The sequence below is a fragment of the Vanellus vanellus genome (assembly GCF_965231255.1).
Source record: "Vanellus vanellus genome assembly, chromosome: 3".
Lineage (NCBI taxonomy): Eukaryota > Metazoa > Chordata > Aves > Charadriiformes > Charadriidae > Vanellus > Vanellus vanellus.
Window position 1 is genome coordinate 95,180,984 of NC_138907.1, and position 576,716 is coordinate 95,757,699.

Sequence of the window (576,716 nt, forward strand, 5' to 3'; positions counted from 1 at the left end):
AAAATTTTCAGAACCTACATTCTGATGGAGGAAAAAAACAAAAGCCACAAACAATAAACATCAGCTCACCTGTTTTTGCAACCTGTGCACAGACAGCATTTAGCATTCAGACCCTCCCAGAAACTCTCGCAGCATTTTCCTCTGGTTCAAGCTCCATCCTGCTTATTTTTTTTTTTGGCTTAAAAATACCCAAATCGACAAATAACACCCCTTCACCCTTGTAGAAAAGCTAACTGCCAAAATAACTATCTTGCCTTCTGTAAGAAGCCTAGCAGCTCACAGACTTAACGCGGTGGCTACTGAGCAGTGACACTGGATGGCGAGGTGATGGGAGCCGCCATAAAGGCAGCCTGGTTAGAAGGGGAAAATTACTTAACAGAAGAAAATAGCTGCTGGAAAAATACTGACAGAGGAAATGCCTGCCAGCCTGAGAACTGTGATCCTGGGAACCAGGCCTGTGAACCAGAAGTATTCCTGAGAAGCACGCAGCTGGCATCTTTGAAGTACAGCTGGGTACCTAGAAGCCAGAGACGTCCAGAGATACCATTGATAACTGCAAAAACAAGGAACTGTAACAGCAACTTATCGTCTGAAAAGGTGAAAAATAGTCTGGAGAACAGGGGAAAACATCCTGAGAAAGCATGAATCAGTAGCTGCCATTGGCTGTTCCAACTGTAAGAAGAGGAAAACAGTCTGGGAAAATAGAAATTGGTCTGAAAGAACAGAAAACATCATCATCTATTGGCTGCCCCAGGTGAAAACCAGAAATTAACAGCATCTATTGGCTGCTCAAAGTGGTGGTGTCCTAATGCCCTCTTATATGTCTGTGATATAAAAAAGACAGTTTATCCAAAATGGAGCTGCTTTCTCTCTGAGAACTTCCTGTGCTGTATATACTTTTCATTCCCTAAACAGGTTGGATTCTCCACACAAACTTTCGATGGGATCTTGGACCCTCACTGGGGATGCCTGGCTGACTCCAGCCTCCGTGACGCAGAGCATCTCTGAAGTGAGACTCTCTCTGTTACGTTATTGGTCCCTCTTTTGCACCTTCTGGGGTTGGTTTGTTTTGCCCTCCTACTTTTGGGGTGGTTTGGCCCCTTCTGAAATCTCTCTAATTTGCTTAATACTGATATTATATATTCATATAAGTAATCTATCATTAGTATATCTGCTGTTATATTGTTCGTAAGTTGCTTCACTGATGATAACTTTGTAGTAGTAACCTGTAATGGTATACGCCTTGTTGTTGCTATAATACTGATGGTTGCAATGTTTGACTATTACTATATTGATCTACTATTGATTGCTGCCATACCTTCCGTTGCTGGTAGTAATTTGTAATAGCTTGAGATATATATGTTACCTTTATTAATCATAGGTATACTTGCTAGTGGTGATTTTTGTGGTATTTGTGGTAATCCGTAATAAAGCAAAGAAATTTAGATGATAAGGCCTCCATGTTCTTGTGTATTCCGCATCCTACAAACCCACGGTCATGATCTCTACACACCTGCAGCCTGTGTAGCCCTTCAGGTCATGACATAAGGAGGAGAAAAAGCAATTTCCCCAACAGAGCTCTGAGCCAGACAAGAGGCAAGCCGGGCGCACTGAGAAGCAAACGTGGAAAGAGGCAGCACACACGCAATGGGAGCAACTATAAGTAAATTAAAATCAGTCAAAATCTGCAGGATTTCTGCATTTGTGAAATACCTAAGCTTATTTAATTTTACAGGAAAAGCTTTGGAAAGGGCAATGTGGAGAAGCTGGGACTGGGAAAATTGGTGAGTGCTGCTGGGAAAAGATGGCTGGAGTTAGTGTTCTACTCCACTACATATGTGGATTTTATGAAAGGAAAGAACGATGACCTCCATTTGGATTTAACTCTCCTTTTGCTTCTCTTACACCACTACAGGTATGAAAGCGATTTATTTGCAATGTCAATTTGCTTGCAGTTCTCAAACCCAGTTTTACTGCTCATCTGGTAGTTGTTTATATGGGCAGTTGCTAGGGAATAGAAAACGAATTGTCTTCATCTCAGCATGTGGAAAATCAAAACCTTGCTGCTGCCTTTGAAGGTCTATAGCCAAGGCAAGTGTAGGAGATAGGAGAGAATGAGCTTTAGGGCATCTGAGCAAGGGCATTGCTACGAGCTGATGGAGATAAGATGATTCTTTCACTGTCCTCCTCCTCCCAGCAAAGGTAAAAAAAGGTTTTGCCTAGAGCAGCTTGGAAGGGGGCTTTTTTTCTCCTAAGTACACTTTTTATCTTTTTAAAGAAAAATCTGAACCCGAAACTTTGATGTTTGCCTGTACCAAAGGTGCCCACATGGCTCAAAGGTGTTGCTGCAGAGGGGCTCTCCTCTGTTTGCTCCTGGGTCATCACCCATGCACCCTCTCTCCTTCGCAGAGATGCCAGAGCAGCATCCTTGCCCCAGTGCATGTCGGGAGAGACCATCATCCGAAGGCTGGGTGAGGAGAGCAGAGGCATGAGACAGCCAAACAGTGGCTCTCACAAGCCATTGGCAACAGTGCCAAATAAAGTTTTTCCACACATCTGTCTAAAATGTTTTGACATTTATCATTCAATCTTTAGGTAGAAGAAAAAAAAAAATCCGTCAAAAGCAAATGCTGTTTTGTGAAAAGAAAATGTGAAAATAAACTTCAAAAGAGGTTTCGCAGAGACTTTTCTAATCAGTGGCCCGGTAGAATGCAGGGTGCAGAGATGGATGCTCGCATGAGCAGCGTCCCCTCCTGCCCCAGCAGCCAAGGGAGGGTGCATTGGAGGTCCTTGGAAATCGCCCCCAGATCCACAGTGTAACTCGTGGGGGCCTGTCCCACTTTGCTTTGGAGGCCATGCAGCTCCCATAGGGCCCTACTCACTAAAGGGCCTCTGCGAAGAAATGAAAGGATCCCTTTTGGTGCCTGAGAGCTGGAGAACTAAGGAGGACCCTGCTGGTCAGGGGGTTCCTCCTGAAAAATGAAATATTGGTGTTCAAACCACTTATTCTCATCTTCCCTGTGTGTTTTCTTCTTTATGTGGTTCCCATTCAGCAGCAATATTCTGCTCACTGCAATTTATGGATAAACTTGCCCTCGCTAGGAAGGAAACCTCTGCAGCAGTGATATATGCCCATGTTGGTGGTTTTATTGCTTTTCCAGTGTGCACCGCTTGCAAAAACCGTGGCTGCTCAGCATTTTTTTTTCCAGTTTAATATCTGCAAGATCTTGGTCTTGTCTTCTCTCTTTCATGTGTATTAACTTGAGAAATAAAGAGGCACTGTTTCTTAAACCCAGATAAAAAGGATACATAATAATTACCAGCTGTGCGCCTTCCTGGGGTGGTTCCCCACCCCCCCCCCCCCCCCCCCCCATGCTCCCCTAATCTAATAAAACTAACTGTGGGCAAGATCTGATTATCAGATGGCCACCATATTGGTTCATAATGGCCAATAAAACCTCAAGTAAAAAAATACAATTGTGATTTTTTTCTTTCTTTAGTATGTGGGGGTAACTTAGAAGGCCCCTTAGTACCTGCCTCTGTACCCAAGTACCTGTCCAGGTGGCTCTCGTGCACCCACACTGCAAAATCTCAGTGTTGAATCTCCTTCAGTGACATTTTTTAGTGACCAAACAGCCTCTCCTCACAGTTCTTCCCCAGGCAGGTTTTGAACACTCCTGCTCAAGACAATACTTCCAACTCTCCAATTTCTTTCTTAAATGTTTTTTTAAAGGAAGATTGAGCTCCATCTGTAAGTTTCCTAGTAATCATGTAATTATCATTTCCTTGACTTTTTTTTTCTGAAGTCTGAAACTCACTAAACAACAATACTTAGAAAAAGAAAACAGTATCTGATGTAGTACTGCATAGTGTGCATTCAGGCTGAAAGGGAAAAAGGGAAATAATTTGTCACAAAGAAATTGTGCAAAGGAAAGTACTCCTAAAAAAACCCCAGTTTTGTGCTAGAGGAACATTAAACAACTCCAAAAAGATTAAAAACAACATATGGTATTTTTCCCTTCCCCACCCCCCCAATACTGGGACAACCAAACACGTAATTCAGCTTTTTATGATCTGGCATCAGCGGGTGCCAGTTATCATTGTTCAGTTGCCATCACACAGCTCCTCAACAGATTGCAGTATAGCTACAATTAATTAGGAGGAGAGCTCGCTGCTGGCACTGCCATCCCAGGTCTCCAACTCTCCTGGGGAGCATGTGGTCACTCCCCAGTGGGGAACGCTCAGCTGGCGAAGGCCAGCAGGCTGTCCAGGATCCTTAACCCAGATTTTTCCAGAAATTCATTTAGCACCATGTAATGACCAAACCTCAGCATCACAAAGGGTGTGGGACAAGACTTTGAGTACGGGAGGCAACTACAAGTTGACCGCTTAACAAAATACAGGAGTTTACTAAGCTCTTAGCTGTCACCTAAATACATGGCTAAGATAGAAAAGTTCAAGTATCTCACTGGAGCTACCACGCTGAAGCCATCCCACTCCTCCCCGGGACAATTCAGCAGCTCTAACATGAGATCTATAGGCCTTGAGGGAGACCCGACACAGCACCAGCATACTCGCAGCTTCGATGCTGCTGAACTTCCATTCTCTTGTCTATCCGATAAATCTCATTAAAGGAAACTTAAAGTAGAATAATATTATTTCCCCATTTTCTTGGGCCAGAGAGAGGGAGGGCTGTACTGGGGAACGGGAGAAGCAATCCTGTCTACGTGTCTGCAAAGCCAAGGAGATATGTCCTCCAAGATTGTTTTTTATTAAGCCGTGTTTCAGTGTAAAAGCTGGTGGGCTCTACTTTAATCCCAGTAAAGGCTTTTAGCTTCTGATGACTTATATCATCAGGGAAAGTAGATCTTTTACAGGCTAGCAATGATTTAAACATTTGTGTGTGGTGAAGCGAAAGAATTAAAGTAAATTGTCAGAGTATGCAGATTGTATCCTCCCTTATAGTGCTGGCCCTAAGTGGAGAAGGCTTTTGCAGTTGCAATGACTTTTTATTTAATAAATTCCTCTGTTTATGTATTTACACAACAGGAAATGATGAATACACGGAGTATTTCAATTAGAAAAAAGACGTTTGCCTTCACTGTTGGTTCTTCTAATATACCTTTCTTCATCATTCATACTGAATGAAGAGTTAAGATCTCCATCACGTTTTTAATACCCTATTTCTACACTGTCCTCTGCAGTTTCCAGTGACAGATTTAAAAGGGAAAATACCTATAATATAGCCACAATCCAGATGAAATGCAATGAGGTACAGTGTTTTCCCTACTAGTAAAACATTCGCTGCTACATATGATACTTTTATTAATTTGGCCTTGTACTCCAGTGTTAATCTGTTCATGTATATCTTGAAAAGCCCTGCAAAGCAGGAAAAGACTATTATCTTTGCAGATCCCGAATCAGGGAGTGAAAGAGGATTATTTAACTCGACTAAAGCTATACAGTGGGCCAAACCAGAATTAGAAAGAAGATCCAAGAACCGACACCTATAATCCACTGTTCCCACAGGCTTTTTCTGCCCTGAGTTCAGGGGATCTTTTCATTCTGATAGTTTCCATTCAGAGGATTATTTTTTGCCGTGCTGCTTTCATGTTCTTCAGGAAACTTGAGCCAAATTGCAAACAACTCCAGAAAAAAGTAATACATATAGAAGTCAAACCTGAAAATATGAAAGGGTTCCTCTTTATCCAGGTGTATAAATCTTTAAGGAGCTTCTTAGCCTGACACTACCATCTTTTACCGGCAAATGTTTAAAGTTAAAGACAAGGAAAAAAAGCACTATAAATCATAGAAGGATGTAAAAGGACTATGCACTGTAATATTGAAGATGTTTCCGGCAGAACTTACTTTATAACATATTTTCTAATGGATGTTGTGTTCTTAAAATTAAATAAAATCATAGAACCATGGAATGGTTCAGGTTGGAAGTGACCTTAAATATCATCTAGTTTCAACCCCCCCTGCCATGGGCACCTTCCACTAGACCAGGTTGCTCAAAGCCCCATCCAACTTGGCCTTAAACACTTCCAGGCATGAAGCATCCACAGCTTCCCTGGGCAACCTGTTCCAGTGCTTCACCACCCTCACAGTGATAAATTTCTTCCTAATATCTATTCTAAACCTCCCCTCTCCCAGTTTGAAGCCATTACCCCTTGTCCTATCACTACATGCCCTTGTAAAAAGTCCCTCTCCAGCTTTCTTGTAGGCCCCCTTCAGATACTGGAAAGTTGCTATAAGGTCCCCTGGAGTCTTCTCTTCTCCAGGCTGAACTAGCCAAGTCTCTCAGCCTGTCTTCATAGAGAGGTGCTCCAGCCTTCTGTTCATCTTCATGGCCCTCCTCTGGACCCGCTCAAACAGGTCCATGCCCTTCTTATGTTGAGGGCTCCAGAGCTGGATGCAGTGCTCCGGATGTGGTCTCACGAGAGCGGAGTAGAAGGGCAGAATCACCTCCCTCAACCTGCTGGCCACATTTCTTTTGCTGCAGCCCAGGATATGGTTGGCATTCTTGTCTGCGAGCACACATCGCTGGCTCATGTTGAGCTTTGCATCAACTAACTCCCCCAAGTCCTTCTCCTAAGAGCTGTCCTAAATCCATTCTCTGCCCAGCCTGTATCTGTGCTTGGGATTGCCCCAGCCCACGTGCAGGACCTTGCACTTGGCCTTGTTGAACTTCATGAGGTTTGCACAGGCACAACTCTCAAGCCTGTCCAGGTCCCTCGGGAGGACATCCCTTGCTTCCAGCATGTTGACCGCTCCACACAGCTTGGTGTCAGCAGCAAACTTGCTGAGGGTGCACTCCATCCCACTGTCCATGTCACCAACAAAGATGTTACCAGTCCCAGTAGCAACCCCTGAGGAACTCCATTTGTCACTGCTCACCACTTGGACATGGAGCTATTGTCCACAACTCTTTGGGTGTGACTTTCCAGCCAGTTCCTCATCCACCAAGTGGTCCATTGGTAAAATCCATGTCCCTCCAATTTAGAGACCAGGATGTCATGTGGAACAGTGTCAAATGCTTTCCACAAGTCCACAGTCCAAAATAGCATAACTTAAATCACATTTGGTTTGCAATGAGGAAAACAGCAGCTGAATTAAAGAAGAGAAATACCATCTAAGTTCCAAGGTGATTACTTACAAGTCTCCTAATAGTCATAATTTTGAAAATGTTTATGATTTTCAGATCTGGTGACAGTGGTTGTTGGTTTTTTTTTACAAGAGACTTGGAGTCCTCTGCTGTTGTTTTTATAGGTGCTACAGTCCAGGGTGGGGCACCACTGTGGGGCAGATGAAACAGTGTAGGAGAGGATGGACATGCACAGCCCAAGGATAGAGAAGAGCATAAAGGGAACTGTAGGGTCTTCTGGAAGTATTACAAAGTTCCGAAAGTCTTACAGAATATTAACTATTTCCATTAAAATTCTTTTCAATTACTCATTGTTTATGACATAGCTTGTCAGTGTGGCCAGCTGCAACCCAGGGTGGCTGGGCATGGACGGCCGTGGGGGCTGGGGTCATGGCAGGGCAGACATTGCCCCTCTGGCCTGCCTTTTCACCCATGGCTATTTATGAGGGAAGAAAGAAAGAGTTTCTCAGTCACACAGAAGCAAGAGCCAGAGGCAGAAGGAAGTTGCAAACACCGTTGGGCTCAGGACACCAGAGGAGAGCCAGTTGGGTTTTGGGACCTGCCTCCAGGCCCAGGGAAAGCACAGGGAGCACTGCAGGAGAGGAGGACATGGCCCCGGCCTTCACCACAAAGGCTGCACCTTCACGCTACGGTGCCAGCGTGACTGCCACCAACCGAGATGCATCAGGTGGTGGTGGCACCAAATCGGTGGCACCCATCTGCAGTGCAGGGGCTAGGTGGCACCTACCACCCCTCTTCCCCCAGCTCCCCGCTGCCTCGTAATTGCAGCAGTCAAACATACAAGCATCACCCATGAAACGCCACTTTGGAATGACCTTTGTGCCTCTGGAGGTTTTATGTATCCCCTGTGGCTTCTATGGCCAGAAGTAGCTATTCAGCATTAAGGCAAATGTAGTGGTGAATTACTCACATTTGCTGCTATGCAGAGTTTCTTTAATAACCTTTTTTTTTTTTTTTAAACCTGAAGTTCTTCTTTTGAACACCAAACACTTCTTCCTTTCAATCAAAACATGAATAAGCTCCCTCGAGTGGCTTGCTGGTTTGCAGATCTGCTGTACCTACTGTCCTAACCTCCCCCAGCCTCAAGGTTTGCTCCTGATTCTCTGGGAAAGGGCAGCTTCTGCACCGAAGCCAAATATAGAGAGAGCTCAAATACTATATAGTTTTTTAATATAACTGTCAGAATAGCAACTTTTAACATTAACGTATTTTTAACAAAATGCTATGATTCAGCAGTGAAATTCCTTGTCCTCCTGTTTTAGAGAGGCTGAGAGTTCAGGCTGGGATGGGCATCTGGGCAGATAACGAGAGAATTTCGGATTGTGCAAATTGGATTTTGCACAACCCATATTCACAGGGCTAGAAAACCCATTTCATCCCAGCTGTCCTTTGCAGACATTGTCTGATACAGGGTGGAGGTGACAGCACCCAGAGGAAACTAAGGTACCACTGATGTATCAGATGCATCAGCTACTGTCAGAGAAAATTTCCCATGTTAGATGTCCCAGGGGCAGTGTGGACAGCTGCAGCTATGAACCTGAGAGCTACGATATTTTCTAATTATTTTTTCACAGAATCTGGAGGAGGGACAGTCAGTCCTTTTGCCTGGACTTTATAAACACCTCCTTTTTAAGTACAGTATGAAAGCGCTTAGCAGCACACACCTCTAAGCAACACCTGAAACCCCCTCATCACAGCCCTCTGTGATACGGGATGAAAGCATAGCTGGCTCTAACTGCATTTTTAAAAACGTGGTTAAGAAAATGAATTGTGCAAATTCTTTGCCAAGTGATTAATATTAAAGAGGAGAAATCTCAATTACTAGTCAAAAGGGAAGCATGTTCTTAATAAGAGAACATTTGGACCAAAACAAAATGTCAAACATTTTCTGATCAGCTGCATCCTCAGCTTGATGTGCCTCCTACTCTCTCAGAAGATCAGCGTCACCTACTGAGCTCGAGAGTGAAATCAGGCCCACAGCTCCGTGGCTTTTTCAAAGGGCGCTGGTGCCACTGGGGAGTTACCACGCAGTGGTGGGAACAGCCAACCCACACGGATAGTGTAGGCACCGGGGGAAGGTGGGAGCCCGAGCTTTGGAGGGACCCGAGGGGTGATGAGCAGGATTTGGGGCACATGATGAGACTAGCAACTTTGGAAGGGAAACAAAAGTTGGTGAATACAAGTGAAATTAATACTCCTAGGCAATGTACAGGACTATTTTTTTAAAGGTTTACTCCCCAGGGCCAAAGGTGCTCTTTTCCACCGCAGGAAAAACCGTCGGGGTTCACAAACCTACAGCAGCTCTGGGCTACGCTAGCACCCCTCTTGCCTGAGGTACCTGGTTCCCTTGAAGCTGTACCATAAGACTTTATGACCAGTGGAAAAGGCTACTCTGAAGAATAAATGTTAGGTGAAATGAGGCATCTGCATTGACTTACATATTTACAACCTATGTGTCCGACCTCTGCAACTAACAGCATATACATATATGACAAGGATTTGAAAAAACATCATTAGAACGCGATCAAAGAGGTTTTCTTAAGTGTATAACCTCCATCTGCACCTTATTGCTGAAGGAGTGGAAGCACTGGGAAGTGGTAGCCTGAAGAAAAGAATTCTGCTAGCTCCAAGCAACAGAAAAGCGAGGCTTATAAAAACAACTGTTTCATAATCAAAATTGTAGTAAGTGATAAGGCAGTGTATTCTCTAGTGTGGAAACTAAGAAGCTGTTTTCATACAAAGCAGTTTTCAATTCAAAATCAAGTTAAATGAGAAGGTCATGGTGAAGCAGGATAGTGTTCCCAAGGAACAAAACCCCAACAGGTTTCCTCACTATTATACCTATATTCTGCACAGTGAGTAGGCACCTAGATGCTGTTACCACTATATATTAGATTAGCCATAATTATTTTGTTGTAACTGTGTTTTCCCTGGCCTTTTCTCTCGCTTGTTTTCAATTCAGATGCTAAACTGTAAGAGGCAGCAGCAGTATTCCGGCTGGTTTACAGTCCAATGCAGGAAGGGAAAAGCACCTACGCACCGAGTCTGGGACGTGGGATCCGGGTCATCCTGCCTCAGCTCTTCAAAGGCAACGATGGAAAGGTGTTTCTGCAGGACCTTACCTCCCCATGCCTTGTTGGGCATCTGCTGATTCACAGCGGGCACCTCACCTGCAGCTCACCACAGGCAGAAAGAGTTCACAGAGCTGCGAGATTGAAGGAAGGGTTTTGCTAAGCCCCTGCAGCCCCTCTTACCTTCATCCCATGGGTCTGAAGTGTTCGACACTTCCTCCTACATTTCTGAAGAGACCAAACCACAAACTCAGGACTATTTGGACATCAAATTTGATTCAGACTTATCTCCTTTTACCAACATCTGTTTTAATCTTTAATGAGGCAAACTGTATCTTAGTGTGCAATTTGGAAGAGAACCAAGAAAAACAGGGTTTTGATTTTCAGTTCATTTAAACACCAGACAGTCAAGAAACATCATCCTTCCAGCTAATTGAAGTCAGACCGCAGGTTGCTGCTAATCTGGGACTAGGAGTCATCTGCTGTATTGTGGCCCTGTGTGGCCAACACGCAGACACGCAGAAGAGCAGCCACACTGAAACGGAGGGTCATGAGCAAAACAGACAGTAAGAATACTACAGTAAAAAGAACAGGAAAAGAAAAATCGTTGAGGTACTAGTGCCAGAATACCGCTAATGGAAACTTTCTCGCACCAAAGCCTTAAACATCTAACAAACCACTTTTTGAAGTCCATTTCCAATATGAAGAGCCTGGAGCCTTTGGAGTCTGTGTTTGACTGGAAAGGCATGTCTCCATGCTGCTGCAGGAGTGGCTTTGATTAATTCTAGCGGCACCTGAGCTACCTTTACACGAGCTGCTGCGGAGAGCAGTGGCAGACCTTCAACAGCAACAAGAAACTTGATGTGAATTTATTTACCTGTCCAAAAACTGAAGCGACTCCTGTGTAAATACATTCCAAGCTTAGACTTCAATGGTGTTAAAGACATTAGGCTCTTATTTTAAAAAATCTTGGTTTCATTTCCTGCTCAGAAGTTGCTACAGTATTGTGACAATCAAAAGAAATTGGATGTTTCACTATGATAATTAATACAATGAGCCTGGTGAATTCATCATGATTGCTGTAAATGTCATTCCTTGGGCCCACAGTTTGTTCTCACCTTGTTTTTACCTTTCTTCTTTCTTTTTTCTTTTTTTTTTTAATGCTGATATCAGCACTCTTGTTAAGGACAAATTGAAAAGTTACCACCATTTAGAAGCGCACTGGTTTGCAAGTCAAATAGCTGTTGTAGAGCTGACGAGTCCCTCGGGAACCTTTAACACCAGAAGGATAATTTTAAATGGGAATCTGAAATTACTATGGCCTGGATGAAGATCAAACAGGGTGGAACTAATAACACCTTATTTTTAGTAAAAGAAAATATCTGAACATAACATTCAGGGCTCACTAATACATATGTGGCAAGAATCTTAAAAAGTATGAAAGAGAATCTTGATTTGTTGGAATAGACAGGTGAAGACATTAGCTGTGCATTCAAGGAGAAGCAAACCAAGACAGAGGTGAAACATTGGTAATGTTTGTGTGGTGGTGAAAGGTAAATACTCTGGAGGAAGACTTCGCAGGGGGGTTGCAGAAGGCTGCTCAGGGACTGGGATCCTTCTAGATTGTACCGCTTTTCTTAGCTGTGCTACTTGGAAGGTACTGTTTAGCCTATAGACAAATTTATAATGCTGTGACATATTCATCTCAGTTTGAAAGCACAGAGGATACTGTAATTCTATAAACAGTACCCTTTGCTTCTATTCTTTCTTTCTTTCTTTCTGTCTTTCTTTCTGGTCACAGTTGCTGCTGCCTCCATTTCCTCCTTGAGTTATTGCTGGCATTAATATCTCTGGGGAGTTCTACTGCAGAGCACAAACCTACTGACTGCTGCCTTGATGGCAATGTGACAGACATTCAAAGAAATATAAATGTAAATGTAAAATGTAAAATGATAGAATTTATGAGTATATTATACTCACTTAAATGAGTTTTAGCCCAGCTTGACCTGGTATGCCTGGCCACTAACACCAGCTTAATCTTTTTTCAATTCCCCAGGAAAGAAAGGCCAAGAACCATGTAATTGTAATGATCTCTTTAAATACAACATATATTATATTTTACAAGAAACTGTATCTATGGTCTTCCACAGAAACAAAACTAAAAACAAACCCATGCATTGCATGAGAGTATTTCCAGAAAGACAGTTGCAGAAGTTATGATGTCCTTGGCGCAGCGAAGGATGGCTGTCAGAGGAATGAGGTGGTTTCTCCAGCTCCAGCCGCTGCTGCTTTCCAGCCTCTGCTCTCCCCCTAAGGATGAGGAGTGGGGTGGGAGGATGAATGCTCCTCATGCCTCGCCTGGGAGCCATGTGGGGAGTTTCTGGTGGGAAGCTGGTTGGCAGCAAGGAAAGTTTATGGATCGAGCGTGTGAGCCAGCAGAGGAGATGCTGGGTAAATCTAAAAATGTCCGGACAAAATATGCAAGCCAAAGTACATACACACAGAAGAGAGAATGCAGGGCAGCGGGTGGATAAACAGTAGAAGAATGAAGTAGCTGCATAAACATCACTGGAAAACTTCAGAGTGGTACAGAAAGGGCTGTGAAGCCGCTTAGATACTTGAAGGCTTCTCTGTGTGTACCAGGGTCTCAGCTCCCACTACTGCCATGGAGATCTAGGGAGCAGTTCAACAGGTCACTGATGGGCAACTGAAATGCCCTTGTTATCTGAGCTGGCTGCTCTAGCTGCTCCTCCAGAAAGGCAAGGGTCACATCTGCCAGCCTCTTACCAACCTCTGGGCTACCCTAGGGCTTTTCAAATGGCTTGAGATGTCTGGTGCAGGCAACCGAATTAAGCTCTTAATCAGCAGAGCAGTGGAGAGTACGGCATGGTTGCCTTTGGTATGCAGCTGGGGCTTGGTCAAGCTGGCTAAACGTAGGGATCTATGTAACGTTGTTTTAGGCACTATGGGTTATCCCATGTGGCCTCTCATACATCCCACGTCAGATCTGCCAGCCCTGTGCACCTCCGGAGTGTCTGTGGTGCTCCTGGTGTCTCAAACTATGCAGGCACTGGGATTACATCCCCCACATCTGGTCAGCTCTGGGCTCCGCTGACTGCATTAACCTGCCCTCTCCGTTAGACTGAGAGCTTGAAGACTTATAGATATATAGACTTTCAACCTCAGGTTTCTTGTTCTTGAACTGAAAAGCATCCCAAATGTTTACCTAACCAGATGCATATGCCAAAGACTCCTTAGAGCTACTCATATCCACCTAAGGGGAAAGAGAGTTTTATCAAATTTTATTAACAATTTGAGGAAGATTATGTTGGCTGGACCAGATGGGTTTTTGTCTTGAAACATTGTTTGCCAGCAAGCAACCTGTGTTAAAAAAAAAAAAAGCAGTAACAACTGAAACTGTAACAGACCCTATAGCTTTCTTTGCCCCGAGACATTAGAGGGTTTCTTTCAAGTATTTGTCAAAGCAGTCTAACAAAGGAGAATGTTTGGTTTTTTTTAAAAAAAGTATTCATTATTGCTTTTATTATTTGAGGAGCTGTCTGGAAAATTTCACCAAATTAAACTGGAAACTAAATAGCACAGCAATTTTCAGTGCATTTTTTCAGTTCTTGGAGCGGGTCTAATTATTCCTTCTGAGACAGCTCCTAGGGACCAAAATCTATTGCCTGTGCACAAAATCAGGCAAACACAGACCCAATCTCTAAAAATTTACAACCTGACTAAAATCCTAATCCAGCAAACCATTTACTCACTCGCTTTACAGTAAGTGTTTAAATAGCTGGAGGCTCTTAAAATCATCCTTCAACAGATGAGCTGAGTGAATATAAAATATGCTTGTTGCTTTCTGCTTTTTGCCAGAATTTCCATAACTTGTACAGACACAGAGCTCGGGAACACAAGAGCTGAAATTCTAAGCAGTCGTTTTATACGTACACACATACAAAGTCTCTCTGTCTCTCCATGTGTGTGGTATACATATAGATCTGTGTACAAATATGTATACCTGTATGTATGTATATCTAATCGCAAAGCTTGCACAAACGCTGGGAATCTTAGGCACTGCTGTGAACTGGAAAGGTCACTCAAGCTGTATGAATTCAGAGAATTTGCTCTGGGGAGAGAGTCTGGAAGCGTCAGCCCATATAGCTGTCCAAGTATGGGAAAATAATTCCGGAATATTTTTTTTAATAGGGATGAGCCTGAACAGCAAACCATGGCACCAAACCATCCCAAATGCAGTGGAGCTTGAAACTGAGTTATAAATTGATTTCTTCATAAAGAAACAGTCATCCGTCTTCTAGACGGACAGTCAGGAGGGTCCAGTCATAATACTGGGTAGGAGCCATCTCTCAGTTTTTCACCCCCGATAACGTCATTCATTAAAATAGTTGCCAGCACTATGCTACATGCTTCTCTTTTGCATTGCTCTTACTGGCTCAAAAGGTTACGGAGGTCAGCTGAGTGGACCAGTAGCTGTTTGAACTCTCATCTGGATGACCCTTCATCCACCTCTCCCATGTTAACGTGTGCATGAGTTTTCCTCCATGTTTGATGACTTTTTCAGGTCCTCAGTGAAATTTTGACCATTTTCACAGGACTGCAGATCAAATTACAGATCGCTGCCTTTTCTGTCAGGGACTTTTGGTTACGTTTGACCCAAGTGATGATGTTTGTAGAATACATTAGAGAACCGTGATTACAGGAGCTTCTGCTCACCCATCCTTACCCAACGCCACCTGTACGGCCCCGAGGCAGAGGACAGAGGAGGAAAATGTACTATCACCTTGGGAAGGGGGTTGCAGATGTAGGAAGACTAGGAAAAACCCTTCGATGGTCTGCGGGAGAGCAGGAGGAGGAGCGAGCAAGGGCAGTGCCCTGTGGAGGCACCCTGCCCCTTAGCAGTGTCAGTTGAAGCCCTTTGTCACTGATTGATGGAGGAAGGGACGCTCTGCCTCCAGCTTAACTTTACATGACATTTAAGGCCCCAGGGCTGTTACCTGCTGAGGGATAACCAGGGTAGTTGTAACATGTGCTTACTTACAAGGCACTGAATACAGCAGGGTAAACTCCTTTAAGGAATCTTTGTTCTATTTTCTTCCTGTATTTCATTTCCAGTTCCTCAAGATGCAGTGGTTGCCCTTGGCAACAATCTCCGGATTCTTCCCAAAAATTTAGGAAGACAAAATGGCACATTTGAGGACAAGCCAGCTTGGTTATTAAATAAACATTCCCTTTCCATTCAGTGGCAGCGTCAGAGCCACAGAAACTCTTTTGCTTGGGTACTTTAATGAAATTACTGTCATTTTTACCAAAGCTACTGGGTCTTGCAGTAGAAATCTAACAAGCCCTGCTCCTGTAGCACAACCCATCTCAGCACATCCTGGGACATGCACATTCCTGCTACTCAGAGAGCAAGAAATTCTTCATCAAAATAATGCATGAAATGATCCTCTTTGAACTTCAAAGTTATCCATTTAAAGAAAAAAATCCACAATAATATTCTTAATTATTTTTTAAATTCCAGCCTAGTTTGAAATCTATTACCACAGACTTCAAAAAAGATTTTAAATGGATAAGAACTCTATATAGTTGCTTTCACGGAATTTTTTTTCTAGCATTCCTGAGCGGATGACCACAATTGCATAATATTGTTCGTGGCCCACAAGCAGCCTAACAGAAATAGGAAGCTAAAATAGGCATAAAACTCCACAATGAGAAAAAAATAGTGAGAAAGAAGAGGAAAAAAAATCAATAATTATTATAAATAAATCCTTAACTCCATCTGCACAGTATTTAATTAAGGCAAAGAGAGAAAATCAAACCCTTCAGACACCAGTATTTTCAGGCAATTGACACATCTTGGCACCAGCACAGCCACATTACAATGAAATAGAGTACCTAAGTCTGTAAAAACTTGGCTGTAAAACCACATTTTCCAGAGGATGGATGGGTATAGGAGAAAACAAATATGATTTGCTTCCAGGCTCAAGTGCACATTAGGCAGGAATATATGCAAAATATGGCACAGAGGTCAGAAAATATGTCACTGAAATGTAAGCTGCTGAAGAGAAAAATCATTTGGAGAAAGCATTGTGGTAGAGAAGAAGCGATTTGAACCAAGAATCTGTCAAGTCAAGCTAACATCAGGTTAACTCCTCTTTAAGTAATTTTTTTAAAGAAATTTTACAAACAGTGTTGGCTTAAAAAAAAGCCACATACTCACAGTGCCAGTGGCAGATATTCGTACTTGTCAAGAAGGAAACGGAAACTTTCTTAGTAAAAGATGTATAGCGATATAGCCAATCTTCAGATTTGGAACTTGATATCTTAAGATTAAAGTGTATTGTGGCATAGTTTAGTCTTTGCTGGAGGTATAACACATCTTCACTCTCTTGATTTCACAGTTTATTATTGCATTTAACCCTTTTATTTTAAGAGGGATCTGAGTTTTCGCAGGTAAGGGTGAATCTGCAAGAGAGATCAGCTCGCCAGAGCCTTTACCAGCCTGCCTGTTCACTGCATGACCAACCAGAGAGGGATTAAATACGAATCCATAAATTATTCTGGCCCTAATTTCTTAATACTTCAGACAGAAATTGATAAATATAATTAGTTGACTACTCTTAATTTTACTACAAAGAAAGACTATTTTCTCAGACCCATACCTTAACCACTTACAGTCCACATTTCCAGTTTAAACCTGACAAAGAAGCAAGAGATTAAACACGATGCAAAGAAAGACTGAACTCCAGGAAAATGTAGGGTGAGGTTTCCAAAAGCACTTTCTCATCACCTAATGGGGACGTTACTTCTCCAGGAAGAGTGACATTGAGTACTTCTGAACCCTCAGAGAAGTCCTCCTCACCTCATCTCCTTGGGCTGTGCTCTATGAGGTTTCACAGCAGCGCCTTTCACAGTGACGGACATGGCAGAGCTTGGTTGTCTTCGCTGGTGTTGTAAAGAGAGTTAAACCTATCCCAGCTGTGGGCAAACCACACTGGCCCAGACTAGTGCACAGGCTGCTTTGCTCTTCGCTAACTGACTCTCCATGGTGCTGCAGCTATGTTGTGCTGCCTTCAGCTCCTGTGGAGTGCCACCGAGGGTCTTTTCCTCTTGGTGGCCATGGGAAGGTGTTGAACCTGCAGCCCCACCAGCCCTGCCCAGTGTCATATGGGCTGTGGGGAACAAGGCATCACCAGGTCCAGGGCAGCCCTTGGAGATGGCAGCAGGAGCTGCTGGAGGAAGAAGAGGCTGCAGGCATGATGTGAAGGGAAATTATGATGTGCTTCAAACTAGGAGCATGGCTGCCCGGAGCCAGCCTCTGCCTGCTGCCCGGTCAAGGGGATGCTTGGCCTCTGCTCCCAGCGTGTCGCAGCAGAGCGGTTGGCGTGGCAGCAGATCTGGCTGGAGAAGATCCGCAGTTCTTCGCTTGGGCTGGGACCCCACAGGAGCGTGTCACATCTTCTCACCGTGCTTTCCGCCTGCCCACCACTGGTCCATGTGGGGAGGCAGAACCTGCCCTGCCTCCTCCAATGCCTGGTATGCTTGCGCAGGTTAAAGTATCAAGTTCACGACAACGTTTGAACTTGAGCTGCTGACCCAAGTTAAAACCGAACAACCTGCTATTCACAGCTCTTTGAAATCAGGTGAGTGAACCTAGATTAAGAAGATATCTTTTTTTCCTATACTAGTAAAGTCATACTCCCAAAGATGCTCTCTCCCTTTTTCAGCTTGTTTTGGTGTCATGGTCTTGCTCAGGCTCTCATGTACTGAACACCAGCCTGGTCTTTTTCCACCCAAAAGCAAATGAGCAAGGCCATTTCTGTGCAAACTAAATACTAAGTGTATGTTTGTGTGAGGTTTTTTAATAACAGCAGCCCTGGAATGTAAAGATAACACACCCGGCTCTATTTACAGAAGAGGCTGAGGATGTAGCATACATTTGCATATCATTATTGTAATAAGGAAAAGTAACTTTCCATGTCTCCAAGCGCTTCCCTTGCTTCTAGAAGCCGTGAAGAAGGGACACAGCAAACAGGGAGTTTGTCAGGAAAGAGGATCCGCTGTAAAGGACATACACAAAGAAGGCAGGAGACAACTGAAAACCCAGGGATGGCCATAAGATAGGTTATTTAAAATTACCTCAGTAATTGTAACAGTGCCACTTGTTGGTATACTGTGTTCCTAGCGGAGATGTTGTTATGAAAGTAAGGCAAACACGTTACATTTTTCCTGTTGATCATCCTTATGTTTATTCATACACTGTACAGTAATTTACTCAAATGTTAACTTCTGGAGTTTCTCACCATAGGGGAATTGGATAGAAGGAAAAAAAAAACCAGTTATTCGTCCAGGACTGGCTGTAGATCTTCCCCCCACCCAATCCAAAATAATTTAAATTAAGCACAAAGCGATCTCCTCTGAAAGGCTGTTCTTGCTGGAGACAGAGATGGGCAGTAACAGGAGCTCTGCTCCTCAGCTGGAAGCCATTGGGAAGCAAGGGGAGCAGAGAGCTGGTGTAAGGCAGGAGGGTGGCTGGCGGAGCGATTACTGGGTACCACCAGCACGGTGGGCAGCGACGGGAGACCCCTGCGTGGTTGGGAGATACGTCCCTTGCAAAGGCCTGGGGCACCTTGCTCTTGTGAAGGAGTCCAGTAAAATACTTTGATTATCTATCTCTGTGAATATCAGGTTGCTTTAAAAGTCACTTGCTGTACACAATGTAAATCTTGTCATTTGGGGGACGCAGAGGTGTTTGCAAAATGACAAGTGTTCAGGGAGAAGAAGAAAACCCCCACAGGAAGCCAACGGGAACACAAAAGAAGCAAAATCTAGTATCTCTCCCATCAAAACAACGTGAGTTGCTTTGCCTAGGTAAAGGTTAGCTCAGTGTTCCTCCAGAAGGGAAGACTGATGCTTGGCTCACAACAAAACAAATAGAACATTGCAGCCTGTTTGAGTGAATAATTAACTATTCAAATTTAAAAATGGCCGAGCAGTCGATGGATGCTAAAATAGGAGCTGTTCTGAATGCACCTGAATTTCCAGGCATACTGTGTTTATTTGGAGAATAGCTTCTTGAGGTCTGAAGCCAAGTTAATGACACTACCTGACTTTTTTCTTTATTTTAACTTTCCAGTTTAATTGGCAATTTGTGTAACACAGCTAAATCCTTATAAAAGCCCAACAGCAACAAGCTGTATGTCCTGGCTAACTGCTGGCTTTATAGTGACTGGTTGCTGTTTTAAAAAGGTGCTGAGGAACATATAGGCTGTGGATAAGAGACATCTGAGTAACAAGAACCAACTTATGTCTGTAATTGGTCTTACTTATTCATGCAAAGATTGGTGATGGTGCAGGAGGAAGTGCTCAAAGGCCTGGCCTCAAGCTCTCGGTGTCAAAGTTAATGGTGTCGAGCTCCAAGAAAACCTTAACAGCCAACCCTAATTGCAAATATGTACTTCTTCTGCCAGGTCCCAATAGCAATTACAAGGGAGGGGGTTAAGTTCAGTCTCTTTGAGGGCCCTTTTCCAGTTTTCTGGGCTGAAACCTCCCCAGCTCCACTGGCAGAAAGCTCCTTCGCAGCCCCTGGGAACAAGGAACAGCAAAAGGAGCAGACAGAAAAGGCTCACGACAGCCCTAACCATATTTACAGGCAATGAAACGTGCAAAGCCCAGCTGGCGTGTCAGGACAGTGATCAGCAGCTCAGTTCAGAGTATTAGTTATTGAGCCTGGTGAGGTCCAGGAGGCTTAGTCACGCAGCAACGTGGTCAGCTCTGCATCACTTCAGCCTGTCCCAGACCCACAGGGATTAGGATCACTATGCGGGGATATTCAGAGCAAAATCTGACCACCAGCCAGCCTGCAGGACGGTCTCCTCTCCATGAAAAATTATGTCATATTTATTTTCTCACCTGTATGCCCCATCCAGCGCTGAGGTGGTGAGGGTCACTTGGGTAAGAGACACAGCTCCAGGCACATTTTTCAACGTAGCCACTGAGCATCAACAGCTAAAAATGGAAAATTTTCAATTAAAACAAGAACACAGCATGTGGCATGGTAGGTGAGCCACACTTACATTTGCCCAAGTGTTCTGCCTTGTCACTGACAAGGACCTTTATTCTATAGAAATTAGTGTCTCTATAAACACTCTCTGTTCCTCTTGGAAAGGATACTGTAACTTTCCGAATACTGCTACCCCTGCTTCCCCAAAAAGTCGATTCCTGGCCACGGGTGTGTTGGCTGTTTCAAAATGGTTGCTGTGGCATAAGCTCACCTCTTTCCACAGCTGCACAAATTATTAATTGCGTAGCTTATTAAGCTTAAAACAGGATCCAGAGTAATTTATAGAACGCATGAGCTCGTTTCCATACACAGGACGTAGCTGTGCTGTTGATTGATTGATGTTTTTCTACCAGCTTTTGTTTTTCAGAGGGTACAAATGTGTTTCTGCAAATGTGGTGGAGGGGAATTAGCTCTGAATTCCACCACTGAGGCGCCTTTTAACTTTCAGCCCTCTCACCCAGTAAGGAATGGGAGCTGTCACTATTGCGTAAGTTACATTTCTCTCTCCGCTCTTACGTATGCAAATGCCTAATCCCGTATGTAAAAGCAGTGGTACACAGTAGGCAAAAATCTTTAAAGACGCGTTGTGGAAGGCTTGGATTACAGCCTGGTAAGAACATTTAATAACAGCAAGCAGCATTCCCAAATTCCTTTTTCAGAGTTTGCACAACCAGTAAAAGGAGCTTTAAACTCAAGCTGAAAATTGATACAATTTGTTTGTTGATATAGTTACCGTCATCTGCAGTTGTATAATTTATTATCGCCTACCGCTGCTGAGGATAATAAAAGAGTGAGTGGGTTTTGCGATGTGAGTAAAACATGAGCACAAAATCTCCACTGGAAATACTGAGTCACTTAATAAACATGTAGACCACAAATTCATTGTACATTATTAATTACGCAGGTTAGAGATGGGCCTGAAATAGAGGAGTCTTGCTTAGGTTTGTGTGCGCATCTGCCGGCACACACGGGCTCGAGCGGGGAGGAAGGGTGTCCCACTCTGGATGTCACTTCAGTCCCTCTCCAAAGACAGAGGCCAGAGAGAAAGTTTGGGTGCACGGGACTCTATTGCAGCCACCTTCAGACCCGGCAGCTCGCAGTTTTACAGGTTTTGGCTGATGTCCAATGTAAATGCTGTTAAAGACTCCGTTGAAGGACTAGTGACCAGGGGTGTCTGTATTCTTATAAACAATGGATAAGAGATCTGAGATATCACAGCTTCTTTTTGACTCTGGTGCCTACCTTCAGTGCCGCAGCGGCAGCTGGCTGGACCCGTGGAGCCTGGTCTGGCAGCAAAGCAGGCAGGGACAGAGCCCAGGTACGTCCGCAGGGTGGTTTGCCTTAGTCGTGTTGGTGTAACAGCCTGGCACAAGCTGGTCAAACAGTTGGTGGGACCTTCATTTGACCCTCAGCTCTGAGGGATCAATTCTGCCCTGAAGGTAGAGCCTGGGCAGCGCTCAGCAGGGTGGAAAAAGTAAGAGGCGTGTATTCTCCCCGCAGGAATCCTGTACAGCCCTGCGGTCAGGCCAGAGGTTAGGACTGGTGACTTCGGCACTTATTTTAGACCCCTGGGAGAAGAGAAGCACCTACAGAGAGAAATGCAGGGGATGCGAGCACTCTGGTGGTGCACAGCAGCAGAGAGCAGGGACCAGGGGATCAGACAGACCGAGAAGTGTCTCTGGGAGCAGGTCCTGCCTCAGAGATTTGGCCAGAGGAATAATGGCAGTGCTTTACCTCAGGCTTCTTCTCACCTGGTGCACATGCCTAACCCAAAACAAGCAGCACAACCTGCCTTTTCAAGGCTGGAAACTTGCTCACCTGCTTGCGGGGGGGCAGAAAAAAAACCCAAACCTTTTGAAGATTACGTGTAGCTGTGCCAACTGGTGACACCTGTCATAACATGAATAAACTACTATGAGTTTGCATTTGCCATTTGAAGTGCATTTTGTAGGTGAAATACAAGGAAATTGGTGCTCAGTGAAAGCCCAAATGATAACCCCACATGTGTTTAGGGGCAGGAGAGGGAATAGGAGGAATTGTGGGAGATCCATTCTAACCAAGTAAACCCCACCGCTCTGCTCATTTTTTTCAGCCATTGACCACTCTAAGTATTGACTCCCCTGGGATAAATAACCACTTGCAGATTTAGCCATCGTGGCAGAACTGATAGACATCAGCATAATTCCTCCAGATGGAAGTATTTGTTTGCTTTCTCATATTTTTGCTGCTGTATTAAAAAAGGCCCATTATTGATGATTTCCAGGAAAGGCTCTGCAATCACATTTTTCTTCATTGCATAAACCCCTAGGTGTACCTCAATCATTAAACATGTTTCATCAGTCTCTGTTTTTGGGTTTGTTTTTTTTTTGTTGTTGTTGTGGGTTTTTTTTTTGGTTTTTTTTTTGTTTTTTGCAAATGGCCATGCAGTGCTGCAGTTCAAATCTCCGGAAAGGCTGCAATTTCCTTGGATCGTCATAACTCGGTTGTAACAAAACAGGCAAAATGCTTAATGGCAACCTTAGTACTATTCTTTGCAGACAGTAGCGGTTTGACATTTAGATGAATGCTCACTCGGCTCACAAACATTTAAGCTCAGGTGCTGAGGCATGGCCACGCACTTCATCGGCGATCCTTTTGTGCAGTTGTCAGGGCGCCTACAAAACGCCAGGGCCACCATCTTACCTAGAAACCACCTTACAGGCATTCGTATTTTCAGTGCATTTTACACGCTTCCCCACCTCTTGAAAAGCCACTCTACTCATTTGCAGTTGACAACACATCTATCCAAATTCAATCCCACAGCAGTTTCCTAGGTAACTAGTGCTTTGGCACAAAAACCCTCTGCACGGCAGGACGAGCCAAAACACCCGTTAGCGTTTCCACTTCTTTTCAATCCTTTTGAAACATGCAAAGATACAAAAAAACCACCACAGAAGCATTAAAAAAAAATAATCTAAACCAAACCAACCAACAACAAGAAAGCCAATGGCAAGGTATGTTCACCCTCTCTGTTTAACTTTCATCCAGGAAATTCTGCATCCGCCAAAAATTAGCTCAGATCTGGAGACAAGACCAATCTATGGTCTCAAACCATTTCTCAAGGGTTGGACCTCTTCGAGTTATCTTCATACATGCCAAACACCTTTCTAGGCTCTGAGTCATGCCTGTAGTGTGGACAGATATTTCTGAATCATGCTGGGAACTGATAATTTGAGTTTCTGCTCTCCCAGCCCCTCTTACTGTAGCCAGGTTCCACTGGGACGTTACAAGGGCTGCAGGGCAAGGATCATTATCTCCAGGCTATTAGTGGACTTCTAGGAGGCATTTCCTCGGATTGCCTTATAACACCATCCTGTACTGTTCAATACTCCCTCTTTCATTGCTTGGCTGCAGAGCTGCGATCGCTATCGTGGGATCGCACCAGCCCTCATTTTTAGTGCTCTGCATGTGGCTGCAGCTTGCTTACGGAAGGTTCCTCCATCCATCTCAAGAGAGAGACTCTGTGGTGTCTAGAGGACTTTGGGGCTGGTGTCTAGAGGACTTTGGGGGAGGAAAGGCAACGAGGGAAGGGGCAGGGTGACTTCTTGCCTCCTTGCTGTAGGCCAGCAAGCACAGCTGGTTCAGCGGTGCAGTTGTGGTTACGGCAGCTCTGGTGAGGCAGAATGCATTTCCTTGTCTTGTGTGCAAGAAAAAAGCAAGTTCTTGCCCTCACCTAATATCCACATGCGTTGCATTTAGGCACTGGAAAAAAAGGCAGAGCCTGAAGCCAAGATCATATTAGAAGAGACTGGGCTGCAAAGCTACACTGACAGCCCTTCCTAGCGTTAACACGCGCACACACACACACACATACAGAGCTGATCCCTACAAAAAGGTAATTAAGGTGAGGGGGAAACCTGGGAGCGGCTGGCATAAAATGCCCTAAAGGGGAGGAGTGGGCTCAGGAATGCACATCTGAAGGGCTTGGTCCGGTGTCAACTTCTGTGAACAAGTCCTGCCGAATCTTGCTCGCATACCCGGGTGAAGCCAACTCGGCAGGCCTTCGCCAGCCCTGTTCACAAGGAAGCGAGAGGGCTTTGCAGCTGGAGGCTGTAGCTTGCAGGCAAGGCCCTCCCTTCTCTGCCTGCAATTGTGCTCGTTTGCTGAAGGGCAGCATGCGTGCATCAGACTGGAGCACAGTTCAAAAAGAAGTAAGTGCTGCCTGCAGCTGTCCTCGCTTCAGAGCATGTTATAGCAGGTTAAAAGGCTGCTGCAAGCTATGCCAGCCACCAACTTCAGAAGCTTTTCTGGCAGCCAAGCATTGCCGGTACATAAGGATACGCTAGTCATGTCCCCCGGAACAGCCTCTTCTCCAGGAGCTTGGCGGAAGACGCCAGGAGCACCTTCTGTTGAGCTCCCGTGTCTTGCACAGGAGAGGGGGAGCTTCAAGAAGCTGGAGCTGCAGGGTTAAATGTGGGAAGTTTTGTGCTATGACCCAGTGCGAAACTGCCACAGGGTGCAGCTGCCCCTCCACGCTGGCTAATTTGAGAAGAGGTAGTTTTTACAATTGCAGGCTTTTATGCTAGCGATCTTCCAAAGCACTTTATCAAATGAGCACTTCCCTCATTGTGGTCTAGCAGAACTCTGTTGCTGAAGTGCAGCTGGCACTAGCAGGGGGCAGCAAAGCATGTTGTCCCCTGCTGACCCTCCGAGCTATTCTTCTGGTTGTGCTCCCGTTTCATATATCCAACCACTGGGTTAGAGTCCCAAATCGGGGCCATGTGTTGTTAGCCCCTCGTGATTTGGGTAGAGAAGCTGTAGCGCTGGCCTGAGGGCTCAGCCCTTGCACTGCCGTGCTGTCCGGCAGCCGGCAGCAGGGCTGTGAGGTTCTCCACGCCAGCTCAGCCTGAGCTCAGTTCACAGCAAACTCGAGTTTTACTCTTTGAGGATGTTGGCGAGCTGAAGGAATGAAGACTAATCCGCTCATTTGGCAATTTAAATGCCACAGTAGCTATGTGGGGCTGCAGAAAACAGTCCTGTGCAGTTTCCTGCTTCAGTTCCTTCATGGTGGTGAACGTTTTTTTTTCATGGCTCAGGTATCAAATTAGACCTTGCTCCCCCAAACCCAGGCTGCTTTCTTGTCCACTCTGACTGAGCAAGAGCTTTCCTTTTATGCCCGTGTTGACCTATCTCAGACAGCGGCTAGATGAGCAGTACCTGAGTTTTCAAACCATTTTGGCTGTCAGCACTAATACCTTCTTTTACCTCCTTAAACAGGTTATCATCAAAGTTTAATAATCCTCCAGCACAGGCGTTCACTGGCTGCAAGAAATTCTCCTGATGTATCTGACTTGTGGCTTAATATGAAAGTAACAAAAGTGTAGCGAGGGTACAGCACAGTCTAACCATAAAAGTAGTACTCGGAAAACAAAATGAGGCTTGTCGCTTAACCACACCGTAGCCTGACATTAATCTGTCAGAGCCGCCACTGCAAATAATGCAGGAATGGGGACAAATGTGCTTTCTTAACACTCCTTAGTGGAACTGCATTGATTTGAGTGAGTTCATAATCACTACTGAATCAGAGAAAAAGGGTAGGCTGTTAAATATAAGCATTATTCCTTTTTCTGCTTTATGAATTCTCCTTCAAAACGTCTGAGTTTTGACTGGTTTGAGAGCTTTTATGTGAAACCAGTAGACAAGCACAGCCGGTGATCACACACCCGGTTTCCCTGCACCCGTAGCTGTACATCCAACACTTGGAAAAAAAAACCACTACAGCTTTTTTTTATTATTATTATTATTATTATTATTATTTAAAAAAAAAAAACACAAACTCATCTAGAAGTGCCCAATAAAGCAGGCTGCTGCTTTTCCACACCACGAGGGAGATCTTTGCGAGCCCTGGCTCCGAGGCAGGCAGCAGCAAGCTCCACTCCCCGCCGGCCTAAGTGGGGCCGGCCGGGTAACCGTGCGACGGTGTGAAGGGACAGCCGGGCGGGCCTAAAATTTAGGCGTAGCCCGAGACCCGGGAGGAGCTCGGGAGCGGGGCGAAACCCAGCCCAGCCGGGCGGGAAACCACTGAGGGACGAAGGGCCGCCCCCGCCGCCGGGCTGCCCGCCGCTCGCGGTGCTGAGGCGCCCTCCGGCGGCGGCAGAGGGGAGCGGCGGGCGGCGGGGCGGGGCAACGGCCGGCCGTGAGGTACCGGCGGCTCCGTGAGGTACCGGCGGCCCCGGGGGGAACGGGCGGCCCCGGGGGCGCTGTGAAGCACCGACGGCCCCGTGAGGTAGCGGCCTCCCGCCCTTCCGCGGGGTGGCTCGCTCACCTCAATAACCTATTTGAAGGCTTTTTTTTTTTTGTCTTTTTCCACCGTTTGCAAGCAGCCTGCAAGCAGTGGGGTGCTTTCCATTAAATAAATGTCCCTAAGCAGATTTATTTCGTTAAATAAATAGCGTTATTTGGAAGGGTTGGCTGACTAGCGATCGCCCATGGGAGCGGGTCTTCCATCTGGCTGCCCCTCAGCTACCCCCGTCACCATCCGGCTGGGCCCGGTGCCACCCAGGGCCACCTCAACTGCCGCAGCCCACAGCCTCGTGCCCTGGCCGCTCTCCTGACGTGGGCGGCTTTCCAGACAATCCCAGCTTTTTCTCTTACTTGTTAAGGGCATGTGCATGGCAAAAATAAAAAAAACGAGGTTTGTCTGTGGGCCTAGCAACGTCCTCAGGTCACAGTTGCGGCGGCCTCAGCTGGATGTGCCGCCGCTGGCTGTCACCTCAGCCGTCGCTGCGCGCCCGCTTGCCGGCCGCCTTCTTGCAGGGAAATTCAGGCTCTGGGCTTTGCGCAGCTGGCATTGCTGGCCGGCCGGCCTCCTGCTGTGTCTGGGGTTCGCTGTCAGCTCAAGAGCCTCGCTGCGCTGTGTGCAGCAGCCACCTTTTGTGGCAAAAAGTGCCTGGAGTCCGGTCTCGTTGAAATTGGTGGCGAAATTCCTGCATTCTCCAGCGCAGACAAAGCGAATCCCGAGTCCGTAAAAAATGCACAGGCGTGTATGAGATATTCAAGTACAGGGGGGGAAAAGAGTGGCCTTAAACCAGCCATGTGTGAATTGAAGAGCAGCCCCAGAGACGTGAGGTATTAAAAAAACCTCTGCTTTCCTCCATTCGCTCTCCCTCGCTGAAGAAATGTAAATGTTATCAAATCCAACAGGTACTCTCTGGAGACAACAGATACAGCTCTGAGCTGGTATCGGGCAAACAAGTGATGGGAGAACAAGGCTAAGATTAGTGCTGCAGGGAGATACCCACCTAAAGAACAAAGGGAGAAGAAGGTTAGGCCCTGAAGAGTGGCTTACTGCCATGGCAACATATCTCCTTCTCCTCCTTTACATTCTGGGATTTGTTTTAGGGATTATTTGAATGGCATAACAGAAATCTAACAAAGAAGCCTCCATGTATAGCGGAGCTGAAGGATTACATAGATAGCACAGCAGTGACTTCAGGTGCATCTAATTTAATTCTGTTTCAAGCTCTCCAACAATAGAAAATGGATGCATGTCTTTTCATGCACACGATGGATGAAAAAGGCCTGAGGGTTGGGGATTTTTTTGTATTTTAACATGAATGGTTTAGGAATGCTGGTCTTTTCCACCAACAGGCTTGGGAATTAAGTGAGCTGCTGGCAGCACTGGAGCAGAGCAACTGAGAGCTGAATCCAGGCACCAAACTACACTAAACTTTGCTTCACTGTTTGCAGGAGCAATGACTGGGGAAAGGGTGAGAGGAGGGAATCAGCATTTCATACATTTTGTAGGCGAGCAGATACTGTACTTCAGCTATCTCCTAAATCTCCAGGCCTTTTTCCTACCAGGTAAAAAGAAGCAAAAGAGGTCAACAAGCCACTCTTAAGCTGCCTGTGAGAAGCTTGTTGCTACTCCCTATTCCCAGCAATTACATCCTTTATGTGCCTTTTGAGACTAGGTACAGGGCATTTCAAAGATTATTTGTGCCATCAACTTACTTTTCCTCTCCTGGTTAACTCCTAGAGAGTCACCTGTCAGAAAGGAAAATAGTGCATCATATCTTTTTGACAAGGCCTGCTGCCGCCAGACGGTCTGTTTCCGATACTGAAGTAATGACGTTGGGCCAAATCCTTCAGCCCTTCAGGAAGAAAATCCATGGCCATCTGTGAGGCTTTAAGAAATTGTCCACTCTTCTTCTTTTTGGAGCTGTCAGTCAAAAAGGCAGGAGCTAAGCAGTTACCCCTCCTGGGTCTCCCTCTATTGTCCCCCCAGGGGAACAGAGATGCCATTTTCTTCTCTTCCCTCCTCCGCCTCTGTGCTCCCCAAGCCTGCCCTGCCCTCCATTGCAACCTCTGTTTCTGACTCATTGGTTTACCCATTACAGAGCACCAGACTTTACCGTCCTCGCCAAGGTTTTATGAGGGCTGATGCATGATCCCTCTTCCACAACATAGTTTTTTGAGCTTAAAATTAAATAGATCCTTTACATGCACTTAAAGTTAAGCTCACACTCAATACACGAGTCAGACCACCTCTGAAGAGAAAAGCGTGGCCAAGCTGTACACACAAACTGCTCCCTTTTAGGAAATGCTGACTCGTGTTCAGAAGCTCTGTAGCATTGTCTGCTAGCAGGCATCCAGCCCTTCTAACCTGTGGTATGACAGGGACATCTGGGGACCCGTTCTAAATCCAGACTCTTGTTCTGTATCTGGTCCACAGACAGCTGCACTCTCAGTCCTTTGCAATCCTAAGACACTCTTCTACGTGGTTTTGAAGCACTGCCTCTTTATTGCAATCGTCATTATTTTCTTTTGGGTTGCCTGTTTGTTCCCGAGCACTCAGGAGTTGCTCACGTAGCCTCAGAGTCTGTCGCTGGAAGAAACACAGCACTTTCTAAAACTGGAGGGTGAAGTTCTTGGGCTCTCTCTTGGTTCCTTTTGCTGCAGGTTTAACAAACAGCAGCTCAAGGATAATGCTGCTCCTGGCTTCTAACAGACTTTGCTTAGTAACTAAAGATTTAGAAAATATTTCCTTCCTGGCCATCCCTCACCCTCTGCATTACTGAAAATAATAATTGGTCTTTTTTGCTTCCTATGTGCTAGTGTAATAGCTTGCATTGTGTGTGGACTCTGTTTCTGCAGTATGCAAATACAGCTGTCAAAACTGATTTTTTTTTCTGAGTACACACTGTAACATTTCATTGAAGTTCTGTTTTACAATATTTGCTGGATTTGCAAATCTTAGATTTTTGGGTCAAACTGCACTACAAGATTTCTTAAACTATCTAGAACTGTCTTACCGATCCTTGTATGAGCTTGTTCTAAATGGGATTATTCCATCTTCTCTAATCAGTGCTGTAGCATGTACGTGGGCATCTTTCTTCTGTGGAGACCTGCTGTCAGTCCGGGCAACAGTGACTACAGGCTAAGTGGTGGTACTGGAAATGCAGAGGTGATAGTGCTGCTGTACTTCCTGAAGAGAGGAGACCGGGACAGGAGAAATCTTCTGTATGAAAGAATCTTTGTACAGGGGATGGTATAAACTGAGGAAAACAGCACTGTCCTGCTTAGGTGTGTGTGGTTCAGGAGGTTTTTTTTTTGGCTGTAGCTGAGATGTAGTGACACGGTTTTAGTACTGAAGATATTGCTTCCTGATACTTGTCAGTATGAAAAAGACTTTGGGAGCCAGGACAAGGAGATGGGATCTTATTATGACATCCCAGTCTCTTGGGACCTCACAGCTGCTTTTCCCACATTTACGCTCTGCTCTTTCCATATCTACGCAATGTCTCTGAAATAGGGGATTGCACCTACCCCCATTTTATTCATCACAAAATCCAGACACAGAGACTGATACCTAGGTTCTCAAAGTCACCCAGAAGCCTATGTCCCACTGATATAAATGAGAAGGAAACATGAAAAAAAGACCCTAAATCTTCACTTAAGTGAATTGTTGCAGACATCACAGTGAAAATCCACACAGATTAAGATATCACACTTTGGACCTTTTCACTATGGATGCAGTGCTGTACCAGCTGGGCCACTACTGATTTGTATCGGCATTTTAGCAGGGCTCTGAAACTGTAGACATGTTAAAGAATGGCATTCAGGATGAATAATTTTGAGTTGTCCAAGCATAATAAGGATGATAATAACGAACCGCTGCTCATCACTTTCGGAAGGTAATTTTTTTCTGAGGCTACTCATGGAATTCTGTGAAACCCTTAGGTGACTCACTTCTAGCAGCTGGCAGCTGAAAGCTCCAAAAGACTCAGCTCTCGAGGATGCCTTTCTTGTACTAGCTAAGACACAAATACAGCTGTATAAAGTTTGTCTTACCCAAATTGCTATATTGACACAGTCATCTACAGATTGTGTCAACTTTTTATCCTTTCCCTCAGGTACTACTGGAGTTGAGTGTTAGACACTGACTTAGCAAGGCAGAACGTCTAAGGTATTGTGTCCTGATGCACAACTATGGCTTCAAATCATACCAACGACTAGAAGGCACCTAACCAAGGGGCACTTCATTAGACACCAGGCTGTGCATTCAGGACCTGAATCATCGTCAGCAGCTGGACTCTAGAAGGAGCGAAGGCAGCTTCCCGTCCTATCTCTGGCACCTCAGCTGGGACAAATTTGGATCACAAAACTTGTAAGAACATTTGCTCTATGTGACGTCTGTCACACACAAACCTCTTTCATGTATGTAACCAGCACACGTGGTCATCCATGCAGACACCGAGAAAATACACGACCTGCACATTTCCTTTTCTCCTGAAGAGAAGTGGACAGGCTGGGAGTGAGGTATTAATTGAGACTTGTTACTCTTGATAGATGTTAGTGGAGTTCTTAATCACTCAAGATAGCCAGCTCATTACCTGATTTGAGAAACCACATCCTTCAACAACAATCTGCTTTCTTGCAGATTGCTTTCTTCTATGTTTGCAGAATTATATTAGGGTGGGTTTTAAAGGGAAGAGCCACACTGCTGTCTGCCATGATTTTCTGCACTTAAGGCAGAAGTAGAGTATGAGTCCCATAATCCTTTTTCCTAGCATTAATTGGGCTGTGGACAATAGACCAGCAGCTACACGGAAGCAGTAAAGAGCTGACTTCATAGAGGACAAGTCACAGGTTGTAAGTAAAATCTTGGAGTACGCACAACAGGCACTGAAGATCCACTCTGAACTCTTCCTGTATGTATAGCATATAATACCTGGGCTGAACTTGACCTTTGGGACTGTTATTTGTTAGTGAACACAGGCAATAAAAATGCACGTATCATTTCTCTGGGAATTAAGAAGGAATGAGATCATGAAGCTCTGGGTTGTCGTACCTGCTCACAGCAGCTCTGATGTCTCTCTAACGTGAAGGTCAAGGCCAAAAAGCTTTTTCTCCGCCCACAAAGAGGGACACTAAATTCATTTCAATACAAAATTTAGAACATTTACTCATCACAAGGAAAATAACTGACCGGGATTACGAGTTGCCCCGCATGCGACATATAAGGCACTACTGCATTCTCAAGGGAAAACCAGCAGCGAACTAAAGCTGATTTACCTGTGTATTATAATCCCAACACTCTGCAACAAGTTTTTAAAAGGAAACAGTCCCTGGGAAAGGAGACCAGCACAGAACTTATCTGTCCTAGCATAGTCTATTACTTCGTCCCTGAAATCTTTGCGTATGTGATCCCTGTTCATCAGAAACCCCATAAATGATACATACAGTTCAGCGTGTTCTTTTGCTGCCATATTTTCTGTGCTCTAGGGAATGATCAGAAATGCTGAACTTTATTTATTGCTCAGGATCAGAAAGCAAAAGATATCCTAATATTGGACAGGATATTTGAAGCCATGAAATTTATGAAATTGAGGGCTTTTTTGCAACAGTATGACAAATTCTATATTTAAACAGGTGACTCCCACCACACAGAAGCAGAAATATAACATGCCTTTTGTTCAGAGATTTACCATGTTTAATTATTCATTTTTTTCAGTAGCTTAACCATGTATTCAGATAAATAAAGTAATAAACAAAAGTGTTCAAAGTGAGGCAATATTGTCTTTATGTTATTTTTAAATTGTGATCAGGTATCTGTGGGACATGGAAAACTAAAAAATCAAACAAAGTACAGAATCTTTGCTTCTCTAATAAAATTTAGCGCCAAATTCTGCTCTCGGGTAAATTGCTATAACGCATTGTCCATAAGGGCATTACAACACAAGGGCATATTTCGGGGGTTGAAAAGTGCAAAAGTTCAGGAGTTGTTCTCACGTCTTAACGGCTCAGCGCACCTCAAATGGAGAGCTGGTGTCCGGCTCAAACACGTACCGTTCCGCTGACCTAGCACAAGCAGATGCAGCGTCACTCCTCTCCAATAAGCCAATTTGATTCCACCCAATTGTCATTTGGCTAAATTTGGGGTCTGACTTCAATTTGCCCACTTGAGTGAATGAGAGCACAATTTGGCTCCTTTCTTGGTGAAAAGGAAGCAAACCAAACACGACTTTCACCAGGCCTCCGTTTTTGGCCCCGGATTTCAACATACACTATTACAGCGATCAAAAGAACCATAGAGATTACTTATCATTTTACTGTTCCTTAACACATTTCACACAGTCCTGCAGTGAGCAGAATCACACATGGACCTCAGAACATACAGAGAGCACAACTACTACACTGGACATGAAAAGGAAATTTTATTAAACATGTTTACATAACATGAGTCGGAAGTTCATTTAAAAGCACAGGGGGGTGTTAAGACAAGTGGTTGAAATAGAAAGATACTATCGAATTATAACTAGTTGGTTTTTGGCCACTAAGACAGAACAGGATCTAGTAGTAGTGCACCAATGCTTGAGTTCTTCCTGCTCAGCAGGTCGAGCAGTAACTAATCTGCGCCCTATGGAAAGATGGGCAGAATAATTCCCACGTGTTGAGTAATAATAAATAGTTCACTTGGTGCAGGCAGTTATGTCTATGAAGTAAAACCTAGTGTGTACACAGTTTCTACATGTGTTACAGCCCCACAGTAGGAATCTACACCAAAATAGTTATTAGAAGGAATTTGGTCCGTACTACATCACGTTTTCCATAGGGTAAAAAATAAAGTCCATCTATAGACATTTAGCACCAGACCCACAGACCTAGCCTGGCTAAAACCCGCAAAATGTCTATAAGAAAAATGGATGGCTTAGATTTCTTGGTTACTTCAGTATAGTAATTACGAGCAAACTGTACAAGTACATGCAACATACAAGCTGGCCTATGTGGAACTAACATACATTATTAAATAACCTTTTTTTTTTCATCTCTTTTTACAAAACGTGCATGCAGCTTTGAACAGTTCCAAGTCATGCTGCTCTATTTGTGTGATCACAAAATTGAATGGCCTGTAAAAGGAGGGGAAACATATCAATGCACCTGCAGGAATCTGCAGTTGTTCGCACATTTACAGAATATCACAAGGGGTTTCAAGGCCAAGAAGAACTCAAAAGAATAAAAAGCAAATTGAAATTTGACTTTTTTTTTTTCTCCAAAAAGTAAGATATCTTGCGTTAAAAAATCAAGCCTTGTGCTTGCATCGATCTCAAAGAAATGTAAACTAAAATTTGATAAAAACATTAGTAAGTGCAGAGTGTTTCAACTGGAATTTCCAGTGAAACACTGAACAACTCATACCATGCTCTATCCAGGGCAGACAGGTGCGTCTGAAGCGACACACATCAGAGAAGCCTGGGTACAGCTGAAAGTGTCATATGCTCAATCCATTCCTGGTCAACGTTTTGGGAAGTCAAATATACATTTATACACAGAAACGTAAATATTTCCTCTCCATTTCTAGGAGGAAAACTGCATTACCAGTAACATATTCAATGTCAAAATTAAGACTAAAGTTGCGTTATACCAGTCCCCAGCAGTAGTTGCAGAATTCTTCAAAATTCTTCCATGCAAAACATCATAAACATAAAAGTTATTATATATAATGCAAACATATCTGCTTTTTACAAAGAAAAAGTGGCACCGTGATGATTAGTTATTTTTAAGAATATAACTTAGACTGGTCATTTGTTCTGGGTTCCCACAGGAGAGACTTGGAAGTACCAGAACTGAGCAACGATTTGAACTCGCTGGAATTGTAACTGTGGCTGTTGAACACTTTAACGATGCTGACAGAGATATGCTTCAGCCCTTTTTTTGTTTGTTTGTTTGCTTTAGAAAAAGAAAGGAAGGGTCTCTCTTAGCGTTGTGAGGACTTCTACAAAACTAGCAGAATCACATGGCAAAAAACTAGTGGAAGTGACAAGTACAGGAAAACTGCTGAAACACCAGGAAGGTAACACTGCTTGAGGGCTCTGTCAAAATGTGAAAAGTAAAACATTGTTATCAGAGTGAGAGCTTCCAGTTTGGCTCATCTTTGACTTAGGTCGAATCTAAAGGTCTCTCTCTCTCTTTTTTTTTTAATTTTTTTTTTTTTAATCATTATAAGCATCGGTGATAGCCGCTAACAGATTGGCCGTATGTGATATGCCTTCGTTCTGTCAATTTAAGCCATCTCTTGACAAATAACTCAGACGTATTTTTGGATAACTACTACAAGCAAAAACAGAAGTGATTGTCTCTCTCCAACAGTGTTTTTTGATCATGTGAATATCTGGTTCCAATTGTTATCCTGGGTGATGTTTTTATTAGACAGCACCTGCTACTATGATCTAATGCAGGGAGGCCCAGTTGAACTTTCCAGAGATGACTGGGAAGCCCTGCGTGTCAGTGGAGTCAAGGTTGGATCCACTAGCGATGAAGGTGGAAATAATTTATACCAGCCTATTACCACACTGGACAGATCCAGTTCCTCCAGAAGGATCTGAGCAACTCCCATGAAGCATTTGTGGTCCATTCGGCCGTAGTCTCCCCAGACTATTACCTGGAAGAACATAAAATACAGGTTCAGCGTTGTCCCCAGACCCATGTGTATGTGTTCACTCCTGCTGTGTTTCGTTATGTGTAGCGTAAGGAAAATGTTTTTCTTAAGGGTGAATGATTGCTCCCTCTCATGGGAAACCCTAATGGCAGGACAGGAGTGAGAGTCAACAAAAGAGAAATGTTTAACACAGCCAGACGTTTTGCAGGTCTTGAAACCACAAGCCACAAGGATGTGTTTGCTGGTATTTATAAAATTAAATGCTTAGTGAGTTGGAATGGGTTTAGGCATATTGCTTAAACTTAAGTAAACACGCAAGTGCTTCTCCAAATGATAGCCTAAAATGGGATTAAGAAGGAACTGACCTGAAGGACTTTACCCTGTGGACTTTCATCAAAAACCAGTGTCTGTTGGTACAAAGGATCAAGGGTCTTCCTTGCAATTCTTGTCTTCTTCTTAGCTATACATGCTCCATTTTCCAACAAATACACTTTGACATACGGAGCTGCAAACAGAACACCATGAATTTTATGTTTGGACTTAAAAACTTCTACATTGCACATCTGAGTTGGAGAACAAATGCCTTAAAAGGAAGCTGAGTGGAAAGAAAATGACACGTTATCTTCCCTGTATAATCTGAATACAATTATATACATGAAATAAATGACACAGCCCATAAGAAGTCAATCTGATTTTTATAAACTCTGAATGTAATGATCTAAGATGTTACTAGCAACAATTGCATTTCATGTCTGTCATTTTAAAAACACTTTCCTTTGCCAGGAATTAACTGTCACTGATTGCTACTCTGGAGTCCCTATGTATGTTTAGGGGTCAGAGATATTTCAAAACAAAAGACTTTGATGTTTCATTGAAAGGAATATTTAAAACTAAGTCACTATGGTAACACAGACATTAATTGCTCTTTCATCTTCAGCTCCTAAGGAGGTTGTAAAATATCGTTTTGGCAAAATGTTATCTAAACCAACTGTTCCAGTTGTTAGGGTAAGCAGTGATTATAAATCTCCTCTAATAAAGATTTCTATAAATAACTAGGACTTAAAAAAATTTCCGTATAAAATGATACAATATTAAATCACATCCATTATACAAATTATTGACACTGGCACTAGCACAACCTGCTGTCTTCTTGAAGCACTGTTGTGCACAGAAGATCCCCGCGTGTGGGTCTTAAGCTGTTTGTTCAAAGCACTTTCATGTGTTCTCCATCTCTTGTTTTCACTTGGAACAAACCCAAACGACTTCATCTACATCAACAAGGCCCCTCTAAGATATATGACTCGCCTAAGATACGCATAAATATTTCTGCAGAACGGATGTTGACTTGCTGAAAATCATTCCTTGAAAGGTGGTGTGCAACTGGCAGATGTGAGGTGGTAAGAAGCGGACATCGGGAGCAAGGATATATCCACGCACACATTCCTTGTTGAAAAGCAAACCAAACAAATGCAAATGAAGTGACAGCTAATGAGGAGCTCAAAAAGTCTCCGATCCCCAGTTCATCAGCATATTTCATATTCTTGATTTCTGTTTGTACATTGTCTATTTTTTTCCTTACCTGGGGTAGATTTGGAGCCAGGTTTTTGTGTGAGGCCCCGGGCTCTAATGACTTCTACTTCTAACTGGCCCTTTTTGTCCACCATTCCAATCTGGATGTCACCTGAGAGGGAGAAGAAAGAAGCCCACATTTTAGAGAAGCGGTACGGCCCGGCAGATAGGGTATACGAGTGAGAAACAGAAAGACTAGTTTGCTACTAGTCTGCTGCATTAGTGTGCTTGTCACAACCCCTCCCGATCCCTTTAATTTCTCCATCCTTAAACCAGGACTAAAAGGTACGTACTTAGGGAGCATGGTGCCCTCTTTTGGTGTACGGTTTATACCAGAGCTCAGTATTTCAGCTCCACAGAGGCAGGTAAATTTACAGCAACACTATGGTATAACCACCACACTTTTAATTTTGCAATGGTGAATTACCTAGAGACCTCCTACCTAGGACTGTTGCCCCAGCGCGCCAGTCACTGACATGCACTGCCTTGACAGTGGTCCCACACTCGGAGAGCCTAAAACCCAAACTCATGTTCAGAAATCCCCTCGAGTGGAAGTTTCTGCCTCCATGCTGACATGCAAGAGCTGGCAGCGCAAAAGCTCCTTGTAGCAGGAAGGAGAAGTGCTGGTGGAGGCTAATGTCGAAACCTTCTTCTGTAACTACAATTGCCCAGTGTAAGACGGAGACACCAGCCAGACGAGGCACACGGTCACAGTGCAGCTTCAGAGAATGATGCCCTGCCCTCCGAGACCTCAACAGAGGTCTTTTTTTTCTGCAAAAGTTTCCAACGAGTACAGGGGTGACAATTTTCCTGTTTTTATCAATATTCCACACCCATTTTTGGTGTGAATAAAGCAATGCAACATGTTAAAATAAGAAGCTGCTTTTGCTACTTAAATAGTCAGACTTGTTTCCCTGCCTGATTCTGACAAACGACACGTCCTGCAGAAAAAGGAAACTGCTTAGTCTGAGACCAAGCACGGTTCTGATCTAGATCAATGAAATGCAAGGGAAGTCAATTATGGGCTGATGCTCCAAGTTTTAGATCTTTATGGTTTCATATATCATGGAATCAGCTGGGTAGAAATCTAACAGGCCACTTAGAATAAAAAATGCACAGTATGACATGGGCAGCTATGTGATGCCTGTGCAAATAAATAACTATACATATATCCATGAAATGTGAGTATTTATATATTTTACATGCAAACTCTGATTGTCTAAAAAACCACACTCATAAATAGATAGTCCTGAATTATAGCATTTGGGGTCTGTATTTAGAAAGACAACATTTTGAAATTACCTGGGCATGAGATTTTCACATGCTTGTCTAACAGTATATTAAAGCAGTGTTTATACCTCAGCACTTCAGATATGACAGAGCAGCAGGGAAGATTTTTTTATTAATCAAACTTTGCTTGAATAAACAGACCTCTGTGTTGCACTAAAAATAGTTCACAGGAAAATTCCAACAAGCCTTTCTAAGAGCACATCTCTGTACTGCACATCCAAAATAAAACATGCGACAGGGAACCAGAAGGGGGAGCGGTAATACAAAGATTTTCAAATTGTCACTAGTGAAAGGATACCAGAGGAAAGGTCTTCTGACAATTGTTAAAAAGCACCACTGAGTGTTGGGGGGGGGGAGGGGCAAAACTTGAGCTTTTAGTAAATAAAGCAGTTCTGAGAAGTGAAAATAAATGTTTACTCAAGTAATCTGCAGAAAAAAATTTAGTCAGAAAACAAGATTCAAATAAAGAGACAGAAGAAATCTAGACCCTTATATTCATACCGATAGATCCACTTAGATTTTTATTGGGCCAGTCACCTCATTCAAAATAAAATCTTCTCTTTCAAAAAAATAATAAAAAAATATTAATTTAACAAGATTAGTAGCAGTCATTTGGACTTACAGAGCAACCTTTCCCTTAGGAGGTACTCAAAGCATTTTCAAGAAAGTTTCCCGTTTCCTTCTGCTCATGAGTTGGGAGAGGAACACTCTCTTCTGCAATTTTTCTTTCTGTTTCCCTCTCCTTTTTCAGAAGTGGCTCAGTAGCCCTTCCTGAAGCTTCTCCCAAGACAGCTGTACTGAAGCATTGGCCTTTTATAATTTCTAGCAGGAGAAGTATGGTTAAAAAGTAGCAGATCAAGGACTCTTCACTTAGCATCCTCAAGCATGTCCAAGAATTGCTCACATATAGCAAAAAAACTCCAGTCCTCAAACCTTTCCAAAGATACTTGCACAGTACTGTGCTGTTGCACACCTTATACACTGATACCCTACTCAACCAAGATACAGCTAATGCTAATGCTACTGTAGGGAAACCCAAACCAGTCTGGACCACCGAGAAGATCACAGATAGCCCCAGGCAGCTGCTGTGGAAAAGGATTTTGTCTCTTCTGTGACAAACACTGTCTTTATCTGCAACTGATTACTGAGTATTGCAAATGTGGGCAGAAGTTTCCTGTTCTGGGGTTAGATGAACTAAGCTTGGACAAGTGCACAGAAACTGTCTGTCACATCCAATATAATCTGTGGCAAGTAAGTATAAACTCCGAACAGCTGAAATTTCACAGTAAGCTACAACTGGAGAAGCCACAATAATTTTGAGTGGGAATTGAAGTGTGACCCCTATCTTCAAACTGGAAACGAGATTAGCAGCCACCTCGCATACAGAGCAAATACCGTTTCTCCCCCCATTTTGGATGCTAGCATGCTTAGGAATACCACCGACTGCGTATAGGACCTTCATGTTTACAGTGAAGGAAGCCACTTTGTAAAAGTCTTTTTGGTGCTGTAGTCTGGCAGTGTGTGTGTTAGTTAACTGGCTTATTATTCATTTAACAGAGGAGAACATATTATTCTTACCCATGGCAGGCGTTGCTAGCGTCTGTCGCCCTACTAACTGTGCAGGTCCAAGTCCGTCGAGGAAATCACTAAACTGACTGTCAGCGCCCAGCCGTACTCCAGGAAATATTAAGCTGAAGCAAAATAAAAGCTGGTTAAACACAAGAACACTATTAATTTCTACCGTCCTACAGTATTTACCTCGAAAGTACTGGTCATACAAAGCAAACAGCTCAGGATGTGCAACCACAAATTGTTCTGCAGCATGAGGAATGAGCTGTCTCCCACGGACCCCAAAGAAGTGTATTGAAATTCTGCACATGGACCCAAAGTAGTCCATAGAATAAAACAGTTCTTGTTAAGGAGTTCTCCAGGGGCAGTGAAGAGCCTGACAGGTGAATAAACTATGAGTGACCTTGTGTAAGAAAACACAAACCTCATGAAATTTAATAGTCTATCATTCTTCATTCTGGAATGCTTGATTTACCTTGTAATACTGTTTTATATCTATACATACATCCAGACCCCATCCACATCAGTTAGAACAAACAGGGAAAACAGATGTACACACTAAATTAATCAGATTGCTGCAGCTGTTTAATGAAGCAGTAAACTGGCAGGTAGTACTAGTGTTGATTAGAGCTAAACCTAATGCCACTCCCTAGCCAAAATATTCTGGTAGCCACATCTGGATCTACAGTTGGTACCCACCCCTTTTTCAGGACACAAACTAAACTGTAATACGGCGGTACAGAATATATGGAAACATTCAAGGCCATTCATTGGACGGGAGTCTGAGCAACCCGATCTAATTGAAGACGTCCCTGCTCATTGCAGGGGAGTTGGACTAGATGACTTTTAAAGGTCCCTTCCAACCCAAAGTATTCTATGATTCTGTGATAAGTGCTTTTCCAAGCTGCTTTCTTGTATTCCAGAATCTCCACTTTCTTTTTAATAGATATACAGTCTCCAAACAGTAGCAAAAGAAACCACCCGGGGGGAGGGTGGGAGGCGGGGGAGAGAAAGAATGATCCATGGCAGGGAGGGAGACTGAGGTCTGACTTCCTCATCACAATTATGAGGAACAGAAGAATAGACTTTGAACCAAGTCTAGATAGCATCTTACCCAGCAGGCCATCCCCACTTTGTATCTGCTTCTCCCTCAAAGGAAATTCCCTAGTAGACTGGAGAAAATAATAACAAAACTCCCTAATAAAAAAATCTAGTGTGAAAAGCTGTCATTTCCATAGGTGAGGCTTATGTGCCCCAGTCATTCAATTCACACTGAAAACCCTTTGCAAACGCCTGTTAGCCGGACAGAAACAGCCCATTCCTCTCTTCAAGACTAACTGCTCTTACTATGCCTGTGTAAATGTATAGACTGCCTGTAACTAAAGGTGGCCAGAAAATATCAGCACATTGCTTTTCATTAGAAAACTCTGATTTACCAAAAGGTAAGCTTTTCACTTAAGTTTAATTTTTAAAAATCTTTTTTTTTTTTTTTAAGAAGGTTTCTTTAGATAGAGGAGGAAAAGAATCTCAAGGTCTCCAGTTCAACCATCAGCCCACCAGTTACAGTATTCACCTAACCTCGAGATGCAGCTTCAAGCCCACTCCTTTTGACAAGACACACAATCTGCTTTTTTCCCCAGTGGCATTACCTGTTCACTCTTGCCCCTGCTCTGAAAAGTTTCCTGCTCCTTTCTTTGTCCTTTTTCCCCAAATGTGTTACATTTTGCTAGGGAATGACTAACAACACTGAAAATGTTCACTTGAGAGCATTCTCACTTTTCAGGCACCTCTAGCTATACACATAATACTGAAGGTTGTGAAGTACACATTCACCTTAATGCATATTAATTCTAATTCATTAAACTCCAGCTACAGGTCAAAAACCATAATCTGTTACCTGGGGTACCTACTGTAGGAATCTGATTTGTCTTATGAAATGCAGGATGAGGCATGATACTCTCAATAAACTGTGTGATCCTGGAAGTAAAGTTAGTATTTTGATGTACACACACACACGAAGGAAAATTAGTCTGTGCAAACTTAGCAAAAGCATTTCCTATTTGTCATCACTACCTGCCTACAGTTATGTCAAGAGCAAACTGCAGACAAAATATTACTCAAGCAACCAAAGTCAAGCTCTTGCTGATTTTGATGGAAATCTCACAAGACCGATGATCTTACAGGTCTTCTCCAACCTACATGATTCTATGATTCTATAAGAGAGGAAAAAGCTAGCAATATTCTGAATACAAGGTGCTATCAAAAACTGAATCATGCTCACACTAGAAAGAACATCTGAAGTTAAAGGTGACATTTCTAATATTCAAAAAAGACTTAGAAGAAGGAGGGAAAGAGGGAGAGGATTTTAGGATCAGCTGGCGCAGTGCATGTACCCCTGATTATATGATGCAGTTGTGTGGCTTCCCCTCCACCTTGTAGTTGTGTCCAACTCATGTTCTACAAATAACCCAGTGATGCACGTGGGGGAAGTGATTAAACAGTAGAAAATTGTTTTATTGGTCATCTTTCTTACAAGAATCTCTGCATTTAACATTCTTCATTCACTGTGATCTAAGCCCAGAGCTGCTGTAAACTAACATTATTCTATCAAATTTGAGCAAGTTGGCAGAGCATCTGAGGATTTGATCTATAGCTAAATCACAGAATCACAGAAAAACAGAAGACTTCAGAGAAGTTATCTAAGCCACAAAGTACAGCATCACACCGAACAGAGCCCTCTGGTATCCCTTTTGCCTACGGCACTGCATCCTGTTTAAGGAATGTTTCTCTTCCTTCATTGCAGCAAGATATATTTAACTGTTTTGTTAAAATGTTCTGTTATCTGCCTCCTTTGGCCCACTCTCCCGGGCTTCCCTTCAGAGTCACTGTTAGATATTGGTGATGTTCTCACTTCACTGGCCTCACTGTTTCTTTACTCTTGACAGGGATTGGAATAGGGATGTGGAGATCAGGGACAGCGTTTCAGGCTAAGATCAAGTGCAAAGTGGGCTTGGAGTCAGGAAATGAAGTTGAGGTATACTGAGGATCAGGAATCAACCAGAAGAGCTGGTAACTCTATCAAACCAAAAGTCTTGGAGAGAAGACAAGTTAGGGAGCTGGTGCCAAAAGTATGAAGCAGAAAAGTGGGACAAATGTGGTCAGATGTGAAGAAATCTATTGTATGTGAGCGCTGAGAGTGGTCAGGAGACTTGTCAGAGGCAGAACTGGTGCTGGGGCAGCAAGAGATGGGGATCAGGCACAGGACTAAAGAGGCAGAAACAAGACATAAGATGCAGATAGTGCAACTACCAGCTTATGATACCTCACCTTACCTTGAAGATGGACCTAGTTCTAAAGGATAATTTTCAAACCAAGTCCCACTAGGCACATGCAGCCTGCAATGTGTCCCAATACGAAGCAAGCACTCCGTTTCCCTCCCAGGCTTGCTCTCTTCACTGCTTTACCCAGACCCTGATTCTCAAGTCAACAATTCACAGCTTTACCTTACAGTTTCTGTCCTCCAGATGCCTGCTGTGACCTCCAGATCCAGACCCTGTCTGCCCCAGCCTTGCTAAATCTGTTTACACACTCTGAGGGTTGAGCGGAGGATGAGGCTGTTCCCCTGAGAAGGTCCGCACCATCAGTGCTGGGCTCCCACCTCTTCCATACTGCTAACCAGGCTCCCCCAGCTCCTCCTTAGCAGGGTCCAGTTTATTGGGCCCTTTGTCACCATGGTGAGTGACTGGTGCCTTACAGACTGACAATGCAGCTAGAGAGAAGGAGGAGGATGGCAGAATGGAGTGTTGAAAGGGTGAAGGTAATGCCCTATCATAGAATCAAACTGGGAAAAATACTGGGATATTTTACTGTTGTCCCTCAGTCTTCAGCTGATGCTTATCTACTCTGTTTTTGAGTTATTCATGATGGAGCCTGTTTTTCTTACAAGGCTCTTGCAATTCTTAGCATTTTCATAGAATCATGGAATAGTTTGGGTTGGAAAGGACCTTAAAGATCATCTAGTTCCAACACCCCTGCCATGAGCAGGGACATTTTTTACGAGATCAGGTTGCTCAAAGCTCCATCCAGCCTGATCTTGAACACTTCCAGGGATGGGGCATCCACAACTTCACTGGGCAACCTGTTCCAGTCTCTCACCGCACCCATTGTAAAAAAATTAGGGTGGCGAGATCATCTGATGATGGAGAAACTTCATCTTTACACAGCTCCTTGCCACCACCATGGCTGCCCTGCCTCTTCGTACCTTATACAATGTGCAATAGCAGTTATGGTAACACAGTAAGCATTTAAAAAGATGAAGCCAAAGAAGTCCCAATTTCTCCTTTTTTTCCCAGGTCTACAGGGTGGATTTGCCTACGCCCGGTTTCCCCTTTTCTGGGGAGGCATCTTCTAAGAATTCTTTAGTGACCACTGTGCCTTGGCACACGTGGCAGAGTCCCACTGAGAGCTGTGAGGAGGGTGGAGTATTCATGCACACTTTTGTGTCAGATGTGCCTTTGTTCTCCTTTCCTACATACTGAGTCAACTCAGCAGTGAATGAAAACAGCTGCCCCGTTCCCCACAGCTGTCTGCCTGATTTCAGCTGATGGGGCAGCTGGACTCTGGGTTGACGATTCTCAGTGAGAGACTTGGACCCACTCCAAGCTAAACTTTCGTTGTATATAGTATTACTGAACAGAGTTTCATATCAGAGGGATTTACATACAACATCTGAAGTTTAACTCTGCGTTAATCCAAACAAAACTCAAAAGAAAAAAGTACCCCTATGTTTTCTTTTGAATAATGCACCCTGGACGTAGTTGTCTTTGGTTGAACAAAATGCCTCACTGGACAACAGGGAAAATGTGAATCCCCGAGAAGTCCGCTCTCAATTTCAGTTTTCAATAAATTTGTGCTATGTGCCTAAAATAGTTCAGTTTTGCAAACGTTTCAAGAGGAAGAATCTGTACACAGAGCTATCCCATTCAGCCAGACCTGGGACCTCTGTTCACATCCCAGGTTTTCTTATAAAGACAAGAAACTTCTCCTACATGACTGATACTTTTAATGCCACTTACTTGCCCTCGGAGCTGTAACTATTTATGCTGCCATCAGTGGATTCCCGACTTGGCTGTCGAACCATACGACTTCTCATCTCTGCTGCCATTCCCGTCTCTGTGCTTCTCTGTATCGTGCTCTTTAGCTTCTTGTTGCCAGCCTCTGAAAGCAGAGAAAAAGAAGCAATACTTAGAATGACAACTTAAAGCAAACCCTTTACCTTGCAGTTTTCCCCCAACAACAGTGATCTGACTCGAGCATTACTATTTAATAATACAGAAAGACTATTCTGATTGAAGAAGGAGTCTCTCTTCTTCAGTTGCAAACTGGCGGTGGCTTCTCTTTAAAGGGACTGCAGCCTGAAGATCCTTGTTAGGGCAAACTGTTGGAAATTAGGCGCCTTATTAATAACCTATATACAGTTGGAATGTAGACAGGATGACTGTGATAGTGCCTGCTGACCATACGCTTGGTAAGGTGCCTCTAGCCACCCTGTTAAAAAGGTTGGGTCACTATAAAAGAAGTTACAACTCTCACAGAAAAAAAAGGGGGGAAAAAACTCTTAATGCATTCAACAGAAAAATGTTAAGTACTAAAATACTTAATATAAAAAATATAATAATGTGTTTTGACCCAGCAAAATCTTATTTTAACCACAGAAATTCTTCAAAGTAAACAATGAGCTTTACATAACTTCTGATCTCAGCACTTCCTAAGTAGAATGAACTCTTTGGAGAATCCTTGTGGAAGATGAGGGACTTCACAGAGTCTGTGCTTGCAACTGAACATTAGAGCGCAATGTAAATCCTGTGAAATTGTTTAAAGACTTCAGCCAATTGGAAAAGTTTCCACTATACATTCTTTACAATGCAATTTGAATTCCACCTGGAAGGTTTTGTGTTACCCGTGGCAAGAATTGCTTCCAGTCCTTTACAGGGGTGGTTCTGAGCAACAGGCGCAATGGCCGATCTACAATGACTTCTGCTGTCACATGGCAGAAATTATGCTTCTAAATGACGATACTCGTTCTCAAAGACCTTTAACTGAAATACTTCCACCAAAGTCTCTATGTGATGTAATAGTGTGTGTTGACTTCAAACTCAGTGTCCTGTTCGTTTTCATTTAGTTCAGCCTGTCATTCAATGGGTAACATTACTTCCTCTCAGGAAGCAGTAGACTTGACAAAATTTCACACAAGTGCATGCAAAAAACATTCCCCGGCATTTGCCCCTTCATTTCAGTGCCCTTTCATTCACTGTCTGCAAAGTCTCTGCTTCCTTTTCACAGTCTGCTCACGGGAGCATCTGAAAAAGCGAATGTTTTTTCCACCTCCACCTGCTGTGGAGACTAAACTGCTCTGACAAAATTTGCACTTTCCTGTTTCACAGGGACGTCAGTGATGTTTGAAGGTGACAGATCTTGATCTCTGTCCACCTAAAAGTTATGGCTTTGGTAGCCCCCGCTTGGCCTGCCCATTGCTCGGGGTGATTAAACGTGCTGTGGAGAAGAGCTGGTCCTTGCTCTTTGCGTCTGCAGAGCTGGCGGAGGGCAGGGAGAAATCACACAGGAGAGAGCAGCTCTCCCTCCTGCTGAGTTGTCACAGTAACCTCTTTGGAGTTAGCAGAGAGACAGCACACATGGCCAAAGCAAAAAAGATATAATTCATTTATTGGTCTAAGAAGAGACAATACCGCAGCAAAAGGGGCTGTGGTTTTCCTCTTAAGCCTTCTGGACCGGTGGTTATTTATCTGTGGCCACCCAGTAGCAGAGAAACAATGCCTCTGAGAGGTACAGACATCAGGTACTTCCACAGATCCTTTACTCCCTTCTGAGGCCCACAGCTCTGAGGTTTTGCTGTGGGCCAATGCAACTCATCCAAATTCCTGGTCCTCGGTCAGCTGAAAACGCCTTATTCAGTGCTGCTAAACATAAGGTAGAGTAGTCCAGACAAGGTACACCAGGCAGACCAGGCTCCACTGTTAGACAGCGCAGGTGGCTGTGGAAGGTATTTGCTGGAACTTCATAGACTCCGTAAGTAGAAAACAAACCTTTAAAAAGAGATGGTGTGTCCAGCATACCAATGCTGAAAGGTAAGCTGAGCATCAAAAATGAACCAAAAGGCAGCCTAGGAAGTATAAACCCCATGCAGAGCCCTACGCAAAGCAGGATTCTCGCATTTTCCGTAGCTACTCATCTACCACCTGTGTTGTTTTGTGCCTCTCTCTCTTCCTGGGACCTGTCTGAAAGTGCCTCAGTTTACATCTGCTCCCACAAAGCAGGTGAGATGATGTGGTTTAGCCCCTGCCTTCTTTCTGGAGCCATCCAGATTAGGCAGTATGACTGGAAGGACATAAGATGGTAGAGTCTGAAATGTGGGCAGCTGAATAGGGTTGCCTGTGAGTATTCACAGGCTCAGGAAATGGGAGTGATGAGACACAAAATATAGCTACAAGATCATCATGACCTTGGCACAAACTGGGAATGAGATGGTGCTCTGGACCACCTGGACAACACGGTGAATGCTGAAATTTAAGAATTAGAGCCGGACTGTTGGGTAAGCATAATGAAGATCATATTCATAGAAATAATCACTGTAAAAAATATCCACTGACTAAATTACAGAAATGGGTATTTTCGCATTGAGCCACAGTGGAGATTGAAAATAGCAAGTGGTTTTTTTTGAAAGAGCAATTTTATATTGTCATGGATAACTTCCGTGTTGGTGCTTGAACATACTTCTTTGTTCCATAGATTTTAAATGCACAGACCATGAAGTAGGAATCCTTGTGCATGGCCACAAGCAAGTCCACAACCTTGTCTCACTCTGTTGCAAATACCTGATTGTCTTTTTCCGGATACTTTTCAAGTCACTTCTTACTGTGCTGGTTTCCACTTCTTTTTTTTTTATAGTCAAGATTTTTTTTCCGTTGGAGATTAAAAAAAGTTCTTTTGCCTCCTCTTGTAACTGCTACTAATAACCACAATGTTTCCTGGGAAAACTAGAGTCCTGCATATTTCATTTTATGACCTCAGTCTTAATATTCTGCAGTACAGTCAAAAATATAATATGAAAGTAACCCAAGACAGAATACATCAGGAGTTTTACTGCATAAAGGGAATTGCTTTTGCCCATGAGTAAGAACTGAAACACACGTTGCACAGGTTTTGAAAGTTTTAACCTTGGTCAGTTATGCATATCATATTTTTTTCATCCACTTGTAGCACGAAAAGTAATGAGAACAGTTTATCTTGTTGATGTACTCCTGTGATCTTCTCAGCAAAGCCCCGTTCTGCAAGGGAGGGAGCTGGTTAGCGTACAGCTGAGATGGGAACTGCTGTTATTTCTAGAGATGCCCAGGTAACGTAAAGTCATTCTGGGTACAACTTGCTGTCCTGCCCTGACTGCACAATGAAATACAGGATCTGAACAACTACCGGTGTTTCTCCTGCTCTTGATGATGTTTTAGGGTTTCTTTAGACTTTCATTTTCATCTTGTATTACTTTTAATCTAGCAGTTCTGCATAGATCTCTGGAACGCTGTCTTTATACGAACAGTGCAAGTTCATAAAATATTTAAGTTCAATATCTATGCTATGATATATTGAGAAGATTTTCTACTCTTGTCTGGATATCTATTGGAGAATGCTTGGTTGTGATTTTTATTAGTTTGATCTGTACGATTAAATTTTATAATATGTTACAGTTATTTGCCTGCACTGTGTAAATTACACTATATTCATCGTTCAGACTGAAGATAAACTGTCTCTATACTGAATACCATTTAGGGGCAAAATCTACTCCAAAATGGTCTGTATGCTTCCGTCTGCTGTGTCAACTGTGCAAGGCTTTCTGCGTGCAGAAATGCAGATTCACGTGCATTAATTGCATCCAAACACACAGTTTAACTGGTACAAGCTAGAGAAAAACTATTACAGAGCAATTGTGATGAACATTTTTGCAGATTTAATAACTGATGCAAAAGGATAACAAAGCAGCCATCTGTAGCTACAAAAGACACACAGCTTGTAAGAATTCTGCAATTCATCAACAGCCTTGTTGTAGCACCCCCCTGCAACACACCAATGAGTGCGTGCAATGTGCTATTTCAGTCTACCTCTGATATATACAGCCTACAGTGATTCTTTTTTGGCCTGACAAGAAACTGGTCCCTGCTTTTGCTTTGCTCAGACAAAAGTAAATTAACAGAGAACCCGATCTAAGTAACGATGAAGAGCAAAAAGCAAGCTTGTTAGAGTATGTACTTACATTTGCACAAAATATCAATGCAATTGATGTGTCCCCAATTTTTATACTTCCTAATCGCCTCCGAGTATAGCAGCCAGGAGCAAAACACTATTGACAACAGCACTGCCCTAGTGAGAAAGAGTCAGTGACAGTAACTATTGAATTAAGGTGCCTACTAGAGGTACCTCAAAGCTACCTTTATGTTGCTAAAGGCATCCGATTCAGAGAGGACAATGCCAGGACAAACGGCCCAAAATGGCTTGTAGCCACGACTGCCATTAGCAAAGGCACGACTGCACACGGCTTTTCCTCTGGGCTCCATGTGGTGCCTGAAGGCAATTTACTACATTTTGCTCTTGTTTCAGTATAGTAAGTCTGAAATAACGGGAGGGGCTCCGCCAGAGCCTGCTGGAGTAAATCGTTCATCCCGTGATGCCACGGTGTGTATTACGTGCCACGGGACAAGGCTAGAGGACATACAAGAATATGCAAGGACACCAGCTTGGCGACGTAGTCCATAGGACAGTGTTAAAGACCTCTGTAGAGCAGAAGAAGACAATCCTGACATGGTCTTCTATGTACTGCCTGCAGGGAGAGGTGCCTTGAGCAAGCATTGCCACCAGCTGGTTAGCATCAGAAAAAGCAACAAATTTACACACGTGCAGCACCTGGGTATGTGGTATGGAAAACTGGTTCAAAAGAACGCTCCAGAGAACAAAGCATACCCCGCTGCCAAATCCACTAATGAAAGGGATGATAAGAAGGGTTCCAATACTCATTGTCATCGCATGACTCAAGGGCAAATTATTCACGGTATCAAGCATCCTCATGCATCCAAAGAAAGCCAAAAAGGACCACAGCTCCAAGCCAGCTCTGACTGAAACCTGGCAGGACTGCGACCATATTGTTGGTGTTTGCACACTGACTGTGCGAGACACCAACAAGATGACGCCAGCTGGAACAGTAAGGGTCATCCTCAATTTGAAGAACTATAAAAAGAAAAGCCAAGGGGCACATTTCCTTCTGGTCCTTTCTGATGTGTTACTGATTTTACAGCCTCAAATTTGGCTGCTTGGAGACCTGCTGAGTTACAAGTTCTGCAGCGTCCCACTCACTCTGCATGTAGCACTTTTAAACAACAACAAAATGTATTTACACATGAATTGACAAAGTGTCCCTTGGCTTATAGACCTAAACCAGAGAAAGACAAGAAGAAATAATTCAAACAGCATTTGTTCTTTTACATGTGTACATCTTTCAGATGAACTCAGCAGTAGATTTGTTTCAAAGACTGAAAGTGCATAGTGACTACAGACAGAAGGTAAATAGTAAAAAATATGACATTTAAATACAAATGTTTCCTAGACTTTATATCCTGCAATACTCCACTGTATTTTCCATTCTGCATATTCTGCTATACTCTCCTGAATATACAATGCTGTTTATAAAAAGACATCTGAAATATTGCAGTAATGGTCTTTTAAATGTTTCTTCCAACTATCACACAATATATTCAAATAAAGGAGAAAGCTGTTTATATTCTGTGGTGTTAGATCCCGAGGTTTAAAATCCAAATATAAAATATCATGTACTTTTTCTCATTTCTATTTATTAAAACAAATCCACAAACAGCATTTATACTATTATAAACAAAAAAAAGGTCTAGAAAGAATATTCACCTTTTCAGTTGGGGTAATTTATCAAGATGTAATTTTTTTGCAGGAGCTTGGAAAAAACTGTAGCTCATAACTGTATTTATGAATTCACACATTCAGCTGGCAAATCAATTTCACTCCCAGTAAATATTTTCAGATAATACAAACCAGTGCAATTAGTCAATTAATGCACACAGTATTTTTTTTTTTTCTTACATATTCAGAGACAAAGGAAGAAAAAGCACCAATCCTAACAAAAGGAGATGTCACTGAAACGCTGTTCACAGTTTGATGACATTTTCAACAGTACACTGCAGAATCTCAGCTTTTGACTGTTATTTGTTGAAAAGCAAACTTGCAAACTCGTAACAGTTTGCACTTAGATGTCAAAGGAAAGTAACTTTACTTATCCAACAGCTCTTACTGACTTGTATGAAGCTGAAGTAGTACTTTGATAACAAATGACAAGAACTGCTTAAGGTCCATGCTCAAAACAAAAGTAAACAAGAACTTGAAAATCATGCCATTATGCACTACCTGACAATGGCCTCAAAACTTTGAGCAACTGCTTTTACAAATCTTATCTCCTTAAGAAAAGATGGTCTCAGGCATATTTAGTGAAGAAAAAAAACACCAAAGCAAACCCAAAAAATGTAAAACCAAGCATGTGTTTTTGTATGATTATCCTCATATATATGATTTTCCCATGTGAGGGAACAAATCCTGTGTCTCACCAGGACACATGTATCTTAAGGAAATACAAGGGTATCTGGTCAGAAGTAGTTCTGTTATGGCTTCTGAAATTACTAGTATTTTTTGTCCAAAGATTTTAACATTAATAGTTTTGCCCACATACTTGCAGTGAAGTGAAATGAGCCACTGTCTGTCAGCCAAAATGAGGCAATCAGTGATGATATATGGTAACGAGTTTTAACTGCTGGGATTGCACTAAACAGTCTTTATAAACACACAGAAATAACAGCGTCTTAATTACCTTGTTCACATATATGCAAAGAGCTATATAAAACCAGAATATGCCAATGAAACGGATAATAGGTATACATGCCTAATTCTTCAACTTTAAACGCCTATTTCAGTGAAATGCAATTAGTAACACAACAAAGTCATGTTTCCAACAAATTATTTACTATATAAACAGTTTATAAAATTTCAAGCACTCATTTTCTCGTGTACGCTTGGCTTTGTTAGACTGGAGGAGAAAGCAAGATGGAATGAAAGAAGAAGCTCAGAAGAGCTGCTTGCACTTCCAAAGTAATATTTTTACAGCAAAACACAGTGTTATATTACAACGTTGTTTATTACCAGCCAACCCTTAGAAGAGAACTGGCATATGGTACAGAGACAACATTTGTCCACTGAAAAGGTGCTGGGACACAGCTGCCAGTTAATACAGGAGGGGAAAAGAAAATTGTAATGCAGAAGAAAGTAGAAGAGATTCTTCAGATAAACTAAACCAACATTTTATTTCTTTAAGAATTTAAACATGTTTAAGTAACTGCATGAAATCTTTTTTGGTTATAGGCAGCCATTACAATTTTAATAAATTTGAGACTGTTTTTTAAGCAAGAGTCTTCACAATTACAAATACTTTGGTATTTATTATTAAAAACATATAATGACAGTATGATTACTAAAAGAAAATGTTTTACAAGATGATATCACCAATACGACAATTTATAAGACACGATTAATAAAAAAACTTACTATTGCTATGCGCCTTCAAAAAATTTCCCGAGAACTATGCGATGTCCATAATGGCAACTCAAAGTCTAATTATTTTAATAATTTCCATAAAAACCGTAAAGTAAAACACTATTAAAACCACTGGTGCCAAAGCATCCTCTAGGAAAAAGTTGTTACATGCCTTTTTGTACAGCTGAAAAGTTTCTGAATAACAACTCAGCCCTAATTTAATGGCACGGCATGCTGATCAGGAGACGTTACAGCCTCAGAAACAGTCCTCTCCTTTTTCTCACAACAATTCGCACCCTATTAATTGATCTGAATATTCTGTACCTTTTCTGTAGTCTGATTTGTTCAGACCGCAACTTTCAAGCTCTTGAAGTTTTATTCCACCACTACCAGCATCTCCCAGGTGGGTAACACATTCCCCTTCAAAAATGTTACTAACCTGCCTTCAGAGATCATTTCCAGCGTAGCAGCCCAAGGGAGTACCACACTGACACAGGTTTTCCCTTAGGGACTGTAGCATTGCAAAGTTATAACCCCAGACTAGCACACACTGCTATATTACACGAATACATAAGCTCATCGCAGTAACACGCAGAAAATACAGGCTTACCTCTGGTTTAAGCAAAATTAAACATGGGCTGTGATAGAATCCTTAGCAAGCGGCCAGCACCTAAAGCAGCTTCACCTTTGTTTAAATATCTCGTGCCGTTTCTGGGTAGAATAAACCTCTGGGGTCCTGGCGTCGCCTCTCCCTCCTTCTCCTGTAACCACTTGGCACCGCAGCACTGCGAGGAATGATCAAGTTGCTTCACTCACAAGTTCCTTTTACAACTGTGATTACATTATAGGGCCTTGCAGTGAAAAAAGTACTGAGCTACCTGCCAGCTAGCACTTCATAATATATCGCCGAAAGGTTAAAAAATTCAGTCAGTGGTGTATTTTCTAGTGATGTGCAAGTAGAGAAGAGCACAAAATATTCTTGGCAACCTTGGCTGATTGCATTTTTTTAACGCTGCTGTTCAGAACTGCACGAGGAGAGTCAGATAAACCCAGAAACACATTTCTCTATCCTGGTGATTTTGACTCATTCTGCACGAATTTTGGTTCAAAACCACCTGAAAGAGGGCAAAGCTGAGAAAGCATCAACTTGGCGTTAAATACTACATTACAGTTACACTAAAGTCTTAATGATACTGCTGTCTTAAAGGGACTTGAGCACTCCAGAGTTAAAGTGTCACTGCCTCCTAAGTGCCCCACGAGCATTTTGAGAACAGAACTTCATCACTGAATTACTCCTTTCATCTTTAAACTTCATTTTGAGGAAACAGGCTTTGCCATATAGTTGTTTCCACGTCAAATTATTTAGTTTTTCTGATACTCTATTCCAAAAATGTAATATGCTTTCCTCTTGCACTTGGTTAAGAATTAATCAATTTAACACACCTTTATAAACTTGGCATTCCAGCATTGTAGGGACTGATGCGCTTTCTCTTGCTCTCTCTTACAAAGAAAGGAGGTACTCAACCTAATGTACATAGTGAATTTGGATATCAGGTTGATTAAAGATAGAAAGGAAAGGAAATGTCTCAGTATTTGTCAAGCAAAAAGAAGAAAACTATTTCAAAAAGAACTATAATGGGAAAAAATGAAAAACACGCATGCAATAAATTTCTCACCAGTGGATCTTCAAGTTGCGGTGAAGTTCTGATTATTTAAAGTATTGTAAAATGATTAATGAGAAAAATGCCACAAATGATATTGTGCGTTTCAGCTAATAAACATACAACAGGATTTATGATTGCAAATACCGTATAGGTGACTAACAAATTCAAAATCCTCTGCAGTAGGGATGCAGTATATCCCATGTCACACCTATACAGAAACATCCACCTATTTTCATTGCATAGGCACAGATTTCCTACATAGTGCAACAGTTAATTTGCCTCTTGCTCCGCAGCACGCATTTAGGAATGCCGTTCCATACAGCACAGAGAAGGTGGCTTACCACCTCTCTGAAAAATGTGTAGTCCTATGGCACGCAAGTCTCTTGTGATGCATGTTAAAAACATTGAAAAAGCAAAATACAATTAAATGGAAAGATTTGTCTTCCAAAGATCAGTACAACGCTACGGTAGGAAGGAAACGCTGATGTTGGTAGCTGCTGACATGTGCACGTCACCCTCTCGAGACACGCCAGTGGCACGTGGGTGGCAAAGGCTCCCAGACCAGGCTGCCACGCAAAGCGCTGCACTTTTATGCCAAGTGTGCAGAAGTTCCCTCCCACTCAGGGTCTTGCTCAGGGAAACCCAGCAGAGGTTTAAAGTTTAAATAAAAACAAACAAACAAACAAAAAAAAAAAACCCCAAACAAACCATGGAGGGAAGGCTTTCACGCCACAGGCTCCCCAAAAGCCCCCACTTGGGTCACAGCCTTTCCTCCTTTATGCTCCTTTTCCTAGTCCCAGGAAAAATCATTCCTTGTATTTCTTATTTGTATGATCAAAACCCATTTCCAGGACTATAACTGACCTGCTCTTCTGGATCTGTAACGGAAAGGCTGACCCAAAGCCTGCCTTGTCCCTCCACCACTGCAGGAAGAGCGACTCAGCTCCTCTGCCTCCTGAAACATTAGCCTTGGACTCTCTACAGAATAAATTTTCCTGGGCTGCCTCCAAAGTACCACACCCTAAAGCAAACTTTCACTCAAACTTTCTACGTTCCTGAACACAAATTCGCGTGTTGTTTTTGCAACCTCATGTGTACTGCTGTACCTTGTATCACCACCAGTGCTCCCACAGAAGTTTCAGCGACAGTAAAATGCAGCCACGCTCTTCTTCAGCCAAAGTATTTATGCGAAGCTTTACTTTGCTTTTCAATTTCTTCACCATTTTTGAATGGGGTTTTAAATGTGACTATACGAAGTCTCGAGCCAGATGTGTGCGATGACATAAGGACCTAACCCCCTCACATCTGAGGTCAGCCCAGGGAACAGCTGCCAGAAGAGAGGCTAAAAACTCAGGAGAGGCTCCTTCTTTGGGTCCGTTCAAATCCACTTAATGACAGTCCTGGTGTAAAATTTATCTTTTTAATCAGCTTTTTATCCATAGCAGTAGTTAAGGCAGGTAAGTAGTGAGTGAGACAGTGGCTGAACGTTTCCGTTTTAAAACAGCTGTTTGTGGCATCGCATTCAAACTGGTTTATGTTAGTCCCAGCAGGCAGTATGTAAAAACACCTACGGGCTCGGACAGCGGATCTGTGCTAGATAAACACTGCATAACTAAGATATAATTGTTCCCTTTGTGTTTATATTATCGGAAGTGGCCAACTGTGCACAAAGACTCGGTTTAGAGACAGATCGTTCAGCCAAACTGCCCGAATGAATGCTTTGGCATAACTCCGTACGAAATTGTAAGGTTTGCATCCACTATTGCTGGTTCATGTCCATTATCAGAAGCGCACTGAGGAACACTCTACCGACAAGACGTAAAGGTTCAACTCCGCCGCAGACAGACACCAGTGCAAAAATTTGCCACAGCGTCAGTATTGCTTTGGTTACTGGGCAAGGCAGGGAGAGATGCGAGATAGCGGGATGCTGTGTAACACCTTGCCTTTTGCCATTAAAAATGACTACTCCGGGACATTTTTATAGGTCTGTGTGGCTGCCCGTTTGTCCTTCTCCTCAGCTCTCCTTTCGGGGTTGCAAACCTTGCTTGGAAAGGCTTTGCCTTTCTCAAAGGCGAAGGAGACGAGACAGAGGTCAACAGACACCAGGCAGAAAGGGCACCAACGCAGGGAGAGTTGTTCTGTGTTTTCTTTGGTAAATCATGCTAACTTTCCATTACAAAACAAGATTTCTTTATTGCAACTGTTCGCTTGAGTGATAATAGATTTCTCCTATAATTAATGTGCTACAAACATGATAAAAAGCTACGAAAAGTATAAGGGAGAATTAGCCATATATTAGAAATGAATATTTGAGAGCATCTGAATTACAGCCACTATATTTAAGCAGATGGCAAGTGTTTAGCGAATTTTAAAGCCCTTTCAAACACAAGGCAGGATGAGATGGAAAAAGAAAATGAAACGGTGCTAATACTGCTCACCTCTATCAAAAAAAATAACTCCCCCCCAAACTTCTAGTTACTTCTGAGGTGAAAACGCTTCCAAACTGCTACGCCAACTAAAACACGGGGTTACTTGAACTACAATTTTTAATGCAACGGTGCAGGCATATTAGCAAGTTCAATGATCAAATGCACTTTTCTTGAAATAATACAATATCTGTAAACGTTGCTCCATGTATGCTAATATGGACATTACAGTACAATATGAAGCTAATTCCAATACTTCCAAACTGTTTAACAGGCTGTTTTCCTCTTTCTATATTGTCCAAAAGCAGAGGCTAAGATTTAGCATTAAATTTTCTTGCCATTTTGATATAGAGGGCACTGACAAACCAATCACAGATGAAGAGATGACAATCATTTTAAATTAAACTGGAAAACAAAAATTGCATCTGGACATCGGCACCGAAGAAAACGAGAAAGAGTAGCAGAAAATCAAACAACTCGGTATGAAGGGAAACTTTCAAATCCGTATGATAAAAACAAACATGAAAATCTACAGTAATCAATCAGCCAGTCTGAACCACAGATTTCAAAATGCGAATTTACGCGCAGACCGCGTATAGAAAGATGGCTCCCCAGAGCACACAGCAGAAAATTAAAATATAATAAATAAACCTTATTTTCATGTTCCTAGGCTTACTATTGGTTAAGCAGCCACTTGCCTTTTACAGTCATTTTTGTCTCTATCTTAGCATAGAATAACCCAAGCCAAGCAGTACTACACCCTTCCAGGGATTTCAATATATATTAGCTCATGGATGAAGATCATAAAATACAAAAGTAAAACAAACTTGCCTTTCATAGCAGGATTACACCATGGTGCTTGAATCTTGCCGAGCTAATGGTTTGAAGGTCAGGCTCTTTGGAACAGATGCACTAATCTCTTATTATCTGTATATTACACAAATTATTTCAGATAGTATTTTTTTTCTTGGAACTGGCAGATAAAGCTCTATTTGCTGCTCAGGATTACTATGATCATTAACGAGAGTGCTGTTTTTAGGGTGTGTTCACACTGTGAGAGGTTAGCTGTTATTGAGTACAGGCTGCTATAAAAATAGCAATGGACAGTTAAATAGTAGTTAAAAATAAGACAAATTCTACGCAGGTAAGACATTGTCAAAGTAAGGATTAAACATAGTATATGCACATATACAATATGAATCAAAATCACATAAGGTAAAACTTAGGATCAAAACACAATCTTGCTCTGTCATTATGAAATACTCTTTAAGGAAACATGAAATTTTGTTATTAGAGCCTCTATAATGTATCAGTTGTTAAAACTCCATGAGTCCAACAGAATCTAACATGACAGAATATTGGAGATAAAACAAGCAACGACAAAATGTGCATAAACCCTGGCTCATTTATATAAACATGATATTACTACCCTCCTGATTAAGTAAGGATTGGATGGACATAATAAAACTAGCTAATTGGCGGGTAACTTCTAATAAAATCATACTGAAAGATGACATCAAAAGCATGCAAATACCACAAAAGGAAAAGGTTGGTAAGCTCCTTGGTAAGCTGAATGATACAGCTACTGCCAGAATAAGAAACAATATAGAATTGACCTTCAATGAGCTTAAGTAACATACATAGTATAATAACTATTTCAGAGCCTTTAAATACCAATTGTATGTTATTAAATATATCATCTTTAGACTACGAAAAGTATCAAAACTAGCATTTCAGGTAACAGAAAGAGGGTATTTTTTAAAAGGAGACTGCAATCACGAGATTTACCCTATCCATTAGTGATGCAGCACTGAAGATAGTAATGAGGACAATCTCCAGTTTCTTCTGTAGTGAATTTTGATGTGCATTTCAGTGGCAAAAGGAGCCAATGTCACTGAAGGATGACTCAAATCTAAAAATTATTTTACTTTATAATTCTTTCATACAATGTGCCTGATTGCGTACACTTTCCAAAAGAACATATATTCACAAAATCTCCTTTTTTCCTCAGCATTAAATACATGTATTTAATTTTTAACAAAAAGAACATATTCTAGATGAAAATTGAAGGCACTTCTCTCGAGTCAAGAACTTCCAATATACAGGCAGAAAAGTTCTTAGAATAATTTATGTTTTCTTCCACAGAAATTTTTAAGTAAAAGTAATCTTTCGGACCCTTGATTGGACACCATTGTCCAGCGACGGTCTTTCTCTAAAGACTGCACTATATGTAGGCCAAATTGGGAAAGAGGAAGATGCACAACAAACAAAGCTTTTTCAAGGGCCTTAACTTTTCTATACATCTTTCTGTCATCTTCAGAGGAACTTTGGGCTACGCGGGCTCATTGACTATATCAAACTAAACACAAAGCATGGGTAATTTAAAACAAATTCAAAGTGCATGGTCCTATTGAATATTTCCTTTCCCTCTATATCTGGAAGAAGTGGGGTTTTATGCCTTACATATTCATTCACATTTATGTCTTATAATTTATTCACAGAAGCACGCAGATTTTCACCAAAGACCAAGTCCATCACATGCAGATCGCCATGGGACTATTCCCTATGAAACATACATAGGACTGGACTTCACTCTCATCTAGATACTTCATGTATCATATTCAAATAAAACTTCCAATATGTTTGTAATGTGACAATATGGTATTTCAACAGTGAGGAAAACAATGCACCTTAGAAACCAAAGTCAACTTTCCCATAAAATCCTGTTCCAGCACAATGGTGCCTGAAAATCTGAAATAATTACAATTACCAAGCTACTAGGATATGATTTATAGAAAATAATATTATATTTTTAATATAACTTATAATCCACGAGTTTATTATGTGTTCTGTTCTATTCATCCTGAGGACACAATAATAAATAAAGCACCAACCCAGAATCAGGGTGAAACTCTGGTCTGCTTCTCTTCAGAATTACAAAGGGAAAGGAGAACAACTCGTGCACACTTAAGTGATTTCTTACCATGCCATCTTCCTATCCAGCAAGGCAGGTAACCACAGTATTTTCAGGTATTTTGTAAAGGTAACTTATGACAGTGATATTCTATTATTTTGATAGAAAAACTACCAATCTGAATAAAAAGATCTTGTTACAGAAAGTTCAGCACTGTGCCATCAAGTGAGATAACGAATGTGTTCTGAAGTACAAAACATAAGCTGAAAGGATGGTCAGCAGGATGTGAGTATAAACACACACAGTTTCAAGGCTATCCCATGATGGATGAATCTCTTTTTAATTATTTTAATTTAGTTAATGAGCTGTTCAAATATCTTGTGCATTTCTTCACAGTTCAACTGAGTTCACCAGATTAAAGGATTTTAGGGATGTTCTTACAGTGAAGTCCTGACTCAGTTTGTGGTCAACATATCTTTGTAATAATATCACTAAAATATGTCAAGTAACCAGCACTACTTGCTCATTTAGCTAATTTTACACTGCAGAGAATAATCTATTGTATTAACCTTTAAAGCAAGTCCTTCCTGGTAGAGCATTTAATTGAAATCCCCCAAGTAGAAACATTCTTACTAGAAGGACACAAGAAATGAAGACGCTAAATGAAGCCAAGGATGACTGTATGATCCACATTATATCCCAGGAGCACAGACGTGAGTCCTTCTACAACATGTTGCAGGGGTCAAACATTATATCGCTTTCAGCCATAGATTCCCATTTCAAGAAAGCTAACACTGTTCTAGTTTGTATTGTAAACATTATTAAACGTGTTTAATATGTAAATGGTATTTTAGACATGCTTTAAAGTCTGGGCATTTAAGGTCCCATGGAATCTTTGCTTAAAAAAATACCCCTAACTAAAGATTACACACACGTGCTCACACACAAACATGCACACTCTGTGGGCACTCTGCGCCGTTTCTTTTCCAGCACCATCTCAATGAGATTACTGTATCTCTTACAATGTGCTCCTGGGTACTTTATACAGTCACAAATATTTTCTGATCTGGTAATTACAGTCATAAGTTTTTAGGAAGTCTTGGCTCTTCTGCAGACTGCGAGATTTTCAGGAGGTCACTTCCAGTCCAGGAGCTTGCTCCTCAATAAAATGGGACAATGGCACTTACCGTTCCTTCGTAAAATGTTTTAAAGTCTATGGCTGCCAACGACACAAAGAACAAAGACCCATCGCTACTATTAAAGAGGTCTTAGATGAACCATAAAACTCAGAACATAAATTAAGAGCGCATAAAATAAATTGCACTACAAAGGAAAGTTCAACAGTACGTGTTTACAGAGTATCCATAGCAATTCTCGCTCCAGTTGGGATTGCAAGATGATTGCTATACTACCACTGCAAGTCTGAACAGTACAGAAAACTTCAGATAACAAACAGAAAAAAACAATCTGCAAAAGGTCATCCATTTATTCTACAGAACAGTCTTACCGGGTTACCAAATTCTTAAGCTTTGAAATCAATGGGATTTTTCAGCACCAACCTCTCAAGAGCAATTGATTTTTAAAAATAAGCACATCCCACCAACTGAGAGAACTTTTTATGCGTAAAGAGAAACCACTTGTGTATGTAACATGCTGACTAGCACGCCTGTGAGAAGAAGGAAGGTCTTTAAGCGAAAAAGGCATGCTGCCATGCAAAGCATCAAGGTTCGCTTCTCAATTTTGCAACTTTGTTTCATTCTCAGTTCTTTTACAAAAGACTGATGATCCTACTTCCCTATGGCCCAGGGCTTGTGTCACAAGTACTGCCAATATTGTACTGATGGGTACCACATGAGCGCAGACAAAGAGTAGAAGATGAGAAGAAAGCCGGGAAATGTCGTATCTGTCACCCTACACTGACATCATTCAGCCCTCCTTTTGGGACCATTCATATAGATCCGTTAATAATGCGATTTGCCACATCGCTTCTCTTCCTCACTTTTAACTCAACTGAAATTCATGTTGTCCAAATACGTTTTCTCATTCAGCAACAGACTATTTGCAATTATATGTGAAAAGCAATATTAATACAACAGTAAAAAAAAGCATAGTATGGATAAAAGCATTAACATGTAAAAGTTACGTGCCCCCCCCCCCCCCCCCCCCGTCCAGTAAAATTAAGATAGCATATTCACTGCTCGTTATATCAGCACCAAACACATGGCAGCACTGGATGAATAACAGCAGAGTGCGACTTGCTGTGCTTTCCAATTGCCCTTTGAAGACTAAAAGCATTACCATATTCCCAGCTCTTAGAAACTGGCAGCGTCACATAGTAGGAAAAAGTAATATTTTTGTAAACGGTACACTAAAAAAAAGAATATTATTAGTGAAAGTACTTACATTTTCATCATAAACAAGGTATCACAGGGCAATGCTGTTATTACATATTCTGCTTCACTGATGGCAAAGGATCATGACAGTTGTGCTGAGAGTGCAACTAATTAGAGTTACGATAAAATTACAGTTCACTTATTGTTTCCATCTGCATAGTTATTCAATATTTGGTTTGGCTGGAAAGATTTACACCAATTACATAGCGTTAGTTTTGATGATGACATGTGCTTATCAGAAAAGGTAAGATATTTAAGGAGATCATCAGACATAAAACTGCCTTCCCTTACTTCTTTTGATTTGATCCCATTTAAAACAATTAACTAATGGCTTTCTTAAAGGCTTTTCACAGCACTACTTTTCTTCTGAGGCTGACAATCTCACTGCCCTTTATATAAACCTATTAATGGCTCCCCTCGTGCAAACAGTTAATAAAAAAGTATAAAATAGGCACACACATATATGTAACTCATGATCAGCATTCACACAGAGGCTTAGAAAACCCTGACTCTACATCTGCGACCAAATCCTGCCACTCTTCTGGACGCTGAGCAATCAGCAGAGCAAATGAGGGAAACCGCTTATGAGGTAGAGAATTACTCCATCTCAGTGAGATCACTATCTGATCTCTTATGAAAGTAGCATCAGAAAACTTAAGACAGTTGTACCAACTGAAAAAAACACGCCCGATTTGAAAAGTGGTAATTTCATTGTAAGTGTGTCAAAGGCACTCTTGAATTTGTAACTTGAACTTTGCTATCACGCAGCAGGATGAGGATCAAACCCGGTGCTGTGACACAGCTCGCTGGTTGCGCGCCGAGCTGCAAGCACAAGAAAGTGTCTATTTTGCGTAGCTCAGCAGTTGGAACATTTCTTAAGAACTTTTCTATCCGGGCAGCTCTGCTCTGTGCCTCTCCTCTGTGTAAGAGGGGCAAGAGGAAACCTTGCAGGATTCAGCTACAGGAGATGAAGGATCGGGGCAGCTGATGCCATTGCTACCGCTGGCCTTCGAGGGGGAACCGAGAAAGGGGCTGGGAGCGGAAAGAAAGGGGGCTGCGCACAGGCTAAGTCGGACCCAGCTCACTGAACTTTATGTGTCTGCAGATGCCGTACTGGAGGTAGTCGTGCCAGGCTCCTCTTACAGCCTATGGAGAGAAACAGGCATTTTACGGTGCAGTTCATTTTGGCTATTTCAGATATTTACTTGAGGATGGATAAGCCATGCGCAGAAGTGCACATTTCTCTCTGCTGGCTAGAAAGAAAGCCTCAAGTGATGAACTGACAGCTACTTTGTGGACACCTACACTTGCTCAGACTAATCCCACTCTTTGTGATTACAGCTCCTGGTTTGCTTCTTTGAAGAATGGTGCTGCTCCAGTTGTCATGAGGAGGGTTCCTGCTCTCTATCCCACAATCCATCTCCAGTTCCTGAAGTATAGCTCGTACCGTACAGGTATATTGAAAAAGCATGATATGAGACACGTGGACACATGGGATTCCTTGATGAGACAAACCACAGTGGGAATTAGTGGCTAGAAGTTTTGTACACGAGTCTTTCTAGATGCAGCCTCAGATTTTAACCCCAGAGAACAATAAAACTCATAAAAATACAATCCCTATCTCAGTTCAATACTAGTTTAATAATTGTTTTGAAATGTAGTACAATGGTGAAATGCATTGTTTTAGAAACAACCGTTCTCTAAAAATTGATAAATATGACAGAACTTTGGAAACAAGTTTGAACACTCCTGAAGGAAGCCCTGTTATTTCCAGCACCACCAATAATGTGGCTTAATGAAGGTGAGCGCTAGCGAAATTTTGATTTGAAAATAATTAGATCTGAGTGTAGACTGCGCTTCCAGTTAGCAAAGTGCTTTTTCGGCCTCGAGCAGCTCATCTGTATTTCGTAAAATTTCTTAAATGACCTTTCATAATGTGAGGCAGAGAAAATGTGTGGCAGCCATACTTAATAGCAACTCCACCCTACGCATTATTTTACTGCATTGAACACCATGTCCTTATAAAAATGCCATCAGCTGACACTCAGGAGAGCAGCTGGTGTGGCCCAGAGAAAAGGAACGGAGGTAAGGCCACCTCAGATGAGAGCGGATGACTTGCTGGTGTGACCTAAGGGATACTGAATACATACTTATTAATACACACTTATCCTCACCATGTTGTTTTTTTTCTGAACCAGAGCAAGTAAAGCTATGAAAGCTGCTGCCACACGCAACAGAATGGTGCCACCTAATGAAACAATCCATGATGCCAAATATTCAGTCACCAGCATTTGCAGAGGAAGATTTATTTCTGAGCCACAATGACTGGGACCGGAGAGAGGCTTTTTGCCCTCTTCAGAGCATCCCCCTGCCCAAGCCAGTAAGCTTTAAGAGGTATTGCAGTAGCCTGTTACAGTCTGGAGGTGGTTACTGGGAAAAGTCACTCTTCTGAATATTTGGGGAACGTGGTCAGGTGTCTAAAAACACATGCTCCAAAATAAACGCCATACCATTTTATGGGCCTCGGACTTTGGCCATGGGCAAACTTTGAAACAGAAACTACTGTGAGACACACTGGGAGAGCCTGAACCTTGGCTAAAAGGGGAACTTAGGGATCTCATCAAATTTCTTGCCATTGTTCCCAAGTTGGCCATAAACACGTCTATCCCCTTGGAGCAGAGTATAGGGTAAAGGCCCGTACCCAGGCACGGAGCATAAAAATGCTACCTGAACAAAAATAAATAAAACTGTATTTACAACTAAGTAAGTAAGTACTGTTAAAGCAAAACAGTGCACTGCTGCTCAAACCCACCACAGTTTCTATGTCACCATCTCAGTCACTTTTTCTCCTGGATTCCCCAGTCAATGACAATGGTTCATCTGTTGAGCTACGTACTCACCTGGCTCTAGAATCCCTTTATAAATATATCAAAGTTGCCTGTTCCAACACATGCTAAGGATGACAGCTCTCTTCTTGCTGTGATATGAGCCCGTTGCCAGAGCTGTAAATTTTTTCACATCAGAGGAGAGGGAAGTGCAATACGAATGCAACTCAGTTCTGTCACACCCAGCTCTTGGAGTGGTTGTGCCTCACAAGGGCCATTACTGAGACTCCGGAGAAAAGTCTGGTTACTAGATTAATCGGATCTTGTGTATGACCACTTCACAGCGCTGTGGAGTACCTCTGCCTAGGCAGAAGAACCTGCTTCTTAACATGGTATGCCTCTAAGCTAAAGACAACCAGCCCCCTCAAAATGTTTTCCTGGTACATTATTCCTTTCCTATCAAAAAATACTAAACTTCAACAAAGTACTTTTAGCATGCAAAACCCAAGCCAACATTACTGTGTATTTACCCTGGAGTTTGTTTTCAACGTCCCCCGAACATCTTCCGCCATTAACATTTTAGTCACTTTGGAGTCCAGACTAAAGAAAGCAGACGAATTTTGTCAAAGATATCCCCCTACCCTGCCCTGCCTATGAACTCTAGTAAAGAGCTGTTCAGGCAGGATAAAAGATGGTTAGTAGGATAATTTTCAAAGGGAGAGCGATGGGTAAAACTGATTTACTTTTATACATAAATCCTAAGTCAAATCTACGCCTAATTCAGTGTTTCAGTCTGGCCACGCTCTGAGAGAAAACACTTTGCACCATCAAATCTAATCAAACGGCAGAGCTATAAATAAAGCCATCAACAGCCACGTGAAAGCAAAACTAATCAAAACAGCAGCCCTGAGATTCCTCCCTGGAAGAGCTTTTCAGATATTTTAACCTGCTTTACAAACAGGAAATCCATTTACATGTACCTGCGTTAAGATAACGTGTCAATCTGACAAGTTCTGTGCTGAGACAGGAGAAATCATTACAAATAAATGGATTCCCAAGACACTGATTTTTATCCCAAAGACACAAAAGCCACCATTAAAAAAAACAATATGTTCAATACTGTTTCATACTGATATTTTACAACCACCATTTAAAATTTAAGTTAGCCAGTTAACCCCAGTTTCAAAACCAGAAGCTGGGTGTCTGTTTTGGACAGCCGCTCTGTCTTATCTAACCACGAAACTTCTGTGCTTCACAAATCACAGAAGTAAAGGAGAAAGACAACTGCTTCCTCTTGGCTTCACGTTAACCCCCTCGGATGCTTCTTGTCTGCCCGCACTCAGGAGCTGTAAGGCATGAGGAAAGGGTACCAGTACATGTACAAAGGAAAAGAAAAAGACAGTGTAAGAAAAAAAAAGCATAATCAAGTATAAACCTCTGTTAAATTCTCACTACCCTCTGACTGATTTCCTTAAAAAGAAATCACACCTGGTATGTTATGATGAAAGTCACTCATACGCATAGAGAGCAGTCATTTCCATGGGATAAACCCCACTGCTCGTGAGCAGCACTTGCACACGAAGCGCAAGCAGCTGCCACCGAAGAGCCAAGCTTTGTTCTGAAGAAGCACAAATTCATTGGGTGCCTCAATCCCCTTTTTTCCCTTCTCTTTTTTCCTTTCTCTTTGTTTATCAGATTGGTTGGCAGGAAGCAAGTCCGGACTAGCAAGTAATATGATGTGCTTGTTTTCATCTCTTCTGTCTTGGTTCTATTTTAAGACTTGCCAAAGTGGTTATTACTTAAGTTAATTTAATTTATATGCCATCTAAAGTATGGAGAGGACTGGGCGATAGACGTTATACAATCAGAGATCAAATTCCTTTGTCACGCAGTTTACATTAGACTCCTGCTCCTTCTCTTCTTGGAAACAAAGTCAACATGGGACTGCCCAATAGCCCTGGCTAGCAGATACGCTGCCAGACTGATGCATGTGGGAACATGGCCAGTGACCATCCTCGTTTATCATCTGCCCTCTCCTGTTCTGCAGGGCTGCTGCTCTCGGAGGTCTCAGCCAGCTGAACCCAACCTCCCTTCAGGATCTGTAAAAAGTATTGGAGGAGGGAGTTGCGTTCAGGACTGTGCCTGAGGTGTGCTCGGAGAGAAGATATGCTGCGCCGCGGGGCTGCAGCCCAGACTCTTTCCTATTCATATGCAGACCTACATGGGGAAACAATGTACCGACACAGCTCTGTAAAGCTGGGTGAAATTCTTCAGCTGAATATTTTTTTCAGCAAGACAAAATTAAAAAAAAAAAAAAAAAAAAAGGGATTCAGCAACACTGATACGTTTTGTGAACTGACACCTCCTCTATCTGATGCTGTCAGTATTTTGTTTTAAAATGGCATTCATATTTACTCAGATTTAAGGAAATACTCAAGCTGAATTGTGTCCCTTCAAGTTGGACATCTTAACCTGTTATATTTGAAATAATTTTTCATCCAACTTAATGACTTCTCCAAAAATGTGAAAACTATTTTTTTTTTAAAATCCTATGAACGTTTTTTAAATAATTTTACTGAGTTCTGCATATTCCATTACTTATGATATGCAATTCAGAGTATCGAAGGGCCATTATCTGTATTGCAGACTCTATTAGTTACCTTATAGATATGCATACAGATTGTTTATAATTAACATCATCAACTGCAATAAAAGCAGCAAGCTGCTTTATTATTATTATAATTATCATTACTATTATTAACATCATCATCATCATTATCTTTATCATCCTTGAAAATCCCTTAAAAACACCTGTTGATCGTCCTTTTTGTCTTAGGTTAGGTTCACTGCTTTTCATTTGGATTCTGTTGCTAACAGTTCTATTCCCAGCCAAAAAAAAATTACTGAAAAATCCCTCAGAGCTCATCTTCACATTCACATGTAAAAGTGCTAAATAAGATTAAAATAGCATCTCTGCATCTAATGCTTCTTTGCATTCAGATAAATGCATTTTTTAAACTCAGCCCACCAATATTTTATCATCAAATGTATGATTACAACACATTTTTATAAATGCTTTATAAAAAATAACTTGAAGATTTTAAAAAGTTATTTTTACTTTCTAAAAGATCCAGAATGAAATAATTTCTTGCCCCTAAAGGATTTAGAGATATAATACTCATATTTGAAATACTGTGCTGGAATCAAAGATGAATCTCTGCCCATATTTTGATGCAAAGACCCACTTTGTCCCTGAGTGTAGCTGTACTGAAGCTACAAGTAAGCAAGCAAAACATTAAAGGTGATCTGTAAAAGAAAAGAGTGCAAAGAAAATTCCCGTTGAGTATTTTCAGGGAAGAATTAAGAATAGTTTAAAGCTGGTTTTTAAATTATTTCAAATTCTTCAGTTACCTGAGAAAAATAATACCATAAATGGTTTGTAAGAAATGCTATAATGTACTGGCTAGATTTTAAAATTTCTCTTTCTGTGAAATATTTTGATCTGCTCTCTGGAACTCTGTCTCATGTTTACAAAAAGTATCAGGGAAAAGGCCTTAATGCCTTTAGCCTCTGCTAAATTCAACAAAAATTGTGACATTAAGAGAGTCTTGAGCAGCTATGTGAGTAGACAAAATATATGTATATGACAAATCAGTTCTGCCCCAAACTTTATCCAGACACTTGGAACAACCCTGTGAAAGAAATACTTCAGATCCAGCTATCCTTCCCAGTTTTAAACTAGATAGCCTGAGCTCCCAAATCAATACTTAAAAATTGAATGAGTTGTTTCATGCTGAACAGCCTATCGCAGTCAAACCAAAATCCAAATTTATGTTAGTTAAGAAAAGGTCTACTTTAGAAAGAAAGCAAAAAAAAATTCAGGTCTATCAAAATCAGGCTAGATCATCTGACTCCAAACAAAGGAGGCTTTATTCTTCTGTGAGACAGGATTTCATTCCTGTGCCACAGAGTGAGAGCATTTTCCCTCTGGATGACTGCTGGTAGTCTAAACCTTTCTACAAATCCCACCAGTTCCAGAAAGTCACAAACTGTGGACCTGATCAAGCAAAGAAGTATATGAAGAGTAATAAAATTCAAGTTTAAGGCTGACATTCTCTTACAGACAGGCATTCAGGTAGATATGTTTATTGTGAAGATAGTAGACTTTTTCCCTCCTCTTTATAGTACTTTGGCCTCAATATATTTCCTTTTCTGTCATCATTTTTATATTATATCCGCACAAAGTAAAACTTGTGAATGTGATGTGAATCAGATGAAAAAGCAAATAAAAATCCTATTTAAACAAAGCTCAGTTAAATATAGTCAGAATTATTAGTAGGTCTTTCTATAACACATTTCATAAAAAATACAATAGAAACGTAGCAGTGAAACTACACTTTGCATTTACAAATGCATTTGACATATTTTGAAATTATAGCTCTACAAGACATGTATGTCACAGCTTAGCTAAAATCAAGTTTATACTTTTGGAAAGCAATAAATTCTCCTAAAACCCACGCTACTTATATATTGGAGGTAGCCCAAAGTACAGTTATTACTGCAGTAATACCTCTGTTAAAAAATCTAGGGAGAAAGTGCAAATAGACAGAAAAGCAAACGAACACTTCTGAGTACAAGTCAACCAACTACGTAACAGGAGACAAAGTCAAAATTTATATTTCAGGAAAAAGGAAAAGAGCCACATGTAACACTAACTCAACAGAGCGGCGGGACTTTGTTTGAAAATACTAGCCCTTATTAGGAAATCTTTTGGAAGATGAGTAACAGGAATTGAATTATGTTTCTATTAAGGGTAGTGAATTCCTCAGCTAGACGGCAACAGTAAATAAAAGAGAACATGCTTACATTCACTCAATAGTTTCAAAGAATTAAGTATCATTACTAGAACAAAGAGTTCCTCTGACAAAAATAATCAGGCCTTTTTCTTTGTTTTTAATGCCATTCTTCAACCATTTGTCCACTCCCCCCCCCCCCACTCCTGCTGCAGAGACGCTTGGGTGCATGCGGGGTCGGTCTGAAACTTTTGCTGGGTTCAGGGGGGTGCTCTTTGCTGTCAGGGTGTCAGGTTTAGAGCCCCGATCCTGTCACGGTCCCTAAGGCACAATTACCACCCCTGCTGCTGCACTACAGACATTTTTAGATTGGCTGAAAATAGAAAACCAGCTTAATGTCGGTCTGCCTCCATTCTCTTTTTGTGCGACAGAGCCATTGTCCTGATAGCTCACCACAACTATGCAAAGCAACCTCTGATGGGCTGCTCTGGGAAAGAAATAACAGCCCGGAGAGGAAAGACTCTCACGGAGATAATACTGAACCAGATGAATGGGTGAGCCGCAGGATGGGCCACCACACTTCTGCTGGGCTGCCGAAAGTTACTTTTCAAGTACGCACAGTCTGATCTTAAGGAAAACATGTGCAAAGTGTGCAGAGTTAAGATAACAAAACGGAGGTATCTGCATGTATGGAAGCTCATGTGTAAATGCTAAGCGTTCTTGCACAGGTAAACGCCTTATACAAGCAAATATTTGGAAGTGCTCCTCTATGACACAGTGAACAGCAGGTGATATACAGAAGACTAAACTAAACACGCGGGTGACTGTACAGCTGTAAGACTCACGGTAGTTCTGACTTCCAGGATAATTTTCTGAATCTACCATTAGAAAACTTGAGATCTTGTAGCATTTCATCCGGATGAACAGGAGATGGCAATACAAAAGAAAAACGTTGGGAAAGAAATCCTATGAAAACAGCACCGGGATATTATGCTATTATGATATTATGCTATATTATACGAAACAAAAAAAGGGCTGTTTCATCCCTAGCATGCTAAATGCTTTGAGAGGTTTAAGACACCTCTCTCTCTCTTCTGACTGTTAGAAACTTTATTGTAATTTTGAGAAAAATACAAAATTTATTCATAACTAATTTATACCCGTTTGTTCTCATACCACAGTTTCCGATGCTGTTGCCCTTTAGCTTCAAAGACTTCTGCCTTTTGGATGTTTACTCTCATTGCATTCTTACAGAACAATCATCGCCCTGGTCAACCTTTCATTTTTAGAGGCTGAACAAATCAGGCAATAAATCATCCTTCAAGGTCCCGATTCCCACAAAAATCCAGCATTCACTTTCTTGAATGCTGAGTGAGCAGTATTCCAGATGAGCTGTCAGCTGGGCCTCATTCAATGAGGCATTTATTTCGCTCTCCAAGGGAACACCTTGCCTGATGCACCCAGGATAGCATTTGCTTTTTCCCTGGCCAGATCTCATAAAGAGCTTATATTCATCTTGTGATTTTTCTTATACCCATGTCTTCCTCCTCCAGCTGTTTCTTTTTTTTTTTTTAGGTGACAGCTCCCAGATTGCATCTGGAAATCTTCATTAGTCATGCTGAAAGGAAGGATCTTGCAATCTGCAACATTGCATTTTATTCTAGTACTATTATTCTGGTCCTCAAGTTCATCAGTCCTTCCTCTATATCACCTGGAAGTGACATACTTTCCAAATCGGTATCATCAGCATATTCTAGCAGCATACACGCTACAGCTCATTAAAATATTAACGAGATCTGCCTGTGGGTTTTGTCATAGAAACTCAACCAGTAAGTGCTCTCTTGCTCTTGTTTTTTAATAAAACCAGCTGATGCCTCCCTCCTAACCAGTTTCTTCCTGACATCCAGTACTCCTTAATGATCTCCATGCTTTCCATTCAGTCTAATAATAATAAATGGTTTATTGAAGTCTAGGTAAAATAAGTCTTTTGAACTTTCATCTAGCAATCAGCTTTCTTATCAAATAATTGTATTTTTTTAAATAAGCACAGTTTCTCTCACTACAGCAACAACAAAAAATAATGTTATTTATGGTTGTGAGGTTATGAGGTAAAAGAAACATGCTTAGAAATGTATCCTTGTCATGGCTTATAATTAAGACTCAATCAATCAAAACGAGATGTGGGAAAAAAAAAAACAACCCAAAACAGCCTGACCACTGCAAGAAAAGGTTGTCATGACCCTTGTAAAATAGTAACAAAATTATTTCCCCGAGCTTATGGAAAGAAGCAGTGGCTTTCTCAAGAAAGACACCAAACAGCCTCTCCTTATCCCAAAAGCCTCCATCCTACAGCATATTTTATTTCTGATTTATTATCTGCTTTGTCTGTCCACATTATCTAGAACTGTATGAAATCTCTTGTTGCATCATAAACTTACTACAAGGATGGACAGAAAATTATCCCTGCTGCCATTACTGAACAAAGACTGCAAATATGAAAAACAGAGTTTTTTTTTTTCTAGTAGTGTCTGCTCTGAAATGATGTAGCCCTGAGCCTGGATGATTGCTTTTCTCTGCTTAATTTCCATGTTTCCCAGGCAGTGTTATTTTTACTACAGCGTAGTGGTGCTTGCTAAGTCACTAAGTACCACCAGTGAACCATCATATTCTCCAGCACTAGAGGACATTTTGTGTAACAGATGGGGTTATCTTTTCTAAATGTTTACCTAAACTTTGGTCATCCAATGAAACCATGAGGGAAAGCCTTCTTAAGATCAGTCTTAGAAGGTGAAACGCGGGGCCGTCAACCAGATGAAGAAGTATTCTTAAAGCTAGAGTGAGCACACAAACGGAGCACAGCTACACTGTGGAGTACAAGATTATCAGGACTTCACTGCTCAATGACAGTTTCCTCACTTAGATGATGGTATCTTTTAAAAAATTGGGAATTTGGAATTTAATTCAAAACAACATACAGAAAGCCGCTTCTTTAATGGGAAAATTACAGAAAATACACTGTAGCTGGGAATTCCATGTGAGGACGTGCAATATTTACATAGGAAATACATTGTAAGATTCTCATGTGGTTTCGCTCAGGTTGCCAGTTACTTCCTGAGCGAAGCTGTCAGTCACTTAAAGATTCCTACAAAATCTCCAGTCCACAGTTGCACATAAGTGAACAGAGTCTTTTTTTCACTCTGTTTTTCACCTTGTGACAACACGTGATTTCAGCTGCACTTCATGGTATGTAACCTCTCTCTGAAGCATTAATGCCTATGGCTTCATTTCGGGTTGTTGATGTTAAACTTCACAAACAGAAGATGGACAGCAAACAGCTTTGGTTCTTACACAGAAATATCTCATTGCGGTCCATACCATGAACATGGCAAGCTATTTCCATTTAGAAAAATGACCCGATTATCAGTGTAGAATGCGAATGGACAAGCTCCCCATTCTCCCAAGCTCCTTAGCTCTCCTTCTCCGCATCTCTTCTACTCTCATCTGTTTTGAGCCAGTAATGCAAACAAAATACAATATCCCAGGCAAAGTCTCACTTCTCTCTTATATGAGATCACTAATGCTTCTCAAGACATGTCAATGGAAAACTAGTCAGAATACTGCCATTAATGGTGCTGAGCACCTTGGAAAATAAAAGTAGTCTTAAAGAACTCATTCTTGGGAAAAAAATAGAGCTCGCCTCAAAAACCTCACCAGTCGCATCTCTGGTAGTTTTGTTCATATTTATCTCAAAGCTGGTATTTTCAGTCTTACTATATGTACCGGTTATTGTGTTTTGGATATCTTAATTAAGTAAACACTCCCAAATTTTGTAACTCCTTTTAAACTCTTATTCTCAATGCTTTTGACAGAAAAGTTGGCTTCCCCTAGAAGTGGCTGAAGAATGAAAATCCTCTAAGACCTTCAATAAAACAAACAAAACCACAGCCAGTCAACCTCTCCATTTGCCTTAAAAAGAAATATCTGTCTGGCTGACTCAGCAGGCAATCGCATTAGACTGCATACATCATAGAGGTGTGACACTACTAAATCTCTGATAGCAAGCTGGTGAAGATATGGTGTCAGAATGGTTGCAAAGCACTGTTAGGCCTTAAAAAGAAGAAGAAAGGAGACCTCCTGCTAGCAGATGACCTTTCTGAACCTCTGTGCTGACCAGGGGTTAGAAAGCAAACAGGGAGAACCCTTTAGCCTTCTTAAGGCACGTCTTTGCATCTACCATGAGAACTGAGAGGGATCCAGGGATGGGAATACTTCTGTTTATCTGAGATTGAGCTTTTTCTTTTCTCCAGAACTCATCTCACTGCTGACAGCCATACCATTACCTCCATCCCCTTTGAAATGCATTATTATGTCTCTATTCACGGTACAAATCCTGTAATAAAACTCTTTCCTCCTAGGGCAGCATTTCTTATCTGTTTCAAAACAAACCCAGAACCCCAAATAAAAATGCAGTATCATCAATACTGCTCTCAGTCACTCATTGGTCGGTAAACTATAATATAAAAACATCTGTACGGGAATTGACTTATCAGAAATTAAGACAATAGATGATGATTTCCTATCATAGTCATTTTCCTATGATTTAAAGTTTAGTTGCTGTAATTATTTAGAAAATCTGCAGTTATATATTTATTTTTTATATATGTATGCATTTACAAAAATTAGGCTGGCAAAGAAAGCTAGAAAAGTTGGACGATAAATAAAATTGTACAGCATATGGCACTATTTTTCATTCTTTTGTCGTCTTTCTGGGGGTTTCCTTTCTTCTTTTTTTCTTTTCTTCTTTTTAACTGTGATAGCAGAGCTGGATTTTCATTAGGAATACTGCCAGCAGATTACAAGCTTTTTTTGATGAACTATAAAATCTACCCAACTTGTGGGCACAAAGAACAAACCACAGTAAGCACAGGTTTCACTATTTCAGTGACTATTTACTAAAAGTATTACGAAATCTTAAATGTAATCGAAAGGAAGGTGTAGCAGAAATATATACTTTTCCTTGCAGATTTACATAAAAATGTATTCTTTCACTGGCAATCTTATGACACATATTCAGAATATGTATTTTCCAACAGCACTGAACAAGGGTGGACAAAATAATGTGATTACCAGTCCTCCTGAATCTAATATGAAAGTGGATCTGCCCCATATATGCAAAGAGGTCCATGTGTTTATATATAGACACATATGTGCATGCACAGGCTCACACACACACACACGCACACACACACTCCTTTTTCAATTGAAAAGAAAATTTACTCTTAGAAATAATAGCTACCTAGTAGCAGTTTCATACACAACAATTCTATTTTTATGCAAGATTAAACCTGTGCAGTATGCTAAAAGCAAGAATTATCAACAAAAAGTTGAATTCAGCCCTTACTGACCATTTTTTCAAATGAAAAATAAGCAAGCTGGAAGTTAATTTCACTGGTTTTGATGACAGTAGTAAACTAGAATTTCAGATCTACATGTTCCACAAAAGTGCATAATCTCCAATTTTCAAGAACTATGTTCTTGAAAAAAACCTTTTGTTTTATTTCTGATCTTTTATTTTGAGTTTTCAGAAACAAATAACTATGTATGTCACACGTACCTGACTTACAATCATGCAAGTCATAGGAAAAAATATTTTAAGCTGACCAATTCAGGAAAAACTATGGAGGCTACACATATATTTCTGTATTTTTTATACTTCTTTTAAAATACATGCTCTGTGTCAACAGCACACCTTCGGTCACTGAAGATCTGTAGCAGAAGTTCATACCTGGCACCACTTTTGTGGAGGCCCATATACTTCCACACCAGTTTTCAAACTTCAGAATTTGGCTATTAGAACCAATTTTTACATAATCAATTTTAAGTATCTAGTTTATATTATAAAGTCAACCTTTTTTTTTTTTTTAATTCTGAATAGTGGAGACATTATTAATTTACTTAGGCACAACACATTAAAGTGAATTAGACCTTTTTAGATTTCTCCTCCCCTCTTGTACACTACAGGAAGGAAGGAAAGTATGTCCCTGATTTAGGGCATCAGTATTAAGTCTCCAACAATGGATTCTCTTTGGAAAACCTATCAAGTCTCACATGTATATTGTTCTAAAAATGCTTTAATTCAACTCACTGATTTCTGACTAAAAAAATAGTGACCGATAAAACATGCCACATTTTATTTCCTTTTCTTATACCACAGATAGTACTGTTTGCCTGAGCCACAGTAATACAAAGTAAATATCTTTCTCAAGTCTGTTTTACAATCATGAATAATACATAATTGTACTTTTCATATTTGATTTGCTGTTTTGAGTTTCTTTATAACTTCAGGCGCTTCATTCCTTGCAAAATTCCTATTGTTTTGAAATTTATACCATGCAAAATCTGGAGAGCTATAGCATCTTTCTGCAAAGAATGGGAGCATCTGAGCTTTAAGTAGATGACGCTAAAACGTGTTTGGAAGTCACAGTTTAGATTTTAAGTTAATTACTAACTCCACTGAGAAGTACGAGCACGGGTTCAAGCGAGGCAAAGCATCCTAAATTTGGCAGCCCCCTGTGCCTTCCTCTTGGTGATGCAGCCCTGGTTCCTGGTCAGAGCTGGACTACTGAGCAAGATGGAGGCAAGATTTGCTCTGTCACAGCAATTCCTGTTTCAATGAGATTTAGGAGCTAGAAAGGAACGCCAGATCAAAACACACACACAAAAAAATAATCTGTAAAATAGCTAAAATATTTTGTTCCTTAGTAAGTAGAATAAACGATAAACGTCAACCTAAAATCCTTTCTCTAATAATACCATTTTTGACTACTTAAGAGCATGTGATTGATTCTGATGCATCTAAAATAACATATCACTGTATGCAACTATCTGTACTCTAGTCTAACATTCAGGTAGTGTGCATTTTTGAGCAACACTGTTAATTACAATTCTAGGCTTCAAACATGTCTACCACATCTATCATTTGGTCCAACTGCATGATCATGCCCTTCCTGACTTAAAATTCATAAATTAGTAGTGTAGAAAAGTATTACAATATTGTTGTTAAAGCTGACTAAGCTTTACATTTCGAACGAATAATTTCTACTGCTCATCTGGCAATAAAACAGAACCAAGGAAAAAGGGTGAGATATTTGATGACGGAAATAAACAATTTTGTTACTTACCTTAGTTTAGATCACCCTGACTATGTGAGAGGAGTGCTGCAATACGCGTGCACTCTACGCTAGGCTGAAGCTCTTTCTCTTTCTTTTCCTTCTTTTAGTAAGAAAGAAGCCTTAGGGTCAGGTCCTGCTCCCACTGAAGACAAGAGCGAAAGTCTTCACTGGGGTTCAATAGGAGGAGGACAAGGACTTTAAAACATATTTTTTTTCCTTTTGTATCTTTCTGAATGAGCTTTTGTTCCTTCAGGCTATGCAGATGTGAAGCTTTTAAGATTTCTGAAGTAGCAATAAAGAGTTGGAAGTCTTATGTTCCTAACGAAGCATCATGCTGTCGTACAATTTATCTGAATACACTGACCCCAATTTGCCAGTGTTGTTTTTAAAGAAAAAATATTGGATTTACTCAAGACTAAGAAATCAAAGGTAGTTTTTAAAAACATATTTTTTGCCACTACAGGTACAACATTTTATCCGAGTTACGTAAATGCCATTCACTTGCTCAGATTCCAGTTCCCCCATTCGTATTCAACTCTTCTGTGAAAAGAAATTTCCTATACGTAAAAAGCTGCTCTTAACCAAACCATTATCCACTGTAGATAGCCACATACATCTTATTGCACTTCCTTGCCTACCTGTAAACAAGGCTGCTATGAGATAAAAACCTTTTTACACAGATCGGGGCAGAAAGTTGTTATGGTACAAGTTCTAAAAGGCATTTGTATATTGTTTTTTGCAGATGCCTAATGACGAAAGAAAATGAATATCTCAGAAATTTATTCACAGCCGGAAAATCTTCTCTTCTCAGTGGTCTATATCCAAATACATGGAACACGGATGCCACAGATGAAATAATGGTAAACCACGTTTGGTGAGAGTCCTGTTTCCGAAGAGCGTGCGTCTCACTCACCTGTTTGGCTAAGTTGAGATGTGCTTCTGCTCCTTCGAGACACTATGGCAACCACTTTGGCACTAAGGCTGGAACGCCTTTTCTTCCCACCTGTTCCGACCATGCCGACAGCTGTGTCCGACTGACTCCCGTCATTGTGCTCCAGCTTATACATCTCTCCGCTCACACTTGTGCTCTTAGTGATTCTCCCTGAAGTCCCCATCCGTCTCCCTTGCATTTTAGGAGTAAATGTACTACAGTTACAAAGTAAAAACAAACATGTTAATTTGTCTGTGTAACAGCATTTCCAAAAGCCTTTATTTTTTAGTTACAAAACTAATTTTAAGTCTTCATACATTTTCATTTATTCGGTTCACAAACAAAAGGTTAATTTGACGCTCCTCTGAGTATATATTTCCAGTATTATAATTTGTTCTTCACTTTGAGGGAAATAAAGAAAATGAACGCTTTCCCATACTTTTCAGAGTGACAGAAGGAGACACACAACATTTAAAAGTCATGTGGAGCCTTCCTGTCTATATTCCCAGAATACAGAAAGCAATCAGACAGCACTTTTACCACCAAAGAAAATGAATATGGGCCAAGAGGATATACGTAGGTTAACACACTTATCTTACTGGCACTGTTTACCAAAGCCTTAAGACCTAATAGATATGAAAATATCATCTTCTATATTTTGATACTTCACAGAAAAAGATGATATAATATGTAGTAATTTTTATGTCTTCACTCTCTCACTTCTTTAAAGTTAAATCTAATAATCACAGTATGAAGGCAAAACAATTTCGAGGCAAAAAACCCTAATAACCCACTAGAACATTCACTGATTGACAGAAAGATGAATTGTTCTGTCAGTTCTGTTTGATTTTCTTTAGCTATTGTATTGCATTTGAATGTTTCTATACGAATCCCTTCTCTGCTCCTTCACATAGAGGCCGGATAAAGTATTCAGAAACACACTCTAGAGAACAATCTCAAAAACACGCAGGACATACTAATACACAGTCCTAACACTGCTACGACCAAGGAATGCCCTAGCTCCTATGGCAATACAACTTTAGCTATTAGTCTGCAGAGACCCAGGAATATAAGCTGCAGCCTGACTCATTTCAGATGTAGTTGTTAAATCAGCCCAATACATGGAATACTCCTTGACATTGTATTGCTGATTAATAGTCCTACTGGCGACATGATGATTTTACGGATTGTTTTTCCAGTAATTCAGTATTTTGAAGTCAAATGTTGAATTTACTTGTTGAGGGACAGTCCTGATGTGCGTCCCAGCAGGTTCCCTTACCAGATGTGATGGACTGCTCCTCCCTGCCCCTCTCCCAAAATAAGAAAGAGATGGGTTAGAGGTGCAGGTTTCTTTATCTCATGGCAAGTTCCAGACAGATAGGGAATCTCAGCAGGGAGAAATCATAGAATGGTTTAGGTTGGAAGGGACCTTGAAAATCATCGAGTTCCGACCGCCCTGCCATAGGCAGGGACACCTCCCACTAGACCAGGTTGCTCAAAGCCCCATCCAACCTGGCCTTGAACACCTCTGGGGCGAAGTGAATGAAGGTGTCTATGGGAGAACAGACCTCATTTTCAGGGGTCCAACTTTCTGCTTTGATTAGACACGAATAACTCCTTTCCGCATGGCTAATTCCTTTCAAGTAGTGCTTGGAATCGGATTTCAGTGACTAATTCTGCAATGCTGATGATGCCCCCTACTCAAAGCTTTCTGTAGGGATTTTGTTCCCATTTTAAGCCATGAAGTTGTTGCCAATTCTGGAATTCTTGAGTTTATACATCAATACCTTAGTAAAAGAGAGAGAAGAAACTGAAAATACTTCTTTTGAGAGCATCTGTTGACATTTGAGCTATATTGACATGTACTTTGGCTGACATACTAATCTATTAAATGTATCATTTACAGCAATAAAGTTTAATGGACTATAAAATATGCCATGCAATTAAAGAAATAATTGTTTATCATACTACTGACTTTGCTCTACTGAATTTCAAGTGTTTATGAATATAATAAGTACTAATCTTATGATGTTTTTATGCCAGTCTTCACTTTTTTGTACATCAGAGCTGAATGCTAAAATCTCACAGTACTTAATAAGAATTTAGGAGACAATGATGTCCATCAAGTGAGAAATAAGCATTGACAGTACCATAACTTTAGGAAAATCACATTTTTGATGTATTAATTCCCTAATTAAAGGACTATGAATACTTTCTGAATAATAGATTAATTGCTTTTTCAAAGACCCACATAAATTTCAATTTTCATTTTTTGTGACAGGTAGAGGGACCTAGAAGATTCACCTTAATAAAAAAAAAGTGTGAGCTATTTGGAATTCAGATAAATCTTGTACTTGTTTTTCCCTTGCAAATATCAAGTTTTACTTACCTAGGAAATATGTTCTAGTGTACTTCTAGTATAAAACAGCTATCAGTTTGCTAGAAACAGGCTTAGTGGGATAGGACCAAGCACCAAATCCTACAGATGTCCAATACTTCCCCTTGTCATAACTAAGTAAACAGACTAAGATTCCTTTGCGTTCACCTAATCGCTGGGATAGTTTATTATTTGACATTAATTGGAACAGTATCAAAAGAACAGATATTTAAAATTCAGTCTTCTTATACCATCTAATTGAGTACCCTTAGAACACAATGTTTTTCCATTACTGACGATCACTTGGAGAAATAGCTCCTAGCTCACACTTTTATTTTCTTCAATACAGTTAAAGTTTAATTTATGAAGCGCAAAGAAGCAAAAGACCTGCATGTATTCACATATATGCTTTTGCACTTAACCCTTCTGATAACAACATACCTAAGCATTTTTTTTCTTTACTGGGAGTACTGACACATCCATTTGAATGGAGATGCAAGTTTTTGCAGGCCTGTGGCTAAAATTGGCAAATTATTAAGTTATTTTGTTGATTCAAGCCTAGTTATCATAACACAATAAATATATACAGTTTTTAGACGCAGGATAACTAAGAGTAACGTTTATCAGTATACGCCATTTATTTCTAAATGAAATAATTCACTACTTTTTCATTTAAAATTATTTCACCATCTTTAGCAATTCTTTCATTGACTAGTTCAGCAAAAATCTTATGCTACTTTTAATTATTGGCATAAGAACATAATCATCGTGTGTATTAGGAATGATTATAGACAATCCATCTGTGCCTCTGTTTTTACTTCACAGATACTTGGCATGGAAGAAGAGTCACTTGATTTTGTTTGGTTTGGGTTTTTTTTATTATTATTTTTTATTTTTATTTATTTTTATTTTGTAATGGAAGTAAACCACTGACGTCAAAACGCCTTTGACCCCAGAGGAGCAGAGCGGCCCCCGGCCGGGGCTCCCCGGAGCTGTCCTTCAGCACCAGTGTCCCCCACCACCCCCGGGGTCCCGCACCAGTTGGGAAGACACCGCTACCTTTACCAAGGGAAAAATGCTTCCATTTGCCTGCTGAAACTTACGCGGTTGAGAAAGATCCTATCTAAAGTGGTATCTGTACTGCATCAGGCAAAATCAAGATTATATTTACATGTCAGCCCTCAGAGTTGCGAAAGAAAGCAGCAATTTCAGTTTTGCCAACTGCTGCAACCTGAACGTTGTACTTGTATCTTACTACTTAATGAACTATTAAGATAATAAACTTATTCAAAGAGTAGTTTGAGTTACAAACAGCCATAAAAATTAACCCTGAGGTAAATTCTATAAAATGAACACACTACAAGGACGTTGTGGATTATACTTGCTTATATTAAACTACAGCGTAGACATCTATATAGCACTGAAACAAAGCCAATTACATGTATTAAATAATTGTATATCTTTCTACATACAGATTTCTAATACATATATATATTCAAGATGCATAAAATTATACTGGACAAATTATTGGGATTGAGAAAATTAGTATGTAGATATACACTCAGTATTTCTCAGTAACTACATAAAATACCTGCCAATACTACATGTCACCTGAAAAAGAAAGATAGTAAGACACAGGAAGCTAGAACAAACTTTGCCCATAAACTCACCTATATAATATCTGGAAGTATATCCTTTTATGGAAAAAATCTTAACTGACAAGCCATTGCTAAAATTACAGTATTTCCTTCATTCTCTTAGACTTACTGATGATTTATAAAAAAATACTTTCGGAGTTTATTTTCATGGTCACTCAGTTTTACTCCATCCATTTTTCCAATAATGCAAGCCATGAGTAAATAAATAATCCCCTGTATTCCTTGCCGTATAGATGGTATTTTAATGTAAGTTCTTTCTCCACAGCTGCAGTAACTTGAATCTTTCAACAGAATCCCTGGCCTTCACCAGCAGGAGCTAGTAAGCTTCCTTTCTCTTCTGCTGAATGAAGACCACGTCCTCATTCATAGCCACTGTGGCACCCTTTTGCAATGAGGTAGCTCATGAATAGTAATAACCTCCTAAACATGTAACAGTTGTGGACCAAAGGGAAGATGAGTACTCCTTTATAATGAGGAACATTACATTTCTAAAAATAAAGTAATTCTTGTTATTAGTATTATATGATATATAATTAATAAATCCAAACTCTAAATTACCTGTCCACAAATTGCTCTGCCAGTCTTAGAATATATAGCTATATTTACATATGATATATAACATTTGCTGCAAGATTAATTACTGTACAATTTTTGGTATTTCATAAAACATTTAAACATGGTGCTTTACCAACCAAAGGACAAACACATATCCTATATTAAAATTCTCTCTGGTTAGTCAAGAGACTTTTTGAGACCATAAAGAAGTCAGTTGGTTCGATGCAATCATCATTTTGTACAGTCTGTACCAACTGGAACTGCATATTGATCTAACATGCATATTGATCATATATTAAATCCATGAAACAGCTATTACAATCAGAAAAAATCTTGCTTCTCCTGTGAAGCCAGCATATTACACTCCTATTGGTGTATTATGATAGCTGAAATTCAGTAACTCTTGTAAATTATTACATCTGTTCTTGACAATATTCCTATATTGTCAAAAAGTGCTACTCGGTGACACAGCTACTGCCTCTGGAATGACACAGTCCCAGCCCCATTGTGTTCAATGTGTAAACTCTCACCGAGGTAAGGGTTGGGGAAGATTTCATTACAGAAGTCTCCTCTGGGAGTTTAACTGGTTAACATCCTACTTTGGAAGATGAGGAAATTTCCATGTTGGAATGCAGTACCCGAATCCGTTTCATGAAAATGCCTTTCTCAGTAACACTGAGCAGCGAATTGTACAAGTTTCACAGCCCTGGCAGATCTCTGTTTCTTAAACTTGTAAAACTAGCATTTCTCCATGAAATGAAAGAATAATGATTCAAAAAGTAAGTCTGAAGTCTTTATCCAAAGACAAGCCGATTTTAACTGTTTTCCAAGAACATTTCATCAAGTGAATTTATATTCTCTGAAAAAAGCAGAGCTATTGTGTCTGTATGCGGGAGCCCGTGTGTCCGCCTGTGCATACCCGCGGCACTGTCAGCCTGAAGCCAAATAATCACATGAATCATAAAACGAAACCAACACAAAAGCAATTAGTTACTGCAGGGGTGCCGCTCAGGGTTACGTATTGCTATTAATGCTGATGCGGACAGGCTGATGGGAATCAAAGGCCAAACAGCTCAAGTGACCCAAACTTGACTGCAAATAGCCACGTATACATCAAGTTCAAGCGTACCAAACGTAACAAGCACGTAAATGTTAAATCTGTAACAAGAAAATAGGTATCGGGGGGAGGTGCGTATGACAAATACAAAAATGCGGAGTTTTTTTATGCTCACCACTGAATGGAGGAAACTTTCCCCAGTAGCAAGAAAGCTGAATTCACCAGTTTTTCTTTCTTTCTCTCTAACGTCTTCTTTTCTATCTAACATTGAACAGTAAGATATTATACTCCCTGCTACAACATGTTGCATTGCTTTTCTCCCTCCAAAGCATAAGATACCAAAGTACCTGCGAACTCCCTGCTCTTCATGTAAAAAGGCATTGATATGGAATAGATTGCTCACTGCTCCTTTACAAAAGTAAATAAGAGCAACAGGCAATAGCCACAAAATAAGGAATGGAGGAGGAACATCTGCAAGGCTAAAGAAAAGCAGGGGCAAGACAGGACTAACAAAGAAAATATAGAAAAAAAAATTAAAAAGATAAACTGAGATGAAGATAAAGCAAGTGAGAGCTACTCTGAGGTCTGAGCCATGGCTAAAACTATTTTCCTACATTTCTTCATTCTAAAAATAACATGTACTGCCTATTAAAACTGTTAGTGTAAAGATCTTATACTAAAAGTTTATGAATTATATTTCATCTTAATCAACTGCAATAATGACATTAAAACCCAATTAAAATTATTTTTCAGTCTTTTTCAAATCATTAAGAAAGGCTGCTGGTAACACGACAGTTTCTTTGAAAGAGGAAGTATAATTAGATAATTAAAAATGCACAAGCAATGCTCCTTAGTACATTTTTCATGTACAGATGTTCTGAAGGGATTAAAGACTACATCTCCCTCCCCCTCTGACAGACACATAAAGCAGTTTATAGTGATGGATTTGAAAAAATAATTATCTTTAGATAATGAATAATTAGAACATTAATTACTCTGGTTTCACCTTGGTTTTGTACATAAATGACCTCACAACCAGAAGTTTCCATCTGCAATACACTGTTTGGGGGTAAAAAGGATACGTTATACTTTTTAAGCAGCTTAGTTTAACTGTTTTCATGCATCTTGCCTCCATGACAATAATTTGGAGGTTATTGCCCTCTATTTCTCCCCTCAAAAAGCACGATTTGTGACTCGGGTTACATCAGTGTGCTTGCCCTTGCCCCAAGAGAGATCATCTAAGGAGCAATATTAATTGCCATACATGTTCACAATGTTTCTCTCTTTAAAGAAACTGGGAAGCGCGGTAGTTAACGAAACAGTTCTGGTGATCGGTTTTGAGCTGCAGTGATTTGGATAATCAGAAACAAAGTAGGATTGCCAATATACTTCAAGTATTGTGGTGGATGGTAACACTGTGGTGATTTTAGATGCAAAATGCCAGTCAGTTATAACGTTACTGTCTTGCCTGTTAGTTACATCTATTCTCCAAATTTGTCAAATATTAAAAATCTAGGTAGGAATTTTCCATGCCTGGTTTCTGCCCAAGGTTGAATTTCTTCTTTTATTTCTAAGTTCCGGCTGAAATACCGTGACAGATTGTCTGGTCCTTCTAAAGGAATTAAAAAGAAAAAAGGCCCAGTGCTGGAATATTTTATTCATATATGTAAGCAAAAATCCTGCTATTTTTCTCCTGATTTTTTAAACATATAAACATCAATGAAAGAGCCATAAAATGTTGGGTTTTCTTCTTTCCATTTTAGGCTGCATTTTTAATCAGGTGAATTTTTATATAACCACATTTTATTCCAATATATCAAGAACCGAAGAGGCAACAGCCATAAACTTAACAAATAACTAAGTTTTTCCTTTCTGTTTTCAGTTGAAGTATTGTAGACTGAGGGGTTTTGGTGATTTTAAATTTATTCTGACAGCTGTTCAAGCCGACTTGCTGGCCATTCTTCCATTTTCGGTCATTATCAATTTCAGTGAGTGTACTGAATTGCTTAGCCAGCCAAACTTTGTTAAAATGGTAGTTTCCTGACTTTCTACATCTAAGTAATTTTTATTGATGAACTTAAACATACCTTCACTATTCTGGCTGAACTCTGATAACTTCACTGGGCTTGAATTTCTCTTCCAACTACTCAAAAGTTATGGTATTTGGAGGCACTGAGACTAACGATAAAATCACAGACTGATGCAAAAGTTCACTCTCAAACCTAATACTATACACTTTCTTCCAGCAGTTGTTCAAAAGAAAACGGTCCATATAGTAACTATTCTGTGGAGACACTCTTGATACGAAGACGTGAAGCAATACAGGGACCAAAGGCTTCCTGTAAACAAACCAGCTCTGGAGTGAGAAGCCACAGAGCTGCACTTAGTGGTGGTGTGCCCGACCTCACGAGCCCTGAAAGGCAGCACTCCCCGTCCAGGTGAAAGGCAGCACTCCCCGTCCAGGCACAGCAAGTTGCTGACCCGAGATAATATGTTGGAATAAAGCTGTTGTATATGAATAGCTGTGTATGCATTCCAAAAAGGGAATCAAACTGCAAAATACAGACAAATACTTTCAGGTACTATGGCAGGGAATATCCAGAAGCAGGGACATGTCCAGAATAGGCAATGTGATGGTACTCCAGTGCCGGAGTTCATGGAAAGATCTTACCACTGTCTATTTCTACCTGAGTTTCTTACGCCGTGTTATGGTTTGGGTAACCTGTCCTCAGCTATATGCTTTTAGCTTTCTTAACAAACTCTGACCAACTCACAATATGACAGTTTCTCTATTGCCAACAGAAGATCATTTAGATCAGGAAAAAGTTTACAACCGCACTCCCTACTTCTCAGACAGCTGGGAATGCAGATGAGACAATCGAGTCTTAAAGCTGCCCAATACTGAAAAGATTCCTAGAGAGGTTTTATCCCTACAGCTTTGCCTACAAGTCTTGATCAGGCTTTTTGCTCTTTCTTTGTGAGAATGAACACTATTACCATCCTGAAGTTTTAAAAAGATGCTCCTTCATTTCTCATACCTGATAACAGCTAGAACACAATTGTCCACAACGGTGAAGCTCTTAGTCTTTGCTAACCCTGCTAGAGAATTTGCATTAGTCACAAGTTGCACTTTGCAATATATTAAAATTGTATTAGCTTTCAAGGCAATGTGGCTTAGACTGTTTGGTCTCACACCCATATTTCTCAATTTTAAATTGTTGTATTTTAAGCAAAGTAGCAGTCATACCACTGCTACTCAACACAGTTACACTGGAGATGGACAAGTTTTCCATCAGCTCGAACTTTTGGTGCATGTAAAAAAATTAAAGAGCAGTGTAATAATTTAAAAGACCTCTCTCTATTGACAAGTATCAGTTACCCCTCTGGGGGAAGCTGAATAAAGGTATCAGTTTGTTAAGCACCCAAAATAGTCAAACTCCCAACTTGTAAATAAAAGGATGAACTAGTGTGCTTTTAAAATCCAGATTTAAAATGTTACCATTATGCTAGTTTTCTAGAGCATAATGTTCTAAATAACCATTACAAATTTACTAATGCCTGTAAAAATGCATCGCTATCTTGAGTACAGACTTGTTAAAGAGTTTCAAGTACTATTTATCACACTCTTCTCTGAAAGTCAAATCATTTTTTGGCTTATAAACTTCCAATTCAGAGAAAAGACAAAAATTAGTGAACTTAATTTTTTAAGTCACACAGGAGATTTCTGAGCTTTTAGCCTTGTTTCCTGTGTTCCTTATGTGATCCTTACAGCTTCTATCACTCATTCCCCTACTGGCTCACGATGATGAATTTCAACCAGAACTGATCCATTCGGAAGGAGTTGAAGATACCAAGGTTTTACAGGTTTTGTGAAGTCTGGTAACTAGGCAGATAAGAGATACATTAAATAAGGTGCCCTGCTTAAGAAAGGCTGCTATATCATCTCAGTACTTATCTATTCTTTTTGGTCTGCCAGCTGGACACTCTGGGTAGGGGAAGATCACGGAGATACAGAGCAGAGGAGAGGTGACTGCAGTGTGGGCTGATAGGTTGTGACACTCCAGTAATTGAATTGTTCCAAAACATCTTATATGCACGGTCTTTCCACTGCGATAAATATTGAAGTTGACCTGAGTTTGATTGATCTATTTTTTTATCAACTCTCCATGTTTTAGTTAATACTTATATATCTTTTATGAGCACAGCACTACCAGAAACACGTACCAGGAACACACACATGTACTTACAGATGCAACATACAGTGCAAATGAGCATACTAAAAGCAGAACGCCTATATCAATAAAACAATTTAATCTAGTACCCACCGCTGATGGTGTTGATTTCACCTCGTTTTATTCTTGCAGCAGGAGTTTGATTAGCAACTACGGAGTGGGTAAGATTCATTGATTATTTTAAAGCATCCTATGCTTTGAAAAATACTGCTTCTTATGATGCTACCCCATATGCCATTCACTGCATCACTAATATTGAGATGCTCTTCGCATTGAATAAACTCTAACACCAGTCACATAGTAAAACTTTAACTTAAACATTCTATTTTTAAATAAAATCTTTGCAATGGAAAATTCCAAGATGAAAAGAAACCTCCTGAAAACAGCAGAAATATGGCTATGAATCCAATGAGGGCTTTTATTGTTTATTTTTAATAGTAAGACCCATGGAAAGTCTTCACTCTGTCAGCAGCACTGGCTACGTTATGGATGCTCCCATGCTAGCTATGGGAGGGAAGATGTTTTTCATTGCAATATCAACTAAAAAATCTCAGTATTTAAACACAGAACTATAAATCACTGAAGCCACTGCACAATAAATGTTGCTTATTACATTATGTAAGACAATCAGCCTCTGCTTAGTGACCCTAAATGTCTTGTTTACAGCAGAAACCTTGACTAAAAAGAAACAGTCATACATGGGAAAATTATCAGCAATATAATTAGTGTCATAAATATAGAAGTTGTCTTTTGGTATTTATAACAGTCTTTTTTTATATCAAACTGGAATTCCATTACTGTTTTAGTCATGCTGAACAAAAGCTAAAGCAGTATAATATCTTTGTTCTAATACTGGCTTTAATAGCTTGTATTCAAAAATTACAAATAAATAACTGTTAAAAAATATTTGGGAAATCAAAGCAGATGGTCACTATTGCCATGTGCTTAATTAGCTTGTTAATATAAGTGCTGAGGGAATCTAATTCCTGAAGCTAATAGGAATGGAAAAGTGCTTGACAATTTAATGCAAGCGCTCAATGCAATGCAGAAGTCGAGCCAGCCAGAATAAAACATACAAACAACTGCTTAACATACTGATTCAGCGAAGTGCTACCATGGACTCAAATCTTTTTCCTTCCAGCAAAGCACATGTGGCACGGCACAGCACAGGCCATGTACTTCACTGAACCGGAGTATAAATCACTAACTACCACCCTTCATCAGTTGTGGGGAGCGCTCATTCATCCTTCACTGAAACCACCTTGTTCTCCTTGCACGTGTAGTCTGTAGCTCACTGTCCTTCCCTTCCCCTTACTGCTGATGGTCACTCACTGCTGCTTGTTACTGTTGTGCAACAGAAAAAGCTATTAATCATCTCCTCCTTTTTTCTCCCCTCGCTGTTCGCAGCTAAGCTTGCCGGTATGAAGATAACTCTTCAAACGCTCAATTCCCTGCAAATTCCCCCCAAATATCCATCTTAGTACAAATATCAACGTGACAAAAGCAAAGAGCACGAAGAGGGAACCTTCCAACGAAGAATCAGACCAGTGTGCTCTGCTGGCTATCTCTTGGTGATGTCCACTGTCAATACAAAGAATGGCAATTTAAACACTTTGAGATCCCAGTTCACCAGGGAACCCCAGCAATCTGAGCTCTGTAATAGTGCCTTGAACCAAAACCTCCTTTCTTTCCATGAAGAGGAAGCTGGCCTCAAAGCTAGGTCAAACTAGGGCATTAACTCATAGAGTTTCTGTTTTGGTGACTCTGAGCTGGCTGTCTGATCTGCCTCTGCAAAACTCTCTCCTTCCTTACTCTAAAGGCCTGTGAAGTTAAACCAGAAAGAATATGTAAAAAAAAAAAAAAAAAATCTATGTTTTTCTGCTCTACTAGAGTCTCTGAGTCACACCCAGGATTGCTGTGGAAGTTAGCTAGGAAAAAAGGAGCAGTAGACTACAGTGAAGTCTCTCTTGCATTACATGCATTATTTTATTTTTTGGGCGTGACAAAAAATGGTGGAGAGACTGGCTCAACAGTTTCAAGGAAGAATGAAAATTAGCAATAGATTTTTCTTTAGGGTGAAGCTGTTTAAGGTAATGTCGCTTCCGCTTAGAAGCAATAAAAATCGCCCCCCCCCCGCCCAAGTCTAAGCTGAGAAAATGGACCACAGGAGGTTCTAGAAACATAAAGTCATTCAATAAATTTCATCCTGGGGAACACTGCGCATTTTTTCCCACTAGCAGGAGACACACTTGAAGAAAGACAAGAAACAAATAAATTTTTATCTGACTTTAAAGAATTCAGTCCCGCTCAATGTATTATTAAGTGAGAAATTACATAGGTTAAAAAACTTTGGCCTTTGGAAGCTATCTAGTACTAGAGGACTATTATGTAAGAGACAATAGTATAATAAAATGCAGTTGCCACAAATTGAAGTTAGAAAATAGATATTTAGTTCCTAGGAAGCTGAGAGACTTTATATAGTCACAAATGTTACACAGTTTTTCAGTTACAGCTTACTGAACTGTAACTTAAAACCTAAAATTTAATCTTGTAACTTAAAGTGGGAGGCTTGAAATTTGATTCTGAACTTTAATAGCTATAAAAATCAGTATGATTTAATTATTCAAAGTAGAAGCAAGAACAACTTATTTCTGATAATCTTTCCATTATTTCTACTTTTAAGCAAAAAAAAAAAGTATTATTGCATTATAAATATACGAATTACTTTAATTGCTGTAGCCGGTTCTAGTATCTCATATTTCTTCCTTAGAAAGGATGATACATCTTTACATAGAGGATGAAGGATTTCATATGTATGTTAAGTACAGCCTCATCACCTTAAAAAAATTTGTACCTCAAAATTGCAGGATCTACTAGTTGTCAAGAGAAAGAAATACTCAGGTCAAGAAATACTCTTCAGTCAGGCAAAATTTGCAGAGATAGAATTAAAAAAAATTAACTGGGAACTCTCTCATAATTTTGACTATTAAAAATAATAAAAATGAAAACTTCAGAAAAGAGGACAACTTCAGTATTATCTCCCCAAAGCCATGCCAGTTCACATTATGAACAGAAATGAGTATTGTTTCGATGACTGCCTTTGCACTGGGGCTTTGACAGTTGATTAAAAAATCATATTGAAGTATGGATTCTGATGATTCACATTCCAGGGGATAAATTACAGCTGCAGCCATCTATAATTTTGCAAGTGCTTAGCTATTGCAGGCTTTGAAGCAGATATAATATGGACGATGAGTAGCAAATGAGAACTTAGTCCAACATTCTTTAGAAATGTGACAACCTGTAACTATCTGGAGTTAAAAATCCCCAAAAAGAAAGGCTGATCTGATTCATATGTGAATATATATGCTGCAGAATCCATCATTTCTGCTACAGGTATGTTGTTGACTGTGCAGTGCTTTAGATGTGAGAAACGTGGAACAGATCTTCCACAGTGGTGTTCTGAAATGCTACACGTGGCAGAATTTAACCACAAATGCAAGAAACACCCTTTGGAAAAGGCCGATTAAGGACCAGATTTTCAACATGATGCAGCCTGATATTGCCACACTGCTGTCTGTGGAGCTGCAGAGATTTGTAGTCGCTGGCATCTTGCCCTTATATATAGCTAACATCTACTGAGAAAGAGACCCAGACGAGCACACTGCTAGAACACTGTGATCACTAACACCCGATGGCATACAGCTTCGGCATGCAGCAGGTATGCAAGCAGTAAGATTATTTTTTTTTAATCTGTTTGGCAGTGCTGCAGCGTATATAGTATACAAGATGAATCTACTATGTCTTCTAGTATGACACCCTGAAGGCCCTCAAAATCCTAGAACGAGGAACCAACATGTTTCCAAGCGCATGACAACGTCTCCTTCCAGACAAGGATCTGGGCTGACAGCATCTTGCACAATTAGAATAGTATTTATTTTTATACAGAATACCAGTAGTGAGAGCTATAAAAATCAGCAACATCCAGTTTGGCTTAGTACGCCCAAACGGAACCCTCTCATGCTAAGCTACAGTACTGCATATTTCACTGCAAATTTATGTAGCTCAGTCCTTTCTTTAGATACCATGAACTTGCCCTTACACAGGTTTATATATGGAAGATGGGATCAAACATATGCAAGGTACAAAAAAAAAATCTGCAATATTCAACAAATTTTCAGGATCCTCTCCTAGGTTCAGATCATGAGCGTGGCAGTGAACATCCCACACAAAGCCAGTTTGAAACTACCTGCAAATTTGTTCCCATTTTCCAGGCGATTTGCTTTTATTGATGAACAAACTGCGGTGTTTTTCGGTTGTTGCCTCCACTAGTTCTGTCTGCAATATCTTTAACAATAATTAAAAGACCTTACATTTTGTTTTTTTCTTGAGTGAAGAGTCTTAACTACATCCTGAACACTGTAGCACAAATTCAATATACAGATTTTAATTACTTTTGTAATTAAAATGAAATGAGTGAGTTTCTTTATTTCAACACAAACCTCAGTCTCATCAACCGAAATGCATGAAAAGCCCTGGTGTATTATGTCATTGACTGTCATGGCATGAAGTTAATCTTCGCTCAGCTGGCTTTGTGGTGCAGTACTGCTGTATTTCAAGTGAACTAGTGAGCTGACAAGGATGGATGCAGCCCTAGCCTAAATAGAGGGTGGACTGAACAACTTTATTGCACAGGTCACAACACAAACATTTATGATGGTAACAGGCTATTGGGAAGGCTGAGAAGAGGTCAGAAGACCCTTCAGACTCTCTCCTCTCCATTCTTCCTCATGACTATAAATTGTATTAAAGTAGCTCCAATATGCTATGTAGGAGGATGGAAAACCAATGGGAGAAAATCTATTTCCAATCCAGATAGTGCTTTCTGGTTACATATCCTTAGGAGATCTGCTGTTGTCCTCAATGAGATGGCAAACCTCCGGTTACTTCATGTGGCTTCACACTAAAGACACTGAGCGTTTTATGTAAGAGAATAGAATAATAAGCAGCATGAAATGAAACTCTGAAAAGAAAAAGGGATCTCCATGCACAAACATTACTAAATAAGTGGGAGCTACAAGCACAGAAAAGCAGCCAGTCAGCACTCACCATTTCCTAATGAACTCCAAGCAGAATGTCTCTGGGCAGGTCTAGAAGCGGGGAAGGGAGAGGTCTTATTTGAGTCACTGTGAGCCTTTGCCTCGCTTAGAGTTTGCAAGCTCATCACCTTAAGAGCTTGAAGAAACTGGTTCCACAGTAACAAACAGGACAAAACGTACAACAGTGTAAGGACAGGGACCCTATCCTGTACTAGGGAGTGTCCTACATGTACATAAAGCCAGAAGACTCCCCCTCCAGAAATGTGAGTTTGCAGAACTGTCACAGTAACTAGGAAAGTTCCTGAATGCTTTGAAAAGAAAACATTTAAATGGCTTCATTTCTAGTTAGCTCCTTGCACAAGAGTATCATCAGCAGAAGGAACATTAAGTTATTTTCTCAGAGACTGACATTTCTCAGACTGACATAGACATAGCAGAGGGTCCTTCTAATCCCTCCCTGCTGACAAACGGGAATAATTGTTGGAGTTGGGCAAAAACTGTGGCTCCAACAAGTTAACGTTGCATGGTATGCTAGCTGTGTTATCTTCAGTTTCACAGTGACATTCAGACTTTTAGTGCGAATCTTCAATCATGGTCAAACCCAACTTTAGTAAGTTCATTCCTTTTAAAAGAAAGAAATGAACAGCAGATTCATTAATTAGCAGACAATTCTTTTTCAGTACAAAAAGTTAAGGATATTTGGAAATTACAGTTATATTTAAAAGCTAATTTGGATTCACTAGATCTTCCCTCTCAGTAACTACTGCTAATCAAAACTCCGAGGGGATAGAAAAAAGACCTAAGATTTCCTCCTGCTTGAAGTGGCAAGGAGAGCCTGCAGAGGAAAGGCCAGGATCCGGGTGCTGAAGAGAACACTGTGCCGTGGTCCACACTGGTATCAGCTAGTTCTTCATGCATGCTCAATATCCGAGGAGAAAGGACTCTGAAGGAGAGGCAGGGAACTGAGGAAACCATCCAGGTATAACTATGCCTCTCCCAAGGCACAGCTTCTGACATGGTTACAGTTTTTCACCATTTTGGCCAATTGCTACACAACCAGCACAACCAAGTATTACAGCTACGAAAAAAGGAAATGGATCCTTCCATGTGTTGGTGAGGGCAGAATTAATGACACTGTGCAGGAGACCTCATCTACACTACTGGTCACAGGAATTCAAGAAGGTTTCATTCAAACTGGAAACTGGCAGAGAAGGGCTGCTAGGATGACCAACAGAATAGAAAGGATGTAATACGTAACTGAGTAAAACAACAGGTAGTTAAGCCATTGAGCTACGATTGCTTGCTATGATACCCCAGCGAGTAAACAGAAGTGAGGAAAAACCTATCTAAATAAGATGCCAATATTGGCATCGGGACAAATGCGAACAACATGTTTCAACTCCCCGTGAATAAATATACCCTGTAACAGAAAGAAAATTCCAGAGCATGAAAGAAATTAGATCTGGAAAACCTTGTGAAATAAGTGGGTGCAAAAGCAACCAATTAAGTTGAAGGTGGATCCTGAAAACACATGAATGCGATTCAGTTCTTTGTGATAGCAGAGGCTACATTCAGTAACTCCAGAGAGGTCCCTTCCAGTCCTATGTTCTCATACATAGGACAGAACAAATGTAGGAAGAATTGGCTTACAGACAGCGCTTACTACAAAATAGGACTGAGTTACGACCAAATGCTTCCATGCGCCACCTAATAAAGCTGAGGTTTAATGAAACAACATTCCTGAAGATCTGCTTATGTCTGGTCTGTTTAGATATCTGTTAAAGATAAGCCTGAGGATTTGTCACTACAAGCTCATTTATCAGCTCAAAATGGTTGATTACTATCTTACCACGTTGTCACAACGAGCCAGAGGAAGTTGTACATTTTAATCCTACTCACGTGATACCAAATAGCATGGTCAATTTTAGAGCTTGATATAAAAAGGCTGAACAGTCCCAATTCTCTCGGCCTCTCCTTGTATGACAGATGCTCCATCCCCTTCATCATCTTCATGGCCCTTCGTTGGACTTGCTCCAGTAGCTCCATGTCTCCTGCACTGGGCAGCTCAGAACTGTACTCAGGACTCCAGATGTGTCTCACTAGAGCTGAGTAGAGGGGAAGGATCACGTTCCTCAGCCTGCTGGCAACACTCTTCCTAATGCAGCCCAGCGTGGTGTTGGCCTTCTTTAATGCAAGGAGGCATTGCTGGTTCAGGTTCAACTTACTGTCCACAAGGATCCTAGGGTCTTTCCTGCAAAGCTGCTTTCCAGCTGCAAAGCTGCTTTCCAGCTGTGAGCCCCCAGTGTGTAATGATGTAATGGTTATTCCTCCCCAGATGCAGGATTTTGCATTTCCCTTGTTGAACTTCATGAGGTTCCTTTTGGCCCATTTCTCCATCCTGTTGAGGTCCCTCTGACCTCTGAACAGTGTCACACCCACCTAGTCTATCAACCATTCCTGTCAGTTTTCTGTTGTCTGCAAACCTGCCAAGGGTGCACTCTGTCCCATCATCCCCATCACTAATGAAGATGTTAAACAGTACTGCCACAATATTGACCCTAGGTGTATACCACCAATGACCTGCCTCCAGCTGGACTTTGTGTAACAGACCACAACCCTCTGAGCCTGGCATTCAGCCAGTTTTCAATCTGCCTCACTGTTCCCTTATCTAGGCTGTACTTCCTCAGTTTGTCTATGAGGACATTTTGGAAGAGCGCTGAAAGCCTTACCTAAAGACAAGATAGAGAACATCTGCTGATCTCTTCTCATCCACCAAACCAGTCAACTAATGAAAGAAGGCTATCAGGCTGGTCAGGCATGATTTCCCCTTTGTAAATTCATGCTGACTATTCACAATCACCGTCTTGTTCTGTATGTTTGGAAATGGTTTCCAGGATTATTTGCTCTGTCACCTTCCCAGGGTTTGAGCCGAGATGAACAGGCCTATAGTTCCCCAGATCCTCCTTGCCCTTCTTGAAGATAGTAGTGACAGTTTTTTTCTTCCAGTCTTCAAGAACATCCCCTGGTTGCCATGATGTTCCAAATATTATTGAGTGGCCTTGCAATCACATCGGTCAGCACCAGCTCATTTAGTACTCGTGGGTGCATCTTGTCACGTGCCAATGACTTGCACATGTCCAGTTTGTGTAAATGTTCCCTGATCTGATCATCCTCCGCTGAGTCCTTGCTCCAGACTTTCCCTCTGGTCATCAATGCACTACAGAAACCTCCTGGATTTCTTGTGCCCTACTGCATTGCTCAACCAGCAGATATCAGGACAGTTTAAGTTCCTGGTGAAAACCAGAGCCTGTGAATATGATTCTTCCAGTTGTTGGAAAGTTTCATCTACTTTTTCCTGATCAAGAAGTCCATACAACACCATGACATTGGTTGGGCCTCTAGTCCTGACCCGTAAACTCTCAGCTGGTTCATCACCCATCTCTCTGCAGAGCTCCCTGCATACTCTGCTCTCTCACATAAAGGGCAACACCCCTTCCTTGCTGTTCTGCCCTGTACCACGGATTGCAGCACTCCAGTCATGTGAGTTCTCCCACCCCGTCTCTGTGATCATGATGAGATCATAGCCTTGCGGCTGCACAACATACCTCTAATTCCTCTTGTTTGTTCCCCATGCATTAGAGCACAGGCCATTCAGAGAGCCACCCACTTGTGCTGATCTCCCAGAAAAGGTATGAGAGCTTCCCCCAGATGCTCTCCTCTCAAGCACATCCTTATTCATGTGCATAGACTTGGGGTGGGCTCCTTCCTGCCCTGTTTTGTTGATTATGAGGTCCTGCCTGTCTCCAGCACTCTGCACCCTTTGCTTATCAACCCATCAAGCACTTCCTCACTTGACCATGTGTTGTAATTTCCCTCCTCCATCGTTCCTGTGTCAAAACTCACGTGTACTACCACTGAAGTTCTAGTATACTGAAAGAATAACAGCTACATGCAAGTTGTATATGCTGTTCTGGAAATTGGAGACGAAAAGGTTTGCCAGATAGAGTCTGACAGTACAAATCAAAAAAAAAGTTCTTTTTCTTCAGTAGTGTACTGAGAACACACATGAATCCCAAGAAGCATATATGAGTTTGTGATACAAGCCATTCAGTGGCATGGTGTAATATGTGAAATAAATTAGGACTGGTTCAAGTCCACTGCTACAACCCATTATATTATCCTTTCTTCGATAAGCTCATTTAAATTATTTTAATTAAACATTCAATTATGCAAAGCATGTAAAACCAGATTAAAATATGGCACATACATAATTACATCACACATTTACTAAGATACTAAATGTAATTCTTAATAAAGACGTGGTTTTCAAATTTAAAATGAAGAATAACAGTGATATTCCTAATGCAGAGGCAATTTGTTTGAAATCCCTGAGAGAAATTCACCTTAAAAGTAGGTATCTAGTCTTTCACATATTTGGCAGATTTTCTTCAATCAGATTTAGGGGAAACACTTTACAGAATCACAGAATCACAGAGTTATCAGAGTTGGAAGGGACCTCTAGAGATCATCTAGTCCAACTCTCCTGCTAAAGCAGGATTGCCTACAGCACATTACTCAGGACTGCATCCAGGCGGGTCTTGAAAATCTCCAGGGAAGGGGACTCCACAACCTCCCTGGGCAGCCTGTGCCAGTGCTCTGTCACCCTCACCGTAAAGAAGTGTTTCCGTGTATTTGAACGGAACTTCCTGTGTTCTAACTTGTGCCCATTGCCCCTCGTCCTGTCACTTGGAACCAATGAAAAGAGCCTGGCTCCATCCTCCTTCAACCCACCCTTTAGATACTTGTATGCCAGCCAACAATTGTATTACGATAGCCAACTTGCTAAATCCTCCAGAACAGAAGCCTCCAGCTCACCTTTACCATACATGACAGTTCCTTATTTGACATCGCCAAGAAGTCCAGTTATCTTCACATAAGTAGGCCCCTCATGAAAAATGATGTAATGACATCACTGGGCATTATTTTTAATGAAGCGAGCAAATGTCCTTCTTTCTCTGATCAAGCCCATATGGTGCTTATTAATCATCATGTATTTAACATGCATTCCTACTTATCAATTATTTGCATTAAACCGTGAAAAATTTCCTTCTGCTTCATTTAGGATGCGAGAAATGTTTCTGAGTCATATAGAGTAACATCTGCAGCATACACAAGCACAAAGTATTGCTTGACTGTATTATGAATGCATAAAGACCGTGACTGATGAAAGCAAACCTCCATAAAGAAGGTCTGGTAATCTGACTTCAGTCATGAAATACACATCAATTCCAAATGCTACGGCAAGCCAAATTCACAAGTCTGATTCTGATTCATGTCAAAAGTCCCAGAACGTTTTGTTGACAGAACAAAAATTCCTGATATTTGCCTGCACTTCTACTAGAGAGCATGGCAGTCAACCAGACTTCCCAAGATGGTAACAAGAAAGATGTCTGGAATAATTTCATATGCAGAAGACTAGTTTATCCATGCATAGCCATAACATTCACCTGAAAATGCTAAACAAATTAGAAACGAAGAAGTAATTTTACATATTTATATTTAGAACTTGCATCAATCATAATTCCCTTTTCCAAGCTATTAGAAGTGTTAATCAACAAAATCTCCAGACTGAAGATTGACTGATGGTATTTTGCATGCATGCTATGTCACAGCTTTCTGTCAGGTAATTCAAATAAGATCCACATTATTTCTGTGTTGTTCTGCATCAACTGGTTTTATCCTTGCTGTTCAGATAGTGTTTCATTCTATAAATGCTGTACATTATTAAAAGCACAGCATAGTTTGAGTAATGTAACTGAAAGAGCAAGTAATTAAAATTAAAAATTGCTCAAAACCCCCACAAATTGTTCTACACTTATAGCTAATACCCATAGACTTTAGAGCCACAAGAAAAAGAGGTGTGCTTCCAGGTTTTAAAATCTTTACTGCTTGAATAAAGAAATAACTATTTATAAACATATGATAATACAGAATACATTATCTGAAATGATAGAATCTTCAAAACTGAGACAGAAGGGAGAGAGATCGATCCTGCCTGGATTGATGGTGAAAAGGCATTACCTAGATTTTTTTAAGGATCTTTCCTCCATTAGGATTTGGGAGGAAAGGTCAGGAAGCTGTTTGTGCTGGCAGAACTGATGGTGAAGTTAGTGGATATAAACTACGCTCACTATGGCCTGAAACCTTGGACCTTCTGACATTTAAATGTGATGATACATTTTACAAAGTTACAACAAAAGTTTGCGTTCTTAATGACAGCCCTAAAGAGGACAGTATCTTATATTTTCATATGTCTAGGAGCTTAATTTATATCCCTTTGCACAGATGCATTAATATGAGGGATGATAGGGTTATATTGACTAACATCATTAACTAAAACTACTGCTGTCTTAAGCTGGCGCACTTCACATTCAGAAGCTTGATTCCACAACTCTTAATATGAATAACTAACCAGTGGGTTTTAGCTCATGTAGAAATGTTAGAGGAGCACGGTTTCACTTCAGGTTACTAATCTGAACCCTGGAGTACTCTCCAGTCACACTTCTCCACTTAATTTAATTAACTCAGGTTGCTGGTCAATAGCCCTAGGATTCATTTTTCTCTGCTCAATGGAGAAAGATACAGAGACACCCTTTCCAAAGGTAAATCAGAACAAGAATCGTGCTTGTGTATTCTGAATTTGTGTATTTTTCTTCTGGATACAAAAGGCACCCAAGGATACTAGTTGAATGACTTAGTTTAGTGAGATGGCTAAAACTGGGCCACCTCCTTTGAGTTTCTATATGCTTACTAGGTTCTTTACAGCTCTCATCTCCAGAAGGTACCTGGAGAACAAAAGTAGGTGCATAAAAAAGGCAGTTCAACAAACTTTGACTTTAAACTTGTCACACTCACACGCTTGCCACAGCCACTGGGCTGACACACCTCTAAATGAAGATGATGGTGGATATGTGGTTTCAGTAAGACAGGAAGTCAAAAAATGCTCTTTTCCTTGTCCCTCCTGCTCGAACATCCCATCCTGTCCCATTCCGTCCCATCCCATCCCGCTTGATGTATGTTAACATCAGGTTCCTTGGAGGCAAGAATAAAATTTGAACTTCAAATTACTAATCAAACCTGAACTTCAAATTTCTAATTCCTTGAACTTAAAGAACCGTTAGTAATTAAGAGAAAGAATCCATTTCACTTAGCTTTAGATGTCTAAAATTACAGCAACCAATCTAAACTAGTAATCTAGGGTTCCTTCAACAATTAACGCTAGAAAAGGACAATTCACCTGTCTTTGAAGTCTATCTAAAGATGAGGTGAACCATCTGGGATAATAGATGCTTTGTTCTTTTTAATGATGTCTTAGAGAAGTTAGACAAATAATGTAAAAAAAGGTAACGTTTACATGAATTCCAGTGTAGACACATAGTTTTTAAGGCTAAAGTTAAACAGCACAGACCTCACTCTGAAAAAATTGTTCATAATACAATCAATACTTTCCCAAAATTAACTCTTCATTTCCATGTAATAAGCAAGCTGCATAAAGAATTGACTAAAGATTATGTGACAAGGGCTACCAGTACAGACACAGGAGGGTAGGAAGCTGACTTTGGCTCAGATCATCAGCAAAATGCCTTCTCCTTTTCTTTTCTTCAACACCTGACTTCATTTCATTCTGACCTTTCTTGATATATAATTCCCATGATACAACATTTTTCAGGTCTCTGTAGACTTTGACCTCTTTGAGGTGATGACAGGCAATCATCCAAAAATAAGTTTGGACAACTCAAACAGAAAATTTTGAACATTGGATGTTAATCTGCTGGATACAATGTTTTCCGACATAACATCAAAATTTTTTCAAATTTCACTCTGCTGCACTTAATGGTTGAAGTGGGCTAATGGAAGTACTACCTGAATTTAGAGAAATTGAAAGCCAGCAAGTGAAAAGTGTTTAATCTCTGAGGTATGGATCTGAAAGGGAAGGCATCTGAATTCTACTTACATCTCACTTTAGGGGTGTAGAGTGAAGCTGAACTGGAGCTCCCATTGCAGACACTTGGTTTTGTACACTAGGTTGGCTAATCCTGTACCCATGATGCTCTGCCTCTCATTAGAATGGAAGAAGTTGAACGAGAGCAAGGATTTGACCTTAGGTTTCCCCCTCTAGCCTCATATGAGGTTACTAGTTCTCCTGGTTCTGATAATTGTCATCAGACATTCTGAACCCAAGGAACATTTCTGATAAAACCTGTTCAACACAGAGATATTTATGGGAAAAGATCCTATTTTGTCCAACCTGTCAACGATGGGGCCTAGTTGAGAAAATTCAATGTCTAGAAAATGCAGCTCTCTTACAGAGACAAATACTGAAAAGCTAGGACACAATGACATGCATTTAAGCACGTGAATCGGAATAACTTTAAACACTTGAATAACTTTACATACATTTACAGTTCCACTGCAGTGCTATTTTGGATTGTGGATTACTGCAGCTGTCAGGTTATAACTTCACCAATCTGAAAGATGATTTGGAATAGCCTCATGAACTTTCCTTAACAAAAAAATGAGGTGGAGTTAGTTCATACGTAGAGGCCAGTTTCTGAGTTTCCCTAACATCCCTTCCCATTGCGTGAACAGATCAAAAAACCTACAGCTGAACTTCTCAGTGAATCTGTCTAGAAGTATTCTGAAGTACTTTCTGAAGACTTTTATCAGACTGATTTCCTCTACAGGCATATTTTTTTTATAGTTCCTAATTCTTCTTATGCCTTAAAACACTTAAAGTCAAATTTTTCAGAGGAGTTCAGACATTGGTAGATGTAATCATAGACTACCAAGCCAATCCTACAGCCGTTATAGCTGGTGGGAGTTCTATCATCGACTTAAATGAAAACAGGAATCAAACTGTGTATCTAAAAAAGCACTAAACCAAGAATAGATTATTATCACGGATGAAAAAGATATTTGATTATTGATAATGAAAATGAATTTAACTGCTTTTGAACCAAAGATATCAAAATTACTGTACAAATACGTACTTCAAATCTAGCAATTTACCATATGCATGAAAACAGCAAAATAAAAGAAGGTAGGTAGTGAAATAACTACATAGATTGAGGGAAAGAAAAACAGAGCTTTTATGAAAGAAAATTCTTTAGATTAAAAATCTAGCAATATTTCTGCTGTAATACCTTATTGGCATACAGATGACACCGATTCATAGCCAGCAATGAGATGATAGTGTGTGTTCAAGTTCCACTTGCCACAAGTATATTAATCTGTCATCTCACGGGAAGTTTGCTTCCTGTTTTAGATGCACAACTACAAAAATACTGTCATCTTAGGCTAGCAATGGAAGACAGTTTATATGTGCATAACATCTTTCATAAATTCTTATGTTGAGGGCATCTAATTTCAATAATTTCTGGTTGTATTTTGCACTAAAGAAAAGAGGGGGTGTAACACAATTAAAGCTGCACTGAGAACTCACCTGATTCTGCCCCGAGGGCGTTCAGATTGCTCTGACATAAAACTTGTGCTGCTGAGGCGTGAGGCACTGCTGGTTCGGGAAATGGCTGACACATCACTGACATCACTATCTGATGATTTGGCAGAGACGTTATCACAACTTCTGTACTGATCTGTTTGTATATTATACTAGAGATCAAGAAAAGAAAGGGTGAGGAGTCTCATCAAAACATAGCGCATACATTGACACAACAAACGACCTAAGTATGACACTTCCCTCTAACTGCTTTCAGATCTAACAAAATTGTATGAAATTCAGAGAAACACCTGTATTAAATAATGTTTTTATGGCTAGTGAAGAAATCAAAGATGGTATTTACAGACTAAATAAGACACTTGAAATAAATTGCAGCATTGGAATTAAACTAGGCTGCTGGTTCTTTAGTACATTGGAACTATAATAATGAAATATTTATGCACTGGACAGAAATCTTCTCAAGCACATGCATACCGTCTGTTTGGCTACAGACCCTTTTTTCAAATTTTCAAATATTAAAAAATGTGCTGTGAAATACCTGTACAGAGTTAGTTTGGAACAGAAGAAGTGCATGTGAGTCTGAACGAAATGTAATGCTACATGAAGCTGACGTTGGGGATTGATCCCAATACTTAAGTTCTATCAGAAAAGGAAAAAAAGTACATTTTCTACCTCAAAATATCTCTTTGTATCATGATACTAGAGGCAGAAGAGCAGACTCAACAAAAACAGTATTTGTTTTCAGGCAGATCAGTTCCCTTTACATGCGCGCATGCGTGAAAACCAGCAGAAGACCCAGCAGAAGGAATACGTGGACAGGGGTAGAAGTTATTTCCCTTTTGCTAACGGCAGAAGCTTTGATTAGCTAAAACCAACCGTGACACCACAGTGCCTATTACACAACGCTCCTATTACTCACATCATCAGTCAGATAGTCAGATATATCTAAAAGGGTGGTTCAGTCCTAGCAACGTCATACTTACCTGAATCTTCAGCCACACAGATAAGAGGTTCAAATCGTTGTCAGGTTCACAAAACTAACCCCCCCTAGCATGAAAGAGCAAGGTACCCTTGGCTGGGAAGCCACTAAAACAGTGGTATACTTCCCAGGGCGTGTTGTAGGAAAACTATTCACAAGTGGGAAGACTAAGCGGTTTTTGAAAGGACACTCTAGGGAGTTCATTTTCCGGATCTGTGCTCTGCAAAATTGCAAGTCAGAAAAGTTTATTTATGAATTGTACACAAAGCGGTGACAGTCTGTGAATACCCCCAGCTCAACTAGGCACCGGGCTGCAGGCTGAGTCAGTCGGCCAATGTCGTGACTTGGCTTTAAAAGCCTGGCAAACTCAAGCCCAGGTTTGTACAGATGAATGTATCAGGCCTCCCGTCCTTAAGCCAGGTTTAGCTTCTCTTGCTCTGGTGCCTTTCTGCAACTGTGTTTGAGGTCTCCACAGAGCACTTGGAAACCTCCTGGCAAAACATCCAAGATAAGATGAGGCAGTTAATGGGAGCAGAAAAGGGGAGGGAATAAAGAGGATACTAAGCACTGACTGTAAATACAGGAATCTGTAGGAGAAACGGAGGTTGTACAAATTTAGGGTCTCAGCGTGTGTTTTAGGGTTACTCACAGCTCCTGGACAACATATGCCAAGATCAGAAACACAAACCAACTTATGAAGAAAAACCTGGAGGGTTGACCTGAGGCGTGTGCACTGAGGAAACTCAGCCATAGCCAGTGAGGGGCTTGCACTGGCAGACTGAATGAAAACATCTGCGGGACAGAAAGCTTTGGTTTACTAAAGGTAAATTTTCAGCTTCAAGTACTAAATGAAACTCTGCAGATTATTTCAGAATAGCTTGGAGCACGATGCCTTTGAGCTCAAATAACCCGTCTAACAGGCATCGACACGGAAACGGATGCAGCAGAACCCTGATTTAATAGAGTGGGTAACACAGACGACTCAAGAGCTCCGATATTTAAAAATATTTTCAACTAAAGCAAGGATTTATTTGGAGATGCTCTTTCCGAGTGTCTTGGTGTGACTTATCTGAATATAAATGACAAATGGGGTTATGTTTTTTTTTCAGATCACCTTTTGGAAATGGCTTGTAGAGTCTGTTAAATAAATTTGCTGCTTGCCCCCTTTCAGACTGCAAAATAAACCTCTCTGAAATGGAAATACACAGCAGACTAATTCTTATCAGCTTTATTTCATAATAATGGAACATTTAAATTTCTTTAGATGGCCTATTTTTCTTCTAAAGTCTAAAATAATTCAAAGCAAGAATAAAAGCTATGAAAACTTTTTACTTGGTCTAAACATAAATGTTCAGAGGATGGAAAACTAAATGGTTAATTTTTTCCAGTTTAGGTTAAACTGCCCCACTCCTGAGCCAGCCTTGATATTTTATACAAAATTCCCACAGAATTCCTAACGAATCCTTTAAGCTTTCCTAAAATGAGGCATCTGAAAATATGAAAAGCATCTGAACACATGGAATGTTCCAGCTTCCCACTGAGCTAAATAGAATTGCAATCTGCAAAAGAAATCATGACCCTATTAAATAGTAAAATTTCTGTTTAATTCAGTGAAATAGGGATTTCACCCTTCCTAGAAGGATGCCTCCGCAGGTGAGGTTTTAAAAATACTTTGTTTAAAATATAACCATGCAATCTCTCTCAAATACATGGGTTTTATGGATGGTAACAGAGTGTCTCAGAAATATCTCCACGTTTTATTTGTATTTGCTGAAGATAATCTGACTTCCCCCCTCTGTCATTATGACGTCTAGTTACTTTTCTTCTCCAAAAAGTCCACATTGTCTTTGTGGCACTTGGTTTGAGGGCATATACAATGAATCTGGAACGGTAGAAGAAGATTCATGTGGTCCCTGAGCAAGCATGACATGCTGCTGGAGAAGGCTTGACACAATCTGAGCTCTCTCATCAAGGCCAGCAGCAGTGACTTCCTTTGTCCTGCTGGAAGCCTTTCTTCTTAAGTGTTGAGGGAGGTTTAGGCTGCTGGCCTTTGTCCCAAGCCACACCTAAATCTGGTTGTTGTTTAGCATTCAATTTATAATTCAACAGCAAAATAACTGTTGAAAACAGTGGATTACATATGTCATGTGGAGCTGAAGAAGACCCTGTTTCACTTGTATTGAATTTGCTCCACCTTTCATGGACTACCTACATGGGCTGGGAAAGATGGGGAAGACAGAGAGAGAGAGAGAAAGCATCAAGCATGGCTGTCCAGCTTACTATTAAGGCTACTGGGAGAGAAATCAGAAGTCCCAGCATGTGTATCACTGACTGTTTAGGGACTCAGCCTCATTGAATGACTCTTCAGTATCAATATGAAACCATTTACTGCCGCGGGGTCTTCAGACCAGGTATCATGCCCTGTAAGTGGGGGTTATGTAGATATCCTCACTCTTGTTCCCTATAGTCCAGTAGTCTGAATAAAATGGAATTGTTTTGTAAATATCAGACTGGCTTAACCACCAGTCGTTCACACATTGGTAAACAGAGAATTTTACGGTGAGATGGGAAATAAAAAACTGAAACCATGTCTTCTACTTGCCTTGGGGTTCCAATCACAGAACTACTGCATAAAACATGGAGCATCCCTTCCTAAATGAGATTTTCATGGCATGGTTGAGCTTTTACTACCCCTTTATACTGTATGCCAGGGTTGTGCTTCCCAAGAAACTGAAAACCTTTCCATTCACAGAAATAGAGATTAGCACACAAAGTTGTGATGCTGAAAGTTAATGCTGAGTGCTTCAGCGTTTACATGTTAGTACTGCTTCTGGGTTTAGCTCTTCCTTCCTACAGCTGCTGCTTCTACCGAATTCACTGTCCTCTACGGAAGGCATACAACTTTTCCTATAGCTGCTGCTTCTACTGAATTCGCTGTCCTCTGCGGGAGGCATACAACTTTTCCTACTTATTCCCTCTCAGCTAACAGATGAACAAAATTAAAGCAATTTTGAAGTTAAGCTTCCCCCCCTCAAATACAGACAAAAGTAAATAGTACTCTTCTACAAATCAGTGATCATTAAAAGAAGAATATTTTACTGTTGCAATATACCTGAACTTATCATTAAGAAGAAAAATGTCATGGGCTAAGATCCACTTATTTGGTATGTGCATTAAAGTAGTGCCTGCAGGTTTCCAATTTGGCCCAGAAGTAACATATGATACAGCCCTGCTCATCTAGAAAACTACTGCTCTTCATAACTCTGCATGTATTTCTAATAAATTTCCCTGTCATATTACATTTAGATATTATATAATTTTGAAGCTTCAAAATCAAGTGAATTTTCTCTTTCAGCTCTATGTCTTACAGAGGTAAAGCTCACATTTTTATTCTGAGGTGCACTATTTATCACGTTAAGAGAGCTGCTGAAGTTTGCAGCAACTTTGATAGCAATTACTAAGGAGTAGGTCTGTTTTTTTAAACGCTAATAGCAGCTAGCTTCAAATGCCCAAAATATCTGCACTGTCTGCTTCTGCATTACAAAGACAGAAGTCTTTTCAATATAACGATCTGAAATACAAACAGCTGAAATGCGTTTCTTCCATTCACTTTACCACCTGTGGAGTTGTTGCTTCTTCTGTGCCAGCAAAAGGAGAGAAAAGGGGTATGATGAACTGCAGATGTATTAACATCAATGGAAAGAGCACAGACGTAAACCAAGACTGTAATTCATGAATACTTTTACAGTTCCTCAATGACTAACAATGTTAGCAATTTTACTGATTATAAGGCACACTTTAGAAGCCATTTAATAGCCCATTATAATTATATCCTTTTCCGTATTAATACGTATTTATATTTCTAGATTTATTTCCCAAAACCATAGAGAATACAATAGTTCAGAGCTTTGAAAATTGAAGGAGTGCCCCCTTCTTTAACTACAAAAAAAGCCTCAGGTGACTAACCTCTGGAAACATGCACCTCATTAATTGCTTAAAATGAGGAAATTAAATGAGAAAATTAAATGGGGATTAAAATGAGGAAATTAAAATGAGGAAAAAGAAATCCAGACCAGAAACATTAAGGGCTAGACTGATCCAGGGGCTCACGAGAGTCTTGAGATCACAGCTATCTTTTGAGGCACCTTACTCTAACAAGGAATTTTGTCAGAAAACGCTGACCCATGCACGAAGCACCTTGAGTTTTATTACTGCTCACACACAGTTCCTCCAAATGCTGCTGGGGGTCATGGCCCGGCATCAGCAACTTTGTGCATCCAGGCCCCATCTGTGACTCCTACCAGCATCTGGGTCTGTGCCTTAGGAGCAGCTCACCTGATGGTCCTGAGCCCAGTAAGCACCGGTGATTCCAAGTAACTCTTCCCATAATTGTATCCAACTTAACTAGGGTGAACACCACTCAACTTCCTAACAGGGAACAGTAAAAACGAGTAACTCAAACCATGGGAAAACTGCAGTGAAACCAACTAGTCAAATTAATGGAACTCATTGGATTTTGTGAAGCCCTACCAGTACTGGAGTGACTGTCATATTGATATGAGACATAATAAATATTTCTTTCTTGAAAGTGGATAAAGGGGGATCAAAAGAAGATACTCATCACATCAATGTCCAAGAGCATCTTCTATAAACAGCCCTGAGTGCCTTGCCTTGCATCACATAAAACTTAACATAACCAGCCCCATATCATCCCGAGTCTCCTATCCAGCCCTTCCTTGTAGACATTAACTACCAAGTTAAATCCACAGAGCGCCAATGAACTAATGCCATGATTACACTTTTATGCTAAATGCATTCCGATCACATATAATGTGAACCGAGTCGGTAGTGCATCTAAATATAGAGCGATGTCCTTTTAAGTATGTACTACAATGCTCTGATCAGTAACTCTCTTGAATAAACAGAACTTCCAAAAAAAAATGTGTTGCGCATTCTCTGGAAAGCCAGAACAGCTGCAGCATGGTGTTTGTGCTCTGTGGGTGGCATCCGGAATAAAACCTTACTGTAGTTTGAATTAAAAGCCTAATGAAGATATACTGTCATTTATATCCAAAATAATGCTACCAAAGCATTTTGATTCTCTCAAACACCAAAACAGCACAAATATGTGCCTATTGGCCACTACAGGCTTGCCAATATAAAAGAAAGGCGGCAGCCAGATGTTTAAAGCTCTTCCTTAAACCCTTTTGCCAAATCCACAGAGGGTTTGTTGGTTTGGTTTTATTTTTTTTCATTTAGCTTTTTAGAATTTAACTGTTTCCCATAAATTATGGAGTCTTTCCACTGGAACTGAAGGAAATAAGAATGTGAGCTCTGCGAGGGTCTCCAAACAGAGTGGAAGAGCCATCAAGACCTACACAAATATTGTACAGCAGATAGTTACCCATTCAAAATGCATTAATGGATGTTTAAAACATAAATGTTTAAAGATGTTTACGCGCTAAGTGTATGGTGCATGCCTGAAAAACTAGTGTGTGTTTACCGAGACTATGAGATTGAGAAACTGAGCAGGAGAAATTACAAAAATGAAAGAAATGCATCAGAAATGGACTGGAAATTGCACAGGCCATGTTATGATACCTCTGAAAAAAAAGGCTTATGCCAATATGAGAGAAAACATATTGAAATTTATGGAACTAGTTTTGCATGCCCGTAATTAACTATTGCAAAGGAGATACAGTGCATACCGAAGGAAAATTTTTGAAAGGTTTAGAGAATTTTATGTGTAATAAAACAAGCATATTTGCAAATGCTCAAATAGCCGAAGAATCAAATCCATGTGAGCTGATCGCTCTGAAAAGCAGAAGGGAATATTTTCTCAATGTGCAGCAGAGCATAATTTTTCTAATAAATATAAATACTTATTTTCTGAAGCAGTGAGCAAACACCACTACTTGGGAAAGAAAGAAGCATTTCTGTTAAAGAGGGGACAAACTCTGCTTGCAACTGCCATTTCTTTAATAGCTATTTAGTATTTCTTTTTCACTATTGCAAAACATTTATTAGTCCACCGAACATTTTTTTATTTAAATTAAGTCTTGCTCCTGCAGCTTTCAAAGACTTTTCACAGATTTTGGCAGCAGAAATTAGGTATAGTCTGAAGTCCTTAGAAACCTCAGTCATCAGCTTTACTGCACCGCTTGATATGACTTACTGCATTATACTATAACTGCCTAAATCTTCATCTGTCTGGTTTATTTTCTTGACTCTTTTGGCCTCTTCTGAGGGTAAAGAAAGACAGTAGCACAACGTTTGCTTTAGTAACATTTTTAAAGTGATGACTATCACCATAGTTATATGAAGCAAACAGCTACATCACTGAAAATAGTACAAAGTGTTAGAATGTGGTAATATAATTTGTTTTCAGCACTTAAAATTTTATTATAGGTTGGACCATCCTATCTAGGACTACATGATTATCATGTAGAAAATACATGAAAAGTTAAAGATTTTTGGATTTAAATGCCAGGACAACTAATTCATTCTCCTTACTACCATTTTAGCATGGAAAGGAATACGTCTGACAGAATATCAAGTACTCCAAAAATACTTTTCTTGTAACAGCGGACACAGAATTTGTTTCCTCAAAGTTGTGGTCATACTGTTAAAGAAAATTCCAAATAAAATAATTTTCAACAGAGTTCTAGTTCAGAGTTCATCTAGTACTCATCATGCTGTGATTTCTTTTTAATTTCATTTCCACATATACTTAAAAACTAAAGATGATGCTAGGAAACTCTAGGTACTAGAGAATAAGAGAAATTTGTAGCAGGTTTTCCAACAACTATTTAACCATACAATGGATCTACATTAACCTAATAAGGTAAATATATTGAGGAGCAAAAATAATGCTTATGATAAAGAGAGTCAGGATTAAAAAACCATATTTCATAATGAAAAAATACAAACATTTGAATCAATTTGTAAGCACAGTTAATCCAAATCAGAAAACTGGCCTTTGACTATGAATAAAGATATATGTTTGATCATCCTGGCAAAAGTTCTCAGATCACACTTTACCTTTCTCTCCTCCGGACTTCATCAAACGCATTTTTACTATTTTTTTTAACATGTTAACTGGTTGGCAAGGACCACAGAGACACACTGCATCTCACTGTCTTGGCTTATCAAATGAGCTGTTCTAATTATTATAGAAATTCTTGCTTCTGACAGATGATCTCATTGAAAATTTCCATCCTAATTGTTGGAGTTGGTTTTTTTTTAAGCAGTGCTGATATCCCACAAATTGACAATTGAGGACCTAAAGCCTTGTTTCTCTTATTTCTCTCCCCTTTGAAAACTGTTTCTTTTAAGTTCTATGTTCACAGTGAGGTGGTCTCAAAAAAGAAACATCCTTATTAAAGTTGTCTCCATATTTAACTGTAACAAGATCTTGAACAAATCTTTCCAATCTGTTAGATATTACAAGTTAGATGCCCAATTGCCTATTTATCCATTCCTAAATAAATTTCTGATTTTGTTTCTGCTGAGTACCTCACTTATCTGCTATTTGAACCTGTGCCTCCAGGAGCATGCATTAATTCTGCAAATCACAGGGAAGTGACCGTGGAGGGGCAAGGATAGAAATCCGGTATCTGCGCTATGGCAATAAAGGCCAGGAGCTTTTGAGAGCTTGACAATGTTTATTGTTTTCTGGAGAGCATCGGTTCACAAATGGCAAGTTCCTCTCTTTTAAAACGTAGAAATGAAAAGCACAAGTGTTTAGTTCTTACTGACGTGAAGAAAGTCTGTGAAATGTGGCTCTTGAAGCCTGAAAGTCTAAATTAATAAAAGCTGTGCTTTTCTTCCAACTACTGTTATACTGAGACCTTATTTTTAACGCACGCAGTTGCTCTACGTGTCTTTGGATTTTTTACAGTGGACTTTTACATTCACACTGCCATCCCGTGGTCACTTGTTGAAAGCACGTAACTCTCAATGGCACTGGAAGAGGAGAATTGCAGGAACGCTTCCCGCGCAACCGAGTTACCGCTGGTTTTGTCTTTGCCCTTTACTTTGCTTACACATGTCTAAAAGGGAAACACAGACTCTAACTAAACATTTCCCCTCCTGACTTCTGCAAATGTTCCCCTCGGTTAGGCAGCGCGAGGGAAAACGTCTTTAGCTCCAGCCCTTCACAGGGCGATTTGCAAGTGGCAGTACAGACCTGTGAGGTGTTTTCAGCTGTTTGCTCAGAAGCCCATACGGTTTTAAACTTGCAAGGTTGTGGGATATCATTTCAGCATTATCAAGTAAAAAAAGAACAATGTATGGCCTCCCTGCATAACTTCATTAACGTAAATCAATTATCAGAGGAAATCTTTACATTTTTATTAGAAAAGGGGAACAAAGGAATCGGTACGTATTTCCAGAAAGGAACTATTTCATCTGTGATATTATCAGGATGCAAAACCACTATACAAATATGAGAATAGCTGCATGGGAACTGTAACTAATTCTGCCTCGCCCCCTACACATGAGACAACAGCAAGGGCCTAGAGAAGAACAAAAGAGCAGGGCCAGCACACAGCGATACTCCAATGGCCCGTTCTTCCAGTCTCCGGGGATCTGCAGGCCGGGGACTTCGTACCTGAGCTGACATGGCTTTGTTTAACAGCGCTTGAAGGATCTTTCTTCCCTGATTTAGTTTTGAAGTGTTCTATTCTTTGCAGATCCATTTCAGGTGACATCAAAGACTAAGTCTAACGCACATCAGACGGGGGTATATAAACAATGTTAAAAAGCTATTACTCGAAGACATTTCTGTGAGGCTTTACAACACAATGTTCTTGAGGGTTATAAAATATTTTAAATAAAAGGGTTTATGCCTTCAATTTTCAAGCCAAAGTATCATTTCAATACCACTGACATTACCTTGGTATATTGCTCACGCTCATGTTCTTGGCTAGAACCAGACCCTGATGTCTGATTATAACGGTGCACTTTCATTTTCATCTGTCTCGTTCGCTCCTCCACTACTAAGCTTGCTGCAAAAACACACAACGAAAATCAATTAAAAACAGTGAATACCTTTTGGAAAAACAAACGGTTTAGCAACAATTTTAACTTCTTTCCATCTCAACGAAACAAAGAAATGTACAAACATGTAGAACAAGCAGGGTGTAAACACAGAACAAAGGAACACTAATGTCAAGAAATCAACCACTTCCACTGCGAGAGTCTTTACCTGAGAATGGGCAGACATCCCAATTTCCTATACATAATCAAGCTGGTGCAACAGATATGAAAAGAGTGAAAGAATTTAGGTGATAGGCTGGATTATAAACCTGCTAAGTATTCTGGATACAGGGGACATAAATCCACGATCATCTAACCATGTATTGGTTTAAATGTAGAAAATATTACAGTAGCATTCTAAGAATTAATGCATTAAACAGGTATCAAAAATTATTTTTAAAGTATTTAAGACCTACTACTATTTAAAAACATAAGTGCTTACCATAGCTATTATTTGAGAGGAATAATTTCTCCATTCAACCAGTCATAGTAAAAAATACAGTAATATTCTAGTAATTTTTTTTACAATAAATCCTTTAAAATCACTGCTTTTCTCTCTGATGTTCACTTCTATTTCAGAGAAATTCTTTTTTCTTGTGTTTTCAACTTCCCTATGACAATGTTTGCTTAAAAAATAAGAAATCTAATCTTAAACCATCAAGAAGTCGTGGTGCTATAAAGAGCATCTTCTTTAATTTGAACAAGTTATGGCAGCTTATATCGGCTGTGCTTGCCACAGGAAGGTCACCTCGCACTAACGGGAAGAGTGGTATGAGAGCCTCTGGGCTAAGGCTTCCTTGGATAATTTTCAGAGGGAATTATATATTCTGCCATTCTTGAACTTGGTAGCACTATAAATGCAAAGGAATACCAATAAAACCAATACCTTGAAAACTAGCACTTTTTAACATTTCTAAAACTAGAGTCAAATATTTATCAGTACCTATTCTAAATCACAGGAGTACTCACTATGTTCATTACATTTTAACAGGTTATAACATCCCAGAAGAACTTCTTTTAGTTGAAATTCTTTGTGTGGTCACAAATTCAAGACTGGCATTTAATCTGGGAAAACCGCTGCAAAGCTTTCTGGGTTTGGGTCAACGATGGACTTAGATGGCTCTCTCCAAAACAATTAGGTTTACAAGTCAAGGTTTTTGTAAACAGCCCCTCCCCAGACCAGTGACAGGAGAGAGATAGCAATTTAAAAACTGTACAGAATCAATTTTCAATAACAAAACACAGAGAATTTTAATTTAGTGGAAAATAAATACTCTATCATGTTGTTTAAAGATCTGTATTGTGAATTAATAGGTACAAAAGTTCTCATATGTGGGTTTTATGCTGTTAGTTAACTGTGGGATTCTTTACACACCTATTTTTTGGTCTGTGCTTTGCAAGCACAGAGATATTAAAAAAAAAAAAAAGGAGTACACTCAGAGTTGGGTATTTTAAACTACGTGCTACTCCACAAGTCACATTGTGCATGCATGTACCATCCGGAATGCGCTTGTGGAAATGATGGAATGTCTGTGCGCTGGTTGGATATGAAAGAATATACAGAGACATCACTGTGAAAAATATGTTGTTTTCATGTACTCCTTCCACATTTCTTATTTAAAAATTTAATACAGCAAATTACATTAAATTCTGCTACAGCTACAAATTTATGGAATGAAATAAAGTTATCATCGTAATCTTCAATCTCCCACACGTAGAGGGTCCAATCTAGGAAATTCTGCACATGCAGAATGTCACACTGGGCCCAGCAATTATTCCAGATGACTAATTATGTCGGTAAATGTGTACCTTAATGGCAATGAGTCCAGTTCCACCATCAGATATGCAGGCACAGCTCCAATTACTTCAATGGAAGTTGCATGGAGGTATCTGAAGGCAAAATTGAGCACTTTAGGTGAAATTTTTAAAGATGGCCTCTTATTTTAAGGACAGATATGAAAGGATTAAGATATATCAATTAATGACTGAAGTAAAAAACTCAGATATCTTAATCCTATCATACATGCATGAAATAGACTGAGGATATAAAATCAGAGGGAAAATTGAGACCCCTTTAAAAATTTAGCCCTATATGTGTATGGTGCACAGATTACAGTTACTCTAATATATAACCCTTTTATCGTGTGACTTTTAGGTGCTTCACTCTGTCAACTATATGTTATTCTAAATAATTTATATGATATAATTTTACTCTGTATTACTTACGATACCTGAAAAAGAATATTTTATTATGTAATGAGATGCTATTTCCGTGACTGCATGTGAAAATCACTGCAGTCAAGATTGGGTAAATATTCAACCTTAACTCTGTAAATTCTTGATATTTGGTATGTTTAAATCCTTAACAACACGCTTATGTTCTGGTTTACAGTATTGGATATAATTATATAAAAACCCATGAGAACAACTAATGAGGAGTGTGAAGTAAATCTAAATTTTCTAATGGAGAAATTTGGTTTTTGCATGGAGTAAAATGTAATTTAGCACCAAATAGCTGTTAATGTATTTCTAAGCAAGCAACTGTGTGAAATGTAAGTCTGCTCTAGAAAACACCACTGTGTTCTTTCCAGCTTTGTTTACCATGCACATCTGAGCATATGTATCTAGCTCAGTTCTGTGATGGAAAAAATTAATCTGCCTGATAAGTAGCCTGGTACAATCTTTACATATTAATCACAAAAAGCAGAAAAAAATCTAACACAGGAGCAAAAGCACATTAGCAGAAGCTGTAACAACCATAGGTAACACCACCATACGATCACGTTACTTTCTTGGAACACAGCTGGTTACCACAGGCAATGAAAATTTGACATAAACACTACTTCAAGAACTTAACCTGCCCCTTAGGATCTACTCTCTTTTAGGACATCAGTGTTTACAGAGTGCTTTTTCTGGAGCTCTTGAGAGGTAGGACTACACAGTACTTTACAGATCAAAGCACTGTAATCCCAAGACCTTTAAATTCTACAGTGACCCTAGAAATCAAAATATGGAGATTTACCATGAGTTTCTCAACTTAGTGGCACAACTACCACCAATACCAGTTGTGTCAGCATGTTACTCTCTTTGGTGTCAGAAGTCACGCTTCAAAGAGCTATAACTCTCATCTCTTCAAAAGATGCTGATTCAGATGTGAGATCAATCACTATAAGCAACTGAAGAAAGAGAATTCATTGAGCAGACTGCTTAGATAAGGGGTGCAAATTTAGAGCTAAAGCTTTTACCGGTACTAAACCGTGTGAGGGTTGTACAACAATGATGTACATAAACAATCAAGCCATGCAGGAGAGAAAAGACAGACATACGAATGGAGTCAAAATGTTACACTTCAATTCCATTAACGTATTTATAAACTGGTCTGACTCCTGTAATCCCAGATGTACTGGGTCTGGCTGGGAGAGAGGTAGTTTTCTTCACAGCAGCCTGTACGGTGCTGAGTTTTAGATTTGTAACTAAAACAGTGTTGATATCACACCGATGTTTTAGCAGGTATTGAGCAGTGCTTGCACAGCACCAAAGCCTTCTCTGTTTCTTATGCTGCTCACCCCCTAGCAAGTAGGCTGGAGGGGAAACAGCTGGGACAGCTGAGCCCAACTGACCAAAGGGACATTCCATACCACACAGCAACATCCTCAGCAATAAAACTGTGGGTAGTCTTTCCAAGGTAGCTGTTGCTCAGACACTGTCTGGGCATTGGTCTGCTGGCGGGAGGTGGTGAGCGATTGCTTTTGCATCACTTGGTGGTGAGGTTTGTGACTTTTTTTCCTTTTCTTCATTTTTTCCCTTCACTTACTAAACTGTCTTTATCTTGGCCAATGAGTTTTTACTCACTATTGCTCTTCCAACTCTCTCTCCCACCCCACCATGGAGGTTGGAGTGAGTGAGCAGCTGGTGGGTGCTTAATTGCTGGCTTGGGTCAACCCACCACACCAAGCTACCAAGAATTAACTGCCCAGTGTAGTTCTGAACGGTCTTCCATCAAAAAAACAAAAGTTAGCTTAGCTATTACTGTTTATTATTCAACTCACTGCTAAGTCCCATCTGGATTCCACTGGGAATGGGATTCAAAGGAAGAAGACATGGTCTACAAAGATTAAGACCATAGGCTAGCAGGTCCATCAGATCCTCCTCGGTCTCTTCCTCCCATGTCATTCAGGAAACACCCTTGAGAAGACTGTGTACCTTGTGCTGTAATTCATAACAGATCTTACAGGGTTCTAACTATGCTACATGCTGGAAGTACAACTGACTATGTGGATTTCCAATCTTTGCAGAGGTGATCACGGTATTAGTAAAAGAACAATTTAACGAAGGCACATAATGGCAGAGTTGTTTTTTTACTCATAAAGTAATTTAAAAAATTGCTTGTTTTTCTTGTGTATAAGAAGATTTGATTAACATTAAAGGCAGTTCATGTTTTTTGTTTTATTTACAGTCTATAAAATAAGTCCTGCAAGCCCATAATATGCTACTTAAAGGAGGTAGGGAATAAGCTGAAGAAAATAGTTACAGATCTCATTTTCAGCCTGTACCCTACACTCAAAGAAAGTTAGGACAGGCTAACAATTATTTTTTCTTAAAGGAGATGGCTATTTCTTAATTCTTCTAAGACATCTGTTTACTAAGAATTTATGTCCTAGCCATACTCCTCTTAATATGACAGCACTCTGGTACAGTTTATAGAGTTACACTGGATGGCACTAACTAGTTGAAAACCTCATCTTTATTTCTATGGTCAGAAAACTAGTATGGGCATATTTCAACACCTATCTGCTGTTTAACTTATAGAGTAGTTAGACCTGGCTAGAATCCTAACTGTTCAGAATATATGCTATCTTTTCAATTATGTACAGAATAACAGAACCATAAGCAATATACTATACTAACATATCAAATATAATAGGGCTGACAAAGATTTCTCTCTTTTTTTTAATACTTTAAAAGATAGACAGAATGTATCATATGGCATATTTCTGTTAACCACAGAATGTAAATCTAACAATGCATGAAATGTGACTTCAAAGTAAATTCAACCTGCATTGGTATCAACAACACACCAATCCTATGAAAATCAGTGAGAGCTACAAAAGCTGCACTAACAGTAATGACCAGTGCAAAAGATATGGAATTAATTTTAAGGTTTTAAGTCATAGAATCATAGAATGGTTTAGGTTGGAAAGGACCTTGAAGATCATCGAGTTTCATCCCCCCTGCCATAGGCAGGGACACCTCCCACTAGACCAGGTTGCCCAAGGCCACATCCAGCCTGGCCTTGAACACCTCCAGGGATGGGGCTTCAACAACCTCTCTGGGCAACCTCTTCCAGTGCCTTACCACCCTCAAAGTGAAAAACTTCTTCCTAATGTTTAATCTAAACCTGCCCTCTTCCAGTTTAAAGCCATTCCCCCTCGGCCTATCGCTACATGCCCTAGTAAAAAGTCCTTCCTCAGTTCTCCTGTAGGCCTCCTTTAGGTACTGGAAGGCCGCAATAAAATCTCCCCGGAGCCTTCTCTTCTCCAGGCTGAACAGCCCCAACTCTTTCAGCCTCTCAAAGTCCCCTATTTAAGGTTTGAAAGGGGAACTAAACTCTGTATTATTTTTAAGATTTCTTACATGGCATGATGCTATAAATCTATTAAGCTGATAGCATAATATATGAAACATATGTGGGCTCATTTAAATAAGGATAGTACCACAGGCAGCAATACCAAACTAGCAAGGAACAGCAAAAATGGTAAAGCTGCCTTTCTAGCTCTAGTTTTTAATTCCTGAGCTTAACTGTTTAGGTATCCACCTCTTTCACATTACTGTGATCATCAAAGAGGCTCTGCATTCTTTAGACTTTTTAAAGCTGTGAATCTTGTCAATAAATAATTTCTAAAAAGAACCCACTCATACATTTGAAAAAAGGGATTAGAATTGTTTTAGCACCAAAACTACCTCCTATGTAGCAGTGTAACCATCACCAAATTCCAAGGAAAACCACCTTATACCCCAAATTGAACTGCTGTACATGCTACACATGTATCTCCAGCAAAATATCACTGAGGTGGAGACTTGTTGGTCTCTAGCAAATAATAAAGCAAGAACGGAGAAGAGAAATTTTGGCAAGGTACATGAAAACAAGCCTTTATGCTTACAAAAAGAACAACAAATTCTTAAATGCCATACAGAGATCGGGAGTTTTGGGACATCAAAAATAAACAATGGAAACTGGAAGATAATTTATCTAAGGTCAACGGATTCTGATATGTTAGGAAGACTATGATTTCAAGCATATTGTTGGTGAAAAATATTCAGAGAGAAGGCATAAGAGTTATATGAAGTTTTGGAGGCGGTCTTGCAGAAACAGATTTAGGAAATGATTAAAAAGAAAGGAGATATGTGGCTTGATTTGGGTCCATAATTATTTACATTTGGGAAGACTGCTAACAGTAGAACCCTCTTAAATTTAGCAGGTACAGGTACAGCAATGCCTAGTAGCTATGAAGTTAGGTAAAGTCAGATAAGTAATAAGACAGGTTTAAAAAGTCAGGTGGTTAAGCACAGGAACACTTTTCCATCGTTTTCAGTCATTAAGTGAAAATACCTTTCTAAAAGGACATTATTGCTCAAACCCAAGTATGGGCTTAATGCCGGAGTGACTGGTAACATTACCTGGTCTGTGATTAAAACATAACCATATTGTTTTTTCCTAGACTATAGAAAACCTATGGATGTAGGATTGGCTATACCATTTCCTGCAATGGTGAATTCTGCAACAAACAGAATTTGCTCGAGGCACTTCCTGTTTCTGTCCAAGTAGGTCAAGACAGAAAGGAGGCACAGGCAAACAGTGCAATTTGGAAATCCTCCAAGTCTTACCTGCGCTATTAAATGTTGGAGTAAGCTACGTAATAAGAAGAAATTTGTATCAAGATTTCAGATAGCTGTAACCCTTACCAGTAGATATCACACATCCTTTATGATGCAAACTTTAAGGGAGGAAATCTAGAAGCCTAAAATGACAGAGAGATTTGCTTCCACAAGGAAGGTACTGAAAAGTAAGCTGAAGTGAAAATTTATCTCATAAAAACTATTTTATAGTAACAGTGTTTCTGGGGCACGAACAGCCGGGCAACAGGGAACTGCACTTATCCCAGAAGCCAACAGAGATCTGGACCTATTCTTCACTCTCAGTCTCAATACTAAGAAGAAAAGTTGAACAGTGACAAACAGCTACAGCTACAATGCAGTCTAGAGGCACGTACACGTAGCCTTTCTGCAAAGCAAAAGCCAGGAGCTTCATCTGTCTGTGCTGCTTAGATGCTCCGTGGGTGGGAATCGGGATAAAAAAAAAAAACAGTATCTGGTTTGAGGAAGTAAGAAGTGAAAGCTGAAGAAGAAACTAGGCAGAACCAATGTCCAGAACAAAGGCAGGGAAATAAAGCAGTGGTGAGATTTGGATGGGAGAACCCCCTAGTGCAGTGGGCAAGGGAAGCGAGGAGGGAGGGGAGCATTCACTGGAGAGCTGGCTGGGCGGCACAGCAGAGAGGACTCACACTGGTGCTGGACCAGGATGAAGCATTTCAGAAATAATAGTCTCCGGGTTATTTCCGTTCAGCCTTCAGCATGAGTTTTGCAATACGCACACACAAAGTAGCCCTGCAGTAGGTTTCATGACTTTAAAAATCCACAGCAAACTCACCCGTGAAATTTAAAAGCCACTCAAAATTTTGAATTCGTGAGCAGATAAATGTTTTTTAATATAAGATTACTAACAATCAATTTGCTGCTAAGATAAAGAACAGATGTTTGATTTTTTTGTCGTAAATTTATCTGGTCAGTGTTGTTGACGTGTAGTATATGCTTTCCTTCATACCTATGTCTTCTTTCCACATAACAACTTGCAACTCCCCCATGCCCATCTCCCATTCACCTACTGTCTATTCTTTTTATCTCTTATTGTGCACTGGGGAACGTGAGAGGTGACAGTGGGCTACTAATGTAAGAGAGCTTAACTTATGTTATTCATAGGGCCAGCACTCTACTTCTTCCTGCTCCTCTTCTTTTGCCCAGCTCTTTTCTGCCTTTGGGCTGCATCTGCATTCAGTTCCCTTGAGCCAGAGGAATCTGTGCGTGTAAAGACCCCACCACCTCCTACACACTCCCAAATCTTGGGCCACATCCATCCAAGTCTTGTGGAAACAAGATCTTTTACAAACCTGTTACAGGCATGGTCTAGTTTGTCTGCATAAAGTCAATTGTTTTAAACAACGAAACATCAACTGCACTTGAAATCACAGGGCAAGGTTTGTGAACATAAACAACAAATTGGCATGATCGATTTGTATTGTTCTGTTTGAGAGAAATATAAACACTGAAGAAAGCAAAAATAACAGAAATAGTTTGTAAAATCAACCATTCTTAGCACTTTCTTAAGACATTTCATACTATATTCTTAACACGGCAAAATAACCTGTAATTCCTAATACCTAAGTTAAATATTATTTCTTTTTCATCTGTTTTTTAACATTATCATGAAAACCTACTCCTGATTATTGGCATGGGAGTTGGAGTTCATAGCTAGTGGAACAGCTGCTGTATGAATATTGAACATACCTAAGCAAGTATGAATGAGCCGGTGGGATTCACCCTTTCAGAAAATAAAGAAGTTGTAGGAGATATTCCAATTCAAGTTCAACTCACAGTTTGGCTTTGACCCACCAAAGCCTGTATTCAGACCAGAAGATCTGCAGGACTCAGGACTACAGGTCAGAAAAGGTTAATATGGGCTATTAATGTTTATGCAGCATAGTATTTTGTTGTTAACATTAAAAGGAATTACTTTTTCATGTTTTCTCTGCGAGCGTCATTCTGATTTTGAGATAAGTCCTACTTTCAGCAAAAAGAAAAAAAAAAAAAGGACTCCTCTGCAACGTTGCCTCTATAGGGACATGACAGTTTGATTCACTGGTATCAGTACAGGCATGAAAAATTCGTAAGAAGTGAGTGCTGTATGTCTGCCCCTAGAAACTTGCCCTACAACATGGCTAACTTTCTCAGTGTCAAGGGCTTGTCATGAAAATAAAACACAGGTCATTCTTCAGAATCTCTCTACCTATGAAGGATAGTTTCTGGCCATCATCACCTTCCATTATCCCTAAACCCAGACCTACAAAATATCCTTCGCAGATGCCAAGAGCCATGGCTGCATCATTACAAGCAGAACTCAAGAAGAATTTAGGTCAGATCTTAGTCTTTGCGTGAACTCAATCAAACAGCTTCTGAGCCATGTAAAATACCATGACTACTCCCTGTTAAATCCAGTGTATTGCATTTCAATAGGAAAATAAGAAATCACAAGAGAAACCATTTTCAGATTTTAGAGAGGGGCATCAGATAGCATATAGATATTTGAAACAACCTTCTTGCCTGTTAAACACCGTTAGCTAAATACTGTATACTAACAGGGAACATATTGAGGGAAAAACCAGTATTAACAGTTGCCAAACATTTGTAAAAAAATTACATAAATATTTACCTTTCGTGGAAGAGTTAAAAGTCTCTTGCTCTTCAATGAATTAAATGCACGGAATGATGGAAACAGAAAAAGAAATCAGCAAATTTAAAGTTAGATAAAGAAATGTGTTATATGTGACAATGGCATGTACAGTAGGCAGTACTCCAGCATATGTAAAAGTTATGTAGAAAATTAAAATGATAAACCATGACAAATAATAAAGCCTATGACTTATTCTTTAAAATAACAGGAACAATGAAGTTACTGAAAACCAGATTGTGGACTCTTTAAGTATTCTGCTGGAGCAGTATTATCATATACAAATTTATGAATGACATAAAAATCTTTAAATTGCTTTAAGAATCACTCTCACTTCTGAGCCATGTAGCCCTGTTTTAGATTCTGAAGCCTTTTCTGCAATAATAAGTGTTACAAATTTATTTTCTATTAACTGAAATCTATAATACTCGATAACCACTGGACTACTGAAAACCAGTCTTTAAGGAAAACATAAAAGATTATGAGGCTTGAACTCATTTGCAAGAGTTAGCAACGCTGAAAAAATCCTCCAGCGTGAGTAAAGATTCCACAAGCTGCCTCAAAATATGCAGTGCCACCTAATAATTTCAAAATAAAACCAGAAATGTGAAGACAAAACAAACAACGCTAAAAGACTGAAATCTAAAATTGAAATGGCTTATTCTTTTTCTTCTGCCACTCAAGTTTTATACTGATGGATCTGAAAAAAGGTTTTAACTGAGACGGTTTGACCTTTTACCATTACTCAAAACATACTCTCACTGCAATGACATTTCAATGATCAAGTACATATACACAGAACAGTTTTCACTAGCCATCCATTTTTTTTAGGATCTTAAGTTGGTTAAATATAAAAAGATATTTGCAACTCAAATGTATTACTTGACAACATACTGCTCTTGTGTACGAACTTCTGATTCTTATTTGTTAAAAGCAAACACCGGACATCAAAATACTTCATTCCTCTATGATGTGACTACCATTAGACTTGTACATATATTATACACGTGAACTTTACACAAGTAATCCCCTTTCAGCATCAGTGGAGTCTTAATGAAACATCAGCACACACACCCGCATGCACCTTCACCCTGCTTACAAGGTACGTACAAAGCTTATGCAGCTTTTTCTAACATGAGCTAAGATGCAGCAATACTTCATGCTGGTCACACTTTTTTTTTTTTCCTAAAGGTCACTGTATAAGGCCTATGGCCATAAAAAGATGCCACTGGAAACACATACAACCTCACTAGTTCAGTTATGCTTACAGAGGCTCTTTACATGTAAATAGACTGCTGATTATCACAAACCTTACTCTCATTAAAGGACTTCTGAAACATGAAACCCCATTGTCGAAGCCATGAAAAAGAAATCATGCTGTGAAGAGCCAAATAGAAGCAGATACAGGGAGAAAGACCTGTTTTGCATGAATTAGCTCTTAAAGATCATTTCTATATGACAATCATTGCACATTTATCTTGCTGGTTCATAAATTTCAATAGCACATCATATGGCTTTTTTCTTATTTACTTGCTAGATTTCCTAATATTATCCCTAATATTATTTACCAGAGCTACAAAGGAGCATATAAAAAGGCTACAAATCTTCAGGCTGTATTAATTTCCTTGATCAATACAATGATTAACCATTATACAAAAGTGTAGAGACCCACCCTCAAACCCGATTCAAGCAAGAATTCCTGTGAAGTTTCATAGTTGCAATGACAGAGGACGGACTGAGTAAAGATCACAGAAATATGTTTTATACAGAAGTATCATTTAAAAACCATGCAACTACATGACAAAGTTATTATAGAAACAGCTGAAAAACAAAGTCAGTGCAGAGTCCCCATCCCTCTTAACGATTTGCACAGCTCCACCCAAACATGCAAAAGAAAAAAAGACCTGATGCAAATCTCTTACGGCTCAGCACAGGACGACACGTTGAGAACACACCATTGGCCTTACCATGGCTTAGAATTTCACTGTTTTAGTCACTGAGCCAAAACATCTTCATATTATTAGGTTCTTTTATAAAATGATCAGTTAAAATAAAGAAATAAAAAATGCTTCTTAGGTAGCATAAGTTAGGGTAATGACTACTAAATCGTGACTTTTTGAAAACACACACAGACACCCTTATACCAGACTAACTTTCCATATTCAAGCATCTCAAGACCTTTAGATGTAATAACATCAGTGTGCCTTGTGCTCTAGGAAATACTGCTGATGGGGTTGCAACGAAAAGAAATACAGCCATGTCTTCCTTGAATATCACAGGGATTAAAATAAAAATCACATTGCCTAAAAATTACAGAAGCCTACAATCTTAACTGTAACCACTTTAAAAAATCTGCGTGTACTGGAGTAGCTAAAAATATTATTTAGTTAGAACTGTTCCAATTGAAAATAACTCCCTCCCTCCTGCACTCCAAAACTAGGCTAAGCTGCTATCCCCTTTAGAACATAATGATCAAGCAGCCTGTTTTGGGTTTTTTTTGCTAGTGTGCATAATTATGCTGTTTTGAGGTTTTATTCCATAAATTGGACTTTTTCCTCTACATTTAAGAATTTTTTTCTCTCTTCCTGATCATTAGTACCAACCCCATTTCTGTAATGGAATAGGGACCACTACTTTGGTCTTCTCTGTAAGAATTACTTCTATGAGGGTTTGTTTTTTTTATAAAGTGTGTCTACTAATAAGGACCTTTTAAAACTACCTTATATTCTCACAAGCTGACTTTTAATGATTCTCAAACTGCCGACTAGAGCAGCAACAAGACAACATCATCTGGTAGAGATAAGGAAAGAATTGGTTTTTTAGTTCTAACCTTGACAATAACAAAATGGAATGTCTGAGATGCAATGTTAGTACTAGAAGAAGCCTTATTAGCATGGATATGATCATTTACAATTGAGAGCTAAAGATTAAGAGTTAAAATATCACTCTGTTTCTCAAGATAAAAACTACTACCAGTCTCTTGCTCCTTCATTAACTCTCATTTAGTCCATAATGAGAGCTTTAAAGAGTACTAAAATTACTTTACTGGATTCTTCTATGCTTCCCGAATGTGCAAAGAGCAAATAAAAACCCCACTCTCGATACACAGACATTCAATCTTTTTACAGCAATCACTGTGATTTGTCAAACAGACACAGATTCATAGATGTATATATTTAGACATGTGTTCAACCCTCCTGACATAACAGAATTTATATAGAGTGTAAAGAAGTACTTTCCTATAAAAATGATACATTATGGTATACCATACAGGATTTCCTTGAAACACAGGATTGTCAGGACTAACCACCAAAAAGTAGCTTTATTTATAAATGACGAAAATGCATTTTGAAATGCTCCCTATAACATTTGCATATTGCACTAGATTTTGACATCATCTCTATCCATGGTGACTGTGAATTTAAATCATTAAGGACACAATTCAGTTCCAAGTACCGTTAATGGAAATCTCTTACAGACCTCAATATGCTTTGAATTCAATCCTACATTAGGGTCAGAACAGTTCTGGTCACTCCATTTCACCCTGATACTCATCTGACAGGTATTAAAGAGGTGAAACTGATATTAAAATTTGATACTGTAAATCAGAGCAAATACCACGGTCTTACAGACTCACTGAATTTAATTTCTTACAGTAGTATAAAGCTTATACATACTATCATATTTATTTCCAAAGATACTGACAAAACCATTTAAAAATATTTTTTAATCTATTCAATTTAGTACTTCTCTGCAAATATATTCTCAGCATGAACAAGGTATTAAACATGGCTAAAATCAGAACACCTCCCCTTCAAAAGGACCAGCCAGTCACTTAGACAAAACCAAAGTACCATATAGAAAAGCAAATCTCTTTAGCCTTTGTTTCCTTGTGCCGTAACACAGCTTCATGGACACAGGCAGTATGATATATAACAGCAAAGTAAACAATATGTTGCATCCTACTTGTAAATTTTACACATACGACGCAGGCATATCAACCACAAGTGTAAATTGTAAAAGAGTTCAGTGAAACAGCATTAGTTTACAGGTGTTCACGGTATCAGCGAGTTACTAAACCTAGACTAGCTTTAGCCTTCTGCTCAATTTTCATTTCTTCTTTCCTCTCCTGTATACATCCCATCTCTACTCATTTGCGTGGTAAGTTCTACATTCATTTCCAATGTCTTTAACAAAACATAAACTAGTATTTTATTCTCAAAAGATCAGTTATCAAGAACAGCAGAAAAATGATAGCTGAATATCCAAAGGAAAGCCAACTTAAAATTAAATTAAAAGCTGATTCATCATTATATATTGTACCAAGTTCTGAAATTGCAGAAGAAACATGAAAGAAATTTGAAATTCATTACTTATTACATTTCCCTAAGATGCCCCCAACTTACTAATACGCAGAAATAGAAGTTTTAAATGTAGTTTGCAACTAGTTTATAATCCAGACAGTCCTAGATTCACTACAAAACAAAATGAGAGGACTCAAATGTAAAGTTTAAAATTAATAAAACCCACTTGTATTAGTAAATTAATCATTCACGATAAACACATGTATAAAATAACAGTACATTTTTATATGTGTTAACTGAAGGTGTAGTATGCCATTGCAGCTCAAAGCCATAAAATTAACATAAGCTGATTGCATATTGATGTAAGCCATCATACAAAAAAACCCCTATGGTTATGTACCATGGTAAGTTTATGGTCAGCAACACTATCTATTCAAGAAAGTGGTCTGCCAACAGTTCTATAAAGCACCACAATATTTCATCATTAGAATAATTTCTTTAATTTCTGTGCAGTACATAGCAATCTCAGTTGTTGCTTGCAGTCAACGAGAAAAGAGGCTTTTTAAACACAGAAGAAAACCTGAATGTGCAAATTGTATCCATTGTGCCATTTCATTTTACCATAATAGATCATACTCTGTGCGCAGTATGTTGCTAGAAAAGGAAACAGCGATATTCATACTTATGATAATAGTACGTAAAAAACATCTTCCGCAACCATTAGGTCTACATTGCCTTTCTCAGAAAAGAGCAGCACTCTTTGCCTGATCAGTTCATTCTTAAGAAAGAAAGTGCTGATGACCTGTGCTTTCACATTTCCCGTGGCGATTATTTTCATTCTTTACTCACTGAACTATGAACTCCAGAAGAAAAACAGATCTGTGATATCTATTAATAATCTATGTTAATAATGAACAACAATTAATATAAATCACAAAATAGGAAATGAGTAAGACTGTCAAAATGTTGTCAAAATCTTTGCCCCCGATTTCTTTAGCTGAATACAAACTAGATATGTGTTGGAAACTACCTCGACTCGAATAGAAATTTTAATGTAGACAAACATAGAAGGGTACTAGAAAATTAAGGCAATTAAACCACGTATAATAACCCGCCGGTCAAACTCTACCGGATTTCCCAGACTACGAACAGGCTTTCAATCTCTCCTATTGCTTTATTGGCAGAATTATAGTATTGAACACATAGTTATGCAAGTAGACTTTAAGTAAAGGAAGGTAAGAAATCAAAGAGTTTGAGCTATCATAAGCTCATTATGTGATACCTTGCTCTATACTGCCACTTCTTACTGGAACTTGCGGTAGCTGTCTTCCCCTGCGACTGCTGAAGGATGTGTCTGCAGGAGGAGACTGTGTGGGACTTCCTTGTTGATGTATTCTGCAAATGAAATTAAGATAAAAGTAAAATAACCCAAATGAAGAGAATTCTTACATTCTGACATTCAAACACATATTAAGTTGCATATACTGAAGGTGGGTTTGAAGAAGTTTGCATTTGGTGTATGCCATATGCACATACTCAGTTCTAGATACCTAGGTAACTTGTAAAGCCTCACATTTAAGTTCTCTACCTACCTTCAACTAAGAAGTACTTTGTTTTGTTGTTTTTTAAAAAAATAAAGTACTAGTCAAAAACCACTGAACAGAAAGCAGTTTTCTAAGAAACATTTATGATTATGACTCACAATTTATGTATGTTCTCCTGCACTGGCACAAGGGCAATAAAAAATGCCACCTCTATATTTTATTATTTCTTTTATTCCCTTTGGGCTGATGCAATAACTGCACAAGGCCACAGAGAACGGGACAGCACGTATCTATTCCCATGGGATAACACGTTGTTTTTCCCTGAACTCAAAGAAGGAAAAAGACCTTTAATCTTGATACTGGGGGAGGGGGGGGGCTCTGTGTGTGTGTGTGCGCGCACGAAGAATGTACAAGATTTTTAACATATGTACCTAAATAAATATCCTGAACCCCTTTGGCTGAACTCTAGCTAGCACTATTTCAGAGTACCTTGGCTACTTGATTTCTTATTTAGAGATACAGCATCTGAGTGTAACACAACAAACACCTTCGGAACACTGGTAAGTTTGCTTTTAAAATAAGTAGGGCCACCTCTAACAGCTGGGGAAAAAGTTTAAGAAAGTAAAACAAAGATGAGAAGAAGCAGACCGCTGAGAGGGAGAGCTTACTATTAAATGCCCTTGCCAGTTACACTATCACACTCACTACAGTGGATAAGCACTGTTTATCTACTACACTAAGGTTGCAAATAGATAATTTGCGATTTTAATTAACACTTTTGTGCAAGTTCAATATACTGTTGTCTGTCACACTACGTAGATCAACGGACTTTCTCTTAGCCTGTAAGATCAGAGTTAGCTGTGTGAAAAGCATGTGATTTGCCGCACAGTGTTTAAGAAAAATACTGATAATTTTCATATGGATACAGAACAAAACACAACAATGGAAGGACAAAACACAGCCAATTTTTTATTCTTACACTGCATAACTACTTAAGCTCAACAGCAAGAAGTACTGTCTGGATGGTGAAGATAGGTGGCATAAAGGAGATGGGAGAAGTGTAAATACCATGAAGAGAGGATTATCTGCAGTGCCAGAATGAGTGAACGCGCCATGTATGCTCAGGAAAGTACAACACCACACTGACACCCGGGAGGCAGAACACGAAAGCTGTGCTGTACACGTAATAGCAACCTTGTCAGAAGTGGAGAAGGTGGCGCCGACCCTCCGGGCGCTAGGTGATGTACAGAGCATAAGGGTCTGATACTAGAGTGCTCACTCGACCTTGAGCGAGCGTGATGTTTTCCCCTAATGACTGGCTGTTCAGTCGTTCGTGGGGTTGGAAGTCCCCTTCTAGAAAGACATGGTAGCAGACCCCTAAAACATCAGGGCCAAAAAGAAACCGTTCAGTTGTTAGCTCCAGGCACACCTTCCCATGCCCCCCTCCATCAAAGAACATAGCAAATCCTGGCTGCAGGACCAGGGTTGACATTTCAGACCAAAGTTATTAATTCTGAGTGCAAATCCATTTTCAAAATGATGAACTGTAGAACACTCACCGCTGCATACACGTAACCCTAATTGTGGTGAAAAACTCTAGCGGCATCCTAAACACAGCAAACACAAGCTAACAACATGTATGCCATAAGTACCAGCACAGAGTAGGCTATGAACGCCTAGTTTTACCACAAAGCGTTTCTGTTTCTAAAACATACTTTTTATCTTTATTAAAAATATTAACTGGATTTCAATTAGTGTCCTAAAAAAGGACAATATGTAAGCACATATGTAATTCCCTTGGTTTCCTTAGGAGTTTGAAATAAGGAATATATTTACGTATTTTTGCTGTAAGCCCTAAAACAGAAACGGAGTTCTGGAGGAACTCTAATGAAAATATAATTTAAATTTTAATAAAGCATAATTATTAGTAGTTTAATAATTGCATACACTGCCAGTATATGATCACCTGAAACATTTCAAGTTTGGAGAGTGACGAAGTATTCTCACTGTGTTTTATTACTCTTCCTTGGTTTCCCAACAGTGCAGCATTCTGTACATGGTACTAATGTATCTGCTGTTGCTTACGAAGTCTCCCTTCACACCTCCACACACCCAGCACAACTTTTCCACAAGATACAGTCAAAGTAACCAAGTGACTGTTTAGTTCATATGACTATCATACACTGAAAAGTCATCCTAAAAAAGTTATGTATAACATGCAGACGCCTACCAAGGATAAAAAAGAGGTTTGGTTTCAAAGCCATTTCATCAGTTAACAGTTCACGTGGAAGTCCAGTCACAACCCAACAAAACCAGGATTCTGTTGCCCTTGCTATATTCTCTCTCTTAAACCCTAACGCTTTTTTACTTGAACTCCTGGCTTGCCCTGGTGATAACCTTAACAATCTTGCAGAGACTGATTCCCCTGCTTCTAAAAGATGCTTACAATAACAAGATGAGCTGAATTCTAAAAATGCCTGTTTCTTTGTGCTGACTGTAAATGTAATCCATGCCAACTATTACAGGCAACCAGCTTTTAAGTACCTGTTTTATCAGATGTTTTAACATCATAACATCCCAAAGGTAAATATGGATCCCACTCTGTGCCAGAAAGTGCTTGCTGGCCTTCACTATGAACGGATGCTCCAATCTAACAAAATCATCATGTTCTCAGTTCTGATTTTTCTCATTTTAGAGGCTAAATATCCTAGAATTTACCTGAGAGCCCAGTGAAGCACCAAGAGAGTCTGTCCTGCCATTACACAACAGACACTTTATCTGAGACTCAGAAACTTACCTCCTGCTCTTTGAGTGATACCCATTTTACACACCTGTCCCCTTCCACAAGAGAAAGATAGAGGATCTGCTTAACTAAAATGAAGACAAATTAGGCTTAAGACTTGTGTGACCCGGGGTATTACATTGAGATGAATATGCTACTTGGGGTGCAAATGAAAGATCTAAAAGGGAACGGGAGAAAAACTGGACCGGAGTTAAGGACTTGCGGGCCTAGAAGAAGGATCAGTTGCTGAAAGGAAGAAGTCTGCAAATGGCGGATCAGGAGAAAGAGACAAAAAGGAACAAGCATGGGAGACAAAAGCTAGTGTCTGACTGAGGAAATGAGACAGAAGTGAGACAAGAAGTATGGAGAGAAGAGGAATTTGGGAGAGAAATGATACCTGGTGAGCAATGAGGGTGCAACAAGCATGTACGCGGGTATCTCATCTCCTGGTTCCTCACCGAGGAAGGTAACGCGGCAAGCAGCAAAGCTATTAATTCTATTGGCAATGGTCTATAGGGGAATCCTACGGCGTTCAGCTCTGCCTGCACACAAGAAAACTCAAATTCCTTTCTTTTCAGATGAATGCTTCAGTGGCACGTACTAAATAAAACATGCTGCCACTTATGGAACTATAAAGAAAAACAAAGAATAAGAGAGCATTGCCAATCTAGCACACCCCTGGCACAGCGTCCAGGAGGAGTCGACGCATATGTACCATAACATATATAACAGGTAACCTCAAATTTGGCATTTCTGGGGCAATCAGCTAGGGCTGAAAGAAAACATTTTAGGATTGGGATGAACCAATTTTTACCACAGTTTTGCTCATTCATACAAACACAGAAAATGTTTAATTTTCATGTAATGAGTTTTCTTCCTTCAGAAGAATTTACTGAATCCTACCTTGAAGGCTTATCTCATTGAATTAAGAGAACCCTTAGGCTCTGTAAACTAACCTGAAAAGCTTTGCATTTTCCCTTTTATGTACATTTCCTAAGTTATCATGATACATAGAGAACTTAATCTTAAATAGCATGTTGAAAGGCTTTACAGAGAAGCTGATACCATGCTGATATCTTATTCCAATAATTCCCTTAGCTAATAGTAGACAAGATATGCAAATTGCTAAATAAAGACCAAATCTAAGACAGAAATGAATTTTTGAGGAAGAAATAGTCTTGAGTTATATTTGCCATTTGACAAGAAAATTAATTGCCTGTCCTATTATCAAAACTTTCTGGCACTAATGCAACATTGTATCTATGACAAAATACTAAACTACAGCACTCAGACTTATTTAGACATTTGTATCTCATATCTAATAGCAGTGAATCATTTTATGGAAACAGAAACCTACACCATGTGCCATGGAGATGTAAAGAGAAGCAGCACAATCCGTGTTTCCTCATGCTCTTGTTGCACTGGGTTCATCGCTCTTAAGATCATTAGAAATAAGAGCTGGCTTTTCGCTTTGGGAATGTAAAAATGTAGCTATGGGGACTCATACTTTTGGTAACTTTGTTTAACTTCAGGGGCAAAAAACCCCACCAGATTTAATTATTTTTTTATTATTATTTTTCCAAATCACCTGTGAAAAGCAATTTCACACTGCCTTAAAAAAAAACAACCCCCCCCCAAAAAAACAAAACCAAAACCCAACCCAAACCCCAAACCCAACAACATCCTCCTCCCTGCTCCAAACACTAGCACTAGGTAGTGACTAGAATCGTTACCTGGGGATGTAACAATGCCAAATTTATCTCAGCACAGCAACAACTAAAGTATCAACTTTCAATCCATTAAATCCCACAGAAATTCTGTATATAGGCACTGCAGCAATATTTCACACTGACCTCCAGACTCATGTTTTCTCATATACATGAATAAATCTTCAATCAATCTACATTATAAGTATGAGAAACTTTGAAATGTCCAGGGAAAAAACATTATAACTATGAGAAGCTTTGAAATGTCCAGGGAAAAAAAAAATCTCAAAATGTCAGACCTGGGCTGGTCATTTCAAGCAGAGAAACACATTGCCCAAGCCTCAAAAAGGCCTCCTCTTCATAAATATAACTACATGATTATCCTTAGAGATGGAGCCCGTTCGCTACTGATATATTCAGCGTAACACCCCATAATCACAGTCCCTGCAAATCAGTTCCTATATCACCTGCAATATCTGAAATTTTAAGTATTTCAAGATTACGATTTACACCTCGCGTATACCGAGATCAGTGTAAAACAGTAATTAGCGTAAACAGGATTTATTGAGGTATATGGTTTTGATCTATGCAGTGATCTTAATGTCTGTAGAAGAAAGATGTCCCCAGTTCACACACTGAAATAGCAGGTTTGGAAGGTAAACGCATACACAGATACACCGATTGTCCAATTGCAAGTGTTGTGGTATTTCCTTTTGTGCTCTACCAGTGTCTCTCACTCTCTGCTCTGCCCTTTTGCCACCAGTCTCATACATTTTCTTTTTCTTCCTTATCCTTTCTGTTGTCATACTTTCTAGTTATGTTTGTGTTCCCATTTTTTCCCCTCCCAATTACTTCATATCTCTTTCCCACCTTATCTTCCTTCTCAGCTTTGTGCCAAGCTTTCTAACCGTACAGTCTGAATGGTTATCAAGAACTGTGAGACGCTGGGACCTCAGTCTCAGTGGTTCCCCTTACTCTTCAAAAGTTAGAAAAAAACAGGGGGGAAAAATGGCTTTAGTGATCTCAATGGCAAAACTGTCCCTGGTTTAACCACAGGAAGGATTTCAGCCATCGTTTAGGTAATTTCTCTGGTCTAAACTGAAAATAGCAACTGGGCTGTTGTGACAACAGAACCATTGCTTTTGGATCAGGAACGATAATCTGGGACTTGAAGCAGTAAAAATAAAAGCTCTCAAGTTTTGCTACATAGTGTGCATTTTCATTGAAAATAAAAATGTGTCTGTGTTGTTCATAGTTTTTCAGTCTACACAGATGTACATTCCTCGGCTGCTAATCAGGATAACATAAACCTGTTGCTGAAAAAAGGCAGGATGTCACCTCTCCTCACTGCTCTTACTTCTGCCAATACACAAGGTTTAAAACTTATTGCACTTATTGCATTTATATACACTTATGATTTAGTATATATCTTTATTTTTTTCACTTTTACTTAAGAATTTGAATACATAACCATATACTACTATTGCATCAAAGCTAAAAGTTACAATAATAATACAAGTACAGGAAAATTCAATTAATACCAAGGGTAAAGTCCCATTGTTTGTATTAACTTTATGTAATGACAGATTATAAAATTTTCTATACATATTTAAATGTGTAACTTAACATTTTTATATTATAAAGTGGAATTAATTTGAATTATTAATCTGTTGATATACTTCCTTCATCCTCAAAGCTATTGTAAAACAGATGAGATTTTTTTTGAAAAAAAAAATCAGTAGTAAAGCACAGAAAAGGTTTAGTCCCATAATAATGAAATATGCTACACATTTCCAAATTTCATCTTAGAGAGATCAAGATAGTGGCAACGTGTCTCATATTTTGGCTCATAAAACAGATGGACTGCTAGTCTTTACCATTGAGTTTATCTGCAATGATGGAGAATGCCAGGAAAATTCCATATGTATGGAACATGGTAAGCAGTGCTAATAATATAAATACAAAGTAAAAAATACCGTAAATTATGACAACATAGCTTTTGGTACCATCACAGATGTTCTACTTTAAAAGTCGTATTAGAAGTATATTCCAAAAACTGGAATGAGATTGATTATATGAGATGTTTACTCATCGATCAGCAATCCTACCTTTCTGTTTCAGCTGCGGAGCCTTTTCTAGTTTGTTTTTGGCTGCTATATCTTTCCACTTTTCTGGACTGCCTGTGAAATGACATGTCAGAAAAGAAATAAACAAAGAAGAAAAAGAATACAGAAATGTGAAGATTATTTATTAATGTATTATAAAGGTAATAACAGAAATGGTTGACGGATGAAAAAGTGACAACTGTCGTCATGAACAGGCTGGTGAACTCGAGGTTTACGACACGCTGCGCTGATTAGGTTTGACTGAGGCTGATGGTATGAAAGTTATGAGGTACCAAAACAGGGGAGATAAGATAACATTAATCCTGACTGAACCTGCAGCTAGTTCCCACTTCACAGTCTGTATTTGAGTAGAAACGATGCCTCTTCATAGGCCTTTTAGTCATCTCTCAACAGCATGAAAAACAAGTGCAGAGTAGGCAGCAGGAAAAAAATGTTGCCGAAAGGACCAGGAACAACTATTCAAACGTAAACTTTAAAAATTACTTTCAAATCCAAATTTCAAAAGCAAAACAAATACTGCATCGTATCAGATTTAAATAATGCTGTCATATTAAAAAATCTCATTGTATTAAAACTTGTTAAAGCTTTTTTAGAAACAGTTTAAAGCAATTCTTTTCTTTTTTCCAGTCAATATAAATAAGTTAGGCGTTTATTTCATTCCCTCGCTCCTTTCTTACATAAATCTTTTATAGGATACATCTGACATTTGGATAGTGAGGCATTAGTTACCTCTGACAATCTAAGCATTTACTTTGACAGTAAATAAGAACAATGAACAGTAATATAAGTCAATAAATGTAAGAAGGAAGGTAAAGCATCTTTCACCATTATGACCCAGGACTATAAATATACTATGAAAATCTCTGCAAGTCTTGAGTATTCCAAAATCTTCTTTTTTATCCATAGTAATATGAGCATTTACAAATTAGGATTTAGAATTTTAAACCTCTGATAATCATCGATATATATCGACTTTTTTAGAATAAAAAGGGCATACAGTATTTCAGGAATGGTCAAAACCAGGGAGTGATGATTATTCATTGATAGAACAGAAATGTTGACAAATCCTAACTTGCATCTTACACTGGTGCAAGAAATATGTAGGAATTTGCAACAATATAATCAGTTATATATTAAGCTATGAAATAATTACTGTGGGCAAAACAAATAGATAAAAATAAGAATTTAGAAAATATACTTTCCTTTTAAACCTTTTTGGTTATAAATAGCAATCCAGCGTCTAAACTGGAAGATACCTAAACAGCTGTAACACCAAATTATACCCAAAGAATGTAATCACAGTGGATTTTCATTATTTCTACCCACTGCAATATTTGATGTGCTTCATACTGTGACACAGTATGCTCCACAACAAAGAAAATACTGCAGTGAAGTATAAAAAGCTTTCTGCATGAGCAGAGGACAATTACGGGTTGTAAAAGAATATATTTTCTTAGCAAAAAATAATATTTCAGATTAAAAATTAAAATCCCCTTTGTCCTCGAACCATTTTCTCCAGATTTATATGTTGAATATTCTCAGTACTTTTTAACTTTTTTCTTTACCAGGACAAGCACAAGGTGGATACACAGGGAAACACATATTAAATGCTACGGCTTTATTTAAAACCTAAGGTTAGCAAAGTATTTAAAGTCGTGTTTAGATCCACTGAATGCAGCAGCATTATGACTCAAATAACGTCACCCTCTTCATTTTCTGCTTGGTTGGTTGTGGGGCTTATTTTCCTCTTACTCCTTATGTCACTTGCTTAGACTGTGACATTGCGCGCAATGGAGAAAAAGCACATAGTGACTACTCTTTGTAGGATGGCAAAACTGAGAGTAGGACATGCTTTCCTGTGAAAAGTGACAAAATATATAGCACTAGTGAGCTGAATATACTTATTTCGCTGCTCCCTGTGCTGTCCTTGGGAGCAGCACACCTTAGAACTAAGTTTAAAATAACGATTCCCTTTCTGTTTCCTTCTTCTTGCTAAGGCGATGCTGTATACAATTCCATATAGCTGAACAGCCTACTACAGCACTCGCAGTCCTGGCTCATCTTGAGCACACTGTGGGCATTGGCAGGTACACATTTATTTATTATTAAGGTAGGCATCCTTTCATGACCGTATACAATGTACGAAGAGTGCACTGGGGGTAAGAACACTCACGTCATACTCAAATTTACCTCTTAAATGTACTTTATAGGGGATTATCTATGAACAATACATGCACATATGTTCTTATACATAATAAGAGAAAAAAAAAACCTAATTATGTGAAAGTATTATGCAGACCATATGAAGAATATACTGTAACCAATACCTTGTTTACTTGGAACTATGATTTGAGTAAATAAGGATACCTCTGTGCTGCTCCAGGTTTAGCACTTAGGTGGTCTACACTGTCCTGTTTTGGAATGCAAGACTCCAGCGTCCTTGTTCTTCACAAAATTTGGAAACATGGATGTGAATTTGGACAGAATGAGCAGAAACAGAGAGATGGTCACATGCGGTGAAGGTGGAGACATGCAGTCAAATATATAAACCAAAAGCATTAAGGCTCTATCTGCCAAGAAAGGCTATATTTCTCATTTCCCCTTCCATTGATTTGATCCACACACTTTAAGGAAATGCTAAAATTTTTAGACATAATACCAACAATCTTAGATGCAATAAAGTAAAGAATGAAAGCCACAACAATATTTTTAAAAACTTTATACTCACATGCTGCATGGCAGCACTGTGGCTTAACAGTTGCCATTCTCCTTCCCGAGAATTTATAGATGGTATTGTTCATTAGATTAATATATAAACCTGTACAGAACATCTTCCCTTAGGAGTTTGAAAAACGCATGTTTTGTCATAGTATCATGAAATTCTCCTGAAAATGCAAGTAAATGCTATAATTTTGTGTATTTTTATGAAAACTTCATATTTGGTTGTCAGCCAGTCTGCAACAGTAATAATTAACAACAATTCGATAGCCAAGTAGAATAACTGAGTCAGCATTTTTTTTTTTTTAAATCAAATAAAGTTCAGAATATTGCTGAATTTCTATATTATTTTCAATTCTGCTGAAGCTGTTTAATAACCTAAGAATTTGTTCACAGCTCTCAATTTGGCATAAATATTAGCTTGTTGGTTTATTATTAGCTTTTTTATGGAATATATGGTAAAAAAATGTTTTTTCATGATCAGGTATCAATGTAAGGTTTTTTTCAAATATCAAATCTGGCTTTTAATGAGAAAACTCAGAAAAATGTCAGTCGACTAATAATCTAGAGCATGTAATAAACTTGCCTGTATAAGTCCATTAAGGTGAGGAAATGATAAAATTTCTCTTTATGGTCATAAATCTACCAACTGTCACAGCAAATCACTGATGAGTAAGGCCTTGTTATGTATACAGACAAGCATTATACATTAATTTCTATACAGAAAAGCTATTCACAGTTCACGTTCCAAAGACCCACGTGCCTCAAAATATTTGTCGAGTGTAAACAAAATCTACTCACAGAAATACAATAATATTCCTATAAAAAGTAAAAATTACTATTCCTAAAGTGACAAAACCAGCATTTCTATAAAATTCAGTGTCTAACATTGAAAATGATTTATTACTGACTTGTGCAAGAGACCTCAGAGGTTTGCAGTGAGTCTGTTCATTTATGTAGCCTTAAAGCCATCGAGACTGTCATGTTCAATATTTCCTGATTTTTCCTCAAGATTTCTTAAAGGCTGGATCTACATGGGATGTGAGCTGGGAGGTCACAACTACTCTGAAGGCTTGGTAGCTCCTCACGCTCATTCTTATCACTTCAATTCGTGTCTTGCAAAACTGCCTCCCTGATCAAGTCGCATAGCGTTGCGGGAAACACGGGATCGGTCTGTCGCTGGCAGTGTACAGCACACCTCAAGTTGTTTTCATGAAAGTACCCGAAGGGTACTTACTCTACGTCTGGCTTCAGGATGACTCTCGGACAAGCATTCTTACAGATGCATGCATGACCCTCAAAAGCTACTTCTCTTAACTGAAAGTATCTGTGAATTAATTTTTTAAAAGGCTTATTTTATCCAGTCTTGGTTATATGCTGAAATTATATGTGGACTTCTCAAAAAGAACAGTCTGAATAAAACTCCCACCTACCATTACATGCTCAACTTTCACTCTCCTTGTTTTTATCATCACTTACGATTTCACAATTTCTTTCACTTTAGACAGGCTTTCTAATTCTAATTTCTAATATAAAACCCCCAAAACCTCCCAGCAATGAAGGTATCAAATTCAAATTAAGAAACTATTCTTTACAATGTCTTAAAGAAATACATGATACTAACCAAACACTTATTTCTTAACACTGAAATAACATATAACCCATGTCTTCATTTTGTCAAGGTACATAAAGGAGTCACTGCTTCTGACATGGCAAGTGAACAAATTCCAGAATAACAACAATCTTGCAAAGACCTTTACTAAAATTTGTGTTATGAACCATTATCAATAAATATAATGTGCAAAACCTGAATTTAAACGATCAAAATTTGAAATAATGCATGTAATATGTTTAAGAAATGTATTCAGAAATACATTCTGTATTCAGAAATACATTCTGTACAGATCTGTTCCACGATCTTCTTGATTGCACCCTATATGTAAATTGGGCCAATTTTTAAGATAAATCTGCAATGTACTTAAATGAAGAGTAAGGTGACATCTGTCAAAGTCAATTAATCTGTGAATATACAACTTGAAAGCAGGGATAAGCAACTCGTTAGTTATCCTTGCTCATCCATCACTTATTCCCCGACACCCACTGCATCAGTTGTCAAATTGATACAAGCAGATCTTAAGATGACATAAATTATAGAACTGAATGGTGTTGGCCAACTGCCAAAGCTATGGGAAATAATCAGAATGAATGTAAACTTAAAGACCAGAAAACAAAAGTAAAGCACCTTTGATTCCCTCCCTGATAGTCTCTCTACAGACAAGGTGGGCTATTATTTTGTATCGGGCATGCAATGCAAAGATCCTAACGTTCTCTGAACTTCTCTTAACTGGGAGAAAGATTCTGGAACTGGGAAGCTGCAGTCAGTCACTGAATCATAAAATCATAGAATAGTTTGGGCTGGAAGGGACCATTAAAGGTCATCTAGTCCAATCCCCTGCAATGAGAAGGGACATCAACTAGATCAGGTTGCTCAGAGCCCCCGTCCAACCTGACCTTGAGTGTTTCCAGGAATGGGGCACCTACGACCTTTCTGGTCAACCTATGCCAGTGTCTCACCACCCTTATTGTAAAATCTTTCTTCCTTATCTGTAGTCTAAATCTACCCTCTTTTAGTTTAAAACCATTAACCCCTTGTCCTATTGCTACAGACCCTGCTAAAAAGTTTGTCCCCTTCTTTCTTGTAGACCCCCTTTAAGTACTGAAAGGCTGCTATAAGGTCTTCCCGGAGCCTCTTCTTCTCCATGCTGAACAACCCCAACTATTTCAGCCTGTCTTGATAGGAGAAGTGCTCCAGCCCTCTCATCATTTTTGTGGCCCTCTTCTGGACCTGTTCTAACAGGTCCATGTCTATCCTGTGCTGAGGGCTCCTCACCTGGACGCAGTACTCCAGGTGGGGTCTCTCCAGAGCAGAATAGAGGGGCAGAATCAACTCCCTCAACCTGCTGGCTATGCTTCTTTTGATGCAATCCAGCATACAATTGACCTTCTGGGATGTGAGTGCATGTTGCCAGCTCATGTGCAGCTTTTCATCCACCAGTACCCCCAAGTCCTTCTCGGCAGGACTGCTCTCAATCCCTTCATCCCTCAGCCTGTATTGATACTGAGAGTTGCCCCAACCCACATGCAGGACCCTGCACTTGGCATTGTTGAACCTCATGAGGTCCACACGGGCCCAATTCTCGAGCTTGTCCAGGTCCCTCTGGATGGGATCCCATCCCTCACATGTGTGTACCACACCACTCAGCTTGGTGTCATCTGCAAACTTGCTGAGAGTGCACTCGATCTCACTGTCTATGTCATTGGTGAAGATATTAAACAGTACTGGTCCCAATACAGACCCCTGAGGGACATCACTTGCCACTGATCTCCATCTGGACATTGAGCCATTGACCACTCCCCTCTGGATGTGACCATCCAACCAATTCCTCATCCACCAAAAAGTCCACCCATCAAATCCGTCACTCTCCAGTTTAGAGAAAGATGTGTGAGGGACCGTGTCAAAGGCCTTACAGAAGTCCAGACAGACAACATCCATAGCTCTTCCCTTGTCCACTGATGTAGTCACTCCTTCACAGAAGGCCACAAGGTTGGTCAGGCAGGACTTGCCCTTGGTGAAGCCATGCTGGCTGTCTCAGATCACCTCCCTCTCCTCCATGTGACTTAGCATAGCTTCTAGGAGGATCTGTTCCACGATCTTCTGGGCACAGAGGTGAAGCTGACAGGTCATTAGTCCCCAGGGCTCCTTTCTAACCTTTTGAACAAATGGCTGCAAAGTTTCCCTTTTTCCAGTCACCGGGGACTTTACCTGACTGCCATGACTTTTCAAGTATCAGTCACCAGAACTGAGGTTAGCGTAAACTCTTTCTAGGTTCATCACTGACTCTATCACTGGGATTTGGTGACCAGATTACATTCAAGATTTCCAAGCACAAGAAAGCACTCATTTCACTAAGAAAATTAGACTGCTGTTTCTCCAACTCAAATTCTTTCCCATAATAGATTCTATATGCTTTACTGTAACATGTTTGCTAACTTGTATTAGATGATTTCAGTCTTTCTCCACAGAACTTCAGCTGACATCGAAAGGCTTAATATTCTGCATTAAGAATGACGGTATTTAGAAGAAAACCTCATTTCACTGATATGTGATATGATTATGATTTAATTCTAATCAGTTCAATGACAACAAGATTTTATCAAGCCTGGCCCACTACAGTCAAAGACAGTCTTTCCATTGACTTGAAAAATGGGAAGTGAAATTACTTTAAAATGCCTAAAAGATACAAAGTAGATCTGTAAACTATTAATAGCTGTCACATCAACAGGATGCATTGGAAAAATTTCTAGAAATGCAGTACCTGTAAGGGGGGACAATTTTGAAATAATATTTCAGAAACTTAATTTTACAATTCATAATGCTGTCTTACTCAAATTAAAAAAAGAAATGCTATCCAAACACAATTACACTCTTCCCACCTTATATTTTTGTAATACATCTAGTATCAAGCAAACAAGACAAATTACAGTACAAATATAAGTACTGCGGATAGACTTTAGCAGAAGGTAAGCGCTAGCACTATAGTAACTGAGTTTCATCCATATACCAGTCTTACAGTTTTGAGTGCAACTTTTTAAGAGTTTACACATGTATGGATTATTTACATGACCCATCTGCATCCTGTCACTTACTGTAACACAAAAAACTTTAAGGGAAAATTTTGAATTTTCATCTCAACAGAGATTATGATGTCTGCTTAAAAAAATCCCCAGATCTATCTGAAAAAAAAAAAAAAAATTCAAAAAAATTACTACTGCCAAAGCAATGGAACATCAAAACTTATTTGAGTAGAAAGTTCATTACATGAAAAAACCAAAATTTCTTCTATTTATCATAGATGGTATTCAGCACAAAAATTTATTTAAAGCACTGATGTTTTTAACCCAAACCTACCTTGTTAGGAAAACCTGGTCCACAGAGACCATCCTGATTTGGACAGAATTTACGAACAGTGCCAATTTTTACATATATCAACTAGCAAGTGTTACCAAGACTTCCAATATATCAGTTTGTGAGGTTTTTTCCCCCCTTAGGAACAGCTTGTTAATAAAAGGAAAAAAAACCAATAAAACCAAACACCTAGACAAGAATAGGTTCTACAACAAATATTTATCATATTATAAAGCACCACAGTGAAAACAACACCGACATTTACAGAAGCAGGTAAAAACAGAATAAAGAACATTAACGCAAATGATGTTCTGTTGTATCAGACATCTCATTTTATGGCTTGTGACCATTCAGGCAAACAGAAAACTTGAAAAGACATTAATTCCTAGGTGCTTTATAACACTTCAACAAAATGCAGAGATGATACCTAAGCTGCTGTTTTATTTTGGGCTTCTAGAGATTGTAAATCTCTCTCTACATATATGCATACTTTTAAATTTCAGTATACTCTTCTGAGAGTGCAAGATGCAGTAAGCCACTTTTCAACTGGGAGGAGTTGACTAGTACCTGTCATCCTCCGGAGATGCATGCTGGATATGAATCCTGGGACTAGTAGGTCGTCTCCTCTCTAGGGAGGGGGACCATCTACCCCTGTTTGCCCGTTCAATAAAACAGGAAAAAAATAGGATATTTAGTTTGTGATAAAATTAAATATATGGGATTTGGGACTGGAAAAATACCCCAAAAAGTAATGAGAGCGTGTCATTTAATTATTTTTTCTAGCAGTTTTATAATTCCCAAGTATACTATTCTTATGGCTGCTTACTGCAGAAACATTACAGCTGAAACAAAGAGAATGTATGCCCAAAGATGCAGAATTTAAACCGATATAAATCTTTTACATAGTGTTTTCAAATATTTTTATATAAGTTTTCAGATATTTTCAAATGCTAGACTATTCAAAACCTTGTCATTCACATAGAAAGTCGTAATTCCAAACTAGAAGAGCTTTTCAAAGACCATAGGATGGTCATCTTCTGTTGACTACTGGCTGGTATTTTGTTAAGCCCATCTCTCCTAGTTCTTTGCACTGAAAAATGCATTCTCAGTTAAAATGCAGAACTATGAATTATAATAAAATTTCTAAGGCATAAAGTGACTCTTTTCTGGAACACAACTATAGAGTAAAGGTAAATTAATTAGCTACAACTAAGCTACACACATTTGTGTACAAGTACTGGGGTGGTTTGTTTTTTTTCAGATTATGCTATATAAATTTAACAAAAAGGATCTTAATTGTGAATGAAAACTGGTGCCTCACATGATTTTTTTTTTCTTGAAAAAGCTCATTTAATTTAGAATTATACCTACTACAATGTAGTCTGGTGTTTATTTTGTTGGGATGTTATGTGGTTGTAATAGTACAAGTGTATGTATAACAATCTACAAAATCAAAATTAATTTACAAACAGCAAAATGTTTACATAAACTCTGCACAGCTATCTAATATTTCACTTTCTGAGGCATCCTTCCAGTCCACGTAATAAGGAAAAGGGTTTGATTTATGGAACATGCAAATAACAAAGGTTTCAAGGAGATTAGCATCACTTGAACAGTTAGGTAGATCTTTCAGAGGTTTCAAGAGGAAATAGGTTGTTAGTAGTTAGTTTCTTTTTCTCTCCAAAGCAAGAGTTAAATAAAATGTTAATGCATCAGTGCACTCAGTCAAAGCCCTTAATATGCTGATATCCACTACAAATATTAAACAGCATTTGACAGAATTAACTAGGTCATGCAGTGTGAATTTTGAGACCATGCTCTCTTTCACTGAATGCTGAATGACCATGAGGCACAGTACAACGCAGACAAACATGCAATAACCTATTCCTTTACGTGGTTGAAAAGAACTGGAAACACAATACGCTGCATACCTACTGCAAACAGGTATTTTACTTTACATTATTTTAAATGTAAATGGTGATATTCAACATAACTGCTAAAGGCATGCAATATAAACACTTAAATCTTCAGACTTACTAAAAAAAAAATTAGAAAAATCAACATAAAATCAGGACAGGTCTTAACTGGATCAAGTGACAGCTCCAACTTCTCTGTTACCTATTTAGGAGTAGTTAGCTTTGTATCTTCTTTAGGTGGTAGTAACCAGCTGATAGCAAACATCCTGAAGATATTTTTTGAAATGTTTTGTGTCCTACTGCAGCGAAGCACCTCAGAACAGATCTAACACAGCTACTGGGCTGCATTTTGCAAATATGCTAACCCTGTTGTACACGAACTAATCCTGGGGCTGTGCTCCTCTGTTTTATTTGCTCAGATCTCTACTAAGTAACCTCTCCGGACCAAAGCCTACAAGCAGTACCAATCCGTACAACTGCTCGTGTGCTGAATGCTAATACGCCCAACAATTGCTTGCAACATAAGAAACTTAGAAGGCAAATAAAAGCCACGCTAAATCTTATGAAGCAACTGTCACTGGGTGCAATCTTAAATTGATCCGGGGAAAGTGCTATTATGATGAAAAACCACTGATGAATCTGTTGAGATACCGCACTTAAATCTCATGCCTGTATGCTTTCCTGACTGGAGGCTGGAGGGTCACAAACAAATTTCTCTGTTCTAAAGAAATGGTATCAAATTTACAAGGAAAAAAAAGCAGAAATTTTGAGACACAGTTAAAAGGACAATAAGAAATCATAGTAAAGGAAGGAGTAGCAGCAAAAACATTTTCAATGGCATTAGAGGATATTTATGGCTATATTATAAACTAACGTACACCTTGCAGATTATCACAGGAATTTTAACACAATAATTTTGAAAAAAAAAAAACACACCAAAAAACAAAAAAAAACCAGCTTGGAATAAATAGGAGGGGTTAAAAAAAAAAAAAAGAGGAAAAAAAAAAAAGGCAGGCATGGTGCAACTATAGAGATGTATTAGTAGGGGCTGGATATTTTTGAGTACCTAGTGTATACTGTGCCAAAGAGAAATATATCAAGGATTAAGTTCTGTACCAAAACATTCCATTTACCAAAAAACTTTGGTAAGCCCGTGCCAGGGCAAGGTCAGTCTGCCAGTCAAATTATACAGGCTTCCCTTGCCCAAATGATGAAGCTTAGCGCAGGAGAAAAGGAATGTCTTTTTGTTTTTGTTTCGTTTTTTCTTTAGTGCAACTAATAAGACTTATATATCCCGAATTCATATATACTGCTGAAAGTATGAAAAAATTACCAGCAAAGCAGCATCTTAAAAAACAGTAACTACTCCAACCATTCCAAATGTTGTGAATTATGCTGTGAAGAGTATAAGGATCAAAACCAATTCCAACAAATCATTGACACAGAGAAACAGGGCTCTACTGTCCATCAGTTACACACAGCCAATACCATTTTGTTAAAAAAAAAGCTCAAGTGGACCATTTCAACTCTTGATCTGAAATACAATCTAATTTATACCCTCTGAGACAAAAGGTCAGGGGGAATAAGCAGAAATAATTTTCCATAGGTGAGTATATTCATAATTTTGTTGAAGAAAATATACATGCTCTTAGAAACCTATTTTTATATTTTGAGGACTAAAAGTCTAAATTTAAAAAAAAAATCTACAATTCCGTTGGGTGGGACGAGAGGAAACACCATAAAAACAACTAACAATACCTTCAACGTAGGTCCCTCAAATATAATGATAATAAAGTGGTGCTGTATAGATTGGACTTCACAAAACCACATAGTGTTTCTCTTTGCTACAGGAAGAACCAACTCTACACCTGACATATGTTTGTCTAATCTTTTCTTAGATGGTCTCCAGTAACGAAGTCAAGACAACATATTCCATATCATCTATTACTGTTGTTTCATTATACTTGCTTTCCAAAAATCTTTCCTACTGTTTAAGATGAACCTGTCTTACTGTATTTTGCGTCCCTTATTCTCGTCTTATCCAGCACAGAAACAAAATGCTTTCTACATATCTTGAACTTAATTCTGTGTGTTCTTCAAACTAAAGACTCCTCTATCATTACAGGCAACTGATCACTAACCTCACGTTAAAGTGTAAGCAGATACATTCAACGGTGGAGAATTAAATCTTCTAAAATTAGCTTCCCCCCCCCAAAAAGATTAATTTGGTGGGTTTTATACAATAAATATAACACCTTCCTCCAAAAAGTGGGCTGTACTGGAAAAACATCATCTATGTCAGAAGAAAAAATTAAAAAGAAGTATGTCCTAAATCTTCTATCAGAGCCACACAGATCTTAATATTTTCAACAAAAGCATCATGGAAAATTTGAAGATGAAATTCCTAAAAAAGCGCTTTTCTGCACCCCCATGAAGGATCCCAAGTCAAAAGCACCTGTTTAGGACTTCTAAAAGCAAAGAAGTAAACGTTTCAGAGTGATGGACAATTTTTCTGGATGAGGCCCACGGATGATTTGGCAAAATCACATGTATAGTAGCAGCAGAGGCACTTAACATAACCTAAACACTTTTCTTTGCGAGGAGCTCATGAAAAATGCTGCAGATTTTGTGCAGTGCCTATTGGTCAGAGTTTACTGGACATGAATTATAAAGACATAATAGAACTGGTTAACATCAGTGATAGGTGTAGTTTTGAGAATAATGTTTTAACTAGATTACAATTTCCAGTTACCGTTTCATTGAATATTCATCTTGATGGGTGGCATCTCGAAATAAAAGTACAAAACATACTGCTCATGTCTGTACATTATTACATTAAATAGCTGCTTGTAGATTAATACAGCTGTATATATCAACACAGTTATTAATATGATGCTACAATTTATTTTTTTTAAATCTACAATGATATCCCGTATCTCATTCTGAGTGGCCTTATTTCTGCCTTTTTTTTTTCTGTGTTTTAATAACCATATATATATTATCTATGGTATCTTGAGCTAAATCTTAAATAGGAATGAACTAGTGTAGATCCATCTGAGATATCTCAGCAGAACATTAGTCACTCTGCAACAAGTGCACAACTTGAGAAGAGCAAAGGTCGAATCAAGGAGCAGCAGGAAGTGGAGGGAAAGGGAAATTCACAAAAAAACTTAGGAGAAGCCTCATCTCAAAGGGAAAAGTACATTCTTATTGCCTTTCTTCACAGGTCTTCTCCCACAATAATGCAAACGATGCAACTGTTATAACCACCACACTGTGGGTTGACTGACAAAGCAAGTTTGCATTATTAACTGCCACGCTAATTAAATATGTATTGCACAGATGAAACTGTAATTCCACCATATTCTCACTCAATGGGAGCCTATCGTTGCCTTTAGTGAAGCTAAAAATCTCACTCTAAAGTGGTACAATTCTTAGCCAAAAACACAGCTGGTGATGAAAAATTCCCTTGTGGAACAATCCCATCTGTCAAACACACCGGTATTATTTGGTTCACCTAAGATTTTAAACCAAGCTGTTGTAATATTAAAAATTCAGGAAGTATCCACAAAGTGCCTGCACAAGGTATGCGACACAACAATATTTCATTTAAATTGCAAACATGTCTTTTTGAGACTTATGTGAGCCTTAATATAATGTCCCAGAGTGAAAAAAACTTAATGTAGTAATGTGCCTTGTAATTGCAAAAGCAGATGCAGCAGATTCGATTAAAAGTGCAATGAAGTTTGGCTGTTTTGCAGAAAATTCATCACTATACAAACTACAGTTCTAGTTTGGAATATGAGAGTTTTGTCATAATTTATAAATTATGGCACCGCCTTATTAGCAGTCCACAGAACAGGCAAGAAACAAATGTAATACTGTTTAGCAAATGATGATGAAGATTAACAGCCAAGTGGTACTTTGTCAAAATACTTAACACTGCAATGCTATTATCAGCATACTGAGGACTTTTGTAAACAATGACATCAGCTTGAACTAAAACAAGGAAAGAAGCCAGAAGCGGTTATTAACTCCAACACACACTTTACGTGACATACATGAATACAGGAGCAAAAATGTCTACAAATACCAAAGCAGACATGAATGTACAAGAACGTGGAGTACTCGTATGAAGAAAAACGAAACTGATAAAGATCACCAGCACAGATGACAAGAAATTCATAAGTTTTTATTTTATACCTTTCTCGTTCTGGTGAATGCAAACTAGTATCTGGTCTCAAGCAGTTGGTACTAGCACTCCTAGCCCTGTCAAGGGAGGGCTGTAGTTCACTAGTGCCAGTGCATTGCATCCAATGGTAGAAGAGAAAGAAAAAGAAAACAAAGAAAGGAATACAATGTTAGATATTAACTCATAAAATAATGCTCTCTTTACAGAAAATGTAGAATCACAATGGTTTAATTAAGGAAAACGTAAAAAAGCTGACTGGATGACAGTGCCAATATTTTTTTAGAAAATAAAAGCAAACAAAAGACTGCTAGAAATTTTTTGCTAAGATCGTCGAAATGTTTAAAACTGAATGAGACAGAACAACATCCACTTGTAAGAAAGTGGAATGAGAAATACCAAACCTTATTAACAGCAGTAAATCTTAAGCCAACACAAAAGGATGTGATACACTATATATTACGTGAAATCACTTTACAGTGAAGCTCGTTTATTCTGCAAATCCATATTAGATACCAAACAGGAGGGGGGATTAATCCTCAGTGTCTTACCTAACCAGCAGATCATCTCCAAATTTCGGTATTCGTGAATTAAGGCAATCACGAAGGAGTGAAATATCCTGTCTAATCACGGATTTGGTCTTAGCGCATGCAGGAAGAGTTGAGCTTTGTAAATTAAAATTATTTAAACAACGAAATAAATGAAAATAAATTTGACATGTAACCAAAATCTTATACACAAACAAAAGTATGTAACAAAGAAAAACGTGCAACATATAATTTTAAAAGTGAGGACAACTCTACCTAATACGAAGTTGTTCGGTTCGGGTTTTTTTGTAACATAGGGGTTAATTTAAACAGTAATATAAAGTTATTTTAGGTTTACATCCCTTATCTCAGTTATAAAAACTGTATGAAACATTTTTAGTTTTTTTAAAGAAGGCAAGACTATTTATTTTTTTTAAAAAGGAACTAACTACTTAAAGGGGACTCTAAACACTTCTTACCTGTATAGGTTCCAATGAATACCATTTTCTAGTAAAGGCATCTTGGGTGGTAAAGTTTTATAGTGCCTAACAGAACTTCTTGAATGTGGTGGAACAGAAAACAGAGAACACCACAAAAACATGCCAGAAATAAAAAGACAGGTAAAGGTAAGCCAAGACTGACCAGAACGTAAAATAAAAGCATAATATTCTAGCACATTTAATAGCTGTATGAGTAGATTTCTCCATATCTGTTTTTCTCAACTACTCTGACAGCTATCTGGGGGACAAATTTTTGAATTTACACTTTTGCTAATACAGTCCATGAACTCATGACAATACTAGTACAACTCAGATTTTTTGCTTGTAATTAAAGTAATCTAAATTCCATTTATAGAGGTTTTTAATTAAAGTATACAAGCTGCTGTAAAGGATTAGGTTGATATAAAACTTGCTTTTTATTTCTCTTAGTGATGCCTTACTTAAACCTTCAGAGACTTTAACCTCTTCAGCAATTAAACATGAAAAGCTTGCTAAAATAGTGATATATAGTATCACAAACTTAATTAGAAATTTATTAGCATCTGGCGTTTTTGAATGTGGTAGTCTTTTGGAAGTCATGTATCAGCTTCAAACTCTAACAGTAATTAAATGCTATTAATAAGCTAATTAAAAAAAACTAGGAGATCTACATCAGCCAGCACAGCAGCACTCTGAGATGTTACACGACAACTATCTAATATCATCACTTACAGTACATGAGATTTTAGAACGGGAAATGTTTATTATCCAGCTCTACCCAATGAACAAGGGAGAAATATAAAGGCAGACAGCGGCTGCCGAATGGGAATCGTGACCATTTAATGCTTAAGACTTAATAACCAAGTTCTAACAATTTTCCACATACCCTACCAGGACACAGCTGCGGTGCTATTAGCAGAAGGACCAGCAGCCTTTTGTAGCTTCAAGAATAGTCTGTCCTGATAGGACATTTTGATTCCTGTTAAGGCTTGGACCGAGGCACAACAGATCAACATTACAAACCCAGCTGTGTTGCAGACAGATGAAACAACTCCCTGCCTGGAAACTGCAGTGTTTGTAAAGCCCCGAGGGATTTAACAGAGAAGGTCTGACCCTTCTTGTACAGGTTTAGTGGTCATCACTACTGGCATCTCTACCAGAGGTCACTGTGATGTTGCAGAGTTGGAATAAAGGAATGGTTGTCCACCAGGTCAATCCTGGGTTACGAGCAGATATTACCAAAGTGGGTGTGACCTAAGAAATGGAATGTGACAACCCATGGTCTATGGTGTAGGTACACATGTTCTTCCACCATTTCTGCTATTAGTCAATAATTGTATACAGATCGACAGGATGGACAGCTAGGACTAGTATTCTAAACCGGTGTATTAAACTAACCATGTATCTTAACTTTGTAGCTTGGACTATCTCATATTAACTTCTTTCATTTAACAAGAAACACTTAACATTTCTTTCCCATTTTAAGCTGAAACTTTCTCAACAATTAATTAAAACATGATTCAGCAAGCTGTCTGAAAACAAGGATAAAGCCTTATGATATGTCTAACATGAGTAAATCTTAGGCCACTACATATCAGAAAGGACATAAGATGGCAATCGATTCACAGACCAAATTTTTGTTGAAAGATTCTTTGAGACTATTCAGTCAAGGATGCATATTGGCAATTTTCTGGATATTATTCAAATCTGGATTAGGCTGTATAAACCTCAGAGTTAAATTTTAAAAACAATTTATTGTCTTCTATTGCCCTTATATTCACCTTCAATACATTATTAAAAGTACCGTTCTGTTTTATAGTATACAATTACTGTTACCTTAACGGGGCGAATTTGTTACTTTTCTTGATCATAAAAAATAACAGCAACAATTAGAATAATGAAAAAGGTAAGAAAGTACTGTTGTCTCTGAATTCAGTGCAGCTCTTACCTAACTTTATTGTTGTCCGTGCATAATTTTTAGCTGGTTAACTGGCCAGATAGGTTAGTAGATTTGTAAAACAGTTGGAAATCTATAGTGGCTGGGCAAAGTGCATCAAAAGTTCGTAATACAATATTTACTTTGTGAATTAAGTGAGAATTTAAGCATTGTCATTGAAGAATTCCAATTAAAATTATCATCTTTAAGAGGGAAAGGAAAAAGCACAGAGCTGGAGGCAAGAAGTGGGGTGAAGCTATAGAAGATGTAGAAAGAGAAAGGAGGCAGGAAAAGTTGCTATTAGATGACATTAAATGGACATATAATAACAGGGAGTGAAATAAGTGATTAACCTTTAAAACCTAAAATGTTGAGGAAAAAGCTTTTTTTAGCAGAAGTATGACAATGAAACTCTTTCTACTGATCATAAAAACTTAAATTTTTATTTAACAGCTTCACTGATGCACAATTTTTTTTAAAGTTTTTGCATTTATTATGTTACCTTTATACTACTGTGCCTTATAACAGAACCCTATCACAGCAACCTTAATGCTGTTTCAAATTTGATTAAGAGATTAATTTGATTAAAGCAACCAAAGGCTTATTAAAAAAAACCCACTACTCTGTTGGGGAAAATCCTATATGAAGTAAACGAATAAGTGCATTAGACTACATGGGTTTAAAAGTTTGATGGTTTTAAACGTATAGGACCGACGTCAAACTCTTAGCAACACCCAGATCCCGAACAGAAAAATGGCTAATTACTTGGTTGAAGTAGTTGAATGGTTAACTACTTCAACCTACATTCTTACTAATTCAAAATGGAAGATTTTCTACACAGTCTGACATGTATTTTTAACAAGGTTAACAGACGTGGTGAAAAAAAGGGGAGATTTGTTAGAAAAAGATATTTCAGTCCCGTTTAGTTTCACAATATTGGCAAGAGTTGAGACAGGGAGCTCCAAGCTTTGGAACAAAAGATTAATGAAGACTGAAGATGAGCCCAAATTACAAAATTTATGCCTGGATCAAATTTATAGCACAATTTTTGGCCACAAAACCAAGTAATATGAGACCCCTTAAATCTGGGGTTCCCAGTGAGCCCTCATTAATCACTGTTCATTCCTCTCCAAGTGACCAAAATCAGCATGAGATTAGGTGTCGCAACAAGTAAAGATTATTGGTCTGTGCACAGCTGTAACATAAACATAAAAATGCAAATAAAAGAAAACATAAAAACAACTAAAAAGGAATGTTTAAAATTATAACAACACTGTCATGCATTGGGAGATCAGGACTTCTGTGACTAGACAGAAAATCTACCACAAAATACAACTGCAATATCAGAATTTCTTCAACTGCTTTAATCCTTACTACCGAAGTTCACAAACATATATACACATCTCAATCTGATTTAAAACGAACAAAAAAGAACAACCAACACCTGGATCACAATGTACTGGGAAGTTTTTACTTCCTGGGACTGAATACCGCTATGGAAAAAAGTCGGGCACACAAAGTATAGACAACTAACCAGATGTGTTCATGATTACCAAATTCCTGTATTTACCTGATGGTATGTAGGCACTCTGCACTTCTTCCTCGTTTTGCTCTGGGCAGCATAAGAAGCTCACTGCACAGACAGGATGGGCGGTGAGTGAAACAGATATAATTATGAAGCATTAGATGACATGGGTTATGCCAATGATACGCAAATGAAAACATAAAAAAGAAACAAGAAGCTTCCACCCAGATAGATAGTCTGACAGGGTTCAAACCCAGACTGCACTTCTCAAAGAATATGAGCCCAAAAATGCCGGCGATAACTAAATTTTCAATAAATTCCTCTTAGCGCGGCACCTAATTTTGTGGGATTTCTCCTTTTAAAATTCAGAAGTACTGCTTCAGAGCTCTTCATGACAAAAGGAAACCATAAACCAGCTACGTTTCTCTAATAACCTTCTTTCTCATGAACTAATTAATGAAGAAATACTTTAGGAAAAAAAAAAAGAACGATGCTTGCAGTTTGTTTGTTTTTCTTCCTCAGCCACAAACATACATGAAGAAGCAGGGAGGGTTTGCTACTAATTTACTGCAGATCGGTTTATGGGAAGAGTAACCAGTCACCCTTTTGGGAAAAACAAAGATATATGTTCACTGGAAATACTACGTTTGGCCAAAAAATAAATTCTGACTCATAGCTCTTGACAGTATTTTGTAATGCAATCCTAAAGAAATAAAAAAAAAAAATTGCTAATCAGCCATCAGACTTTTTGTTTCTTATTGTTTCCAATTGAGAAAGTCAGCCGTCTAATTCTATTTTTCATTTACTATAACCAAACACATGCTACAGCCAGCAAGATGGTAAAATTAATACATATTTATGCCTATGTAAATATGACTATGATATGAAATATCTCTTGAATTAATCTTGCAGTTTTACGCACTTCAACACAATCAGAAAGACCAAACCTCCTAATTATTATAAATGTGAAATTAAAGCTAAACTTCATGGAAACATGCTATTTTAAAAGAAGCAGGGAATCATATGAAGTACTATGGTGACAAAGAGAGAAAAGATTACAAAATAGATAAAGCAGCAGTTGTTCAATGTGTTTTGTGCTTCATGCCATTATAAAATGACCCATTTAATTGATGCAGTATAGGTAATATTTATCTAAAATTCTAAACTGGGGAGCTTGAAATAATGGCTTGTGAGTCACGTGTGAGATTTGACTTTGCATCTGGAACCGCTATCCTGATTTTGATGCAACAAAATGTATTAAACTTGAAGTGAATTGTTGTGGGTTTTTTAAGCAAAATTTCCATTCACAAGCTCAGAGGACTGACAGAATTTATATGCAAGTTTCCAAATTACAACTAAACATGCATTTTAGGAAAAAAGTTGCCATTTTCTTAAGAGTTGCGAAGTAGATGCCAAGTCCACATTAAATCATAGGGTACTTCATTAATATTTACTCTACCTTTGCTAAGCCAAAGAGCACTTATTGTAATTGTCCCACAGCAAACAGTAATACAAAATTCATCCAGAAAAGAGATATAAAATAGCAAATCCACCATGAAATCTTCAAGTTAAAAAAAAACAAAGCAAAAGAATCCATCATAGTAGATTACTGATAATATAAGAAGACACTCACATTTCTATAATAAATTAAGTCTGGTTTGGTAACATTTAAAATAAAGATTATTATTATTCTAAAATAAGTGTTTTCTAATGTGAGTATTTTAATACATTAACAGATTGTATTCAGGAATAAAAGAAACTCTAAAAAAAAAAAGAAAAAAAAGTTGGATCATGATCCTAAATTCAGACAAAAGTATACTGCTTAGCTAGATTTCATTTTAAAAAGCTTTTCTTAACGGATTTATATATATGTACACACATACACATGTGCATATATGTATATAAAATATATATAAATATATATAAAAAAGGTGGACAAATCCATTCCACTGGAAATTTATCACACCAAATGCTTTAGTAAGAGACTATAATAACTGCTTTTACAAATATCTATTCAGAATATTCAATATTAATTTGGGACCAATGAAAGATCATTGAGAAAATGATCAAAAGTAATCAGCAACTGTTATATTTGCCATGTAACTATCAGGTAATTACTCAGCTTTCAAACCAAGTTTATGTTAGGTATCTACCTAAATGTACTTGTTTAGATGAAGGGTTTAGTAAATGAATAACATATAATACTTACACTATATTGACACTAATACATAATACTGAATAAAGATTTTTTTTTTAAATCTTTGGATGTGCTAGGGAATCTTCCTTGACAAAAGCTGGTTTTGGTCTTCCCTATGATGGTGGTCTTATGTACCGAAAGACAGTGAAACCTGCAAGAGTTAAACAGTCTCCACAACTGAAGAATTCTAGGGGAAAAATGAAAACAGGCAAAAGGAGACCACTGCAGACAAGATTATTACTCAAGAAGAGTAAGTACATGGAACCATCTTTAAATCCTGTAAATAAGCCATGTACATCCTTCATGTCTGATCTTTAAACTTCTGACAAGCATTTTCTGAGCGCTGAAAAGAACTGACGACTGCGTGTTACTCCTCTGAACAAATCCAGCAGCCCATTGCTGCTGTGGGTCTGGTCTGATGGCTCATCTCCAAGAAAGCTTCAAGGCAAGCCCTGCTCTCCAAGCATAACCCATGCAGATAATCATCATTTACATCATGTTTTGAGGCTTTACTGGAAGAAAAATATCTAGACAGTTAACTCACTATATTTATTTCTAGTGACAAAAGCTACTTTTTAATGTCTCTTCCCCTTCAGATCTGCTGAATAAGAAATCTATTCAATAAGTATATTCAGGAAGCTTTTGAATATATCATTACTTAATAACAAGAAACATTTGCAACAAGTGGGAACTAGTTGAATTACCTTAACTATAAATCTGACTACTACATTTAAAAAGTATTTCAATTCACCTCTGAAAGGAAATTCAGTACCATAATCCAACTTAGACAATTCTGTACATACTTCTTGCTTATAAAGTTGAATTTTAAAATGTCCCAAATAGCTCATTAATTCCCATATATATGTTATCATACTAAAGAAGCAAACCAGCTTCTTTAGGAAACTACAAAACTACATCCTATACAAAACTGAAGTAGTTTAACTGCAAAAGCCATCTGTTATTCAATTTCTATGTTGCTTCAAAACTGGACAAAGAGTTCCAGGGATTTTATGGTTTATTCTTTACACATTTTCACATCACTATGAAATATATGTGTATTGAATTTCCCAGATCGTTTGCAAAGGTTTTGTCATCCTTACTCATAAAAAATAGTAACTTACCGCAAAAAAAAAATAATAATCCAAAGACATTACTAGGACAATTAATCTTACATAAATGGTAAAAGTCAGCCATTATAGTTTAGCTATATGATTTTTTTTGAAGAAACAATCCACAAACATTGATAATCTATGTGACTGTCATGTTTCCCAAATACTGAACTGAAATACCTTCTTAAAATTTTTTCACCTATAAACCAAACAGAAATGCTCATTTGCTTCTGTTTTATTAGAATATATTCCTAGATACCTGAAAACAAGCCTAATGGGACAGATCAAGCATTCTCTGAGGAGTGTAGCCTCTGCATGTATTCCAGGTAGAGGTGGGTACGTCACGCATCTAAGATTTGAGATTTTTGCTAATTGCAAGCACCGCAACTACCCTTGCTATGCTTGAGTACTGTACCAACTTCACTAGAATGTTACAAAAGATGCTGTGAGACTGTATATATAGATGTCCAAAATCTATAGGCACAGGAATGCAGATCATAGCAACTCCCAACTAGTAGGAACGCGTGCCTGATATTTTGCTGGCTACCAAAACAGATAAATTCTGAGTTACAAGAATAGCTAGGGCATACATGTAGATTTATGGTTTTCAAGCAAAAATCTCTGGGCTTCATTCATGAAATAAACAGCAGAATATTCTAGGACAAACACCCAAGAACTGTTAGTTTAGACACCTGCTATTACTGTCAACCCGGTGCACAGTTTTACCAAAAAAAGAGGTATAGATAATTTAACCATGACACCTAGATTTGTCAGTTAGGATAACTTGTCTCCCTTCTACTGAACACTTGAAAATTAGGCAAACTGACAAAGACATTTCTAAAGTTTTTCCCAAGTTCATGCTGACGATGTACCTTTCTTGATCAGACAAATACTGACTATCCATGTCTCTGGATCTGTAATCAGCTGGAGTTCTGGAGGCATCATGGTGTCTAGTTGGAGAACGTGATCTTCTCATTTGATGGATTTCATCTAAACTCCTGAAAGGCAGAAATATGTATGATAATCTTGTTTTTTTCATAAATAACACATCTTAATAGATTGCAGTACAAATTGGTTGAAGGAAGCTTTTAATCATTAAATTATTAATATATAACTTCTAAAAATATATTGGATCCTATGATTAAAAAAACCCCAAACCTCTAAGTATAGAAAACAGCTATTTCTACCATATTTAGAAGTACATGCCTGTTTCCATGAACACTGATGGATTCAGCAATGGCATTTTCAAAGCCTGTACTTAAAGAATAACTGAGATAACACAAGAACTGATAATACCTCACATGAAATTAAGTTTTATGCATTTTTAGATTCATAGCCAGATTTCTGAAGGGTTGACTTGGGGCTGTCAACTTTTTGCAGGTATCTCCAAGTATTCTTTAAGAAATTCTGGGACAGGATATGGGAACGTGCAACAGATTTTATCAATCTCAAACTAAGCGTTATACAATGATTAGTACAGCGTTATACAATATATGATTTTGCATAAATGCAGGTAAGCGCCAACATCCATGACAGTAACTTAAAGCTCTCTTCACATGGAAAAGACAAGAAAAGAAAGTACTACTCGAAGGGCAGATTCTTCCTCTGCTGTTTGAAAAAGAAACATTAGTTTTTCCAAGTATAAAATGAAAGGTGGGGTGGAATTGACTATGAAATACTTCATTTGTGCATTGTGCTTGTAAATAGGAAGGTACAACAAGAGCACATATAACTGTTTGCAAAAACAGAATGAGGGGTTCTCAGTCTCTCTACTATAAAAAAAAAATGAGTCAGTGCCATAGTCTGGTTTACGCACAGCCATACTCTTCTATCTGTTGAGGATGCATTACTGAGAAATGCAACAGCACGTGACTTGGTGGGTAGTGAAATAGCTTCATCTGTAAGAACTGATGTAACAGAGGGGGATGGATGCAGGGACTTGAAGCACACAAAATTTCCATGCACAAGAACAGCATATCGTACAGAGGATGGGAAGGCATATGGAAAACAAGGAGGTGACTGGTGACAGCCAACATGGTTTCACTAAGGGCAAATCATGCCTGACAAATTTGGTGGTGATGACGTTACAGCATTAGAGGATAAGGGGAGAGCAACCGACTTCATCTACCTGGACCTGTGGAAAGCATTTGACAGTGTCCTGCATGACGACCTTGTCTCTAAATTGGAGAGACATGGATTTGACAGATGGAGCACTCGGTGGATAGGGAATTGGCTGGATGGCCACACTCAAAGAGTTGCGGTCAATAGCTCAATGCTGAAGCAGCGACCAGTGACGAGTGAAGTTCCTCAGAGGTTGGCACTGGGACTGGTACTATTTAACATCTTTGTTGGCAACATGGATGGTGAGATTGAGTTCACCCTCAGCAAGCTTGCCTAAAAACACCAAGCTGTGTGGTGCAGTCAATATGCTGGATGGAAGGGATACAATCCAGAGGGACCTTGACAGGCTTGAGAGGTAGGCCCATACAAAGCCTATGAAGTTCAACAAGGCCAAGTGCAAGGTCCTGCATGTGAACCAGGGCAATCCCAAGCATAAATACAGGCTGGGTGGAGAATGCATTGAGAGCAGCCCTGAAAAGGACTTGCAGGTGTTGGCTGATGAGAAGCTCAACATGAGCTGGCAGTGTGCACTCGCAGCCTGGAAAGACAACCGTATCCTGGGCTGCATCAAAAAAAGGATGGCCAGCAGGTCAAGGGAGGTGATTCTGCACCTCTGCTCTCGTGAGACCCCACCTGGAGTACTGCATCAAGCTCTGGGGCCCCCAACATAAGAAGGACACAGACCTGTTGAAGCAGGTCCAGAGGAGGGCCACAAAGTTGATCAGAGGGCTGGAGCACCTCTCCTGTGAAGACAGGCTGAGAGAGTTGGGACTGTTCAGCCTGGAGAAGAGAAAGCTCTGGGGACACCTCATAGCGGCCTTCCAATATTTAAAAGGGGCCTAAAGCAAAGAAGGGGAGGGACTTTTTATCAGGGAGCGTAGCGATAGGACGAGGGGTAATGGTTTTAAACTGAAAGAGGGTAGATTTAGATTAGATATTAGGAAGACATTCTTTACTGTGAGGGTGGTGAGACAGTGGAACATGTTGCCTGAGAAGTTGTGGAGGCCCCATCCCCGGAGGTATTAAAGGCCAGGCTGGATGGGGCTTTGAGTAACCTGGTCTAGTGGGAGGTGTCCCTGCCCATAGCAGGGGGGTTGGAACTAGATGATCTTTAAGGTTCCTTCCAACTCTAACTATTCTATGATTCTATGAAAGGAAAAGAATGATCATCAGGATTCTCAACTGGGAGAAGGAACTGGTTTTCCAGAACATACCATAATTTTGAAACATCACAGATACCTGTTATTAAATGACCAGTGATAGAACTCCAAAAAAACAGATACAGAAACGACGGATAAGGACAGTACTGTAGCACAAAATTTTGTACACAAAATTCACCTAAGAAGGGTAGATTTTCAGTACACTACCACAGCTAGCAGGCAATAATGTTGTTAATGCAACAACTCAAGCTCTTGCAGTAACTCAAAAACAAAGCTTCCTAGAAATTGGAGGAAAGGAAAACTGGTAAAAACTGGCTGATTTTTAGGGTTCCATGAGAGGCTGCAAGAGAAGCTTATTGCCCTGCACAATAAAAAAAGTAAAGTCAAGTGGGTCAAGTTTTGTGCTTAAACAGTTTGTACAGCACTATTCAAAAAAAGTGTAGCGCATACAAAAGAGAAGCTCACAAAGGATTCTCCTATTAATAGGTTGGCTATTAAAAGCAGTAAATGCAGAAAATAGAGGATTGTAAATCCCTATATTATTCTGTAAAGTATTTTCTACTTTTTACATTTTATATGTCACATTATAAATACAATTGGTAATTTCAGCTTGCTGTTACTTCAAAATTAGTACAATTCATAGTTATTATAAAATTTTTACATGCCACTATTTATTACCCTACAAATATACTTAAGTGCCTTCATACAAGATTTAGCTACTGACTGTAAAAACATTTCCAAACCTACGTATTAGTTACAGTACACAAATGATGAATCACCGAGAAAATATCAGTTTAAGAAGAGGATTCATCCCATGAGTGCTCTTGAATGATTAATAAAAGCATACATCAAGTTCAAATACTACACTATTAAATTCAGCCACAAAAATGCTTTAAAATTGTGAAAAATTGCTGAACAAGAGAAAAGTTAATAATGACAGATTATACAAACTTGAAACCACCTAGTGTTGCACTAATTTGTGATACCTACCTCTGTAATGGCACATTTGGTAAACGTGAACGGGTCCTGCCCTGATCGTCGCCACGGTGAGGAGATACTGATCGTGAACGATGATGTGTTGTTCTTTGCTGCTCTGGCACAGTTAGCGTTGTAGATTTACCTTCTCTAGTACTAGATCTATAACCTACTGGCAAGAGGGCAACAAAAGGAAATTAGAGAATAAAAGTCTGGGTTTGCAAAGAATTCAAATAGTTAGTCCTTCCAGGAACACACATCTAAACGCTTACACAACTTTCAAGTCGTCATTCAGCTGTTGTACACCCTGACGTATCATGCAGCCAGGATAAACTACTAGCATTACCTTTAAATGTCTACATGTACAAAGACAGAGAAACTGAGATGATTTTCATTATGTACTGGAAGATGTGGAGGAGAGGACTGAAAGAGTTTTCTGACTTGGGGTAGACTACCCAGCATAACTTGTATTTCAAAATTGTCATACAATAGCAAATATTTGAAAGGAATCCAAGCAATGTTGTTTTACCTCATCTAACAAATGGAGAAGGCATGCTTGTGTACAACAGCACGGACTCATCCAGGACTGCTCATATAATAAGGCATCCTTTTGACTCTTGTTTCGGTTAAATACAAAGATGTTCTCCTACTGAACTTGGCCAAAGCCACCTACTTTCAAAAATTACAAGCATTAAGAGTATATTGTATAGAATACTGGGTTGCATACTCAGCAGAACATTTTTTCCGAATACTATGAATGAGCTGCAAAGTCACTCATAGTTCATTTTTACACAGGATATAAAAAAATTCAGCAGAATGTCAGTACATTTTAAAGCATTGATATTCCTGTGCCTTTTTCCATGTAGCACACTGTTTGCCTTGTTATACACTTTGAATCCCATCCTAAAACAGACAATGAAGCACAGTAAGAGGAGCAGCTTTCAAAAGGTGCCTGTTATCTTTCCAAAAGAGCCTAAGGAGATTTGCTCAGACTTTATTCACTCACTTCTGGACATTTAAATTAGATTACAAGAATCCCTTGACAGAAAAACCCTTATTGACAGAAAGGGTAATCCCTTAAGTCGTCCCTTAATGACTTCATAAATTATTCTTTAGATTCCAAAATAATAATTTTGCCGCTTCTTTGAATTTGTCTAGCATGAAGTTCCTGTAATGTGTTATTTTGTTCACCCAGAAAAAAAACAGTTTGTATCAGAAATCTTCTTTCCATGCAGGAAAAGACTATGATTTAGTCACTCAATTGTCAGTTGGATAAATTAAGTTGCACTTTTTAAGGATCTTATTATAGTTTTGAGTTTGGTTTTTTCTTTATATTTCATATAATTTTTTTAATTTTTGTCGTTCATGTCTGTTCTTCTCCTAAATTGTTAAAACCCTCCTTAAAGTGTGGCCCATATACAGAGACTGTATTAGGCTTGGTCACGTATTCAATGACACTTAATAATGCTGTTCTGGTTTAACTGCTCCTGTTTAACTGCAAGTCCGAACCCTGATCACAAACATCAGGGAAGCATTCATGCTGTTTTCCCAAATTGCTCATCAGTTTACCAACGGATTCTGACGGACATGTAACTTATCTGAATCTCCTTATTAGACCTAGAGGAAAACACTTCATTAAAACAATGGTAAGTAATCCTAAAATAAGATTATCTTCCACCATGGGACAGATTCATCTTAGTAATACAAAACTGAGAACAGGGACCTACAAGATGATGCGTTTTATCATTCAAGGAAATCTAAGACTGTTTTCCCTGGTTATACAGCTTATAACATTACAGCCTCCAGAACTGTGTCCACCTTTTATACAGTACTGAACAAACTAGCAAAAGTTATCCAAAGATAACAGAAGAACATCTAGGTGCTGTAGTATCCCACGGTAGGTTTCAGCCTTACACCAGCTTTCCAGAAACTTCAGTAAATAAAAAAGATTGGCTTCAATAAGTTCTGTTGTCTTTAATACATTTACCACTACAAATGTGAGAGGGAAGGCAGATAGGAAGGAGACAATGTTGAAGAAAAATTATTACATAGTTTTATTACAGACTTTCTGGTTACTGTCAGCTAGAAAACATATGTAGAAAAGACCTCTGCAAGTTCTGCTATCATTTTGTCCAACTTTTGTGTCTTCTACTTTGTAGTATAGCAGCTTGTGTGAGAACATGAGAGAGAATTTTTTTCTTGATTTTTTGAAGCAGAGGGATGGGATGAGGTTAATAAATCAGGGAAACAAGAAGCACTAGGAGTATTGATAGATCTTAGAGCGTAGGATTGGGCCCAAAGAAAAGCACTCCTCATAAGAACATATCTTGTCGCTCAGAAACAAACATCAGGAACCATAATGTTGAGTGCAGGTGTGTGCTGTTCTCAAACAACACTGAGTTAGACATGTCAAATAAAAATAATAAACAACTTAATACTTAAAATGTGACATTACTCAAGTTTGGGGAAGGTGGGGGCTATTGTTAGAAAACCAGAGAAAACACAGGGAAAAAAAATTTGGGAGAATTCACTCATAGCTACAAAAGAGAGCTCACTAGTAGCTACAAAACCAGCAAATGCTTGGTCCTTAAAGAGCATTTTTCATTGCAAAGCTGTACTGAGTACTGACTGCAAAATAAACCTGTAAAAGCTGATAGAATGTATGATAGTATCTACCAAGGTTTATCAACCTTTTAACAAAGCAGGACTCCAATGTTTCACAGGGTTTGATGTACTGTGATGCTGGAGTAGCCTACCTGCCGAAAAAGCGTTTCAGAGTTACGTTATAAAATTAGAAAGACACATGAGGATATTGCTGATCTCAGGACAAGGACTGGGTGTAAATTTTGAAGCTCAGGACTTCAATGGAGATTCCCTCATCTCATGTACTAAGGTTGCTGCAGAAAACATCTGTTTTTTTTTGTCAGAGGAAGGCAAAAGATTACACACGAGAAAAGCTGGATGTGTTCCCTTTCCCAGGATAACTAAATCTAAGCTGTATGTGCTAAAATATATTTAATTTTCCAAACAAGCTTGTTTTAGATAAAATCCTGTCATCTCTACCAGAAGGAAAGCTTGTTTACATTTATTTAACACTAAAATCAAAGAAATTCAAAACTTCTCTCCAAGCTTTAGGCAACCATACTGAAATGCATATAATTTAAATATTAAAATATATATATAATTTTCAGTTTAAAATATATTTTAGAGTATCTCTAGTCTGCCTAAAAAAATACAACTAGGATTATCCTGCACACTTAAAAATCTGGTATAGAAAGATTATTTTATCCTATATATTCTTCATAGCCAAGCTCTCCAGAGGACAATATCTGAAACTTGTGCATTGTGTGTACACAAAGATCCACAGCAATTCACGTTTATCTAAACATTAGTTCCAGTATTGCCAAGTTGGTCAAATCGCATCCATACTTCCAACAGTGACCATGACAGTGACAGCAACAGTAACATTTCTTCATATGCTCAAACACAAAGGCTCTGTGCTCTCCAGAGTGAGCAGAGAAATTTTTTGCATGGACCAGCATGATAGCAGCAATCAAGCTTATGGTAGTTTATGCAGAGGAAGTTTCTCAGTTGCTCATGGGAAACTGTCAGGTGTGACATGAAATGGAAGCTGGTTGGATGATGAAAATGGTTCTAGCCGATGTTTGATACCAGAACTTTTTTTTTTTTTTTTTAAGACAATATGATAAGGTGTTGTGTTGATGGCACCCTGCGGCTACAGGAAGAAGTTAAGTACAATGCAATCATTTATACAGATTAGATATGATAGAGAAACAAATTGCTCTGAAGGTACCCATAGCATAAGCAATACAGCTTATTAAAAATACCCTTTGGGTTATTGCCAACTGTATATCAGCTTTTTTTCTTTTTCATTAAGAAAGTTACTGAAGTTTTGGTTAAGAAGATAGGCCTCAAAACTTGTTTTGATTTTATTTCATTCTTTACTGATCCTTTACTGACCCTTCCTATATACTTAGCACTGGTGAGGCCACATCTGTAGTACTGGGATCCCCAGTGAAAGACAGATGTGGTGTTACTGGTATGAGTCCAGCTCAGGATCACAAAGAGACTGGAACATATTCTCATATGAGGAGAGGCTAAGAGATTTAAAATAATATTTTCTTCATGTAAATAGATGTAGGCATACCACAAAACCCTGTCAAAAATCCATTCTGCTAAAGCTGAGCTTAAGTTAAATTTACTTTCAGCTGTTGATATAAACCCCTTCTATGAACAGTTCTATGAACTGATTTAAAAATCACTGCAAGACACTAATAATAAATGAGAGTACAACTATATGAAAGATAAGACACATTTATGATATGACAAGGGAAAAATATTTTTTTAAAATGTTCTTGAAGTTATCAAAGTGTCATTATTTTTGATGTAGTAGACTATTTCCATTGACAAGCAGTGATTCTTTGCAGCTGCTGAAACCTTTAGGAAAATAGTTTTCTCTGTTATTACTAAATGCTAATACTGCATTTGCCTCAGTAACTGGTAAAACATTTGAAATTATAGTTTTAAGGATTTCCAGTGCTAGTTGAATTAGCCAAAATATTTTCATCATTCCTTTTTTTGCTTATGGTGGTGATCAAGTGAACTTTTGTGCTTCTACATTTTGCAGTTATGTGTCTTTTTTAAAAAATGAGCAATAATGTTTGTGAAAATCTTGAGATATTAAGAAGGCAAAATAACTTCCTTCCTTTCTGAATACGTCAAGAAAAAGAAAAAATTAACCCTAAGAAAATAATTTTTAAAAAGACAGAGCTTATTTATCATATATAAGCACCATGGTGGGTAACAGTGGCACGTAAGTGGTAAAGGAAGGAAAAGAAGCTTTAAAGGGAAACATTTTCTTTTGCATCACACATTGTAAACTCAATTTTTATATTCTTACTTCTGTTGCGAAGGAATATCTTAATCCTAGACTAAACTAGTTGAAGCCAATAGAGGCTATGCCAAAATGGTCCAAGAGTGCCCCTGAGCTGCATCATCACCCTACATTATTGGGAAATACGGATATTCGTCATTCCCTCCCACACGCACAACTTGCAGGAGAACGCGTGAGAAATCTGGACCAGACAACAGCTGCAGTGCACTCTCATGAGGTCCATGGTATTGGGGGGCAGGAGAAGGGAAGGGGTCAAAAACCTGCAGCACAAGGGACTTGCATGCAACTTAGTTTTAACAGAGGAGAATTAGATGGAGAAGATATTGTACTATTCTTTTAGTGCAAATGAAGGTAGCAGTCCAAAGTCTTAGAAGATTTAGCAATGTGGAAGTAAGGAAGGTTGGATAGGAAGGTAGAAATGCATATCTGAACTTGGTGTCCAGGCACATTTGTGAATCTGTGCTTAAGATTCTTGAGCAATTCAACAGAGAGTGGGACTGGCAACCTTTTCCAGCTCTCACTGCAAAACACATTTTCATATGCTGCCTCGGCTGTCACACATTCGTGGCTGATGACTGAAATTTTCTCTGCCCCTGTGTGCCTAAAGTCTAACCTCCATTTAAGAATTGAAGGTTGAATCTGCAAACAAAACCCCCACGCTTGTATGTATATGCACTTCCTGTAGGAATCACAAACAGATGAACTCCACTTACAATTCCCAAACATGTATCCATTAAACTCAAAATAGACAATTTTATGCTTGGTCAGGTCAGCTGCCAGATTGTTTCTGATTAGGTGGACTTCAGAAGAAGTTTGCTCACCAGGCCTTTCAGTTTAGAGACTCTAAGCTCATTGTAAATCCTAATGCTACAAATTAAATCTTGCCATTTTGTACAGTGATCTCTGAGAAAGTTTGGACCTATGCATTCTTCAAAGGCATACCTGAGCATGCACAGTCCCAAGAAATTTTTGTAAGAATCAGTTATTCAAGTTCTGACCCAGTGAACAGAGTCCAATGCATTCAGCTGAACATTTTTGAACGTTTCCTGCCAGATGGAAAATGGTTTTGTATTGTGTTTGCGTGGCAAGGTTTTGGTAGCCGGGGGGGCTACAGGGGTGGCTTCTGTGAGAAGCTGTTAGAAGCTTCCCTCATGTCTGACAGAGTCACTGCCAGCCAACTCCAAGATCGACCCGCTGCTGACGAAGACTGAGCCCATCAGCGACAGTGGTAGCGCCTCTGGGATAACGTATTTAAGATGAGGAAAAAGGTGCTGAGCAACAGCAACCACAGCTGGAGAGAGGTGTGAGAATATGTGAGAGCAACAACTCTGCAGACACCAAGGTCAGTGAAGAAGGAAGGGAGGAGGAGCTCCAGGCACTGGAGCAGAGATTCCCCTGCAGCCCATGGTGAAGACCATGATCAGGCAGGCTGTCTCCTTGCAGCCCATGATGGTTAACAGTGGAGCAAATATCCAACTGCAGTCCATGGAGGACCTCACACCGGAGCCATTAGATATGCCCTGGAGGATGCTGTGACCCTGTGGGAAGCCTGCGCTGGGACAGGCTCCTGACAGGACCTGTGGACCCATGGTGAGAAGCCCACGCTGGAGACAGTTTGCTGGCAGGACTTGTGACCCCATGGAGGACCCACGCTGGAGCAGTTCGTGAAGAGCTGCACCCCGTGAGAAGCACTCACATTGGAGGAGTTCATGGAGGACTGTCTCCTGTGCGAGGGACCCCATGCTGGAGCAGGGAAGGAGCGTGAGGAGTCCTGCCCCTGAGGAGGAAGGTGCGGCAGAGACAACGTGTGATGAACTGACCACAACCCCCATTCCCCATTCCCCTGTGCTGCTGGGGAGAGGAGGCAGAGAAAACTGGGAGTGAAGTTGAGCCTGGGAAGAAGGGAGGGGTGGGGGGAAGGTGGTGTTAAGATTTGGTTTTATTTCGCATTACCCTACTCTAATTTGATTGGTAATAAATTAAACTAATTTTTCCCCAAATCAAGTCTGTTTTGCCCGTGACGGTAATTGGCGAACGATCTCTCCCTGTCTGTATCTCGACCCACGAACCTTTCGTTACATTTTCTCTCTGCTGTCCAGCTGAGAAGGGGAGTCATAGAGTGGCTTTGGTGGGCTCCTGGCATCCAGCAAGCGTCAACCCACCACAGGTTTATTTCAAATGGCAAATGGATGTCTTGAAGAACTGGCAGCCAAAATAAAGCCCCAATTCGTAATACAGTATACTGAAACCCTAAACGTAAGTAAGTCTACGCAGGTATGCCAGTACCTACATTGTCAACTAAAAAAAATGAAATAATAAAAAAAATGAAATAATAAACAGGAAAAATGTTTAGAATCTATGATTTATTTTAATTTCAAATGCTCGCTCTCTCAGCTCATGTAAAAATATCACGATTGATCACTTAATTAAAGCAAATATTACTAGACACACCTGAACAAACTTCCTTCCTAGTAACTCAGGTGGTAAGTGTATTAAAGTAAGGGAAGAACCCAATCAACATCAAACGGAGGAGAATTTGGCTCAGTAAACTTCAAAATGATATTGCATTAATAAAATATGTGATTTATTTTTATGGTTATATAATGAATAAATAAATTGTCAGATTATTTTAAACAGGAAGACAGAGAGCCTTCCAAATCCCACCATGATTTAATTCATTGATTTTCATCAGGAAGATCCACAGAAAAACTGATTTAATACTGGCAATGACATAGTGACTCTTCAGTTAGTTTGGGAAAACTGGGAGACATATTCATCTGACTTGTGGCAACAGTCAAATAGAATTAGAAAAACGTGGTATCCGAAATGATCCTCAAGATTTTCAGTATGTAAGGAATGCTGAACTAAAAGTCAAACCACAATAGTCTCTACAAGTATATATTTATGAACATTTAGTAATGATAGTTCATGAATGCTTGTGAAAACTATAAAAGATAAAGCCATGCTACATGCATCTTAATCTACAGCCATGCATTCTGAATAAAGTCCATGGGAGACTGCATTATATCTAAGTTTCAAGCAAAAAGCAAAATAAACAAAAATGCTTGCAAGAAACACTGCAATCTTAATTACTATTTTAAATTTTTTTTTTTTAATTTAATTTATATTTTAAATAATGCTTGGAACATTACACAGTAAACAATATGAACCATCCAGTGGTTCACATATGAAGAATGATATGTAAAGGAAATATTAATGAATGAATAGTAGAATCTTTTAATTCACCATGATTTAGGACAGGTACCATGAAATAATCAGGAAAACTGTTTTTTTCACAATGCACTCTCCGAAACCTGTATCCTCAATATTCCAAAATGTTATAAAGAAAAAAACAAAACAAACAAGCAAAAAAGAAGAAGAAGAAGAAGAAAGCAGGACCATGCTGTTCACCCACGCACCTGGAGGAACAACTCCAATACCATCATCAACATCATAATCTGAGATGTCACTATCACTGATTGGCCGAGATCCTGCATAACAGTAAGGTAAACAAATACCTGAACATCTGGTCGTGTTATAAAATGTAAACCTACTGAAATTAAAAAGATGATTTTAAGTCTAAACAATAGAGAAGAACTAAACTCCAGTGACTAACAGTGACGTTTCAGAAGACAGCTGAGCCAATTTAACATCCTACAGCTGCTGCAGCATCCTTTCCCCTTCTCCTTCCCTCAAGTCCTCAGTAATCCTCTACTAGGATAGTTTATCTCACTAAACCAGCAAAAAGTTAACTCAAATAAAGAAAAAAGTTACTTTTGTGCCATTTCAGTGAGTAAGCTGAATCAGCTTGCTGAACAGGAAAGGAGAGGTGGCAGCATATGGTGAGAGAGGGGAAGAGGAAACAGCACTGCCAGCTTTTCGAAAAGTTCTCAAGAAAACTAACCTTTAATTTGCTCACTCTATACATATCCTCATGCAGTCATTACAGCAGTATCACATTTTTATAATTCATTCCTGAAAGTGCACCAATTTCCTGTGCATTGGCTGGAATGAATGAGTTCCATGTTTAAGAAAAAAAAGAAAAACAGCTTGGAAACGTATTTTAAAATTATCCCCTGTATCCTTCTTATTTCTAAATAAATCTTAAAATAATTTAAATGAACAGAGAGGCTACAATATTCAAATATTTCAATACATTCATTATTTTAATGTGCCTCATACAAACCTGAAAGCAGACTCACCAAAACAACTGTACCTCCCAAATACATGCATACAATTTCCCTTTGCTGCAAAAGTACAATGCTCATCTGATTGTATAATGAGCATATTGGGTGTTGAGATTAACTTTATGAGGAAAAGTGTTTTTTAAGCCTCATAAGTCTTTTAAGGACTTTCCTTTTTTAAATAAAAAGCTTTTCATTATTAAAAAAAAAAGTAATCTAATAACAATGTACTTCATCTTTCTATTTAAAGGGAAATTTATGCAAACGTTTGAACAATTTTCTTTTGCTAGTGAAAACCAAACCAATTCCAACAGATTTCACATACTTGAAAGTTATGCAACACAGGTGAAAGGCTGCCATGTCATAATGTCATAATCTGCATTTCTTTTCTGCCACACATTTGCATTGTGGTTAAAGAGTACGAAGCAGTATTTTTATTTTGTATGCGAAAGTTAAATACCATTACACTATATCCAGCATTTCTAATTTAAAAGAGATGAATAGAATTTGGACCTACTTTGTAATTTTTTGCTAGTGCTTTCTCCACCATGAACGTGTCTTCTTGGCATGAAAGGTGATGGCTGAGGCAGAGGTAGTGAAGATTCATCATGTGTCTGTAGCTTATACCAATGTGGTTCATCATCTAAAAGTGCTGTCTCCAGCTCTATAAGAATCTAGTAGAAAAATGATCAGGTTTAAATTTTACTGTCAAGGCACACACACACAAACACGTATATATAATATATATGCATATGCATATGCATTCAAAACCAAACAATGAACTCAGGAGAAATGTGATTGTATGTATCACCTCTCCAAGAAATTCACTCTCTTCTTCTTGTACTCTTGGCTGATCCCATACGGTTATTTCAAGCATTCGTTCTCTAAAATCTCTACGATGTACATGTGAGTAGAGAAAAGTTTGGTTCCATTTTGGCTCTAGACTTTTCTTTACTGTTTTGGTCCTCCTTTTACTCTTATCACTGAAACATAAATATTTGTTGTGAATTGTTTGTAGAAATAAATCACAAAATGCCATCTAATCATCAGCACTCACTGCTTTCATTCTTTCTGATCTGATAATGCCTAAAAGAGGAAAGTATTTGCTGTACACTGGATCACATTCATCCAAAAGTCCACAAAATTTGATACTGACTTGCATGATTCAAGCACATTTATTTTGTTATAATTAATCTAACTATAAAAAATTATTAAAAGAAATTCTTTACTTCATAAGCATTCATTTAGAAGTCAATTCAGTACATGGTAAATTACAACATAATTTTCTAAATTGGAAAACTACTACCTTCTGTCTGGCAGAAAATACATTTTTACATAGGGATTCCTGGGGCGTCCATCTACTCTTGGTGGCAAATCTGTTGCTTGAAGAACATTTACTATTAGCTGATGTCCTACTTTGTCGTACCACAGTTTAACCTACAGGAATCAAGTTACCAGAAAACATTACCGAAAATGGAGAAAAAACAAAATTTTCAGACTGCATCACATTACCCACATGTAAAAGTAACCATTGTTTTTTTAAGAGACAATGAGATGTATTTGATTTCAAATCCCTTAATATTTAGTTAAGTTTGATTGTAAAGATGATGGTATATACCACAGACTTTTGTATTTACCACAGCTGAATAAAATGGTGGTGCCTGTTTATACTTACATTGTTTACTGTAGGCACTGCATAATCTTGTATCTGTGAGTGCATTTAAACCAGTCTATGTCTTAGCTCTGCACCTTAAAAGCTGCATTCAAATAGGAAGCCCTGACTGCAGCTAAACACGAGACGTAGCTGAAATCTATCTACTCTGATTTGTCACCTTGCAAATGTTCTTATGAGAAGTATAATATACAGCTAAATAATTTCTTAAAAGAATCATAACATCATGAAATTTTTGAGCCTGCTGTACACTTAGAAATTAATACGATGAATATAAAAAATACAAGAATGTACAAAACAAAGTCTAAGTACTCACAGAATACTTAATAAGCACAGCTTTGATTAGTATTACAGACACTCCCAGGATGTAGTGTGTATCTAAATTAAAATGCATTACTGAACAGTGTAACTCTTAACAAATACACAGCTCTTTAAACACTCCCATAAAGAGGGTAAAGTGGTGCTACGCTTGTTATTGGCGGATTACTGGCTTGTACAAAAGAGTCACCATTTTCAACGCAGAGGGTACAGGATGACAAGTTCCAAGTCACTTTTATGAGCTCCTCTCAGTGTAAAATCCTGCACTCTTTGGTGTATTAAGACAACAATTCTTTACCTCTGCTGTGATTACAGTCATGGTTTGTGAGTGTGTATGGGGATCTTAAAGAACGTCTGAGCGATGTTAGTCTTTACCAACAGCAGACATTTCTCCTGACCTCCCAATCTACCTTGGGAACACAGAGGGCTGAGGGACCAGCACTTCATAGATTTTCATTAGCAACTCAGGAAAACCAAAATATGCTCACAGAAAGCTGCCCTGGTAGGACTTGCGGTGCATCCCGTAGGGCTCCAGGGCTGGTCGGAGATATAACAGAAATAGAAGGCCTTTCCATCTTCTGAGATTCAAAAGAACTTGAACCTAAAAATACATGAGAAACACATGAACTTTCCATCCAAAATTTTGAAGTGAATTTGGATAACTTACAGAATCATAGAATTGTTTTGGTTGGAAAAGACCTTTAAGATCATCGAGTCAAACCATTAACCTAGCATTGCCAAGTTACCACTAAACCTCAAGCATTACACCTACATGTCTTTTAAATACCACTGGGGATGGCGACCCAAATACTTCGCTGGGCAGCCTGTTCCAATGCTTGAACAACCCTTTTAGTGAAAATTTTTTTTCTAATATCTAATCTAAACCTCCCTGATGCAACTTGAGGCCATTTCCTCTTGTCCTATTACTAGTTACTAGTTAGAAGAGATCGACCCCCACCTCGCTGCAACCTCCTTTCAGGTAGTTGTAGAGAGCAATAAGGTCTCCCCTCAGCCTCCTTTTCTCCAGCCTAAGCAACCTCTCTTCCCTCAGCTGCTCCTCATAACAATTGTTCTCAAGACCCCTCACCAGCTTCGATGCACTTCTCTGGACAACTCCAGCACCTCGATGTCTTTCTTGTAGTGAGGGGCCCAAAAATGAACACAGTACTCGAGGTGGGGCCTCACCAGTGCCGAGTACGGCGGGATGATCACTTCCCTGTTCCTGCTGGCCACACTATTCCTGATACAGACCAGGATACTGTTGGCCTTCTTGGCCACCTGGGCACACTGCTGGCTCAAATTCTGCCAACTGTCAACCAACACCCCCAGGTCCTTTTCCACCAGGCAGCTTTACAGCTACTCCGCCCCAAGCCTGTAGCACTGCATGGGGTTGCTGTGACACACGTGCAGGACCCGGCACTTGGCCTTGTTGAACCTCATACCATTGGCCTCAGTCCATTGATCCAACCTGTCCAGATCCTTCTATAGAGCTTTCCTACCCTCAAGCAGATCAACACTCCCGCCCAACTTGGTGTCATCTGCAAACTTATGAATTGCTTTTCCTTTGAATTGTATAATGCTTGTACTTATACACAGTATAACTGGAATAATATACAGGAAGATTTTAACCTGATCTAGATAGCATAGTGAAAAAGACTGTCTGGATACCCTTACCCCAGATTAAACCTCCAATTTTTTTGTTTTATTTGAAATAACATATAAAAACGTGCTCCTCATATAGCAGCGACAAACCATCCCAAGTTTTATATATAAAATATTGTCCTCTGACAGAATCACACATCTCCCTTCTAACCTTCTATGATTCTATGAACTCAAACCTTTGAAGAATAAACCCACATCTGCTGTATGGATTATACTCCCGGTAGCCTCTGAAATTTTAACTCCCAAAGAACTGGCACACAGGAAGGTACATAGGACGTGCGTCTGGCACAGAGGGTGCTCCGGCGCCTGCTGTACATTAGTAGTTCTCCACCAGCAAAGCAGAGCCCTCTTTAATGAGACAAACTCCTGTCAGGTGTAACAGCACTTGGTGGCCCCACGGGACCCTGTCCCATTAGAGAAGGCTCAGAAAAAAAGGACTGGGAGCCATGGCCTTCACACGCTTCAGCTGACACCATTCAAATGGGATAGTTCGAAAGAAAACCCTTCTTTGGAAGCATGATACAAAAAAGTTCACCTAACCAATGTTTTCTTGTTAAGAAAAAGAGAAATAAGAGCTCTGGATTTAACACTGGATGGTGCAGGAGGTGAAATCCTGACATCATTTGCACCTTTGGCAATCCCTTATACCTGTTTTCTCTCTTATGTTAGGGCAAGTTAAATAACTGGTTTGGGTCACAGCATGTATACCAGTATACAACAACACAAGATATAGAAGAAAAAAATAAAATCCTGCTAACATTTGACATCTGTATAGCTTTTAATCAAATCTACATTGTTTTGAATTTAACACACAAGACCAAAACCCACTGAATTTTGTCATACAAAAACCCTGGAGCCAATGCAGTCTCCCAGTGCTCATCTTTCAAAAAATTCATAGCCGAAGCAATTGTGCTGGATACAAGACCATGCTCAGTGAAAGGAACGAGGCGTGTACTCACTAGACTCTAACGGGGGGTGAGAAGTCTCGGGAATCCGTGGAATATCACTAAAATGTGAATATACACATAGTAATTAGAAACAACGGAGATGACAATGTGCTGTAACAAATACATTTCTGGGACACTTTTTTAGAAATATGGATCTGGTTTTGTTCTAATGGGTTACAAGGAAAGAAAGGGGAAATATTTAAAGACATATTTTCCACTAGCGTTCATGAAAATCTTACTAATGCAAACTACTTCTTTCAAGTTAAGAAACTGGCAGACAACAATATGAGCACTAAAATGTTAATATTGTGGATGGATTCCACAATATTTTTACAACTAGAACAATAAAGTTAGAGAGTTTTTAGAAAGAGAAAGGTGGCAAAAGGTAGTATAGCTACAGATGTTCAACTAGTTTTTGAAGGGGAAAAAATAATAAAAAAAAATAAGACAGATTAACTCACTAGTAATTTTTATATAAACGTCTCAAGGAGTTCACAGAATGAAACTGATGAAAATGTCTTATAATAATGAAAAGAAAAAGCAAATAACATTAGCAATGTTAATCAAACAAAATAATAATGCATTTCTTCAAAAGGTAAAAAAAAAATAATCAAACCATAGTACAACTGGCTACGGACAGTATTCGACATACACATACCCAGCACATATACAGGTATAAGCAAAATCAAACTGGTTAAGTCCACACACATCTATTAAAATTTTGCCTTCAATAAATTTAGTCTTCCATCAAAATCTGGATGATGCTAGCTCCTGGCTCTCTTCTATTCTCAGCAATCATTGAAAATACATTGCAAGAGCAAGAAATGACTGGTATTGTACAAACATGAGCAAAGCAGCAGAGCAGGAAAACGGAAAAAAAGCTCTGAGTGATTTACTTGAAAATATTTTCATTCACACAAAATAATCCAAAATTGGAACCACAACAACATTTCTGCAGAACATTTACAAGACTTTAAGTCTAAAGCTGAGCATTTTAAAGGTATGCGGGCATTTCTCTGTTCAGTGAAACTCTATCTTACTGTCTTGGATGTCAAAAAAATTAAGTCTCCTAGGTATATAAAAGTCACTTATGAAAAAGAAACAGACACTTCAGTCAGAAAAGGGATGTAACAGTGCCCAATCAATTAGTCTTAAATTTGCTTTTCGTGTCCTGCAATTTAAACTTCTGGTGCATGTGTTTTAAAAAAGCCTATTTCAGCTCCCAGTTAAAGTCTCACATCAGCTTACATCTTGTATCACTCCAAAAGAATGTGCTTTTCTTTGCTTTCACTCTGTAATTCAAGAGTAATGTGGTCTCCTCAAACTCATGGAAATACAACTGCATCACTTATTCTTGACATGGCATAGTACTACTTCACAAACATATAAGCAGATTAACGATGTGTTGCACAGCAGGGCTGCTGTGTACATTTCTTCCCCTTAACATTTTCTCACTTCAATTTCCAGGGCAATTCTCATCAGTCCAAAATATTTACTTAGCATATTCAAATTGATTTTTCTGTTCAATACAACATTAAGTTTGCACTATTTTCTTGTGCTAGAATACAAAAACTCTTGTATGCAGTATAGCATTGTTTGTAATAATATCCCATTTAGGATATCTAAATGAGGGCTCATATGTGAAAGGATTGTTTCAACATGGAGACTTCAACCTACTGTGTCAAGTTTCATAATTCCTGAGTGGGTGAAAAAACGGTCAAGTTGGTAGTATTTTCCTCACTTAGAGCTGGTGATACAAAAGTCCTTGCCAGGTAAATGCCAAAAATAATCAGGTCTTTCTTAAGACTTTACTTATCAGAAAGGAAAGAACTGAAAGAAGAATGTTTTAATGTATATTCTTAAACCCCTTGTAATTCTTATTAAAAATTGACAGGAACAGTGGAAGCTAGAACATAAATTTCAATTCCCCCCAAAAAAGCATGGTTTGCCATAGAAATGTTATTTGGCAACTTTCCCACCCACCCTGTTCATCCTCATCATATTAGAGCTCATTCACCCTCAGGAAATCTCTAAACCTTTATAGTACAATGGAAAGCTTATATATATGCACATACACACACATAAATATATACATAAAAAGTGTGTGTGTATATAAAATTATTGCTAGGAAATTTTCTCTTCCCTAATATATATATATATATCTTTTTTAAGTACAGCTCCACAAAGAACTGCAAGACACAAAAAGCAAAGAAACCAATAAATTAAGTATGCAATACAGTACTGATCATCAAACTTGTGGCAGATATAATTCAAAGCTACGCTTCTGTCCATATTTAAACTTCTTAGAAATTCAACAATCCACTTTACATAATCATTTCTTAAGTATTACATCCCCACAAGAAAAGAACTGGCATTATTTATTTAGTGACTTTATCAAATACGAGTGGTATTTTTTTAAAACATTGGCATTTTAATTCAAGAATGAAAATTCAAAAAGGAAACTATAATCTAAAGCTTGTCAGGTAATAAAATGAGTCTTCTCTAGCCTGCTCTTACGGATTGCAGGAAATACTCTAAAACTATGACTCACAAACAAAGCTCTTCAGAAGAAATAGTAGATACCTTATGACTTATAATATTCAAAACTTCACTAGTCAAAGGAAATGGTAAAAACACAGTAAGAAGTAACACAACCATCTATTGAAAATAACAGCAAAATTTTGCTCTGATTTCAGAGCAATATGAACAACAGAAAGGTAATGTCGCACACATTTCAGTAAAGAGCTGCTGACATCAAACTTCGTCTTTCTCTCTGTACCCTGAAAGGTGAAAGTTTTCTGTGATCTTACATGATTTTACGTATGACTATCTTATGTCTGACCCTGCCACACCTCAATGAATACATAAATTAAATCAAGTTACACCTTAGGTTAAGACTACTCTGTTCAGATATATGGTTTGTCAGGATCACTACTTTGTAAAACACAGGAACAACTACAATTTCTCTGAGGGCTATTGTCAAGAGCTTGATCATTGAAGACAAAACAAATTCAAATGAGGTTGTACCCCACACCTCTTTAGGTTGCTCTGGGGACAGAAGCATCATTCTTTACACCCTACAGTTTTCAGTTTCCGCGTACCTGTCCCCAGTGCTCATACTCCTATTTCCAAAACCGTTCCTTCCCATCAGAACCTGTAGATCAATCTACCGTTTGCACTAATTACATTACTTGAGTGACTCTGGAATTCAGTACCGCCTGGTTTACGGTGGAGGTTCAACCTCCTTGTGAGGACCTTGAGCACAGCAGCAGCCCCTGCACAGAGGAGCTGAATCACCCAAGAGAAAGAACAATTTTGGCAACACTATCTGTGGAAATCCAAGCAAAAATAGCTAGCATCTGACAAAGAAAACAGAGATGAATGAAAAAAAAAATGTGTTGTACCTGCACTATCCCATAGATCTCACCCGAGCACACAAGAGACGTTGAGTTAGTTACCACGCCAGGGTTCTTCTCCAAAAAGCACGCTGCCACAGGATTTTCTACGCTGTCCTATGTTAAACACCTCTCGCGTTGTATGCATATTCATAGGTAATTCTTCCCCTCATATTTAGATAGCCAACCCATGAATTCTACTTTTTATAGGTTTCTTATCTACCTTGCGTTGCAATCATTAGCGTTAGCGTCAATTAGTTTCTATGGAGTTTTTACGGTACTATTGTGGTTATACTGTTTATTGTTGTTACGCCTTCAGCTGCTAATAGTGTTACGTTTCACATTTTTCTCTAATAAACATCCTACAATTATCCATTACTCAAAATTACATTTGCTGGTAGATGAAGAAATCCAAATTTACAAGACTGAGCAAATTGTTTAGACATCAATTTTGTAACTGGCAGTCATCTAGTTTATGGGCTTACGGTCCTCCCATTATTCACTTAAGCCAAACTGTCTCATATTTGGGCTTTTTAGACCGAATATGCTGGGACTTTTTAGAGACCATTAAAAGTGCTGGTACATTATTTGCATTATTAATACCGAGAGATGAAAACACTTAAATTATGCAAACGAACTATCATTTTTCAGGTCTTTCGGGAACCTATTTCCTCACAGGAATTTTAGGTGTAATGGATTACCACTTAATGCTGTATCAAGCAGCTTTCATTTTGCTGAGTCAGCACCTAAAGCAGACATAAAACTTTGAAACACTACACTTGTTGGATTAAATAAAATTCCCTGTCATGAATTAAAAACAATCACATAGTTTGGAGATTTCCTTCCTTGCACAATGCATGATTATTTTTTGTTCTTTTAAGATGACAGACAGGTAAATCCCAATCTGATACAAAACAACAGGATTTTGACTCATTACTGCTGAAGAAAGAAAATATCTTTCAATTTCAAAGTTACATGCTCTAGTTGCTTTGGGATATCCATTTGCTCTTCTCAAAAAAAAAACCCGCAAACCAAAAACCCTCAAACAACAACAAAAAAATCAATCAAGACACAGCTCTACGAGAATAGTAGTATAGCATGCAAAAACCTCCATGCCAAGACTCCATTTATCTCAAAAGAAAAGTACAATCTGATGTGCTTTACTTTTGCCTATGTCTGGAAAAAATATCCATGGGTCATCCAAAACAAAACCTTACATTTTATTGGTACTATTTCTGGGTGCGCTTTTTTAGTGCAAAATTCACTGCTCAGATTCAGAAACATTATCTGATTTTGAATGCACTTCATGTTCTGTGCCTCAGTTCAACGGTTGTGGTATTTTCTCTTCAAGAATATGTCACTGGAATGTAGTCACTTTGTACTTCATTTTTGGAAGCTATTAGATTTATCAAATTAATAAATAAAATAATTCAATTGGTTTAATAATGAACTTATCTTAAAAGTTTAAGGATATGAGGCATTTGCAAATATACTGAGAGCGATAAATGTCTCTAAAGCTCATTAATTAAAATACTAATCTAGTACTTTCCTTTTACGTCAATTTTCAGGTTTTCTTCAATTGAGACATGGAGTTCAAGTCAGATCCAGTATCAACATATTTATTTTCTGCTGATTTAAACATAAAAACTATACTTCCAAAAATCTCCTTATGGCATTTTATTTTTAATTATAAAGACGCAGGACTGAATTTGCAATTTTCAGTCAGGAATGTCTCCTAATTTATCCAACTAAAGAATGTAAAATAAGGTTTCTTCTCCCCCACAATCTCCATCTGGATGGTAATTTTAGCCTTTAACAACCACTATAATTGCATCAAGCTTTCATTTTCCATTAGAAGGTCAAACTCATAACTGGAATTAGCAACAAATATTAATTTTGTTTTAGTACTTTTAAGAGTGGTTGCCATTAAGAAGGCAGAACTCATTTGCAAATATAGCTAGACTTGCACTGTATAGACAAAACCAAACATCAAAAATTGACGTGAAATAAATGTAAAAGAAGAACATTTTAGTCAGAAAGAAAATTAATAGTGGTTCTTGTTTCTAAAACTGAAAACTTACCATATTTAAGACAGATAAATATTATAATTGGAATGAAATCTAGCAAATGCAAAATGAAATAATCATGCATTCATAAGGAAGAAGCAGTTTACCATCTACCTACAGGATAGCAGTATTTAGAGACTTATAGCGACTGCACAAGAACTCTGGGAATGTAACAAATTACAGTGAAATTTAAATCCTTTCAATTGTTTTTTCTAAACTAGCCGAGTCACTTTTAATTCCTAATTATGTGACTGTTCTGCAATATAAATGTGAATTTACAATATATGATTCATATTTAATCCTGTAAGACATAGCTCAAAACAGTCCCCACAGAGTTATGTTCGGAGAAGGAGTGTAGAATATCACTAAAACAATCGTGACAAATGCAGGGCCAAACCCACTAATCTTATAAATTCAAATAGATTTTATGATCTTTCTAAGGTTTATTTGGGAAATGAAGAATATAGGAATTGTTACCACAAACCTCCAAACCTGGATTTATAATAATTAAAAATTAAGATTATAAACAGAACACGTTAATGCTATGTCTTCATAAATACACAGGTATTTTTGTTTCCACTTTTGATTTTGATGACAGTATCGTTTAAGGCCAAATAATACAATCTTTTCAATTAAGACTTTTGTTTTTCCTTTTTTTAGATCTTTGAGGAAGGCCTGTTCAAAATCCTACTAGCATTGACTTACTAAAATCCTGCAATGCTTCATGTTTGCTGATCCTTATTTCTACTTGTAGAAGTTATTCTGATTTAATGAAGCTAAACGCCTGAAACCCAGAGTTTTCTCATGCAGAGATCCACTTGATCCACCATTTTTCCTTTCCCACTCAGCAAAAACCTTGTTAGTACTTTGACCGTACAGAAAACAACATTTATACTTGCATATATCACTGCAAATATCCAAGATTGTAAATGGCAGTGAAGAAAATGGAATAGACAGAAGGTCAATAATAGAAAGTGAATCATATTCCATTATTAAGAGATAAAAAACAATGAACTCACAAACAGTCCCTTTAAAAGTCCCATTAGTAGAAGTAATAACTGTGCGTAAGAAGCAAGTCTTTAGCCTTACCCAATAGGCCTTGAAACAATAATTTCAACTTGAGGTTCTGATTTTGATTCTAAAATAATGTTGTAAACTTCTTCATTTGTAGCTCCAGGCAAGGGTTTACCATTCCATTCTAGAACTTCATCCCCTTGAATTTAAAGAGAAGTTTAGCTCATTTCCATATTCTTTTACGAAGAAGTGCAAAACATTTATGAAATCTATATAACCAAGTAACATTGCCCTCAATTAAAAGGTGCGCTGAAACCCAAAAAAAGGTTTTTGAGACACTGTCAAAGCTCCTTTCTCATAACACAGCTGCAATCTGTACACATAGAACATATTAAAGAAACCACTTGTGCAAACATATTAAGTATGTCCAAAATAATACAGCACCTGTTATTGTGCTATTAGCTGAAAGAGTCTTTTTAAAAGAACCTTCATTAACTAGCGGTAATACACTTTGAAAATAGAGCAGTCTTCAAAAATGAAAAATATAAACACCTACTGTTAAGCCTTTAAAAATCGCGATATTTTATTACAGTTTATATACTGCACATTTTGATTTCCTCTACAAACAGGACAGTCTTCACTGTCTGTGTCAAATGAATCAAAAATAAAAGCAAGGAGAGAGTCACTGTCTCCTGAGGATGTTAGCGGGGGCCGAAAGGAAAACATGATGTGAAAGTTATTTAGATAACTTTATTTTTTCAGCTTGCCATTTCTGGAATTTAAATGGTATGTACATTACACTGTATTTTGGCCTTATAAAAAGGTGAAAATCTTGAAGTATAGTTTCTAAAGAAAGATCAGTATATACAATTAAACTGCAGGAACATAGGGTAAGTTTACACTCTCATACCATATGCAGCAGTCAAAACTTCACAATCACTATCTGATGCCACAAATAACTTTCTTTATTGACAATATCTTTATGTTTATCAGATTCAGTCAGGAACCACCCTTCAGCTGCTGGCTTTGCTCCTTTCTGAGCACATCTAAGCCAAATGATCGAACCCATGCTTGTTAATAAGCCGAGGAAAACTATCCCAACTGCAGTCCTGTCTACCAAAACACACGGCTTCAATTTCTTTTTATGATCAGCAATTGACAGTCCTTTTTCCCAGTCAGTCTATATTTTGTATCTTCAGAAAGGACCCCACCGAGTATTCCACTGGCTTTCACAGCATTTTGACATTCTTTAAAACATAAGGGCTTGCTAATGACAGACTTAATAAATGCTTGCTGATGTAAGTTTAATTTTCTACCACGTTCTTTAGCTGAAACAGTTTAAAATATTTCATCTTTTTATTACGTAATCTTATGTCAGATGGGGAACAGGAATTAGATATTGCCTAGGAACTTCATTTAAAACGTATACAACTCAGTGAAAACACACAGTCAGTTTCTTCTGTAATTACGGCTGTATTTTAAAGCTAACAACTGTTATAAACTAACATCTTGTTTTTACCTAAAATAGAATTCGATTTCTTTAGAGATAATTGGCTTAATTTACAAAAGCATTCCAGGCATCAAAAGGAACAGAATGTGGCCAGCTTTGCAACAGCTATAACTTAATAGCAAAAACCGACAGGGACATATGCTAAATATGTAACACTAAATTATTTAAACCTAATTTACACAGCAATGAATCTATCACATTTTAGAAGAAGCCAAAATAGGTGCAACGTGGTTGAGAATCCTGAAGAGGAACGTATAAGGTGTCTGTATTGCTATTTTAGAGGACTTAAGCAGCTTTTTGAGAGTCACCGAGAGATCAAATGATAAAAAAGAAAAAATGCCAAGACAATTAAACATAAGATCATCATAGTCAGAATGCTAAATTAAGAGAAGTGGCTCCAACTATTCTTACTGAAAACTAGATCCAAATGGAGATTTCGGTGAAATGGCACTTCCGCTAGCTCTTACCAGATCCCCACCATCCATCTTTTGCTCACCTGGTCCAGTTCTTGACCTTTTTGACCAGCCAAGGCCTTTTACATTGCCTCTTTCGTCTAAGATGCTGTCTATAAGGCTTACATTCTGACTTCTGCTCTCACTACAGGCATGGAAACAGGAAAACACCATCCAGATACTCAAAACTTGGACATATGCAAAACCCAACTGGACACAATCCTGTGCCACCTGCTCTAGCTGACCCTGCTTAAGCAGTGGGGTTGGACCAGAGATCTCAGGAGGCCCCTACCCACCTCAACCACTCTATGATCCTGTGATACATTGCTGCATATTCAGATGAGATGAACTTCCTGGTCTTAAGTCCCACTGCAGTAGCCCAGAGCTGCAAGTCAGTCAGTCAAGAAGCAGTTAGAGACTTTACATTGTAGATGTTTAGGATAACCAAGATACCTGCACAAAGCTGGCTGGCAGAACCTACAGGACACCTGCACCCTTATGGAGCCACTTCTGCTGGTGAGGCATATATTCCAGGATATCTAAGATGCCTCTAGAAAGGAACGTTCATGCATGTTGCATTCTACCCCCACTTACTGATGTGTGTTCAGCAGAGTTAGAAATTTTCAGACCTGTGCTGCAAATCCCTGAATTTTATTATATTGATTTTTAAATGAGAAATTTGGATTGGGAGATACCTCTGGGGGTCACCTAGTTCCAACCCCTGCTGAAAGTAGGGCCAACATCAAAGGATAGACCAAGCTGTTCAGGGATTTGACCAGATGAGATTTGGGTATCTCAAAGGAAGGATATGCAACACCTCCTCTGGGCAACCTGTTCCAAGCCTTAACTATCCTCTCTAGATACAGGAAGAAGAAATTTCACAAACAGGAAATTTCACAAACAGGATCTCTCTCATTCCAGCTTGTGCACTTTTGTTCTCATGTGATAAGTGTGCACCTCAGAATAGTCCAGCCCTGAGTTCTCTACAGCCTCCCATTAGCCAGGTAAAAACAAGAATTAGACCCTCCCATGCTCTTTTCTTTGCCAGTTCTCTCCGCTTCTTGTACGCCATATGCTCCAGACCCCTAACCAATTTTCTGTCCAACCTGGTCCAGTTTGTGAGTATCTCTCTTGTACTAGAGGAACCCAAACTGGACACAGTACTCCAGATACAGCCTCATAAGCACGGAATAGAGAGCAGTAACCACCTCTTTCAACCTGCTGGCGACAATCCTGCTAATATGGCCCTGTATGCAATTGGTGTTTGCTGCAAAGCTGCTTTGGTGACTCATGTTCAACTTACTGTCTTCCAACATCTCCAGACGCTTTTCTGCCAAGCTGCTTTCTAGATGGTTGGCTCCTAGTGCTTACTGTTGCACTGGGTTATTCTCTTCCTGATGCAAGACTTTGTATTTGCCTTTGTTAAAATTTATGAGATTAGTACAATTACTCAATGATTTATAAATTTAGCCAAATTTTGGATGTTTTTCATAAAGAGGAAAAAGTGTGTTTAGCTAACAGCAAGGACTCATCTATACCTTTTTGTGTTTTAGTCCCATATATTAGGATGAACAGACTTTCATTCATTGAGAACATGCACAAAACAATGTATTTTTTTCTGTGAAATTATTTTGGCTCTAAAAATAATTTTAGAAAGTAAAAACAGCTTTGACTTAAAAAACAACTAAGACCAGACATTAGAAATGTAATATGTCAGCCCAAATAGTTGAAGATTAGTGGACAGAAACTTATTTTCTTTAATTATAATCTGCAGGTAGAATCTATAAACAACTATAATAATCGGTGCTATCAACCCCAAGTATATTGACCTGGTAAAATAAAAAATTAACAAATGCTAAATCGAAGTAGGATACTTTTAGAGTATCATCATCTTTTCTACTTCTTTATTACTATTTGCTTCATGTAATTATCCTAAATTCTTACAAGTTGTCATCGGAGTTTCTGGATTCCTAAGAAGGCATTGCATAGTCTTTGGTTTGCTAAGACAATACTTGGAAAGTAGTTGCTTAGAGCCATGGTAAAAATATAAACCACTGAAGAAGGAATCTTGAAATCTAACTGCTATGCATAGTTCTCGCTTCATTTAGAAGCTTGAAAAGCGCAGCCACGTATTTCTAAGTGCAGTATATACATCTTATGTAAGTGAAATATGTTCAGATCACTTTCTTGAGTTGTTTTCCGTTTTTATTTGTAATAATTCACATTGAAAGAAGTCCATTGTGTACACAGTGCATCATCCTTCAGGTGACACTATAGTGCAAGTAAAGTAACTGTAGTGACTTCTGTTTGCCACAATGAAAGAGTTTTAAAAAAATGTTCGCGTTGCTTCTATAGAGTTTAACAAGCAGATCCTGAGCTAGCAAGCAAAAATTTACCAGTGACACTCAGTCCTGACACCAGCACTGATCAGGAGTGTCTTGTATTTTACTCATACATCCAAGCAATTGGAGTTAATAATAAATTAGAAATGTAGGCAACTGTGGCATTCCATAATAACATTACAGTATTGACCTGTATTTAAAAAATATTAGCATATCACATGACCAATGTTGATATAAATTAACAGTTCCATGACAAAAAGCTGTAATTAAAAGACAATATATTTTGTATGCAACTGATTGATTTACCTGCTCTGAGATGTCCCACCACATCAGCCAAGCTACCTTTCTTCACTTTGGTAATGAAGGCACCGAGTCGACCTAATTCTGTCATTTTTCCTCCAACAACCTAGTTAATCATAAATGTGTGAGTTTTCAAGCCACAAAACAGACATCATATCAAGCATAAATGTACAGACAGATCAGTTTTCACATTATTTTAAAAGTTAAACCTAAAATACGCATAAGCAAATCTATTGTCAATTTGGGCTTTACAGAGGCTTAAAGACAAAGTTAAAGGTACAAAATGGCCAGATCTTCTTGAAAAGAAGTAAAGCTGCCACAGAATGAATAAAATTGATATTCCTTTTAATGTGCTTGACTAATCAATCTTATGCAGTTTGCTAAGTATGTAAATCTGTTGCAGAAATAACATTTCTTAATAAATAACCAAGAAAAAGTGCTTTTTGCAAATAGAAATCTGTCATGTTCTTAAGTTTAAATGGCAAGTGCACATCAAACCAAACATCTGAAAATCCCCAAATGCAATTGGCACAATAATTAAAAACTTAGCAAATACACTACTAGGAAACATGAACAAACAGTTCACAAGAACATTGCTACTGCTAAAACCCAGACGCTCTCATCCAAGCACATGACAAAACAAAACAGCACTTCTGGCTTTTCTTAAACAGAACTGAAGAGAGCTATTTTTGAAGATGACTGCATGATACGGAGATCAGGAAAATCAGAAAAAAATAGCTGCCCTCAAGACAGAGATTTTTAATAAAATATAAACGAAGAAAATGTAGTCTTGCTGACTTGCTGTTTACCTATCTTACTCTCTCGATTTTTTTGTGTCAGGAATATCCTGAGAGTAGTTTTATAGTAAAATGAAACTGTGGAATGCTGGTCCATTAGGTATTATTTCACCATGCGGCAATCACAATAAATACTAAGAGCTTAAATACAGATATATATCCAAGAAAATCCAGAAGCCTACCTGTGAACAAGGTTGTCACATGATAATGTATGAAATTTATCAGTGGGGGTCTTAGTTCACATCATACAAAAATGAAACTTGAAAAATCAAAGAGAATCTCTCCAATCTACATTTCCTACAAGGACAAACCTTTTTTCTCACCTATTAAAAAAAATTGCTTGCTGTCAGCAAAAATCACCCTTGTGCTACAGACTACTAGACATTGAGTAGAGTGAAGCTGTTCTCATCTTCTGTATTCCCACGCCACACTATCTCACTTTAAAGTAAGAGCGGCTCTTACTCAGGACATGCCATCTCTGAGTTCACAAGGTTCTTTCCTGATTTAACTCCCACCACGATGAGCAGAACCCACAACCCACAACTCCGTCACATGCAAGGGACTGAACTATCAGACAACTACATGCAAGGAGTGGTTCAGTGTTAGTCCCCTTTGAAGTAGACTCAGTCCTAAGTGGATGGGATTGTTTCTTGTTTTGCATTGTTTCTGTTGTTCTCAGCGGGGAGAGGAAGACACACAAATTCTCTCAGTCATCTCTGGAGCTCCATATAGTTAAAAATATACATGGAGAGAGAAACTCTTGACCTGGCACACCATACTCCTCCCACCAGCTTCATAAGTAGCACGCTCTCTCTTTTAAGTGTTCTGGCAATTTAGGGACACAAGCCTAAGAGGCCGCTAAAAATGACTAAATTAGGGATTTAAATAAAATGGACGGTGCTGCCAATGTCTTAATTTTGGGGTACTGGATTAACTGGAATTACATTTAATATAGTCTCTACTATGCTTTAAAAGGTCTTTTTTTCAAATTTTGGGGTGAACGTTTAGTTTCATTCTACAATATTTCTGTTTCTGAAGGGCTGTGCAGATTTTAAACAATGACCTTGTAAACATTTGCATCCAGATGACATTTACATATGTGGATCATGAGATGAATTACTTGACTGAAAGGCAAACAGTAGAGCTAGAAAAGGCAGGACTCCATTAGTGCATTGCAATGTGCAGTATGTCTTGCAGACAGGAAGCTGAATAAACATATACTTTTTAACCAAAACAGTTCAGCTCCTTTGCCACGGATGAGTGGAAGACAGCACAGAAGGATTAAATACATTTACATTCATAATTTATCTCTATAACTTTCAAAACTTACTAAAAATAAGGAATGTATTTTCTGTCAAATGACCACATAATTGAAGAATCCTCTGATTTAATGTGTTAGACCTTTAGGTCTAAGGTCAGTGGAAGTTTCTTTCATTTACCACATAACCCATGTAATACTTACTTTTAGCCCCAATAATGCACCTGATTCTTTTGGCATGGTTGTTCTCTTGTTAAGAATAACACGCCCAATTAAGCGATCTCCCTCTTTAGAAGGCTGCCACGTTACTGGGTGCTGTTAAAAAAACAAGCAGCGGAATTAAAGAAGCGCAACTACCTTCCTGTATTTAGATGCACGTTTATAAGCCAATAAAATTCCTGGATCATTATGTCACAATGACACAAACATCCTTCAGATCTGTTACATATTGCACCTGAGCTTTCTATTATTGTACCTGTTGGATTCTGGCTTTATTAAATATTTATGCCCACTGTAAAAAAATCTCAGCACTAATTCTGCAGGTAGAATTACAATACAATCCAAAGTTCAATACAGTTAAACATTTAAAACATACCTTAGGTAATGAAATCAAACATTTACTTTTCAATTCCAAGACCCTGAAAATTGCATTCATAAATTCTGTTCTTTAGAATAATATACACTATACAGCTCTACCATACGGGTTCACTATATAATAAAAATCCAAAAGATCCTTTCCCGCCACAAGTAAATAGAAAAAGTCACTAATCTCTCCCAGACCAGCATCACACTCACAACTGCTTTTGTGGTGTGTAGTGAAACCTAGTATCATGTCTGTAAAAGAATTAAATTTAAGTTAAAATTCAGGTGATTTTACTAGTATATATTTTGATGAAAATTTCTTTCTGATTTCAATCTCCATGATCCACCAAACCAAACTTTCATAGAATTTGTATAGAATAATTTTTTGCAACAAAATAGCTATGCTGAACTGAAATAATCAGCAAACATTTTAATCCATACCTATGAACCTCTTTTTCCCTATTTCTTACCGAACTAATAGGGGATGTCTCCCTGCTGTGCCACGTGGCAGGATCCAGCCAGTAATAATCCAAGTCACCTGGAAGAATATGAATAGAAAGAAATGTGTAATCTCTCAAACAGAGAAAGATGTACGAATGATTAATTCTGCATGCATGAATTTTAATGTGCAATAGTTTGATGAAGCAAATATAAAACCCGTATTATGATGCAAATTAACTTACAGCAAATTGAAAACAATATAGCCTAATAATATAAAACCAAAACCGCATACTAACGCATTTATTTGCACCTCTGCTTTTTCACGAATTGCATCTCAGAATCGGTTGTGCACTCCTGCTGGTTTTGACTTTGCCCAGTCATCTTCCAAGAATGGACCCCGACGCATCGCATTCACAGCCCCCCTCCTCCCCTCATCTCCATACCAAACACACAGGACTACAGCTAATGACGACATGAGAGGGAATACTCCACAAAATAGGCACTTAGCTATAGTTAAGGACAGAACAGTCAACCACGCTCAAGAATCTGCGAAGTAGTTGATCAATACTGTGACAACAGGTACCGTACAGAGAGGCAGAGGAGCTGGTAAAGGGTAACAGGGCAAAACAGCCACACAAATAGAGCAAATAGTGCCGACAGCAGAGAGGAGGTTGAAATCTTTCATTTTCTTTGGAACAAATTTATACACTACGTACATCAAGAATAGACCTGTGAATTACAGGTCTGGAAGTCATGAGCCCATTGGGCCAAGGAGGGGAACTGTGGGTAGGGTTTGGGAGCAAAGGCAGCAGAGTGTAACAGCACAGGGAGTACATATGAATTTATGAAACGCTAAGGAAACCAGAGTCTGACTTAATATATTACAGCTGTAGAAGGCTGAGTTGGTAGCAAAAAAAAAAAAAAAAAATACAAACTTCACTGGCAGTTGTCTGAGACAGAGGACTGATGTAACTGTGCACTCCAAGAAGGAAAAGGACGTGGCAGAAATTGCAAGAGGAACAATATCGGTCAGTGCAAGTCAGAGCGCAATTTTCTTTACAAAGAGGAAGGGTGCAGGTGATATTGGGAAGGACACAGGAGAATGATGCAGGCTAGAACAGAAGGATAAATGTGAGACTGATACAGCAGGAACAAGTCTGACGTGTTTCTGTACTAGCACTAGCTTTAAACAGAATATACCTGTGAGCTCTGAACCTTGGCATTTTTTTATCCCTTTGGGCATTGCCACAGTGTATTAACGAAAATGCAACAGTGTCATTAGAAAGGTGAATGACAACTCTTTCTATTGGTCTTTTGCAAGAACAGCAATATATAAAAGCTTGATCTGAAATAACCAAGAGATAGTTTTAAATTTTATCTGAGAAAAAGATGATTCTGCCATTGAGCTTAGAATGCCTTTAAACACAGGAATAAACCCCCCACCGACCCAAAATCCAGCTCTCACTTCAGAGGTTAGTTTGGGACCCTGAAGGAAATACAGTCACCTCTCACTGAGGTTTATATCCATACCCGCACTCCAGGCATTTTGCACCCTTACTTTGGCACAGAATCTTATCCATTTGAAATATATTAGTGGAACAGTTTAATAATACTGCTTTTTGAATTGACAAGTAATTTTTCTTCCAAGTTTTTGAATTATTATGTCCCAGAGCTAATTTTCATTAGGGAACAACTCTTCACACGCTTTCCTAACAACATTCCTACAAACTCTTTACCAATCATTTAAAAGCCACTGGGTAAAAAAACTACTTCATCATTAAAGTCAGATACTTATTGCTGATACCATCTGCACTCTTGATATGCCCTATGTCTTCAGAAAACGTTTTTTATTTATTATGTACACTTTAGGCAATACATCTTCACTATCTTATTTTAGAAAACACATCTCTATAATACTAGTTAGATCAATACATTTACTAACACACAGATATCCAACAGAAGCCCCAAAAAAAGCAGGCTTCTAGCAAGGAAGAAAATATACATTTACATGAAGAATTTATTATTTTTAACTCTTTTTCTACAATTTTTAGATGCTGATTATGAAATACAAGTTGCACCACTCTATAATCCATAACATCTCTAATAGCTTACCATCTACATGATCATATGCACGAGCTTATTTTTAAACAGCTTATTATTACCATATGCGTAACCACACGAGGCAGTTTGCGGTTGCATTAGCTACTGCAGTTCTGCAATTCTGGAGAGCTTAATTTCACATTAAAGATCTTTCAATTTTATTTTTAGCATCATGCCTTGCACCTTTCTGGAATTCAGAACTGCAACAAGAACAAAGATAAATTCGCAAACTAGACTGCCACCCCAAGTGCTGGTAGTAAGCTGGGACCTGTGGCACAGACCTCTCCAGTTTTCAATAATGGACTCAACAGCGACACCAAAAACCAACTCTCTCCCGTGTGTGCTGGTCTGCCACAGGCAAGAGACAACAGACTTTGCCTCCATGTTTCACAGCTATTTGCTCAGCAATAGAGCAATGGTCAGGCAGGAATAAATGTCAGCTCCGGCATGCAGAGGTGTGTGTCCAAGTCCATTTCTGCTCTTATGCCCATTGCTCACTGCTCTCTTTTCCTTTCTTCCTTCCCCAGCCTTAGCTTCTAGGTACAAGTTTCCTTGCTGCTCTTCCTCCTGGTTATTCCAAATCTGTGACCGATTGATTCATGCATCTAGCATCCTTCCCCACCGGCAGCAGCAACATCCTCTCATATGTCTTCTGCCTTGGCTCCTACCTGCTAATGTTCCCTTCTCACCATCTACCTACCCCTTGCTGACTTTCTTCCCCGTCCATTTTGTTGCCATTGTCCATCTTCTGTGTCCTCCTTCTTCTGGCTTTGGTGTCCTCTCTTTAGGTTGTGTATTTTAATCCCTCCTCCCTTTCACACCCCTTGGATAATGAGCCACATCCTCACAACCCCCTTCTCCCCTAACTTTCTGTCCCTTTCACCCCTCCTGATAGTTCTGCACTTCAGTAAATTCCAGGAGCTACATCCAGCATGGCTGACCATGGCCACGGTCCTTTCACCCTCTGCTCTCAGAAACTGAGAACAGAAACTGCACTTCAAACGCAGCTGTACTGAGCTGGGGAATGCATAAAGGTAGCTTTCAAATCAAAATTCTTGACTGAAAGTGATGGGTCTATGATTTGGTGCTGCAAAACGCATGAACTGGGAAGAAAAAATTCCACGTTCCTGAAAAATGACTGGATTTTTAAATTCTGAAATTCAGTATGAAATAGACTACTTGCATGCAAACTTTTGGCTGAATCTACAACTGTAAAAAGGGGTTTACAACGGAGAGCATCAGTTAAACTACACTCACAAACACTCGTAAAATAAAACATACAAATTAAACCATAAAGGAACAAAATCCCCAAATAAACTTAAAAAATATTTTATGCCGGCAACACTGACATTAGGGTCTTGACATCTGCAGTTAAGTACTCTGTTACAGCTATACTTCTAAAAATATTTTCTCCTTGATCATCCTGTTATTGCTGCTTCGCTACTTACCTATTTATGCCATTCTTGCACTCCCATATCCCAGAACTGACTATTTGTTTAATTACACAAAATAATTTCACTGAACTAGCATTACAGAGATCCAGGAATAGGTAAATAACATGCAAAAACTTACAGTCTAAAAGAATTTCAGATTTTCTCAAAAGAACCCACATGACAACTCAAACCAAGAAAACCCCTAGACACAAGAATACTCTCACCACTGGTAAAAATAACTAGTAAAATAAGGAAAATTTAAGACATTATGGAGACCAAAAAACAACTTTTCTAAGGAGCAAACAATTGATTTACAGGCTTAAATTGCTTTTAAACACTTTTAAAACAAAGCTTTAAATACAAAAAGATGAAAAACTTAAAAATAATAAGCCCCTATGAAAATATACATATACTGTACCATTATTTTTGTACAACTGATATATTTTTAAAACATACAAAGATGTATTTCAACTTAAAGCATATTATTAAAAATGCATTTGCAGTTATAATGCGTGATTTACTTAAGACTAATGGAGTGAAACAAGTATATATTTATAAAACCTTTTTTCCTGAAGGAATAATTCAAAAGTTGTATCCTGCCAGCAATGAAATATTTTTCCCATTAACATGCTGCTGCTCCATTACTTTACTCTTGGACATAGACGGATATAATCATAAATCTACTTTACAAGACACAAATGTGTTCAGTTTTTTTTCCTTGAACAGTCTTTTGCAGTCTTCGATCAAATTTCAAGATGGGATGTAAAACTCTAATAATTGCCTTTGTTTTGATATCCATAACATGTGTGCCTTCAAAATAAAGGGAAAGCAAAAATCTCACCACCAAAAAACCCATTTTCTCTATAATACTTCATCTTCAGCAGCACTACTCATACCAAAAGCTAACGCTGGGATACTGCAGTTTCAAGTGAAGTCCTGCAAAGGTGAGAAGTGCTGGAAATGACAGCCTTGTCTCTCTCGCAAAGGCAAAACGAACACAAAATATGAGTAAGTCTGTTATCGTGTATGACCAGTCACGCTGATTTCCAAAGAGTCTTGAATACCGGAGATAAAATACCCCAAGATGTTTCCCCAAATCCATCCAGACTGTATTTGGAGACTACTGATATTCAGCAAAGAACGTGCTTCTGGTGTTTTGCTCAAATCCAGATGCACTAGATTAGCAGCGGTTACTTAAGACAAGAAGCAGACAGTCTAATGATAAGAGTCAGTCAGCCCATGTTAGGCACTTAATTGAGCCTAATGTGTAGCTGCTAATTAATAAAGCAGTTCTATCACGCAACTGGGAATCTTAGACAATTATTTTCAGAGGCTGCATCGAAAATTAAGGCACAAACTTACTTCCTGTGCAGTCAGACCAGATCTCTCTGATTAACACACGCAACAGCCATTTATGTATTTACCTTTGTTAATTTTTAGGATCAAATACAGCCTTCGTTAAACAGACAACAAAGCTTATCAAAGACCTGGAACACCCTCTGTTATGTCTTCCACAGTTCCCATGGAACCGGATCAGTATGTCATGGAAATAATCAACTGTTTCCCAAGGTAAAAAATCAATAGAAGCCACGCATCAACCTACGGAAAGTTCCAACAAATGCCATGAAACTCCATGTATCAACTTGATAGCCTTCTTGCTTCATAGCCTGAGTTTTCACAAGTTAGAAGACCACTCTACATGCTATTGGTAAATGTCTTCAACACACTGTTAGTGCCATCAAAAACATCTGGCAGTCTACAGATGTCATACTGTTAAGCAAGAAAGCACTTCTGGGCCCAAGAAAAAAAAAAGATGCTAATCATTTTATCATGTCAGATAAACGATGTATCTTTAAACCATTATAGTCAAGCTGCTAACTAACCCCATAAAGAGAAAAACCACGAGTACCCTGGCTGGACAGACAACCTTCGCACCGAAGTGGCAAGCAGAGAATTCAAAAGCTAGCCACTGCCTATTTATACAGAAAGCTTCACAAAAATGTTCATTATCTCCTTGCTCTCGAATCAACCCGCTTCAGATGCCTACAGTTAAGAACTTAAATCCTTGCAGAACGAGGTCTGTGTTTTAGCATTTATGCAGTCCAAGGACAGGCTGGCTCATGCGGTATGTGGGAAGAATGCACCGCATAACTGTGAAGTTTAGGGTTTATTTTGTACAGAAAATATATAATTGCATTGAGATCTCTGCTGGCATGTGTCCTAAACACTGAATGCTAACATACTGTAAGACTCCAAAGTTCAAATAATGACTAGTACTCCATACAAGTGACAATTTACATATATATATAATACTCGTATTTGGAGTACAGACCTGGCACATGTGCCTGTGACCCCTATAGCTCCCAAAGATTGACCCAGCTTCTCAGATCATTCCCTCAATTCAATATTTATTTAGGCATTTTAACGTAATGATGAGACACAAAATTGCTTTTCTAGAACTTAATTAATTTTCTGAGTAAGAGAAAATCATTGAAAAAGGGTCTATGGAGCTTTAGATGTAGATAACTGACAATCTGGGCTTCTCAAGCACACACTGAAAATAAATGTTTATCCCTTTTGTGTTTGGAAGATAAGGACATTTCATACTCTCTTTCACACAAAATGAACACTTGGGCATTTTATTTGAAACAAACCCCTTAGTTTAAAAATCTTTTGTAAAGCAGTAGTTCCACTGTGAGCACAGTGCAGGTTGCCATGCTAACCGATGTTTGCAAACCAGAAATAATTAGTCAAGGAAATAGTGAACTCATTAAATACTATTTTGATTGTTAAGGACACTAATATTAAACTAAATCTAGTGAAAAGGAAAATCCATTTGACTTCTTCCTTAGTTACTATTGCAAAGTTGTTTCTTTAGAAGAGCTTCCAAATTCACAATTATTTTTGATTTTGCAAAGGAATGGTTTGTCAGTGGTTGATTACTAAAAATTCTTTCAATATATTCTTTTTATCTGGGTGCAAGTTGAATTTTCTGTGGACTGTTTAAAATATAACATGAGTTCCTTATCTAGATATTTATTTAGCAGAGACTTTTTTTATGTATTGTGATTTTTTTTAAGGAGGAGTACAGATTACACATACACTCTTTTATAAGAATATTGCACTTGTATTCATCGATGGCTCAAGAAGGTTTCTCAAAAGGTATATTTGCAAAAGACCTTCCAACACAGAAACAACTGAGTCCTTTTGTATGTTCACAAGGTGGTGTTCCCACATGAATTATGTCAGTGTTGCTAGAAGACTTTATAAATTACTGAAAGTAAAGATTACTAATCTTGCCAATGGAAGCTTGAAGTCAAAAATCATAAACGATGCAGTCAAGTAAGAAATTGAGAATTTGTGAATGTTTCTAAAACTTTTAATATGGGCACAAGGAATGTAGCAAGGAAGCTGTTGTAAGTTTCCTGAATCTCTAGGGAGTCTGCTCGTGAGACTCCCTGAGCCAGCATTATTTAGTTCCTTCACTCAAACACTGAGAGTGTTAAAGTGTTCATCAACCCTTTCTGGCTAGATGCTTATTTTTATCTCTAAATGTCTTATTGTAAGCACGTGAGTCCAAGAATATATGTGATCCACAAAGATCACAAAGGGATGGCCCTCAGAAGCATGTTCTGGAAGGTCTTCAGAACGTGTGTTTTGTGCGCTAAAGAGCCTGGAGAGACTTAGAGATGTAAAATACTAAGATGCATAAACTTCCATTAATTTGAAAAGCTCATTTAAAAGCTTTATTAAAAAATATTTTGTTGAGGATACCAGAAAAAAGTTGTTGGCACTACCAAGAACTTCAAATCAGCATTTAATTCATTTTTGACACTGTGGTATCTAAAGATTTAAGGAAAATTTTGTTGTCTAGCTCCAAGTGCTGATTTTGCTGACTTTGATTACTCTCTTGAGTGGAAGCTAATTCTGCAGATGGATGGATGGAGAGCTCCTTTTTGAAATTTAGAGCTTCTTTGAATAAATTTATTATTGCTATTTAATTCCAATTCAATATTGACACTAACATGTGTTAACAGTTTTATTTTGAGTTCCTTTTTCATATAATTAACACAGCTTTAGCTATGGCATGATCTCTTCATAACACTTTTGTCAGCGTATGATGAAATTTGCAAAATGTATAACAAGTTATCTCAAAAAGTCACATGGGCTCTCAATTTTGGAGACATGGATACATAGCTATCCTGTACGCTAAAAGCGTGACCAGCTCTTCATAACTTTTCTGCTGTTTCTGAAGGAATTCCCAGCACTTCAAATATGCCATGCTCTTCTCCAGCCTAATGCAATTTTTCGTTCCTATGGGGTTTTTTTTTTTTTTGGGTTTGGTTTGATTGCCTTTTATGGACAGGTGGGAGAAGGTATTTTAAAAAGCCTGCATAGACAAAACAGCTTTCAGCCATGGTTTGTGTTTGTTTTTCGGTTGGTTGTTGGTTTTTTTTTCCTCTGGGCATTTAAAACCAATTGAGTGGGTGCTAATTGCAACAGAATCTAATATTTTCATTTTGGTCTCTTTTGCTATTTTTCCCCTAACAATTTTAAAAAAGATTCAGTTGAATATTCTTTATCTTAATATTTATTAAAGACTGATTTAGGAACAAATTATAATTCAAAATCAAAGCTGAAAATAAATTCTCCTGGAAGCCCAGGGTGCTTCTACACTGCCAATAGATAGAAATTTTAATAAGGATAAGCATACCAGGAAAAAAAAGTAAGGCTGTGAAACACCAGCCCACACCTTAGAAGTGCCATGGATACAATGCCCAGTGAGGTCTCACTGCCCTGGTAGCACCTGCTGCAAATAAGGTGACCAAAATGGGCTATGCCCAGAGAGGCTTATTTGAACGTGCATTTTGTCCTACAGCGGGGGAAGAAGAGAGGCATTTCTGCTCAGATATAGAAGGTAATACACAGTGTTTATAAACACACTGATAGAAACAACAGCAACTGGCAGCAAGGCTTCTCATTATCCACAGGACCACAGAAATGTGAAGGGAGAGACAGTGAGCCTTTCTGTTGATTGTCCAACATACACGCACGGTCAATCATGCAGCCCTGTACAAGTCACTTCAGAAATAACAAGAATATTATATTTCATAAAATTATGATTTAATTTTCATGAAATCTGGGGGACATAATTAATCTCAAATATTACACTGAAAAGGAAAGCCTGAGGAGGAAAAAAAACCCAGCAACTCTCAGTTGTCCTGAGCTTCAGGGCTGTAGAAGAAAATCATAGAATCATAGAACGGTTTGGGTTGGAAGGGACCTTAAAGTTCCAACCTTAAGTTCCAACTTTAAGTTCCAACCCCCCTGCTATGGGCAGGGACACCTCCCACTAGACCAGGTTGCTCAAAGCCCCATCCAACCTGGCCCTGAACACTTCCAGGGATGGGGCCTCCACAACTTCTCTGGGCAACATCTTCCAGTGTCTCATCACCCTCACAGTAAAGAATTTCTTCCCAATATCTAATTTAAATCTACCCTCTTTCAGTTTAAAACCATTAACCCCTTGTGCTATCACTGCACTCCCTGATAAAGAGTCCCTCTCCAGCTTTCCTGTAGGCCCGCTTTAAGTACTGGAAGGCTACTATAAGCTCTCCCCAGAGCCTTCTCTTCTCCAGGCTGAACAACCCCAACTCTCTCAGCCTGTCCTCATAGGAGAGGTGCTCCAGCACCCTGATCATCTTTGTGGGACTCCCCTGGACATGCTTCAACAGGTCCATGTCTGTCTTATGTTGGGGGCCCCAGAGCTGGACACAGTACTCCAGATGGGGTCTCACAAGGGCAGAGTAGAGGTGCAGAATCACCTCCCTCAACCTACTGGTCAATACAGCAGATGAAATTCTCTGCATTGTGATTAAAAAGAAAAGCACTTCAGCAGTACCATGATAGGGACCTACTCCAGACAACCAAATTAGGAAGATGAGCCTGGTAAGGTTTGTTTTTTGTTTGTTTGGTTTGGTTTTGTTTGTAAGCATTCATTGGAATCCTCCATTATGCTGCATTTGAAGATAATGAGAGGTTTTAAAGGCTTTTGTTTCTCCAGTTCAGAGGGGAATATGGCAGGAAGAACCCTTGGAGTGCACAGTGAGAGATCACTGACACTAGGAAAGCAACCAGCAAATGACCTTTGGAGCTGTGCTTCCCACCAGTAGAGAGAAAATAGTTAAGAATGTGAAAGTGAATAAACTTTGTGACCTTTAATATGGGAAGGAAGCTGAGCAGAAGAAAATCTCAAAACCTTTATACAAAACAAAACAAAACAAAAAAAACCAAACCCAATAAAAAACAAAAATCAAAGAAAATCTCAATCACCAAAAACCAAATGAAGCCAAAACCAAAACAACCCAATGTTAGAGAAAGTAAGAAAGCAGCCATGACAGCAAAAGGAGTCCATCAATCATGGAAGCATTTGAAGAAATAATACCAACATCAGAAGCACAACCAGCCCAACACAGAGGAAGGAGAATGAAGTCAACGACCGGCCAGCTAAGTCATAAATGTTTCATTTTCTAGAAGAAGGTGAACATCAATGGAAGTGTCCTATGAGTGAGTAACTTACAGTGATACAGTGCCAGGAAGCATACAAGACAAAACTAGAAACACACAATGCGAACAGCAAACTATGCAAAACCAATTGAGACAATTCTGCAAATATTTAGTCCCTAGTACTTAGTATCTAGTACCAAGTACTTGATTCTAGAATGCTATGGAAAGAGTCTCCTACCGTTTGACTCTATCAGCAAATGGTACCAAGGCAGCTAAGTTTTTTTTAAACAAATAAGTTCTCCTAAAAATAAAATCAAGTAAAACCCATAGCAACAAGTTCACAATGTCTGTAGCATAAAAATTAGACGTTACATCAAAGCAGGAAGAGGTCAGACTGTCTAGATCTATTCTACACTAGGGTAATTCACTTAATCTTGGAGTACTTCTAGACCTGTCTGAAGTTATCTCATTGCCAGGAACAATTATTTCTTGAGAATTAGTGGAGTATGGATGAAGTTGGTTGCACAAAACTGGGAAAGGGCAAACACAGCACATACTTGTTAAGGAGAGGGGAGGAAGGGCTAGAAATTATAGACCGGTCAGATTAGCATCAGTTCTTGAAAAAATGCTAAAACAAAACAAATCATCTTCTAGATAGTAAGAAGAGAAGGGACAAAACCTAAAAAAAAACAAAACAAACAATCGAAGTGTCAATAATAAATTAACAGAATTTAATTTTCTACCACTGCAGTAAGATAGGTAGCAAACAGCAGATGTCAAATATCTTCAGTTGAGCAGGAGTTTTGTTTATGAGCATGCCATGTTAGAGTCACAACAGAAAAAGTGTCAAAATAGAACTAGTGTAAGGTGAAAAGCTATTTAGAAAAGCATATTCTACACAGCTACAATTGGTAACAAAACACACCCAAAGTATTCATTAAGCAGGGTCTGTCACGTTTGTCTGGGATACAGTAATAGTCAACGCTCACATTACCGTTCTAGATATTAAACCAGAAATATATTATATTTGTAGGTGACTTGACCCCAAGGAGAAAGGAATGACTACTTATAGGACACCAGGACTGGAATTCAAAGCCATCTTGACAAATTGCAAAAATGAAACGGAAAAAAGATGAGCCGGTTCAAAGTGGACAAGGAAATGGCTCCACACTCAGCCCAGGATAAACAAGCATAAAAACAGGGAAAGGAAGTCAACCAGTTAAGCACTAGCTGTGCAAAAGATGACGAGGTGGATATACTCTATCACAGTCGTACTAGGAGAGGATAGAATACAAGCCTGGCTGCTCTCTGAAATCCATTACCACTTGAGCATTTAGCAGGGCTGGCCAAAGGCCAGGCTCAGGTGCTTTGTCTACTGCTTGCCACCAAATACCAAATACCTCCTCAGGTCAAACTGCTGCAGAACTTAAGGTTGCTGGGGTTTGGTTTTTTGGTTTTTTATTTTTTGTTTGTTTCTTTCTTTCTTTCTTTCTTGGGTGGTTTTTTTTGGGTTTTGGTTGTTGGTTTTTTTTTACTCTGCATTGTGGTTTGTCTTCTGGGCACCTTTGCACCTAACCAACTCCCTGACATGACTGTGACCTTGATGACACCTCAGTCTCTCAGATTCTCTCCTTGCAGCACACAGTTAAATTTTCAGAGCTGAATATTTAGCTAAACTAAAGCGTGGTTATGGGGGAGAGATGAGTTAAATTTAATGTCCACAGAGATACAGATGGTCTGGTTTAATAACCCTTTATAACTCTACAGTCTATTAAACAAAAAAGTCAAATGCTCCCAGGAGAGACCAAAACTGGACCGGTGAATGTGGGGCTAGTGTGACTTTAAAATCTTTTCACTCTCCTAATTCCAAGCTATTCTAAAGGTTAGAGAGCTGCTGCTGTATGCCACTGCCCACAGCACAGCTTTGAATATCCGCAACGCAGAGTGTCACAGCTCTCTACTTCTCCATACCAACCCTACTTCACCTTCTTCATATGCTTATGCTAAGATGTTCAGAAGGTCTCTGGAAGGCAGTTTACAGCTATCTACCACAGTGACTACCCAGAAGAGGAAAGAGGGGTTTACTTTCTTTATGTAGCTATAAAAAACTTCTGAAGTGTTAGAGAGAGTACAAGGCTTTGATCTTAACCAAAGGTTTTCTCCAGTCTTATCCTTTAAAATCCAAGCAGTGGTAAGGCTGACCGTTGTTTCTTCCCAATCTTAGCATGGTATTGTTGCCCTGATATTCCTGCTGCTGTTTCAGTTCCACTCTCTGTTCTGATTGCTGCTCAGCCCCATTTTCTCCAACACATCTCTCCAGATTCTGCCCTCAGTATACTCTTATTCTCCTCTAAACTGCTAAAAGAAATTACTTTCACACATGGATTTCTTAAAATATGTTAACTAACACAGCTGTAACATTTGAGAGGATAAAACCTCCTTCATGACTTATTCTGTCAGACAATCTTAATTCTTCTAGTGAAAAAATGACTTTTCAAAAATTACTTTTACAGACAGTGTTAACTACTTAGATATAAAATTTTGAAGATCTTTGTTATACTCAACACAATGCATAATCCCTAAGGAACTTGCAATCATCAATCCTTCCTCTCACTTTCCCCTGTGATACTTTAGTGATTTAGCCGAGGATCTTATGCCAAATACAGATTATTCCCCCCCCCCCCCCCCATCCAAGGAAAGGGCTGATGTCCTTTCCTGATTCAGAAAGTGCAATGCATCAGTATCATGACGCAGAGATAACATATAAAATAACCACAACTGTACATTTATTATGAACCTTATATTATTATTATAGCCGTAACTGTATATTATGCTAAACAAACATATTCTTGTTCTATTTACATGGCTTGAGGATCTTTTTCCCCAAAATAATATGCGAAAATAAAAGTAACAGAATCATATTCCATTCTGAACTTGTTAAAGCTACTAACAATAGCACAATACAGGGGATCAAGGACACATCAGTTGTCTTCTGCCAAAGAGAAATAATACACAGGACTGATTATTTGTTTCCTGAAGTAAATTTCTAAATTCTTTATCCATTACTTCTCCAAAATGCAAAATAGTCATAATGCAATCAGAATATTATTACTTTTCAGAAACACATTTACATTTGATGTGTGCTTTCAAAATACAGATTTCTGTTTAAAAACTCATGTCACATAGCATCGCTAATGTCAAATAATACTTGACACGTGAGCTTTCAAAGCATAAACATAACTGAAACACAGACTTACAAGCAAAACGGTTCCTTATTCCCTGCTTAAGCTGAATATTTGCTACAATTAATACTTTATATTCAGAGGACACAATGTCTCCATTCAAACTATACAGTTAAAGAAATCTGCTTATAAAAAGATAAATATTTTTTTAAAAAATATATAAAATATAAAAATATATCTAAAACCTCAGCACTGTACAGCCACTTGTTTACCTGGCCCTGAATGCAACGTATGGAGCAGAAACTGAAGAAACCCAGCAAACATAGCAGCATCAGCAAGAGAATGGTTAAAAAAGCACAACTGGCATCGAGTAGGTTGCTGAATTCCAGTCTGCAACTCTGGCAAAACCGTAATGCAAGCAAAAATCCACTTCAGTGTGGAGGAGACGATATATAAGAAGTCCCTAACGTCCTTGCGTCCTGATTCTAAGCCAAATTATTCTGCAGCGTCAAACATTCAACACTGGTGACACCAAACAGGGCTACGAGAGCTCTTGTCATCAAAACAAATCTCTGCAGTGTAGTGCAAGCATCGATTACTGCATTAGTTCATACACGCTCACTGCAATGACAAGGAGTTTCAGTCTCTAGAAGGAGTTAATGATTTTAGGAACCCAGAATTAACAATCCTCAGGAAACAAAAAGGGGAAAAAAAATAATCCTTCCTCTACGGATAGAACAGGAAAGACGTTTCTTAGTGCTTTAAAGCCAACAGTAGACACAAGCGCAGGTACCAATCGATACTACTGCTGCAATTATTATTTATATTCAGCAGTGGTGTGCTGAACAAGTTTTAATGAACTGCATAAACAAAACAACCGTGTAAAGCAAACGTGGCTGGTTTGAGTTATGTAAAACTTCCCAAGCTGTAGATTCACTTCTAGCACACTGAAAACACATCGGCCCTTCAAAAAATTTACCATTTCTTACATATTAATTGGAAGATTTAATATTTTTCTTACAAAATAGATGTGTAGGTGGAAATGTAATTTTATATTAGAAAAAGTATATTCTAAATAAGAATTGGAAATAACATTTTGTATTCTAAATTACATATTCAAGGTAAAAGAGAAAAGCAGAACCTGTACACAAGCATATTTGGGAAAGCCACGTGATTAAAGAACTACAGCTAATAAAATTTGCTAAAGAATTTAATATAATTTAATCATATCCGAACTGTACAACAATAAACCAATTTCTTTGTCAGAGACAGTCTTCCTCTGTAAAAATATGTTTCTCTGCAGCATATCTATATACTGCAGAGCTTCAGAAATACAAAAAACCTGCCTGTTTAGAAACTAAAATGTGAGAAAACAAAGCACAACGAACTAACCTATTTAAATTTCCATTCAAAGAGAAGCTTGCAAGGGGTAAAATATAAATAATTAAGCTAACGAGAGCTTACAGGTCTTTCATCTTTAGTAATGCATAGACCTACCAGTAGTAATGAAAATACACTTTTAATCAAATTGTTTCCCTGTAATTCTGGATCACATGATCAAAACCGAGGTACTGAATGCTGCCTTTCACTCAGTCTCACCTGTCTGTCAACAGCAAAAGCCATGGCTGACATCCCTGCCCACTGCTGACTTTCCGTGTCCCCAGTAGCACAGTATTAGCACATATAACTGTCTACATCTGCATTCTTCACTGATATGCCCTCGTTGAGAGATGATTCTTTGGAGGAGGAAAATCTCCAGGCTTCATAATGTCTGGTTTGGGCATGTGGTTTTACCTCAAGGCGGGACACATATACTCCAAGAGACAATGATCATCTGGGCATCTACTGACCAGGGAACATACGCCCAGCTTTTTCCTAAAGCTGGAGAACATGTCTTGCAAAATGGACAAAAGACAGACTATTCCAAGAGCCCAGCACTTCCACAGCACATCCACTCTCCCACTGATCCTTCTGCACTTCTTCTTGAAGGACCTCCTCCTACCAGGGCTGGCATCGAGGGCTTTTCTTCATTTTCAGAACATACCTCACCTGGATCCTGAATGCTGTCCTCCCTTCACAGCACATACTAAACAAGGCAGGGGATTTTGCCACAGCCCAACTCAACGGATGAGAAATATTTACTCCCTACAACCTCAAAACATTTAAAAGAGACTGCACTGTATGTGACGTGTTTTCTGACTTTTTAAAAATATTCTTGTTATTCCCATAGCATGCCTGTGTTTGTGAAAAAACTAATAAACTGTTCTCCCAAATGCACCGCGAAAGGTTGGTTGTGGCCCACGGTGGTGTTGAAGCTCTGTCTCCCATTCCCCTATGAGCCAAATATGCCCAACCACTCTCCGCTCCTCCATCCCCCCATCAGGCAATCCCCAACAACAATTTTACACATGGGTCTCCCTGGTCATGCGATCTGCTCAAGCTCTGCCTAAGTAGCCTGTCTAACAGCTTCAGCTTTAGATGGTAGAGGTTTCTGCAAGTCTTTGCTGAAAAGTAAGAGAAAAGAAGAGCAACAAAAGAGCATTCTGAGGTCAGAAAGGGCATTTTACAGAAAAGGACGGTGTCAACGACCCCAGTATGTACTGCACATCCCTAAAAGTGGTTTTCATTCCTCCCAGCCCCAGTCAAATAGAGCCTTTCTGGCTGCTCCAAGGCCCTTCTGACAGTTTGAGAATCAAATGCTGATAGTTGGTTTATTTGCTTTTATGTCCACTAATAGTAGCAAGGCTACTGGAAACTGACTGGAAATCTGGTTACAATTCTGTTGTCCTAGTAAAAATACATAATTAAGTTATAGCACACTATCAACCTTTGCTTTGGATAACATTGCCTGTGTAATCTTAGGAGATTTTTACCCTTGCAAATTATTTTACCGCCAGTATCCTCTGATGCACACTACACTGTGCATCTGATACTTAGATTCTGATCATCATATTTTAGCTCATTCATAAACTACCCACTAATAATTGTTCCACATCTTTATCCATGTATGATACTCCTGCATTTATAAAACTTTCTGAGATTATTAGAAAAGAGTGACATTGAACAGTGTCACACAGATATCCAACCCTACCAGTTGTCAGGTTTTAAGAGGTAAAAATCCAAGCAATAAATGTACTATTCAGTTTTATACCTGGGTGAAAACGCAGCTTTCCTCTAAACCAAAAGTTTTACAATACTTTTTCTGAAAGAAGAAATCCAGTGAATGGTCCCAAGTATTAATTCAGTAGTACAGAAAGAGCAATTCAAGGCAAAAAAAACCAACCTATGCTTGAAGTTGGAAATTAATTTAGGAAATGAGAAAAACAACAGAAAAGATCCATGTTATGGTCTCCAAGACCTCAAAGGCAAGTTACAGTGGAGAAGAGATTCTAACACAATTGTAGGAGTTTAGATACTATATTAGGTATTGTATGCGACATTTCACACTGTAGCCCTGTCTGATCCACTTTGAAAGGTCCTGGCTATTGTGGGAGATCCACAGTGACTGGACAAGGCAAACATCACACCTCTCTTAAGGAAGACAAGAAAAACGACCTGGGAAACTACAGACTAGGAATGCTAACTTGAGTCCATGGGAAGGTTATGGAGCAAATCCTTCTGGAAGGTAGTCCTGAGCACATGAAGGCCAAGAAGGTGACTGGGAACCACCAGCATAGCTTTACCAAAGGCAAATCATGCCTGACCAACAGGATATCTGGATCTGCAGACAAGGGGAGAGCAGCAGACATTGTTTAACGTAACTGTAGCAAGGCTTTCAACCACGTCTCCCACAATATCTTTTTAGGGAATTGGAGATATATGGATTGACTGGTGAATGACGAGGTGGGTTGAAAACTGACATAACCACTTGACTCAAGTGATGGTCAAACGACTGAAGTTCAACTGGTGGTGAAATGTTAGCTGTGTAAAAAAGTATCGGAACAAAGAGTTATGGGGAGGAATCAAGGCTTTCCTTTGCTCAGCTAGCAGCACTCCAGACCACAGAATGCTCTCCTGGGATCATAGAAAACTTGGGTGTAGCCTTTGGCTATGCATCCAGAATTAAACTCAGTAGAGAAACCATACTTGCTTCTCACAGCGTAAGTGCAGAGTTTGGCTGACAATGGGCTAATTAAAACACTTCTGTTCTCTGTGCACTTGTGCAACGTAAGTGTGTCTTCTCTTCAGTAAAGTACTGCCCTGTGAAGAGGACTGAGTATTTCTCAGATTCTTTGTCAAAGACAATTGTTGACTATTTACAAGAGAAAGACTTTTATATATAAATATACAAATAGATACAGCCACACGTACAGCTGTGGTTTTCTTTTCAACGGATTGACGTAGCTCAGCCTGTCATTTCTCATAACTACTAAGAAAAATCAGAGGTTAAGAACTGAGATGACTGTGGTGACAAAGACACATAGCTCCTAAAAGGAATGTTTGCCCTCAAACACCCATCAAACTTGTTAGAGCTCATCAATGGTCCTTTCCATTCAGGCATGAGCATAGTCTGTTTACATTTTTGGCCAGCTGGCAAGAAACAAAAGCTCCAAAGCAGAAATGATGTAGTCACATCAACAGAGGGACAAACTGGAGCTATTAAGTTTTGCCTTTTCTTTAGCTTGGGCTAAATCAATGTCATGCTGTCATTACTCCACAGCATTTGGTTCAAACCTTGGTCTGAGCTAATCTGTTCAAAGTGGAAGTGAAGTAACTTGGCATCTGCCTGAAAAACACAATGTAAATGTACGCATCGCAGCAGGCTACAATGTGCCTCCCACTGGCATCCCAGACAAGTGGCTTTACCACCTTGTTCCCAAAGGTCCTTATGAGGAGTTTTACAGAATATCACCCGCCATTTTGCAGCAGACTGGAAGACTGCTGGAAGACAGAAGGGGGATTGCTGCGCAACCAAATGATAGGAATCCCTTCAAGCACACGGGTATGCGAGAGCCAGTAAAGAAACACCCCACTATCTATTGCTTCTCCACCCATCGTCTCCAAGTTCCATTGCCAATTGTTTTGTACTGTGCTGCCACCAATATTGTTTCCTCATCCCCCGCCCCTGATGACTTGATTGTTCTTGACTTATCTGAGGAAGATGATAATGACAGTCAAATTTTAAAGAGACAAGAAGAATGCTCACACTAGAAAAACCGTGTTGGGCCTTCAGTCCCATAGATGTCATGGCTGAGATCTTTGCTATCCAGCCTTCGTGATCCAGTAATTTTGCAATGCATTTATCTTAGTTACTTCTATTAAAGCACCCAGCATCTCCTCAGGCTAATCATTTTGATAACTGGCCTTGAGTGAGGATCTACTGACATCGAGACAGAGAACATCAATCCTGCACTGTCAGATTTACAGATGACTTCTGGACTTCCTCTGACATCACAGGCTGACAAATTGACCTCTGTATGAAAAGAGATTTTGTGGAGTATTTTTCTTTGTGACAAGAGCAGTACCTAACAAGTTAACTTACAATATCTATAGAAGATCTGCTGGAGAGCCTTTTTTACTGCCAAGGGTGGTCCTAACCAAAGCCTAATTCAAACAGTTTGCTCAGCCATTCAATTGCTAACCAAAGCCAGATACTTTCAGTGAATGGTAACTGATACAATATTCTTTTTCTTACCAACTTTAACTCTTATTTCTAGTTGTTGTGTTAATGTCTCCGTAGAGACAGATTTCTCCCAACTCTCATACCCTACAGCATGGTGGACGGGGAGGACCCACATTCAAAGTCTTCCCTGCTTGATGCAGGGTAAGCTGGGATGAAGTGGTGCTATGACAGCACTACCTTTGATAGACCTGCTCAGGTACAGGCTTGAACTCACAGAACTAAATTGCTCAAATCCATTCAATGTTACTACCTGTAGGAAGAGACCGCAGGCATCTTACCTGCACCTGACTTTTCCTGCCAGAAGAGAAGCCAAGCAAAAATTGTCATCTGCAAACCTGGGCTACAGCAAAAATAGGAGATTCAACCTACAATGACAGTGTCATTATGGCTTCTTATTTAAGTCAGCCACATTGGTGCTGCACCTGGGGAGGAATAACCCCATGCAGCAGCACAGGTTGCGGGCTGACCTGCTGGAGAGCAGCTCTGTAGAAAGAGACCTGGGAGTCCTGGTGGACAACAGGATGACCATGAGCCAGCAATGTGCCCTTGTGGCCAAGAAAGCCAATGGCATCCTGGGGTGCATCAAGAAGAGTGTGGCCAGCAGGTCGAGGGAGGTTATCCTCCCCCTCTACTCTGCCTTGGTGAGGCCGCACCTGGAGTACTGTGTCCAGTTCTGGGCTCCCCAGCTCAAGAGGGACAGGGAACTGCTGGAGAGGGTGCAGCATAGGGCTACCAAGATGATTAGGGGACTGGAACACCTCTCTTATGAAGAAAGACTGAGGGAATTGGGTCTCTTCAGTCTGGAAAAAAGACGGTTGAGGGGGGACCTGATCCATGCTTATAAATACTTAAAGGGTGGGTGCCAGGAGGATGGGGCCAGGATCTTTTCGGTGGTGCCCAGTGACAGGACAAGAGGTAACGGGCACAAACTTGAGTATAGGAAGTTCCACCTAAACATGAAGAGAAACTTCTTTACCTTGAGGGTGGTAGAGCACTGGAACAGGCTGCCCAGGGAGGTGGTGGAGTCTCCATCTCTGGAGACATTCAAAACCCGCCTGGACATGTTCCTGTGCAACCTGCTCTAAGGTGTCCCTGCTCTGGCAGGGGAGTTGGACTAGATGATCCCCAGAGGTCCTTTCCAACCCTATGATTCTGTGATTCTATGATTCTATGATCACCTTACCAAAAATCCTTGAAACAATTCTTTTTAATTTTTCCTTTGAAACCCTTTTTTTCTCTCCCCATTACATAACAAAAGACAATGCATGTCCTGAACTGATTCATGTACAGGCTGTGGTTGAAAGGTTATACAGCCAAGAGTGATAGATTTCTATGTGTCACTACTTCATCTATTATATCTAGGACACCTTTGAAAACTTAACTCACATTTCCTCCTCTTCTTTTCCTTACTGCCTAAGTCCATGTAGATGTAAGTTTAATTTCCAGTTCCTCCTACAAGTCAGATTCCTCCCAGATCCTTTAATTCTAAAAACTTCAGTTTTAAACCTAAAAATTAGAATAATAGTACCATACGTACTGACCATTTCAAAAGGTCAACCTCTTTTACTTTAAAAATGTTGTATACTTTCCAAATAAAAAAAAAAAAATAAAACCACATATCTAAATGCAGGGTTTAACGGTGACCCTGTTGTTTGTTAAAGCATTGGCAGCAAATTTGTTCCTAATCCTTATAATAATTTTCTAGGTCAAAGTAAGATTAGGTCCATAGCACAGATAAGTGATGTCTGACAGCACGCCTTAAGTTAATATCATTATTTTTTGTTGGTGGTGGTTTTTTTAAATGAAAAGGATACTGATAGATTTGAATTTTAAAGGAAAAATTAGAAAAGTAGTCAAAATGTAAATGGTACGTTTGTTTAAAAAATAAAATAAAATCTGCTCACGAGCAAAAAGTGATGTCTTCCTAAGTGTCTCCTTTCAGTGGCTTATAGGAATAGCCATTCCCTAAGACTTCCTTGGCAGTGAGATTTAAAACTGGCTAACAGGAACAGATTAAGCAACTTTTTGTATAACTGGTTTCAAAGCAACTTGTCTGTGGAAAAGAGCCTGCAGCAGCACAACTGCTAAGCGTTCAGTCCAGTTCCTATTCTCAGGGGGCTCTTTTGCCCTCCCACAGACGGTCTTTGCTGAAAGACGATGATGACTCCGCTACTGACAAATCCATAACACCTGCCCCATGGGAGATCACTGAGCCTACCTGGGCACACTGACAAGTTCAGTGTGTTACATAAAAATTGGTAGAAACAGAAGAAAGTTTTGAGAATCTGTATTTGTTTAAATTTGCATTCGTGAGTTGCTTTGTGAGGTTCAGTTTTATCTGTATTTGCAAGTCACTTTTATACTATATTTTAAGTAAAATCTGAGCCTGTACAGAATACCAAATTACCTGGCATTCCATATGTTTTGATGTAAACCTCTGAGTGACCCAGAACTTCGGGGAGTTGGAAAAAACTGGCTGTTCAGTAGTCCTCACCTCATAGCACTGATTAGTTTCCACTGCCTGAGCAGAGGTTTTTGCTCATTTCACAATTCAGGTGAGAACTGTATGAATAAACAGCGCACAGGTTAAAGCAAGTCAGCTGCGGGGCACTGCTTTGCACAGCGTGAGTTCCCCACTCTGCAAAGGTATCTGTCACTCCTACCCAAAACTCACAGGAGCCCAGTGCCAGGATTTGCAATTCCCTCCTGAGATGTGGGAGCAGGTCTGAGGTACCCCAAGGACTATATCCAGTTTCTTTAGAATGACATTTCTTCTCCTGTGACACCTGCTGATAATCTTTAATGCAGAAGAGTCTGACTTTCAAATATTTTACAAAGGCAGAGAACAAAAAAAAAAAATCTGCAGAATTTTATATTCACACACAGCTCTATTCACTACCTCTAACACCACTCTGGGACATTAGACCCAGCATTAAACACTCCTATAAGTACACATCATGACCCCTAAAGTATTTAAATGCAACAGATGTATTGGAATGCTCATATGTTTTCTAATAGTTCACAAGAATTCTAATTCATATAAACATCTGTGTATATATTCACAAGCACGTACGCCCCTCCAAAAAATCTCTTCTTACTAATGTTATGAAGCTACAATAAAACAAAGACTATGAAAACGTTCACATACACTATAGTATCTTTTCTTTCTGCTCCTGAACCTACTTTACTGCAGCATTCCTGACGCAGAGAACACAGTGTGCTCTCATTAAACAGGTGTTTCTTATGCATTAGGTCACAGAAAAAAAAAGGTTGGAAAGAAATGTGCTTTGGGTAAGTAGGAAGAAAATATGCAACTTCACCAAAAGTATCGGCAGTATTTCTTAAGCACAAACACACAGAGTAATCTGTAAATGTGTACCTCTAAGCTTCTCAAAATTTTTTAAACTCTAGCTCATGATCCTCTGAGGATAGGATTCAACTCATGTAATGCATAACTGCTCTGTAGAGCTATACTTGTTAGTGTGATTTCCATATCCAGAATACGTTCCATACACAGTCTCCAACACTGAACGTACATGGCAATGTAAATCTACCTACGGAAAAAGGCACACGGAGGTAAGATCTGAAAAAGGTTTTTAAATTACCAGTTCAAGTAGGAAGGTGTGCCTGCATTTCCAGACTTGCTCTTTGCTAAGAGAGAGAGACTCTCTTGCATAAACACTGTGATAGATAAAAATTGGATTTGACTGCTCCATCTAGTGGCTCATTAAGCACAACTTTAATGGTTAAGAACATGTGGCCTAAAGGGTTAAAAAGAGCCACAAGTGGTGCTTGCTTCTACTCTGAGCAACACAGAAAAATAAATTCATAGCACTGAGCTCTTTTAATAGCACAACAAAAATCTCTCCAAAAATGAAATAAAATTTCATGAAACTTTAATATAGCTTAATATTTTTAGGTCCATAAAAGAAGGTAAACATTTTTAATTATTAGCTGATTAATTCTAATTAATTGATTAATTCTATTAGCTGATTATTCTATTCCCATTCTCATAGGGATGGCTTAGGAAGAATGGGTTAGATGAATGGACAGTAAGGTGCATAGAAAACTGGTTGCAAGACAGAGCTCAGAGGGTTGTGGTTAGGGGCGCAGAGTCTAGTTGGAGGTCAGTGACGAGTGGTGTTCCCCAGGGGTCAGTACTGGATCCAGTCCTGTTCAATATATTCATCAACGACTTAGATGAGGGGATAGAGTGCACCCTCAGCAAGTTTGCTGATGACACAAAGCTGGGAGGGGTGGCTGACACACCAGAAGGCTGTGCCGCCATACAGAGAGACCTGGACAGGCTGGAGAGTTGGGCAGAGAGGAATCTTATGAAATGCAATAAGGGCAAGTGTAGGGTGCTGCACCTGGGGAGGAATAACCCCATGCAGCAGTACAGGTTGGGGGCTGACCTGCTGGAAAGCAGCTCTGTAGAAAGAGACCTGGGAGTCCTGGTGGACAACAGGATGACCATGAGCCAGCAATGTGCCCTTGTGGCCAAGAAGGCAAATGGCATCCTGGGGTGCATCAAGAAGAGTGTGGCCAGCAGGTCAAGGGAGGTCATCCTCCCCCTCTACTCTGCCTTGGTGAGGCCGCACCTGGAGTACTGTGTCCAGTTCTGGGCTCCCCAGCTCAAGAGGGACAGGGAACTGCTGGAGAGGGTGCAGCATAGGGCTACCAAGATGATTAGGGGACTGGGACACCTCTCTTATGAAGAAAGACTGCGGGAATTGGGTCTCTTTAGTCTGGAAAAAAGACGGTTGAGGGGGGACCTGATCCATGCTTATATATACTTAAAGGGTGGGTGCCAGGAGGATGGGGCCAGGATCTTTTCGGTGGTGCCCAGTGACAGGACAACGGGCACAAACTTGAGTATAGGAAGTTCCACCTAAACATGAGGAGGAACGTCTTTACCTTGAGGGTGGTAGAGCACTGGAACAGGCTGCCCAGGGAGGTGGTGGAGTCCCATCTCTGGAGACATTCAAAACCCGCCTGGACGCGTTCCTGTGCAACCTGCTCTAAGGTGTCCCTGCTCTGGCAGGGGGGTTGGACTAGATGATCTCCAGAGGTCCTTTCCAACCCTATGATTCTGTGATTCTATGATTCTATGATTTAGTTGATAAACTTTGATATGAATGGCAAAGTTTTACAAATAGTTAATCTGAATTTACAGCTGAAGTTACATTCATATTTGAGTTTACATTTCCAGTAAAAAGATATATTACATTTTTAGTAAAAGGAACAAATTTATAAAAGCCAACCATTAAAACATATACACTGACTCTTACCTATCAGAAGTAAATTTCAAAGCTCAGATCTGAGTCAGAAAGCCACTTCTACTTTGTGAAGTACAACCCCTAAACAAATCTAGAGCAGCACTGATTTTTACAGGAAAAAAAAAGAGTGCACCCTCAAGTCTGCCCAAGGCTATTCCATGATAATTCTAAAAAACACCAAGAACTTAGAGCCTTTAGAAAACTGGCATAATAACATCACCAAGTTGCTTTAAATAGAACATTCTTCCGACAATCATTTTGAGAATAACTAATTAGAATTGAAGCTCATATTGCAGAGGAAAGAATTACCAAATTGAGGACTAGGTTTCAAAAACTGGAACTTTAAATTCTAGAAATTAATGTATACAATTAAATCATAAAATACATGTGTGTTAAAATCAGATAAATGTGTGATGTGCATCATTCCTCCTTGCTACATGTCTGAAAACATTTTGTCTTAAATTACACATAAGACTAAGAGGGTCCAAGGAATGTAGCCATTTTACTTATTCCTCCACCACACATAGCTCCCACAACTAACACCAAAGATATATTAAGTTAGGACCCTATGTGCAATCAAAACCTCTACATAAGGAGAGTTAAACATATGCTTAAAGTCTTTACAGACCTGCATTTAGAATTGCAAAATAATCCCACGCTAGCTGTGGCCCAAGTGAAGCGTACAACACATATTAAATTAAACACCCTTTTCAGTCTAATGTTCCAATACCAGTCCACCTTCCCTTCAAAGGCCACATTTGGATTTGGGAAATTTAGATGAGCTATGCCTCCCCTGCCCATTTCTCAACTTGCTCAATGGACCAAGTTAGACTTTGGTCCAATTTGCATATAAGGTACAGCAAAGCCACAGGTCACAAAGTAAAGAATGCTGATATTTGCTTTTCTGGAATAGAAAAGGTTGTGTTTACAGACAGAACGCAAATGTGAAAAGAAAATATTCTAAATAAAATGTATTATTAGAAGCTGCTTCATGGCTGGAAAGAAAGTGCAATAAAATATTTAATACTGAGGGTCTTAAAAATATTTCTGTAGGTATGCGTATACTGCATAGCATCACAATATTTCTGAAACTTACGCTCTCTTACAAAATACCTCTAAGGTTGAAAGTATTTAACAATTAGAAAGCTTTTCAAATCCTACTTTTGCATTCAGTCAAGGGAACGAGAGCTGAGGGACTCATGCACAAACTGAAAAGAAAACTGAAAAACACTGCCCCGTCCTCACCTGTTTTCTAGCTGAGGGGCAAGTCAAAACAAAACCCCTGTCTCCCTTTGAACTAAAACCTTAAAAGAGTCCTCTACTTGGACAAGAAAATCAACCTCATCAGTTATCAAAACCATTATACTAAGGTCTTAAAAACTATGGGGGGGGGGGTGTAGTGGTGGCAATAACTAATGAAAAATGAACAGAGTGGCAAGGTCGCATGCACACAACCATCAAGCTGTCATATCCTTTAGAGGTGGCTCCATCAGTCAAAAAAAAAAAAAAAAACACAAACAAAAAACCCCAAACAAAAAACCCAACCCCCCCCAAAACACCACCCAAACAATCGTAAACTGAAAAAAACCAACCTAAAGGCTGAAAAAGGCTGTAAGGTCTGGAAATCTGGTCCTTTTTATGAAAGAATTAGCTCCACAATGTCTTTATAAGCGGCAACAGTATGCATATGTGAATCACTTTGTTACCTGACAGGAGAAAGTAAGCCGGCAAAAAAAAGGGTAATTTAGCTGATTAGCAGCAAATTAATAGGTAGTGAGAACAGGAATCTAGGCTTAATTGAATCCCTCGTGGTAGGCAACCTGCAGTTAGCCACAAGAGAATGCAAGCATCCCGGAGTACGCTTAACAATAATCTGGAATTCTGCTGGACGCTGATAAATAAAAGAAAAGGATACCTACCAATAATATGTCTTTGCATTAAATAAGCATACTATTTTATTATCATCAAGGCAAGTTGGAGTCTCAGTTGTGGACTGGAATCTCACCAAGTGAGGGCTTCTACAAACACAAAAAGAAACCCCAGACTGCCCTTGCAATTTAAATGCAAGGCAAGAAAACAGGTGGACAAACAAGTAAGAAACAGTGCCTACGTTTATACCAGTGTATCAGACAGTGCCAAGTGGATTGTCTTTCTTGCTCTATCCTTAGAGTAGCCCCTGGAGTAGTTGTGTGCTGGGTCAGTTAGTACTCTCCCATTTCTTTCTAGGCAGGAGACAGGCCAAGACTAAATCCTAGTAGACAGCTTCCATGCTGCCTTTCTCTTGACGAATGCAACAGCTTCATCATATGGAAATGTGCCATGTTTTGTTACTTGGACGAAGATGTCAAAGAACGGCTGTTTAATTTACTAGTATAGTAAATACAGCCAATGAGACCAAACGAGATGTGCACATTTGAAAACATAACTCTTGTGCTTTATATCACAGGTGAAATGGACATTAGAAACAACTTCAGTGACTCCAAAGTGTAGGCGGGGAGTCCCTGACTGTGAAGATCATCTATTGCACAGACGGAGAAAGAGGGAAGGAAGAAAGCATTACAGCAATGCAAAGACACACGAGCAAAGATGGGAAACCAATTTTCAGGGAGATGTTCAGACCGGACAGGAACAGGATGAAACCATGCACATTGAGTCAAAGGAAAGACAGACATTTCACAATTATTAATCTTCTCTCTGACAAAGTCAAGTTTTTCCTAGAGGCCGTTTATCAGAACACTGATTTTAGAAAGCTCAAATAGGCCACTCTGTCTACTCAAAGTTGTGCTGAAAGAAAGAAACTGGAAAGGTTCCTGTGTATTACAGTACCTAAGAGCATTATTATAAGAAAAAAAAGGTGTGAAAGGTATCAGAGAAATACTAACACAAAATACTAACCGATAATACTCAGTACCATATGGTATAACCCCTATGTTTGGACTCAATATGATTTAGGATAATCAGAATGAATACACTGAATCTCTGTAACTAAGAAAGGGAAACAGAATGAACTTTTTCAGAAAATAAGAAAATCAGATGCTTGCTCCTAGCTAACTCTACAATTAGCTAAAATTAACTCTAAAATTAATAAAAGTCTATGTATTATTCTATAATAAGCCAATAATTAATTTACCTTTTTCTTTCACAGGCTTTCATTTTTCACCCAAAGGGGGGCAGCTTCCACCATACGGGTGGAAAAAAGAAAAGGTTTGGACTTCAGTCCCAAAACCTAAACTCATCCTTCAATACGGTGAACAGACCGTCCACAGTTATCCACCTTTACCAAACACAGTTTGGTAGTTTGTGGCATCCTTTTCTTCCATGTCTTTTGATAAGTCAAAATGTATATTCCTTTTTTCCTTTTCACAAATCTTTCACAGTTCACCTTTTCCTCTAAGCTCTCAGATCAAAAGAGTAACAGTAAATCCTCAGTAGCAGTTCACATAACTTTTATGGTATACAAAAAATATATGCATATACAAAATACTCAATAGGAGGACAGAGTAGGGGAAAGGATCATCCTCTGGCTATAACACTGTCATGGTTTCATCTGGGATGGAATTGAATTTCTTACTAACAGCTGGTATAGTGCTATGTTTTGGGTTTGGGATGGGAACACTGTTGACAGCGGACTAATGTTTTTGGGTTGTTGCTAAGCAGTCAAGGCCTTTTCTGCTCCTCACACCACCCCACCAGTGAGTAGGCTGGGAGTGCACAAAAAGTTGGAAGGAGACACCGCCAGGACCCCAACTGACCAAAGGGATATTCCATACCATGTGACATCATGCTCAGCATATAAAGCTGGGGGAAGAAGAAGGAAAGGGGGAACGTTCGGAGTTGCGGCATTTGTCTTCCCAAGTAACTGTTATGCGTGATGGAGCCCTGCTGTCCTGGAGATGGCTGAACACCTGCCTGACAATGGGAAGTAGTGAATTAATGCCTTGTTTTGCTTTGCTCGCACGAGTGGCTGTTGCTTTGCTTATTAAACTGTCTTTATTTCAACCCACGAGTTTTCTTCACTTTCACTCTTCTGATTCTCTCCCCCATCCCGCCACAGGGGGGAGCGAGCAGTTACTGGCTGGGGTTGAACCACGACAAATACTATGCCATGTTTCAGGCTAGCTGAATTTTAACTCCAGTTCACTGCATAGCTGCATTTTGAAAAGGGCTCAGTAGCTAAAATTAGGGCAAGTTTTTCAAAAGCTCAATTCCCTCTTAGTCCCTTAAAAGTGCTCCATGACCCGCAGCTCCCACTGCTCTTCTTGCACCTGGTACCTCCAGTGGTTTCTGTATGGAAAAAAAAAACTCATTGCTGAATGTTCTTAAGAATTGGTCTTTCATGTAGAAACCTAGAGAACCACTGGGTTTCTCTACAGGTCCAAACACTCACAGCTTCTCAAATTAAAGCTACCCTGCTTGTCAGGTGTTAAGTCTCTTTGAACATGTGATCCTAATTGCCCTATGCTTTCGTACACCCCTTTTCGTAATGACAATACTCATCTTACTACTGGACAAATTGCCATTAAGACAAATTCATTGCTATTTTATAAACTAGATGTGCAGGAGAAAGGTAAGTGGCAAAGAACAAACAATAAAATAATGAACATGTGGAAAATCAAGCAACTCAGAAGACAGAGCATGTTAATAGTAATAAAACATAATGCCTTGCCAGCTGCCAGAGATGTAAGAAAGAACTCATGATTTTAGTTTGTGGCATCCTTTTCTTCCATGTCTTTTGATAAGTCAAAATGTATATTCCTTTTTTCCTTTTCACAAACCAAATTTTTGTTACATAAATTTGTACTGGAAATGGCTAACAAATATCATTACTTAAAGTATGACAAAAAAGATAAGCTACAGTCAAGAGTACTGTGAATTTAGTCCCAGATTTCCCCACCTTGGCCCAGAGCCTCCCACAGGAACAACAGTGTATTTCTAGCATAGAGCAATTTCAGTGCTACGAAGGCTATAAAGAAATTGATTTTTATTCCCAGGAATACTCTATTTCAACTGAGTGAGAAATTATGATTACAACTATCCTCAACTTTGCTTATCTGTCCTCAGAGTTGACATGGTTTCTGGCACCCAACTTCAACCTCCCTGGCAGTAACTTAACCCTTCAGGGGAAGAGAGAAGCACTCACTCAATCTCTTCCTCCCTCCAGATTCTTCTTTCCCATTTAAAGTCCAGTCCTGCCTCCCTGCCTCTTTTTTTTTTCCCTTTCCCTTGTCCTTTTTTTTTCCCCTCTTTCTTTCTCTTCTAGACTATTCAACCCCAATCCACCCCGCATCTCCTTATATATCATATTCTATAGCCCTTGGTCAATCTTGCTGCTTTTCTGCGAACTCCCTCCAGCACATTCACAACTTACTTAAGAGAAAAAGATTTATTAGGATTTTATAAGGGGAATAAAGCCACTTATCTTCCATGACACTCCCATTTATATGGTTACATATCTCAGTGAAGTGTTGGATTTCCTGGCAACAGTATGTCCTTTTTACCACTCTTGCTCAGCTTATTTTATTTAAAGTGCATGTATGTACTTTAGATAATTCCATATACACAAAACATATTTCTTACTGCCCAACACTAATTTAACAAGCACTTATTTACAACTCCATAAGCACTGTAAATAATTTCAGCTACTCAAAAGCACTGAATATTGATTGCATTGAATAATGTTAGCATTGACTAAAATTATGAAACTAGAGCCATTCTAGATTATGTTTTCATTAAAATCTGAATCAGATGTAGATCTAAATGATTGCACAAGGACTAGATGATAGATTGGAACTAATTGCTAAGAACTAACCATCTTCCTAGCAAAGGTATTTCATTTTACAAAAAGTTAAAGCTCAATCACATTTTTAAACAAATTCTGCTTTTTTTAAAACTCCATGCCCAACTCTCCATGTGAACAGATGTTAAATTATGCTAGCAGATGTTACAGTACAACTTGACTTGCCTACACTCCAAATTTAAAATACCTCCATGAAAACACTTAGCTAAAAACATTTAAAACCAGCCTCCTCTTCTCTAGAGCCTTTTCCTGATGTTTTCCTTTGGTCCATTTATACACCCTGACGCACACGTGTGGTTTCTCTCTTAGCCCACAGGCTACTTTCCTTGCCAACAATGCTACAGCACTTGGAAGAAACCACCAGGGCAGGGATTTAATTTATGCTTTCCTTCCCCCGGGAGCACCGCTAAGCACGAGCACCCAAAGCGGCACTCGAAACACTGGAGGAGGATGGAGGAAGGGGCCAGATCCTCTCCTCCTGGAGCTGAGTGAGCACAGACACATTCATCTGCAAACCAGAGCATCCCTTTCTCCTTCTGACCTCCAGGTCCAATCCTCCTGGTCATAACCCCCCTGCTTCACACCTGCGCACACAGCAGGATCCCAGCAAGATCCCTGCCCTTTCCACTTTCTAATCAGAAGGGTAACGTCGTAAGAACGAAATGAAACCAGGTCACTCTGTTCCTCCTGGTGCCATAAGAAAGGCATTATGAATGAAACGATCAAATCTTCGCTGAAAGTAACCAAAATGTCATCTCAGGAGTTTTTTTCAAACAAGATTCCAACTCTGTCGTACTCCCCTCACTCCTAATTAAATCCATTAGCAAGTATATAAAGCAAGTTTTACCTAGCTTTTTACCATTTTGCTGACAATATGTGAGTAGTAGGCATGTTTTGAAGCCTAGATAGCATGAAAAAAATACACATTTAGGTAAATATGAACAATGAGTATGCAAAAATGTAAAACCATTAGCATATCTATTTGCATAAAAGTACATGAATGGCTTCTAGTACCTCCCCATATTGTTCCAATTTCCAACACTGTTTTATCTTCCAGTTTCAAAGACTGCATGACAGAAGTTTAGATTATCTCTTAGATCTATCACAGAATAAAAGAAGTTATGTACAGCCTTATCTGGACACAAATCTACTAGCTCTACACAAATTCTTGGTTTTAAACTCTAAAGAAAATACTTTTTCTCAAACTTACTCCAAATCTAATGTGCGTTCTTCATGGGATGGCAGTAGGCGGAAGCTGTTCTCAGCTTTAAAATGAGGTCTGGATTTCATTTGTAATAGTCTGCTTTATGTTACTCTAGCAAGTCTTGAAAAGAGTATGAACACAATTTGTGCCTTCTAAGAGGACAACTTTAACCTTACCAGGACACTGTTGTCACTGGAAACACGGTCCACCTAATGTTCAACTATTACGGATTTCACAATAAGGGGTCCTATAGCCTGTATTAATAATAAGATGAAAAAGATTGTGAGCAACCAGCAATGGTGTCCTGTAAAGGGTGAAGATTTCTTTTTAAAAAGAAATTTGAGATGACCTTTTTGGATACTGCTAAACAGTTCGTTCTCTAGATTTACTCAACATGGAAACAGCTCAACATAAAACTTTGGGTCCTCCACCAAAGATGCAAAATCCCAGTGGATTGCAAAAGAATTTTTTTTTTTTTTGAAAGAAAGCATCTCCAGTGCTTGTGAATTATTTTGTTAATGATTTTGAAGTTACGGTACATAGCAGGGGAGGTACTAGCTAAATTAGTTTGCCTTGTATTTAAGAATATCACTCTTTGAAGTTTTTTGTGCTTTGAAGACAGGGTAATGCAATCCTAAAGCATGCTTCTAGGAGATGTAAATGTTAAAAAGTAACTTTTGCACCAACCCCGTTCAGCGCTACAGGCTTGGGGAAAAGTGGCTGTAAAGCTGCCTGGTGGAAAAGGACCTGGGGGTGTTGGTCAACAGGCAGCTGAATATGAGCCACCAGTGTGCCCAGGTGGCCAAGAAGGCCAACAGCATCCTGGCCTGTATTAGAAATAGTGTGGCCAGCAGGACCAGGGAAGTGATCACCCCGCCGTACTCGGCACTGGTGAGGTCCCACCTTGAGTACTGTGTTCAGTTTTGGACCCCTCACTACAAGAAGGACATTGAGGTGTTGGAGTGTGTCCAGAGAAGAGCTACAAAGCTGGTGAGAGATCTTGAGAATAATTATGAGGAGCAGCTGAAGGAACTGAGGTTGCTTAGGCTGGAGAAAAGGAGGCTGAGGGGAGACCTTATTGCTCTCTACAACTACCTGAAAGGACGTTGCAGCGAGGTGGGGGTCGGTCTCTTCTCGCTAGTAACAAATGATAGGACTTGTTGGATAGAGGAAATGGCCTCAAGTTGTGTCAGGGGAGGTTTAGGATGGATATTAAGAAAAATTTCTTCACCAAAAGAGTTGTCAAGCATTGGAACAGGCTGCCCAGGTAAGTGGTTGAATCACCATCCCTGGAGGTATTTAAAAGACGGGTAGATGTGGTGCTTAGGGACCTGGTTTAGTGGTGGTAAATGGTTGGAGTCGATGACCTTGAAGACCCCTTCAACCTTCTACATGATTCTATGGTTCTATGATTCTATATGTCATTTTTGGCTGATGATTTTCAATACAGTCTTATCCAGTCTACCTATCCCTTACATTTCTATGAGGCATCATTTTCTTTTAAACATTTCTGTAAGCTGTTTTCCATTGAAAACTTCTACTTTAGTTCAATATTGAACTGAAAACAGCACATCTTTATTACTCAGTTGCTGATTGCTTTATTTTGGCACTCAACAAATGTGAACATTAATTTTACTATCTTGGTGTTTCTTGGTAAGGCTGTTCAAAGTTAACAATTTTATTTGCATTATCTCTATCTTTCGAGCTCCGTTTATATCACTGTGGCACCAGATTTCTGACTGAGTTGATATTTAGGTATTTAGATATTTAGATAAGAGGATGGATTCCAGACCCTCCTGGGCTTATAAATGGAGCCACTACAACTAGGGACCTATGCAGTATCTCTCCCAAATTGCGAGCAAAGCACTGACGGAATGGTGGGTGAAATTCTGTTTGTAATGATGCTCCTAAATTGCAAAAAACGGCATTCTGACCTTGGTTACAATAGGGGCATTTTTTAATTATCTGTATCAATTTCTTAACACTACACCCTTTTATTGTGGCATTTTTTTCTTTTAAAATATTGAAGGATTTCTAAAAGATTTTCTTAGGTAATAAAATTTCCTGCCTTTCCATCTATTCTTCTGAAATACTGCAGATTTTTTCAAGTACTGATGAAAATTTGATTCTAAAAATAACTGGATACTTTACTACCAAAAATGCTTCTTCTTTCTCATTTGCATTCACATTTCCTAGCTCTTTTTCTGTACTAGACCCCCAGCTTCAAAGGTTTTCCACTTCTCTTCCCACGACAAGGATTGTAAGTGTCATGTCAAGATCAGGCAGAAAAGCATTAACAGCTACATCTCACAGCTATTACATTAATAAATATATTTCTGTGATTAATGTATCGCATACCCCCCCATATATATGCACACATATATGTGTGTGTATATATATATTGTGATTAATAACATGGTGCTGGCTTACTGACAAGTGGAGATAAAGTCCCAAGGAATGCTCAGCAATGTTATGTTAACCAAGTATTGAGTTGGCAGTGCTCAGACAGGTCCCTATTTATAATTTTTATTCAAATACAGCGATGTAGCACTGTGATACGATACAGACCATGGCCTCCACTGTCTAAAGGAGGAGCCTAAGTATCTGTCTCGGAGGTAACCGAGAACTTGATTCAGTTATTGAGACTATAAAAATTTAGCAACGTTTGAAATCCTCTGGGATTCATAACACCAATGAATGACTTTCAGCCTGGACTTAACTTTGACATCAATGACCTTCCAGTTTATAATGACACCCCTCAGTGAATATGGGAAATCCTTTCTACTTCATAAGCAACCTCAAATTGATGCATATACATGAAAGCAAATAGCAAAGATGAAAAGGAAATGCTATATTACAGACCACTCCTACCAACAGAGGAAGTAAAGGAAAATTATACAAATCCAAATATCAGCATAAAACATTGCCACAAAATAAGGGAAAGAGACATGTTCTCTTAGAAACACAGAATAGTTGAGACTGGAAGAGACCTCTGTATGTCCCTAGTTCAAACCCCCTTGCTCAAAAGCAGGGTCAGCCAGAGTAGATTGCTCAGGGCCTTCTCCATTTGGATTTTAAGCAGCTCCAAGGATGGAGACTGTACAATGCCCCTGTGCAATATGTGCAAGTGTTTGACAACCCCCCCAGTCAAAAAAGTGAGGGCTTTTTATGTCTAAGTGGAATCTGGATTAAGATTTCATAGAATCATAGAATGGTTTAGGTTGGAAAGGACCTTGAAAATCATCGAGTTCCAACCCCCCTGCCATAGGCAGGGACACCTCCCACTAGACCAGGTCGCCCAAGGCCCATGTCCAGACCGGCCTGGAACACCTCCAGGGATGGGGCCTCAACAACCTCTCTGGGCAACCTCTTCCAGTGCCTCACCACCTTCAAAGTGAAAAACTTCTTCCTAACGTTTAATCTGAACCTGCCCTCTTCCGGTTTAAAGCCATTCCCCCTCGTCCTATCACTACATGCCCTAGTAAAAAGTCCTTCCCCAGCTCTCCTGTAGGCCCCCTTTAGGTACTGGAAGGCTGCAATAAGATCTCCCTGGAGCCTTCTCTTCTCCAGGCTGAACAGCCCCAACTCTTTCAGCCTCTCCTCATAGGAGAGGTGCTCCAGCCCTCGGATCATCCTCGTGGCTCTCCTCTGGACACGCTCCAGCAGGTCAATGTCCTTCTTATGTTGGGGACTCCAGAGCTGGATGCAGTACTTCGGGTGGGGTCTCACGAGAGTGGAGTAGAGGGACAGAATCACCTCCTTTGACCTGCTGGCCACACTTCTTCTGATGCAGCCCAGGATACGGTTGGCCTTCTGGGCTGCATTTCAGGGGCATGATCATCATCCCTCCTTAAAAATGATCAGAAAAGCAAGCTTCCTTATTTTGAATAGAAAAGTTCATGCTTAGAGAGTTAAAACAAGCGGCTATTCAGATGGGAGAGGAGAGAAATGCTGTCTCTTTTTTTATGTATACCCGGAGCTTTAGGGGATGTCAGGAAACCACAACATCAGATAAAGACAGACAGACAGGTTAGCCTATATGAATCAAAGACATCTCAGGAAATAGTGCCAAGAACTAAAAGGCAACACAGACAAGCCGTTGGTATTTTGAGTATGAACACTAGCAAAAAACTTCCAAGTTAAAACACAGATGATTAAACTAAAGAGCTAAAAGCTACTTCCAAAGACACAAAAAGCCGTCAGCTCAATGTAGTGTCACTTAAAGACAAATTAGGGTTATAAGACAGTTAGTAGGTGCTACCACAGTCTTTTATGACGCTTATTTAACTGTTCACAATTCATGAATTTGATTAACTTCCTCAGCCAGAAAAAAGCACACAGTGTACTACACTTATTCCTCACTGCAGAGTGTTACCATCAACAGATGAAGACAAACTGAAATAACAGATTTTAAACATGCTTGCAAACTTGGGAGCAAACTCATCTAGACAATAAGTTAGGCAATTCTCATTGCTTTCCTATGTAACGCTCTCCTTGCCCTATATCCTGTCCTTGTTAACAATGAACTCTGGCAGATACTTGATATTTTATTAAACGTAGTAAAGTTTTGCATATCTTAAGACTGAGTTATGAGTAAGATTATGATACTTTATAATGGTCTTCTCATATTGTTACAGAACTCGCTTTCCATTTCTGCTCATTCACAGAAAATTATTCTGCATACAAAAGGATGAAGCAATGACCAAAGGAGTACAGATACCATTGAGACAATAAACTAGAACCCTTAAATTCTGTCCGTTCTAGGTGAAAGAGGGAAGAGAATGAGAAAGAAACCCATCAGCCGATGCTACCTGTAACCACCTCATCTAAGAATGCAAAAGTAAACATTGCAAACCAAATGTAAACAGGTATAAGACACTTCTCAGTTGGGACAAAGAAAGAAAGGTAAGGGGAAAAACAAAGGTGTATGTTTAAAAAAGAGGGAAAAGAGAGAGAAAAATACAGATTTATTTTTTTTTTCCCAAACCATGGCCATGTGCATAATATACATAAAGGTCCTTACCTTTTTCACTGACACTTTCACTTTCTATCTCCACATCTTCACAGCTAGTATATTCTGGTGTTGATGCCCCTTCTTCCTCTGAGCTACTAACTGACATCTGCCTTTTCTTTCCGCCTCTTTTTGCTCTATGAGGCTTTGGAGGGGATGGCCGCACTGATTCCGACTGGTCAGAGCTAAGGGAATCATTCCTTAGCATGGTCTCCATTTTCTCCCGCTTTGCTTTTCGCATGAGAATAGCAGAGCTAGGATCAAGGCGGCTCTGTTTTTTAAAGGAATCGTGGTTCTTGTATTCTACGTGTTCTATAGGAACTGGACTATGCCTGGGAGTTGGTGGGCTATGATTAGTTAATTGTTTAGAAACAGAAATTCTTACATCACCTGTTCTGTCTATAGAGTACGACCTCTGAGTTTCCACAAGAGATTTTCTGTCCTGAGTTCCCTGTAATTGTGAGCGTTTTCCTAATTTATTCTCAGGTACCTCCGCTTCCTCCATTTCTGTATGTGGCAAAGCTACATCACTGTGTCTTCTCTCATGCCGTGCTTTAGAAACTTTCGCATGCATGCGCATCTGCTGTTCCTCAGGATGTGGTTTTACAGGATATCTTGCCAGATTGGGGTCACTCCTGTAACGGGTATGATATTCGTCTTCCTTCCTTTGTTTTTCATCATCAGGCACTTTGCCTTCCTCAAGTTTCTCTGGCAAGTCTGAGTAGTCCTGTGACTTGCCTTTCTCCAGCCTTCTACCTTCATGCCGTTCCTTACGCTCCCTGTCATCTGCTGGTCCTTCTTTTTGAAGTGAGGATTTTGGCACACGCTTACGCTCACTCTTTAAACCTTTGCCATTCTGGTCCGCAGCCAATATTGTCTTCTTCCTACAATGAAAAGGAGCACAATAATTTGAAGAATTGAATGCAAAATAAAAACACCTGTGCACACTGTTATGGTAACTATACTACAAAGCAGGATAAGCTATGGCAAAACATATAGAAAGGTACTGGATCCATTATCACGAATTAAATCTATTATTTGTTCCAGCAGTACTTTTGTTTTACAATAGCAAACAACTTCCAGAGTCCACAAACACCTAAATTACAGATGGTCCAATCAATGAGTAAAATCACAAAGAATATTAACATGGGTAAATGCAGATAAAAAGAATTTACCCATGTAAGTGAGAAGACTCAAGGTTGTCTTTGTAGCAACTGCAGAGCTATGACAAAGTATGTTCTCCGTTTTTCTGGCAGCAGTCATGAGGGTTACAGACTAACCCCACAATTCATTTCAAGCATCCTGACAGTATAGATAGAAACACCACCAAATGGACTATCTCCCACAATGCCAATACAGAAAGAAGTCATATGGATACTAATAAAAAATGCAAAAGATAATATATCCAGAAACAATAATATTTGACCTAGTTTGCTCTACCCTATTAAAACACTAAAAAGAAGCGCCCATTTCATAAGCATATAAAAAAAAGCAAATTGACTCCTTGAGATAAATTAATGGCATTCCTTTCTCTGGTAATAAAAGAGGATGAAAAATGTAATTTATTTCTCTATACAGCCAAGGTACAAAACAATGAATAATGAAGCTGCATGAAAATTATGCTCTCTCCTCTTTCATCTTCTGCTTTGGGAGAATAAGCAAGCCGAAGAATCATAAAATCCCCTTATACCAGATATTTTTAGCTCTCTCATCATTCCAGTTGCCCTTTTGTTTACCACAGATTTTGAAGAAATCTGAACACAGCTACACACTGTATTTGAGATGAACCTGCACCAGGATAAAGTCACTAGGACTTTGCTTTGTGGCACTGAATCTTCACTTCCATAACTGATTCATCTTTTCACAGATGCGTCCAACAGGACAGGCAATGTTGGATATGATCCAAGTTAAGCTCCTTTTTCACTACCTCCTGTTCCTCCTGAGTTTTTTGGCAATAAATAGGACCTGAGCTACCACAGAAGCTCTCCATTCAGAACCCTTGGACTTCATTTGAAAGTCTCAATGACAAGTAGAGAACATTACTATTGTATGATTAATATAACCATCTCACTTTTGGACAGCAAAAACAGAAATAGAAAGCGTTTTGCTGCCCTAAAAGTGTCGTTCAGCTGAGTGACGACTTCTCTGTGGGCCTTCTCATCACTGGGGGGAAAAAGTCAACAGAATTAGCGGAGGGCACCATAAGTTTATTTACACCATACTTGGAGGCAACACTAACCTGAGGCAACACTAACCTGAGCTTCGGTACAGTTAAACCCAGACAGACCTCACTCACACAGTAAGTAACTAACCCCTGTTCCTCATCCACTTTCAACCTGAATAGCTATGAAAAAAAATAAATAATCAACTGTTCTGGCCAAGGAGGAATCTTCCATGGCAGACTCTTGTTTTGTTGCCACAGGCTCCCTCCTCAACTGCTCTGCCATCTGTCAGGCAGCAACCAAAAGAACAGCAACTGCTTCCTCACATTAACCCCTCTTGATTTGCCACTCCTCAACTCGTTCATCACAGTGAGCGCAGCTCAGGAATTTACTCATTTACTCACTTAAAATATAATATTTTGCTTCCAGTTTGCCTTATTCTTGCGTACAACTTGTTCTGAATTCAAGATGGTACTATTGCTGTTCTTCATGAATGTTTACTTTTCAGATGTAAATGAGCTCTTTTAATAGTTCATGGTTTATTATTAAAAATAATACAATCATTGATAAAAAGATAACACATAAGGATATCTGACAGAACTCCACAGGGTGGGTTTTTCCTTCGTTTGTGAGGTTGGGGGGGGGGATATGTGTGTTTTAAACTCTAGCACATTATTTCATCAAGTTAAAGGCTTGCTTTTTGTTTAATAACTTTAAAATACCTGCCAAATTTAAAATTTAAAAGTAACCTACAAATCTATATTAAAAGCGTGCATCAAAAATGTATTGAAGTACATGGAAATATCTGTAAAAATACTTTTTTTTTTCCTCATTTCTGTTGCACAGACCAAACCAGACAATATATTTGCTAATGAACATTTATCCTTCCCCTGTTGCTAAATCCACTTATTCTTTGTTTTTACATGGTTCTAGACACACACAAGGCCCGGCTGACAGCCTCGTGTAATATTACTGAACTAGAACCAGCATTTATAATTGCGAGGCTCTGTCAAGACAGAAAGCATTACCTCTCTCTTGGAGGTTCACTTCTAGACCTTGATGAAACTTGCTTTTGGTCCAGGCCCATAGCCGGCTGCGATACTTCTGCTCCTTTCCTACGGTCAGACTGCACACTGGAAGAAGAGATTTCCTGTGATGAGGCAGTTGCTGTACTTAAGGGAGTCTGTGATCTCGATCGCTCCTGAAGTCTTGCTTTCTTTTCTCTCGGTGCATCCGAGCTTCCACCGGTCGCTGTATCACTCAGTGTTCCGTCCTGGCTGGGTGAGGGCTGTGGTCCACTTCCAAAAAACCACGCTCCGGATTTCGTTAGGATTTCTTGTTGCTTTCGACATAAATTGCATACCCACATAACCTAGTTGAAGACAACAAGAAGAGTCAGTGCAGCTACCCCTCAGACCCTGAAATGCATGCCAACTATCACCAAGCAGGTACAATCTCTCGCTCTCCTCTAAACTGGTGAGACTGGTGGCTCACGACAGAACCCAGAACATGCTTCACCAAGCACTGACTGCACTGGCTAGAGCCAAGCATCCTACAGGCGCATGCTATGCGAGCTTCTCCAAAATGTGCTGTCAATATACGTCAGTCCTACCTGTAGTGATCCCCCCTCAGCCCAGCCCTACCTCTCTTCTGAATAAACACCAACAGCACAACCAACGCTTGTTGCTGGTGTTGATGCAGTTGGGGGGGCGGGTTGGGTTGTTTTCGGTGCTGTGGATCGCTGTCAGAACAAGCCTACCAGACTGTAAACAGGACTTGAACCTTGGGTGGTGGAATCCTGCCCGCCTAACTCCCAACCTCCACCGCCAAAGAAAACTGACACAGTATTTCCCTCTAATTGATTTTTCTCACCTAACAGAACTCAACAGTATCCTGCAAATAAATTCAGCATTTATTGTGCGTGGTTTTAGCTACATCCACAGCAACTACTTACCAGAGATGTAAGGTAAGACCTAAAGAAAACTACTAACAGAGAACTAAATGCACCAATGAAAAGAACGCGTAAATACCATACTTTTTACTAATTGGAAATGATCGTTTACCATCTCTTTGAGTTACAGCTGTAGATAATAAATAAATTAAGTAAACATGTCTCCCTGGCAATCACAATTAAGCTGTGTATATAAACAGTGCTTCTTAGGATTTTTTTTGTTTTTTTTTTAAATTCCAGATACACAGATAAACAGGAGCACACACAGTAAAGCGAGACTTATATGTTTCAAGTCTATATACAGTATAAGACAGTCTTATGTACAGGAGTATATCACCAGAGAAAAATAAAAGATTAATCAGGACTCTAAAGTGTGTGAATATTTAAGAAAAAAGTGAGACAAAGAAAAAAGGAGTTTTGAGGCAGAAGAACAAAAAAGGCAAAATGTGTGAAGAATATACAAAAGGTGGGAATTTTGTCAGAAAAAAAATACAGATGAGAGGAAACAAAGCTGACAGAAAATAAGGAAAATGGTAACGAAAATCTTTTAGTTTAATGTGGAAAGAAGTAAAAGCGTAGGTAACATTGTAAAGAGGGTAAGAAGGATGACAAAAGTTGGAATGAAAAATATGCTTGAATTATTTTGTGTAAACACAGGAATGATGCAACAGTTGCAAAATTATACAACACTTAAAATTAAAAGGAACAGAAAAAACAATCGCTTCAGGGAAGAAGTTGCAATAGGACAAAGCTTTGGTACTGAGCTCTCTTATTCTCTGGTCTGGGGAGGACACGCATGGCTAACATGGCATGATGAAAATTTTAGGCATTTTCTATGTTTAAAATAATTAAGATATATTTAAAACACCCTAGAATTGACTGTCTGTTTAGGTCTGAAGCATACATCAGAACTTCCAATACCATTTCTGCACTGTTTGACCAAACCACACTGAGAAGACATCCGACTCTTTTCCCTGTATCTGGATCGTGCCTTTATCAAAAGATGACTGTTATACTTCATCTATTTAAGAAAGATAATAAAATACCTATGAAAAGTTTAGTTAATTAAAAAAAAACTTAATCAAAAGCTACAATTATTCCAACAGTGGCACAAACGTATTATGATTAAAAACAGATAACCCTCAGTAGAATAATAGGAACAGCAACTTCAACAAAATAAATGCTAGTCCTTTAACAAAAAAATCCCTTGATTTCAAAATGTCTTCTTTCCTCCACCTAGTATACCTCACAAAACAGAGATTCAGTTTATCAGACTATCTGTTCTAATAGAATAGGATTTTAGTCTACCTGCTATTATTATTACAGGTATTTAAAAAACCAGCAAGACTAAAAGGAAAAAAAAACACGTCTTTATAGACTGTGACACAATTGTGAGCTCAGTAGAGAGCAAGAGTGTGTATTCACATGTTTCCGTGTGTAAAATCTGTGTCAATGCTATAAACCAAAGTCATTAATGAAAAATATCTTTGCCTACATTTTATCAATTTACAGGGAAAGTTGAAAAATAGTGTTGATAAAAAAAATAAATCAACTACAGTTTGTTTACAGAAAGGATGAGGAACGCTAAATTAAAATTTAAATATTCTAATTAAATTACACATGTGTGTATGCATTCAAGCACATTTAAATGTAAAGATGGTAAGAGACTTCATTTATAATTTAATGTATTTGATCATTTAAAATATGTATAAAGTATGTAATAAACTTCAAGAAATTACCATTAATTTAAATAATCACTTTTGATATTGTAATTCATTTTATGCAAAATATTATGAGATCCAAACAAAGAGGAAGAGCTAATGCACAAATAGACACAGAAAAATACAGAAGACAGAAAGAAGAAATACTAGACATGTAAATGCAAAACCATTTTCTTAAGGCTGTCTTTAAACACTGCAGTTTGGACACAATACATACCAATCACCACAGATTACACATATAGGAAGTCTGCATTATACTCACATAGAAGCTATACTACCATCCCTGTTTAGGAATCTCCTCAGGACTTAATAAATGCTACGTTTGCCTTGAGATATATTCAGTCCAAAAGGAAAAAAAAAAAAATAATAAAAGCTTTTCTTTAGGGGGAAAAAATAACAACCGAAACTTGAGGTGACAGAACAGTTTCAGTGACAAAACTGTATATTGAAAAACATTTTTAGAGAAGTATGTGGAGCAAGCAATTTAGCAGCATGCAGGAATTATATCCTGATTGAATATACTGGGATGTGGTCCAAACTAATCTAAACTAAAGCAGGTCTGTGTAATAACTTATCTTAACAATCCACAGATGTTAGGCAACCAAACAAATGCTCTGATGAAGGATTACAGTTCTCTAATGTGGCTTCTGGACCTCCACGCGATGCATCAGTAAAATGAAGAGCGTTAGACAATTTTACTCTGGCCTGTCACTTCGAAAATAGTTTCTGTTTACTCTTTTCTGGATGGTGAGCTCTGATGCAGTGCTACAGTAAGTCATTCAAGACACCCACATCCTGGGTTTTGCTGTTGGGTTTGTTTCTGGTTTATCGCATCCTTGCATAGGTCAACGCATATCCGCACACGAAGCTATTAAAGAGAACCGGTAAAGGGGTGCTCCTCATTCAAAGGGTTCATACGCAGCGCTCTGGAAAAAAGTGCATTTTCACAGCATAGCAAAGGGTTCTGGGCTTAACTGTTACATAACAAAAACAACGTGGCACATACAGGACTCAGCGGTGGTGTGTCAACAGTTCCCACACAGATTCACGCGGGAACTTTACAGGCTGCGTGAAAACATGCTAGAAGGATCCCATGCTTGCCTTCACGTGGAATACGGGGTATTTCATTCACAGAAAAAAGTATTCCTCAAACTTACTCTTACAGGTACTGCTGAATGTGATCCACAATGAGTAGGAACAGTATTCCTGTACTAACACAACATGAAATTCCAACTTGAAAGAGCTCATAGTAAACAATGTATACAACTATACACACAGAGAAAAAGAGCATTTTCAGTTACAAAAATAAGAACGCTTCTTCATGATTACATAGTTCAAAACTGCAATTTAGAATGCAGAAAAAGGGTTTTTTCAAATTCGCATTTCCAGACTTCCAAACATGCACCGGGAGGCTAAAGTCACATTGGGGGGGGGGGGGGGGGCACAAACTTTATACCAAATTTGTGTGACACATGCCAGGCAAACCTCAGGCTAAGGCCAGAGCACGTTCCCCAAACCCTTCACCCAAGCCCAGATTCTGAGGAGACTCCCTAAGGAACACACTCCTTCACGCTTCATGAGTTTAGAAACAGCAAACCCACGGTTACGCTGACTGCCACGCATCCTGCTGCATCTCTGTACAGCAAATTAGGTAACAGGTGTCCTAATACAGCAGGCCACAAGCTGTTCTGTGCTGAGCTTTCATTCTATCTTAAATATTTCCCCTCTGAAGGGTGTATACACAACTTCTTTTCAGTTTATTGCTCTTCATGTTCTTTTAGCCATCTCCTTCTAGAAGACACTAGATATTTAAGACAGATCTAATTAGGCAGCCCCTCTTCTCTGCTTGAGGCACCATTAACTTGAGCAAAGCTCTGCCACCATCCTACAAATCATCTCTTGAAAGTCAGGGGGAGGAAATGTTATCAATTTGCTCTTACGAAACTATTCATTCACAGAATTAAGTTAGACTATGTATCACTAAATGTTTCTGGGATAACACAAATCAGGCAGCAAACCATGAAATTAGTATAGGACATTGCATTTATCTCTTTTGCTATATCAAAATGAATTCTCTAATAAAACTCTAACTTAAGTGTCATGATGGCTCCAGTCCATTAAAATATAAATAACTGAAGGGGAAAATCTACTTGAATCCTTACATTAGTCCAAAATCTAATAAGTAAATAACTCCACCTTTCTAATGAAGATGTGCTTGTGAATCCAAACTTCCATTAAATATATTTTTTACAATTTTACAGACAGCTGAGTTCGTCCAATGGCTCCTGGTCACCAACAGGGAAGGTCTTCTCCCCGCCTCCCTCCTCTCTTGCTCTTCTTCCTTCCTGTCAGGGTTTGTCCTCTCCCTTCCTTGCTCCCATCTACCCCATACCCCATACTCCCTTGTATCCTCTTTCTTGACTATCAGGTCCTCCCAGGAGCCACTTGCATTTAAAAACATCGTAGAAATGTATCTGTATTTTTTGATTGGTTTCATTGTTTTTGTCACTTCTATTTTTTCTCATGGAGGGCTATGATGAGTAGAGAAATCATGTGGCCAGAAACAGAGGCAAATGAAGGGAAGAGGATGTTTTCTCTACAGCAGTGGCTCACCGTCTCCTGTTAAACCGCATCTTGAAATTAAATTACACCGATACTAGTACGTTAAACTTGCACAGAAACCTTCTTGAGCACTGAAGCCAAATGACATGAAATAGCCTGCACCTATGCTAGGATCTCTGCTCTACTTAAAACCAAGGTGGCTCCATACAAACTGCCTCCTGGAAGCGAGCCTGGAAGTGCTAGCGGGCAGAAAACCAGGAGCATGCCAAACAGCCTTCTGTCAGTTTACTAGCACAAATACTCTTAACATCTAGGAATAGTTCCGGATTAAGTTTCATTTATTAGTAACCAAGTAGCCTAGGAGTCTGGGTTCTGCTTTTGCTGAAGCCTCTCCTCTTGATTGAAGGGTTCAAAAGGACAGTACCGTTCTCCCCTCCAAGCAGGGAGAGGACCGCTTTCCCATGCTGATGCTCATCCGACATATGGGCCTCAGCCGTTTCAGGACTGTGATATTAAAGCCATTTTGTCACTGTCTGTTCTTCCATTCCTGTGCAGAGCAGATTTTCTTTATAACTTACGTTTTCAGCTTGATATTTTTATCCCAGTTTGGCAAGAAAAGGAGGTTTATGCTGACAGCTGATTGGTTTCTTCCCCCTTTTCTCCCAACACCCTCCAATATTTTTTTTAACCCACTGGACAAATGCGGTAAAATTTTGCACAGGCATGGTAGTTTTTAAGTTATTACACTTTTTAAAGTTTCATGAAATAGGCAGTTTTATAAAAGCCCTATAAATATTCCATTAGCACAATCTTTTATTGGCATCAAAGAATCTACATAGCAATTCAACCGCAAGACATGCTCACAGGGAATGAGGCTGCACTGCTCCCAGAACTACACGTCACCTTAAAGTCTGCGGTGCCACTTACATGTTTGACTGAGAGGGCCCAGAAGGGATGTTTAAAAGCCCACCTTACCAGAATTTTCCACTTGCACTAGAGAACACAATTCACACTCTTTCCCTGCTTGCCTTTCATAGTTAACCGAGATGTTAACTTTCCAAATCAGGTCCTGTGCGAACGACTAAAGATGAGAGTAAGATGCTTAAATTATTTCTGCCTACGCAGAAATGCCTGAAGGCATGGCAGGTATTAAAGTTTCCATCCAAAGAGAATCCTCTCACTCTCAAGTGGACACAAAGAAATAAAATTCAATCCCGTGCCTGATGACAGGCTAGTGCCATTAGAGATAAGTCATCATACCCCACCTGGCTGTCACGTGCCACTTAAGAAGGCATAAGCCTGCCAGGAGTTACGTCACATCTGCCAGACGGACGTGTATGTCTTATGTACCGTAGGGCATCAAAAATGGCATCAGATGCATACTTTTAGGCAACTGAACACACAGTTTATGCATTGATCCTAATCTTATTCCTGAACTAAGTTTCTAAACCCACCATTACAAACTGCCAATAGAAAGATGCAGAAAAGGTGCAGTGGAGCAATGATTCAAGGAGTTAACATCAAAAGGGTATTTTATGCCAGTTTTGTTCACACTGCTGCTAGCAACGCGTTACTCGTCATTTTAAGATAAAAAACAAGTGACTTTCTTCACATGCCCTGCTGCCAAAATCTCTCAACTACAGCTGCCAATCTTTCAGAAAGCTCCCAACAACTTCCACTGAAATTAAACATTCTCTAGAATAATCCTGCAGCAAACCGAGTGTTGGAAGTGGTACATTCAGGCAACTATAAAGTTATCATATGAAACTATATCTCTAAAACAGCACACAGCCAGGTTCCAGTCACTGTCGCAATGTACTTCTCTGAGAATACCTTTGGAGTTCAAGGAAGAAACAAAAATCACTAGTGGAGAAGTCATGGTTTTTGTCTAAAAATTCACATTGGCACATTTACCTACAGTAATTTGAAACATTCTTCCCCTGCAAGTGTTTTTTTTTTTTCTAAATCTACTACACAAATAAATTAATACACACCACTAAAACCATACTACAAAAATTACATTGTCTTAGTTACAATTGTGGCTTCTTAAAGCAGGACTATAGCTTGGATAAATTGTAAAACTTTGCACCTGAACTTCCTTGCAGCTCTGGTCTTCGGTCTACTTCTAATTAAAATGATCAAAATTTACAAACTTACAATTTGGAGGGAGACAGAAGAGACTATCATACCAAAAGAAAGGAGGGGTTAAAAAAATCAAAGTGACTTTATCCTGGATAGTTAAAAATCAAAGAGACTCAGGAATTATTAATCGTTTGGTCTGATTTGTCTGAGCTTGAACATTTCTTTCTTGGAAAAAAAAGTAAACCCTCAAGAAAAGTTTATGAAGCATCAGACAGTACAGGCTTTATTTATCCACAGGTCATCATGATGAGGTTTAGATCACTTTTTTGAAACTCAGCAATCCCAAACATCCAAATGGTTTGATTCCTCCACAGGTCCCATATTTAAGACTTCCCCATTTAAAATTCATTTTCCATATTGTTACACTCACTCCTTCCTCACTCATCTTGTCCACACTACACAGTTTCATCCTCAGTATTTTGATTTCCTTGGCACTGGGAGAATTCTAAGCCCCAGGAACAATCACAGCTTCAGAAAGCTCTGCTTTGGTCTCACTCTTTCCTCACAGATCGGTTTCTTTTTCTTGGATTTCCTTCATTTTTAATATATTTCCGATAATGTAGTAGCCATGAATTGCTAGTCACATTTTCTGTAACATCAGTCTCCATTTTTCATAGACCATTAAGCTACACTAGAAATCATTATCTCATAGATCATTTTTATATATTCTAACCTTCTCAAAAACAACAAAAAGTTTTTTCTAACTATTTGAACATTTGGCTGTCTTGATGAGCCACAGAAGCATCAACTGTACTCCTCTTAATCACTTCATGGTTTCCATAGTTACAGATATACATGGAACATAGAAATAATTTTTTAAAATGACAGAAGTCTAACAAAATAAGGTAAATGGCATGGAACAGCTTACAGTCAGGATAGACACAAAATTTCAGTTGTCATTCAAAAACCAGAGAGAACTCACCAGAAGCTTTTCACTCCATTTATCCACTTATATACTTACAAATCGTAGTAAAAATACACAAATGCTCAGCACAAGACTGTCTTTATTAGTGCATGAGTGCGTACATCATCTCTGCGGGAGCTTGCAGTACAACACCATTATTTATGTTTCTATACTACTCTTTTATATAAGTATTCTTTTATAAAAACTGTGCCAAAACAGATGTTGTAGAGATGCAAGAGAATTTTTTTATGGGATGGAAAATAATTTATGACAAAAGAAATTGGGAATGTGTAGCTGTAGAGAAGTTGTAAAGTCAAAACGGAAACACAATTGAACCGCAGAGTCGAATTCTCAAAGTAAAAAAAAGGCTCATGGAAGGAAAAAGTGAGTGGATCAACTGGTGGAGGTCATAGGGGAATTGATGGGCATGAACCAAATTCTGATTTTGCATTCTCAAACACAAAAAAAAAGAAAAATAGCGTTATGGACTCTCCAACCTTGGAGACATTCAAAACCCAACAGGACACGGCCCTGATATACTTGGGCCTGCTCTGAGCAGGGATTTGGACTACAGGGTCTCCAAAGACCCCTTCAAACCTCAACCACTCTGTGATTCTGTATGGAATAAAGCACTGAGAAATTTAAATACCTTGGCCTTATGGTTCTTCAACTACGTTAAGCATTATTATTCTTGCAATACTTTACTGCTAGAGGTCTGCCTCTTTTTTGTCTCACTATCTACATAGGTATCTGCCCTAAAGCAAGCAGTACATAAAATCTGAAAAGTTCTGCATTGGAGAGGCACTGTACCCACACAAGGGACTATGGAAAGCCCACAGCATATTGATCTATTTTCTTCCAGGAGCATACAACAGTCTACAAACATAGCTACTTCCCTCAGCTATCTGAGAGCATAAGATTATCTCCAGCAGATGCTGGTGGAGTGACTGTGTGCTTGAAAGCTTCCAATATGAGCTAGTGAGAACCAAGTTGTCTTATATTTATCATATACCTATATATATACATATGCATCTCCAGAGATTTCAGAGATTAAGTCTCTCTATCCTGTGTTGAAGTAAGGTGTTTGCAGCTGATGATGTTCCCTCTAGATTCAAAAGAGATTGTCTGCCTAAAACCTGTATTTGGGATTCCCATCCTGTGAAATGTGCGTCACCGTTGAGTTACCCAGAGGAACTGTCCTTGACAGCCACTAGGAGCATGGAGTCACCAGGAGATCTGTTCTGGTCACCTCTGCAGGGACAATTCAGGGCAACAAACAACGGACACAGGAGATGAGCAAAGCTTGCAGAGACTGCTTGGATCCATAGGAAGAGACAGTGGAGCTAAGACTAAGAGTGCTATGCAGACTCGATGCGGAAATCCAGGGGCTGTGAGGAAGAAGAGGATCATTACTGGCTGTGTAAATAGGGATAGAAGGCAACGGAGGATGGCTGGCAGTTCAGGATTGTTCCCAGTGAGAATGAGCTGAATATACAGCAGAGTGATAATCATGTCAGCACAAAGATTTTTATGGATGACATAACTACCTGCCCAGGGAACGGAAGGGAGCGTGTGCAGCATATTTGGATCTGTCAGTTCAAACAAACGCCCCAAAACACTCCAGTTGAGAGGAGAGAAAGCATATTTTTGACATATTGCAGGATAATCTCATTGCAGTGATCCCTGCTGTGCAGCTTCACGGAGGCCTTCGCTGACCGCTTTGACTGATCCCCTTTCCACCGGCAGGGAATCGCACCGAATGACTATCAGCTCTGCTTACCCAGAATTTCCCTCTGTTCCCCACCAACTCCTATGCCGGGAAGTTCTGGCTGCTGAGTTTTTCTTAGAGCTCCCACACCCCCAAGTCCACACAAAGCCTAGAATAAGGCTGCCAAAGACTTGCAACCAGACTGTGAAATTAAACATCTAATTCGCAAGTGATTCAGCGAGGGAAAGTATGGCGCCAAAGGTATGCTTCCTCCCGCCCCCGGGCAGTCCCACACAGAGCCTGGGCTCACCACCACTGCCAGGGACGGCCAGTGCCCTTGCCACTATTCTTCTGAGGTGGAGAGCAAAGATGTGAAATGGTCTCTGATTGATCTGCTACAGGTACTTTTTTATATCACATACAGATACAACACTGAACACAATCCCGATGAACCTGGAAATGTAAGCTTAAATAAATGAAATAATGAGAAACCTCTACCAGTTTGTTCCTTCATGTTTTAACTTTTCTTAAGCAAACAAGACCAAACATTCTCCGTGAAAGAGTAAAATTCATATTATAAGATTGCACATTATTTTCATATTATTAATATTTGGTTTTCAGAAGAAAAAAAAAATCACCATGGTGGAAATATCGTTAGACAGAACTTTTCACACTTGGGGGATGTTAAGTATCATATGGTACCTACTTATAAATGAGTATTTTGCACCAGTTAGTAATGCCCAGTAAGGGTTTTGACAAAGCACCAAGTAGGATCATGCCCTATACATGTTATACCCATTAATGATTCATAATCTGTCCCAGACTCACCCTTAAGTTTGTAGCTTTCTCCACACAATTACAAATACTTAAGCTTGATTTTTTTGTTATGCATGTAAATGCATGGAATGCTTATAATTACAGATGACATATTCTTCCCACGTTGATATACTCGCTGCAACTTCTTAAATGTTTATAACAGCTATTTTTAAAGCAAACATATGCTTTCTTTGCGCAACATTCTGCCTTACACAGATCAGCAACCTGACCTCCTCTTCTGAAAAAGCTACCAGACTATCCTGAGACAACACAGCATAACATATGAGTTGGCTCAACATCTTATTTGCAGTTACTCCCTTACCAAAAGGATGACAAAGTTTTTTGGCTTTTTGGGTTTTTTTACATTTCATCTTTGTTGATCCTACCTTCTGAGATGTCCATGGTCCTTTCTCTTAATTCTCCCACCTCTCGCTCCAGGTGCAGAGTCTGAGGCTAAGTTGGTTAAGTCTGTGCTATCTGTGCTACCAAGCTTGAGCACAAAGGAATCTCAGTAAATCTGGGATGGAAGATTTGAGGAAGGGGAAGAGAGAATATCAGTGTTCTACAACAAATTTGAGTGGATATCTAAGATTTAAAACAAAACAAACAAAAAAAATGGGGAAAACAATGTATTTTTGGTAAGGAAAAGTGTAGATTTTCAGGAGAGTAAAGACTACAGGGTGACTGAGAAAGGGATAAACAACTGTAAGTTTGATTATGGAAGATTTAAAAGATAAGGAAAAGGAAAATGGGGCAGGAAAATGCTGCAGGAGTTTCGTGCCAGCTTAAGAATATTATAAATTTTTTAACTGATCCTAAACAGTGCACTGTTGACAGCCAATTCACAGACCATCTCCGGTATCAATTTCAGAAGTTTACTGTCCTGAATTTACAATACTACTGGCAAACACACAGGGAAAGAGGAGAGTTTCAATAAGGTAAGAAGATGTAAAGCATTGCAGAACATTACAGTTGGGAAATTCAAACAGCAATGATATTTCATTATCCAATGAAGCTACCGTTACAAAAACAGGTTCAAAAATTGAGATCAGAACTTTGCTAGATGATGAGACAATCATTCTGATCTTCTGCACTTACCTGTACATTCACAGAAATCTAATGAGGCTTTGTATTTCCTAAACAAATAAAAGGCATATAGTGCAGTGGTGACTTTAGGGTATGGGGGGAAGAGGCAACAGCCTCTTTATTATCACAAACAGAGAGAGGCATGCTCCACGGTGGTACAAATATAGGGACCATGAGCCCTTGGTCCATATTTATATATTGGTGAGGGCTTTTTGTGGTCACATATACATTCTATTCAACAGAAGCAAGCAATTTTTTTAGCCAGGTAACTTATTTGTATGTCACAGGTTTCTGTGTGTATCAGGAGCTAGAAGAAATTTAATGGCCAGCTAGACTCTTAAATGCTAGCTGCCTGCGCGCTTGCCCCTTATCTAGCGGAAGGAGAACCACATCAGCAACTAAGGAGAGATATTCCTTATTTCCTGCTCGGTAGAAGGTAGCGTTCCATAGCAACAGCTTCCAGAGCTGGTGGGGTCCATCTACTGTTGACTAAACTTGGATCACCTTTCCTGCATACAGATGTTAGCTGAATTTATGTATTCAGCCATCTTTGAAGTAGCTGAACACTAAAACGCAACCACAGGATTTGCAGGAAGCAGGAGTATTTCTGATCACGTGGTACCTCTAGAAAAAAAATAACTTTCAGATATATCAGCCTCTTGCTGCGTCCAAAAAGCTTGACCATCTTTTGAAATGAAAAGATCATTCTGACCAGCCCATCTGATAATCTTTTTGTGCACAGTACTGTTCCTCTCAGTTTTGATTTGATCCCTGCATGTTCTCGTGAATCCTTCTTTGAATGTTTTTTTGTTTGTTTTTTTTTTAATTTAGATTACATAATATAGCCACCAGAATCATCCCAGCCAAACAAATCAACTTTGGTTATTTAAATCCAAACTAGACATAATAGACAAATCAGACAATTCCACCCTTATCCACATCCACAGGGCTTTATGAAAGGTTTTCTAAAAGATTTTATTGCAGTGATATCTGTTGTTTCTACAATGTTCAGTCATTCATTTGTATTTCCCTCTAGTTTATAATTAATTTTAACTCTATACTGAACTACTTGAATCAGGCCAGTAGACTACATATTTATAAGGTCAGCACTGTTCTACTCTGGCTGTCTCTGTAAGTTTTAGATGATTACTAAAACAAGCGGTTTATCCCAGCTTAAATACGACTGGTTTACTGGAGGTCAGACTCTTCTGGCCCTGTTGTCTTTAATAACTTTCTCTTAACCACTTCAGCTCTTTATTGTCTCTAGGCAAAAAAATAGAGGGTAAGAGGGAAGATTTGTGGGATGAGGTGACCAAGAAGAAAGACCATCCAAGAGGACATGGACAAACAGGTTTAAAGTAGGGTGAAGAAAAAAGTTAAAGAGGGGGAGGAGAAAATTTCAGAGAGGTAATGGGGAGAAAGTAGGACAAATATCAGGAATTAAGAGGAAATGAGTGTGCTAGAAAAGCATCAAAATTGTGTGTCTTGTCTTGTCACATATCAAAGGTTATTGCATTTGGAACAGAGATGGTCCACAGACAAGTAAAACTTCAGAGGAAACTATTTCCTTTCCTCAGTTTGGGGTTTTTTTCTTCAGCAAAGAAATAAGGGATTCGGGGTTATCTTTCTCTTTTAAGAAAAACATTTTTTAGCAAGCTTTACAACTCTTCAGGCAAAATCAGCATAAGACATTTACAAGCCTACAAACACACATGTGGCCTATGACAAACCATCTAACAAATGAGCTTTCTAGGGCTCTCAGTACACAGCAGAAAACAGCAGCAGACTGAACGTGAGACACTAAAGCTCTAAATCGAAACAAAGCACGTCCAGCAGCTTTCGTAATAATCGTTGTAATCTTTTATTTGCAAATCCTACACTTCTCTTTTTTTTTTTTTGGCCTGCCTATTTCAGGGAAACAAGAATCATAGAATCACAGAATTATAGAATCGTCTAGGCTGGAAGGGACCTTTAAGATCATCGAATCCAACCATCAACCTAACACTGCCAATACCACCACTAAACCATGTCCTTAATCACTACATCTACGCATTTTTTAATTACCTCCAGGGATAGCAACTCCACCACTTCCCTGGCCAGTCTGTTCCAATGTTTGACAACCCTTTCGGTGAAGAAATTTTTCCTAATATCCAATCTAAACCTCCTCTGGCATAAGTGGAGGCAATTTCCTCTTGTCCTATCACTTGTTATGTGGGAGAAGGGACCGACTCCCACCTCTCTACAATCTCCTTTCCAGTCGTTCTATGAGAAATATTCTACTACTCTGAAGTTTAACGTTCAACCACTAGAAGAAATGTTTTTTCCCCCCTAAGCACTGGTGATAAGAATATTGCTAACCTTATAAGCATTGGCTGCTTGCAGAGTATGGCAGAACTGAAAGGTTTAAGCTCTGCACTGAACGTCATGCTCTGCGTAAGTCAGACTATAGTACCAAATTTTTTGGATGATTTTAATAGCTGTCTTTCAAATTGAATCAATGGAGAAGTGATTCTTCAGTTTCTAAATCTACATATGTTTACTCATCTTCCATAAGAAATACTACTATATATTGGGATTTAAGCATTTTGTTTGAAAGAGTTGCTAAGACTATGCCATGTCACTTGGTGCACAAGCACAAGGAATTTTTCTATTTGAAACAATTATGGTATTTGCTATATTTAGTCACCCCAAATAGTTTACAAGAGAAGCCTAAAAGTTGCTGTATACTACATTAATCTCAAACACTGCTCTCTTTCCTTGCTGTTTGAAGCACAGGAATCGTAAGTTCTTTGCACTTATTTAATACACTACAATATGGTATGACATTTAAATTGGAAAAGAAAATTACTGGGCAGCTAAAGTTAGCCATCCAGAAAGCTATCAGACATAAAGAAGGAAAAAAGATTAAGAGAGTACATACCTTTCAGCTATTCAGTAAGATAAACTGCCAAGAAATAGTAATTACAGTTAAAATAAATGCTGGGCAGGTTATAAACTTTAAAGGACAGAAAAATAAAACCCAGAACAGAAGCAAGGAGAAAAAAAAGATGATTTCTCAGCCCATAACCATTGTAGTAGTGACATTTATAACACAGATATGGCCAAAAAATAGAGTTCTTAGTAGCCTATCAACAGCTCTAAAATAAACCACTAAAATGCAGATTGCCGTCAAACAAACTGAAGGCCTTAACCAAGTGAAAGGGCAGACAGCACAGTATGTGAGACGAGTTTTGAGATAACAGCCAACTTAAAAGCAATATAAGGTGTTGTACCTCAGGAAGCTCTTCTTGCCATAATTTAACACTTTCAAAAGAGTGGCTTTTAAAAGCAAATGTTAAAGCAGTTAAACGCCAAACCTGATCCTTCTGGGGCTAAAATAGACAGTCATTTTATGTTGATGGTAGTTTAGAATTAGCTCTGTGATCATCATTTAACTAATTTTCATCCACTTTGTGTGTACAAAGTTGCTTTTGTATGATTCTAATTTATTACACAAGGTATAACGTAATAGTGGGATGCCAAGTGCAGCATTATCATCTATTCAATTATTATTTAATTATAAATTAGCTTATAATGGAAATAAAGCCTGTAAACAACATTGCCTCAAAACTTGCTGTGACATAGTTTCAAAATTAGCAGGTAATCAGAAAAATAATCAAAAGCTTAGACCAAAATGAAAAATGAAAGCAACCTAATAAGGATGTTGGCAGCCTGTGTGCCACTGAGTCTATACAGGATCCTCTACCTTTAAAAATGAGACAAAATTACAAAAGGAAAACCTTCCAAATAAGGTTTCAAAAATCTACGTGCTTTACACTGAAAACAAGCTATTGTTTAGTGCATCGAACCAAAGGATTAAATCCAGTCCATTCGCTGAAGAGAGCACTAATCTACAGGTATTTATGGTCAAAGAAAGTAATTATGCAGAACGTGGTGAGCTGATCCCATGACAGCCGGGTGCAACAAAAAGAAGTGGTTAAGAAAGAAAGAGAAAATAGTATGAGGAGCAAACAGGACAGCCCGTGCAGGCCAGCCTCCCTCAGGCTGCGTTAGTGCTGCCAGGGAGATGGTGGAAGATGTGCCGGGTGCTGGTGCCCAGCAGGGGCTGCATGGCGGCCTACATGAGGAGAGGCCGGGGCTGCCCCATGCCGGACACTGCCCGTTCCAGCCGGCTCCGATCGACCCACCACAGGGCAGGACTGGGCCCCGCAGCCATGGTGGGGGCACCTCGGGGACAACGTGTATGTAAGAAAGGGCAAAAGCATGACACAGGCAGTGAGGAGGGAGGAAAAAAGTGTGAGAAACAGCACTGTGAGCACTGAGGTGAGAGAAGAAGGAGGGGGAGGAGGTGCTCCAGTCACCACAGCAAAGATTCCCTTCCAGCCTGTGAAGAAGACAGAGCTGGACCAGCTTTTCCTGACAGGAACTGCAGCCCCTGGAGAATCCATATGGGAGCAAATTCTTTTCCTGAAGGACTGCAGCCCATGGAGGACCCCAGTCTGGAGCAGGGGAACAGCACAAGGAAGGAAGGAGCAGCAGAGAGGAGATGTTATGGACTGCCCTGCACGCCTGCTCCCCATTCCCCCACCGCTCCTCCGCACCACTGGGCAGGATGAGGCAGAGGAGTCGGGAACGGAGGAGGGACATTGAGCCTAGGAAAGAAGGTGCCGGGGGAGGAGCAGGGAGTTGGTTTAGTTTTTGTCTTTGTTTCTCACCATCCAACTCAATTTTAGTTGGCAATAAATTAGCCTTCCCCAAGTTGAGTCTGTTTTGCCCGTGAGAGTAACTGGTGAACCAACACACCGGTTTTAGGTCAACCCATAAGCTTTTCCATCTTATTTTCTCCCTCTGCCCTGTTTGAGGCATCTAGCAGCCAGCCAAGGTCAACCCACCACCAAAGCTTCTCTAACAAGACATTCAAAATGAAGAAGTGCAGCTGACTGGTGTAAATCCTGTCTTTCCGAAAAAACTGCTTAACAGTTTTCAAAATGACTGGAAGCCCATCTACGGCCTTTGGAGTCGTAACAGTCTCTCCCCATAGCCTTCAATGGGATGCATTTCAGATGCAGCTTGGATGGATTTAACAGCCTCCTTAATCAAACTTAACATAGTCATGAACTTCCATATCAAGGGACTTAAGAAACAAGTTACTTTTCATATAATTACAGTTGCTGAAGTATTCATTTCTATTTATCATTTGGTCTCGCTAACAGAGCCCCAGATCTGTCGAGCTTTCACCTCTCTTCCCAATGGATAACTTGGGAATTTGGGCAGGGAGTCTGGAGACAATTATACCTAACAGTTTTTAATAGAAGTTAAGACTCCACAAAGCTTTTGTTGTAGTAAATTTTGATAGTGTGTATCTCCGGCATTACAGAAAGAGCACAGTTTCTGAGGCACATAATATATTAGCTAAGCCTGCCTGAATCTTCTGTGGCTTGAAACATTAAGGTTGCTCCTTAGTTTCAGCTTGGGAGAAACAGTCTGCACAGCTTGCAGCACTTCTCTCTTGTATCCCAAATCAGTCAGCTTCTTTTTACCAAAAAAAAAAAAAGCAGTTTCTCCTAAATCAACCAGACCACCTTGGGTTTTCTCCAATCACCATCTTAGCCTCACGAAGGCTAACACATTCTAGCCTAGATTTAGCTAGTTAAGTAAACTCTTCCCTTAGCTGACTACTATAAAGCTGAATACTCACAGTCAGTTGAACTATGCCATTCTCATTACCTGAAGATTGTGTATAGCAGATTTTCAACAAGTTTTAAGTGTCTAATTGTATGGCCATGAAGTTAAAAAAAGATTTTGGTCTTCAAAGGTCTATGAATTATACTCAAAAAATGGAAAAATAATTTTCTAACACTAATAATTTATATCCTAATATTGAAATTTGAACTGTGGGTTAGTAAAATTTTCAGTTCCATACAACATTTTCTTGTCAGTGTTTGTCTTTAACAAGTGAAATTAAAAATGGAACTCTCTATAGCAGAATATATTCACAACTTTCCACACATCACAGACTGCATAAGACCATAGATACCCTCTTTGAAGAAGGTCAATTTATGTAGGAGACAAAAGGCTAAAAAAATATCTGCTGCTGTATGAATTGTCAGGTTGCCTGTAGGGGAGAGAAGGCGTAGGTTTGCACAGAAGATTCAGACCCAGCGTGTAGAGTTTCATTTGAGATAAGACTAAATATAGGTTTCTAAATGTGTCTACAGGCCATCACTGCTGTCTGATTTCCTACTGTAACTAGTGAAAATCTATAGCGGGATGCAACTACCTCAACACTGTCATGCAGTTCTACCTGCAATGCCTTAACATTTCCAAAATGCAAGTGTAGAGCTGTCAGGTATGACATGGGAACTATCCGAGAGTCACCCTCATCTGCGGTAGCTGCTGGAAGCTACAGTAAAACTCTACAATACCTTATATGACACTAGATGACTCAGGGCTCTGCTCCCTAAACAGCTACTACAGTTGAGAAAGTTTCAGAGCAGATTTAGTTTAGTTCAGAGCAAGCTGAATCACTCTGAGGGACACTGACTTCCTCCAGTAAGTATAATGAAAACATAGACACAGCTCACATCTGGAACTGATTCCTACTCAGTCTGACAGGTAAATGTATTGACTTCATCTCTTTTGGACACTTCCCCAGCCTCCTCTTTAAGAGTCTATAGAAGTGACCAAGAGGGCAGCTCCTCTACCGTGAACAGCAGGTGTTACTAAACATTAACTTGCTGGTTGATCAGAGAAACATATACTTAGGTGTACACAGCAAAGGAATATAACCTGCAACATAGGATATTCACAGATATGCAAGAGTACCGTTATATCTATGCTGAAAGCCTAGGGATGGATGAAATCTTCCTCCATTTAATACCCTACTCGACCTTGTTGCTTTCTCTGCTGCATTGCGCTCACACGGGCAAGAAGTTGTCTCTATGGTCTCTTTAACCCACCTGCAAAGATAGTCAGATCAGGTCCTGAAATAGGCTAGGAAAGCAAGTTTCTCTACAGCTAAAAGGACTGATCCAAATAATCCTAAAGGGTAAAACTGTCAGGCTGACAAAGGTCTTGAGGGCAGTTTGCTGGATGGACCTACAACTTCTCTCTCTCTCCATTTGCAGAAGCCAGAGGAAAAAAAAGCTACAGAGAGAAAAATTAACTTTTCCGATGCACACATAGGTAAGTAATAGCATAGATGAGCTTTGATCACTTACCACACGTTGCAGAGATGCAAGTGACACTACCATGAATAACATCCCAGCAACATAAAAAAATTTCCTCCAGTCATGACAACACAAGCATTATGCACATGCTCATCTATTTATAGACTCACAGCAACATCTGTTCATTTCTACAATTAATCTCTATTTCTCAATAATACTCAACTTTTTACAATGTAATATCCCCAATCATTTCTACAAAACTCACCAATACAAAGGTTTTGCTATGGGAGTCTGCTTTTTGTGGGCAAGTTAATTACAAATCTAGTAGAACATTGAGAAAATAACATTTAATCCAAAATTTTCTGTAAACCTGATGCATGTAAGTTAGTTGACGGGCATTTTAGCAGGAATACTGAATTTGCACAGAAAGTGATTAAGCTTCAGCTTAAATAACTTGCAGCTCTTTGGAAATCTCAATCTGGATTTAAAAAATTATTAGGTTTTACCTGCTCCTAAAGGAAATGCAGATTACATTTTGTGCAGGTTTTCACTTAATCTCTTACCAGTCATTAAACAACCAGTAACAGATATTTGATACTGTTCTATAATAACAGTTTTGAGGAGGGGGTTAATTTATCTCCATAGGAAGGGTGAGTTGCAAATGGATCCCTATATTAACAGAACCCAAAACCTCTCCACAAAATACTACAGAAACTTTGTCTATAGATTTGCTTGCTTGATATACACTGTCCTATTCTCAAACTCACATATTATATTTAATAAAATAACATACCTCAGGTATATCTAAGACAAACTATGCTAAACCCTCACTAATGTTAGCACTGGAGATATAGAGATGGAAGTATCCATATGTTAAGTAAAATCACAAAATGCTCTAGAATGCAAAAGATATCAAAACATAGATGGAAGTATATTTTATCTAGGACATTGCATTGCTAAAAATACACTGAATTTTAATCCTGGATGAGGATTAAGGTTATTTATAATAAAAAGAGAAAGAGAGAGCAAGAGAGAGTACAGATTACATTGAGTTCTCATAATTACTTCGTTCTCTGGATTTTTTTCCTGCTATTTGTCGGTTTCTCATAATGCTTAACAGGTCATAAATCTTATCAAATCTCTCTTTGAGGCAAGATCTCTTTTTAGCTAAAATCTGTCTGCTTTCTGGGGTGACAAAATAGCCCCAGAATTCAGTTTGCTAAATTTAGTTCTATTTAGCTTCTCCACATTATTTTGTAACTACTAAACACAAAGAATTCTGCCTCAGCTGTGTACTTAACTATGGAAATTTTAAATTAATATTAGAGGTCATTTTTAGTCCAAAAAGCCTACATATGATGTTAAAAATCCCATCACATGAAAGGATCTTAGATGAATGAGAGCCATAATGATTCAAGGTGAAAGATACAAACTCCCAGAAGAAATACATTGATGAAGAGAAGAATGTGTTGGGGGGTAAGAGGCACACTCTGGAGTGTCGAATCCGCCTGTATTTAAATGAGAACACTCTCACCTGCCCAGGAGCTGGCAGCATACCGGTTTTGGTGTGACCACGAGGAACAGAGGTAGCCAGAGGCTGAACAAGGGGACTCAGTAAGTTCGGTTGCCAAAATCCAAAGTCTTTTAGAAAAGGGCGGTGCATGATTAGAAGAAATCTTCCACTTCACTGGATCCTTTTACAGGAGAACTCTTCACAGATAGCGCAGCTGGGCACAGTCTGAACTAAGGGACAGGCCAGAACATCTCACAGAAATAAGACCCGAGTATATCTAGAAAACAGACCACTGCAGGAAAAACTGAAGGTGCGTTGCTCAGATCATAAACACTTCCATCCGGCACTGCCACAGGCCCAATAGTTCTGACTGAGCTTTGTTTGGACATCAGCAGTCAGTTCTGCTGGTGTACCGTATCCCCTCAGGCATCCCACCAAGTAACAAGCTCCTTCAAGCCCCCTGAGCCTGAAGAAAGGCTAGGCATTTGCCTGGAGGTCTCCTGCACATTGGCTATTCCGTTCTCCCTCCATGTTGTCTCCAGTCTCTAGGGCTAAGCCTTCATTAGAATATCAACCAGAAGAGGGACCAAGGTTCCAATCTTCTGGGTGAACTGGGTGAAAGATTAGATGGTTTGAAATGTTTGCCTGCCCAGTATGCCTTTCTAAAGTAATCCCTGTGAAACCACTTCTGCAGAGTCCCCCACTGGAGTCTTCTCCTATCGCTGTAGCTCGGCTGTAACTCCTCATTTTCTAATTACGCTGAGGTCTCCCTGGGGAATCCTGCCAGCTCCACCCCATGCTCCTGGACAGCCCCTACCGGGATGCACTCAGTCTCCAATTTACACTGCCAGATATATTTTTTTTTTTGCATCTCAACTGTAGCTATGGATGACAGAACACCAGATATGTATACATTATCATATTAAATCTATAAGGTCGTACATGTTTATTTTCAAAACTGCAGCGTGCTGAATAGACAGGGATCAGAATCTACTATAAAGTTACAGTTTATAGGATCATGTTGATTATATTAAGGTATACGATCACATGAAACAGAAAACAGGCCCTTCTCATGACTTCTTAGTATTGTGTTCCACCGCTAGTATTTCCTTTCTTTATTATCCTCTTTCTTCTTAAGGTGCAATACATACAAGAAATCTCAGATTTCAATTGTTAGAATTTATTTCCTTTACTCTTCTTTTCAATATATATCCGCAGTTGAAATTAATTAACTAAAAATATTTTCCTTTACACAAGACCCTTATCCCACTTCTTTACTTACAGGGATGTAGGACATTGATGAATACATTTTTGACAGAAAAGTGAAATGATGTATTTCTATATTGTTGCATTTTCTGAAACCAGCATGATTTCTAAAATGCCTAATACCATCTTTTCCTAGAACTTTCACATTTTCATGGATCAACAGATGCAAGATCCCTGTCAACACTGCTTATTACTCAACAATGTAACAAAAGTATAAAAAGGGCAACAACTGCTGACACACAAGTAATTACAAGTTTAAAAAAATCAAGAAGCTATAAATCTTATTTTACTCCCAGAATGAGGAATCAAAAAATTCTTAAGGGAAAGCATTCAAAAGCAGAAGTGTATACTATCACGATACTTTTTTATTTTAATACTTAAGAATAGTTTTTAAAAAGCATCCCCTTAACCCTTTATTACTATGAAATAACACATACTTGGGGAAAATAGCATCAGCCTGGGAAAAGGTGTTCTCTTGTTCAACTGAAAACACCTTATAAGACAGACATTGAAAAACTAAGAGAAACTGCAAGTCTTCTCCCAGGAAACACAGGAGATAATATTATCATTGTAGAACAAGTTCCTACAGAACATAATCATAAGACAACTACCACACAACACAGTGGAGCAGCCACTGTGATCAGATATCTGTAGCATTTCAGTTTAATGCTGTAAAAAAGTCGATAGCTGGATTGTGTCTTTTTTTTTTTCCTTGATTAAACTTTTCTTATGGATTCAGCATATGTGATTTTGTTTTAAATAACAATGAGAAAAATCACTCAGCCTTCACTCACTTGAAAAAAAATTAGGTTTTTTCCCATTATTTTTAAAGCATCCATTTAAGCAGATCTAGCTTATAAAGTGCGAAATGTCAGAACTAAATTTGCTAGTATCTTTTACTGTGAAGGCACACCTTTAAAAGCAAATCAGAGTAACTTATTAGAAAAATGCAATAATTACATTTCCAGCAAAGTCAAATCAAAATACTAACTCAGTGCATACTTTTGGACAAAAAGAAAACAAACAAAAAAAATCATTTCAACATTTTCCATTCTAACTTTTTAGTGAAACTGACCCAAGTCAGGTAGGAAGATGTTTTTCTTTACTTCAGTCATTAGGAAAGTATTCCCACCTGGGACAGAAAGCTTTAATTACTGTGGACTTCAACACTGACCTTCCACCCCTCAGACTATACCGGAGCCAGTAGGATACACAGCATTGCTGGGAGAATCACTCTAAGGCACTCCTATTGCTCCTCTTCAGCTTTATACCACAAACTTAATTGTATCAAACAGAATATGAGGTTGTTTGTATTAAAATGATAGAAATACTACATTGAAGGAAACAAAAAGCTTAAAGTTGATCTAGTAACTTTTTTTTTTCTTTCTTTCTCTCTGTTTGAACACTGAGCTGAAAAATATTGTAGTACTTGTTAGTGCTGTTTGTGAAGGATTCTCTGAAATTGTGGATTTCATATGTCCAAAGTTGTAAGTCCCAGAATTATTCCCTAGCAGAACTTAAGGATATTTTGCGTAAGCTCATGATGCGGGTAGTTACAATGAGGAGACATGCAACAAAAATGGCATGAAAGGTCCTTGACTCTTTCCTTGTTCACCATGCAAGCCAAAAGACACATGGATATTCCAAGCTGTAAGGAGCAAGTTCCTCTGGCGCCCCTCCTCTGGATGATCTCCAGACGTTCCCTTCAACCTCAACCATGCTGGGATTCTGTGACTGCTATGGCATACCGTATTTTTTTGTCAAGATAAATGGGCATATAAGTAATAATTCCTCAACTGATTTAAATGCCTTGAATGATTTACAGATTTCAAAGGTCAAAAACATGGTTCATAAAAGCTTTATTTTGCCCCATACTTCCTGTATTAGACTATACAGTAGGATGCATGTATATTCACTTACAAAAAATCTATACAATGTATGCCTATACATACAAAAACCATTTATATATATCCAGTACATGAGACTACGCAAGAGGAGGTGGAATCTTGTTTTGAAAAGCCTTACTGACTTTTGAGATCTTATCAATATTTATTTTTTTTAACACAAGTTTTTGCAATGGAAGGAATTACTACACTCAAAGGTATTGCTGACTTTTTCTTAATTAAAACATGGGCACAAGTTAGAACACAGGAAGTTCCGTTCAAATACACGGAAACACTTCTTTACGGTGAGGGTGACAGAGCACTGGCACAGGCTGCCCAGGGAGGTTGTGGAGTCCCCTTCTCTGGAGATTTTCAAGACCCGCCTGGATGCAGTCCTGAGTAATGTGCTCTGGGCAATCCTGCTTTAGCAGGGGAGTTGGACTAGATGATCTCTAGAGGTCCCTTCCAACTCTGAAAATTCCGTGAAAAAAAAAAAAATTCTAAATAATTCCCATGTTCTTTATCCTGAATCACTTAAATTGAAACAAAGGTATTGAAAATACAAGACTAAAAATAGGGTAACACATCCATTAGCAATGCTGAAAGGGATTAAAAGTTTTAAAACTATTGTAAATTTTTTAATTTTAATTTTTTTAATTTTAAACCAAACATTTTCAAAAGATTAAGCTCAATTATACTACCTGGAGCTTCCAATATTGTTTATGTAAGGTCTCCACAGAACACTGTTACCCAGCTTGCACGCTAACAGCGAAAGTAGCCATGAAGATTCAGGAGCCCTTTATCATGGATTAAGAAAGAAGGCTGCCGTAGCAATGTATTTTCTTGATCACCAACTGTAGAATCACATGACAAATAGATAGTTTAAGTGTTTGGATAACAGGAAAACTAAACGTGGGTAAACCAAGGAGCATAAGCAAGTGGTTACTGATTTAATGCTGATCTAAAGCTATAGGAGGAAAAAAACCCTCCAGCTGTCCAGTGACTCTTCTACAGTCCAACCATCAAATGAAAAAGTTCTGATCTGGTTAACATCAGAGCGTGAGCATCACCTGCCTGCAGTTATTTTGCATACATGAAGTAATCAATCATTTTTGCTAGCTGAACACTAAAAATCAGGTGTTAAACTCAAACACATTGCTTCAGCAAACCTGGTGAAGAGCAAGCTAATTTTAAGGATTTAATTAAAAAAATTTAACACTCGGATTTGTTTGACAGTGAACTAACCTCCCAGAAAGCAGAGGAAAGTGCACTACCTCTTACTTGAGACAATTGCTTAGTTTCTTGTTGGACTTTTTTTTTTTTTTTTTTCTTCTTTTATTTGCTGGAAGCAGCAGTTCTAGGGAGCGATTACTGGGAAGCACTGCTTCTTCCCTGATGCATACAAATGCCAAATCTTTTAGGAAACAAATTACGCTGAATGCTACAGAGAGAGAATTTATCTGCTATCACTTTGCAATTTAGTATGTAATTTTACCTCCTTCTGATTAATTTTTTTTTTTGGTTCTACAGCTGTATTAGTCAGAACTTACATAAATTAGCTTTTTAATGGACAATTTGACATAAGAGTTCTGTGAAGGGCATGTAGAAACACTCCTGACAATCCAGACATTTCATTCTGGCAATATTAACAACTTCTGTTGAAACCATTAGTACGCAGCTGAATTGCACAGCATATGCGCTCAAGTTGTTAAGGCTTAAATTAGCAAGCCATTATGTAAGAGAATTTTAAGCATAATTTAAAGGAACTAAATGACAAACACCTGACATACAATTAGGGAAATGTTTCCAAGTTGTCTTTCTTTCCAAGTATAAATCTTGGTATAGTATAATTTTGGTATATATAAATCTTTTAGTATAAAATTATACTAAAATGAAGATCATTTCAGTGAAACCCAGATCAGAAATGTGAATCTCTAGTATTTCAGCACTGATAACGTTACTTTCGCATACTGCTAAGTTCAGTTAAATCAATTCTCATTTATCTATAACGTATTTTATATCCTGATTTCTTCCAAGTCATCCTTTATGTACATAAACAGAAAACTGAGTAAGCAAACTGCTTTATTCTGCACAACTAACATTTCTGGAAACCATGGGAAAATGGTGGCAAAACTATTTTTCATCATTTGCTCCCAATTCTTTTCACTTCAAATTTGATCAAAAATCGTAATCCCAATGAAATCTGTAGAATGGTAGACTAATTGCTAGGGAGAAATATATGGCTCAATCTAGAACGTGGATCTTCCACCTAATTCTGTCCATGTAAAAAAAATTTCACTTAGTTCAATACACCCACATCACCTCACAAAATACTTTCATTTTGATTCAAAGAAATGGCATTCGCTCATTCAAGACTACTTCTGTACCCTAAAATGTATCTCCTTTTCTACAAGGAGAAAGAAAGAGAGCCGTACAACTTCATATATCAGGTGTTTACACAGGAAATGCATCTTTTTCAATTACCTAACCGAATATTAGGAAAAAGTTTTACAGGAATGATGCGAGAAAAAAAGTTTCATTTTCAGGTGTTTTTTTGCTCTACGAAGCTGTGGTACCACTGGAGGGAAGAAGAGAACAAGCAGTGGCAGCCAGGACGGCGGGAGGACTCGAGCCAGGGCTCTGCCCGCTCCTTGCCAAACCACAGCGAAGCGCCAGCCGGACATCGTGCTGGCTTCTCCATTGCCCGAACAACCCCGATAGCTCACATCGGAGGGGAGTGAATGGAATGAAGTAACTTAAACCCATTACCATTTTGGCAATTAAAATGCTGATGTACGGAACAGAACGAGAAGGTTCCGGAGCGAACATGTAGGCACTCTATAGGGAACTGACAGCACCTAGAAAACATTGCGCCAAGTTAAAAGCAGGTGGTCTCTCCTGCCAGATTTTCTCTAAGCACCTACATGATTTCCTTCTGAAATGCTGTTTCACGTCAAATCCTGTACTGATAATATTCTGCTTTCTTTAAAAGTATATACAAATGCTCAGCGCTCACAGTGAATAGGTTGCTACATTCACATAACATTCCAAATACTCAGGTAATATTAAGGACGAGAAAAAACTTGTACTTTTCCTATACACCACAGAACAGCCAACGGTTTTCAAACCCAGCCGCTGCTGATATTATTGCTAACATTATTAACACAGTGAATACTCTCACTCCACAACTACATTTAAGCCTGATTTGAATAACCACACTAACCAATAGTCCTCTTACCTGACTCTGCTCCCATGAAACGCGGTCTGCCTGCAACCATATGAAGGGAGAGCGGGCTCAGGTGAGAAGTATGAAGAGCTAACCAATACTCACAGAACACGAAAGAACTTCAGATGCATATTTAGGTATGCGTTTTGACATATTAGAATAAGAATCATTAAAAAGTATGTGCCTTTTAATGGATGTACCATTTATTGCAGTTTTGTAAATGCACTGGAGAATCCTCATGATAAACCTAGGATGCTTCCTAACTCCCACTAAAAGGAGTTAATGTTTCGGGATGTCCTTTTTTTATTAAAAACCAGGAAAGAACACATTAAGTTCTGCTATGTATTTTTGAAACAGTCTTTAAAATGCATTTGGTACTTAGTTCAAAAGGTCAAGAACAGCTTCAAAGGCTTTGCCCGCAGTATTACCCAGTCCTAGCAAGGACCTAACACACTCCCCTACAGCCACCACATCATCAAACCAACACATCACATAAATCCTTTCTTAAACTTATCAAATTTAACCTTTCAATTTTTATTGGGTTATTTTCCTTCCAATAAGTCACATGAAAAAATTTCCCAAAGCTTTACTCTACTGATTGCAAAAATCTTTTTCCAAGCCAAGAGCATGTATAGCCAAGTTATACCCATTCGGTCTTATTCGCCATCCTCTTATTCTAATCAGTCTTATATTCAACGTCCTCTACTTTAAAGGTTATTGTTATTGTTTAAACTTTCTAGATATCAATTATAATTTCTTTAGCTTTTGTCCCTCTATTCTCTCTAGTTCTATGATGAGCTCTCCATTTCTTCGATCATCCTCTGTGTGACTGACTTTGTGCCTGTCCCGGTTTGAATTTATCGAAGACGGGTAATGCACAGTACACAACATCCCAGGTGTGGTCCCATTAATACTACCAATGACTATTTAATTATCCACCTCTACAGGAAATATCTTGAATGTAGGATCATGCTTGACTTTTCCTGGGCTTGGCACTTCGGTAACTCACACTTCATTATCCTTTCCAACTGATGCTCCCCTAACTTGTAATAACTGGGTGCATGGGTTTTAATATTAATATAATTTCATGTGGTAAAAATTCATATGGAGAGAACAAGGCTCATCTAAACATACTGATATTAAATTCACAAGATAAAGAAGGGGTTCTCCCTATATGTAGATGAGTCAGGAATGCTGAGCCACTGAAAATAATTAACAAATATATTTTTCTGGTGCTGCTTTATATAAATTATACCACCTGTTCTGCTTATGGAAGGTGTTACTTGTTAGGTTTGTAGTGATATTCTGGAATTCATTCATACCATATATTCCATTAGCTTTCAGAGAGAGGCACTGTGAAAGCAATCGTATTTTTTTATAAAGTTCCCCATGTTCCTCTTGCAATCAGGACTAAGTATTGGATACTCTCTCTCTGACTCCCATAACTTTTCAGCTGTTAAGGAGATGTAGCTCAGCTTCACCACAAAGTAAAAAGGATGTTTTCATGTATGTTATTAGGGCATTTTCTTGGCATGTGGCAGCTTGGAGTTCAACCCAACAAAACCTAAACCAAAGCAAGTGCAAACAACAGGGATACGTTTAATTGGACTTAAGAAAACCCAAACGAGTCAGGTATGTCTTTAACCCACATGTCTTCAGAGCACTTTAGTGCAGAGGGGTCTGTGTTCTGGATCCGCAATGATTTGGTAATCTAGCAAAGTTTTTATTCCAAACTGAAGCGTGAAGGATGCCTCAAGCATATAAGCAGGTGAAGTTCACCTGGATTACTCTCCAAAACCCAGGTGGCTAAATTGTACCGAAGTGGCACCTCCACCACTTCAGAGCGTTGCTGTTCCTGACCCTAAAGAAGACTCTGTTGCAAGCGCATTGGCCTTTTAACGCACACCAGTGGATGTATCGATGATGCACTGCTTTAGTAACAAATCAGTATCAAGCTGAAACTTCTCTCACTCTATCCTAAATGATTTAGATGAAAAGAATGGAAAAGATCTGGAAGCCCTGGATTATTGCAGCACTTTGTTCAGAGTAACACACAGAAAGCAGTGGAATGAAGCTGTAGCAAGTTGTATTTCATAGTCATTAGAAAAACAACCATGCTCTCAGAACACTACTGCCTTAGAAAAAAAAAACCAAACTAATGCAACATGCAGGTGTGACAGAAATAATTTTCTCTGGGTGTTGCACAGTATTAAAATGCAGGTTACAGCTATGCTGTCATGTAAGTTGGGACGTACCACCACTTCGTAACACAAGCATAGCACCATCACCCACACGTCAAAAGCTACCTTGGATTGTTACGGCTTCACGCTCGTTTCAGCTGAAGTGCCTGCAAAGCTGGCTAATTCCCACGACCTAAGTCTCCAAGTTAAAGTCTGGAATACCGCCGTTTGCAGACCTGCCTGAGAAGAGGCGGTAAGTGGACACGCACCGCTCTGCTCAAGTACTGCCACTCCTTCCCCTGCGCACGGGGCGCAGAGAGGAATGGGGCACTACCCTCACCTATTTCAGATGAGGCACAGGCATTAGCGGTGAATGTGCCGGTATTTGAGCCCAAAATAGTTTTGCAGTTTTCTGAAATGGTAACTACACATTCACAAAGGATTCACTCCATCCACTGTACTTATGTCCAGTTTTAAGAGGTTATCTTTCACCTGTGCAAATTATTTGAAATATTAAAATCAAAAAGCTGATTCCGCAAGAACTCCCTGAATTTCTGCTGCAGCCAGAAGCGAAACACAGCTAGCTAACCATAGAAATCAACATAAAATTACAATTAAAATATTAAATTAGACTTCCTGAAGCTGATGGAAGGACCTTGCATGCAAAAAGTCAGATTGTTAACCAAAGATGTTTTTATAAAATAAACCTTTTATTACATTGTATTACCTGCTCTACTTTTTAACCTATTCATAATTCTCAGTTCTTATTGATTTCTTTTATTGTCCTAATTTTGACAGTCTTGGGTTTCCTTGCTGGGCTACATCTTTGAAGCGTATATTCAGCTAGGGGATGGGGATGGCCCGGGTATTTGGATTCCTGTTCTTCCCCCCTCTCCTTTGGATGACTTTAAAATTTCATTTCAGTTTTTTACATTAATATGTTTCCCAGTTAACTAACAACATTATAATAATAAATGATAAAAAGCATGGATTCTAACCACTTTGTCCTCCTTTGGGAAAGCATCCAAGGAAGCAGAATAAAAAGAGAAAAGAAAAAAAGAAGAGAAGAAGAATAAAATAGGCAAGTATTAATAGACAAATTTCAAAGAAATGCAATTCTAATAACTCTCTACAAAGAGATAAAAACATAAAATTTCCAAAAAAAAGAGCTTTAAATAAAAAGATTACGTTACTGCATATGTAGAAAACATGCTTTCCCACTCTAATCCACAGAAGCATAAACAATATAACAAACAAAAGGCAAGTTACAAATGAATGGACATTTTTCCATGTCTGTGAATTGAAACAGTTGGTGAAAAAAAACTTAAAATATATTCAATTTTTTCTCTGAGAAAAGATAAGCTGTATCACATGCACTCTAATTAATAGCATAACACAACATATAGCAGTAAATTATATTTTCATAGACTTGCTCTAATGACACCACCTGCAGGTGATGCAATGTAATGCATCTATTTATATTAAAATGAATATATGAAAAATTCTGTCCAATACTACTACATAATTTTTTCGGAATGTGAATTTAGTTTAATGGACTCACATCAGGGCTATGGAAAACTTCCAAAATAATGATGAAATGAGTATTTTTCTCAGGGTTATTTTTTTGTTGTTGTTTTCATGACATTTCAGAAGCCCTATTCCGTGTATGTTTAGCTTAAAGAAAGTGAAAAGACCATATAGTAGTTCTGTTGCGAACATGCTTATCTGCTATAAAATTCGTGACCACTGTTAACTGAATTTACACTGATACAAAGAGCATTGATGCATTTCCCTTTCAAAAGACTGGCACCTTAAGGCCATATGAGAAAGTTAGCTCATCTCATGACAGATAATAAAATTATTCATGCAGTGAAAGGATATTTGTAAAATGCTTTATAACATACCATAGTACTGGATGATCAGCCCAAAAGCATCACTGGATAATGGTCTTGCAGATGTAAATCCTACCACTCATGTACAAGTGAGTAGCCAGTTCCTTGTAAGGGACTGACCGAGCAGAGGGTATTCCCAGATACCCTTCAAGTTTTGTGGACAGCTGCTGCAGCTTACTGCGTGCGGATCAGAGGGAGAAAGTTTTACCTCGCCTGCCCGACAGCAGCACATCTAATCCAGATTAATCTATACTTTTACTTTTAAAATAAATTAAAAATACATTCACATCACGCTCTCATTGTGGCAAGAAAAGCGGTTGGGTTGTTTCCTATATCAAAAAATCAACTGATTTTACGTAAGAAAAACCTATGAACGCAGATGAAAAACTCTATAAAAAAGAAATCTAAAATGAAATAAGAGTTCAATACAAATTTCTCAATGTGGAGTTTTACCTGAGCAAAAGGCGTTTTTCTTCCATTCTACGCAAAACGCATATGTTTTCCTAAAGCCATCACTCAGTAAAGCTATACACTATGTATTTTATTTTAATTAACTCTGTGATTTCTAAGTATCCTCACAATCATTAAATACATCATTCTTCTTTATACACACCTCATGACAAAGTGATAAATGAAGCACCTAAGAAAAATGAAGCATGAAATGCCAAACTTAAGGTCAACAATCTGCAGCGTGACAATGTCAAGGAGGCTTTTTCTTAAGAGTACACATCAGAAGACTTACATTGTTTGATCGCAGAGAGACACGACCTCCACATCGAGCACAAAACTTGGTCCGGCAATAAGAGCATAAATGGCCACAACCATCTGCAAACTTTGTTTTATGACAGATTCCACATGTTGGAGCATCATCCTTGTGCTCTCCCTGGTAACGGCGGGCTTCTTCCCCTATCTTTCTTACTTGCTCTTTATAGCTCTCAAATTGTTGATGCAACCGCCTGCATAGATGAGAAAAAAGTTTATATAGCAAAAATAGGAGGAAATACTACTACTGTCTATTTCTTTCTTTCAATTTATAACTCTACCTACTATTCTTGGCATGTTCACAATAATAAATGTACCTCATATCAAATACACACTGCCCGTGGAAGTCTGTATAGGAGAATCTAAAGGACAGAAATAACAGGCATATGTATTCCTATCAGGTTTACTTCAAAGCTTGTGAGAAAATCATTTCATTTGACGAGAAATTGACCCAAATATAAAAAGATGGCAAAAAACACATGGTCTTAAATAGAAATATCTACCATGTACAGAATAAAAGCAGAAATATAACTGCCTGAGCAAATTTGCATTGCTTTTTAATCAACATTATTTATACAGCAGGCGTAATAAAAAATATACGAAGCAATCTTCAGTCACAGTGTCACCATTCTGTTTTCAAAATCCAAATTACTAACACGTATAACTTCAAGATTTCAAAACGTGCTCTACAATCACACTGGCCCTACAAGAATCTGAGAACAATTTTCTGTGTCAAATCTCTACATTAACAGTCCATTGTACTCTGTCTTGTTAAGTACGAGGGACTACTTGGTTTGCTGTCCCTCTTACAGCCATTTCTTCCAGCTTAGCTGTAGCAGTATATAGAAGTATTAGCGGGCATATAGATTCCTAAGATGAAGACTGGCGTTCGAAGAAGCCGCACTTCTCCTCCGACTGCCCCAGATAACAACCAGCCTGACACCATGCCCACCAACTGGTTAAGCGTCCTGCTACCCAAAAGGCCCAGCTTCCAATCATGAGGTCAGGGAAGAGAGTTCACCCCTCTAGTCTTCACTGCCCCTTCTATAAATCGGGAATAATAATAATTAAATCACGGAATCACGGAATTTTCAGAGTTGGAAGGGACCTCTAGAGATCATCTAGTCCAACTCCCCTGCTAAAGCAGGATTGCCTAAATATTAGTGATAAAAACTTTCTTATCATTATGAGATTATCTTTGAGGATAAACATGTTCTCCTGATGGTGTCTATGAGATTTTCTTGGCAAAGATGAAGTTCCAGAAGGGAACCGGCTCACAGCCCAGGCACTTCCAAAAGGGGCAATCCAGCTCCTCTCCTGCTCCTGGCTGCATGCTGGTACTGCTCCTTAAGCACTGATTTTGACATTCGCCAGATCCCTTTCAGTGAGCTAACCCCTGAACCTGAACTAACAGAAAATTAATTCCCCCACAAAAAATAAAATAACATAAAATAACATAAAATAACATAACATAAAATAACATAAAATAACATAAAATATGAAAAAATACAAAAAAATACAAAAAAATAACAAAAAATAAAATAACATAATATAAAATAACAAATAAAATAAAATAAAAATAAAATAAAAATGCATCATTTTGCTTTCTAAACCACTCCGCACTAAGCAGGGCACTGGAGACCTGGGAGGAAGGCAGGACATGAGCTCCTGAAGCCAGAAATGAAAAGGACCAGTAAAGGGCAGGATCACCCTTTTTGCAGCAAAGAGCAACAAGCTCAGCTGCCATGAAGCTCAATTTACCCCATCCTGAAGCCTAATTTGCAAGGATCGTATTTCAGCTGTGACCTATCTTACTACTCATCAAATCATACAAGAAATAAAGATTTCTGTAGGTGCACCAGGACAGCACTGCAACCTCTGACCTTTCTTTTCCTGAGCTTGAGCAAAGACCCCAGACAGCCTGAGGGGGAGAGTCCAGCAGGGCACATTTAACAACCCCGTCTTTTCACCACGCTCTGCGGAACCCACAGGCTTTTCACCCACATTTCCAGATGTTGCTTCAAATCCACATCCCCCCGGATAACATTAAAAAAGCCAAGAACGGCTAAATAGATCACTATTTGGAACAGGGAATCTTGAGTTTAATAAATGATAACAGTAGGTGTGTTGTAGGTAAAGGTCTTGATGATATCCCTCCTTAATTAGCATTGAGACTCACACCATTTAACCAATGTATTTCTACTGAGACGATTCTGTGTTTCTACGGGATTTTGTGTGTGCACGTGTGTGTGGTGGACTTCTTTTACGATGTAAGTAATCAGTGTTATTTGTATGAAATACTGCTTTGGTGAAGTGGATATTTTTACTTTAAGATCATATTCAAGCCCATAAAATGATAATTCAACATAAATAACAAGAATTGTGGTAAAATACCCATATTCCATTTGGACAGGAATATCACTGCACGTAACTACATAAATCGACCAACTCTCATACTAAAAACAGCGACTTTATATGGGCACATTCTATGGCGGATGCAGCAATAGCAAAACCTAAGAAGCCAAATAATCTATTCTCCCTCACTACAAATGTGATGCATTATACTTAATGCTTTATGCTAATGAAAAACTTGGCGGGAGCAGCAAAGGTTTTTTTGTTGTTGTTTTATTTTTATTTTTTACTTACCTGCTTAAAAAATCTTTGCAGTATTGAGTGAAATGAAAAAAAGTAGGTCAAAAGAATTAGGCAAAATACCGGAAAAACTTAATACCTTTGGCCACATTATTGGATTACACGTATGATTTAACGTATCTTACCCAGCTGCTCACTTATAATGCATAAAAACAACCGAAGACATTCAGAAATTTGTATAATAACCAGCTTAAAGAATGCAATTAAATAATGGAGAGGTCTGTAGGTAAATTTCTTATTACATCAAATATTCTATTAAAAAATGGAACCATGGAAATTAAATTCAGTTCTCCTCCACTATAGCAAGACTAAAAGCTCTGGCTCATCACTAACGTGGAAAGGGAAGATAACAGCAAGCACTGCCCCTCTTCCAGTTGTTTTCCAATTAGACAGTCTACATCTGATTTTTTTTTTTTTTTCAATCTCATATGAAGCTTAGGAAGCGTATTAATACAACGTTTTGCCCTTCGGTGTGCACCAAGGGACAGATAAACACACCAGCAACTAGGCAAAACTTAAGTGAGAGGAGATTTTAGGTGTTTATAAATACTTATCACTTATAATTTCTTACTTTCCGCCTCAGTGTAACACCCTTTTTACCAAGAAGGGTTCAAACCCAAGTTTTTCTCTTGCATGTCATACCCCGCATTACTGAAGAAATCCTAACATTTTGCCTGCAGCAGGAATGGAATTGGAGAAAATGGTTGCAGAATTCACAGAGCAGAAAGATTCTTACCCAGCCCATGGCAGGTCTGGTTCAATTACTTCTTTTGCAAGGCTTTAACCGCCTTTCCCGCCTTTTTGAGGAACGACAGGATCTCTGCATCTCGGGCTATATCTCATTCTATAACGGCGGCAACAAATCCTTCTCAACAGTTTTGCCTTATACAGAAGTATTATTTGCCTCATACAAAGTATATTAAGTATTAAGCAAGAACTGAAATACAGATGGATATTTTTCAAGTCTGCTCCTTAACTTCCAGGCTATAGAGCACGTTTTCATCAGATGCAAGGAAAATCTAAGTGTATTAACTATTTCTTAATGTCGACAAACACCTAAAGGTTAGGTTAAAGATTTAATAAGAGCATATGATATAACACCTTGGTGGATCCTTGAGGCAGATATCAATGCAATCGCCTCTGAAAGAAAAAGCAAGCAAGCTACTATGTAAGAGGAATATATACATATATCCACACCATTTTTCATAACGCACCCCAAAATTCATCTAGCTCTACTACTGAGGTCAATGGCATAGCCCAAAAGGGGAGTTTTCCTCACCCACACAGCCTCAAAAAATGAAGGGAAAAAAAATAAACCAAAGGATTAGAACAAAAAATAGAGGAAACTATTCCAGGACTTAACACTAGACACATATAAATCAGACTGAAGAAGTTTCATAGAAATTTTCTTTCAAAAGTGAGAAATGCAGGAGGCAGGAGATGGCCAGAGGGAGCAATGCACTGCAAGTACACTCTTCTTACAGTCTCCATGCACATCAGGACACAAGGATGAAATCTAATTCATTCCGATTTTATAGTACCTATTAACAAGTAATTGCTACAATCACCTTTCAGATGTGTTCTGTAACAACACACTAAAAATACAGTAAAATTCAGTAGCTAGTTTTAAAATGTTGACTAGAAAAAAATCTACCGAATGTTCTTATTAAAAATTAGTATTTATGTTTGAAATCGGTATCTTTAACAGATTTCCTTGAGCTTATTTTACAACAGAAAAAACCCCTCTCGAGTGGAAAAAAAATCTTTCAGGGATACTATTGTGTAAAAACTTCTTGTTTCTTGGTTGTTTGGCTGGTTGGTTGGTTGTTTTGGTGTATTTTTGTGGTGGTGACTTTAGAAGACAGTACATAAAAGTTAATGACCATTCTTGTTGCTCAGTTTAAATGTCCTTTGACTTGAAATGGTTTGATCCCACCTTAAAGAAAATGCATTTATTTATCTGTTCCTTAAGGTGTGATCCTTTAATCCACATATCTATCAGCAGCTGTTGCATAAGAAAATAAGTAAGAACTATTACACACAAAATTTGAAATAATTAGAAAAATATCCCTCCAGGTCTAGATGTAAGAAAACATTAAAATTCTCATAAGTTTACATACTTACATATTTTACATATTTAATATTGCATCATTAATATTTTTAATATTTACATTTTAATATTGCTGAACTAGTAGTCCCATAATTTTTGTTCCGTATCACTCTAGCCACATTTCCTGCTTAATGGTGCTACCTTTTTTAACATACTGTCTCAACGCAATAAAACTTCGGATACAAGCAAGAGCACCTCTTTATAACATTTACGCGTGAAAAGTCATCCTTTGCTAGAAACACAGAAGTGCCGGTGCCTTTTGAACTGTTCACATCACCGGCAGCATCATCCGATGGCCCAAGATTTCAGTACTGCTCCACCTTTTGTTATGTAGTAAACTTACCTACCAAGCAGGAAAGACCTCTCCACACATAGGATTAAAACCATTCTCCTCTTCATGGAGAAACAATAGAAAAATATCTACAAATGCAACAATACATTTGAGAACATAGCACAGAGAAGTGGAGAAACTTGAAGGTTAAGCTTCCTCTAACAGCACCGCTCAACAAAACAGCCGCATCTGTGCAAGCTGGCTCTGCTGGTGAGGGTGACTGTCACACAGGTGACATCTATGTGTATGACCAAAAAAAGATCATGCAACGGGTGAATCTTTGGGCACATCAGACCTCATATGACTGAAAAAAAAAAAATCTTCTGTTGCTAAAATTCTGGAAGAGTCTGAGCCGCTCGGAGAGGCACATCAACCTCAGGACCTTACCACACAGACATGGGAGACCGGTACCACCACCGCTAGTGCAAGATAAAAAACAATATGCAGTTTTCATGTGGACAGTGAAAAGACTTAACCCGTTCACTTTAACAGTATACGTATACCTCAAGATATGCTGAGGTTTCTAGGCCTTTTTTTTTCCCCCAAGAAAATATGGTGGGTTCCTCTCCCCTTTTTCTTCAAAGGCATTTCACAAAAAAACCTGCTTTAGCTATGCGTCATACATGTGCCACCTTTTCATTTGAATATTCAGTATTTTACATTGACGGTGTAAACTAGTAAAAAAATCAGATAGGCAATTCGGCAAAGTTTTACTCATGTCTTCATGTAATTATTAAAAACGGTAAGCCTTGGAGGATGCTCATGTGATAAGCGCCTTGCATACCTTAAACTTTTCAGGCAGCTCGCTGATATCATTAGGAGGACCGGCAATGGTCATCATTGAGGTAATCTATAAAATTGACTGATCAGAAAGTGGTATATCAAACCACATAGAAGTTACCATTTATGTTGTTGGGTTCTTTTGAGCTGGCCCAAGATGTATATTTATATTCTGCAATCATCTCCACTAAGCAGATATTAAAATTACAATCCAAGAATGTAATTTTTTATTAACAGACTATGTTATTGCTTTTTTGCTGTTTTACTTGAAATTCCTATAGTGTATACCTATCAGAAATATTTGGACATACACACTTAAGATTAAAAAGTGACAAAATTGTACACTTTCATATTTATGCTCTGTCTGCACACATTTTCTAAAAATGACAAAGATTCGAGTCACCTTTATGCACAGTTACATTATTTTTTAATGTAGTATGAAACTATATTTTTTACTTACTTAAAAATCCAGCAGATGGCACTACAGATTGCATCATCACTCTCCCAGTTCAACTCAAATGATTCAATATCTTGGACTCTTAAACACCTGATTTAACATTATAAAAATATTATGCCCTGTCATGAGTTCATGTTAGCAGAAAAAGTGCCACCTTCTAAGTGACGTAGCCTTAAATACCTATCCACCAGCATCTATCGCGTGTATGAATAAAGCTTAGTAAAATGCAGTACTTTGCCCAAGTTCTGTTCTTAGCATTTTTTTTTATGATGAATAAAACAAAAAAAAAATATTCAAGAATATAGACATATTTGCTGGTTACTTCATGCATCATCACATCACATATAAACCTGTTATTAAAATTTATACCCTCTGCACAAGTAGGACAAATTAAGGTTGAATAGTAAATAAACATATCTAAGTGTTCCAGCTCCTGAGTGCTTGACCTAGCAATGTTAATGTGTTAGCATATCTGAAGTCCGGGGTATTTTTGAATGTTTGGGGTGTGCTGCTTTTTAGCATGGATGATCCCTGGTTTGGTTGTTTTATGAAGGTCAAATAACTGCTGAATATAGTCATATCGCAAAATATTGTACTTCCAAGTGAATTTGGATGTTATGTTAATATTCCTTTATTATTGCTATTGCTGTACTTTTTTATTCAGTGTGAACTGCCATTTTAAGAACAGAGTATAGCATTTGTCTGTAAAAAACGCTCACCGAAGGCAGGCAAGACATGGATCTGTGTAAGTTGTGAAACAAGTAGGAACTTGATTAATGAACTAATCTTTAGATCAAAAAAGGCCACGTTTGTGTAAGAGTAGGACAAGCATTAATCAAAGGACTGCAAATGGAAGAGTTAACGGCCTCCATGTCTTGAGTGTGTTGGGTTTTCTCCTCCACAAACTGACTGCTTCTATCCCCTTTGCTGTTACCTACTGTCCGTCTTTCTCACTTTTCTGTGACTTCACTTGCCACCCATTTCCCTATTCACATTTCCTGTAGGTCTCATCTCTCCCTCCGAGCCTTTTTTTTTAATAAATATATGACAATAATTATTATACATGGCATACATTATAGCATGTTCTATATCCTATAATTAAAACAATAAATATTCCTCAAAATCTCAGATTTTGCCTGGCCTGAAGGTTTCTTCATTCTCCTCTGGTCATTTAACACACAACTATGGATCAACTCTACCATTCTCTCAACTCGGTCTTCACCTGCCGCCCATGACATTTTTCACTTCACCAGCAATCACCCGAATCCTGCTGGGCCTCAGCCCTTTCTCCTCCACACGCCAAGATCTCGTCTTCCTCCCAGTTTTATTGGCACAAACACAAATTTGACCATGCTTGTAACTCACAGGTCTGTCTCTCTACCTCACATTTGTCTCCTTCTGTCCAAACCAAAGTGTTTGGCATAGATTACTGGCTCCCCTCGTGTGGGACCTGTACGTCAAACTCCATAAACTGAAACAGAGATCTCCTTGTACCTCCAGCAAACCTTAACCACCACCTCTATTTATCTTGCTGCTCAGGACCAATGACTACTGTGCCACAGTGGACTCACACCTATTTAGACCTTCACTTCAAAATGCTATATGAGCCGCAGAGATTAATTTTGCAAATTAAAAAAAAAAAAAAACCACAACACCAAAGTTTAGCTAATTTCATATCCGTCCAGCTAAAACATTCAGCTATCATCAGCTCATCCCTCAAATCCTTTTCTCGCCAGTGCAAGCCTGTCCTGCTGATAGTCTAATCACAATCCTGCAACACATGTAATTTAATTTATTTTACCTCTCTCTTTGTATTCCTCTGATGAGCCCCCTTTTCTACTGCATAAAACATAAATGGCTTATCTTCACCTTCAAAGACTCTCACAGCCTATTTCCTCCTTGCCTATCATTTCTCATTCGGTACTGAGACACTCTGCTCAAGGTAAACTTTCAAGCAAGAATCTTTATGGTTTTCCCCTTGTTGCCCCTAACGTGGGAGTATTAGCGATACCACCGTCCCATTATCCTCCTTCAAACTCTCCTCTGCCTTGATGCCTACAAAGATCTGGACAAAAATTAGGTTACTGGTATGTTAAAACTTTTACTTATCAGGCCAGAAAATACAGACTCCCCTGTCTTCTATTATTTTATTATTTGCTTAATACTTACGAAGCAGGCTGCCCCTGTGGCAAAGACTGCCTTTTTTTCCAAGTCCATAAAAACCATCACTCAGAAGGTTATAGTCCATGACAAGTGCTTCCAGGCAATACGGTAATACAAATCTCCCAACGTGATTCAGAAATTCATGAAGTTACTTTTTTATTTCTTTTAATCATTTCATGATTCTAGTCGTTTATGTTTTGGTTTCCGACCCTGAGGCAATATACTCATACTTTTCTCCACATCCATGAGGGACATAGTGTTTTTAATGAACATTGGTATTTTCCTACATGCCCACGACGCCAGGAACCAGGAGCAGCATAACGGTACAGCATTTCATTATGAGACTCGTGATAAAGTTCAGACTTGGCCAAGACGAAGGTTTCACTTATAGACCTCACAGGAGAATTCAGACCCTGCCACCACCACTGGAATTAAAAGTTATTCACAGGTAACACATACTTTTGCCCTCTGTACAAGTTATCTTAATTCCAATTCCCTTATATAACCTCTTATCAAGTGCATACTACCCGGCAGCATCCTAACAAGTCTGTACAGGTTGAGGCAAAGAAGTCCCACACCTTGGTTAGAAAGTCCCCCTCCTCATCACATCAGAGCAGAGGCACACCAGCAAAGTGGTGTGGACTTCGGCTTTATTCACAGAATCACAGAATCACAGAATCACAGAATCACAGAATTATCAGAGTTGGAAGGGACCTCTAGAGATCATCTAGTCCAACTCTCCTGCTAAAGCAGGATTGCCTAGAGCACATTACTCAGGACTGCATCCAGGCGGGTCTTGAAAATCTCCAGGGAAGGGGACTCCACAACCTCCCTGGGCAGCCTGCTCCAGTGCTCTGTCACCCGAACCGTAAAGAACTGTTTCCGTGTATTTGAACGGAACTTCCTGTGTTCTAACTTGTGCCCATTGCCCCTCGTCCTGTCACTTGGAACCAATGGAAAGAGCCTGGCTCCATCCTTCTTCAACCCACCCTTTAGATACTTGTATGCCATAATCAGGTCTCCCCTCAGCCTTCTCTTCTCCAGGCTAAAGAGTCCCAGCTCTCTCAGCCTTTCCTCATAAGGGAGGTGCTCCAAGCCCTTAACCAACTTAGTTGCCCTTCGCTGGACTCGCTCCAGCAGTTCCCTGTCCCTCTTGAACTGGGGAGCCCAAAACTGGACACAGTATTCCAGTTGTGGCCTCACCAGTGCAGAGTAGAGGGGGAGAATGACCTCCCTCGACCTACTGGCCACACTCTTCCCTATGCAGCCCAGGATTCCATTGGCCTTTTTGGCGACAAGGGCACATTGCTGGGCCATGGATAATTTACTGTCTACCACAACCCCCAGATCCTTCTCCTCCAAGCTATCTCCCAGCAGGTCAGCCCCTAACCTGTACTGGTGCCTAGCATTCTTCCTCCCCAGGTGCAGGACCTTGCACTTGGTTTTGTTGAACCTCATTAGGTTCTTCTCTGCCCAGCTCTCCAGCCTGTCCAGGTCACGCTGGATGGCAGCACAGCCCTCTGGGGTGTCAGCCACCCCACCCAGTTTGGTATCATCAGCAAACTTGCTGAGGATACACTCTGTCCCCTCATCCAGGTCATTAATGAATATATTAAACAAAATAGGACCAAGTATTGACCCCTGGGGGACACCACTGGTTACAGGCCTCCAACTAGACTCTGTGCCGCTGATCACAACCCTCTGAGTCCTGTCCCGCAGCCAACTCTCAATCCACCTCACTGTCACCTCATCTAGCCCATACTTCCTCAGCTTCCTAATGAGGATGTCATGGGAGACAGTGTCAAAAGCCTTGCTAAAGTCAAGGTAGATGACATCCACGACTTTCCCCTCATCCAGCCAACCAGTTATAACATCATAGAAAGCTATCAGATTGGTCAAGCACGATTTACCCTTGGTAAATCCATGTTGACCACTTCCAATAACTTCCTGTTCCTCAACGTGATTGGAGATGACATCCAGAATGAGTCGCTCCAATACCTTCCCAGGGACAGAGGTGAGACTAACTGGTCTGTAGTTCCCTGGGTCCTCCTTCTTGCCTTTTTTGAAGATTGGAGTGATGTCGGCCTTCCTCCAGTCCTCAGGCACCTCTCCTGTTCTCCATGACCGTTCAAAGACGATGGAGAGTGGTCTAGCAATAACATCCGCCAGCTCTCTCAGCACTCGCGGATGCATGCCATCAGGGCCCATGGACTTATGAATGTCCAGCTTGGCCAAGTGGTCTCTGACCCGGTCCTCCTCAACTGAGGGAAAATCTTCCACTCTCCAGACCTCCCCTTTTGCCTTCAGAGGGTGGGATTCATGAGGGACAGCTTTAGCAGTGAAGACCGAAGAAAAGAAGGCATTCAGTAACTCTGCCTTCTCTGCGTCCTCCACCACTAGGGCACCTGTCTCATTCACCAGCGGGCCTACATTTTCCCTAGTCTTCCTTTTTCTATTGATATATTCAAAGAACCTTTTCTTATTGTCTTTGACTGCAGTGGCCAAGCTGAGTTCTGATTGAGCTTTGGCCCTTCTCATTTTCCCCCTACATAGCTTTGTTATATCTTGATAATCCTCATAAGTTGCCAACCCCCTTTTCCAGAGAATGTAAACTTTTCTTTTTTTCCTGAGGTCCAGCCAAAGTTCTCTATTTAGCCAGGCTGGTCGTCTTCCCCGTCTGCTCGTTTTTCGAGACAAGGGGATGGCCTTCTCCTGAGCTTTTAAGAGCACCTGCTTGAAGTATGCCCAGCCTTCCTGGGCACCTTTGCTCTTCAAAACTGCCTCCCAAGGGACACTCTCGGGGCTCTTATCTGGTGCCTTTTCACCAGCAGTAACAGCCATTTTCAAGCTAACATTTTAATAAAGGCAGGTTTTCTGCAAGCATACAAACAAGCTCATTAAAAAACTTGCATAAAATGTCATTTTTCAGCTTCCTAGAAGCTGAATGTAGGTTACTGGAAAACTTTATTTTCATATGCTTCTATTTGTTTTTAAAAAAAAACCCACAGCCCACAAGCAGACTTCCTCCTTACACAACTGAAGAACTGTGAGTCAGAAATGTACAGTATCTACAATAAGGAATTTACATTCCAGCTTCCCACAGTTCCTCCCAAATGACCGTTACCCTTTCTGAGGTATAAAAGAGTAACCAGATAACTAAGCAAACAATGCATAGCAGTACTAAAAAAGGCATAGCTGAGGAATTCAGAAAGAAACTGTGTATATCTTGAATTAAAAAGCACTTACACGCTGAGATATTTAGTACTGAAGGGATCAATGCCTTCTGTGGAAAAAATAATTAATGATTATCCCCTTTGTTTAAAAACATACATTCCTATGTCATGGCTTTTATGAAAAATGCAAACAATTTAAATCGACTGCTTTCTTTTTTTTTTTATTCTAAGTTCATAAAAATATGAAAACCGATACCACTGCTCAAAACGATGTTCCATTCTTCTCACGTGACTATTTCCACTACGTTAAGTAAGAATACAGCTCCTGTACTTTATGGTGACTGTGTGCAGAAAAGCTTAAGTTCCATAAGTTAATGTCTTATTTTTCATTAAACGTGTTTCAGTAGCATTAGGAAGGGCTTTGTGGGGGGTTTTGGAGGGAAAATTGTTACATTTCAACAGTAAAGAATTATTTGGAATTTGAATGTTTTAACGTGCCTAAAATATTGAAACAAGTCTGAGAGAGGAGGGAGACAACAACTTTCCACCCAGTACTCCTCCATCCCAGCTACATCTCAGGACCTAACGCCCTTGCACTTTTGGAAACATCTGTGCCCCATTCTTAGGCCTTTTTAAGGAGGTGTAAGTCCTTCCACCCAACTGCTGTTATGAGCTGGGATTTGGAAACACTTTCTCCCAGGGCAGGGTACGAGCCTTGTTCACGAAGTCCCAGCCGGCTTGCACAAAAACAAGGAGGAAGACCTCTACATCACAGCACAAGCATGGAAAACAGTGAAAGGGCAACACAAATCCAGAACACAAGAAAAACAGATTAAAGAGATAAGACCCATCCCTCCGAGGTGGAGAGGGATGGAGATTACACCAGGATGGAAGAGGCTCCAGCTGACTGTCTTAGAGAAGGAGAGCCTTGTCAGAAGAGGTCACAGCAACAGAAGTCCAGCATTTTAGACCAGCCATGAGACCAGGTTTCACGTAAAGCCCCTCAAGTAAGCTTGTGATGTAAGTACAAGCAAAAGAGTTGCTATTAATGACTTTGAAAATGTTATGAGTTAAAGGATGGTGAGTGGGAAATGGTGGCAGGGAGCTACACGCTCCCCCCATCTTCCACAGACAGGAAAAGGATATAAGTCCACTAATCTAACAATTTTTTAATTTTACCCGAGTAAAATTTTTAATTACACTGGTCACAAATAATTACATTGACCACAGATAATTATACTGCCCAAATTTGGAGACACAAGGCTTAATATAATATGAAGTCTCACCAGGTGAGAGAGCTTGCACATAGTCCCACACCCAAATAATATTCATAACCATTTGTCCCTAAGCCTACTGGAAGCAGCCGTTTTAAAAACTGTAAGCAACAACCATAGTCCTCAATGGTTTCTTCACTCACATCTGAAAATCAAATTCAACGAAACTTCCTTTTTCGAAAAGAAGGAAATGACAAGTTGTGGTACAACACGCGTTCTCTTTGGTCTCTTGGAAGAGAGTCCAGCATGGCTCTAACATGTAGACCCTCCCTCCGTGCCTGAGGGCAGCAACTGACTCAGTACCGCACTGCAGAAACCAAACCGTATTTGCTAAATGTTCAACCCTTCTACTTCTTTTACCATCTTATTTTAACTATAGCATCTGCCCTTCCAGCTATTGTTTGAACTTCACTTACTCATCATCAGTCCCACAGGTTAGACTCCTCTCTCATCCCACCACTGCCAGCTTCCCAGGCGAGCAAACTCCTGTGCCCTAATACAGTCAACTCAGCACTTTGCCAGAACAACACGTAATAAGATATATAAAGGTACCTGAAATGGTATCATGCAGAGAGGAGACGTATCTCTACCCACTTGCTTTATACTTTGATGCTTCCCTGGGCAGCCCCAATAGGCCACTTTTTTGGTTCTCCAGCCCTAACATGACCTAAAGAAGGGTGATGGAGCTAAACACTGTCACCACCATCACAAAACTGGGAAAACAATAATGGGAGTCAAGGAATTACAAAAAAACACACCAACAAAAAAAAAAAAAAAAGCACCACCAGAGAGAGGGGAGTAAGAGAAAAAGCCTCAACTGTAAAAATAGTTAATTGCAGGGGACACCAAGCACAGCATCGCAAAGACCTCCACAGAGGCAGCAGACTACTCCAAGAATATTCTGTCCAGAGGCACGGCAGGACGTCAGAGGCCCCAAAGTCACCAGGATCCTCCCTGTCAGGCGTCCTCTTCCCAACGTTGTACACAGACAGTTCAGGCAGAGCCAGTAGAAGAGTGGTGAGAACACCCTATGATGTGTCAATGCCTTGTCCTTTGGTCTTAACCAGTATGGGCATTTTTATATGCCTCTTACCTCTGTAGACAACCTCACCAGTATCAGTCATCTCACAACTCTGCTGCACTTCCCCGTTTAATTTCTTCACCGTTCAGCTCTTCTAACACAGAGGGTGCAGCAGGAGAGCAGCTGGTTTGCTCTGAAGAGTTGTCACCAGCTCCGAGTGACAGAGTTCAAAAAGTTTCATGAGTTCATAAACGTGATGCTGTTAGCAGCCTGAAGTTTACCGAATGCAACCACTTAAGTTATGGAAATATCTCTACGTTACAGTCCCTCTCCTACGGAATTGTTAAAACAAAACATTCAGAGCCAAGCATTAGCCACCTAATAAACACAGGACCTATAAAGATACTCATCTTTTTAAAGATTGCTCTAACTACTCAGGCATCAAAACTGCACAAGCAAATGAATATATTACTTTGCTTGCAGCATTCACGCAATATCTGTTGCAGGAAAACCAGCCATAAAAACCAAGGAACAGCAATACTCACGCTACCACATGGTGAGCCAGTCCAGGAAACTGAACGGGGTTAGACACAAACAAAGGGAAAAAAAATCTGTGCCCACACAGTTGCATTAATGCTTATAGATTAAAAAAAAAGAAGGAGTAGCAGAATCAGAAGCTGAGGAAAATGGTGGTAAAACCACTGACCGCAGCAGAAGTGCTAGCTTGAGCTGCTCTTGCAACTGCACTGTCAAAACCAAGCATTTCAAGGAGTGAAGTCCCAGCATTTTTCAAGGTGCAAACGTAATACTGTTTGTATGAGACTTTATCGAGATATGTACCGCTCAGAAAAAAGGCTTTTCTTACTGAAAAACAAAATAAGATTTGCCACAGAGTTTGCTTCAAAAGTGAATTTCAGTTCTCTAAAACTTGTCAGATCAATAGTTTCCATGAGATCCACTGTAAAATGAGACCTGAGAAATTTTCTCCTACTTGCTGCCTACCCGCATTATCAAACCACAACAACAAGACCATCTCCCAGCATCTCTGCAATTTGCAACAGCCTTACAATTTAGCCCCTGCTAGACTGGGAAGTTAGAGAAGAGTCCTCTCTTCCACCCCAGTTATTTCAGAGACAACCAACTATTCATATATATATATACATATAAAAAAGAAATTATTTAAATAAGTTTTCACAGAATCACAGAATGGTCAGGGTTGGAAGGGACCTCTGGAGATCATCTAGTCCAAGCCCCCTGCCAGAGCAGGGTCACCTACAGCAGGTTGCACATGACAGCGTCCAGGTGGGTTTTGAATGTCTCCAGAGTGGGAGACTCCACAACCTCTCTGGGCAGCCTGTGCCAGTGCTCTGCCACCCTCAAAGTAAAGAAGTTCCTCCTCACGTTTAGATGGAACTTCCTACGTACAAGTTTGTGCCCTTTCCCTCTTGTCCTATCACTGGGCACCACTGAAAAAAGACTGTTCCCACCCCCCTGGCACCCTCCCTTTAAGTATTTGTAAGCATTAATAAGATCCCCCCTCAATCTTCTTTTCTCTAGACTAAAAAGACCCAAGTCCCTCAGCCCAAGTCCCTCAGCCTCAGTTCTCTTACTCTAACACCAGAGAATAATTATAAAAATATTAATAATATATAAAAATATCAATAATATATAAAAATATTAAAGGCAATTAACTAAGGTTAATTTGCCTTTTTCTTTCAGTGACATATTTTCATTCTCTCTGCTTTCCTTATATAGTGTAACAGATGAACTGTTTTAGTACAGGTGTATGGCAGAAAGCAAAGATCCCAAAGACACCCAGCCGTGCTAGTACCATTTGTGAGATTACAGGGCATGTCCTTTTACATTACTGCATTTGCAGATACCAGCAATTTTCATACAAAGATGTGTATTAAAAAAAACCCAAGCCCTAAATATGTTAGACACAAGCTTCTTTTATAAAACCTTCTAAAAAGGACTGCTGGAAAGTTCCTTAAAGAAAGTTTCATTGAGATGCAGAGGGAAACTAATTACTGTCTTCCCCAACCAAATCAACAGCTCTGGATTTTCTCAGAGCAACATGAAACAACACCATTCGTAAAAGAAGCGTGCTTCAACATGCCCAAGAATCAAGAGCACTGATTAGCAGCTGAGGAGGCAACGACCTCTAATGCAGAGAACGAGTACCAAATCACTCCGTGAAATTTTTGCCGCCGATACCGAGTCCCGTTGAATCAACAACTGTAAAAACATGGGGAAAAAATAACTGGAAGTACCATTAGAATATAACCAGTTTAAAAATAGTTATAAAAATTGTGCTACCTAATCCTGGGTGGGTTTTACTGTTGCTTTGCTAACTAATAAGCAAGGTGTTTCCATCTCTAGTTTTATAACAGGCTGTAAAAAGTGGAATATTTCAGGTACTGGATCATGGTTTTCCTTATCGACCGCCTAAGTGATGTCTTCATTTTCCTCATTTACCTAAATATTACTGAATCTAACCTGACACTACGCTTTCTTCCACACATAGTATAAAAGACACACAAAGCGTGTCTCCTAAATGAGCTGACCTGTGTCAGCTCATGATGGCATAACACTGCTTTAATGCCACTACCTCACTGAAAGAAGCACAAAATGATCCTTGAAGCAGTAGTCTTGGAGCCCCATAGGAAATTTCTCCAGTAAAATACCATTTTGTGAAGTGGCTCTGCCAGCAAATGTTCTTTAAAATACATTAAATCAATGAGTAAAGAATAACTTCATTTATTTTCTCTTCAAAAACATCAGCTTCATTTTATTATGGAATTCAAATATCATTTATTGAAGCTAAACTTCACCAAAACCATATTTTTGTGAACAAACAAAACCTAATCTCTTTTCAGAGTGAAGCAAAAGAGAATTAAATGGTGTTCTCTTCAATTTATTGAATTAATTTATTGAATCACATAACATGCTACTGTGGGCATGTTTTCTTCCTAAGGACGGTCATCACATCATAACCAACCAGCCATAAAATGGTGAGTAACTGAAAGTCACATAAAAAAAAGTGCAAAAAGCCTAAAAGGGGGCGGGGGGTCTTTACAGTAGAAAAGTTCAATTTAAGGATTGGAGAGGGGAAACAAAAGATGAATGAAAATCTTACGGAAGACGTTTTAAAAGTAAGGCACAAATTTGCACCTACACAAAATCACAAACACAGGTACCAGTATTTAGCTCTCTTACTCTGAATACAGCACTGCTAACCGCTAGACATATTAATGAAGCAGTGCATGAGAGAGAGAGAAAATAAGAGAAGCCCATTTATCCAACTGAACAATATTAATTAGCAGCATCGCTAAGTTCAGCTGGATGAATCACATAACCCCGGCAGATTTGTCCTGATCAACCAAGCTACCTGCAAGAGAGACAATCCAAGTCAGCGGACAGCAGAACAACCGCCCATCACATGGGACCACCCAAAGTCTTAAGAGATCTGCCACCATTTATAGGTCCTGCATGGGCTTACACTTTTAAGCTGTTAAATCAGTTTGGAAAACCCCGTGCACAGCAAAGCCCAGGGAAGCTGGCAGAAGATGACCACGGAATTATATGGCTTCACTATGGGTACACAACTGTGAATTGCTGTTGTTTTTTGTCCCCATCAAGAAGCCATAGGAAAGAGGCTTATGAGCACCTCTTCTAAAATTTAAGCTTATGAACACCTGGCAAGTCAAGATTTTTGCATCTTAAAATACTACTGAATGAAAAATTCATCATGTCTAATACCCCAAATGCTCCCGCAGGCTCCTCTGCTTCTAATTCAGTGATGCAATCATTTTTCGTACTATCTGTTCCCCTGCCTCCAAAATTTAATTGCATCGTGACAGTTGGTGATCCGTTTTTTTTGGTGTCAATATCACGAAAGATTGAAATACAGGATTAAAATGGCATCAGCCGTCACTAATGCCAACACTTGCAAATCATAATTTATTTTATCTGTCAAACCAGTTTCAAAAACAGTTAGTTAGTGAACCCTAATAAAGTTGCAATTAGCAAGCAGGGTAAGAATAGACCCTGCTATACTCTGAGAACATTGTTTTTGTTACAGTCACGCAGTGGGAAAAGTTGCTTAAACACATTACAGTCTGCTACTAACAGTGCATTGCACACAAGCAAAAAAAAAAAAAAAGAAATAAAAATCCCCAGTGCTGCAGTACATCCCTTCTGTCACCTGGCACCTGTTAAAAAGTTTGGAAAGTTGAGAGGTGTGGGTACCAGTTCAACATAACAGGAAATTACTTTGGAGCAATGTTTATTAAAACAGCTTTCTGAAACAGTCTTTCTCACACATGCGTTTGAAAAAAAAAAAAATCTGAGTATTTTTGGCATCCAATGTGTTAAACAGATGATAGGTATCAGATGGCAATACAGGGTGAGCAGCAAAAATATGACAAAGCACAGTGGTCTGTAAACAGAGCAAAGCTACTGAAATTCTAACTACCATATGGTGGTAACAAACAGGACACGTGCAAAACAGGAAAAGATCTCACAGTGAGGGGTGTGATAGGAGCCAGCAAGATGCAGAACTGAAAAAAAAAAAATTACAATAGGACTGCAAGCCAAACAGTGATAACGTTTCAAATTAATTATATTCAGCTGAGGCTCAGTGTGTACAGTATGTCTTCTACCTAAAAATAATTTAACAGCCTCGCTGAGAGCATCTCTAATTTATCATCCTGTTCACCTTCCTTTATAATATCCATATTACAAGGAACCAAAAAGGTTCTCACATCTATTTTAAATATACCGTCAAAGTGCTTGAATACAAGATAATGATTAAGCTTGTCTCCAGCATTAGTTAATTCTCTTCATTCTTCTGGATGCCAAAGTAAACACAAATGAAAAGCATATGGCATTTTAGTGAATTAGAAAATTAGAAAAGGAGAACATTAACTGGTTTTATTTTATGCTTTAAGCACGGCACATAGTAAAATTAAAAATTTTAAGGCTTTTATATTTGTGATTTATTTTAATTCCGTCTTTAATGTACTCTCTACTGGAGTTAAATGTTCTCAAGAATACTATTTGCGAAAGAAAACCCATAGCGTGCTCTCTACATTTTTATTACCTATTTTTTCCAAAAAATATCACTGTTCATAACTGTTTTAAGGAAATTGTCTTGAGCATGAAATTATTCTCAGTAGAAAAATTGAGCCTCTTTTGTGGTGAGCATTCTTGCTTTCTGATGCTCACGGAGACTGTACAAGCTGAGAATTCAATCACTGCCAACAAAGAATTTTCTGAAAAACTCTCTTATCTGATGAAGTTGTTGAGTAGAAAGTATCAGCCCAAATTTAGTATAAACTATTTTTCCTTTGATCTTAACCTCCACAGCAAGGCCTATAGAAACCATGACATCCAGTTTCAGGTTTTCTTCTCCTTTCCTTCCAGTTTTCTATCAACAGTTTGATTAATTCCCAAGCTTACTATTTATGCCCAAACTCCTCCGAAAAGACATTCCCATAAAGAAATTTAGTCCACACAGTACTGGTAATATATCACAGTATGGATTTTATTCCTGTAATAATGCATACTGGAAAATTGTCATATGGACAACACAGCAGAAGGACATCAAGAGGGATGCTTCAGTAGCCACATGCTCATTAATCACATCTAGCAGACCCACTGGGGTTCTCTCCTGAGGAGCCATACTAGTCATAGGTATGATTCTAAGAGAAGGAAAGCTTCTGCTAACCCATTTCCCATTTAAGTCCTGACAGAAAACCCCTAGGGGCTTGTTTTAAACCAATAATATCTGAAATAACAGGAGAGAGTGTCCTTTGGGAAACACTGCGTAAAGTCTACAAACCTGTTTTATGATTCCGCCTGCTATTCTGAAATACCCATAAATTTGGCAGAGAGACGTTTCTCCAAAGGTTTTCCTCAGTTTATATTTTTCTACTATTCTACACTAGTTCTCACAACAGCCCACTAAGCAACGTGCCTTCACAGAGCTTCAGGCTCCCTGATCATTTCTAACCACCACAGGAGTCCGCGTGCTGGTGAGCCGTCACGTGCAGTAAGGTCAGCCCTCCAGAAAATTTGGTCGAGTGCCACAGAAGGCTCCAGGTACAAATCTGACACACCGGTGTAGCTGTGTCCATAGAAAAAGCACTGATAATTTCTCAAATGACCAAGTCAGTATTTGTTCCAGAATGCTTGGATCTAACCCTAGCGTTAGTCTCCTACCTATTGTCTAGCAGAAAAAGGCATTTCATTTCCCCTTGACTAGCCCTTTAGAGAGCCAAAAGCTGTAAGGATTTAGTTCCTGTCATAGCTCAGTATTTTCTTAACCTAAAAATGGATTTTCAGATGGAGCTAGATGTAAAGGAAGAGTATCATTCTTTTACATCTGGATTTCCTATTGCTTGAGCCAGCAGTCTCTGCTAATCTAAGCAGAGTTCTTGTGGTTTTGATGATCACTGACGTGTCCTTCTGCCAAATTCACAGATTTTTCACAACCACACGGAACAGTTGTAGAACAGGACCATTATTTTGTAGTCTTGTTCTGTGCTATGTTTTTTAAAAGGCACTCCCTCCCTTTACTTGGGGTACATGATGTAAAATCCAAAGCTGTGTGTCAAGCGCTTAAGTGACATTTTTATCCAGCACATTGTACAATATCCTCTAAAAGCTGAACAGAATGATGAAGAGTGAAGCTGTATGGGTACCTAGAGAGAGATCCTTCAAAACAGAAGATGACTATTTCTTATCAGCTCTCTCCAACCAAGTGGAACATCTAAAAATTTCTTTCCGTCAGCTATAATCCAAACAGCCACCAGCGCATTTCTGAACTAGAAATGAAAATCTGGAGGCTTCAAGAAAATTCCTGGAGCTGACCAACAGTACAAATACTGAGACTTTTTCTATGTTTCAAAGAAAATCACTGACCAAGCCATCTATGCATTGCACCACCCCTTGGTCTAAAGCCAGAACATAGAATCACAGAATCATAGAATCATAGAATTAGTGAGGTTGGAAGGGACCTTTAAGATCATCAAGTCCAACCGTTAACCTACCCTGATAAAAACACCACCACTTCTAAACCATGTCCCTAAGCACCTCATCTACCCTTTTCTTAAACACCTCCAGGGATGGTGAATCCACCACCTCTCTGGGCAGCCTATTCCAATGTTTAATAATCCTTTCAGTGAAAAAATGCTTCCTAATATCCAATCTAAACCTGCCCTGACATAACTTGAACCCGTTTCCTCTTGTCCTATCACTAGTCACCAGGGAGAAGAGGTCAGCTCCCATCTCTCTAAAACCTCCTTTCAGGTAGTTGTAGAGGGTGATAAGGTCTCCCCTCAGCCTCCTCTTCTCCAGGCTAAACAACCCCAAATCCCTCAGTCATTCCTCACAAGGTTTGTCCTCCAGACCCTTCACCAGCTTTGTAGCCCTTCTCTGGACACGCTCCAACACCTCAATGTCCTTCTTGTAGTGAGGGGCCCAAAACTGAACACAGTACTCGAGGTGAGGCCTCACCAGTGCCGAGTACAGGGGGATGATTACTTCCCTAGTCCGGCTCACCACACTATTCCTGATGCAGGCCAGGATGGTGTTGGCCTTCTTGGCTGCCTGGGCACACTGCTGGCTCATACTCAGCCGGTTGTCCACCAACACCCCCAGGTCCTTTTCTGCCGGGCAGCTTTCGAGCCACTCCGCCCCCAGTCTGTAGCGCTGCATGGGGTTGTTGTGACCCAAGTGCAGGACCCGACACTTGGCCTTGTTGAACCTCATACCATTGGCCTCAGCCCATCTGTTCAGCCTGTCCAGATCCCTCTGCAGAGCCAATCTACCCTCAAGCAGATCAACACGCCCCCCCAGTTTAGTGTCGTCTGCGAACTTACTGAGGGTGCATTCGATCCCCTCATCCAGATCATTGATAAAGATATTAAAGAGAACGGGCCCCAGCACCGATCCCTGGGGGACACCACTCGTGACTGGACACCAACTGGATTTAACTCCATTTACCACCACTCTCTGGACACGGCCATCCAGCCAGTTTTTTACCCAACGAAGAGTACACCTGTCCAGGCCATGAGCAGCCAGTTTCTCCAGGAGAATGCTATGGGAAACAGTGTCAAAAGCCTTGCAAAAATCCAGGTAGATAACATCCACAGCTTTTCCCTCATCCACTAAGTGGGTCACCTTGTCATAGAAGGAGATCAGGTTTGACAGGCATGACCTGCCTTTCACAAACCCATGCTGACTGGGCCTGATCACCCTGTTCTCTTGCATGTGCCGTGTGATGGCACTGAGGATGTTCTGCTCCATGACCTTCCCAGGCACCGATGTCAGACTGACTGGCCTGTAGTTCCCTGGATCCTCCTTCCGGCCCTTCTTATGGATGGGTGTCACATTTGCCAACCTCCAGTCAGCTGGGACCTCCCTGGTTATCCAGGACTGTTCATAAATGATGCACAGTGGCCTGGTGAGCACTTCCGCCAGCTCCTTCAGTACCCTTGGATGGATCCCATCCGGCCCCATAGATTTGTGCACCTCCAGGTGCTGAAGCAGGTCCCTCACCATTTCCCTTTGGATTACAGGGGCTTTATTCTGCTCCCCATCCCTGTATTCTAGCTCAGGGGTCAGGGAACTCAAGGAACAACTGGTCCTACTGCTGAAGACTGAGGCAAAGACGGCATTAAGTACCTCAGCCTTTTCCTCATCCTTGGTTACTACGTTACCGGCCCCATTTACTAGAGGACAGATATTATCCTTGGTCCTCTTTTTATTGCTAATATATTTATAGAAACTTTTTTTGTTGTCCTTGACAACAGAAGCCAGGTTTAGTTCTAGCTGAGCTTTGGCCCTTCTGATTTTTTCCCTACATTGCTTCACTACCTCTTTGTAGTGCTCCTGAGCGGCCTGCCCTTCCTTCCAAAGGCCGTATATCCTCTTTTTTTCCCTAAGCTGCAACACTAGCTCCCTGCTTAGCCAGGCCGGTCTTTTTCCCCGACAGCTTGTCTTCCAGCACACGGGGACAGCCTGCTCCTGCGCCTTTAGTGCAGCAAAGAGGTGAGCTGGGCCCAGAACAATGACATCATCCAACCATGCCACCGATGTGGCCTCATATCCACCAGCTTCCCAAAAAGTAGGAAGTTAGGTAGAATTTGCCAGACAAATTTGTCATGTTGAATGATCACACACAACAAATCTGGCCTGCTTGATGAAAGGTAGTTCTTTTCCTACCTGAAAAAAGACAAGGAGTAAGTATCTCTGGGTAGCAGCAACTCTCACGTTTTCTTCCTCTCAACGAATTGCCAAGATTAACAAAATAATATCCCGGTATGTCAAATATTATGTGTATATTCAAAAAACAGGAGAGAAAACATCCTGCTAGGATTGCACTAGTGTGAAACGCTGTCTCTAAGACTTTAGGAGGACTTGACTTAGATATGGTACACTGAAGGACAGACAGGATTTTTTTTCTTCTGTGATGTGGACTGAGATGCAGGAGATTTTTTTTTTTGTACTAGATTACCTGCCTGTTCTCACTGCCTTTGTTACTGTAATTTATTTATGTCACAGGTCATTAGAAAACCAAAATTCATGTGAGGAAGATTGGAAGGAAGCAGAGTGTTAGGAACTCAAATGATAGTGTCCCTAGATAAGAAGTTTGAATCGAAATCCACTAGGTATTCTATTTTGTGTCATTTTGTTAGTCAGGTCACCTGGTGGATAATTTGGCGTTTCATACAGATTCTTCAGCCAAACCATTACGCTGTTTGGAGACTGGAAAGATTACTATTTTAGCCTGGAGAAGCGTGGAAGCCTGGCTTTATACACTTTGTATCGGTACCCAGTTGATTAACATGGAGTTATGATTGGTCGTATGTACAACTGATGAGTGAGAAACAGTGGACTGGTTGCAACCATTGTTTTGGAAATATTGCCAGCACATACAATGGCATATACTAAAGCAGTGAGTTGTCTTTACTACACTATAAATCATGTCAATTAGTTCCTGTAGGAAACCTGCTCCTGACTTAGGAACAATACAACAAATGTACAATATGAGCCCGTTAACATCCTTGCGACGTGTTGACATCAAAAACTTCAGTTATAGCTCTAGTAAACAGGTTTGAAAGTGGTCCTTTCTGTCCCTCCTTGAGGCTAAAAAAAAAAAAGAAAAGAAAAAAAAAATTATCTAAGTCATGGAGTTCAGGAAGTGGGTAACATTGTGTTGATGGGATCTGAAGCTGTATAATGCATTAACTTTAAGATAAGAAGCAAGTCTTGTTCGGAGAATACTGAGTGAAAATCAGCACCTCCTAGGTGAATCACCCTCACCATTAAAAATGCACGCCCGGCTTCCAAGGACAGTCACTTCAACTGCCATCCCTCAGCGCTTACTCTGCCTTTCACCACTAGATTAAAAAGCTTTTAGTGGTGGATACTGTGCGTGTATGACAGTGTTTACATTTTATAATCAAGTCACCTCTTGATCTCCTGTGTGATAAACTAAGCAGATTGAGATCTCTACATCCTCCAGTGCAAAGTAGTTTCTCCAGCATCTGAAACATTATTGTAGCTCTTAACTGAACCTTTTGCGACCTTTCAACAAGCTTTAAAAACATAATGCCCTAAGAATTGGGTCCTTCCTTTACTTGTTTTCCAAATGCGGTATTACAAATGCCAAAGATGAGCGTTAGGCTTAATGGGCCAACAGTCTCCTTGGTCATCTAAGTGTCCCTTCTGAATACTGGCGCTCTACATCAGGAGTCTCACAAATTTCCTAATTTCCCAAATTTAACAAAAAAAAAAAAAGAGCATCAGTCAACCAGAGACTTCTGCAGCCAAGTCTTTTAGTCTTCTGCACAAGTAACTAAAGCTTACTTATTTTTAAATATCTATCCAAAGCAGGTGTTGTCTCAAGTTTTCTTTGTTTACTATCAAAATGGGAAATGAGTTCTTGTCCTCATAGGATGCAAATATTCTTCTCCATTTTTTTCCATGTACAAACAGAAAGATTTAGCTAATGCACTCACTTTTTGTACATATTAGCAGTGCTAGCATATCCATCTGAAAATGGACCAGTATCATTCTTAGGGTATCTTCTGTCTAAAATACATTTCCTGAACAACCTCTTACTGCCTGCAGATCCGTGGTTTTTTCCTCATTTCTTTGGTATCCCTTACCAACTCTCTATACTTCTTAGCTTATCATTCTTAACAGTTTGTATTTGTGTTTATAAGGAATAAAGACAGATGATTAAAGGCAACTGGAGCTGTATAACTCTCATCTAACTCAGGTAGATTAGCCAGTTAAAATATCACCTTCCCTGGAAGATATTCCATATTAAACTTGACAGGATACTGTTGAATGTAAGCAAATGAAAGTTTTACATTAGTCTTTTCATCTCTGAAAACTACTAAAAATATTGCCCTATTTTCTTCTTTGTAGCATCTACGAAGAATTACTTAAAATCTTTCCTGCAGTTCTTAGTAAGCATGTTTGAAATTTTTAAAGTATAAAAATCAACTTGCATTTTTATGACACCTGGGATTTACAGGTGAAGGGCCCCACATTAGTATTTAATATTAATCACAATGAAAAATGGCAATCAATTTCTTAAGAAAAAAAATAAAGAATTCTTTTGGCCTTTCAGGTGTATGCTTTTCCCTTGATCATTTGTACTATTGAAAACTTTTCAAATTCATAGAAAATAATAGTTTCTTGTCATGAAAAAAAAATGTCAGCTCTCCTTCCTTAAGAAAGAAGGCTCTCACTATTCTAATGCAACTATTCTCCGCTACTCTTGTCAAAAACTCTAGGTAATGTATCTTACTTTCACAAAAAATAAAAATAAAAATAAAAAAAACCTACTAATTGCAGCAAAATGCTTCTGAGAGCTGTACCGTATTTTCTTCTACTAACATCCCTTAGATAAATCCCAAAGTCTTCAGTCAGGGGGAATTCCTTAGAAACGACTTAAATCCCTTCTTCAGCCTACTTCCTATTTTTAGCTTTCACATGTCGGCAGGTAGGAAAGTTGATTGCTTGTAAATCCTGAATTTCAGCAGAGCTCCTTTGATTTCTGTCTTCGAGGATGCAACAGACAATTAGTACGTCCCCACTGTCAGAAAAGTTTCTTAATTAAGTTCATGAAAAGGCGTTTGAATTCTTGACTGAAGTGGAACACTCTTGTTTATTGCTCATGGTGTCATTGCTGCCAACGCTATGAATAGCTCTCCCACTTCTCCTTGTGCACGCTGTTCAGCAGCGGTGAAGCATCGCAGCCGCCGTCCTCTTGTCAACTCTGCTATCGCGACTAGCATCACCGGCAAACTTTCCATATGCCTCGCAGAGCTCGCCCTGCCTCTGTTGGCATTCTCCACTGGTTTTGACCCTTCATCTTAAATCACAAATACTCAGCTCCTACAAATTCCAACATGTTACCATAAAATAAAAATAAAAATCCTGAGTATCTCCTGTTCAGTTATTCTCGTCATCTTCTGTGACCTGAAATAAATGCTATAAAAAGCACCTAAAAAGCCTAATTCATAAAAAGAATACTTCTTTGAGCTGAAATTCTAATGTTTTTATATACTTTTTTAGAGCCAACAAGTAACGTAGCATTCTGTGATTTTCTCAAATAGAAAGTGAATCTCAGCCTTAACCGTCAAGTATTTATTCTGATTTCACTTAGATAAGTGTTTAGCTCTGGCAAGGATATAATTTGCATTTTATTCGTAAGGAGGGCAAAGATGGATTCACACAACAAGAGACATTTAGAGTGACAAGAGTTTAGAGACAAAAGATAACATTTCCAGCTTAAATCTTTGCAGGTGCTGAAAACAAAAAGGGAATAGGAGATGACAATACAAATGCTGCTGTAGGAAAAAAGCAAATAATTTAAAGTACAGTGTCAGACAACTTTTGTCACGTATTCATTTTTAGCACTTCAGAATCTTGCAAATGTACTGCTCTATTGTTTAATTCTTCTTATTCTCTATTTGGAAAATATTAAATGCATTAGCAGGTTTCCACTATGGCAAGCCAATATTGCTCTATTTAGTTTACTTCCTTCCTTATTCATTAGCTGAAATGATTAAGTCTAGAGGATTAATAAGTAAGAAATTTTCTGTTTCTAGATCTGACAGTGCAGCAAAGCCTATAATGTATTAGATCCTTCAGAGACAGTCATTTAAAACAGGGTTTTTGAGATTGGTGACTCTATAAACAAACATTACCTGCTTAACTGTGCACCTTAACCCCCCCCCCCACAGATGTTCCCAAATAAGTCCCAAAGAGCATCTCAAATAGATGCACTCAAATAGATGCAACAGAGCATCTCAAATAGACGCCCAGAGTCAGGCAACTGAATCCTGGCCCCAGTTACAGTCAGTGGAGTCTATAGTGTGATTACCTCATACTAAAGTAGAAATCTTACTTTTGCTTGCCTGAATATCTCCCTATTTGCTCCACATTTGCCTCTTTATTTTTTTTTAATTTATTTGAGATAATAAACAGTTGTTCATTCTGTAAATATAAATGAAAAATTGTAAAAATATATTAATTCCTTTGGTAATCCGATTTCTACATTAGACCCAGATACTCTAGAATAAAATTTCTTAAAGGGGTGCCTCTAACATATCAACCCACTTCTAATAATTAGCCTTGTGGGCCCAGTTATCTTTCAGTTGAAGTCAACGGAAATTTTGCTATTGACTTAAAGAGGAACAGGGGGACTGTTTGATTGGTGGTCACACATAATGGAGGTTTGGCCCCTAGACAACCATAAAGTATTACTTCTTCCTTAATGGCACATCATTTAAAAAGGACAGCATAACAGTCAACTTTTGAATTGCATGGACTCTCATTTTCACTTGCAGAGCAGGAGTAGGACCATATCTGTTGATACTTTCTCTACAATATTTAACACATAAATAGGTGACCGAACTTTGAATACTTTTGCAGTAGAATGACACAACTCAGAAAATTCAATGAAGGGTCTAAGAAAGAGCTCAGGTGCCTACATGATTCAAGATGATCTCTGTCCCCATCTCTACTGCCCCCAGTTCAGACCGGTACTTTCCTGGGATCCTTCAAAATTCAGAGCGTGCACAGGTGGCTGAGCAGTTTGTAGGGCTAGAAAAAGAGATGCTCCAAAAGTTGGCTCAATCGTACCATATGCTTAATCGCCTCAACATGACATTGCATAAAGGGTAAGAAGCTGAGGGGCTGCTTTTTTGTAAGATAAAAGATAAGCCTTTATAATACATGAAGTAGATAATCATCTGACTGGAACCGAGATAGATTTCCAGAGCTTATTTCAGTATGACCTTAACTGGACTCCACTGACAAAGCAACTTCTTTGGCATTATTACCCAAAACTTAGAAACATATTTTGAACACACGAAGGGAAGTCCTGCCCAATATGAACTTACTTCTGTTATGCAAATGAAAATAAGAGTCTAGGCAACGAGACTGTTGATCTTCCCTTCTTGAATTTAAATGACAAGACATGGAAAATGAAAGAAACGTTGATGTTTTCAAGAAATCCAAATTCCGTGGCCCAAAGCCACAGATAAAGTGCTCAGCTCTCCATGTTAATTCCAGAACTCCCATTCTCACTTTGGAAAATACTACAATGAAAAGGATAATTTACTAAAACGTGCTTTTGTAAGCTAGAAAAAATACTATACTATATTGAAGGTAAGCCACAACTCCCTATAAAACCGGGACAAGTAGTGATAGGAGGAGAGGGAATGGCTTCAAACTGGAAGAGGGTAGATTTAGATTAAATATAAGGAAAAAAATTTTCACTTTAAGGATGGTAAGGCACTGGAACAGGTTGCCCAAAGAAGTTGTTGAGGTCCCATCCCTGGAGGTGTTTAAGGCCAGCGTGGACAGGGCTTTGAGCAACCTGGTCTAGTGGAAGGTGTCCCTGCCTATGGCGGGGGGGTTGGAACTTGATGATCTTCAAGTTCCCTTCCATCCTAAACCATTCTATGATTCTATGATTCTATAGGTAAGTTGCATGTTAAGGAAAGTCCAATAAGCATGTATTCAGGCCTCTTCATGTGGAATGAAAGTAGTCAAGATTCCAGTTACTTCAATATCCTTAAAACAGTTAGAAAAAGAAGCTATATATGTAGCTAAAAAGAATGCTCTGCAAAGGTGGTAATGTTTAAATATTTAATTTATTAATTTGGACTTGCATTTGTCCTGGGCCTGCCTGAGCTGACTTAGTTTTAGCTCTGAAAGCAATTGCCTAGCAGTCAAGATAACTATTGCTTAAGGTTGTTGTGTTCAGCTTTGGTTTACAGTAGTAATACGTAGCTATGGATTGAACTGCCTATGTGGTGGGGGACAGTGCAGACATGGGATGATACCGGAGGTCCCAGACTGTACATAGGAGTGACAGTTGTCAATCAGCAGTCAATGCAGGAGTGCAACCTCATGATTTATCATGGAATCATAGAATCATAGAATGGTTTGGATTGGAAGGGACCTTAAAGATCATCTAGTTCCAACCTCTCTGTCATGGGCAGGGACACCTCCCACTAGACCAGGTTGCTCAAAACCCCATCCAGCCTGGTCTTGAAAACAGCTATAAAGACAACAAAGAAGATGGAAAACCAGAGTAATTGAGGACCCATGAAAAAACAAGTGAGCAAGACTGAGTTAAAAAGAGGAAAAACAAACATACAAAAATTAACTCATGCTGCCCAAAATAGCTAGGATGAGCATCAGCAGCATGCTTCCTGCTCAGCAAATGGGGGGAAGAAGCCTCCCTCATGAGCATCAGCCCTTCACAGTGAAGACCTCAAGGTGCTGACAGTTTATCATAACCTCCCTGCACCCATTCTGCTCAGGAAAAACCACAGCTGCCAGGGGTAGGACCCTGAGGCACACTGGAAGGGCAAGCACAGCAACAGAGAAAAGTCTCCAGTTCCAGCCTCGATGGACAATATTATGGAAGTGCCTTCTGGAAGAGATCTCCTCTTTTGAAAGGGAAGAGCGCGGCAGGATGTTTAGACACTTACATTGTGTCAGCGCTTTTCAAAAAATCTTTTCTACTCTTCAGAAAAGAACCACAGTAATAACATTTGTGCAACTGCAACCTAATCACAGTCTCTGTTATCAAATTTGTACTATTTTGCTGAAATAACCTGAATTCACATTTATAAGCCACAAAACCACATTCATTCTAAATATGATCTTTCTGGTTATGCTTTAATAACAATCCTATATCATGCCTTCTTTCAAACTCAAAGGAATAAACCTTTTGATAGTAACTTTTAATAATAAAGTGTGTCCTTTATCCATGTTGAAATAATTCTTCAGTCTAATATGTTTAATACGTTGAGTTAATGAAATGAAAAGATTTCTGCTGCTTTCAACTTTATAAATTCCATGTACTTACGCTGTCTTTTAGGATGTTGTATGTGAAAATGTCATGCAATGTATGTACAGAAGTATAGTAACAGGTTTTCAGGACAAGTTTCAACACGTTTCAAGCACTTAATCATATAAATGAGTAAAACCATTCTGATTAGATATGGCTATACTTGTATGAAACAGACAATTACCCAGTCCCCTCTTGGTATAAATGCTTTACTGTTCCCTTATTTGAGCTCTGTACATGCATGTACATCCTCAATAACGGAAATGCTTTGCAGATGAACAAATTCTGGTTTTGGGATACCAGAAAAGTAACCGTAAGTTAAGCCATAAAAACTAACAAATACCTAATTCAGAAGAGAGGGAAGACAGATCTCACTAATTCCTGAACTACAAAACCCAAGTATTTTGTTCCTCAAGATCTTTTGTCCTACGCATTTTCACTATGGTAGCATACACTGAGGATTTAAAATTACAGTAGTTCCTTCATGTCCACATAGGATTTAGAGCCAAGATCAAGAATGCCACTTGAGAATGGATGGGCTTACCACCACTCTTAACTATTCCTCTGGCCCAACTCGATCAGGGAATCCACAGCCTAGCCAACAGCTACCATATTTGTTCTTAACAATACAGCTAAGCGTATTAAAAGCTGGAGGTGAAGAGGTGGCAGGTCTGTTCACAGTCAAGGGGAGGATGGTAAGAATAGCAGGTTTTTAGCTTGCTGCTGAGTCACACATGATACAAGTTGTGTCTTGTAGGTACAAGAAGAACAAGAAGTACCTACAAGACCGACTGTTGCACTGGAGGGAGGAGGAGGGCAAAAGGTAGACAAAAGAGAGTTGATGAGTGAGGTTTTATACCCTAAAACTTGGTTTGCAATGAAAACATTTTACTAATTTCAAAGCAAAAAGGACTGACTCAAATAGAAATGTATGTAGGAGACTCTTCTAGGATGAGGCAAGAAGCTGATTGGCTAGACAGAGTTTACAAGGTACCTCCTGCAGCAGAGTGGACCAGAATTATGCAATGGGCAAGGTGCCAAACTTAGAAATGTAAGAAGGGGAAAAAAAGAAAGTCATTGGTATAGAAATTACTTTTCTTGTCTCCAGAATTACATGAGGTATTAAAGGCCCACAGAAAAAAAGCCACGTAACTCCTTCCCTGTTTTAACAAAACATTGGTAACAGTCTTTGAAAAGTTTTAATTTTTTTTTCTTCCAACTACATACCACTATTACCACAAACTACATGATTATTTTAGATAATTATTTATCACACTACACAGAGTTCATAACCATACTAGCAGAAATGTGTAACAAATCTAAATTCAAAATCAAAATAACCTGTGGATATCATCTTCATGGTTTCCCACTTAGCTATCTTTTCTTTCCCCATACTGCATTAATCAATTAAATGCAACTCTATCTGTCATTTCTATGAAGTCACTAATTTTTTTTTGATTTTTTAGATAAAAAATACTTATTACTTCCGCTGGGGATGAAGAACGTAAAGCACCAGTATAGGTTAGGGGCGGACCTGCTGGGAAGTAGCTCAGAGGAGAAGGATCTGGGGGTCGTGGTAGACAGTAAATTATCCATGAGCCAGCAATGTGCCCTTGTTGCCAAAAAGGTCAATGGAATCCTGGGCTGCATAGGGAAGAGTGTGGCCAGGAGGTCGAGGGAGGTCATTCTCCCCCTCTACTCTGCACTGGTGAGGCCACAACTGGAATACTGTGTCCAGTTTTGGGCTCCCCAGTTCAAGAGGGACAGGGAACTGCTGGAGCGAGTCCAGCGAAGAGCAACTAAGATGATTAGGGGCTTGGAGCATCTCCCTTATGAGGAAAGGCTGAGAGAGCTGGGACTCTTGAGCCTGGAGAACAGAAGGCTGAGGGGAGACCTTTTTATGGCATATAAGTATCTAAAGGGTGGGTTGAAGGAGGATGGAGCCAGGCTCTTTTCAATGGTTCCCAGTGACAGGACGAGGGGCAATGGGCACAAGTTAGAACACAGGAAGTTCCGTTCAAATACACGGAAAAACTTCTTTACGGTGAGGGTGACAGAGCACTGGCACAGGCTGCCCAGGGAGGTTGTGGAGTCCCCTTCTCTGGAGATTTTCAAGACCCGCCTGGATACAGTCCTGAGTAATGTGCTCTGGGCAATCCTGCTTTAGCAGGGGAGTTGGACTAGATGATCTCTAGAGGTCTCTTCAAGCTCTGAAAACTCCATGATTCCGTGATAATGTATTACTTTCTACTGGAGACTGACAATGCATAGATTTGTCTCAGATTTTTTAAACTAAATATGATAGGATATCATTTCTTCTACTATACAAGAATATACAAACCTAGAAACGCCTTCCTTCCTTCAGAGTTAATTAAAAAAGAAAGGTATCAGACAGACTGGATCATCTTCTGAAATTCTCTTCTCCATTCATCACATGAGGAATTTAGGTGGATAAATCACATGTATGGATATAGGTGGAATTCCAAGAACAGGTACCTAAAATTTTGGTGAAGCAATGCCTACTTAGGAAAAGCTGAACTAAGGAATCTGAACACCTTAAACTTTTTCTGTTGCTCCTGACTGCATGTTTCTTACGTATGCATCCATTTGCTTCTTTTGGGGATCTTGCTGTTTTCCTCAGTCTTTTATTTCTCATCTTCATACTGCCCAGAATCATACAAACCTACAGAATCAGACCTACAGGATCAGGCAAATTGTCTGCCTCTCCCAAACCGCCATTCCCTAAATCATTTTAATATGGAACTTAAAATTAATCAAATTTTAAAAGACCGACATTTGGATTTCACTCGTTCTCTAACCGTGCTTTTTACCGTATTCTTCCTTAATTGTGCTCTCCTTAATATTATTGCCTAAAATTGTAACTTCAGAGCAGACCTTTGATACTTTTTCTTGCTCCTCTTCATTGTAATTATTCACAGAGGACTTTTTCACCTCTGTACTGTGTAATGTCTATTGTGTACATTTTTAAAGCAACTGAAATTCAGTTCTGAACACACCACAGGACTGCAATGTTAGAAGTTACTATTCATGAACATAAGATCAGACCCCAAGAAGATGCCATCACCCTCACAAAGTCCATATCCTGAGAGAACCTGTAGTTGACAACTTATGATTTACTACAATACAGAAAATCAGCATGGCGAATGTCCTTTCTTCAAGTTCTGTTGTGCCACAATGCCTATAAGTTATCTGACAATGGTTATGGTGTAAATTTTGAGATCAGCACCTATTATGCTAATCAGGATATTCACACTCTTTCCTTGCCTGCTACTGCCTGTCTGTTTAGACTATAAACTCTTTCAATGTCTTTTCTGTGGCATTCCTTGTGTACAGCTCCAATGAGGACGTCCCAGGCCTACAGCTCCTAGATGCTAGAACAATCCAAGTGACAGTAAAAACAGAAATGTCCTCACAGGCATTCCTCACAAAGGGAAATATAATCTTCAGCCAAGCACAACTCACCAGGAAATCTCAGTTTCCCAGTTCTGTCCTTCTGTTCATGAAGGGAAAATACTAGAGGATGTCCAAAAGTCTCTTTTGCAGCAGTATCTTCCAAAGAAGTATAAAATAAAGGCATTTCTATGATTGCTAAGGAGTATCACAATTAATGCCTAATTTAAGGTTTTCCTTCATTCTTATTACAACAGAGTCTGCAATGGCTTCCCACCACAAGTTACTATTGGGAAAGGTATGAGGAAACAAACGCATGCCTTCTACCATGAAAACGGCATGTCACCTCTAACACGGACCCTCAATTCCACTCTGGGATTTGAAATGTACTCCCATGCACTTCTCTTTGACAGATTAATGCACTGAATATGGCAGCTCATTAAAACATTTTTAAATAAAGTACAGTTTGGGGATTTCTGATGTGAACATGATTTCTAGAATTACCTCAACACAGAATTTCTCCATTGCAGCATTTCCCCAGACATCATTGCAACTACAGAAAAGTGAAGCACCAAAGCACACTTTCCATTTTAATTTGTAATTGCTCAGCACCATAAAGTTGCTTCGGGAGGCTTGGGGGTGAATAACTGTTCAGAGCATGTATTCAAAGAAATCCTGACTATAAGCAAATGAAATCAATAGTCTGTATTAATGGACAGAATTTACAGCCGTAAATGATCAGCTGAATGTCCCTGTTGCTGCACAACACAGAACAAGGAAATGGAAAATGCATGGAAGATGGCTCAGCAGTGATGGGCAGAGCTATTCCCCGTGGTATCACCTGCCATCCCTATACGTTTGCACAACCACAGTTACCAGTGCTAAGCCTTCCTGACCAAAAGGCCAAAAAGGTATGGTCTTAAACACAGAAAGGACAGTCTGTAAAGAGCCACTTATCATCTCTAGTCTACTAGTGGGAGAAACACTGATTTCCTTCCACTTTTCCATACCAGAGAGAGGGACAGTGTGGGAGACACTCACAAAGAGAAGGGAAAGGTGAACTACATGAGACCGTGGAGCAGGGAAGTCACGTTCCTGGCTATTCTGTGTCTGCCTCAAAGCTTGCTTCCAGCAGGCAATGACTTATAGCCTCCAGAAGTTAAATCCCACCTAATAAGAGCTGATATATAGTTAGGCAACTACAACGCAAATATTCTTTTAGATTCCTTTTTCCAAAACTGGATCTTTATATCCAAAAAGTTGCCCATGCATCAACAGAAAAAGTAGAAGTCCCTGGAGATGCTTCCCCACACTGACAAGTGGGCAGACTTCCTTGACACCTTTAATAACTACAGGTTATTCATACATATACAGGTAAGAATAAAAAAAAAAAAAAAAAAGCTGATGCATTCATGGCTTTGGAAAATGAACTGCCTGGCAGAAAAGGTTCAGGACCAACATTTGCTCTAATTACTCCTCCTGTGAGCAGGAAAAAAATGACTGCCATATCTCCAGCTGAAAGTCTAGGAGCAGAGTCTCTCCCCTTCTCATGCCTTCCTTATTTAATCTCCCCTTCCACTCATCTGCTCCCCCTCCTTCTTTGTTCTATTTTCCACCTTCATTACCACCTCCTCCTCACCTCTCACATTCTCCCCTTTGTCTCCCTCACTCTCCCTTTCACTCTCTCCCCCCTTTTTCTACTCCGCATCCCACACACCCTCCTCTGTTAGCTTCACTATGTGAGAAGTTAAGAGGAAAAGAAGAAAGAGAAAAGACAGAAGGATTTACGGAGGTGGAGAACTACAAATAAAGAAGGAGAGACAAAAAAAGAAAGATGTGCTAAGCCATCCTATTTGTGTCAGTGAAAGCAAGGATATGAACCCAGAGCCCCTGATCCAGCAGACAGATGCTAACTGGTAAGAAGCAATTCTGCCAGCAGGGACACCATTTAAGAATTCAATCAATAGCAAATCTCTGGTGAAAACAAATAAGCACGCAATATTCAAACATAGATTAAAAACCATTAAAATCACACTGGGTTTTAGTGGCAGTCGGAATTAGAAACTGTGGTACAAATGGAGCGACTCCTTACTCAGAACAGTTTCAAATACAAAAATGGCTGCACAAACAGTCATCTTCCCCCAAAACTACCTACAGCCGCCTATTTGTGTACAGACCGCCATATGCACAACATCTACTTAATCAGACAAAGTCTCCGGGAAGCATGTTTTTTAATATTGAGATTTTACTGACAACACCCATAATTACCAAATCCACTTATTCCTCGACATTCTCCCCGCAGTATTCACGAAGTATGTATCGGAGTTTGTGGCAGGGATCCTCCTGAGTTGCTAAGCCTGCCCAGCTTTCATTGCTTCATGGCTATAGAATCAATCAGGCAGTACAGAGAGTGTTTTTTAATTAGATCATATCAGGATTATAATTAGCGCTGTGTAGGAGCAGAGTTAAGGTAACACAGCAAAATGCAGAACAATTCTACCCTGCCTGGCACGGCTACTGCCAGCAGTAAAACAGCTAATAGCGTCTGATTATTTTCTCCTTGCCACGTGTGTTTTCATTTCCAGCACAAGCCAGGGGACGTGGGTCCAGCAGGAGAAAGCACAGAGTATCACCTTCGTCCCACAGCCGCAGAACTAACAGGGTGCGAAGGTGGCCCTGCCACTTCCACGCTGGGTCTGAGCGTGGTGGGATGGATGGGCTTCCAGGAGCAGCAGCGGACCTGCTGCACGGTGCAAAAACAACATATGGATTTGACATTAGGGGAAATACCTACTTGGCTGCAGGCACCTTTCCTCTGAGCTCCTGGAATGAAGTCCAAGCTGTTGGAAGCAGTGTAAGCAGCACAGCCTCTGCCTCACGCTCTCCCACCGTGTGCACAGCCAACAGGCGAACAGAAAGACACCGAGCCTCCGCCTGTCTGTCGTTATTCCCTCGGGACAGACGCAGAGTCAGCCTGAACACAGGGCCTTGCACAGCCATCACAAGGTGTAAGACCACGTAGGGCAAACCTCACTTGTTCCCCAGCCACACCAGAAGACCGGTGTAGTGGAAACGATGTTGCACTGAGACAAGCGGCTCTCGCGACAGAGATGCCAGCTTAGCATAGTTTGCAGACTTTTGTCATTGCAGGTCTGGAAGAGCGGGAGGTTGTCCTTTCTGCAGTCCTCTTGAGGCATTTCCCTTGAAAGCTGCTGAAGAGCCTCAGCCATCTGCCCCCTCTCTTTGTCTACATCTCGTGACAAGAGAAAGAGAGAAGTTCACCATTATCACATTTACCTCAACAAATGGCTGCCCGAGATTCCGTATCTATTAAAAAAAAAAAAAAAAAATAGCAACAACTAAGGGCTCACAAGGCAATCAATGTGATTCAAAGCTCCACGAGCACTGTGAGCAGGGTGAGCTGGAGCACAGCCACATCTCACAGAGTAACAAAACCATGTAGGCTGGAAGGGATGTCCAGATTTCATCTATTCCAAAACCCTCTTCAGAGGACCATGGTTTCTGAAGATGCCCTGCTGTCTAGGAGCAGCAAGAGCACCTCTGCAAAGCAAGGGCAGCCAGCCACTGAGCATGATAACCAGGCAGGCAGAGACAGCAGCCTCACTGACAAGCCAGTCAACCCCAGAGTACCAAACGTGGAGAGCAGAACAGGTACGGTGATGGTAGCCAAGCTCAGCCAAGAGTCCAGTGACTGCCAAGCAAGTCTGTAGTAATGAGGGAAGTCCCACGAAACAGCATTGTCCTCCACCATCAATTCCTGAGGGACGCCACTAGTAGCCAGTTGCCAATTGCATTTTGGATGCTGATCACCAACCTTGGAATGCAGCAATCCAATCAGCACTTATCAATCCCCAATTTGTCTACCAGGATACTCTTGAAGAGTATTTTTGAGCACTTGCTGATGTCCATTTCAAGCGACATTCACTGCACTTCTCTTGTTTACATAAGCAATCATTTGTAGAAGGCAATTAGGTTGGCCAGACATCATTTGTCGTTGGTAATGCCGTGCTAGCTGTTCTCAATCACCTTCTTGCCTTTCACATGCTCAGCAATGGATTCCAGAGGAACCTGCTCCATAATCTTCCCAGATGCTGTGGAGAGACCAACAACCCTGTAGGTGTTGTTCTTCTTCAAGATGGGTACAACATTTGTATTTTTCCAGTCATCAGGGATCTCTCCTGATTGCCATGACCTTTCGAAGATGATAAAAAGCAGTCTTGTTACAGCTGCAGGCTTCCTCCACAACCTTAGATCCATTTCTACCAAGACTTGTAGGAACCACTGCAAAAATTTCCTTGGATGCTTTCTAAAATATATTCTATATCTAAGAAAACTTCAGGTCAACCCCTTATGTTGCACAGATTGTATCTGACCTGGGGTGCAGCAACTGATATTTTCTCATGCTATTAGAGTCTTTAAAATACTATTGATAAAACTAGCATATAGATTAACATTTAATCTACCAACAGCGTTTGAAAAGCCCACTTGGAGCAAGGAAAAGGATTCCTCTCCTCATCAAAACAAGATGCCTTTCAGTTTGATAAATCGCATTTGTTGGCAAACAAGTTTTCCCCATTGCCAAAGCTATCCCTGCAAAGTTGGTTAAGTTTGCTTTAAAGATATATTCTGTTTCTGCATAGAAGCATAGTCATCTTCCAGTGTCTCAGACCTGGTTAATCATGTCTGTGTGTGCAGAATGTTCTTCACACATACGTGCACCTTCTGGCTTGCCTTGCCACTTGCAGTAAACATCTTTTGCATAGTCAGGGAAAATGCTTCATGCCTGGTCTCTCCACCGTGAACGAGTTCATGTATACTTTCACATAATGGAATTTCAGTAAGATATGGTACTTTTGTCAGATAATCAGTTAATTCCATTCTCTGCCATAGTTTTTTTTCCATTTTACTGCAGCTAGGTTATAGGCATTCTCTCCATCCCATAGGGAATTGGCTGCAGTTTTCTGCTTCTGCTCTACCTTCACGACAAAGGGAATTACATTAGACAGGCAGCAACAGGCTCGTGGCTTATTAGTACTTCCTTTGCTGATCTTTGAAAGGTTGTACCCTGAAAGGAAGCATTTAGCAGCTAGGAAATGAGCCAAAGAAACACAATACTTGAAGAGAGCTCTCTCTTTCCCAAACTACAAAATATTTTTCCTAGGCTGACTAAAAGCATTATACACCCTGCAACATCAATTTTAAGAAATCAAAAATTGTCAAAAAGCTCAGAGAATAATCATGAGATTGCTCCCCAAAGTCCATTTCCTGAAGACATCTCTAAAATGTCTGTCATTTCCTTACATCCCATTTTTCCCCACATCTCCCTCCTGAATCAGAACTGTGGACTGAATCTTACAAATGAATAACCAAGAAACATACAACATTCTTGTTTTGTGCCAAGTTTCCCACTTACTTTTCTTTTCAGCAGATACTCATGTTTTTACATAAATGACCCAAAACACAGGTCAGGTAACACAGGTATTATAATCAGGTAACTGTGATTATTACACAAGGCATCTTTTTTTCCCTTACCCTCTATTGTCAAAATACTTAGCAAAAAAATTAAATCATACTACCTGATTCTTACAATTTCAATCAACTGCATAATTATATATATTATTTGATAATCGCATTACTTTTATTTAGCTTAAAACTCAGATTCATAACTGCCCTGACAACTAAGTGGAACCCACTTCTTGAGACTAGTCAGGAGGGAGAAATGAAAAGGAAGAAGCAGAAACCCTGCAGCTGTCTTCTGGACAAAAGTCCTAGAGAAATGGGGCTGGGGGCCCAGTCGTCCCGCTATTTCTTTCACATCTCCCTGCCTGAGCACCAGGCACCATCACTGCACCAAGAGACTTGGGTTTTGGGTCACAGCAACAGTTCCTTATGCGCAAGGACTTGGTTGACTCATAATCAGTTGCAAAGACACACCTTAGGAGCATCTTTAGAGCGACACTTCCTCTTCACTACAGCATGGAAAAACTTCAAGGCAAGCATCTTTCCCTGAGTTGTTTTGGGAAGACGCAAAGTGAGTACCCTTGGATGTCTGGCAGATGCAGATGTTCAACTACAAAGAAATGCCAGACAGGTATGGATCAATCAAATAGCCTAAAGGTTTTAAGTTGGGACTACTGAAAACATCTGATTTAATCACCCATGGTGAAAAAGGGTGGAAAGGATCTGGGCAGTGCCTGCACTGTCTGTGGTTAAAAAATCTAAGGTAACATAGAAATAGCATGATATGTGTGAGAGAGAACAAATGTAAGTCTTAAAGTCTGGGTTTTTTCACTAGGCTGAGTATCTGCTACCCAAATAAAAGGAGTATACATCAGACATATCCTGAAGATATTTCTTCAGATTATTCACTGATACTATCATGCCATATGAAAGCCAGTGCCAAAAAGTACTGATTTGAAGTGGTGGTTGATCAAACCCATCCAAATTTTCAACAGTCTCTGTATGCTGTCATGTGTGCAGTCATATTTAAAAGCTAAAAGACTGAAGTGCTATGATGATTTTGGTTAGAATCATAGAATAGAATGGTTTAGGTTGGAGGGGACCTTAAATATCATCTGGTTCCAACCCCCAGCCATGGGCAGGGACACCTCCCACTAGACCAGGCTGCTCAAAGCCCCATCCAGCCTGGCCTTGAACACTTCCAGGGATGGGGCACCCACAACTTCCCTGGGCAATTTATTCCAGTGCCTTACCACCCTCACAGTGTAAAATTTTTGCCTAATATCTCATCTAAATCTCCCCTCTTCCAGTCTGAAATAATACAGAAATACAGAAAACTTTGAACATTTAATTAGGAAATAAACTTAGCAGGAAGTGTCACAACTTGAAAATGTTCTGACTTCCAATGTTCTCTAACAAACAACTTCTCAGCACTCTGCTGTAAACGGGGCCCTCTGCTACATACCATCAATAAAATGGCAGCTCCTGTGAAGGGAATTAAAACTACAGAAACAATCCCTTTTCAGTTTTAAAAACCTTATCCAGAAAATTCTCGCTTTCATTTTACATATACATGCTAGAAAGATCAGAACTTTAGTGGCGCTTTAAGTGACACTGCTAATGCAGAGCTCTGTGGTCCTCAGTCTTATATTTAGGCCATTCTCTGGGACTGGTCTTAAACACAGAAACCAAATAAATTTTCACATTCCTGTGAGAGAAACCCACATTAACACCGACTTTGTGATTTTTTGACTGAAACCTTAGGTGTGATTTGAGTTCTGCCACGAGGAGAAAAAAATAAAAAAAATAAAAAAGCAGCTGATATTTCACCAAAATGAGCATCCAGCCTCCAGAGCTCAGCTCTGATGACACAGGATACACTCCACAGCAGTATCAGCAAGATGGATCATTTAGACAAGAAGCACAATCCTAATTTATACAGCCCATTAACTAGCTATATACAGACACACACATGCGAAGAAACACACGGAAACGTTCTGTCGGAAGTATTATACAGTGAACTTGGGGAGAGAGAGGGTTTCACATGAAGTTGGACAAAAAGTCCTTAAAAAACATTTTGAAATGAATGTCAGAACATCTTATATGACAGATCAGTTTTTATAGTTAATGATTTTTACTTCCTCCGAAATCTATTAAAAAAAAAATCTGCCTAACGGGAGCTACTTTTAAATCACAAAACACAATCCTGTCTTTCCGCGCGCAGTGCATTTGGGAAGTCCCCGTGAAGGAGGAGTCAGCAGCTTCGCTAGCTTGAGGCTGAGGGGAAAACACCTCCTTGCAGTCAGCCCGGAGAAATCCCAGCGCTGGCCACCTCAGGGCTGCCTGCGCCCCCGTCCCAGGAGAGCCCCCACCCCGGGCTGCAGCGCAGCAGGAGATGCTCTCCTTACTCCTCCGGCTGACTGTCCATCCCGAGGAGATGGAGGCTCCGTGCCTGCGTCCGACGGCCGGCTCACAGCTACTTCGCGCCGGCTCGTTCCCTCACCGTCGCAGAGACGACACCCGCTGCCGCCAGCTAATCAAACAGCTTTATATTAATCCATAATTGATTAATTTTTTAAAAAGCAACTTGCAAAACATCAAGCCGTCTTTCTTGGTCATTAATTCAACCCTCTGAATATTTCATATCTCCAGACACTTCTACTTGTGCGTACTTATTTTAAGAGCACTTCATCACAGCGCTGATGTGTCTTGTATACATCCATCGCTTCTTAATTTCACTGAGTGTGTAAACAGAGTTGGATCTACAAAAGTATGCATAGAGCAAAAATACATAAATAGAAATGCCTAAAGTTTTATGTTACAACACTACACAAACTGTACTGGAAAGACGTGAAGTCACATTTACTAATAATGGTGAAAATGGTAAAAACCAAAAATATCCCTGACTATACACAGAATAGATATGCCTACTTACATAAGACTATTTCTGGCAAGCAGAATCTTTTATTATTTATTAAATACAAGTAACTCCTCTTTTGCCTGAAAAGAAACAGAAAATTCCCTTGTGCGAACATCTTATTTTGACAAAACTACCTTAAGATTTTTTAATTCACAGCACACATCTCCTACTTGCAAACACCAAGCACCTACATTATTAATTCTATCCAGAATTATTTATGTGGGATGATGGGTCCAAAAGCAGGCTGGAAGACAACAGCTTCTTTTGGGGTTTGTTTTCCAAGTATTATACAACTGATCATTTTCTAAAGACTACTGACTGAACAGTCAATACCATGGACACAGTCAAACTACCAACATCACCTCCCGCATCACCTCCCGAGCTTGTAAACCAAATTCCTGAGGAACACAGCATCATCCACCCACTTCCACTCCCCATCCACTTGCAGATCTACATTTTTTATTTGTTGATGGGCTAGAGATGGGGATCGTCTTACTCCCTGGATCAACCATCGGCAGAAATGGGATGCATTGTTTTCTTGGTAATCAAGGAACTCCATAGTAAAAAGGACACCCTGCTGAATTCACCTGCTAGCTTTCCTTCCAAGTCATCAATTCAATTGCTTGCAACTGCTGTCCCAACTTCAATCATCTAACTTAAGGCTCAATGAGCAAGAAGAAGAGCAGGTCTAATGAACATATCCCCCAGTGGTTGCTTTTTAAAATACCTCTTAGAAGTCTAATTTTAAAACGGGATGAAAAAATGACAGAGAAGCAGTGGCATGAATTGGGGAACCAACTTCTGTATTTTTGCCCTGTAAAATGAGTTCTATGAGACCAGCAGTGCTTCCAAAAATAAAAGTGATGCTAGTGGAAATAAGTATTACACCACTTATGTTCTGCTTTTCTCGAACATCTTCTCTCTGAAGGCATCAAAATATTTTCAGCAATAATACCAGCTAAAAGCCCGAGTGTTCCACTGATTCTTCACGTTTCTCAACTCTGCACAGAAGAATTTAGCGCGCTACTGTAAGTCACACAGTGCCTCAACTGTATCGACGATGAGAAAATACACGATGATGAGGTAAGCTGGTGATGAGAAAATACAAGTGGATGCCAACAGTGGCACTAGATCACACTAGACTTCCATGGTGGTTTTAAGAGACTAAACTCTCCTCAAGGAATTAATGTTTTCCTGTTAACAAAGACATATATCAGCTCATTAACAAAACCCTGTGGAACCTAGAAAAATATTCATGACATCAGTACATTCATGATAACACAGTTTGGAAATTTGTCACATCTAAAAGCAAGAAAACTAAAAGGAAAAATCTCACTTGAAGTTAACATCATTACACCGTTCTTCACATTGATCATCATATGCATGATCAATTATTAAGAGTATTTTTAAAGAAAAAATGCACTGCACTTAACTGCAACATTACTCTTTATCCAGGTAACTTCATGTATCAAAGAGTTAAACACCAGCTTCTTGCTATTGAGACTGTTACAAACATAAAATTGTTAAAAGAGACAGGTTTACAGACTTAAATTTCTTTTTTTTATTTTTAATATAAAAGGCCAATTTTGTCACCTCATAAGGGCAGTCTCTCCCGAGGGAAAATCAGCATGTTCCAGCACCCAAGTGGAAGGGACCACTCTAGTGCAAATAAATGTCTAAAAAAGAACTTGTTGTGAATTACTGTATTATTTTTACAGGTATTAAGTAAACCTAGATCACACATTCAAAGCTGACTAATCTTTGTCAACTGAGATAAATCAGGAAACTTTGCCACTATTTACTTAATTACTTTTTCAAAACCTAACAGCCTTCCATAACACTTTCTAAAACATCTGGAGTGGCAAATCTTTTTCAGAAGGTCTCCGGTGAGGAACAGCAACCACGTAACTGGCACACAGTTGAGCAGTTTTCAGCATTATTCCCTCACAGACAGAGGTGGCAGATGCATGTTTCTAGTTCTTTCCCACATTTTACACAACTACTGCCACCTTCTTCCTCCATTAATTATCCCTCTGATTTTCACTTGTGCTATTCCTTCCTTATCACTTCTTACGCTACACATTTCCACTTCCTATTTAATTTTTCCACTTTCCTTCCCACCTGTTTTTTCAAAATCATTATTTTCTTAAGATTCCCTGCCTATTCTTAGTAGGGCTGCAGGATACACCTCCTCTTAGTAAAGCACTGCAAAGTCTGAGAGAAAACTTGCATAAAATTACATACACCAATGTTACACAAACGCTTCACAGCTCTCCCTTGCTACATCTCCCTTAAGCCTACTGACTAGCCTAACATTCCTGTCTCCTTCTTGTGTGTTCTGCTAATAAATTCCACTAATTTCATTTCCGCTTCTCCTACATCCATCTGTCTTTCAAGTCACTGTGTCCCAGTCTCGCTTTCTTCGCTCTGCCCTCCATCAGCCCAAAGATACGTTCCCTCAGTCCTGCCAGGCCTCCCATCATAGCGTGGGAAAGAGAGTCAAGACCAGGAAAGCAAAAAGCATCGAGCAAGAAGGGCAGACGAGTGTCACAACTGGCCCTTCCAGTTTATTACAGTAACTTTGTTTAGCTGTTTAGAATGAAAAAGCACGTTAAAGAAATAAATAAAATCTAGAAACTCCAGTCAAAAGCCAAGCAAGTCTGACTTCATGAGAAGAAATCACAGAATCACAGAATCTCCTAGATTGGAAAAGACCTGTAAGATCATCTAGTTCAATCATTAACCTAACACTGACAAGCCCACCTCTAAACCATGTCCCTGAGCACTATATCTACACGACCCTTAAATACCTCCAGGGATGGGGACTCCGCCGCTGCCCTGGGTAATGCGTTCCAATTGTCTGCCAAAGAAAAGTTGATGCTTAGGTCCAGAGAAAGGGTGGCTGCACCAACCGTTGCAAGAAACCACCGTGGTGGATTGAGAGCGGCACAGAGTCTAGTTGGAGGCCTGTAACCAGTGGTGTCCCCCAGGGGTCAATACTCGGTCCTATTTTGTTTAATATATTCATTAATGACCTGGATGAGGGGACAGAGTGTATCCTCAGCAAGTTTTCTAATGATACCAAACTGGGTGGGGTGGCTGACACCCCAGAGGGCCGTGCTGCCATCCAGCATGACCTGGACAGGCTGGAGAGCTGGGCAGAGAAGAACCTAATGAGGTTCAACAAAAGCAAGTGCAAGGTCCTGCACCTGGGGAGGAAGAATGCTAGGCACCAGTATAGGTTAGGGGTGGACCTGCTGGGAAGTAGCTCGGAGGAGAAGGATCTGGGGGTCGTCGTAGACAGTAAATTATCCATGAGCCAGCAATGTGCCCTTGTTGCCAAAAAGGCCAATGGAATCCTGGGCTGCATAGGGAAGAGTGTGGCCAGTAGGTCGAGGGAGGTCATTCTCCCCCTCTACTCTGCACTGGTGAGGCCACAACTGGAATACTGTGTCCAGTTTTGGGCTCCCCAGTTCAAGAGGGACAGGGAACTGCTGGAGCGAGTCCAGCGAAGAGCAACTAAGATGATTAGGGGCTTGGAGCATCTCCCTTATGAGGACAGGCTGAGAGAGCTGGGCCTCTTGAGCCTGGAGAACAGAAGGCTGAGGGGAGACCTTATTATGGCGTACAAGTATCTAAAGGGTGGCTTGAAGGAGGATGGAGCCAGGCTCTTTTCAGTGGTTCCCAGTAACAGGACGAGGGGTAATGGGCACAATTAGAACACAGGAAGTTCCATTCAAATACACGGAAAAACTTCTTTACAGTTTGGGTGACAGAGCACTGGCACAGGCTGCCCAGGGAGGTTGTGGAGTCCCCTTCTCTGGAGATTTTCAAGACCCGCCTGGATGCAGTCCTGAGTAATGTGCTCTGGCAATCCTGCTTTAGCAGGGGAGTTGGACTAGATGATCTCCAGAGGTCCCTTCCAACCCTGAAAATTCCATGATTCTGTGATTCCATGAAACCACAGGACAGAGAAAATACAAACAAGAACAGGTAAAAGACTCACAGAGTGTGTCGGAGGAAAGAAAGTCATCTTCAAAGCTTACATTTTACCAATGCAGGGTTGGAAGTGAAGCTCTCTGGCCTGTTGTTCCCTGGATCTTCCTTCTTGCCATTCTCAAAGACAGGAGTGGCATTTGCTTTCTTCCCGTCTTCAGGAGGCTCTCCTAACCACCAAGATCTTTCAAAGGCAATTGAGGGTAGTCTTGCAATGTCATCAGCCAGCTCCCTCAGCACTTGTGAGTGCATCCCATCAGGGTTGTGAGTGCACCCCACTGATCATCCCATCAGGTCCTGTGGACTTATGTATGTCCAATTCTGAGAAATACGTTGATCTAGAACTCTGTTTTGTTTTTAAGTCATCTCAACACTACAATTCCTGACAGAATCTTTGAATTTGTTGATTAGGGAGAATCAGAAGCATCCAGAAAGGAAATGAGAAGTTACCATTCACCTCCAACTCTGAAGAATTCATGGGGCATATATACATACACATTAAAGTCACATGCAGCAACTACGTATGTGGCTAAATGTGCATCACAGTATAAAATTCATTCCAGTGCACTAAAAGACAGCACTGAACACACGCAACCATAACTACTTGGGAGAGACTTACAAAAAATCCCATAAGGTTAACTGCTCACTAGCTTTGCTGAATAAGTTATCCAAAAATAATCTAAATATCATTCACATTGAGTGCCTGTTTACTAGAAAAGTGACAGCCCCGGACTCCCGAGGCTGACAGGCAACACTTACTAACACTGACACTCAGTTTTCCATATCGCGCTTTGCGAAGCGACTGCACAATAGGCTGGCATTTTCTTTATAAAACAGCTCAAAAGGCTGAACTCTGCTCTACGCTGCAGCAGGAGGGACAACGCTGAGGGACAAGAGAAAACAAAGGAGGGCTACACACAGCTAAAACGCTGTGCTCCTGCCGCATGTCCCCAAGTGCATAAATTGCCTGTTCATCCCTCCAGCTGGCTGTGGAAATTGCTGGAACTGAAGGCCAGCTTTGGCACATCTGTAACCACCTCTGTCCAGGACAAACCACCTGCGCGGGACAAACCACCTCCACTCAGGACAAGAAAGAAATTCCTTCGGTTTGGGTGGACTAAAAAAGCCTCTACTTGAAATCATGAGAAAGGGCGTCATTCTGGGCTTTTCCCATTAAACTCATAATTCTATATTAGCGGACAGTTAGCAAGCAAGAAACAGCGTGCCTTATAAGAGACATGTGCCGTTGTTTGAAGATCTAATGGATGATTTGAACAGCACAGAGCAGATTGGGTCAACAATTTTCACCAACAGCACATTGTGTTACTTATCACCACTTGCTTCATTTGCAAGTATGATGCCTCTTGACTCAGTCCCAACTTTAGCACCACCTGTTTTTCTCAAATGGTTTTTAATTCATTAAAAAGATGTGCTTCATTATCATAATGGAATAAATAGCCCATCTGATGTACTGTATGAATATTTTTTTCCACAATCATATTCTTAATTTTAGGTTAGGAGTTTGGGATATTACTTTAAAATTTTTTGCACATATATATATTTCTAAATACAAATGTTATCAGTAAGAAAAAAACATCCTCAAAGGGTGTTACATCCTTCTCAGTGAAGCACAATTAAATCTATTCAACTAGACAGACATGATTTAGTGAGTACATTCCATAAGCTACTGATTTTCAAATTATGCTGTAATACAAAGGAACCAATTTCCACATTAATTTGTATTAATGCAATGCCTTAAGATCAAGAATTCTCTCCATGCTGTTCTTGCCTGCTGTGAAACCATGGCCTGAATTCCAGAAAAATCTCACACTTGAGAGGCAAAGCCCACAGACAACTCCGGTGTTGTGAAGAACAGCTTTCACTCCTGAGGAACAGATGTTTTTTTGTCATTCTCTCTGGATCCACACTATTTATCTGAACGCTTTAGCTAAGGAAACCTTCTAGAAGCTGTCCTTTGTTAAAATTTGTGTTTTGTTCAGAAGCAATTCAAAGAACTTCAGAGTTCTGTAAGACGCCTTCCCACACCAAAATAAAAAAAAAAATAAACTTATTGTCCTGTAAAAAAAAAAGGAATCTAGGAGAGTTTGGTGACTAGCCAGCACTTTGGTCACTACATTGCTCGTAAATATCCTTAGTCTCTTTGAAACCTTCTAAAAGATAAACAAACCTACAATAAGTAAATACTGAAAACCCCACCACTGTAGATCGCACGCTTGATCCTCATCTCATAGGTGACTGTACTAAGTCCTGTTAAAAAAATCCTTGTCCCAAGGCCATTTCATTTACATATACTGTATAATACAAGAACAATCCCCAGTATAAATTATGCCTGTTCATGATTCATCAAGCTCCTTATCATAGACATGGTTTTCTGCATCACTGGACAGAATGGCTCCTATAGGGGGTGAAGTCAGCCAAAAGAGAAGCAACTCAACCATAAGCAAAAAGATTAATTAAAACCACTAATTTATGAAAGAAAAGAGGGCAGTGATAACTGTGCGCTACAAATTATGTAAGTTGTAGTTGTCCATCTATTAGAGGAAGGAAGGCACCTACAGAGCCTTACCTAGCTCCATGATGACAGTGACTCTGAAATGGTATCTGGATAAATTTCACCAACGGTATTTAAGAAGCTTTAAAATCATTAACACGTCAAAAATGTACGACTTAGTTTTTCCATGGCAAGCTGTGTTACATAAACATTCACCTGCTTTCTCTCCAAATTGCACTATATTTTTAAAGCTATTATGAATTCTTATTTTATCCTACTTCTGTTTTGATGGCTCGTAACAGATGGTAGAATTATTTAGTTTGTTTTCAGTTTACTGCATACCCACCTTATACATGTTTAACCCAGAAAAGATGCAAGTGAAGAAGAGGAGGAATGCCACCCCATTGCAGTGCCCCGACTACTTCCCTGGGGCAGGAGAAGAGGCTGCTGAGCTCCTCAGAACTCCTTGGCACGTGCAGCTACTGCCATGGATCAGCTGAAAGGGAGGGCACTAAAGAAACCTAAACTTGAAAAGCTGCCAGGGAGACTTTCCAGACAAACCACTGATGGACTGGAAGGAAGAGCATTGCTCTGGAGACCAAAGGAAACTGCATGGAGTTTGCGTGACTCGGGAAAACTCTGAATTTGGACAAGTATCTCCTTGTCAAGAGGCTCAAATAATGAGATTCACCTAGCACACCAGAATTCCCCCTAGTTAAACAGCTATTTGTTTGGATTATCTGAGTGTGCTCTAGTAAAACATAAATTTAGCTACTGGGAGGTTTCTGCTGTCACCTGGTTTGTTCAGCTTGAAGAAAGAAGTAGGGAACATCCACCCAATGACTCAACTCTGATTGAGTTGAGTCAATGAGACACGACTCTGAGTTGAGTCCGCTGGTGGAGGCTCCTTAGTTCTAACAATCTTTTCAATAGCTCTTGAGATAATAGATAAAGAAGCAAGTGAAGGAGCTACATAGATACATAAGCTATCAATGCTAATATGCAGGAGTAAGTCTCTTAAAGCCCTATGGTTTGGAGGAGAAATTGTGATTAAGTAGTTTTGAAATCATTTTGTTTTCTAAAAACAAGGAACTAGTCACCTGCAGTTCCTCAACAGTTAATGGTAAAAAAAAAAAAAAAAAGACGATACAAAGGATTACCATTCAACTTACTACAGATGTTTTTGTCAGTATACAAGTATGAAAGTACCTTTTCACAGCACTGACTAGAAAAAAGCTCAGATGACAAGAAAATGTAGATGAGAAGAATCTCACCCCAAACCACCTGCAGAGTTAAGGATTCTCAGACACCGAGTTTTCCTTGCATTGCCCGTCATGTTATACTAGAAGCAGAAAGAGATCTATCTATACATGTGGTTTCAGAAGTGGTAAGTGCTTTACTTGCTGTAACTTCAAAAAGATAAAAGCTCCTAAGGGCAGTTAAGGTCCCCCTAAAATATGCTTGGTTCATCTAATAAAAACTATGATAGTAATAGTGAAACTAAAAATGTTTTGCATTATTAAAGCATTTATCTTAAAAAGAAAGTAACATTTGAAGCCAAAACTTATCTTTGCACTATGGTCCAAGTTCTGCCAGTCAGGAGGTCTGGTAGGAGGCCTGGAATTACAGCAGTAGAACTTACCATAATGCAGACCCTAAGAAAAGGCCATTAGAGTAGCCGCTCTGGGTACAAGTACCATTAATGACTTCAGACTGGCAAGCAGCCCGACAGAGATGATTGCATCCCATGCCAACAGTATTACTTGCTGTCAGCACCGCTGCTAATGTTGGTGTCTGTCATTTCTGCCACTGTTGACTGCGACATCCAGTCGGCAGTGAAGTAGTTTACAAACCTCTGGCTGGGTGTGAAGCTGGTTGAGTAAAACGATTACGCGTTATGTGAATTCAAAGTATAATACTTATTTAACATGGTCGTAGGAGATACTAATGGAAGTTCCCGTGAAACAAAGCATTCATTATACATGATACTGAAGCACTGCAATTATGAGGATGCCAAAACATCCACACAGAACTATAACACCTTAAATATTGTTATGCTGATGACATAAAAACTCAATAAAAATAAAATTATTTTGACAATTTCATGATGAATTCCTCATTTAAGAGGACAGAGGCCTACAAAAACTAACCGATGTAGACATGCCCTGATACGGATTTCATTTGTATACTGAATTTAATTTTATAGAATCATGGCAACATTGAGCTTCAGAAGGACTGTTCAAGGTCCCTAATCCAACCCTACCTCGCTCAAGCAGGGTCAGATACTGGACCTGGTTGCCCTGGACCTGGTTGCCCTGCACCATGTCCAGTCAGGTCTTGAGCATCTCCAAGGACAGAGACTCCATGAACTTCACATGGTACGAACTTAACAGGCATTAAGTCTGATGGGCTGTATTCATCTGAGAGGCTTTTTCATTCTTTGGTAGCTGAGACAACCAGGGGCCTCAAAAAAACATGCACCATAACCCATGCGGTTACCAACAAGGGAGAGACACTGCTCAGCACTGCGCAGCCCACAGCGCGCTGGAAGGCTGGCAAGTCCTCGCTTCGCACAGACGGGCAGGTGGGAAAGTGGCCCAGGAAAATATTACCTTTTACTGTTTTTCGACTCTGCCATTATTGCTTCATTGAAAATAGTTTTTGCATTCAGCAGCTTTTTCAAATCTTTAACTTAAACAGCAACAAAAGAATCCTGCTCTAACCACAATCTTCTGCCATCAGAACCAGCCCATGATGTTCAAAATTACCTACATCAAAAAAAAAGTTACCAAAGGTTGTAGTTTGTGTTGCTACACACTATGCTTAAGGCTTAAAAAAACCCAAAAAACACCTTTGACTTATGACAGTGCAAAATAAATCCAAATTATTTTAAGATAATTTCTCAAGACGTACATAGCTTAAAGAGGCAATTAAATTTACCTGAAATATATATTCTAATGGGAGAGAGAAGCATATTATCAGACCAAGTAATCTTATTAAAAATTTTAGCAGCTGTAAAGAGTTTAAATTACTCCTTTCAAGATTTATCACCGTGCGCAAAGGCAAGACAAAGATTCAGATAGACCATATACTACAAGATAATTATAGATAATTGAAGATACTGAGAAATCCAAAAGGAAGGAAGGAAGGAAGGAAGGAAGGAAGGAAGGAAGGAAGGAAGGAAGGAAGGAAGGAAGGAAGGAAGGACGGACTACTCAATTGCGATTGCATTTCTATTGCTATTCACTATGGCGAAAAGTTCTTATTTAAGTCGACAGACCTCAACATGCTTTATTTAAATTAAAAAAAAAAAAAGTAGAACACTCTCCATTTTAAAAGGTATGCTTTTTAACAATATATGACTGAAAATAGCTTTTGCTTAAGGCTATGCCAAATTCAGAACCAACAGAAACAACTCTGCTCTTCTGTGTAGCAGGGTTTATCACCTAGTGAAGAAGTAACCGTGCAAAAACAAAGTTTACAGGATCAGAATACAACAGAGTAAAATAAAGGAAAATCTTGCTTCTTGGTTGCCTACGCCTTAGAGTACCTACAGAATCCCACTCTCTAGGATACCGCTGAAATCTGCCGGTTGAGATCTCTGATTGGTTTGACTATGAGTATGTAGTTTAATTCTCTAAAAGAAAAATATATGGTGTAAATTCTCACTCTAATCTCTAAAGAGGACACTGTTCTCTACTTCTTTTTAGCCAGCCCCACGCATGCTGGATGCTGCCATTCCTGCACGTTTCCCCGTCTGGGCAGAAGTCCCAAAGCAGCTGCAGAGTTAATTCTAGCAACTCCTGTCGAGAAACATCAGTATAAGGAAAAGGGTGACAAAACGACCGCCTGCCCTCAACTCCAGAACAGCAGGTTCCCAAATCGAAGAGCTGAATGGCACGCTCACATACGCTTCGAATTGCAGCCTACGCTAGGAACCAGCACTAAAGAAAGGAAAGGACTGTCGATATTTAACCTATCCCCTTCCTCTACCAGCTTATGGTAACACAGGCAAACACTGACAGGAGTCCGACCTGGTTCCTCGTAACTGGAAGACAGGAATCAATCCAGGATTACCGAAGCAGAAAAAAAATCAGAGACCTGCCAGAACGAAGCCTCCAGAACCCAAACCGAAAACTTCCGTACGCAGGGAAAGCAGCAATCTCCCACTTCAAATCACAGTATGTAATGTAATGTAATGTAATCATTCATCCTCAAGAGGTAGTCAAGCAATATTTTGATTCTTGCCTTTCAGCTGTTCTGAGCAACTTAATTATCATCCTTTGCTAAAATGGATGCAGGAATGATGGAGGTTTTATTCTCCAGCCATGTTTTATGGTGTGTTTGGTTGTTGAAGTGAATACTCCAATGCAATAAAGCAAGCTGAACTAAACGTGGCTTGAGCTTTTTGCTTGTACAACGATTTAAGAGATTTCTAAATAACAACATAGAAATGCAGAAGGACATATTGCAAAGACATGTTCGGAAGCAAAATTACTGACATTTGCAAGCCTTATAGAGCAAACACCTCCTCCATCTTTCTTCTTTTCCAGATCTGCTCTCCTGCTTCTGCGCTAGTTCTACGCCTGTACTGCACAAGTATGTGGAACACACTAATAGGAAATACTTTGAAAGCACAAAATTTGATTTAATAACTAATGAAATTTATTAAATGATCGCTTCATTACAGAGCATTTCCCCTTCCCATATGAAGGCTGAGTTTACTTATAATTTAAAGCATAGATTCAGTTCTTGTTTCCAAAACAATATTTATACATTAATGGGCGTATTTAGTTTCACTGATTTATTTTACTGATTCCTTTTTACTTTTGCTTTATTTTATCATGCGATTCAAAGTGACAGCCTATTACAGACTTCATCTTTCCTGTCTGACTTTTCTGAAGTTTATCTTAATAAACGTATTTATAACAACTATGTACACTGCCACTTTGGAATTTAACATCCTCCATGCAACAGTACACCCTTATCTATGACAGATCCACTTTGCCACTGTAAAATATTGACTTCCTAGTACCTCCATGAGAAAAGACAGATTTTTACGAAATCAATCTCTCACCCACCTACTGTTTACTCAGGGTGCTCAGAAAAGGCATATCAAGTTACAAAACCAATAGGGTAAAAACAGACATAATTGTTTAAATTATTATTTGCCCTCCCAATGCTTTGTACTCATGACAGGTGACAAACCACTTATCCTTTGTGACTAAATCAAATGAACACATCTATAAATAAATTAGAATTATTAATTAGCTTTTTGGTTTAAATGCTAGTAATAAGGAGGTGGGGGTCTAAACTAGAACTGTATTTTAAAGTTGCACATGCACTTAACACTGAGATGTAAAACTGTAAAGTGTGCTTACTTACCCAGAACACAGTTAATCAATGAGTACTTTCTGTGACACTGGTCACATGCTGATAAAATATTGCCTAGTGTTTTTAATGCAATACAAATGCTAATCTTCTACAGATTTTTAATTTTTTTTCTTAAACACCGGCTGCTTTCTTTACCACAGGGTGGTGGTAACGTGGTTTAACACTTAATGTAAACCTTCAAATCAAATAATAGCTATGTTGCACTCAAAAGAGATAACTGTGGCTTATAAAGATATTTTTGTACACATCTTCGCTCTTTTGTCTACAGAGGACTGGAATATTTTGTTGATCGACTGCAACAGTAATTTGATGAAGCAACGTGTGTTTCCGGCATAGATGTGTAACAGGCTGTCATTTTTATCAGAACCAAAGAAATTCTCCATCAGATTAATAACTGTAGGTTTTGATGCAAAAGAGCTTGTTAAATAGGCTCCCAGAATGGCCAACTTGCTTATTTAATTGACTCAATGTTCTTTCCTAGTTTTCTTAATTGTGTGAGTAGCTAGAATATAGATAATGCAGTACGAGGATAAAATTACATGCTGTGTAAATTCCTCTACAAAAATTATGTTAAAACGGTTCCGAATGAAGCACGTTTCAATTATAGAATAAAAAATACATTTCCGTGACATTGCAAGTCTCCCTTTAATTGTTCCTAGCATGAAAAAACAATGGAATAATGGTTAAATTTTAAAATAGCTTATTACATGTTATGGATTAAAATGCACAGCCAGGGCACCCAGAAGAGCATTAACTCTGCCTACTGAAGACAACAGGGAACAATCATATGATTAAGTCATTTTTTGTCAATTTTAAGAAAAAAATTAACTGGATTTTTTTTTTTAAAAAAAGGATCTCTCCTGATTTCTATCACAACATGGCAAACTCACTGAAGTTTTGCTCTGAAATCGCCAGGTTCAAGTTAAAAAAACAATTTAAAAATACCAAATTACATCAAGACATAGCAGAAAGGTGGTGAAGTCCCATAGACGGTAAGAAGCAGTGCAATTACTGAAGAATTATCTACCCTCCTACTACCGAGACAGATCTCCTGGCTTTCTCAGATAATAGAAAGAAAATATTGCAGTCCTAGAAAACATTATCAGATGCAGACGGTATCAAACACACAGAACACCTTCTAATCTGCTTTACTGCCCTGGAAATTAAGAAGGAGAGGGCATCATTCCTCTGCTGTAGTAAAGTCACACTTGAGAGGGTTTTTCTGTACTACAAATCACTCCGTCAAGCCAGGCTGCCTCTGTTCATTCATCTCCTCCTGCAGGGAAGATTCATAGAGGAATCTTCTCGAACAGCCTTTCTGACAGACGCACATGTAGTGGGAGTACTTAGTCTTCTGTTGAGCTCAAGCTCTATTACCGTATGGTGTTTTCCAACATCACCTTCCTAAAGGGGGCTGGTACACCATGGATGTGTACCCCTGGCCATGGCAAGTCCTGTCAGATGTATCTGCCTAGAGAGCTTACTTCATCAAAGACTACAGGTACACAAATATGTAACCAAAATGTGGACTAAGGCATCATAGCCGACCTTAGTCATTTCTTCTGCTTGACTTCTGAAACAGTTTGGCTTGTGGGCCTTCCATATCTTCCTTGGTTGAACTTTAAAAATAAAAAATAAAAAAAAATCCCTGAATATCAGATGATATTCACAAATAGATTTGCTCGGCTGAAAAATCCAACTTTCAAAAAAGAGACTTAAGGAAAGATTTGACAGTAGCCCTACACAGCATACCGATTTTTTTTCTCCTCTCTTTTATATAACCCCTACTATGAACTAAGTAACCTGTTTCTCCCAAAAATAATAATAATTAAAAAACCCACAAATTGCTATCACTGTATCTATTTTTAAATCTAAGCAAAATGCCATGATGAGTGCCTTGTAAGCATACAGAAAGATAATTACAGAAAAACACAGCATATCCCAACACAGCTTTGGTCTGCCTATCTGTTTAGGTCCTTACTTTGTGCAGATCCCTATGATATCTGAAGGCTGTTTCTCATCCATCAACCCCAAAACCTTCACAGTAACAGACCTCATCACCAATAAGATGTTTTCAGACAAGAGAGTCCACTCCGAGACTCAAGGTACGTTTTAAAGTTCTTTCTAGTTCAGAATTCAAATGTGTTCCGTCTGAACATATGCATGAAGTGAAAACGTGGTTGCTACTGAAATTAAAAGATTTAGAAGTCCTCTACGCATCACAGCTCAAATACCACAAAAATTCATTTGAATACTCCTACAATTAAAAAAAATAAGATACATTTCCCAACCTTCTGGCGTTAACTATTTCTTTTGGTAAAATTTTGTATTTTAAGTTGTCTTCCCTTTCTGCGAACAAGTGTTGGCAGACTGTTCCAAGCCTGCCACTTCACTGCAGCTTATCTTTTCGTTTCATTGATCTTCTAAATCAGCAAATTCCTACACTTTAAATACTAACAGAAATGTAGTTTGGGGTGCTAGCGTACTAAGACTTAAAAATATTCACAACAGCATGAATATCGTATGTGAAATATTTTCTCTCATTCATGCCTCCCCAGCTACTCTAACTGATGGATGGGGATTTTCTGTGCACTTATTCAGTGCTGCTGTCCCTCTGGTCTTATAGGTCTGCTCCATGCAGATGGACAACTTGTGTACATTTAAAAAGCAAGTTATCATCACCATCACCTGCAGCAAAGTTTCAAAGTCTTATAAAGCAAAATTATTTAAAACCCAGTAACAAGACATTTTAACATATCACCATTGGTTTAAGACAGAACCGTCTGACCAACTGAAAGCAGTTTTCTGCCTTGAAGCGGTATTGAAATCATGTCTAGAAGGGTCACTAATTCCACAGGTATCCAAGCTGAAAAAAAAACAAGAGAAAAATAAATTGCTTATAAGCCAGTACCTCTTATTTTTAGACCAGAGCATAAGGTTAGTATTGTTTCTATTTGATTTTCTTTCAACATTACAAACTTTTAATCAGACAACTAGGTCCTGGAGAAGCATGTGGCGTGGCTTATTTTTGTTGCTAATCATTAAGATAAACTATCTTTCCCCATCCTCATATGACCAAAAAAATTACTCCAAGAAATGAATTATTTCAGAATCTAGGAGGTGCAGAATCGGTTCCACAGTAAGCAATGTTCACAGAACTTCACCAGTCTACTGTAAAACACAATCAAGCTGCTTAATGAGGGAGCTTTGTAGGATGTAAACGAGAAGCCAGGCTTTAATTTCTGATGGCAACCGTGAAGAAACTACACTTAGTGCTTCATCTGCTCCTTTCTGCAGAAATTTCCAACTTTATACCTTTATGAAGCCAATACTACAGAAAGCACCTGAGATTTGCCAGCTGCCCCTACATCACACTGTAGATTCCACACACCAGATCAAGGATGGAAAACATTAAATCCCTGTAAGGAAGTGCATAGAAGGGCCTCCTCAGAATGAGGGTCCTTCATCCTCAACACAGAAGGAAGCTCTCCAGAAAGCCTGTAAGCAGCTTTCCATTCTCCTGTCTAGGTTCCTCACAATTACAGAACCTCTGCATTTGACTGTACAGTTCCTAAAAACATGGTGGACTTGCAGCAGGGCCTTTCTTCAGGCCATGTGATCTACACCATGTGTTGATCACTGCATCTCAGACACAGCCTGTGTGTCCAGACTCGTCCCTAGTCTGTTCTCTAGGCTCCACCGAATCCAAACATGGCAGATTTGAGAGCACTCTTACTCTGGAAAAGGGAGATCAAGGTCAGCCTGGCATCTACCAGTTGGACGCATGCAACCCTCCAAGGGTATGGCTGTCTTACAGACAAGAGAAAACGCAAACCTACATTTGCGTAGTTCAGAGATGCTTGACTGCTCTTTCCACCTTCCAGTGCTACAGGCAAGACCTTCACACACCACCCTCTCCACATAACCCAGACTCAAAATGTGCATTAGCTACCACAAAGAAACTCAGAAGTTACCCTCCACTGAGGCATGGCCAGGAGTATTGCTCTTGAGGCCCTCACCAAGGCATGACCTAGTCTATCCTTCAGATAACTTTACAGGGGTGAGAAGGGCACTCCCTCTACCCTGGCCTGATAGAAAAAGAAAAAAAATACCAGCCAGAATTAACAGAGATGGAAACTGGGAAGAACAAAGAGCAGTTGAGGACATTTTCCCAGTCATTTTGGCGGAATACTATCTTCCCAATCCACATTTCTGTTTTGCTTTGACGTAGCAGCAGCCTTTGCAGCGCTCTGGGCTCCTCCACCTCAGAGCTGTCTATCGAGTCCAGCTCCTAATGGGCCCAAGAGCCTTAAGTGTATCGCTTGCAGTGCCCTCCCTTCGTGTGCCCGGATGACTTCTTAGGTTATCTGCTCATTTCCCACCAGCTGATGCAACACGCAAGGCTAAGCTTTGGACTGATTTACATAAACAGGCCTTTGGGACAGTGCTTGAGTGCTAGAGCCGTGAGCAAAAAGAACAAAAACCAAAGCATGGGGAATTGAAGCATGAGGGATGGAAATGGCTGCCAGACCATGGAAAAAAAGAGCAGCTGATATCCCAACGGGAACAATGCAGAAGCCTGATTCCCACCAACCTTAATTGTGAAGTATTAATTCAGTATTATTTGTCCTTTTTGAGACTTTATTCTTCCTTCTTTTGTTGTTGCTTGTACTAGTAACTTCATACTCTTCCTTTTAATTTCTTTGTACTAATAACCGAATAAATTTATCCTGGAAAAAATGCAAAGTCAAAGAAAAGAGGCAAGCAACAAGGTATAGAAACGGGGACACCCTCAGACCTAGAAAGAGGAACTGGACTGAAAAGGTGTGCGGAATAAAGTGAGGAGTGTTTTTCCCCAAGGTCTTGCATACTCCAAAGATTTACCTTCAATCAGGAAAATAAAAAAATTAGAAGTTTATTAAATAGAAGAACTAAAAAACAGATCTCTCCCACCATCTCCTTCACCTTACAAACAGAGAGATGGAGATAAATGTGACAGAAGAAGTGATTTGGGCATAGATTCCAGGGATAAACGTAATAATTTAAGAGCAAGAGAAAACTACTGTTGTTTGCAATACTGTATTTCAGTGCATTTAGAAGAGATACATTTAGAAATCTGTCTGGATGGCAGATGCTCTTATTGTCCCATGAAAGAGCTAGAACAAAAAGCCTGTTTTTAAAATGTGCTAACAAGCTACCGAATTCCGAGTGGGTCAGTAACTGGCTGTTTAGGAAAATGTCTTAGGTTGCGAGGTAACACATTTTATATGAACTCCAGGGTAGTCTCAACTGCTTTAAATTTATTCTGGCCTCAGGTTTTACATCTCAGTATACTCGAGTTCATTTTGTTACAAACCATTAGAAATAAAAGGCTTTAGGATATGGGCCATCTTCTGAGAGGATTTGTTGTATGAATTGGTGACTGATATCTCCAAAATTGAAAAGGTATCACAAAGAAGAGGATACTGCAATCACTTTGCTTTCATTTAACTCATTAAACCAACAATCACAGGGTACAAAGAGACATTAACGACTCTTCCTCATTAATAATTTTTATTATTTTATATGTATTATATTTTATACAAATATATATATACACACACACGCTACACCAGGTTGTTAGCCAGCAGCTGCAGTTTTCCAGTGCAGATATCACTTAAGCAACATTGCTGACACTAAATTCAGCAAGTCCCGTGTTTTTTGTCTGAGTGATGACAGCCAGACAGTCTTTGGGCAACCTTACCTACAACTACAGCAGAGGTTTTCCCCTCCACACCTCCCTGTGGAGAAGCAATGGCTTCACTTTTCTATCCAAAAAATCCCGTGCGGAAATATGGATGTGTGCCTCAAACAACATGTGAAGTACAACCACCGAGTCCCAGTGCCTCAGGTGGCCTGAGCACGCGTGGCAAGTCACATCAAATGATTTCATTGCATACGTGCGGCGCTCGCCCGCGCGCTCTGACTTCACACTAAGTATGAAATGTCCCGTCTGGCTGATTACTAACACATAGTGGTTATTTCTCCAGGTGTCTAACGGAAGAATACCAAGGCATCCAGCAGTCCAGCCAGAAAAGCATCAGTCCCACAGACACCTCAGGAAAACTGCCAATTCCTTCCTTCCCCATCTCAACCCTAACCTGGACAAAGCTTTGTAATATTACACCTAAGCAATCAACCAAAAAAAAAAAATTATAGGTTCCGTTTAGTAGGAAGGCTGCAACTAGCAGGAAAAAGGTGGATTTATTTTTTTTTAAACCTCTCACATCAAAGGGAGTTGTGCCAACCGAGCACACAGCTGCCATAAGGAAACTTCTGGTAATACAGAATTTAAACCCACGTGTTATATTTAAAACTCTTCAGGTCTGGAAGAGTCTAAGCCTTAGTATAACTCCCGGCACAAGAAGCTTTAGACCCTGAATCACAGTATAATGACAATAAAAGATTTCTCAAACTAAATAATTGGCCCACAGGTGCACAGAACCTTCACTTACAGGTGAACCCATTGGTTGGGGAACCCACTGGCTCAGTCTCGATTACTAAATGGGTAAGTTCATGCAAATTCACGTTACTTCTAGTAGGTAGAAGGATTACAAGACAGTATTTTCAGAAGCTCAGCGTCCCATATTTATACATGATGTATGCTGCTAGGAATCTAAAGCAAACCTGATTTTCTCCAAAACTTGAAAATATTTGATCTATAAATTGTTAGAAAAAATCTATAATAAATGCATTTATACTGATTGCACCTTTCCCCTTCCCTATCACACACACAGTTTAGAATTAAAAGGTAGCCATTTCTCATCATGACACTGAATTGAACATTGTTTCATTGTTTTCTCAGATTTTTCAGAGCTTGTTAGATTAACACTTCCTAATCAAGAACCCTAGTTCCATGTTTTCTATGGTTGAAGGAGTTAAAAACTACACACACTTCCATTCACACAGTATAGGCCTTCAATCTTCCTACGGCCTTTCTTTTACATCGTCCTTCCATTTTCTCATCTGTCCCCCTGGGCCTTCAAAATTATTCTTTACAATGTAGCAAATACATTTTTTCCTGCATCTAAATCAGCTTTTCTTTTGCTTATTCATTTTTTTTTGCTGTACTGAAGAACTATCAAGACTGCAATACTTGCTACCAGCCTAGTCTTCAACATCGACTTAGAGGAGTACATGAACTGAATAGACATTTTTGTACTTGACATTTATCAAAGTTCTCTCAGATCAGACAGTATTATCATCTTCCCCTCCATCACCCGACAGGACTATGGCTTACGCTTATGTCACTCACACTAAGAAGAAAGCCTGGCTGTCACTCTCCAGCCCTGAACGTTTGCAGAAAAGCAGACAGAGGTTTCCCAAAACCCACATGCTACTGAAAGAATAAGCTCTACACTTGTCAGAACTTATTTTAATGGTAAATATAAACAGAAGAGACTTCAAAAGGACACAAGATTTAGTCTACCTGACACTACTTTGTAAAATCTCAAAATGGAGAAGGTATTTATAGGGTGCATACGGGGTCAGGCTTTAACTTCTGAACCTCAAGGAGGGCAACATCACCCCTTTCCTTCCTCTGAACCGTCAGCGAGGGCTGGGTGCTAGAAGGAGGCTAGGGAACTCATCCTCCACAAGCATCCATGCCTGTTTTTTGGGGGATGCAAAATAAGATGGACCCCCCAGAAGAACAGAGAGGATATTAGCTATATCTGAAATGTCACTGAAAGCTGTAGCCTGCTACATGGGGAAGTTGCCAAGTTAAAAATAGAAACTGCCATACTGATTACAGCTGTGAGATGCATTTCACTGATGGGCTGGCTTTTATCTGTTTTGTATTTTATTTAAAAGGATGAATCCTTAAAAAAAAACCCTAGCATCGTAAAATGTTACCTGTTTCAGAACACCACAACCTACAGTGCTGACTGCGGACAGAAATTAAAAGCAACCCAGGATATTGCAATACATGTTCTTATCAGTAGTCGGTCAGCAGAAAGCACTGCGATGAATCTGCTGCTGCTGATTTTCTAGTTTCTGACTGTGGTAGCAAAAGGGATGGTTAGAAACCTAAAAACGTGTTTTTAACAGCTGCTTTTCATGGATGCTCAGAGTTACTGAGGTGGGACTACTCTTCATGGGTTTGAGTCTGCTTTCAGGGCATCATATTCCCCTATATAAAGTTTAGAGCTGTATATAGACAGCTATGTATAAAGTGTAACCAAATAAATCCCACTCATCCAAATAAATCCAAATAAATACCACTCATCTCTAATATCAGCTGCTCTCCAGTAACAGACAAGGACTTCAAGCTAGCCTCCAAAAATCACCCACCTGAATGGCCTTAAAATAAACAGACAATGCATTACTTGAAACAGCTCAAAGATGAAATATCGCTAAGGTGGAAAGCAAGTTCAATCCATCTGATTTCTTCCTTCTGTTGTGAAACGTGTCTTCAAAAGGAAGAGAGATGGTTTTAGAAATTGTATTTGTACAGCACTTCATTTTTCAAAATGCAAGGAAGCAAGTACACTCATTCAACACCCACGTAACTTATGAAGAGATATTATCTAAGCACCTGTAAATCACTTCATATGTACGTATGGATAAGAGAGGCTTCAAACCCCATGCAAGCTGCTGGACTTGAGCACCTGCCTACTTGCCCATCTCAAAAGAGGAACCGGCCTACTGAGGGAAGGGATATTTATTGGTCCACGAGACTCTGCTGGTCCAACTCCAGAAGGAAAAGCAACACACCAGGGAAAGTCGTACCTTCAGACTGCTCTCGCATGCACTAATCACTCAGCGGGTCACATACAGTATTCTTTCTTTAAGTGTGTGTTTTCCTTTGATGTACCTATATTACACTTGTTAATACTAATGAGAGCACTGAGAAACTCTTGAGAACAAAGGGAAACCAGGGCCCCGGGGGGGATGTGCTCAGTCCTGGTGAAAGCCGGGACTGCCATAGTTTGAGCTGCCCGAGCTACAACACAAAACCTCCTCAAAAGGAGATGAGGTGTACATGCGCTTTCATTGGAACATTGCCATAATGAAGTTTGGCTTACGTATATTTTAATCAGAGCTTCTGAAAAAGCTTCAAAGAGCCTACAGTGTACAATTTAATTAGCTAGTTGTTAGAGAGAGAGACCGGAGTCACTTTGAAATTCTGCCATCTTGATAAGGAACAAACACATTCAGTCCGAGGTGCTACATAAACCATACACAGTGCTCCAGATCTTCATTTAAAATAAAATCTTCTAGCCCAGCATTACATTCTTCCAGACTGTGCTTAGAGGAGGATCAGAGCCAGGAGTCCACCTGCAAACAGTCGAGACTGATTATTCCACTTCTCAATGGACAGTTCCAGTTCTGTAAGGGGATTAGTGTTTTTTAATTCAACATCCTCAGCCCTGACTCACAGCCTGCCATTTGTCCTTCAGTTTAAATACAATGGTAGCCCGGACATAAACCTGGCCTTAAATACTGTGTCCCAACCAGGACTATGTTAGCCTGCAGTGACAACTCAAACTACCAGAGACGGAAATCAGATTTATCAATTAAAAATTAAAACCTATCAACCTGCTGTACCTTACCCACTTCGGACACAAAGATGAAATAAAATCTTGTCGAGACCACTTATTTGATTGGTAGTAATTGCAGTGAGGAGAGAAATATAGATGCAGCAATTTTAAGAGTGAGAACATTCAGGATGGTTTGCTGCTTCTGACACTCTCTTCTTGAGATTAAACTTTCACTGTTGTTTATGCCTTAAAAATATTCAGTCCAAGAATATATTCCCCACTCACCTCAAAAGCTCACTTTTATCAGTGGATCGAGACCCATTAATTTTCTAAAACCGCTTGTTTTAAAGGCAAAAGACATACTCCAGATGGTATCACAAACTAGAGGGCACTCCTTGAAAGTGATTTATTGCCTTTAGCAGAAGGCAGAACTGTTAGATCTCCACGTTCACAAACTGAGGTGGGCTCGAGGAGAAAAGAACTAAAACATTTCACTTTATTCCAAGCAACTCCCTTTAATAAGATGCATTGAGCACACGCGTCTCCTCATCCTCCCCACATTCATCACGCCGTATTTGAGCCGCTTCATGGCACACACGTTGTCTTCTGCAAGAGCCTGAAAGGCGGCGGCGGCTGCTGCTGCTGCTGCTGCTGGCTCCACCTCTCAGCTCTGCAGTTTTTATGAATGACTAGCAATCACTGACAGTGAATGACTGCCAACTGCCCACTCAACCCTTTCTACTCTTCCCTGCACGTACATACTAGAGAAAGCAAACAAGCTCCGTGACTGCAAATGAGCCTCCAGTACACTTTCCAATGTGTGGCATTCATCTTTCAAAACAGGAACTAAATGTTCTTCCGGATACTTAGAGTATAGAAATTAAATATTAAAAGCTTATGCAACATCCTTTTTCTTTTTTTTTTTTTTTTTTCCCAAACAGATAACTTTTTAGGCATTTAATCAAAGTGAAATTGTCTTTTTCTGAATGCTTCACTGCTTCAGCAACAAACAGGAAAACTGGAATTAAAGAGCCCTCACCTACTTCCAGCAAACTGAGATTTATCTGGAGCCAAAACATAAAATCTGTCAGTTGTTTTGCAATATTACATTGATAATGTTTCAACATAAAAGGTACTTTCTATCCAGAAGGCAGTTACTTCTATACCACTAATTTCTTAATTTAATGGATACATGAAAACAATCAGTACGAATTTGCTTGTTTAGTACAATGAGAATGGCCTATAAAGAACGTTAAATGCCACAGTAGTTACCATCATAGCGCCATCAATCTAAATTTGTGACTGTAAGCAGAGGGCAAAAAACCCACATAGGAGAAACATTTGTATTACAGATGAGTTACTGAGGCCAAAAGTAAACCAAGAAGCAGCTTGCTGCCTGCTCTGACATTACTCCGTTAGAAGAGAAAATAAAACAAAAAGCGAGGTACGCTCTCTCGCTGTTGAAGATGAATTTGCAGTCCTTGCAGCCCGGTGTTGCCACTGCCAGAAGCAAGCCACAGGCTTTGCGCCGAGTTTGCGAGGTCTCAGGACCAAAGCTTGTCAGCCCTCCTTCGCCTGCACTTCCCTTGGCCTGGCTGCAGCCTTGGTTTCACTCGCTTTAGCTGCAACAGCGAATAACAGAGCTTTGCATCTCCTATTATCTAGAAAGGAAAACGGAGGTGTTCAGGACAGGGGAAGAGTGAACCTGACCAGACGGCAAATTAGCACATTCCGAGACAGGAAAGCGGCACAGATGCAGGAGTGCCTCCACCAAGGCATTATTCAATCAGGAAAAATGTAAAGGGTGTAGAACGGAAACATAGAAAAAGTTGTCAAAAAAGGCAGTGTCCGACGTCTCCTGCACGCCTTAAGCTCAAGTCAGCTAAAACAATGAGTGACTGGAGGGATCTGAGCAGAATAAATTACCATCTAAAATACAACTCGTCATTTTGAGTATACGTAAAAAATGGAAACAAGATACTTTCAGAAGCAGTTGATACTGAAGCTTAATCTCATGTCCTAAGACCTAATAAGTTTCAAGAACAGGCTTGAAGATGTAATATAACACACTGGGAACTTATACACCATGTTTCAGCATAATTATTGTTAAATAATGATCATGAATAATAGGTAAAGGCTGGGGGGAGGCAGGACATGGGACCTAAAGGGATCTTGACAGTATCCTTAAAATATCAGCAAATTTAAGTCATTTAATGCACTAATAAGTATTTTTAATGTAATGTATTAATAGCCAGATAATAGTACACAGGTTGCAAATCCCATTCTCCATTCACTTTCTCTAATAGGGCTAAATGAAGCTCCTATTCATGCTCTGCTCATCTGAGCGTGAAGAAAAAAACGTAAGTAGTAGTGACAGAAGTATTTCGACATCTTTATCTACGTGTCAAGGGCTTGACTTCAGCTGACACCCATGAAATCATCACAAAAGGTATCAAAAGGTTTTAGTGAACTCCTCCTCAGGTGCTATGGCCTAAAGCCGACTGTTTCCTCTTCTCCAATTCCCAGTAAATACTGACACACGCAGGACACGTAAAGTGGTGTGAAATGGATGATGGAGCCAACATTTCCTTTGCGTCCTGAGAAATGGTATCAAAGCAAACCCTTCGCAGCAATTTATTTTCTTGCAGTTTTGTTTTTTTGAGGGGCTTGGGGTTTGGGTTTTGTTTTGTTTTGTTTTTTAAGCCTTCTTGCAAGACAAATAAAAATACAGGGACAAAGAAACAGAATAATTGTCTCTCTGCTTACAGAAGGTCAAATGACTACAAAGGAACAGCAGTTAAAGAGGCCTGAAGATGACTGCCTTCATACACCATTAGCTTGCTTTCCATCATCTCCAGCAGTATTAGATAGTCTTAGAAATAATAATCACCTCTCACTATTTTGCCTTGCATACTTATATCCTTACACAATCACAAGCTACAACAAAACTGCCATTAGAAAAGCAGAAGGTGACGCGTTATTTGGTACCTGTCATCATTTTTGCTTCTGACGCAACAAAACCCAACAAACATTTTCAACACAAGAACTGCATTACTCAGTTTTGCAGCTGTCGTGGTCATCCTCCAGCTCGAGGCAAATCTGACAATCCTCAGCTGACACAGGTTTTTCACTCACTACCCCACAGAAAGGAGCAAACAAAAGGGCATGGGACGAAACCAGCCAAAGCTGCTACTCGAAACAGCCAATGTGTCCCCAAATTTGTTTGCATTCATAGTTGCTCCCCTGGATATTTTGAATTTTCAGTACAGTAGACGTGATTGTTTAATACATTCACACTGATGCTATTCATAGCAAGAAAATCTCAGTAATTCTGCTTTTTCTTTTGATCTATTTTTGCAGGTGTTCTGATGCTGACATGATTAGGCTGAGAGCATACTTCTTTGTCTGAAAATAATTCTGAGGCAAGACCAAAAAACCTTTATCACTGCAAGATCTGAAATACCATCAGTCTTAGAGATGTAATTATGGATTTTTTCTAAGCTATTTAGGATTCTTATGACAGATCATGACTAAACAGTACTAACCATTCTTTCACATCCAATTCAAACAACTTTTGTATATGATCATGGAGAAAGCTAACATGTTAGGCATCGTAACATATTCAGCAAGACAGACAGTTATGTTCACATAGCATAAAATCAGTTCTTCAATTATTCTTGATTACATTTATCCTGCCCAGTTGGAAATAGCTGAGAGCTGCATTTAGACTTCAGTTGGGGACATTTGTTGCATGAATTATTTGCCAACTGTCAAACCAGCGTTATGTTTACCTAGAATACATGTATCACCCTTACTCCATGTCTTCACTTTAATAGACATGATGTAATAATTCAGCTATTTGAAGGGTTGTCTCCAAACAGGGCAGCTACGCTGACATTTTGAAAGCTGTTTTTTTCCACTACTCATGCCCTATTCTCTACATAAATGATGTAAATGGAAGCCACTTATTAAATCCGTGAGAGAGATGCATTCAACATGAATCCAGGCAAGGGATATGTACATGAATATCGTGACAACATTTCAGACCTTGCTGGTTCTGCACTAAAATAAGATCTGTGAAGCACTGGGGAGGCCGAGAAAAGCAGACACAGTGGGTTTGGATTTTTTTCTTTATTGAAATCCAAGTATTCCTTGTTAAAAAAAAAAAAGAACTATATATTACTTGTTAATAGTGAACTACTTTTGTGCCTCTTTATCCTTTGTGAAGACATATTCCACATATGATCTCCACAGAACTCATTCTGTACTTAATCCATACTTGCACACTCCTACACACATACAGGATCACAGGATCTTTGAGGTTGGAAGGGATCTCTGGAGATGATCTAATCCAACCCACTGCTCAAAGCTGGGTCAGCTCTGACGTCAGATCAGGTTGCTCAGGGCTTTATCCAGTCAGTCTTCAAACCTCCAAGGATGGAGACTACACAGCCTCTCTGGGCAACTGCTCACTGCTTGACTGTCCTTATGGTGAAAACGTTTTGCTTATATCCACTCTGAATCTCTCACTTCAGTTTAAGTCCAGTATCTCTCATCCTCCTACCAACACAATGCTTGGGATAACCTGGCTCCATCTTCTGAATAATCTCCTCATAGGTACTGGAAGGCCACTAACAGGTCTCCCCAAAGCCATTTCTCCTCCACGCTGAACAAGCCCAGGTCCCTCAGCCTCTCCCAGGACAAGTACTTCAGATCCCTGACCATGTTGGTGGCCTCTGCTGAACTCGCTACAGTTCATCAATATCCCTTCTGTACTGTGGGGTCCAAAACCAGATGCAATATTCTAGATGATGCCTAATGAGTGCTGAGTAGAGAAGGATAATCCCTCCCCTTGATCTCCCAGCTGCTGGGTGCTGTTGGCCTTCTTTTCTGCCAAGGCATGCTGGTGGCTTATATTCAGCTTGTTCCCTACTAGGATCCCCCAAGTCCTCTTCCGTTGAACTGCCCCCAGTCACTCAGTTCCCAGCGTGCACTGTGACAAGGGGTTTTTCCTTCCTAGATGGAGGGGTTTGCATTTGCCCTACTGAATTTCACAGGGTTCCTGTCAGCCCATTTCTCAAGTCTATCAGGGTCACTCTGGATGGCCGCCCTGTCCTTGGGCCTATCTACTGGTCACCCAGGTATGACATCATCTGCAAACTTGCAAAAGACCACAGTGCATTCTGTTGCCTTTTCCAGGTCACTGATAAAGGTGTTAAATGGTAAAGACACCTGTGGCACTCCACTTGCCACTGGCACCCAGGCAGGGTATGAACCATTAACTGCTACCCTCTGAGCCTAAATAGCCAACCAGGTTTTTGCCCATCTTGTTGCTAACCCACCCAGACTGTAAGGTCCTAATTTGGACATGAGAATACTGTGGGAGACTGCGTAGAAATTCCTGCTGAAGCCAAGGTCAATGACACACTCCTCTCTCACCCACAAAGCCAGTCATTTCATCATAGCAGGCAACCAAGTTGGTCAGGCATGATTTACCCTCAATAAATCACCAGTTTGCCCAGAAACATATTCCAAAAGTACTCACTCCATGATTTTCCCAGGGACTGAAGTAAGGCTGACTGGCTTGTAGCTCCCCACGTTTACATTTAGGCTATATTTGAAAATGGGTACAATATTTGCCTTTCTCCAGCCAACAGAGAACTCACCTGATCTCTGGAACTTTTTAAGATGATAGATAGCAGCTGTTCAAGTATATCTGTTGACAGAAGTCATAAGCCTCCTGCCTTTCCCATCAGAGGAGTCTCCACTTGTATCACTACTGTCCGACTTCCCCGATACACATAGCCTGCTCATCTCCTCCAGCAGCTCCATAATTTGGCCACAACTCCCCGTCTAGCACATACCTCCAGCAGGCATGGCCACCACCTCCACCTGCTACAGCCGCAGCAAGGCACTGGGCACTGCCTGCAGTCTGGCACGTGGAAAGCAGCATCCCTCCCAGAGCTCGGCCTGAGCAGAGGCCTCTGCTGTGCCAGGGTAGCTGCTCCAGTTGCAGCTGGGGACCAGGCTTTGTGGTGCAGTACCACTGTAACTGATGAGTCCCACGCTGCCTTCATCAGGTTCACGGTCCCCTTTTGTGCAAACTGTAGAAGTGCACCCTCGTTCCCACACTCTGGCAGTTACACAGCTGTATCCCCAACACTAGCTGAACATGTGCTTGATCCACCCTAACCAGGTGGGCTGACCTTTCCCAGCAGCAACCTGGATCTGACTGCCATAAAAAGTCCCCAAAGATCCAGAAACCAAACCACGAACTGCAAACACCATCCACGAGCAGCAGTCAGAGGGGGAAACCTGGCACATGACCAGCTGTGGTCCCCAAGGGCCACTCAATGAGCAGACAGAGGCCCAGCAGATGCACCAGCACACTCTGAGGGAATGCTCTCCTGCTCCTTGCACTACCAGGTCCCTTCCCTTGAGATGCCTCCCGAAGCTCCCCATATCCTCTGCCCTCCCCTCTGCAGGATCACCATCCCACCCAGATGTCTCCAGCCACCCAAGCTCCTGCACGCCGCCATTGCCTCCCAGTGATGGGTGCCCATGCTGATGCTCCTAGTCAACCCATTTGGCCTGGGGGCCAAAATCGCCTTTATGGACAGGCAAAACTCACCAGACCACCCTTCTTTGCAGTGGTGAGGAGGAGCTGAAAATGCCTGCTGCTCCTGAGGCTAACATAACCTGGGTCCTTCCATAGGGGCTCTCCTACCACTGCACTGCTTCCCTGGGCATTCCCTGCCCATGGAGAAGGGAGGCTGCAAAAACCTTCTCCTTCAGATACGATGTTTCCTTCAACACTCACAAACCAGTTTGAAAATTAATCCAGGAAACCAGAGCATTACAGGTGAACTGGTGAGCTGTTTTTCAGCATTCTCCAAAACGGAAAACTTCAGCACAACCAGAAAAGTAAGTACCTTTTTAACCACTGTTACTCTCCTGGAGTATTTGGATGGGAACCTGAAGGGATTTTCAGCCGTGTGCTGCACGAGGAAGAGCTCCTTCACAGCAGCGGCAGACATGGAGAAACTGCAGCTCACACACAACTCGTTTCAAGCAGGGCTTTTTTTTTAAACTAGCTGACAAGATTCCTTGTCTGAGAGGTTTTATGAACATTACAGGGTTTCCTTTTCATTTTTCAGCAATATTTCAGTTTAGAACCCAAATTAGACTGCAATGTGTTGAAGAACAAGAAACCACAGTGGCCATTCTGTCCAGTTCTCCAATGTTAATGGATACCCATTTCTTTGCTAATTTTAGCAGATCAGAATGGGCCTCCAGGTGCAGAACCAGTATTGAAGGTCTGGGACAAGAAATAAGACCACCATGAAATGAAAGGGCATTAAGTAAGGCCAGACATAAACTTCTGATGACATACGGTTACAAACAGGTATGACACTGGGTGAGCAAAGAAGCAGAGGAAAACTTGCTCTTATGCAAGTCTTTGTGCAGAACATTTAGGTCCACCATAGATGATGGACAGCATGTCAGATATGGTGGCTACAGACACACAGTAGTATCAGGGTACAAGTACTACGGAACGTAGGTATAACTGTTTTATGAACTCCAGTGGGGCCTGAAGAACATATTGCAGATTGGGTGGAAGAGAAAATGACACTTAAGGAAGAGGAAAAGTGGGTCTTGAGCGCTCAGGTCCTTAATCATACAACATGTGGGAAGAAAAAATCAAAACAATTCCCGATCATATTCTCGTGACTGATTGATTGGGACACAGGGAGGGGGGAAACACAAAGACACACCCCTAAGTATTCCTTACAGCTGGCTTTACGCAAAGTCAGCAGCAGGGGCATTTTAGGTATGTAACAGAACCTAACTCTTAAAAGAAGATAATTACATAGAAATGGAGCTTTTACAGAGACCTCCTGCAGACTGCAGGGAATTATTTGGTAGCTTTGTAGCTTATCAGATGCCCCAGCCCCTTGCCCAGTGCCAACCCAAGGCTTATTCCCAGGCCAAGAGATTTCCCTCAAAAAATACACCCTACTCTGGTGGCTCTTTAGATTGCTTTTGTTGATGTTCGCAGCCTGTTCAGGCAGTCATCTCGTTCCCAGAATGCCGGTCTCTCAATCGTAGTTCCCGAGCACACACTGCTCACTTCACCGAGACCCTATTTTGCCCCTTGAAAATTTAATTCAAGCTAGCTGACTTCTCCTAAACTTTAATTTCTCTCTAGTGAAACCTGCCACACAAAACTAGACCATTTAAGCTTCACAAAGAAGGCCAACACCACCCTGACCCTCATGAGGTGGAGGTCCTGCCAGCAGGTCAAGGGAGATGATCCTTTCCCTCTGCTCAGCACTGACAAGACTCAGCTGGAGTGCTGGGTCCGGTTCTGGGCTCTCCAGTACAAGCGAGACATGGACCTACTGGAACGGGTTCAGCAAAGGACCACAAAACCAACTGAGGGTCTGAAGTGTCTATTATACAAGGGGAGGCCTAGAGAGCTGGGACTGTTCAGCCTGGAGAAGAGAAGGCTCAGGGGGAATCTCATTTATGTTTCTAAATACCTGATGGGAGGGTGCAAAGAAGATGGAGCCAGGCTCTTCTCTATGGTATCCAGTGAATGGACAAGAGCAAATCGTCACAAACTGAAATACAGGAAATTCCTTTTAAACATAAGAAAAAGCTTTTTTTTATTGTGAGGCTAATCGAACACAGGTTCCCCACAGAGGTTGTGGAGTCTTCACCCTTGGCCATATTCAAACCCCAACTGAATGTGACCCTGAGCAACATGCTTTAACTGATCCTCCTTGAGCGTGGGAGTTGGACTAGATGATCTCCAGAGGTTCCTTCCAATCTTAACTATTCTGTGAGTATTCTGTGCCTCGTAGGTATGCGTTCCACAATAGTCTGCACCACATGAAGATTTTTACTTTTTATTTTTAATTTTTTTTATTCTTAATCTTATTTTTATTTTTAATGCATACACTTCATTTTTGCTTACAGAATCAGGCTAGAACTATAGCAGGAGAGCACAGTAAGTTCCAAACTATGTTCGTTCAGGGAAACTGTTCCAGAAGCTGAACATGGCTGTACATTCAGATGGTGCAGAAAATTCATGTTTCACTAGTATTTCTTCAGTGGTCATGTCTCAGTATGACAGGGAGTTAAAAGCACTATCATTTTTAAGACAAAAGGGCTGTGTATTGCTAGGACCCAAATTATGGCAACATCCAAGTTAACTCCACAGTGTTGAGTCCTGTTGAACACCCTCTCCTCCACATGTAGCATGATGCTCAATAGCATCTCAAGCTAAGCAAGGTCAAAGCGTGCCCAGCTAAGCGTGTCTGAAAATGGGTAATAAATCCAGGCTTCCACACGACTGACAAATAGGTTTTTAGGTCTATCAAAAATACCAGCGTCTTCCTTGCCACTGACACCAACTTCATCCATTGGGAGCAGAAGGCGGAAACAACATATAATTTGTGGTTTTCAGTAAATATCGTTGTGACAAACTGTCAAAGGTAGAACCAACTTAGTTTTTGAAAGCTATTTGACAAATAAAAAAGACTAACAACTTCCTTTTAATGAAATCCAAATTTAGCTTTAATAATTAGATTTTTTATAAAAAGGAAATTGTCTTCCAAAGCGAAGACTGGCACTAGTTCCTGTTGTCAAATTTGACAGCATGAAATCACAGAACAAATGATGGGATTCTGCAGCTGCTAAATACTGTCAAATACACTTTACAAGTTTTATTCTTATAAATTCATTAATACAAGGCCTTGGTTTTGCCTCTCTTCCCAACGTACAATTTGGACAAAAATGGTTCTAAAAGATTCTTCACCGTTGTTAAGACGGCTTGCTGTTCTCTCAACATTTAAAAGCCCTGGTCTGCACACAGCGCTCTACCAGAGCCCTAAAGTGTTGGAAAGAGTTTGGGAACATCTAGAACAGTTTATGAGCAAGTTCCTACAGCTGTTCTGCATGAGGGACTGTGCGACCGCACGCACCGACAGCCAAGGTACGACCTAACCTGGATGACTTTGTACTGAACCAGATGAGTGCAGTCACAGCCTACTAAGGCAGCCCAGCGGCCGACTGTGACCTTCTGCTGGCAGTGAACAGCTAGTGAGAAGTAATGTTTTAAGCTACTCCAGCTACACGTATTGGATTTCATTTTTCTATGTATAAGGGGAAAAATTCGTGTAACAAATGTTGTGTGTGTGGACTCACATCAGTATAAGCCTGATGCAGGTTAAATTGCTGTGGCTGTGTGGCTAAACAGCCAAGTTAGCATGTGTTTTCAAAAATGTAATGAAAATCCAATATATTATTAATATCTAAATTAGACACAAATCCTTTGAGTAATTATACTGCACATAAATTTTATTTAATATTAGAATGGCAAAAAAGTGTTATATGAATTAAAAAAACCTTAAAGTTTCTTTTCATTGTTGTTAAAGAAAGAGAACAAAAACCATTCTGAATAAAAATTTGAGAAAAGCATATGCTAAAAAAACTTATTGAACTACTGAACTATTTAGCTATATTTTTTTTGCCGCATGTTCCATCTGATTTGTTGTAAACCATTTACAACTGAATGTTTCAAAAGTGAAAAATGTAATTTACAATCAAGGCAGCTATGGTGAACTTGAGTGGTGTCCTTGCCATTTTTTATAACAACCCATGTCAGTTGGACACAATAAAGAAACAAGTCCTGCTCCTCACAGTCATTCTGCTCAAGACTGTCTTAGATAATTCACTTGCCTTGATTAGGACTGCAGACACAACATACTTTTTTGCAGATCTCATAGCAGCCTTCAACATCTACTCACTATATTCATTTCTGCCTCCGTACATCATTGTGGATAACATGACTGCTCCTAGTCTCTCCCAATGGAAAAACACCGGTGCTGCTTTAGACCAGTTAACATTGGAAATGACTGCAATCACACAGGTCCTATCAGTGCTCCTCTGCTCCCAAGCTCTAGCAGGATTCTCACAGCAGACATCCCTCCCTCTACCTCACTGGCAAGGCAATCTGGTGTCCTGAAAACACTTTGGACAAGTCATGCTTACAACCTGTAACACTGTGGTCACAACAACAGAGCGGGTAAAACACTATTTCGATATAGCTTAGACATGGAGAATTCATCTGTGACGCTAATAGAGAATGCATGATGTTCCTGTGGAGATAAAAACAATAATGGGAAAACATAAAATATTTCAGAACAAGTATTTAAATTAAAAACCTGAGTTTAATGCTTTAAACAGAATTCATAGATGGCAAATAGAAGAAATCTTTCCATAATCACTTAAAATCAAGGAAGGTTTCTAGGTCTCTGCCAGCCAAGAACCTCAGCAGGAACACAAATTCAGTTCCAAAGGAACATGAGGTTTTTTATTATTTTATCACAAATAGAAAACTACCTTCTTCTTTAGAAAGCACTTATATATCATTACCACTGCATTGTATTTATTTTTATCTGGATCAAGATACATGTTACTTTTATAAAATCACCTTTTCCCATGACAGATGAGCATGTCTATTTTCTGTTTGCAATCATGCATGCTTTCTGATTTCTGTATATTGAAAGCATGGATTATTTCTTACCACTTAAAGTCATCTCATCTCCTAGAGGCACAATTAATGTTGGGCATACACTATCTATACACTTTTTACTTGTATTTGGTTAAGTTGCTGCACCTATTCTTATAATATTCCCAATTCTGGTTTATATTAAGACCTATTAATTAAAATTAAACGGCAGTTCTACAGTACTTTTTGGAGCTCCAAAATACTCCAGTTACCAGAGAAAACACTTGGGCTCTTACAGAGCGCTCCATCATTCAGCCTCACAGAGCTCTGCAGGAAATCAGTGCTTTGTCCACACTACACTTACTGGGAACTAGAGCTATAGAGAGAAGAAAAATATTTTCAAGGTCACCCAGTAAGATACTGGAGAGTCTTCTGAATTCCCAGTCACAGACCCCTTAGTAGGAGGCACTGGTTACTTTTAGTATTTATTGATAGTTCATGTTTCACTTCACTGTAACATCACATCCAATACACTGGTTACTTTTAGTATTTATTGATAGTTCATGTTTCACTTCACTGTAACATCACATCCAATACACAGTCTTTTCCAGCTCTGTATCCACAGTCCTCTCTGCAAAAGCAAATGTTACCCTAAGGGTTATTTTTATATTTTCTTTAAGTGTTCATTAACACAGATTTTGGAGCTATATCTCCTCCTGAGCTATAGCTCCCTGCTCGCACAGGGCAGCCATCAAGAAACTGCTTCCAGCTTCTTAGTCCTGAGAAAGGGGACTTTGCTCTGACACCTAAGTGCTGCTGAGCAGCTCCATGTTCCACCACTGACAATAGGAGTGGGATTCACCTCGCCTATCTTCACACACCTACAGGGAAAAAAAATGGTATCTTTATCTGAGCCACTCACTCCAGCCTCCTTTTGTAGTCACTGTAGAGAAACAGGACCTTGGGATGAGATGAATAGCACCCCACGAGTACCCACTCCTCTACAGTGATTATCAAGGAGAATTTAGCATGAATGACTCCTATGAAGATTTCAGATACAGACACGCGCTTATATTTGTTAAACTGAATCCCATCAATGGCTTCTAAGTGAGCACATACTAGCACAGGTTTGGATTTGGATCTGGCATAGATAAAATATCTGGAATATTTGTGGCCAGATTTGCTTCTTTTGTGGTGTCTGAACAGCCAGAGGAATGTCGTATAGACACCAGAGAGCTTGACCTTTAACATTACACATGGTAAGTGACCAGCTACTCCTCTCAGCACCATGAGGTTGAAGTAAGACAACCAGCCTGAAAAGCAGTCTCACTTTGACACTTCAAATACACGATCAAGTTTCAGACATGTCACTTGGCTTTTACAGCCCTCGATCAGGGTTTGAACCTCCTCTCAATCTGGCTGGGAGTTATGTATCCCTGGATTAAATAACCTCTTAGACAGAAAATTTTAGATCTTCCCTCCAACACTGTGAGAGGAACCCTGATCAACAAACAGCTCCCAGGCTGACCATCAGTACTTCTGCTATGGATTCAGAGAGGAGAAAGACTGAGAAAAACAAAAACTCTCCTTTAAGTGGTTATTCACTGGTATTGTAGGTGCTCAATGGTTTCCCCCTTCCACACTGCCTAAAGCGAACCAAATCTGCATTTTTCCAAACCGGCATCTTCTGCCTTGGGGCAGTGAAGACCGGTGACCAGGCTCACTGGCTGCTCACCCTGGATGGAGGTGAAGAAAAAGGTGCCCATTAACAGGGTACCCCAGCACAGCCGCCAGGAACTGAAAGCCCACCAGTTAGAAAGGCCCAGATACAGTGTGGAAGCAGCGCTGGCACCGCAGGGGAAGGGACCGCCTTTCCCACCATCTGGCAGAGACTGTGGAGGATACGGTCCCGTGCCCCACTTGGGGAACACACCCATGTGTAAGAGAGGGGAGGAGAACTACAACTGTGTTTTCTCCCCCGTTTACTTGCTCCTAACCCTCTGAACACACACACACACCGAGTCCTCTTTGACCTCCACCACTCCTCCTGTTCCTGTGAGACAGAGGCACAAGTTGCATTTAGCTTCCACACCCTATTTTTAAAATCAGTGCCGCTTTCTGATTTTTTCAGGTCAAGCCAAGCTGCCCACGAGTCTGTTGATGCTCCATATGCTGCTGAAAGCTGGAGAGGAAGAAGGGCAAGCGAACGCTGGCAGAGATCAAGCCGGAGGAGTTGGTATTTCAGTGCCATCGCATGTGGCTGAAGATGGAAGTCGTTCCCAGTCAGCTCTTCCCTAGAGGAAAGTCTCTCCTTTTAAAGTTCTTTACACGTAAATCCTTAGTGAATACACCGCATGCAAAATGTAGATGCTGGACACTGGAGGACTATGCCATGTTTTCCACATACAAAACCCAAAAGTGAAATACACAGTGAAAATGATAAATACGTAGCACACCAGAGTCCACGTCCATTTTATTCTTCATGTGTACGTGGCGTGAGGGAGGGGATGTATGGATTACTAACATTGTGAACTGAAGTCACTGCTGCTGTCACTAGCTGGTTAGATCTGAAAAGGAAAAGGCTGTTTTTCTCAGTTGGCTGCAGTCAAAATCTCATGAGAACAGCTGCTGTCATTTGAGTTCAGGCCAAGATGGCAACATTTGAGAAAAACAACTGATCTTGTGAATTTCCCACCACTTGGAACTGAAATGTAGAGACGCCAGCATCAGACATTTTGTAAGTACAGAGTCCCAACTCAAGCAGGAAATTGAACCTACTGAAGCACATATCCAGTCATCACCTGTGTCGTCCTCTCACCCATGCCTCATCTTCAGGGTCTTTAAAGGTCCAGGATCTCCAGAAACCTCCATGGTTCAAAATGGTGGTCAATAACCAAGTTCAGGATCTCCGGAAAGCTCACGAGGAACCTTCCACTTCAAAGGGAAAACCTCACTTGGCAGGAGCTAGCTTTCTCATAGATCAGCTGAAATAAGGACTTCAGGACTCACAAGATATATACATCACCACTGCCTTCTGCTTCAAGTACACATCTGCAGGTCTGCCTTTTCTAATACAAGCAGAGGGAAATACAGTTAAAATGAACTCTAGTAAAATAAATTACTGTCCTACGTACGCAGCTTTCCAAGGCTGACGATGAAGCGCGCAAGACAGATGTTAATCGTGCTACTTAATGCATGACTGGGTGGATGCTGCGGTAATGTGGGTGGTTTAAAACTCAATATAATACCAACCTACAGCTGCAGAAGTAACTGAACTCTGCCACCGCTTTAACAGCAGATTTGTTTTTTGTGTGGACTTACTCATATAACAGAAAGATCCTTTTAAAATTACCTCATACCTAAAAAGTATTAACCTAGCATTCAAAGAGCTACTGAAGAATCATAAGACAAGTTTTAAGAGCTAGTACTTGGTAATGCTAAAAAACAAAGATTATATTTGACGTACCTGAAGTACTCTGTATACTGGCTTGAACGTATTCCTCTATTTTTGCTCTTTGCGAACTCTTACCAAAATATCAAAACTCTCTTTTAAACCCTTTTTGTTATTGAAAGTTATTCACACCGAAAGATCTGCAAGTAATTTTCACTTCAAACAAAGCTTTCAAAATACTAATCACTTAAATTTGAGTTATGTGGATGATTAGGATGCATGATATACTTCTGCTCCTTCACTGAATGAATATGAATCTGTAAGGCAGGGCTGCAGTCTGAACGACTGTGATAAATGCACTTTAAATGTTTGTATCATATATTTGTAGCTATTTCTTTAAATACGTGGTCTCCCCAAAGAATTCTGTAAGTAAAGGTGCATGGAAAGCAAAAATAAAACATTTATAAATACAGTGAAAATTTAATTTGGTTTTAAATGACAATGAAAACGTGTTGAAGATGTTTCTTTTTTTAGTTCTCGGGGCACTCAGCAGATGTTCAGTGAAGAAACGAATTTGAAATAGGAAAGAATATAACACTTTTTCAGTATTCCAAGTGGAAAACTGCAGAAGGGTTATGAGCTACATAGATATTCCTTCTCCTGTAAATGCTATGCTACATTCCGCACCTACAGATGCTAACACTGACTTTAAAGGAATATTTACCTTAAAAGTTAAAAGCAGTCATAAGATTCTGCATTTGGAATACAGGCATCATTTCTGTGGGCAATACTGTGCCCACATCAAAATTTAAGTGATTTAAACGATGACTTCAAATTCTTTCTCGGCTATAATTTTTTGCACTCGCAAACAACACCAGAAAACAATGATTCGTCCATAGCCAGTCAGGAAATTCCATTTTCCATCCTATGGACTAGATGGCAATAGCAGAGTATAATTAAATTTTAAATTTCAAATTATATTATACCATAAAAACTTACTTCAGGACTGTCCAACTGTGTCTGAAACCTAATAATTTCAGACACAGTGGTAGGTAAAATCTTATTTCCTTTCATTAGAGTTAAGTCATTAATATTTCTGTGATAACTACAGTACATCAAAACTGAACGCATTAATCTGATCAGTCTCCTGACATGCTTTTAACTTTTCAATTGCTTTCTTAAAAAAACAGCTAATGTAAATTGCATTATAATGGCCTATGTGTATTTTGGTTTTATTGTTTATATCACTGAATTCAAAATAACAAGAGGATATCTAGGTTTAAAGTATTAATATAAGAAAGTATTTTCAAAATCAGCAGCAATTAATGAGATTAATTAAGCATGAACAATCACGCTGAAATATTTCCTTAAAGGGGACTATTTTTAGTAAAGAGTTATGATATTTGACACTATGATTGGTTTGGCGGGTTTTTGGCATTTGTTGTCCAAATGTCAAGTGACTTTCTATCAAGTAATTTTACACACAGTTCTGCAGTGAGCACTTTTGTGAGCAACAGTCTCTGTTTCAGATAAAGCATCCTCAAATAAGAGCTGAAACTTAAGAGATTTAGGTCGAGTATAAAAATTTGAGGGAGGCTGTCTTCAATTTGTGTGATCAAAGTTCCAGTGAAATCAGCTGGACCTTTTGGTAGACATGGCAAGCGGGACAGATCATGTAACAGGTACCTGAGGTTTAAATTCTCTTTAGCTCAATTTCACACAATTGCAACTGTGGAGAAAAAATGGAGAAAAATCTACAGAAAATGGTATCAGTTTGTTTTTTCTAGACTGATTAGAAATATGTAAGTAGTTTACAGGGCTCGATTCAGTGACCTGTATCATAACCCATCAATACTAACTGCATTGGTAATGAATAACATTCACAATCTTTTCATTTAACTCAATGTTCTGTAGAAATAGATCCTTCAAATGAATACATGAAAGTGCTTTAAAAATATTATTCAGAAATAATTTTGAATTCAATATTATTCATTACCACGTAAACTAAGCTCATACTCCCCTCCTTCTCCTGAGGGTACTGACACACTCCTCTCCTGAGCGGGCTCAAACTCACAGCCATTAGCCTATCATCTTACAAAGTCTCGGCAGAATCATGATTTCATAAGTTTTATGAAATACGCAGCCAGGAAAAGATATGTCAATCCAATTATATATTTTATTGTCGCTAATAAAGTCAATAAGTTTACTATTTTAGGGGTTTTGTCTTCTTTTTTAATTGGACTGAAATAAAACAAGGACAAAGCAAAGAGGTTCACTGAAGAACTAAGTTACTACATTTTAACAAATATTTACATTACTTATTTGTAAATAACCTAGTGGCCACAGGGTTTTCTATTCATTATTTAAGAAGCCAAAAGCATGTTGCCTCTGCACTGCACATGGAAACAAGGATGACATTTCACTGCAGTCATTGGGCTTTTAACACTTGCCAAGCACCAGCCGGTGCACAGAAACTGGCCTTTATCAAGCAGTTCAATGGCCGTTACCAGTAGGAAATCCAAAGCTCTGTTTCAGACAGTTTGTTCAAGGCTTTGGACCTGCACCCAGAGCGACATCACCACCATGAAGCTCACCAGAAGCAAAGCAAGGAAGGCCTCACGTACAGCACCATCAGGACACCGAAATGAAGAACAGAGGACCGAAAAGTGAACGGGGAAGCAGCTGGGCTTCAATGGAATTGAGCTGATTCTTTAATATTCACTCCGGCAAGTCACCTCACAACTCCAGCAGTTTTAAAACGCAGGATTGCTGACAGCAGCCGGGGCCAGCATGCGCGACAAGCTGAGATGCCAGCCTACATGCGCTCCAGGTTGGCTTGCAGGGCTTACGGGACTTAATGGATGGGGGATGCTTTTGTAAATACAAAAGCAAAACAGAAAAGCAAACCCTTTTTTCCCTCCTTACTTGATTATGAAAAAAAAACCCAAAACCTAATAATATTTTTAATGCACAAAGGTAAATGAAATAGGAGCTTCCCAACCACTTAAAAAGAACTCCCCAGCTATACTTCAGACTCAATAAGTGCATACTAATTAGCAGATAAAATAACAGCAAATTTGATACTTCAGTGTTAGTAAATATTTGGATTTTATTGTCATTTGAATCACAGGTCAAAATGATTATCTATTTAATCCTATTTCCCTGCAGTGAAGCAAAATGGAGAGGCTTATTTATAAAATTTTCTTTTAATGTAACCAAGGAACCAGGGTACCCAGTTACAGTCTTTTAAAAAGGAACAGGTTTTCAAACACTGCCAACCTTGAAAATACTCTAAGGTGTTTCATCTAACAACTGTCATATTTCAATGGCAGTTTTTAAAATCAAGGCCACTGTGCTTAATAGGCACAGTTTTTTCAATATTGATGAACAACTAAGATATTTTGGTCTGGAAAGTGCTAAAGGAATGTGAAGAAACATTAAAACCAATTACCCTGAACAGATATTGTAAGTATGTGGTGAAGTGAACCACATGAAAGTTAAACCTACCATGCTAAAAACAGAAACATGTTTCAACGGAGAACACAATAGCATCATATTTAAAATAGCTAATGGTAAACAGCAAAATCAGGTAACATACAATGTTACCGTGATATTGAATTGCATTTACAGTAGGTAAATGACAGTTACATTTAAAAAGATGAGCAAAGGATGATTCATCCTAAATTATGTCCTGCTTTAACTTATTTTAAATTCTAAACCGGTGTTTTTCAACTCACTGATTAACGACATACTAGTATGGCACAGGAGTTTCAAACACTTAGCTGATAAAGAGATGCACGGTTAGGTTAAGACATTACAAAACTTTTTAACACTATGCGCCTTCTAATTTTAAGTAAACAAACATTTTGTCCTTACACCTAACTCCCACTTAACAGATTTTCTATACTGAGAGGGGTGCTATTGGCTGCACAGAATTCAATAAAAAACAGCACCAAAAAACAGTCGCAGTTGGCAGAGACTGGCATATTCTCAAGTACAGGTTTGCAAAATGACTACGGGAACTTCCTGGCTAGTGAATTCATATGTCAACGGGACCATCCTCCTTGCTGACTCTGCACTTTCAAAAGCATTCAGATTTTGCATGAGTCTCATTCGCTGTGCAGAGAACGTGTGTGTTGCAGAGAATATGGAAAAAACCTTCTTCGGTACAGTTTATTCGTGCTGATGTACCTTGTGTTACCATTCCTGGAACAAGTGTTTTTTCTTTTGTCCAGAATGATCATTCTTGGGTGAAGAACAGGAAGCTTCTGGATATTACAGGTTATTTCTCTCTTCTGTTTGTGGAGCTCAAAGACGAAGAGTCCTTGAAAGGAGAAAACACAACTCCATACACCCTTCTCCTAAGATAGATGACATGAAACACACAGGACAAACTTCTGCCAGCTTTAGAAGGAGCTACTAAAGGAAGCAAAAGTTTCTCCAAACAGAAGCCAAAAATCAAAAAAAGACAAAACGTGACAAATTTTATTGATCATTTAGCCAGAGCTGTGGATGACCTGGATGCTGGGTGCTCTAGGTGCGGTACAGTCGCAAAATCAGAGCACAGCCCGGACAGCTGATTATCCAAGTACGGGGCATGCCACAACCCACGGACACCAACAGATGGGAGAGCAGAAGGAACGAATGAGTCAATATTGTTCCGTGTGTCAAAAGAGAAGGCACGTGAAGTCCCAGGTATAACCGCAGGCCCACTGGGGGACAGTCACGTAACAAGGAAGAGCAAAACTCGTAACCGTTTTTAGAAGGGTGATTAAAGCACTCATTAGCCTGGGCATGAAATGTTTTACTCTGATCTACACAGTACACATGGCTTTAGCCAGACCTCGGAAGTATGCTTTTGAAGGAAATGACTATCAAAGACAGAGGTAAATTTATGAAAATTAAGAAGAAAGAAGAATTTAAGAAAACACGGGTCACACCAGACCAGTGGCAAGAGCCTTCTTTGATGAATTGACTGTTCTTTCTAAACAAAGGGAGATGTAGTTGATATAAATTTCAATAAAGCATTTGATAGAAAGTCAAATGGGAAATCATTGGTTAAACTGGAGAAGGTTTCTTCAGCAACTAAGCTGAAGAAAAGGCAGGAAAATAATTATCTGAGAGGAGTACTATCAGCCAAAAGGAGGATGACTAATCAAGTTTCACAGAACTGGGATTAGGATTGCTTGTATTTATCATTTATCTCAATAGTCTTTGCACAAGAAGTGTAATTGTGATGAAGAAGTTTTCTTGCAATACAAATTCCGGAGGCAAGGTCAATTAAGAGAAAGATTGAACTGTACACAAAGCCAAATGATCTTGAGTAACATAATAAGATTACGTTCAGTAGTACAAAATGTAATGTCAAGCAGCTACAGATTAATAACGTCTATTACAAGCTACGAGTTCATTACCTGGAAACAAGTGAGGAAAGAGAGAAAGCAACCGGCCCAAGTCTGCTCATTCATCATGGCATGGCTGTGAACAACAAATGCAATCCCAAAATACGGTAAATACAGTGCATTTCTGATAGAGGGGAGAGAATTCCATCATTGTACAAAGCTCTCTCAAAGCCACACCTTTATGAGAAAAGCTGTGGACAACCCAGGGAAAGCCTCATGATGTACCCAGCTGAAAATGTTCATTTTATGTAGTACGTTACAGAAACAGGCAGCCAAGGATGGCCTTTGTGCTGGTTTTGGCTGGGATAAGGTTAATTTTTTTCAGAGTAGCTCGTACGGGGCTATGTTTTGGATTTGTGCTGAAAACAGTGTTGATAATACAAGGAAGTTTTAGCTATTGCTGAGCAGTGCTTACACAGAATCAAGGCCTTTTTTCTACTCCTCACACCACCCCACCAGCAAGTAGGCTGAGGGTGCACAAGAAGTTAGGAGAGGATACAGCCGGGACAACCGACCCCAACTTACCAAACGGATGTCCCATACCATAGGACGTCATCCTCAGCATATAGAGCTGGGGGAAGAAGAAAGAAGGGGGTGACATTCGTAGTTATAGAGTTTGTCTTCCCAAGTAACCATTATGTGTGATGGAGCCCTACTGTCCTGGAGATGGCTGAACACATGCCTGCCGATGGGAAGCAGTGAATGAATTCCTTGTTTTGCGTTGCTTGCATGGCATTTGCTTTACCTATTAAACTGTCTTTACCCCAACCCATGAGTTTTCTTCACTTTTACTCCTCCAAATCTCTCCCCCATCCCAACAGCGGAGATTGAGTGAGTGGCGGTGTGGTGCTTAGTTGCCAGCCAGGGTTAAACCATGCCAGCCTACAAAAATATACTGGACCTCTTGTTAAAGCATTTTGGCAACGTTGTATATATTGTTACCTTAAATAATTCATATGCTGTATGTATTGTAATTATATACACCTAAAGGCCTTCTAAACCCTCATTAATGCAAAGTGTATTACACAAAGTCAGGAAATTCATTAATGAGAGAGCAGGAAACAGTGGCCTGTGATGTTTTACTGTAGAAGTGGTACGGGAAGGTTCCCTTCACTTTGTTAGGTCCACACGCCAATAACAAGTAACAATTAGTAATTAGTAACAATTACTTTTGGTCAGTCCTTAACAATGCAAGGTTTTATGGACTCTAAAAAGGTAACGAATTAAAAATGTATCAGGTAAATGTGTAAAGGGAGAATATAAAACTGGAATGAAAAGAAGTGAAAGGCACCACTGGAATGACCAGAAGAAAAGCGTAAGAGGAATGAACTTCCCTACTTCCCAGAGAGCCTCCTCAACTGCAGTAACTATTTCAGTCTAGCTCAGATGATGAATCTGTCTGTACGTTGCATATCTTTGTATCTTGATAGCCACCCACTGAAAATTCTTGAATTTTAAGATGAAATTATGGCTCTGGCCAGCCTCCCTCTCCCTCTATTTGTAGGAAGAGGGGAGTGAGAAAAATCTCCTGAAACATTCTGCTGGAGAAAAAGGTCACCAGGACAACCTGGGAACAGAGCCTGCCTGAGCAAAGTCGACCCAAAAGAGCTCATTGCATCATCCAAACAACCTTGCAAGAATCTAACACTGTCTTCTTTAAATACATCAGGGCAAAAAGCACAGAGGAAAAAAGCTGAACAATACGCAGTACATATACATTGGTTAGGAAATAAATTCAGCCTGGAATTTATAATATCCAATTATCAGGCTAGATCTGAGGATTGACGACTTCTCGCTGGCATCTGGAGGCCTTGTGACAGAGAAACCCTTTTGCAGAGATTTGAATAGATACATGTACACGTACAAAAAGCATCACTTCTCCTAACACATCTGAAAATACCGAGTCCTCCTCTACAGCTGAATACTGGTAAATGTAATTTCTTACCAGTTTCTAAAAGCAGCCTGTGAATATCAAAAATAAAAGTTATAGAGCTGCTGAATGACCAGCCTCTTATATTTTACTCATCCATAAGTACATATGCAGCTGTAAGTACACCAGGTACATCACGGAACTCAACAAATCTTTCGATTGAGCTTTTCAAGTCAGATAATAAACACTGCACAGAAGATTGCAATCAAGCTATAGCATGCAAGTGGAGAAGGACAGACAGAGCATGGGAAACAGCGATAGAATTACATGGTTACTCAATTTAGATACAAATATTATCCTTCTGATTCAGATGTGTGATCATCTTTTCATTGCTGGTCCTTTGAAGTGCAAACACACATAAAATCATGAGGAGATATTTTTATCAGTTATCCGAATTATTTGGTACCATTTTAATACCTGAATTACAAGGGAAGCTGTTACTAAGAGACATTTTATTACATAAAAACAGCATTCTGAAGTAGCTATAATTCAAATTATGACCCACCAATATATAAGAGTAGGAATTTTATCCAGGAATCATTATTTGACAAGTATCTTTCAAAATAAAAATGAAATTTATTTGTGTGGGTGTGCATGTATAGACATCTATACAGTTTTCCTTCAAATAAAGATTTGAAAGACCAGCAACTAATCCAACTGCTACGCAGTGGGAGCTAATCTAGGAAGATATTGCAAGTACAGCATATAAAAAAGTCTTTCCTCAGACTAGCACAGACAGAAGCGGGCAGCATCCACTTGGACCACTTGGTGTTTAGCACACCGGTTCTCGCCCGGCAGAGGCCCACTGGCTTTCCAGGGACTGGGGGAACTCCAGCCCTGCTTTTGTAGGCAGATGTCAACACATTGGTTTGAGACATTTGACACTGAGTGCCAGCACACGGCTCTCCAAGGCAGCTTCCACGCAAAGCTGCTGTTCTAGAGCTGCCTGCCTTTGGCTGAAAGGTAAGGTAAAACCCCTGCTTGCCCACTGGTGATGATTCCACTGAAATCACTTTGTGCACAAAGCACTGACCAGTGCTGACAAAGTGCTACCAGCTGGGAGAAATTCAGAGCTTTGGGCAGCCCTCTGCTACCTCCACTGTTTCACTAATTCAACCTACAGCACAGTTTTGAACTGATCTGGCCAGATCAAAAGCCGGTGGAGGCGTCACTTTAACTGAACTGTCACGTGATTCAGAAAGGTACATTGGGTATCTCAAAGTTACATTTCATAATGGTTTCACAACACAGCCGCTGCTCTTTTCTGAGTGCTTCTTTCTTCTTTTTTTGCCAGGGAGAGGGTGACAACATTGGTTTTGTCTGGAGGGTGTTGAATCCAGTGGTTTTACAACATTGTGTGTCACTGTCAGGCTACAGTCAGGCCACATCTTATTTTCCACTGACTTGAATCTTGCACGTCTGGCTTCAAAACTGCCCAGTTCTAAAAGGACCAACAGAGCAATGTGCCTCCTAAACCATGTGTGACCTGATGGAGAAAGACTTTCAGGGAATTAGGATCTGTGAATCTGACAGAGAAGAATCTAGATGCATCGCTTCTGAAGCACCATGGCTTCATTCATGCACAAGAATCAGCTGTGATTTAATACATCTCCAGGGTCTGGATCTTGCGTAGGTTCTAGTTTGCAGCTCTGAGCTCCAAAGAAAGAGCTGTGACCCTCATATCATGTTAGCCCTTACAGGGTGTCTACATACACTAATTACATAAGAAACTGGTGAGCTGGAACCTACTTGCTGGAGATAATGCTCCTCATACCAGGTGCATTGAGTTGGGAGCTGCAAAAGCTCAGTTTCTGCCAAAAGCCATCTTTCTGGACATACTCTAGCTACAGATCTAAGCCAAACAACTTTATTCCTCCTTTTGAAGCTCAAACAGATGTTCCTTGGTTTAATTTGTTTCAATAAACCCTGCATATCTGGGCATATACAAAACAACAGATGAGAAGAAACTGGATATGCTATGTTATGGGGCTACCATTATGTGTCTTGATTCACTGGTCGCTTCTATTTTAACACTGTTTCCCTCTCTGTGGGAAGGTGGTATGTATCGCAGTGGCATTTCCAACTGAGGAGACCCCACACAGACGTTTAGTGGCACCAGCACCACTGTGAACACAACTTGCTCCCACGAGCCCACCCTGGCTCACGCCCCACACGCTCTTGCCGATGACGCACCGAAGAAGCAAGGATGGGAAGACGAATTTCCTCTCTGCAAGCAGTGATGCAAGGTCTTCATATATTCACTTACTGCAGACTCTTCAGGCTGATTTGAGACACGCAGAATTTGAGGGAGACTTATTATGCGCTTTACACACAGAGAGAAGCAACTGCTTCTGATGTAGCACGAAGAGCTCACAGCTCCCTACACTATCCAGAAAGCACCTGCATGTCCCTCTAAGTGTAGAGGACACGCCGTTTTCAAACAAACAGCAGCACCATTTAAGCGACCTCTCAGCTACTAAACTGACATCTTGCTGAAGTTTTGAAAACTTACATATTAGGGATTTTTTTTTTTTAATTTGCTGATGCATATTGAGAAATGCACATCCAGGAGAAACATGCTAATTCAGTTTACGCATTTCTTGATTTCTGAGTTCTCACACATGGAAACCTAGAGTCATCTTTAGTTTTTCAAGGAATTTCTATGTGGAAAAACACAGATTTTTTTCTAGGAACTCAACACTTGCACAGTACAACAAATAATCGCGTATATGCAATCACACAGGCACACACCAGAGCCACAAAGCACCATGTTCATCTCGTCTAGTTTTTGGGGTGCAGAATGAAGCCATTGCATCGCAGTTGTTACCCCAGTCTCCTTTACTAGCCAAGTGGGCACTTTCAGGCTATGAGTCACTTCATCTTAGCATAAAGGTAAAAAAAAAATAGGTTCTTTAAGGGTGTGATTCATCTGTCCTGTTTCTCTCCATTCCCCACACAGGGAGCCTTGGGTGACTAACTCAGATGTAGACGTCTACATTTTGCCATGTGAATCCCACTCACAGTCTGTAATTTCCCGAGCATATCATGCAAGAGCATGAGATTTCAAAACTGAAGAAGGGAAGTAATGGAGACAATTTCCCCATCTTCCCCCCACCTGTGCCAAGTTAATTATACATGTTGCTCTTATATTGTGAGTGGTCGCTAGAGAGATCTGACAACATACCTTGAATTGTAAGACTATCAAAATATTTTCCAACTACTACTATTTTCTGATACGCAAGCTGAAAGTTATTACAAAGCCAAGAAAAAGCTCACAATGAACATCACACTTTCAGGGAAGGCAGGAGTCAGATGAAATGGTAATTCAATTGCTTAGATGAAAATTGGTTCAATGGAAAGAAGTCAGCGTGTCATGCAGTCTGGGCATCTCAAAGGACAACCTAGATTCAGGCAATCTGAAATGAATAAAAAAAAAGCGGGTTGATTTGTATTCTCACAAACAACTAGAGCTAATCAAATTTTCCTAAATTGATTAATAAAAACAAAGGAAGAAGCAGGAGTCCCTGTAACTGCTCTGAATATTAATTTGAAATCTGTAGTGTCCAGATGACCCTCAGGATTGGGAAGGCTGAATTTTCAGTGGTTCTGGAAAGCATTGGGTAGGATTTTTAATCTTCCCTGGAGGCAGCAGCAAAGGGGTTAGAAAAAGAGGAGCCACTCTTCACCCAGAGACCCAGGATGCGAAGAAGAACTAGTACGAGGTGATTGTGTGAGGAAAAGAGCGAGCATGAGCAGTTCAGTGGAAGTGGGGAACCATCAGATTTTTATTTACAGTGGCAAAAACAAATTTCTAATCCTGCTACCCAGAACGTGGTCACTCTAGAAGCAGAGGCAGGGTCCACTCGACCAGTTTCAGCTACAAGAAATTAAATTTCATTCCTACTCCTCGTTTGCCTCTTCTGACTTTGATGCTTGTAATTTCCACTCTTCTGAGCAAAAGCACAACTACTTGCTTTTCTGAAATATCTACTGTTGTTGCTCAGCCTGGTGTACAAAGTCCACCCAGATGACAGACACTGAACATACTACTTTCACAGAGGTAGAAAATCCAAATAAAGAAGTGCTGCACACAGAAATCTGTGAAGTACTTAAAAAAAAAAAAAAAGACAAATCTCAGTATCCCCAGCAATGGGATGTCTTCCTCAATAACCTGCAAGCTTCTGTTTGCAGAAAGGTGTCAGATGAAAGGAGAGCTCCCTATTAGTGAGTATTTTCAGTGCTCCCCTGAGAAGAGGCAGACAATGAAATTGCAGTTTATGACTTTGGGAGAACTGCTGTGACAAAGAGTTAATAATATTACAACACTGTATAAGATATTAGTACATTACCTACAAATATACTTAACAGAAGTACTGGGCCACCACTACAGTCCACTAACACAATTTCTTTCTGAAATCTCCTGAAGATAATAAATCTCCCCTTTTCTTTCAAGACATTGATTTGAGCTGCTTTACTTTTTTTTTTTTCTCCCCAGTTTTGCCATTAATCTTACAAGAATTTCCGGAGACATTTCCGTGTTAACATACTTGTCTTTTAAAAGTGAAGCACGAGGAAATTTCAATCTTTAGAGGATTTTCTTTCTTCACAACCAAGAGCAACGTATTTCTGCTATTAAAATACTTTGCAGACTCAATTTCTTCCAGTACGCATCTAATGCATTTAGGTCCCAAACCTGTAATGAGCACAGATGCAGAGGTCTGCCCACACACAGCAGGAAAAGGGCCATAACTCTGACTCATCTGGTAATTTATGCTTCTATACTGGTGTTACAATAATGTTAATATTGCATGAAAATATTTCCATAACACTTATAATATTTGTCAAAAAATAATATTCAGAGATTGTCAAATTGCCACCATGATTCTTACATGATCAAAATTTCTCATCCTCCAGTAGGCTGCACTGGCAAGGGCACGTGAGAACCCAGCACGTGTGCTTTGGTATTTCCACTCTTGGCAGTGACCTGAGCCACCAACGGAGCTTAGAGGGGCAAGGAGAGAATATACCGCCAAACAAAAATATCCAACGCAGTTGCTGTGAAAGCCTCCAAATTCTGTGGTGTAAAATGTCTCACCAGCTGCCAACCATATACTTCCCAGCAGATCTTTAAGGGCTAACACTGCTGTCTCCCGTTAAAGCATACGTTCATCTCACGTTCCTGTCTCTCTTTTAAGAAATGCAAAAGAAGATAACCAAGACTCTCATAAAGTGTATAACAAGTAAAAAGAATTTAAATTTACACTGGCTTACGCGTAGTAATCATTGTACAGGACAGGTCTAATGTAGACACAGGATAGGTCACATAGAATCATTTAGGTTGGAAAAGACCTTTAAGGTCACATAGAATAAACATACATGAGTTTTACATTTTTATATATATACACTTCATCTCAGCTAGGATAGATTTAAAATTTGAGAGCGGAATTGAAACTTTTGGACAGTATTCCTAAAATCACATTTAATCAAATAATTTGGTTAAATAAAAAAATCCCCCCCTTTTTTTTTTCTTTTTAAAATTTGTAGCGTACATCATTGATGAAATATAAAACATAGATAGGAGATTTGCAATTTTGACTTGGATGCACACGGCCAATTTTATGCAAGTTTTGCCACAGTTTGGTTTCCTTTTGTTCAGGAAAAGCCATTTTGCCCTTCCACGCTTGTATTTCAAGTATCTTTATTCTTTCGTCCATTAAGTATATCAGGGGTTACATTACAGACATGTAGCTCCTAAACTCTCAGCAAGCAGTGATGGAATTTGCTAGGATACATTTTGTTTTCTTCTATGCCAAGAAGACATGCAAAGATCCTCAGATTAAAAAAAAAGAAGCAACCACAGGATGGTTTGAAATAAAACTGTTGCTCTGAATGACTGAGATGAGGTTTTTTAAAAGAAACTCTAACATACTGAAATGACTATATAAAAAGTTTACACAGATGTAAGTATGAAAGACATGATTGTGTGTGTGAATGCATGCATGTGGCAGAGTGGGAAGATGTGTACTTATGTACATATTAATGCTACTGGATAAAACACACGTATGTTTGGGAACAGAATAACTTACACAGATGCAATTCCTAAGTTCTTGAGATCTCTTCTCGGAAAGGTCATATCATTCAACTCTTCTCGATCCTTTCCAAGTTTTGCTATTAAGGGTTAATGTCACTCAAGCTCTAACCTAAACAAAAACATCTGGTGCTTGTTGTATTTCTTACTAAATGATTAAAAAGCCTGCTCTGATTCATTCCTTTCTGCATGAATTAAAAAAAATAAAAACAAACCCTACACCGTTTACTACCTCTACCTGAGTCGTGGCCTTTGGACGTGTGAATACAAGCACTGTGATTATGCTTCCAGGGTCTGTATTCCTGGGGAGCTGTAGTACGAGGAGGGATGGGGAGAAAAGTACCTACAGGCTCATCGTTCTTAAGCTAGAGGATGAGAAGTGGCGGCTGGAGTTGATTAGTTCTTCAATCACTCAAAGTCATTACTGCATTAAATTAAGATTGCTTGAAGGCACATGGAGCAATTTACCTTGCACAAAATAAAGGAATTAGCAAAACTGCACGTGAAGAAACCATTATCTGATCCCTGGTTGCAATACTTCACACTTCCTTACCATCTTTCATCCACAGATCTCAAAGCATTCAAAGGCCAAAATCTTCTAAAGGAGAGTCCCAACTTTGTCTGCTGAGAGTTTACCACTTGCACAGATTTGTGTCTGCCTCTCACTGTGAGGCCTTTTGAGGTCCAGTCCAAGGCTGCATTCACGACAAAAGTCTGAAAGTCTGAAAAGAGCAGACCTGTGGGCACAGGTTCACGCACTGCTGGAAGGAGCACTTGGAGGCACGCCAAGCAGGGTATTCACATCACCACGTCTCCTGGTACGCTTGCACGGGTATTATGGCATTTGACAGGAAAAGCACTCAAGAGCACACTCGCTGCAGATGGCTGCATTTAAGACAAGTCTTTTGGAAAGGGCAGATACACCCACCCATTATGCCTCCCTCATCCACAATCACACATCTTTGGATTACTCTGTCCCTTCTTCTTTCCTGCAAAGTTTGTCCTTTCCCTTCCATGGTATACTTTAAGAAGATATAGTTGAAAATTCAGAAAACAAATAAATAAGAAAGACAAAGCACATTTGCTAGGATGGTACACCCACTAGGGAATCAAAACAGCAGTCTCCACCACAATGTGACAGATTATGGGCCTTCAGAGATGTAAAAGCTGTGGACCCATGAAGAGAAGCACTCCTCCAAGAAGCGAAGGCAGGGAACTGTGGGCACAGGAATTAATTTTGCACACTTTTAACTACTGGTATTTCATTTCCAACACACAGCTCCCTCAGTATGAGGTGAAATCCTCTGGGCACAGCATTGCAGAAGACTCGGGGTGGTGGCAGCTGAGGACAAATCTCTGTAGTTCTGACTGTCCGTGTCACGTCTGTAGGGTTGATTGCAATGTCTGGAGCAGCCCAGAACCACACAGGTATAATGTTGACATAAAGCTTTATTAATTCCCTTCCCTTTTATATGCAAATTCTCTTCTGTGCATCACAGACACTCATCCAATGACCCAATTTCACACACATTCCTGAACTGATTTATAGCAAATACACTGGTGTATACACACACAAATACATATACATACATACACACACATTATATAAAACTCATTTAAACATACCACAGAAAGACCACATAAATTGCTAGCAAGGAGTGGTCAAGACACTCACCTGTGATGCGATATATCTTGCTTCAAAAATCTTTTTTACAATTCAAATTTGCATTCTTCATGAAAGAGTCTTAACCATCAGGATCCAGAATATTTGGATATATTCTCTTCCACAGCTGATGCAACTGATATAAAAATACTGAACTACTTACTAGCTTAGTGTATTTTAAATTACCAAATTACCTTCACAGCTCACTAGTTAAGACATATGCCTAGGAACCTGACTGGGTAAAATCCACTCCCTGAGCCAATGAACATTTTTAAATACGCAGAATGATTTTGGGGTTTTGTTCTTTGCCTTTGGTGGTGGGGTTTTTTTCCAGAGGGGAAAATGAGGGAGAATTTTCTGATTAAGCACAATTTAAAAAGATACCATTTTTAGTCACCATATAATCCACTTTTTTTTTTTCTCCACTTTGGGGCTACATCCCAAAGAATAGTAATCGGCACACACACAGAAGTACTGACCAGAGAGCGTGTCTTACGCCTTTCAGTCTACATGGACTACATAACACAGTAGGGCAAACGTTCAGAAGTGTTCAGCTTTCTTTCAGGCACCAACAAAAATTTCCCGATTTCACAAGGATCTGGCCTGCTGGATGAGCGGTGGTATTAAGTTCTTGAGAAAAGAAAAGATAGCCACACCTATGTGTTTCCAAAGCACAGCAATCTCTATGCTTTACAGCTCTCATTTGCAATCCAGCATGATGATAGCTGCACCAAAGCTAAAGCAAATGGTTAGATACCATATGACCATACCAGTAGCAGCAGAGGCATTCAATACATTCAGCATTTCAGCTCTCATTCAGAAACACCACATCTGCACTGAAGTCAAAAGGGAGAGTGCCTATTTATTTCAGCTGGACAAGGATTTCACCATGAGTCTCTGTAGAGAATATCACACTAAACACCACACTTTTCATATTTTTTATGATATATTACAAAGTAAACTTTCACTGTTTATTCAGGATTAGATTTTTCAGAGAAAGGAAATACAGTTAATAAATGAAATCCAACAGAAAGTCCTTTAAAACAAGCCTAAACAAATATCACCTCTTATTAATGTGCTGTGTTTCTTTCCTTCCACAACACCATGTTCTGTAAGCTCTTGAGTAATTTCAGTCTCCACCAAGTTTCATTGAAGTGGGAGACTCAAGGATCTCCATATATGTTGATAAATATATGGGAAGGCTCAGCTTAAGCCTTCAGCTCTGCCTGCAATCGATTCCTAAATCATCAAAAATTTAGCTGTAGAAGGGTGATAATTTAACTTAAGATAAAACTCTATGAAACATCTTGATTTGAAAATAACTGACATTTAATTGTACATATTTTTAGTCATTTGTGAATTTCCATAATTACACTAATACAGTTGACCACTCACAATGTTCGAGTGGATTTCTTTGGAAAGTTTTAGTGAAAAGCTTTGAAACTCTTCTCTTTTAGAATCATAGAACTATTTAGGTTGGAAAAGACCCTTAAGATCATTGAGTCCAACTGTTAACCTAGCACTGCCAAAACCACCACTAAACCAGGTCCCTAAGCACCACATCTACTCGTCTTTTAAATACCTCCAGGAATGGTGCCTCAACCAGTTCCCTGGCCAGCCTGTTCCAATGCTTGATAACCCTTTTGGTGAAGACATTTTTCCTAATATCCAATCTAAACCTCCCCTGGCACAACTTGAGGCTGTTTCCTCTTGTCCTATCACACCCACCCCACTACAACCTCCTTTCAGGTTGTTGTAGAGAATGATAAGGTCTCCCCTCAGCCTCCTTTTCTCCAGGCTGAACAGTTCCCTCAGCCACTCCTCATTAAGACTTGTTCTCCAGACCCCTCGCCAGTTTCATTGCTCTTCTCTGGACATGCTCCAGCACCTCAACGTCTTTCTTGTAGTGAGGGGCCCAAAACTGAACACAGTATTTGATGTGAGGCCTCACCAGTGTCAAGTACAAGGGGACAATCACTTCCCTAGTCCTGCTGGCCACAGGGTAATACAGGCCAGGATGCTGTTGGTCACCTTCACCACCTGAGCACACTACTGGCTCATATTCAGCCAGCTGTCAACCAACACCCCCAGGTCCTTTTCCACCATCCTGTAGCACTGCATAGGGTTGAATGGTTGCTTGGTTGAATACACAGTGCATAAGAAAAGTAATTCTTAGCATTTACTGACAGAACAATATATCACTAAATGTAGACCAGAGCATACAAGTATTGCAGAAATGGCTTAAATCATTGTTATTTTCATCATCTTCACTTGCGAAGAAAATAGCTTCCTTTCTAGGGAGAGCTACGTTCCGATGAACCTAGGACTACAAAGATGATTAGGGGACCGGAGCATCTTTCTTATGAAGAAAGGCTGAGGCACGTGGGTCTTTTCAGTCTAGAGAAAAGAAGACTGAGGGGGGATCTTATCAAAGCTTATAAATACTTAAAGGGAGGGTGCCAGAGGGATGGAAACAGTCTTTTTTTCAGTGGTGCCCAGTGATAGGACAAGAGGGAATGGGCACAAACCTGAGCATAGGAAGTTCCATCTAAACGTGAGGAGGAACTTCTTTACTTTGAGGGTGGCAGAGCACTGGAACAGGCTGCCCAGAGAGGTTGTGGAGTCTCCCACTCTGGAGACATTCAAAACCCACGTGGATGCCGTCCTGTGCAACCTGCTGTAGGTGACCTTGCTCTGGCAGGGAGGTTGGACTAGATGATCTCCAGAGGTCCCTTCCAACCCTGACCATTCTGTGATTCTGTGAACCAAATCTTAAATGAATGAACCTACAGAAAACATACTTGCCTAAATGATTTCAATGACTCATTTGTACCCACAGAACATGGGGACATCACTGCTTCCATCTTGTAAGCAAAGCACTCATCAACGCACCACCAGAGACAATTCCCTCCTCAAAATTTGGCTCCTCAAATTCCCTCCCCATGCAATACCTTTGCAGTGGTTACTCCCTAAATCTTGCAGCTTATTGTAAATAAGCCTGCATTCCCTACTGTTATATTTACTTACTAGCTTTGGAGAAGCAGTACACCCTACACTGACAATTTTCACCAAGGTTCCCATTCCACCTTAACATAAGACACAGTCTTCAGTTTAAACTGGAAAAAAAAAAAAAAGTAAAAAGTAAAAAAGAAAGGGTTTAGTTGAGAAGATAAAAAAAATATACCCTTCAAAACAGATTTTATTTTCTCTGTATCTTCTAACTAGCTTATATGCACCTACGTAGATATTTGCCTGGGTATTTAGTCTCCCCTCAGAACTCCAACATGTATCCTGGCTGCTAGAGCAATAGCATAGGCGTTCACAACAACACATCACCGTCTTCAGTGCAGTCAGCGTTTTGAAAGATATAACTCTCTTTATCTTAACTATATTCCTTGGGAGGTACGTCTGGGAAGTGAATGCAGTCACTTCTGATAACCCTGTCTGGGACTGTGCACCTGGGAGACTTCAAGGACATCCTTCCTTCCCAGGTCATGTCTAATCCATCATTGCATGTAAGGTCCACATAAATACACAAGATTATTTCTTGAACTGTGTATCGGGGAACGCTTCATCTGCTCTCAATTTTCTTCTGTCAAACAGACATTGTTGGGACTAATTCCACTAAATTATTAAAAAATACATTGTTCACAGGCATACTGTGTTCTTTTTGTATAAAATTCAAGAAAAAAAACCAACAGTCCAACTTCAAAGTTATAAGAGCAGATTTCAAAAAGCTCAGACTGCCCTAGAGAATGGGAATATTTAACTATATAGAACCTCTCCTTTATAGCAAGAAATATAAAGTGATTGAGAGAAACTGCAGCCATTGAGCCTTAACTGTCAATTGCCCAGCAGTGAAAAAGCTCATGGGTTTGTAACCAGTCATAAGTTACGCTATCATATGTTCCTCAAGAAAAAAAAAAGCATTCTGAGTCCTGTTCTGGTCAAACATAAAGATCTGATCTAAACAAATCTCATGTTAACCTGTCATGGCTTTTCAAAACTATTTCTAAGCTTTTTGGTTGTTATCTTCATTAAAGATTGGCCTACAAATTCTGTATTTGTTTCATTAGAAAATGAAAAATTTGGAAAGGGGCTATTCTGGAGAATACAGAGACACAGTTGTTTCATTTGCACGCAGTTAGAAAAGAAAGAGTCACGCTATTAAAACATGTACAGTGTTAACATGAGCAGCTACTTGCCTCGACGAAAGATGGGGTGTGAATGGAGTACGGATGGGAGTCTCAGAAACAACAGTTACCTTGGTCTCTAATAGACTGTTCCTCAGAGGAGCTGGGACTACACCAACAAAAGCAGAAATTGTCATGACCTGAGGTGTGCTGAGGTCTTGGAGAAGAGAGGACATGAAGCTGGAAGTGAAGAGAAGTGGATGGGGAAGAACGAGAGCGCAGAGCCAACGTGGAACGGAAGATGAAGTTAGACGACAGATGGGAAGCAGGAGTACAGCATGGCTTATATCTGCACCAGAAATCACTAAGAATACAATGGTTCTAGCTATAAAATCATACATATGTATATTTTATATATGATATACTATAAATACACACACATACACCCAGAAAAATGCTTTATAAGACATTTAAACAATACATAGATAAAGTTTTCCCTATCCCTCTGTTCCTGCAGCCATATGTTACCAAGATACATTATTGAAGCAAGATTCCACCTCAAACATGTTCACCTGTAACCAGCAGCAGCAAGTTCCTTCCTTGCTGTGCCTTCTGCACTTAAAGAAACCAGCCACTACTATGCATATTTTTGTATGCCTGCCTAAATGAAAATTTGGTGCTGACTTAGAAAGCAGGGGAAATTTCTGAACAAACAGCACACTAAAATATAGAGCAAATCATCATAGAATCGTAGAATGGTTAGAGTTGGAAGGGACCTTAAAGATCAGTGTGAACAACTTTCAGAAGGCTCCATCTAGCACTTCTTAAAATATTGTATTTTTATATAAATCTTCAACTTAAAATAGCCCAACGTAAGAAAAAAAAATCTGGACGGGAGCTATTAAAAGGCCCAAACTGTTCCCATTTCCATAGCATTCTTCATCTCCTCGCTACTATACCAACCAGTCTTATCTCTGCCTCTTATGCTTGTAAAAATGCATGCAAATAGTAATGGAACAAGTGACTAGGAGATTACAAAATCCAATTTTCCTGCTCCTAGTACAAATTTCCAATACACCAAAACACCCACCTATGCTATCTTACTCACTGCAGGAAACCCCACGTGTTAGCTGCTACAAAATGTGTGTAAAAAGACAAACTTGCAGCTCTAAACACGCTTTCACAAACATACACCACCATATATCATACACCATTCCAGGCTAAGAGATCAATAATTACAATCATAAGGTTCTGCTCTACCACCACACTGTGTATTAAAATAAATAAATAAAATGAAATAAATTTCTAGTATTATCTAATGTTCCGGGTACTATATTTCTCCTGATCTCTCTGCATTTACTAAGCCATCAACACAACAACATATACCCAATGCTTCATTTTCACTGCAGAATAAAACAAGAGGGGAAAGGAAAGTGTCAGCAGCATAAATCGACACTGGAGGCAATAATGAAGGACTAAAGGCAATGAGAACTCACTTGGTCCTGTAAAAGCCCATTGCCAGAGTCACAAACTGGTATCTTTCTCACAGCTGAAATATTTCACTTAAGAAATGCTTCTTTTACTCTTTCGTGCATTCCTCTCTTCTGGGCATTAATTTCTCTGGGTATTGCCAAATAACCCCTTCCAAAAACTGGCACAGTTCTGGGGCTCATTAAAGGGAACTCAAGTTTTTGAACTTTTAAAATGAGACAGTCACAAGCTGCCATTATTGTCAAAATACCATCAGCATAAGAACACACACATACATTCTCAGCAGAGTGCAACTTAATGTAAATTCGTTAATCAGCAGCATGCCCTTCCCCCCGCAGGTTAAATAGGAAAATAAATGAAGAAAATCCCTTGGTAGGTGCAGAACATGCACATGGTATATTAAGATTATCACTGGCTAAGAGGAAAGAATTTCTGCAGGAGCCACTTGTTAAGCTACTGAAAGTATATTACTCATTAGGACCTGTGGCCTCTTAAAACAGCCACTAATTTTCCCATAGCATCCTGTACTTCAGGGCACAGAAGACTGGCTCTGCTGCACTTGGAAAGAAAATTATATTTTTGAGTTTGCACTTTATTATACACTAAACCAAGGTTTATGGTGTCTAATTAAGGGCCAGATAAGGTCTAGAAAGTAGTGAAACTTTTCATTCTAATGTAATTTGAATTCTACATTAGCAAGAATATGATTTAAATACAGCTTTACATTAAGTAGCAAGGCCCACAGAAAAAGAATATTAAAAAAATCAGACAATCCCTTTGAAGAACTATTTTAGTTTTCCTTCATAAGCAGACAAAAAAGATTTTCATATTAAATGCCTCGTGAAGAAGTGCGGCCTTGGTTTCAAGCTTTCAATGAACTAAAACAATAGAGAAAATTAACAGAAGATGTAAATAGGATTTTTTAAATCTCTAGTTAAAGTTGAAGCTGCATTTATTCTTAGTGTTATCTGCAGATCCTACTCTGGCTAAAAAAATAGAAATTAAAATAAACTCTTTTCTATATATTGATTACATTTGTTTATATGAAAGTCTGATGCAAAGGGTTTGCAATAACTACAACATTTTTTTCATGTTTTAAAAATCAAATTATATTAAAAAAATATAAAAACATGTGCTTAGAGAGAGGATTTTGGAAGGGAGACTGGAATAAATGACTCCTGTATCAGAAGAACTATACTATTTATTGCTCACATGGGCTGCTATGTGTTGGTAAACTCTATTTCAATATTATTTGCATACGTGCTTTAAGGTCCTCAGTACATTTTCCTAGCTGCAGGGGGGGGGTTATCTTTTTTTCACTGAGGTTAGCAGTACAGCTGTTTGTTGGAGAACGGCCACCTTGACCAGCTTTTCTGATGTGGTTTTCCTGAAGGCAGAACCCCCAAAGGCAAATTCATCATCATTCAACCAGCACAGGAGGGATTTCCATTCAAAAAATCAGTGGGTATTTCGACTTTTTCTTAACAACTGGGACTTGACTGACATTATAGATACAACTTAGAAGAAAATAAAATATTATGGTGTACAGTACTAAGCTTGCATAATTATTTAAGAAACAAAAACTTACCTTTAGAGCAATACATAGTCTGAGCCTGCCTTGGTAAAACGATGCAAAGATGGCCAAAGAGCAATACATGGGTTAACAGCTCTGATATTAGGTCACTGTTTGCCTCCATCTTTTGTAATGAAATAAGACCGGGTGATGTTTGAACATCCTATTCACTCCCATCTTCTGGTAGAGTGCATTTTTATGCAAATAGAGTTTTGTTAAATAAACTCCCTGTTCATGCAGTGAACAATGTTCCCTGTCATCAAACACCAAAGCATGAAATTTCAACACACGAAGAAACGTTGGTCGTTAAGTGTTTTAAATCTGTACGCGGCCACAAATAACTTCACAACGTGTAGGGAGCACGCACATCAAATCCACACAACAGGAGCTGTGCCTCTTTATGAAAACAGCATTTGGATACATCACCAAGCTGCATGGCCAACTTCGGACAGAAAAAGCAAGTGAAGCAATTCAAGGGTCTTCTCAGAAATACATTTTGGTAATGACAAAGTTGTGCCTATGCAGAAGATGCATTACCTGAGGTAACTGCATGAAATGTCCCAAAAGTTTAAAAGCAGCAAACACAAACCTTTCTCATGAGCACAAATTGTTGAACTTGCTGTTAAACTACCATTGTAAAAAAGTAATTCCTTGTACTGTGTATCCTATACAATAGATTTATGTCTTCCTTTGCCAAAATGATTTGTATGCATATCTGATCCTTAGGAAATTATCACCTTGAACAAAGGATGAGCCTTTGCTCCCCAGGAGGCAGCAGTCCTTATAAAAGAACCCCAAACGTTATTATTTTGTTATGGAGAGTGAAGTTAGACCCAGCTGCAGACATCAACAAAGCCAGATCCAGTCCCAAATAGGCAGCATAACACTGCTTATTTGGATTTATTAGTATTGCTTTGCCTTGCAGCATTGCATCCTGAGACCTTCATTGAGCCCACGGATTCTCAGGAGCAAAGCCTGGAGACTATCCGAACACATAGGCAAGGAGAGTCACTGAGACAAGAAACTATCTGAAGAAAGAAGATGGACAACTGAAGGGAAGAGAAAAGCATTTTCTCTAATGAATGCAGACCTGAGGTACAGGCAGACACCAGCTTCTCCAGAGTGGCAGCACACAAAGGTTAATTGTATCTCAAGTCTCCATCCAATAAGTTAACATCCAGACTGATTCTTTCTTAAAGTGAAATCAAGAAGTACAAATCTCAGAGTAGCACTAGCAGAACAATAACAAATTTTCTGGATGACAATGACCGATAATTGCTCCTGACACTTGTTACAAGCTACCAGAAGTCTTCCAGCTACAGTTACACTCAGCATTATGGCAGCGCAGTGCACCTTTGGAAAAAATTACATACTCTGATTGTAATTTCTGGCAAATAAGCAGCTGAATTAGCAGATTTCCATCACAGTTAGCACTTCTGGCAAATCCCTACCCTCAAAGTTCAACCAAAAGCACTGAAAATGTGGGAAATGTATCATTAAATCATCTTAAAGTGATCCCTCCAGAACTGCTGGATCCCAGCACACACTGGGTATTGCCTATCAGTTGTGGTTAGACAACTCAGTATCAAGGGCTGGTACCTTTCAGGTATTTCACTTTAATTTAAAAGAAAGGGAAAAATACATGTTTTCAGAAGAACAGTCTCATCCTGGTTTTGCGATGGATGACCACTAAGATACGTAAGTGTGCATCACAGCATCACTCCTATATCCTGACTCCTTGAAACTCTGAATTTCAAAACTGGCAGACAAAGGTTGGAACAGACACAAGATATCACTGATAAGCCAAGGAGCTGATGTCAAAATTTTGTTTCTACCAGAGTGCTTATTCTGTAATTTTGGGGAAGAAACGCAAAACTGTCAGTCCGAAGCTAAGAACATATCTCAGATTTGAAATACCCATCCTTAGTACAGCCCCTAAGATATTCTAGCTCTCTCAACCTTCTTCCCCAGCAGATCTACTTACTTGTGTCTCTCTGTCCCTTCTCCACCTTATCTTTTTTTTTTTTTTTTTGGATTAATTAATATCACACATTCAAGAGGGTTTTGTTTTGGGGTTTTTTTGGAGGGGGGTGCTACCGCGGCCTCTTTCTGTGCACACTTATGGTCAGCACCAGTCTGCAAACAATATTTGCTTGTGTAGCTGTGAAAACATGATTACACGTATTGCAGTTTGAGATTTCATTGTGCATCCCTTACCAAGCACACTGGGGCAGATGCCTGTTCTGTATTAAAGCCCGCATCCTTCTATCCTTAAGGCCATCTGAAAGAGCCAAAACTTTTTTGGTTTAGTGCGAGACTGCCTGCTGCAGTCACCCCTCCTAAATGTAGTACTGATACACTTCTTTGCCTCTTTCATATCCATCTTCTGGCTGCCAAGGCACAGGATGACACTACTGCTTACCTGTTTCTCATCACAGTTTGGAAAACTCATTATTTTCTCCAACATCTAGAAAACAAAGAGCTAGACCAGCCCAGAAGAATCAAGGTTTAGTTCTGTGTTAACCACAGTATTACTGTGTGACGATCTTTAACTGTGAAAATAAGGTTCATACCACAGCCAAATGGAGTCTTCTACATTGAGAAAAAAGAGCAATAAAGAGCTGGAAATGCTCCTCTTCCCCTCTCCAGCTGTTTCAGAGGATGTGGAATGAAGGCAGAGACTCCTGTGCCATCCCTATAGGACTTAGACGCTCTTTCCTGTCTTCCCTCCCTTCCCGTTGTGCAACTGGGGAAAATGCAGAGAGGAACGGTCAGATGTTCCAGGTAGTGGGACCAGTGCTAGAAGCGGCCAAGCAGGCCCCTGATACCAAAGAGTGCAGGGAGTAAAATAAGACCTTGGGCAACCTGGTCTAGTAAGAGTTGTCCCTGCCTATGGCAGGAGGGTTGGAACTCGATGATCTTCAAGGTCCTTTCCAACCTAAACCATTCTATGATTCTATGAAGACAGCCTACCATCATGTTTGCTCATCCCACACAACCGTATGAGATTATGCACCTGTGTGCCTTATCTTAAAAACCAGAGCAAAAGGTTTCTTAATGCTCTCTCCCATGCTACTATATATAATATGCACACGCACAGCCACACGCACGCACATACCAGGGATATCTCCACACACCACCTCAGGATGGAAGAGTTATACCTACCCACCAGAGTGTGATACTGGGGAAAAACTATAGAAAAGTACCAGGGAGATTTCCCAGCCAAGCGCAGCTGCTGACTCAGCAAAGCAGGGACTTTTACACATTCAGAGCACTTTCTATGGTTTTGATTAAGGTCTCTGCTGTACGGTGATCTCTTTGCCCCAGTTGTTCTCTTTTCCTGCCTGCTCAGTCTTTCAGCTGTGCTTGCACCCTTACCTCAAACTTCAACATCCTTCACTCCTTCTCCTTTCCATTCAGCTGACTCCTTTTAGCTCCATTCCTCACCCACCCAAAAAGCAGAGATGCCGCCTTTAATTAAAAACAAAACCACACAAACACAAACCATCCCCTCAGGCGCCGAGCCTGCACAGATTAACATGTACACGCACACAACCTCCAATATGTCAGGCTGGAGATGACAAGGCTGGACAGACGCAGGGGACGTGGCACCCTGCCTATAAACCCTGAGACTAACACAACATTTAGTGCTGCCTCACAGCCTACCTCCTCATCCTCTCTATGCCTCATCTCCCTTTTGTCTGCTTACTCTGTTTGGAAGGTAAACTCCTGGTGCGGGGCCTTTCCTTTCCACAGCCCTCTGTCATAGAGCTCCTATGACAGCAGGGGCCCTTTCCAAACCTGAGCAAGCACTCTTCTTATAAGATTAAAGCAAATTCCAAATACTCAAAACCACAAAGGCCCCCAAATTCTGAGACCCAGTTAACACAGAAAATTGGTTTGAAAAATAATAATGTGGATTACTACCATCAGGTTTAAGAACTCTTGAGATGTGGCTGGGCCGGGTTTCCACATCCTCCGCTACAAACAAGGAGGAGACCTAACCACCCTCCTCCTTGTTAAACCAGACCGGGTCTCTTACATGGGCCTACCTTTCGATGAGAAGGCTAGGGGCAGCCAAAGAGTTAGTTAGACAATACTATAAAATGCTGATTTCCTGGGAACGTTGAATTCAAATGCACCGAGGTGTCCAGTTCCTTCTTCACTCAACCATGTTTCCGGATGCTCCCACCGCACCATCCCAGCCTGCCGAGATCCGGGAGAGCAGCTCTGGCCAAGCCTCAAGCGTCTGAACCGAATGATTCAGACCCTCCCCCTCTCCCCAGCCGTGAGGCTGGCTCACCCTCTCGGCATTTCTGAACCTTTGTATTCCCTGCTTGCCTTCTAATTTATTTATTTTCACTCTGAAAATAAACGTTCACCTCCTCCTGATTTGTGTGCTTAACCATCTTCAGTTCAAACCCAAAGCGAAACAGACACATAAATAGGCGAGTCACAGGTCTGCCACCAGAGGATCCATCACTTTTCATTACCCAACTCTCAGTGTGCACAAGTGCTATTTTACTCTGGTTCTGTACTCGACAAACAGGCAGCTGCATCACTCACTGCCTACTTCCAGGCTCCATCCCAGCTAATTCCAGCCTTGCCCTCACATCTCTCTGTTGTCATATATTCCTCCTCTGCCTGATCCCCACAGGCGCACCTGTGTGACCTCCAAGTCCAACTTTTTGTGCCTTAAGGGACGTGTACTTCCTTACAGTTTCCTGCTCACTTGCTGTGTACTTTCCCCTTCCCTGCCATCCCTCACAAGGCCATAGCCTGCACTCTCATCTTCTCCTCTCCTTATTTTTCCTCTCCCATGGCAACTAAGCAACCATAGTTTTTCTAGTGAATTGCTGTGCTAGCACAATGCAAAATGCTGACCATTTTGCAGTCTTTTCTCATTAATCTGGTGGTTACCTTTTAAAAACATTTAAAACACCTTAGCTAGCACGAGATTCAGGATTAACACAACAAAACAAAACAAGGATTTTATCAAACAAAGTATCTCAGCTTCATTGATGGGTGTTTAATGATAATTCACATTCAAAAGGTACTGCTTCTCATGCGGAGGGAAACATGCTCTCACCTCAATAGCCATAACAATATGACATGGTGACCATAACATGGTGACATGAGTCACCATCCCTGGATGTGTTTAAGAGACATTTAGATGTGGTGTTGGGGGATATGTGTAGGGGAGAACTTTGTAGAGTAGGGTAGATGGTTGGACTCGATGATCCCAAGGGTCTCTTCCAACCTAGACAATTCTATGATTCTATGATTATTCAAGAAATGAGAGATCCCCAAAGTAAAGACAGTGATCTTGAAAATCCTGCATGAGGGATCTGGAGAAAGTGGCACAGGTCTGAAAACACAATCCAACCCATTGACTGAGCTGAAGCCTTTGCCATTGCTCTCTGTGTCCTGCAATGGAACCTGGATGGTCCAGGGGCCACTTCCACTAGTCACCTATGATGTGGCCTGAGGGAGCTCTGTGCCAGTCGGCTACAGGCACCACCGCCAGCTCCAATCCCTGCTGCCCACTGCTGCAAAACCTGGGTTAAAATAGCAACCAGCTTCCCACCCTTTCCTGCCCCTTCCTCTGGGGGAGAGATGAAGACAAGGAGGGGTACCATCGCACATCTCAAATCGTAGCAGACACCTGTGTTTAGACAACAAAATCCCCTCCTGGGAGACACAAGCACAGCTTCTGGGCTGTCACCATACCTCCAGGGACAGCGCAGACAGACCCTCAGCCACCAGTGCACAGTGCTTTGTATCTCTGAACACTGACCACAGTTCTTCCTCTTGGCCACATTTTATGAACGGAGCATGACATTTGCACCGACCAACACTGCAATTTCCTTACAGTTTGGCAGGAAGCTCACCTTAAACAGAAATGCAATTTAATGTGTATAGAATGGCTCTTCAACTCAACTTGATTTGCCTAGGATTTTATTTTTTCAAGACCATGATTGCAATGCCTGGAATGAGAAAAAAGAAAAAAAAAAATGCATATGTTCCTAAAATATTACAGACTGAACTCTGATGTACTGGATATATTGTATATGATCAGTAAGATATACATGCAATATACATGAGTTAAACATCTGGAAGGTGAGTAAAGTTGAAAGCCTTAATGAAAAATATATTATGAGATAAAGACACACACACCACAAACTGGTTTAGAATACAACTGGAAAGCACCACAGTATTGCGAGGCATAATTTGAACTGCCTTCTAGTGAACAGACTGTAGCAGTACTTTTCAGGTTTACAAAATGTAACAAAAAATATTTTGGGAACTAATAAAAAAATAGGAGGCTGACAGCCCTGGGGTGCAGCTCTCTGAAGGAGAAACATCTTGATACCAAATAAGAAGGGCACAACTTCACCGTGTAAAAAACTGCAGACTGCTAGATTCAGACAAACTATGGTAATACAGAAGAAAAAAAAAAAAAAAGCTTTCCTGTACTCTCAGTGGCCTCGGCTTCAGCCTGGAGGAAAAACTATTTTTCCTTTTCCTTCAGGGAAAACACTTTTAATTTTCTTGTTCATTCAGTTCTTGGCCTCTGACAAGGGAGTCAAAAGGGTGGCAGTTGCCGAAGTCACTTATTGATTTTCTCGGTTAATTTATGAATGCCAGACATGCAAGGGCCTGTCTTCAAAATTTAACACCTGGTATTTTACACCATTAAGTAAATTGCCAGGAAGATTTGCTCCTTTCCACCTCTGCAACTTTCACATAACGAGCGAATTGTCCTCGTGGAAACCTCATCAAACTTTGGCTTTCATAGAAAGCTCTCAAATTTATGGCCCCTCCGCTAAAGCTGAACGTGGAAGTTCCCTGTCTTCTCTACTTTAAGAAGGCTTTCTTCTGTGGTCTCAGTTGACCTCCATTCTTCTACCAGTACACGGGAAGGAAAGCTCTGCTTTAAGCTGAATTACATGCAATAGGAAGCAGGGGGAAAAGTAAAATGCACAATATGAGATCAACAGGAGGGTCTTCAAGGGTAATCCCATGTATAATATATTGCAGTAATCCAACGGAAGGTGACAGAAACCATTAATCACTCTGACAAGGTCTTGATTTCAGAGAAATACGGCAAACACTTAAATACAGACAGAAAAAAAGCCTGCTTGACCATAAATTCTGCAAGGAGAGAACTGAAAGCATTGCCAAACTGCAAACCCTGTAAAAAGCAGGAGGACAAACCCCCTCAATGATAGGAAGCACTACTGTTGATGCTGTTCTCCTCAAGATTCTTCCCTCATATTGTTAACTTCATTAATTTTACTTTACCTCAAGGAAACCTCGTTTTGTTTTTTTTTTTTTACTTTTGACTCCATAAATACCAGGAAAGAAAGAAACAGATCACTTCGGCTGGATGAAAGAGAGAGCACTGTCTCATCTGCCATGTACCTAGAACTCTCCAGCTCTTCTTCCACATGGACCGTGTAAACCTGTTTGGACCTGGCAAAGCTTCGAACTTGAAACATCCCCAACCGAAAAAGGGATGTTACAGGTGAACAAACCTGTAAATTCACTGCTGATTCCCTGAACTGGTCAGTCCGGTCCAAACAGCTCCTGGTGAAAGTTATTTTACGGTGAGTACCGTAACTGTTTGAAAGAGACTTTTTAAGGGAGGATATTTTGCTTTAAGCGAATGTAGTTTTACCCCTAAAAAATGCAAAATAAATTATGAAGAGATTTTCCTTATAAATGTGAGAGCTTTTAAATTTAAAAACTGAAATCAATATCAAATCATCTAAAAACACAAAATATAACAATCATAATATGTTAGTGAGGTTCTATATTCTTAGAATAGATTTCTCATTAAAAAATCAATATCTAATTTTGCTCTGAAATACAAGAAAAATGTACTGTGCATTTAATCTCAAAGGAATTTACACACCTCTTACATATACACTATGAGAATCAATTAATATAACTCTGCAACCTCCACCTCTGAGTGAATACAGTTCCTTTCTATAACTAAATTGAAAAAAAAAAAAAAAAGCTTTTTGGAGAAAACAAAGGAAAACAAAATACACAATTAAGACTGCAGGAAATTAGGGGCATACACAACACCAAGTAATTTTAAAAAATACAGATACACTTTTGAACTCTGATAAATGGCTTCTTTTTTTTTTTTTCCAGAAATGTAGGTAGCTGTGTCTTGGTTTCACTTTTCTAAGGTTTGCTTTCTATGTAGCTTGGGGAGTAAATGAACAGTTACAGAATGCATTTGAGAAAAATGTGCTCCTTTCTGCAAAACTGTACAAGACATAGGGATGTATCCCATCTAAACAGACTTCACACCCCATAAGTCTTATTCCAGCTAACAGATGTGCTTCCAGTGACACTTGTTCCAAGGCAGAGATTCACCAAAGCTAATCAAACTCAGCACAGGCACAGGACCACAGCAATACAATGTTTTGCTGGTCCATGGCACCAACTTGTTCAACTGTGTCACCTGACCCCATGATATTAATGCTGGCTAAATTGTTCCCAATTTTCAGCTCCTGATCACATTTCACCAATGCACTCTGCATACTTCAAGCGATGCTGAGCAACATAATGTTGCAATTAAAGTCCTTAAAGCAACTTGTACATATTTCCATACAGCCTAGTTCCATATTCTTAGGCACAAGCACACATACACATACAAAACCTCTTCGAATTCTCATCCATAAAGTGCAAACCCATTACCCTGATGCTTTGCAGGTGGCATCCAGGGCCAAAATCAATAGACTTAAACTAGGATGATCAAGAGTTCTCATAAATTCTGTCCTTTCTTCTCAAGTGCCTAGCCTCATGCACCATGCACTCCATCAACCAGCTGCCTTCCTGTTATACACCTATAGCTAAAAACACATAGCTGGCAGAACATTAAACCGTGTAGCTGAAGTTTGTCAGGCAATGTCAAAATTTTTGCAATAAATAACAGTACCAAGAAGACTTACCACCTAAACTAACTAAAATGCTCGTAGATGCTTCGTGTCCTTTTATCCCTCAAGATTTCACATTGTTTTTATCTACATCTGCGCAATTTAGCCTCCTGATGTCAAATGTCAAAATTATTCTAAAGTTAATACTGCAAATATGCAAAAGCACAATGACTTTATTTTGAAATAACTTCATATAAAAGACCAATTAAAAACCTTGAGAATAATGAATATAAATGAAAAATTACTGCTTTCTTAGTACATGCAAGTGCTAAAGAAATTGTATAAAGAAAAGATATTAGAAAGCTGACAGCTACTAGCTCTGGTTTTGTATAGGTCCTTGATGTTTTTTCAAGACCAATGGAATCGTCAAAAGAAAACACTTATACTAAAAAATCATGGCTCGAAACACAGAATCACAGAATCACAGAATTATCAGAGCTGGAAGGGACCTCTAGAGATCATCTAGTCCAACTCCCCTGCTAAAGCAGGATTACCTAGAGCACATTACTCAGGACTGCATCCAGGCGGGTCTTGAAAATCTCCAGAGAAGGGGACTCCACAACCTCCCTGGGCAGCCTGTTCCAGTGCTCTGTCACCCTCACTGTAAAGAAGTTTTTCCGTGTATTTGAACGGAACTTCCTATGTTCTAACTTGTGCCCATTGCCCCTTGCCCTGTTACTTGGAACCATTGAAAAGAGCCTGGCTCCATCCTCCTTCAACCCACCCTTGAGATACTTGTACGCCATAATAAGGTCTCCCCTCAGCCTTCTCTTCTCCAGGCTAAAGAGTCCCAGCTCTCTCAGCCTTTCTTCATAAGGCAGATGCTCCAAGCCCCTAATCATCTTAGTTGCCCTTCGCTGGACTCGCTCCAGCAGTTCCCTGTCCCTCTTGAACTGGGGAGCCCAAAACTGGACACAGTATTCCAGTTGTGGCCTCACCAGTGCAGAGTAGAGGGGGAGAATGACCTCCCTCGACCTACTGGCCACACTCTTCCCTATGCAGCCCAGGATTCCATTGGCCTTTTTGGCAACAAGGGCACATTGCTGGCTCATGGATAATTTACTGTCTACCACAACCCCCAGATCCTTCTCCTCCAAGCTACTTCCCAGCAGGTCCGCCCCTAACCTCTACTGGTGCCTAGCATTCTTCCTCCCCAGGTGCAGGACCTTGCACTTGCACAACTAACACAACTAAACATATTCAGTCATACAGTTCCAAAATGGACTTTCATTACATAAACTGCTTCATTGTCATTTATCTCAAAAGTCCTATCACTAATCATGTGATCTGTAGAATACTTCCACATGATTAATACATACTGATGGAAATAGCCTATAGTTAAACCTTTGGATTGTTTGTATAGTATGGGACTGGAGGTTTGCTAAATAGCGGGAAAGAGAATGGTATCAATATAAACATTACTAAATCCTATTATCTATTTTTATTATTTATATTTATTTATATTATTTTGAAGCCTTCACAATATATTCAAAGTCTTTAGAAGTAATTTATATTTTACAAAAATGTAGACAAAATCTTCATGAACAGTGGCTACAAATTTTGCAATGCTTGCTAGGGTCATAGGCCAAACTAGGTTTGTAAAAAAATGTAGTTACTTTTATTAGACATGCTAGTATGAGATGTAGACAGACTTTTGGGTACATAATTTCTCTGTTTGATCAATTCAGAGTATGCAGTATTGGTAACCACGAGAAACACTTGAGGAGACACTTCACACTTAGGTCATTCAAGCATGTGAAGACTTCTATTAGCAATTCTCAGAACAAACAGAGCGCTCTGTTTCTTGCTGGAAGAGTAGTAGACTTTTTGTTTGCAGTATAATAGTCCTTAAACTAAAACAGCATGGTTGGGCTGTCTTGCATTCATGAGCAATGTCCTAATAAATTTCACATAATGAAGTTTTAAAAAAATAACTCTCAATTAAGGATCTTAAAGTAAGTAACAGTATTTTGGCGCAAGGCATTTGAATGACCATTCTAACTAGAATTCGGTATTTATCTGATGCCCAAATTCAGAGAAAATTATTCTTTGGTTACACCCCTATTCCTCAAAATTTGAAAAAATTAATTTGCTAGATCCACCACTGTCATCATTAAGAAGTGTAGCTCTATCTGCTAGGTTCACGCCTGATCAAAAAGCAACTCTCAGGGCATACACTGATCTTCAGGGATTCCAAGAGGGCTTAATATAGGAAAGACCAACCGAAAAACTAGGAGATTTCGAATGCTACTCGTTTTTGTTACAGATACCTGAAAAAAACATACACAGACACACTCACCTGTCTTCAATAGTATTAACAACGCTTATCGTAAGGAAAGTGCACAAAGTCCTGATGCTGAAAGTAAGACACACCTGATGTGAACAAACGCAGAAATGAGTGCCAAAATAGATGTTCTAATTCAATCTAGAACTGTCTGGAAACAGCTATTCATCGTGCTGCGTCTCTTCATGCCGCTGAAGTGGCAAGTGTATGAATGGGTTTGTGTGTGTCATTATTCTGAAAATTGCAACTAGCTTTTCTTGCCTCTGTAACAGAGCCAGAAAATATATTTGGAACATGGCTTTCTTGTTTAAAACTCTCTCTGGACGCAACTATCATATGCAATCAAATTTTGAGGATGATTACTTCAGTTATAAGTCCAAAGAATTACAATGCCATCCTATCACGTTGTGCAAATTGTCTTACCTAAGTAACTATTAAAGCAAACTGATAGTGGTATTCTTTTCTGCAGTTTATTGTGAAAACCAAAAATAACTCTGACTAACATTTACTGCCTCGATTCCAAAACTAGGCAACACCATAAACATTGGATAATATTTTACCATATCTGTGAAGTATAAAACAAGGGATAAAACAATTGTAACTCTTGACAGACGCAGAGATGTGATAAGCTATCTGCATCCTTACAGATCCAATATATGGACCTGACTGGGGTAAATCACACAGCTCTGATCAGGTGCCAATCATTCCAGTAATTGTAAATTAAATGCAAGTATTTCCAAAAAGCAGAATGAAACCAGACTGTGCTCGTAACCGATTGCATAATATTTTCTTATATGTTTTACCACCGCTGGGAATTAGAGTCAAACTGTAGGCACTCAAGCTTTTTCCCCCAAAACGTAATTGCATGCCAGCATCTATTAATTAAACCTGGTCGGCCCAGGGGAGAAGGCAAATGCAGCAGGCACCAGTGGGTAGAGTGAAGGAGAAGGTAAAATTGGCTAGAAATTATAACTGGCTCTGACTATTGGCAACCAAAAATAAAATTTCATTTTTGTCATTTTCCACTTTCAATAACGCCTGCATCCCAACAAGTCTGAATACAAGGGCAGCAGTAGTTTTAAATAGCCTTTTCTTAAGGTATTAAGTTCAAGTCTTAAAACGCTTAGTAACCGCCTGATGGAGGAAGCATGCTATGTCTTTGTTAGTTGCTTTCGTGTATCTAAGGATGCAAAAAAATCTTCACACGAGTCTTCAGAACCAAAAGACCATTGACAAGACTGAGAATTTGAAATCTCTCTTAATGTTGTTCTCCCTCTGCTATTTTCTAGAAAAATAAACCACGGGGAGGGCACCCTCCCTCTCTAGAGAAGAGGTCTCTTCTGCATAATTCCTTTTAAGATCTGGGTTTAAAACAACTCTGTAGTTGGAGAAGTTCCTGCCCAGAGATCATGTTCTTTCACCCAGCCTTTGTCTTCACCCTTCTGCGGGGCACAGATAATGGCCATGAATTTGTAGACTCACAGACTTCTGAGTATTAGTGCAATGTCAGACAAAGCCAAGCATGAAGCTTTGGAGGCTTCTTGTATCAAGTGGAGAATCACATGGGAAGACGCACGCACAGAAGTAATGCCATATGCATTTCAATAAAACCACTGAAACTGGGGCCAGAAAAGAGATCTGGACAAAAGTTTGCACTTCAGACCTCCCAAAATTTCAACATGTGCAGATCTGAAGCCCCTGTATAGAACATGGTAGGGATGTTTGTTACTGCCTGTCATCCCCTATCACCTCCCGCTCTTCTATAGCTTTTGAGGAAATGCCTATGAAACTGCTATTGTCTGGTGACAGCCTCCTGCTCCTGCCTTGGAGGTGAGATGGGCTCCCAATAGAACAGTCAATGACTGTCTCATAATTGCTTTACCACATGACTGTGCGCAGCTGTGAATACATTTTGACTGTATATAGTAGTCTCCTTGGACTACACAATCCACCTTACAAATCACTATAAATTCTCTGAAATTCCCTGAAAGTCATGAAAATTGCTCCTTGCAATTCTGAGGTCACCACAGTTGTCTCCTTTTATCAGGACACCTTTCTGGCCACACCTGCCTCTCAGAGTGGTGAAAACTTGAAGCCTTAAATGCCGGTAAATACTTTCTGATATGGCCAAAAGGCAACAATAGTTTCTGCACTGTTGAATTATCTCTCTCCCTCTCTGAGTGAGGGCCTTGGATTGTAAAGAAGAAGGGGCTGGAAGCAGTGATTGCAAGCAATCCTCCCCCTGAATGATTCAGACTGATCTGAGAACACATTAGATACTCTGGTCCCCCTCTTGAGCTTTAAAACATTCAACAAAGGGACACAAGTCCTGCACAGGGAGAGGAATAATCCCATGCACCAGTACATGCTGGAGGCCACCAGCTGGAAAGAAGCTCTGCAGAGAAGCAACTGAGTTCCTGGTCAACACCAAGTTGACCGTGAGCCAGCAACGTGCCCCTGCAGCAAAGGCGGCCAACACCATCCTGGGCTGCATTGGAAAAGCACTGCTAGCAGAGCGAAAAAGGTGATCTTTTGTCTCTGCCTCAGCACTGGTGAAGCCACATCTGGATGCTAAGTCTAATTCTGCGCTGCTCAGTACAAGAAAGACATGGACATACTGAAGCGAGTGCAACAAAGAGCCACAAAGTCCACAGGGACTGGAGCATGTCACATGAGAAAAGGCCGAGAGACTGGGGACTGTTCAACCTGGAGAAGAGAAGGCTCAGGGGGATCTTAACAATATGTATAGATCCCCAATGGGGAGGAGTAAAAAATACAGAGCTAAACTCTTCTCAGAGGTGCCCAGTGACAAGATCAGAGGCAATGAACAGAAACTGCAATACAGGAGGTGCCATCTGAACATCAGGAAACGGTTTTTACTGTGAGGGTGGCTGAACACTGGAAAGGTTGACCAGAGAGGTTGTGGAATCTCTGTCGTTGGAGATATTCAAAAGCCATCTGCATACGGTCCTAGGCTACTGGCTCTAGGTGGCCCTGCTCTGAGTAGGAAGTTGGACTGGACAATCTCCAGAGTCCTGCCCACAACCACAACCTGAACCACAACCATTATGTGATTCTGTGAAAATGCAGTCATGCAGGAGTAAAATCTTTTCACCGTAGATTTGTACACTCAAGTGTCAGGATCAGAGCTGGCACTGCCAGGAAGAGGCACAAGGTAGTATTCAAACAGTCTGTCTGGGTGATTCTAGGGGCTTAAACCACCCGTGCACACAGTAAGCAACCCGCACTCTGCTCCCTGCTCCACCACTGAGCCTGAAACATGGTGGTTCCAAACCCCTTTAAGTAGAAAGGAAGAAATAAAGGCTTTCAAGCAGCAGAGGTGAGGGCATCCTCCATTCCTCCTGCTCCACTGCATGGAAAGTGAGATTCGTGGGACCACGGAAAGAATAAGCAAGAGGGAGTCTGACTCAGAGGAGGGAGTCTTGGTATTGTTTATCTATTTTATCCTTTAATTCCTTGGTGCCAAATGCACAACCGGTTCCCAGAACTCTCAGTTCCTCCTTTGTCTTCTCAGTGGGATTAAAGATAGGCTTTAGATCCTTTATCCTAAAGATAGTATAAAGACAGACTTCCTCATGACGGCCCCTTGACTCTTGCTTTTATTTCTGCAAAGTAGCCCAGTGACAACAAAAGGGATGAAGAACGATCCTACCTCTCTCTTCCCTACTGTTTATGGAAGGGCAATTATCATCGTAGCATTCAGGCTAAGAAGGTCTTGGAACCCTACTTCCTTATTTTGACCATAAGTAGTATACAAAATAAAGGTGGCAGCAGCTGCCACTGTGTTTTGAGCAGCATTCAATGTTTCCAGAAAATGATAGGTGTGGTCCGAGTCTTAGAAATTGAGAGGGAAACAAACTGTCTCCAGGAAACTGGTGAAGAGCACGTCTCCTGGCCAACCTGTTAATCGTCAGAGTTATGCAGCTCGCAGTTCAGGTTGGAAGCTTCCAGGTGCACACAGGAAACCATATAAGGGTTATCTTGCAAGCTCTGAAACAGAGATTCTCACCAAATGCAAGTGACTTCAGGATCTCTCAGCCCTGAAACGTGAGCAGCTCCAATATCCCTCTTGATTCTACAGACCTGAATTCTACTAAAATCAAGTTTGTGCACCTCACTAGATAGTCAAAATAGGGTGTGAGGATCAGCTTCTCCCTAATTATTAACTGCCACTCCCATGGCAAATCTTGAAATGACTCTCAAGATCTGGGAAGGTTTCAAGTACCTGCTAGACTCTCTACTGAAGCTATGCAATTAGAGTTACAAAACTACAAAGAACTTCTTATGTCTCTGAGGTAAGTTTCCTACTATTGCCACTACCTTGGCAAACAACCTTTTCACAGTCTTGTTAAATCTGATTAGAAGGGTAGTGAGAGCTTTTGTCCCCGCTTAAATTTGCTCCAGAAAATGACTGCCATGGTAACGAGGAACCTTCTTCTAATTTCTGGCCAAAATTTGTCTAAGGTTGATTCATAGCTGTTCCCCCCCCTTGATAAGATACTGTTGTTCCACTAGGGGTGGAGAAAAGTACCTTGGCTGTCCCAATGTATGGTCCGGTTTGACCATGAGGGTCTGCCACAGAATAGAGCTGGAACTCTACTAGCTGTGTTCACAGCTGCTGTGGGTTGTACTTAGTACTTAAATAACCCAATGAGGCACACATTTGCACAGAAGCAAACTTCAGCTTAAGTACATACATATTTATAGGTCTGTGATTTGTCCATGATTGAAATTTGTTCTATATTAACTGGGGTCATTTCACTTCAAGGCACCTTACACCCACAAACAATATAGTTGACTCAGGCTATCGACCATTTGAGTGTACACTTGAAACTTTTAAACTATTTTTCCTTTAAAATGGGGGGCTGAGGAGGGGTGTATGTCCCTCCGTTTTTGCAAATTATGTTTTGTTTTTCTCTTCAACTTCATTGAAAACTTTCCCTCTCACACTTCCTCACAATTCATTAGTCACATCAGAGTCACCTGTAAGGGCAACATCCGGACTTCAGGCTAGACAGACACATCAGCCACTCAACACAAGCGTCTTCCCTTTCAGCTACAGGAGTATGTACCGCGTAAAACAGGAAAAATACCTCCAGTGTGAATTTGTCTGCAGAGGAGGTCATGGCACATTCTACCACTGTCCTACACAAACATTTATTCATACAGGAGAAGCAGAAGCTTGGGTCTGTAAGGCCAAGTCCAATTAAAAGAGATGCTAGAGACTACAGTCTTCCAAGATGATACCCACAAAATCTGGCATAGTCAGTGTGAAACAGGGAAACGAGAGTGGATCAGAGTTGAGTCTACAATGGTAAAGCCTCACCTACGCAACAGACTGCTCTCCATGCTGCTGTCAAAGGTACGGCAGGCAGGAAGGTGAAGCTCTCCCAACCACAGAGGAACAAAAAGGCAAAGCTCTGAAAGCCCAAGACAAGATCATTCAGCTGGGAGGGAGAAGGACCTGTGTCCTACCTTTCCGTATTTTAAACTCTGACTTTTTTAAAAAAGTCTACACAAACATCCCTGGGTAACCAGAAGCATGTAGCATGACAGCAAGGCAGCTCCTCTGCAAGGAGAGCTCTTCCCAGTGGGCTTGACACTGGGTTAGGCTCCTGGGCCCATAAACTTTTCATTCTTTCTGTGTGAAGCCAAACAGTTTCCACTAAGTTATAATGTGGGGGCACTTCTCTAGGACACAATTTCTTCAGGCTAAGTGTACAGGGCTTAGGTAACTAATTCCTATTAGGCTATTACACTTAAGGTAGCTGGAAGGAGTAACACTGCCTGTCCCCTACAGGTTAGGAAAGTGGACAACAGCACTTTGAGTTCAGCACTGGGTATCAATACGCATTATAGAGGTACTGTATTAGCGTCAGGTCTTTCAGAGGATTCCAGTATATGACTACACAGTTTGTGACTCCCAAATAGGCCTAGATATAAGGCAGACAGCAAGCAATTCAGCAGCCAAGGCACTCACATGCTCCGGTCCTATATGCCCTGGACACACAGGACCATAGAGCTTCTCAGGTGCACCACTACGGAAAGATTTTGTGGACTGTACTCAAGGTGCCTCAGTTTCTACTTAGTGCCAGGTAAGCATCAAAGTGCTTACGTGGATTTGAGTCTCCAGTGCCTTACACCAGACTGGGACTGCACTTCACCGCACGAAGGCATGGTATGCTCTCAGGAGTACCTATTACAGCGGGAATGCAAAACCCGTCTCTGGATGTAAAGGCAATTTCAAGGCAGTCAGCTAACATTAGTGTTCCTCCTGCCCAGGTGTACCTGTTCATAAAAAAAAAAAACAAGCAGAAGGAGGAACCTTCACAAAAGCCCTAACTCCTCAACACATTGCTCCGAGGAACTCAACAGGTCATAGGAGAGCAGAATGTTCCCCTTCCACAGACACCACACACAGCGGTTTGCAATCTTATATCGGAAGGGTGAGGGGAGGATGAGGTCTCTGCCACTGACCAGGTACACCTAGAAAAAGAAAGTCACACCAGCCAGAACAAGTTGCACGCCTTTATCCTAAGGGTGTGACAAGCTCCATTAGCCCCAGACTGCTGAAGGAAACTCAGCGGGCCAACGAACTGACAGAGAGGGCAAGTTGCTGGCAAGAGACGAGCAGGGGGTTTCAAACCGAAGCGTGCGTTTCTGCCTTTCCCCACAGCAGGCAGCGAAAGCGTTCCGCCGTCCATAGTCCCGCTCCCTGTAGCAGCGCCCTGCTCCCCAGCTGGCACGCTGCGGTACGCACTGATGTCAGCGTGAACTGGCAGAGAGCTTTTACAAGAAGGCTTTTAGCTCAGAGTCAAGAACAGGGCTCAGGAAGACAGAGAGGTAGAGACCCGGAGGAGAGGGACACAGCCTCTTTACCCATGACCCTAATCTCTTCCACTTCTCCTGAAATCCATATAGTCTAACTCACAGGAATACCTCAAATTCCCTCGGATCCACAATTTTATGATCATTGTGTGAAGAATACAGTAGTTTAACCAATAATTCTCCCTACAGTTTTCTGCCATGAGGAGTGCTGGAAAGGAATGTTACAAGTACTGGTTTAGAAGCTTTTATTGCCATCAGTACATCCACAACGGGAGAGAAACGCTGCACACTTTTTAGCCCTTGTGATTCACGAGACAGCATGTATGCAGGCTCTGGTGGGCCCAGGATTGAAGGTAGCCTAGTTCGCAACACAGATCAGCTTCGCTTCCAGGGGACGATGCAGATTTGCATGTGGGTGTTACAGACAGAAACATTTCTCCGCCAGGGGGTTTTAAATGAAAACTGGTGGCTGTTTTGCTGAGACATTTGGATAATCAGAAAAACTTTTACTAAAGATAACAAGAAGGGATGGTGACAACATACGTGACTTCATAATATAGCTGTGTCATCTGGATAGCACCATTGTATATTTGTAACAAACCTCTACAAAATTATGGAAGTAAATCCTTGTCTCAAAATCCAGTCTTATAAGAGTTACACTCTGGAAAGATATGTCTAACTCTTGTCCCAAAAAAGGAAGTAAGTGCTTGGCATATAGAAAAGGCAAACGATCTCGTAAAACCTTGTGGCTTTCTGTAAGAGTCAAATCATAATCCATATGAAAACTATTTGCTGTGACCTAATTTTTGAAAATCAACAAGATAACTAAAGTGAGTACACAGACTTGTAAGTTTCCTTGTAAGTTTTCTGGCTCTTCATTTAAAGAAAAAAAATGTATTTAAAATCACAATTTCTCAGACCAATAGAAAGCCTAGACTGCTATTCTGATGATTTGAAAGAACTGTTGTAAGGAAATAAACTTTTAACTTTGGGTATCACAAACCTTTGAAGATAATATAAAGTAATTTAAAGTTAAATTCGCAAAGCACAATTTTTGACCTCTTCTAAAACTTGTATCCAAAGTCTCCTAAATTCATTTAGTAAAACTGCTGAAGATTCCCATAATCTCACAGAAAAGGAAGTATCAGTCCAAAATTCAGAAATGCCAATGCAAAAGAAAAGCAGATGAAAAAAAAAAAAGGGGGGGGGGGGGAAAGGAGGAAAATTTATTCTCTACCCCATGTTAACAAGAGTAGGGCTGGGAAATTACCATCTCTACCAACAAAAGTTCATTCTTGCAGTGACCCTAAGATTTATAGTATTGCTCTACAACATTATCACAGAACCAGTAATCTTCTTCGCGCAATAAAAGCTAAATATTTATAGGCAGGTAGCTGAACCGGAGGACAAGGAATGGGAAAAGGATAAATGTAGTTTAGACCCTCTGAGCTACTCCTTTATTTAATTTTCTTCTGATAAACAGAAACTGAGGAGGGATCCTTCACTTACGTTTCCCCACCTGGACTAATCCAGTGTATTTTCACAAAATATTTCTGGTTTCAGCCACCCCACCTCCAAGACTAGCCACACCCCAAGCGTAATGATCAGCAACAGCAAACTGAACTCTTTCCCCCCGGAATGAGATCCAAACACCACACTCCCGGCCGGCTCCTCGGCAATACCCAACGCGAGCAGCTGGGCCTCGGTACCCGCCGTCGCAATCACCTCTAGTAGCCCCTGTAAAAAATTCAGAGCCATGATGGGAAGGCACAGAGCCAGCGACATACTGGAACGCTGTTCCAGCTCCAGCACACGCAGCGCACGGGGCCGAAGTCGGGAGTCTGTGAGGGTTTGGTCCCTCCATCAGTCAGGGAAAGCCACGGGGGAAGAGATGGCACCCGCATCGCTCAAGCGGGTATTTCCGATGCTGCCAAAAAGAAATACCCAGATCACGTCACGCCTTCAGAGCATCCCTCCCAAGCACAGGTGCGTGCAACCAGAAGACGGTGAGGTAAGGATACACCTCTCGTGGAAGGGAGGGTCTGGGTAACGTCAGAGGTTTGCACGTATTCCAGTCACCTCTCCTACCGATCCCCCCCCAGAGCGAACAGGCCTGACGGGTAGTCAGAAGAGGAGAAACCCTGATTCTCCTCCGCAGGCCACAGTTTCAATCTGTTTATCCTCATCACTCGCAGCAGGCAATTTGGTAACGTTATGTTTGAAGCCTCCTATTGACGGAGGAGGCTAGAAAATGCGGTCACATGTGGGTTTTGGCAAGGATGGCGTGGTGGGGGTTGGGGGTGTAGGGGGGGTGCGATGAGAGAGAAGAGGTTCAAAAGAGGCTGTGGGGACCCGGTTGCCAAACATGGCACCTCCCCACACCCCACGCTCCCCGCACCCCTCCCCGTGCCGCCGGCAGCGGGATAAACCCACTGCCCCCCCCCTCATACACACACACACCCGTCCTGCCACCACGCACGCCGCCCCTCCGTAACGAGCGGCGCGACTAATTGCCCTTTATTCCCTAATTAACGAGCGCCCCGCTGTCCCCCCAGGGCGAGTTGCCAGCCGCTGCCCTGCCGGGAGGCGGCGAGGGGCGATCGGGGCGAGGGAGGCTGGATGGGACACACCACACACACACACAGAGGGCGGCGGCCGGGGACAGCCGGCCCGGCCCGGCGGCGGGGCGGCAGCGGAGGCCGAGCCCAGGCGGGGGCAGCACGGCGGCCACGGAGGCTCCCGCACGCAGGGAAACCCCACCCAGCCGCCCCTCCCGATAGAAGGCGGGGTTTTTGGGGGGACCCCAAAGGAATCCCACCTCGCCCCTCACCCCTCCGTGCCGGGGTTTCCGCCCGCCCCTCCGCCGCCGGCTCCCCTCGGGGCGGGGAGGGCCGCCCGTCCCGCTCCGTGCCGGGCTCCCTCCCCGACACACACACACACCTGCCCCGGCAGCTCTGCCTCGGGAGGAGCTGCCCCGGGGTGGGGGAGGACGGCTGGGGGTTGGAAGAAGTTATGGGTCGGGAGCGGGCCCGCAGCGCCAAGCGCCGGTGAGGGGTCCCTGCGGGGCGGGCGGCCCCCGGGCACCGGCCGGTCCCCCGCTGTGGCAGCGCCCGCGCCCGCTCCCGCCCGCCGGCGATGGGCGCATGAATGAGTGCGGGAATGAATGAATGACTGGCGTCTGCTTACTTGAGCATGGCCTCTTCTTTCTCTTCCTCTTCTTTCTGCCGGTCCATCACTGCCATGATAATGTTCCTCTCTTCCTCTGTCAGGTGGCTCAGGTCGGGCAGCTCCTGCATCGGGGGGGGCACCGTGGGCGGGCGAGGGCCGCGGGGCCCCACCGAAGAAGACATTTTCTTTCCGCCTCTCCCTTTACACCTTCTACCTTTGCACGGCAAAACCAAGCCAGCCTCTCCTCCGCCCCCTTCACAGTGTAGTCCTCCGAGCAGCAGCAGCAGCAGCAGCAGCAGCCGGCAGCTCTCTGGCAGCAGCGGAGGAGGAGGCGGAGACCCAGCCTTTCATGGTTGCTCGCATCCACCCCGGCCCCGCTGCCGCCGCCGCCGCCGCTCGGCTCCCTTTGTTTCCGCGGCTTCAGGGAGCTCGGGGGCTGCCGTGCCGCCGCCCGCAGCCCATCCTCCCGGCGGTGGGCGTGCGGGGCGGGGGTGCGGTGGCGCGGTGGGCTCCCGATCGCTGCTGGCGGGGCTGCGTGCGGGAGCGGAGGGGGAAGGTGGTGGTGGTGGGGAGGGGGGGGGGCGGTGCGCGCCGCCGACCGGGCGGGAAGGGCGGGTGCTGCCGCCGAAATGCTCCGCCGCTGGGAGGAGGGAGGGGGGAGTTCGGTGGTGCCGGTGAGGCGGAGTCCGAGGCGCGCCGCCGCTGCCTCACGGGCGGCAGCGCTGCCTGCCCCTGCCGCTGCCCATGGGGATGGGGATGGGGATGGGGGGATGGCCGCGCCTCCTCTCTCCCGCCGCCCACCCGCGCTCGTCCCGCAGCCGCAGGGTCGCGGTGTTGGCCCCGGCACCGCCGTCCTCCTCACGTCCTCCTCCAGGTTTCCGCACCGATCGGCTGCCGTCTCGCCCCGGGCGGGGGGTAGCGGCTCGGGGGGGCGCGGGCTGCGGGCGGGCCTGAGGCGCCGGGGGAGCCCTGGGCTCCCGGTGGTGCCGCCGCTCCTTCGGGCGTGAGCAGGGCTCGTCCCCGGGGGGCTGCAGCTCCGGCTGCACCCCCCACCCCCCCTTTGCCTTGAGGCAGCACTGTCACCACACGACCCTCCTTCCTTTCCTTGGGGTCCCATGCTTCGGCAGTTTCTTCACACGCCCAGTCGGTGGCACCCATGCCATGGTCCCCCCGACGCTTCCCATGGGGGTGGTGAGCGCTCTGAACCCTCCTCATCCCTCAGAGCCATTTTTTGTCACTGCTGTGACCCACCGAAACTGGCCGTGAAACACACCACGGTGTTCAACGGAGGGGGTAGCGCACCGCGAAACAAAACATCACCTCCCGACAGAGCTTCCCTGGCAGTTTGTCGTCTACCAGCTCTGAGCAACGTGATTTTGGGGAGCTGGTAAATGAACACAACAGCCATTCTCTACAGGAGATCATCTGCGTGTAATCCACTGGCCAGAAACTCATGCCTATAGCTCTGAAAGGTCCCTTCCTCTAACACGTGCTTGTCAGTGAATGAAATTGTTCAGGCTACTTAGAAACATAAAGCTGAAATATAGAGAAAACTGCACTTTCAGATAAAATGTGAACTACCGCTAACACATGCTGACACTTAAGACCTCTCAGTCATGCTTCTGCCGAGGTCACAGCATGGAAACAGCTCTGGTTTCTAGAGAGATCGCCTGATGGGCACGAACCAAAGGAAAAAAATCTATGCTGGCAGTGTTCAATGCTTCTTGCTGCCAAACTTGCCAGGTTTGGAATAGGGAGAGGGACCAGCTTTGAGCCAGCCGCACTAATACCTCTCTCACAAATTCTGAGAGCTATGAACCTTCATGACCCTTTGAATTTGAGAGGAATTACTGTGGCCATCTGCTTGTGTCGTCCCCCCCCTCGCCCCCCCCCCCCCCCCCCAAGAGATTTTCTGCAGGACACAAGCTGATAATACAAATTAAAAAGAAAAAAATAATAAGCACTACTGTGACCACCAGAACTTTTGAGTGGTAATGTCCAAGTTCAGCTCAGAAAGTGAAGTCTCTCAACTCTTCCAGCACATGAAGGAAAGTGAAACTTGAATGACCGACAGATGGCTCAGAAGAGATTAAAGTGGTGTTAATAAGCAAAGCACTATGAAGGGCTGGTAAATATCATAATGTCACACTCAGTTAAAGACACAGACCCTCCGCTAACTCATGTGGTGATTTGTCCCAGGGCCTGGCCACATTATTACTGCTAGATGTAATCCTTCTAGCTAAGTACTAACAAATCAATAAAATCACTTCCCACCATCTGCGACCGGCAGGGAAGATATAGCCTTCATGTTACAGGCCGATGCTAAAGAATTTAGCCGCTTATTACCAACAGGCAAAAGTATGGCAGCCACCTCAAAACTGAAGGAAGCAAGACCGAAAAGAATGAGATGTTGAGAAGAAGGTGAGATGCCACCATATGTTTAGTACCAGAAACAACTAAAACATGGAGTGACTGGAATAGTAATACTAGACACCGTGACTATGTTGTTATAGGTATCCAAGGTGTTCACGGCCAGGTTGGACAAGGCTTTGAGCAACCTGGTCTAGTGGGAGATATCCCTGCCTGTGGCAGGGGGGTTGGAACTAGATGACCTTTAAGGTCCGTTCCAACCTAAACCATTCTATGATTCTATGATCCATAGGTAGTCCACGTGCCTTCAGCTAATTTAGGCCTGCACACACCACGTAAAAGCTCAAGTAACCACAAGAACTAATTCACTAGAGCAGTGACCCTAGTGTTGAAAAGTCGCTACTTTAAGCCCAACCTAAACAAAGTATTAAAGCTCTAAGACCATAAGACCCAACTGTCTCTAAGATAATTTTATGAAGAAAATATTACATGAGGTTAAGTTATCCTACTCACCTTTCTGCTTGTTAATTACTGACACAGTCACGTATACGTCTGTTCTGTATTGTTGTGCCAATTGCTGTATGCTGGGTCAAGCACATGAATTCTTATTGCTGTGTGTAGAATACAAAATGAATACAAAGAGTATGAGGGGATTTTATATATAGTTTCTTATAACTTAAAAAAGAAAGCTGAAAGCTCTTGCAGAGTAATGGTTAAAAAAAATGATGGAAGTTGAAGTGTGGACTTGCACTAAGCCGATATACTGTGAATAAAGCTGTGTTACTGAAAAGCACAGAATCACAGAATCATTCAGGTTGGAAGGGACCTCTGGAGGTCATCTGGTCCAGCCTCCCTGGTCAAGCAGAGTCAGCTAGAACAGGTTACCCAGGACCGCATCCAGATGGCTTTTGAGTATCTCTAAGGATGGAGGCTCCACGGCCTCTCTGGGCAACCTGTGCCAGTGCTCAGTTACCCTCACAGTAAAAGAATTTCCTGATGTACAGAGGCAACCTCCTGCGTTTCAGTTTTTGCCCATTGCCTCTTGTCACTGGGCACCACTGAAAAGAGCCTGAGTCAATCTTGCTTACACCCTCCCATCAGATATTTATTCACACTGATAAGATCCCTCTGAGCCTTCTGTTCTCTAGGTTAAACAGTCCCATCTCTCAGCCTTTCCTCATGTGACGTGCTCCAATCCCTTAACTATCTTCATTGCCCTTCACTTGATCTGCTCCAGAATGCCCATGTCTTTCTTGTTCTGGGGAGCCATGAAAACGACTTAGCACTCCAGATGTGGCTTCACCAGTGCCGGGTAGATGGGAAGGTTCACCTTTCTCAACCTTCTGGCAATGCTTTTCCTAATGCCTACAAAGTCTTAGGCACAACAAATGGTCTTACGTTATTTTTGCGCAAAGACAGTAGAATTTACTAGAGAGAAACATAGAAGAAACTGTAGAAGTCATCTCATTTTTCACAGGGCTACATGAAGAGACTCAGCTCTTACTGTCAGTACTTCAAACCGTAAGTGGTCATTTTCTGATTTGCCCACATTTGCTTTGTAAAGATGAAATATCTGACATTGTTGTCCAACCAACAAAGCATGGAAAGCCCAGTCTAGTTCAATACATTATATCTTGAAGCTGGAATGGTACGTGAGAGCCTTGAAGAGAATTTCATTGCCTGGCTAGCAAGAATGCCCCCTGCTTAGTAACATCCAAAGTCTTGTCACTGACAGGTGTCCTATTAACTCCGTTTCTCTGAAGTCCTATCAAGGGAAGACTGCTGTGAATTCTAGAAATGGAATATCAATATAGCTATTGTAACATATCAGGAAAATTAGTTTCTTAAACGTGAGAAGCCAATCATTATACTGGAATCTGTGATCTTTTCTTCTCAATTCATAATGACAGTTATCCACATATGCCCCATGCATGACAGATGCATATTTCTTTGTGATTCTAGGCCTTCCTTCAATCTTAGGGACTTTCCTTCTCCCCCATATCTTCCTTTCAGTTTGCCCAAAGGCCACGTTCTAAATTTCCTAATTCCACCAGTACTCCCTTTTCAAGCTCTTTTTGTTAGCTTAGCTGTGAGCAGTCATGATTGTCTGTTTTTCTTGCTTGAGGCAAACTGAAAGAAGAAACTGGAAACAAACAAGTCAGAGGGTTTTCCTGTAGGTTCCTTCCCTAGAAGAGCAGTGCTCTTTCTCAGACTCATGGGAGACTGGGAATAGTGAAAGCTCTGGAGGAGTTTTCAGTCTGAGAGGTTTTGCTGTTTGAGAGACAGTCAGGAAGGATGAAATATCCTGTAGCTTCAAGGGCTCAAAGGAATTTCTCACAATAGGTTAGTAAAAGTGCAACACTGTGACTTCTCTTACTCAAGAAGTGGAAGGCATTTAAAAATTTCAAAGACAGACCAAATTCACCGTAAAATATCTTTTATTAACATATCATGATTTTCAAGAGTCCTTTTTGTTTTGGTGTCTGACTCACCATTTTTCATTTCTTTAAGTTTGGTGGTACTGCAGTATTTTAAGAGAGAGAAGAAGGCCACAGCTAGCTCTAGCATGAGAAGAAATGGAAACTGTCCTTTTTGAGGCAGATAAAAACCCTGGCACAAAGGGAGTTCGTTTCAGGTAGGGATTTCAGGGCCTGTTCTGGACAAGATCTATTATTATGCATAATTTTATAATGAGTGCCTACATCCTGCAGTGATTAGTGTCTTTAAAATGCTCTCAGACAGAAGTCTTGGTCTTCTTTTAAATATATTTTATTAAAAAAGAAAAAAATAAGAAAAAAATACCCAAAATGAAAAAAAAAAAAACCCACTTCTAAACAGAAAACTAGCAGTTTAATCGGCAGCAAATGTTATGGAGCCTGGTTTTGGATGGCAGCTTTGGATTCTCTTGTGTCAAATAATGCAGCTGAGTTCACACTTCCACCTGTTCTTTAGTGGGTGCACAAACCGAAGTATCCTCTATCTGGCTACTGATTTTCATAAAACCTGCAGGAGCTCGGTGTTTTTTAGACCTCTCCCTTTTTGTCAGGCTTCTTTGAAATTGGTCAAGAGATTTCAAATGTTATTGCTGGAGCACTGACAGAAAAACAGTGTGATTGCATAGCTTGGTTTCCTTAACAAATATAGACTAGAAACCTTGTCCCACCCCCATAGGTCTCTAATTATTCCCTTTGCTCTTCTCAGTTGCCTCCTGTTTAGCTGTGTATTTCTGGCATGGCAGTTTCCAGAAAATCATCCTATCCTTCAGGTGCAGCTTGCCAAAAATGCATAAACAGGAACTGTCACCTTCCTCCTCCATGACATGATGCTTCTGTATGTGCAGCTCCAAATCATACACCCTTTTAGGTGCAACAGTACATTTGCAAACTCGTATCTGATTTGAATCTGTTATGAGCTGATTCTTATTTCAGTCTGACTCCTTTCCAAATGTGTTTGTTAACAATTATTTTTTACCCCAGAAATACTAACAAGGTTTTAAGTACAACGTCATTTTCTGAAGTGCTGAGATCAGTTTCCATTTTTTCTCCTTTAATTAGAAAAAAGTGCAAAAATGGTGAAATTGACACCACCCTCCCCCCTAAAATGTCATCATCTACTTTTTGTTTATCTTCTGGACCTATTGTCCAAAACTGACAGTGCAGGCAGATTCAACTCCATTCAGTTCAGGGGAACCCTGCGTAAGGCCATTGCGCAGAAAGACACTAAGTTTGTAATATCTTTTTGCGTCTGTCAGAAAGGCTGAGAAGTGTTATGGCTCAGACAGAAGAAACCGAAGCCCAATTCTCTTAGTCAGCAATCTGGCAGTTGGAAAAGCAATGATTCAGTTCAAGCGTTGAAGTAACACAACATTTTCTATGATTATGGGCCATATCTTTTCGGAGTAAGAATTTTATTGTTGCTCCAGTGGTTCTGCTGAACACTTCTAATATAATTCATAAAGTAGCCTATAGATATAATGAATACGTACTTTGTATTATAATATATAAGGGGTTTTATAAATCTATTTGCTGCCTATTAAATATCTTACCATCATTTTTGCTCCAAAAGAAAATCTTCATTAATGCTGTGAATGTTTTACACTATGACTGCAGCAGAGAGTGCAGTAAGGGTAAGATCTAAATGATCTAAATCACCAAATGAACGAAGTGTTTAGTACACTGAGGTCTAATGCTGTCCATGTAGCCAAGAAGCCCTCCAACAGCTGCCAGCAGCCCAGAAATAACCTTGTCAAGAGAATGCTAGAAACTCCTGCTGTTTTATCAAGCCTAATTGGCAGTAAGCACCCAAATCCACAGACAGGCTGTAAAGAAGCAGCAGGTAAGAGGATTGCAGTGAGGGGAGCGTGGTGTCATTCTCCAGAGCTGTTCCTACAGTGGAGGATGTGCTATGGCAAGTTCTGTCTTACAGCCTCTTGCAACTTCATCGCAGTCTCATGCATCTCTGTTCACAAATTGCAAGATACTTTAAAAGTCAGTATTATTACTAAAAGAGGCACAAGAGTTTTGATGGAAGAGTTTGCCTTAAGAAGTAGTGAGGCAAAGTTTGTGGGGGAAAATACCTTCAATTATGCGATGGATATAATCAGAAAAGGTGAACAAACTATAAAGCACACAAGCCCTTTTAGATTTGAAAAGAAACAGCAATATTCAGGCTAAGCACAGCCTGGGAACAGTTGCTTTTAACTTAACTTTATTATTTTAATCAGCTAGAAACCATGAGAGGAAAGAGTGCTTGGAATATGTGGAATACAGAGGATATTTGTAAGAGGAGTGATGCATTTGTGGAAATGAGAAGGAAATAGAAAGACAGACAGATAATTATTACCTGTGAAAGAGGAAGATATGAGATGAGACGCGAGAACAACCAGATGTCATAAAACCAATATGTGCACTGAGTTAATGACTTTAAACGAAATGTAGTTTCATCAAAATGAAAGCATTCGTCAGAAATGTGTCAGTATCTACTGCATTGTTTAACTGGAGAAAAAAATGTTTTGTTTCTGTGCTGTAGAATTTCTTCATTTTGATGTTTCGATTCATTTTGCTTGAACTTTATATTATACTAAATTCTTGAAAGAGCAACCACTGATGAAAAAAATGTGACATATTAAGACATTAAATACTTCAGGATAAGAGGCACAACTGTATTAAAGAGAAAGCATGAAAAACAAAGTTGTGATAATCCCAAAACAGCACTTTGGGGAATATTTGTTTTGCAAATAATTTGGATTTTTGCTGTTCTAATGTAGTACCCTGAAAAAAAGAAAAAAAAAAAATCACATCAGAGATAACTCTGTTCTCAGCCAGCTGTACCATCTTTATAGTTGGGGAAGCTGAGGCACAGATTGATTTCAGGAAGCTGAGGCACAGATTGAATAAGTGACATTACCCAAGTTGTCAAATGAGTCACTGGAAATAAGAAGAAAATAATAAAGGGTCACATCCAGTTCCTGTGGTCTAACTATTCATCTGCCTCCCACATCTTAGGGTGCTCTTACAATCAAGCTGAATAATCTAAGTAGCTACTTCCGCTAGTCTTCCCTTAATTGATGTACTCTGAGTCACAACAAAGACTGAGTGCTTGTTGTCCACCGCAATACAGAATAAAACAGGTGATCTTAAACAGGTGATTTAAAGTACTTGTTTCAATAGGGATCTGGAAACCAGCTGTTTTCTTTTTCTCTTTCAAAATGTTATTTTTGTTAGCAAAAAGATGCAACACAATATTCTTATTTATGTGTTAAGTATCTCTTGCTTATATATACAATCCTCTCTATTTGTTCTGTGTCTTTAGGTACACACATACTTTTTTATGCATGAGGAAGTACCAAACTGTAAAGACGGAGAAGATTCAGAACCATGGCACCTAAATCCATATGTTCCAGTCAAAAGCTTTGCCCTGAATAATCTTTTTTCAACATTCTAATGATACAATACAAGTTTATATAAAGTTCCATGTTTCCTAAATGAAAAATTTATGAAGAAGTTTGAAGCAAATAATTCACTGATGCCTGTAGATTATGTTCCTAAAATTACTTCCTGGAGGTGTCCAATAGTCATTTTGTTGCCAAATAATTATATTCTCCGATTATTTTGCAAGTCACCTTTAAAAGCTGAAAAGCTGAAAGAAAAGATGAAATTCTACCTAGGTTTTTCCCCTTCTCAGCATGTGTGAAATTATGTACTGAACTCCTAAAGGAGAAGTCTGTGGTCTGAGATTCAACTTGGAAAGGAATATCTACATAAGTGTAGTTTTGTGTTAAAAATAGAATCAGAACTATATGTGTTGAAACACTTTTTGTGGTCAAGGCATAATTAGAGAGGAGATGATTTTTACAAGTATAAGAGTGTCTTCAGTTACAGTCAATATTATTGGCCTCTGGGCAAAAGACAAAATCAAAGTGCCAGAATAGAAGATTATCAGGATGAGGAAAATGGAGTGGTATTAATGAATTTGCAATGAAGGTGAAAGCATTTGGGCTCAGCAGAGTAGTAAAGAAACAGAAGATGGAGCTCAGATGTAGATATCAGTAGAGTGAGAGTAGCAGGCTTCCGGGTCAAAACACAACAGCATAAGCTCTGCTACAGTCCTGAAAGCAAAGGAATTAGATCAAAAACTACTGATGCTGTGACTGAACAACTGGCAATTACAGCTGGTTTTCTTCCCGGTTTCCTCCTGATGGAAGAAAGATAGCCAGTGGGATGCTGTAATACTCGTGTTAAAAATGTGAAGGGATGAGAAAAGTATACCGTGTTACTGCTACAGTAGAATTGCCTGTTTATTTAGAGCTTGGGATCAAATTAAATTAACAAACTAACCACCTTAACAAGTAGCGCAGAAGCTGGATTGAAATGCCAGACCCAAAGAGGAAGACTATAGAATGAGGTCAATACTACCAACCTCCCAACCAGGAGCTGAGACAGGCTGAGTTAAGCTGTAAGAAGACAGAGAGCTGGTAAGGACAAAAAGTATTGGGTCACTTCAGTTACCTCCGTGTAAAAGAGGGAAACTTCACTCAAGGTCATAAACAGTAGATGAAACGGTCAATGATTCTTTCATGGACCAGCTGGCCAGCAACCCCGCAAGACAAAATGCAGCCCTTGATAAGATAATGACAAAGATCTGTTTCAAAAATTTCCTCTGGAAGCACAGCTCTGTAACAATAACCGTTACTCACATCCGGCATCCATGACACAAACAAAGCAAAAGGCCCAAAACTTCACCACAGTTGTGCCATCAATTGGGCAACAGAGAATTAAGTTACAAGTGGTGGAGGGGCTGAAGGGCACTAGAATGGAAGCACAATGTTGCGTACTGTATATGAGGAGAGGCTTGGAAACTGGCAAAAGGAAGATGGAATGGCTAAGCCAGGTTGTTGGAATTAAGAAAGCATCATCGAAAAATCTGAAGTTGTATTCAAACAAAATGAAAAGGATCATAAATTTGGGTAGATGAAATGTGAAAATATAATCAAGCAGACCAAAAAAGAATCAGACGAGTAGCTTCCTAAAGGAACTAAAATTAGTACTCAATTCTTCTCTGAGGACGTCAGGAGCAAAATATCTGTCAAGTATTTCATAGCACTTCCATAACTGAAGTAGAAAAGGAGCAGTCAGAGAGGACAAGAGCATTGCAGAGAAGCTAAGTAGATTATTGGCATCCAGGTTCATTATAGAAAAGATGAGAGATTACAACACAAGCATCCTTTTTTAAGGGGAACTCAGTGAACTATCTGTCTGAAAATTGAAGCAACTTTGCAACAGACTATGATTCAAAGAAATAGAATAAAAAGTAACAAATACAAAGCACCAGGGCCAAGTGGTATGCCCCTAAAAACTTAGAGAGGAAGTAGGTGAATTAGTAGTGGTAATGTATATGCACACCTGATGATGGCTATGATATTGAAAAGAGAAAATATGATTCTGCCTCTTGGCAGAACTCCAAGAACATCTTGGAGTTCTCTGAAGTGGGCAAGAAGTATGTGGTTCTGTGTGATCCTGTTGATATAGTTTACTGGGATTTCCAGAAGACCTTGACAATATCCTTCAAGAAAGGATACTTAACAGCCATGGGAGAAGAGGGAAAATCCTGCCTTAAATGCATTTAGGTTTGAATGGACTTCTGGAGGTCACATAGTCTAACCTCGTGCTCAAAGTAATGCCAGTTTACACCTTAGATAAGGTGGCGTGGTGGCGTGAACAGTCAAGCTTTGAATATCCTGAAGGACAGACCTCCCACAACTCTTTGGGTGTCTTGGTGCAATGTGAAGGAAGTCTTTCTAATTTCTAATCAGAATTTCCCTTGCGGCAACTCATGTCTGTTGCCTCTTCTCCTTTCATTGTGTACCTTTAAGAGTCTACCTCTGTGTTCTCTATAATCTCATTTTAAGAAACCAAACAAAGCAGTTAGATTCTCCTTTAGCCTCCTCTTCAAGCTGAACAAACACAGCTAGAAGTAAAACACAATAGGGACTAATAGTTAAAATTCTCAGTAAAGGAAAAGAAGTTTGACAGAATTCTGTACTGGGACCCACATGCTTTAGCATAGCCACAAATGACCTGGAAAAGGGGATGAGAAGTGAGATTTCAAAGTTTTCTGATACAGTTATCAACAGACAACGGTGTAGTGTACAATTGCTGAAAGATCTTATGAGGCTTCATGACAGAGCAATAAAACATTATGTGAAATGCTGTTGTGAAAAACAATCTCTGCTTCATGTATCAAATAGTGGACTGCGACCTGACCATTACCACTCAGAAGTGAGAGAGACTTTGGGGTTAAGATAAATACTTCCAAGAAAGCACCATCTCAGCGCTCAGCAGCAGTCAAAAAATAAAACAAATGCTAGGGACTATCAGGAACGGAGTAAAGAACAAGACACAAAGCACAGTTACATCTCCAGATAAATGCACGCTTCTTATTCTTTGGATACTACCTGCAGTTCTGATCTCCTCATTTAAGAAAGGAGACATTAGAGCTTAAAAGAGATTCAGAGAAGGACACATTTGACGATCAAATAGTACAGAATGGCTTCTTTACAGTAAATGATTCGGTGGACTGGGATTCTGCCAAAAAAAAGCATGTTTTGTGGAGATGTGATAGAGATCTACAAAATCATAAGTAGCATGACTGAAGTGGGTAGAGATCAACTATTCAGTGTCCCTTCCAGGGACACTAGGAGTCATCAAGTAAAGCTTGTGATGGTGATTCCTCACACTTCGCATACCAAACCTGTGGAAATCCTTGGAAAAGACACTGTGAATGGAAGAAGTTTATGTAAGTTCAGGGGGAGAAGTACTTGAAAGAATGATTCATGAATAGTTGCTAAATAAACAAACTATAAAAGACTCAGGAAATACTCTAAGCTTAAAACAGTAAGAAGCTGGAAGAGTATTAGGGGAAACAACCATATATACTTATACAGTTCTTACTCTTCCCTAAATGTCAACTTATGATCACTGTTAGAGACAGAACATTAGCTAGAGGGACCTTTGTTTTGAATCAGTATGGCAGTTCTTATGTTCTTACTACTTGACTTTTTTCTTTTTTTTTTTTAAATCGTCTTCAAAATTAACCCCAGAAATCAGGGGCTACGCAGGTACCCAGCCTGTCTTGCTCCACTCCAATATTAGCTGAGGTGGAGCTGAGAGTCTAGCCCATTTTATTGCTGACTAAAGTGAAGAAATACATATTTCATAACAACAAAACAACTTTTACTCTGACCACAGAGTAAAACAAAATCAAGTGATGTGTTTTCTAAGCACAGCCTGCTCCTGTATGCACTAGGAACAAAGTGATGTTCAATATCTCATTAAATGCAACACTTAATATGTCTTCTGCATTGACAGAACGGAAACAAAACCTTTGTTAGATTGGAGATAGATAAGATTTCCTTATTTAAAAAAGCTCAGGCCACTCCTTTAAAGGATGTTTGTTTAATTTTTTATAGTGACCTGACCCAAGCCAGATTCTCTGAAGAAAACCCCAGAGAAATCTACCAGCTGCTGCTGGTAGAAACTAACAAAATGGATGTCAGACTAAATAGCTCCTTATACTTTGCAGTGGAAGAGGGTTAAAAGGCATATATAGATCTTTGTCCTTTAACTGGTGGTACTATAACACATAGGTAAGCTGATGAGAGACTTCTATTAAAGAAAGCTTTGGTCAGCAAGGAGACAGCAAATACAAATTTCAGTTCTTTGGAAAGGATTGTTGCCAGCCTTCTCACCTTGGCTTAAGGAATCTATATTTTTTCCACTTTGATTTAGAAACCCACAGTGTTTGCAATCTAGTGGCTGTACCACAAAGGAAAAATCAAGAAACCAGAAGTCAAAGCTATTAGACTACAAAATAAAATAACTTCTTTCTGAAGGCCAGAGATAGTTGTCAAAGCAAAGGTAAATCCATTTGTGTTGTGAGAGTTGACAGGATCAGCTGTCCTTGGAGAATTCTTCTGAGACTCAGACATCGCAAAGCAGAAAAGCGTTGGTGATAATGGAGAGAGGCCCAAGGAAATCATAGCGATTATACTAAAGCTCAGTCTTCATAACTATTCACCACCGTAACTTGATTTATGTAGCTGTTCTGGAGCAAACCTGTAGAAGAGATGTAATGTGTGAGCGTGGTGCATTGTAGCTTACAGTCTTATATACAATATACTGGCTCAGGTTATAATTCACATTATTGCAATATATTTGCTTTTAGGGAAGGGTAAGCATTGCATCTGCTGCAACGCTTATCAGTTAAATCATAAGGGTTTTTTTTGAAACAGTTTTTTCATTCTATAGTACAGCATCCTAGCAAGGGGAGTTCTCTGCTTAGGTGTTTCTGTAGAGGCAACAGACCAAATAGAGGTGCCGCCACTGAAAAAAAGCATCCCCAGAGATGCAGCACACTAGCTGAATGTCTTCAGGTGTAGTAGTGATTTAGCTCACACGGTTCTTGCACAGCCTTGTGTTCTCAGAGCACCCTGCTAAGTCTTCTCGCTGCCTGCAGGGTGATTATAGCCAAATCCTGGAAGCATAGGTTTAAACTGAAGTTCTGTGAGACCTCTTACCTCAAGAGTTGCAAGTGGCAATTTGCAGATCAGCAGCTTGGTGGATTTCTGGCAGCACCCATAGTTTCCTCAGAGCCATGGTGCTGGAATTACAGGTGTAGAGCCCCACCATGCCACCCTTAGAAGAAGCATGCTGGCAGGCAGCCATGGTAGAAAACTGCTTTCTGGGTACTCTGTCTCCAGCTGACACACACGGGCTTGCAGCTGGTGGGCCAGTTCTTGGCCTAGATAGGTCTGCATTGCTAGGGATAGTGGCACAAACCCTGGAGGGTTCAGCATTAATGGCAGTCCCTGCCCTGCAACGGCTGCACTATGAGCCAAAAAAAGGATGGTACTCTATCGCTGTGCTAAGGTGTAGTAAAGATCTCTGTCTAGACTGCCTAGTGCTTTTTCCTCAGAGGTCAGAAACACGCTTCATGCTGACTCTTCTTCCTCTTGGCACTCTTCAAAGCGAAGTACCCCTGGTATGCATCCCATCAGGCTCAGAGATCCTGTTCTTTTGTTTAGACCCTTGCTTCTGTCTCATGTCCATCTCTTCCGACCTCAGAAACTTACTTTACCTAAGCTTAAGACTGCTTTTCAGCACTAAACATTGCCATTGAAACAAGGCTAGTGCCACATCTCCCATGAAGCATTCAGAAGTTAATTCCTTCCCTGAAGAGTGTGCCGTTTAAGCATGAAGCCAGAGGGAACAGCTGGGAACCAGGAGAGAGAGCACATCAAGAAACAGTGCTCAGTGTCTGTCAGCATGAGAGGTGATAGTCTCAGCCAAGGACTACTGCCAGAGCGGCAAAGGAGAGTGTAAGGAGATACTTAAAAGGAGTTAATGAAGGGTATGTGCCTATTTACAGAGTTTTCCCCTGGTGTGAAGGGCAGGAGGGAAGAGAGACCAAAGGTGGCATCTTGTTTTGTTTTGTTTTGTTTTGTTTTGTTTTGTTATTTAATTTGATAGAAAGTGGAAACTGGCCAGTTGATTGAATAGAAAATGCGAAAGGCTGAGCCCTAACACTGCCATTTGGAAGGAATAGCCTGGTATCTATCTATATTGGAGTTGGACTAGATGATCTCTAGAGGTCCCTTCCAACTCTGAAAATTCCGTGATTCCATAAGAGCAACTAAGATGATCTTTTGATGGAAGGCCAAGTGAAATGAAACATTATTGTTGTGCCCCAAAATATTGGAAGGATCAATTTGCATTATTTTCTTTCATTATTTTCATTTTATTATTATTTTTTTGCATTATTTTCTTTCCCAGGAAATCTTCCTGCATCTGAAAGTTTCAACTGAGACAAGGTACCAAGACAGCACACCTTTGACTACAAGCTACTCTCGCAGCCAGCAGCAAAGAAGCCTCAGAGCTTTCTTTTAGCCCTTATTCTCAGACAGCATTCACAGAGCCTATGACCAGTGAACTGAATGACCTAATGCAAAGACTTCCTCCCTTCTAAGTATGTCTATTAGCAATAAGATATAAGTGGGACTTGTTTGAATCTTGTGTGAATCTGTTCCTTGGATGTTCTTAAACATAGATGTCTTCCAAACTGTGAGTAAACAGATTGGAAGTACCAAAGATGAGGTACTTAACCAGTCTGGATATTTTAAACTAGTTGAATAATCAGACTCCATGTTTTCAAAACTCAGATCCTATCATAAAATGTTCAAAATGCAGAAGCGTTGCTATTTTGGTTTTGCAGACTTACCCTCACCTGGTAGAATAAAAGTGAAGGAGAGAGAAAATCACCGGATTGGGATGCGTACAAATGGTCAGAATTGCACTCATGCACAGTCTGGCAGTTATCCTCTGGGATCTCAGAGGAGGTGCAAGTCAAATATGATACTTGGTGAGAAGAAGCAGAGTTTCCTTTGCCAAGCCTTTTGTCTTCCATTGAAGTATTGGGGTATCACACTTGCAAGAGTATGAGGAGAGGAGAAAAGGTGGTAACTCAGTATAAGGGGACAAAAGCGTCTAATGTGACTGAACAGAAGGATGAGAAAGAGGTAGGGATGGAACAAAATACATAAAGAGAGTAATTAACATGTCACCATTTCTCATAGGTTTTCTGTCTCACCTATTTTAAGTGTTCTTGACAAGTGTTAAGTGTGATAAATATCAGTCCCTTTAGTATCTTCAGTAGAGAGTATCACAGGAAAACATGTGAGAAGAGGCTTCAGGAGGTCACCTGGTCCATCCTCCCACCCAAAGCAGGACAGATTATTCATTTATGATCAATCATAATTGCTGGTATACATTTGCCTACCCGGTTCCTAAGGACAGCTGAACTATTCCAGAGACTGGCTATCTTTACTCTTAGAAAGCTAACCCGAATGTCAAAACTAGGTCTGCTGCAATTTTAGCCCATTTTTTCCTGTTTTGTACACAGGGGACATTGTCATCCTCTTTGCAGCAGCCTTTAATGCATCTGAAGATTGCTGTCACATCTTTTCTCAGTATTCTCTTCTGCAGTGTTCCCATCCCGGCAATTTCAGACTTCCAAACAACAACTAAACTTTTAGAATGAAAATAGCTTTCTTAACTCGCTTCTTCTTTACTTCCTAAAAGTGTCTAAATATTATTCTTAATGTTATCATGAGAAAAGCGGCTGCACAATTCTTCAGAATCAACTGAAAGAAAGGAACGTGAAAGTCTTGGGTGAGTGAATCAGCCTACAACTGTATTTGTCGAGTTTCTCCACATTTCTTAGAACATAGTTTCAGTATCCTAATATCATGATGGCATTTAAGTGTATTTTGACTTTGAGAAGTGGGTTCAGATTATGATTTTAGGTCCTTTGTATTACAGTCTGATCTGTATTGGTGGAACTAAGATGAATCTAATAGAACCTCATGGAATGATTTATCTGTACGGTCCATTTCAGAGTCTTTAGGTGTGCTGATTTACAACTGAATTAAGTATCATTTAAGTATAATGATACAAGAATTACTATTACAATCACCATTGTAACAAATTGTTATAAATTACTGTTATAACTCTTACCTCCAAAAACAATGCATAAATATTTCTGATACATAAGCCAAGGAATTCTTTAAAAAATGTGGCAGAATCATGCCTTAGAGTAACACATAAGCAAAAATTAGATAGTTATGAATTTCACTCAAAACTAGGAAAGAATAGCATTCTGATGAGATATTTATTTCTCAGTGTGATTACAAATGCAGCTTATTAGACCGGGAGCCTGTCTTGCTGCTGAAGGTTACTGCAGTGCTGGAGCACTATAAACGCAAGGGTCAGCAATTGCTTGGCCATTCAATCTCTCTCCTCCATTTACACCCTTGAAAGGGAAAAAGGAAAAAAAAAAAAAGGTAGAAAGGGATTCTGTTTCTGTTCTTGTTCAAGTGAACGCAACAGGATCCTACAGGCTGTAGGTGTTGCTAGGAAAGTACTGCACAAGCTGGTATGCCTCTTTCACTGTACGAGCGCTCTGCCTTCTACCAGCTGAGAATGCCATGGAAACAGAAGCAAAAGCTGGTCAGGTTGGGGATCGGGGATTTAATTTTGTTTAGTACCTCTATCAAAGGAGACTTTCTTTGGAACGTCTGCATGAAACACCCTGGCCCGTTTCTAGTCATCTCTATGGCCGTGACAGCATTCCCACTGGACGAAGACAAAACCGCGTGACAAGGTCAGTGCAGGAGCTGTTTGACTTGATATCTCCAAGCAGTACTTTAAAAACTTAAAGTAATTAGAAAGGTGAGGCATGTGAATGCAAAAATATCTTTTAAGTGTAAGCAAATGAACTCAGTTTACCTTACTCAAAAGGGGTGGACCCAGCGGAAGTTGATGAATAATGTGAATAGAAAGGTGAAGAGAGACAATGGGAAAAAAAAAAGAAAAAATATCTGGTTTTAATAGTGTTAGTTATATTCTAATGACTGATTTTTCTAATATGTTAGCAAGTATTTTGCAAAATAGCATTTGTCTTTCTGGTTGTCATGCTGTTATCACTTCTTGTCCGTGTCAATAAAAGCCTGATGTTAACTGTTGCAAATAAAGGAACTCATCACAGCAGTATCTCCGTGCACTTCAAAGGCCTATAGTCTGCAGGTCTGTAGGGCACAGTGGAGTTGCCATGATTCAAGCATTTCTCCTCATCAGGCATTACCAATATACACAGTTTTAACCATCAGTGGATGTGGAGCAACACATCTTGGTTTAGTTTGCAGGGAAGAATAATCAAACTAAATAGAAATGCTTTTGAAATTTCTGGCCTGGGCCCTAAAGAGTGATTTCAATGGAATTAACCCTCCCATCGGCCTATGAATCCAGATCTTCAAACATGTACGCAGTTGCTGTAGAATTGCTACAGCTCAGCTGACATCCACTAACCTGTTAAGTGTTAGGAACTACATGTGTGAACTTACATTCTATGTCAAACAGCTCTGTAACTTGCTAATTCAGTCCTCCAAACATTAACCAGTTCCTAGTAATATCTTATTTGGAAGCAAAACAAAACAAAACAAACCAAAAACCAAAACCAAAACCAAAACAGGAAGACCAAACAACACGAAGAGAATTAATACTAAACACCTGCATTACAACAAACTGCTCTCAGGGGAGAGTGCATGCCTGATTTTGTATCAGTTTAAACTTGCACAGATTGGCAAGGTTTTGTTGTGCCTGACATTGTCTTGAGCTAGCAAAACTACTGCCATTCATGCTTCAATATTAAATGAAAATGTAAAGATAAACATTACCACTAAAACTGTTCAGTAGTATTTATACATAAACGCACTGTTAATGACCAAGAAGAATACATTTCATTGCAAAAAATAATGATCCAAGCTACTTAGCTGATCTTGTGTTTTAAGGATTTATCCATTTCCAGCCAATGAATAGTTTGTATTAAAGCATCTATCAGTGTCCTGAAATCAGCTGTTGATAAACAAGACAACTTAGACCAGGTAATACTTGGAGTTGCTTGCAGCGATCCAAGAAGACAGATCTGAGAGGTGTGAACAGTCCCATTTATATCATAAGAATTATTTTAGATGACCAACAGTGCTATTCCAATTAGAACAGATTAGTGTGGTGGGTTTACCCTGGTTGGATGCCAGGTGCCGACCAAAGCCTCCTCAGCTGGACAGGGGAGAGAAAATATTACAAAAAACTCGTGAGTAAAGATGCTGACAGGGAGAGATCATTCATCACAGGTGAAACAGACTCAGCTTGGGGAAATTAATTTAATTTATTCCAATCAAATCAGAGTAGGTAATGAGAAATAAAACCAAATCTTACAAACACCTTCCCCCCACCCCTCCCTTCTTCCCAGGCTCAACTTCACTCCCAGTTTTCTCTACCTCCCCTCCCCAGCATGGGGACAGGGAATGGGGGTTGTGGTCAGTTCATCACACGTTGTCTCTGCTGCTCCTTCCTCCTCAGGGAGAAGACTCCTCCACTCTTTCCTTGCTCCAGCATGGGGTCCCTCCCACAGGAGAGAATTCTCCATGAACTTCTCCAATGTGAGTTCTTCCTGTGGCCTGCAGTTCTTCACGAACTGTTGCAGCGTGGGTCCTTCCCACAGGGTGCAGTCCTTCAGGAACAAACTGCTACCGCACAGATACCTCATGGGGTCACAAGTCCTGCCAGCAAACCTGCTCCAGCATGGGCTCCTCTCTCCACTGGTCCACAGGTCCTGTCAGGAGCCTGCTCCAGTGCGGGCTTCCCATGGGGTCACAGCCTCCTCCAGGGCATATCCACCTGCTCTAGCATGGGGTCCTCCACAGGCTGCAGGTGGATATCTGCTCCACTGTTAACTTCCATGGGCTGCAGAGGAACAGCCTGTCTCACCACGGTCTTCACCATGGGCTGCAGGGGAATCTCTGCTCCAGTGCCTGGAGCACCTCCTCCCCCTCCTTCTTCAATGACGTTGGTGTCTGCAGAGTTGTTTCTCTCACATGTTCTCACTCTTCTCTCTGGCTGCAGTTGCTGTTGTGCAGTAGCTTTTCCCCTTCTTAAATATGTTATTGCAGAGGCACTACCACCGTTGCTGATGGGCTCAGCCTTGGCCAGCAGCGGGTCCATCGTGGAGCCATCTGGCATTGGCTCTATTGGACATGAGGGAAGCTTCTAGCAACTTCTTGCAGAAGCCACCCCTGTAGCCTCCCCCACCGCTACCAAAACCTTGCCGTGCAAACCCAATACAATTAGCTACCTAAACAGAGGCACCTGGAGCCATTTGCAAACTCTGTAGGTGCTGCAGACACTTGCATGGGCTTGACAGATATGACTAAAGGGCTTACAGGACCCCAAGCAGAATATCCTGTGACTTCTAATTGACATTAGATCAGTTTGTTTATAAATCAGAATTCTGCCCTTACTGTTATATTGTCAACCTTTCCACTGCTTGTGAAAGATAGAAGATGGAAGTTTGCATTACTAGTCTCAGCACAAGCTCACGATTGGCACCTCTGTTTGGCATTGTAAGAAAAGAAGTACCTGGAAGAGAACACCTCTTTATTTTGCCTGACACGTTTCAGCTCGTTCTGACCCACTAAACTGCAGGATCCAAAGAGCATAACTATGTGTGAAGTCTATCTGACCAGAGGATCCAAAGAGTATAACTACGTGTGAAGTGTATCTGACCAGCACCATAAGCTTTGTCTGTACCAATAAGTTAGTGTACCATAGAATGGACATAGACATTGGAGGTCAGTCATCTCTATTTTTTAGTTTGCAGCAAGGTTTTCTCCTACACCAGCTATCACCTCTGTCAAACAATTCCCTTTCTTGGTTCAAGACAGCACAAGCCAGCCAATTCCTACAAAGAACTTAAATAATCCCATACTGTTTGGAGGCTAAAAGCATTTAAAAAGTATGGACTAGGCCAAACTGCTCTGGCTGGCCTCAGGGTCCCAATACAGAACCTCTCCCTGTGTAGCCTATCAGTGTGGAGTAGGTATAGCAAAAGAGACCCTTATGACATCTTGGCTTCCTAATACACAGCTCCGAACTGCAGAAGCCAGTCTAATCTGACAAGGCCCAAGAGGCTTTTTCCAGTCTTGAAATGGCACCATTTCTTTATCTGCTGGAGGATACGTCCTGGGTTAGGAAGACCTTCCATGTTTCTGGGTTTCATATTTTTCACTGTGAAAGCGAGAAGTAAGAGCAGAATTAAGACTCAGATGCCCTCTCTACCTAGTCTTAATTGAGCCTTCAGCACCTAGAGATACAGTTATTGTGCCTGCTCTTTGATTTGGACAACACATTGAATGTTCACCCAAGGGGACCTGAAAAAGGAGTGCAACCCGCTTTGTGCAGTATCTTGCTTTGGCATTTCAGGTGGGAAAAAATTGACTTGTGGATAGGATTTGATGGAAGACTACCAGTATCTTTTTTTTCCAGTGTGAATGCTGAGTCATTTTGAGAGTATGCTGCATTTTGGTGGTTTAGATCTCTAATCCAGAAAGAAAATGGGTTAAAGCTTCCTAAACTGCAATCTGCCTTGAAAAGAATAGAAGTTAAAGATGTCAAGATCTGACTACAACACCTGTTTATACAGCCTAAAGCTAGAAAGCTCAGAGATTGAGTGATTGCCTTGAAAACTCGGACCCAATGGCAAAATTGTGAATGGACTAAAAATCTTGATTCCCAGGCCTCTGCTTTGGTTAGTAAACTATATCCTATGGCAAGGAGCAATAAGAACGGGGCCACTTTGTGAGAGAAGATGAGGAGATGGCCACAAGGCAGGTAGGTAGGAGCAATGACCACATTGACAAGGGCACAGTCCCACAGTATGCAAGCAAGACAAACAGAGCAGGGTTGGTGACACTAACAGGCTCAGCCAGTGGTCCAGTGATCAGACATATGCCAAGTGACACATTAGGTTCAAGGTCAATCCAGGAAGTCCAGTCAGCAAGTCAGGATTATCAAGGAACAGAGCTGGACACAGACCTGACTACAGTGTAGCTCAAGTCAGGACTGGGCCCTGGGCCTGAACTTAAATGGAGCTAGCGAGCCAGAGGTAGAGGATGTGTAGGCGGAGGTCCCAGATGTTCTCAGGGCAATCAAAGCTAATTGGTGTGCTCAGGGTATACACACTATACATGGTATTTTCTGTTCCTAATGTCTATCAAGAGGAATATTAAAAATTGCTATTGTTACTTTTCTTGAGGTGACACAGTTTTTCATTAAATGTATAGACTACCTTGTTTTTACAATGTTTCAAGAGCTTCCTTAATACGTTTTTGTAATTATTTGCAATTTTAATTAATGCAGTGCTATACTTATAACATCCTTCTTACAACAGAGGTAGCAGCAAAACAAACCTTTTGACAAGGTCACCTTCTGGACCAAAAGTACGTGCGGTTCCTGAAAATTAATGTGCATTAGGAGAAACAATAGAGGAAACCTATGAATGCTACTGGCTCCTGAAAGAGATCTTACCTCACGACAAAATCGTCTAACCTTGATTTTGGACAATTCTGTGACAGTGCCTGCACTGAGGTTTTTAGAAAAGCAAGAGATGTAGGTTATCTTGCTTGTGATTGTAACTGGTGCTGGATTTGAATAAGTGCACTTGAATAACTGAAGGCCAGCAGTGGTTGGGAATCAGAAAAAAGAAAAGCCAATCTGATGGGACCTGACAGAGAATGAGAGTCAGGGACAACATAGAATTTTGTCTCTTCACGTGAGACCATTTCATGCAGACTGCTCTTCTTTTGGTCTTCTGATGTGCCAGCTGAAAGGAGTGAGGTTGTAACCTCTTCATTTTACTAGCAGAGCTGATTGACAGCAAAGGGCACACCAACACTTGCAAAGACCCACCCTATACTGTCCTCTGATGTTCAGAGCCTTTTGTTACATTTTCAAATCTTTTATATGACTTCCCACTTCTCCTCAGAACTTAGTCTGTAAAGCTCATTTGTGTATAGAATATTTTTTAAAGTAGAAGTTGGATAGAGTGCAGATACCATGGCACACTCACGTTAATGTGTTTACTTTGAAAATTGCACTCAGTCCAGGAAATCTTATTGATTTCTGTGTTTGACTGTAGAGCCAAATCTTTAGTTGAACTATGGCTTCCCATAGAATTCTGTCTGCTTCTGACAGCTAAAGTTCAAACCTGCCTGGAGAGTCCCTAAAAATAGAAATTTACAGAGAGGTAATGAAAATTACTAGGAGGGGCAAATGCATCTTTATACGTGAAAATAACTGAAATTGCTTACAGTGAAGACAACTGCCATAGCAAGTATTGGGTTAAGAATACTAGCTCTAGCCTTAAAGACTTCCTCACCCAAATTATCAAAAGCGACTGCTGATGTAGGTGTTTCACCTACAAACTGAAATGCCTCAAACATGTTGAAATTTCACAGTAATCAAAAACTTGCTATTTGGAAATCAGATTCCACAAGTTATTTTGAGTTAAGCACACAAAGCAAATGACTTCCTGCATTCTTAGGCCAAGTTTTAAATGTGTAGTGCATCACAAGCAATGAAGTTCATTGTTGCAAAGGATTATTTAGAGATCTGATGGAACTCAGAGCTATATGCATGTGAGAGTATCTAAGTATAAGCTACCAAATTCAATCTGGTCAGGAAAATACTCCTTACCATATTATCACGCCTCTCTGGGTACTGCAGATAAGTTCTATGCCTTTCTATGGAGTTTATGAGACAAAATATCAGAGCCTCCACAGTTTGGTTTATTTGTCACTCTTTTTTGATTTTTGTTCCAGTAAAATATAATTGTTGTCCTAATGAGTTTCATATAATCAAGTTAATAGAAAGCTAATAATCCACTTTGAAAGTTTTGTTTTATTTAGGTAAACCATTCCTCCTCATATTCCTCATTCTCCTGACAGCTGCAAGGCATTCTTTTAGCCCACTAAGAATGCAATTAAATATAGATGAAATAATAAGATGCTGATATCGATTAAGAAGAGCTAGGTAATTTAGAGTTTAGGCTTTGGCTATAGTATTACCAGAAACCAAATCCTTCTTTGGTATAGCAGCACATATGGCACATAATATCACCCACTGTTCTGAGGCGCCCTGTTAGACAACCATATGTGCTGACAAAAGTCTCTGCTTGTTCAGGGGCTTATTCAAGATTGACTGGCTGTTTTTTTCTCAAAATGTCCTTGTTTTACTGTTTTACATCTAAATTAGAACTTTTAAACTTTAAATATTCATGCTCATTTTTAAAATGCTACCGCATGTATAATTTTGGCCTGAAATATCAAGCTTCATTTCTACCAGACAAAAACAAGCAACTCCTTGACACTCAGGAGCTATGAAGAAAGGTTTATATTCTGATATTGCAGTCTAAGACTATTAACTTCCTTACCTAAATCTTTTTCCTACTCTACTCCCTACAAGTACACACCTCTAGATGTGACTTTTTTCATGGTTGTAGCACTACAGTCCTCATTTCACCTCTTATCTTTTAGTATCCAGTTTCCATACACATCTCTGTGAGTTCTCTGTGGTTTGAAGAGTGAAAACATCCCATAGGAAATGTATGTAAATAGCAGCAGTTATGGGACAACAAATAATGAATCTTTTGTGAGTCAGCTTTGGCTGCTCTGAGTAATACGGTGTAGAAGACAGTTCATCACAATAAAAAGGATATTGTAGGATATTTGCTTAAAAGAAAACTTAAAACATGGGAATATATACTGAAAATAAGACTGGAAGAGTATTTTACAATGGTAATTTAGAGTGAGAGGAGCGCAGAATAAAATCACAACATCTGCAATGAAATCTTTGATATACTGTCTTTAATGGGAATTAAAAGGCAGGAAGATACAAATTTCAGTTAACACAAAAGTAGGTCATTTTACTTCTTTAACATAAGAATTCCTTTGCTAAAGGAACTGAGATGATTTAATGGAGACGTTAGTGAAGAGTATGACTTAGCACCCCATGACATTCTGTTAAACAATTAGGACCACACAATACCTGTGAAGTGCATAATAAGTGGACTCAGAAATGATAGTCTGCAACATTGCCTGTCAATATGGAATCATCCCTGGGTAGTGTGTCTCTGATGGATTTCCTTATGACTAAATTTTACGGTATTCAACATTCTCCTCAGTGACCTAAAAGTAAATATAAAATCAGCATTAATAAAAGCTGCAGATGACATGAGGGTTGGCAGAGTGGTAACTAACAGTGAATGTAGATAAGTCGGTGTGATTTGGGTCAGCTGGTACACTTGTCTATTCAAACAAACTGTAATTTAATACAGTAAGATACAGCTATCCCTGCAGAATACTGAATTCTCAACTGAAAAATAGTGATTTTAAAATAAATTGTGGCGTCACAGTGGACAAGAATCTGAGTTCTCATTGTGATGCCACGGCACAAAGAGGTAGCGCAAACTGTGAATGTACAAACAGAAGTAGTGAAAAGAAACAGGGAAGTGTTTTTTGCTCTGCGTGTGGCATTGGTGACACCAGTGTGCCATCTCCAGGTGTGGTACATACATCTTAAAACTGGTGCTGAAAAATTAGAGGAAAGGGCAGGAAAGAACTGCAAATATACATGAAAGACTTAAAGAGCTCAGTGTTTATTTTTAGCAAAGAGGACATTAAGAAGTGACTTGGATATGTTGTTTTGCAGAAAGAAAGTACCAAGTTCTCCACTCTAATAGAGAAAACAATAATACTGGGGGAGGGAAAAAAAATACCATTTTTTATTTCTTTGATTCAGGCCTATCTTCCTTTCAAAAGGAAGTTTTAACTACACAAATGTCTGAGTTCAAGACAGGGCGAAGTGAGTGAAATGTGATGATTTCTGAAAGGCAGAGTGTCAGGCTGAGTAATCTAGCACCCTTTCTGATCCTAAACACCATGAATCTATGATACATAGATGAATTTGTTTCCTCCAAGCTCCATTTGGTTGTTCCACAAATAGATTTAATTGTGGTAAGTGTTAATCCTATTTCTTTCCAAAAAAGCACTGGCACTTTCAAATGGAAAAATATTAGTTAATATAGAAAATCTGCAAATATTAAATGTTTATATTTACATCACCCTGAACTGAGTGGGCAGATGCTGATATGCATGTGTAATGGCATTAATATGGATTGTAGAGTATAAATAGTGCAAAAATTGCATTTATTCATAGATGTTAATGGAAGGGTTCTTGCACCACTGTTCATCTAAGTGTACAGTACATTTTTAAGGTTTTAGGTAAAGTGTGTGGTTTTTCAACCACCGGTTATTCCCATCGAAGTTGTTACCCTTTCTACAAGACCGTGCTACCGCTGTGGAGGACCACGTTCAGCACCACGGCCAGCACCCGTCTGCTGCTCGTCTTGGCCTGCTTGGGTTCTCCATGATTAGCAGCCCAGTCCTTCTACAGACTTTACACTTTTCAGGACAAAAACCTTTTATCAGTATTTATTTTGGTGGATAAATTTGGTTATTTTCCGTAGACAATCTAGAGTCATCATGGACAAAGTGAGAGACTTGGTTTTTGAAGTCATTAAAGATGCATAGATGCACAGTAAATGCAATCAAACTGCAAACAAGGTGTGAGTGAAAACCTTGTTCTGCTGGTAACCACCACTGACAAGATGCATTGCCAAGTGTAATGTGTGGTGGGATGGTCCCGGCCAGCAGCCAAGCACCCACAGAGCCGTTTGTTCACTCACATTTAAACACTTAAAGAAGACACCTTTTCTGTCCCACTCCCAGGTTCAGCTTCACTCCAGACACCTTTCTTTCCCGCTTCACAATATCCACTCCCCATCCTGTCACTGCAGGTTACACTCAAGCCCATCAGTGAGGGAGCAGATGGCACAGGAGGTTGGAGTCAGTGCATAGCCACTTCTTTCTGCTTTGTTCCTTTTTTCCTCCACTGCTCCTTTCTTTTTACTGTTTCCTCTGCACCAGTGTGGGCTCCTCCATGGGCCACAGTCCCTACAGCATGCTGCAGTGCATGCTTATCCATGAACTACAGCTCCTTAATGGAAGTATCTGCTCAGTGTGGGTCCTCCACAGACTGCAGTCCTTTCCAGAAGTACTTGCTTTCACATGAGCTTACCCACAGGCCACAGTCTCTTCAGGGAAGTACTTGCTCCAGTGTGAGTCTTCCACAGACGACAGTTCCTTCAGGGGTGTAACCAGCTCCACCATGGAGTGCCTTCTACTCTGTGGACTTGTTGTTCCCTCTGTTGTTCACTTGTTCCATCACCCTTGGTGTTTTATGCCTTTTCTTAAATATGTCCCCACAGAGGCATCAGAAATTCCTCTGGTTTGCTTAGCTTTGGCAGGCAACTATAAAGACTCAAAGCATTTGGAAATGAGGTCTCTTTCACCAATGATAAGGCAGACCTCTTAAGAAGTATCGGTATTCTTGATAACAGATGTGAGAACAGCATAAGGCAGCAAAACTCTGTTAGATTGATCTAACTAACAGTTGCAAGGAACATGCAGTGCCACAAACTTTCAAACGTGCCCACAAGATCTGGAGGGAGTTTGTGTTGTAGGTACTAGAATGCATGGAAGACCACGCCATTATATAGTCACAGTTATTACTTGTGCTAGCTAGGTTAAGCTAGGATTGGCACAGTTGCAAATGCCAGATTCATCATTCCACTTTGTTTTTAGACTCTTTTCATGTATCAGAGACTGGCTTGGTACAGCTCTGCTTACCATTTTGGATCCCTTTGACCTAATTTGCCTGGGATTGATATCAGTGGAGCTCCATTAATTTCAGAGGCATAAATCCAGACTTACACCAACATAAATGTCAGACCCATATTTATAATGACATCCGTATATTCTTCATTATATTCATGGACAATAGTCTACTAACAAGTCAATCAACTTCCTTCCAAACAAGCAGACTAATGAAAATAACTTATCAATATCCAGCTTTTATTTTTTTCACAGACAAAATGAAATCACATCAAGCCAACTAAAAAGACTCAATGTTTCTTGTGTCTTTAACATGGGGCGGGGGGGGGAGGGGGGAGGGGAAGCAACGTTTTTCTATTATGGATCCAAAATTCTGCTTCTGGTGGATTTTATGATTTTAACAGGGTTTTTTAGTCTGCAGTGGCTGAATTAAACAGTAATTAACTATCATTTAAATATTCATAAGTAGAATTTGTATCATATTGAGACAAAACTAATATGTCATTACAACAGGAGAATGCATCATTGTAGACTAGCTTTATTGTACCAAAACCGTATTACATGTTATATATAGATAGATACAAATCCTATTATAAGATTGGGATGGCACTGAATTTGGCCACTACACAGAAGATGCAGGAATCGAATCACATGGCATCTCTTCATGGGACAGTATATTCAGATTTCCATCACTGCTGCCATTAACAGACACTTAAACATCTCTGGGTGAGTCTGTTGAGCCCAAATCAGGAGAACTAAATCTTAATAGCACCAAATGCTTTTATGTAACAGCAATTTCTGTCACTTTTCCATTCAGAGTATGAGGAATAAGCATGTAACAAGTCATCTGTGCATAGAAACTCATCTGTCAGACATTCCTACGGAGTATTCTATAGAGTGCAATTGTTGTGTTGGGTTTTTTTATTTTTATTTTCATAGTACCAATTTGGTTTAGTGCAAAGATTGTTGGGGAGTGGACGGGTTGAGAATAAAAAATAAAATAACGGCAGAACATTGAGTACTTCCATTAACACAAGAAGTTCTAAAGCTCTGGAGCAGCTTTTCAAAAATATGCAGGGTTCAGTGTTTCTCAATGTTCCCTCTAAGAGACAAGATATGAATAGGCTGTGAGAAAGCAAACTTAGCCCAGGTTCTTGAAATGTTCAAGTATAAAAATACACTGGTAGCATCCCTGCAAATGATGAAGTTACGCTTCTAGTCTCCTCTCATCCCTCAGCTCCACTTTCATTCTCCTTTCTCATTCTCAAAGAAAAGGTGATTTTCAAATGGACCTAAGAAAGCCCTGATTTTCCTGTCATGACTATAGTGAGTAAACAGTTAAATTTTCAATAGTTAAAGATAGAGACACAGCAGGGAAATTTTGATGATTGGCATAGCTCTTGTGGAAACATACCTCTATGCAAGAGTCAAAGGGTTCATTCAAAGGGAGTGTATTGTTTCTTTGGAAAGTGAAGGGTTTGGCAAAAAAAAAAAAAAAAACACAACACATTATAAATGAGAAACTAACACTTTCATTATTTTAGTAACTTATTTTATTGTAGTCCTAGTTGATGACTAGTTTTCCTGGATGAGTTGTTCAAATCTCCACTGGTTGTTTCAGTAATATATGCAGTTAAGCAGACTCTTTCACCTAAAGTGCCTATTTGAGTGCCTGTTCACTTGAAGTGCCTACATGTTTAATGAGACAGCACTTAAATTTGGTGCCTAATACAGAAAGTGGATTCTATAAAAAATATTTATTTGCTTTTTGTTGTTTTGACACTTGTCAAAAGTTTTGTTGCTTTGACACTTGTGAGCCTTTGGATTTACTCAGTTTCAGTCAATAAGATGAATCTTGTGATAGCCAAATCTGCATTCTTATACTGGTGGGGCTTTTCAGATATCATAGGTCTTCAAACAGCATAGTCCTAAGAAATTGTCTGCACTCCCTCCTCCATCAAGAGGTTCACCTTTTAGCATAGAATTCTTCATTTTTATTTTCCTGCCACTTTGCTGGAAATGCAGAAATGCCTCTGTTTTCAATCTGTGCCTTACATGGTAGTCTTCATGGGGTTTCATACCACTCCTGTTGTCGTCTTTGAGTAAAATTGACATGAAGTAGCTTCAACCACAGCGTCAAGCTGAAGGGATACAGTGATAATGAAAGGTGGGAAACTGGCAGCTAGAAGATAATAAAATAAAACTTCGCAGTTCTTGACTTGCCCAGTGTAAAAAGGCTCATTAGAGCCTCAACAGATTTTTTTGAGGGGTCTAAATCTTAATCTACATCTAAAATTAAGATACCAGATTTACACCTACTGTTTCGCACCTACACTGTTTCTCTTAATATTGCATTAGCATCATGTTGTAAGCAAAGGGAAAGAAATAGGAACAGCAAGAGTGAAGAGAATCAAGAGGAGGTTTCTGAAAAGAGCATTTGTCCTTAACAAACCCTTATCATGTCAGCAGGTATCTTGGTGTACGCACAATGGAAGGTGCTGTGGGCAACAGCAAACTGCTTTGGTCTGTTACTCATATATTTACTTCTTCGCTCATGGGATATTTTCTGTTGGGAGAGGAAGAGAAATCTCTTCACTCTCCTTGGAGCTCACAGGAGGGGAATGCTCTTCTCCATTGCTGCTCCTGAAGGAGGAGAGCTCTGATTGAAAAAGGACAATGGATAGAAGTTTCTGATGCTGATTTCCACCAAAATATTATTCCCTAGAACCAAGCCTTTTACTTGCTCATCATCCAATTTTTGCTGTTAGCTGATTTTGACCTCTTCATAGTCATAACCACCCCTTAGATCTCATAAAGGAAAAGTTTAGTCAAAATTTCTAAGTTGGGTATCTAATACTGTATGCTAAACTCAGTATTTCTTTGCCTAATTTCCAGCTGAACAGGATACTGCATGACTCCTATAGATTCCTGTCAGCTCTGGAGTGAGTAAGGTGGAAAAAGAATCAAAGAAGAAGGCAGCATGATTTATAGTGCTACAACTTCCCCTTTCCTGTTAGATTGTCTACCGAGAAATTCAGTAATAGGTAGGCAGTCCATGACCCCTGACAAATCATCTCATTCTTTTCTTGGGCTTTCCTATCTTCTTTTCTTAAACTCTGCCGGTAACCTCTTGGAGGCAGCTACTGCATTTCAATATTTTTGTGCCAGACCTTGCAACTTGGGTGGTTCATTGTTCCTTGACTTTTAGTTTGTCAAAAAGATTTTTTTATCTGAAAAGATTCCTGCCAAAATCTATTATAGTTTTAATAACTCTTATAAGCATGACTTCTTCTATATAATCCAGCCTATTATTTTTGTTTGATATTTGTTTCACTGCTATGTGTTTGTCTGTCTACAAAACGTGGAGGGTGAAGGAGGACTGTAGTTATTCTGCTACCCTTATTGGAATGACTTGCTGTTTTCTGGTTGTTTGTTGAGCTTTATCAATAAAAAGAGGAACAAGACACCTGAAAACATTAGATTTGGCCCTGTGCTTTGCACTGCTGGGGTGAGGGTGGAGCCCTTCATATCTTCAAAGTATATATCAGTATGTATCAGTACATATCAGTATGTATCAGTACATATCAGTATGTATCAGTAGGCAGATTTTATCTGTATATTTGGGTACCCTGGGAACTGCTACTAGGACTGTCTACTTTCTGTTGATCTCTTTATTTGTCCAAAGATGGACAGAAATATTCCAGCGCTCAGGATATTGCTTACTGTATCTTTATAATTACTGTAATATTTATAATAAAAAAATGGGCCAGACCCATCTAAAAATTACCAGATCCATCTAAAAATTTCCGGTGCTACGATTTATGTACTTAAACCCCACATAAATAATTTTCCTATGCCTTCATTTTGCTGCTGATGTACTGAGATAAGCCCTTCATTTTGCCCTTCACACTTCCTGCTGGTCTCAGTGCCAGGTGAGCTGTGGCTTTCTCAGCTCCAACCCTGCACATTTGGGCACTGTCTCTATATTCCTTTTGGGAAGGCCATTCCACCTCCTTCATTTCATGTACTTATTTTTGGTGTTTGAGCTCACTTGGGAGTTCCCTGTTCATCCATGCTGACCTTCTGCCATGCTTGCTCACCTTCCCACACATCAGAACAGACTGAGTTCATTCTTGAGGAAGTTCAATGAGCTCTCCTGCACCCTGGTGCCCTCCATGGCAGCTTCCCATTGGATCCTACCAAGAAGATCCGAGAATAAGCCAAAATCTGTTCTCCAAAAGTCCAGGGTTATTTGTCTTCCTCACTTCTCTCAGGATTTTAATCTCATGGTCACTGTAACAAAGATGGCCCCCAAACTTATTAGAATAGTCTTCCACTTAGAGGGATATTTTAGATTTCAGCTTTCTTCAATCCTTCCAGTCCCTCGGTCTTGTAGGGATTGAATCCACCTCATTGACTGATACTATATTTTCTCCCAGATTAATAAAGACATTGAAGAACATTAGGCAAAGAGCAGATCTCTGCGGGACCTGGTAAAAACACCCCAATGGATGACTGGAAATTTACACGTACAATTACATTCTTCAAGCTATTACTTGGCTAGTTTTTAATTTGCTTGAAGTAGGTTGTATTGATTTTGCATATTCTTAATTTTTATCATAATGTCATGAATCTAAATATATTGCACCAATTACTTGTATTAACCATGCTTTTAATCACACTACTGTAACCAGTATCAGATTTGTTTGATAAGACACAGTCAACAAAGCCATGTTGATTGCCATTAATTAAATACCTTCATTTAATTCCTTGCTGATTGCATTCTGTGTCGGCCTTTTCATGATTCTGCCTAAAGGTACTGCACAGCTGATGGGCCTATTGTTTCAAGATGATGACACTTATAAAGAAAAAACATGGAAAGGAGAGGAGGAAAAATTGTAGCAAACAAGTATTTCACATCTGAGTGTCTTTGTTTTCCTGCTCCCTTGGGCACTGGACATGTTGAAATGAGGTGCAGCATAAATGCTTGTGACAAAAACTGTCCCAATCAGGAAGCCTCAGCAGAGAGAGAAGGCAAACGGTATTTTTTATATTATTTTGCTGCAAAATATTACTTCAATTTTCCAAAGTTAGAGGATTTTTTTTTGACAAAATGCATCCCCCAAGCTAGCAGAACAGAAATGGCAAGGGTGATGTTCTGTCCCCTGCTGCTCAATGGGGTTATCAAAGAGACAACTCTGCCTCTGCTCAAGCTGAATGAGACAGAACTCAACTTAAATACAGAGGATAGAAGCTAGCAATTGCTTTGAATATAGGTCAAGTAGTCTTATTGCTTATTCATTAGGTTTTGTGTTTTTAAGTATAGGTTATTCAGCTATGTAATTGTTTAAATCGGGCAATGAGGCCCAGCTACCACTTGTTTGATTTAAGATGTTCCTCACCACACCTCTCTGTCTACTATCTTCGCAATTTAAATTGAGCTAGACAATACTGTACACAAACAGAGCTACGGCAGTCTGGCTTACTCATACACTGCCACACCAACTTTTTTACATTAATAAGCGTATTGAATGCAATACGTCTCTGGACAAGGTTGCCCTTTTGTTCATTAGAAAATTGAGCCTGAGACAGATTCTTGAAAGCTGCCAGATATTTAACACCAATTATCATTATCAAGGGACAAACATTGCAAACACCCTAATAATTAGCTATATAAATGGGCAAAAAGTGTATTTTTTTAAGGTATCTTAACATTCGCTCTTTGAAAAGTATTTGTCTGGGACTTTGTGAAAACTGTATTTCAAAGTCAGGGTGGACTAGGATTTTAAGGAGACACACGTTTTTTTTCCTTTCCAGGTGAGCTTCATTGCTGATTACAGATATCCTTAGAGTAATTCTTATCATCCGTAAATTTTATTAGGAGAATTTCATAAGGCCCTTTCCAAGGACCAAAAGTCCCTCACAAAAATTATGGCACATTAGGGGCTGGACAGTTGTGTGGCTCCAATTCCTCACGTGCTGTGGCCATGCATGTAAAATACGGGCTGGTACTAATAGTCTTGCATCATGCTAATAGTCATGTTAATTACTGACACTACATCCCCCAGAACACATCTCCTCATCCTTCTCTTCCCTCAGTTAATCAGTGTCCAATATCTCAATCATGTCTATCATATCACTGGAGGAATCCTGATAGAATACCCACGAGGATGTGGAAGTGTTCTCTCAGGAGCCAGTGTGCCAGTCAAAAATCTCTCCATTTGGTGGGTGTCTGTGTTCTTGGACTCTCTGAAGTTACTGATGGTTTTCCACAGACATCAAAAGGACCAGAATCAGGATAGTAATGTATACTTCATGATGCTCACAGTCCAAAAGAATCATAAATATTCATACCACTAGTGGTACTTCTGGCAGATATCTTGTCTGGTTAGTGGAGAGAACGGCATGCAAAGAACTGCTTTGTTTTTCAAAATGGTGGTGGTGTTTTTTTTTCTCGGTTCATCAGTAGACACTGGCTTTGACATTTCGCAGGCTTCATAGGCAAGTCCCACAGGCCAGATGTCCAAGATTTAAGGCTTCCTTTGCTCAACAGTACTGCTATCAAAATCTCCTCTCTGTTTGTAAACAGCCTTCCTTCTCCCCCTGTTCAAAACCCATGTTTTTGCCGCCCCTTATCTCTTTTGATAGAGAAACTGAATTACAAAAAATCCACCTGAGATTTTGCCAAAACACAAGAGGTAAGAATCCCTGTAGAAACAAGCTATGCAGATGTTCTGCTGCAGACCAGAACTTTTTTGACCTGCAGAGAAAAGGGACAAGACTTCATCCTGTATTATTAGCTTAATTGACTTTAAAACAATACTTCACTGCACTGGCATCTCATGATGTGAAAATAATATGGATTGTTTCAGCTCTGCATGCCTAAGAAAAGCTCAAACTTAAAAAGAAAATAAGCACTTTATTTGCCTCTCAGTGGTAGTTATTTTCAGATGATCTTGTTGGGGTTTTTTTTACAGACTGAAGTCACCCTTGATAATGTGGCAACCACAATTTCCAATTCTAAATTCTTGGAGCATTACAAGACAGTTCCTTGGTAAATACGTTTAGAGAAGCTAAACTTTCCAGCATGCTGTCCACGTAAAGCATAGCAACTCTGCATGGGCATGTATTTTAATTGTCTTATTTGTTTCTTAGTGGCAATAACATTGCTAGTTCTTTTATCGCTTGCTGTCTACTCCATTGCTCCATTGCAGGTTGAAAAATAATCTAACTAAAAGGGAATTCTAAACCACTCAGTTAACGTGCTTTCCAATTTCTGATGCTTGGAATAGCGCCATTTGAAAATAAAGGCCACAGAATTAAAGGGTGTACTGTTCCTTGATACTTTTTTTTTGTTTTTTGTTTATATATAATAAACACTTATTTCTACTCTACTGACAAAGAGAGAGCTCAGGGTGATTATCCCAGCAGGAAACGCCTGTATTGTAGACATTTAAAGTTAGATGAGTGGAATGCTTCAACTCTGCTAGCTGAAATCTCTTACACTTGCTGGGACCCCTTCAGCAAGTCCAAATGAGATTGACTTTCCTTGGAGACCTAACGTCTGGACAGCTGTATGCTCAGTGAATGTCTGCAGCAAAGCATCAGCCTCTTTTCAAAGTGAGGTGTTACTTTTTACTCACCACAGATTTAGAGTTTGGAAACATTGACTTCAATTTGTTTCCTTGTTTGGTTAAGAGTGTCCCTTTTTGTAGTGGCCAAGGTAACAAGTTACATGCATGTCTCTGCTAAGTCTCTCTAGCACTGTCCAACCGGCCATGAATTGGATTATTGTCCCCAGAGAAGAAGATTCTTATAAAAACGCCTTACTATTGATGGCTTTGTTGATGTTGCAGTTACACAGCTGTCATGCGTACTTCTTAATCACACCTTGAATCTGTTCAGGGAAGGGGCCTGGTCTGATAGATCATACACCATACCAGAAAAATAGGAAGTAAAACTGAAAAGAACTTCCTGGGTAACAAATCCAACTGCTTCAAGCAATCATGTAACACAATCTCTTTTATAATTTCATCAAACACCAAGCTCTCGCCTTCATACTTTGTTACTGTTAGAAGATTGTTCCAGAACCCTTATGTTTTGAGTACTAAAATCCTTCTTTGAACTTCAAGCCTAGAGTTAATTCATGCCAAATTCTCCTCATCTATGCTGTACTGCTGCCCCTTAGTTTAAAAAGCTCTCTTCCTACATTGATCTTTATATTTATAGGCAGTGATCATATCTCCTTCTCCTTGATTTAGGGTACTGAGAGCCAATCTCCCATAGGCTCTCCATTCCCCAAATTGTTCTATTAACCATTTCAAAACTGCATTCCAGCCTGAGATCATCTTTTTTGAATATAGATGAACAGAACTGCTTAAAGTATCCTGCGTGAAAACTCATCAAACTATTCTAAACTTGCATTAATATTTGCAGATCAGAGAAAGCAAGGTTGGCGGGGATTTTCCCGCCAAGGATATATTCTTTCAGCCACATCTGCTGTCAAAACCAAATGGGGTTGTTATAGACTACGTCCAGTACATATTGGCCTGATCAGGAGTTAGAAATGCATCCAATTGCATATACTTTGGATCCTAAGTGATTGCTGCTGGTGCCCTCCTCAGGGGTTTTTGATATTGCACTGTGTGTACTAAATGCAAATAATACAGGATAATAATGGCAACTGAATAAAACTTACTTTCTTGTGTGTGGAATAGAGATTTGCTTAACCACCAGAAAAGAGCACCCCTTCACAGAAACTCCAATGCTGAGGTGGTCAAATGCTTGAACGCTTTTGACAGGAGGAAACGCCAAGTCGAAAGCAAGCCAATTCCATGACCATGACATGCATCAGAAGAGTCTAAAAATTAATAGCTATGAGCAGGATGTGGCACATAAAAGGAAAATAACTTTCATTTATTTTATGGAAATACTTTGAACTGAAATGCCTGGCATCACATCTGCCTGTTCGTAGATGTTGGTGGTATTTTTGCCAGAAAGGAAGGCTGGAAGTGCCTTCACAGTACAGGACCTATCTCTGCAAATCAGCATACCTGTAGAAGATCTGTGATGTTTGATGTTCAGAAAGTGTGGGAAAGGATAGCGGGACGTCTAGATGACATATATACATGTCTGTCAATCATTTAAAAAGGTAAAGGTCCAGTTGTTGGTTTCCACTGTATCACCACAGTAGCTCTGGTTACTCGCTGCTGATTCATGATACACCATTTATATCACAGCTGACATTTCTACTTGAACTACATCCAATCCATTTTATGCTTATTCCATCCTTTCCAGTACATGCCTCTGTAAGAAGTTAGCCTTTTGAGACGGAGTAGGCAGCAATACAAAAATCAATGCATAAATAATACAGAAATACCTAAGTATATGTACCTCATTTATGCCATGCAAAATGCATTTTAATTAATTTTTCAAAAAGGTGAGGATGAATTAGATAAGCAGAAATAAATATTATGCACCAAATGCCATAAAATTTAGCCTATGTTATAGTCTTTGGTTTAAAATGGGTGATGGCCTCACATTTTACAAAGCTATGATATAAATATTCCCCTCTCAGCTTTGGAGAGATTTGATTCAATTGCAAAAAAAATGCAAAGATAAAATCACCTTGCTGGGTCAGAACAGTGACTTAACAAGTCACTAGGAACAGGCAAAGCTTCAGAGGCTGATGAAAAAGTTCTTAGGACTGCCGAATAGAAAAAAAACTCTACTCCTCTTGGAATTTCTTCTTAACAGTAGCCAGATGGTTTTCTCACTGGAATGTGAAAATTTTTAGATTTTGTAGTTCAATTATTTCTGTGCAGTCATCAAGAATTTTTTAATTCTGGTGAGATCTTGAAGCCATTGTTTTGAAGCAGTAACTTCTGTGGGCTAATTATGTATATATGAAAATGCATTAATGGGTTCCCCTTCTAGTTATCCCTAACAAATATCAAATTGTAGCAAGCTATTATTTCACAGACTTTAGTGAAGTCTGAATACAAACATTTTATTGATAGAATAAGGGAAGAAAGAGAGTTATGGAATAAGGAAAGAATGGAAAGTATGGAACAAGGAAAGAAAAGGAAACTAAAAAGAAAGAAAAATAAATTGTCTCAAAATAATTTGTAAAAAAACAATCATTTTGCTGACTTTGGTCTTCATGTGACCAAACATCTATTTGTATAGAAATTTAACATTAGGTTATAGAAAAAGCAAATATTTTTCAAAATTATTATTGAAGAAATCAGATAGAGATGAAATAACATTATGTGTGGAAAAAAAAAATAAAAGCTTGAAGACAGACCCTGTATTAAGGAAGAAACTCGTTACCTGATCAAGAACAGGCTAATTAGAGAATGATAATACACAGAGTGAAAACAAGTATCAAAAGACTGTTTTAAGAAACAGCTTCTAATACGTTTATGTAACTCAGACAAGAAGAGAGGAGAATTTTCAGTGTAGATGGAATTAAGGCAATGAAGCACTGAAGGCGTGGAAATGGAAGAAAATTAGTCTGTCTAAAGAGAGAAAAAATATATAGTATTAAGATTAAAAAAACAGAGATGGATTAGGTGAAATACTATAGAAACAGAAATAGAAAAGTATTAGGTAAAAGAGAAAAAAAAAGATTAAATATTTCTAATTGCTGAAGTTTAAGACTGTAGAACTTCTAGGAAATAAACATCTTAAAGTCTTCTCATGACTGAGGAGAAAAAAAGCAGACTTACAGGCAAATGAAATGTTGCTGGTTTAGCCACATCTCTCAGGCAAAAAGATCCACAGCTTTCATAAAAGTCACATATATTGTCATGGAAACAAAACTGGAAGTGTTGCTTTGGTGAAGGGTATTTTGGGCCCAACAAAACAAAGATGCACATTTGCTTGTTTCAGTGATGCTAAACAGAGGAGGTCTGTTGTCACATTATCTTTGGATAACTTTGTTATAAAGACTGCTTTACCTAGTGCTTTTAACTTGTCATTAAACATAGAAGTAAGAAATGATAAATATTAAAACACTTGATGTAAAAAATATTATTTAATTTTCATGATTTCCATGTTATTTTCCTGTTGGATGTATTCCAGCAAGTTTACTTTCTGGATGATTAGATTTATTTTACCTTCTTACATGGAAAGAAAACTTTAGATGTTCTCGGGCTGCTATTTTAAACCGACTCTCTGGTCTTTTAGATAAAGCACATAGAAAAGAGAAATGCAGCTTTGGTTTCTCCTTAGCACTGTCCAGGTCACCGATGGAAGATATTACAGATGGCTTCTGAGGTTTTTGGCCATTCTGAAACGTCAATTGATTAATGCATTGCTTGAAACCCAAATGGTGTTGCATAATAACAGTGTTACCTAAGAAATAGTTATTTTGTTTGTCTAAACCAGAGTGTCATTAAAAGAAAGAAAAAGAGGAAGAGGAAAGAAAAAAAAAGTAAGATAAGCTGGAAGCAATTGCGAAAACTCTTGTATGCCATAGATGCTTTGGATTTATCCAGGATAGAGTAAGGTGTGCTAACAACTCTGTCCTCTTCCTGAAATGCTGAGTAATGAGATACTTTCAATGCCAAACAATGACTGACATTCAAAGCACGGAAATGGCCAAACATTTAAAACTTGCTGCCTAAACTGCTTACAAAGTTGGCTTTTCAGTGAATACTGTTCGGAGAGCAATCTTATCTCATTAAACAATCAAACATGTCTACAGCCATTCATTTAATCTCTGATGGACTGTTCAATATCTCTTCCAAGACAAGAATAGAATTTTAAAGGAAGACAGTAAGAACCTGGTTCAAAACAACAGGTGGGTTGATTGGGTTTTTTTTGTGCAAGACGGCCCCTGGTACAGAATGCTTTGCCAAAGGGGTCTGAATGTTTCCATTAATTCGAAGGGCCACTATACAAGTTAATTGAAGAGAAATCCTCCGAATGTTACAATATGCAGAAACCATATGGAGCATAGGAAGTCCTAGGATGAAGATGGTTAGAGGCTGGTAGAGTATCAGATGTAAGTACTTACCTTGTTCTTATATTTTTCTCTATTTGCTTATGGCCGCTGTTGGACACATGAAATGTAGCCAGGGTGAGTTTTGGCGAGTCATACTATGCCTGGTTTTATGTTCTTTTAGTCTAAGCACTTCCTCCTGGGTTGAGCAACTTGCTTCTCATTGGCATGCTACCGTATATTCTCATCATTTAAACCTTCTAGTCATAGGTCTTGAAAAACGTAATCCAATTTGTACGTTCCTTTCTAATACCATTTTTTTGCTTACTCTGTCAGATTAATTTCTTGTCCCACCTGGTTCTCTGTGTCAGCTATTCAGCATTTTTGGTGTTGATTCAGTAGTCCCTGTTTGTTTGAGTTACCTGCTCATTAACACTGCTGTTTCTAACACAGCTGTGCCACAGAGGTTTCCACTATGTTGCCCTTTCTTTGCTTATCCATTACAGTTGTCAAAACATGAACTTATTCCCTAGCATTTTCCAAATATACAAAGGTCTTTATCATCTTCACTGTACAATCTTCATCTGCTGGAAGCCACATGTCTCTGAAATCTCAGTGGTGCTTGGTTTGATGGATTCACACTGAGCGTGCGGAGCGCGGTGGTGTGCCTGAAGCTCTGTCCCCATCTGGAAGCCAAAGAGGCATGGTTAAGGCCAGGATCTAACTTGCACCCCCCGGCATACTGCTCTTCACAAGATCGCATATGCATTAGCACCCTGTGCCCATCTAATCTCTTCATCCATACTTTTCAGGCATCTCTGTCACCATTCCAGTGAAGAGTTGTATGGAATATCTGAGGCAGATGAGAGCGTGTCCTAGCCTGGGCTCATGAGGGCTCTTCTTTTGACATTTCAGGTCATTGTACTTGTTCTGAAAAAGAAGCCCAGCCCTTGCTTGTACAAACAGCCTACACATACCGATGGTGAGCAGGGATTAGCAATATTTTAGCCTTTCAGTGGACACTTAAAAAGATGACACGCTGGGGAGCAGCGAGGGGCTGGCTGCTCCCTCGGGGAAGGAGCTGAGGGAGGGATACCCCATCGCTGGCTGTGCCCTCGCCGGGGGGTGCCATCCCACAGGGGCTGAACGTGTCGGGCAGAGCAGGGGGCTGGCAGCAGGGCCCACCGATGGCCCCAGGTATGGCATGGCACACAGTGCTCCTGGTCTGGGGTCCAGCCAGGGGTCTAGCCTAAAGTAGACAGGGCCAAAGACAGGACTGGAGACACACGCCCCCATGGTGTAGCTGGGGCAGGGACTGATGGCTCCAAGATGGGCTGAAATGGGGGTGCTGGGCCCCAGGAGAGGGAGGGGGAAGGCTCCGGGGGAGGCTGGGATGGGGTGTTCAGGCCCGTTGGTGCACCCTGCCACAGATCAACCCAGTTAACCACGCGTACACCAAATATCGCAGTAGTATACTCGGGAAATGGAGACGTGATGCTGTAGGAGAAGAATACTACAGTATTATGCTAGGAACTATAACCCGAAATATTTTTTGTTTAATTAGTATGTTCTTGTTAACTCAATCTGTTTTCATCCTGGCAAAAAGTTAATAGAGCTTACAAGAAGATAACATTTTTTTCCTCTTCTAGTTGGTCTTGATGTGCAGCAGACAGATTCTTCCTAACTAGAATATCACTTAGATATTTCAGCTTTCATTACTCCCTCAAACAGTTGGCTAATTAGTCTATAGAAAACATCTGGTGCTGAATTAAATCCAAGTGGCTGATGAAAAAAAATCAATAGAATAAAAAAATAATAAAAATGGAAAATTAGTTATAAAATATTCTGTAGGCAGTGGTTTAGTGTATCAAATCCGGAGACTGCACTGAAGATTTGTGCTAGGTCCATTGTAAGCCCTGGTATCTAAGCTGGTTACCCTTGATTTCCTTTTTAATCTGGTGAGACAGATAATAGCTTCGTAGGTGTGTCCACCCTAAAGCATGTATCTCAAATGTGCCCTACAAATATGTACTTCTCTCCGTTGACTATAAATTGTGCTTGCTACTCTCCAGTGCAAATGCTGCGTAGTAGACAGTTCACCATTAGGTAAGGTGAATTGTACATTGTACATCTGAACAAAGTCTAAAATATTGTTCAGATTTTCCTAAAAATTTTTCTTCTCTCTTCCTGGTGTGTAAATCATTCTATCAGCAAGATATTTACTGAAGTGTGTTCAGTTCTGTCTAGCTCCATTTAACATCTGTCCCTCAGCATCACTAGAACATGCCTTGAAGAAAGAAGCAAGTTAGCTAGAAGTCATTTGTCAGCTTTGATGTCTTCCTTCCAGACACCCGGTTCTGTGAAACTTTCCCTTACTCAGTTAGACTGTCACAGCTCGTTATTGTCATACTGTAGCTCAATGTATTAGCTACGCACTCTCAGATAGCTTGATATCCATCATTCACTTCTAATACAAAATTCAAATCCCTGACTATTTTTTTATGGGGAGACCAATACAAATTCTCCTTATTATGGCAGTATTCTGTTTATTTGCTTTGTCACACTTGGTCACATGAAAGTAGGGACTATATGATACTTAAGTCTATTGGTCATGTCCTTCAAGAAAATTGTGACAAAAAGTTAGCACAAAGTTATCTTATATGCCTAATTATTTTACTTTTATTAGAAGCTTGCCTTTCTAAGAGATATCTCAAAACTATGCCACAATTAGCCCTTTCTTAACTGACAGCTACTTGCTAGCCTAAGGAAAGTTAAAATAACTTTGTTAATTGAAAGCAGAATGTTTTTAAAAGAGGGCCTTGAGATTAAAAAAAGTTAATTTTATATAGGTCTGTCCACTCATACCTAACTGCTATAGCTGTTTGAAAAAAATCTTGTTATTTTTCTATAAAAATGCCATTCCATGGAAATCAAAACTTTCTGTAGGAATGGGCCGATTTTGGTGACCTTTCATGAGACAAAACCAATCCAAGTTGAAGCATCCCAGGGAAATCAAAATATACCAGTTTGACCTCATCATGTTTCAGTTTTTCTTATTAGGACTTCTTTTAATCCCCAAGTGTAATTTCTTCCATTAGAAATTATAAAACATAAAATAAGGAGAAAATATCAGAAAAAAAACCCTTTGTTTTACTGAGCAAGAGTGAATTTTTAAATACGTAACTTTCCTGAAATTCTGAAAGTTTTTTTCTTTGTTCTAGTGTTGAAGAAAACAAGTTTTTTAAATCCATTTCCCACAGAATATGAATTCCATTTCCTGCACAACTCTAACCATTTTTGCAGCAATCCTTCTCCACTTAACATCTCTTCTAAGACAGACAGATGAATCACGCCCTGGAGGTGCCTGTTTCTTTCAGCTGGCTATAAAGGGAATCTAGGTTGATGAGTCTAGACATCGACAACCAACTTTCAGATATTTACCCTTAGGCTAGATGACTCCTTTCTATTGAAAAGATGAAAATACTATACAATTACTTTTCAGTCAGCATGATTTTTTAATCGTGCTTAAGGGAATGCTTATCAACAGTTTGCCTTCTAATTATAAGCCTTAAAGAGGTTAGCCAAGGAGGTGGTGGAATCCCTGCCATCCCAGTGCAAGACCATATCGAGCATATACACAGCCCTCAGCGATGGGCTGTGCCAGCAAGGTCCCCTTTGTTCAACCCTTTGGCTCGAATTATGGTCTGAGTAGGTCACAAACAGAACTTCAACGCTCCTCTCCTCACAGTCACAGGGCAGCAGTGCCCTCCTCTCTGGTAAGCACGTCAGCAAATTGAAGGAATGTGTTCATGGGTGTATGGAGATGACCAAGAGCCTTCTATGACTCCAGACCTTCACATGTGGCCAGGAACGGCTGTTTTTCTTGCTCACCTTTGCACACAAGGTCACAGCAGTAGATGCTGGGCTGGATGGAATCACTCAGCTGTACTGAGACTTTTAGATGGTGCCATGGACCATGATGGCCTGCATATAGTTAGTCTTGCCTCATAACAGAAAAACTGACTGCATGATCTCTGGAGGTGTCTCCTACCTCTTACATTTCAGGGTCATAGATTTCGCCCCGATGTTTGAGGCAGCTCACTTCCACTGATTACAGCTGGAATTTCACATCGTGTGAAACCCAGACCTCTGCCGCCCCTTGCCACTACGGGTGTTGTAAAGCCAAACTTACTACACAGTGTATGATGAACAACCAACACTCTCTTGAGCTATGCAAGTGAGATATTTAGATAAACAGCACAAAAGACTAAAACTTATTCCTTCTTTTGCCACTGAGACACTTTGTATATGCTGACAAGTAATTATATGTGTTTACTTAAAAATTTACTGAGAATAATTACAGCACCTTTGTATAATTTCAAATTCAGCAGAACTGAAACTTGTCAGAAAGCTCAGGAAATACAGACAAGTTGAACTCTGTCCTGCCTCCTCTCCCCTTGGGGACAGTAGCCCTGGGGGGGGCTGGGGAAAGTCCCAGTGTCCTGCTGTCAATGGCAATAACCGCAGCACATGATGAGAGCAGTGTGGGTGAGCTGTGGGTCCGAGAGAAGGCATGTGGGGATGCTCAGCACAGGAGGAACAGGAGACCCTCTCTCGGTACTTGCCATGTGATCAAAGAAAAAAGAGATGTGCTTGTGCTTTAAGAGATACAATATACTACAGTTGAACACTTCCATGGAAGGGGGTGGGTATAGTCACCTTACAGGTCTTTTTGTTGTAAAGCTTGTCAGTGCTAAAGCTGGAGAGTAATGCACTTTGTGTAGAGACTAATGGAAAAATGAGGAAAAAAATAGTGTTACATTGCACATTTGCATCAGGATAAAGGGGTGGGAAGAGAGGGGTGAGGTAGCTGTACATTTAGCAGGTGGAGTGTAGATTTTTAAACTAGGGCAAGTCTGAATGCAGAGAAAATATAAGCAGCTTCTCTTTGAGTACAGTGTTCAAGGCAGAAAGAGAATTTGTGTGTTTCTTGGGTCATTGTTCAAATAAGGTAGAATTAAGGTTATTTGAGAACTTAAAATAACTCTTCATTTCATGGTTTTCTAGAAGCGTAATATTTGTTGACTTTCCCACTCTGAAAGGGCACAAGATATGCCTGGGATGTGTTTACTGCCTTAGCAGAGTTTTTCAACAGTGAATGACTTTCTTGAAGAGAATGCACTCACATTTGATTTTGTACATGCGAGTGGACTTTTAAGCAGTTGAAGATATCCATTTAAGATGTGGCTATAGAGATGCGATTCAGGTATGCAAAACCAGACAATGTTTTTCCTTGGCACTTACTGGAGGGGTAAACACCACCGTCAATATTGCACAGAGAAGGAAAGGGTCAGCTCACAGGGCATGGTCACAGGTGTCCCTCCTCAAGGCCAGCGAGTGGCTCTAGGGATCACACATCACTCTTCCCTCAACTAGCTGCAGGGGTGCTAGAAATGCCCAGTTCCCATCCTTAAGCTTCTGCTTTATTTTAGCACGATAGGGATTATGGTTGCGTCTGAAATACTGTATTTGTAAAGAGCAAAGAAACTTGGTTCCATAGCTCCAGATGTCAATGACTTTTCATGGCATGACGGTTACAGTAATAGTAAGCACTGAAAAGCAAATTGATGTCTCCCCTTGTCATTATCTCCTTCCCCATTTAACAGTGCACGAGTTACTCCTGCCATCCTGGCTATGCAGATCCTGTTCCATTTTTTCATCCCATTACAGCAATAGTATTTAAGAAGCAAAAAACATTCATGGAATCTGGCAGTTGTAAGAAAAGCTTGCTCTTGCTTCCTCTGAAGGCTACCTCTGGGGAACCCTAGGTCACAAATCCCCCAAAGCATATCTCTGGACCTCCATCACTACAATGCACTCCAAATTGAGTAAACACGCAGATTTTAGAGCACTTAAACCAGCTGTCCTTTGCACACGAAAAGGTTCTCTGGGTCATTCATCCAAATGCTGTCAAATGAGTGCAGGTACTCCCAGAGCAGAAACAACCTGAAAAAAACAACTCTGGCCATGTCCCCCAGGGTGGGTGGAGGAGGTCACAGACAGCCCCTTTCCATGAGCTTCTGTGGGAGAGAGGTGAAATGCTTAGAGCTGACTAGGAGACACCCCTCTTTCACACACAGGGGAAAAACATGGAAAACTGGGAAAGACCCCACACCTACTGTCCCCTATCCCTCTTGCCACTCTATCCTTTCATTCCTCTCTGACCTGAACTTCGCTATACTCTCTTCCCCTTCCCAGGATGAAGTCCTTTCCTTCCTGCTCTTGTCTCAACCTTTGCTTCACTCCTGTAACCCTTATCTTTGCTTTGAAAACACTGAGATGATTGTCATGTGAGTGGCCTTATATGTTGGATTCTGTTAAATTTATCTGAAATATCTCCATGGGTTGTTGCTTGGGATCAAAATCTTTTAGAAGTTTTAACCTTAAAACCCTCTTTTCCACTCTGAGAAGATGTGCTTAAACATCTGTTTTTGTTGCTTGGTAGTATTTTCATCTCAGAGGAAAATTAACAGCAGGTGAAAGCTTATCAGGATTCTATGGTGCATCTATTCAATTTAAGATATGCATATTTTTTATCTAAATTTCATTTATGCATAATATCTATGAAAAATTAATTTGACATGTATGTACCTCTGAAATACTTGCTTCTTTGAAAAAAAAATTTACAAAATTAATATTCAGTCTCTATACCAAATGACAGTCTGTCAAAATGCTAAAAATAACTAGGTTTCTTCATTACATATGATGCAAGCAGCTGAGAATCTTTTATCACACACTATGTAAACTATAATTAGAGTTAAATGAAAACATTCCTATTTATTTGATTCATTTTACCTTTTTGCTGTTCCTAAATTGTCTGCAAATAGACCAAGCCTTTCTGGAACTCACTCTTGCTTTAAATTGCAAAACCAGTTTGAAAGCTTGGTGTTCTGAATTCACAGGTGAGGAAATGTAACCCACTGGGGTTTAGATACAGGATACAGCTCCTCCTGGGTACCTGGAGGCTCATCCAGTGATGGGATTTGCCAAACACAAGCTGTCCTTTTTATCTCCGACCCTCCCAGACTGAAGGGTGAAGAGGGCCAGGACACTGTCTCTGAGCCACCTGACTGTTGCTTCCCATTCTCCTAGGTGATTGCTCTCCCTCAGAGCTACCATCTCACATGCAAGATTGAAAGGTGTAAGAGTAATCCACCAATATTTATAGAATTGGTTATTTTTAATAATAATTTAGAATGGAAAGAAAATTGAGGGAAGGAAGTTTGGGGAAGGAGGGACATCATTTTGACATCAATCCTTTTGAAAAGATGTTTCTGCAATTCCTTACCAATGATGATAAAATATGAGGGAATCTTTAGGGAAGTCCAAGCCCTTTTGTACTATCAACTACTTGAAGGTTAAAAAAAACTCAAAACAACATTTTTCCAAGCAAAAATAAATAAATTTTTAAAGTCGCTAGTTTTGGTTAACATAGCCTACGACATGTAAATTCTTTCCGCAAGGTTGAAAAGACTTTCAGAAGGCATTCCTTTTCCTTGCTTCCTGCATCATGATAACTTCGTTGAGAATGGGAACGCACCAAGCTTCAGTCCAGGCCTGGAAAGCCACCATCACCAAAGGGTTCTAAAGATAAGGTGGAATAAACTTCTGTAAGGAATGGCTCTGTTGTAGCTGACCCTGCCTCATGCACAGAGGGGTGGACTGGGTTGGTGTTCTTCAATACGTGATCTGTAAACACCAGCTGCTCATAAGGGAGCACACCACTTTGTGTGAAATCACTTTCCTACAGTGCACAAACTCATTTCAAAACAAGCCAGAAAACACAAAATGAGGTAAATAGGGTTTTTTCCAACTTAAACTTCATTTTTATTTGTTTTTTAATTAAAACTTGGCCACACTTACAGAAGCTCGCGTGTGGGTGTTTTCATAATGATTCTTGCACTGAAAACAGCGCAGACACACTGGACCAGTTGGTTCTCCCAACTCCCTCCTCCGTGATTCAAAGTTACAAAAACAGTGGGGCCCAGACATCACTCTATTTACTCCTTCCCTTGTATTTTTCAGGCATAAACTGTCTGCCCAGTGCTTTACTTTGGCGACGTCGTTTCGTACACTGCTGTTAGCCAGAGATCAGCACTTCACCACGTACAGCTCTGCCCAGGAGCAAATGCTGTTTGCTTCACTTATCTCCACCGAGGGCCCAGCGCCGGCTGATCTATCCACCATCAGCAACCTTTGGAAGTTCCAGCACTGCTGTTAGATGATGCTGTATTAGTGAAATCTCATCACTGTGAGAGCACTTTATTTTATTAAAAGTGCAATTAAAACAAAATCAAATACTTTCATTAACTGCAACAACTAAAAATTATACTCCCAGTTGCTTTCTTCTCATTAAGAAAATTTGCATTTGAATAACTTTTCAACTGTGTGTGTTTGTAATTAATGCAATTACAAGCCAGAGATCTGTTCCCAAAAGTAAAGAAAACTTCTTTATCAGTTTTACCATTTTAATTGAAATAAGACTTTGTATAGTGAATTATTTAATGTCTGTTATCTGAAAAGTACATATAGAGATAACAAGTCAGCCTCAGTATTTGGGATTGTGCCCATTTATTTTAGAGCTGGTTTAAGTCCTGGGAGCCACAGAGGATGAATTGTTTGGTTCAACCCTGGAATACTAAGTATTATGGCTCTGTTGGTTTAAAACTGGGGCCTATTGTTTATTTAACTCTTTAAAATTATCTTTTTCCTTTCCAAATTAATATATGATAGATAGGAAGATAAATATTCATAAAAGGGGAAAAAAACTTTAGCTGGGTTGAGGGAAGATAAAAAATGTTCGTGGCAAGAAAGGGGAAAAGGGAAAAACGATATAGTTTATAAATGAAATAATACAACTTGAGGTTGTCACGTACAACACCAGGACTCAAGAGCTCTGGGCGTAATCAAGGTGATACCGTGCTGGATGCTGCACAAATACATGGCTCTTGGAGCCTTTGCTTCAAATAATTTATTATCTCCATTTTCAATCCTGAAATCTTTTTTTGCAAATTTCTCCTGGGACTCTCAGTCAGGGCTTGGCATTCACACAGTCTACGTGTAAGCATTACTGCCGGACTCTGCATCTTCGTGTGCGTAAAATTCAGCGATGGAGCCTACTTTGAAACAGGAGCCACAGGTGTGTGCGATCAGTAAATTGACATGGGGCAAAAATCTACAGGAAGTGGACAGTTCGTGAACAGCTTGAAAGGTTTTGAAAAAGGTGCATCTATTGTCACACAGCTTAGCAATTATCACTTGGGTAGTTTTTCACAGGTACTACAGCGGTGTTCCTCTTCAGAGGCCTCTTTAAAGGAAGGAAAGATGCAGGCTTTCAAGAAAACATATGTATCACAAATACAATGGAATTGAGCACCAAGGTCTAGGCAAATGCAGCTGCAGATTAGGTATACTGAGACATGGAAAGGAATTAAAATTGCAATGGAGAGAACGAATTTGTGCAGAAAACAACATATTAATCTGATTGTGAGTTCACACTTAACAGAAAGTTCACATTATAGAAGAAAATTGAGTTTTACATCGCAGAGGGTTCTGCTCTGCATTCAGCTGCTGCCATGGCCAGCTCTGTGAGGCTAGGGGAGTGGTGGGGATATTCTTGACAATGAACACGTATCTCCTCCATACCAAGCAATGGTTTAATAATCCTACAGAAGGGACAGTTCTGCAACTCGTATTTGCCAGACTGTGAGATTCATGTGTTCTTTAAATGTGTACCAGAAACAGATTGAGCAGAAGGAGGCAGCTGACCAGCCACTGCTCCATCCTCATCACTTGCTAGCATTAGCTGGGTGCCCCAGGACCACATGGCCAGAAAGCTCATTGCACTTTCCCAGTAATTCTACTACGGAATTCACCTGTTTGAGTTATTGGGCTAAGCATTTATCAACAGAGAATTCTCATTAAATTAATTCTTTTCTTTGACTACATTGAAATTAGAATAGCTTTCCTTAATTTTCATTTTTCGTGCGGAAAATGTATACATCAAGATATATGGAAGTCCTTTAAACACTTTCTCTCCAGTAGTGAGAGAATACCCACCTGCCACTAGTCCTAAGATACAAATACATATAGATTTTTTTCTTATATGATGTGTTCAGCAGCAAAACAAACCATACAGAGAAAGCAAACAAGCAGAAAGAAAAGATACGCTGAACACATCATTTTCCAAATTCTTCTGCTTCCCCCCGCCCTTTCCTCCCTCACAAGTACAGGGCTCACATCCATGCTCTCAAACTGTCTATTTTCTAGCTTTGGTTCACTGCTAAAGAATATTTCAGGTGAAGAACTGGAAAAAAGAAATTGCATAGTGACTTGGACACCAAGGGTGCAACCATATGTAACAGAGAAGGATATCTAATGCAATCAGGAATTGCTTTAAGAATGTCCCATCCACTACAGAATAGGTCAAACAATACGGTCACATTAGTTCCTTCAGGGTTATATGTTGTTAAACGAGGAATATGTTATGAGTTACACCTTTTATCTGAATAAGATTATTCCCTAATGGCCATTTACTGGTGTTTTTCCATAAAGGGAGGCTTCTTCCTCTTTTCCCTTGAGGGGGACGGTTGCAGGAAGGAAATTTAACATCACAGGAACTGAGTCGTAGAACTGATCAATTTAATTTAATCCTGTTCATTGAACTACATAATTCTCCTCTTTTTCAGTACACCATGTAAGTATTTATAAATTGTTATCATGCCTTTGTAGAGTTTTGGCTGTCATGTAGCCAAGCTGTACAAGTTCAGTCTTCCACTCTCTCTCTTCCACTTCCAAGCCATTTTTATTACACTTGTTGAGTACTCTCCAACTTGTGAAGACCTTCTGGACACTGACTTGCTCATACCATGTCCAGTTATATCATCAACCCTACTCTTCTGCTGCTCTGTGTTGTTTCCTCATATACATCTGGTAATTCCCAGGTCCCTGCAGCAACTTGCACTGAATTTACCTGTATGTTACAAGGACTTCCATCTTGGTTCAATACTCCCATCCTCATAAACCAAGAGCAAAAATACTTACATTAAATTTTGTGGCTCCAGGCCATGGGTAAAGAACTCCCAAAATCTGGCATTTAAAAGTGCTCTGCAAGTGAACACATTTAGAAGAATTGACTTTTTTTTTTTTATCCATTAAATGAATTAATAAGAATACCTCTTTCAAAACTCACAGATCCACTTAAAATTTGAGAGAATGATAGGATCCCATACTCCATCACTGAAAATTTTAACTATGACTCAGCACTTTGCATTTCCATTAAATTTCTACCTCTGCAAGCCACTGATGGCATTATCTCTATTTAGTTCTACTGTCCTTTTAGTATTAGTACACTATTTCAGTATAATACATAAACAACAGAGGACTTAAAAGTCACATCACAATCTTTGTTAGACGCTTTCCATAGTTTTATACTACTTTAACTGTTCTCACTTGTATAGTATTTGGAGTTTTGACTTTCTGAATAATTCCACTGAAATAAATAACCATGCCATGAAATTTACTGGAACCCAGGAAGTCCAGTATCCTATAGATATGTCTCTCGGGTTTGAGCTCCCGTATCGCTTCTCTGATTAAAGAATGCTCTTTTACACAGCCTTTCTTTCATAGTTGCTCAAGGCACCTCCTCTCTTAAGCATCTTCATTCATGAAACTTGTAGTAAATTACCTCAAAGTTTTTTCCTTTCTCAAATGCGGTTGACATGGGGAAAAAGATTCAAAAGTTTCTGAAGTAGGAGACATGAAGCAGAGAACAGGAAAAGAAAATTCAGATAAGAACACAGAGAAAACATAAATTTCACTTTCTTTTGGAAAGCGTCTTGAATAGAGGTTTATAAAGCTATGCACAATCAAAGCCATTGATGGATCATAAAATAAAAAGGAATAAACTCCAGAAACCAGACTTAGAAATTTATCTGCAGATGTTTTGTTGTATCTTCCGATATCGGACAATAGCGACTTAAAGTTAACAAGAAGAGTGATATTTTTTTATTCTGAAATTAAAACCCATATGAAATTGAGAGTGAGAAGAATGGGAAGATGCTTCTTGATAGATTAGGTAAGAAAGATGCAAATATGTTCCAGCAGAATATAATTATTTTGAGGAATCTACTGTTCAATAGAAGATAAATGATATTTTTGAAGAATTCTATAACAATCCAGGTAAGAACTTTTAATGAGGAAAATGAGGAAATTGATGATTATTTTAAAAGATGAGTCTGCTGTCACTTACACATAATGGGAAAAATCTCTTAGATTTTTCTTTTTGTCTCACAGGAAATTGAGAAAAGCAATTAAATTTCTCAAATTTGAAAACTTTTTACTGAAGACAGGTTTCCAATACTGTTCCACAGACATTACTGACTGCACATACTTCAGCCTTTAATTCAAATATTTATTCCTTGTACAAAAGAGTTACTTGGGATACTGCTGTGCAAACAGAAACAATCCCTACACTGTTTAAAATAGGCAGGGGTCACTTAAAGTATAACAGTTTGTAAAGCAAAGTCCTTCCTTAATAAAGGCTGCAAATTCATCATCAAGCCCTTTAATATCCGATATAACATATATGTTGGCAAAATGAACTTAAAAAAAGAAATAATAGGTGTTAGGAAATATAGTTTATTTATTAGGGAACACACCCCACCCCACCCCCCCAAAAAAAGCAAGGCTCAAAACTTGCTCCTCAATCTATATAATGCAAATTCCCTAAAACTTCCTTTCTGCAGTGGTTTGCAATGCTCTCAAAAGTCCTTTGATTGTACTGAATTGCTGTGCAAAATCCTGAGTCATTTCAGTCTGGAAAGATCTTTACCCAGTGGATTAAGGTAGTGTCTGTGGTGTGAGGTATCTGAAAACTCATTACATCTGAGAGCCATCACATGAGATCAGTTCTCGTCCTTTTTGTTTGGAGACATCTTCTACACTGTGACACCTTTGTATTTATGTAGGTGTGTAACATGAAATAGGCATTTCTTAGTGTCTTTCTTTTTAGTAACCGGCATTATCATCAGATAAGTAGGGGCTGGAGTCAGACAAAACTCAAGCACTTTGAGGTAGAAATTAAGACTCATGTGCTTGTATGACACCCAGCAAAATGCAGCCTAACCTAACTATTCAGCAATATAAAATAAAACACATTTGATCTTCCTTAAGCAATCCCTCTTTAAATTGTCCCTCAGGTTTTTTTTTTTATCTAGTCTGTGGATTGGTAAAAGTATTTGGATCAGTGAGCTAGTCTAAAAGTATATATTTTATGCATACTCTCATTTTGCAGTCTAATCATAGGCACGCTGGGGCCCTAAATGAAAGAATGCAAAGTATGGACTGCCTTATGAAACTTCCTGGTTTGTGTGTAGCAGGGGCAACCGCCCTTCACCAAGTCCCAAGTGAAGAACATACTACATGCGTCCGACCAGACCTAAACATACCTGCATATGGTGTTCTGTCAGGAAAATTCTTCCACAAAACCTGTCTGTGGGGTACTCTGCTACTCCTTCTGATAGCGATCAAGTACAAGAGCACTACATAGCAGTGTTAGCACTGACCTTCTGGAGGCTTCTCTTCCACTGCCTTAGATATTCTGGACACAGTGACAGAATGAAAACAGGGCGGGTGGGAAAGTTGACTACAAATATGACGAGCAAACCCTATTAAATAATAGAAATATCAGAACTTTAGGTTTGGAAATGTCCCAAAATGGGGATGGACCTGTTGAGAACAAAATTCACAGAATCACAGAATCACAGAATCACAGAATGGTCAGGGTTGGAGATCATCTAGTCCAGCCCCCCTGCCAGAGCAGGGGCACCTACAGCAGGTTGCACAGGACGGCATCCAGGTGGGTTTTGAATGTCTCCAGAGTGGGAGACTCCACAACCTCTCTGGGCAGCCTGTGCCAGTGCTCTGCCACCCTCAAAGTAAAGAAGTTCCTCCTCATGTTAAGATGGAACTTCCTATGTTCAAGTTTGTGCCCGTTACCTCTTGTCCTGTCAGTGGACTTATATTCAGCATATCAAGACCAGCCCTGAAAGATATTTGGGTAACGTATTTCTAAAATTTTCCCACAGAAATGTTAAAGAAGGAGCAACATAATAGAGCTTGTCTCGTTTTAGACAGAAGCCCTTCTCAAATGTAGGTTTTGATAAAAAATTAAATTACTATCTTCTTGCACAAGTGACAGCTCCTGCCTTTGTAACAGCCTTTTACAGACTGGAAGAGTTAATGTGCTTCCCTTCGGAGAGTTCTTTATATACACACATATATACATATACATCTCATTAAACATTAAATACTCTTCCCTAAACACATATAGCTGAAGTATGAGACAGACACCTAAATGAGAGGGAGAGTTCCCCACTCCCCATTTCTACACTGCATTCTGCTGTCTCTTACAGGCCATATTTTCTAAAATTTTTGTATTTGTTGTTGTCATCTGGATTCTCTCTAATGGTGTGTTGCCCTAGTAGTAGCCCAGCTGATGCCAAGTAGGGTAGATCAACTACCTCCAGTGCGTTACTTATGGTGTTTAACAGGCCACAGAATAAGGTTTGTCTTTTCAACAGCAGCATCATACCGTCAACTTGAACTGAGTTTGCTGTCCACGGAGGTTTCTGTTTCCTTTTCTGTGTTGCCCCTACCTACTGAGGAGGAGGAAGGTGGCAAAGATATCCTGATACAGGGCTCTGTGGGCTGGATGAGATATGTGAAGGAGTGACACGGAAACGACAATATGAAATCAAAGCTAAATTAGAAACTTGACTAATTACTTCACTGAAACCACAAGTAGATTATATGCTGGAGGAAAATTGCACGTCATAGAATCATAGAATGGTTTAGGTTGGAAAGGACCTTGAAGATCATTGAGTTCCAACCCCCTTGCCACAGGCAGGGACACCTCCCACTAGACCAGGTTGCCCAAGGCCATGTCCAGCCTGGCCTTGAACACCTCCAGGGATGGGGCCTCAACAACCTCTCTGGGCAACCTGTTCCATTGCCTCACCACCCTCAAAGTGAAAAACTTCTTCCTAATGTTTAATCTAATCCTGCCCTCTTCCAGTTTAAAGCCATTTCCCCTCATCCTATCACTACATGCCCTGTAAAAAGTCCTTCCCCAGCTCTCCTGTAGGCCCCCTTTAGGTACTGGAAGGCCACGATAAGATCTCCCCGGCAGTGTTTAGTGTCGAAGGCTTTATATACTCCCTTTGTGTTGTATCTTTATGCATATTTTGCATGAAACTACTTGGGAAGTTTTATTACCATATTGAATAATAGAGTCCAGAGCTGGTAGGAACCGAAAGATGTGTCTCATCCCAAGGCAATATCTATTATATCTGACAGATATTTGTCTGACCAGCTCATAAACAAGCAGGCAGAGAAGCCTCCACAGTCCCAGTGCTTTCAATATGCTGAGCAAAAATAACGTAACAATAATATTTAGCCTGAAAATTTCCTATGATTTAAGCCCATTTTATATTTTCCTACTCCCATTAGCCCACAAGACAGGGTATTCTCTTTCTACTTTCAAGTCATTTAAATATTTGATATTTGTCATGTCTCCCCAGCATGTTTACTTTTTTATAGTAACACAATACTGTCAACTCATGCTTAACCTAAGTTCCACTATCCATTTCTCATACTGCGTTTTAGATAAGAAATACCATCTAAATAGAGCAGTACTTTGAATTTGCCCCCAAACTGCATCCTGATTTTCTCAGACTATTTATCTACATCAATATTAAACCTCTCTTGGGTGTATTTCAGTCCTCCCAGCTTTGAATTGTCTGTAAACATAAAATACCTGTAATCAATATTGAGAAATATAGCTTATAGATATTACGTATATGCAAGCCATTGCATACAGGATATTTTCTGCTGTTTGAGATCACTGTGTGACAAGAGTAGTCACACCAAGCACATTTATTCATAAATGAAAAACAGTAGAGAAGCGATTCATATAAGCAACACTATCCCTAAGCAATTCTAATTTATGTATCTTACATTTACAGAACATGGCAGAAATCCACACCTCCCCAGCTTTAATGGTATGCACAGCCATATGCAAGCCAAGCCTTAACTGTGTTCTTAAATCTCTTTTGTACAGGTGTTTTAGGAATATTGAATATTTTGTACTTTATCGATGTTTAAATTTAATAATTAAACCACTGGTGTAGTTTCCAAATGCAATCCAGCTAATTATCATTTCCTGTTGCTTTAATCAAATTAGTAGGGACATGTCCAAAAGATACACTGATAAATCACTAAGGCCTGTTCTGCATCTTCCCCCAACCAAGGCCCATCCCATGCTCCTATTCGTCTCTCCAACCATACACATACACAGACTCAGCATCTGAAAATGCACTGTTTAGTCCTCAAACACTGTTTTTTAGTTTGCACTTACCCTTTACAAGTTTTTATGTAATCATCCCAGAATGCTTTTACTTTTCATTCTGTGAGATAACCATGGAGACCTGAAAGGGTTGACGTTTCTCAGCAAGGAGGAGTAAGGCACTGCTGCAGAGTCTTTGTAGAGAAAGTAATCCAAAACTAATCCTGTTTATTGCAGCAATAGTTGTTCTACAGCCTTTACCAGTCAACATTGTTCAGAATTTTTAGTAGATTTTTTTTTCTTAATCTGGAAGCCCTTCTAAGAAAAAGAAAAAGAAAAAGAAAAAGAAAAAGAAAAAGAAAAAGAAAAAGAAAAAGAAAAAGAAAAAGAAAAAGAAAAAGAAAAAGAAAAAGAAAAAGAAAAAGAAAAAGAAAAAGAAAAAGAAAAAGAAAAAGGAGACCAGAAAAAGAACATTTAATTGCTGTGAACAGTGAGCAACATGATCAGCTATGTCAGAAAAACTGCAACAGCAGCTTCATGTGTTTTTCCCAGGCGTGTTAAAGCAAGCTAATTTTAGCAATCCTTATGTATTCTCAGAACATGTGTTCATTCTTTATGAAATTGCAGGATATCTTAGTAGAGGGATTTCATGTAAATTATTTATCATTAATCCTGTGGCTTGGTTTGGCTTATGTCCACTCACAGTGAAAGAACTTTAAACTTCTTAAGTGGAAGCACAATGTGAAATATTAAAGAGAAATATTTATATATACATTCTCTTTCTATCTATGGATTTCAGACATGAGATAAAAGGTTTCTATTGTTGATTATTTCAGCTCTCTTGGTACTACTGCAGAGCACTCACTGCCTAGCTCAAAGCTACAGCTTGGGGATTTCAAACTGACAGAGAAATGCTGCAAACTAGCAGTCTCCTTTTGATTTGCCAAAAAGTCTTCTGAGCTAGTAACAGCAGTATTCTTCTGGTACAAAAAAGATCAAATATAATGAATCACATTCATCACCCTCTAGAGAAACAATTACATTTCTCTACTAAATAAGCACAGTTTGTATGAGGTAATGATTTCAGGAGTCCACAACAGAGTCCTACCTGTATCATGCATCATTTAAAGTTTTGCCCCAGGTGAGGGGGACAGTTAGCTGACGGCACAGTCAGCTTTATATGCAAAACCAGCAAACTTCTCACAGTCCTTTTTTAACAGATGCACTCAGATACAAAACTTGTCATGCTGTCCAGCCCGTTGTTATCTTTAAATAAGAGTATGTTTAAAGGGAAAATTAATTCAGTAGCAGCTCAAGTAATTTCCATTACCTTGTTTAATGCTCCCTATTATAGACAAATCTTCTTTATGGAACCCTACAGTGACAGATTGGTCTTCCTTGTTATCAGGTATCTAGCAAGTGAGCCTCATCAAACAACTCTGGTGACTATAAATGATGTTCTTGCTCCCCTGCATACACCCTTGTGTCCTTCACAATTTTACCTTCCTTTGTCTTTAAAACAAGAATTACCAAAGAGTAGAATTTTAACTTACCCAACAGATTCAAGGTTGCTTTTTGTCTTCGATGAACACATTCACTATTTCTTATGGTTACCATATTAAAGTAATTTTGTCATCTGAACCCCTTCACTGTAAGACAATGCCCAACGTCAGCCCTTATAGTCATGGTTTGTCTTTTGTAACATGCCTCCTTTTCACCCTGAAAGTCTGGAAACTCCTCCTCCCCCAGGTGCTAATGTAATATCCTATATCATGTTGTTTTCTCTCTGTGTACAATGAAGATTGATCAAGGCTGGTCTTCGTTCTGTGTCTTCTCTTCACCGTTCCCCGATTTTGTGCTTTACCTATAAACTTGGACTTCCATAGGAAAGGGAAAGGAAAATCCACAGGTCTCAACTTACCACATCAATATGTTCCTAAACTCTCTAGATGATTTTTCAAACCATAGCAAATTGGTTCAACTCCCTGAATTTCTAAGCTCTATATGATCTGCGTAAAGCAATATATAACCAGCTATTGTACTTTCAAAGCTATAGTGAGAGTGTAGTGCTTTAGGTAAAGCAGGTGTTGACCAACAGAAGAATATAAAAATTAATCAGTCTGTATGATCCAAAGCACTGCATTCTAACACTCTGAATGCAACGGTAAATGAAGAGGGTCTTCGGTGTCTGTGCCAGACAGCAGCTCAGTAACTCAAGGCCTTGCAAACACCAAAGAGATTAGAATTATTTATGATTTAACCAGAAAAAAAACACAAAATGAAGGCAAACTTTCTGAGAAAACCAAATGGATTCTGCTGACTATCCTGGGCATGTGGGGGGTGTACAGTCAATTAAGTTACAAGAGGAAAAAAAAGTTTAAAACTGAGCATACTACATACTTTACATTACGTACATACTGCTACATTACATTACATACGACTACATTAACATTACCGAGCATACTACACACATTAACCATGCAGCAGGAACATTTAATGCAAGCTAAGCCTGACATTCAGAAATATATTCTAGATATATTCAGAAAAATATTCTGCTCTGAGCTGACAACATATTACTGACCTAAAAATTAGGATAGAAAACAACGAGGGAAGTATTCACGCTGCCCACTTTAACAGCCTACAAAGCCATGCTCGGCTTCCTCTGCAGTAAATATGGAGGGAGAAGTATCTCAGAGGTTATTTCAGCGGATTCTGTCTAGGCAGCAGTGTAAGTCCTCGGGGGCAGGCAACAAGAACACTACCATCCTGCTCACCTTAGTTGCTCCAAATTGTTCCTTGGAGGTGCTAAACTGTTCTCCGCTGACTTAAGAAGGTGCCTGGACTCCTTGTTTAGAAACCTAGCTCAGTATCGAAAATCACATTGTGAATACTTCCTGAATATTCACCGAGGCTTCGTAATTTTCAAATTGGCCGAGTGGTGGGTTTTAATCAAATAGTAATGAATTTAAAGCTTAATTTTTTTAAGTTCTGCAAAAGGTGCATCTGAAGCAGTAACCAATGCATAGTGAAGCGAGTGTCATGTATGTTCCCCCGCAGACTGCAGACCTTCAAAGTCCATTCTGTACTTAAGCAGATACATGCTAACAACCCTTTAGTATAGAAACACCAAGCGTAATTGATTTTACATCCAGTTCCACTGGTACGAATACAGAGCAATTTTAATACAAAGCAATTTCAATAATGGAAATTGATGCAGAATAAATATCAAGCCCATTGCTTCATACTTCTGTGTAATGTAAATAACACTTTTCCTTTTCCAGTGGGATTTTTAAGGTGAAGAAACATCTTGTTTTCCTCACCTTGATATAGATTGATTTAGCAAAAAATTAAATCACCCTATTTATGCAAGATACAGTAGGACAGCAATGCAGGTCCACCTCTTTTTTAGCATATACTGCAGGACCAATGGTCTTACAGACTTTTCATAATGACTACATACTTGAGCCTCTTTTCATTCAAAGAAAAAGACACTGGTGCTGTGCTCTCTCTCATATTACTTACCAGTCCAGAATTTAGCTATCTAGGGTAAGTTAGTCATCTAGGTCTCCCTCTGTCGTCAGTAGAGTGGCAGGTACTTCCAGAGGATGAGTCATCTCATCTATTTTAGACACATATCTTAGAACAGTGTGAATCACCCTGAAAATCCCTCTCCCCACGGCTTTCGGAGGAAGCCTAGACAACTAGCTTAGCCAGGACGCCTAACTTTTAGCCAGCTAAGGCAGGTGCCTGCTGCTTAGTGTTCCTGTAAAAAGAATGTCAGTTAGAAAAGCGCGTTTCTTCGAATGTAGACACATGTCAACCGATGGCAATATAGAGGCACGTTCATGCCGAACTATCAGACCGTAACAGCATTAAATCATTATCAACCTGCCTTGCTTCTAACCTTGAGGAGAAAAATTCCCTATTCCTCTGCCAACTTCTTGTGCTAACTAATTCACATTCGAACACGTTGATGAGGCAGGTGCAGCTGGGCAAACACCCCGGGCAAGCACCAAGCTTATAAATTGGTGACTGGGGAGTAAATTTTTTTCTAGCCAGTTCAGGTAGTCTTTAATCCCCGTTGGTTAATACTGCTTATTGTTTTTATATACTTCTGATTTAAAGTCATACAAGAATGCTATCATACAAATTGCATTCAAAATATGCAATTAGACTCAGAAAAGAATAAAGGGTTATCACAGGGATCTGTCTACTCTTTTTTTTCCCTTCAAAACTGGCTGTATAGGGAGAAAGAAATTTGCTAATTGAATTACAAAATTTTGAAGAGGTCAAAATAGTGTAGCTCACATGAAGATCTAATTCAAAGAACACAGGAAGCAGTGCAATTCGGATTTGTCATCCTTTGACAGTGATTGTAACAATATAGTCAGGAGTTTTAGAGAAACACACATCTTTTTCATTCTTTCTCTCCCTCTGGGGTCACTGCACTGTGATCTATTTTTACACAAGAAAAAAAAAAAAAAGAGTTTTCATTGTTAAAACAAGTTGGATGCTCCCATATCTCCTATTCAATCAGAGAGCATTTCAGAAAGCCCAGCGTCCTCCTTTCAACCTGCTTTGAAGCATTTCTACCAGTTATAGACATCATCCATCCACAATATCGTACCCATAAAAACCTTTATTTTTTTAAAAGTGGGGAAAAAATGGAACTTCCAATGACTTATGAATAAATGGTATTGAAATACTCTCTTTAGAAATGCAAAAGCTAGAGAAGGAACAAAAGCAGCAGAAAGATAATAAATTTAACCACATCCCCAAAATTTTAGGGGTACTGATGTCCAGATGTTAACTACTTTTCCTTCACATTCTATCTTCAGCAGGGTTTGTCTAAGGAATTACTCTGCAGAAATAGCTCACCAAATATGATGAAACTGGTATATGTTATGTTCTTGAATTCTCTGTCAACTTGAAATACTAATTCTGCATTGCCGGTTTCTTCATGAAGCCCACTGTATGAAAAAGGAAATTTGGAAGGGGAGGGAAGGGAGATGAGAGAAAGATGAAAAAAGCTGGAAGAAAGAAAAGAAAAAAGAGCAGGAACGCCAGTTTTCTTGGAATTGCCGATGTCTTAGTGATTACAGCAGGAGACAACTTTGTGCTACCAAACAAAATGTTTAGTTACAAAAATACAGATCACACTTTACCCACGGCATCTTAGAGAAGGAAGACGCAGAGATTCCCATGCACTCTCAAGCCTCACTAGTGTGCTACTGTAGGTCCGTTCTACCAATTTAATCCTTTCCATATACTGGTCTGAGTTCAGCTCCCAGCTGCCCAGGGAGGTTGTGGAGTCCCTTTCTCTGGAGATTTTCAAGACCTGCCTGGATGCAGTCCTGAGTAATGTGCTCTAGGCAATCCTGCTTTAGCTGGGGAGTTGGACTAGATGATCTCTAGAGGTCCCTTCTGACTCTGAAAATTCTGTGATTTGTATGAAATATCCAATAGTTGTAGAACATCATATTTCATAGTGTCTCGTCTCCTTACCGGTAACACTAGAAACTATCTGATATTGAAAATCAGAGCCGTTTTGTTTGGCCTTGCCTCCACACATGGACCACAAACCTGTTCCAGTTCTCTGGACAAATGAGACACTCAGAACAAAGGTTTTAAACTTTCATGTTGAAATATATCATCAAATAATCTCCAAAGATCTGCTGTTTTCATGAACATAAATGCCAGGTAAGTTGTTTATTAGGTGTGCAAACATTTGGATCTTTCTTTACCACATAGCCCAGGAAAACCCTCAATGTAACTTCAACATGTGAATGCCCTTAACAGGTCTGTTTCATGTTCTGCCAATTAATAATAACTGAAGGTGGCCACTGAACGTAAAGATATGCATAATGATTTATTTCAAAGTTTCCTTAATAACATTTTATATTGAGACTATATTATGAAATAATACTAAAACATAGATTTATCAGATAATATCAGAGGCTGTTCACAGCTCTAGGAAGTAAAGAAAAAGGAAAAATTGTGGTTCATAAAAGAGTTTATTTGCAGTTTACAATTCCACCCAAATCTGGCAAAAAAAAAATCATGTTTGTGTTTATCTCATTTCTTAACATATATTTCAGTGCTGGAAATAGTAGAATAGTACCAACATTATGATCCTTAGCAATGATCTCCTTTCTACACTTGATACTTACCTTAAACCAGTCCTAATTACATTTGTTCATTTGTTTGTTCATGTGTTGTTAGTACTGCAATCGCTTTAGTCTCTTCAATAAAATATACTGTGAATCCGCTCCCATTCATTTATCTTTCCTTAAAGATTAGGCTTATCTTTCCTTAAAGTTGACAAACTGCCTCCTGTAACTTTAGAATAACACTTAATCCTTTGTTTTCTTTTCATATGAGTTTATATAGAAATTTGCTAGCATCAGCAACGTGATCAAATCTTCAGGAAGACATCTAGTTTTGCAGGCATCTAGCAGTCCAGCGTGCACATGTAAGCTGCATTTTTGCTTACTAGAAGGCAAATGAAGTCTGCTGCTTTCAGCAACTTTAGGAAGCTTCCCACATAATGGTACCAAAATAAACAATATTCCCCACCTGTGATCAGCACACGTTACACTATGGAATTCTCTGTACCTCTGGTCTTTTCTTTCCCAAGCTTTCATGAAATGACCACTTTTGGTACCGCAGTAGAGAGTGAACATCACTGCTTTTGTTCCCATGATTGAGGAGAAAGTCACCATACTGCTCCCACTTTCAGCCAGTTCCACTGGTTCCCCATTCATATCACAAACAACTTAAAAGTGCTTTTTGATTCCAGAATGCTTGCGTGGCTTACCTCGAGATCTCCCACAAAATCCCATCACCTGTTACACTGCATCTTTCCATCTTTGAGCAATCTGATGTCAATTCTCTCTATAACAGATTTATGCCTATAAGGCAGACATCAATTAGCTGTCTCATTTAGCATTCTCATTTTAATATATACTTTTTCTCTTCTGCTTGATTTGTTTTCCCTGCCACCAGCCTTATGACTGATGACTGATTTATACTGGAGAATTTTCTTTTAGCATACTATTCATGGCCTACTTTGTGTAGTATGCTTGCATTTTATAAAAAAATTTGGTCAACATCTTATAAAAATCCAACCTTAAATCAGACTTTTAGATTGATATGCAACAACATGGTCATTAGTTCCTTCACTAGAATGGGGGTTCTGACTCAGGGGCAGAAGAAAAATAAAAGGTCAAGTTTTCAAAATAAAACCTGAGTTCCTGTTGTTTCCCTTGTAGTTATTTTCCACACTAAACACTACAACCACAATGATGTCTTAACTGCAACTTTTTCTAGGTTCATTTTTGATTAATTATTATTACAGTATTACAGATACTGTATTAGTTTATACTTAGCTGGAAATGAAAAACAAAACCAAATGTTTCCTCCAAAACAGCCTGGCAGCAACAAAAGCATATGGGAAAAACTAATTTTCTTAAGAAATGAACTGAGGAAAAACTCTGGAGAATCACCTTTCTAGGCCTGCCTTTTGAATCTTGTTTTATATACATTGCATACATTTTTTTCTAAAGATTTGTTAATGTTAGTTACTACATTAGGATGTAGTTTTACTGGCTACATAAATCATTTTCATTAAACTAACTTCATAACTTACATTTTCATGGTTCTGCTACTGTTACATCTCAGCTTTGTGCTTCATTATACACAAAACTAATTCTAGCAAATACACCAAACATTTGAACTAAGCAAAACTATCATGCCTTTATCTTCCTTTCTAATGGCCACGCACGGTCATTACAATCCTCCTGGTAACAGAGTAACTGCTTTATATAAGCAAACCTGCAATGTAACGCACTTACGCCCAGCAAACTTCCAAAGTTTAATTTTTCCCTGCCCACCTTTCTGCAAAATTAAACCACCTCCACAGGGTTAACTGAAGGTAATGATGATGACCCCCTGGAGCTGCATTTACTAACTTTTTATGATTTGAACCCCTTTTCAAATCATAAGAGGGAATCTTCGATCCAATACAGGAGCACCAGTACTCTCTCCAATGCCTGGCAACTTGGTTAAGCCTTTAAGTTACTAAAAATTAATTTTAGTTCCATGACTGTGCCCCAGCTTAGTTTCATTTTATTCCTATTTCATCTCTCAAGTATGAAGAGTATCCCAAGTACCTCTCAAGTATCATACATACACTTGGTATGTATCATCTGCCACGCTGACACTCTTTTTATTTCCTGCATTTTGTGATAGAATGCATTTAGGGTCACTACATGTCCATACATTTGAGTGACAAGAAGTTGCAGAGAAAGAAAGAACCTTGACAGATTTTCATTTGTTGTTTTATTAATTTACATCCTGTTCCAACTGAGAGACAGGAAAATCCTCTATGAATTATTTTGTACTATTTTATACTAACTTTACTCCCCAAGGCATTCTATATATTGACAAGGCTGCCTAAAATCTTTACCATGGAAACTCCTGTCGCCCGCAGTAAGATTATACACATGGCATAATACTTAGAACTGAGCCTTAGTTACTGCTAAGGTATATTATAAATTTCCCTGGAAATTCCTGGACTGTCTGTAACTTTAAGGCCTTATCTCAAGCAATATTTAAGCAAATGTGTTCTGACGTATTTTAAAAAGTAAAGATGGTTTTGCCTAAAACATAGGCTAAGCTAAAATCTGTTTTAATTGTAGCCTTTAGCATGTTAATTGTATATTATTAAGTACAAAGAGAACTGCATTTTTCCTAATGTAATCAAAATTTAAAGACAAAATAAATGTGAGAGGCATGTAAGAGAAATACTTCCTAAATCTTGGGGTTTTAAGTGCCTGAAATTGTGATAGCTCTGAAGCACGCATGCATTTTTGGCTAGGGGCATGGGGTTGAACCAAAGCAAGTACGACTCTTGCCAGCTCTGAGGGTGCCACCTTCTCTAAATGATCGATCCAGAAGCCCCCGAGCTTGCTGGGAAGCTGTAAGCTTCTGTCATACATACAGACAGGTTTTCCAACATGCTGCACATATGTACTATGCAGATTAGCAAAAACAAGAACGTCTGAAAGGGTTTTACAGAGGAAATGTAAAGCTTGGAATGAACAGAGAATTGAAAATAATCTCAACAGATTGAAGTTGATCAGCCTTCTTTGAAGTTGAAGTGATTAGAATGGAGCAGGCTGGGATTTATAGACTACACAGGCTTGTAGGAGGGACTTCAAAAGCACAGAGGTGATAGATGAACATGTTTTTTCAGACCTGCAGTGACAAAAATGCAACATGATTTCAGGGCTCGTTACAGGAAGAAAAGGAAAACAAAAAGTTCTAAATTTAGTCTCTGCCAATCATCCATGTTGCAGTTTGATTGCCTTGTGCTTAGGACACTCACCTCGAATGCACCTTCAGCAGAGCCCAAGGCTGATAAATACTGATAAATTCTCAGTAAATACACATGACACAGAGACAGGAACCACCAGGATCATTTTTAAACTTTAGCTTTGAAAACTGGTCAAATCCAATCTGTTCTCAATTCGAAACTAGGATCTGAACTGGGATTCCCATGACCAGTACTGCATCATACGCCGCTCTTCCTTCTCCCCCAGCACACAGGTTTCTCAGAGAGCCACACACTTCTGTCTCTCCGGTAGGACCACCCCACTGTGTACAAAATACTTAAATAGTGGGAGTAATAGGATGCTGTTAACTTCTTGTTTGAGGCAATCTGCTATGTGAAGGACATCTCTTTTAGGGTTAAGATCTCAAAGCAGGAAAATGAACCCATCACCAATTTAACCTCACTTCTGGGCAGACAGGGAAAAAACATCATTGCTATTTGTTATTCTAGGCCCTCCCCACAAGAAAATATTTCCAGTTAAACTATTCAACATACAACTCATTAATGAATTTCAGTTCATCACATTAGTATTTTAGTCAATACCACATCTACCATTTTCTGTCTTACTGCTGCACATTTCACTGCTGATCTTACCTGAAAGTAACTTTAAGAAATATTACAATTTACATTAAAAAATTAAACTGATTCTCAGAGGAACTGGTTTTCCCAGCCTCTCTAAATTGTAGCATACTCTTTGCAATAAGAATATGATAAGAATTGGTTTACAGACTTAATCAAATTGTGTATGTGAACAAAGTTATTCAACATGCATAAGTTTTTGCAGAGCATGACCTGAGCATCCTAATGCCGCAGTGATCTCCATATGACAGTTCTGCCTAATACAAAAAGATCCAAGTTTGCAGATATTTTGAATTAGTATTGTGTTTCTGCATGCTTATGACACTTGCTCAAGCAGCCTTAGCCTTGATCAACGCTGCATGCTCCTACAATCCAAATAATAAAATACAGAACACTGCTTTCTGTTCTACATCATGTTTTGAAGATTTTCAAATAGTTTACGAATAACAGACAAGTTGCTACATAAACATTTACTCAAAAAAAAATTTATTATGCATATGCATTAAAAGAGTTACTTTTACAATATATTTTACTTTCTTTGCTGGTTCCTAAAATTAAGTTTTCAATGAGATTCTAGGGGAATTCTTTCTCTAGAAGCAGGAGGGCATGCCCTTAATTATATGGGTTCTGCAAGAAAATAGAAGGCACAGCTTTAGTTGTATTTTAGTCATCTGAGATACAGGATAGACCCTATGATAGGAGGCTGCTCTCACACAAACACACGTTCCCCATTCACATGTGGTGAGATCTCTTATTTCCCAGCTTCAGCCCTCTAGCCCTTACCTGTGGTAACACATTCCCACCTCTTTCAAGTATAGCACTTTCAATTTACAAGCAGGAAAGCTAATCTCCACGAGGCTGCACGTGTCACGGTTTAACCCAGCTAGCAACTTGGACCACACAGCCTCTGGCTCACTTCTCCCCATCCCCAGTGGGAAGGGGAAAAGAATTGGAAAAATAAGGAAAACCCATGGGTTGAGATAAAGACAATTTAATAGGTAGAGCAAAAGCTGCACAAGGAATTCATTCGCTGCTTCCCATCAGCAGGCAGATGTTCAGCCATCTCCAGGAAAGCAGGGCTCCACCACACGTAACAGTTACTTGGGAAGACAAATGCCATAACTCTGAACATCCCTCTCTCCCTTTTTCTTCCCCCAGCTTTATATGCTGAGCATGATGTCATATGGTATGGGACATCCGTTTGGTCAGTTGGGGTCAGCTGCCCTGGCTATGTCCTCTCCCAACTTTCTGTGCACCCCCATCCTACTCGCTAGTGGGATGGAGTGAGGAGCAGAAAAGGCCTTGACTCTGTGTAAGCACTGCTCAGCAATAGCTAAAACTTCCCTCTACTATCAACACTGTTTCCTGCACAAATCTAAAACATAGCCCCATATGAGCTACTGTGAAGAAAGTTAACTCCACCCCGGTCAAAACCAGCACTGCATGCAAAAGAACTAATTTATGCAAAAGAACTAATTTATTCTGTATATTTTAAAAGTTGCTTCTCTGGCAATTACCATATGCAAAGCTCTCTTAAGAAAATTAGCAAGAATAAAGTCAATAGGTCTCTACAGTACTTATTTAAAACTTATCCTAACAGTTCACATAGCTCTAGGACTAATTCCTGATAGGCAGTTCAAGATGTTGATTTTTAAAAAACTACTTAATAGTTACAAAATTAAAAATAATACTTTCCAGTAAGTTCTGAGAGGTTTTACAGTATTTCTAAAAGAACATAAAAAGATTTGACCACAATAGCAAAGGCGGTGGCCAAAAAGGGCTTAAGGTAGAAAACTAATGTGGAAACACATTATTCCAGTTCTATCAAGTGACGTACTTGTTTTGTTGAATTGTAACAACGTTCAACTAATATTAACATTTCAATTTAAGGTTACTATACAAATTTAGTGTTCGGTTGTCCATGCAAACAATTTAAATAATTCTTCTATTTAATCTAACTAGTATCAGTTTTCTGTTTTGACACTACCTCTGAAAGCAAGACAAATATTCTATAAAAACAAGTGATGCTCTCAAGTAATTCACATATAAAATTTAAATTCCTCTTTGTTAATCCTATCAGTGAAAATGAAAAAACATCCAGAGTAGATCCTTTGAATTAAAACACACTAATTCATTTTAAACCAACCTTCAGGATCAAAACAAACCTTAAATTGAGTGACTGCACTCTGCCATAAATCCTTGTCCTTTTGCATAGTCATGTCACCTCGAGTCCCTGTGGGGCCACAGCAGACTGCAGTTGCTGGTCTCCCTGCAGCCTAGCCTAGAGCAACAAAATGCGGAGAAAAGAAGTGAAGGGGTGGTGAGTTAAGCAGGAATGGTCAAGGAAGAAGGCCAGCCTCTTGCCAGATAGAGTTTGTATAAATTTTGAGAAATTTGTGTTTATGTTTTTTACTACAGTATAAATTTGGGGACATTTTTGTTTATGTTTTTTACTACAAAGGTAAGGAACTTCAGAATATTTTTTTTCATGAACTCTATTTAAAAAATATTTTTTCCTTTTCAGAAAGAACTTTTTTTAGTAGTTCTTTTTATAGCAAACAACTGTTTGTTCCAGCAGCCTATAATTTAAAAAAATAAATTAATAATAAATAGCAAGCTTATTTCCTGCCTTTGTGATCTATTTGGGACCAGCAGAGCCACATACAACCTACCCTCGTCTGGTCTGGGCCAACCAGATGGCAGATTGGGATGTGTGATGTCTCCCACAGCCCCAGCTATGAGAATGGGGATGGGAATGGGAATGACCCAGTCTGCTCAGAGGGGAGGGGAAGGACGGGCCCGCAAGACATGCGGTTGGGTTTCTATTTGGGGAAGAGGTGCCATTTTTCTAATTGAACTAGAAGGGAGACCCCACCTGGAGTACTGCGTCCAGCTTTGGAGTCCCCAGCACATGAAGGACATGTGAGGAGGACAGAGGAGGGCCATGAAGATGATCAGAGGGTTGGAGCACCTCTCCTATGAGGACAGGCTGAGAGAGTTGGGGTTGTTCAGCCTGGAGAAGGCTCCGGGAGACCTTATAGCAGCTTTCTAGTATCTGAAAGGGGCCTACAAGAAAGCTAGAGAGGGACTTTTTACAAGGGCATGTAGTGATAGGACAAGGGGGGATGGCTTCAAACTGGAAGAGGGGAGATTTAGAATAGATTATCAGGAGAAAATTTTTAACTGTGAGGGTGGTGAAGCACTGGAAGAGGTTGCCCAGGGAAGTTGTGGAGGCCCCATCCCTGGAGGTGTTCAAGGCCAGGTTGGATGGGGCTTTGAACAACTTGGTCTAGTGGGAGGTGTCCCTGCCTGTGGCAGGGGGTTGGAACTAAATGATCTCTAAGGTCTCTTCCAACCTAAACCATTCTATGAAATCAAGCAGTGGCAGAATCCACAGCTCTGCCTGGCCCCTCCGTGGGAGACTCTGCTGCCAGAGAACTCGTTCCCCGTCTGTCTGCTGATGAGCAGTAAACGAAGCCGAGTAGAGCACGATGCAGCAGCACCCACTGCCAGGCAGCCCGGGGCCGGGCCGCTCCCGCCGGCCCTGAGGCAGCGGCGCCCGGCCCCCTGCCGCGGCTGGGGCTGGGGGAACGCCCGGGCGAGAATGGCAGCAGAGCGCCATCTTAACTGCGGGCACCCCTCAGGCCGCCGCCATGTCTGCTGAGGGCGGCTGCCGGCAGCGGCGGGGCCGGGGAACGGGCTGCCCTCCCGCCGCGGCGGTGCGCGTCCCTCCCCGGTACTGGCACCCGCCCGGGGAGAGCGTCCAGGGCGGCGCTGGGCTGCCGTGAGGACGGGGCGCCGCAGGCGGGCTCCGAGTCCACGCTGTCGCTCTCCGCCAGGGCGGGTGAGGCTGAGCGGACGCCGGGGCGGCGGGAGCGGGCCGGCGGGCGGGCAAAGCCGGTGGGGCGCGGGGGGTGGGCTAGGCCCGCCCCGGGCTGAGGCGATGCCCGGCAGGGCTCGATGCGCGGCTGAGGAGAGCCCGTGCCGAGTTCCTCCTCTCCTCGCCCTCCCTGAGGGGAGAGCGTAGCTGGCGGTCGAAGTAAAAACTTGAAAGGCCTCGCTTGCGGCATCCTCGGTGGTAATAGAGGCGTTTCTGCCCCACCTCGGGCTGTAACGCCCAAGAAGGGCGGGCGGTGGCTTCACCGGGGGCAGGCGGGCCCCGGGAGCCCGTTCCGCTGCTGAGGCCGCGGGAGTGCGAGGGTCCGGGAGGTCGGTGGCGCAGGGCTACGGGGACACTCTCTCTGACGGGTTTGCGAATGGGATTAGGGAAAAGCTGTCGGGTTTTGTTCTTGGCAGCCTCTTTCCAAAAATAGCTGGCCCTGCAAAAGGCGGAGGGTTTCCTCTGCGAGGTGCCCTAGATTCCGGTAGGAGGTGAGGCTGCTTCTCCTTTGCCTTTTTCTGGAAGCAAAAAAAGTAGTCGCCAGCACCAAATATGTGTAGCAGCACGCTTTTTTTTTTTTTTTTTCCTTTTTTTTTCGCCTTTTTTTTTTTTTTTTTCCTCACAGGAGGCCCTGAGCAGTAACAACAAGCTGTTGACATCCAGGTTTGAATGCTGTGTTTTCCTGCAAGAAGTGCAAAGTTTTGCAAGAGGTCAGAGGTTTGAAATCCAGGCAGCAGAGCTGGTTAAGCTGTTAACTCGGGTCAGGTCAGTTGCCTTTCTTTATCTCGGGTTATATTACTGTATTCGAACAGCAGAGCTACCCATCTAACACGAAGAACAGTGAGCAGGATCAAGGGTTGCGCAGGTGCTTGTTTCTGTAATATCACCAGACAGGGTTTATGCTAAATCATAAGACTGTAGAGTAATTTAGGCTGGAAGGGACCTTCAGAAGCCACCTGGCCCAGCACCCCGCTCAAAGCAGCGCTGACCTCAAAGTTACACCAAGTTGCCCAGGGCCTCCTCCAGTCCAGACTTGCATTAGGAGCTCCTTCGTGCGATTACTCAGCTTCCCAAAAGGTAAAATAGTTACAGTCAAACTGTATCTGTTAACTGACCTGTTGGGCTCTGTCCATGTAGAAGGGAGCACATGCTAAAGACTCTTTCCAAAATGGGCTCTGTCCATGTAGAAGGGAGCACATGCTAAAGACTCTTTCCAAAATGGGCTCTGTCCATGTAGAAGGGAGCACATGCTAAAGACTCTTTCCAAAATGGGCTCTGTCCATGTAGAAGGGAGCACATGCTAAAGACTCTTTCCAAAATGGGCTCTGTCCATGTAGAAGGGAGCACATGCTAAAGACTCTTTCCAAAATGGGCTCTGTCCATGTAGAAGGGAGCACATGCTAAAGACTCTTTCCAAAATGGGCTCTGTCCATGTAGAAGGGAGCACATGCTAAAGACTCTTTCCAAAATAGGCCTGCCCATGTAGAAGGGAGCACATGCTAAAGACTTTTCTTTCCAAAATAGGCTAATTACAAGTGTGTACAGCTGAAAGCCTCAGGAGGAGTTTAGCAGGATGAAGCCTGTCATTGTGGTGCATGGTGGAGCTGGACGGATCTTTAAAGAACGAGAGGAGGGAAGTCGTGCTGGTGTTGTCAGAGCTGTGCTGCGAGGTTATGGTATCCTGAAACAGGGAGGCAGTTCCTTAGATGCAGTTGAGGAGGCAGTACGATCAATGGAAGATGATCCTCATTTTAATGCAGGTAATTTTTCAAGAATTAAGTGGGTTTAGAATCATCATGTATTTCAAGTGTTTTGCCCTGATGCTTCTGAAAATGCTGGCTGGCATTTTCTTTGAATGATATACATTGCAGTGGAATAAATATTGGTGTCACAAAATAGCTTATATCTCTGTATAATAAGAGTGTGGTATGTACTGTAGTTGCTCATGAGTACACAGGGAGATGAGTTACTGTTTTTCTCATTTTTCAGTGTTTTATACCTGCTGTTTCATTCTTGTGGTGCTGTATTACTTTTCTGTAAATTTTCTCCCATTACTGTGCTGTGTATTCAGTTTTAAGACATGGACTCCTTAATGGAGGGTATGTTTAGTTAACATTCATGTTTAAGGGACTTGAATATAGTTTGCAGCAATGTTTAAGCCTTAATGATTGAGCTTTACTATTGCCAGAGGAATACTGTTCTTTGGGATTTTAGGCATTTTTCTCTCAATTAATGCTTGCAATTAGTGCTTTTGTAAATAATACATTGGAAATAATGCAGTAATGGTATATGAGTCAAGAATTTATACAGTTAAGTGTTCATAACTGGATTTCCTAACAATTAACATTTATGTCAATAGTCGTATATTTTTCTCCTGTTCGTATGACCTCAAATTTTTTTTTGATGAATTTCAGTGGAAATATTTCCCCACCGCCACCAAGGTATGTCAGGAATGAACATGGAAAGACAGACCTGTCAGTATTCAGTGTTTTAGATAACATAGCTGTTAGTTTTGTGTACACTTAGTTGGCAGAAATTCTCTTTTTCCTTCTCCCCTTGTAATTGAGAGCGAGTGAGAGCTTTTATTTCATATGAAACTTTAAATGTGTTTTTTACTGACTTGGGTTGAACATCTTGATTTTTAGAGCTGAAATAATGACGTGGACTTATAGGTGTGGTGTGTACTATTATATAGTTAACATCACAGTGGCATTCTCTCGTTTAACTTTTACTTTTCTTCATCTGTTCTCTAAATCAGTCACAAGCCTGTAGGACTTTGTTTTGCTCAGGTCAGTAAATCAGTATCTATTTGGCCTTTGGCTCTCTTTATACTTCTGGGTTATGTCTCAAAATATCTCTCTGAGAGAATTTAGTTTTGCTATTTTAAAAACGCTAGCTACTTCTGGTTAGGAAAAAAATCCTAATTCTTGAGAAGCATCTCTTCAGTGTGTTCTGCCTGGCATTAAGCATCCAATGTTAATGTGGAAGCAACTTCAATATAAATTTAAGCTTAAAGATTAGTTACATCTCTTTCTTAATCATTCCGTGTAAACAGTTGCATGCTTTCTTGGTTTTGATGGTTCTGTAGATCAACATTATTTAAATGGGCAATATATTTTAGCTCAGTGTGACTCCCAGTGATGAAAGCTTACTTTATAATGATCTGTTTAGGCTCATTTATTGAGCTTTTACACAACTGTCTGAAGGATTTGGGCACTTACCCTAAGTAGGATCACAATAACTAGCAATATGCTGTGTTTTTCTTACAGGTTTTTTGTACCTTTATGTGGGATCGTGTCACTAATAGTGCTTTTTCTGAGCCATGTTCTCTTGTATCATGCCATTGAATTGACACCTGTGAGCAGTGTATACTCCTCTAAAAATGATCATATATTTGAGGATAGGACCTTAGACTCTACAATATCCAATGACTGATATACAGTTATAACTTAACATTTCACTTAATGTACAAAATGCAAGATGTGGTTGTGGCACACTTATTCATAGTCTGAGGTCTTATTTATCCTTAATTAAATATATGTTGATTTTTTTTTTTGTCTGAAGGTGTTTAATTAATTTGTTCTAACAATATTTATACCTTGTTTGTAGTATATTAAATAAGCAATTTTTAGCAAAATTTGCTTAAACTGGACTTGAGCCTTAAGCCCTTGCTCAAGTTTGACTATGCTGATCTAAATGGCAAGTAGTCTGGTAATCACTTACAGATACATCTAATTGTGTTAACACTCATTAGATACAGCTGCTCTCAGTAGCTGGTGAAAATGAGCTGAAAGCTATGTGAAGAGGGCCCTGATTGGAGTGGCTGTTTAAAACTCACCGTGTGGTATTTATCTTTGTAAAGGAAATAGCAGTTTTACTGTAATACTTTCTAGGAAAACACAGACATTGCTAGAAGACAACAATAAAGGTTGGGGAGAATCGGCACAAAGACCAAGTTGTGTCCTTTTTTGAATTACAGGGTTTAGCCATGCTGTGTAGATGCATCTTGATGTAGACTTGGTGGAGGGGCTAGAAGCTATACTGTTGTCTAAAACTACCGTTTTAGTGACTTGTGCTCCATAATAAAGTCTTCAAGTTCTGCTTGTGCTGAGGAAGTGGCCTTGGTTATATATCCTTCATGTGATCTCTTTGACTAGCAGTTTTAACTAGATTGGAGTGAATGCTCCAGATACAAGTACTGTCATTACAGTATACCTTGCACACTCTTCTCAGCCATTGTAGTACAGAGAACAGATCTGTTCATTTGTTAATAGAGGGAATTGGAATGCTCCTCTCAGTACCCCTGCTGGGATTTGGCTAATGCCAGACATGTTTGTAATTTGTGTCCCCTTAGATTTTCTGTCTTCTCTTGTTTCTGTTTTGTTTTTTTTTTTTTTTCCCTGCCCCTTTGTTTCATAAGTAAGCCATACATTTTTTTTTTTTTTTCCCCAATGCTGCTGCCAGTGAATACCATGGCCTCAGAGGCAGGTAGTCCCTACCCATCGTGCTGGAAGGCAGGTGAAAAGACAGTCTGTAACCGTAGAAGGAGGGATTCATCCTACCTCAGATAACCTGAAGTTTAGTATTTAGCCTTGCCGTAGCGTACAGGCTTTCACTGGGGTCAGTGGAATGAGAAAGGGTGGCTATACAGCTCTCTAAGGCAAGTGGGATGGAAAGGGTGGCTATACAGCTCTCTAAGGCAAGTGGGATGAATTGTTCTTAGAGGGCACGTGTCTCTCTTCACTGTTTTAGCTCTGTAAAATGTTCATGTCTTTCTATCTCAGCTACTGTGTAAGTCTGTCATGTTTTGTTTTGTTTTTTCTTACTTCTTTGTAAGCTTAGTCTTCTCCATCCTTATTAGCAAGGCTTGTGCACTCTACTTACAACTGATTATTCCCCTGGGATAGTTATTGACATTACTAAAAAAAAAACACTTATTTGAATTGTCTCATTTTGTATCTCATTAGTTTTCAATTAGGTTAGTGATAGCACTGATAATTATAGAAAATAACTATCCAACATTTTATTACCTGATTTTTATTTTTTTTGTAATTCCTTCATCTACTGTTTTTATTTGGTAATGAAGAACTTGTTATTTCAAGCTTTTGTTACACTAGTGAGTGGACACTTTTATTCTGCACCATCAATTTTGGCAGTTTCTTGGAATGCTATGTGACATTAATCTGTTGATAGGATTGAACACTATGCTATTTTGTTGGGTTATGTTGTATCCTCCTTTGGAAGAACTGTAAAGGTGAAATAGTTTTATGGGCACTTGAAGTGCTCTGGGGTATAAAGAATTCTGTTCGTTATTGTTGGTCATTTTAACTTTCATACCCAGTGTATCATTTTGGATGGGCTTGGAAGTGTGGTTTTCATCTGATAAAAGTAAACTCAATTTTAAAGTAGACATTGTACCCTGCGAGACTTCTGTTAATGGTTGGATTTTGTCGTTATACTCAGCAGTGTTTCTTCTGTTTTGTTTGTATTCAAGAGATACTTTCAGTAAGTGAGACAACAAACTGGGAAAGAGAAAGTTTGCTTGATGAGATCTTATAATTGAATCACCTGATGATTAGCTCTTAATGACTTTCTTCTTTTTGCCTTTCTCCCTGATTTTTTTTTTTTTTCCCCCTTGGTCTTTAGGCTGTGGATCTGTTCTAAATGAAAAAGGTGAAGTAGAAATGGATGCCATTATCATGGATGGAAAAAATTTAGACTCTGGAGCAGTGTCTGCAGTTAAATGTATAGCAAACCCAGTAAAACTTGCTCGACTTGTCATGGAAAAGGTATGCTGAATATGTACTTGAGCATGAAGCGCTTTTTCCCTTAGAAATTCATCTGATAAATTGATACACCTCGATGATAATGTTTGTATAGTGCTTTAAAGCAGGAAAGACAGGAGAAATGGATGGTAGTGTTTGGAAACTATGATCATGACCACGAAGAACTTCTACTTTAAGGGGTTTTGAGAGATATTTATTAAAAATAGTATTCCAAGGAAACTTAAGTTCTGCCAAGCAATTGGAAGCACAGGGAGAAATTGACCTATACATGTCAATCTCCTGTAGCCCCACAAATACAGGAGGGTTTTTTTTGTTCACTTATTTTTTTAAGAGTGTTTATGCTGTCACTGAGTCTTCTGCTTGATCTTGCAAGATTGAAGTTGAATAATGTAATGTTGACTTTGCAATGACATGGAACTGAATTAAATGACTCAGTAACATTTGGCCATGTAAGCAGTCTTACGTTGTTCTAGGCAGCCTTCTCCAATGTGACCTAATCAGGTGGTAGCCTTTGTGCAAAGTCATGGTCTTCCAGCAGTAGAACATAACATTAGCCCTATGTGATGGTGATAGACTTTTCCAAGAGAATCAAACTTGTCAGGGCAGCAAAATGATTATTACTTATCTTCTATGTAAAATCAATCACACTTTACTCCACTAAAAAGTCCCTTTAATATCTGCCACAGCAGACTTCTCTTGTTTTTCAGAAATGGTGCAAGTGGTATGGTTCAGGATGGCTGATTTGTGTGATGTGTGCATCTGGTTTACCATTACTAGGCTGTGACAGTGATCAAAAAGTTTGTACTGCCTTTGGAGTTTTACGTTTTTCATCCTACTAGTGCAACTGCCCTATTGTTGAAAAGGGTTCATATTTGCCAAAACACTTATTAACTAAGAGGATTTATGTTTCTTTAACCTTTCAAAGTGACTTTTGAGGAAACAAAATCTCTTGGTGATCTGTAAAGATGATTGAAATGTAATTTGTCCTCAACAGCCTCCAAAGAAGATAGGAATTATTTTTGCCCTTAATTGGAGGATAGTTCTGCTTTTAAAATCAGAACTTTTCACTAAAGTATTTAATAGAACTACTTCAGTGAAATGTAGGTTTACCAAAAAAACTGTGTTAAAATTTTGAATTAATATGATTTTTTTTCCTTCATATGGGTTTTATTCTATCATTTAACTAGAAGAAATAAATAAGTATAGCTAGTAGACAGCTTCACAACACCAATTTTTTCAAAATTTAAGAATGTAGGTGGAGGGTGGAGAGGTGCCTTCTAGCATGTTGGGGGGATTTGGGGGGAATGTTGGGTTTTTGTTTCTGTAGATAACTTCTTGTAATGTCCATTGTTCAGTTCATATTCCAAAATCACTGATTTTAATTTTTGTTCCCCTGTTGTCTTCTCCATGATAAAATCCCATTTAAGTCAAGAAGAATAGAGTCAAAACAACACTGTTGGTTTTTGAGAACGTAACTTTCCAAAGTGTGTTTTAAAAAACAAACAAAAAAATCCCCAAAACACACATACAAAAAAACCTCCAAACAAACAAAAACCCCACCACCTTTCCCTTGCCTTTCTTGTCTATTATAAGGTTGGTCTTGTCACTGTATGGTGCTTCTGGTGTTCAAAAATGTTGAGGCTAAATTTGAAAAAATCATAAAATTTATACTTGGCCCTTTACAGATAATGGCGTAGGCCTAAACCCATGAAATTTCATGGTGAAGTGTATTACTCTAGGCCCAGATGCAAAAAATTCAGTGTAGGTGAGAAAGTTTAAACGTATATGTTGGCCTAAATTGCTTGATATATCTTGAGATGAGCTTCTGGTGCTTCTTTATCAGGTATTGTGAATGGGTTTACCAAATGATGTTACTCTTCTGTTCATCTTGACAGGAATTTTGGGACACCAACCCATGATATTTCACAGTACATTTCAGAGTGTGTTTTATTTTGCTATGCATAGTTAAAAATATTTTTAACTTTGTGACCCCTGGGTAATAAGACTGTGGCTTTCCTGGTGTCCTAAGCATGTTAGGATGCTTATTTCCCAGTGGTTTTGAGATGCCTCTCTGCCTTAAGGAATTTTGAAACATGCAGCTCCCAAAACCAAACAAACAAAGAAAACCCCTCCCCACCTGCTTGTAATTTTTATTTCCATTACATTTATGGAACAATATGGGCTCCATCTGGTGGCCAGAGTAACTCTTCTAGATTGTTGTTGCACACATTCATTCTCTTTGCTGTCATTCTCACTGGGTTCAAACTTGTCCACATTCATAGGGTAGAAGAAAGGGCACCAAAATAATTTCCATTCATGATTTACTGTGATACTGTACACAGCAGCCTCTAGAGATGGAAGGCTTTTAAGTAATTCAACAAATCCTTGAGAAAGTAGTTAAATTCCTGATGATTTTTTCCTGTTTGTAGTGAACAAAAATAGAATGATATGTTGAAATGGCTGCTTTTTTTTTTTTTTTTTTCCTCAAATGCAGCATGTAATCCCCTCAGCTCCAACACTTCATTAGATGGGCATCTTGTGAACATTAGAGCACTGATTCATTGGTATATGTGAACTGTGTGTATGTTTTCCCCTACTATATCATCCGACCCTTTACATTAGACAAAGGAGAACATAGCTTAGAACAGAGACTTCTCAAGGCAAAGGTGCAAATTTTTGCTGCACTCTGCGCACTGCCAGGATTATTAAATTTTAGGCAAGCTGCAGAAATTTGGGGCATTTTCTCTTCCCCATTTCCCATGAAAATAACTAAACTTTCCAACATTTGTTGTTTGTTAGTAAGATCTCTGGAACCTTTTTTTTTTTTGTCCTTTTGGGTTACTTAGAATAATTGTGTTACAGAAAAATTAGGCACTTAAAGTTAGCAAACACATTCATGAAACTGTAGAAGAAGGATGAGACAGAAAAATGTGGGTAATGTTCTACCAGCTCATTTGATCAACAAGATAGATTGAAGAGAAAAACAAATAAAATTCTCCTTAAGATACCTTCTTTTTGGTGAGGACTGCAAAAAAAAAAAAACCCAACCCCAACCAAACCACTCTATCATAGGAGCTTATACTTCTATTTTTTCTATTCTTCTATTATTTCTTGTTTGTGCAGCTTAGGAAGGTGGGTATGTTATCAGAATCTGCATATGGGAGTGAACCCTTTGAAAAAGTTTTAAGAAACAACTTCAATTTTTTTACAAAAAAACTTTCATTTTTTAAACTTATTTAAAGGATGATACAGAGTGTCAGTTGCTGAAGAAAGCAAGTGATGAAGGACACAGCCTTCTGATACAGATAAAGTCACAAGAAAAGTTCCATGTATTTCCTAAAAACAAAAAACCAAACCAAAAAAAACAAACCAAACCAAAAAAAAAAAACCCAACCTGATTTGAATTATTGGATCCTTTGCTTCTGGTGGTTTAGTGGCAGAGGGGGGCAGTATTGCACAAAGAAGTTGGGTATCAAGTCTAAGAACACTAGCTTATTTAAAAATACACAGGTCTTTTATTGTCTGGTAACATCACTCAGCATGTAAGCCTGTTGTTCACTCTTTCACGTGTACAGAGGGCTTCTTCCTTGTAACCCATTTTCTTGTTCCCTAAAGCAATACTCTCATGAATTGAGGACTTAATTTGACGATAAAAAGGCATGTCAGTTTTCAGAAATGTTTGATGTCAGGTCCACCACTTTAGAAACATTCTTGAAGTGTAGTCACATTTCCCTCTTCTGTACCTATCTGAAGGGGTTAGTGCAGAGGCTGTAATAGGCTTAAGTAGAGATCAGTGTCCATGGGTTGGGAGGAGGTTCGGCTGGAAGCCTTCAAAACAATGCAATGCTATGGGTTGGTCATGGTAGTGATTGCTTGTCGTTGCTTTAGAAATCAACAGAGGTTGATGGACTGCAGCATCTTAAAAGTCCAAAGCTTTGAGATTGTAGATGTCCTGTGGAATGCAGCGTGACACAGCAATGAAGCATAACACAGAAATACCCAACATCTGGCATCTTCACTTCAGGCTGAGAGCTGAGTATGTGCCGCTCTGGTGCCCTGCAAGGCTCTCGAAGCCTGCTGCCTCCAGCATCACGTGGTTCTACTTTTTGAGCCTCAGCTGGTACCTGTGTGTTGTGCTGCTGCGTGGACATGAAAGCTTGCTTGAAGTTCGGTGCTCTGCTCTGACTCCGTACTGTATAGTCAGACCACTGCTCCTCCAAAATCTTCCTAGGCTCTGATGAGCAATTAACAGCTGTGTAGTGGTCCAAGAAATTGATGCTTATTTTTGGACGCAGATTTTTTTTTTAATAAAAGATTGCATTTTAGAGTTCATACTAAAGTATAAGGATTAATGAAACAAATTTATCTGGCAAGTTTCTCTAAAATAGGAATTAACCGAGCTGTACAGACTTTGAAGCATAGATTTAACTAAGGTTGTTGACTTAAAGTTTGGTCTAAGTGCTTTGCTAAATAAAGGAATTGGAATAGAGCTTCTGCAAATGTTGTTAGACGAGAGAGCAAATGTTTCTTGGTCAAACCCATTAGAACAGCATTCTGTTCTCAAATTTGAAATTATGGGTCTATAAAAGTAGCAGCTAGTTGAAGGAAATATTTAAAATAAAATGGTTCAGCTGATGTTAAGAAACACTTAAGTGTAGGGTATTTATACTTTTTGGTTGTTTTACGAGGTGTAATATCTTTAAACAGAAAGGAATTTATATACCATTCTTTTCTTCTGGATAAAATCTTCCTAGATCTCTTAGTTAACTGGACAAAACACTTAGTTCAGTAGTGATTTGATGATTGACTGGAAACAGTACAAAGAAGTTGCATGCCAAAGAGAAAATTTATGAATTTTTCTTTTCCCATTTTAATAAGTATTAAACAGAGAAATGCAGTTCTTTTCAACTAATGATGTATGTTTGTATCTGTGTTTTGGAGAGCTGAGACTTTTTTTTTTCAGTTAGTGGAAGAGGATATAAGCATAGAAATGTAGAAAGTTTAAAAATAAAACAAAATTTGTAATTTTCTTTGTGTGGATACTTCTAAAAATAAAGAGTGACTATACAAAACTGCTCAGTACAACACAAAACAAGAATTTTCAATTAATCTCGTCTGTCTTCTGCAGACAAAGCACATGCTGCTGACTGACCATGGTGCACACCTGTTTGCTCAGGCTATGGGTATTCCTGAGACTCCAGGGGAGAAACTCATAACTGAGAGATCCTGGGAGAGATGGAAGAAGAACCTTGAGCCAGATTCCAACCCTGAAGAGTTTCAGAAGTAGGGGTTTTGTAAAATATTTTTTCTTTCTAAATTCAGGTAATTTAATTTGTGCTATCAGTTAAAACAAACAAACAAACAAACAAAAAAACCAACAAACAGAACACCAAAAAACAAGAAAGCTTTCAGGCCTGTATTCAGACTTGAGAATACTTCAAGTGTTACAGTGTTTAATACCATCTTCACAGTATGTCCTCAGTGAAAGTAATGAAAAATCAAGTTTTCAGTGAATTTGCTCAAGTATAAGTGACTGAAACAAACTTGTTGATGCTTAAGAAGATAGTCACCTAGCTTTTGTGGCATTAATGGAGGACAAAGTTAGAACTTGTTGCTCTTAAAATCACCAGTTATAGAAGTACATAGAGCAGCTTTAACAAACAGCAGGCATCACTTTGTATAGTTCTTTTCCGTGGAGGAACTGGGATTTTAAAAAATCTCCAGTCCAAGTTTTAAAACAAGTCCATGAAAAAAAAATTAATAAAGCTGATCTTGGTTAAGTAGATGATCAGATTTGCCTTTAAACTGGATTAGTTAGTTAAACAACATCAGATTTTGACTAGTAACTCCTTCTGAGTGCTGATTGTGGCTGTTGTTGTAGACGAGAATGAAAAAAAAATGACCAAGAAGTTTAATGTAATGGTGGGTGTGAAAAGATATGCTACCAAGTGGTATTGCACAACAGCAAAATGAAAATTTTGGAAAATAAGTCTCGTGTAAAGTAGAGAGGAAGGTGAGGTGGATGGGAAAGGAAGGAAAATCATCAGGTGTCAAAAATGTTTTTTATGCCTGTGAGCTAGGCATAAATACTAAATTGTTTTGAGCTTCCATTTGTACGTCAGTGGTTGTGGCATAGGAAAACACTGCATTACATGACATAAATGCTGTATTACATGTTGTTTGTATGTTCTGTGAAATAGCAGTAATGAGAGAGGCAGAGCTGAAGAATTTGGGGATCAAAAGGAGGAAATTTCTTCTGTGGGCACATTAATTAAAGTCCATTAAATGAGGTTATAAACTACAAGCTATATATTACTTTTAGTAAATAGCTAGAAGGAAAAACAAATTCATGAGGCAAGTGTAAATATGGTCTTGTAAACAAAGTGAAGTTGTTCCTTGACCATAAGGTCTTAGTCATAGTTCATCTTGTATCCAACAGAAGTTTTCTTTTCATCCGTCGTCTATCCAAGGACTGTGTGGTATTCTAATTCATTATGAAGAACTTTGAAGATGGCATAGCCCCTACTGCAACTTGGTCTCCTGAATATATAAGTTGGAACGGTGTGGCATCTGAGTCTCTATTCATTCTTTAAAATAACAGTGTTAGGAATCTTCAATTCCAGCATTGTCTTGTTCTGGAATATCTGATAATAGAAGGCTTCTGTATTTCTTAAAGGCTCGAGATGTTTTCTTGTCTTAGCCTCGCTGTTGTTTTTCTGACAACCAGTGCCCAAGATATCAGCACAAATTGACAAAGTTGAAAACAGGTCTTTTCTTATGCCAGCCCATTTGTTTCTGTGTCACGTGTGGACTGTTCTTTTTTCCTGTTATGTCCACGGTGATTATGCAGAAAATTGCCTGAGGTGAACAGGCAGAAGGTGAAGGTAGTATTAGTCAGAGGCAACATAATACCAGGTCATACTAGAATTGGAAGGTTGGTGTGTACTTCACTTCCAGTCCTTTGGTCCTAACGATGTTGCAAACCTTGGAGGTTCACAGCTTTCCAAGCAGTTTGGTGTCTCCAGAAGGGAGACCTTTCTCTTCCGCTAGTTAGAAGCCTGCGTTCATTTATGCTAAAAGCTTGTGATTCCATTGCATGTACAACATGTCATCTTGTACACCTTTTGCTGAGAATAAGGTGTGGTTTGTTTTATCTTCGGTGTCTCACTCCAAAAATTCTGACTATACCTTTGTGAAGAATTGCTGGAGATTGCCTGAGAACCCCACAGAAAGGGAATTGAGTCCAGCCATAAGGTAGTAGATGGGCTACTAGACCCTCTGTGAATCACAGTACAAGAGTGACTTGAGGAGCAACTGACAGCAATTGACAGAAAACCCTACTACTGATGCGGGGCTAAGAGACAAAATAGCAGATGCCTTATTAGTTGAAATAGCAGATGTCCTATTAGTTGAAGGGGGATAAAATTAGTACATGTAACTTCATGGGTACTGGATAATGAAAGATTTAGACAAAAGGGAATGAACAAATCCAAGTGACTCATTCTGTATCACAGTGTATGCAGTACGTATATAATTCTTGATTGAGCAAAATCATTACTACTGGTAGCATCCTCTGGTATACTACAGGTAATGGTTGAGGTTCTTGCTACTGTCACTAGCTAACAATAGAGAGGTGGCTATAATATGATATCTCTACTTGGACAGTTTTGCCTGCCTTGGTAATGTTTCTGAGTCACCTAGCTATGCAACAGATTGTTTATATCTTCCTTGCCTTTGTTCTGAAGATAAACAAAGAAAACGTGAAGCTGAAGCAATAAAAAAGTTTAAAGGAATAGTAAGAAATAGACTGTGGTTGTCTATTTGCTTCACTGTAGATAAGGTATGTCAGACACATTCACTTTGTTATTTATCACCAGTTGAGCTCTTGTACCAAAACAGATAGCTGCTGTGTATGTGATCTTTGTACTTTCCTTATTCTCACAGTTGCTTAAGGTAAATACATACCTAGGAAAATATCCATCTGGATGCACCTTTCTTAATTTGTTAGGAGGATATAACTTTAGTTGGTTGAAGGGTGCCACATGAGCATGCAAGGGAATACTGGATTTACTAATATTCTTTTCGACAAATCATTAGTAACAGATGGATGGGTGGGAAGCCCATCTGCACTGTCATATCAGTTTGAGATGAGGTCTGTCTCCACATAAATGTCAGAGCAGTTTGTAAGGCCTGTGATTCATCAGTCAACTTTGAATTGCTGTGAATGAAGTGTAGGGACTGACAGTATGATATTTGACATAAGCAGGAGGGAACAGGAAGTTGGTTCTCTGAGAAATTGACTGTGGGTTTCATGGTACACAAAGACTTTGTTTGACTTAATTAGCTTAGATTCTGTGGGGTCATAGAGAGACCCTCACCAGTGCCCAGGCAACTTCCAAAGGTAGTCCTGTTCCAGTCACCTGTTGGGCAGTTCCCTGAAGGATTGTTACAAATTCTTTTCCTGTGTGGAGGGATCTAGATTTTTTTGGTATACATCTCCTAACCAGATAGTCTTTTATGTTCCTACATGAATTGCCAAGATTGGAATATGTGGACACTCAAACTGTTGCTTCTCAGTAATGTCTTGCTTCTCAGTGCAGCAACTGTTACAGTAAGTTACAATAGCCTTTTTTTGTCCAAGTATGAATACACATGTACATTTTAAGCAGCCTATTTTATGTGACTTTTCCATGCTGAAGAAATAAAGCAGTAGTTGAGACTTCTGTTTTCTTCAGTGCATGAAGATTTTTCAGCTGATGTGCAGTTTCAACAGATTCTACTGGCCAAGTGATTTAAACCTCAAGATTGCGTAGTTGAGTACAAAGATGAAAATATGTATTAATGATGCATTGTGAACAATACTACTTGAAAGGCACTTAAATAACTTTTTTTTTTTTTGTGACATTCAAACATTTAGGGGAATAAGGAAGAGGAAAGAGGAGGAACAGGAAGGAAATGATTCAGTGCATTCATAACGTTACTTTCCTTTTCTATATTCGCTCATTTACATGCATTGTCATTAATAATTCCGGTTAACTTTCCATTGAGACAGTGGAGACAATTCTTGCGTCTTTGAGTTGCCGTTTAGGGGAAAGTTGTGTGTCAGGTGTGTCACAGCCAAAAAACTATTCCAGAACTGATGGCTAGAAATATTTCTGCCCTGTGTGCTTTTATTTTGCAGTTTTTTTCCTCCCCAAGTCGAAGTTTGCATGCTATGAAGGTAAACAAGTCATGGGGGGAGACAAAAAATCAAGTGTTTGTACTCTTAAATACAAAGCTGTGAGAATTGTTGCATATTGCTTGTTATTTTTGTAATGAGAAGCATGGTAAAAAATAGCTTTATGATGAGCAGTAATTTTTTTGCAGTAATCTTTTTTTAAAGCTACCTGGAAAATAAATGCAACATGCTTTGGCAGGTATGCTTTAATTCTACCTAATTTTGTGAACTGTTTTTCTTGGCAGAGACCTTGGAACAGTAGGTGCTGTTGCTATAGACAGTGAAGGAAATGTAGCTTGTGCAACATCCACTGGAGGACTCTCTAATAAACTGATTGGCCGTGTTGGTGACACAGCATGCATAGGTATGGGGTGTGGGGTCTTGCCTCTCGTTTTTTTGAGGTCTCTCATTTAAAGGAAGAAAGAAAGAAAGAAAAAATAAATTAAAAAAAAAAAAGTATTACACATTCTCCTTTTCTTTAGTGAAATGAAAAATAAATACTGGTACAACTGAAATGGAGGCCTAACATTCAAATGTATGAAAGCTCAAGCTTCTTAACACAACATGGAGATTGCAAGTAAGGATTGGAAGTAGAGGTGTAGTGCTGTCATCATTATCATCCAACATTTTTCTGTCTGGAAAATGGAGATGGGAATTTCTTTTTTCTGTCCTTTATGAATGCTAACTTTTTTTTTTTCTGTTTCCTTTCTGTTCATTTTGATAAAGCTCTCCTTTTGTACATCTGTGCTTACAGCTAAGTCAAAGAATGTAGCCTGTTCCATACTAAGATGCTGTTTTCATGATACTAAGGAAGTAGGTGTAATTGTAATTACTGTTTGTTATATCAGTGAGCCAGAATTGTAAAATGACTGGCAACTTTGAGTAAATTCCTGTTCTTAGAGAGCCCTGATAGGACTGCCTCAAAGCCTAATAGATGCGGTGTGGAATAAAGGAAATATTTTAAGAGATCTCTTATCCAAGTATAAAGAGACACTTGAAACCCTTTCCCCAGACTTCTTCCTCTCGTGGGACAGACTTGCCGTTTGATTGCTTTCAGGGTTCTACCATACAGTTAGGATTTGAAAAAATAATTGTTTTTAGTAAAATGTGTTCCAAACTCCCAACTGCTGTTGGCATTACATGATTATTATAAAACTAATACTAACTTTCTCTTGCAGCCTAAGTTGCTAATATTTTCATACCCTCTGCATTTTTACTATGATTTTCAGCTTAATTTCTGACTGCAAATACCCTTCTCTTACATAGATCGTATTAAGGGCTCCTATAGCATGGGACGCGGGTCTGTGAAACTGGGCACTGTTGAGCATATTGCTTGCAACTTTCACTCTCAGTAGACATCTGCAGGATTGGATACAGAAATGCTAGCTGTCCTTTTAAATACTAGAGCCTTTTGAAAGGGGGCTTTGACAGACTGATTGTGGCAGTGTTTTACCACATGTAAATCGGGGTCCAGTGAAGTGGTCTGATCTGATCAAGAAAGTACAAAAGGGAAGAAACTTTCACTGCTCTTCTGCGCCCCTTTCCCCTCCCCCAGTACCTTGTTTATAATTCTGTGGTATGTTCCTCCCCAGCTCCTGGGAAATATTTTTCTTAGGAGATGTGCTAGAAACATGGGTGTTGAGCAAGCGGAAGCTTGGTGGAGAACAGGGTGTGGAATGTGCCAGCAAAACAAGGATGGGAGTTAAAAAAAAATGGGAGAGGTGGGTAGGAGTTCAACAGAAGAAACACACTGCTTGTGGTGAGGACTTGCAAGATTCTTCAGGAGTGCTTTGTGATGCCTCACTAGAGCCCAGGCTCTTCAAATCTCACCTGTTTTTGCGAATAAGTTCCCCTCCAACTTTGGTGAATTGACCAATGTCCTCACAAGATCTTCTTTCATATCTTCTCAATTGGTAATGTTGTGTGACCTGGCATTTTGTATCCCATCGCTATCTTGCTTTTCTTCAATATACTATCCGCTGCTGTTCAGGAAAATGTTTTTGTCTGTCTCTGTGAAGTGTTGGCCTGCTTCTGTTTCTTGTCCACAAGCAGATCGCTAGGCTTCTAGCTCTCTCAAACTTGGCAACTGACTTCATCCAGCTGTTGCTGATCTCTTTCATATATTTTCAAACTGAGGCAGAAATGAGAGAAAAGTTAGTTACTGACACTTTACTCCCAGAAGTGCACGGAATTGCTGGACCTTTAGAAAGAAATGTTTGGTACCTATTTTAAACAATGTAGAGTTTGTAAATTGTATTACAGAATACTGTCTCTTTTTTTTTTTTTTTTTTTTTTGTCCCCCTCTGAAAAGGAAGTGGAGGTTATGCTGATAACCGTTCTGGTGCCACTTCAACCACAGGACATGGGGAGAGCATTATGAAAGTGGTCTTAGCCCGACTGATCCTCTATCACATGGAGCAAGGTATATTCCAAACTTCCTGTAAACTGAAACAATGAGGATAGGAAACATTGCCTAATGACAGGTTTCATTTTATGTACTATCATCGTAGAACAGTTGTCAAAAGAGTTGCTCCCAGGGGTATGTGGATGGGTCACCTGTCTTTAAAAACAAAACAAAGTACTCAAGTATTAATAAAGCTAAAATAGTCTTACGTGGACAGAAATATCTATGCTGCTTGATGTTTAATCATGCTTTAGATCAATGTACATTAAAAGATATTATTGCCTACTTTGTTTAACTGAAGTTCTGTTTAATATTTTTTTCCCCATTTTAAAATAAAATTTTGTGAACAAAGAAATAGAAAACAAGTAAAAGCAAGATGTATTTAAGGAAGCAGTAGGGGAGGGCTAAAAATAGATAATCAGAGCTGAAATAAGAAAGCATAGGATATCACCTTTCTAATAAACTTTAAAGGTCTTTATTTTAACAACTCTGGTTATAGCAACAGAAACACTTTTAAGACATTTTAACTATGATTTAAATTTTCATTTAGTATTGGAAAATATACTAAACTGACTGGGTGGGTATGTAGTAAACAGCTGACACAGTATGTCTTATGTGACTGTAATATAATCTGACTATGGGATGACCCTTTGGAGCTTTACCTTCATGAGTTAGTCTGTCATCTAAACCCTTGATTATATTACAGCCTGTAAACATAGCCAGACAACACATTTGTCTTGCATGCAGTTGAAGAATCATTAATATAGATATCACCTTTATTTTTAGAAAGCCGTAGCTTTTGGGCAGTACAGTGTAACTTACTTTGAGATCAATCGAACTGGAAATAGTTGGAAAACTTTCAATTTACGTTTTTATTGGAGGGGCAGTAAGCAGAGACAAGTTAACAGCTGAGAATATTTTTCTTATGCTTTATAGAGCTGTTTGCTTATGAGTGCATTTCTCTGTAAATCTCTTGGCTAATGTGGTAGTTGTAGCATAAAATACAACCGACAAGTTAATTCCCAAAGCTCTAACACATTATAATCTCCCCTTACCCTCTATATTATGACCCTTGGTATTCAGTTTGTGAATGGCCTTCCAAGCCGTATTTAGCCTAAACTGTGTAAACCAGTTTCTTCTCTGGCTTGACGTTAACTGTATTGCAAAGGCTATGCATTGATAGCAGTTATCTGACTTGTGATAAGTCAGTATAAAAGGCAAATGAGGCTCAAATTAAAAAGATTTTTTTTTTTAAGAAAAAAAAAAAAGAACCCACATGTGTGCATGTTTAATTGGTTTGCACTTGTTCACCCTGCCTGTGCTTGCTCTACCTTCGTTCATCCTGCTCAGAAGTGTAACTCAGCTGCCAGGAAAACATGTCAGCAATAGACTTTTTTTTCCATGCCCCCCTCCCCTACGCCCCCTCCATGTTTCCATGAAGGTGCTGAAAACAAACCCTCACGTTATTATAACTTTTTGAGTCCTTGAATGGTCAATTGAAGTTGCAGATTTAAGAACAACTATAGAGCTCTTTCATAATGCTGTTCAGCTATTCAGTAATTCACACAGAAAGTATCTTCTTTCGGACCAATGCTGCAAAATTTTCTTTCATATTTCGGGAGTGAATTACTTTGCCAGTCTTAACAGCTGTTGGAATCTCTGTCTTATGGTGGCAGCTGTTGTCTTGATGAAAAATCAAACAGTGAAATACTGACCCTTTGAAGTCAGTACCACTGACTTGAATAGTCACAGTGTCACCCGTCACCTCAGAAAAAGGAGCTTTATCCTGTCAGTCAGCAGGGCTGTGAATAATTCTGACTCTGCTGGTTTTGTTTGGTTTTAACTAGAATTTGCAGGGAAGGCATGAAGGTCAGTTTTTGTTCTGCAACCTAAGCTGCATAACATTACTGATGGTATATAACTTAGGACAATTAGGCCAAGCCAACTGCATTCCTGAATGTATATTCAAACTTGTAGTGAACAAATATTCTGCAGCTATTACAGGCCTGTGCGTATGATGCACGCGTTAACTTGAGATTTATTTAGAAAATATTCCTGTTAATAAGAATTAAGTGTAATGAAAAGATCAAGTTGCTTTGCTGGTCCTTTCTCTGATGTCTAGTAGATTGAGTCCTCATCTTGCCTGATACTTTCAGAAGTTTCAGGAAGAGTAACGCTGATGTCTGCTTTTGATAAATTATGACAATGGGAAGTACATGCTTTGAGTTTCACTACGGCCAGCGGACTTGGAATATAGATGATTGAAATTTCTGATTGTTTTAATTTGGTTTTTTTTTTTTCCAAACTGTAAATGCTTTAGACCTAGCTTGTGACAAACCTTTGGTGCAAAGCTTGCAGATTGACATTTTTCCCTTCAAATGATGGCATAAGGAATGTTGTCTTGAACACAGAGTTGAGTTAGTCTATTTCAAACACTGAAACTGAATTACAATCTGAAGCTATTTAAATCCTGTCTTTGTAGCAGCACCATACCATAGCAGCTATTAGCAACTGTCCAGAGCCTTCCTGTAAACAGTTCCTTTGCTACACTGGAAATTTCTTGCCCGTTTATTTGAAGGAGGAGTTAGATTTGGCTGGCTTTGTGGAGAGGGGTGAAACTTGAAGGGAATTAAAAAACTTATTTCAAGACATATGCCGTGAAGTTATCTTGTTCTTCTTTTCAGGAATGTCACCAGAGATGGCTGCTGACACTGCATTAGACTACATGAAGACACGAGTTGGGGGCTTGGGGGGTGTCATTGTTGTTAACAGTTCAGGAGAGTGGGCGGCAAGGTTCTCCACCAAGCAGATGTCCTGGGCTGCTGTAAAGGATGACCAGCTGCATTATGGGATTTATGCTGGGGAGAGGCATACAAAATCTGTTGATGAAGCACTTACATCTGAAACTGAGTGATTCTGAGAATGAAGAAACATTGACTGAGGAAGAATTAAGATCTCCAGTTTTTGCTGGAGGACGATGACAGTTGATTTCATTTTTCTGAAAGATCTGTACTCTTTTGATTGTGTCACAGGCATTGCCACATTTATAGTCAAAATTGAGTCTGGACATAGTCCTTCAGTGGTCATGGATATATGTATAGTGTTTATTAATACCTTCAGGAAGTCAGGAGATTCTTCTTTTCTGGATAAGAAAGAGAATGGTCAGCAGGATTCTTGGTTAGCATGCCTTAATGCTGCATTAAAGGGAGTCTGAGTTTCAGTATTACAGGAACTCTCTTCCATTCCCATTCTCAGAGACTGCTGCCCAGAGATGAATACCTATTAATTAAAAACTGAATTTCGAATATTGCATCACTCTCCAGAGTCTTTTGAGCAGTCATCCAATGATAAGAAAGTGCTAACTGTCAGTGAAATGCCACCAAACAGCTGTGAAGAGTTAAGACTATGTCATTGTCACAGGCTTGAGGTAACTGTCAGGGGAAATAATAACGAAGTAAAGAAAATAACTTTTCTCCAGAGATGGGAAATGTGCTGTGCTTGGAGGAGTCCTATTTTACTCCATGCATTGGCATCAGACCTACAGTTAAAAGACAGAGACCACAACAAAGTAGGCTACAATATTGCAAAGTGTGTGTGGATAGTTAACAAGAAAGATATTACTGACTTAATACCTGGGGTGGTAATAAAGAGGATCATTATTTCAATAAATAGAAATAAAACAGCAATCTTTACTACTCAAATACAAAGGTGATAGGCACCTTTTAAACCTAAACATGAGACAGAGAGATGATGATTAACTGGAAAAATAATTATCTAAAATCAAGTGATAAGCTGTACTAAAACAAATAAAACTGCCTCTTAACAAGCTTCTTGTTTGAAGTCTGAAATGTTTTCTTGAGAGCTTTTCTTTTTAAAAAAGAATTTATGTTCTGCATTACCTCTAATACAGTTTCTTCATTAAGACTTTGTATTTTTAAAAGAAAGCAAAATTTCTATTTCCTGTTTTCTGACTTAACATAATTTTGGGGGGTTAAAACTGTGTAATAATTTGATGGATTTTAGCTGGTGACTAGGTTTCCTCTGCAGACAGATTTGTATGTTACAATTGCACGCCATCATACTGTGGAATGTTCCCTTTACGAGATAACCCAAATAAACTTAGAAAAAAATCTTAAGTCATAGTCTGAAACTGCTCATACCTGTGTCCTAACTCCAATAAGCCATGTTATTGGCTTGCTGTATACAGAATGGTCAGGTTGCCAAGGCTGTCTAACCTGCTCTCTGCTTTGATCCATGGTTTATTAGATGTTGCAGATGACTGGACGTGGACACCAATGGTTAGAGTAGATGGATAATTCAAAACAGCCACGGAGTACTTGTGTACTTTATTCCACAGGAGATCATGCAGAAAATGGCTACTATGGTTATCAGAAGTTCATGAAACAAGAACAGTATTTCAGATGTGCTCGTCTGTAGAGAGAAGTGATCTTCTTCCGATTAAAAATGAATTCATTTCCCCTTTTGTGCATGTAATGCAAATTTTAAGGGCCAGGGTGTTCTCTTTGAGAAAAAGCAGTATTGTCTTAGCTTCATTTCCAGAATATCAAGGCAATCCAGATTTTTGTGGTCAAGGATCTGCTTTGTTTACCTCACCTGTCCCTAGTGAAAGATCAAATTCAGGACAGGCAATAGAAAATACCATCTCCACGAGTTCTGCCGAATTTCACTTTGCAGCATTGTTTTCATGAACTTGCTCAATGATTTTTTTTTTTAATGAGGAAGAATCAAACGCGAAGGATGTTTTTTAGAGCTAAATGGTGATACATAGGCATGGATGTAGGCTGTACACAAGAGAAGAAGAATACAAATACTTTGGTTTATTCCTGCTTTGTCAGTTTAAAGAGTCTGCAGAGGGCATGTTCCTCATAACCGTTCCTTTGCTTGAAGCAGCTGCGGGGAGGAGCATTTAACCTACCACTACTGCAACACCTGGTGCATCACCTTTGTCAAGCTCTGGTTTTGTTATGTTTTCTGAGTGGATGCAAGCCTGCTCTGGTCACGCTCCAAGTTGACCAAAACCCAAATGATGGTTAGCGCAGCAGTGGGCATAAGCTAACATACCCGCTGGGTGGTTTATGGGCTCAGGTTTGGCACTAGGCTAACCTGGACAGTTGGCTCTTGGTTAGCTTTGAGCAAGTTCACACCTGCTCAGAAGGTACCATCAACCGCAGCAGCAATACAGATATGATCTCAGGGCTGGCAGAAGGAATAGTACATGGTTACTGTGGTTAATTCACCTCAGCTGTTCTCAGAAATATAATGGAATAAATTGCTGGCACTTAATGAAGAGCATTATCCTATATAGGTTCTTCTATCGCTCATCACCAGACTAGCTGGGCACCTTCCAACAGTGCATTAGGCAGTGTGACTACCATCTGGTCTGTATGATTTGTTCTGCCTCACCCGCTCCTTGGTAGCGTGCTCTGTATTCCTTTCTTGTGAAAAAAGTGTCCAGTTTTCAAAAACACGTGTGTGCTGTCACACCTTTCCAGTTCACGCAGGGCTGGGAATAAGGAACTGCCCCTTGTATATGGATGGATGACGTTTGATAATCCTTAGGCTGGAGTTTGCTCCACAGTTCATAGAATTGCAGAATGGTCAGGGTTGGAAGGGACTTTTGGAGATCATCTAGTCCAACCCCCTCTGCCAGAGCAGGGGCACCTACAGCAGGTTGCACAGGACAGCATCCACATGGCTTTTGAATGTCTCCAGGGTGGGAGACTCCACAACCTCTCTGGGCAGCCTGTGCCAGTGCTCTGCCACCCTCAAAGTAAAGAAGTTTTTCCTCATGTTGAGATGTAATTTCCTGTGTTCCAGTTTGTGCCTGTTGTCCTGTTGCTGCGCTCCACTGGAAAGACATCCTCTTGACAGCCACCCTTTAGATATTTATAAGCATTGATCAGATCCTCTCTCAGTCTTCTCCAGGCTAAACAGACCCAGGTTTCTCAGTCCTTCCTCATAAGAGAGATGCTCCATTCCCTTGATCATCTTAGTAGCCCTCCGCTGGACTCTCTCCAGTAGTTCCCTGTCCTTGTTGAACCAGAGAGCCCAGAACTGGACATAGTACTCCAGATGTGGCCTCACCAGGGCAGAGTAGAGGGGGAGGTTGACCTCCGTTGACCTGCTGGCTACATTCTTTTTAATTCACCCCAGGAGACCATTGGCCTTCTTGGCCACAAGGGCACATTGCTGGTTGGTTCATGGTCAACTTGTCCACCAGGACTCCCAGGTCTCTCTCTGCAGAGCTGCTTTCCAGCAGGTCAGCCCCTAAACTGTACTGGTGCATGGGGTTATTCCTCCCTTGGTGCAGGACCCTACTCTTGCCCTTGTTGAACTTCAGCAGGTTCCTCTCCGCCCAACTCTCCAGCCTGTCCAGGACTTGCTGAATGGCGGCACAGCCTTCCGGTGTGTCAGCCACTCCTCTTGCTTTTGTGTCATCAGCAAACTTGCTGAGGGCACACTCTGTCCCCTCATCCAGGTCGTTGATGAATATGTTCAAGTGATGGCAGGTGAGGCAAAGCACTGGGGCCCGCAGTCAGGGCTACGCGCTTCTCCTCCAGCCACCTGAGCCAGGCAGCGCTCCTCAGAAACATATGGGATTTCCTCACCTAATCTGGACAGCCAGTCGAGCTCTTCTGGGACAGTGTTCCCCTTTCGCATAAGAAGGGGGAATAATAGCAAACAGTCAGGGATGGAGTAGACCTAACTTTCAAAGAAGCTGGAGAGCCGAGGATGACTTAGTCGTTCTCCTCTCTCTCTCTTCACCTTTTCAGCTGGAACAGGATGAGACTTGGTTGCTGGTGATGTAAGAAGTAGCCCCGTGCAACACCAGCAACCTAATTTTTTAATGTGCTTACATGTCCCCTGACTTTTGTGAACATTCAGAAACTGCCCTTCATAAGGGCTTTAGCATTTAACAGCTTTTATAAATGTAGTTGAAAGACACTGAACTTCGGGGGGCTGCCAACAGCGGGACGGGAAGTTGTGTGCCACCGCCATGCATCGCTGCTGGAAATGAGCCTCTAACGCAAACGGCTGTGACCTGGATATCAAAGAAGGAAAATTAAGAGGTCTGTTGCCAAGAAACTGAGTGTCCTTGGCATGTAGCAAAGCAGCAACAGAGTTTTAATTATCTAATTAAAGTGTAGCATCCCGTGATTTTCTACCATTTAGAAAGCCAGTTGTGGCTGTTGTCCTGTTTCTTTCTCACTAGTCTGTCGAAGGGGTCCCCGACCCAAGCAGGGAGCCGTGCGGGGTGGACGTGTCAACGCCAAGACGTTAACACAAGCTGCAGAGCGGTGATCATCGACTTTGCTCATGTATCGTTAGTTCTGTGCAGGTTTTCCTTCTTAATCTCTTTGCAAGTTAGAAGTAATTAAAATCTGTTCTGTAGGACATCAGTGTTTGGAAATTTGGGGTTGGTTTTTTTTTTTTTTTTTCCCAGTGTTCTACTTTGTCCTACATTTTAGCTCTCTGTCTCTGGGGTGGTTTTCATTGACTTTGAAATCTATCTTGGCAAAGTTTAATGGCACTCGCTGTTTTGCTTGTTTCTCTTCTGCTCTGCTTTTCCTTTGATATGCTCTGATAAATATTTGCTGTGGGACCGATTTCCATCTTGGTTACGTCAGTATAAATGAAAAGCACAGTTGCTGAAGCCCGTGATTACACTGTAGGAAGTGGAGTCAGACGTGGGCTCGCCTGTGCGAAGCCGGCAGCTCTGTGAGTATTTGGAACAGCCTCTGCTAAGGAGGGAGAGACGGGAGAGCAGAGGGAGAGACGGGAGAGCGGAGGGAGAGACGGGAGAGCGGAGGGAGAGACGGCAGCGGGCAGTCACTGCAGCAGACGGCACTCCGGTCTCCGGCGGTGTCAGGGTGAAGATGATGCCCAGGGAAATAGTTAAATATGCACACTGGGAAATAAATGAGTGTGAAACGATTCACGTAAAAGAATCTCAAGATCACACAGACAGGGGGAGCAAAGAGTCATTTTGGTTTAGACGTGTAAACCACGAAGGAGGGGGATCTCGTTTTTCTTTCCACTGCACTCCTTACGCTCGGTTTATTGGGGGCGCACAGATACCTCACAAACTTTGTGTAATTGAGCTGTGCCAGATCTGGTCACGTGCACTATAACTTCAATTAGTTTTACCATTCTGTCCTTTTGGCCTTTAAAATTCTCCTTGCTTGGAGTGAGACTCGTTTCCTCGCGGTTCCTCCCAACGTCCTTTTCCGCTTGAGGACAGGACGGGTTACGCTGCCGCCTGCGGGGGCTTTAGCCTTCCGGCCCTGCACTTTTGACCCTTTACTGCCGGGGCTTTACTACAACTTAAGCTATGTAAATGCACGGTAGCGTGCAGCTTATTAAATACTCAGCTGCTTCCAGACTTAATGGCTCTTTCCCGGTTCCTGCCTGCTTCGCGGCATAGCGGGCTGCCTGCTTAGCAACCCAGGCTGCCGGAGTGCATCACCCCCCGCACCGCTTTCCCTACTGCCTCCTCACGGAATACAAGACAGTATTTTCAGCTTTTTCTGGCGGTACGCAAAACCTTCTCTAGGTTGGGCCGTAACTACCACCCGCCAGCCCCAGCCCGTGCTAACGACTGTATGGCAACAGCATCACTAATATGGGAGGCAAAACCCAGGGCCGTTAGAGGTGCTGGGCTCGTTTCTGCAGGTACTAATGGCTGTAAAATGAATACACATACCAGTAAATGTAGACCCTACTGTTTTATCACTTGCTTTTTCTCAGCAATTTCCAAATGTCCGCTCACAGGCAGTTTCTAGAACAATTCACAAAGTGCTGCTCTTTTGGGCTGGAATTCGCTGGGACGTGGGAACTTTCATCCTCTGTATGTGGAACGCGTTCGCCGCATGGAAAAGGGATGCAGCCGGTATTTCTCTCCTTTCCTATATTATAGAAGATAATTTTTCATGTTGTTGGTTGGTTGATTTTTTTGTTTGTTTGTTTCATTGGGTTTTTTTATAAAAGCTGAAAAAGGTTATTGCGGCTTTACTCAGGTGTTTTTACCTACTTTTTGTCTCACCTCAGGTAATCCTTTGGAGATCCTTGGGAATGAGTGTGGCTCAGCTGAGCCCCTAGTAAGATAATCACTCAGAAATGGTGATATTAGGGAAAATGAGTGGAACATGAAGCCCAGTATGTTTTTAAGTATTTTAAGCACGAAGTAATCACAATTATTATCTAGTCTTCCTTCCTAAATAAACAGGCCACAGGTCCTTCTCTCCGTTATTTCTGCATTAAGCAAATAACTTCTGTTGAAGTATGGTCTATTCCTGCCACTGACAGAATGAAAAGGAGGATGCTGTCTGAGAGAAAACACCTGAACCATTTTTTAAATAATACTGTTGTAACACATTTAAGAAAAAAAAAAAAAAAGGGGGGGGGGAAGAAACATAAAAGAAGATATTATTATGGCAGATACCCTGGTGGCTTCTGCGCTGCCATCAGGCTGAGCTTAGATACCCTGGTGGCTTCTGTGCTGCCACCAGCCTGTGCTTGAAGTCTCCACGGGGTGAGGGCACCTGCTAGAAAATAGACCTGAAATTTCAGACGCAAAGATACACGGTATGTATTTTCCTGGAGACAAACCTCCAGAAGTCCCGCATGTAATGGTAATATTTACATAACAATTCAGGTCTTCGGAGAAGCACACAGAAGCTGTGAACTGATCTGCACAGCTCTTCAGCAGAGTTTATTATGTTTGAACTGTTTTATCTCTGGCGAGCATGCAGGGAGATTAAACAGCTACTCTGGAGCCACCAAATGCATGTGAGGCAGGGCCAAGATTAGAATATTGATTTCTGGCCTCCGCAGTCCCAGGCTCAGTTCACTACATTATGTTGTTTTTACAGATAACGTTTAGACAAATAGATCTTGACATATCAAAAGCTCAGTAGCCTCTCAGTAAATTGAGCAGGGCTTTAGCTGTTCAATTCCTGTGATTTGTGCGTGCCTCACGCTTGGTCCTGGTAATCGCAGTAGCTATTGTATGTTTACAGTGAAACCCACTTGTATCCTGAAGCATACTAGACCCTTTTTTTTTTCTCTTAGAGTAGAAATAAGCCTAATTAGGATGTATTTTCTTCTCGTCAGATTGAGATCTGCAAATACGTTATTTCAGATAAATTCTGCTTCAGTCCTCTAAAAAAACCCTACATTGGGGGAGATTTTCAGTCCTAACCAGTGGCGTCTTGTCACTCTTTCTAATTTCTTGTTTGAGTATGAAGTCAGAAAAATGGGAAAAGTCCCACAGACCCAAAGTTCAAATCCAAGTGCTTCTAACGAGATCACGACATATCACCTGAGAGTACTCGGTTTCTGACATCTGAATGCCAAAGGAAAGGCAAGTACGTACTTGAAAGCTGAAATAAATTCTACACAGAGAATAATTCAGGTATATTTGTATTAGAAAACTTGTCTCCCAATATCTATACTGCTGTAAGAGTATTGCCATTGCTACAACCCAGGAAACCTCCGAACTACCTGAGCGTGCCGAGATGTAGACCAGAACCTTTTTTTTCCATATTTCTGAACTCCAGGTATCTCATCTGCAGCTAACAAAGGACCCCGCTTACCCTCACAGAGCCTACTTGAAGTTTGGCAGCCCTACAAAAGCTGTACTGGCGTTTCAAACACGTCAAGTTATCTAACAGCCTTCTCCACCCTTCTTTGTTACTCGATGCAGTAGCACGATGTCATTTGTCAGAGCGCCAAAACTGGAGACATGCTGAATATGTGAATACCAAGGAAGTGGTTTCCTTAGCAATAACAGGCATGTGAAAGTCAAAACTTCCTTTCCTCCTCATGTGACCTTTTTCAAAGCAATTCAGCCCGGGGACAATAGAAGTGAATTCCAAGCACCCGCAGTGTTCCTGCGCCGCTGGGCAAGGATCTGCAAAACGGCCAACTTATCTTACCTTTTTGTTAAGGTAAAATTCTATTTCTCTTGAGGTGTTCACCACTAGGCATTTGGGGTGTTTATGTGTACAGCATAGTTTTTTCCTGGAAGCAGAATTACCTACCACCACAGAAACAAATATATAGAAGATAAGTCATGTTCTTGCTAAGCAATTGTCTTGCTAAGCAATTTTCTTGCTGTCATGGACCAAAACTTTTTTAATGCATAAAATCCAAAGTCCTTTCTGTTGAGAGGAACTAAGGGCATGGAAACTCTTACCAGCTTGTTTTAATAGCTGGACCTCCCTTATGTCATTTTGCCCATTTCATATAAGGTGAAAATCACCACTCCTCATGAAAACTCCTGAGGAAAAAAAAAAAAAAAAAAAGAGAGAGAGGGAGAAGATTTACGAAGGCAAATAAGAGGAAAATGAGATTCATCTCACCCATCTTGCACACAAGTGCAGTATCAGTCCTCTGTTGCTATTCTTACCCTGAATATTTGGTACAGCCTTTCCTCTTCCCTTAGGAGACAGCAGTGATAGCCAGAAGCACTTACATAAAGCCGCCTGTCCAAGAATCCTGAAGTATTTTCTAAAAGCAGCTACTAAATTTAAACCTGAGCTTCCTATTGAGTTAGGGAACTATTCTCCCCCGTTCTTCCAGCTGGGGAGGTGATAGAGCAGGTAGTTGTCAAAAAGGCAGAGAAAATTCCTGTTGGAGCTGGGAATGGTCGTCCAGCATCCTTTCTGTATTGCAGCGTGTGAGAGACAGGCTTGGATTTCAAGAACTCAAGGAAAGCTCTGGTGTTACAGTTCTCCCTGGCTTCGCTGTCTCTGGGTGACCCATACACAAGCCCTCGCTAGCTGCCTTGCTGCCCACTGGTGGGGCCTGCATTCAAGTCCCTGGTAATTAACAGAGAAGGGATTCTCCAGTTCTCAAGGACCCCCTGTTATCATCTTGCTTTTGGTCACACACGCTATGGTTTGCTTGGGTTTTTTTCCCTCCCGGTTTCAGCATTTTAAACTCTAGAGGACCAGAAGTTTTCAGAAATGAACCTATGTGATGTGGATAGCTGAATTTGGAGCTGGTCCCACAAGGCAGGAGAAGAAATTTGACAGGAGACAGTTCCTCTGCAGCTTTCTGTAATCTGGGGAAAGGATGTGGCATGGATTCGGAGTCTTAATGTCTGGAGGAAAATAGGCAAGCCATCTGCTCCCACAAGGCGCTGGCGCATCACTGCTTTGTGCCAGTTACACCAAGGCAAAACCTATTGTCTAGCCAAGCATTCATGTCCAACAGAGTGTGTAAGTACCTGCGGTGAGTTGTTGTACAAAATCCCGGTCCACTCTTGGCAAAACGTCATACCAAGCACATTCACGTTTAATGCCAGGAGCTATGCAAACACTGTGTGATATTCTTGTGGTTTCTGAAGGTGGACTATCATGAGGATGCTCAAGGAGGGATGCAGATGGGCTGTTCTCGGGGCGGGGGGGGGGGGAAACTTGGTGCATGGCAGCAGCCTCTGCCACTGATTCGGCGTCCAAGGGGGTGACGTTCAAACCAGTTTCTCATTACACCCTCAAAGCCAAAAGGCAGGTGTGACAGGGGCAGCTGAATCAAACCAGACACAACAGTGGTGAACAATTGCAATGAGTCTGGATACGAGGCAACTACCCTGCACGGGAACGAGGAGCAGGAGAAGCAGGACCGCACTTCCCGGAGTAAGCAAGCAGTGGCCGGGTCACGGTTACAGCAGCAGCACCGCAGCGGAGTGCAACATGGTGGTGGGCTTTCTGCCATCAGGAGGCTTTGCATGTGATGCCATAAGCCCAAAGTACCACGTTAGACAGGCTGTGTGAAGTAGGTATGGACTTGGAACAGCAGTGGAGCTGAAATCAAAGACAGCCAGGTGCTCCTAGACTGTGCCTTGGTGTGAGAAAGAAGGACTCAGAAAAAGGCCCCTGCCCTTTTTTTTCTGGTGTGGCAGAAAAGGATCAGAAAAAAGGCATAGGAGCAGCACAGAAAATGCTCTCCAGCAGCAGAAAGATGGCAACGGACTGCCCACGAGTCCCCCTCCAACAGTAACTATACAGGTTGGGTCAAAGTCGAGCTAGGCAGTACCCTGGCACCGCAGTAATACCCAGTAAATTATTGCAGTACCAAACAATGCTGATTTTATTATATGCCGGTGCCTGAATGAGTAATTCTGGATTTATTCAGCTATCTCCATGTTGCTGCTTTGTGTGCAGCACTTTCCAATCCTCCTGTCATGCGTGGGGCTGGTGGGAGGCCGAGGGGCAAGGGCTGCCGCTGGCTCTGCAAGACTGGAAAAGCACTGGGAGATGCCGGGATGGAGGTGGACAAGGTGAGGTTGTGTTGGGGACGGAGTTCCTGGGAGCCGTGGGAGGACGTGGGGCTTGGGGAGAGCGTGCCAGCCCCCAGCCTGCTCCATGCCGGAGGATGTCTCCATGGCCAGGCTGGGGATTTAGGGAGGTACAGATCAGTGAGGGGAAAAAGCATCTTTGGCCAGCACTACAGGTCCCTCAGGCACTGCCAGCCCACCACCATCCAACCGTGTGTCTTGACATCGGCACACGAAGCATTCAAATGCATTTCAAAGGTGAGGGGTCCACGGTGGGCTGGGCATGAGGACCAGAGCCCGGTGGGGAAGCAGCGCTGCACGCTAACGGCCCCAGATGCCAGGAGGAAGCACAGACTGGTGCAAAAGACACAACAGCAGCAGGAAAAAAAAAAAAAAAAGTGAAAGCCATGAGAGGAGTGTGCCTGGGGCTTGGAGTCTTGGAGGAGCAGAGATGGCAAAGGAGACTGGCACCAAGCTGCCTACGTCTGGCTACAGCGTTAACTGCTGGTGCTCAGGGAATCATTTTCCTATCAAGGACTAATTTGAACATACAGGCTCAGCGCATTATAATTACCCAACACAGAGCAGACTGCGAGATGTGTGTCACATGCTGTGGGACCAGGCCCTATTTCCAGCGATCCCATGGAAGCATCATAGGATGATAGTCTCAGCTACGTGTTGCCAATTAATAGCTATCTTATTCCATTTTCCTTTGTTCACATTAAGATAGGCTTTATTTCTCTTTATGTGTCATTTAGCTCGCTAAATGTACTTGAAAAATTACTTGACAAATGCTTAGGCAAAGATTTTTTCCAAGTATGTGTTCCTTTTGGAGAAAATCTGGTCAAATACCTTCTGATCTGTTCCTTCTTAGGAGAGAGAAAACAGTCAGGCTATGCCAGCTCCTCCTGCGTACTCCAGTTATTTTTTTTCCCCTTAGTTCTTACATGTTTCAGTTTTACAATTGCTCCCACGGGTCGTAATAAACCAAGATATAACGAATATTCAGCATATTTTGAAAAATAACAAGCCGTGTCCTTTAGAGGAAACGTGGGTTGAGGCATACTATGCAAACTTCTGTCATGTCCTTTAATCTCACTTATCAGGGACATAGTTCAGCCATGCTGGTTTTTTTTTTCAGAGCATGTGCTGATAGGATTTAATTAATAAATCAGATTTCAGATTCTGTGACTGCTAGAAAATGTTCAACAGCAAAGTCATTTCGACTGAGTTCGTTTTCAACATATTATCCTTCTGCTGAAAGATTCCCCAATGAATCCAATATTTGTCTCAAGCACTGAGGAGAGCAATGACCTACTATAAACAGCTCTGCCTGGCAGTCAGAGCTTGTCATCGTCAAGTAACTGCCACAGCGGCTCGTTCCCAACCTTGCTAAATAAACACAGGATTAAATCATTCAGCAGATGGAAAAAAATGCAGATTCCTTTCAAATCTATGTATTATGATGTTTCTAGACTTCACTTTTTGAGTAGCACATTTTAACAAAACTCTGGCTTCTAGAAGATGAGGTATGAGCTAAGGCAGTGCTATATGCCTTAATAGAGAAATTTTCCAGCTATTCCAGCGCAACAGTTTAGCACACTTTTGAAACCTGCTATGAAATGACTATCAAAGCAATGAGAACCAAGCAGGTTGTTCTGGATCTAGAAGAGCTGCTCTGGGTGATACCCCCGGTGAAAGAAAACCTTCAGTGACCAAGAACAAGGGCAGGATGCAGATATGAGGGTGGGATGCAGAGACAAGGGTAGGATGCGAAGAAGAGGGTGGGATGCAAAGATGAGGGTGGGATAAGGGCCGGAGCAGACACACAGCTCAGGTGAAAGAAGTCTTTCACCAAACACTGGTTGCATCCTTTCTCCCAGCACAGACACACCACCTTTCCTCTTCACAGTGGATCTCTAGGCCCTTTAGTGTCTGAAAGCCAGCAGATACCTACCATGTCGACTAAATTAAAAAGCACCTCTGCAGGAAAGCAACAGAACTTTTTTGATGATTAACTGGAAAACACGCAATTGCCCATAAAGCGTATTTTCTGCTGTGGACGGCTGAAGGACACAGAGAAATTCAGTATCTCTGCTATTGCAACTACTGAGACCTGAAAAACAGGTTCATTACCAGTTCTACAGGTGTAGTGGGAGGATATGGATCTTGTATCTTTGGTTTCACTGGTTCTTGGTGCTCGTCACTTGATCAGGCAGAGTTGTTCCCGTTTCTGGTTCATTGTTCCTTTGCTCTGATCTGTCTCGCAGGCAGTGTTTGGGAAGAGCACCTGCCCCTCCAGCACCATTCTGCATAGGCAGATCTCCAACAACTTTACAAAAATAAATGGAAGTAATAAGGCAGATTTTGGCAGCTGGCAGGGGCAGGCAGGTAGGGAAGCACTGTGGATCAATGAAGGATGCTCAAGAGGAGCAGGTGGAAGAGTTGTCATGTAAAAAAACACGGCATGGTAGGTTCTGGAGTGGCACTCAAGCTCCCTGTCCTGGTTGGAGTGACACGGGACTATTTTCTCTTTTAATACTTGGGAAAACTGCACTTTTAGAAGACTCCAGTGTCTGAATTAGTGAAAATGTTTACTTTATAGCCAGCTATGGTCTGTGGGCTTCAAGGTCTCAGTGTTTTTGAGCTAGCCAGGTGTGTGGACGAGAAGGAGCGAGACCCAGGCACTTGACCCAAGCCGGCCAACAGGGTTATTTCATACCATGAGGGTCACATTCAATATAAATTAGAAAGTTTACTGCGAGGCGCTCTCTCCCTTGATGGCTGCCATCCAGAGAACTTCTTGCTCCGGTGCTGGACCCCTGAGCCCTTCCCTACCTCCCGAAGCCATAGCACTTGCAGTGTCCGACATTTGCTGTCACTGCTGGGAGTGCACAGCTTCCTACTGATAGAGTTGGCTGGGTGTAGTCTTTGTACATTTTGTATTGGTATCAGGATCAATATTGGTTCTTTAGTGCTATTAATGTTAATTATCTAGTTTAATTCTATTAAATCTGTTTATATTTCAACCCTCGGGTTTCTGTGGGTTTTTTCCGATTCCCCTTCCCAGGTGGGGAGGGGTCATCAGCTGACAGAATACTTGTCTAAATGACGATAAATTGTTGTGAGTTTCTCAAACCATAACAGTCCCTAAATCTTCTGTGGCTGCCACTGCCTCTGAAACCCGCTGAGCAGACCTGTTCTCGTGCTGGTCCACCGACAGAGAATAAGCTACTTCTACAAGCAAATACATGCTGCTACAAGTGGCTATGGGGAGCTAAAGGTTTCAGCCCTGATGTGCCAATGTCATACAAGCATCACTATGATGCTTTCAAGTTTTTCTCCTCCAATTTTTAAAGAAAATTACTTGTAAGAGCTACATTAAAAGAAAGCCATAAAATCAATCACTCACCTATTATGAAATGTAAGAATTACAGTTGTGGTCTTTAATTCGACCCTTTTTTGTCCCTGCATGATACAATCTTTAATTATATTCCACCAGCTAAACTGTAAGAAAAATGCTACTACTTGCTTTTACTGGTAATTTACTAGAGAAAATGTGCTAAACATGAATGACATGTTCAGTGATTTAATATTACCAAAGTAATAATGCAATAAAATATTGTGGTGTTACTTGTTTGCTCCTCATACTGTACTTAGTGTACAAATATTTTAGTGAAGAGCACAGAAAGCCTGGAGCTTGAAAGTATCTTTTGGAAAAAAGAAAAAAAAAACCACTTTTAGTTGATGAGGAAAGTTATCTCAGAAAAAAGCAAAGGATGGGGACTAATTACTTTTTACTTTCTCATCCCAGACATTCAGCTAGAGGAAGAGAAGCTTTATGCACCTCATATGATAAGTGTGAAGTGAGCAGCTTGTATTGCAAAACTGAATTGTTACTTCGTGCTCTTTGATGGCACCTCCCCAACGTACACAGGGCCCTGATCCTTAAAAGCTCATGCACAGTGCATCTGTTAGTTACACACATTTACCATCACAAGACTGTCCAAAAATGAGTAAATCCCAGTTCTTGCAATACAGTATTTCATGTTCTCCCCTCTTTTGTTTCTGTATTCACCTCTACTCCAAATCTGAATTTGCTTGGAAATTATATGTTTAATATTTTCTGGTCTATTCCTGGTAGAAGGTGCAAAGAGCTATAGACATTTACTGTTTTTTTACAATGTTACAAAAGTTCTCTTACAAATAGAACTTGTTTGAAATTTAAATAAATATGTAAGATTTTGTACCAGGAGAACTTCTGTCTGTGTCTTCAAAGGCATTTATTAGAAATATTTCTAGGCATAACTTAATTATTTGCCTCTGAATATTAGATTTTTATGCTTTTTACTAGTATCAGATGGTAGTAACTAAATTGTTCTGTTGCCTTTAGCAAGACAACTTAAGGAGAAAATTCCTCTGATACCAGAATGGCAAAACTGGGCCCTTCGTTCTTTAAACAATGATTCAAAGTCACGTTGCCCTTATTGTTGGCCTTCAGCCCTAAAGATTTTCCTCATGCCTGGCTTCACTTTGACTTCATGGCTAAGGTTTCAGCTAATGATGCTATCAGACAATAGCGGAATGCAATTCAAAACAACTACTGGAAAAATCCCTACCCTCTTCTAAAGCTACCAGGATAGGACAAAAGAAGAGCTGTAATACCTACCGTGAAGCAAACACAAGCACTGAAACCTATATCAGGCCTATATCTGTGCACAGATTTGCTCACTACTCATTTAGGGTTTTGTTGTTTCAAGTTTAAGTTGAAAATGGTTTGATAACACAGCCTGAAAACAGACAGAGCTTCTGCACCTATGATTCTATGGTCTTTTGAGAATTGGCTATGGTCTTTGGTTTGTTTTTTTTTTTGTTTGTTTGTTTGTTTGTTTTTTTTAATTTTTTCAACCACAGCATTACTGTGGAATTAACTGTTGCACTGTCCAACAAAGCTCACCAGAGATAGCAAGCATATGCCATCATGGTCAATACATCATATCTAATCATTTTGTCAGGGAACTCAGGTCTTTGTTGTTAGCATATACTTCTTTTACTATGTTGTACAGAGGTAAACCGTGGTATTAATAATCATGGAGAGAGAAGAGGGTAACTGGTAATACTGGGGATATTATGGGCATCCCTGTGTGGCACTAAATTGAACCGTATCAGTCAAGAGGAATATTTTGCTATAGTCGAGATCTGAAGTCTAAAAGTCACGTTTGATTAAATTGTAAAATAGCGTTTTCTAAGCTGTGTTAATTCTGCTTTGAAGTCCAGAGCAGCAAAAATGCAAGATGATATTCTAGTTACTCTGACCATCTCTTCTGAAGGTTAAACACTACATACCGCTCCCTAACTGTAACTCACTGTGTGCATGGTAAAGTACCGAACTGGACATCTGCTGCTGTCCCCTTTACCAGCGAGGCCACTCTAAAAAGCTGTCTGCTGTGCTTTCAGAGAAACCCATTGCTGTGTTCCAGCGCTGAAGACAATAGTGGAGGGCAAAGATCTAACCCCTTTTGCTTAAGTGTTACATATTCACATTACATCTCCTGCAGATGAGAAACCGTCATTTAAATGAAGAAGAAAAATTTTGGAACAGGGTATTTTTCTGAGTTATACTTTCAATCAGAAATGAAGTGGCAGAACTGCCCAATCTTTCTATTATTTATTAAGCAGGTTCATTATGGTTGTATCTATATCAGCCAACCCACATCAGGTCCTCTTGTGCTAGACATTATAAAACCAAGTGCTGTACTGAAAGTTGGACTGTGCAGAAAATCATTTTGTACCACTGAAGTGTGTTGCTTGGAGGAGCGCCTAACTTTGTAACTTTTTTAGTGCAAGCGTTTTTGGAGTAAGAAAAATGGCATAATATTAATTTCACCCAAAAGCTCAGACTATATAGACCATGCTACTCAGAAATGGAACATCAGCCAGAACGCGTTGCTTGTTTGTGGCTGAAAACAGCCAGGAGAGAGGCAGAGTCAAGCAGTTGCCACTGCAAGGGAAGGATGGAAAATGCCAGCCTGAGAGAAACTTGAGGACTTTTTCTTTCTGGTAGAAATCAGACTGGAAGAAAGCTAGGAGTACTGAACAAATATCGAATAAGGTACGTTCTTCTACAAGGAAGCAGAACTTTGTCGGTGCCACTCCCAACTCTACCCTTGTTTTTCTGGTGGAAATAATTTGTGAGGTCATGTGTATTGGCTCAAAAGAGATTTGAGCCATATTTCTTGAGTTTGGATCAGAAGAGGCAAGAATATATCACTGGTTTTGCCCTTCATTAAAAACTAAAATAAAATGACTGTGCTTTTCCTTTCTCCTAGCCTCCCACACAGCAGCTCTGCTGCGAATCAGATGCCATGTAGGGTAGGTACCTCTTCTTTCCAAATGTCTTGTTTAATCTCCGCCTTCCCTTCTGTTCAGCTTCTCTTACAGTACAATAAACCTCAGGCTTTGTCCACCAGTCTGTGTATACGTTAGATCCACAACCTTGTTTGCAGTTCTGATGACCTCTGGGGAGAATATATCAACACTTTTTCATCTCACTAGAGCAATGAAAGTGGGCAAAACACAGTTGTTTTGTCTTTGAGCAATGGATTTGATGAGGAAGTTATCGTGGTGATTAAAAAAAACCCAGCCCTCCCCCCTCCCCCCCCAAGGACTCTGAATGGCTTCTCTATTAATCACTACAAGGACACCATTGACTTACAGCGTTTGTGAGAAACATGCCCGTAACAAAGTAGACACAATTTTTTTCTAACTCAAAGAACATTTCATTTGGCAGAGTCTAATAGCTTCCCCTTACAGATATTACAGTAATAAACTGTGACTGAAAAAAAAAGTTTGTAAATATAACCCCACAGGTCTTAAATATACGATTGAACTTTATATGTTTACCGAGCTATCTTAAGGGTAAAACAATAATGTTCAGCTCTTCAAAGGTCGGCAAGATTGGGCTAACCCAGTCTTCTGATCAATCCATCTGGGTGTTAAAGCCTTCTGAAAGCTCACCCGACTTCAGCCGAGCAGCAGTGCCCATCCCTGCTCTTAGCCTGTGGCAAAAGTGAGATGCGATGCTAACACAAAACTCTTTCCCTGTGAAAGCGGCTTAGGAAATGTTTTTCTCGCATTTGAAACAGTTTGCTTATGAAATGTTTTTCTCACATTTGAAACAGTTCATGAGCAGTAACATGGCCAATTACCACAGCTCAATCAGTGGCAGCTGATAAAGGCGTTGCAAATCACCTATGTATCTGCTGTGAGCAACAGACGTCTTATTTTACCCACATATTGGGAAGTTGGACATGTTTTTTGCAGGAGGGATTTTTAGAGTATGGATCTGAGCAACTCCAAAGTTTTTGCTCTGCTCTGCTGCTGAGATTTGGCTGAATCCTTTGATAACTATTTCATGTATAAATACTAGATGTCATTGTTCCTTCAGCATCTCTTACATCTCGTCCAACTTGAGCTGTGGGTTGTTGGGGGCAGGACTGTCCTTGGTGAGGCATTTGTACCACAATGGCAAGCCCAGGCACTGTCCCTGGACTTGTGCCCAGCTGTGACAGAAATAGAAGCCTTACAGATAATAATAACGCCTGAACTTCTGGGCTAAAACCCCCCAGACATCCAAAAGGTACCAAATCGGCTCAGTAGGTCAGATCTTAATCGAGAAACAGAAATGCAGCAAAAAATCTAAGCCAAGGCTATGTTTTGATATAAACAGGAGAGGATGCTGCCACCAATGTGCTTATGCACTGATACTCAGCTCTCAAAAGAAAAGGCTGAGAAGGAAGGACCTCCATTCCGTGTATGGGAGAAAAATTCAAGTTCAGCCAAATCTATTTTTGTTAGTTGTAATATTGACGACTCAACCACAGCCACAAGATGGAGCGTATGGCATACGAGCTGGAATTAACCTCTATTATTCTTATATCTATGGCATGGGACTCCTACTATGGCAATCCTCATCAAAGGGCGAGACTCACAGATGTTCTTCCCAGGCAGGGGAAAGCCCACGGGGGCTGGCCACCAGCATGCCCTTACTGCTAGCATTCAAACTCAGCAGCAAGCAACTGCAGACTACTTGTCTGCCACCATCAGCCACTAAGGATTGAGGGAAAATGTATAAGGAAAATGTAATGAAACAGGTGGAAGTAAGTGGAAAGTGGGATAAAACGCAACAGAGCTTTGCCAAAGGTAAATCTTGTGAGGAAAAAACCAGTAGGCTCTGTGAGAAATAAGGTTCCTGAATAAGGAGAAGGCAGGAGATCCAGCAAGACCACACCTCAGTCAGTGTTTGGCGCCTGTTTTCACAGAAAGCTGTCACAGGGTTTGGTGAGGTGCTGCAGGGTGGTTAAGCAGCTGGCGGAAGAGAGGTGCCGCACAGGGAACGCTCCCTCGCAGAAGGAAGGTCCAGAAGGATCACACATTACACTGAAGTTTAACAGGTTTGTCCACAAACTTGGCACTAAATTATGGGGCGTAACAGTGAAATTTCTTGATGGTGGGACTGGGAGAAACAACCAGAAGGATCAGAATAGCCTAAACAAGTATTTGCCTGATCTTGAGGACTGGAATATGGAACATATATGTAGTGTATATATATTTTATATATATAAATACATATATATAAACATGACAGAATTTCAACCAACAAGCAAGGTTATGTAATTTGAGATTAAACAATAAATACACCCAGTTTTGGGCTGTATAACCACTATTTATTGGGTAGGATTGAGTGGAGTATACTTGTGGGTCACCGAATGAGATTAACAGTCATGGGAAAGGCAATGAGACCCCAAGACGATGGCTTTCAGCTCTGAACTATTATTATTTCTTTTGCTCACTCCTTGGGGTATATAACAGACTTTATGTTCCTTACGCTCCAAAACTGGTGGAGGGACTAACCAGAAGTGGCTTTAGCCTGCGGCAGTGATGACAGCTGGGGACACGGCTTCCCAGTGCATGACACCGCTCCGCTCGCTACCGACCTCTTCTCTCACCGGCCCCGGCCGGGATGTCACTCTGCTTTGTCGCAAGCCCTTTTAGCCTTCTACCCCTCCCACCTCACCAAAGAAGTATCTGGGGAGGCAGGCGGGGCAGGGCTGAGGCGCCGGGGTGCTGAGGCCCAGCAGGCCCTGCCGGCCCTCCTGCCCACCACCCGGCCACGACGCTGAGGGTGACATCGGCCAAGGCAAGGCGCGGGCGCGGCTGGGACTGGCAAGGACACGCCGCGGACGGTCTCCCGGCTCCTTCCTGCTCGGCAGGCCGGACCTCTGTGAGACGCCGCCGCTTCTCACAGCGCCGGAGCCCCGAGCCGGGCCCGCGGCTGCGACGACGGCGGCGGCGGCGGCGACGGTGGCTCTGACCCCACTGGCGCTGCCGGCCGGCGGCCGCCCCGGCCCCGCGCGCCGCGGAAGGGAGGCGGGCCTGCCCGCCGCTCCCCGCCCCATTGGCTCACCCTGGGGGACTCTCCGAGCTCCCCGGCGCCTCATTGGCCGGGGCTGCCCCTTTCCCCCTGAGCTAATTGGCGGAGCGGGACGGAATCCCCCCTCCACTGGAGGGGGGGGGGGCGGTGCTCGGGCGGCGGGCGGGGGCGGCCGGTCGGTCACCTGCGGCCGGGGCGGCCCCGCTCCCCGACCCCGCCACGGCGGGAGTGGTGGGGGGGACGCTGTGGGGAGGCGGTGCCGCGGGTCCGGCGGCCGTCAGGGGGAAAGCCGGAGACACAAAGAACATGGCGAGGGGAGGAGGAGCCTGCGCCCCCCTCCCCCGCCGGGAAGGGCGCTCCGGGGGCGGACAATGCCCGGCCCGGCCCGCCCCGGTCGCGGCGGCGTCGGGGGGTGGGGGGCGGCTCGCCTCCCCCCGCCCCCTGTCCCCGCCCCTGTGGCAGGGCCCGGCGGGGGGCTGGGCCCGGCCCCCGCCCCGCCGGACGGGACGGGACGGGCTGGGCTGGAGGCGGCGGCCGCCGCCAGGAGCGGGCCCGTTGCCTGTCGCAAGTTTCGCTCGGAGTGGGGAAAGTTGGGCGCGGCGCCGCGGCCCGGCGGGACCCGACCAGGTGAGGTAAGGAGCGGGGCGCGGCAACCGACGGGTCCCGGGGCCGGGCTCCCTGTCTCTAACTGGCGGCGGCACCTGCGGCAGCCCCGGGCCGGGCTGCCCGCTCCGCCCGGGCGCCGGTGGGGGCCGCAGGTGCGGCGGGCCGGGTGGGACGGAGCTCCGCTAGCGGCTGGGCCGGCGGCCGTGCCCGGCGGGCCCCGGACAGCCGGGGTGGGGGTTAGGCAGCCCCCCCTTCCCGCCCCGAATCTGGGAACTTATTGGAGACTTTAAACATTTCCCGCCCCTGCGTGCGGGGGAACCGCCGCCGCACCGCTGCTCGGGGGCACCTGGCCCGAAAGCCGGCGGGGACCGTGCCTCGGCTGCCGGTGCCGGGACGGGTACCTCCCGAAATACTCTTCCTAAAATCGTGGGGAGTCGCAGAGCTGCCTGCGGATTTGGGCTGGCAGCGCTGCCCCGGCGGAGGGAAACTCTCCAGCCCGCTCTCTTCTTTGCCGCCGCCGCACACAGCGCGGCTCTCTGCGGGCCCTTCTCAGCGCTCACGTTATTTTTTAGGTCTGCTCTCAAGTGAATACTGCTCATGTCAAAATGATTATAGTAGTGTTGCGAGGCCCTGGTCGGGATTTTGATCCTTTAGCTTTGTACTGAGATGGAGGCTTTTTTTTTTTTTTTTTTTTGTAAACTAAGTAGTGATTTGAGCATCCACTTTGAGAGGTGATTTGAACGGATCTGTGCCGAGCGTTCAATTTTTTAGTTTTAAGATGTCTTGAGCTAGTTACCTGAAATGTGGTCTTCCAGAAACGTTTAGGAGTGAAAAGATATATCACCGGTCTGACTAAACTGATGATTTATGTGTTCATAATTAATTCTGCTACAGTCCACCCCCTCTCTTCCCCCCCCACCCCCCCGCCCGTTCCTCTCCCAGTTTTACATCCAGGCAGCTCAATTGCATATCAAAAGCCGCTTCTCATTTTCACGTATTAAATTATTAGACTTTCAAACTGTTCTTTTTCTTCTCCCTTCACTCACACCCTGAACAGTTGAAATGAAATTTCGGGGAGAGGGTGGAGTGTTTCCATATACTTGGCTAGACTCAAGTAATAAAAGACAGCTTAGCAATAGGAAGCCAGGAGCGTAAATAGCCGTTATTTTCTATCAAAGGTTAATTAGTTACCACCTTTATATCTGCACATGTACGTATAGGATGGGTAGAATTTTAAGGTGAAAGTGCCACAGCAGCTTTGGAAGGTACTGTTACACATCGCCCCAACTTAAGAAGAATATCTCTTTAAAATGTGTTGACATTTAATTGACCTTTGAAAGTTCATTCTGTTAATCATACTCAAAGCGCTAAAGCTATGGTTGACTGATCTGGTGTTCGTACATTCAGCCGTGCTCAGCATATAAATTCTGCAGCATAATTGCTACTTATTGAGCAAGAGTTTCTTTTCTTCTCCGAAAATGAGAAAGTTTTGCTTTGCCTCCGGCTGGGTGCTAGGGGTAGAGTTGTGAATCCAAATGCTTTCCTGCCATGGGTTGTTGTGGCGGGTGTGGCCTCCAGCCAGGCAAGAAATTCCTTTGCTGAAACTGTGTTTTTCTGTTCCTGAGGCCGCACGTAGGGCAAGGTAACCTTGAAGGTTACTTCTGTGTCTACTCTGAGTCACTTTTTTTTTTTTTTTTTTTTTTCTTTTAAGCCCTTCTAAACTCCAGCTGTTTGGATGGAGAAGGCTGAGTTTAAATAGATTGATTGGAGAAGATAACAATCCCCTCCCCAAAAAAAACCTTGGCTTAAAGTCAAACCTAATGGGCGTTAAAACACATGCTACCAGCTTTATGGCTGTTGCCCATAGCTTTGTCGTAACCAAAACTCATACAGATACTGAGAATGGAAGTGTTACGTATGAGGTTGCTATCAAAAGATCTGGGTAAAAATTAATTTCTTTTACGTTCACTTTCTGAAGGATAGGTTTCCCAGTGATGTTAATATCACCAGCAATATTTTTCGTATGTTGAGACTTCTTGTGTCGTACATCGAATTTATAAGTCTATCTGTTTCCTTGTGCGAAGTGAGGGAAATACTAAATGTTAAATGCAATGTCTGTGATTCCTAATAGATCATTAGCTCTCTGCTGTTACTATTGAAAACTAATTATTAGGTCTTATTCTTAATTATAAATCTACTTATAAAGTTAGAGCCCTGACAGTGCTGCTGTACTTTTCTAAGCTGTTTTCTCAATGCTGCTTTTGTAGCTGGAATGCCCTTCCCATAACTGTGAAGTCAGATGTGATGTTCAAGCTGCGTTTGCAGCCAAGTAACTGCCCTGTCACTCCATAGGGTTAGGAGCTGTTAAACCCTAGGGGGGTAATCTGGGGGAGTGTTTTCATGGGGGCTGCCTCCACTAACGTCCAAGTGCTTTGAATACTAAAAAGAGATCCTGTGGTTGAGTTTTGTTTATTTTAGTACAAAAGATACAAGTACCGCACGTGATTTGTTTCACTGAATCTTTAGAAAGCTGGGCTGAAGATAAATACGCCGACAGCACGTCTGTACCTTCTGTACAGTTGACAGAAGGAGGAGGCAAAAAACCCAAGGTAGCTTAAGGGCTGGAGTGTTGCAGATGCCTGACCTGCAGCTGCTGTGATGCCCAGTAGCAGTTGGCACTTGCTCCGTCTGTATGACCTGCTAGGAAAGGCTGTGCAAGGTGTCCTCTGGCCACCTCAGAGGACAATGAGCAGAGTGCCTCAGCTGACTGGTGGGACATGTAGAGAGAAATCTGCCGTGCCGGTCAGCTTCTATAGAGGCTTAGGTCTTGGGTCTAGCTGCGTTTTGAAGGTTTTGATCCATTCCTGTTATTTGCAGTTGCAAACGCTGTCCTGGAATGAGATGCCTGAGCAAGGTCCCCTTTTCCAAAGGCTCCTCTTTAGGTTGTCTTGCTGATTTAGAGGAGTGATTTGACTCCAGCATTCAAATGGGGTAATGAAAGTCAAGTTTTGGTTTGTGACCTGAGATGGACCTAGAGGGTATTTAAACCTAAACACTTCTTGTCCTGGTGTTTGTTTTGTACAAAAACGTTTCTGGTGCAGCCGGTCTATTCTCAAACTCCTGATTTCATAGTTGGGATAGAGGACAGTTCTGGAAGTTGCACTTTGACAAGCACATTCCTGCATGTTGGTGGTTGAGGTGTGACAGGGTGAGCAGAGGCTTTGAGAACTGCTTGGGGGTTTGGATGTGCAGTACTGGTTCAAGCAATATTATGAAGGCTTCAGTGTTGGTACATGTACCCACTGGCAGAAAGCTGCGTGCTTGAAAGGTAGTAGCAGCTGAGCATGGATGTTTAAAGCTTTATTCGTATCTAAAACTCTATCAGGCACCTAAACCCTTGAGGGTTAAGAGGGAGGGTCTTATGAAGATGATGGTTCATGTTCTTTATATCTACATTCCTAGATTACTCTGAGGAGGATAATGTGAAGTCATTCACTGAAGATTATGGCATTGCATGAAAGGAATGTAACATCAGGCCATAAATTAGCAGAAACAGGAAAAGCTCATTCTCAGTTCTGGTTTGTTAATCCAACCGTTTGCATAGGTAACCCTTTGCACCAAGAACTTGTACTGCATAAATGTACCTTTTATAATAACAGAACACACCACAGCAAGTCCATTTTACAAAGAAAAGTTCCCCCTTCTCTTTTAAAGTCAGGTGTGTAGAAAATAAGTTATATGTTATCCTCTAAGGCTATTTTTGCCTGCAATTCTTCACATTGAATAAAACAGGACGATAGCATGATCTTGATCAGCATTAGTCCAGCAGATGCCTGTCCTCTGTAACCATTTGAAATTTAAAAGAAGCACGACTTGGAGTGCAAATGTAGACGGGTTTAGTTGCATTTTAACATACTCCTCGGTCAAGGTGAGCTCAAGCCATCCTAATGTGACGTGCTTGACATAATCCAAAGGGGATTAGTTATTAATACATTTGAAAAATAAAGTCTAGTCTTACTTCAGTGTTTTGCTTCAATGACAGATGTTCAAAATTAAAGCTTTTGTGGCAAGTTGATTATAAACTTTCTATGAGTCTAAGCAACTGAGAGCTGTTCTCGAGCTATTAGAACGTATCTTGACAGCTCCTAATTTTTAGCTGACTATGAAAGCTATATTTATCCACTGGGGATTTTCTTGGCTAATAAACAGAAAAGTTTTTGGATAGGATACCATTTCATTGACGTCCTCCTGTCCTCATTTCTGTTCCTTTTCTGTAGCTTCTGGGCAATTATTTCTGCTGATCAGGAGCGTAACGCAGTTACACCACTTGTTTGTGTCTGTAGAAAGCTGTGTGGGGGTGGCATTTAGAGTTACTCTTTCTGACTTATACTGGTAATTTTGGGGTGAAGGTGAGGAAGGAGGATACTTTTAAGTTCCCAATGCCTGAAGGGTTTCTTCTGTCTTTGTGCCCTCTTCCTGTCTCTGATCTCTTGCATGCGGCTGTGTTTTAGCTGTTCCAAACTGGGGCTCATTCTCCTTTTTCCTCTTGCAGGACTTTCTAATGTGTGTGCCCTTTGGTGTGTCAGTGTTGATTTCTGTGTTTCTTGAGCAGTTTGGTGCTTCCACAGTGGCTTAGCTAGAACATTTATGCTGGCAAGCCCTCTCCCCTTACTGGGGTGGTCAGTCTAATGCTTTCCCCTCCCTTCGTAGGACTGAATTGTTTCTCTCTTTAACTTGGTGGGTATTTTTTCCATGTGCGTATTAGTCTCTTGTAGCTTCTGCTTCTGGAAGGCTGTGAGGAAAGACCTTTTCAACGCTGATGAGAATACAGGTTAAGAGAAATTTGAAAGTGTAACATTAACAGGATTCAGGTTCATGGCCCTGTCAGTGTGATGTCAGCATTTTATCCCATAGGTCAGAGTATTTAATTACAAACTGTGGGAACAAGCAAATGTTTAACTACCTTGAGAGTGATGTTCAGCCTCATTCTGTTCCCTCACGCCGTAAGCCTGGTCATACGCAGGGAAAGGGGAGGCTGTTGGAAATAAATGAAGAACAGGACTTGAGCAGGTGTTGCCCTGGCCTGCACGTGTGCAAAGGTTAGTGCATTTGCTGCACATGAATTCTAGTTTTGTTCTTTAAATGTTGCTGTTATGTTTTACTTGCATAGTGCTATGAAGAAACAAGTGTTTTCTAAATTACTTTAGCACATGGTGGTGTTAACAAAGTTGCTTTCTGCACACTTTTAGTGGATATATTGCTTAATGTAGTACCCAGAAATTCTCTTGCACCTAGCACTAACTTCTGGTGATGTTCAAGTACCTTTGGGACAAGAGTAATCAATGCATTGCACAACCTTGTAGGTTAAAAAAGTGTAAGCTGAAGCCTTGAAGACTCTTCTGCAGTGTCTGGGTCTTGTGCAGTTCATTATGGAGCACACTAAGTAAAAATAGTCTTGCTGTCAGAGGCTGTATCTTTTTTTTTTAATGTACGGGAGATGAAGGACAAACATTATGATTGCGCTAATTATTCTGAGAGTCTTTATGTCCCAATTGTGTGTTTGAACTCTGTACAAGAGAAGGAGTGATGGGAAGAGAAAAATGGCCTTCCCTGTATTTTCAAAGGAGTTGTGATGGGTGCTGTGTCCTGGCTATGGGCAAGCAGAACTGATTCCTGCATTGATTACCTGACCCTAAAATCAGAAATATGAAGCTAAACTTGTAGCGTGTGAGGTGTGGGTCACTGGACCAACGCAAGGATCAGAGTTCAAGTCCCTGGTTTTCTTCAAGAGTGCAATGCAGTATAAAATATGTTCCCCAGAGAAGTGATTTCAAAGCAAATTAACATGTCCTGAATAAAGGATGTGAAAAATGTGAGTTAGGAGACAGTTTGCAAAATACAGGATGAAAGCATCCTGGAAATTCTTGGAGGATGTTGGGGCAGAGTTTTGTGTTTGAAGGTGGTTCTGGTCAGCCCAAACATGTGTTCGCTCCTGTGTACAGGGATCTCAGATGTGGACCACCCGCTGCCTGTAGTGTGTCCCCTGTACCAGAGGCTTGTTCTCACTGTGGCTGTACTTCACCTTCCCTTTGAATATGAGAAAGAGGCTGAATAAGTTGTGTACTATAGGTAGTTTGTTCACCCTGTTAAATCTAAGTAAATGTTCTTTGCTAAGCTTGGATTCTGGTATGTTATGCTCTCTTGGGTAATGCTTCTCCCAAATAACCATGAGAAGGAGTTATTGCCGTTGGGGGCTGTTTTCTTGTTCAATATACACTCTTTATTCTTGTGTTGACCCCGTACATGGTCTTTGTATTTATCTGAAATAGAAAACCACCAACTTAAGCATTCTGCATTGGGAACTGACACAAAAATGCATTCTTGTGAAGATAGGCTGAGAGAGTTGGGGTTGTTCAGCCTGGAGAAAAGAAGGCTCTGGGGAGACCTTATAGCAGCCTTCCAGTACCTAAAGGGGGCCTACAGGAAAGATGGAGAGGAACTTTTTATCAGAGAGTGTAGCAATAGGATGAGGCGTAACAGTTTTAAATGGAGAGAGGGTAGATTTAGATTAGATATTGGGGAGAAATTTTTCACTCTGAGGGTGGTGAGACACTGGAACAGCTTGCCCAGAGAAGCTGTGGAGGCCCCATCCCTGGAAGTGTTCAAGGCCAGGTTGGATGGGGCTTTGAGTCACCTGGTCTAGTGGAAGGTGTTCCTGCCCATGGCAGGGGGGTTGGAACTAGATTATCTTTAAAAGTCCCTTCCAACCCAAACCATTCTATGATTATGCATGGCTTCAGGCCAGTCACCTGCTTGGCTCCACGGTGGAACTGCAGCTGGCACAGTGCTTGGCTCTGCCAACAAGTACAGTAATGCTCTGAGCCACCTGGGCTTCACCCACTTCTACCAGTGGATACGAAAAGACAGTTGAGCCTATTGCACCTTCCTTTCTGGCCGGTTCTTAAGGTTTGTGGGCTTCACAGTGATACCTTCATGATGCTGAAATGTAGAATAGTAAATACCACTGTGTTGTTCGCTGAGTCTATAGCAGAGCATAAATAGCAGATATCCCTCCTTAGCCTTTGCTTGTTGCTGGAGCTGGTTGATTGATAGAGAAGCTGTGTTTATCAAAGACGTCCTCATTTCATGTGGTCACATACAGAACTGGTTCAAGTACCTTCAAAAGGTGTCAGGAGCGCACGTCAATAAATAGTATATTTTGAGTATATACATTTCAGTTAATAAGCCTGAGTTTTTGCATGTCTTTTGCTTTTGTCATGTGCTTATAACTGAGATTTCGGAACTGTCATGTGTGTAGTCGTCTTCTACAGATTGTTGTACTTTAGTTTGCTTTACTGTGTTCTTCCCATGCTCTTCTCAATCTCTATATGTTTTTCTCCTAGTTATCTGGTCCTATCTTGTGTGTATCTGTATTCATCCATCTACAAAGGGGTTCTCTATGTCCCTTTTCCTCCAGAACGATTGCGTGAATAAATTCCTTTTCTGTCTTAGAGGCTTAACTAGGAGGACTCTGGGGATTTTGCTTTTCTGAAGTGATGCTCGATCTCAGATTTATTGTATGGTTGGGTTTGATTGTGTAATCTGTACATTTCTTAAGATAATAAATGAGAAGTCCTTATGCCTATTGCTGATGGGAAATTTAACTACTTCAATATAGGTTCTGGATACTTATGCTATCTTAGCAGTTAACCTTTGTCTCCTGTAATTGAGAGACAGCTGCATTTAAAGCTGCCACTTTAAACACATTCAAAGTTTTAAACGACTGTACCAGAAAAGGACACGGTTTTAATAATGGTTGTTAAAAGCTATCTGACTTCTTGCAGACTGTCCTAATAATGAGAACTATGTGATCTGAACTACTGAACTTATGGAATTACAATAACTTCTGTTCATGTGTGTGATACAGATTCCTGGAAATCTGAGGAGTAGTCTTTGGCAGCTGAAGAATGCAATTCTCCCTGGAGGTGTGGGTATCTCGCATGAAGGGGACTGAAGTAGGATCAGCTGGTATCCAAGAAGTAAGTTCTTGGGTTTTCTCCAGACATATTTCTACCGAGGTGCATCGTAGTATCCATTCACCTCAATGGATTAAAAGCTGATTAAGATCTCCAATGGGGGATCCTGCACTGGGGAAAGACTCTTGGGAGGAAGCTCAAGAAAATGCAGTAGATGTTGTTCATACTTTTACCAGTAGTTTTGACATCTCATTCCCAAACGTTTGGATGTTCTGTATCTCATTTGGTGTGTAGTTTGAACTGCTTGTCTGCAACTGCCTGCTCAGCGCAGGGGGAGCCTGCTTTTTGAGGCATTTTAGAGTGAGTTCAAATGCAGTTGGGAAATCAAATTCATTGGCCACAGTTGGAGATACTCATGCTGTATCATAACAGCTGTGAACTTGAGTTCATATAAGTAATGTGTGCTTAATCTCCCTGTGCTGTCAGTGACAGGAAGAAGAGGAATATTTTTTGCCCATATTTAATGGTGATCTTAAGGTTTTTGACAAGCAAATTTGAAAATGTATACTACAAAGCAAGTTAGGAAACAATTGCCGTGACTTTTTTTCAAGTTCTTTGCAGCTTTGAATTTGCATTTTTATCTGTTGGTATTCCAATGTTGTTCTAATATGATTAAAAAAGTAATTTACCTGTCTGAGTTTGCATATCGCCTCATCTGTATGGAACATGATAGAAAATGCGGAGGCCCTATTTTTGAATTCTAGGAGCACTTGAAAAATTTTGGTTTAGTTGCCTTTTTTGTGTGTGTTTTTTTTCTTTCTTTATCACCAAGAATCCATTCATCTGATTTGAAAATTTCAGGAAAGTGAGAGAAAAACGGTTGATTTTTTTATTTTTTTTTTTAACTGAACGGTGCTTAGGTGCCACCAGTTTGCAACCCTTTCTCCTTCTGTGATATGAACTGTAAATTCATGAAGACGTTGAAAAGTTAGAATGTTGTTCCTTTTTTCTTACCTGTATTTGTTCAAAATCTTATCAAGATGAGCATATATCAAGCCCTGTTGATTGATATTTGAGTCTTGGATACTTTCTGCCTAAACATCTCTATAAGAATGCTGTACAAATTAAAAACCAGAGCAGTTAAGATAACTGACTGCGTTCTCTTGCCTAACGGTCCATATGGTGCGATAAAATGCCTCACAGTTTTAGATTGACCTTGCCATGACTTTCATACAGATGTAATCTGTTTGATGTCTTCTAAAGGCGGAAAGGAAGCCATACATGGAGTGGAATTGCACGTTGTTGCTGACATAATGGCCTTCATTAATTAATTCATCTAATTAATTCAAAGTAGTAGGATTTTATAGTCTCGCTACTTTTTCCCTCTTTAAGTTGTAGATATTGGGTCCGTACATTTACAGATGAAAGGCTAATCTCTGTTTCATGACTAGGTGTAGTGAAGCTGAAATATTTTCATTCTGCAGTTGGTGTTTTGCATCTAAGGATTTTTTTGTTGCCTTTTTTTTTTTTTTTTTTTTTTTTTTTACAGTCCATATATATATTGTCTTGCAAGGTGACTATTTATGTTTTTCTTAGCTGGCTTGTGATAAACTTGCCAGAAGAGGAACTCTTTTCCTTTTTCCAAAAGTGTCATTATAGGAAATACATTTTCTTACCCTCCTGTCCTGCGGCAGACCTCACGCGGGGATGTCAGTACCTCCTCATATAGGCAACTTTGTGAAGTTGGGCACCTTACTGAGAGTTTCATAGCTCGTCATGGTAGCTCTGCTAAGGAGAGGGTGAGTGGATCCTGTGGCTCTGGCGTGGTATATAGATGCCAAGTGCTAGGAATTCCTGGAATGTAGAGTTGTGCAGCACTGATAAAGTTTGCTTTGTTTCCTTAGTGACTCGACCTATTGAGAAAAAGTGGTTCCCTAGGAGGCTTTAATAGCTCAAAGTTGGTATTGAATAAAGGGAAAGGCCCCGACATAATTCTGCTTGTTTTCACCTGCTGCCCGAAAGATTAATTTTCTCAACCTTAGTATAGAAAATATAACCCTGAGTTTTGAAAATGATTTATAGAGATCCTTCACACTTATCAGTTTGAGTAAATACACCACAGGCTTCTGCGTTCCAGCTACAGGCTTTTCATAACCTACTTGGTTTACAGTGCGGTAATTTCATTTGGGGGCAAGAAAGTTTCAAGGAAAAAACACCTTCTAATTAGAGTGATATAATCACTCTGCTTGCCTGCTGCGGTTTCATATGACTTCAGAAAAATAGTTGAGTGATTAATCTTTAATTTTCCCCATCATTAACTTAATAAGGAAACGGGGGATAGAATGAAAAACAAACAGCAGAACTGTACAACCGGGACGTTATTATGCCAAATCTTTTTGGCTTTTTCATTTGCTGAGAAATGCCATTCTGCCAACTACGTTAAGTGTAGCAGCAACTGGTTAGTTCAGATAATTTGTAGAAATCTTCTAACAGGTTTGAACTTTATTGAAGCCTTTGCAGAGCACGACTTCCTCCCTTTTCCCCACAGTCCCCTGTGGGTTGGGTGGGTTTTTTTCCACGGTTTTATTTGGAAGCCAGCGTTGCATAAACTAACTTCTAATATCGCATAATTCCCTCGCATTCACTTTTCTGTGGGGAAGGAAGCCATCCCAGACGCTGTAGTGAAAAACCCTTAGAAAGGGTTTGGTTCTATTTTTGTGCTGGTTGCTATCTTTAGTCACTGTGCTGATAAGCGAACTTAGTTGTGGAGTTGTGCAGTTTTTGTAACGAATGTGACAGGATTGTTCTGGTCTCTTGGAGAACAAAACAAATGCAACAGTGGAAGCAAGTTGCTCTTTTCATACGTCTTTATTTTAATTTTTATTGGATGTCAAACAAGCAACATAATTCTAGAAGTGTAGCTCTTGGACAGAAAGCATGCCTGCCTGTTTGCAAACGTTCCTCTGGAAGTCGTACTTTATTTCATTTGTAAATACTGATGAAAACAGTCCCGTGTACATCTGCAGGCAGCAACACAGCAACAGAAGTTATAGCAATCTTAACTAACCTGCTCGGAGGCCTCTGCATGTTAATAATATAAAGTAAACAGCTGAGGAATGTGTATTGCTGTTGACAGTGAGCGACTGTAAACATCCTCGACTGGAAGCTGTGAAGCAGCAGATGGGGCTTTCAGTCGGATGTTTGCAGCTGCCAACTGCCACAGACGTCAAGAAATGTTTGACACCTAAAGCATAGTTGTCTGTTTAAAACTTCTATTCTATTTGGTTTATCACAGACGTATGAATTTAGGCCAAACTTTTCTATGTACTGCTTAATCTTTCTTGTGATGTCGGTGTCTGAATGTCTAGAAGTCATCCACTCTCTGTTAGGAAAAAAAAAAGGCAAAAATGGAATCAATTAGGTTATATTTTTAACTACAAACTCAATTCTAAGTTTTTAGAGGTGAGTTTCTGTGCAGCTTTCTTGGCTGTACAGGTTGCTTGGCTTTGTTTCTAGGCTGTTGAAGTTTTTACAAGATTGTTATGCGTGTTTAGCATCTCTGCAAAGGTTTGTTTCAAGTTTGAAATCCTAAGCCTTGTAGGAAGCAATCACTTACAGGAGTTCTGGAAACTAGAAATGCACCAATTATAGCAACCATGGAAATATTATAAAATAATTTTTCCTGGAGGAGGCCCAACCCTGCAAAATGATAGGGAGGTCAGGGAGATTTCATGCAACTGGGTTCACCTCTTGACGTATCACAGCATCTCAGCTGTTGGAGATTCAGTGATCCTCCCCCTTCTCGCTCTCCTTTCATTCTCCTTCCCTCCTCCCTTTCAAAAAAAAAAAAAAAGAGGAGGAACTGCTGAAAGCTGATTCATACTTCTCTAGAAGTCAGTTGAGACAATTTCAAGACTCCAATCCTGCCAACTAGTTTTATGTGCGGGTGGACCCCTGTGCTTAAACGTGACCTCAGGACATAGAGAACTGTTTATGTGATTGGGATGGTATATATAATGATTGCTATCATACTAGAAAAAGAGCAGCAACTTTGTAGCACGAGTGATTTAAACTGATATGGAAAGCACTAGTGTATTCACTTTTGAGAGAAGATATGCATCTTGTTGGTATGTGTGTTAAATATTTGCGCCTTTGGAAATAAGAGAGCTTTGTTGTTAACTTGTTTTTTCTTGTCATCAGTATCCTTGTTTCTCAAATATGTATGCAGGCTCATAGAAAAGTATGAGGGTGCATAATCTAAGCATCAGTCTGTCCCTTTGCATTTCACTTAAGATACCTATAACCTAAAACTCTCTGGAGTTTCTGACTTTTTTAAAGTAGCTAATGTCCTGGTCAGAGATCTTATAAACACAGTTGACATGTAGGTAGCTAAAGCAGTATCTGCAATGTCAAGAAAGCATGCTCTATATTTGAGGAAACTTCACTAATCCATGCTTTGCAAACAGCTTTCAGTGTAGATTTGTACACTTGCCATAAATTCAGATTATATTGTATTTCAGTAGTGCTTGAAGCCTCCTGTTAGGATTAGCACTGTAGATTGTCTTGCACGCTTCACCGTCTGTAGTAAGCTACGAACTCTCCCAACAAGGGATTACAGTCTAATTCAAGACCAGTGGCATCAAAGTGGAATCCAGATGACGTGGGCAGGGGACAAACAGGAAGACTATCCCAGGGGGACAGAGGGATGGGTTTAGGAGTAACTGTCTGTGTGTGTAGGTGGCTTCGAGTTGTTTGCTGAATTGAAATGGGGGAAGACAGATCTTCTTAGCCAGTTATGTGTCTGGCTACAAATATCTTCAAAGATGATGGTTTGTTTGGATGGTACATGGATTTGAAGTTAGGACAGACACTGATGAAGCTGTGGTTTTAGGTTGATCATTTTTTGTAAGTACAGCAGAGGGAGGAGGTGAAATGGGCAGAGATTTACAAAACCCTCTTCTTGCAAATCTAAAACTCTGAAGAGCTTGTAGTGAACTTGGAGGAGGGAGAGTCAGTATGAACACAACATTTGATTTACAAGTACAGCAGACTTAACAACATACTGACTGAGTTCAGGGCCAAGGCAGATGTCAGAGGTAGGTCTTATGTTCATTGTAGAAGTAGCTGGATTTTCTGTATCTACAGCAAAAGAGAAATGGGAATTACTGACAACAGTCAGATTATATTTGTGAATGACAAAGACGGGTGTTACTGTTGACAAAGTAGGACGATAGTTAAGAGATGTGGTTCAACAAATAACAAGTTTTTAGGTGAGTGCTTTTGCAGCCTTTCTGGACTTAAAACTGGCTTTATTGACAAGCCAGAGAATTTCCTAAGTGACCTTGTAATGAAATTCACGGAAGTTGGATGAACTTGAGAAACACTATCTAGGCAGAGGATTCTTGACATAGTCTCATCATCTGGAAAGCTTCGTTATACGTTTGAGGATTGAGCAATAGGAGAGAACTTGCATAGGCAGAGTATTTAATATCAAAAGCATTAAGTACCTCCTGTGAAGATTTACATATTGATAATATTTGTGCTTTGGCAGGAAATTCTTTCAATACCCATTCTATTACTCTTCTTCCTGAATTACGTACCGTCTCAAAGTTCAGTGTGTTTCCTCTTGGAAAATGTAGTAGTATGTTGGGACTGTTTGCTTCAGCCTCTCATCTCACTATACGTGCACACGAGGAGTTTTCTTCCAGAAAAACAGCTTCAGACATGTAACCTGCTCTTCTGCCAACTGCCTCTTAAAACCTGCTACTAGGGCTGAACTTCAGAAGAATGTTAGAGCAGTGGTCCTTAATTCCTGTCTGCAGTGGAAGCTAGCTGCTAGCTTTGTGTTACCTGAAATGCTGGTGTATGTTGTTGTACCTGGTTCTTGTTGAGGTCACTCTCTCACTTGGAAGGCAAGGTCTTGCTTTCAGGCCCCGGCTTCCAGATTTGGGTAGGTCAAGTCTTCACCCCTCTACTGAATTAATGGATGGATTCTTAGAAAAGCTGCTTCCCTCCCTGGCCCTGTTAGAAAGGGAAATGTCGTTCGTGTTTGAGGGGTCCTGGTTTTGATTCTGCATTAAGTTCCACCTGCTGGCCAGGAAGAAGGGAAGGAAAAGGGGAAAGTCAACCAGTGCTATTTACCCGTGCGTGCTGTTTATGGAAAACATCTTTAAAATGACGGGGCAGCTGTTGGAAAAGGCACAATCCATCTGCCTACATGTGCACTTGTTATGAAGAGAATACAGTTGATGATATGAATGGAAGGCTTTCAGTACTGAGCTGACGTTCCTACTCAAGCCACACTCATAACCATAAATTGTTCAGATATGTGCTTTAACTCTTTGCCTGAAAAGTGACAGTGTTAAATAGCCATGCTTCTTGGGGAGTTTTCTTTGTTAATGATATGTGAAGTAGGCGTTATATAATATGCTTGTTTTGTTTAAAAACACAGTAAAAGAAGATGAACTAATCCTGTAGCTCTACAGCAACTCTGAATTGGAAAGGATGACTCTTTTGAGTTGAATTGGGCATATAACTTTTTCCCTTTAAGCAGTAATTTATAGACCAAGATGCATGAAATCACTCTTTTTTTTTTTTTTTTTGTACTGATATATACAGGCCATTCTGTTTTTTTCCTAAAGGTTCAAACAGTTATTATGAAACAAATAAACGAACAAAGGATATGAGAAGGAAGCCACGTGCCGTGCAGTGACATAGTGTTTTTCCAGATGATTGCTTGAGGCATCTTTTTAGCTGCGGATGTAAACGTAGCTTCTTTTTTTAACAATACTTCTCTTGATTTAATATGGATAGCCAGCACTTTGCTCCGATTCAGCCTTCCTGTCATTGGCACTTGATTTTTCTTGTGAGTAAATTGGAGATATTTTCAGTAACTTTGTCTTGTGTTGCTGAAGATTTTTTTTTCTTCTCCCCTCCGTTGTATGCCCTCTGATTAAATACATACCTCCTTTGATAATGCAGAGTATAGAAAATTAACTCCAGAGCTTCTGCCTATAGCAAGGCAAGAATATCAGTGGAAGAGAGGGATATTGCTCAGAGGTTTTTTTGCAGTCTCTTGTGGGCATCCAGGTGTATTTCAGTCAATAGCTGATCATTCAGTGTCTGCCTGAAGGGGTTGAGTGGTTCTGTTCTTTGTTGCACACCTTTTTTTTTCTTTTTTTTTTTTTCTTTTTTTTCCCCCGCTTGTCTTGTGGAATGGCAGAGGATTTGCTTTTAGCGCTCTGGGATGCCATGTAGAGATCTTTTGTGTCTGCTTTCACCAGATCACTCGTCTCTTTGCCTTCCTTCCCTGACTCACCTTTATTCATTAGATGCAATTTAAACTTCTTGCTTTTGTCTTCAAGGCCATCGCAGCTTATACATGTATTAATTCCCACATCCAGTTGTCCTGTAATGCCTTTCTCCATTACTGGCTTGAACTTTTCCTATCTTTTTCAAACTTTTCAAACTTTTTTTGCTCGTTTTCAGAAATAAAAGGCTAGTCAGTCAACAACCTTCCTAACTACTTTGTTCTAGTAAAAGCTTTGGGAAGAGTTTGTGCACTTTGCTGAAGGCCATGGGCTGTTAAGAGATCTTCTTACAATAATGTTTACAGTACTTCTTTTTCCCTTGCCCTCATCACCTTATGTATACTTTGCAAGTAGGATTAATATTTTCTTATTGCAATGTTGATTTTGCAGAGCTGATAGCTGCATTTCTGATGTGTGCTGCCATTTCTGGGGGAACTGTCTGCTTTGTTCTGTGCAGAATAGTGAAAACCTTTTATTTCCTCCAGAAAGGTTTTTGCTATTCTGCATAGCAACATGTATATCCTTTATGTTCCTTCATATATATTTTTATATATGTTTGAAACAAATTCTATTAAGAAATTCTACAATACAAGGCTGATATCCTCTGCCGTGTATTTTTTATGTGCGTACATATATATAAACACACACAAATATATATCAGCAAAGCCAGAGATAATATAGTATGAAGAAGGGAAGAAAGAGGCAAAGGAGGCTGTACAAACGGCTCATTTTTTTCCACCTGTTGCCTAGCTGTCCATGCTGACCAGAGTAAACCAGCCTTGTGTTCTAGAATTTCGTAATACAATTAGTTTCAAGCACTCTAGCTGTGTTTTATTTACAACATTATTCAATGGAATATATGTTCATCTGAAGCTCTTGCTCTAAAATTACTGGTTTAAAAAAGAAATAAAGCAACTGAATATTTAGTCTGTTTACATTAGGCACAAATGCTGCTGTTCCTTTAGAGCAAGGATCTTATTAGTGTGTCAGCTATTTAGTGTATGGAGGCTAGAACGAACCATGAAGTCCCTCTATTTTGATTGTTGAAAGCTATGTAACCTTAAAGCCTTTCTGTGTATCTGATGCAATTCTGGGATTCATAGCAGTGATTAATTCTATAGCTATAAATGCTCGTCATCAACATCCTGAAATGTTTTCAAAACATATGGAGGGGTTTTTAACAGCTTAAATTAAACAGTGGTGAAATAACGTAAATGCGTCTCACATAGGCTTTCCAACAGTACTTACTATCTCCTTGAAACAGTACCTGCTGTGAGGGTGTTTTGGCTTTTGTATGAATAGTGATGTCCTTTGAGCAGTAATTGGAGCTTCTATGTAATGCATGGAAAGCAGTGAAGGGGAAGAAACTAGCATAGGTCCTAGACTGATAAGACAAGACTCAACTAGGGGCGGTGGGGAAAAGGGTGTAAAGCAACACTTGAACAGCTCTATAGAGCTCGTCAAATGAGGCCCAAGGCTGGGACCCTGCAGATGTACAGCTCTTTGACCAAAAGTGGCCCTAGAAATGGTATAGAAGCCACTTGGAAGGTCACATAAATACAGGTATCTGTGAATCAGTTAAGTACCTCAAAAATGGTAACTTGAGCAATTAAGCTTCTTTACAAAGAAAAAAAAAATAGGAATGACATTCTGAAAGCAAATATGTTGGTGTCTTAATGTGGAAAACCACTAGAAATGTGATTTCTCTGTCCCACAGTGTGTTTGTATTGTTATCATTACCTTTAAATACTCTGTGAGGATCTAATTGTTCATGAATGTTGGTAAGAAATACCTATTGAAAGGATTCACCTTGCTGAACTTACTAGAGCTGTGGTATAGTTAAATATCATAGAATAGTTTGAGTTGGAAGGGACCATTAAGGATCACCTAGTCCCTGCTTACTGCAGGAGGGCTGGACATCTTCAACTAGATCAGGTTGCCCAAAGCCCCACCCAACCTGACCTTGAATGTTTCCAGGGATGGGGCATCTACTACCTCTCTGGGCAACCTGTTCCAGTGTTTCACCACCCTCATTGTAAAAAATGTCTTCCTTATATCTAATCTGACGCTACCCTCTTTTAGTTTAAATCCATACCCCTGTTGCTACAGGCCCTACTAAAAGTCTGAACCCATCTTTATTAGTCCACTTTAAGAACTGGAAGGCCACTATAAGGTCTCCCCAGCGCCTTTTCTTCTCCAAGCTGAACAACCCCAATTCTCTCAGCCTGTCTTCATAGGAGAGGTGCTCCATCCCTCTGATCATTTTTGTGGCCCTCCTCTGGACCCACTCCAACAGGTCCAGGTCTTTCCTGTGCTGTGGGCTCCAGAGATGGATGCAGTACTCCAGGTGGGGTCTCATGAGAGCGGAGTGGAGGCGCAGAATCACCTCCCTTGACATGCTAGCCACACTTCTTTTGATGCAGCCTAGGATATGGCTTTCTGGGCTGTGAGTGCACATTGCTGGTGCATCCAGCTTTTCATCCACCAGTACCCCCAAGTCCTTCTTGGCAGGGCTGCTCTCAATCCCTTCATCTGCCAGCCTGTATAGATATTGGGAGTTGCCTCAACCCAGGTGCAGGACCTTGCACGTGGCCTTGTTGAACCTCATGAGGTTCACACGGGCCCACTTCTCAAGCTTGTCCAGGTCCCTCTGGATAGCATGCTGTCCCTCAGGTGTGTCAACCACACCACTCAGCTTGGTGTCATCTGCAAACTTGCTGAGGGTGCGCTTGATCCCACTGTCTGTCATTGATGAAGATATTAAACAGTACCGGTCACAATATGGACCCCTGAGGGAACACCACTTGTCACTAGTCTCCATGTGGATATTGAGCTGTTGAACACTCCCCTTTGGATGTGACCATCCAACTAATTCCTCATCTACCAAACCGTTCACTCATCAAATCCATCTCTCTCCAATTTAGAGAGAAGAATGTTTTGACGGATCGTGTCCAAGCAGGACTGTTTTAAGCTTACGTTAATGAAGAAGGTGAGGCCCTTTTATGAGACAATTTATATGATTTATTTTAGATGTGTATTTAGGAATGGTATGACTTGTCCTCAGTTGCCATGCTTATTTCTCTCCTTTATCTTCAAAGTCAGTCTAGGATAACTAGCTCAGGTGTGGGTATCTTGGCTTATAGAAGTCCGTATGTGGTCAGATGAATACCATCTTTTGCTCTCAGAGGAGGGAATTCAAAAGGTGGCGAGCTTTTGAACAACACAAGGTGAAAGATGAAATATGAACAGAAAAAGCAGAGCGCTTTTGAATGGCTTACAAAAATCTTACTATTTGTGGAAGAGTCCACAATCAAGGGAGATAGTCAAAGACAAAATGGCTGAGAATAGAGGTGGAAATGGCTATTAAAAATACTCTTTCCCTTCCTCCTGCCACCAGAAATCCCTAAATAGATGGCTGTCAGCTTTTATTCCATGAATATAAATTAGCAGATAATGAAGCAATGTATAAAATTAGTAAGAAAATGACATGGATGGAGGAAGGACAGCTGGACAATTGGAGAAAGAAAGATTTTATTAGAAACAAAAGTAATTTTCATATTGGTGCTCTGTGACCAGGTAGAAGTCATAGAGCAGTGCTTACCAAGTACTTTTGTCTTTAAGTTTGTCAGGCATATGGTTAAAAAGCTAGTTTTTAGTCAGATACAAATGTTGATGGCATTCTTTCCACTTTAGTAAGCCAGGAGGATGTTTAGCAACAGTTATTAAAATATGACATGACTTAGAAGATGCCAATAACTTGTATCAAGGCACTAGAGAGGAGTAATATGAGAAACTCTGTGGACTGCTGATCTAAAAGTACTCCAGATTACAGAGAGAAACTAATTTGTGTCGGGGCTTAACTGGGTAAGTAGAGTGTATGACTGCTTATAGCCTGTCAGCTTGACATAGTTTTGGACAGAAGTGCTGAAAAAAGGCTTGGACCAAAGTAGGTAAAACATACTGGGAAATGCAACTCATTTACTGCATCATATTTTATTTTTTTTCTTTTCAAGTCAGACAGATTAGTAGCCTCATACAAAATGCTAGCCTTTATGGTGTGTTTCAGGGTATTTGATTTGGCAACCCAAACATCCTGATGGGGAAAAAAATAGTAAAAAGGAAGGATCAGAAGGATTAAAAAATGTTTAACAGATTTAAAACTATAATTATCAATGGAGAATCATCAAGTGTTATGTTTCCCTAGGGTGGAGAAAGGTAGGCGTTGATTCTTTATCTTCGATTGGTCTATTTTTTTTGTTGTTGGTTCGTCTAGAAGAAACCAGAGGTATTCCTCTTCATTTTACAAGTTAATTAAATATTGGATATGTACAATGAAGATGGGAACAGGTTATATCACAGTCTACTTGTATCTGTTAGGATGCAAGTTGGTATTGCTCTTGGATGCAAGTTGGTATTGCTCTTGAATGCAACCAAAACCCAAAAATATACCTATACACACATTTAGAAATCAGAAATTTAGGGTATGTTTATACTTGATTTTTCTCTTTTCGAAAAATGCGTTGTAGGTGCCTACTGGATAATGGGTTGAAGGAGTTGTAAGAATATGTGCTTTTAAAAGGCAAAAGAAAGAATTCTGTGAAATGCTATGCCTCCAGGATGAATTTATGTTATAACAGTGAGGCGTTAGAGAATTGACACTGTGTAAGCCTGGGTGGTATTTTGTACTTTTCTGTAGCAGTATGTGCTTTGATGGTAGTTGGACCGTGGCTGTGACCTAGTACATAGCATCGGTGTTTGAAAAGGGAAGGCAAGGTTGCTGGCCTTTTGCAGGGTAGTGGGCAGTGTTAGGAGATAGGGGAACAGAGGGAGGCTTGAAGAAGGAATGTCTTGCTCAGCAAAAAAAAAAAAAAAAGGGGGGGGGGGGGTGATGAGCAAAAGCAAGCTAGTAAAGCTGAAAATGTGGAATGGCCGAACATGAGAGAAGGAGTGCCAAAACCTTGTAAACAAGCACTGCAGATAAGGCTTTTGGAATACTTTGATTTTTATTTTTTTTTTCACTCCGGGTTTTGAGTCGAGCAGTTGAGCATGACTCTGTCAGGCAAAATATGTCACCAGTCTACCTCTGACGCATCTGATCAAAAGCATTCCTGCGTGCCCCAGTGACAGGGTGAAAGCAGAGCACTGACCAGCCCTGTGGGGAGTGAGGGTGGGAACAACAGGGTGGGAGGGATCAGCCTTTGACTGAAAGTGTCATAAAGGGCTGTAACTTTGTTTTTTGAGACTGGATGCTTAACCTCTTCTGAAAATCAGGTCTTTAGGATTTATCTCCATGCAGTCAGCAAAGGATGCTGATTTTGTCATGAAATGTAGTTGTGTTCTTTTGACTCCTAAAGAGGATCTTCAGGGCTGTCTTATAGCTTGTGTTGGATGGTATTTTTGAAAGGAGTAGAACTTGGCTATGTAAAAATAACACGTGTCATTTGAGAGTTCAGGGGGTCTGGTCTCAGACCTGAAGCAGCTGAGCTATGGATTACTTCTAACACTTCAGAGTACACCACCACTACGAGCTGAAGTTAATAGATTGAATTCCGAAGTCAGCCTGTCTCTGATTCATCTCTTAAGTGTTGTTTCAGGTCTTCAAAGTAAGCCAGATTCTCTACAGCAACAAATGTTTCTACTTCTCTGAGCATACTGAACAAGTAAATAAGTCCAGCAAAATCCAAATGCAATTTGGCAAGCCAGGATGCTGCTGAAAATGCTCGCCAAAATTGCCTTGGCAAAAGCTTTTCTCTGTTTTCAGTAGATTTGGAATGAAATCAGACAAGATCTCAGCTCTCTCTCCATGGGAACCTCGTGACTCTTTTAAATATTCCTACTACTGGGTGGATTGTGTGTAATGAGTATAGCTGTAGAAGCACTGGGTGCAGAGTGGTTTCCTTGTGCAGTGTCCCTCATCTCTGAGCTGTGAGAACTGGGTAATAGCTGTGTTAGCGGAATCATTCAGATCCTTGTTAAATAAATGGGAAAGGAGAACCACGTGTGCTTGTAAATGTTACAGTGATGGGACAATACTTTCTCCAGTGTTTAAAAGTTAGTAGCTGTTCTGTCCGAGTCTGGCCTCGGTGAAGGTCTGATTTCTGTAGACAGAACATAGTCAGGAGGGCTTCTGGGTTAACAGCCAGGACATTAATAATCTTTTCTCGGAAACAAATCCCAGAAGATAAAAGAACCAAAGAATACTGGAAAGTCCGCACTAATACCCTCTGGTGTAAATTTTTTTTTTTTTTTTCTTCAGATTTCTTCTGGTGCTGGTAGTAGCACAAATACAGGTTAGATGCTACTCTGTTTCAGTTTAGACTGTTTGCTAGCAGTAGGGAGCAAATGGTTTGGACATTAGTTAACATTTCCATGTATATGTGATGATATGGAAAATACTATTTTTACACTTTGTTCAAACAGTAAGCAGGTAAAGAAAGAGAAATAGATGATGGCAAACAATAGCGTTGGCGTTGGAAGATAAATAAATTGCAGTCTAAAGAGAGCAAGAAAATTGCCATGGAATTTGAAAGCTGTCATAGGTCTTGTGTCCTCTCCTATTTATTTTTTAAATTCTGTATTCCTGACCTGACAGACAGTAGAATATTCAAGCTGTAGCAAGATGCTGGTGTGGCCAGTAATGATGCCTAAGATGGATGTTTGAAGGAATTTAGATGCCAAAAATTAGACAGCATCTCCCTCTGGAGGTCTTTAAAGGCATCTCTGTCTGTTCAGGGAACTTTGTACTTATTTTAGGAAGACTGCATCATTAAGTTCCTAAACCTTGTTATTATCCTGGATACTCTGGTCGCTTTTACACCACCCTGCATGTTCAGTAGAAACATCATATAGAGCAGAAACAGACTGGTCACTGACTGAATGGGAGAACTAACCTGTTCTGTATGAGGAGGTTTTATGCACCATACTAAAGAAAAGTTGATTAAGGCAGTTCATGCAGGCAGGTTATATGGAAGACTGGCAAAAAAAAAGTTCTTGTCTACTCTTCTGGCAAGTGAATAATGGATCTAGGCAATAAATTACATTTGGCTGCTTCTTTAGAAGATGGGACCCTAAAGAAGCGACTGGAAAGACCAAATCTCTTGCATAGCACCAAAACCCAGTAATGAATAGCTGAAGACTATTCTACAAGTGATAGCTGTTGTCTTGTCAATTGGCGAAAGAATAAAGGATGCATTCTGTTCATGCCTGATGAAAAACATTGAAGCTTTATCCTTCTGTACCAGGTTCCTATACTCTCTCTCTCTTCATAATCGATGAAGACTTATTTGGTAGAGTCAGTGGGGCCTGGATAGCAATTAATCTGAGCAGCCCTCAGATCACCTGCCTAAACCTAGTGCCAGTTAGGATCTCTAAAGCATTGGTAAAAATTGCATAATGCTGATGTAAACCTTGCAGGTCTCAGGTTGTATCCAACAGAGGCAACTGGAAGTGAGGTGGGAACTCCCAAGATGTTTAAACTGATAGCAGATGCCTGTGTCTAGGTACCTGAATTACACCCAAAGCGTCTGCTGTAGGATAAGCCGAATCTTTCTGTTGGCTTTTTTTGACTGCAGGGGAAGTTTATATGTCTTTATATGGTTTAGATGTCTTATCCAGAGTTGAATCCTACCCTAAATGTCTTTCTCTTATTCTTCTTGAGTCTGTAAACAGCCAGGCATACCTGTTTGGATAAAACCTTGTAAGAAGTTCTCGGAAGAATTAGGATTTCACCAGAGAATGTCAAAACAGCATATTTTTTATAGGTTCATGCAGTGCTACACTGTGGTGAAGTGTGGACAGTGTTCAAAGATAATCTGGCATTTCATTGCCAGACTAAGTCTCTTTTCCCTTGAGTAAGTCTCTCAGGATTTAGTATGGCTTTTATTCTTTTTGAAACTATATTGTCCCTCCTGTTTGTCGTCTAATTCACGTGAATGTTTTTCTCTAGATCTATGCAGAACACGTGGGAGCTTTGTAAAGTTGTTAACGCTGTGTTTGTCCTCTACCATCTGACAGCCTAAAGACAGGAAGCTCAAGGGTTTCAATTTCAAGATGGATCAAGTGGAGCATATTGGAAACCTGTAAACAAGAATTCTGATCTCCCCTTTTTTTTTTCCCCGTAAGTCTGCACCATAGCAACTATCTATACAGAAGGATTTCATGTCTTGTGTGAGGAAATCTGTAGAGAAGCCTTGTTCTTTTGTTCATTTCTATCACAAAGATATGTTATACGAGCATATCTGGTGCTGTCTTGGAAAGTTGGGTGTTTCGTTCCTGGGAGGAACCGACTGCAGATACCAACTTTGTTAAAAGATCTTATTTTTCTGTTATGCTTCCTTCCACGTCAGTATGCTGAGTTGAGAATCCCATTGTAAAGGAGCTGTGAACTCATACTGAAATATAATGTGCAAGTCTTCTGATCTGAGCATTTCTCCTCCTCAACAGGAAGATCTGCAAGTTTTCCATGTTAGTTAAATGCAATGAAATTGGTAGCTTTAGGGAAAGCAGAATGTGAGTGTTCAGTACAGAGTTTGAATAACTAAAATTTGGAACTGAACACATTTTCACCGTGGCCATTTTGCAGTTACTGCTTATGAGGACAATGTTATTTCGGAATGATTTGGATTTTTTAGTCAGTATTGCTGATTTAAGGCTGGTTTAGCCCTTACAGTGCCAAGTGGATGCATGGCAAGGGTAAGAAAGGGCAACTGTTTCTCATTAGGACACAGACAAAAAGCTGCAGGCATAAAACAAGGGTATGGAAAGCATCTTCCTTACAGTAGTGTCAGCTGGACCCAGTTCTAAGCCTGTCTACTACTTTTCTGTGGTTATATATGGTTGTTTTTTTTTTTTTTTTTCCCACTGCCAACTGACTGATGTTCATGAAGGTACTTGCCCAGTGGGGATGAAGCTTACATATTCTTGCCTGGGTACTCACCTTGAGGTGCACGTGGTCTGCCTTGTGTTCAGAAGCGCTTATTGTCTGTATCTTGACTATCTAAGTGTACTCAGACATCATAGCTAAAATAGGTTTAAAGTGTTTCTAGGAAGTGTATCTGGTGCTTTAAGTGCCTCAAACTTCTGGCACTTGCTGTCTGATGTCTTGGGCCATGGATGACTAGACTCAGTCGTATGGTTGTCAATGCTTCTCTTGCAGAGAAGTTTTCTAAACCGGTGGCAGACTACACTTGCTAGGTGCATTGAGTTACAAGATAACGTTATATGCAGATGTGGGTTCTCCTCCATGAAAGCTGTAGAACAAGTAAGTGCTCCTAACTGCATCTGTAGAGTGTCTGCTGTATGTTTTAGATACTGGTGAAGTATCTTTGTTACTAAAGATTCAGTAGCTCCTAATAAAACTTGTACAGTTAAACTTCTAATGTACAGATACAGCATTTTTGCTTTTAAAGTAAGTAATTTTTAACTTTTAAAATTGTTTCCACGGCTGCAGCAAATCTGTTCTGTCGTGTGAAGTATGTGAGTGGAAACAGCATGTGCTAAACACTGCATCATGAACTAAATGAGGGTTGTGACATATATCACATATTAAGAAATAGTTTGCATTGAATTTCAGTTACTTACTGAAAAGGATGTCTGAAGGTATAAATCCTCTAATTTCCATTGTAAGCAATAAATCATCTCTCTTATTTGGTTGCATATTGCCAATGTTTTGCCTTATATTGCTAATATTCTGCTTTAATTGCTGGAATTGATTTGCTGGAACCAGTTTTTTCTTCTTAGGAGAGAACTATCAGCTGGTGGGATGGAAGTTTCTCTGAGCTGACCAAAAAAGTAACTAATGTACCTTGAATGCAGTAATTTTTATAGGCTAGTATATATTATGTTTTTCTACTATGATTAGTGTCAGATCTCATTTTAAGTTTCCAGTAACTTTAAACTTAATAGGAGTAAAATATTTGCATTTTAGAAAACAAGTGGTATGCTTTCAAATCAGATCAGAGAAATTATTGTTGCAGTAAATTCTGCTATGGGAAAATTTGTGTCAAGTCTCTACCTTTCTAACGAATCTGAAGACACATATGTAAAACTGAACATCGTTCAGTCTTCACTTCCACATTTATCATTTCAGAATGGAGGATTTTATTGTTTTAAAAAATAAAATCTGAACCTAACTTAACTTTCAACTTCCTCTTCGGTTCCCATTTTAGCATCTCTCGACATTACTGTTGTGTTGGCGGGAGGTGTCATGTTGCTGGGCTCTCGAGAACAAAGTTTCCTGGCACTAGAATGAACAGCACTAGGACAGATTTTCTATTATGAAGAGGGCGTATATGTTACCATGCTTCTTAAATTCAGTTTTTGACCTCTGCTGAAGTGGCTAACGGTGATGACAGAATCATTTCTGATACTCTCCTGCAGTAGCTTCAGCGCAGCTTGTGCAGCCTGCCAGGGCTGCGAGCAGGCAAATGTCAGATGCTGCAACTTTGAAGAGGGAGTGGGGTATTTCTAGCTCGAAACGTAAGTCAGGATAGGAAAAAAGGTAAACATCATGGCTTTTTCATCTCATCACAAGGCGCTCTGATTATTTTGTGTAGCTTCCTTACAAACAGCCTGTGTGGCACTTGCTACCAGCCCTCTCTCCTGGTTTGTGCTCAGCGCAAAAGGTAAAATCAGGATGTCGTTGAACTCTGCCTAACATGTCAGTTCTTCAGATAAGACCCATAGAATTGCAACACTGCTCAGAAATATCTCCAGAAAGGAAGTCCCCGAGCTGCTTACATCCCTTTCTTCTCCCTTTAATACTTGGCAGGCTGTCACTTAGCTTGGTCGGGAAGTTAATAAGGGGTGGTAGTTGGAGAGGTCACTTACATCGAGCAATCTGAAATACTAGCTGCCTGCTCTCATCTTCAGCCAGGAAGGGCACAGGCAGAACTGTAGGCGGTCACTTAATTTTTTTTTTTTTTTAATTATTTTTTTTTCCTATGGTGCTTCTAAGATTGCTTGGTGTTCTAAGACTCGGAAAAGAAAATTAAGCCTCCATCCACTGTTTGACGGTTGGGTCTAGGAGGGGTTTCTTGCAAATTGCTTTTTGTGACAAGTAGTCTGCTAATTTTTTGTAGCAGAGAGAAGCTCTGGAGGTGAGTGGCACCATTCCAGGTTAGCACAATGATTCACAGCCCTGAGCAGGGCAACAGGATGCGTTTTAGCAGCCTTGATGGGGGAGGAGGCATGGAACTTTTTAAAATATTATTTCCATTGCCAGGTCATCTACTTACAAAAATTCTTGTGCTGGAGCCTGCCTCTGCCCTTATCTCCTGCTGCTGACCCTCGAGTTTCTTCCTTCCTGCTTCTCAGATGGAGCCTGGATATCCACACTGCCTCTGACTGACACTTCTTTGCCTCCTGCTTCTACCAGCTGTGTCTGTCATAGGCATCAGGTGGGTTGTAGGGCTGGAAGTGAGGTAGAAATGGGGAAAAAAATGTGATGCATTTTTCTCTTTTGCCTGCTTGCCTTGTCTTCTACATTGACCATATGATGTTACAAGTTTGATTCGTAGGCAAAACGCATGCCGAGAGCAGCTCTCTGCTTCATTCCTGTGTTAGTAACTGAGCTAGAAAACACTTCAATTATCAGATAGACTGGGTTTTCCAAAAGTTGTAATTCTCATGAACTTTGTGGAGCTTACAGTTTATATTTATATATCCTACTCTTGGATTATAGTTGTCTGTATTTATTTGTTTAAGTATAGGGTACAGCCTGTACTATTTTGATGTACTATTTTTGATGATCACTGTATTGTTCCACTTCCTTAAAATAAATAAAATAAAAATAGGCTAATACTTAGCAGCATGCTAAGTGGCGAAAGGTTGATGCTAATTAAATAGGGTTGTCAAAGTGCATGTGTGAAGAATTACACAGGGTGCAGAACCTTTGCAAACCCTGCCTCTAGACTGCCCAAATTTTGTGAAAATATAAAGTTTTTCAGTGCATTTAAAAAAATAAAAAAAAACCTCAACAAAAAATTGTTCCTTTATTTTATATTGGCGCTACTTGGGTCCCTTGTTTGTACGTGTGTAAGTTAGGCAGCAAGAGAAGAGGTGAGGATAGAAATATAGAACTGTTGCTAAATTGGTACCTTTCAGTTCCTTTGTTCAGTGTAAGATTTATTTTAACCACAGTAAAATAGATGTGGTTTTTAAAGAAGTCTCCGTATGAAATAACTAAAAAAATGTATCAACGTTTGACTAATGCTTCATTTACTACCTTTTCATGAAAAAAAAAATACTGCTTTTTTTTTTTTATTTCCTTCAAACTATTTTTGTTCTAAAGTATCCAAAACTCTCCTATCGGTGACATTGCTGTTTCTGTAAACACTGTCCATGGGCTGGCTCCGGTACTCTGTTTGTTCAGAGCATGAGTTGGGAGACTCCCTTCCAATGGAGGAAATGGGCTGATGCATTAAGCTCTCGCTGGAGATTGTTCACATCCACAGAAGCTATATCCTCTGCAGGAAAACAGAGCTTGGATTTGTGCCACAGCGTGTCTGTGATGTTAAGGAGTGGGAGAAGCTGTGTGTTAGTTGCCTGCTTCAGCAGCAATCTGCTAATTCAGGGAAGGGGTGAGAAAACAAAGTGGAGTTTAACGAAATTTAAATGTGACACTTAATCCTGTTAGCACATGGAGGGAAAAGCTTTGTGTTGCCTGGCTGTGGGGGGAGCGGAGCTATTGAATTTACCTGAAATCTATGCATCAGGAAGAACCAGATCAAATGGGATCTGGACCCGTGCCTTGTTTCAAATACATCATCTTTGCCAAACAGAAACCTCAGCTGAGTTTCTGTAAAACTGAAGCCCTGCTTGTTTTCATCCCGCAGCAACTGTTGTTTAATACAGATGAGCAACTTGATCTTCTTGGGTTGCTCACATACCATAGTGATGAGCTGCACCGAAATACTAATAAAGAAGTTTTAAGTTTACTGCCTATTTAGGAGAAAAGAAATTATGTTCAGGTGAGTTTTGTTACTATTTTGTGTTCAAGTGGTGAGTTTAAATCCTTCTTTTAGTTTCAGGGTAGCTGCTTCAAGTAATACCTATTACTGCTCTTAAATTTTTCCTTTGCTGTTGCTAATTTGGCAGACTGAACCTAAAATGGGTTAAATGACTTCATAAGTTGTCAGTCAGATGTTCAATGTGACTGCAGCACGCGGTGGTGCTGAGCACCATGGTTTCTGGGAGATCCCTGACGTAGTTCTGGATCACAACAGGTAGATGCACTGGGGGAGCTTGGAGCAAGGCAGTACTGGTGGGGCTGGTAAGCCAGTAAAACCAGTTTGTTGCTTAAATCCTTTTTGTACACACTAAGGCGAGGAGAGGAGGAAGGAGGGCTGTGAGGGAGGCTATGGAGTTGGAAATTGCATTTCTGTTAAGATGCGACATAGAGGAAAGCACAAATGAGGCTTAATAGAAACTGTAACACGTGAGGGGCAGAGGCTGACGTGATAACTGGAGGTAGAGAGGATGGCTTAGTAGGGGGGAAAGATGATTGTAGACCTTGATAGGCCTAGACTATGACAGTAGCTGCTGTTTGATTCAACTGAGAAGGGGTAGCCATAAGAGGATATAGAGGGATGACTTCTTAGACTATTCTTTCTGGCAGTAGTTTTCTGAATGTGTTACAGTCACAGCCAGATTTTTGCCTTTCCTTCGTAGGAGAACATTGCGTAAAAACAAATCTGGAAGAGGAAAAGTCACTGGATGAGACAGAAATGTAAGGATCGGTTGACAGGGCTGCAATTTAGATTTTATACATAAAGAATCTGCAAGACCTGGCGCTTGGCTGGGTCTGTGGAGTTGCAAGTACTAATGATGTGTTTGAGTTGGCAGGCGTATTTTTCTTGAAGTGATGGAGAGATGAAGAAAGATTTCATATGTAACATTGGACACAGAGTTGGAGTAGAGGCAGTTTTCTGGACCATGTTTGCAAAGGTGGCACTTTTTTAAAAATTGCAAAGTAGATGACCCGGAGACTGGATGTCCAGAAGAGCTTTTCAGGCTCTGCACTTTATAAACAAATGGAGGATCTTCTGATAGGGAAGGAAAAAAAAAATAAAATACCTGAATAAGAGAGCTAGGTCTGGACTTTCACAGAAAAGATGATTGACAACTCAAAATGCATAGGGATGGAATAATGCAAATATCTTTGGACTTTGGCATGAACACTGCTAAGTTAACCTGAAGAAGGTCTAGGGTGGAGATAGAAGAGTGAAATTTGAGGCAACTCCTGTGCTTACAGATTAAATGAAAATCTGGGTAGTGAATGAAGAGGTGAGGAGACTGAAGAATCTAAGATGGGGAGAGTAGCTAAAGGATGGAAATTCCCTAATAATGCATACTTTTCTGTAAAACTTATTTGTAAATCCTTAAAAAGGGGTTGATATTAAAAACAAATGAACCAACAAAACTGTTTTAAAATGGTTATAGTAACCATAAGCGTTGGCAATAGGAAATGCTTCCTGCATTGCTTAATTCTTGCTCTCTGAATTTAATAGCGCTCTTAAACTAACAACGGCAAGAAAAATTGACTGTACAAGTCTTTGAAGCATTGTGCCAAACCTCATTCCTGCTTGTCCACGTAAAAATGACAACGTTTCATATTGGCAATTTCCCTTTCTTAAAAGCATCTTTATCTAGAACTTTTTTCAGGAGAGGGGAAAAAGATGCATCCATCATACTCCATCCGCTCGGTCATGCAAATACTGCCTTGTAACTATTGAAATGCCGGCCGCTGTCAGAGCCTGACAGCTTGAATGCCATTTGCCGCAGTTCATTCAGCAGCAGAGCTAGCTGCCTGGTGGGTGTAGAGGAAATGTTAGAGGCTAGCTGAACATAGTTTAGGTAACTTGAAGGAGGACGCAAAAACCCCTTTGACGCTCAAGGGTAAACTTTTAATTTAAGGATTTTAGGAAATGATGTTGCGCTAAAGAGTAAGTGACTATGTAAGCTTCTTTCTAATCAAATTTTGCTGCTGATGTGAAATCTTAAGTAAATTTCAAGTGCAGCTTTGTAGTTTTGCTCCTGCAGATGCTGGAATTCTTCCTTAAAACTTTGATTTTGAATAAGATAGATTAGCTAGGGAAAAGGGGCCAGCTATTCTATTACTCTGGCATAGTGCGCAAGCTGGCCGTTGAGTCATGTATTCTTGAGTCTAGTAATGTTCTTGAGATTTCCTGAAGACAGAGTGACTGGACTAGTACTTGTCACCTGGCATATCAAACTTGGACTGAGCAAGCAGTATGTGGAAAAGGGAGGCATTTGGGGTTGGGTTTTGCATCTTTTGAATGTACAGAAAGTGTAGGGGGGAAATGACTTGCAGAAGAGCTGCTGTAGAAACAAGTGTTCACGTGTAGACAATTTGAGGGAGAGAAGTTAACAGAAAGAAACTATAAGCCCCAAGGGTCTTTGTTAAATTAGAGCCAAGACTCATGAATTAAAAATTCCAGTTTAGAGTGCACATAAATTGCCTCTTATTTTAACCTGACAAAGACTTGCAGTTGTATGGAACAAAATAGGAATTGTGCAAAGGTTTCCTGATGAAACTGAAAAGCAAGGTGAAACATGCTCGAAGGTTTTATATTTAATTAAGCACTTAGTCAGGTTTGCAACAGAACTTGCCTTCCCTCCAGAGTCTGTGATCGGACTCCTCAGAGAGAAACTTATGAGACTACGTAGCTCGTCTGAATTAGAGGGAGGTTCCAGGGCTTTAGGTATGAAATTAGAGGCACTCTTCCTTTGGATGTAATTTTGATACCATGTTAAGTGGTTTGGGGGTTTCCTGTGAAGTGATTTATGTCAGATTCATTTTTTGCAGTTGCTGCTGCTCAGCTACTAGGTAGTTTGTACTCCATCTCCCCTTCAGAATTATATAAGGTTCCTGTTGCTTCCAGGTTGCTGTTTGCCTGTCTGCTTTTTATTTCTCTTTTCCATATTAATATCCGAGTTGTCCAGCATCTATATTAAGAAACCATAAATGCTTCAGAAAAGCCTCTGTGCGTCTGTATTTTTGCTGCTCTTCCAATTTTACTCAACTTGAGATATGAAACCGTGCAAAGGAAATTTAAGAGTGCAGTAGGCTTAAAACTTAAGTTAAAACCTCAGAGCTGTGCTAAAACCACCCTATAAGGCATGACAGAGATGTTTCAGTAAATTCTCTTCCTAGCTATCAGCCGAAAAAGTTCATTTTCTATTTGTGGTTTTTAACGTAACATAAAGTTCCCTTTAATTATTTAATTTTCAAAGTTCTTTACATTGGAATATAAGAACATACATACACTGATTTGACTGCATTTGGTAAGAAAATTGAAGAGGTTTATGTAAGGTTGTGCAAAGCCAGTATTAAAACCATAAACCTGGTTTCATATATTACTCTTGTACTGAAAAAATGAATTAAAACCAAAGTTCTCCTAATGTAAAGTTCCATAGGTCAGTGTATGCCTGTTGCTTTGCTTACCTGCATATTTCTCACAAAATAACAATCAGGATATCACCAGCATCCTATGGTTCTATGCCAAGCAAAAATGACATTAGCTAGATTTCTTAATCACTTGACAATTCTTTTCTTCGTTTCTACAAATTCCGGTGTTCTCTTAATATGTGTTTTTGCTTCAGAGTAAGATTTGTTGATTGTGGTAGGACAGAAAGCTCCATCTATAAGCTAGCAAAGCTGAAAATTCTTGCTAAGACTAAATAGAATCATAAAATCATATGATCATCAATCATATGAAGTAATATAGGTTATGTTTGGGATGGGGAAGTAGTTTCATTCCTTTTTTGTTTGTTTTTAATCTATGCACTAATGCTCTAAAATAAGTCCTGCCCTCTATTTAAGTAGCCTGTGAAACTTTTCTAGTTAGCAGCTTCAGGAGCAAAGTGTGTAACTGAATTTGGGCATTGTGCAGCAAAAATGTTTTTGTGCCACATCTGTCTTGCTGAAACTCATTTGTACCATTAAGAAATTGTAAATTTTGATATTTATTTGCGTGAAGAAATGAGATAAACACTGCTGTTAGAATTTTCTAAGTAAAATCACCTCAGCCAGAGAAGCTCGAGACACTTTTCCTTACAATTCTTGTCAAAAATCAGAGAGACGAGGAGAAGGTGGAGGGAGACTCTGCTGTAGTACAAGGACAGTCATGCTAATACTTGTTTTGCAGAAAAGCTTTATTTCACTTAGCAACCTTGTTGCTAAATATTCCAACACTTTGCAGCATAATCTAAGGAGACTGAAGCTATTTAGGAACAGAGGGAACGCGAACGTGTGGAGCAAAGGCGCATGTCATAGCTGGAGATTGACGAGTGTGAGGGAGGAGGGCATTAAGCCTTAATTAGAGATTATTTAATATCAAGCTGCTGCTTGATGTCCTGCGGCAGTAGAAACTGATGCCTGTTCTTACAACTTTATATTTCTTTTTTTTTTTTTTTTTGCACGTTGATAACATGCAAATGAGATCGTATGGCAGGCCCCAGGGGCTGCTTCTCCATATGAAAGTGAGACTTTCTATTTTGTGCGTCTCTTTCCATTCAGGATTGATGGTTGGGCTGGATTTGTGTACCCAGACAGTTGGGGGGTGGTTAAATAAATACCCGTGTTAGCCTGGAGTGGAGGGTTGAACCAGCAGTTCTCTAGGCTGTACTGACATCTGGTGGCAGTTTATATATTTATATAGTATTTGAAATCTTTTTTTCATTCAAAGATGGGGCAATTACCTGTCTATGGTCTGTTTGCGTTTCTATTTCAGGCTGTTTAAAATTGGTGAAACTAATCTTTCTTTTAGCTAGTTTAAAAATGTACTGAGGACTTTAATTTCAGGTTTGGGGGTTTGTTTTTGTTTGTGGGTTGTTTTTTTTTTTTTTTTCCCTGTATAGGTGTTATAGCAGTTATATGGAAAAGGAAACATTTTTATTATTTTATGTTTTTCCCCTCTCTTCAAAGTGCTGCAAGGTAGCTATTTCACGAAGGGAATGAATGGAATAGTTTTCTTTCTTCAAAGACAAAGGCATGTACAGTTGCTAAAGGAGAGCCTGGACATCCACCTCCATTTTTAGGTCTTCCCCATCAGACAGAGACCCTAGGGTTCCTCCTTATATACCCAGATATATAAGTGCATGTATCCAAAATGTAACGCAGGATGATCAGGACAGGAAAAAACATAGAATTAATTGTCATGAGCTTGCAGTAATCTTACAAATGTGCCAGATTTTTGTGGAGAAACTCGATAATAAATCATTGTTACCAGGGCCAGAAGTTGTGTGCTTTCAGGAGCAGGCAGGTGAGAAGAAAAACTTGGCAATTTTGAGGGAAATGCTGCTTCACTGTAGTAGAAAACCAGCAGAAGTGAGTGGTTTGTGGTCTTCACAGCTACTACGTGAGGATGGAGACATACGAAGGGGGATCCACCAGACTTTAGCTAAGCTCTAGGGATGCCTGCCACTTTGCCTGCTCCTTCCCAAGTCCAAATCTCGGTTCTTCAAATTGGCACGGCTGTTGTACCTTAGATGTTGCTAGTTGCTTTTTGAGGGGTGCTAGGGCAGTGAAATTGGTAATTCGGGTTATATCCCCAAATGTAAAGATTACACAGTCTTTACTCCAGGACTCCACTAGGCAAGGAGGGAAGAGCTTTAAATACCTTGAAGTCTTCTCTGGGCCTGCTGCTTTTTAAGCTCTCTGTGTTCAGGAGGGGGATACGGCACAAGTATTTTGTCCCTCAGGTGGGTCTTTGTAGGCAGATTAGACTTCCTTGTGTGCATTATAGATGCGCTCGAGGAATTTTTTGGAGACCATTTTGAACTTTTTTCATTTGTAAAAGGCAGTATAAGAGGGCTTGCCATGTACATAGTGCCTCATTAGTTTTGCTAATGCCATAATGTTCAGTGATACTTTCCCCCATTTTAATGGTGCGCCTGATACAGAGGTAGCAGAAAGATAAGCTTTTTCAAAGGTCCACAAGTACGTGGAAAGTAGCAAGATGTCAGCTCATCTGACAAGGCTGTAAAGGTGTTCTACCTCACACTATATATAATTTTCTCCCTGTTTTCAAATTGAGGGTCGTGTTTCTTTATTTTCTGGTCATCTGCTGTTGGGTGATATAATCAAGTGGTTCTTGACTGTAACAAATATTCTGTAAAGTGAGCAGTGAGTAATTTGCATATGTTGGCACCCAACTTCTTGTCATCACAATAAATTAAATATTTAACTTGCTAAAAAGGCACGAGAATAGTTTTTCTATTCAGTCTTTGTGCTTCATTGTGAAATGAAAGCAAATGAACGACTGCACTTTCTTCCTAGTGTGGCCCATATTGTGCGATTCAGAATCTCTTCCAGTTGACGGCAGGGCAGTGCTTCAGTTGGGTTTTGGAGTGGTGTTTTTTTTTTTGTTGTTGCGCTACATGCTTTAAGCAGCCGCTTCATTCATAATTCTCTGTATTGTCTTTTACAGCCATATCCCTCGAGTGTTGGATAGTTAAGCTGAGGGAGGGAGAGCAGATTCTAGGATCAGCTAAATAACTGTCTCACTAACACCTTGCTTCTTGGAGATCTGGGGAAGAAGGCTTTGCCGAGACCATGATCACTCTTGTGGCTATCTGTGCAGCTAGTGCCTTCCCTTAACTCCACGGGCCGCAGAATTTTAGCCTAGCTTTGTGCAGGACTTGCTGGCAAATCACCAGCTTTATTTCTTCTCACATACCTGTAGAAGGCCATGTTTAGCAATGAAAGCTGGTGGGGCTTTGTTTGCTGCACTCTTGGTACCTAGGCATAGATGAGGAACTGTGCCTAGCAAATGGTAGGCATCTATTTTGATGAAGGGATGTGATGCATGTAACTTCCTGCCCCTCCCCAAGTATCTCGTCTTAGAAGCATCATTCAGACTTCATAATTACTGGTAAAAATAAAATAGTCACCTGAGGTGACTTGGAAGTCAAAGGGAATCAACAGAGAAGCAGTAGAAATATAGTGGCGGACCTGTGCTTAACGTAATCATATCATGGTCTCCTGTCACTTGTTTTGAATGTAGGCCCTTCAGAATAGAAATTATTGTCTTGACTATAAATGCAGTTCTTACCAGAAGATTTCCTTAAATTGTTTGAAGTTGTTATGACTATCTGGTGGGTAGCATATCTGAAATATATATGCAAAACTGACTTTTAAAGCCCCAAGTCACTTGTGTCATTCATTTAAAAGCTGAAGCCGAAGAATATATAGTAAGTCTCAAAAGTGTTTGGGATTCCATAATAGTATGAGGCAGTAATATATTGCTTAGTTTTTATTCTGATTTTTCTTGTTCTGAAATTCTGGATTGTTTTTCCCTCATCTGTTTGAGTATTTCCTTGTCACTGCATCATTTGCCTTGACAAGTTTTCTTCCTTTGTGTGCTGACAGTATTTTGCCTGTTATTGCACTGACTCTCATAAATTTTTGTAGATATGAGGCCAACAGTTCCAGTTGTTCATAGGCTTATTTTGAAAGCAGAATTCTTTCTTGCTACAGAAAAAAGCCAGAGCAGAAATTTTGGGTTTTTTCCTGCTACTTTGTAGCAAATACAATATCCATGCTCTCTGAAGTAGTTAGGGGCTTTTTTGATTTAGGGACATGCTGGATTACCTGGGGGGGTGGTGGTGGTGGTAATTTTTTTTTTTGTGTGTTTCTGTTTATTTTCCATGTATCAAACTTGGGAAAGCTGTTTTAATATAGAGGGTGTAACATAGGTTAACATTTGCAAAGTCAACTATCTGATTTTAAGCCCCAAAGTTTGAATTGTACAGGGAAAATGTAATAAACAGAAGTTCTAAGCAACAGTAAGAAAAGATGCAAATCAAGATGATACCATGATTGATCACTTGAATGTAAAAAAAAAAATAATTTCATCATAGCCCTCAGATGCCTGTCTGCCAAAGGTTGAGAGTACTGTGATAAATGCAGTCAGAGACTACCCCAGTATTATTTTTCTGTGTTCTCTTGTAAAAGGTTGAAGTGCCTTCTGGAAATCGTACTTAATCTGGAAAACCTTGAATGAGAAAATCTGGCAGCTGTTCATGTGGGACATTGAAGCTGGCCATGCCTCCAGCAGGGGCTGAGACTAGATGACCTCTTGAGATGTGTTCACATCTGGATTGTTCTGACACTTACTCCTTTTTCTTGTTCTGAGAGTGCAGCTCTGTGACTTTCTTTCTGCACTTTATGGTTTTGTTTCAACTACTGGATTCATTGTTGAGCCAACACCAGTCTATTCTGTTTCTTGCAGGGTTACCTGGCATTCTGACTGGCAGGGCTGCTTGATTAAAGGACAGGGATTTCCCTCTTGCAGTGTGTGTCTTAGAGAGATCCAACCCATGTCCCCAGTCAACATGTAAAATTGGTGGAGTTTTTTTAGGAGAAATGCATCTTCTGAGCGCAGAATCAGTGTAGGTTGTTTAGCTGCTGACCAGAGAGATGATTTATTCAGGAGAGACAGCTTGAGAAGGAAACCTTTTAATTCTTGCGATTTTTGCCTCCTTTGCCCTTGCAGTTAGTATTATTTTGTCACAGACTGGAAGGTACCTTCAGGTTTGTTTCAACTTTTCAGGCTCTTGCAAATCTCTAGGCCTTCTTATGAATGGTAAAGCGGGATGTGCAATTACATAGTCCCCCTCTTTCTTTCTCCTGCTGCTGTAGTTCTTTGTCTTGACCAAAGGGATCTCCACCGGGGATTTTTGTCACTGCAAGAACCCGGCTTTTAGATATGTGGCCTGATTTTTCAGAAGTACTGGAATGAGATGCAGGTAATGGTAGAGGAGAAAATGATACAGTTACTTTGGTCCAACTGAAACATACTTCATGCCCAAAGGAAAGCTGTTTCTTACGTTGTATTAAAATCTGGATTTTTTTTTCTCTTCTGAGGAGCTTGACTTTTGTGGTACATGAGAAAAACTTTTCGTTATTTAGGATTAGATTCTCATTTTTTATTTTGTTTTTTCCTTTTCCCTCAGAGGGGATATATTTAAGGAAACTGAATGCTTAATCTGTTTGAGAGGCAAACATACCTAGACTGTTATTAAGTCATCTGTTGTTGTACAACTGAACTGTTAAATTTACCAATCTGTGTCTTTAAAAGTATCCTTTTCCTTACAATATTCAAAGATGTCCCAGAACCATCATTCCTCTGATAATTAAAAATAATCCAGATATTGTAGGCATTCCTCTAAACCAGCACTCTAGGGTATTGCTTTTAAATTGTGTTAAAAGCTTCCAGTCCTTTGGAAAAATTACATGACGGCTTTTACTTGTGGAATGCAAATGCCTTTTTTCTGCTTGCTTGTTTGTTTGTTAGCGTATTTATGTGCACTCATTAAAATGGTGAATTCTCTCTTTTCTTCAGGCCCAACTTCAAGACATTCAAGAGTACTTTGGAGTGAACTGGCAGGAAGCCTCGCAATACCATGGTGGCAATAACAGTGGCAGTCCTTTGGAGATGCTGAAGCTCAGCTCTACTTTGAACTTTTCTCATACCTCCCAACTTGTGCACAAAGGACTTAACATTGATTTGGATTCATATGGTATAAAATAGTCATGGGTATGGGTTTTTTTTCCCTCCCTTTACTTGACATCTATGTATTTCCGACAATCAGTGATGAAGTCTGTACTAGGTCTGTTGACATTTGGTCTGTTTTCAGGAGCTCTGAGTGACAGGTACTGTAAACATCCTACACTCTCAGCTGTGGAAACTAAAAAAGCTGGGAGAAGGCTGTTTACTCTCCCTGCCTTGGAAATCCTCCGGTGGACAAGGATGGACTATTGTGAGCTCTGTGTTGATTGTATTTATGACAACCTGTATTTCATATTTTACGTTATCGTGTCAGTAAAAAAAAAAAAAAGCATTATATCATGTCATCAGTGTCTCATGTTCTAACTGAGGACAGAAAGGCTTTAAAATACACTTTAGCTGCACTGCTGGCTTGAGGGAAACTTAAATAGTGGCAATAATACATTACAATACTTTCATCCTTAAGCAGTGATTAAAACAGACCTGTTGCTCTGTTTGTTTATAGGTGGGGGTACATACAAGTTACAATGTAGACATCTTCAGGTTGACAGATCAGTAGTGTATTTAATCAAAATCATCCCTAAATGGTCTTGTTTTCTAAGATTCACTCAATTCTTGTTTCCTACCCGAAAGGGCTAGAAACAGAGGTCAGAAGGCAAAAGGTTCTAGGAGACTTCAAATTTCAGTTTCTTTCTTGAAAAAATTCAGAGGTGTCAACACTGATTAACTCCATCTCTAAATTAACTGAATTAAAGATACAAAAGTATTTACCTTATTTTCCACTTGCTATCTCCTGCCACTTTTCCCCCAGACTGTATTATTCTTTGTACTTTGTGCTGGCAACCTTCCTCTTCCTCCTTGTATTTCTTTCATTCTATTTGCTGTTAACCAATTAGAGCTGCTCATTTCCTATGTAGAATAAGCTGAAAAGAATAATTTTCCTTCTAAATGTAATATCCTGCTGGCATGGTCTAAATCCTCCTGAAGTTTAGTTTTGCAGCTCTTCCTAAGCAGTGGCTTTGGCAGAAGGAATATTGTTCCCTTCTTTTCTTTTTTTTTTTTTTTTTTTCCATAATTTTTATTTCTTCAAGAAATTTTTCATAATACAGTTAAATTCAAAGATCACCTTCTAGCTCCTTTTGCAGTAGCATTTTTATGCCTTCAGATCCTGCCACTTCAGCTTTTTAGCAAAGGCATTTAAATATAAAATCTTTGAAATAAGAGCTGTTCTAAAAGTTTAAATATCAGGGTTTGGAAAGTGATGGGAGGGGGAAGACAACAGGAGAATGGTAAAAGATCATGTAAGGATTTGAAGTAGTACTTCTACAAAATGGACAAAAAAAGAATTCAAACTGTTAGGCAGTGTTAAGAAAAAAAAAAAGTCAGTTATTTGAAGCAATAATTATTTTTCAGGCTCTGGCTTGCCTGCCTTTTGGAAAAAGGAATTGGAGGGGAAGCCAGAGTCACAGGGCCCGTTAGAGTGCTGTAGCCAAGAAGTAAGTTGATGAGTGAAAAGAAGGTTGAGGTCCAGCTGCACAGTAACAAACGCCAGTGCTTCCAGTTTGTGGGGTTTTAACATGATTTGTGTAGTAATTTCTAAGAAGAGCAATGCTAGCTCCGAAAATGATCATTTTAAGGAGACATTAGCTGTTCAGACTAGTCAAACGATAGAGGGTAGCATTTCCTAATACACATGGTTCCTGTGGCAGAGAGATTTCTGAGGGTGATGGAGCACACAGTTACATCCTCCACTGCGTGGCAATACTGATTGTAGGCTGTGCTGTCGAGGAAAGACAACTTCCTGAAAGGAGATAACATCCTGAATTTGTGGGGTGTGGGTTTTCTACATTATTCGTATTCAGATTTGCTCTAGGTTTGGAATCATTATTTTGTGTCAACTGGAAAAACTTCTCTATATTTAGCATTACTTATTTGTGCATTTAATAGTGAAATATCATCTTCAGTTTCATCAGCATAAGCTGGGACTGTTGGAATCTTTCTCGTACATTCTTCCTTGGCCATGCTTTCCTGCCCTTTTACTTGTGCTGACGTTAGTGTTTGTTTAAACTGCAAGCTAATTCAGTGGCTTGACCCTGATGAAAGCTAAATAAGCAAAACCGCTTTTATGTGGATCAGCTAAGTAATGGCTTACTCCGCCACAGTGCTTTGGCCTAAAATGCTACTGAAAATGCTAATTCCTTCAAATATGGCCACTTCTCTGAAGAGCTAGAATGGAGTTTATTCTAAATAGGCAATGAAATCCTAAACCAATAGAATGGTGGAATTGGAGAATTTGATGTAGTTTTGTATTTTATTTGATATTAAGTTCTTCTGTTAATGCTGTTTGAACACAGTTGCAAGCACGGTGCTAAAATAAATTCAGATAAAATTGTTTTAATTAAAATTTTTCATTTTTTGAACACCGTTCATGCTTCTCTTTGAAATGTTTGTTTGTAAAGTCTAATAACTAAATTGTGTTGGTAATAGGGAGCAACCAGTAATTTTGCTACCTCCAGACCTTTAATTGTAAAGGCATCCTCTGATGTACTTACACCATGCTGAGCACTGTATAAATTGCATTATTTCTAGATCATGGAGGTTTTTCCCCTCCCAGGTATCACTTGCCAAGCCAAAGGCAAACGTTATGTCCTTTTCTTTTGTTAATCTCAGACTTCAAAGAGTTTTAAGATTCTTTCCAGTCTATCAATTAAATATAGAGCTTTCCCATTGTGAAAAAACATACAGGGCTGTTTCAAAAGCCTGTTGCCAGTAATGAGCTTTGGATTGAATCCATGACGAGGTAATCTGGATAGCTACCACAGCAAGTCATCTGTGGGAAATTGCTGATTGTAGGCATGGGCTTTTTTTTTTTTTTTTTTTTCTTGAAGGGTGGTTCTGCCAAGATGCAAAAGTGAATTGCTGCAAGTGATTCTTGGCACCACGCGTGACCATATCATTCTTGCATGTTAAGCTCAAGAAGCTGCATTGATTATGTTTTTGCTGTGGGTTTTTTTTTTTTTTTTTTTATGAGGAAGAGGAGGATAGTTCTTATTATCGTGTTTCCTTACTTCTAAACTTAAGTTTAGGTATTGTAATTTTCTCTTTCTAAACTCTTAACACAGAGGTGAAGCAGAATCTTTTTCCTTTTTTATTTTTTTAAGCTACTTTTTTGATTACATAGTCCCTCTATGTAATTGCTCAACATCTAGTTTTGGTAATATAGGGAGTGACTCTGGGAATAAAGAATGTGTGGGAGTCCTTGGGCAGAGCTGCCGTTTGTTTGGAGACTGCAACCTGACCTTGAGGTTTACAAGTGAAATATTAGAAAAACATTGTATTAGAAGTTTCAAAGAAGTGCGAGTGAGGGAAAGGAGAGGTGAAAGGGGAAGAGAGGTGACTGACTTCTCATCCAAAGGGGGAAAAATAATATACTCTTGATTTTAAGCATAAACAGTTCCTTGATGATACAGTGAGAGCAGCATTTGTCCTTGATGCTTATACAAAAGCCAAGTTCCTTTTTTTTTTTTTTTTTTTGTGCAGTAAATCTCACTGTCGCTAATTCTAATTCAATACAGGAGAATTTAAAAGTCTGTGACAAGCTATTCTACTTTGAATATATCTAGATCTAAATTAAAGAAGAAAAAAAGAGTTTTCTTTGAATGATAAGAAGAAAAAATTATGTGGGCTTCAGTCATAACTACCCCTGAAATGAGAGTGGATTCTAGATTTGAATTTTCTCTGTCCTATGACTGAGATAAAAACATGTAAAAGCAACTGTCCTGCAAAATGCAAACAGGTGTGGAACATCTGCAATAGAAAATGTGCTTTCATATGCAAACAAAGATTTTTAAAGCTTAAAAATACATTAACTTAAAATCTGAGCAAACAATTGGATTCAGATTTTCTTTAAAGTTAGGTTCTGTTTTTTAAAAACCTTTTTTTTGTAAACTGATTCTCTTAAAAAGCATATTTAATTGAACAGAATGCAAAAGCTGAAGCTTCTTTTATTCTTGTGTGAAACTTTTGGTTCTTGTCAGCTCTGGGCTGCATCCAGGACCTACTTAGGAAACAGAAGCCTAACTGTAGCTTATTTTTGACCTTTGGTTTTAAGGATGTTAGTGTGAATTAAATGGAAGTACGCTTTTGTAGCAACCACTTTATATAATAAGCAAACTTCAATTAAGCATTGCAGTCTATAACTACAAAGTACTTCAGAAGAGAAGCTGAGGGCGTGCTTTTTTTTTAAATAGTGTAATATGATAGCTAAATTACACCTTATTTAACTCTCCAAAAGAGGGTAAAGTGAGGCTGTGTTGCGTAAGCCTTATGTTTGCAACACTGACTCCACTCCACAAGAGGATCCAGTTTTGTTCCTGCTACAGGTAATCAGGGATTTTTGTTGCTGCCTTGGTCCTGTTACTAAACTGTTAAAATAATGCTGCAGAAAGATGGGCTCTAATCTGGGCTTTGGACACTCTGCGCTTCACTTTCTCCTTTGTGAAAGAAGATGACACTTCCTCTGTAAACACAGAACCCCAAAGAGTCACTCTCTTTGCAGTGAAGTGTGTTTCCCAATCATACCATCACAAGCTAGTTTGTCTCATTGTGTTCCAGCCTTTCACTTTGATTTAGATAGATTGCATTGCTCAGTTGTACTGCTGGGGAAGTGGAAAGGATGTGCTTATTACAAGACCTAATGCAGGGTGTTATCATAAAGGCTGCTAAGAGCTCTTTCTTGTGCTTCTGTTGTGATGCTGTCCTCCAACGGGTGCCAAGGAGGCATGCAACACCTCTTCTGGTGGTGGTTTTAAGTGTGTGCTTACAGGGCAGCCCACATGTTTGTACAGTCATACCCAAGGCAGCTGGGGTATTGAGAGCTGCCCAGCTTTGGCAGCATGGAAGTTCGCTCCAAGCCAGCCTCCCCCCACTTTCTGAGACCCTGAGTATATTTTTAGGTTATGGGAGGGTCCAGCTGTTTCATGACTTAGTTCAGCAGAAATACACTGAGCATCGCCACCAATGAATGACTTCTGGGCTTTGCATCAGTTGAAGGCCACTGTCCTCCAGTTGTTTCTGTATAGCCTAAAGCACCTGCTGGCTCAGGTGTTCTGAAAAAGTGCTGCTAAAACAATTCAGCTCTGATAGGCAAGGACTAGGTTGATGTTGACAAATGAAATAATTCCAGGGTCTATGAAATTCATGTTCTGTTCCTTGGCTCGAAATAGATGGCTCTGTATAGCTATGAACTCCATAAATAGTTGAACTTAATGCAACTTGACTGACTTGCAAACAGTTTTGGTAAGGATGTTGAGATGCAACTAGATTATGCTTAGTTCACAAAGTACAGATGAAATATGCATCAGTGGTAGATTTTTTTTTTTTTCTTAGCATTGACCATACTCACTGCATTGATGTTAATGGAGCTGATAATGAAGATCTTGCAGCTTGACTGTGCAATTTAATGTGAAGTATTTAAAAGACCTGTAGATGTGGCACCTACGGTCATGTTTTAGTAGTGGTCTTGGCAGTGCTAGGTTTATGGTTGGACTCTGATCTTAAAGGTCTTTTCCAACCTAAATGATTCAATGATTCTATGATTCTAATTGATGAAATGCTACAATATCCCGTGTACCCCGCCTGGACGCCGTCCTGTGCAGCTTGCTGTAGGTGACCCTGCTCTGGCAGGGGGGTTGGACTAGATGATCTTCAGAGGTCCTTTCCAACCCTGACCATTCTGTTATATGCTTTGTGCTGCCTACATGGAAGAGCAGATCAAATCTAAATTGAAATAGATCGTGTTTTATTGCCTTGGGGGTAATTGTGCGTAGCATGCAGCTTCTGAAATTAGAAGTGACAAAACCAGTTGTCTCTGTTGCCACTCAGAGTAGGTATGTGTGATAGTGTAAAAGTTTGCAAAAACAGAAGCGACCACATTTGTTTGCGCTGAAGAGTCCTGACACTCATCAAAAGTCCCAGAGCCACTTGGGTTCATGGCTAGAAGTCTGTCAGGATGACTTCTGGGGATCCTAGCCCTTCTGATGACCATAGCAGTGCCTCCCCTCTGGCCCCAGAAAAGGGCTCTCCTGAGGGTATTTATCACCTGCTTTCCCTGTTGAAAGTGAAGAGTATCAGCTGCCTTTTGTGATCAGCCTTGCTGAAGTTTGCATGCTCTAAAAGTCTCAGCGAGTACCCAAACTGAGGGGTTCTTGGTGAATACTACACCTTGGGACAAAAGCTGTACTGCTAACAAAGATCTATTTTCTGATACTTCCAGTGGCAAACTTTATTCTGACAGTGTGTTTTCACCTATACTTAATGTTTTTCTCTCCTGTAGAGATGTGTGTGTGTTAGCCCAAATGCTCTTCAGTGGGTTTTTGCTGTTCTTTAGCTTGGAGATTTGGTTAGAGCTATGTGAACTCACCATGTAGTAGGACTCGGTTAGGGTAGGAAAGGAGCAAGTCTGAAACATGGAGGACAAAGGAAGTTGAACGGAAAATAGCTGGTAAGATTTTTCTATGAACTGCTGAGCTCTTCCAAGTGGGGGAGAAAAGGGATCAGAAATCAAGAATATTAAAGACAAATTGATGTCTGAACTGAGGAAATTCCAGAGACAAACTAAATGGAGAGTTTTTCCCCGAAGTTCCCATAGAATTTTTAAAAACAAATCTAAATGTAGAACAGCACAGATTTACCTTTTTGTCTGCAGGAATGGAATAATTATTGGCAGCCAGAAAAGAAACTCCAGATTCTTGGCAGAAAAAGAAAGAGGTCCAGCTCAAAGACTTGAACTGAGTTGATTTAAGGGTTTTTGGGGGCAAATATAAGATTTTTATATGTACCATAGAAAAAATTTGTGGAAATGCGGCAATGGGAAATGAAAAATGTTGGTTAGGGCTTGAAAATGTATATATACTTGTATTTGGTTTCTTTGAGTGTTTTTGCAGGCTGGAATGGTGTCTGAACATAAGCCAAATGCATTGTTTACAGCAAGTAAGGTAATTACCTAGAAAGGAATATAGAAGTTCCAGCTTCAGATTATGGTCTGTCAATTTTAAAAGCAAGACTTATTTTGAGAATTTTAACAAAAATGAAATTTCTATTTCACATTTTAATCTGAAATGAGAAGAAAGGTAGTTGATGCTGTCATCATCTCCCAGTTTGAGCAGTCTGAAAAAATATATGGATTTTAGGTGTGTAAAAGTTCACAATGATTTCTTGATTGCTGGGGGAGGTGTTGATTTTTGGATATTTTTTTTTGTCGATCATGCTGTTCTTTGATCTATTTGATGTTGCTGGAATTGTCTAAGGTAGTGTTAGGCTGGTTTTACTCCCCTCCCTTCCTCTGTCTCTGATCTGTATTTATTTGTGTGTAGTGAAGAGGGGGACGTAAGGATTTTGCTTTGGTCCATTTGAGTCAAGATTCCTATGCAGCGCAAAGGTTTTTGGTAGGGGCTTCACAGACTTTTTAATATTACTGGTTCAGTACCATTTGCTAGTTCTGCAGGAGTGCCCCATCCCTGGAAGTGTTCAAGGCCAAGTTGGATGGGGCTTTGAGTAACCTGGTCTAGTGGGAGGTGTCCCTGGCCATGGCATCGGGGTTGGAACTAGATCATCTTTAAGGTCCCTTCCAACCTAAACCATTCTATGATTCTAAGAATGTGAGAGAGCAAGTCACAGACTGCGTGCTCTGAAGTTTGTACAGACCAAGATCCTAGCAGGGCAGGGGCAGTAGGCTGGACCTCTGTATCCTGGAAGCCTTCCCCTCCAACTCCCTTGCTGAACTTTGAAGAAACTTCACAGGTCAGTCCAGTGTAATTTCTGTTCAGATTAGCCTGAAAGATAGACAAAAGCATAGGGCTAGTTCACGTGGCTTAGCAATCTAAGGTTGTTGTCTGTTCTTCTGATGACGATTTTAACTGAGACACCAAAGATACGGCAGGGGGAGGGAGCTTTGCTTTTTCAAGCAAGAACATTCGGGGTTTTGTTACTTGGCTCAGGGGACTTGCCTATACATGGACTTGCTCTGAACAGCTCTCCCTGATGTTTCTGTGAATAGAACAGGAGCTTCCAAAAATAATTTGATTTTTGAATCATCCATTGCATTTGAAATGCACACTCAGCTTTAATAGTAACAGACAGTTTTTAGGCATAGACAAGTTCTTGACAATTTGTTGAAAACTAAACCTTTTTGTGGAAAGATTCTCTACCTCGAAGGAATTTTTGAGAAATGTGCTTGGATCCAGACTGTGGTTTGTGTGTGAACAGTGAGGGCAAACCTGCAGCACAAGCACTCGGACTCAAGTGGGATGTGGGAGACTGAACCGCATGTCTCTCTCCTACTCAATTCAAAAATGAAAGCAAGTGTTGAAATCTTGACAACTCTTACAAAACCAAAAAAGCACCCCAACCTGTGTATGTCCCCCCCCAACTTCCTGTGTTCTTATATTCTGACTAACTTTACTCCACTGTTTGTTCATGGAAAATATGGTTGGTTTATACTCTGAAGACCTTGACATGCAGCTTGCTTGAGAGTATATTTTCCAAATAAAGTAATCTTCATTTCTCATTAAGTTGGGATACAATTTTCTTGTGGGGAAGGGAGGTGGAGGAAAAAGAGTCAAGCAAGGGCTGATCATGTACAGAGAAGGAAATAGAGAAGTATTTTTTGAAGGGCCAAAAAGTCTGACTTAATCCTTGCTGATGCTGACAGTCCTGTGGAGATCAACATTCAGCAGATGTGGATATACCCTTCTGAGATTGTGGCTTGCCTTTCACCAGCAGCTCCTGCTCTGCATCCATCTCGCTCACCTGTCTGCTCTGTGAAGCTTGCCTTATCTTACTAAGGGAGATTGAGGACCAACTCTCAGCTGATCTGTCTCCCACATCTTGCATATCATAGCTAACAGACCGAAAGAAATCGGGCTGAGAAGAGGTAGCTGCCTAGGAAAATTCATGATGGTCTAAAGCTGGTACGGTTGCCAGCAGAAGGAGACCTAGAAACAGAGCTGCAGAAATGTTAAGCAGCAACTTGAGGATGGCTTGAGTAGAGACAAGTCTCGGAAAACAACGGGAAGAGCAAACCTGGGGAAGAACAGAGCTTGCTACTTAATATAGAGCCTCAGCAGCTGATTTCACAGGAGAGGAGATGGCGTGAAATGCTGCACAAGAGGGCATAAAATGCAAAAGGTGGGTGATGTGTGTGTATATCATCAAAAGGCAGCAAAATGTGAAACTGCTCTGCCTGTGCAGGCTTGTGAGAAACTAGAAGTACTGTACCAAGAGGGCACAGTGAACCTTTTTTGAAGATGGGACTTGATAGACCTTTAGCTTGAAACAGGCTTGTGTCCAGCTGATGGAGGGAGAACTTGTAATTGTTTGGAGAGACCATCTATACCTATTGTAAGCCCTGCTGCATGGACTTCTCCTTTGGTGAAGGAAGGACTGGTCCACCCACAGTCCAGTGACAACCAGCTATTGCTCAACCTGGAGAGGGCAAGGTCATCTGCCAAGAACCTAAACTGTGGTGTCATGTCCTTCTGGAAGGAGAAGGCTTTTGCTCTGGTCATCTATAGCCAAAGCCCATCAAAGGAAGACGCCAGGGACAGCAGGGAACACAGCCTGATTCTGAGAGGGAGAGTTAATTCACCACAAAATCATCTTCTTGGACATCCTGAACAACAAGCAACTTACAAAGCAGCCAAGGATTCAAATACATGTTACCCAGACCACCTGCATCAAACCAAGCTACCCTAAGAACTTGTTTTCTGTCAACAAGCGATTTCGGAATACTTTCTTTAAACATTGTCCTCCTCTGGAGCAGTGTTTTGGAGGTAGGTCTGCATGTCTATAAGGTTCATCAAGCACTGCGGTACAAAATGGGAGCCATCCATACTCCTGCTGGTTCACTTGGTGGCTGGTGCCAGGGTACCAGAGGCAGGGCTGCGAGAAGGGAGTAGAAAATAAGTTTGATAACATGGATTTATGTTGGGGGATTTTTTTTGTCACTGGAAGCTGTGAGGCAGACAGAGGTGGGGGGGTGGCTGCCCCTGCTGCTTCCAAAAGGTTAAAAAATAACAATGATAAAGCAGTCCTCTACTGGTTTGGTACGATGTAAATTTACTGTCAGCAGTCTGTTCTCCTGCAGAATTAAAAGAAATAAAATTATTTCCTTCATCTTCTGTGGGGCCCGTCGGCTGGACCAAGGCTGGTATGAGGCCGCTGGGCCGGCCTGCACTGCCATTGCCTGCCATGCTGCCTTGCTTTGCCAGGGGACGTGGCCTCCGGCTCAAATATATGTGAGATAACTGTTTTGCACTGCCTGGGCAAGAAACTGGGAGCAATTTGAGGGAATGATCTACTAATAAAGGTCGGGTCTTAATGAGCAAGGACATAGCCTAGCTTAGTAACTCCTGTTTTCTGGCTTCTGTCTTCTGTTTCAGGACAGCAAAAGTGATTTTTTTATTTTTTCTGCCTTAATTCAAGGTGAATGCTGTGTTCTGCTTTGTCTGCCTGCTCATTTAGGATTTAGGCAATAGATAGTTAAGGCAGGCTGAAATATTTTTGCAGCTATCTAGTCCATAAATTACAGCAGATTTGCCCTATTTTTGGAGGGTTTTGAGGCAGAGATGTTTACAACAGCTTGCAGAAAGGACAGGGCTTGCTTTTGTAAAATTCCCCTTAATGTGCCAGCATCTGGGTACCTCAGTCTCTCTGCTAATCAGTCTGTAGGTTTCAGAAACACCTTTTTTTTTTTTTTTTTTTTTCGTGTCATGTCCCCTGTTTCTGGAGGTGTGGAGAGGTAAGACCTTCAAAATGAGTAGAAGCACAAAACTGTTTGCGTTTTCAGATTGAGCTCCAGCTCCAAGCTGCACCATTGACACAGGCCAGCTCTGATTGCATCGTACATCTCGCTAGCTCTTTTCAATGTGTTTTTGTCATCCCTCGAGTACTACCTCCCACTATATTCTGAAGGAAATCTTTGAGGAAAGACAGCAAAGGACAAGATGATAACATTGTACCATCTGAGATGGCTTTTTTAAGGATGGTATGAGACTCCAAATCATTCCTTTGGTGCAGGAAAGGGAAATCTTTTATTTGAAGAAAGATTATGGACAACTCTGAACCCTGGAGTTTTGGGGGATAGTTTATTTCCTGTTTTCCTTTTGCTGAAATTCATCATAAATTTTTCTATCAAAATTCCTGTATATAATTGGGCAACAAAATCAGTATACTGGGGAGCTGTGGATGGCTTTGCTTTCTACAGTTCTTGCAAGGAAAGATCAGGAACAGGCAAGGCTTTTTAACTTGCATTACAAGAAAGCCCAGTGTGTACTGGCTTCTGTCACTGCAGTATTTCATCTGCCTGCCCAGGCTTTCTCTCTGCATCCGACTGAGTTGAGCAATGTGGCTGTGTTGATTTCTGTCTGCAACACAGGGGGTTTCACTGGACAGATATTCTGCTATTCAGGGTCTAATCATCTTTATGGTGTGAAATGAGGGGGGTGGAGGGGATGCAATTCTGGGTATGTGCCTGATATCTGCTGACACACAACTTCTGGAAAGCGTGCTTGAGTCAGGCTTAGCACCCCAGTCTTACTGCATTTTACAGCACAAGTACTAATTTATTTATTTATTTTTAATTGTAACTTGTGATTGTGAAAATGTGTTCGTTTTTACTTTTTTTTTTAATTGCTCTTTCAGGACCTCCAAACTTTTGCTTAGGATAAACAATCAAACAGTTCCGAGTGCTGCACTTTAAGCCTTTGAACCTGACTATGGTCATACTGAGGAAGTGACCAGCTCTGCTGACAAAATCCTTGAGCTTGAGACACTTTTAACAGGGTAGTTAGAAAGTCAGAAGATTAACCTCGCATTAAGGCAACTGTAGGACCAATAAAATGAGCATTTCCAACTCAAGAAAATCTGGAATTTCAAAATTCCTACTGTATCAACCCAGGCACAACTTGGCAGTAATTACTGTAGGATATCTAAATTAAGCAATGAGGTTTCTATTGTGGTAACTGTTAGGAAAGACTTAGCAATGCACATCCTCCAGGACCCAAAAGCACTTTTCCTTTCAAGGGGGAGTTGTGGGCATTCCGATCCTTGTAGACAAGTTACTGAGGCCCTAAATCAGCAAAACACTTTTAAGCATATCCTTAAGCATTTTGTTGTTGATGAAGGGGAGACATAAGCTCTTAATTATCTGTGCTGAACAGGGACCTGGGAGGCTCCTTGAGAATCTTTTAAAACACTTATATGCTAGCTGTGGCCTGAAATGCAGAGCATGAGAAGCTGCTGCTTTACCCTCTAGCTGCACTTGTCTTCTGTGAATGTGCTCACTAACCTTCAAATAAATGATGCCTTACATCTGAGCCTTTGTGGGAATTTTGCCTATCCTTGCTTATCAGTTTAGAAGAATAGGCATAATGCTGTATTCAGCCTTAACTGGAGCACTTTTGATAACTGTCCATCTTATCCAAATACTGCTGAGCATGGGATTATTAAATAATCTGAAAGACAAATGGAGGATGAAGCCGGGAGGGGAACTGACTTTGTCTTTTATATGTTTGCATCTGTATCATAACCAGGTGTTGGTAGATACTTCAGCCCTATCAGCGCAGCCAGTGCTTTGGAGTTCTCGGCAGGAGGCAGAAAAAGAAAGAAAAGAACCCCCCTCATCCCCTCCCCAAAGCAGCAGGCAATCGCAGCTGTTCTCAAGGCGAAGGTTTGTGTCAGCAAATCTTACAAAGCTATGCTCAGAAAGTTAGTGTCAGCAGCCATAAAAGCTGGCCTGTCAGCATTTCTGTTTTATTCCATACACAAAATGCATATTACTGAACAATTATGCCAAAGGCAGGGAATATTTCTTGATAACACAACTTGGAAGTAGCATCTTCCTGTGGGAGCAATTCATGTCGTGCTGCAGAAATCTGTGTGGGTTTAGATGCAGATCCTTGTCACGGGTACTTACTGTAAGATTGCGTTGGGACCCAAGTCATTTGGTGTTACATCTTGGGCAAGGTAGTCTTGGCCTGATTCAAAGTCTGTGGAAATTAGTGAATTCCTGGTAATTCTAACAAGCTTCCAAGCATGCCCCTAAAAAGCCTATCCATTATGAAGGAAGCTCGGTGATGTTTAGATCTTTGGCCTCCAAAGTCTTCAGAGAATACGTAAAATGCACACTGATTTCAGTTTGCAGTAGAGATCTAGCTATCAGAAAATGCAGGACAGAGAGCTGGGATGAATTTTGAATACAAACTGATTTACTGCTTTAATATATGCTTATTGATCTATCTCAACCACCATTTAAACTGTGTTTTGGCTGTCTTCTCCATTAAGAAATATGTTTTTATTCCTGCTTTGTCAGAGGTCACAGTTCAGAACAGATTTATTATTTAATAACTTTGGAGAAACAGAATTGGATTCTAATTTAACTTTTTATTGAATGAGCCCAGCTTTTTCTCTCCTGTGAATAGGAAACAACTTGCTGCACGGTCCTCATCTCTGCTTACTGGCTAGCACAAGTTCTTTAAGAAACAAACTAAAAACCCAACCAAAAAGTTGTGCTTGGAGTAGTTAAGGAAGCAGGAGAAGAGGAGCATAAAATCCCCAGATGTTTATTGTGGATTTGATCTCTGTCCGTGTACAGGAGCTTAACTAATTAATTGCATGGGGCTCTAAATCTGATTACTGAAACGAATACAGACCTCTGTTTGGACATGGTGATGCTGAAATCCACCTTGCCTACTTGTTGGTTGTTGCCAGTCTGCTGTTGGAGGTTACCACTGCCAGCCGCTCTGCCAGCACAGCAGATTTTATAAGGCACCCTCTTCTTTTTAAGCAGCCTTCGGTGGTATTTATGATAGATCATAGAATGGTTTAGGTTGGAAAGGACCTTGAAGAGTTCCAACCCCCCTGCCATAGGCAGGGACACCTCCCACTAGACCAGGTTGCCCAAGGCCACGTCCAGCCTGGCCTTGAACACCTCCAGGGATGGGGCCTCAACAACCTCTCTGGGCAACCTCTTCCAGTGCCTCACCACCCTTAAAGTGAAAAACTTCTTCCTAATGTTTAATCTGAACCTGCCCTCTTCCAGTTTAATGCCATTCCCCCTCGTCCTATCGCTATGTGCCCTAGTAAAAAGTCCTTCCCCAGCTCTCCTGTAGGCCCCCTTTAGGTACTGGAAGGCCGCAATAAGATCTCCCCGGAGCCTTCTCTTCTCCAGGCTGAACAGCCCCAACTCTTTCAGCTTCTCCTCATAGGAGAGGCGTTCCAGCCCTCAGATCATCCTCGTTGCTCTCCTCTGGACATGCTCCAGCAGGTCCATGTCCTTCTTCTGTTGGGGACTCCAGAGCTGGATGCAGTACTCGAGGTGGGGTCTCACAAGAGTGGAGTAGAGGGGCAGAATCACCTCCTTTGACCTGCTGGCCACACTTCTTCTGATGCAGCCCAGGATACTGTTGGCCTTCTGGGCTGCGATCGCACACTGCTGGCTCATGTTGAGCTTCTTGTCAATCAGCACCCCCAGGCCCTTCTCCTCAGGACTGCTCTCCAACCATTCCCTGCCCAGCCTGTATTTGTGCTTGGGATTGCCCCGACCCAGATGTAAGACCTTGCACTTGGCCTTGTTGAACTAGATCTGGATGCCTGTGCAAGGATGAGGTGTGCTCAGAAGTGTGCTGCCAGGCCGCTGGTGCCAGTTGCTGAGCTCCAGCCATGGTGGAGCATGGGGGTGATGTCACCATAACAACTTTTGGGGAAAAAAAAAAACAAAACAAAACCAAAAAAAAAAAAAACAAAACAAACCCAAGCACAAAACCACAAGCCCAACACCAAAAATAACCCCCAAACACTCCAACAGCAAGAACAAAGCCTGTGCCGGCTGCTCTGCAGCAGACATCTGACCACAGCTGAAGGCAGACAGTGTCTGCCTCACAGATAACATTGATTTTAACAAAATGATGTCACAGGATGCAAGTTACAACAAATGTTTTCATGGAGTTGCGGACTCTTTCTTTTCCCTCCCTTCTCTTTCTTTTCCCTCCCTTCAAACTGAAATCAGGAGACTCTCAGGAAAGACGGGAAAAAGTCGAACAAGTATTTATACAGTATATTCTGTTTTTTCCATGGACCTTCTTGTAATATAGTATTTAGTCAAAACAAGTACATTACTTCTATCCATGTCAGAAACAGTGTGGCATGCTTTAAAGCTCAGTGACTATTCTCTAGCTTAATGTATTTTTACTAGTTTTGTATATAGGTTTTATTTCTTTCCACAAATGTGAACTATTTTTTTTGTCCCTTCATGAGTCTGAGAGTTTGTCTGTTCATTTGAATGGGAAGTATACAGGAAGTGTACAGGACCTCTCACTGTCTTTTACAGGGCAGCATTGATCTCTTCATGTGGTTTTTGAAGGGAGGTATATGGATGTTCTAGCTTTGTCTAACCAGAGAAGCCAAGCCTTTGTGCTTGCAGTTCATTCCAGGACGTCTTTTACAGCATTACTTATCCATAAATGCCAAGTTGTTGTAGGGGTACAGGGAGGCACTATAGTCTCGTGGCAGTTGTTTTGGGGAAGGGAATGACATTGCTTTTTCTGAGGTTAATAACAGAACAACAGATTTTGCTGTGTTGTTTTTATGAGAGAATGACCCAATTATTAATTTTTAGCCATATATGCAGGCACAAACCTGTTCATCTCGCAAAATGAAAACAAATGCCCTGAGGACTAACTGCAGATGTTTCTGTATAAGCTAAAGCATAGTTCTTTCGGATACCATGCCATCTTGAATACCTCCCCACCACCTAGGGACTGATTTGATAGTCATGTCCAGTGGTTATGTGTTTTCTCAAAACCTCCTCTACAGTAGTACTTTAATACCTCTGATGTGCAGGATGCTGTATGCCTTCTCTCATGTAGGTTCAGAGTCCTGCGGTGCCCAAGTACATTGATAGGTACCACAGTGTTTTCATTGCCTTCCTCATCTGTCTGCATACCTTCCTGCAAGTTATCTAGAAGCTGTGACATCCTTGCCATTGGTTAATGGTATCCATGAAGCGGGTGAAACTGGAGGAGAGAAGCTCCTGAGAGTTTGTACTCCTGTAATCTTTCAACAATTCAAACAATCTTAGTGACTCATGAAAAGATAACAAGTGCCTACTGTTTCTGTCTTTCTTGGAGAATCAGATGGCAAAACCCAACAAATTAGACCTGGAAGGGCTGAAGAACCCCTCTAGTTGCCTAGGAGGGAGGAAAGGAAGGGGATCAGTTGATTCACTTGAAAAGCAGTCACAGTTTCCTCTCTGGCCAGCCAACCTTAGTGTCTTCAAAACCACTTTTTCCTGATACAGAGCTTAAACTGATTTTTTTTTTTTTTTTTTCCAGCTTTAGTCCTTTACACTATTACAACTATTCCCAGTGGAAATATTTCTCTTCCTTTCCTTATTTTTTTTTTCTGTGAATGTTTATATAGTTATCTAGCTGTTTCCTTTAATTCTTCTCCCTTTAGGCCAAATAAATTTAGTTCTTGTCATCTTACTTTCAAAGTTGTATTTGTAAATAAAGCAGTGTTAAATATAGTTGAAAGCAGACAGCATAATGCATCTGGGATTTCACAATAATTTAGGCTTTTGGAGACAATACTGTCCATTTTACTAAGACCAGTAATCCAATATTATGAATTAGTCCCTTGTCAGAAGTTTTTGAACATTTGAAATAATAACTGGCTTTTAAAAATAATCTATTGTGTGTTACTGGCATGTAAAAGCCTATTGTCAGACTTTATGTAAATTCTCCATCCTGTCTTAATACTAATTGCAATAAGAAATTGAATGTTTAATTTTTAAACACTGAATTAATTTTTCCTTTTGCTTGTTAAAACACTGTGAAATAGCTTGCAAGCTCTTGTGACATCTGACATGGGTCTTCATGGGTGTCTGATGGAAAGTGTTGCATGTTTCCTCCCATCCTTCTCTGGCAATGTTAATGCTATTCATTCTTTAGCAAGTGGGACTGGGAAGAAGTCTGGGTTTATCTGTCTCTTCCTGGGGGAACTGGAAGATCCAGGAGATTATGGGATTCAGACATTCTTAACTTCTAAAGCATTTGTTTGGATTTCTAGTAACTGAAAAGTTTAATATACTAACTGTATTTGCAAAGCCTCTTACTTACAGTTTGTATACCAAATGGTATCCTGCAGTAAACTTTTTAGTGGGCACTGTCTCCTGGAAAAGTGATGTAGAAGTTAACAAACATGTAATGACTAGAATTTGACAGAAATTAGCTCTTGACTTGATGATACATCACTGCCTGTTTGATTTTCTCACTATAATTTTTACATACAATATTGCTAAGTCATTACCTGGTAAAATATATAGATCTGTTTAGCTCAGATTTGCAGATACTCTGTTGAAATGAAAAGTGGAAATGATAAGGAGTGGAGGTTTATCACTGCTTCCTCTCTAAACTCTTGACTACCATTGGTTAAAACTTCTGAGAGCCCTTCAAGGCAGAGTTACTGAGATGAGTGCACCAAGACAGAAAAATATTCTGAAGATGGATCTTTTTAATGGTTTGACCAATAATTTGAGCTTTACAAACTCATGCCTTTGGCTCCAAGCAGTGAATATTTTAAAGCAGGCCCATAATGAGTGATGGAAATTTACCTTTTCCAGGTGACATCCTAGACACATTGCCAATATGCCTAGTTAAAATTTACTAAGCAAGTAAGCAATAAAATAAAGTCTACAGAAGTATATAAAACTAGGTCTGCTTGGATTTACTGCCAATAGATACATGATGAGTATGATTAAGAGGCACTTGATGCTGACTTTCTAATAACTCTCTGCTAAAATATGTATTTCAGGTAGTTCTGTCAGCTTTATTGTTACTTTTTAATTTTGGTCTAAAAATTTTTATCAGATGCGATTGTTCCCTTTGGGGATTATAGGATGCATAAATTTCTCAAGATGAGAGAGTTTCTGTGATTCATTTTTCTTGGGCTCTGTTGGTTAAGATGAAACTCCTTACCGGTGTCTGTAGTGTTGTTTTTTACTCTCAATTCTTTTCTTAAATCTTCAGTTTGATTTAACATTACTTATAGCAGAGAAAGAAGTTTCCTTTCTGTATGAGTGCAGGAGATCTTTATATTGGTTTCAATAAAGGAAGCCTTATTCTTTTCATTGTTGGAAAGAAAATGGGCTTGAATTCCCATAATTTTGTTTGTATTACAATGGAGTTCAGCCTGTTATCATGCTGAAAGAAGTTAGATATTGAAGCCCTCTGTGAAAACTTGCTGCCCTAAAACTAAATATGTATTGTTTTATCTTCGTTTGCAAGGTCAAAGTGATTTAAGCCTTATGCCTTTAAAATAAATATTAAAACTATGTGCATCTTGCCCATAACATAAATGTGGCTTGCTTGTCCAGCATAGGCAGCTGCTGCCCTAGGCCTGTCTGGCTTCTTGCTTCTGGTCCAAAAGGGCACTGGTATCTCATGACTGGTCAGTCCTGTATAGACATAACTACACTGAAGATCGCCTCTAATGTCTAGAAAGACTTTTTAGAAGAAAAAAAATAGAAGACTAAATTTTGCCATTTCTTGGAAACCATGGATGAAAGCTGATACAGGTTTTAATTTAATTTCTTGTGAAATGCTTTGACTTTCCAGGAACAGCCCACAGAGGCAACAAGAATCTATGGGCTCAGTTCAGATCCCCAAGCACAGGTGTCCAGTTGTTTACTGGATATCCTGCCTGGCCTCCAGCTGCTGATCCAGAAGTCTGTGAGTTTCTGTTAAATCCTATGTCCTATCTACCAGCCTTATGTGGGTGTTCTGGTTGCAATGGTGTCTGTTGTGGGTCAAGCTGAATCAGTCTTCAGGGTCTTTTGACTATGTCTGCCTTGGCTTTACAGGTAGGTCACACACCCAGCTCTCAGGTAGATGTGATTAGGTGTCCAGTGCTAGCCAAGATGCCCTTGTGCCATTCTCCTGGTTCCCAGCTACTGCTGCAAAAGAACACCGGCCTCGCACAAGTCTCATGTCATATCTGCCAGCACTGCCTGGACATCTCAGATACTCCAGAATGTCTCAGTGGTATTAGACACTGTTTCATAAGAAGTTGGTGTCAAAGCAGAGCGCCCTGCTCTGTGTTACCAAACAGCCACTGCTGTCCTATTGTCCTTTTGGAGAAGAGATTCAGAGGGACAAACTGGTAGCAGCCCATTCCACCTTCAGGAAACTGCATCTAGTAAGGGGTGGGATTCATTTCACCTAACTTTAAAGAAACAAACTCTTATCTAGTCTACAGAGGGAGTCTAGATAACTAGCTTAGTGATATAAACACCTTGAAAGGTCTTTGTGCTGAAGAGGTGCCCGCTTCTTCCTTGAAACTGAAGAGGAAACCTAGATGACTAATTTGAACTGCAGTCTCAGAGTGTACGTCTACATGGTCTGCTAAAGAAACCCTGATTAGACTGCAAGTGTGCAGTAAGGCACTATTGTCCAGATAGGCCTGGAACTCAAGCATCCAGGGTGCTTTCCTGCCATGTCAGACACTGTGCTGTGGCAAGCATCTTGGGACTGTCTGAGAGACAACAGATTGGGAAGGACATGGAATGACACGTTCATGGCCACTCAGGAGAGGATTTTTTCTGGCTAGCATAGGTATGGCTTTAAGACATTGCCATCGAAGACGTGAAGGCAGCTATGTGGCATACCTAGGCCCAAATCAATGCCTGGAGTGGATGTGGCCAGGCTCTTGCTGACTGGCGGTGTGAAGGGCTTGGGAAACCATGCAGTAGGTAAAGTCTCCCTTACAACATCCACCACACAGGTAGGGCTACAGCCCCCTAAACTATCCCCACCCTGTTTCAAAAACACCAGTTCATGAGTTCAATGACTATGTGAAGCCATTTAATGTGAAATTTAATGTAGATTAATTGTTGAAGTATTTACTCAGTTTCTCAGGGGGCTTTATGGCACATGCCAAGTTCCACGCTGCTGCTGCTACGCCATAGTAGAACTTATGTTCATTAGCCTTAAGGTTAATTGGAGGTTTTCTAGAAGGGTTGCACTAAGCCTGCAATATAGTTCCTTTACAGGGAACTGCTTGTACCTCTTGAGAAATCCTCAGGGGCAAATGAAGACACCCATTTCCTCTTTATGGCAGCAGAAGTTCCCTGGGGAAAGTCCTGTGGTGCTGGCCCTGGGCTGTCTAACCAAGTGTACAGGCTTGTTGCTATGAGTACGTGACAAACTTCATAGTTGTACGATGGTCTAAAAGCTGACTACCATTTTTTATCATCCCCTTGTCCTACTATAGATATATATATATCTGTCTGCGTAGATATATATACACACACACACAGACATATATACACACACATACTATAATGGGCAGTGTGGGTGGCTGTTCTCATAGTTGTATTTTCACAGAATCACAGAATCATCAGAGTTGGAAGGGACCTCTAGAGATCATCTAGTCCAACTCCCCTGCTAAAGCAGGATTGCCCAGAGCACATTGCTCAGGACTGCATCCAGGCGGGTCTTGAAAATCTCCAGGGAAGGGGACTCCACAACCTCCCTGGGCAGCCTGTGCCAGTGCTCTGTCACCCTCACCGTAAAGAACTGTTTCCGTGTATTTGAACGGAACTTCCTGTGTTCTAACTTGTGCCCATTGCCCCTCGTCCTGTCACTGGGAACCACTGAAAAGAGCCTGGCTCCATCCTCCTTCAACCCACCCTTTAGATACTAGTATGCCATAATAAGGTCTCCCCTCAGCCTTCTCTTCTCCAGGCTAAAGAGTCCCAGCTCTCTCAGCCTTTCCTCATAAGGCAGATGCTCCAAGCCCTTAATCTTCTTAGTTGCTCTTCGCTGGACTCGCTCCAGCAGTTCCCTGTCCCTCTTGAACTGGGGAGCCCAAAACTGGACACAGTATTCCAGTTGTGGCCTCACCAGTGCAGAGTAGAGGGGGAGAATGACCTCCCTCGACCTACTGGCCACACTCTTCCCTATATTTTGGAAAGCTAAAACTAGGCTTTTGGTGTTAAAAATGGTGTACGGTGCCCAGAGCGGTGGTTCAGCTTTAGCTCCTCTCTGTTTTCTTGGTAATCGTAGCTACTGCACTTTCCTTAGTGGGAGCAGATTTCTCAGAGGTTCCTTCTTGTACAATTACTGGTGTAATTACTTTACAAATACCAGCAGAAAGCTTCTGCAATGGAAGTCCAGTATCTTCTACTGGCTTCAGCCTGTTTCCTGGCCTAACTTCTCAACCCATGAACAAAACTTGCCCCTGGTTTGCTCTGTGCTCAGCTCTCTCTTTGCATACTTGTCACCCATTTACTGGTTTTGGTTGACAGGAGCACCTAACACCACCTGTTGCTAATCTAAAGAAAATCACCAGGGGTCCTGGCTTCTGCTGAGTATGTTGATGCTCGGCAGTAAATCTTAAAAGATTTATTATCCTGAATTGTTTTCACCAGCTATTGGAGGTGCAAGTGTTAAAAAAGTACATGCCTCTTCATAAAAAAGCAAACAAAGATTACGGGTCTCCTGCAGAAGACGCAAGCTAGCAGGAGAGAATAAATCATCACAGGCACAGTGCTACAAGAATACAAATCATCAGTACCACAGATTCTTTAGTCCTGAAGAGCCACAAAGTAAAAGGCATTCCTCTGCCCCAAATGATGGATAATCTTGGCAAAACAGAAGGAAAATAGCAGATGGATATAGATGCATGGGGGAATACAGTCAGCCTGGGTCAGGATGATGCCAGTCTTAGCTTAGCAACTATCTAGCTTCAGTTGAATTTTTGAGGCTTTATGACTTTGGATCATTTCAATGGAGAGATACGACATAAACTTGACTGTCATTGAGTTGTCATAAAAGGAGGAACAATTTGTAACATTTCTAATAAGGAAGGAAAGGCTTTTTTGTGTGTGTGTGTGTGATAGCTATTTCCAGCGTGGTTCTTGTGTGAATAACTCACTGCTGTAGTTGCCACAACCCAATGCACAAAATCAATGCACTGTGGCTAGGTGAGAAGGATCCCAGTTGAGACTGATGCCTTAGTGTAAGTGTCTGCAGCCTTGCTACTGCTGTATACTCCCACAGCTTCAGCTAACTAGCTATCACATGTCTACTCTGCAATGAGGCAAATCGTTTTTAGGTTTCCTAAACTGGTTGGTTTAGGTTGTCATTGACTACAACAGACCTCGTTGGTTAGGTTTCTCACTGACTGTTATGGAGCTTGGAGATACAGCACTGAAGTAAACACTTAAGCGCTTAACGTCTAAATTTCCAACTGGAGTCCTATCCTGTGCTGTCTCTTAAATTGTCCATGCAAACGTGTTTGCCAACTGAGATTTCCTCTGATGTCCTGCTTGGCCAATAGGTGCTGGTTTTAGGGTGTAAATCTACCAGAAGCCCTGTGTTGTATCTTGCTATACTGGACACCTCTGATTCCCCCGGACATCTCAGATGTTACGAGACACCTGATCTTAGGCAACTGCATCACACATGCACTCCCCATGTCCCCCACCCCCCCCTGCTGTTTAACACTGAAGAAGTCTGCTCAGAGCCTGTGAACATGGTGTATGTCTTCATTTGGTGTAAGAGCAGCAGTTGAAAGGATGGCTTCATGACTAGCTCTTGCCTAGTGCTGGAGGAATGCTCAGCCTAGACCTATGCAGAGCGAACATCCCAGCAGGGATAAAGAATTTGATATGGAAGTGGTATAAAGCTGATTTTCAATACCTGGGCCAAGTAGGCAGACATCCTACACAGCATGTTCTCAGTTAAATTCTTTAGGTTACCATGGCATTTACCACAATACCTTGTCAATGCTGTATTCTTGTTTTGAATGCCTTGTCATGCACGTCACATCAACTGAACACTGTCTTTGCACTTTGTACCCAGTGACTCAGCTTTGCACGGAATAGGTACAGCAGGAGCTACCCATCAGGGGACAGTGGTGTGGGCATTTATGTAGCCTGTGCTGCTGTCAGCCTGGGTACGAACCTTCTACCTTGGCAGCAAGCAAACCCACAAGCAGCTGGAGAAGCAGGGGCAGCTCTGCTGCCAGATGCTGTGGTCTGCACCCTCCACGCAGGGCTCTGGTGCTAATGTGCACTTCATATGTTGTAGGGGAATAGCATCGCACAGGTCAGATGATGGTGTCTCATAGACCTTTGCTGATGCCTGACAGGAACCTGAGGTAAACCCTGAGGTCAAGAAACCAAGTGGTCCATCCCTGAATCCAACGCCTTCTGCTTGCAGCCCACCAAAGTGAAGACACATCACTTTCTCAGTGCTACCCATCTCATCCACCCTCCCACGCTCTCTGTATGCAATTTTCACATCACTTGGTTGCATTTTGTCTTAATTTAGAGCTAGTTTTGCAGGTGAACAGTGCTGCTGTACTGCCATATGCTATATGACTTCTGCAGCAGTGCTTACATGAGCTGAGACCCCAAGTGAGTTACTCAAGGTCAGGGAAATAGCTTGCTATGGCTTTGTACAGGGGCATGGCACAATAAGTCCTTGATTGAGACTGGTGGATGTTAGTTTCATACAAGCAATAAGATGCTCATTTACAAGGAGAATGGGAGTGATGCTGCTGTTATGAAAGGTAGGCGTAAGGAAGTACGTAACTTTTACTTCACAGCTGAAGCTGTATGATTTTCTCTAAATTGTTATATCACTTAGCTTTTTTAGCCGTCTCCATTCCTGGAGGAAGTAAATGCTTTGAATAGAAGAATTCTTGGTTATTTTAATGTACAACTCCTTTGCAAATGAATGGGGAGGCTTCGAGAATGAAGAAGCAGCATTACATCAGTATGTGAAACTGTGTTATATGCAGACACGCACACAGAGGACCATCATTCTCTCTGTTTTCTTGCCATGCAGAGAAGCTGCAATTGTGTTGATGTCTGATTTTATTTGAGTGAAAGTAGGAATACTTTTGAACAAAAATCACAAGGATTGATTTTAAATATCCATTTCTAAAGAACATTAGCTATTAAAAGATATATTGTGTCCCTTTAGTTTTGTATATAATATGCAAAAATGAAAACGTTGTGGTTCTTTGTAGGACATTACATTTAGCCATTCTGGTATTTTTATGCTATCTCAGAAAATCAGTGCAACCAAGTTTGAATTTCATAGGCATAGCGTTAAAGTAATTCTACAGATATTTTTTTCCTTAATACACCCATTTTACAGAGCAAACAACTGATGAGCCTTGTTCTGCTATACTTCAAAAAGGTTGCTTTGTTGGTATTTTTTTGAAGTAAAAAATATTTTGATCCTTTGGTAGTAGCTTTGCTAAAATTTAACTTGGAGTAGCCTTCTCAGGAAAACTCAATTTTAACCACATACTCAGACTGAACTATGAATGGTTGAAACGGTTTACTGGTCTTAAAAAAAAAAAAAAAAAAAAAAAAAAGTAACTATGGAAACATGCCAAATATATTTTTTTAAATCAGAATTATTAAAGAACAAAGTATGCAAAGTATGCATTTTTTTCTTCCTGAGAATGAAGTGTCCATTTGTTTACAGGAAGGATAAAAGGTTTTGTAACTTCCCTGAAAGTATGCAAATACATTGCATGAGAAAGACCTTAAAGCTTGTGAAGGCGCTCTTAGATAATGTCATATGAGGCAATTCTTGTAATGATCACTTGGAGCAGTTGCTCCAAGGTGTAGTGGTCTGGCTGGGATGGAGTTAACTTTATTCATAGCAGCCCACATGGTGCTGTGTTTTGGATTTGTGGCTAAAGCAGTGTTGGTAACACACTAATGGGCTATTGATTAACAGTGCTTGCACAGCACCGAGGATTTCTCTTTTTCCTGCTCTGTCCCCCAGCAAGTAAGCTGGGAGTGCACAAGCAGTTGGGAGGGGACACAGCCGGGACAGTTGACACAAATTGGCAAAAGGGGTGATCCACACCATATAGCATCATGCTTAGCAATAAAAACTGAGGTAGAGAAAGAAGAAGGTGGCTTCCTAGTTGGCCAGTGTTCAGAGACCGGCTGAGCATCGGTCTGCCTATGGCAGATGGTGAGAAACTTCATTTGGTTTGTTTGTTTTCTTTTTCCTTTACCTATTGAACTGCCTTTATCTCAACCCACGAGTTGTCTCACTTTTGTTCTTCCTATTTTATCCCTCTGTCCCGCTGGAGTGGGGGAGTGAGCAGCAGCTATGTGGGTGCTTGGCTGCTGGCCAGGGTCAACTGACCACAGCCCTTTTTGGCACCCAACATGGGGCTCAAGGAGTTCAAGAAAATTACAGATTTGATTGGAGTGTGCCAGACTGAGTTTACAGCTGTTATAGCTATTTAGCTGTTATTTGGCAGGCCGGTATTTGCTGTTGCTGGTCCTGATGACGGTATATTTGCTCCCTTACCTGCTCCATTACTTGCTCCCTTTCTTGCTGTACATTGAATTCTGTGGCTTGTTAATGGTTCCTTTCAACTTTTTCTGTTCTCTGTGTTGTTTACCACTTAGGTTTCCCAGGCAAGGCAAAACAATGATAAAAGCTCTGGCCTTGAGCCCAGTCTGGTATTTGGCCCCTGCACTGCTGCCCTCCCAGTCTCTGGAGAACCATTTCATGGAGACAGCAGCAGTTACACCTTCCTCCTGTCCTCTAGGAGCCATTTTGTGGGGAGAGTGAAGAACGGCACCTCCCTCTTCTCCTCCAGCGTAGATGTTTCCAGCCTTATTGCAATGACCACGTAGTTTCTTGAACACCCCTATGCAATCAGAGCTCTCATATAGATGTGGGCTGTGAACCTGATTTTGTCTTCTCCTGAGGGTAGCTGGCTGGTTGGGGATGTGACACAGGAGTCTGCCCTGAGGCAGCCGATTCCTGGGTGGCACAAAAGTGCGAGAGGATTTGGGCAGTGTACTGGTCTGGCTATGATGGAGTTAACTTTTTCATAGTAGTGGTGTATTTTGGATCTGTGGCTAAACCAGTGTTGGTAACTCACCAAAGAACTACAAGACCAGGTGTTCCCAGGTGCTTTCCCATCCAAGTACTGCTCCAGGTCTACCTTTTCCAAAGGATTGATCCAAAATCAATAAAAATTCAGGACTGTCTTTAACCTGAGTTCAGTGTGTTTCAGGCTGTCTTGGTACCCTGGTTAGTGGTGTTTCTCATCAGCTTCTTGCACCATTTTGTAATTAGTCTAAAGTATTTTCTTTTGTACTGGGACTCCAGTAGAGATAATAATACTTTATTATCAGGTATGCTATATTACTTCTCATTGGGGTAATGAGTGCATTCAGCTGGGTCGGTAGTGCTCAAAATGGTCTTCGTGCTTTGTTTTGTGGTTTGTATTGTTCTTTTGCAGCCATTTTAACTGGTTGGTAATAGTCATGGTTACTTACTGCACCCTCAGTAAGTTCGCAGACGACACTAAACTAGGGGGGCGTGTTGATCTGCTTGAGGGTAGATTGGCTCTGCAGAGGGATCTGGACAGGCTGGACAGATGGGCTGAGGCCAATGGTATGAGGTTCAACAAGGCCAAGTGTCGGGTCCTGCACTTGGGTCACAACAACCCCATGCAGCGCTACAGACTGGGGGTGGAGTGGCTCGAAAGCTGCCCGGCAGAAAAGGACCTGGGGGTGTTGGTGGACAGCCGGCTGAGCATGAGCCAGCAGTGTGCCCAGGCAGCCAAGAAGGCCAACACCATCCTGGCCTGCATCAGGAATAGTGTGGTGAGCCGGACTAGGGAAGTAATCATCCCCCTGTACTCGGCACTGGTGAGGCCTCACCTCGAGTACTGTGTTCAGTTTTGGACCCCTCACTACAAGAAGGACATTGAGGTGTTGGAGCGTGTCCAGAGAAGGGCTACAAAGCTGGTGAAGAGTCTGGAGGACAAACCTTATGAGGAATGACTGAGGGATCTGGGGTTGTTTAGCCTGGAGAAGAGGAGGCTGAGGGGAGACCTTATCACGCTCTCCAACTACCTGAAAGGAGGTTTTAGAGAGATGGGAGCTGACCTCTTCTCCCTGGTGACAAGTGATAGGACAAGAGGAAACGGGTTCAAGTTATGTCAGGGCAGGTTTAGATTGGATATTAGGAAGCATTTTTTCACTGAAAGGGTTATTAAACATTGGAATAAGCTGCCCAGAGAGGAGGTGGATTCACCATCCTTGGAGGTGTTTAAGAAAAGGGTAGACGAGGTGCTTAGGGACATGGTTTAGAAGTGGTGGTGTTTTTATCAGGGTAGGTTAACAGTTGGACTTGATGATCTTAAAGGTCCCTTCCAACCTCACTAATTCTATGATTCTATGATTCTAGTTTACTACAATTTATGCTTAGATGAAGTCCTGAAGCTGTACTGATATAAGCAAAATCCCATGGGTAGCTGTATTTTGAATTTACTAGCCATCTCAGACAGATATACTAACTCTGTAGGCCTGGAAGAGTAATTGGTAATCAGCAGGTATTCTGCATCCTCAGTTAATTCACTGCCTTCCACCGGACCTGTTTCTGCCTATGTTTAATGGGTGTTTCCTTTGTTTAAACAGTGGAATTTGCAAAACTAGCATGGAGTCCATTTGGTAGTTATTTGTTTCATTCACTATTCACTTTTGAGCATGCTAACTTAGCTATTTCATCTTCCTAGACTCCTCCAATGGTGCAAGGGGCTCTTCCAGGGCCCTATTCACTTTATGTTATAGTAGCAGGTAGTGAAAAACAATAGCAGACCTGAAGAGCAAAACGGTCAGTGCTGAGGACCTGACACCCACACTATAAACACATTTGGGATTTTTTCTTTTTCAAAGCAGTCCAAATCTGGGCCCATGGACTGAATGCCCATTGCATCTGAAGTGCATTGGGTACATTCCTGGGCTCTACCTTTTGGTTTACTTGATCTATAAAAAAAAAACAAAAAACAAAAACAAAACAAACAAAAAAAAAAAACAAAACAAACAAACAAAAAAAAACAACCCAAACCTTTAAAATCTCTCTTCTGATCCAGACTAAAATGCTGATATAGATGCATTCTCAAAACACCAAAGCCAGATTACAGTCCTGAATGTGTGGCAATCTCCCTGTTTCTTCATTCCCCACAAAGCAAGCCCTTGGAGACCAGGGCCAGCTACTTTATTGCAGCAAAGTCGAGTGCTGAGAGTTGCACTGTTAGTTCTGCGCGACACCACTGAGTGTGGAGCTGCCCTCCTGGTGGGACCACGCTTTGCAAGAGTTCTTTAAACCAGCTGAGTTTTTCAGTCATTCATCAGATGGCCAAGCAGAACAAGCTCAGCCTGGTAAATTAAAATGTGTCTTGGTACTGAAGATGGATCTCTTCTTGGGTAACTTTAGGTATCTTCAGTGTAGATGTCTACATGTAAGTCAGTCAGTTGCTCTCCCTTTATAAAGAAGACAAAGAAAGAGGCACTTCATCAGGCCTAGTTTAAATGTCTACGTGAGGATTAAATGAATCATGACCTAAAAGTTCCAGTTTTTCTCCACTGACTGGAAGGGGACTGAGCAACCATTTAGAGGCACCCACGCTGTAGATGTCCAAAGCTGCACGAGAAGCCCACTTCTCCTTTCTGTATCTGAGCCAGACTTCAGAGGTATACTTGAGGATTCCTCCTGAGCGTTGGGTTGTGGTTGTTGTTTTGGTTTTTTTTTTTTGTCAGATTGAATCACTTTTCTCATTTTCTGTCATTTTCATACCCAGTATGCTAACGATGACTTCTTTCACAAGTTTTAATCAGCTCCTGGTGTTTTCTTCCTGCCACAAAATGTCTCACAAACATATCAACCATCACTAGTTTTCACCCCATGATCTGAGCTCCAATCCTATTAAATCTCAGGACTACATACAGAAATACTGATGCTGGAAGAAGTTTTAATTTATATCTTGGTGGATTGTTGACAGCATTGATAGCCAGCAGTGCACTAACATACTGAATTATCCGGCCCCTTAAAGGAATAATGAATACTGCTTACACTGACTTTCTGCCAAAAGTATTCCTTTGTAATGTAAATGAAAGAATACACCAAAGCAGTTAAATACATGTCCCACCGCTGTGTCTTCTCAAACTGACAGTGCTGAAAAGGGCTGTTCCTATCATCTCTTTTTCGCCCTAATGTGATGCTTACACTACCACTGGTGCTTTGTTTTTCACTCTGGCATGCCCTCAGACCTGTCAGGTATGTCCCCGCTTAAGGACAGTGAGGAGAGGTGCTAGAGGGTAATAAATTTCATAGAAATGCAAAAATTAATCATTATTTTAATCTGGATCTGAACAGAGAGATTATCATTACAGTCTCGAAACTACAAACGCCTGTATGAGGGTGAACTGCTTGTGTCAGTTCCAGCCAGCTCCCTTTAAAAACATCCAGAACACTCAATATTGTTACTCATGCATGGCTGGCAATCTTGATTTTGTTTTCATCCTGATTCCTTTGAAGAATTCATTTAATGAGCACAAACATGCGTCATGGTTTTGTTTTTTTTCTCCTGTGTTCCTTGCAATGTTAACATTATCTCTGGATCTTAACTTGTAGCCTTCCACTACAAAGAAACATCATGACAAAGCACCGCGAGCCAGGAAATGCCATTGCTTTATTAACATTTTTAAGAAAAAACAATTGGGTTTTGTCCTTTTTAACATCAACTTCAAGAATAAAAATTGCCTCTGGTTTGTTAATCGTACATTTCTGTTGTAGGATGAGCATGGGGATTTTTTTAGGTTATTACAACGATGAAGCAAGTGTATTCTTTAGTTGCTCTTCTCCTCTTGGTCAAAATTCTCCTGTCCCCTGAATAAGCCATGTTTACCCAGCAAGGAAGCTGCTCCTTGCTTCCCGGCCCTGGCCTAGATCAGTCCTTTTCTTTTTTGGCTGTCCTCAGCTCTGCCTGCTGAGTCCGGATTTGGCAGTGCGCTTTTGCCTGTGTCCTGGTTTGTGTTTTGCTTTGTAATAACCTTTGCTTGACAATGTATTTCCACAGCTTTATCCACTGTTAATTTTGATTTTATCTGTAATTATGGTGACAATGTGAGGGGGGGTTAGTTTTGCTTTTGGTGTTTTTAACAATGTTATGATTAATGTGTAATTTGCACTTCCTTGTTCATCCCCAAATCTTGGAATTTCCCGGCTTACCTGGGGTGGCGGGTTTTTTTGACAAATTGACTCCTCCCAAATCCAGCTGCATGCAAACTCCTGGATATGATATACTGAAAGAGAACAAAGCACTCATTTTATTTTAGCACATTACCACCAATATTTTGCTGGCCTACTTTGCCACATGCAAATGGACAATGATGTACTTATTCACTCATCTCTCTATTTAAGACAGAAGTGAGCCTGTTTGGATGCCACTGGTTCATTCAGCCTGGTCAAACACTGATGTGAAAGAATAGCAATGCCTTTCCCGAGCACGTTTTGTATTCCAGCTGCCAGGTGGCTTCACGCTGTAACATGGCATGTTACAAAATGAAACAGGCTAATTCTGGAATACTGCACTTGCTCACTGTGTTCAGGTAATTTTGGTCACTGCATCAGATTCCTAAAGTGAACATTTGTTACCATTATTTGTTAACAGGTAACTCAGATTTTCCATATCAGGAAAATATCTTCCCTATACCTTGTTATCTCTGCAGTGTCACAAGCAGCAGAATTTCATCTCTTTAAACTTACCATCTTGCATGCTCTTTTGAGATGGCACTTAATGTATTGATGGCACTGAGGAGATAAAGGGTGGAGGCTTTTATAGGCTCTACTATCATGTTTTCTTCAAAATAGAAAAACACAATAGCATTATGATGAGGCTGTCCTGTGGTGATCTAAGGAAGCCTGTGACAGGGAATATTACAGGGGCAACGAGTAAGCTTAAAAAAAATCACTCCTTTCATTCCAGAATCTGTGTGTACCAACTGCTTACAGGGTTTCTCTGAAGCTCACATTATGTGAAGTATAGCATGCTTCAGCCCTGTCTCAAATCGGATTCGTGTGACTAAATATGGGCCATTTCTTGCTCCTCATCGCTCCAAAGTAGTTGAATTCTTCAGTTGTGCAGTCTCCTCCCTCCAGCCTGCCGACTCTGAAGTCATCCAGAGTTTGGCAGTGATGGGGAAGGGTCACTCTGAAATGCCATCAAAGAGTAACAGGCAGAGCTGATGTAGAAGACAACTCTGCCCCCATGCAGCTGGGGAGCTGGACTGTGTTTCGGTGCTGTGTTGCATAGTTTAACTAAGTAAACTAGCCTAAATGGTTGTAAAAATCACAGGGTCTGTGATAAGTAAATGAAAGCCAGTGTTGTTGGTGGTTTGTTTCTGGTTGTGTGTGTTTGCTTACTTTTATATCTCAGTCTATGCATGTTTGCCTTAATCACAGTCTAAAAGCTCTGTGGACCATCAGTGACCTGATTAAAAATGGCTTCCCTGATGAACTTCTTCCCCAATTTATGCATTTATATAGGTTTTCTACAGATGACATATAAAGCATGATATGTAAACGGATAAAAAGCAGGTGGTGGCAGAGTCACTGCCTGCAGTTGTCCCACTTGTGTTATTTGGCTGTGTGCCAGCCTCCGACTGGAACTAACTGCCAAGGAGTTAGAGATCAACGATTTTAGGCATTTTCAAATCATCCTTGATGAACTGTACAAAATCCACAATTGTCTGCCCAAATGCAAGCTACAGAACTGCACAAATGTATATCATTTAACATGGACTTTTTTTACTTGTAAGAATCCGATGAGTCACATCAATCTCTATGTCAGTTAGGTCTGCAATAGCTGTGCTGCACCATCCTGACTACCTAAATTCACACAGTCACATACAAAAACTCAGTTAAGAAAGAACAAGCAGAGTCTGTGGTCTTGAAATAATGGTTTACTGGCAATATCTTTTACAGGGATAGCATGCGCTCCTAGTCTAGTCAAACTGAAGTATTACTGCTTGTGCATGCTTCTCTTTTAGCTGGCAGAGGTGGGCCAAATTTGTGATGGCTGTATGTTGGCACTGCTGGGCTGCGCTCCCAGGGGACGCCCCAGTTTTATGTCACCTTAAAATCAGGCCCTTTAACCTGAGCAGAACAGAACAGGATTCATAACTCCTCTTTATTGATGGGGAAGGGGCTCTGCACAACTTCTACTGTGTTTAAATGAGGAAATAAAGCACAGTATAATGACATATCAGGATTTTATGATGCTGTGATCTCCTTCTATCCTTTCATACTCCTCTGTTGGTTATAGAGCTAAAGACCGGCTATTCATTCAAAGACTAAGGAGAAGCCGACTTTCTTTTTAGTCTCCTTATCTTTGTGATCTTACGCATAAGAAATTCAGTAGGATGTGGCAGGAAGGTTAAAGCCCTGTTTCTTCCTAAGCAGATTTGAGTTCTACATACCTGGCAACAGATACTCTGAAACAAGGGTCCTCTCAGTCTGTCACTGGAAATGTATTACACGGTATGACCTGATCACAGATATTCCTCATGTCAGGGAAAGGGGTGTTTGGTTGGGTTCCCTCTCCTGTTCCTATAGGATGTTGGGTATTCTATTCAAAATTCAATAGCTTCAGAAAACCTTAAGAGTGTGGGACTGCATCATGTCCTGTAATTTTTGCAATTTGAAAGACTGATGTCTAAGCCCGAGTTTTGCTAGTCCTTGGCTTCCTTTATAATCAATAGATATAAACAACCCTTTAGTGATTTAGCTTACATATTTGAAATGCCTGTCTTAGGATGATATGTATCATCCTCTGGAGGTGTCTCTTTTTCTCCATTGACTGCACAAGGAGTGTTGTGTCATTAGCTCAGGCCTAGGCATCTACATGTTAGATGTCTCAGGGCATATAAATTCCCCAAATAAGAAGGCTGCTCAGGCTCAAGAAGGGTGTCAGTCTGTGTCTCTGGGTAATGTCCCAGAGTATAGACAATCACACAGATTTGAGGGGAGGTGGGAGGGTGGAGGGGGATGGGGCCTACTCTGAGTAGGCTGCTAAGTCAGGTCCTACATCCAGCACAAGTAGAAAGTGCCTGGTTTAGGAATTCTGGAAGGTCAAGACAAGATACTGTGTGCCGTCAGATCAGAAATGTCCATTTACACGCCTGATGGCAAAGACAGTCTGTAGTACACCTTCCCAACAGAAATATGGATGCTCAGGGAGATTAGGAGCAGGATCGAGTTTGTAATAAAACACCTAAATTTAGTTGTTTACACATAGCTGTATGCCTACAAGCTAACTAGCGATGTAAGCATCCATTAGATAAGTGGAGCTCTGGTCAATACAGTCCATGCACCTTTCAAAGTGATTCAGCCAACCAACCAGTCACGTGTAGACATAGTTGGCCCATATCTATATGTGATAAGCATATGCCTAGCAGGTGTATCATTCCCTTTGAGACGTCCTAGAGTAGCCAAGACATCTGCATGGGGCTGGCAGCTACACCACGGGACCTACTGACCCCATGGAGCACCAGTGCCCTTCATGCAGCAGAAGATGGATACACTAAGGGCTCTCCAAGGTCACTTGGATGCCTACATTTGAGCTGCTGAATCACTCTGGGTTTGTCTTGCAGGGAGAAGAATCTCTTTCTTGATTCCACTGCCAAAATTACTAGCTTGCCTGGTGCAGTCCAGGAGGCCTCCAGCAAAACTTAGTGGCATCATCTAACCCTGTGTGAATTTCTAGCAAGTAAATGTCATTTCTTATCAGTGGTGTCAGGCGGCTGACCTGCTGATGCACCATAGTCAACCCTCGCTGCAGGAAAGCTGAGCCTGCTAATCCAGGCAGCTGGTTTCAGTCTATCACAAGGGTGATGTTGGACCCTAGCTATAAATCAGGGGTGGCTGCACAGCAGCTCATTTAGACCGTGTTGCATCCTGCAACTGGATTAATCTCCTCTCAAGAAACTGGCTGCAGTCTTGTGCCCTGTTTGGCAGGCCAGTCTGGGAAGAAACTGAGCAGAATCTTAGAGGCCTAAGGACTAGACTGAGACTACTTTTCTGACCACCTAGGCAGACTGTCTTAAGGTAATACACTCTTTTATTAATTTGTTCTGGGCTTACCTTGGCTGTGACCTTTCACAGAGCCCTAGTACAAGACATTCCAATAAACAGGGCTTTAGTCAAGGTCTTCAAGGTTGTAATCATAACCCAACTAAAATGGGAAGAACTTGTACCAGCTTTAGTGAGCTTAATACACTGATCTGTAATGTCTCACATGATCTATGTGAAGTCTTTTCTTCTCTGCAAATTAATTTCAGATTTCAATAGAAACAAATTTACACAAATATACAACCTGAATTCTGAGTTTCCAGTTAGTTAATCATTTCCAATGACGTTCACGAGAGGTGAATTATGGAGAACTTTATAAATTAGATTCGCCTTCTATAGATACTACGTCGGGCTTGGCATTTAGCAGTCTGGGGCATTATTGAACTAAAGAAGAGAATTAAAATTCACCATAGTCAGATATTCATTGAGAATGCCCAGTTCCTTTCAAAAATAACCCAATGAGGTAATAAACTGCATTAAAATACCAGTCAGCTACAGCTGTTGCATACAAACCATTGTCAGACCTGTCTGACTTTGTACACTTGCTCAAATATATATTGGTGTCCAAATATATTTGGACCCTTGGCCAAACATATGTTAACAATACTGTAACGCAGAGATATTACTGTCATATTGCTGCCTTTCTGCATTTCTAAAATCTACCTTTGTATGTTGAAGTATCCACTGTGAATCGTTTTACATTATCTCAACGAAATTTCATTTTACCAGCATTATTTATTTTGCCCTCTTCTGCCATTTATCAAAGTGGTTTTTTAGTCTGTTCATATCCTCTAAGGATGCATAATCCCTCCCAACTTTATATCACCTTAATATTAGGTTGGTAAGACTCTCCACAGTTGTTAATTGACCTCTCTGGTATCCTATTCAAAACATCCTCCCAAGATAATGAAGAAGTATTACAATTACCTCATATTTAATTTCTAATAAAATTTTAGTTATCACACTGATGTACCTGCAGCATTAGCTTCCAGAAAGAGATGCAGTATCCATTTTGAAGTCCTTATAAAACCATGTCCTCATGAAAGAAAAAAAAATTTCCCCCTAATCCGTATTGCTTAAAATGTATATAAAAGTATATAACCAAAAGTCAAATGCTTATATTTTTTCATCAGCTTTATGAAAGTCAGTATTTGATGTGATAGTGGTCTGTGTTTCCCTAAGTCTTCTATCATTCTTCAGAAATAGGTAGAGTAAGAACTACTCTGACCTGTGTTATGCGGAAGTCAGACTATTTGATCAAAACAGGTCCTCCTGGCTTTAGCACTTCCTCATCTTCTGTTGTACTAGAATACTGTAGTGAACTCAAGTGCCAAAAATCCAGCACCTTCTCAAAAATGACTACTAGTTATGACTGTGAGATAACGGAAATTAATTTTTTTTTTTTAAATTAAGATATGTCTTGTGAGGATCTGTTCAAGCTTTCAAATACTACTCTGAGAAGCTATGTAAGCTGCTAAGAGTGTCTTTGTGAATCCTGACTGCCTCCAGTTCGCAACCAGAATGAGCAATAAGCTGCAACTGTGAAAGAAGACATTGTTCACAGAAAAAACACACACGTTTGGAAAAATGCAGATCTGCCCCACCACATTCAAAACTTAGAGTGTTCTTACCTCAAAAAGACCAACCCGTGTCCTTCTGGGCAGCTGAGAGACAGTTGTGAGTAACTGATGACAAAAATAGCAAATGACTCTTTTAGGGAAGGAACCCTTTGTTCCTCATTCAGCTGCACAACAGTGCAGCCAGGTCTCAGTAGGCACAAAGTGGATGCCCCATTGGTGTCTAACTAGCAATTCTTGCTGGATGTTGATCTATGTAAGAGCTGTTTAATCTTCCTTTCCTGAGCAAACTCACTTAGAAACTAGCCACTGCCCAATGACAAGATAAAGGATGAAAACCAATTGCATGAGAGCTGACTCCAGATAAAACTGAAATTATTTGGATGGGTATTTGAAACATTTTGCAGGCTTGCATCATTGATGCCACTGCCTTTTTTTAAAGTGCTGTGCCAACAATCAGTCAATTCAGCTTCTAATTTGAGAGTTCTTCTAGCCTACCTACTGATAATAAACTCCTTTATAGCAGTGAATAACGCCTTACAACATTTCTTGTTGGCCAGGAAAACCTGCACCACCCTGGCAATCCACCACCAGGTGATTAGGCTTCAGCCAGCCTCATTTCTGCCACTTCTTGTGTAGGTTGCAAGCAATATGGCATACCTAGTTATCAACTCTCAAGAACTCTAAAAATACATCCCAGTCCTTCAGGAAACTCGATCACATCACCTCAGCAGCATGGACTGCTGTAAGCAAGTCAAAGCAGTCTTCTGCTCCTGGCACTGGCCTCCCATAGCAATACCAAGTCAATTAATTTGACTCTCAGTTCCTATCAGTGGCCTCAGATCCTGATCCTTCAAAAACCCTCCTAGAGCTCTGTGATGAGATCTGGCTGACAGCTTTGCTCTTTGGGTACAACTGAGCTTTCTATAATAAGGTGTGGTTATTTGCACAAGAGACAGAGCTTTCCTGCAGGAAGATCTTTAGTTTGTGGGATTAATTGTCATACAAACCAAATATCATCAAACCCTTCACCTGATTTTTGATGAATGTACAAGGCAAGCTTTTGAGGCTCCACTGTCCCTAGTATAAACACAGCCAATTTGAGGGAGTATTGACAAAAGCTGTAGCAGGGGAAGGGAAGCAGAGCTGGCCTATCCAGAACTAAAAAGAACTAACCAGCATCAAATGAAATTATAATATTTTATATTCTAAAATGTGTACTAGATAATATGTATTTAAGCTATGTAACATTGTTTCACTATGTAACAGGTCAAAAGTATATGTAAATGATACAGGAACAGGTCCATTGATGATTATTAAAATGAAGACTCGGATGGAACCTTTTGCACTGGAGGTTTCCAAAGGCTTTGATTTTTCATAAGCTGGGAAGGTATGTTGGGGTAAAGACTGTTAAGCAAATGTTCCATTTCTTAAATCCTTCAGTAATTACCCCATTTCTAACACTGGAAGAGTGGGCAAGATCGACCAATTTGTGTATGATCATCCTTTTGTCCCAACCATTACTGTGGAATGGGAACCACCACTGGTACTGAGGCTACAATAGGGGCAGGAAGGTTGGGCTGGATGTTGGGGTGGGGGTCTTGGCTAGAACCACCAGGTTTGTTCTTGGACTGAGACGGGTTCTGAGGAGGGCACCAGCTGGTATGACGGTGACTATGGGGTGTTGGAAGGCCGAAGGGGTGTCATTAATCTCCATGAAGAGCAGAGGAGGGGAACAGTCTTGGCCAAGACTGGTGGGGGGAGGCAGAGGCATGGGTACCTGAGGCAGACTGAGCCGTAGGACAGGCTCGTAGCTCAGCCATGCAGCTCCAGCTGCATCTAGGTGAGTTGGAAATGCAACTAAGCTTGGCTGAAACAAGGCCGAACAACCAAAGTGTTACCAGGAATTTTCTGTCCTTAGTGTCAACATGTGCAGCTCATACACTTGAGATGAACCTGGGGGGTTATGTGTGAGAGCGACAGGAATGCATCTAAGCATGATGCTGGGGGAACTTGAGTTAAAATGATCTTTTCGTTTCTAGAGACTGGATGGGGAAACACGAATATATAGATTATATTGTCTCTACACTGGTTCTGACATCCAGCTAAAATGTTGATACCTGCACTTGAAGAGGATGCTAAAACATTGAAGCAGCAGCAGAAAAAAAAAAAAAAAGGCACAAAAATGAGTGAGGGAATGGGGAAGGTAATTTACTGTGAGAAACTGATGGAGGTAAACCTGTTCAGTTTACCAAGAAGAGGACTGAGATGACTTGATGATAGTGCGCATCTTTAGGAGCGGTCAATATGCCAGACACCACAGAACGGTCTTTAAGGAACAGGCAGAAATCTATGAGTGTGAACACAACAACTCCGGTTAGAAATGAAGAACACATGTTTAATCATGAGGGTGAGAGCAGCCACTGGAACAAGATGCTTAGCCTTCAGCTCATCAGGTCTTCACTCCAGGTGGTGTTTCTGTCCAAAAGACATGCCCTAGCCAAATACAAAATACACTGCCCCTGCCAAATCCATCCTTGAATGTCATGCCAGTTTTATCCCCAAACCCTCAGGGGTTTTAGGAGCAGCTGAAACTGGCTGGGTACCACGCTAGTGCCCCCTCCGGTCCTGTCACCTCTGGCACCTGTATGTTCTTTGAGGTCCACCTCACCGCAACCCTTCCCACGTCTAGTGGACAACCCGTGCTTGCACGCTGCTGCCAACATGACTGCGCCTGCCACCACATAAGCATCTCCTTCACATGCCACTGCTCTGTGGCAGCTGCCGTCCCTGCTCTTCTGGAGAAACATCCGCACCCGCTTGCTTTGCTCGTAACCCTTTAGGGAGACACCGAGGTCTCCTCCAGGAGGAGGAATCCCCCTCGGGGCGCACCTCCTCGCAGGGGACATTTCCACCATCTCCTTGCGGAGAGCGGGTTTCCCCAGGGCCGCCCTGACCCCGCGGGGCACCGTCTCCGGGCGAGCCGTGCCCGGAGGGCGGCGGCGGGTGGCGCTGGCACACCCCGCAGGTTCCCCGCCGCCAGGGCCGGCCGCACCGGGCGCCGTGGGGCGGGCGGGGGGGACGGGACTGGGCGGGCGTGCGTGTCTCCCGTGGAAATCCCGGAGCCTCCAGCTCCGCCCTGTGCGTGTCCGTGGGCTGGGGCCGGGCGGGGGGGAGCAGCCCCGGCCGCCGCCGCCCCGCCCCGCCATGCCGCAGCCGTAGGCAGCCCGCGGCGGCTCCCAGCCCTCGGCCTCCGCGGCCTCCGGGCGGCGCGGTGGCGGCGGCGGGCCCGGTCCGGCCCTGCCCTGCCCGATGGGCAGCCTGCTGAGCGGGGTCAGCTTCAAGGAGCCCACCACGGTGGAGGACTGCGACTCCACCTGGGAGACCGACTCGGAGCCCGAGGCGGCGGAGCCCGGCGGGGAGCCGCCGCCGCCGCGGCGGCAGCAGCAGCAGCAGCAGCAGGAGGGGGTGTGCACCGCCGCGGGAGGCGGGGAAGAGCCGGCCGAGCCGCCCGCCGCAGACTGCCGGCCCCAGGAGCCCCCGCCGCCCCCGTCCCCGCCGCCCGAGGAAGGGGAACGGGCAGAGGCGGACGCCACCAGCCCCGAGCAGGTACCGCCAGCGCCGGGCCCGCCCCCGCCTCACCCTGCCGGCGGGCCCGGCGGCCGTGCCGCGGCCGGCCGGGAGGAACGGGAGGCAGGGAGAGGGGTGGCGGGGACGGCCGGGCCCGGGGGCTCCTGCCGGCGCCCCGCTGCGCTTCCCGAAGCCGGAGCCGAGCCCCCGCCTCGGGGCCGGGGCAGCCCCGCCGCCTGCCGCCCTCCCCGCTCTGCGGCAGTGGCGGGCCGGAGCAGGGGCCCGGGCGGCTGCCGGCGGCTGAGGCACCGCGGCGCGGGGACCTCCCCGTGGCTGTCGAGTGGGTCGCGATCGGTCGGCTCTGCGGCCGAAGTGGAAAAGAGCCGAATTCTTCCTCCCTCTCCACCCCCACCCCCCACCCCCCATCATTATGGTGACCTGCTCTTGGCAGAAAATTGAGGCCTTGGAGTCGTTGCCGGTCCCGCTGCTGCTGTTTCCAGGGGAGGTTGGGGTTGGCGTTGGCGTTAAACCTGGTCTCGAACTTGGCCTCTTAATTAAATGGGTTAAAAGTCAGGATATTGGGTCATACGTGGCAAGGGGGTTTGTGACTCCTCAGTGGGTCCGAGGTGAGGAATTTTTCCGAGCAAGTTTCTGTCTTTTAAGAACCTTTGAAAATGCCGACCCTATAGAAATAAAGGTTTGTTTTGCCAATAATTTTATTGGAGTTAGAATTGAATGCAGGGTGGACCAGCTGGCTCTTTTTTCTTTTTTTTTTTTTAGCCTGTTAGATGTATTATGTTTATATTTGGTTCAGAAAGTGTGCAGAATTAAATAAGCATAAGCATTTTTCCCTTTTCTGCTTGATATGTGGTGCTACTAATGCCTGGTAACTGAGCGTCAAGGGGTGTTGCTTGTTCAAGTAAGCGTGTTTTGCTCACAGATATGGTCAAAGCTGGTCTTGCAAAAGGAATAATGAAAACAGATGCTTGTTTGTCATTAATGTGCGATTGATAAGTGATGGGACGGGCAATAATAAAGGCAAACGTCCAGTGCAGTCACAGGGAACTTCTCTTTTTAGGCTTGACTTTAACCTATTACATGTGTATTGCAAGGAGTGGAATGATTTGCTCATTTGGCTTTTGGTTTTAGCGTGGAGACTTATTTTACGAGATTGAAGAACAAAAAATACTTTGCTGCAGTACAGTTATAAAGAAATCACAAAGAAAAGAAAGTTGTTGGTAGCAGGTTGAAGTCGCTGTACACTAAAGCTTAATTTTCTGTTTTTCTTCAATGCATGCAGCTTTCTCAAGTGTTCTCTAAAATTGGTAGGATTATTTTTATTGAGTGACCTTGATGAGCTCTGGTCATGTCAGGTCACAGCTTCCAAACAGCTGAGGGCCAGTACCAGTTCTTGTACGTAGGTATTTTCTCTAAGCAGGTTTCTGTTTTGGGGTTTAGTGGTTCTTCCTACCAGGCTTTAAATTTAAGTTCTGAGAAACAAATAATCAAAAAGGGTTCAAGAAGGTGTTAGAGCTGCAATTCGGCTTGTCCGTGACAGTTCGTTTTCTCCCACGGGATGCGATGATAGCAAATTAAGTCAATGTACACATGACAAATAGTCTTTGCAAATAGTATGATTTCTTGCTCAAAATGAGTAGTGTCTCTGCATTTTCATGTTCGCTTACTTCTTTCATCTTGTGCTAGCACTTGCTAGGTTACTTTGAAGTCTTGCATTTGGAAATTACAATCAACCTGTTGATTTACATAAAATTCAATCTCATTGGAAGGGCATTTCATAGTATTGCTATTTTATTTTATTTTATTTTTTAATTTAGGTTTAAAGTGTGTGGTGTTAAGTATTCAGCAGAGAGGTTTTCAGTGTTTGACCAAACAGTAGGCAAATACCTGTGCTTCTGTATGTTTACATTGCTGAAATTCATCATGAAAAAATAATTATTTTAATATGACACAAATTTGCTGTTTAGTGTGTTTGTATATGGTTATTATCTACTTTCTAACTGTTTCAGAGTGGTGATGGAACTGAGCTGACAGCCAAGCCAAAGAGAAGCTTCTACGCAGCAAGAGATTTATACAAGTACCGACACCAGTATCCAGTAAGAATATTTTATGGTTTAAAATTGCCTTTTTTTAGTAGAAGATAGTACACAACCCAAACATTCCTAAACCTTTGTGGTGCCTAAGAAATATGAGAAATGGGAAGAATCAAAAAGTTGATGCAGAGGGCCGACATATGCCAGTGGTAGAGGAGTAAAACTAGTGTATTGCCTTTTCATCCCAGGTGTAAATGCAAACATGTGAGATGTTGTCATGGTTTAACCCCAGCCAGCAGCTAGGACCATGCAGCTGCTCGCTCGACCCCCTCTTTGCTCCCCCGCCAAGGATAGGGAGAAAAGAAGGTGAAAGGGAAAAAAACCCCAAACTCGTGAGTTTAGATAAAGACAGTTTAGTGGAACAATAATGGAAAAGGAAAATAACAATAATAATAATAATGGTAAAAGAATATGCACGTCACTCACTGCCCAGTGAATTGATCGCCCAGCTTGACCCAATTGCGGATCCCTGCTCCCCTGCCAACCCCCATTTATATACAGAGCATGATGGCTGTGGTACAGAATATTCCACTGGCCATTCCGTTGTTCTCCTAGGCTCCTTCTCAGCTTCTGTGGGAAGCTGAATAAAGTCCTTGAAGGGTATAAACTTTGCCTAGCAACAACTAAAACAACATGCATTATTGACATTCCTTTTATACCAAACCTGAAACACAGCAATCGCTAGAAAGAAAATTAACTCTATTCCAGCTGAAACCAGGACATATGTGTAAGCCTGGGAACAGCAGTAGGAGCCCAGAAGAAGGCTTGTGCCTTGAACATTGAAGATGGTAGGTGATAAAGTTTGGATTTATTATTTGCGTCTTGGAAGTTCTGCGAGACCAAAGCCAAGGTGCTGCTGTGCTTGCTGCTCTAACCTCCGCCTCAGTAGAAGGTATCAGCCAGAGGGAACTTGCAGGTCCTTAAACAGAGTCTTTAAGTGCATGAGTAATTCTAAGTGATTTCCAGTTTTCATAAAACTCTGATTTTATTTTTTTTTGTCTTCGGATTATTCAGAAAGCATAGTAACACTTTCTGGATACTCTTGATAGGTTTTTGTAGGCTGATAATGTCCTATTTCCTTTCTTTTAGCAGAACTTTAAGGATCTTCGATATCAAAATGACTTGTGTAATCTCCGCTTTTACAAAAATAAGATCCCTTTTAAACCTGATGGTGAGTAGTCTGTGGCAATAATAGTGATAACAGAAGAATGCTCACTAATAATAGTAGCAAAGTGAACCTGTAGTAGTAGTTGCGGTGCTGACAAATTAAAGGTGTATAGTTATATATTGCGTGACTTGAACCTCTCATGTTGGAGTATCGTGTTGATAATATGGGAGAAGGTTTTGCTTAAACCGCTTTCACTCTAGGGAGGTGGTGCTTTTCTCCTGCATTTTCAGCATGATGTAATACAGGGTGTTGTTTGTACCACTACTTAACAGTAGTGGCACTACCTTTTATTAAACAAAGATAAAGTTGCTCCACTGTGCTAGACAAACTCTTGCTTCTTGAATAGGAGTGGCAGGGACATGGGTGTTATCCCTAGCGCTGGGTAAGGGAAAAATAATGTGTTGTAACTACCTCAGGTGTGACTATTATCATAATAATAATCAAATGATTTCTCAAAGCCCCTAGTGGTTCTGGTGGTGGAACAGGAACCTCATGTGAGGTTCTGCACGAACACAGGACGAGCTGAAAGAGGACAGGCCCTGCTCTAGAGAGTTTGCAAGCAAAGAATGGGAGACAAGAGGGTAGCAGACAGATGGGGAAGCAGAAGGAAGCAGTAAACCAGTCTTGGTTAGAATGGTAGACAGGAGTCTCGGCCCATGAGAGCTTAGCCATTGGCAAAAAAAAAAAAATTGCAGGCCAAAAATAAGGTTTTGAGTGTTTTAAAAGAATGATGTGGAGGTTACTTTGAAGGTGTTTGCAGAAAGATTCTCTCAGCATGAGCGCAGCTTGAGAGGAAATACCAAAGTGCACACTGGAGTACAGAAGAAGTGAGAGGTGGAGGCTGCCATTGAGCCAGGAACCTGTTGGAGACAGGATCAGTGTCATAGCAACAAATGGGTTCTGATAAGGTAGGAAGGGACAGGCCACAAAAGGCTTTGGAAGTGAAGGCGTATAGTTTTTGTCTGATGTTGCAGAAAAGGGCTTCACAATGGGAAAATGCAAAGGAAAAAAAAAAAAAAAGAGGCAGTATAAAAAAGCTGCAGTCTAGAAACATCATCTTACCAGCAGCATTCAGGGTGATATTCAGATGTAAGCATGACAAGAGGGGACTCCTCAAGGTCAGGAAAGAGGATGTTGAGATGCAAAACGTCAAAGTTCTGATAGGAAGCTGGATGGGAAGAAATGTTATATAGAAGGACGTAAAAATGTACGTATGGGAAGGTTGAAGATGAGAGCTGTTTATAGGCAAGATAGTGATAATATCCTCAGCAAGTGAGAAAACAAGCCAGGTTATGTGAAAGAAAGATAAAGCCTTTGTTTTAATCATCTTGAACTTTATCTCGGTGTCCACAAGCAGACGCTGAATGTATTTTTAGCTTGACTGGAAGAAGAGTTAGATCTGTGAATTACCTGGACAGAGGTAGAAAATTCAGGAGACATTACACAGAGGAGAGACACAGAAAGAAAGAGAAGGGCACTGGAGTCCATGTGAACCTGAGGACCACGTGAACCTGAAAGTGAAAGCCAGAAATGGTTGGGGGGTGGGGAAGGGGGAAGGATACTTTAAAATGCAAAATGAAGGAGCAATTCAAGAGGATTAGCCACAAGAAGAGACAGTCATGAAAGCTAGGGGATGGCTTTCCTCCTAAACTCTGTAAAGAATAAAATTTCTCCTAATACTTTAGGAGAAAACCACAGTTGGTAGTGTCAAAGGTAGCTATGGAGGTGGAAGTGTTGATGGCTGTGAGCTCTGGTTATGTAGAAGTTTTTATTGGGAATGGGAAAGAGCAGCCACCACCTTGACCTAAGTCTGTAGATCTGTAAGAGTGTTCAGAGGGAGTTGAAGTTACCGTGTTAGGGACTGGACTACTGGGGAATGTTATTAAAAAAACTCATTTCTAGTGCAATACTAGTCCTGAAGTTTTATTCTGTGACCTACAGATTTAGCTTGTGGTTCTGACTCAGAGCTGACCCGTCTGTCTTTCTGCCCTGGAATTGAGCAGCAAGTTTTCCAATAGTTGAAATGTAGGTTGGGTACAGTGCGGTGATGGCAGGAGGTCCTCTTTGCAAGGTTCTTTTCCAACCTTGCCTGCACTGGAAACCCTGGCTGCTTTCTCCATTTCTTGAAGAAAAGTCCCAAGTGAGTTCTCCTTTGTCATTGAAACACAAGTGGAAATTTTCACCGGGGGGGTGTGTGAAAAAAGAGATATCTAATGTATAATAGGAGACTATCTACGTGAGGCTTTGGGCTTTTTAGGCCACTCCTATGCTATTTGACTTCGGGAGAGGCCATGCGGCAGTGGTGAAACTGTTGTTGGTTTCAGAGTAGAAACAGGCTAACGTTGAGCCTTCATTCATGGAAAGAGACTGTACAGATTTTGGAACAAGGAACATCCTTTTATGTACTTTTTGTATTGTGCAGTGCCTGGAAAAGTGTCCTGGCCCCTGAGCACTGTCTCAGTGCGAAGAATGATTAATTTCCTTTTACCTATACTTTGTCCCCTGTTTTTGTCACTGTGTCTTCCAAGAGGAACTGACTGAACGTCACAACTGTTTTGAGACCACTAAAAGCTGAAATTCTCATTTGTTGAGCATGACCTGAGAACCCAAGGTCAAACTCATAGCAATGGCAGCAAGGCTCTTTGCCATAGCTAATTGTGAAAGATTTCCCTATCATAATGTTACTTGCAGCTGGAGAGATTCCTGGAATGGGAGATTTCGTAAAGACTTGAGGCTTTGTTCTACTAGGGACTTAGGACATGAGAACTTTTGGGGAAGTGTATTTTACAGAGGTTATTGTCACATACCCCCTGCTGGTAAGTAACTCAGTATAAGTCAGTTGGTTTTGTTTATATTGCAATTTGATAAATCTCTTAATTAAGTTTGGGTAACTAAATTAATTTTAAATTAAAGTGTATTTATTTATGGCTGTAATAGACCTTATTTCACATAGTATGTGCAAGAGAATTAAAGTATGTGTTCTATCATTATGTTAACATGGCACGTACTTTATGCAGCTGAACGCTGTTTTTGGTGACTACCTAACAGTTTTCAAATTACTTTTATGCAGGGGTTTATATTGAAGAAGTCCTAAATAAATGGAAAGGAGACTATGAAAAACTGGAACATAACCACACCTACATACAGTGGTTGGTCACTTATTACCTATTTCTGTTTCAAAACATTAATTTGATTAAGTGTTCATATATTGTGAGCCGTAACGTGCTTTTTCTTTTGACAGGCTTTTCCCACTGAGGGAACAAGGTCTGAACTTCTATGCTAAAGAATTAACTACGTATGAAATCGAGGTAATACAAATTGAGCTCAATACAAACCATCACGTTAATTTTGATACATAACTGCTTTTTGTTATGTAGAGTTGTTTTATACAATGCAGAAGTATTTGCTTTAGTGCCACTTAGAATTTTGGACGTATTCTTTGTTTATTAGGAATTCAAGAAAACAAAAGAAGCAATTAGAAGGTTCCTCTTGGCTTACAAAATGATGTTGGAGTTTTTTGGAATAAAACTAATTGATAAAACTGGAAACGTAGCGCGAGCTGCTAACTGGCAAGAAAGATTTCAACATTTGAATGAGTAAGTAATGACATGCACTCCACTCTCTGGAATTGCCGTAGAATCTCTTTAGCCTTTTGTTTTCTACAGAAAGAGAAGATGTATCTTCCAAAGATTGCCAGGAAAAAGAGAAAAAGAAATAGTCAATGCCTGGTTTGTGTCTGTATGTGTACATTCCTTCTTCCCCCACCCCTTCTTTCTTTTTATTATGCTTCTCACCCATTACCAGTCTGACATCATTGAATTCCCTGAAAATACAACTTCAGATGGTGCTGAAGAAGATCACAGTTCCAAATTAGTCTGTTTGTCATGCTACTGACCGCATTTTCACCTGATCCCAAAGCGCTGCTTCTCAGTTGGAAAGAACGAGTGGCTTATCTTTGCATTCATGTTTCTTTTTGAGAAAAATCAAATTCTCCACACCTGTATGGAAGCTAAATAACAAGATTTTGCTCCCTCCTCAAAATATTAAATATGTATTTAATATGTTTTAATTGCAGCGCTTAACTGGAGAGGTTGAGACAGGTGTTAAGTCAAACTTTAGCCCAACTTTCAGCAAATAATATCTGTTGCTTTTCATCGACGTTGTGTTGAGTGTAATTTTACACTGAATTTTGTCCCACATGGATTAATTGTATCAAAATCTCTTTTCAAATCTTGTGAACAATTTCCTAATACCTCTGACCTTAGATCTGAAGATTGTTTTCTTGCAGTATTTTGTCCTCCTGTCCAAATGAAAGCTTGTAGATATAATTGCTGATGGATTATTTTGGGTGAATAATGGGAATAATTTGTTTTTAATTGTACTTAAATATTATAAAAGCCAACATGGGTGTGGGCTCAGACTCAGGCTACAGATAAAACAGGGTATGAGGAAGCCCAAATGTTACTCACTGCACTTTTTTACACTGTAGTTCCTATATTCTCACCAGTGAGTAGCTACACAGTTTTAAGTCAGGAATTGGGACTCTTTTTACCTAACTTTAACTATCTAAAATTTAGACATTTAAGTTTTACTGTTTACTTAGGTGTACTTTATGAGGGAAAGAGCTCTTCACAAGCACTTCCAGAAGACGGCTCGTTCCATTTATCTTAGACACTTCTTACGACAGTGGGACTTGCTCTCCAGAGGTGCTTGTTTTTCTCTCAGCAGTGACTGTATCAGAAGTGCAGGTAGCTAATCTGGACTGGAGGCACAGCTTTTAAATAGCTAAAGTTAAGTGCAATGAATTCTGTTCTGTTGCTGTATTAGTGCAATACACTACAAAACCCCGTTTTTATAATATAAAGTGACTAGGTTTTCTCCTCAGAAAGAATACAGACAACAGAAGGAATCAAAATCAGTACACACTGATGTTATTTTTTTTTTTCAGCCTGTTGCCTCAGTGCGTCTTACAGACACTAATTTTCACTCACAACATCCTAGCAAAGGAGGTGCTAACAAGCTTCAGCAGCTGTGAGAAATTAAAGTACAGGAAGCCTGAAGTACACACCTGGAGTGATAAAAAGGAGTGAGGAGTTGCAGTTCCAGTTCTGTATCTGTAAGGTGGTGGGGTGTTTCTTTCTGATTCAATGGAATTTTTTACCCTTTTCTTCCAAAGGTCTCAACACAACTACTTGAGGATCACTCGAATTCTGAAAAGTCTTGGTGAGCTTGGATATGAGAGTTTCAAATCTCCCCTGGTAAAATTTATTCTCCACGAAGCTCTTGTGGAAGATACCATTCCCAACATTAAGCAAAGTGCTCTAGAATATTTTGTGTATACTATTAGAGACCGCAGAGAAAGGAGGAAACTCCTGAGATTTGCCCAGCAACATTATACGCCCTCAGAGCATTTTATCTGGGGACCCCCAAGAAAACAGAAGTCAGAGGGAAGCAAAACAAATAAAAAGCCAGCATCTCCAATTTCTATTCACAATAGTTATATTTCTAAGCATAAGAAACCAAAAGAGCCTAAGAATACATCAGCAAGCGGAAGTTCAGCTGGTAAAACAACTGAAGAAAGAAAGGTAGAACTTGCAAAAAACAGGGAAGAAAATAACCAGGATGAACAAGAAATGAACTGTGATGGTGTTAAGC

At 40.3% G+C, this 576,716-nt stretch overlaps 3 protein-coding genes and 3 long non-coding RNA genes across 54 annotated transcripts in view; 4 read left to right on the forward strand and 2 right to left on the reverse strand.

The window, feature by feature from the left end:
- Positions 1 to 35,030: 35,030 nt before the first annotated feature.
- Positions 35,031 to 380,968, reverse strand: RIMS1 (regulating synaptic membrane exocytosis 1; the record flags this gene model as incomplete). Of its 49 annotated transcripts, none has more annotated exons than XM_082481666.1 (33): positions 35,031 to 35,249; positions 35,612 to 35,751; positions 36,826 to 36,927; positions 39,684 to 39,796; positions 44,750 to 44,891; positions 77,444 to 77,676; positions 101,942 to 102,108; positions 111,831 to 111,943; positions 121,519 to 121,548; positions 127,123 to 127,235; positions 133,981 to 134,052; positions 136,366 to 136,443; positions 142,250 to 142,333; positions 147,802 to 147,891; positions 148,339 to 148,452; positions 148,794 to 148,871; positions 152,300 to 152,362; positions 156,433 to 156,558; positions 159,832 to 159,985; positions 168,151 to 168,222; positions 169,433 to 169,589; positions 169,727 to 169,898; positions 170,222 to 170,352; positions 171,394 to 171,506; positions 173,527 to 173,573; positions 180,065 to 180,188; positions 184,600 to 184,699; positions 186,853 to 186,963; positions 187,701 to 187,768; positions 223,820 to 224,691; positions 226,998 to 227,341; positions 258,731 to 258,944; positions 380,805 to 380,968. In XM_082481666.1, the coding sequence occupies 33 exons, from the start codon at positions 380,966 to 380,968 to the stop codon at positions 35,031 to 35,033; spliced, it is 4,920 nt and encodes a 1,639-aa protein (XP_082337792.1). The 49 variants fall into 49 exon arrangements, with proteins under 49 accessions (XP_082337792.1, XP_082337781.1, XP_082337803.1 ...); XM_082481655.1 differs by having other exon boundaries at positions 159,832 to 159,988; XM_082481677.1 differs by lacking the exon at positions 121,519 to 121,548 and having other exon boundaries at positions 159,832 to 159,988.
- Positions 380,969 to 449,893: 68,925 nt separating this feature from the next.
- ASRGL1 (asparaginase and isoaspartyl peptidase 1) lies at positions 449,894 to 471,541 on the forward strand. Its single transcript, XM_082480936.1, has 8 exons — positions 449,894 to 450,004; positions 450,666 to 450,805; positions 451,565 to 451,800; positions 455,687 to 455,829; positions 460,955 to 461,109; positions 465,289 to 465,407; positions 467,355 to 467,465; positions 470,132 to 471,541. Exons 3-8 carry the CDS (start codon positions 451,614 to 451,616, stop codon positions 470,359 to 470,361), a joined length of 945 nt encoding a protein of 314 aa, XP_082337062.1. The 5' UTR covers positions 449,894 to 450,004; positions 450,666 to 450,805; positions 451,565 to 451,613; the 3' UTR covers positions 470,362 to 471,541.
- A 3,634-nt stretch (positions 471,542 to 475,175) lies between these two features.
- LOC309670355 lies at positions 475,176 to 476,537 on the forward strand. Its single transcript, XR_014269001.1, has 3 exons — positions 475,176 to 475,187; positions 476,241 to 476,358; positions 476,517 to 476,537. It is a non-coding gene; the product is annotated as an uncharacterized lncRNA (long non-coding RNA).
- A 14,203-nt stretch (positions 476,538 to 490,740) lies between these two features.
- On the forward strand, positions 490,741 to 528,713 carry LOC309670354. Its single transcript, XR_014269000.1, has 4 exons — positions 490,741 to 490,810; positions 498,717 to 498,828; positions 509,000 to 509,064; positions 528,443 to 528,713. It is a non-coding gene; the product is annotated as an uncharacterized lncRNA (long non-coding RNA).
- A 9,697-nt stretch (positions 528,714 to 538,410) lies between these two features.
- Positions 538,411 to 564,302, reverse strand: LOC309670041. The gene is made up of 3 exons (XR_014268960.1): positions 564,267 to 564,302; positions 558,736 to 558,809; positions 538,411 to 538,546 (listed from the first exon to the last, which is right to left on the reverse strand). It is a non-coding gene; the product is annotated as an uncharacterized lncRNA (long non-coding RNA).
- A 3,222-nt stretch (positions 564,303 to 567,524) lies between these two features.
- OGFRL1 (opioid growth factor receptor like 1) overlaps positions 567,525 to 576,716 on the forward strand; it is a gene marked incomplete at its 5' end in the record, with an annotated part of 10,051 nt that continues 859 nt past the window's right edge. The window contains 7 exons of the mRNA XM_082481334.1: positions 567,525 to 567,821; positions 569,810 to 569,896; positions 570,983 to 571,064; positions 574,132 to 574,210; positions 574,303 to 574,369; positions 574,512 to 574,657; positions 576,238 to 576,716. The exon at positions 576,238 to 576,716 is cut by the window's right edge and continues 859 nt beyond it. Coding sequence (XP_082337460.1) covers positions 567,525 to 567,821; positions 569,810 to 569,896; positions 570,983 to 571,064; positions 574,132 to 574,210; positions 574,303 to 574,369; positions 574,512 to 574,657; positions 576,238 to 576,716 — 1,237 coding nt within the window. The remainder of the gene's footprint in view (positions 567,822 to 569,809; positions 569,897 to 570,982; positions 571,065 to 574,131; positions 574,211 to 574,302; positions 574,370 to 574,511; positions 574,658 to 576,237) is intronic.

Bases quoted from the DNA above. Each gene is read 5' to 3' on its own strand.
- ASRGL1 (XM_082480936.1), top strand. From the start codon at position 451,614: ATGAAGCCTGTCATTGTGGTGCATGGTGGAGCTGGACGGATCTTTAAA. The intron at 461,110-465,288 runs GTAGGGGTTTTG...TTTTCTTGGCAG, and splicing joins AACCCTGAAGAGTTTCAGAA to AGACCTTGGAACAGTAGGTG. The intron at 465,408-467,354 runs GTATGGGGTGTG...CCCTCTGAAAAG, and splicing joins TGGTGACACAGCATGCATAG to GAAGTGGAGGTTATGCTGAT.